Raw genomic sequence first — 576,716 nt, forward strand, 5'->3', positions numbered from 1 at the left:
TTAGACCTTGTGCCTCCTTAAAAAGGTAATTCTAATATATTTTTCACTTAAACATCAACATAGATATTTAGGGTTTGATGAAATTCATTGAATCCTTAAAACATTTCATTTCCTTGTTTCTCTTCTAGATACTTCTCGAAACTTTTCATTGAATCCATGCATAGAAATCCTCAAACATTGTTTACCTTAAATTAAATGCTCCATGTCATCCATCCTTAGCTTAAACACATATTCTATACTCCAAGAGTTCAATTCTATCGGCTAGAAATCAAAATTTCCTCATACTCAGTAAAATATTGTCCCTCAACCAATACTAGGTTCTAACACTTGGGCATCACTGAATTAGTCAGTTGATGCTAAAAATTGTATTTGGCATAACTTTTGATACTCACTTGATAATAATTCTTTGTTAACTCTATACTTTTTTCATCTTATAATTTATCTCTTGGTCAGCTCTAGCATCACTTGACATAAACTTCTAGTTCCTTAATGTTCTGCTCTTTTTCTCAGTTAAGCCTATCCATTTGGTCTTTCTTTGATCCCTTCTTCTAGAATTCAATAAAAATATTTTCTTCACTTGGCTTATGATTCAACAATGACATTATTTTTTCAAATTTCAACTAATCAAGGGCCCATAATTTATCTTCATAACTCAACCTTTCCTCTAGGTCCTTTTGTTATGTCTTCTTCTGAAATCCTCTTTACCTATAATGTCTGACATCAATGACAACATAATTTTTTCCCTAATTGTAGTTCCAATAGACTATGTCTAGGAGTAACATTCACCCCCTTTTTCATTAGTGGAAAATAAAATAAGCATGATAGGTCAAAAATTTATAGAACTCCCCCTATGTATACCTACTTCCTTATCTTCCTTGATATATAACATGTATTTTAAATAATAAATTTCAAACATCTTTTTATCTACAGTTTAAATTCATATATCTTATGACTTAGCATATACACTCATAATACATACATACACCCCTTAACAATATATATAATCCCCATTATTTGATAATTTTTCCAAAAAATTCAAACATGTAAATAAGTATTTGAGATATATGCTCAAGTGATCAAGGTATACTAGGTGATTTTTCAATAGAATGGTAGCAGTAAAGATAATATTCATATATTTGAAGGGTACATAAAATTATGGCTTATGGTATGATAGATTATATGATTTTACTTTATGTGTGTGAAAATATTGATGACATAAAAATTACATGTGTTCGAGCATTATTTTAGGGAGAAAGATTGGTTTTACAACTATGTAAGAAACAAAATTGCACATCACAATCTACAGTAGAACTAGAGTATGTTATAATAGAAACCAATTGCATTCAGATTATTTGGACAAAGAAAATATTAAAAGATAATGGTATTTAATTTTAGAACATATTATGATTGATTATTATAACAAAACTATAATTACTATGTCAAAGAGTCCAATGTTACATTAAAAGACTAAGCACATTAGAATAAAGCATCCTTTCTTGAGAGAGAATATAGTAGAGAAAGAAACCAAATTGGAGTGTGTTATCAAGAAGGAATAGATAGAAAAAATATATACTAAATCTTTGGAAAAAGGAAACCTTTGAGTACTTGAGAGGCAGTCTTAGGGTTACACCCCAACCTTCTTCAGAGTAACTGAGGTAGGATTACATCTGTCAAGTATATTCAAAGCATATTCTTACATCTAGATTGTATATTGGTGATGCTTCCTTTTGGTGAGTATTCACTTTTGGGGAGAGTTCTTAAGAACCCTTAACTATTGTTTAAATAGTGTCTTTTGACATGTGGTAATCTTTTTTAGAGATGATTGGTCTTAGAGAGTTGACATAATGGCACCTTTGTCATTGATGTCAATGGGGAGAGATATACAATAAAAACATGTTTTGTATCAGTTATTAATATTATTTGGGGAGAGATATACATGTATAAAATTATTCATCTATGGGTGAGAAGCATGAATGGGGAAGAGTGTCATTTTTTAATATTCTATATAATATTGTACAGTCAAGTAAAAATATGTTGAAGAAATATATCTTTTGTATTTCTTATAATTTGATATTTTCCATCATATGTTTTTATCAATGCCAAAGTGGTAGATTTGTTACATGAATTATTTAGCATAATTTCTCATATGACTTGAGAGATTATTGAGTTCTTATGTGTTGCATTCATTACTTGGTCTGTCATTGACGTCAACATATCATCTTTCTAGATAATATAGCCATAGTTATAGAGATAATTTTGTTCAACATGATTTATAGATCAATAATTACATTCAATTTGGTTAGCAGTGTACTTGTGGATATTCATCTATGATATATTTATGTTTGTGGACAGATTTATGAAGATTTTCATAAGTAAGAAAAGTACCCAGCTTTAATTAAACCAATTAGAGATGTTTAAGATTAATTTAGTTGCATAGTATTGTCCTTTTAAGGCTTTTGCTTGGTTAAATTAGGTCTTCAAGTTTAGGGTGACTTTAGAGGGCCTCATAAAAGTCCTAGGGTGTTCTTTTAGTAAAATTAAGTTATCTACATGCTAGTACTATATGTTATAGCTTTAATTTTGACCTTAATTAAGTTTTAATAAATTTTCTAACCCTTTTAAAGTCACATTTATCATGTCTTGAGAACATTGAAGAAGTCACACTCAACTTCGCACCTTATCTTTAGTTAGTAGAACTTTAAGTCAAGTAGGAAGTCTTAGGTTGAGTTTAAGCATTTTCTCTCATTCATGATGGGAGGAAAAGTACATGTTTAGATTCCTATTAAAGGGAAATTTGAAAATAGAGTTGTTATTTAACTATTTAGTTTTAGAGAATTTTGGTTTGGAGATTGACACAAGGAACGATAGAGGGCTCTTCTTAAATAATTCATTTTCCATATTTGAGGAATTACATGGATTGTATTATTTTTCCTAAATAAATGTTGTGTAAATTTTGTTACAAATGAACATGTGTATTGTTTATTGTCCATGTTTTTTATTAAGAAAAACAAGTTTTACAAGGATCATAAAACCCAAAAGTTTTTACATAAAAGTTGGGAGCATAATATTAAATAAATTCTAGACCCAATACTTCTACCTACATAAGGCCAAAACAAAAGATAGGCCGATGGCTAGAAAGGAAAAGCCAACAAATCCAACTAAAAAAAAAGGATAGGATAGGAAATAAAACCCTTACTATTCAATCTTCCTATCAAGTTCCTACATGGTTTCAATTGCTTCATTAGAACTTTGGATCTCCATGGTCATGCACTTCTGATTCAGATCAGTAGAACATTCCATCAAGCCCTTGGTCACATTAATCTCCCCCTCAGTCTTCTTGGAATCCTTATTGACCCTTTCATCCTTTTCCCCACCAATGCTTGCATTTTTCAATGATTCACCTAGACTGTTGATGTTCTCATTTAGAGTGTTTAGAGTGGTGATCACCTAATTAGCAATATTTTGGTTTAATATCTCCATCCTTTGCACCCCTTTCTCTACCTTAGAAAGATGATCCTCCTAGTCAGCTAGAAAACTTGGTTGTTGCTCTTCCTTTGGCCTTCCTCCTAGCACTTTTTCTCCTTAAGCTCTTCAATCTCATGGAACAACCACTTAATTGAGTGAAAGTTTTCTATCATACTATTTTTTGCATTATTGAGTAGGTTGAGCCCTATCTCCCTTGCATTGTTTGAAATTGCTACCAAAGCAAGGTCTATGAGTTTGTTGAAATGATCTTTTCCATCCTTATCTTTGAGAAGTTGGGGATTCATTGTCTCTTTGACAATCCCCAACTTTTCCATTTTGGTATTGAAGTTTCTCCATGACCTCCTCCTTTCTTTTATTACCTCCTCCCCACTATCTTCCACCAAGATCTCCTTTATCTTCCTCTAAGGTGAAGAGAGGGAAGAGGAGAAGCCAAGAATCTCAGGTGTCTCATCACTTCTCCTTTCTAGAGGCATATCCTCCTCAGCCTTCCTCTTCTTGGGATTCCCAGGAAGAATAGTAATGTCCTCCCCCTTCTTCTCATCATCTGACTCCATTTCCTCCTTGTTGTAATTATACTCATCCTCCCCCTATTCTATAGAATTAGGTGTTAATCCTCTAGGACTCTTCCTACATGGAACATTACTAGTGGAGGGAGAAATTTTTTGCCCCCCTTTGGCTTCTTAACTATCGAGGGTGTATTATCCTCTTCCTTCAAGCTAAGACTTATGATTTCCTCAGATTCAAAAAAATTTGAGCTCCTAGTATCCTCTGAAGCATCCCCAAAGTGGCCTAAGGATTTGCCCCTAGTCTGGGTCTTGAGATAATCGTAGACTAGAAGGAGAAAACCCTCATGAATAGCCAGGTTTGCACTGGGTTTCTTCTTCTAACCCTCAATGTTCTTGCTCAAAGAGGTAAATAGATACAAAGGAAAAGAAATTTTAATTCCATGTCTTAAATTGTTTAGCAAAACAAAGTGGTGTGTTCTGACTCTGTTGAATCTAGTATCCAAGGTAATGAATTCAATGACAACCCTTAATACATACCTCCATAGCTTTTTTATTGAATCCATTTTGTAATAAGTCTCAACCTTCACTAACTTCTTTCTCTCTTTCGCATCCTTTGCAAAATATTTCACTAAATTTTTTGACATTTTCTTGTCCCTGTAAAAATTTATCCCCTCCTAAGGGATCTTCATGACAAGAGCAATCATTTCCACGCTCACCTGGTGAGAGAACCCATCAATTTTGACTTGTCCATCCTTCTAGGTTTTCACCATGAGCTTAGTAATCTCCTTGTTAAAACCATGGAGATTTTCAATGTACCTCACTATTCTGCCCTTCTCCAGTCTATTCTAGACCTTTGTTCTCTTTCTCCATTTTTCCACCTCCCCAATCAGCTCCTTCCTGCTTCTCTCCCCAACCATCTTGCTCTCCTATGAAAAACCCTACACCAGTTCCCTGACCCTTCACAATCTTCTACTTTCTGAGTTTTTTGATTCCCAAATTCTTTTTCACCTTTAGCAATTTTAATGGAAGATAAAAATGAGACCCATAAAATGTGCCAAAAGTACACAAAATGATGACATCTCATTACCTTCCCATAATTCTCATTAAAACCTTTTCTTTCACATTGTCCTACATATCTTTCCATAATTAGCTCAGGATTACCTTCATACTCCCCTGGATTCATTCCAAAATTAGAATATCTTTCACGACCACTGGAAAGTTATCTCCACTATGCCACATCATCCCCATATTTTTGGTCACTACCTCATTCACAAACCAGTCCATGATAGAATTTTCCTCTCTATACATGTGGCTGACATGGACCCATTTGAATTTTTCCAAATTAGATCAGATGTCCTACACCACATTAGCAATGGTTCTGGAAGGATGGGAGCATCCTTTTAAACATTTTATTATATTTGAAGAATCTCCCTCCAACCAAAGTTTCTCAATCCCAATAGCAAGAGCCAGGTTGACAACATGAAAAGTTGCACTAGCCTCCACTTAGTGGTTTGTCAGAGTCCCTAAAGGATAGCAAAAGGCCACTACACCAATCCTATGAAAATTTCCATGCTCACCTGGTGAGAGACCCTATCAATTTTGACTTTTCCATCCTTCCAAGTGTTCACCATGAGCTTAGTAATTTTCTTGTCAAAACCATGGATTTTTTCAATGTACCTCGCTATTCTACCTTTCTCCAGTCTATTCCAGACCTTTTTTCTCTTTCTCCACTTTTCCACCTCCCTAGTCAGCTCCTTCTTGCTCCTCTCCCCAACCATCTTGGTCTCCTATGAAAAAACCCTACACTAGTTCTCTAACCCTTCACAATCTTCTACTTTTTGAGTTTTTCAATTCACAAAGTCTTTTTCACCTCTAGCAATTTTAATGGAAGATAAAAAAGAGACCCATAAAATGTGTTAGAAGTACAAGAAATGATGACATCTCATTATCTTCCCATGATTCTCATTAAAACCTTGTCTTTCACATCATCGTGCATATCTTTCCATAATTAACTCAAGATTACCTTCGTACTCCCCTAGATTCATTCTAGAATTAGAATATCTTTCATAGCCACCAAAAAGTTTTCTTTGCTATGCCACATCATTGTCATATTTTTGGTCACCGACTCATTCACAAACTAGTCCACAACAAAATTTTCCTCTCTATACAGGTGGCTAACATGGACCCTTTTAAATTTTCCCAAATCATATTGGATCTCCTCCACCATGTTAGCAATGGTCTAGGAAGGATGGGAGCACCATTTTAAACATTTTATTATATTTAAAGAATCTCCCTCCAACCAAAGGTTCTCAATCCCAATAGCAAGAGCTAGCTTGACAACATGAAAAGCCACACTAGCTTCTATGTAGAGGTTTTTTTGAGCCCCTAAAGGATAGGAAAAGGCTACTACACCAATCTAACTTTCTTACTACCATTAAAGCTTTCAAATAGCTTCTAAATATGTAGCTCTTGTTTGTGCATAATACATATTTATAGAGGTAATACAAAGCTCTAGAAATTGCTCTTCTAGAATATTTTACATTATTTCTATTGCCTTCTTTTTACTTTTATATTTGAAGTATGACATCCATCAGTGTGGAAGGACATCACTCACCCTTGGAGGTAGTGGCCTTCAAGTGAAGGGGTTACTAGAGCATTCCCTTGAGTGTAGAGTCTCTTCCTTGGAAGGAAGAGGTGGAAACGTGAAGTATGGGTTTCATGTACCAATACACTATTTTACACTTTGGGGGTGATAACTGGAGAATTTTTGTGAGAGATAGTATTTTTTAGTATGCCTTCTGAAAGAAAAAATGATTTTTGTACTTGGCTTGTCCTCTCGATTTAGGCACACCATCACCATTCTTATTGGTTTGTATGGTAACCTATTATGTAAGCTCAAAAATGGGATTTAAATGTTGTAACTTATATTTTTTGTATTGTGTGCTTGTTCTCGAGTGTTACCTATTTGGTCTAGATTCACCAAGCTCAATGGGTGGTCTCACAAAGACCTAGATTGGGAGGTGAGCTCTCCATAGCTCTTTTTTGTTTCCACAAGTTTTAGGATGGATTTGTGATGAAAAGGATTGGAAGATTACGTACTATGTTGATTTTTTAATATTCGAGACAAAATAGATAGAGTCCTTGTAAAGTTATTTTATTGTAAAAGATCGTGTGTTGATCCTCATTATTGTAATTGTAATTTGATGAGATATTTTCATAAGAAATTATAATATTAGAAGTAAAAGTCAATTTTGTACATGTATATTCTCTTTGAATGATTTATTGAAAAAGTCTAAAATGTATTAAAAGTTTATCTCTTTGTATTCAAATGATCATTGAAAATATGTTTTAATTAATTATTTAAATGGTTAAGGAGTTTGACAGTGTTACTAATCCCTTATCGATCATGAATCTTGTGATGAAGGTTGTTGGTTAGACAATGTTTCTTACATATAGGGATTTTTATTTTAGACCCTTAGCGATTTAGGACAAACATTTTGTGAATTTTGGGATACATAAGTACTATTGCTATAAAAAGAATCAATTAGAGAAGGAATGGGTTCTAAGAGGAATGAACCAAATAAAAGTTTATTATTCCAAATCTTTATAGAATAATAGTTGGATGATAAATTTTAATTTACACAATAATATAATCAAGGAAATACAAATATTAATGCATACATTATAGTTGGGACAAAAATATATTATGAATGAGACCTTAGGTATTGGTTTGAAACTATTCTTGAGAATTTGAATGAGAAAAAAAATGGATTCCATTTCATATATTGAGTGCATATTGATATTTTTAATAATCAATCTCACTTTTTAATACTCAATTTCCATTTTTGAGTATTGATCTCTATAATGGGGCTAAAAAGAATGGTGTATGTTTATCTCTTATTGTTTGCAATAGAGCTTGGAGTTTTATGTGTGAAAGTTGGTAGTGATGGTTATTTTGTGAAAACTCTCATTTTCCTAAACATAAGTAGTCCAAGAGATGTAGTAGATAGAAGTACTAAATATATTTCAGATTTTTCTAAGCAAATAAGAGGACATTTGACCTTTCGATTACACAAAATCATTTTGAAGGATGGGTGGAATAGGGTAATTTGATATTAACCTTGAACTATAGTAACATATTACATCTCCCAAGCTCATTAGCTTAAAAATGTTGGAAAAAATTATAATGTCAGTGGAAGTAGTTACCTTACACCTACATATAGTTTGATAATAAGTTCACAAACAAACATCTATGTTAAATTATGAGTCTAAAATACATTCTTAGATCTGTAGGAAAATAATACACTAAAGAGTATAAACTATTTTGTTAGAATGCAAAATAATTCAGTCAAAGAGTTTTGAAGAGATAGTCACTACTCGAAGGCATAAACAAGACTTTCATTTCTGATTGAATCCTAGAATTTAAAAAGACATCTCATATATAAAGCATTTGTCAAAATGAAAAAATAGAAAATTCAAGGTTAGTAATACTATCTAAAACACATGATATTATATAATTGAAGTTTTTTAACCAAGAACAAATTCCAAAATATGATAATTGCATCTCATATCCTTGATAACTATATCAAAAGCATTTGGCAGTATAGTGCTTGTGTAACATGGAAAGAAAGAAACATTGTTTAGAAGCCTCATTAGTATGTAAAGAAGGGAATGAAATTTAATACTATATGCAAAATGGAGTAGAATTCAAAATATAAGGGAATCCAAACAACCAAACTCATGTCCATCATGGAAAATACATGGAGAACCATGGAAAAGCCACAAGCCTTGCATTAGAATGTCGTCACCTAGGGATTGATCTGGTCTAACATCCAAGAAGCTTGTAATCACAAAGAGATAATATCTATTAAAATTTAATTTCATAAAAAATTCAAATAACATTGAGAGTTCCATGTAATTGGGTTGGTTGGCATATCTATTACAACTGAGAGATAACAAGAATTGAAACCTCCTAAAGAGGCAAAGTATAACTATATTTAAGGAAAGTGCATTTCATATTTGAGTCATGATGATAATAAATGTACTTAATAAAAGTCAAGAAATTTGGTAATATGAATAATATTGACATTGGTCTATAAAATATACATCTTTAGGTACAAATATATAAATTGAGAAGTGGTGAAGTATAATGAGACAAAGAGGTCTAAGAAAATTGAGTAATAAGAATAATGTGTAAGGAAGTACAATGAGCAGTAAATGAATGAGTGTGATAAATGAGATAAATATTTTCAAAATATTATATTTTTAGTTAATCTCTTCTTTATATTTCTATATGTATTATAAGAGCTATTTTCCTTGATCTATTCTTTTTTCCGCATTAATATTCTTGCAAAAAATGGAAGATTGATATTAGATTCAAAGGTAGTTTAGGGCAACATTAGACAAGGAGCTTAGCTTATTTATATTTAGAGTGAGTCTAAAAATTGATGAGTGTGACTACATGATTTTAATGAGCTTGCCTCCTTTGTACATCATAAGGAAGTGATAACTTCCAAGTGATTATCACTTATATTTGTAGAAGTTATTGAAAGGTGATGTTATTTCAATAACTTAATCTTTTATTGTGATAGACATTTTATGATATGTGAAATTGATCATAAAAGATTATATCTTACATGGCTGATTAAGTTTCTTAAATAGACAATGGCCTTCTATTATGATATACATTTTATGATTTTTAAAATAGATCATAATAGATTATATCTCTTAAGGTTAATTAAGGTCATTAAATAGAGCATGAATATTCCTATGGTAAATCTCATTTAGGATGCATGTGCACATACCTAAGGTTATGTATAGGATCATGGTCAACCAAACTATGCTCTTAATTGGCAATAAAAAATCAGCAAATCAAGGTTATGTCAAACTGACTTTAGTATTTTTGGAATAAAACCTCTTTCGTGTCTGACCACCTTAACTAATTGAAAACCCTACAAAATTTAATTTTTCATTTTTCTCCATATAGTAGAAGAAACATAGAATATGATGCATCTTTTGAATTTAAAAAAATGTTGTACCATTTGAAAGTTATTGCTATTTTTCAAATAGTGTGGTAGTCAACACTTTATACATAACTCCATTAGAAAATAAGTATTAATTACTTATTGAATTCATAATTTGGAAAACCATACATTTATGGAAAACTAAGAATATTATTAAGAAACCCTTTTCATTTTATCAAATTTTGGAGGAAAAAAGTCATCAACTACATGTTTAAAGTAAGAAATAGACAAGAATGGGCCAAAACCACATTTTTGGGACATTTTTAATGCTTACCATATAGGGTTGGTATCGAAATATATAGTAGGCCTTATAAAGGTATTAATTGTTTTTGTTTAGTATCAGGATGGGTGGGAAAAAAATTGGAATAGATTTTGAAATGCTTTGAGGCATTTCAAAACTACATATTTTTTCAAATCACCACTTTTTGGTACACCATGATCCTGCACATACCCCTAATGAACATTTATTTAGTACTTGGTGAATATTATGTAACTCGATATTTGGTAGGGTATTAATCAAAGTACTTGGTAAATATATTGAAAGTCAATATTTAAGAGGGCATTACTAATGATTCAGAGTACTTGGTGAGTGTCATCTGACTTGACATAGTGGACCATTACTCCTTATATCATGAGCTGGTGTCTAAAATAGTGGATATCTTCATATCAAGATATCCATAAAACTTTTCTCCTAATTTTTATATTTAGGTAATTATATATCTTGTCTTTATCCTCCCTAGTGAAGAGGGACTATTGATTATTGGTAGCTCCAATTGGATAAGCCTATGATTCAATACTATTGTACATGTGTGTGTGTGTGTGTGTGTGTGTGTGTGTGTGTGTGTGTGTGAGAGAGAGAGAGAGAGAGAGAGAGAGAGAGAGAGAGAGAGAGAGAGAGAGAGAGAGAGTACTTGGAGGCACCCTGGGTGTGACGGCAATTTTGCATCACCCAAAAATATTTTTATTTTCAGCCTTTTCTATTTTAATGAGGAGTAGTAGATAGGGGGTTACTATTTCTAGGAACTTAGATTTTTTAGTATTTTTTTCATATGAGCTCATAATGTCCTAATTTCAAAGGTGGATATTCATCTTGGATATATTGGACTACCAGTTGAAGCTTAGTGCCATATCATGCATACCATGGATTTATTGTGAATTTTTGGTTTGTAATTTTGGTATATAAACTTTAGGCTCACCATTAGAGGCCTTAAAGTATCTAAATGACATGTAAAAACTTGAAGTATGGGCACTTGCATGGATTTGAGCCTGTAGATTAGGAGCTAGGGTTTCCAAAAAGTGGTTTATAATACCCAATTAGAGCAACGGTTTGAGAGTTATGGCCTTCTGAAGTTGTGCTGATAAAAACATCCAAAGTAAATGTTAAAAATGTATTTGGCCAACTTTATATTTATTGTTAGGGTCTGTTAGCCATACATACTAGGTTTGAGTGTCTAGAACCTTCCCGAGTGGCATAAAATTACCTATTTAAGAAATGCTTGAACATGGTTTAGGACAGCTCTGGGTGATAGTTCACAACTTTTTCATACAAATTACTATAATGAAGGCATCCATGTGGGTTAGAATATTGTAATTGTGAATTCTGTGATTCTAGATTTGCAGTGATAATAAGAAGCCCATATTGTGTTCATGCAAATTGTTGTTGTTATGTATTTATGGTACAAAGTGGGGGCACCCTTCATCAAGTGGTATCAAAGTTAGAGTTACTGAGTGTGTGGAAAAATCACCGATTATAAGGTAGTTCACACAAGGACTGTGGTTTAGGCTAACCATGTAGACAAATCGTTAATTGTGAGGCAATTTGTACTAGGGTTTTAGTGAAAGCGTGATAATGCCTCCATGAAGAGGGTGTGATGGAAGAGTTAAAAGTGATACACCTAAGGGTTTTAGAACCCTCTAGAGGAAAATGCAAGAAATGAAAGAAAAATTCACAAAGGAATGAATCTTGTCATAGGAGATGATGAAAGAGAGGATGAGAGAGAAGAAGAAGGAAACTTGGACCCCAACATAGTAGAGGAAGTTCTTAACCTAGAGGAGGCAAAGCTTTTTAAGGCCATTTCTAGTATTTGAAAGAGACCTAGAAGTTTGATGTGCCAACATTTTTTTGAAACCTCAACCCAAAGGAATTGATCATTTGGATCAATGAACTAGAAGAGTACTTTGAATATGAAGATATTGAAGATCTAGATTGGGTTAAGTTTATGAAGGCCAAACTGAAGGCTCATGCAAAGATCTGGTGGTAGGAGATCTAGTTAGATCGAAATAAAAGAGGAAAGGAAAAAATACTAGATGGGATCAAATGGTAGCTAAAATGAAGTGACAATTCATTACTATGGATTATGAGCTTGATCTATTAAAGAAAATGTAAGGGTTGATGTATGTAAGAAAATCTATTCAAGAGTATACTGAAGAGCTCTACCAAGTTCTCATTAGAACTAGTCATGAAGGAGTTGATAAAGAGAAAGTTTCCCTTTATATTAATGGGTTAAGGCTAAGCATTCAAGATGAGAAGAATCTTTTCAAGTGACTAGTATTTAGGAGGCATACCAATTTTCCCTAAGAGTTGAGGAGAAACTAAGAACAAATTTTGACTACAAGAGTAGTGGAAGAGGTCACATTGGAAGATCTGGTGAACAATCTTATGTAGGAAAAAATGATTATCAGAAGAACAAGGATGTGGCTAGAAACTTAGAAGTCAAAGCTAGAGGAGAAAAAATTCCAATCATTTCCATGATCAGAAAAATAGATATCAGAGAGGAAGAGACAAAGGAAAAGGATCTGGAAGAGGAGGCTTACATGGGATATTTGTTCACTGTGGAGAAAAAGGGCATAGAGAATTTGAATTTTCCCATCATCAAGGAAGGATAGATTGAAGAACAAAAGGCTAGGCTAGAGTTACACATGTTGATGAAGATATCATATCATCACATTCTAAAGATGTTGAAAGAGAAGTCCTAGTTAATAGAAGAGTCCTATTGAGTGGTGAAATGAACCTAATCAAAGAAGGAGATTGTTTCACACAAGGTGAAAATGTGAAATGTTGTGATGTTATCATTGATTGTGGAAATATTGACAATCTAGTGTCAAAAATGATGGTCACAAAGTTGAAGCTAAAGAGACACAAACACCAACAACATACCATATTCCTTGGATGCAAGATGACCACAAGGTCATCATTAGTGAGCAATGCTAAGTGAAGTTAAAGATCAGAAGCTACCAAGATGAGGTATTGTGTGATATCATACCAATCAACATATATCATATGTTGTTTGGTGGGCTATGGCAATTTTATAGGCATTTTTTACACAACCGGCGACTAAATACCCACACTCTAACCAAGGATGAAGTGAAGCATAAGTTGAAGCCATTGAAGGACAACAAAGAAAAGGTATGTAGTATTTCTAGAATATGTTTTGTTGATGGAAAAGAGTTTTTGTAAGGTATAAAGCGTGAGCATATGTGTTTTTCTATAATTCCAAAAGATGGTAAGGAAGAGGATGATAAGGTGCTTGTTGAAGTTGTAGATATGTTGGGAGAGTTTTCTGATATTATGTCAGATAATATACCTAATGGATTTTCCTTAATGATGAAGATTAGTGACCAAATGGATTTGAATCCAAGAGCTAGTTTTCCAAACAAGGAAGCACATTGAATTACACCCAAAAAAAGTGAAGAGTTGAACAAAAAAGTTCATGAGTTGTTGTAGAAGGGATTAATGTGAGCGAGTCTAAGTCCATGTGTGGTAGCAATGATAGTAGTGCCAAAGAAGAATGGATAATAGAGGATGCACATAGTTTCTCATGCTATTAATAAGATCATGTGTAATCAAGTATAGATTTACATTGCCAAGGATGGATGATATTATGGAATATTTGATTAGGGTTAAGTATTTCACAAAGATAGATCTTAAGAGTGTATACCATCATTTTCATATCAGAGAAGATGGGGAGTGGAAGACTTCTTTCAAGATGAGGGAAGGACTATATGAGTGGTTAGTCATGCCTTTTGGGCTAACCAATGCACCAAGCACTTTCTTGTGGCTCATGAATGAGGTACTGAAGGAGTTTTTAGGTAAGTTTGTCATTGTTTACCTAGATGATATTTTAATCTTTACTAAGATATTAGAGGAGCACTTGATGCATATCTGAAAGGTGTTTGATAAGTTGAGGTGAAAAAAGTTACTGATAAACCTAAAGAAGTGTAGTTTTGTGAAGAAGGAATTAGTGCACCTAAGCTGTGTAGTCTCAATAGAAGATCTAAAAAATGGGCCTAGAGAAAGTGATAGCTATCCTTGAATGGCCTACTCCAAATAGTGCTATAGAGGTAAAATCTTTTCATGGACTGGCTACTCTTTACAGAAAGTTCATAACAGGTTTTAACAGTATTTGTGGACTCTTAATTGGAATAATGAGAAGGGATAGGAAATCAGTTAAGTGGATTGTAGTAGTAAATAAAAGTTTTAATCTATTGAAATAGAAAGTTACAGAGCAATTTATTTTAGCACTTCTAGATTTTAAAAAAGTTTTTCAAGTAGATTGTGATGCTAGTGGTACTATAGTAGGATCTACTCTGAGCTAAGAAGGTAGACCTTTTGCTTATTTTAGTGAGAAATTGAATGATGCAAAAAGAAAATATTATTTTTATGATTAAGAATCTTATGCTATAGTTCAGGAATTAAAGAAGTGGAGATACTACCTTCTTTTGAAGGATTTTGTTTTGTATACTGATTATCAAGCTTTGCAATATTTGAATAGTTAATGAAAATTTAATCAAATGAATTTGAAGTGGGTTGAGTTTTTGTAGAGTTATACTTTGGTTTTGAAACATAGGAGTGGGAAGTCCAATAGAGTTGTAGATTCTCTTATTAGAAGAAAACTTTTACTAATAGAAATGAAAATTGAAGTGAAGTGGTTTGGTTCAAGGAAATCATTAATTTGTATCTAGAGGATTCTAATTTTGGTGAAGCATGAAGGGCTTGTACAAAACCTATTACTCTTAATGGGACAAAGTGGTTGGATTTCATAATCCAAGATAGTATGTTGTTCAAAGGAAGCCAATCATGCATTCCAAGAAGTCCAAGAAGAGAGAATCTCATCAAGGAGAAGCATACTAGAGGATTGGTTGGACACTTTGGAAGAGATAAGAAAATTGCTTTAGTTGTTTTGAACTATTATTGGCCATAGTTGTATCAAGATGTGAAGAATTTTGTGTAGAGTTTCAATCTGTGTTAGATGGAGAAAGGAGTGAAGCATAATACAAGGTTGTACCAGCCATTACCTATAACAAATAAACTGTGGGAGGATGTTAGCATGGATTTTGTTCTTAGATTACCAAAGACTCAAAGAGGGTATGATTCTATTTTTGCAGTGGTTGAAAGGTTTTCAAAGATGACACATTTCATTCCTTACAGGAAGACTAGTGATATTGTTCATGTGGTAGAGTTATTTTCAAAGAAGTGGTGAGACTATATGGTCTGCCAAAGAGTATAGCTTCAAATAGAGATACAAAATTTGATGGGTATTTCTAGCATACATTATGGAAGAATTTGAAGAAAAATTTGAAGTTTAGTTCATCACATCATCCAAAAACTAATGGATAGACATAAGTTTTGAATCATAGTTTGGGAAATTTGCTGAGATGTTTGGTTGGAGACAAGCTAAAAGGATGGGATCTTATTTTACCATAAGTAGATTTTGCATATAATAATTATGTCAATAGGAGTACTAGTAAATCACCATTCTAGATTGTATATAGGAGCAGTCACATAAATGCTTTTGAATTGAGATAGTTGGATAAAGGAGAGATAAGTAGTGTTGAAGCAGAAGAATTTGTTGAACATTTGAAGAACATTCATGAGGAGGTGAGGAAGCACATTACAAATATAAATATAGAGTACAAGGCAAAGGGGTATGTATAGGATCATGTTGTTCCAAAAAGTGGCAATCTAAAAAATATATAATTTTGAAATAACTCAAAACATTTCAAAATCTATTCTAACTTTTTCCCACCCATCCTAACACCAAACCAACATATTGTTACCTTTATAAGGCCTAGTATTTCTTGGATACAAACCCTACATGGTCAACTTAAAAAATGTCTTGAAAAAATGTTTTTTCCTTGTTCTTGTGTGTTTTTACTTCAAGCATGTGTTTGATTTCCCCATTTCACCCAATTTTGATTAAATGAAAAGAGTTTCTTGAGAATCTTCTTATCTTTACATAAATGTAATGTCTATCAAATTATGAGTTTAGTAAGTAATTATTATTCATTTTCTAATGGAGTTACACATAAAGTGTTGATTGACACACTAATTGAAAAACATATATAAATTTCAAATGCAAAAATATTTTTGAATTCCAAAAGATGCGTCAAATTATATACCTATTGGGTTTGTGCAGGATCATGGCCAACCAAACTATGCTCTTAAGTGGCAATAAAAAAAAAAAAAAAATTAGGGTTATGTGAACTTGACATGCAATTTTCTACTTGTCATTAACTTTATATCAAGAAGTTGAGAGAAAAAAATCTCTAGCAAATTGAATCTAGTTTCTAAACTACTAGGACTTATCTCAAAAAAATAAAAATTGATTCGTCAAAATTTTGAATTTTAATGCAATATTACAAATTTTTTAAAACAAAAATAAGAAGTAGACGTATGTCTAACCACCTTAATCAAAATCAAATGATAATATGTTTTAATAATATTCTAGATATAAGTAGTAGACTCATGCCTGGATGTGACACATATTTTTGGTTATTTTTATTCAAAATAAATAATTAATAATTAATTTTTGAATTTAGTATTTTTGAAATCAAAAAACTCTCATGTATGACCACCTTTTACTAATTCAAAACTCTACAAAATTCAAAGTTTCATTTTTTTTTCCTTATACTAGAAGAAACATAGAATGTGATGCATCTTTTGGATTTAAAAAATGTTGTACCATTTGAAAATTATAGTTGTTTTTCAATTAGTGTGTCAGTTAGCACTTCATATGTAACTCCATTAGAATTGAAAAACCTTACATTTATGGAAAGATAAGAACATTCTTAAGAAATCCTTTTTATTTCATCAAATTTTGGTGAAAAAAAAATCGTCAGCTACTATTTGAAGTAAAAATCACATAAAACTAGGTCAAAATAACATTTTAAGGATGTTTTTAAAGTTGACCATATAGGTTTGGTATCAAAAGATATAGTAGATCTTATAAAGATATTAATTGATTTCATTTACTCTCAGGGTGAGTGGGAAAAGTTTGGAATATATTTTGAAATGGTTTGAGATATTTTAGAACTACAGATTTTTCAGATCGCAACTTTTTGCACACTATGATCTTGCACATATCCTATTATACTATAAGGAAAATAAAAGAAAATTTAAATTTTGTAAAATTTTGAATTAGTTAAGGTGATTAGACATGAGATTTTTTTATTTCAAAATTATTGTAGTAAAAATTTCATAATTAATTATTTATTTGGAATAAAAATACTCAAAAATATGTGTCACATCTTGGCATGAGTGTACATCTTATATCTAGAATCTTATTAAAAATATTATCATTTGATTTTGATTAAGGTGGTCAGACAGATGCCTACTTTTTTTGTACTAAAATATTTGTACTATTGCATTAAAATTCAAAATTTTGACCAATCAATTTTTTCTTTCTTTAGGTAATGCCTAGTAGTTCATAAACTAAATCCAATTCCCTACAGATTCTTTAATCACATCTTTTTGATTGAAAGTTCATAACAAGTTAAAATTGCAAGTCAAGTTGACATAAGCCTGCTTTGCTGATTTTCCATTGCCACTTAAAGGCATAGTTTGGTTGACCATGATCCTACACATACCCTAAGGAAAATGTGAAAAAAAGTTATAAGAAATTTTAGGTTGGGGATGAATTCATGGTTCATTTAAGAAAAGAGCATTTTCTTGGGGGTTCATATAATAAGTTGAAAATGAAGAAGTTTGGATCATGCAAGATAGTGGAAAGGCATGATTGCTGGAAATGCCATTGAAGTGGAGTTTCCTACTAAATTGAATATTTCACTAGTATTCAACATTTCAAATTTAATAGATTATTTTGAAGGAGGTGATGGAGATGTAGTTGTGGAAGCATAGTGGAGTATTCTAGTAGCTAGTTTAGCTACAAAGGAGATTGGGGAGGTACTGGAAAGTTGTGTTGGCAAAGGTACAAGGAACAAAACATACAAAGAATACTTTGTCAAATGGAAAGGGATGCTAGTAGAGGATTCATATTGACTAGAAAGGGAGGAGGTTAACCATCTTGGTTTTCTTTTGAACACCTAAGACATGATGGATTCACTTCACAAATTACCCCAGGTGTCTAATGTAAGATCATCCTAGATGTGAAGGAAATCTTGCATCACCCAAATATATTTTCATTTTTTATTTTAATAAGGCCTAGTAGACATGTGGGTTACTATTTGTAGGAACATCCTATTTTTAGTAAGTTTTTCATACAAGCTCAGAATATACTAATTTTAGAGGTGAATATTCATACTGGATATATTAGCCTACAAGTTGAAGCTTAGTGCCATATCATACATATTCATAGATTTATTGCATATTTTTTATTTTCAATTTTGGTATATAAACTTTAGACTCACCATCAGAGGCCTTAAAGTGCCTAGATGAGGTCTGAAAACTTGATAGATGGGTGCTTGCATGAATCCGAGCTTGTAAATCATGAGCTGGAGTTTTCAAAAAGTGGTTATAATAACTAATCAGAGCAATGGTTCAAGAGTTATGAGCTTCCAAAGTTAGGTTGGCCAAAACATCCAAAATAAATGTCAAAAATGTATGTGGCCTACTTAATATGTATTATTGTGGTCTGTTGGCCCTAGGTACTAAGTTTGAGCATTTAGAACCTTAATAGGTGGCATAAAATTACCTATTTAAGAAATGCCAAAACATGGTTTAGGATAGCTTTGGGTGATAGTTTGGAGCTTTTTCTTGCATATTACTATAATGAAGGCGCATATGTGGGTTAGCATGTTATAATTATGAATTCTATAATTCCATATTTGCATTGATAATAATAAACCCATATTTATTCTCATAAATTGTTATTGTTTTTTTGTTTCTATGATGTGTTTATCGTATTTAGGGGAGCACCCTTCATCAATATATATATATATATATATATATATATATATATATATATATATATATATATATATATATATATATATATATATATATATATGGGTAAAAGCATAAATTAGTGTCACCTTTTATAAAGGAAAATGTAATGTCCCCACTAATAAGGTTAGTTAGGGACAAGTAATACTTGCAAAATAAATGTTAGAATCACAATAATAATAAAATTAACTATACTATTCTACCCTCTAAGTTAACCCCAATCTTATGGACATCTCAAGATCAGGCTTCATAGCTCATAGCTACCTCGTTGTCATCTTGGGAATGCACCCCTTAAGATTTTCTTGGATGGGCATCCTCTATCCAAGGCCAATGACATATGCATGTGTTTGACAACATTAGAATATTTTGGCAATTCGATTATCAACCATGGTGGTCAATGTAGATCTTAATATCTCCATGCTTTGATATCGATTCTGAGCCATGGAAAACAATGTAGATATTAATATCTCACATGATCCATGCTTTGAGTTCACATTGATTCATGACCATGGCATATAATGGAGATCTTAATATCCCACATCATCTACCATGGTCGAGATTTGATATCGAAGCATGGAGCATGGAGATATTAAGATATCCATTGTCTACCATGGCTGATAATTGATGTGCCAAAATATTCTAATGTTGTCAAACATATGCATATGTCATTGGCCTTGGATAGAGGATGCTCATCCAAGAAGAATCTTAATGGGTGCATTCTTGGGATGATGACAAGGTAGCTATGAGCTAAGAAACCTGATCTAGAGATGTCCTTAAGATTGGGGTTAACTTAGAGGGTAGAATAATATAGTTAATTATTTTATTAGTGCGATTCTAACATTTATTTTGTAGGTATTACTTGTCCCTAACTAACCCTATGAGTGGGGACATTAGAGTATCATTACAGCACGATCTTTCCATCTTGTAGGGTAGTAAAATTATAAATATTTCAATCAAAAGATCAAACTATTGAATATAAGTGACTTATTTTCAAGATGGGGGAAGAGTAAATTTGTTCGAGATAGGTAGATTCCAAGATAGGTAAGGACATGATTTTCAATGCCCTGAGGAAAGATTCCAAGATGGGTGAGAAAATGGTTTTGAATGCCTTGAGGAAAGAGTCAAAGATAGCTAGGAACATGATTCCAAAATCCCTAAGGAAAGATTCCAAGATGGGTATCAACATACGGTCACAATGCCTTAAGGAAGCCTACTCATAGATGAGTTTCTAGCATCCAATGAAATTTAAATTTTTCATCCTATTAAGGAGGGTATGCAAGAGTCATAAAGAATTGAGATCAATATGTTCACTATTAAAATAAATTTAAATTTAAATGCATATCAATGATCATCAAAGAGGTCATTAAATCAATCATCAAACTACAATGAAAGATGTTGAAAACTTTGAAGATTAAGCCATAACTTTTGATTATCAAATTATGGTTAGAGTCATTTGAACATTGACATTATGAAATCTATAGTTTAACATCATATAACATCAATCATAAATCAATTGATTAGACTCAATTAGTCTCCCAGTTTCCAATTTGACTTAGCACATGGAATCACTCTTACCACTCAATATAAATACACTTAATTCTAATTTTCAAACTATCAATCATATTAAATTTGGAACTTGAACAAGAGCCAAAAATTAATTATGATCTTGAAAATCTAACACAAATTGTAATTGCTTGAGTACAAGCAATTTTGAGAGGGTAGGACTTTAATACCCCCTCCCTCCAATAAAAATCTAAATAATAAGCATTGATAAATTAAATGATTAAAATTATAAAAGTCATATTTTCTACTAGATAAATAATTATTAATTAATCAATTAAACATCAAATGAACAAATATTAGCAATAAATTAGTTCGAATATAATTATTAATAAATTAATAAGTAAACTCTAAATGAAAAAAGCCCAAAACAATATTTGTAATAATAATAATAAAGCTTCACCCATTATTTACCAATGTGCGATATACTTAATCAAATGTCAAATAGACAATATGTGTCAATACATTTAGATGTTGAGTGATCAACGAATGTTGAGTCATTTTGAGGCCGACTTATAGCATTGAAGATATAGTGGATATCGAGCATCAAAGAATTCAAGTGTCGAGTAATATAGTTTTGAACATGGTTGTTTGAAATGGTACAAACTACTATGTAAACCATTTTTGAGTCGACTTAAGGATTTTTTGTGATTCTAGATGATAAGATTGAATCTACATTGAGGAGCCCTATGCAATACATGCAAAAAAATAGTTAAAGGGATGAATTGAGTAGCTAGATGGATGAATCACAATAATTGATTGGTACCTAACCCTAAGTCAGCTAGGTATTCTTAAGGAAGGAAAACCCTAAAATATTATATGTGCAAAGAGAGAAGTTTGCATGTGCAAACAAAGCACTCATTGTGGCTAAGAAGTTGTAATCATAGGTTATGAATTACAGAATTAGTTAGAGGAGAATAGAGGAAAGGAATTAGAGGATAGAAGAGATACATCTAATCAAAGAGAATAAAAGATACATCCAAAGAGGTGATCTATTATCTAGTAGCAGAGTGCAAACTACAGGATCATTGTTGAGACATTCTAATTGGTAAATTAGTTAAATCTCTTAACAAAGTAGTACTAGCAGGTTATTGTAAATCCTTTAAAGTTTAAGTCCTTTAATTAAACACACTTCTAACAAGGTGTTGAAATCCTTCAATAAGTTAAGATATAACAATCTTGTAAGCCTTTAATAGGGCAAACCTTTCACAAGGTGTATCATAGCTTATGATAAAAAATTGTAACCTTTATTAGATACACTTTACAACTGTAGTAGTGAAGATTTGTGGGTGTCATCCCCACCCCACATTTATCTTGTCATTGGAGGGTTTCTAGGTAATCATATCTTGTGTCATATGTGTGAATGCTATTTTCTTTTCATGCTATGGATGTATATGCTTAATTTGGTATTTTAGTTTATATACAAATTGTGAGATGGATGTGTAGTGAATAATTTTATAGTTAAATTTTTGAAGTGTTGATTCACCCTCCCCCACCCCTCTCAGATTTTACTTTTCCTATTGTATTTCCAACAATTGGTATCAAAGCTTTGTTCTCTAGAAAGGAAAGCGTTGTAACTTTGAGGAAAGATCTTGAAGATGGTAGTCTACAAGTTTGGAAAGACTATTGAGAATTAGAAGATTGAAATACAACATGCTCTACATCAGTTGAATAAAGCAAGAGATGATATAAAGTGCTCGATAAAGAGAAAGAAAGAGATAGCTATAAAGAGATTGACACTACTAGACTATTTGTAGAAGGAAACTCTGGAGAATTGGATGCAGCAATTGTAGATCTGATGGAAAAGAATCATTTCATAATTGAAGAGGTCAGTAATCATAAAAGATAACAAGAAGCACAAGCTATATTTTTGTGTGAGACAAAAGAATTGAGAAAGAAAGCTGAAGAAGATTGAAGATGAGAAAAGGATATTGACCAACAAATTGGACGAGAAGACATTAGAAGTACAAAGGATTGCTAGCATGTAAATGGAGACAGTGAACCAAGTGATGATTGTAAATCATAAATTGAATGGTAAAGTCATTGAGATCACAGCCTTGAAGTTATAGAATGAGCAACTAAGTAATGACCTAAAAAGAGAATTTTTTTTTTTTGAAAGTTTCAACAAACCAAGTGAAGCCATCAAATACTTTGAGAAGATGATGAGATCTCCTAGATCTAATAATGATACTATTGGATTAGGATACTCTAGCACTAAGGATAATCATCTAAAAATGGTGAACAAAGAAGTAACAAAGGTAAGAACTCCAAACCTACTTGTCATAATTATGGAAAGCTAGTACATATAGAAAATGTTTTTAGGAGCAACAATGCAAATCAGAATACTAAGAAGAAGTACATGGGTTACTATCGCAAGTGCAACAAGCAAGGACATCAAACACATGAATGAAAAAATAAGACCTTAAACACATAATTATTTAAAGGATACTACTATAATTGACAAAAGTATGGGTTATTCAAACATACCCATGGATTAAGTATATTACACATTGGTAAATAATGGGTCAAGCTTTATTATTATTATTGAAAATATTGTTTTGAACTTTGCTCATTTAGAGTTTACTTATTAATTTACTAATAATTATATTGGAACTAATTTATTACTAATATTTGTTCATTTGATGTTCAGTTTATTAATTAATAATTATTTATCTAGTAGCCAATATGTCTTTTATAATTTTAATCATTTAATTTATCAATGTTTATCATTTAGATTTTTATCTAAGGGAGGGGATATTACAAAAAAAGGATACCAAAACTTAAACTACTCAACTTTAGTGAGATAAAAGGGACATTTATGTTTAGAATTTGAAGATGATGTAAACTAATGAAATGTGTAAAATTGGATATAGTTTATGCATTTAATTTTTAATATTTTACTTGAGTGAAAATTTTATCATTTAAAAAAAATTTAAAGTCTATTTTTAAATTTTTTTTCAATGTTGAAAATATAGAGTTTCATTCCCACCAAACAAATATATGCAAATGATTGTATTCTGGTCTAATTTTGAACTATGTTGTAGTTGACATGTATGCCCAATGGACAAAAAAAAAAAAAAAAAATCGAATTATATGTTTCAAGTTATAAGTGTTCAAAGTTGAACTTATCAGAAATTGACACTTTTTTTTCCCACCAAACTTTTTCTATCAAATCTACAAATTATTTAAAACAAATTACATATTCTTGAAGATGATTCTCTCCTCTAGATGTACACATTAAGTTTTTATTTTTCAAACATGATTTACTATTTTTGGTCTTTTTTTGAACAAACATTTTCTTGAACCTTAAAAAACCTACATGTAATATTTTATAAATATAACATATTATAAATAGTCAAAATACTACAAAATTTATATGACCATAATCTTGTCTCCAATATCTATACAAAGGAATTTTTAGTTTATGGAAAAACTTTATTTTGTATGGAGAAATTAGTATTGAAAGTGAAATGTTTTGAGAAATTGTATCTTTTTCTTGTGTGGCTACCACTTAGGATCACACATAGACAGTTATAGCCGAAACCCTTATGACTATAACACTTTTGGCCATAACATTTTGGTTGTAATCCCTGTTGACCCAAAAAAACTGTTATCAGTTACATTGGTGGTTTCATATAAAATAATTTAGTTTTAACTTCATTTTATAATAACTGCACAAGTAAATTGTGAAATTGAAAGGATCATTTTCAAACATAAATTTTTTTGAAGCTATGTTTATCAATTGTTTTGTGGAGTTCAACAAAAAATATAAAGGATCATCAATAAGGTATTTTTTCACCTAGTTACTTTTATGTGCTCTATATTGAAGTATTTAAATATATTTCTAATGGAATCTAAATTAAAATATTTCCCTATAGGTCAAATTATTGAATGGGTAATAAAAAGGCTAGATCAAGGAAATATGATAGAATAATAGATGACAAAATGAAAGGTCATACAAAATGGAATCAAAACCAACCTACTGAAGTTATTGAAGAGGACTAGATTCATGAAGAGGACGAGATTCATGAAGATCGACAAATTGGTAGTTCTAATGATAGAAACATATTATTAGGTGTAGGAAATTTGATGGATTTGGATGAGTACCTACTTTTTAGTCAAATTCCATCTACACAAATGGTAAAAGATAACACTATTAAAAATCATTGTCAAAACATGTGGGATGAATATTTCAAAAACAAAAGTATATTTGGGAAGGTACAATTAGTTGTCAAGCTATTTAGGAGAAAAGATATGAGGCCTATTTTGGAGTTTTTGGCTATTGATAACATGAAAAACCATACGCATAATGTTAATAAAACAATAGTCAAAAATTTGCAAACTTCTTATGACAAAATTGACAACATAACTTAAGGAGGTGATTTGAGTACTATATGTAGAGCATTGATGACTACTATATCTAGTAGAAAGTTGAAACATAGAAAATAAGTACCAAGAATTTTTGATTTACTACATATATGTAGAAGAACTATTCAAAGAAAAATTAGGATAAATATGCTAGATGAAAACATTGAGAATAATTGGGTGAATATTTGCAGAGTTCCTCGAAAAGATATAATTTTTGAAGATGTAAAAAGATAGGTTGTTGAATTTTGGACCACATCGTCTCATGTTTCTTCCAATAGATGTGATACTATACAAATTAAAGATCAAGAGATAGGATAAAAATTGAACATCCAAAACATTTTTTAGATATAACACAAAGTGAATTATTACAAACATTCAAGCAAGAATTTTCAAATGTAAAAATATGTTAGAGAATGTTTAAGAGCCTACATCCTTCCTTTGTATGCATATTTATAAGATACATGAAACTTGTTGTCAAAACCATGTTGATTTTGGTTTACACTTGCAATCATATAAAAAAGTTATGGCAGTACTTGATCCAAATTTGGTCATCCCTAGTAGTATGTCACAATTTTTGAAGTCTATATTATGTGATAAATTAGAATATTCAAATAAGTTCAAAGTACAATGCATCATAAATCAATGTCCAGATTGTGGAGATTTATATAAATTTCACTACAAATTAAGAATATTGATGAATCGACACTAGTTTCATTGATGAGATGTGAATATGAGAGATACCAAAATAAGAAAGGAGTTGAATCCAAAAAAATTTTATTGAAGGAGAGTGAATTGTGGTATCATGAGTTTATGATCAAGTTTCATACATTGATATATACACATATCCAACATTGTCATGGTGCACAATGGAAAGCTAGACAATTTCATGATTCAAACAATAGTTTTCCACCTAGTTGTATTCTTTTAGTTGTAGATTTCTTTGAGAACTATACATTTTCACCTCAAATAGAGCTTGAAGGGCAATATTTTCATTATGAACAAGTTCAAATATTTGTATGAGTGACTTATAAGCAAGCACAATTTGAGGTAGATGAGATAGAAATTTTGGAGGAAAATGAATGCATTATCATCAAGGAGGTTCATTTATATATTAGTGATGATAGAGTTCATGATAGGAGTTATGTCACTCATTATTTTTCATTTTTCTCTAAAGATCTTAGAAATTATGGAATAAATGTTTCAAATGTTGAGATATGATTGAAAAGATCATTAATTAGAGAGATTGTTAAGATGAAGATTGTTGAAGAAAACTATGTGTTGCAATCATTGTTTTGTCACTGATCTAAAACCTGCTATATGCTGGTAAGACAACTGCTTATAAGATTCAAGTACTATCACTTAGTTGATTGATGAAAAGGAATTGATCGATAAGAGGTAACAATATCACCTAGAGGAAAGGTTGAGTTATGATTATGTAATGAAGTACGAGGATCACTTAAGATAGTGATGACATGATGTATTGATGATCTATTTAAAGCTACAAAATCTTGGCTACAATTAGAAAGTTTAGAAGAAAAATTTAAACAAAGATTGTCTACCAAGCTTGATCGAGTGGATAGTAGGTGCCAAGCAAAGTCAATGCAAGCTAAATAGAAAGTCAGTTGGAGCCGAGTGAAAGAAAAATCTAGTGAATGACGAGAAAAATAGTTGATGCCAAGTAAAGTTTAGTTGATGTTGAGCATCAATAAACTTTAGTTGATGCCGAGCATCAATAAACTTTAGTTGATGTTGAGTGATTTTACAGTTGATGCCAAGCAACATAGTACATGTTGAGCATTAGAAGATTGATAATGTTGAGATATTGCATTATGGTAAAGACCAAAGATTCACCAAATCTAAGTTGACAAGGTTGTTTTCTTGAAACTTGTGAACCAGGAGGAAGATAAGGTTGATGAGCTGGTGGAATAGAATTTTATGTAAATTATTTTCAAGAAAATTCTAATGGATTCTAGGAGAAGTTTCTAGAAAACACAAGATATGGAATATATACATTGTATCCTACCTAATCTATCCAAAACCCTAATTTAGATGATGGCAAATGAGTGGGAAAATATCCTAATTTCCTATTTATAGGAATGTTTGTTCATGAAGCAAATTTGGTTGTTATCATGTGTGAGAACCTAAGAAGGAGAAGGAATTAAGGGTTTTTCTTCATCTAGTGACCGAAGAGAAGAGTCTACATTGGCATGTTAAGCAATAAGGCTTAAGGAGATGAATGCTTGAAGGGTGAACAAGCTGTCAGAGCTAAAATGTATGAAGGCTAAGAAGAATTGAGGACTAAGTAGAGATCTATAATCTGTAAGAGAAGTTGTAAGTTGTATTAGATTAAAGCTCTACCATTACTCTCTAACAATTGTATCAATCTAGGGTAAATCCTTTGGATTAAGGTTGACCTAATAGTCATATGAAAATCCTTTAACAGGATGGCATTCCAAGTAAATGCCCTAAAGTACTCTAACAAGGCTCACTTTTAATAGGGTGATTAAAATCTCTTAACTAGGTCACATTTAACAATGTGTATTGTGGGTGACTGCAAGAAGTTGGGTTGCAATTTCGTAGAATTAAGATTCGTAGAATTGTACTTCTCAAAAACGGGTACCCAATTTTTTAAAAATTGGGTACCCATTTCTAAAATTATGCTTCGAGCACCTAACCAAAATTTTAAAAATCAGGTACCCGATATTTAAAAAGGATTAGGTGCCCGAGCCACTTAACTATCGGGCACCCGCCTTTTTAAGAATCAGGTACCCGATTTCTTAAAAATTGGGTACCCGATTGCTTAAAAATCGGGTACCTGATTTGTAAAACTTTTATATAGCGCTTTTTTGGCATTTTAGAGGTCATTTTCATGACCTCAAAAATGGGATCCTGATTAGAGACGCATACAAGAGCCCGTTTCTCAACCCTACCAACTACCCCCTTGCTGCTAGTTTTTGATACACAGGTATTTTAATATGTTTTATACTATTTTACTTTATTTTTTTCAATTTTCAATTTAATATGTATGTTAATTTTTTTTTTTCACTTTTCATATGTATGTAAAATTATAAATTTACATTGTTTATGAACTTAAATGTTTAAATTTTTGTATTTGTTAATTAAAATATAGTTTCGTAAATGTTTATTTAAAAAATTATTATTTTAGATGTTTTGAAATGTATTTAATTTATGTATTTATTACAATGTTGAATGATTAGATTAGATGTAAATTTATTGTTTAAACATGTAATTTTACAAATAAATATAACCTCGACCTAAAACCATATAACCTCGACCTTGTTTTAACTATAACCTCGACCTAAATTTATTGTTTAAACTATAATCTCGACCTAACCATATAAATAAAACCCTAAACATATTATAAAATACTTAATCAGATAATAGCCGGCCAAGGGATCCAAACAAAAAACTTATAGTATTTAAAATGATTTTACTTAAATTGTATTGTACTTTGTTTCATGGATCGAAAATGGATGATGTAAATTATTTTATAAATGTATATTCTTTCAGCCTTTCATACCCTGTGACATGTATAGTGGATGATTGTGCATTTTGAATTAATTTGCCAAGTGGCATTCAGAACAAATGTATATAAATTATTTAAATGGATTGAACAAAAGTAGTTAATATGAACTTTCATGTGGACACGTTATTTATTTTACTTTTAGTAGTTTATAATTATTCAAAAATGAAATCTAAATGTGCTCATTAAGGAATGCAATCTCTTATGTTTTTTATAAATGTAAATTATTGTGTGTATGTTATTGCTTGCTTGGTAAAAATTTTGATTAGTTCTTTGGATGCCTTGGTTGGGCGTCATTTAGGATTAGTTCTATAATGTCTATTTGTATTAAATTTAACTCTAATCATAACCCTTACTATCATCTTAACCTAAGTCATCTTAATTTGCTAAAACGTACACCAGGTAATATATAAATAATTAAATAACTTTCCTATCTTACCTTGAGTAGTAATTTTATAAATGCCAAACCCTAAGATTGAAAGGTAACCCTGGCCCTTAACTAATTAATAGTATACTTATAAACCAAATTGAATTAAACCATGATCATAAACCTAATTATATATCCCAACTTAAGAGTAGAAACCTTGAATTTAACCTTAAAAATCCTTTCCCCAACCATTAACCAAATTGAACCATTACCCTAGAAGATTGAACCAAGTGAAACGTTGACCTTAAGACTAAACTAAATCACCGTAAACTAGAACTCAATAATATATTGAACACTTTAAAACAAAATTCAAACCTAACTTTTTTGAATTAATGTTGGTTTTTAATCTAAAAGCTCTAACTATAATTCTATATCTAAAACCAAATTTAGCACTTTAAAACTTAATTTAATTTATTAACTCTTGTCCTAATTGAAACCTAAGCATGTAAACCTAATCAAACAGTACAAACCAAATTGAACCCTAATCCTAAAAATAATTAAACATTGATATCAAGGTCTCAAAATGATACATCATAAAAAAAATTAGAAGAGACTTGAACGAATCAGGCATCTAATTAAGTAACCCTCCCTCACCATCAAGAGGTGGAGGTATCCACATCAGTGCGAGTATGAGCCCAGACTAGACCCTTAGATGGGTAGCCTAAGTGTTTATTACCTTTGTAGAATGGAAGGCCACATAACAAAATATTTCATTATTCTATAAAAAGAAATATCCACCCCCTAGTGATATATATAGTAAGATCTTTTTCCTAATTTTACTATCAATTTTTTTGGTTAGAAGGTGATGATAGTTCAAAATGATTTAGAAGATAGGGATAAAATGAGAACCATCATTCCTAGAATGAAGATGCATTATTCCAAGTGATAAACCCATTTCTATCATAAATCAACTCCTCCATCCAAAAAGTTAGTAATGAGAAATCCCTACATCAAGTAATCAATGGAGGGCTCATAAAATTGATCAAGTGATCAATAGAGGGCTCATAAAATCCCTAGGTCAAGTAATCAATTAATCCCCAAGGGGAGATAAGAATCTCATTAAAAATTAGAGACAGGACACTCCTAAATGCATATCATACAAAATAATTATTACCAAGGTCTTAGCTTCTAGACTAGAAGATATCCTACCCAAGATCATTAACCCTACACAAAAGTGTTTTGTTAAGGATATTTATTTATATTGGAGAACTTGATAACCTATTGGAAGACTTTGGATTGAGAAACATTTCTAGGATAGAGTGTAGGCATGCTCAAGTAATTGATTATGAAAATGTCTACAAAAGGGTGGAATGGAGTTTCACTATGATGATGTTACAAGCCCTCCATCAAATATTAAATGTCAAATGGTGTCCTCTCTTATGATTGGTGTCAAGGTTTTAGTAAAGAAATTAATGGGGTTAGGTCATAATTTTTAGGACTCTCTAGATCAATTATGAAAGGGTATCCTCTTGCATCCTCTTTATTTTTTATTGTTGAACATTGACTCATTACATTATCTCTTTAGAGATAACCAGTTGTCTCTAAAAGTTAGAGGATCTACTCTCCAAATAATTAATAAGTATCTAATGTACATAGTTTTTTGATAATATATTTTTATTCTTTTTAAGCTAGAAGAGTGCAACACGAGTCATTTAATGATCAAATTGGACCTCTTTTCTTTGTATCTGGTAGTAAGATTTATGTCTCTACATCTATCTTATTGGGGCTAAATATTGAGTCCCCTACCTTGTGTAGTAAATATGGTATTGGATGGAGATTTCATAATTAAGTGGTTAGGTACCTAGGGATTCCATCTTTAGTAAACCTTAACATATAAATGAAATGTGTCTTTATATCAACAAGAAAATCTTTGGAAAACTCAACAACTGGAACTCTAATTATCTCACTTTGGCTGGTAGAATTCAAGTATGTTAAAAGATTCTCTCCTTGAATATTGGGTGTAAGTTTGTCTTCTTCCTGCTCATTTTATTTAAATCAATTTGGTCTTCCATATAAATCTATTAGGACCATTTCGTGGATAGCCAAGGGATTACTTTGGCAATAAAATGGATAGCCAAAGCTTCATAAGGTAATGAATTATGGATTATGATTAGAATTAGGATTATTATACATGGATAGGGATAGGGTTCACATGTAAATTAGCTCATTACCTGACATGATCTACACTTATAGTTTTCAAGAAGGTTTTCAACTTGGTGCCATACTCTATTTTTGAGATCTTCTGAAATTGCTTTTGTAAGAGATGTTTATCTCAATACCTGTATATGTACATAATATGATGGTGCTTCCCCATACATATATACTCAATATACTTTACACATTATATGCAACTTCTTATATTTTCACCTTTACATCTTTTCCTCCTTTCTAATGTAAATGCCAAAGGTGAATTTTACATGGTTATTCCAAAATGTGACAAGAAGTTAGAACATACCTTTAGAATTAGTGCCATTGTCTTGTCCCAGTTTTCTTGTAACATCTTGTTTGTGTACAATGTAATCTAAACTTCTGCTGATAATTCTATCATCTGATCAACAATGGAGAAATTGTTAGCATGTGCTCTATGACATGAGTGTTTTTGACACCTTTCTAGAGAATATTTTTTATTAGCCAACTACTTTTTGTAGAACTTCATATGACCAGGTTTACAACAATAATGCATGAGTTAAGTTTTAGATTTTGATTCTTTCAAGAATCATGAAGTTTTTCATATCCTTTCTATATAGTAGAATTGTCCCCTCATTCCCAAAAGCCCTGAAATTCCCCTCATCCCTAGGTGACTTAGTTAATGGGGATGCCTATTTTAAGTGTTGAGATTTGTACTTGAGCATTTTTGACACCTTTCGAAGAACAATTTTTGATCAGCCAACTGCTTTTTGTAGAATTTCATATGACCTACTTTACAACAATAATGTCATGTGATAGATTTTAGATTCTTTTAAGAATTGTGAAGTTTGTTCTATCCTTTCTATATATATATATATATATATATATATATATATATATATATATATATATATATATATATATATATATATATATATATATATATATATAGCATAATTGTCTTTTCCTTTGTCCTTGGTATTTAATGTTTTTTCATGTTGGATGTGTCATTGTTGATAGAAAATTACTTATGTTAAAAAGTGGATAATAGTTAGGATTCAAACTACAATCATAAATATTTTTTAATCAATTCATAATTCTATCTCTAAGCTTTCATTAGATAATTGTAACCTTAACTCTCATCTTAGGACCATAATAAATATATGATACAGGTAAATATAATTGTAACTAAAACCATAATCATAGGTAAGTTCCCTAACATTAAAGGATCTCAATCATTATAATAATCTTAAGCTTAGCCATCATGAAAACTGTTAACATAACAAAATTGTAAACCATAACCTTGTCATAATCTTAACTTTGTTTCATCCTGAGACATGAACATGTATAATCCATAATGAGTTCATACTTAAAAATTTAGTATTTAATGTTTAATTTGACTTAAGTTTTTAACTTTATTTATAATTTAATTGATATCATTTTAATAAAGATATGCACATTTATATAGATCTAGTTGATAAATTTTAGATTTAAATTTTATTAAATAGTAATTTTGTCATACATGTATTATGTTGTGATGTATTTTTGATGTGTTTTATGTTTTATGTTGTTTAAATATATATGCAGATTATTTTTGATGGACCCACCGCCACCCCCTCCCCCTCCCATACCCCCACCTCTGCCACCTCCATCTCCACCTCCACCTCCACCTCCACCTCCACTCCCACCCACACCTCCACCACCCACCGTGGATGAGCTCCACGAGACCATGAGGCATAACCTCAACGACCTCATGAGTGATATAGAGGCTATCTGACATGAGAGGCACCCCTCCTCACCTACTACGTCTTGCAGATAGCATGCAAGGCATGGTTGACTCCATTCATCATTTTGATTTAAACATCAATTCATTTAGATCATGGAGGGAAAGCATGCGTGCCTTCTACTCTGATGGCTTATCATATAGAGAGGTTTATAACCTACATATAGGTAAAGGAAATTTTCAACATTATTTTGTAAACCCTAAGACAGGTGAACCAATTAGTGAGAAGAAGCCTCGCATTTCCATTAGGTGGTGTAGACATCCGCACATAGCAGCACATTTTTGGGAGCGGTGGTGGATGCTATTTGACCATCCACCATAGCCTAATCATGAGGTGCCCATGTACTTCCTTAGGAATTTATGGGCTGAGTTTGAGTTGGGTTTGAAACCCAACTATTTTGATATGAAAGCATTTCAAGGGGTTGGTAGAGGTATGCCTCAGGATAGGCCTGGGGCAAAGCTGAGTGACAGAACGAGAAACCGCAGGCAAGCTAAGCCCCTTGTACCTCTTCTTGTCCCTGTTGTGCCTGCTCCTCACCATCATCATGCAATTTCATCTACTTTTACCCAGTTGAGTGCCCTTTCGAGAAATTTAGTACAGTAGTGGATGCAGGTAGTACATGCTCCTCCACTTGGACATGTTTGTACTAGCTATGGAGGCATATGCACAGGCCCCCAAAGCGATCCTGGTGCAACACACAATGACCATTATGCTAAGGGTGTAGATTTTGATAATGATGTATACGCTGCCCGTGATGATGGTAGTGACGAGATAGACGTGTCATCATTTGTTGACCTCATGCAGCAGGGAGAGCCTAGAGAGAGTCAAGAGCAGTAGGTAAAATTTTAATTTCAATATAAATATAAAGTGCACATAATTATTTACTTTCTACATATATGTGTAATTTTATTAACTATATTAATTTGTACTTTTCAAATAATAGAGGATGGATGACACTGTTCCTCCTAGGAGGCAATATAGTCTTTTTTTGAGACCTACAGATGTTGGCATCCCTTATACTGTATGCACTTTGAATTACACTATGAAAATGTACATTCAAATTTGAATTTAATAACATGTGCTCATATGTTCTTTTTATTTTATTTTGTAGGGATTGTCTTCATCTACACATACTGATGTTAGTACAAGTCCTACTCTAGTTACCACTAAGGCACGGCCTCAAATACATGCGGAATGAACTTTTGACTGAAGACAAATAATTTGTATTATTTTTATGTATGTACATTATTATTAACTTGTAATTTGAAAATTTTTGACTCACATGTATATATATTTTATGTGTTTTGATTTTACGAATAGGAGCATGGATATCATACTCATCCATACAGGCCTCGGTATAGTCTATTTTCGACTCCATCTTATGATTATCATGCTAGCATACCTGTAGACACATCTGTGACATTGGCTACGACTCAGGTATGATATATACATTATATATATGTTTAATTTATAGTGTATAAAAAATGTAGTGTACAAATTATGTACTTTGTAATTATATTCACGTATATTTAATTTTGACTAAATGTTTATGTATCCATAATTTTAGGAGTACGTCACCATGAGTGTTGCTAAGAGCACATGACTTAGCCAAATGGAGGTACCTACATCGTCATTTGAGGTCAGTATTGTGATTTATGTACATAATGTATAGTTCATTATGCTCTAAAATCAAATTAAAAAAAGTATGTATTGTAAATTACAGGACCTCACCACTGCTGCATTTGGCAGTTTTGACAGTGTGCCTCCTCCCATTACTGAGGGACACCCATCTCATGTGGTATAATTTATTTTATTATGTAGTGAATATTTAATTTATTTGCAAGCTAGATTTTGAGACCCATTTCAATTAAGCAAGTACATGATGAGACGTGCCTCCTGTTACACAGGGTGATACATCTACCTCACAAGGTGTCTGACATGACGAGACGACTCATATTACACATGATGATCCATCTGAGTCCTCTTCGTGTGGAGCAAAGAGGACATTTGATCAGATAAATTAGGTCTTGTTGGCACCTATAGATTGTGTTTTTATGATGTATATATATATGTATTATTTATGATGTATGTACACTTTGTGTTAGGATAGTTAAAACTATATGTTAGACATGTATTTTTTCACTTCATAGATCATGTTATGATGTATGTTAGACCATGTACTATTTTTTTATGATTTCTTATCATTCTTGTGTATGTAGTACATATATTACTATGTTTCACCATGTTTTAAGTATATTCAAACCATTTTCTTTATTCTGACATATTTTATTCATGAACATATGACACATTTTGTAAGTATATATGCAAGATGAACAATAATTTTAACTATCTATAGAGCATTATTGGATAAATATCACATCAAATTTATGCATTGAGATAATTCATACAAATAAAATTGACCTACTTGATTAAAAAATGTATTGATAACGTACCTAACAATGTGTCATAAGTGATCTTAATGTGTTCTTTCGTAATGTAAGACTCATTATCACCTAGTAAGACCTATTATGTGGTAGTAAACATATGAATACCTATCATAATGCATAATAGACATAATGACTTATTAGGAATCCCATGTCCCCTTAAGACACACATGTATGGATAACATACCTAACAATGTACATCATGTAAGTGATCTTAATGTGTTGTTTGGTAATGAAAGATATAATCAATACAATGAATACAATGAGTAATGATCTTTAAATTATCATGTGCAAGTCACTTGTTTTTAATATTACAATCAATAGTAATTTGAAACTTCAAACAAACATTAATTTAAACATGCTTGAATGTAAAAGTAATAGAAAAAAATAGCAAGTCATTACTTAAATTGACAATTAATTTATAATAATTTATCAAGTGCACATACCTTTAACTTTCAAATAGAAGTAAACTCTCATTTTTGAATTAGTTTGTACAACATATTTCACAATATATGTAAGACAATGTCAATGATATATTTATAGTTCACTAAACTCATTTGAAACATAAAATTGGTTGAACGCATCTCTTCAAATGAGGTCCTATAAAATAAAAATGTAAAACAAAGACACACATGTTAATAAACACATAAATTAATATTCAAGGTATCTGAACTATGTAAATATATATGTGTAATTTGTATGTACTTACTATGTGAAATTGCACAAGATGTTGATGTTCAATCCACTTTAACACTTAAATTTGCATAAATTGTAATTGAGACCTGAATAAGAGGTACATAAGTTCTCTAAATTGGTATTGACAACACAAAAATACATGTAATTAAATTATATAAGTACATATATATAAAAATAATACAATAATGAAAAAACTTACATGTGTTTGATTTAAATGTAGTCATCCCATTGTACCATCTGCATCCTCTCTTTTTTGCAATGCATGTATGATTGTCTCATGCTCGTCCATTGAAATTGTCCATAATACCTTATTGGCGGGTCTCCCTTTGTACCTTTCTAATTTTATATTTGTTGCCACAACCAAATGAGAATAGTGTAAAATCTTCTTTTCAGTTTGGTAGTCTTTAAATGTTGGCAAACCATTTCTTCTTGTTAGGTATCTACGTAGCTAGGTGCCAGCTACAACAACAGACCGGATTGGATACTCAAAACCATCATCGTCTACTTGATGACATGTAATTTTTTTCTTAGGTTCCACACATCTAGCTAGCCAATACTCAGTTTGTTCATGATTATCACTAGGTGCAATAACAGCATAAACATGTCCTACAAGATAAGATAAAGTATAGAAACACTTTAATTACTCGTGTACATATGCAAATTATATAAATTGAAGCATGAGATCACAAAAAAATCTAATTAAATTGTGCATACCAGGTTCTATGAGGTCTGAAATACAATCATAGTCTTCTGATGCAAAAGTAACATTCTGGCCTTCATTTACTATATCATCTTCAAAATGTGTGTCAGTAGGTGATAATGATCTTTGTTGCCAATCTTCAACCCATTCTGTATTCTCATATTCTTCCCATTCATCGGCAAGACAAAATTGACAAAAACAAGCAAGCTCCCTAATTCATATAGTCCAAGTGTTAGAATCTGAACTCCTAAATGAATGTCATTTAGCTGAACCACTAATTGTATCACAATCATATCTTAAAGGGATATTATTTTCTTCAACTAGGTAGAAGAAACGTTTGATTGTAGAGTTTTGACTTGATCCTGTGTATAAATATTTTTTACACCATTCGACAATCTCATGTGCATTTTTGAATTTAGCTCTTTCCTCAAATTTTAATTGCTCTTTACTAAGGGCTCTCTTCACACATGCACCAGCACCATCATGTTCTCCTTTACCATGTTCAGCCTCAAAAAAACTCCACACATGTTGGATGCTAGTTTTCTTATGTGTCCTACTCAACCAATAGAACATTCTAGCATTCTTGAATTGTCCTGTACAATTATCTAACCATATCCAATGTTGTGTCATTTGAATTTGTCTCTCTTTTAAATTATCATAAAAGACCTTGAAACAATATTGGACAAACTTAGATGAATGGAGTTTATTATCACTTAAATAAAAATGGTACTCTCTCAATATTTTTCGATCCTCCTCTGTACTATTAGGTGCATGCCTATAAACTATATGAACATAAATTGTTACTTGCACTGAGTTGTAATATTGTGGTTGTACCTCTTCTTACGATGCAAGCATGTAGTTCTCTACAAAGTCAACAACTGAAAGTATAGTACCAATTGGAAATGTATTCTTACATATGCTAAATTGTCCATCATTCCATCTAGAATATTGAGAGTGTTTAACATATTTTGGTATGATCACACTCTTAAACTCATCCATAAATGCATGACAACTAACTTTATTTGTAACTAGATCACACCTTCTTCCAAATTTCCCATCCTTCAATGGATATTCAATAGTTTTGAATCTTTTTACCTCAACTAATTGTTGTCCAAAAGTAGTCAAAGCATTTTCATACAAACATTCATCTAACAAAGAAATATTGCCGCACATATCACATGTACTAGAAAGACATGCATTGAAAAGAAAGTATTGATAATCAGGTGGCTTACAAAACAAACCTGATATGAAATCTTTTATAGTTTGAGGTGGTATTTTTATACCACATTCTTGCAAAATTTCTTTACTATGCATGGTACCACGTATAAATTGAAATACATCATAATGGTAACGAAATTGAATATGAGTTTTACAACATGTGATTCTTTCCTTGTTAATCCTTACATACCATGGTTTACACTTTTCAAAAGATCTTTGACTAATGGTAATATTTAATACCTTACCATCTACAAATTTTTTAAACAATTCAGTTTGAGTCATGTCCAAAAAGTGTTTAGGATGTGGATCACGTATTTTTGACCCAATTCTCAATTTAAGAATATCTCTTGAATTAGGTGATACTCTTGTATTATCATGCCAAAAATTGTCAATCAAACTTTTAATTTCACTAGTAAGTTTCATATCACATCTCGGGAGTCTACCACTAGAAGTCCATAAAATATTTGCTAGATCACATTCAAAGTTAACCCTTCTCTTTATAGCTCTTTCTAAAGTCTTATGATTCACATTAAGATATCCACTTATGTTGGTAATCAATCTTTTGTTAGATGTTGATTTGTTAACTAAATCTATTGTTATTGCTCGTCATGCTGCATTCTTATCTTTAGACCGACTTCTCTTTCTGATAACATCAAAGGCACTAGCAGGAGTGGATACAACTTGTTTTAAAGACTCATTTTTATTCTTGGGTTTTGCATACATTCCCAATCTTCTCATTACTTTTCACATTTTAGACATTTTAATTAGTTGCAACATTAGCTGACATTGAAACCCAAATTTCTTATTATAAAAAAAAATGCCTATATAATCTATTAGCATGTGTCCTAATTTGTCTCCATGAAACCAATCCCTCAAGATTATCTAACACATCATTAGGAATATGAAAATTATGTTCAGACACTTTACTATCATCCTGACATATTTTTTCAATAGTTGGTGTTTCTATGTCTACATTCATGCAAATTTTATTTTCAGACACTTTACTATTTTCACTGTTATTTGGGATTTGAATATCATTTTCAAATTTTCTTGGCATTTCATTTGGGGCAGGCATTTCAATTGGAGTGTTTTGTGCATGATCGCTTGACAATTGCTTCTCATGAAGAAAAACTAAATCGTTTAAATCATAACCTGCTTCTAAAAAATCACCAATTTCATCACGAGAGAAAATTCGAGGGTTTGGAGACACACTTGTATTGAACGCATATTTAGAATGTGCACCTGAATTTTCTTGTATTGGGTTCTCTTCTTTGACTTCTTCATCCATCGTGGTATCTTCAATGTCTTTCTCCTTTGAAACATTGTTCAAGTCTTTAATTCTCAGTCTTCTCTCTCGTTGACGTTGTGCTTCATTCTCTTTATTTGCTGCAATCTCCTCATTTGTCAGAACTCTTGCTTTCTTCTTTCTTCATTGTTTTGATCCCATGTTTGCACCAGTTTTGAATTTGAATCAGTAGCCTGTAAATTGTATAAGAGGAAAAGAAAATAGAATAAGTGTGATGAAATTTGGTGTTGCAGGTCAAAACTGTTGTTCAATCATTTCAATCATTGAAATTTGGTCGGTGGGGCAGCTTTTGGGACCCAACGGGTACATCAGAAATGGGTACCCGATTTCTTAAAAATCGGGCACCCAATTTCTTAAAACTCGGGTACTCGTTTCCAAATTGGGTACCTAATTTTTAAAAAATTGGGTTTTCGATTTTAAAAAAGTCGGTATAACGGTTTAAAGAAATCGGGTTCCTAATTTTTGAATTACAAATCGGGTGCCCGATTCGTGAGACATGAGTGGGAATTTGGCATGGCTCCAGACTTTTGCATGGGGTTTTGCCTGGGGAAAGGCATGGCATAGGCTTGGTCCCACCAAGCCATGCCTTTGTACTCCTCTTTTTTTCTAAGGCATTTAATCGACAATTTCTGATATTGTCATATTTTTTTTATAGTCATTCCTATTGAATTTTTTGACGAGACAAAAACCCATTATAGGTCTTGCTGTTCTGATTTCAAAAATGTAAATTTTATAGTGTTATTAGGTTAATTTCTATTTTTCCATTATTTATTAATCAAAACTATCTCCTAAACATTAAAAAGTGACATTCACTAAAACTTTAATAACTTTTTTATTTTATAATTTTTCTTAAATTAATTTATATGTCATCAAATTATGTGGTCCGTACACGAGAGGTTTTAAAATTTACCTTTATAGCCAATTAATAATTAATAATAAAAAAATTATTCAATAAAAAATTAAGAAAAAATATTGTCTTCAATCTTAGGTGTATTAGGTAACTACCTTTAAAAGGATTTGCAAAAATTTATTTATTTGTGTCAAATTATGGTGTTCGTACACGAGCATGGTATGGTCTAGAAACAGGCATTTTGAAAAAGTAGTTTTTAAAGATCCATACCAAAAAACTAATCTATCATATGGGTGCACAAATAAATTACATATTCAAAAACTAGATTTCAAACACTAAAAATTTTATTTTTGGAGTTTTTTAATATTCAATCTCTAAATACCTCAAATTTTGACATCAATTGACAAAAAAATTCAAAAACAAGAAAAACACTTCCACTTTTTGGCCAAAAGTGAGACTCAACTTCTTGCACTGACCCTTGTAACCTTTATCAAGGTATCACTTCAGAAGAGTGAAAAGGAGTAGCATGTTACTAGTGTTTTTTCCCAAATTGGGTTTCCATGTAAATCATTGTGTCAAGTGTTGGTATTAAAGATAGAGTAACTGAGAGGGGGGAAGTGGGAGGGGAGGTGGTGAATCAGTTACTAAAAAAAATTAATCCACAGATCCCTTAGATGTCTTAGCGATCTAGTTACTACTGATACTAAGTAAACCAATGTTGTAACTCGGTAAATTAAACTATTACTTATCTTCAAGAATTCATGCATGTAACTGAAAACAAAAGAACAGAAGAGACACTAGATTTAATGTGGAAACACAATATGGGAAAAACCACCAAGTAACTAGTCACCAATTTTTCACTCTTCTGAAGTGAGCCCTGTTAGGAGCCAACACTGTTAAAGGTTACAATACACACTGTTAGGTGTGACCCTGTTAGAGGATTTAATCACCCTATTACGATTGGCCTTGCTAGCGGTCTTTAGAACAATTCAACTGAACTGTCACCTTGTTAGAGGATTTACAAAATGGCTATTAAACCAACTCTATTAAGATATTTGAAATCACTACTACAATGGTTAGAAAGCAACAATGAATTGACCTGAACAAGATGCAACTAAATTTACTAACTATAGGTCTCTGTTTAGCATCATTAGATCCTTCTTGATCAAATATAGATTTGCTTCTCCTCAATGATCTCTAATCATCCTTCAAATTCACTTCCACAATAATCAATCTTCATATCAAATTAATTCCACACCACATCCATAAAATTTGCAACTTGACCTCTTAATTGTACCATTCAGATTGTCAGGTCAGCCCATTTACATGTTACATTTATCAATAAACCATACATCAATCGGCTACAAATATTACTCTAAAAAAATAAATGTTATTTCATAAAACAATGAAATCTTTTACTGGCTGACCTTGCTCGGTAAATAATGCTTCCCAAAATTTCTTAAGTTAGCCTTCTTGACTTAGTTAACATTGCAATATCTATAAAATCCTTTGGCTGTCGAGTTTACTCTGTAAGAACTGAATTCCTTCATGAGAGCTCAGTAAGAACTGCTTCTGCCACATTTCCATTGATGACCGAGTTAGCTTGGTAAGAACTGCTTCTGCCATATTTCCTTCGATGACCGAGTCAGCTCAGTAAGAACTATCTCTGCCACATTTTCTTTGATGACCGAGTGAGCTCGGTAAGAACTCTTTACTCGGTAGATACTACAAGTTTTCTTTACTAACCTTCTGGGCTTGGTAGATTCTGTCCTTTTTCCTCGCTAACCATCTGAGCTCAGTGGACTTTGTTCTTTGCCTTGTTAACCTTCTAAGCTTGGTAGACACTATACTTTTCCTTGCTAACCTTCTGAGCTTGGTAGACACTATCCTTTTCCTTGTTGACCTTCTGAGCTCGGTACACTCTATCTGATGACTGATATGACATTTGTGTGACATCAAAGACAACACACAATTGAACAATTGTATCCAACAATCTCCCTCTTTGGCATTGATGGCAACACACCATGTCATAGCATAATGAAATTTGAAAACAAGCCTTTTACAAATAGAATACTTCACTTTCTTCTTCAAAAATAGAAAACTCCCTATTTCATAATAATCTCTCCCTCTTACACAAATTCTTATTATTTTGCAAATTTCAGAAAGATATGATAGTATACTCTCCCTCTTTGACAACACATGCCAAAGACAACTCAAAAATACTAAATAGCATTATACCTAATGTACTGATTCATATGCAATGTCTTCATTGGTTTGTTGCAGCAACTAATAGATCTTAAATTCTATTCCTATTGATGTATCACTAAAACTATATTTTAGTTAGCTTCATATAGGGGAATGACTCCTAACTTACCTCTTAGATACAAGAATGCATCATTAGGTAAAGGCTTTGTGAATATGTCAGCAATTTGTTCCTTTGTATGGACATATTCCAATCTTATTTCCTTTTCTTGCACTAATTCTCTAATAAAGTGATACTTTATGGCAATATGCTTGGTTTTTTAATGCATCACTAGATTCTTGGAGATGTTAATTGCACTTGTGTTATCACAAAACATAACAACAGGTTCTTTGATTTCTTTCTTCATACCTTCCAATAATTGTTTGAATCACACAATTTTTGAGCAGTTTACTGCTACTGCAACATATTCAGCCTTTGTTGTGGATTGAGATGTATAATTCTTCTTTTTACTTGTCCAAAAAACCAACCTTTTTCCAAGAAAGAAAGCTCCTCCACTTGTGCTCTTTCTGTCATCAATATTTCCTGCCCAATCTACATTAGTGAACACCTTTAAATCCATATTTCCTCCAATTTTATACCATAATCCATAATCTTCAGCTCCTTTTAAGTATCGCATGATCCTTTTGACTTCCATTATGTGATTTTCTTTTGGTTTTGCTAAGAATCTTGCTATAATTCCTATTGCAAGGAAAATGTTTGGTTTTGTGTGCACTACATATTGCAACTTTCCAATAGATCTATATAATGTTTGATCCACTTCCTTTCATTCATCATCTTTGGTTAGTTTTAATCTAGTACACATAGGAGTCTCAACTAGTTTCCAATCTTCCATACTAAAATTTTTCAGTATCTCCTTGATGTATTTAGATTGAGTGATGTAGATGCCATTCTTACTGTGTTGAATTTGGAGACCAACAAAGAATTTGATTTCACCAAACATTGACATTTCAAATTCCTTGTTCATTTGTTCTGAGAATTCTTTGCAAAGATCATCATTTCCTGTGAGCAAAGTATCATCTACAAATATTTATGCTAAAAAAATCTTATTATTTGGTCCTTCCTTTATGTACAAAATACTATTGTCATTAGTTCTTTGAAAACCAATATGAATAAGATAGTTATGCAATCTTTCATACCATGCTTTAGGGGCTTTTTTTAGATCATAGAATGCTTTATGCAATTTGTAGACGAAGTCCTTCTTGTCTAGATCAACAAAACCTTCAAGTTGTTCAACGTAAACCTCTTCATCCAATATGCCATTGAGAAATGTTGACTTGACATTCATTTGATAAACTTTGAATCCTTTGAATGCAACATATGCAAGTAAGGTTCTGACACCTTCCAATCTTACAACAGGAGAAAAAGTCTCTACATAATCTATACCATCTTCTTGAGAGTATCCTTTGCCTACTAGTCTAGCTTTGTTCCTTGATACCTTACCATCTTCATTTAGTTTGTTTTTGAATACCCACTTTGTTCCAATCACATTTTTGTCTTTGGGTCTAGGTACAAGAGTCCATTTTTTGTTTTTCTCTATCTTTTCTATCTCTTCATTCATTGCTTCAATCTAACTTTCATTGTCTAGTGCATCTTTGACATTTCTAGGTTCAAAATCAGCAAGTAAACATGTGCCTTTCAACTTACGGGTATGTGCAGGATCATGGTATGCCAAAAAGTGGCGATGTGAAAAAAAAAGAGTTTGAAGACGCCTAAAAGCGCTTCAAAATCCGCTCTGACTTTTTTTTACCTATCCAGGAACCAAACCTGGAAGGTTAAGCCGAGCCTTATCAGATATCCAATATCATATCGGATATCCGATTTGATATCGGATATCCAATTTTAAATCCAATATCCGACTAATAATTAAAATCATATAATAGTATGATATATTATTTAATGTTATTATTATTGATATAAAATAATAATAATAATAATAAATAATATATCATACTATTATATTATAATAATATTATTATTATTTAATATTATTATTATAATAATTATTATACTATAATATAATAATATTATTATTATTATATTATAATCATATAATATTATACTATAATAATAATATTATAATAACATATTATATTATAATAATATAATATAATATTTCATATATTATAATATATAGTAATGTAATATAATATATATATATATATAATATAATATAATAATAAAAAGTAATATCTTATAATATAATATATAATAAAAAAGTATAATATATTATAAATTATAATAATATAGTATAATAATAATATTTTATATTATAATATATAGTAAATTAATATAATAAATATAAAATATAATATAAAAATATATAAAATGTAATTAAACACAAAATCACAGACCCGCGGCCCTTATTTTCACACGAATTTGGGCCAGTCAGATCGGATATCAGATAGCAAATCGGATATCAGATATCAGGTATGTTCCCCCCCCCCCCCCCCCCCCCCCTGACTCATTTTTAACCTAAATTTAATAGATTTTAACAAGATTTTGTTTGTTTTTGTTGAATCTAGGGTTTTTTTGACAAAAATGGTTAAAATTTAGATTTTTGTTTAATATATATTACGTTTTGCAATTCAATAGGAATGGCTGATCAAAATGATGACACTGAGGCAGGGAATAATATTCCTCGCAACCCACCACGAAACGATCCAGTATCCCCACAAAACCGTCCACCAAATGATCCTCTACCTCCTCAAAGCCCTCCTCGAATCAAGGATTTGATAAATGAAAATCTCACTAAGTTGAGAGGTTTGCATAGAACATACAATAATGTACCTACACTGGCTCCTATGTTATCCATGTTAAACACCATAGTGGATAACATTGAAACTCTTACAAACCAACAAAATGCCGCTCTTCGTTGGCGTGATGAAATGCACTAGATGTTTGATGATGTTTTGGATTATGATGAGGTCGTGGCCCTCAACATAACTAAATACGATTTGGCAAGCCTTTTTGCTAACCCAAAAACAGGTATACCAGTTGACCCAAAAAAAACCATACTATCGATTAAATGGTGCACAAATGACGCCATACATGCAAATTTTTGGGACCGTTGGTGGATGGTCTTTGATATCCCTCCACATGGAAATTTAGACATACCATTTTATTTCCTTAAAAAATTATATGCAGAATTTGTGTTGAAACTTAAAGTGAACTATTGGAGCATGAAGCCCAACATGGGCTTAGGACTAGGAGCTCCTCAGGATAGACCCTCTTCCCAGTGGAAGAAACTTGGCACTTTTGTCCCTCCCCCCTGATATCTCCCCCCCTCCTCGACTGCAGCATCCAGATATTATGGCAGAGGCTAGCTCTCAGACCATCAGAGCCATTCATAGGCTGAGTAGCCTAATGATATCTCAGGCTAGGTCAGTCTTGCCTCCTTGTGTTGATGATGTTGGTGCCAATTCATCATCGGCTAGCTCATCACACGTTTGTGTACCTCAAACTTGCATTACATGCAAGAATATTTGCCTAGGTCCCATAGGTGATCTTCCTGAGTATCATTTTGTATTAGACGAGGATACACCAGATGCACGTGCAGAGGCTACAGACCCTGATGCGAGAGAGGAGGGGAATGTAAAGGCATGGACTCCTTCGGTGTCGGTACATGTATACATTTTTTTGTTATGACATATATGATTTAAAGTTAATTTTTATAATAGAGTAATTTTAATTTTTAAGCCATACTGACTTTTACATGTATGTGATCTTCATTCATGTTTAGTTGATGACCGAGGAGGAGCTCAGACAGATAGATGATGCTACACTCTCGACCATTTCATTTGGTCTTGAGACATCTACGGTACATTATGTTGTGTTCAAATTTCTTTTTTCTATTTGATATTGTAGCATATATGGTTGCTAATCTTTGTTTTATCTTGCAGATACCACCTGCCCCGGGGGGACAAAGTGCGGGGGGTGAGCCAACATGCATTGACAAAGGAAAGGTAATTAGATGTTTTCTAATTGATTAAATATTGATGCATTCTTGTAAAAAAATTTTGGTAATCTCATTTAATTACATTATTTATTGTATATAGGGTGTGGCTACTGGCGATGAGCCTATACAGATTCGGCATCCTAGATCATCAGGGATTTTCATTCGCACAGAAAGCCCCATTGTATGTATAAGTATCATTTATTTTTTATTTTTCTAATTGATGCAGAGGAAATTATAATTGTTTTTCTATACAATTTCTATGATTTTTTCCATACCAATAATGATTCATGTCTTGCATATGTTCATTACAACTTAAATAGGCTTATATGCACCTGTCCAACCGACCAAGTTGGTTACAAAGGTTTATTTAATCAAACAAGTACCAAATTACTACTTTCCCTCCAAAACTAATATGACCATTTGAATTTGAAATTCAAATTTCAAACTATAGTTTTTATGCATTCCCTAACTTTCTAAATTATTCCATTGACTCAAAATTGGTCATATGGATTTATTAAATGCAACTAAGTAAATTTCCAGAAAATTGAAGTTTTTATTATTTTTTCTCCAAACCACCATACACTCTGATCTCCCCCTTTCAACTAAGATCACATATGACATATATAAAGGTCTACATGACCATTGGAACAACCATATAGGCATTCCCAACCATAAAACAAACAAACAACCACTTTTTGCTAATACTGTTTAGACTCTAAATACCCTATTCTAAGGCCTTTTGGTCCCATGGAGTCACTTGGTTTATAACCACACCAAAATGCTTGTGGGCCTTACATGTGCCTTTATTACAAAACATAGACCAACTTGTAAAATATGGACCAAACCTTTATTCCAACTTCCTAATCTACTTGAATCCTCGGTTTCATGGAGTGGCAAGGTGTCCGGCAACCTTGTATTGCCTTAATGATTCTCATAAATCTCCTTTCTTCAGAATCATCTGTTGTCTCATGCTCTTGCCTTGCATTACCAACCTCTTCTTCTTCATGGTTCTCTCCATGATTTCTTCCTCTAACCGCTTCTCCTCTAGGTTCTTTCCTTTCCTTTTCTAAGGATTCTATCCTTGCAATAAGCTTCAGCCTCTCTCTTCTCATCTGTCTTTCTTCCCTCACTCTAGATGCTTCAAGTTCTCTCCTCTCTCTTTTCTCTTTTTCCAACTCTTCTCTCAATTCTTCAAGTTCTCTAGCCATTTGATTTTTAGGAGGCATTTTCACAACAAATTTTCTTCCTTCCCAAGGGCCAACTCACTGCTTCTCTTTCTTTCCTCACCAAGAAATCTCTGGACACCACTTATGTACCTTTCAACTCTAGGACACACAAGGAGGAATTAGACATACCAAGGCTTCAAAAAAGGGACCAACACACTAAGGATTTTCAAGATTATAGGTCTTGGTCACACTCCTAAATAGCCAAACTTCAAAACCCTCCTTAAAATGGCTTAAAAACCAGGGCCTGCTTGTTCAAACCCCAAAACTCAATTCTAGAACGTTTTGACTTGTCTAATGAAAAGATATGATCATGACAACCTACATGAACCTATCAAATGACACATCTACCATATGAAATCCTAAAATCCTATCTCATGCCCAATTACAACTTTCTTCCACAATTGAGTCCAACATTATAACTTTGTATCCTTCCATGAGCCATAATTGGTGAAAGGATTGCCCAATTGACTTCAAGAGATGTTCCATGACCTCTGTAATGCCTTGGATCTTCAATGTTCCCCTAATGAGCATGGGATGCTCTTGCATCACTTATCTTCATAAATAAATTCAAAACTAATTTCCATGATATTAACAACTACTATTTTGTATCTCATAGGAGACTCCTAGTGCACATGAGGTTCGACGGGATAGTTATGTAGATTTGATGACGCGGCCACTCACTCCTGAGGAGGAGCCTACAATAGTAAGTTGTAGTTTGAATTCATGATTAAATATGTTATAAATTTAGCATGCTATGAATTATAATGTTATAGTTTAAATTGTAGATTCATCTGACAAAGGTATTTGAACATATGTCGTCATTTAATGAGTCAAAGAGGGTCATAGGTCACCCTATGACCCCCTTTGACCCATATTACCCATTCGAATATGTCCCTTGGGGTCCAAGGACCCCTAGGGACATATGTAGTCCTTTAATGGGTCAAAGAGGGTCATAGGTCACCCTATGACCCCCTTTGACCCATAATACCCATTTGAATATGTCCCTAGGGGTCCTAGGACCCCTAGAGACATATGTCATCGTTTAATGGGTCAAAGGGGGTCATAGGTCACCCTATGACCCCCTTTGACCCATATTACCCATTCGAATATGTCCTTAGGGGTCCTAGGACCCCTAGCGACACATCTCATCGTTTAATGGGTCAGAGAGGGTCATAGGTCACCCTATGACCCCCTTTGACCCATATTACCCATTCGAATATGTCCCTAGGGGTCTTAGGACCCCTAGAGATATATATCATCATTTAATGAGTCAAAGAGTGTCATAGGTCACCCTATGACCCTCTTTGACCCATATTACCCATTCGAATATGTCCCTAGGAGTCCTAGGACCCCTAGAGACATATATCGTCGTTTAATGGGTCAAGAGGGTCATAGGTCACCCTATGACCCCCTTTGACCCATATGTACGATTCAAATATGTCCCTAGGGGTACTAGGACCCCTAGAGACATATGCCATCATTTAAAGGGTCAAAGAGGGTCATAGGTTATCCTATGACCCCATTTGACCCATATTACCAATTGAAATATGTCTCTAGGGGGAACATATGTCATCGTTTAATGCATCAAAGGGAATCATAGGTCACCCTATGACCCCCTTTGACTCATATGAACGATTCAAATATGTCCCTAGGGGTCTTAGGACCCCTAAGAACATATGTTTTCATTTAATGGGTCAAAGGGGGTCATAGGTCACCATATGACCCCCTTTAACCCATATGAACGATTGGAATATGTCCTTAGGGTCCTAGGACCCTTAGGGACATATGTCGTCGTTTAATGGGTCAAAGAGGGTCATAGGTAACCCTATGACCCCATTTGACACATATTACCCATTCGAATATGTCCCTTGGGGTCCGAGGACCCCTAGGGACATATGTCATCGTTTAATGGGTCAAATAGGGTCATAGGTCACCCTATGACCCCCTTTGACCCATAATACCCATTCGAATATGTCCCTAGGGGTCCTAGGACCCCTAGAGTCATGTTATGTCATTTAATGCATCAAAGGGGGTCATAGGTCACCCTATGACGCCCTTTGACTCATATGAACGATTCAAATCGTTTAATGGGTCAAAAGGGGTCATAGGTCACCCTATGACCCCCTTTGACCCATATGAACGATTGGAATATGTCCCTAGGGGTCCTAGGACCCCTAGGGACATATGTCATCATTTAATGGGTCAAAGGGGGCTATAGGTCACCCTAGGACCCCCTTTGACCCATATGAACCATTCGAATATGTCCCTAGTGTCTTAGGACCCCTAGGGACATATGTCATCGTTTAATGGGTCAAAATGGGTCATACTATGACCCCCTTTGACTCATATGAACGATTCAAATATGTCCCTAGGGGTCCTAGGACCCCTAGGGAGATATGTTGTTGTTTAATGGGTCAAAGGGGGTCATTGGTCACCCTATGACCCCCTTTGACCCATATGAACCATTCGAATATGTCCCTAGGGTCCTAGGAGCCCTAAGGACATATGTCTTCGTTTAATGGGTCAAAGAGGGTCATAGGTCACCCTATGACCCCCTTTGACCCATATTACCCATTCGAATATGTCCCTAGGGGTCCTAGGACCCCTAGAGACATATATCATCGTTTAATGGGTCAAGAGGGTCATAGGTCACCCTATGACCCCCTTTGACCCATATGAACGATTCAAATATGTCCCTAGGGGTCCTAGGACTCCTAGAGACATATGTCATCATTTAATGGGTCAAAGAGGGTCATAGGGTAACCTATGACCCCATTTGACCCATATTACCCATTTGAATATGTCCGTAGGGGTCCTAGGACCTCTAGGGACATATATCGTTGTTTAATGAGTCAAAGGGGGTCATAGGTCACCCTACGACCCCCTTTGACTCATATGAACGATTCAAATATGTCCCTAGGGGTCTTAGGACCCCTAGGGATTTATGTCGTCGTTTAATGAGTCAAAGGGGGTCATAGGTCACCCTATGACCTCCTTTGACCCATATGAATGATTCGAATATGTCCCTAGGGTCCTATGACCCCTAGGGACATATGTCGTCGTTTAATGGGTCAAAGGGGGTCATAGGTCACCCTATGACCCCCTTTGACTCATATGAAAGATTCAAATATGTCCCTAGGGGTCCTAGGACCCCTAGGGAGATATGTCGTTGTTTAATGTGTTAAAGGGGGTCATTGGTCACCCTATGACCCCCTTTGACCCATATGAACCATTCGAATATGTCCCTAGGGTCCTAGGAGCCCTAAGGACATATGTCTTTGTTTAATGGGTCAAAGAGGGTCATAGGTCACAGCATGACCCCCTTTGACCCATATTACCCATTCGAATATGTCCTTTGGGGTCCGAGGACCCCTAGGGACATATGTCGTTGTTTAATGGGTCAAAGAGGGTAATAGGTCACCCTATGACCCCCTTTGACCCATATTACCCATTCAAATATGTCCCTAGGGGTCTTAGGACCCCTAGAGACATATATCGTCGTTTAATGGATCAAGAGGGACATAGGTCACCCTATGACTCCCTTTGACCCATATGAACGATTCGAATATGTCTCTAGGGGTCCTAGGATGCCTAGAGACATATTCGAATCGTTCATATGGGTCAAAGAGGGTCATAGGTTACCCTATGACCCCATTTGACCCATATTATTCATTCGAATATGTCCCTAGGGGTCCTAGGACCCCTAGGGACATATGTCATCATTTAATGGGTCAAAGGGGGTCATAGGTCACCCTATGACCCCCTTTGACCCATATGAACAATTTGAATATGTCCCTAGGGTCCTAGGATGCCTAGGGACATATGTCATCGTTTAATGTGTCAAAGAGGGTCATAGGTCACCCTATGACCCCCTTTGACCCATATTACCCATTCGAATATGTCCCTAGGGTTCCTAGGACCCCTAGAGACATATGTCATCATTTAATGGGTCAAAGGGGGTCATAGGTCACCCTATGACCCCCTTTGACCCATATGTAGGATTCGAATATGTCCCTAGGGGTCCTAGGGCCCCTAGGGACATATGTCATCGTTTAATGGGTCAAAGAGGGTCATAAGTCACCCTATGACCCCCTTTGATCCATATCAACGATTCGAATATGTCCCTAGGGGTCCGAGGACCCCTAGGGACATATGTCATCGTTTAATGGGTCAAAGAGGGTCATAGGTCACCCTATGACCCTCTTTGACCCATATGAACGATTCGAATATGAACATATGTCGTCGTAAAATGGGTCAAATAGGGTCATAGGGTGACCTATGACCCCATTTGACCCATATTACCCATTTGAATATGTCCCTAGGGGTCCTAGGACCCCTAGGGACATATGTCGTTGTTTAATGGTTCAAAGGGTGTCATAGGTCACCCTATGACCCTCTTTGACCCATATGAACAATTCGAATATGTCCCTACGGGTCCAAGGACCCCTAGAAAAATATGTCATCGTTTAATGAGTCAGAGAGGGTCATAGGTCACCCTATCACGCCCTTTGACCCATATTACCCATTCGAATATGTCCCTAGGGGTCCTAGGACCCCTAGAGACATATATCGTCATTTAATGGGTCAAAGAGGGTCATAGGTCACCCTATGACCCCCTTTGACCCATATGAACGATTGGAATATGTCCCTAGGGGTCCTAGGACCCCTAGGGACATATGTCGTCGTTTAATGTGTCAAAGAAGGTCATAGGTCACCCTATGACCCCCTTTGACCCATATTACCCATTTGAATATGTCCCTAGAGGTCCTAGGACCCCTAGGGACATATGTCATCATTTAATGGGTCAAAGGGGGTCATAGGTCACCCTATGACCCCGTTTGACCCATATGAATGATTCGACTATGTCCTTGGGGGTCCTACGACCCCTAGGGACATATATCGTCATTTAATGGGTCAAAGGGGGTCATAGGTCACCCTATGACCCCCTTTGACCCATATGAACGATTCGACGATGTCCCTAGGGGTCCTAGGACCCCTAGTGACATATGTCATCGTTTAATGGGTCAAAGTGGGTCATAGGTCACCCTATGACCCCCTTTGACCCATAATACCCATTTGAATATGTCCCTAGGGGTCCTAGGACCCCTAGAGACATATGTCATCGTTTAATGGGTTAAAGAGGGTCATAGGTCACCCTATGACACCCTTTGACCGATATGAACGATTCGGCTATGTCCCTGGGGGTCCTAGGGACATATGTCATCATCTAATGGGTCAAAGAGGGTTATAGGTCACCCTATGACCCCCTTTGACTCTTATATATTAATAATATACATATATATTAATAATATACATATCAATATAATAATATATATATATATATATACATATACATATTACATTATTATATTTAATGAAAATATTACTTTATTATATAAATATATTAATAACATACATATTAATATAATAATATTTATAATATATATTATATTTAATAAAAATATTACGTTGTTATATAAATATTATATTATTATACATATTAATATAATAATATACAATACATATTACATTTAATGAAAATATTACGTTATTGTATATATTAATAACATACATATTAATATAATAATATATAATGCGTATTTTATATATATATATAAATTACGTTATTATATTTACTAAAAATAATAATAATATATATTATATTTATAGATTGTAATAAGATTAACATAAGATATTATTATATATTACTAGATTATATCTTGTATGTTTACATTACATTATTATATATATATATATATATAATATATTAAAATATGCCTTTACATATTAATATAAGTGAAATAATTTAAAAATAAAAAACTAGAACATTTAAATCGTATTTCCTTCCAAAATTTGAAAATTTTTGGAATTTGACTACCGAGCCATATCGGATATCCGATGTCAAATCGGATGTCCGATTTGAAATCGGATATCCAATTTTGAATCGAATATCCGATCAGGCTTGTTATTTACCAAGCCTACCCGGTCAACCCCAAAGACGTGTTTATAGAGAGTTTTAGTGATACTCAGACTTCGGGTAGCTGTCTGACAATGTTATTTTGATCGAAATTGAATGAAACAAAATGGGTTTTTTAATATCGCTCTCTAGATTCCATCAATATAATTTCTATCAAATTCTAAGTTCGATAAGTATTTATTAGTTAATTATCAATGAAGATTATTGTAAAGTGCTGATTGACATACTGAATGAAAAATAGCTATAACTTTCAAACGGTATAACATTTTTTAAATCTAAAAGTTGCGTAACATTCTATACTTCACCTAGTATAAGAAAAAAATAAAAAAAGAAAAATTTGATCAAATTTTCTATTAGTTAGGGTGGTCAGACAAGGGACTTTTTTTAATCCGAAAAAGTTTTAGTAAAAAATTCATATTTAATTATTTATTTGGAATAAAAATATCAAAAAATATGCGTCACATTCGGGCATGAGTCTAGTTTTCATATCTATAATTATATTAAAAAAATATTATGATTTGATTTTGATTAAGGTGGTCAAACATACACCTACTTTTTATTTTTGCCTTGAAATTTTCTTAGTACTGCATTAAAATTCAAACTTTTGACCAATCAATTATTTTTTTCTCCTGATAAGGCCTAGTCGTTTAGAAACTACATTCAATTTTCTACAAATTATTTTCTTTCAACTTTTTGATATAAAGTCCATAACCACTTCAAAATTATGTGTCAAGTTGACATAAACCTGATTTGCTGATTTTTCACATCCACTTAAGGCCATAGTTTGGTACACCATGATCTTGCACATACCCTTACTTCTTGTCATTGTTCCTTTTGATTTATCTCTAATGATCTAATCTAGTGCATGATGCTTTCTGACATACTTAGCTAACACGGGCTCCTTGCCTTTTGAATGACTTGCATTGATATTCTTTTGTGTCTCAACTTCTAGTTCTGATTCTAGTTGCTCAGGCTTTGTAGATGCTAACTCAGTAGCTTCTGTTTGCAACTCAAGTTCTTGCAGCTCGGTAGGTACTGACTCGGTTTGAACTTCTTGTGACTCAATTAATGAAGACTCTGGAGTTGAGGATTCCTGATTAATAGGTATACTTGGCATTGTATCAAGTAAAATGTAAACAAATCTTCTGCAGTCTTTAGGTTCCTTTTTGCTTTCTTCTTCTGTTCTTTCTGCAAACTCATCAACTTTCACATGTGCACTTTCTATGACTTTGTGAGTAGATATGTTGAAACATCTATATGCTTTGCTTTTGCAAGAGTATCCCAAAAATATTCTTTCATCACTTTTTACATCAAATTTACCTTTTCTAGATTCTTTCAAAATGTAACATTTTTCTTCCAAATACTTTTAGATAACTTACATTGGGTTTGTAGCCATACCACAACTCATAGGGTGTTTTGAATGAGTCCTTTTTCAGCTGTACTCAGTTCAAGGTATGAACTGCAATGCTGATAGCTTCCTTCTAGTAGTTGATAGCAATGCCTTTCTCAATCATTAAGGTTCTTGCACAATCCATGATAGATTTGTTCCTTCTTTCTATTATTCCATTTTGTTCAGGAGTTCTAGGTGCTAAAACCTGTCTTTTGATTCCCCTTTCAATGCAAAAGTTATTAAACTCATGTGAAATGAATTCACCACCTCTATCAGACCTTAAGCATTTCAGTCTTTTTCCTATTTCCTTTTCTACTCTGGCCAAATACCATTTGAACTTTTCAAATGCTTTTGATTTCTCTTTTAGGTACATGACACTCATCATTCTTGAATAATCATCAACAAACTAAATGAAGAATTTTTCACCAGTATAACTTTCAATGCCAATAGGTACACACAAATTAGTATGCACAATTTCTAGAACTTCTTCAGTCTGGTAGTTCTTGCTTTTAAAACTAGTCTTTCCCATTTCACCAATTTGACAATTCTTACATAGACCGACCTCAGGTTTCTTTATGTTAGAAATACCTCTTACTTTCCTAAATTTACTGATCTTTATTAAGTTTTCAAAGTTTACATGACATAACCTCCTATGCCATAACCAACTTTCTTCAATTTGAGCAATGAAACATCAAAATTCACCAAGTTCAAGATAAAATAAGCTCTTTTTGTTTGAGTGCCTGATCCAATCAGTCTTCATATCACATTAATTCCACACCACATACATAAAATTCACAACTTGACCTCTTAATTATACCATTTAGATTGTCAAGTTGGCCAATTTACATGATACGTTTATCAATAAACCATACATTAGTCAGCTACAAATATTACTCTAAAAAAATAAATGTTATTTCATTAAACAATGAAATCCTTTACTGGCCGACCCTGCTCAGTAAATACTGCTTCCAAAAATTTCTTAAGTTAACCTTCTTGACTCAGTTAACATTGCAATATCTGTAAAAGAATTTGGTTGTCGAGTTTACTCGGTAAGAACTAAATTCCTTCATGAGAGCTTGGTAAGAACTGCTTTTGCCACATTTCCTTTGATGATTGAGTGAGCTCGATAAGAACAGCTTCTACTAGATTTCCTTTGATGACTGAGTGAGCTTGGTAAGAATTGTTTTTGCCACATTTTCTTTGATGACCGAGTGAGCTCGGTAAGAACTGTTTACTCAGTAGATACTACAAATTTTCTTTACTAACCTTCTAGGCTCAGTAGATTCTATCCTTTTGCCTCGCTGATCATCTGAGCTCGGTGGACTCTATCCATTTCCTTGCTAACCTTCTGAGCTCGGTAGACACTGTTCTTTGCCTTGCTAACCTTCTAAGCTTGGTAGACATTGTCCTTTTCCTTGCTGACCTTCTGAGCTCAGTAGACTCTATTTGATGACTGATATGACATTTGTGTGACATCAAAGACAACACACAATTGAACAATTGTATCCAACATCAAGTGTGTTGATGAATGTGTTGTGTTTCATGCTTTATATTTTTGCAAGTTGATTCGATAGTAACATACCAATTTTAGGAATCACCTAATGGATGTATGCATGGGTATGAATGTTTTATGGGTTCACTAGGTTGTGAAAAGTTCTATTTATACATCTAGACCTTGGATAATTGATTCATACTCCCCCTAATTATTCTAATTTAGTCCAACAATTGGTATTAGATCGATCTACTTAAGAGGACTAGTTTCAAGGTACTAGGAGCACAAAGGTTGAGATGTCCAAAAGAGAACTTGGAGAATTTTGATGAAGTTACACCTTGGAGGACTTGGAGATCATGCATAATCTACCATTACAATGGAAAATGTTGATCCAATTGGAGCCTTAACTATTGATGATATGAAGAAGAAGAAAGAACACAATCAGGTAATATTGGAGATTTCCTTAGCCCTCAGCTATGCCAAATTTGATGGTATCAAAGGTCGTGACACTACAAAGAAAATGTGGGATACCCTACACACCATCTATGGAGGAGACAAAAATGTTCAAAGAGATAAATCTAAGAGCCTCAGAGGTAAGTTTGTTGATATGAGAATGGAATAAGATGAAAATATTGCTCAATATGTTGCTAGGATAAAAGAAGTTGTCAGTGCAATAAGAGGAGCTATTGGTCATATAGATGATGATACTATGTTAAGTAAAGTCTTGAGAACATTACAGCTTGTTTATGCTATTAGAATTTTTGCAATTCATGAGTTGAGATGTATTCTAAGAAATGATCTAACCCTTGAATATTTGGTAGGTAGACTCACTACTTTTGAGTTATCTAGCTCTGACAATTACAAACCTAAGAGCCTTGAATTTGCATTCATAAAAAAGTTGTTATTGAAGGACTCTAATGAGGTGAAGTGGAAGAAGAAGAAAAGAAAGATAAAATATGTATCTAGTGACAATGATATAGATGAGGAAGATGTTGAAAAATTGGAAGCACTACTAGCAAGAAGACTTCATAGAGGTAAAGGCAAGTTCAAAGGTAAGTTACCCATTATTTGTTTCAATTGCAATGAGGTCGGTCATATTGATGCAAGATGTACACAAAAGAGGACTTATGGAGATGGAAACAAGTATAAAAATAGAAGAGAAGATGATAAAAAAGATTATAAAGACAAAGGCAAGAAGTCATGCTACATTGCTAAAGAGGAAATCTGGGATGATTCCGATGAACATGATGATGAAGTAGTGTATGTTGCAATGAAGGAAAAATCTGATGAAGATGAGGCAACTACACTTGTGACTTGTGTACACAAAAATAATGGATCATTGACAGTCGATGCTCACATCACATGACTGGAGACAGAAGTAAGTCCATTATCTTAACATTTTATGATGGAAATAGATTAAGATTTGGTAATGATGCACCATATTTGATAAAAAGAAAAGGTTCTATCAAACTCACAAACAAGATTTCATGTGACAAAACTTACTATGTTGAAGGACTAAATTGTAATTTGTTGAGTGTGTCACACTTAAATAATTTGGGATGCAAGGTTGAATTTGGAAACAAAACTGCCAAGATATATGACACAAATGGGAAACTGATTGGAAAAGGTGATCAAACAAGAATTTAATCTATTATATCTTGATATAGAGGATGCTACTTGTTTTGTTGCAAAATTTTATGATGTATTGCTTTGGCACAAAAGATTATGTCATGTTAACTTTGATAACTTGGTTAGTATCAGTAACATGAAGAAAGTTAGAGATTTGTATAAGTTGAAGAAACCTAATAATTTAGTGTGCAAATAATGTCAGATGGGCAAAATGACAAAGTCAAGCTTTAAGAGTAAAGCTTAAAGTTTGTTCATACTGACTTGTGTGGACCAATTGAAGTGCAAAGCTACAAAAAACATAAGTACACAATGCTATTTGTTGATGATTACTCTTGGATGATGATAGTCATGTTTTTGAATAAAAAATTTGATGCTTTTCAAATGTTCAAATGGTACTTGGCAAGAGTTGAGAAAGAAACAGGAAATTTTTGAAATGCTTGAGATCAAATAGAGGAGGAAAATTCATATCAAATGAGTTTGAGATGTCCTATAATGATAGATGAATCAAAAGACAAACATCTACCCCTAAGGCCCCTCCACAAAATGAAATTGCTAAATGGAGAAATAGGTCTATAATGGACTGTGCCAAAACACTTATGATGGAGAAGAATGTTTCTTTGAAGTATTGGAGAGAAGCTATATGTACTACTATATATACCTTGAACCATGTGCAAATCAAGAAAGGTACTCATTCAACACCTTTTGAACTATGGTATGGATATCCACCGAATGTAAAATACTTATTGTATTTGGAAGTAAGTGTTACATTATTAAAGATGTTAGAAATGGAAAACTTGATGCAAAAAGTGAAGAAGGTATATTCCTTAGATACTCCACAAGAAATTGTCATGCTCTAATTTTTATGAGACAAAACAAAACCAATAATTTTATTTTTTTGTGTTATTTATTTTACTTTTCTTTATTTAATCTAACCATTCTGACACCTTTTGATTAGGCATTTCAATGAATTGATAATTACTTATGCCCAGAATTTCATAATGTGTTACTCTCAAATAACCCTAATATGTTAATATACATTTGTTTAATTAACATCAAATGATTTACATGTTAGATCATTCCTCTACATGTCCAATCTTAAAATATTATTTATTATTAGTATTATTTTTAAATTTTTATCATTTTTACATCATGCTATTAGTATACATATTATCTTATTAAACTCCAAGTACAAGATGCTTAGAACATTCCTTTAGTATTTTATTAGACTGTAATCTTGGGAAAGGAATTAATTTCCTCTCCCATATATTTTCCAAAGAACCAAATATACACCTAAAGGATTGTTCTTATGCATTTGGCTATGTATCCTTTCAAACAAGTTTTCTTTAATCCTAACATAGAGTTTGGTGTGATTTAACCTAGGAACTATTAGGGCCATTAATCTAAATGATCTAATGCTCATGCACATGTAATAATCTATCATATAGAATAAATATATTCCATTAAATTGAATGTAAAACATATATAATTACATTTTCAACCATTCATGCATTAAATTAAATCAATTATATCAAAAGAGTATAACCACTATGAAATATTCACACTAATTGGATTGTAAAAAGAAGTGTTTCTTTTGCATGATTCTCTATTTGGAATCAAATTACATAATGAGAAAACTCACAATAAATTTTCTCTAAAAAGCAACTATATGAATATTTTACTTGATCTTTCTTCACACATTTTCAGCCAGATACAATAATGAGGATATCCCTCTTTACTTTACAATGAAATGAACATGGAGACTTGACATCTCGACACATTTACAATGACATGGAGTGTTTGTATCTCCACACACACTTGGTTTCCAACAGTGCCAGGAATAAACCTTATATCTCCAAGGAATCCATCTTCACAGAACCTACAACACAACACAAAACTTGGAACCATGGAGGCTAACCTCCTATCCTTGGCTCTATGAAGCCACTTCCAAGCTTGGGGAAACAAGGCACAAACGATTGAACACCTTCACATTCACGTATCATGCATAACCATAACAACCCAACTCAGCAGGACACACTACAAACCATCCCAAGGCTTGCACATAGATTCAACAATAGAATCAAGATATAGGGTGAATGTGGGCTCTCTCCATGAGGAGAATGTCAAATCCATGAATCACATATATTCACATTTTCTCACATTTTCTCATAAGTAGCATTCCCTTTCAAGGCTTAACAATGCATTCCCTCTTCATACACCTCCTTATACCTCCCAAGAATGCAAGAACCATGAAGTCCATACTCATTGAAAGACATTAAGAATTATCTACACAAAAAGGAGAGTTTCTCAACTACATGGGTGAGACCAACTAACCCCTTCACCCAAGCATCTTTTCTATCCCAAGGATAAGTGATGCTTCACACCCATTTTACATAAGGAACAATATGACCAAAACAAGATTCGAGGAAGAAATCACATAAAACTTCTCACATTCAACCCACATACAACAAAACTCCTCACAAAACCACATCTACACCATATCAAATCTACAATGTGATGAAGAAACACCATATCAAATCTATAATTTAAAGAAGAACATCATGGATCATGGGTACCAACCTTACTCCAAGCAATGGAAAATGAAATTTGTTGTAGAGCTCCCTTATCCTCTTCCTCCAAACCCTAAATGTCTCTAAAGTTAGAGAGTGGGTAAGTGGGTTTCTAATTTGGCCATTCCTCTATATAAGACTCCCATTTTCGGATGCAATATAAAATGCATTCTTTTTGGGGTCTCCTAGGTCTTCTAGGTACCCTATTGGTCACTGTTAGCCCCCTAACTTAAAGTATTATCATGGGTAGGGTTTATTTTCATCACAAATTCACCTTAGAGCTATTTTTTGGCCCTCACAATGCTAGGTAAAGTCCAATTTCAAATTTCCTATGGTGGTAACCTTTGTTTCCCTTACTAAGTCAAGGTAATAAGTCTAATTCTTAATTAAAAAATTTAACTTGAGATAAGGTGGCCACATGATCCATCTTTAGAGAACATGTCATTTTCACACAATGAGTACAAGTGTCAAGTGACACACACAAAATTCACTATACATCACACATGACATGTTCTGAGTCTATTCATGAAATAGATACTACACATATACATCTCACATTTACAAAATAAACACATCACAATGAGTTTTACAAATCTTATAAAGATTCACCTCGGTAGTGTCATATGAACATGTGTTTATACCTTGTTTCTCAGTTATATTTTCATGGTTCCTTTCCTGCACACTAAACTTGAGCATCAATAGTCCAATTAAAAGTTGCATATAAAATACATATGAAGTAAAGATACATAATAATTTTTTTATTCTACAATTCACATATAACACATTTCATAATTAAATTCCTATTCCCCATCATTCTCTTATAAAACATTTAATCATTAAACCTCCAAAAATCTACATATTACATTAAATCACAAATCATTGTAATAATCATATCATAATCTAAGTTTATCATGTCATAAAGTTGCATCTATATGTGTTTGATCATTTCATTCACAATGTCAAGTGTATAGTACATATCATAGATATAGAATACTAATGTAAACATCAAAATCAGTAGATAAAATAAGCCATTGTCCTTCTAAGTCTTGAATAATGTCAAAATGTCCAAATCTCAAATATGAACAAGTAACATACCCCCACTTAACATTTCATTACAAAGATTTCTACAATTCAGCTTCTATCAAAGCAATTGAAAAGGGTTAGTACATGACCAAAATCATTACTCATATTATTTAGGTCTTGTTGTGGAGACATAAGTGCAGATCATCAAAATGTAGGTATTAATATAACATAGCCCTATAGTCTTGAAAATATATCAAAACATCAAATTAGAAGTATCATAATGCAATTTTCTCATCTATACTATAATGCATTGGGTGAGGCCTCACAAAAGTAAAGCTTATAAATGTTTAAATACTAACACTAACAAAATTGTGGAGAGTGTAAATGTGAATTTTGATAAATCCATAGAGGTACATGAGGCTGAACCTATGGAAGAATCAGAAGAATACAAATCATTTATAAACTTTTATGAAGGAATGCCTGCTAAAGAAGATGCTACAAGTCCAGTTACAAATTAATAACAAGTATCAATAATTTCCAAGTCACATCCTGTAAATGTTGAGTTACATTCAGGAACCAAGCTGCATTTAGACATCGAGTTATAGAATAAAGTAAGTGTACAATCTGATTCTAAAATTAGTACACAGGATGGAGATGCAGAGATACCTCACAGAGATGTACACAGTGATTCTAAAGCTAAAAGACATAATGTCGAAGCAAGAGCTGGGCCAAAATTGTCTAAATATGACGAAAGACATCATCCTACTAATCAAATCATTGGAGATAAAAATGCTAATCCAATGACAAGAAATAGATTGAAAAATAAATCATGTTTTCTAAGTATGAAGGAGCCCAAAATAGTAAAAGATGCATTAGAAGATGTGGACTAGTACAAAGCCATGGAAGAAGAGATTAAACATATATAGAAGAATAAAACATGGAGTCTGGTTCCTAGACCATAAGACAAAAATGTGATTGGCACCAAATGGGTATTTGGAAAAAGCTAGATGAAAATGGTGAAGTCACAAGAAACAAAGAAAGGTTAGTTTGCAAGGGATATGCATAAGAAGAAGGAATTGACTATGGGGAGACATTTTCTCCTATTGCAAGAATGGAAAGAGTAAGAACTCTACTTGATTATGCCACATACAAAGGTTTGAAAGTTTATCAGATGGATGTTAAATCTGCATTTCTGAATGGCATACTAGAAGAGGAAGTTTACATAGAATAGCTAGAAGGTTTCGTTGATGATAACAATAAGAACATGATATGTAGACTCGACAAAGCACTATATGGTTTGAAACAAGCACCAAGAGAATGGTATGAAAGACTTTACACTTATCTTGCGAAGATTGGATTTGAAAAGACTAATAATAACAACAATCTATACATAAAGATAGAGAAAGGAAAAGGTATTTTGTTATCTATAATAATTGACGATGCTATCATATTTGGAGGACAAGATGCTTTATGTAGAGATTTTGCAAATCAGATGAAGCGAGAAATTGAAATGTCAATGTTTGGAGAGATCAATTTTTTTGTTCGTTTGCAAGTTTATCAGATGAAGTATGGTATATAAATTACTTAGTCAAAGTATGTCAAAGAAATATTGAAGAATTTTGGATTAGAAGACTCCAAACTAGTAAGTACACCTATGGTGACAGGACACAAGTTGTCAAAGAATGATGATTCAGCTGAGGTAAATCAAACATCATAGAGGTCTATGATTGGAAAATTGCAATATGTAGTACATAGCAGACTTGATATTGGATTATCTATAGGGATAGTTGCAATATTCTCTACTAATCCTAGGGAGAATCACTTAATGGTTGTGAAGAGAATAATGAGATATTTGAAAGGAGCTGAAAAGTTTGGTCTATACTACAAGAAGAATGAAAAGTTTGAATTGAAAGCCTACATTGATGATGATTGGGCTAGAAGCATTGATGACATAAAGAGCACCAATGGAGGAGTGTTTTTCCTAGGCAAGAGACTAGTAACATGGATGTAAGCAAGAAACAAAGTTGTACTTCACAATCTACTATTGAAGCTGAATATGTTACTGCTGTTGTAAACTGGATCAAACATATACTCAAAGGGATGAAGGAAGAAATCATAGAACCAGTAATACTTTATTGTGATAATACAAGTGCTATCAATATATCAAATAATCTAGTAACATACACAAAGACAAAGTACATAGCAATCAAGTAGTATTACTTGAGAAGAGTTAGTTCAAGATAAAGAATTGAAGATGGAATATGTTAACTCAAAGGAACAAATTGCTGATATCTTCCCAAAACCATTACCTAAGGATACTTATGAGTATTTGAGAGGTAAACTAGGGGTGATACCCCTATCAAAGGCTATTTAAGTAACAAAAGGAGTGCCCTACATCAAACAAGTTGATGTTCATATAATACACATTGATGCAGAGGATCTTACTATAGGAATTGCCTAAAGTAATCATAGAGCTGAAATTTCAAATCAATCAAAAGCAAGGTGATAGAGGGAGAAACTGAAAAATTTTCAAAAGCTTATATTTGCATGTTTTAAGATGAAATTTTTTTTGGTATATGTCTTTGGAATTATTGTTAAAGAGGGAGAAAGTACATTAAACCGATCAAGAAGGAGAGATTTGTTGATAAAAAAAAGAGAAAGTACATCAAAGAAAGAAAGATTAATCATAAAGGGAGATGTTTGAAGCTAAAGAAGACTAATCTTAGAGGGAGATCAGATAATTGTTGATGTTGTTGATTAGCAAAGGACACATGAATAATGAAAGAAAGAGGGAGAAATCCTAATCTACCCAGTAAGAAGGGAGATACAAGAAAGAACTCAGAGGGAGTTATAAGAAAGAATTTTGTAACCTAATCAGAAGATAGAAGTTGCCAAAGAGGGAGAAAATTCAATACAAGTTTTCTTTTTGGTATTGCCTTACTATTTTAACTCAATCAGATTGTTTATTGATTGAACAAGATGTTCATCATTTGATTGACTTGGTTGATTAGTTTGGTTTTCCATCAATGCCAAAGAGGGAGATTGTTGAGATATGATTGAAAAGATCATTAATAAGATAGACTGTTAAGAGGGAGATTGTTGAAGAAGACTATGTGTTTCAATGATTTTTTTGTCACTGATGTCAAACCTACTATTTGTTGGTAAGACAACAGCTTATAAGATTCAAGTACTATCACTTAGTTGATTGATGAAGAGGAATTGATCAATAAGAGGTAACAATACCACCTAGAGGAAAGGTTGAGTTATGATTATGTAATGAAGTACAAGGATCAATTAAGAAAGTGATGACATGATGTATTGATGATCTACTTAAGGCTAAAAAATTTTGGCTACACTTAGAAATTTTAGAAGAAAATGTTAAACAAAGTTTGTCTACCACACTTGACTGAGTGGATAGTAGGTACCAAGCAAGGTCAGTGCAAGCTGAGTAGAAAGTTGGATGGAACCACTTGAAAGAAAAATCTAGTGGATGTTGAGCAAAACATTTGATCCAAAGTAAACTTTAGTTAATTTCAAGTGATTTCAAAGTTGATGTGGAGCATTAGAAGATTGATAATGCAAAACTATTGCATTATGTTAAAGATCAAAGATTTGTTGAATCTAAGTTGATAAACTTTATTTTCTTAAAACTTTTGAACCAAGAGGAAGATAAGGTTGATGAGATGGTGTTATATAATTTGATTTGAACCATTTTTAGTTAAGTTCTCATGGATTCTAGGAGAAGTTTCTAGAAAAGACAAGATATGGTAGATATATTTTATCCTACCTAATCCATCCAAAACCCTAATTTGGATGATGGAAAATGAGCGAGAAAATATCCTAAATTTTTATTTATAGGAATGTCTAGTCATGAAAAAAAGTTGGTTTTGGTCATGTGTTAGAACCTAAGAAGGAGAAGGAATTAATGGTTTTTCTTCATCAAGTGACCCAAGAGAAGAGTTTGCAATGACATGTTAAGAAATAAGGATTAAGGAGATGAATTCTTGAAGGGTGAACTAGTTGTCAGAGCTGCAAAGTATGGAGGCTAGGAAGAATTGAGGACTAAATAGAGATCTATAATCTGTAAGAGAAGTTGTAAGTTGTATTAGATTAAAGCTCTACTGCTACTCTCTAACAATTGTAACAATCTAGGTTAAATCCTTTGGATTAAGGTTGACCTAATAGTCATATGAAAATCCTTTTATAGGGTGGCATTCCAAGTGAATGACCTAAAGTCCTCTAACAAGGCTCACTTTTAATAGGGTGATTGAAATCCCTTAACTGGGTCATATTTAATAGTGTGTATTGTAACCTTTAACAAGGTTGGTCTTTCATAGGGTATCACTTCAAAAGAGTGAAAAGGAGTAGCATGTTACTCATGGTTTTTCCCAAATTGGGTTTCCATATAAATCATTCTATCAAGTGTGTTGATGAATGTGTTGTGTTTCATGCTTTATATTTCTACAAGTAGATTTGATGATAACATACAAGTTTTAGAAATCACCTAATGGATGCATGCATGGGTATGAATATTTTATGGGCTCTCTAAGTTGTGAAAATTTCTATTTTTACATTTGGACCTTGGATAATTGATTCCTCCCCCCCCTCTCAATTATTCCAAAGTATTCCAACACCAAAGCAATGGATCTAGTTTGATGGTTGTGTAGGTTAGTGTATGTATGTGTACATTTTTATTTAACTTTAAATTTAAAACTTATATTGATTTGTACATGTATTTCAATTTGATTTATATAATTAATTTTAATCTCATTTCATGAACTCATGGGAAAATTTTAATATGCAAAAGCATTTAATTGGTTAACCATGCAACATGCCAGAAGCAATGTTAGGTTTTTTTGGAACTTCTTTGAAAGTGGGTGTGGATAATCGATAGTGGTATTGTATTTATTTAATGCATTCCTAGAGAAAAGGTTTTACAATATAGTAACCATGTTATAGCAACAAAGTTGCAATTTGGTGCAATACCAAGAAGTGGACGTCATAGAAATCAAAAGTGGAAACTATCTATTGAAGAACATGAAAAGATTCTAGAGATAATTGAAATTAGAGAGGATCCTAACAATAAAATGTTTGTGGAGCTCTAGTTCAACTATTTGTACTTATTTTCTATATATAGCTCTCATTCTTTCATATTACTACATACACATCATTGTGGATATATGTTTTATAAATTTATATACATTTGATCATGGATCTTGGATATATGGTACAAATTATGAACATGTATTGTTATTTAGATTTTGTGTATGGTTTGATGTATATATATGTATACATCCCATTAGTACTTCCCCTTAGGACATCCCCTTAAGACTTCCCTTAAGACAACCCCTTAAGACATCTCATTAGGACTTCCCCTTAGGACCTCCCCTTAAGACATTTCATTAGGACTTCAACTTAGGACCTCTCCTTAAGACTTCCCCTTAAGACAACCCCTTAAGACATCCCATTAGGACTTCCCCTTATGACCTCCCCATAAGACTTCCCCTTAAGACATCCCTTTGAGACATCCCATTCGAGGAGTTCCCCTTATGGCCTCCCCTTAAGACTTCCCCTTAAGACATCCCATTAGGACTTCCCTTTATGAAGACTTCCCCTTAAAAAAACTCCTTAAGACATTCCATTCTAGGAGTTCCCCTTACGACCTCTCCTTAGACTTCCCCTTATGACCTCCTATTAAGACTTCCCCTTAAGACAACTCCTTAAGATATCCCATTCTAAGAGCTACTCTTACAACCTTCTCTTAAGACTTCCCCTTATGACCTCCTCTTAAGAATTCCCCTTATGACATCCCCTTAAGATATCCCTTAAGACAACCCCTTAAGACATCCCATTAGGACTTCCCCTTAGTACCTCCCCTTAAGACAACCCCTTAAGACATCTAATTAGGATAACCTCTTTGCTGATTAAATACATTCTTATAAGATTCTATAGCACATATTGTGTTCTTTATGTTCATATGTATTCTTTGTGTTCTTATATGTATAAAATTTAGTGATTAAATTTTGTAACACATGTATTCTTTACTAGTACTCTTTATGTTCTTAAATATGTATTAAATTTATTGATTAAATTTTGTAACACATGTATTCTTTACTAGTCAACTTTACATTCTTAAATATATATTAAAATTATTGATTAAATGTTGTAACACATGTATTCTTTACTAGTACTCTTTATGTTCTTAAATATGTATTAAATTTATTGATTAAATGTTGTAACATGTGTTCAAAATAACAAATGATCTATGAAATAAAAATATGAACATTGAAAACATACATACATTCAACATGAACATAAGAAATGAACATAACATGTACATCTACAAAATAACACATCTATGAAATAATGTACCCATGTAAAATGTATTCAAATACCATATAAAATGTCTCCAAAATATCACATCAAATGTCTCTAAAATACCACATCAAATGTTTCCAAATAACATATAAAATGTCTCCAAAATAACACATCGAATGTATCCAAATAACATATAAAAAACATCGAGGTCTCCATATCAAAGTATCTGAAATAACATGTATATATATATAAAACATATTGACATCAATGAAATAGACATCTAAAATAAGATCAACCACATCCCCCTCCTAATCCATGACCCCAAAAGGTTGTGCGATCTAGGTCTAAACCCTGTGTTAAATGAAAGAATTTTTTTATTATAAAATTATGTTCATGCATGTATTATACCACATGTACATATGCATATACATATATGCATACATACATACATACATACATACATATCAAATATATATATATATATATATATATATATATATATATATATAATGTAACATACCTATGACTCATGTTGTGCAGGATCTATTGGGGTTTGAAGATCTCCAAAATGTAACATACTATCACTAAGACCCTATAGAGCACCATGTATGTGTACAAGTTATATTGAATCACTTGAATATATGTATGTCTCTAAGTACATGTATAAAAGCTCAAGTACATTAAACTTACAAGTGTAAATTATAGAAACCAATAAATTTAAACATATAAATTTATATTTACCGTAGCATCATGCAATGCTCTACCAATCTGACTGATGTTTGAATCATGTAGTGATAAAGTAGCCTAGTCCAGGTCAACTATCTCATCTGAAAGCATAGTGGTAAATAGATGTTGTCGTACTGTGGGGGCCTAAATATGGATGGTGTTGTAGGAAGTGGTACAGGATCCTTAGTAGGTGGGGGGTAGGTGTTGTAGGGCCTTGCATAGGAGTAGGTGCTACAAGATCCTAAGTAGGTGTGGGGTTGGTGTTGCAACACCTTGTGTAGGAGAAGGTGTTGTAGAAGGTACAGGGATATACTCCTATCTCTATAAACCTTGTGATTTTGTTGTGCACGAGAGAATATGGCTGATGTGTCCACCAATGTCACTAAGAGGAATCCATGTGACTGTCAATAATGTCTGATATGAACCAGGAAGATCAAATGCTAAATAGGATGACATACGATGCAATTCATCCACATCTGATATAGTAGAAACCTCTAGTGGAGATGATATATCTGCTATCCCATACACATCATCAACTCTTGTGCTAGAGGATGTAGCTATCAAAATGGTACCATGAGATCGTAACATATATCTACCACATCAATCTAAAGACATCTCCTCTAACTACATAGCAATTATGGAAATGCTAGAATAGATTTGAGTCATGATTGTATCATCTGGAATAGTCATATCCGCAATAGCCATCTGTGGAGCTCTCAGCATGAGCAAAAGGTTTGGATCTAGCATTACCCATATTAATGGGCACAAGAGTGTCCACAAGTCTAAATCTCTCTAATAATCTACTAAGGCCCTGTACAACATGACTTGCAAAATCTATATAATCTACATCATGATGTAAATGAAATTCTACAAACAATTATTTGCAAAAATAAAGAGGAAACTCATACTTCTATGACCACCTATAATGTGCAGCTAACTAGTGAGGATATACAAATGGTACAACAAGCTAATCTGTAAACTTTATAGCCCAATAACCTCTAACCCTAGACCTATCTGTAGAAAAGGGAAACATACTCTTCACCATACTGGTAGAGACCTGTCTATCAATCTGTGTATACTTCTAAGTGCCAGTGACATTGTCAAAAGAAGAGTAAAAAGTCCCAATACTGATATCATCATATGGATTGTATGTCTCTATTGTCTAAATCATATCCAGCATAACTCATCTCTCATAGAAACAATCTTCTCCCTATTAGGGAGAGTGCTAGAAGCCAAAAGTGTAGAATTGAGAAACTCTATAGCAAGCATTAACCTAGCAATTATATCTCTAAATAAATGATGTCTCTCCTTAGAGGACGATGTCAGTCTACATGTTGTGCCTAACTTAGCACTATGGTCTCCTCCTTGAACACTGACCTCCCCTAAGGATGTATGTGCACCACCAGTACTAGATGCCATAATGATATGCAAAGAAGATCTATCTTTATAAATGCAAAGCTAAGATATCCATAAGTACATATAAAAATAAAAGTTAAATTTAATTTAAAACATGAATGTATATATATGTACAAAGTTGAATGTAACTAAAAAATATACATCATTTTATTTAACACACATGTTAAACATATATCAACTTGATGTATAGCTCATGTATGCACACAAAAAATATGCATGTGTATGTGTGATAAAAAACTAATTTGAAATTATGTCAACTTTCTTCTACCTAATTTTTTACTACATGTTAAAGTACATAGGTTTACTATGTTAATGCTTTCTAAAATGTAACTATTTTTTAGCTATCTTGATGTCTAAACAAGTTTTATAAGTTTCATGTACATGAATGTTATTATAGTTTCCAAGTTTTATAAGTTTGAAATTGGTTAAGTTTTAAGTTTTCAAGTTTGAACAACTAGAAGTTATTATAGTTTAGTTCTACCTAAAGTTTCACTACATGTTAGTTATCTATATAGGTTTGTACTATGTTAATATTTTCTCAAATGTAATTAATTTAGTTATCTTGGTCTCAAGTTTATTTTTCTATGTTTGATGTAAAATATATATTTATGATTAGATATTTAATTAAAAATACTATATAGTTCTCTATCTAACATATGATCTAACTATATAAAAAAATAACTAATCTAAATGACTAACTACTAAACCACTTAAAATACAATTAATTTAATTACCAAAACACCTAAAATATAATTAATTTAACTAATAATAACATGTAATAACTAAAACCAACTTGACAAAACAAACAATTAAAAAAAACCACCTACCACTTATGACTGAAACACCATAATCTACTCCTCAAAATCTAGAATCCACAACAGTGCAAATAACGTCCAAAATAGATTTTCAGCCTATTTGTAATGTCTTGTACACTTTTGGTCATAACAACCACATAAGTGAAAGAAAGTTTCACGCACATATGACTAATAGGGTTATAGCTGAAACACTTACAGCTGAAAATATTATGGCTGAAACCCTCTAGGATATCCCAAAGGGTGACACAGTTCTGTGCTTTTACCCATATAGACTTGTAATTTGACTTTTTCAATCATGTTGAAGAGACTTATATAAGGGAAACAAGTCTTTTGTCCATGTTTAAATGACTGACATGTCAAAATTTTCAATTACCTCTCATAGGAAGCTTAAATGATAACACATGTACTAATAGTGATATAGCTATTAGGATTTAATGGTGTAGTTTTTGAGTCAAACTCATTGACTCATGTTTCATGAGCAGTGATTCACTAAATACATCTCTCGTGATAACAAATGGAACACTTAGCACTAATTGGATCTAGGTGATGCTCACAGAGGTGAAGCATCGAGACTTCCAATGAGTGATAAGTGTTCCATTTATTGTCACAAGAGATGGATTTGGTGAGTCGCTGCTCATGAAACATGAGTCAATGAGTTTGACTCAAAAACTACACAATTAAATCCTAATAGCTATACCACTATTTGACTTGTTGTGGACAATATCTCCTACTTAACATCTACTAATAGTCGACCACACATGTACTAGTAGTTGATCATTTTTTTATCTTTCTTAGTTGTCCATTGATTCATTTGTGCAAAAAGTACATTTTTTTTGGTGAGTGACTATTAATGGTGAACATAAAATATTTCAAGAAAATATTTTTAAATGACACTTTTAGCCCACCTCATACTCTACAAGTTCTATGGAGAGCTCTATAAATGTTGAAAGCCAGTAGGTTAGGTTTAAGCTCTTCACTCAAGTCTATGGAAAATCACTAGAAAATTGTTAAATATCAATGCACAAAGTTAGCCTGGGTGACTATTGGGTTGTTCTCCTAATGGTTCATTTTTTAGATAATTGGAATTCTTAAAGTTATACTCAATTCTTGAGTGGACCAAATAATATATTTAGTTTTGAATGTTCAATTGTAGAGAATTAACATTAGTTTTAAGTTATCCATGGTTTTTTAGCATAAATAATTTTGTAGTTTTGATTGTTTGAATTTAAAGCATCTTGAATTTATTTTGGTAGTGAATGCTTAGTCACATAGTCATTTATTTGCCAAAATTCAACTAGTGATGCAATCTCCATTTGACTCTATTTCAAAGCTCATTTGGGGCCTCTAAGGCCTTTAACATCGAGCCTAAAGATTTTATACCAAATTTACATATAAGAACTCCACAATAACTCCATGAATACTCATGATATGGCATTGAGGCTCAACTAGTAGGCTAATATATTCAAGATGAACATCCACCTCTCAAATTAGGACATTCAGAGTTTGTATAACTGACTTACTACATAACAAGATTTCAAAGAAAATAACTATGCACTGAGACAACCCTTATTCAAAAATAAAAATGAAATATCTTTGGATGATGCAAGATTTCTCTTATGCCCAGGATGTTGATGCATGATAATAATAACAATACATTCATTTAAAAATGATCTTCAAACAAGGCAAGAGCCTATAACACAATGGTAACTTGTGAGCCTCTCATTTGGGAGGTTTTGGACTTGAGTCTACTTGAGCTTAACATATAATTAAAAAATTTCAACAAATAATAATACTAAACTTGGGCTTTGAACCATTACCTATTAAACAAATAATGAGTTGTGACTAATGACATTTTACTAGCAATACAAGAGTAAAATTTATTATCAAATAATGGACATCTTTAAATTAATGTCTACATTCATTTCAAGGTTATTTCTACATGATCTTTCGATAAATATGTCTCATTTTAAAAAATAAATTCCCATGTAAAACCTAATTCTCTAGTAATTGGGATACACTAGTTTCTTAAATGTAAAGACCAAAATGGTTTATGTTTTTTTATTGGCAAGAGGTTGGAGCAATGATTAATTATTATTATATGTTGTGATTAATTATTATTATTATTTATTAAGCTCGATTAAACTCGAGTCCAAGACCTCCCACATAAGAGACTCACAATTTACCGTTGTGTTGTAGGCTCTTACCTATAAAGACCAAAATATTATGGTAGAAGTTCACATAGTAATTTCTTCTCAATCAAGATCTTTAATTTATGTATTGTAACATTGGTTCAAATAATTTTAAAGAAATTAAGTATTGCAAAGAAAGAAACCACTATAAGTATTCAAACTCCAAATATTTTTGGAAATGTTCTTTTGTATACACGAACATACCACATAATTAAGATTTCCTTTCTAATTAAAAGATTAAGATTAGATACAATTAATATTCATTTATACTAAAATAGCTTCATTTTCAACCAGAAAATCACAATACTTGCCTTTACTATGGATAGTCTCATCTAGAACCATTAGACCACAACTGGCTATACATTAAGATGGCCACTCTATGACGAAATGTGTAAAGAGATCCATGAGAACCAATGGTTAGAGTCCTAAAATGTTAGAGATGATAGTCATAGATTGTAGTAGAAGCGTCAAAGGTATGGTCATTGTTATTAAAGGTATGTTTGCTACCATTCAAGTATCTATCTTATTTCCTACATAAAAACAAAGGTGTGGATAATTTGTTAGAGATACGATCAGGACAGTATTTAGGCAACGGTGTCTAATAGGTAGCCTATCACTTGATTCATATAAACAACGACCATTTGGAGTAAAAGCAATGTCGTCCCAACCGACTTACCGTGACAAGGATGTTAAAACGCATCAATATATAATTGCTACAATTTGACTTCGAAATACTACTCAAGATGGTTCATAATTAGTTAAATATTTAGCAAATATTGGGAAATACGAAGGCTGAGACAACCTAATTCAGACGGGAAATTTGGAAGTTATGGTTATGGAAAACACCGTTTACGAAAAGTTGGCTTCAAAAGAAGACCTGGAATTGGAGGTTAAACGACGTCGAAGGAATCCACTGAAAAATATCACAAATGCGTCAAGTCGTGTCTTAAAAACATTGAGGAGGAGGTCATTTGAGTCGTCTACTTGTGTGGGCGCACATGGTAAATCCAGAAGGAATTCGTTCCACTTTGGCGATAGTTCAAATATTTCTGACATATTCCAAAACCCTAGCAATGATAATATTCGATCACAGCAAGGTACTGATAAATCTACTAGTATTTCCTGTCAAGAAAAAGCAAAGGTGAAGTCAATCTCTCTGCCATAGTTTCATCTTTTTTAACATCTTTTCCCTGGGTATCAAAACTGATTGCGCGTGTTTTTCAGGTCGAGGATTATGAATTGAATAGCCAATGTAGTATTACAAACAGAAGCAGGCGAGTGATGACACTTTGCTGTGCTATAATACCGGAGGAGCCTCTACCATGAACTCTTTGCCTTTCAATGTCATTGCAGCTGATAAGAAGCTATGTTTTGTTTAGAATGTTGCACAGAAACATTCTGAACTGGTGGGTTTTTGTTATTGTTTGGGGTATTCAATAACTTGGATTGCGAATGTGAGATTATAACTCATATTCTGAAAACTGTTCTCGCTGTTAAGAAGGAAATATGATATGTTCGGTTTGATAATTTTTCTTATAAATTGTGTATGTTTTTGGTGGCAGCAATGTTCGCTCAAATTTTCTAGAATGAATGTTATGTGATAAAATGTTTATTTTGACTAAAGTTGGTGCTTGAGGAAATGGTTAGGATATGCAAGCATAGGAATAGAGAATGGCAATAACAACTATTTTTTGAAATAGGTATAATTCATTTTAGAGGTAAAATGAGAATATGTATTCTTATTCCTATTTCAATTGACAAATCAAATAGAAAATAGAAAATGTATTCCAAATTTTCTATTCCTATTCCAACAACCAAATGACCCCTAATGTAATAGTACATATGTTTAGTCTATAAGATTGGTTTTTATGGGAGCTTTAGTTCTGAAAAATAATTTTCATATTTCTATGTATTAAATAGTTAGCAAGTGATAATAATTCATTTTTTCATTTTTTCTTTACAAATAGAATGAGTTGTTGTATTATTCTATCAAATAGCTAGGAAATCAAATGGTATATTCTTTTTTCTACAATGATACATATTAATTCTTTACTTATTCTAATTATTTTACCAAATCTAAAATAAAAAATTGAATACAATGTCACTGTATAGCAAAGCATAGCTAATTATAGCATTGAACAATTTATATATTAAAAATTAAAAAGATTTAAAATTTATGTTCCTTATCTATAGAGGTGTCATCTTATAATTGTTAATGTTTTGGTAGTTTTTTTCATCTACTTATAAATTTATAGATAAAAATATAGAACAAAATTACACTATTGATGAGTAAAGATATCATGCTTAAAAATGTAAATGTCTTTGATCCTTGATGACTTCTCATTACTTGTTGAATCAAATAGCTTGGAAGTAAGAAAATAATTTCCATTAGTATTAGCATTTGAATTATTTAATAATGCTCATAAAATAAGAAGAGATGAGCAAATTGAAAGGTGAAAGGAAGAAGGTAAAAGGAAGAACACATTATTCATTTATTATTATTTATTAATGTTTGAAAAGTAAGGAATTGTAATGAATAATAATAAAGCTAACATAACATGCAAGAGAATTATAATCCTAAACAATATGTTTTTCCAATAACAATAAAAGAAATGAACTTGCAAAAAACATCATTAGCACACTCCTCACAAAATGTACCATTTAAGATTAAATGTGACATAGTATGTAAATATACATAAGTAGTAATCAAAATCATTAGGCAATAATTCCTCACAAACATAAAAATATCATATGAAATAATGAATAATAGCATGAAACAAATATAATAATTTATTAACTACAATCATAGTATGTTATCAATTTAGTTGCTAAGGTTATGGATAAACATAAACTACTTCATATTTGTGTATGGTCATAGCGACTATAAAATATAATCCATGTTATCAATTTAGTTTTTAAGGTTATAGATAAGTTAATTGTAATAAGAGGGTGTGTTCATGCTTGATAGACTTGAACCTTGCTTTGAAGGCAATTCTCGTAGAGGACTAGTTATTAATGAATACATTAGGGAGATGGTGGAACTAGTCTATAATGACATCAATTAAGGTTTGTACAAATATCTTGATAACTATATTTTTGTTTAGGACAACGAGAATCCCATAGTGTGATATTACAGGCATTCAGATGTTCATCTGTTGATTTCTTCCCATTACCACTCAACTTGGGAAGGATGTACCTTTCTCCCTTCGGAAGAGGATCTAGATTAGGTCCAAGATCAAGAGGTCAAATGTGAGAATCCTAAGGATTAGCAGCCATGTTAGGTAGTATGAAATTGAGAGGTTGGGCATTAAAGTGAGTTAGGATTAGTGTTCTTAGTAACACTAAATCTTGTAGGATAGTGGCAACTAGTGTTGGTCTTTAAGGAGAGGGTGGCCTAAGTCTACACTTTGCTATCTTTTTTCTCCTATGGGTGAGGTGAGGGGAATAATTTTGCAATTTCAAAAATTTGTATGTCTCTTCAATGAAACCCTTATGTTTGTCGCTCTGGGTGTACTTATTTCTAGCTAGCTTGTTCAAACTAAACCTTATGGGTTGGGTTCTTGAGTAGGATTAATTTTGGGTTGTTGGGCTAATCTCTCAACTACTACTACTACTTAGACAATAGGTACCCCTTGTTGGAAATAATTTTCCAATTGTATGTTGTCATTGATGTCACACAAATGCTAGTAGTAATTGAGAAATGTAGATTTTGCATTATTAACCATGTATATCTTAGTATTGACCGAGTAGTCGGGTAAAGAAGATAGTTCAATGTTAACTGAGTTATTTCTTAATGAACAGAATCTTTCTTGCAGTATTAACCAAGTGGTTAGGCATTGAAGGAATTTAGTATTAACTAAGCATTCAATCGTAATATTGGGGTATGTGCAAGATCATGGTGTACCAAACTATGGCTTTAAGTGGCAGTGAAAAATCAGCAAATTAGGTTTATGTCAACTTGACACATAATTTTGAAGTGGTTATGGACTTTATATCAAAAAGTTGTAAGAAAATAATTTGTAGAAAATTGAATGTAGTTTCTAAACTACTAGGCCTTATCAGGAGAAAAAAATAATTGATTGGTCAAAAGTTTGAATTTTAATGCAGTACTAAGAAAATTTCAGGGCGAAAATAAAAAGTAGGTGTATGTCTGACCACCTTAATCAAAATAAAATCATAATATTTTTTTAATATATTTATAGATATGAAAACTAGACTCATGCCCGGATGTGACGCATATTTTTTGATATTTTTATTCCAAATAAATAATTAAATATGAATTTTCTCTCCAAAAATTTTTCGGATTAAAAAAAGTCCCGTGTCTGACCACCCTAACTAATAGAAAATTTGATCAAATTTTTCTTTTTTTGTTATTTTCTTATACTAAGAGAAGTATAGAATGTGACGCAACTTTTAGATTTAAAAAATGTTATACCGTTTGAAAGTTATAGCTATTTTTCATTAAGTATGTCAATCAACACTTTACAATAATCTTCATTGATAATTAACTAATAAATACTTATCGAACTCATAATTTGACAGAAATTATATTGATGGAATCTAGAGAGCGATATTAAAAAACCCATTTCGTTTCATTCAATTTCGATCAAAATAACATTGTCAAACGGCTACCCGAAGTCTGAGTATCACTAAAACTCTCTATAAACACGTCTTTGGGGTTGACCGGGCAGGCTTGATAAATACCAAGCCTGATCAGATATCCGATTTGGCTCGGTAGTCAAATTCCAAAAATCTTCAAATTTTGGAGGGAAATTCGATTTAAACGTTCTAGTTTTTTATTTTTAAATTATTTCACTTATATTAATATGTAAAGGCATATATATATATATAATAACGTAATGTAAACATAAAAGATATAATCTAGTAATATATAATAATATCTTATGTTAATCTTATTACAATCTATAAATATAATATATATTATTATTATTTTTACTAAATATAATATCGTAATTTATATATATATAAAATACATATTATATATTATTATATTAATATGTATGTTATTAATATATACAATAACGTAATATTTTCATTAAATGTAATATGTATTGTATATTATTATATTAATATGTATAATAATATAATATTTATATAACAACGTAATATTTTTATTAAATATAATATATATTATAAATATTATTATATTAATATGTATGTTATTAATATATTTATATAATAACGTAATATTTTCATTAAATATAATAATGTAATATGTATATGTATATGTATATATATATTATTATATTGATATGTATATTATTAATATATATGTATATTATTAATATATAAGAGTCAAAGGGGGTCATAGGGTGACCTATAACCCTCTTTGACCCATTAAACGATGATATATGTCTCTAGGGGTCCTAGGACCCCTAGGGACATATGTCATCGTTTAATGGGTCAAAGGGGGTCCCTTTCACCCATTAAATGATGACATATGTCCCTAAGACCCGCAAGGACATAGCCGAATCGTTCATATCGGTCAAAGGGGGTCATAAGTCACCCTATGACCCCCTTTGACACATTAAACAACAACATATGTCTCTAGGGGTCCTAGGACCCCTAGGGACATATTCGAATGGGTATTATGGGTCAAAGGGGGTCATAGGGTGACCTATGACCCTCTTTGACCCATTAAACGATGACATATGTCCCTAGGGGTCCTAGGACCCCTAGGGACATAGTCGAATCGTTCATATGGGTCAAAGGGGGTCATAGGGTGACCTATGACCCCCTTTGACCCATTAAATGACAACATATGTCCCTAGGGGTCCTAGGACCCCCAGGGACATAGTCGAATCATTCATATGGGTCAAAGGGGGTCATAGGGTGACCTATGACCCTCTTTGACCCATTAAACGACGACATATGTCCCTAGGGGTCCTAGGACCTCTAGGGACATATTCGAATAGGTAATATGGGTCAAAGGGGGTCATAGGGTGACCTATGACCCTCTTTGACCAATTAAATGATGACATATGTCCCTAGGGGTCCTAGGACCCATAGGGACATATTCCAATCATTCATATGGGTCAAAGGGGGTCATAGGGTGACCTATGACCCTCTTTGACCCATTAAATGACGATATATGTCTCTAGGGGTCCTAGGACCCCTAGGGACATATTCGAATGGATAATATGGGTCAAAGGGCGTCATAGGGTGACCTATGACCCTCTCTGACTCATTAAACGATGACATATTTCTCTACGGGTCCTTGGACCCCTAGGGACATATTCGAATTCTTCATATGGATCAAAGGGGGTCATAGGGTGACCTATGACCCCCTTTCACTCATTAAACGACGACATATGTCCCTAGGGGTCCTAGGACCCCTAAGGACATATCCGAATGGGTAATATGGGTCAAATGGGGTCATAGCGTAACCTATGACCCTCTTTGCCCCATTAAACGACGACATATGTCCCTAGGGGTCCTCAGACCCCTAGGGACATATTCGAATCGTTCATATGGGTCAAAGAGGGTCATAAGGTGACCTATGACCCTCTTTGACCCATTAAACGACGACATATGTCCTTAGGGGTCCTCGGACCCCTAGGGACATATTCAAATCGTTCATATGGGTCAAAGGGGGTCATAGGGTGACCTATGACCCTCTTTGACCCATTAAACAACGACATATGTCCCTAGGGGTCCTAGGACCCCTAGGGACATATTCGAATCATACATATGGGTCAAAGGGGTTCATAGGGTGACCTATGACCACCTTTGACCTATTAAACGACGACATATGTCTCTAGGGGTCCTAGGAACCCTAGGGACATATTCGAATGGGTATTATGGGTCAAAGGGGGTCATAGGGTGACATATGACCCTCTTTGACCCATTAAACGATGACATATGTCCCTAGCGGTCCTTGGACTCCAACAGACATATTCGAATGGGTAATATGGGTCAAAGGGGGTCATAGGGTGACCTATGACCCTCTTTGACCCATTAAACGATGACATATGTCCCTAGGGGTCCTAGGACCCTGGGGACATATTCGAATTGTTCATATGGGTCAAAGGGGGTCATAGGGTGACCTATGACCCCCTTTGACCTATTAAACGATGACATATGTCCCTAAGGGTCCTAGGACCCCTAGGGACATATTCGAATGGGTAATATGGGTCAAATGGGGTCATAAGGTAACCTTTGATCCTCTTTGACCCATTAAATGATGACATATGTCTCTAGAGGTCCTAGGACCCCTAGGGACATATTCGAATCGTTCATATGGGTCAAAGGGGGTCATAGGGTGACCTATGACCCTCTTGACCCATTAAACAACGATATATATTTTTAGGGGTCCTAGGACCCCTAGGGACATATTCGAATGGGTAATATGGGTCAAAGGGGGTCATAGGGTGACCTATGACCCTCCTTGACCCATTAAACGATGACATATGTTCGTAAGGTTCCTCGAACCCCAAGGGACATATTCGAATGGGTAATATGGGTCAAAGGGGGTCATAAGGTGACGTATGACCCATTAAATGACAACATATGTCCCTAGGGGTCCTAGGACCCTAGGGACATTCGAATCATTCATATGGGTCAAAGGGGGTCATAGGGTGACCTATGACCCCCTTTGACTCATTAAACGACGACATATATCCCTAGGGGTCCTAAGACCCCTAGGGAAATATTTGAATCGTTCATATGAGTCAAAGGGGGTCGTAGGGTCACCTATGACCCCCTTTGACGGATTAAATGAAGATATATGTCCCTAGGGGTCCTGGAACCCCTAGGGACATATTCGAATGGGTAATATGGGTAAAATGGGGTTAAAGAGTAACCTATGACCCTCTTTGACCCATTAAACGACGACATATGTCTCTAGGGGTCCTAGGACCCCTAGGGACATATTCGAATCGTTCATATGGGTCAAAGGGGGTCATAGGGTGACCTATGACCCTCTTGACCCATTAAACATTGATATATGTCTCTAGGGGTCCTAGGACACCTAGAGACATATTCGAATGGGTAATATGGGTCAAAAGGGGTCATAGGGTGACCTATGACCCTCTTTGACCCATTAAACGAAGACATATGTCCCTAGGGGTCCTAAGACCCTAGGGACATATTCGAATGGTTCATATGGGTCAAAGGGGAGGACCCCTAGGGACATATTTCGTCATTTAATGGGTCAAAAGGGGACATAAGGTGACCTATGTCCCCTTTTGACCCATTAAATGACGAAATATGTCCCTAGGGGTCCTAGGACCCCTAGGGACATATTTGAATCGTTCATATGAGTCAAAGGGGGTCATAGGGTGACCTATGACCCCCTTTGACCCATTAAACGATGATATATGTCCCTAGGGGTCCTAGGACCCTAGGGACATATTCGAATGGTTCATGTAGGTCAAAGGGGGTCATAGGGTGACCTATGATCCCCTCTGACCCATTAACTGACGACATATGTCCCTAGGGGTCCTAGGAACCCTAGGGAGATATTCGAATGGGTAATATGGGTCAAATGGGGTCATAGGGTAACCTATGATCCTTTTTGACCCATTAAACGACGACATATGTCTCTAGGGGTCCTAGGACCCCTAAGGACATATTCGAATCGTTCATATGGGTCAAAGGGGGTCATAGGGTGACCTATGACCCTCTTGACCCATTAAATGATGATATATGTCTCTAAGGGTCCTCGAACCGCTAGGGACATATTCAAATGGGTAATATGGGTCAAAGGGGGTCATAGGGTGACCTATGACCCTCTTTGACCCATTAAATGATGACATATGTCCCTAAGGGTCCTAGGACCCCTAGGGACATATTCAAATGGGTAATATGGGTCAAATAAGGTCATAGGGTAACCTATGACCCTCTTTGACCCATTAAACGATGACATATGTCTCTAGGGGTCCTAGGACCCCTAGGGACATATTCGAATCGTTCATATGGGTCAAAGGGGGTCATAGGGTGACCTATGACCCTCTTGACGCATTAAACGACGATATATGTCTTTATGGGTCCTAGGACCCCTAGGGACATATTCGAATGGGTAATATGGGTCAAAGGGGGTCATAGGGTGACCTATGACCCTGTTTGACCCATTAAACGACGACATATATACCTAGGGGTCCTCGGACCCCAAGGGACATATTCGAATGGGTAATATGGGTCAAATGGGGTCATAAGGTGACCTATGACCCTCTTTGACCCATTAAACGATAACATATGTCCCTAGGGGTCCTAGGACCCTAGGGACATATTCCAATCATTCATATGGGTCAAAGGGGGTCATAGGGTGACCTATGACCCCCTTTGACCCATTAAACGACAACATATGTCCCTAGGGGTCCTAGGACCCCTAGGGACATATTTGAATCATTCATATAAGTCAAAGGGGGTCATAGGGTGACCTATGACCCCCTTTGATGCATTAAACGACGACATATGTCCCTAGGGGGCCTAGGACCCCTAGGGACATTTGAATGGGTAATATGGGTCAAATGGGGTCACAGGGTAACCTGTGACCCTCTTTGACCCTTTAAATGATGACATATGTCTCTAGGGGTCCTAGGACCCCTAGGGACATATTCAAATCGTACATATGGGTCAAAAGGGGTCATAGGTCACCCTATGACCCTCTTTGACCCATTAAACGATGATATATGTCTCTAGGAGTCCTACGACCGCTAGGGACATATTCGAATGGGTAATATGGGTCAAAGGGGGTCATAGGGTGACCTATGACCCTCTTTGACCTATTGAACGACGAGATATGTCGCTAGAGGTCCTAAGACCCCTAGGGACATATTCGAATGGGTAATATGGGTCAAAGGGGGTCATAGGGTGACCTATGACCCCCTTTGACCCATTAAATGACGACATATGTCTCTAGGGGTCCTAGGACCCCTAGGGACATGTTCGAATGGGTAATATGGGTCAAAGGGCGTCATAGGGTGACCTATGACCCTCTCTGACCCGTTGAACGACGAGATATGTTGCTAGGGGTTCTAGGACCCCTAGGGACATATTCGAATGTGTAATATGGGTCAAATGGGGTCATAGGGTGACCTATGACCCTCTTTGACCCATTAAACGATGACATATGTCCCTAGGGGTCCTAGGACCGTAGGGACATATTCTAATCGTTCATATGGGTCAAAGGGGGTCATAGGGTGACCTATGACCCCTTTTGACCCATTAAACGATAACATATGTCCCTAGGGGTCCTAGGACCCCTAGGGACATATTTGAATTGTTCATATGAGTCATAGGGGGTCATAGGGTGACCTATGACCCCCTTTGATGCATTAAATGATGACATATTTTCTTAGGGGTCCTAGGACCCCTAGGGACATATTCGAATGGGTAATATGGGTCAAATGGGGTCATAGGGTAACCTATGACCCTCTTTGACCCTTTAAATGATGACATATGTCTCTAGAGGTCCTAGGACCCCTAGGGACATATTCGAATTGTACATATGGGTCAAAGGGGGTCATAGGGTGACCTATGACCCTCTTGACCCATTAAACGAAGATATATGTCTCTAGGGGTCCTAGGAGCCCTAGGGACATATTCGAATGGGTAATATGAGTCAAAGGGGGTCATAGGTCTATTAAATGACAATATATGTCTCTAGGAGTCCTAGGACCCGTAGGGACATATTCGAATGGGTAATATGGCTCAAAGGGGGTCATAGGGTGACCTATGACCCTCTCTGACCCATTAAAGGATGAGATATGTCGCTAGGGGTCCTAGGACCCCTAGGGACATATTCGAATGGGTAATATGGGTCAAAGGGGGTCATAGGGTGACCTATGTCCTCGTTTGACCCATTAAATGACAACATATGTCTCTAGGGCTCCTAGGACCCCTAGGGACATATTCGAATGGGTATTATGGGTCAAAGGGGGTCATAGGGTGACCTATGACCCCCTTTGACCCATTAAATGATGGCCCTCTTTGTATTATATATTATTATATTAATATGTATAATAATATAATATATATATATATATAACAACATAATATTTTTATTAAATATAATATATATTATAAATATTATTATATTAATATATATGTTATTAATATATCTATATAATAACGTAATATATTAGTATATATAACGTAATATTTTAGGATATACTATTTATACTATTTTAGGATAATAATTATAATATAAATAAACACTAAATATTAATATTATTATATGTATAATAATAATAATAATACTATTATAGCTATAATAATAATATATATTAATACTATATATTGTAGCTTAATATAAATAAACACTATATATTTACACTGTTATATCTATATTAATAATATTAATACTATTATAGGTATAATAATAATATTGATACTATAGGTATATTAATACTATTTTATATTAATATTATTGATATTTTATACTAATACTAATATACTATTAACTTAGTTATAAATTAAAGTTGTTTGCCTCCAAATATTTTCATAATATTAATATTATTGTGGCAAAGGAGGGAAACTTTAGCAAGTTTTCCCCCCAAAAGTCCTTTTCCTATATCGGATATCCGATCCTGGATTGGATATCCGATCTATTTTTGGATATCCGATTATACTGGCATCAATTTCAAATATTTGACTGTCTCTACAGACCTAACAACATTACTTTTTTACCTCTTTTTTCACGGGATTTGTAAAAACTCATGTTTTGGGGCCCAACCAATCGAAAAGAATTCGAAAATATAACCTTAGGTGTTCGAATTTGTCATCTGAATGGGGAGCAGCAGTCGTCGAAAGAATAAACATAAAAGGAAGATATCCAATGAAGACATTGCAGCATATAGGGAAAAGGACAAAATGAAACATCGAAAAAAAAGACAAGGTATGCTAAATATCAATCAAGTTGACGATGAATTAATAGAAGGTGAAATCATAGAGTCAGATAATGAAAATGTACAGTTGGGGGATGAAAATGTACCTATTGAAAATGATAATGTGGAAATTGAAAATGTAGAGATTGTAAATTTTGAAGAAGAAATGCCACCAAGCCATAATCCAAATTGCATAATTGACCATGTCGAAGATGACAATGCACAGGAACTTAATGCACAAGAACCTTACATATCTCCTAATTATAATCGACATGAAGGTTCTAAAACACAAAAATGGATAATTGAAATTGATGAAACGATTATGACTAGTTTGGAAGGAAAAAAATCAGAAAGAACCATTCAATTATGGGCTTCAAGACTATATCAGATGTTTTTCGGCAACAAGACAATGGTAGAGCAATGTCAGCTTTTCATGCACTTATTAAAGATGCAAAAGATGAGACCTATGCTTTCCAAATTGAAAATTCGTGTCAATAAAAAGGTGGAAAGAAATGCCATTATTGTGAAGAATCTTTTCAGTGCTCTCAATAGCGTTGGGAAAAATAGCAGAGAGAAGGATAATATAGCTTCTCGAAGGGTTATTACAACCTCTTTGGTAAGTCATCATTTGAGAAAGGGTAGATATATGAGACAAACTTGTATTGATTTGAATCTAAATCGTACTACTTTGAGAAGAGCACTTAGTCGACGAGAGAAAATTGATGATCCTCTTCAAAATGAAACATGGGCATTTGGTGGGAGACTTCCACGTTTTGATAAGAAGCTATCTGATGATGTGAAGGAAGAAATTATACAATTTTGGCACTCTAACTCACGATTATTACCCAATGCTAAAGATGTCTTAAAGTTTAGAATTGGCATCAGAGACCACACGCCACATCCTAAACACTATTTGGAGGTAAGTCAAACTATGTTGTTCAAACAATTTAGAGAGAGTCATCCAAGTGTTCATATATCACAAAGGGCTTTTGAATCTTTGAAGCCATTTTATTGTGTGCCACTCAAAATTTGAAATACATGTTGTTGCAAATATCATGTTGAGTTTTCTATGCACCATGAACTATTATGCTCCATCCATTCTACTTTGCATAGTAAAGAAATGTTGGAAGATTGTGGGGCTAGTGGGCTTCCAAAATCATCAAGAGACTTGTTAGATCAACTCTTATGTCGTAGAGTCGATGGTTGTTCCTTTTATAAAAATGCTTGCTTAAATGAGAAGTGTTCAGAATGTGGTGGCTTATCCAAGTCTGGCACATGTTTCCATGAGGGGTGTGAACAAGATCTTGGAAAGACAATAGTGAAAAATAGGGTCTATGAAATGGTGAAATACACATTGAAGAGTGGGAGTGAGAGCTCTAGATGTGAATTGGTTGGAAAAGATATCAATGTGGCTAATTTTATTTCAGATTTCAAGGCAAATCTTTTTTACAAGTATGCAAGACATAGTCATAGGTCTCAGTGGTTGGATCAACAATTTAGAACGTGTAAGGAGACTTTTCCCATTGGCACTATTATATCAGTTGTTGATTTTGCTGAGAACTACACATTGCAACCTCAAAATGAGAAACAATCTCAGTATTACAACTCTATTCAGATTGCAATTTTTGTTCACATAACATATAGACATGCCCCTGATAGTGCGGAAGATAATAGAAAGATTGTTAGAGAGTATCATTTTTATATGAGTGATGATAGATCTCACTCTCACGAGTTTGTGCAACATTGTTTCGAGAATTTTTTTATTTCTTACACGAGCATGCAATTGCTATGGATAGACATATCATTTGGTCAGATAACTGTACATGTCAATTCAAGAATGCTTGCATGTTTTATTGGTTGTGTAGGATGCACGTAGAGAGAGGGGTGCCTCATATTTGGAGTTTTTTTGAGTCTAGCCATGGAAAAGGGGAACATGATGGAGCAGGGGCATGTGTGAAGAGAGCTCTAGTTAAGGAGCAACTAAAGATTTCAACAACAGAGCTTCTTGATGCTCGTAGCATTGTTGATTGGTGTAGTTTAGCATTATCATAAGGGGGACTCTTAATTCAGTGGTACACAGGTTCATTTGGTTGGTTGAGGAAGGGTCCATAGGTGATAGATCAGATTGTGCTACAGTGATAGACTCATCAAAAATGCATTCATTTTGGAGCTCTAATTCTAGTACATGGACCATTTGGACATGACAACTAGCTTGTTTTTGTTGTACTTGTTTTCAGTGTGATTGGGATCACTGTGAGTCAAGTGAGTGGGTGGACACATGGACTCCACATTATCTTGCTCCATTGTCTATCATACCCTCTATCAAAAATGATGACATGGAAAGTTCACTTGAGCATAATCATCTATCAGATCTACTTCAGCCAGGACATGTCTTTGCATTGGTTGCACCACAGGGGAATGATGAGAAATCCGATTATTGGTTAGCACGTTGTGTAAGAGGAAAATAAAAACTTGCACAATCGATCACAGATGATGATGGATTCATGTATCCTACTAGTTCAGTGGTTGTTGCTGGAACATGGCCGTGGACATACATGCTTAGAAGGAATGGAATTCCTGCATTCGAAGACTATCAGAAGCACAAACTAATTCTCATATATTCGCATCTTATTATAGCAACAAATTTAAATTTATTGAAGCATCAAGGAAGACCAAAAGTAAAAGAACTTTTTACTATTGCTAATGCTGATCATGAAGCCTTGTTGGAGACCCTAAAACAGAGAGAGGACCCTATTGGAATACTTGACTAGGTATATATACTTCTTATGTTATTTTCTTCATAATGATTTAATGAATTGATGATTATCTTGTTTAATACAATAAGTTACTAATTTTTGTATGATATTGGAATGTAGGTACATCATGAAGAGTTGGAGGGGGGTGGTATTGGGGAGAATTTCTAAAATTTATGATGTATTATGATTTAAAATGTGTAGTTTTTTGTATATGGTTTTTGTATTTTGGCAGGTTCTTTGTAAGGAATTATAAGAGGAAGATATTGAACAAGTTCTTCCAAATCATATTTGCATGTGATACAAGGCTATAACAACAATTTTAAGAGCATTTATAACTATATGAAAGATAATTGCATGCAGATATCTTATTACAAATTTGGTTTTTTCCTTATTTGACATAAAGCTGACATTATGATTATTAAAACTATTTTTATCAAACTAATCAAATAAGAAAAATCCATAAAGTACAGATGAACAATTAGAATACTTGATTTCTTCCATTTTACAACCAATCATAGCATTTGAAAGCATAAAGAGTCATAATATTGTGTAATGTTTTGAAAGACTTTCATATTGAAAAGTTATATGAAGCACATTTGGGATAAGCCATAAAATCCATGAAAGAAGATAGCATGTAGGATAAGCAATTAAAGCCAATAAGCAAGATAGCACATGCATACTGATATGATATGAAGTTGGATATGAAGGCTATGAGTGGATGAGTCATTAGAGGTATCAACAATCCCATCATAAATGAGATCTTGGATTTTATGTTTCAACACTATGGAATCTTTAGTTTTATGAAATTTTCTTCCATGGAGATTAATTTAAGAATGCCCCGTGTGTATGTAAAGGTCTTAAGGGAGATTAATTTAAGAATGCAATATTCTCCTCTAACCTTTTCTCAAGTTTAGAATTGATTTCTATCATGTGTTTAGAGAGATGAAGGTAAGAAAGATTATTTGTCTCTGCTAGCTCTTTGTATTGAACATATAGAAAGAGAGATGACAAGTGAACAAATTTAAGTGTAGTCAATAGATCAAGGAAACCATTTAGTGAAAGAAATTCTTAGTATGCATATCATAGACCATGAAGTTAGAAAATACCAATAGCTCTAAGACCAAAGAGCCATTTTAAGTATGTTCAAGCACTAGAGACATAGAAAATCAAAGTCAATTTATGAAACTCCCCTTAGCAAAAAATGCAAACAAATATTTGCATTTGACATTTTGACTTGGTTGAAAAAGTTTGGCAATAATTGATAATATTGCAAGCTTGATGTTCAAAAGAAATTTTTTTTCCAAGAAAGATAGTGACACATGGAGTAGTCTTCAAACAATCATCCATCATTTGCGGCCACCCCGTACCGAGGAGTCTCCAAGGTGCTCTAAGTGCATTTGGAGGTTGATCTTTCGAGGGTCATAACTCAGAGCTCGTGAGGGCTATTGATGAACTGTCAAATGCTATAGGATGATGATCCTGAGGCCTAAAATAACCTATCTCATTTTTGAGAGATCACATTCTGTTTGGATTCAGCATAGCGATCTCGCCTGATGCCAAAACTCACAGTGTGCCTCAATTCATAAGTGCACCACAGCGTAACTTTGAAATCGCTGATCTTGGCATCGAATCATCAGTGCCATTAGCTCTAGATGGGTGGGTGAACCCTAGTCACACCCTTGTTCTGGCCACGAAGACCATCCATCATTTGCGGCCACCCCGTACCGAGGAGTCTCCAAGGTGCTCTAAGTGCCTTTTGAGGTCGATCTTTCGAGGTTCATAACTCAGAGCTCATGAGGGCTGTCGATGAACTGTCAAATGCTATAGGATGGTGATCCTAAGGCCTAAAATAACCTATCTCATTTTTGAGAGATCACATTCTATTTGGATTCAGCACAGCGATCTCGCTCGATGCCAAAACTCGCAGTGTGCCTCAGTTCATAGGTGCACCACAGCGTAACTTTGAAACCGTTGATCTTGGCATCGAATCGTCAGTGCCATTAGCTCTGGATGGGCGGTTGAACCCTAGTTACACCCTTGTTCTAGCCATGAAGAACATCCATCATTTGCAGCCACCCCGTACCGAGGAGCCTTCAAGGTGCTCTAAGTGCATTTTGAGGTCGATCCTTCGAGGGTCATAACTCAGAGATCGTAAGGGCTATAGATGAACTGTCAAATGCTACAGGACGGTGATCCTAAGGCCTAAAATAACCTATCTCATTTTTGAGAGATCACATTCCGTTTGGATTCAGCACAACGATCTCGCTCGATGCCAAAACTTGCAGTGTGCCTCAATTCATAGGTGCACCACAGCATAACTTTGAAACCGCTGATCTTGGCATCGAATCGTCAGTCCCATTAGCTCCAGATGAGTGGGTGAACCCTAGTCACACCTTTGTTTTGACCACGAAGACCATCCATCATTTGCGGCCACCCTGTACCGAGGAGTCTTCAAGGTGCTCTAAGTGCATTTTGAGGTCGATCCTTCGAGGGTCATAACTTAGAGCTCATGAGGGCTATCAATGAACCGTTAGAGGAGACAAGTTCATAAGGATGGAGTGGCTTAGTGTTTTGGCTAAAATAATTTAGTGGGAAGGCTTTATTAGAGGGTCTTGGCCAAACTAGTGGGGTGTTTGCCAAAATTTCTTGTTTTATTTCTACTTGGTTTTGTTTTCTTGTTTTGTGCTTGAGTATTGTTATGGGATTGGGACTTACACTCACCCTTGTGGGAAGGGAATAGAAGTCCAGGGTGAAGGGATTAAGTTGGGTTCAAAAAATGTATTGATAACCTTGGAGTATGGGCTCCATTGTATGCCATAACATTTCATATCTTGCTGGGGGTGATAAGGAAAGTATGGTTTAGAAAGGAAGTTTGAGGAGTTATAGCTGATGGTAGTGGGTTTGGAGGAGGAAATGTGGAGGCCCCGAGAGGGCATTAAATGGTTCATTTATGATAGCCTCGAGAGGGCATGAAATTTGGTGAATTATGATAGCCCCGAGAGGGCATGAAAATTGTTTATTGCAAATATCGTTTGGTATGGCAAGTCTACATTTTAGAACACACCTTCACCCTATGTTTATGGTTCCATCTGTGAAGCCATTGTGAAATAGTCTTGGGGGGAAATTGTTCAAGTTTGAAATGTAATGTTTATGCATTGAAAGATTGTATGTGTATCCCAGTTTGAGCCTTGTTCCCTAGCGCGGGGGTGGTCTCTTTGAGGCCTATGGTTGGGTGGAAAGCACCCATGGTCCTTGTTATTTTGTTGTGTTGCATATGCAGATTTGTGTCCAAGGGAGCAATGGAAATGGCTTGAAATGATCATCTTGCAGATTGATGTTGGATGAGAAAACTTGACATTGTGCCCTCATTTGTGAAGGAGGATTCACCAGCTTGTTCATGTTCTCAACGATCATGTTGGACAATGTTCATGCTACTCATTGTCCATATCTTTCAATGTCCATGTTCCTTATGATTTTGAAAAGTCCCTTATGTTGCCCCATTGTGATGGAAGGAGATTGTATCATTGTTACCTAATGTACGTGTAGAAGAAAATATTGATAAGGTTGTATATGCATGTTTCATTTGGAGTTTATATTGTTATGAAAGCATTAGTACGAGTCACAAATTTGCTTTGACATCATTGTTATCATTTGAAAATGTGAAAGAAATTTTTCTCCTTGTGGTATTGTAAATGATTAGTTGATAATAACAATCCATAGATGTTATGTGATACAATTGATTGTATAAATTTAAAACTTAGTAGATTGCTTACAATCTTGTTGTGCACTCAATAATTTGGTGAGGAAGCAATGTTGATAGATAATGAGGATATAGTAATATACTAATTGTCACATTAATATATATTTGTAATGATTAATGAATGTGTGTACATTGGTAATGAGGATAATAAGTAATTCTGATCCCCTTCCCTTACATGCTAGAATCACGACCTAGTCCATATGATACAACTGACAGACCCTAATAGAATATTAGTATCAGAGGCTTCTTAGGATATGAATTACCTCACTAATTTATGAGTGTTGTATCTTGAACTTGCTCATTTGACTCGTGACGCTAACTTGAACTAGACTGTCATCCAATCTATTTGAAAACCACATGTGACTAAAATGTTAACACCTTCACACTATTCACATGAGTCTTGAACTCCTATTCAATGATAACCTTGTTTTAAAATATGTAATTTCTTATGCGACTTCATAAGCTAAAAAAAAAAAAAATTTGTTGTGTTTTTACTAGTAAAATTTAGGGCATGACACATGATCCACGATAAATTGAACAATACTAGATACTAAATTAATATGTATATCATTGTGCACGTAAATGATAAAAATATATATCAAAATACATGTATCCATAGACAAAATTTTACACAAATATATATCAAAGATCATGTATCCATAGACAAAGTACTCAAATATATATACAAAAAAGGAAAACCCAAAGTTAGACTACTAAATTTATATGATTCTACGTATCTAACATTGAATTACTCAAATGGATAATGATATTTTCCGTATTGGAGATTAATACTATCAAATTTTCATAATAAATACCTCTCTCGTCGACCTCCTACGCCAGTCAGGAGTCCTCTCGTATGCCCTCGGCAATGCTGGTACCTCTGTGATTGTGGGCTGTATATGTTCAAATACCTTTGTCAGATGAATCTACAATTTAAACTATAACATTATAATTCATAGCATGCTAAATTTATAACATATTTAATCATGAATTCAAACTACAACTTACTATTGTAGGCTCCTCCTCAGGAGTGAGTGGCCGTGTCATCAAATCTACATAACTGTCCCGTCGAACCTCATGTGCACTAGGAGTCTCCTATGAGATACAAAATAGTAGTTGTTAATATCACGGAAATTAGTTTTGAATTTATTTATGAAGATAAGTGATGCAAGAGCATCCCATGCTCATCAGAGGAACATTGAAGATCCAAGGCATTACAGAGGTCATGCAACATCTCTTGAAGTCAATTGGGCAATCCTTTCACCAATTATGGCTCATGGAAGCATACAAAGTTATAATGTTTGGACTCATATGTGGGAGAAAGTTGTAATTGGGCATGCAATAGGATTTTAGGATTTCATATGGTAGATGTGTCATTTGATAGGTTCATGTAGGTTGTCATGATCATATATTGTCATTAGACAAGTCAAAACGTTCTAGAATTGAGTTTTGGGGTTTGAACAAGCAGGCCCTGGTTTTTAAGCCATTTTAAGGAGGGTTTTGAAGTTTGGGTGTTTAGGAGACTGACCAAGACCTATAATCTTGAAAATCCTTAGTGTGTTGGTCCCTTTGTTGAAGCCTTGGTGTGTCTAATTCCTGCTTGTGTGTCCTAGAGTTGAAAGGTACATAAGTGGTGTCCAGAGATTTCTTGGTGAGGAAAGAAAGAGAATCAGTGAGTTGGCCCTTGGGAAGGAAGAAAAATTGTTGTGAAAATGCCTCCTAAAAATCAAATGGCTAGAGAACTTGAAGAATTGAGAGAAGAGTTGGCAAAACAGAAAAGAGAGAGGAGAGAACTTGAAGCATCTAGAGTGAGGGAAGAAAGACAGATGAGAAGAGAGAGGCTGAAGCTTATTGCAAGGATAGAATCCTTAGAAAAGGAAAGGCAAGAACCTAGAGGAGAAGAGGTTAGAGGAAGAAATCATGGAGAGAACCATGAAGAAGAAGAGGTTGGTAATGCAAGGCAAGAGCATGAGACAACAGATGATCCTGAAGAAAGGAGATTTATGAGAATCATTAAGGCAGTACAAGGTAATGGTGGGAAGAACCATATTGATTTTCCAATATACCAGGGTAAAATGGATAGTGAAGAAGTGCTAGGGTGGATAGAGGCCCTTGAGAACTACTTTGATCTTGAAGACATAGAGGCAGATAAGAAGGTAAAAGTAGCAACAACAAGACTGAGAGGAACATCACTCACTTGGTGGACTAGTGTTCAGAATGAGAGAGAGGAAAGGTGGTGCAGGGCACCTAACCTATGTGGCAGGGGGGAACAAGTATCTCTGTTGTCGGACACCTTGCCACTCCATGAAAGCGAGGATTCAAGTAGATTAGGAAGTTGGAATAAAGGTTTGGTCCATATTTTACAAGTTGGTTTATGTTTTGTAATAAAGGCACATGTAAGGCCCACAAGCATTTTGGTGTGGTTATAAACCAAGTGACTCCATGGGACCAAAAGGCCTTAGAATAGGGTATTTAGAGTCTAAACAGTATTAGCAAAAAGTGGTTGTTTGCATGTTTTATGGTTGGGAACGCCTATATGGTTGTTCCAACGGTCATGTAGACCTTTATATATGTCATATGTGATCTCAGTTGAAAGGGGGAGATCAGAGTGTACGGTGGTTTGGAGAAATAGTAATAAAAACTTCAATTTTCTGGAAATTTACTTAGTTGCATTTAATAAATCCATATGACCAATTTTGAGTCAATGGAATAGTTTAGAAAGTTAGGGAATGCATAAAAACTATAGTTTGAAATTTGAATTTCAAATTCAAACGGTCATATTAGTTTTGGAGGGAAAGTAGTAATTTGGTAATATGCCTCTACATTCCCCTCCTCCTCCTCACCGACACCGAAGGAGTCCATGCCTCTACATTCCCCTCCTCTCTCGCATCAGGGTCTGTAGCCTCTGCACGTGCGTCTAGTGTATCCTCGTCTAATACAAAATGATACTCAAGAAGATCACCTATGGGACCTAGGCAAATATTCTTGCATGTAATGCAAGTGTGAGGCACACAAACATGTGATGAGCTAGTCGATGATGAACTGGCACCAACATCATCAACACGAGGAGGCAAGACTGACCTACCCTGAGATATCATTAGGCTACTCAGCCTATGATTGGCTCTGATTGTCTGAGAGCTAGCCTCTGCCATAATATCTAGATGCTACACTCGAGGAGGGGGGGAGATATCAGGGGGGGGGGGACAAAAGTGCCAAGTTTCTTCCGCTGGGAAGAGGGTCTATCCTGAGGAGCTCCTAGTCCTAAGCCCATGTTGGGCTTCATGCTCCAATAGTTCACTTTAAGTTTCAACACAAATTCTGCATATAATTTTTTAAGGAAATAAAATGGTATGTCTAAATTGCCATGTGGAGGGATATCAAAGACCATCCACCAAAGGTCCCAAAAATTTGCGCGTATGCCATCATTTGTACACCATTTAATCGATAGTTTGGTTTTTTTTGGGTCAATTGGTATACCCATTTTTGGGTTAGCAAAAAGGCTTGCCAAATCGTCTTTGGTTATGTTGAGGGCCGCAACCTCATCATAATCCAAACCATCATCAAACATCTGGTGCATTTCATCACGCCAACGAAGAGCGGCATTTTTTTGGTTTGTAAGAGTTTCAATGTTATCCACTATGGTGTTTAACGTGGATAACATAGGAGCCAATGCAGGTACATTATTGTATGTTCTATGCAAACCTCTCAACTCAGTGAGATTTTCATTTATCAAATCCTCGATTCGAGGAGGGTTTTGAGGAGGTAGAGGATCATTTGGTGGTGGGTTGCGAGGAATATTATTCCCTACCTTAGTGTCATCATTTTGATCAGCCATTCCTATTGAATTGCAAAACGTAATATATATTAAAAAAAAATCTAAATTTTAACCATTTTTGACAAAAAAACCCTAGATTCGACTAAAACAAACAAAATCTTGTTAAAATCTATTAAATTTATGTTAAAAATGAGTCGGGGGGGGGGGGGGGCGGGGGGGCGAAACATACCTGATATCTGATATCCGATTTGCTATCTGATATGCGATTTATTATCTAATATCCGATCTGACTGGCCCAAATTCACGTGAAAATAAGGGCCGCGGGTCTGTGATTTTGTGTTTAATCCATGCACAAGTATCGGATATCCGATATTATAATATATATAATATAACATATATATTACATTTTATATATTTTTTATATTATATTTTATATTTATTATATTAATTTACTATATATTATAATATAAAATATTATTATTATACTATATTATTATAATTTATAATATATTATACTTTTTTATTATATATTATATTATAAGATATTACTTTTTATTATTATATTATATTATATATATATATATTATATTACATTACTATATATTATAATATATGAAATATTATATTATATTATTATAATATAATATGTTATTATAATATTATTATTATAGTATAATATTATACGATTATAATATAATAATATTATTATTATTATATTATAGTATAATAATTATTATAATAATAATATTAAATAATATTATTATTATTATAATATAATAGTATGATATATTATTTAATATTATTATTATTATTTTATATCAATAATAATCATATTAAATAAAATATCATACTATTATATGATTTTAATTATTAGTTGGATATTGGATTTAAAATCGGATATCCGATATGATATCAGATATCTGATAAGGCTCGGCTTAACCTTCCAGGTTTGGTTCCTAGATAGGTTAAAAAAAAGTCAGAGTGGATTTTGAAGCGCTTTTAGGCATCTTCAAACTCTTTTTTTTTCACATCGCCACTTTTCGGCACACCATGATCCTGCACATACCCATTGACTGAGTAATAGAAGAATGTAATTATCAAATATTTAATTGTTTGAGTCCATCTGTTTGGATATTTATTAATTATTTGGATGGGTATTCAAGTTGACTTGTCATAGCATGTGATATATAAGAAAGGTCAAGTTGTGAGGAGAGAATGAACAAGTGAAATATGAAATAAGATGGATATGTGAGTGAAGGAAAAGAAAGAGCAAGAAAGTGTGAAAGCTAAATTGAAAAATAATATCAAATTAGGAAGGATCCAAAGATCAAGCAAGAATAGAGATCTAAATTTGTAAAGGAAGTTTCTTCAAAAATTAGGTCAAGATTACAGTTGCATTCTAATGATTATAGTAGTAAAGAAATCTCTTAGCATAGTTGACTACACAATCACTTTGTAAATCCACTAACAAGGTGACATTTCAAGATTGAAGTGTTTAAAGACATCCAACCAAGCCACTCCTAATAGGGTGATCTAAATAAACTAATAGGGTCATACTTAACAATATGTTTTTTAACCTTTAACAAGGATCACTTCATAAGAGTGAAAATTATTGTGACTAGTTGCAAGATGGATTTTCTTAAATTGGGATTCAATGTTAAATCTTGGTGTCATCTATGTTCATGTTATTTTATTATGCTTTATGTTTATGCAACTAAGTACTAAAGGTTAAAACTGATTAATAATCATAAGATTACTTTGTTAACCAAGTATTGGTAATATTCTATCGCTAACTGAGCTAAAAAGTATAGCACAATCAATAAAAGTTTACAGTATTGACATCTAAGGGACAAGGAATTGTTTTTTTCATAACTGATTTACTTGTTCCCCTCTTTGTTACATTCTTACATTTCCAACAATTGGTACTAAATGTTTGGTGCTTGCAGGAAAGGTTTTAAGGACCTAAGCTAAAAAACAAGATGTCTTATAGAAGGGAGATTCCTAAGCTTAATAGAGATAACTTTTCAGGATCGCAAGAGTTGATGAAACTCCATCTATCAAGCATTAGTGATGTTGGTCTATTCTACTTGGAGAATAAATATGTACCACCACTAAAGATTATGAATATGGATTGGATGAAAGAAACCAAGGATCACAATAATATGATGATTGATATTGCATCCTCTATGAACTATTCTAAGTTTGACAAGGCCAAAGATTTTCCTAATGCATTTGATATGTGGGATAAACTGCAAAAAGTGTATGGAGGTGATAAAAATGTTCAAAGAGCCAAGGAAGAAATTTTAAGAGGTAAGTTTGATCAATTGAAAATTAAAGAAGGTGAGAACATTTCCTAATATAATGAAATAATCAAGGAAAGTGTAGTTGTAATCAAAGCCGCAAGAGGTATACTTGATGATGAAATAGTAATTAGCAAGGTACTAAGAACTCTTCTTCCTGTTTATGTAATTAGAATTTCATCTATTCAAGAAATGAGATGAAATAAATAAAATGACTTAACCTTAGATGCTCTTGTTGGAAGATTAATATCTTTTGAGTTGGATAACTTTAACAAATAAGCTCCTCATTCTAACAATCTTGAATTTGCATTCAAAGCCAAACTAACTCTTGGTAGAAAAGGAGGAAACTCAAAAGGAAAAAAGATTAATAGTGGAGAAAAATATAATTCATATCAAGACCTTGAAGTCATTGAAGCCCTACTTACAAAAAGAGTAGAAAAAGGGAAAGGAAAATTCAAAGGTAAAATTCTATTGATTTGTTTCTCATGTGATGAAGTGTCATATTGTTGCTAGATGTCCAAATAAAGAAGATAAATATGAGACCTCAAAGGCTACAAGGACTAAAAAGAAAAAGGTATGAAATTATGTTACATTGCAAAAGATTCTAATAGCAATAATGATGAAGATGAAGTAGTCTATATTTTTGCTAAAGATGAATTTGATAATGTGGAAAATAAAAAGATGGCACTTATCTCTCGTGTTAGAAAAAAATGATACCTAGATCATAGATAGTGGTTGTTCTCATCACATGACTGGTGATAAAACTAAATTTGAACATTTGGAACACAATGATGGTGGAAGTTTTGGATTTGGAAATAATGAACCATGCTATGTAAAAGGAAAATGAATCATAGCATTAAATGATAGAATCAAATATGAGAATTCCTATTGGGTTAAAGGATTAAGAAAAAATCTACTTAGTGTAGCACAACTAAAAAAGATAGGATATAAGGTATAATTCATGAATGAAAAAGCTCAACTATTGGATGGAAAAGGGAACCTAGTTGGAATGTGAAATTAGACAAAAGGTATTTTATTTTACCTAGATATGATGAAAGAGCATCAGGACATGCAAGGGTCCCTATAGAGGAAAAAAATTGCATCAGGGGAAAAATAGCATATGAACTAGTCAATTGGTGCGTTTTGAAGCCAATCATGGCCTTGGGAGGCTTTAAAAATGTTAGAGTTGTAATAAATCCTAAACAATCTTTTAAGGACCTTAGGATCTATAATAGTGAATTAAGGACAAAAAGGACATATGTGTTCTAATAGGTCTAAGGAGTCTTATGAAGATCTAGGATTGGTTTAATTGGTCTGAAGGGCCTAACAGACAATTTTAAAAATTTAAATAGTTATTTTATTGAATAATTTGTAAGATGGAGAATTCAAATCTTTGAATCCCAAAGGTTAGTGCATTTTTGGAGGGAGAGTAATTTTAAAGAGTTTTAAGCCTAGTTCTAAGCATAGAAACTAATTCCAATCAGTTTGGGTAGTTTCTAGGAAGGGTTTTAAGTTCATGTAGAGGCATTGTACAACAAGAAACATTGTAAATCAATCATTTTGTATGGACTATTCAAGGAAGATCAACAAAAACTCCATTTTGTTGATGAAATCTTGAAGTTTTTTATTTAGTTTAGAGATGAAGTGATGTTCTGACCATTTTTTAACATCATACTTTGTATGGATCCATTTTGAATTCTTTGAAGTTCATTGTTGATCTCTGATTTTGTAAATTAGTGTTGACAATATTAGGAATAGTGCTCCTTTTGCTAGTTTTTGACCAAAATTAAAGGTTGGATGATCATTACATGAATAAAATTATTGATTCTCATGGAATGACTCATCCCTAACTTGTATAATGATATTCTAACACTTACACATGAATATGAGAGTTTGTTTGATGATGATCACCCAACAAGGAAGTGTTAATGATGAATGGAGATGAAGGTATGTAGTAGTAGTGGAGAATCTGTCTAATGGAGAGGCAAGTTTTATGATTTGAGGTATCTAAATACACCCTATACAAGGTGAATCCACCCTTTCTTGATTCCATAAGTGTGGGGAAAACAATTTAATTAGAAAGCCCTATTTGAGAGGGTTTTGGAAAGTAATCTAGGTCTTTTGGTGTTGTAGAAAATTTGGATCTCATTCCTCTTAGATTTGTGACATTCATGATATAAGAGGAGATTGTATAGAGTGGGAAGGACAAATAACTTATAGTTCCTTTGTTAAATTACTCACTTTTTATACATCTTAGTGCCTCAGTATAGTAATAGTAAGGTTTGGTCCAAATGAACCCTAGGTATATGATGAAATGGGCATCTGAAAACCTATAGAGCTAGACTTGGGATTTGAGAAAGTTGAAAAGAAATCAAAATTCTTTATTGTCGGAGACCTAATAGGGGCAACTAGGCCTAGAATGTAGTTTGAAGAGCTTAGAAGGGTTGGAGAGTTGAGAATAATTTGAAACCCTAAGAATCTTAAATCAAAGATAATACCATAAAAATATATCAACCCTATCACTTGGAACCTTGGTGAGGAGTTCTTGTTAGGTTTTGAAGACATTGAAGTGCTTGAAACAATGGGAAACTTTAACTAACCTTCACAAATTTATAAGCTTATAATTGGGCCATTCATCCACCACCCTTATCCTCTCCATCAAGTGGCATCCAAGCTCAGTTAGAATCCTTTGGAAGGTTGGAAAAGTAGTCTTCAGAACTTTGACATTTTGGATACTTAGTTAGCCCTTAGAGTTGAGGTATCCTTTGAGGAGAAGCACTTGAGTTGATCCTACTAGTGAAGGAAATTTGGAACCATGTTTGAAGGGGAAGGAGAATTTTTCATAAGGATGACAAATGTGGAGTTGGGAAAGATAGTCAAAGAATAGTTGGCTAATAAAAAGAAGTTGAAGGAAACATTGGAGCAAAGAGAGAAGGAGAACCATGAGAAGGATAAGACATTAGAAATTATTATGGAAGGAATCTTGGCATTAGACAAAAGGGATAAAGGAAGAAGGGCACATGATAAGGAAGTATAAATTGAACAAGAAGAGGAAGAACAATTAGATCCTAAAGATGTAAGGATGGCTAAGTTTGTAAAAGTTATAAAGAGTGGAGATACTATGGCAAGAGAAGATTTGGCTGAGTGTGGAGGAAAGATGGATGATGAGGAATTGATAGATTGGTTTAGTACCATGGAGAAATTCTTTGAATGTGAGGATGTTGAAGAGGGACATGAGTTGAAGATAGAAAAGAAAAAGTTTAAGGGACATGCTCTATTGTGGTGGGATTATGTTCAAGAAGAAAGATGGAAGAATAGGAAGCCAAAAATCACATCTTGGTACACTATGATGGAGAAGATGAATCAAAAATTTCTACCAAATGATTATAGGGTATAATTATAAAGGAAGTTGTAGGATTATAAATAGAAAGTCATGGATGTACAGAAGTATACTGAAGAGTTTCATAAGTTGGACATCAAGGTGGGTCATGATGAAGATGTTGAAGAGAAGATTGCAAGGTACATGGGGAGACTTAGGATCAATATCAAAGATGAACTTATTCTTGCTACCCCTAAGTCAGTTGAAGAGTGTTACAAATTGGCCATTAAGGTTGAGGAAATGATTAAAAAAAGGCACAAAAGACAATGTAACACAAGAAGAGGTTCATCAATACGAGGAAGAGGTGGAAGAGGTTCTACTAATTTTTAGAATAGTAGTTAAAAGGACAAGGAAAAACCATACACATCACAAGGACATGCTTTACTTTTGATGGAGTGGGCCATCAGTCATATAAGTGTTCAAAATGGCTTTAAGAAATGGGTAGATATAAGAGAGTCACTTTAACCCAAGAGGAAGCAAAAAGAAGAGGAGTCTAGAAACATATTGTTTTTACCCGAAGAGGGAGAATGTTTGCTGATGGGAAGAGGAAAACCACACAATCCAAGCATCTTTAGATCCCATTGGCTGATCTAAGGTAAGGTATGTTAGTTTATTATAGACTCAAGAGTAGATCATAATATACTATCTCATGAAGTTGTTAGGAAGTTGAATTTACAAAATTTTCCACATCCTAAACTATATTACACAACTTGGATGAACATGAATCAAAATATACTTGTTAATGATCAATTCATGATTGAGTTTTCATTTGGAAAGTACAGAGATAAGGTATGGTTTGATATTTTAAATATGGGTTGTAGACATTTCATTTTATTAAGACCTTGGCAATGGTCTAAAAGAGTTGCCCATGATGGTTTCAAAAACAAGTATTTAGTCAAACATGAAGGTAGAAGGTATTAGTTACAACCCTTGTCAAAGGAGAAAGAAGATTCAATTTTCATGCATTTTGGGCAGGAAATAAAAGTGAAAGCTCAGTATAATACTGGATGGTACAACAGTGAGGGAGGTCAATCATTAAGTAATTAGAATATTCCTAAAGGAGGAGAGCTTTGGGTTTTGAACTATGTGAAAGTTGGAGTAGTTAGATGTCCTATAATGGATCCACCACCTAGAACTAAAGAGGAAGTGGGGAGGTAGATGTTTTATCCCAAGAATGAATCAATAATGAAGGCCTTAAAACCATCTTATTGTCCTTTATTCAGACAATCAGAAAAGGGATATTATTTTACTAATTATTTGTCTATAAGTACAAGGAATTTGATGAGGAGTTAGGTCACTATAGGAGATTACCTCAACCCTAAAAAATTGCAGCCACCAAGGATCATTTTTTGGCCTAAGAACATCAACTCTTGGGACAAGAGTTTCATCAGTGGAGGGGAGTATGATGTAGGAGCATTAAGACATGCAAGGGTCTCTATAGAGGACAAAAGATTGATTAGGGGAAAATAAATATATGAACTAGTCAATTGACATGGTTTGAAGCCAATCATGGCCTTAGGAGCCTTTAAATATGTTAGAGTTATAATAAATCCTAAAGGGCCTATTAAGGACCTTATGATCTCTAATGGTGAATTAAGGGCATAAAACAAATATGGGTTCAAGTAGGTCTAAGGAAGCTTAGGAAGGTCTAGGTTTGGTTAAATTGGTCTAGAGGACCTAATAGACAAGTTTGCAAAGTTCAATTTAGTTTTTTTTTTTCAATAATTTGTAAGTTGGAGAATTCAAATCTTTAAATCCCAAAGATTAGTGCATTTTTGGATGGAAAGTAGTTTTATTGAGATTTAAGCCTAACTAGGCATGGAAACTGATTCCAATCGGTTGGGGTAGTTTCTAGAAAGGTTTTTAAGTTCATTTGGAGGCATTGTATAACAAGAAGCATCATGAATCACTCATTTTGTATGGACTACGCAAGGAAGATCAATAGAAACTCCATTTTGTTGATGAAATCTTGAAGTTTTCTATTTAGTTTGGTGATAAAGTGATGTTATGACCATATTTTGATATCATACTTTGTTTCAATCCATTTTAAATGCTTTGAAGTCCATTATTGATCTCTAATTTTGCAAATTAGTGGTGACAACATTAGGAATAGTGCTCTTTTTGCAAGTTTTTGACAAGAATTAATGGTTGGATGATCATTTCATGAATGAAATTGTTTATTCTCATGGAATGACTCATCCCTAACTTGTACAATGTTATTCTAACACTAACATATGTAGCTCAGAGTTTTTTTGATGGTGATCGCCCAAGAAGGAAGTGTTAATGATGAATGGAGATGTAGGTATGGAGTAGCAATAGAGAATATATTTGAAGAAGGGGAGAGTTTTATGATATCATTTATCTAGATACACTCTATTCAAGGTGAATCTACCCTTTTTTATCCTAGAAGTGTGGTGACAATATTTCATTAGAAAGCCCTTATTGAGAGGGTTTTGGGAAGCAATTTGGGTCTTTTGATGTTCCAAAATTTTTGGGTCTAGTTCCTCTTGGATTTCCAACATTAATGACCTAAGAAGAGACTTTCTAAAGTGGGGAGTCTAGGGAGTGAAAATAAATTATATTTCCTTTGTTAAATTGCTCACTTTTTATGCATTTTGGAGCCAGAATCTAGTGACAATAGGGTTTGGTCCAAAGGAAACCTAGGTATCCTTTTGATATGTTGAAATATGGGAAAATGGGCTTATGAAACCCTACATAGTTAGAATTATTATTTGGGAAAGTTGATCGGAAATCAAGATTCTTTCTTGCTGGAGGTCTAATAGGGGCAACTAGGCCTAGAAGATAGTTTGGAGAGATTAGAAGTGTTGGAGAGTTGAGAATAGTTTGAAACATTAAAAATCCTTAAATCCAAGATAATACAATCAAAATATATCAACCCAATCACTCAAACCTTTGCGTAGAGTTCTTGTTAGGTTTTGAAGACATTGAAGTCCTTGAGACCTTGGGAAAAACTAGTTAACCTTAACAAATTTATAATCTTTTAATTGGGCCATTCATCAACCATGCTTATACTCTTCATGAAAATGTCATTGAAAATACATGTTTTCTAGCTTAGATATAACAAAGTTGTCTATGGCATAAAGGAATGTGTCATGTTAACTTTGATAACCTAGTAGCACAAACAAACGAGTAAGAGGAATTTCTTATCTGAAGAAACCTAAGATGGGCATGTGAAAAAATGTCAAATTGGGAAGATGAGAAAAAGAAGTTTCAGAAGTAAGTTATATAATTTTGAAGAAGTTTTGGCACTAGTTCATATAGATCTTTGTGGGCCAATAGGTGTGGAAAGCTATTGTGGAGACATATATTTAATTCTATTTGTTCATGATTACTCTAGGATGATGATTATAATGTTTTTTAAAGATAATTCTAATGATTTTCAAAAGATCAAATGGTATTTGGCTAGAGTTGAGAAAGAAAAAGGGAAGAATCTGAAATGTAGGATATTAGATAGAGGAAGAGAATCATCTAAAATGAATTCAATAACTTTTGCAATAAAAATAGGAATCAGAAGATGGGTATCACCACCTAGAACTCCAAAGAAAAATGGGATAGGAAAAAGAAGGAATATATCCATCATGGAATGTGAAGAATACTCATGAAAGATAAGATTAAATGTTGCACCAAAATACTAGAGAGAAGTAATCGATGCAAAAATTCATACATCAAACCAAGTTCAACTGAAGAAAAGTACAAACAAAATATCTTTTGAATTATGGTATGGATACAAGAATAATGTTTTTTAATCTCAGAGTGTTTGGAAGAAAATGTTATATCTTAAAAGATGTAAGGAAAGGAAAAATCAATTCAAAAAGTGATGAACGTATATTCCTAGGGTACTCCAGTAAAAGTAAGAGATACAAATGTTTGAATCTTACTATTCATAAAGTCATAGAATGTGCACATATGAAGATTGATGAGTTTGTAGAAAGAAGTAAAGAAAGAGAAGCATTGAACCTAAAGAGTATATAAGGTTTATTTATTATGAAGAGGAACCTAATACTTTAACTTAGAAAGTTGAAGTCAATTAGAAACTAAGTTTACCTAGCAATACACTAGCAATACAACCCAATTTGCAGGCATAGGCAGTGAAAACTGAGTCATGGGCAATGCAAGCTAAGATAAGGAAGATCTACTAGAAGAGCCCAAGAAAAAGGATTAGGATCTTGAGGAACCAAGTTTAGAATCAAATAAGAAAGATCCAAGACTTGCAAATTTTTTCAAAAGACATCATGCACTTGAATAAATAATTGGAGGAGAGACAAAAAGCATACTGATAGGGAACAAATTGAAAGGTACATGTTTGCTTAGTGAATTTGTACCTATATCTATAAAAGATGCTCTAGAAAAATAAAGTTGGATAGAAGAAATGAATGAAGAGATTGAGGAAATAGAAAAGAATAAAACTTGGTCTCTTATTCCTAGACCTAAGGATAAGAATGTGACTGGTACAAACTGGATATTGAGAAATAAGTAGAATGAGAAAGGAGAAGTAACAAGAAACAAGGAAAGACTTGTATGCAAAGGTTATGCTCAAAAAGAAGGAATTTTTATGGGGAAATATTTTCTCCTAATGCAAGATTTTAAGGAGTCAAAATACTTCTAGCATATGTAGCACAAAAGGGATTCAAAGTGTATCAAATGGATGTTAAATAAGCTTTCTTCAATGGAGTTTTGGAAGAAGAAGTCTACATTGAACTACCTAAAGTTTTTATTGACCCAAGAAAAAACAAAATGGTATGTAAACTTCATAAAGCTTTATATGGATTGGAACAAGCTCCTAGGGCATGATATGAAGGACAACATAGATATATAGTAAAATTTGGTTTTGAAAAGAAAAATGATAATAGTAATATGTATATAAAGGAAGGACCATGGGACAAGATATCCTTGCAGAAATATTTATAGATGATATAATATTTGGAGGACACGAGATGTTATGCAAGTAATTTGATGAAGAAATGAGGAAAGAATTTGAAATTTCTATGTTTGGAGAAATTAAATTCTTTGTGGGTCTACAAGTTCATCAGATGAAGGATGGCATTATCATCACTCAATCAAAGTATGTAAGAGAAACATTGAAACTATTTTGAATGAAAGATTCCAAACCAGTTGGAACACCTATGTCTACTGGATATAAACTCTAAAAGAATGATTATTTAGAGGAGGTAAATAAGACTAATTATAGATGAATTATTGGGAAACTTTAGTATGTGGTATACAATAGACCTAATATTTTATTGGAAGTTACTATAATTGCAAGATTCTCTGCTAATCCTAAAGAAAATCACATGATGATAGTTAAAAGAATTCCAAGGTATCTAAAAGGGACTAAAGAATATTGTCTATGGTATAAGAAAGGAGAAAATCTTGAGTTAAGAGACTTTACTTATGTGGATTGGGTGAGAAGCATTGATGAAAAAAAAAATTCTAGTGGAGGAACATTCTTTCTCAGAAAGAGGATAGTGTCTCGGACAAGCAAGAAGAAGAATTGTACTTTTCAATCAACAAGAAAGGCAGAGTATGTTTCTATTGTAGTCAATTATTCTAACATATATGGATCAAGAAACTACTATTAGGGATGAAGGAAGAAATCAAGGATCCAATGTCTATCTATTGTGATAACACCATTGAAATCAATATATCCAGAAATCCTATGATGCACACAAAGACAAAGAACATTGCAATCAAATATCATTTCCTAAAGAAATTAGTTCAAGACAAAGAGGTGAGATTGTAATATGTGAACACCATGGAGTAGATAGAAGATATATTTACTCAAGCTTTACCCAAGGATTCATTTAAGTATATAAGAGGTAAAATAGGGGTTATTTCCCTATCTCACACTCTCTAGAGCAAAAGATAGTAAGGTAACAACCAAGTTTCATTAAAGATCTCTCAAGTTGATGCAAGCTATCACCCTTAAAGTGTGAAATACAGAGCATATTGCATATGAATTAGTACAAAAGGTATATAGTATATTCAAAAGGTTATATCCTTCAAAATTTTATGTCAAAGATAGAGAGTTTCGTAATGTCAAACAAGGGAAATCTATAAGGGAGAGTTGAAAGGAAGAGTAAAGAATATTTTAGTGTTAAAATGAAAGAGGGAGAGTTTTGTATCTTAGAAAGAAGATATTTAGATGATGGGGGAGAAAATGACAAATTTTCATATCAGTGTTGATAGGAAAGAAGTAGAAACAACTCAAAGCAAAATCTTAGAGGGGGGTATGTGCAGGATCACGGTGTACCAAACTATGGCCTTAAGTGGCAGTGAAAAACTAGCAAATCAAGGTTATGTCAACTTGACACATAATTTTAAAGTGGCTCTGGACTTTATATCAAAAATTTGTAAGAAAATAATCTGTAGGAAATTGAATCTAGTTTCTAAACTATAAGGCCTTATCTGGAGAAAAAATTATTTGATTGGTGAAAAGTTTGGATTTTAATGCAGTACTACAAAAATTTCAGGGCAAAAATAAAAAGTAGGTGTATGTCTGACCACCTTAATCATAATCAAATGATAATATTTTTAAATATAAGTTTATATATAAAAGGTAGACTCATGCCTAGATGTGACGCATATTTTTGGAAATTTTTATTCCAAATAAATAATTAATTATGAATTTTCTACTATACTATTTTCAGAATTAAAAAACTCTCGTGTCTGACCACCTTAACTAGTTCAAAAAAAATAAAAATTAAGTTATTCTTTTTTTTTTCTTATACTAGTCAAAGCATAGAATGTGACGCATCTTTTGGATTTCACAAATCTTATATGGTTTGATAGTTATAGCTATTTTTCAACCAATATGTCAATCAACACTTTGTAGCTAACTCCATTAGAAAATAAGTAATAATTACTTACTGAACTCGTAATTTGACAAAACTTACATTTATGAAAAGCTAAGAACATTCTTAAGAAACCCTTTTCATTACATTAAATTTTGGTTAAAAAAAAGTCGTCAGCTACATGCTTGAAGTAAAAAACACATAAGAACATGCCAAAAACACATTTTCAGGATGTTTTAAAGATGACCATATAAGGTTGGTATTGAAACATATAGTAGGAATTATAAAGGTATTAATTGTTTTCATTTAGTATCAGGATGGGTGGGAAAAAAGTGGGAATATATTTTGAAATTCTTTGAGGCATTTCAGAACTACATATTTTTCAAATCGCCACTTTTTGGCACACCATGATCTTGCACATACCCAGGGAGTTGTTATGAATGAGAATCAGAATGAAACTAGGATAGTATCTAAATTGCTCATACTTTTATTAGTCTATGTTCACATGTTGTGTTTCCATCAATGCCAAAAAGGGAGTTCATTAGAAACAATTCTTCAATTGTATATTGTCATTGATGTCACACAAATGCATGTATTAACAAAGAAATGTAGAGTTTGTAGTATTAACCTTGTATATTTTAACATTGGCCAAATAGTTTAGTATAGAAGATAGTTCAATATTAACTAGTAGTTTCTTAATGAAGGGAATCTTTCTTGTAGTATTAACTGAGTGGTCAAGCATCAAAAGAATTTCAGTATTAACTAAGTGTTCAATCCTAGTATTTGACTGAGTGAAAAAAAATGTAAAATTATCTAATATTTAATTGTTTGAGGTTGACTATTTCAATGTTTTTTAATTATGTTTATGGGTATTCAAGCTTACTACTTATAGCATGATATATAAAAAAGGTCAAGTTGTGAGGATATAATGAACACATGGAATATGAAATAAGATGGATATGTGAGCAAAGGAAAAGCTAGAGTAGGAAAGTGTGAAAGATAAGCTATAAAGAAACATCTGATCAAGAAGGATCCAGAGGTCAAACCAGAATAGAGATCTAAATCTGCAAAGGAAGTTGCTTCACAAATTAGGTCAAAATTGTTGTTACCTTCTAACCATTGTAGCAATAAAGAAACCTATTAATAGTTGACTTAATAGTCAATTTGTAAATCCTCTAACATGGTCACATTTCAGATTAAAGTGTTTGAAGAGCTCTAACTTGGCTACTCCTAATAGAGTGATCTAAATACTCTAACAAGGTTATACTTAATTGTATGTTCTATTACCTTTATAGGTTTTTCTCCTAACAGGGATCAATTTAGACAAGTAAAAATTATTGTGACTAGTTGCAAGGTGGTTTTTCCTAGATTGGGTTTCCATGTTAAATATTGGTGTCATTTGTATTCATATTATTTTCTTATGCTTTATGTGTATGAGAGTAACTAAAGGTTAAAAGACATTAATAATCATAAGATTTCTTTGTTAATTGAGTATTAGTAATATTCTAGTGTTGAGCAAGCTAGACAATATTACGTAATTAGTGAAAGTTTGTATTGACATCTCATGGATAAGGAATTAATTTTGTAGTAACTGATTCATCCCCTCCCCTTTCAGTTACACTCTTACATTAACAACACCCCTCTAATTATTTCAACACATTTTTCTTCATCTTCATGAACTTGACTAACATGTAAATATTATTCTAAGCTAGTTTAGATATTCCAAGGTAGGATATTCAAGTCAAAAATAATGTCTTATTGGGTGTTATCAAACACTAAGCCTTGCTGGAGAAAAGAGAACATGTCCTAATGAGGCAATACCATTCTTTAATGCAACATTTTACCCAACAATTATAATTATCAAATTGGTAATCCCCACCAAAATTTGTTAGTAAACAATTTTCCCTCTCCGCTGATGTACTTTCTAACATAAAGAAAAAACAGTTTACAAAAAATGAGTTGCCCAATTTTATCTCTCTTTTCTTAGAGGCATAACTACCTCTAAAATAATTTTATCAATAAATTCTTTTATTTCAAAAGAATGAAATTAAATTTTCTCTTTTAACCAAAAAGAACGAAAGATAATCAAAACATTTTTCTATCAACATGTAAAACCATTGCTAAAAAGAAGATAATTTTCACAAATGAACCTTAAAACTCATAGAACACTAAATCACATAAACTAATATATCTTACTAAACATAACCAATTCAAATGCCATTCATAGAAAAAATAAGAAATTAGTTACCCCAATTGAGACTACATTCTTTATGAAATCATTTCAGATTACCAAATACTAGATAATATTTCAAGAAAATGATAAAACCACATGAGGAACCAACAAATTCAAAACTAGCTTCTATTAACTCATATGAAAAATAACACCTATCTAGATGTCTTCTTTAGAAAAGTATTATAACTTACTATCTTCCCAAAATTATGTCTAGAGAATCGACCTTTAGTCTATCAAACAAAGAAACATATATAGCCATGCAAGGCTTTCAAAAGTATTTTTAAAACTAACTCTACATGGAGTTATTAACTAGCAAAAGGTTTTATAACTTAAATCCTAAACATAAAAAAAAATCCATTACAAAAAAACTACTAGCCAAGGGCCCCTAATTTTAATCTAACTACTAGCTATGTTGCTTGCATAAGTTTGATGTCCTTTGTCCATTGGCATATTTCCACATACTTGCTTTCATTCCATGTAGAAAAAATCAAACTCGATGATTTTTTTCTATATGGAATGCCTAGTTGTCCTGTTCTTAATTGCCAAGTAGTGATCACTTGACAAGCATGCTCTAGCTTCTTGTCTTGAACTATTAGGTGATCATCAAAGATTATCATCATGGATTCCACCCGAATTATGATGATGAAATTTTTGACAAAGATCTCCTTGAAATATTACATGGCCTTTAGCTTATCTTAATAGGCAATGTACCTATATCTTTTAAATCTTTATCTATCTGATCCTTATTGCCCATGATCTCAAGAATAAATGCATTTGATGTCACTATTTAGAATCTATTTTAGACAATTCCAATTCCTTAAATAGCTTTGAAAAATCATGTAGGCACTATTCAATTACCATATTCCTCCATTTTAGATTAGTCCTAGATACATATATGAAATTAGTATATATACTGGTATTTTGTACCTTTGCCAAAACTTATCTATTCCACATTCATGAAGTTCGATTATGCGGATGATAACTTCATCTCATTTCTCCTTTTCTAATTCCTAAGCACTAAAATTTGATCCTAGATCTATCATCATCTAATCAACTTTTTTTTCATCTCAACAAGATGAGAGATGTAGTTTACTTTATGAGAAATAATTGATTAAATCCATTCATTGAATGCATGAGAGACTGATCTATCTCTCTATATATGGTTGATATATTTCTAATTTTCAATGGAAGTGACATCAACCATAGAAATGGCCTTGGGTTGTGCTTCAATTTTATCATTTTTCAGTGTATGGGTGTATTTTGTTAACAACCTAATAAACTATTTCATCTCTTTCTTTTCCTTCTAGTCCTTCCATATTTGGCTAGTTATTCTCACGTGGCCAACATCAAGGATTTTCATATCAATGGCTCTAGAAGCTCATCCAAGAAAATTCTTTTCCGTAAGATAATCCTAGGGTGTTATATCATCAAGGCATTTATCCATAGAGGGCTTATACACATCAAATTACCCAATTTCCTCATTTCTCATCCACTTCAAATAGGATTTCTATCTTGTGCCTTTTTCTCTTAAGCATTTTTCCTAGACATTTTTCAAGCATGTCCTCCAGTAAAAAAATGATAGGAAGTATACTTCTTCTCTTTATTACATATAGGTTGAACCAATTGGTGTAGAAGAAACACTCTTGGGTGGAGGAGTCTAAAGATTAGGGGAAGTTCCAATAGCTGAAGAGTTCAAGGTATTAGCTCCATCCATGACTTATTGGTTTCTTTGCTTCATGGTTTCAATTAGATTAACAACAAATTCAGCCAATACTTCAATATTAAATGGTTCTATACTAGCATTAGTCATTGTAGCTTGTTGAGTCCTTTTCCTCTATGTGCATTAATGGGTCCACTTGGCTAGACGTGAATGTTGAACTAAACTTTGAACACTAGATTCAATTTTAGGATTAGGATTCAAGGCACCTACAAATGAACATGTGACAAGTTTATTAGTACAATGAATAGGAAATGGTAACTTGGAACTAGTAGTGCCTTTTTGGAGATCTAACTCAACCTGTTGTGATGCCCTGCCAAGGGATCCAAAGAGTTAACCTAAAATTTCACTAAGTTTGGTAACATTCTTTTTTTCTTTAAAAATTACATGAAAGTAAATACCACATATAACTTATTCACAATAATGGAAGCAATAGCAATTTCAATCTAGAGAGTAAACATAACATGCACAACAAATTACATTCTTTAAGATCCCTTAACGTTGAATTACATACATGAATCTATCTAGTACAACAACCACATGAAACAATAATGATAAGTCCAAAGTCCATACATTACATTTCCAAATGCTCAATCATCCACTATACATGTCATAGGGTATGAAGGCTTAAAAGAATATACATATGTGAAACAAGGTACATCATCCTATTCTAATCCATGATAGATCAAAGTAAAGATAATCACATGATTCACATGATACATCTTCATAAAAGTCATATACATCCATCATAAAGATCAAACAAAATAAACTAAGTGCATGATTCCTCCCAACCGTTAATAGCATCATTAGACCATCATGGGCACTAGCCATCCCTTCATGCATAACATCCCAAATCACCGAAGAGATCATCGACATTAACATAGTAGGAATGTCACTCCTAATAAATACATCATATATAGAAAGTAATATAACATGCAAATATAAGCATAGGATAACATCATCTAACATATGCTAATAATCAATGAAAGGATACATATCCACCATCACAAAGGATGCTTCAACCACGATGTCTCAATGAATCTCAAATGATAAGAGTGGAAAATACACTACCACCCGACCGCGTGGTACTTAAGTGGTCCACTCCCACCGTGCTGAGGAGATAATCTCAAGTCCCAAACAGGCTATCAAAATCACATAGCACAAGACTCTAAAGTCCAGGAATCCTAAAACTGTACTAACTCAAAGGTTCCAATCACAAAGTAGACATCTACTTCCCAAAGCCACACAATGACATGTAGGAACCTACTATGCAAGCGGGAAAGTGTCATCGCATTTATCTCCTACAAGTCACCCTGGCAGTTAGCTAAACTCCACAGGTCCATACAAATCTCATGCAGCCACTAGTATCCTCTCATACTGACAAGGCAAACTATGGAATGCAAGGTCGCAACCATGCGTTCTCACTACTCCCATCCTAGCCTATACAAGCACTCAAGGCATGTGTGAGAACCAAAACTCTTATCTTTTTAGGTTCATTCAGATAGTATTAAGTGTGAATGTTATCACTTATTAATCCAACTTACAATGAGTTACCCTGGCAGCCTCTTAGGGCCCCGGCCCCCATTGCAAGCCACTTCCTGACACTACATGCAGATATCCTACCCTAATACTCATGGTATCATAATCATAAAGAAAGTCCCTAAAATCATCAAATATCCACAATAAGAATCATCAAATATCCATGATAAAATCATCAAATATGCATAAAAGCATCAAATCTCCATGAGCAACATCCATAGAAAATCATGACTACAACAACTCTCTATTGGCAACTGAAGTATCACTAATAATCAAAGTATCCATTGGTTCATAATAACCAAAATATATCTCAAAATAGATCACCATATCCATTGGTTCTCAACAAGCAACCAAGAATATCTCAAAATCATACCGATCGAAGACTCCAAAATGGTTGAGTCATACATGTCACAACATGACATCATTAAGAATAAATCCACATATTAGTCCCATCATAGCGACTAGAATATAACCAAGGATAACTGATCGATGACCAAAAATAATGGTTAAGTCAAGGGTCTCAAACATAAGAATCTCAACTTTAACAATCAGTAATCACAACCAATACATAGATAATTCCATCACATAATCATGGTTGGGTTTATAAAGATCGAGACTAAAACATCATCATGACATCACAATCACATAACCCCCAAGCCTCTAGTAGACATCCTATAACTGTCAACACTAGTCAACCCAAAACCCAAAACATTAGCATAAGGAATACACAATGTAAACACATGTTTTGGTTTTGCTAAGTTTCAAATTTAAATTCAAATGCCAAGTCTCAGTTTATGTTTCCATGTTTAGAGGAAGAATTAAAAGAACATTTTCCTACGTTTTTCCATGTATTGTTTTTTTTCTTTTTGATGAATAAAAGTTTTCCTCTAAACTCTAATTTCCAATTATAATATTTTATTAAAATGGTTCCCCACCAACTTCCAATTAAATTTCATATACTTAATATATTTTATAATTTAAAACAATTAATTCAATCTTAATAGTCAAATTATAATGTTAGTAAATAATTCATCCTTATAAAAGTGGGTTCCTTAATCTTTTATCAAATAATAATAAATCAAATTTATTAATTACATATTACATATATACATACATATATATATATATATATTTATATATATATATATATATTTATATATATATACACATATATAATATATAATCATTTGCATTTTATCGAATAACTTCTATAATTATTATTAACGCGTTTTATAACAAACGAAATATGAAAAATCTGAATATCATAACATTGAAAATGGAATAAGTTTTTTGAATTTTTTTATACCATACGGTGATATTAATCACCGCTGGCGACCTATGGTACGCAGGTACTCTGCGACCGCAGGCACCCTACCACCGCAAGTACCCTGCGACTGCAGGTACCCTTCTGTCGTGTTAACGCTGGCGAGGGTGGGGATGAATTCCTCCGCCCCTATATCTTATGTTATTTATTTCTTTTTATATTTTGTTTTGTTAAAAACACTTCCCTCCATTGCGTATGGCGATGCATCATTCGCACGCTGCGGAATGTCATTCGACTTTTAATTTAATTTAAATACATATATATATATATATATACATATGTATGTATATATATATATATAAAAGTATATATGTATAGATATATATGTATATATATATATATATAAAAGTATATATGTATAGATATATATGTATATATATATAAATATATATATATGTATATATGTATATAAATATATATATATATATGTATATATGTATATAAATATATATATGTATATGTATATATATACATATATATACATATATATTTATATATATATATACATATACATATATATACTTATATATATATATATACATATATATATATATTTATATATATATATATATACATATATATATATTTATATATATATATATACATATATATATAGATATATATACATATATATATAGATATATATGTATATGTATATATATATTTATATATATATATATATACATATATATATAGATATATATGTATATGTATATATATATATGTATATATATATATATATATAAGTATATATATGTATATGTATATATATATATAAATATATATATATATATATATACAAAGTTTAATCAATTAACACAGCATGTAAACATATATATATACAATTGTATTTACACACACACACACACACACACACACACACACACACACACACACATATATATATATATATGTATGTATTCAAATATAAACAAATATAAATTTCAGTTCTTGGTACTTGCTCATAAGCTTTGTTTCCAAATAATTTTCCAAAAATTAATCTAATGGGTCTGATTATAAATCTCAACCCTAGCCCCATTTTATTTTCGGCTCTATGCATATAGAATCCTCAAATAAATTAACTACTCAAATTGAGAATGCATATAATAGAAACATGAGATTCCTCGGAAGACATATGGAAGACACAAAGAAGACAGGGAAAACAAGATGTGGAAATATCACAAGAGTCTACACAGATTCTGATGCTAATTCACTCTTCCTCAGAAAACCTGCAGAACAAGTTCCCTTCTTTAGAATTCTCGAGTCCTCCAAGGCTCCAATAGTTCTCCATGCTATCCACGCTATCCACGCTATGTCTAAGCTTCTAAGGATGCCTGAATATAAAGAGCTCTCAGGAAACCTCTAGAATGCTTCTAGAAACAGCTGGAAGGTGTCACCAACTAAGCATGGGTCTTTTCCAACCTTTTTGATGAGCCATAGGGTTGTAGACACCATGTGCTTAATTGATGCACTAACCCCCTTGTTGTTGACATATGTGAAATAGAGAAATACGTTAATTTCCATGCAAGCTTATAACTCAAATTACTTTTTAAATAATTTCCATTTAAATATTTATAACTCCCATTTTTTATTTTATAACTTTTATTTTAATTTTTATAACTATTATTATTATTTTTTTTTTATTGATTTATTAGTATTTTATAATTATTATTTATTTTAATTTCTAATTTTTTTTTATTTTTTTAAATTTAATTATTTTCTCTCAATTAATTCTCCTTGAATTAATTATAATCAAAATATCAAAGATCAAGATATTTAATTTTCTCAAATAATTAATTTATTAATTAAATCTATTTGTTGAGACTTAATTAATAGAAAATTCACCATAGACCTTCAAGATAAAATATGAAAACCCATCATAGGACAATTCATACAAAATCAATCTAAAGGATTAAAAATCATGAAATATGTCATCCGACACATTCAGTGGGTACTCAACTCTGATACTTGTCCTAACTCACTAGGACAAATGGTTTTAGGGTTTGGGATTTCGACTTAAGAATTTATCTCCGTTCTCTTATCATTGAGATAGTATACTAGGGTACGCTCATCCTGGAAATTCAGGGAAGTCGATACCTGGTACCTGCAACCTGCAAAAAAACCATGCATGTACATACAATATATATATAATGCTAAACTAAATAGGCAATGGCAGGAAGTGGTGCATCGTGTAGATCCCAACTAAGAAGGTGACTACAACTCCCTTCCTTAACCACATCAGAATGCCATACAATAAGAAAATACGCACACGATACACATGCAAGTATGGGGTAAGTATCCATAATATAACACATGAGATAATAAACCATCTAACTAATCATCAACAATAACTAAAAATAGTATAATGATCATCATACATACATGAAATGTAAAGTATAAATGATCTCATCATATAACAACTGAATCCATAACATAATGTTTGATAATGTCAAAACAACACCATTAATCCATTAACATAAAGCTAGTCTATCATGGTCTGATAATAACAGCAATAATATGTCCAAAAAAGATGTGAACGAGGATAGGCACTACATCCACCCCCCTTGGATTAGGCTTACTCTTGGAAGCCTACAAACAAGTAGGGATATAACTCCCTCAATCTAGCTGCATCCTCCCAAGTAGCTAAAGAATCATCAGTAGGGTCCCATTGGACCCTTACCTGCTCGATGGTTCGACCCCTAAGGGTCAACTCCCGCTGCTCCAGAATACGAACCGGCTCCAAAGCCAGTTGCCCGTCCTCTACCTGCAACACATTCCAATCAAGAAAATGCACAATATCAAGAATATACTTCTTAAGCACTAAAACATGGAAAACATCATGAATGCGAGCTAGGCTGGGCGGTAGAACAAGGCAGTAAGCAACTGGGCCAATCCTCTCTAGAATCTTGAATGGTCCCACAAAATGTGGTGCTAGCTTAGAACCCTTTTCATAATGGATCAGACTCTTTCGCAGTCACACTCTCAAGAAAACATTATCTCCCACTGCAAACTGCTTATCAGTCCTATGAGCATCAGCATACTTCTTCAGCCTATCCTGTGACGTAGTCAAATGCTCGCGGATGCACACTACCTATTGCTCCATATCACGAAGCATCTCAGGACCCAACAGAATGTGATCCTCAAGGTTGTCCCAACTCAAGGGTGTATGACAAGGACGACCATATAATTCCTGAAAAGGTGCCATACCAATTGAACTATGATACCCATTGTTATAAGCAAACTCCACTAGATAGAGATAGTCCTCCCAATATGTCTGCCTATCCATCACATACATCTGTAACATATCTTCCAAAACCTGATTCACCCTCTCTGTCTGACCATCAGTCTTTGGATGATATGCCGAATTGAAGTTTAACTACACTCCAAGCTCATGCTGCAACGATGTCCAGAATGCAGATGTGAATATAGGATCCCTGTCAAAAATGATCTTTCTAGGAATACCATGTAATCTCACAATGTCACGCATGAAGATATTAGCTACAGAAGCTTCTGTGTAGGAAGACCTGATAGGTGAAAAATGTGCCACCTTAGTCAACCGATTAACGGTGACCATGATAGCATCATGATGACGAACAGTCATAGGTAATCCTACAATCAAATCCATGGAAATGATATCCCACTTCCAAGAAGGAATGAGATTTGGCTCCAAAAGTCCAGCTGGGTGCTAGTGTTCTGCCTTAACTCTCTAACACTCAAGGCACCTAGCCACAAAATCAGCAATATCTTGCTTCATTCTGAACCAAAAGAACAAATGTCTCAAATCAACATGCATCTTCTTGACACCTGGATGTGCTGAGTATGGTGTACGATGGGCTTCTACTAGAATCAAGGTCCGAAGCTCATCCAGTAATGGCACACAAATCCTCCCCAAATGTCTCAAAAGACCATCTGATTCTCAAACGTAACCTGCAAACTTTCCTTCCAAGGGTCTTCCTGAATATATCTCTCTACACACTTCCTGATACCATGAATCCGTAGGAAGTGCCTGAAGAATCCAACTCCTCAAATCGACACTAAGAGTCATAGATGATACCACATGTCTCCTGGAACTCAAAGCATCTGCCACCACATTCTCCTTACCTTGAATGTACTTAACCTCAAAATCATACTCACATAGAAACTCCATCCATCGTCTCTGGCGAGCATTCAAATTAGGCTGAGTAAAAATATACTGAAAACTATGATGATCGCTGTGTAGCTCAAATATGTGCCCCAACAAAAAATGTCTCCATCTTGTCAAAGCATGAACTACTGCTGCTAACTCAAGATCATGTGTAGGATAATTTAACTCATGATCCTTGAGCTTGCATGATTCATGCGCTATCACTCGTCCATTCTGCATCAACACTGCCCCAATCCCTTCAAAAGAAGCATCTGTACACACCATGAAATCTCTCTCTGGATAAGGTACTGCTAAAATCAGTGCACTAGTCAAAAGCTCCTTGAGCTTTTGAAACGCTTTCTCACATTTCTCTGTCCACACAAACTTCTTTCCTTTCCTCGAAAGAGAAGTAATAGGACATGCTATCTTATAGAAGTTCTAGACAAATCTGCGATAATATCTCGCTAGGCCCATGAAACTACGAATCTCTGACACATTAGTTGGTGTCGGCCAATCTATTATCGCCTGAATCTTTCCAGGATCCATTGAAATACCATCACCTGAGATGACATGCCCTAAATATGGAATCTCTAATTTGAAGAATTCACACTTAGCTACATTAGCATAAAGCTGGTTGTCTCTCAAACACTACAATACCAACCATAGGTGTTCCTCATGCTCCTTCTGTTTCTTAGAGTATATCAATATATCATCAAGAAACACAAGTACAAATCTATCAAGATAAGATTGAAATACACCATTCATCAAACTCATGAAAACTAATGGAGTGTTAGTCAACCCAAAAGGTACCACTGTGAACTCATAATGCCCATAGCGAGTTTGAAAAGCGATCTTGTGAATATCAGCTTCCTTAATGTGAAGCTGGTGGTATCCTGACTTAAGGTCAATCTTGGAGAAAACTGTAGCTCAATTGATCTGGTCAAATAAGTCATCAATCCTAGGCAAAGGATACCTATTCTTAATAGTCACCTTATTCAACTGTCTGTAGTTGATACAAAGGCGCAAGGAACCGTCTTTCTTCTTCACAAAGAGCACTGGAGCTCCCCATGGTGATACACTAGGTCGAATGCTCCCTTTGGCTAGAAGTTCCTCTAACTGAAGACGTAGCTCTCCCAGTTCTTGTGTAGTCATGGGATAAGGAGCTTTAGATTTAGGCTCTGCTCCAAGAATTAGATCAATGCTAAAGTCAATATCCCTCTTTGGAGGCATGCCTAGAATCTCACTTGGAAAAACATTGGCATACTCTTGCAAAATCAGATGATCTAACGTCTTTCTCACAAGATCTTCCTCATCAAGATCATTTACCATAACAGCAAATATTTGACATCCCTTACAGAAACTTCACTTCATTTGCATAGCAGAAATCATCAGCAGAGATATAGGCCTTGGTATCCCAACTATCTTCACATCATTCGCTTGGTCATCTTGGCACATAATAATCTTCTTCCTGCAATCTATACTGGCTTTATGAGTTCCAAGCCAATCCATGCCTAAAACCACATCATAGGAACCAAGGGGTATGACTCAAAGATCCACTACAGAAACAAAGCTTCCTAAGCTAAGTCCACACTTATGAACTACTGAGTTCGTGGAGACCTTGATACTTGAGGCTAGTTCCACTTGCCAACCATGATCTTGCTTCACCGCATCCAGCTTACACTTAGAAACTATAGATGGTGAAATAAATGAATCTGTAGCTCCTGAATCAAATAATACTGAAAGAGATATACCTCGAATAGCACCTTTGGTTTCAACCACTGCTCCCTCATGATCCGCCTGACGGTGTTCAACTGCTGCAAATACTCTATGAGCTCTACCTGCATCACCAACTGTAGGCTCTGAAGCTGTAGGCCTAGGTCCTAAAAATTGAGGTGCTCGCTGTGGACACTGAGCTGCATAATGACCAATTTGTCCACATGAAAAACATTCTGTATTCCTACAAGATCCTCTACCCATAGGTGGTACATTTGATTACTGACGACTGTTCCTACTGACAAACGATTGACTACTCTAAGCTAGCTGATTGGGCTGATTTTTTTTATTGCGTTGAGCATTGTGGTTGTTCTTAAAGTTAGAACCTTTGCCACCACCTTTAGCCTGAAAATTTGATCCCTTCTGTTGTTGCATCTGCTGAGACTATTGCTGAAACTGTTTTCCCTTAGTAAAGAAAGGCTTCTTGTTGCCACCTGAATTGAAGTTGCCTTTAGATCTTGATGCTACTGGCGCTCCTACAAAACCACCTTGACACAGGTTGACACTTTTCTCCACAAGGATTTCTCAATGTACCGCATCCTTGAGGGTTTTTGGCTCAAATACTTTGACACCCCCAATAATACGGTTGTTCAAACCTCTAATAAAGTGTTGTGTCAACTGAGCTGAATTTTCACTGAACCCTGAAAAAGACATGAGCTCATAAAACTTACGCTCATATTTGGTCACTGACATACTGTACTGCTTGAGATTATGAAATTCATCTGCCCTTTGTTGTTTCCATTCTTCTGGTAGGAATCGTTCACGAAAACTCTCTAAGAATAGTTCCCAAGTGACACTGCTCATATCGATCGCCAACTTCTTCTCCTCAATTGTCCACCAAGTGGCCCCAAAATTCTCTAAATTGGTGATCGCAAATCTTGCCTTTACATTGCTGTCAAAGTCTTGCATAGAAAAAATCCTGTCAAGAGAAATAAGCCACTACTCGGCCACATAACCAGAACCTTGCCCATTGAAAGGCTTAACCTTGGATCTTGAAAGATCCTTCATCTGAGTGGACACAATGGACCTTTGACGATCCTTCCAAGGACTTCTAGATTTGGGTCTATGCTCTTGTTCTGTCTGATGTACTTTAGGCTGTTCTTGAACAGGAGGTAGACATTCTAGAATAGTCTACATCAACTATCTCATACCAACCTCTTCAGACTTAGCTTGGGCCTCTCTACAGATCTCTTCCTACTACCTATTAGAGTGCTCTTCCCTACTCTCTATACGAGCCAATCCCTCATGGGCAGACTCATGGGCACTGATGGTTCTGCCATGACCATGACCTCTTCCATGATCTCTACCACGGCCTCTAACAAAAGACCTAGTCCCAGATACCATCCTACAATAGTACAAAGTACTATTACAATCGAAAGACACATGTTTGTAACAGACTAAGTTCAGTTCTATGTTTAGGTCTAAGTAAAATTTCAGTTTTGACAACTAAGTGTTGAAGGATGAAAAATATACAAGTAACAGTTCGAGTTCTATTTTTTTTTTCTTTTTCTTTTTTTTCAGTTCACCTAGTTTCAAGTTGAAGAGATATACTTAATAGTTCAAGTTCTAGTTGTTCTGAAATACCCAGAGCTCCCAATCTAGAAACTCGGGCTCTGATACCAAATGTGATGCCCCGCCAAGGGATCCAAAGAATTAACCTAGAATTTAACTATGTTTGGTAACATTTTTTTTTTTTTTTAAAATTACATGAAAGTAAATACCACATATAACTTATTCACAATAATAGAAGCAATCGCAATGTCCATCTAGAGAGTAAACATAACATGCAGAATAGATTACATTCTTTAAGATCTCTTAATGTTGAATTACATCCATGAATCTATCTAGTACAACAACCACATGAAATAATAATGATAAGTCCACTTTTCATACATTACATTTCCAAATGCTCAATCATCCACTGTACATGTCAGAGGGTATGAAGGCTTAAAAGAATATACATATGTGAAACAAGGTACATCATCCTATTCTAATCCATGATACATCAAAGTAAAGATAATCACGTGATTCACATGATACATCTTCATAAAAGTCATATACATCCATCATAAAGATCAAACAAAATAAACTAAGTGCATGGTTCCTCCCAACCATTAATAGCATCATTAGACCATCATGGGCCCTAGCAATCCCTCCATGCGTAACATCCCAAATCACCGAAGAGATCGTCGACATTAACATAGTAGGAATGTCACTCCTAATAAATACAACATCATATGTAGAAAGTAATCTAACATGCAAATATAAGAATAGGATAACATCATCTAACATATGCTAATCATCAATGAAAGGATACATATCCACCATCCCGAAGGACGCTTCAACCACGATGTCTCAATAAATCTCAAATGATAAGACTGGAAAATACACTACCACCTGACCGCGTGGTACCTAAGTGGTCCACTCCCACCGTGCTGAGGAGATAATCTCAAGTCCCAAACAGGCTATCAAAATCACATAGCACAAGACTCTAAAGTCCAGGAATCCTAAAAGTATACTAACTCAAAGGTTCCAATCACAAAATAGACATCTACTTCCCAGAGGCACACAATGACATGTAGGAACCTACTATGCAAGTGGGAAAGTGTCATTGCATTTATCTCATACAAGTTACCTTGGCAGTTAGCTAAACTCCACGGGTCCATACAAATCTCATGCGGCCACTAGTATCCTCTCATACTGACAAGGAAAACTATGGAATGCAAGGTCGCAACCATGCATTCTCACTACTCCCATCCTAGCCTATACAAGCACTCAAGGCATGGGCGAGAACCAAAACTCTTATCTTTTTAGGTTCATTCAGTTAGTATTAAGTGTGAATGTTATCACTTATTAATCCAACTTACAATGAGTTACCCTAGCAGCCTCTTAGGGCCTCGACCCCCATTGCAAGCCACTTCCCGACACTACATGCAGATATCCTACCCTAATGCTCATGGTATCATAATCATAAAGAAAGTCCCTAAAATCATCAAATATCCACAATAAGAATCATCAAATATCCATGATAAAATCATCAAATATGCATAAAAGCATCAAATCTCCATGAGCAACATTCATTGAAAATCATGACTACAACAGCTCTCTATTGGCAATTGAAGTATCACTGGTAATCAAAGTATCCATTGGTTCATAATAACCAAAATATATCTCAAAATAGATCACCATATCCATTGGTTCTCAACAAGCAACCAAGAATATCTCAAAATCATACTGATCGAAGACTCCAAAATGGTTGAGTCATACATGTCACAACATGTCATCATTAAGAATAAATCCACATATTAGTCCCATCATGGCGACTAGAATATAACCAAGGATAACTGATCGATGACAAAAAATAATGGTTAAGTCAAGGGTCTCAAACATAAGAATCTCAACTTTAACAATCAATAATCACAACCAATACATAGAGCATTCCATCACATAATCATGGTTGGGTTTATAAAGATCGAGAGTAAAACATCATCATGACATCACAATCACATAACCCCCAAGCCTCTGGTAGACATCCTATACTGGTCAACACTAGTCAACCCAAAACCCAAAACATTAGCATAACGAATACACAATGTAAACACATGTTTTGGTTTTGCTAAGTTTCAAATTTAAATTCAAATGCCAAGTCTCAGTTCATGTTTCCAAGTTTAAAGGAAGAATTAGAAGAACATTTTCCTACGTTTTTCCATGTATTTTTTTTTTTTTTTGATGAATAAAACTTTTCCTCTAAACTCCAATTTCCAATTATAATATTTTATTAAAATCGTTCCCCACCAAGTTCCAATTTAATTTCATATGCTTACTATATTTTATAATTTAAAACTATTAATTCAATCTTAATAGTCAAATTATAATGTTAGTAAATAATTCATCCTTATAAAAGTGGGTTCCTTAATCTTTTATCAAATAATAATAAATCAAATTTATTAATTACATATTACATATATACATATATATATATATATTTATATGTATATACACACATATATATATATATATATAATATAATCATTTTCATTTTATCGAATAACTTCGATAATTATTATTAACGCATTTTATAACAAATGAAATATGAAAAATCTGAATATCATAACATTGCAAATGAAATAAGTTTGTTGAATTTTTTATACCATATGGTGATATTAATCACCACTGGCGACCTGTGGTACACAGGTACTCTGCGACCGCAGGTACCCTGTCACCGCAGGTACCCTGCTGTCATGTTAACGCTGGCGGGGGTCGGGATGAATTCCTCTGCCCCTATATCTTATGTTATATTTTTTTTATATTACATTTTATTAAAAACGCTTCCCTCCATTGCGTATCGCGATGCGTCATTCGCACGCTACGGAATGCCATTCGACTTTTTAATTTAATTAAAATACATATATATATATATATATGTATATATATACATATGTATGTATATATATATAATTGTATTTACATACATACATACATACATATATATATATATATATATATATATATATATATATATATATATGGATATATGTATTCAAATATAAAGATATATAAATTTCAGTTCTCAGTACTTGCTCATAATTATTGTTTCCAAATAATTTTTCAAAAATTAATCTAATGGGTTTGATTATAAATCTCAACCCTAGCCCCGTTTCATTTTCGGATCTATGCATATAGAATCCTCAAATAAATTAACTACTCAAATTGAGAATGCATATTATAATAGAAACATGAGATTCCTCATAAGACATATGGAAGACACGAAGAAGACAGGGAAACCAAGATGCGAAAATATCACAAGAGTCTACCCAGATTCTGATGCTAATTCACTCTTCCTCAGAAAACCCGCAGAACAAGTTCCCTTCTTCAGAATTCTCGAGTCCTCCAAGGCTCCAATAGTTCTCCACACTATGCACGCTATGTCTAAGCTTCTAAGGATGCTTGAATATAAAGAGCTCTCAAGAAACCTCTAGAATGCTTCTAGAAACAGCTGGAAGGTGTCACCAACTAAGCATGGGTCTTTTCCAACCTTTTTGATGAGCCATAGGGTTGTAGACACCATGTGCTTAATTGATGCACTAACCCCTGTGTTGTTGACATATGAGAAATAGAGAAAAACGTTAATTTCCATGCAAGCTTATAACTCCAATTACTTTTTAAATAATTTCCATTTAAATATTTATAACTCCCATTTTTTATTTTATAACTTTTATTTTAATTTTTATAACTTTTATTATTATTATTTGTTTATTGATTTATTAGTATTTTATAATTATTATTTATTTTAATTTCTAATTTTTTTATTTTTATTTAATTCTTTTCTCTCAATTAATTCTCCTTGAATGAATTATAATCAAAATATCAAAGATCAAGATATTTAATTTTCTCAAATAATTAATTTATTAATTAAATCTATTTTTTGAGACTTAATTAATAGAAAATTCACCATAGACCTTCAAGATAAAATATGAAAACCCATCATAGGACAATTCATACAAAATCAATCTAAAGGATTAAAAATCACGAAATATGTCATCCGACACATTTAGTGGGTACTCAACTCTGATACTTGTCCTAACTCACTAGGACAAATGGTTTTAGGGTTTGGGATTTGGACTTAAGAATTTATCTCCCTTCTCTTATCATTGAGATAGTATACTAGGGTACGCTCATCCTGGCAATTCAGGGAAGTCGATACCCGGTACCTGCAACCTGCAGAAAAACCATGCATGTACATACAATATATATATAATGCTAAACTAAGTAGGCAATGGCAAGAAGTGGTGCATCATGTAGATCCTGACTAAGAAGGTGACTACGAATCCCTTCCTTAACCACATCATAACACCATACAATAAGAAAACACGCACACCATAAACATGCAAGTATGGGGTAAGTATCCATAATATAACACATGAGATAATAAACCATCTAACTAATCAGGAACAATAACTGAAAACAGTATAATGATCATCATACATACATGAAATGTAAAGTCTAAATGATCTCATCATATAACAATTGAATCCATAACATAATGTTTGATAATGTCAAAACAACACCATTAATCCATTAACATAAAGCTAGTCTATCATAGTCTGATAATAACAACAATAATATGTCTAGAAAAGATTTGAACGAGGGTAGGCACTACATCCACCCCCCCTTGGATTAGGCTTACTCCTGGAAGCCTACAAACAAGTAGGGATATAACTTCCTCAATCTAGCTACATCCTCCCAAGTAGCTGAAGAGTCATTAGTAGGGTCCCATTGGACCCTTACCTGCTCGATGGTTTGACCCCTGAGGGTTAACTCCCACTGCTCTAGAATACGAACCGGCTCAAAGCCAGCTGCCCGTCCTCTACTTGCAATGCATTCCAATTAAGAACATGCACAATTTCAAGAATATACTACCTAAGCACTGAAACATGGAAAACATCATGAATGCGAGCTAGGCTAGGCGGTAGAGCAAGGCGGTAAGCAACCGGGCCAATCCTCTCTAGAATCTTGAATGGTCCCACAAAATGCGGTGCTAGCTTAGAACCCTTTCCATAACGGATCAGACTCTTTCGCGGTCACACTCTCAAGAAAACCTTATCTCCCACTGCAAACTGCTTATCAGTCCTATGAGCATCAACATACTTCTTCTTCCTATCCTGTGCCGTAGTCAAATGCTCGCGAATACACACTACCTATTGCTCCATATCATGAAGCATCTTAGGACCCAATAGAATGAGATCCTCAAGGTTGTCCCAACTCAAAGGTGTACGACAAGGATGACCATATAATGCCTGAAAAGGTGCCATACCAATGGAACTATGATACTCATTGTTATAAGCAATCTCCACTAGATAGAGATAGTCCTCCAAATATGTCTGCGTATCCATCACATACATCTGTAACATATCCTCCAAAACCTGATTCACCCTCTCTGTCTAACCATCAGTCTCTGGATGATATGTCGAACATAAGTTTAACTGTGCTCCAAGCTCATGCTGCAACGATGTCCAAAATGCAGATGCGAATACAGGATCCTTGTCAGAAATGATCTTTCTAGGAATACCATGTAATCTCACAATGTCACACATGAAAATATTAGCTACAGAAGCTGCTATGTAGGAAGACCTGATAGGTGAAAAATGTGCCACCTTAGTCAACCGATCAACGGTGACCATGATAGCATCATGACAACAAACGGTCATAGATAATCCTACAATGAAATCCATGGAAATGATATCCCACTTCCAAGAAGGAATGAGATTTGGCTGCAAAAGTCCAGCTGGGTGCTGGTGTTCTGCCTTAACTCTCTGACACTCAAGGCACCTAGCCACAAAATCAGCAATATCTCACTTCATTTCGGACCAAAAGAACAAACGTCTCAAATCAACATGCATCTTCTTGACACCTAGATGTGCTAAGTATGGTGTACGATGGCCTTCTGCTAGAATCAAGGTGCGAAGCTCATCCAGTAATGGCACATAAATCCTCCCCAAATGTCTCAGAAGACCATCTGATTCTCAAACTTAACCTGCAAACTTTCCTTCCAAGGGTCTTCCTGAATCTATCTCTCTGCACACTTCCTGATACCATGAATCCGTAGGAAGTGCCTAAAGAATCTGACTCCTCAAATCGACACTAAGAGGCATAGATGATACCACATGTCTCCTGCGACTCAAAGCATCCGCCACCACATTCTCCTTACCTTGAATGTACTTAACCTCAAAATCATACTCGCATAGAAATTCCATCCATCGTCTCTGGTGAGCATTCAAATTAGGCTGAGTAAAAATATACTGAAGACTACGATGATCACTGTGTAGCTCAAATCTGTGCCCCAAAAAGAAATATCTCCATCTTGTCAAAGAATGAACTACTGCTGCTAAGTCAAGATCATGCGCAGGATAATTTAACTCATGATCCTTGAGCTTGCGTGATTCATACACTATCACCCATCCATTCTACATCAACACTGCCTCAATCCCTTCAAGAGAAGCATCTGTACACACCATGAAATCTCCCTCTAGATCAGGTACTGTTAAAATCAGTGCACTAGTCAAAAGCTCCTTGAGCTTCTAAAATGCTTTCTCACATATCTCAGTCCACACAAACTTCTTTCCTTTCCTCTGAAGAGAAGTAATAGGATGTGCTATCTTAGAGAGGTTCTGGACAAATCTGCGATAATATCCTGCTAGGCCCATGAAACTACGAATCTCTGACACATTAGTTGGTGTCAACCAATCTATTATCGCCTAAATCTTTGCAGGATCCACTAAAATACCATCACCTGAGATGACATGCCCTAAATATGGAATCTCTAATTTGAAGAATTCGCACTTAGCTACATTAGCATAAAGTTGGTTGTCTCGCAAACACTACAATACCAACCGTAGGTGTTCCTCATGCTCCTTCTTATAGCCACCTTATTCAATCCTAGGCAAAGGATACCTATTCTTATAGTCACCTTATTCAACTATCTGTAGTCGATACAAAGGCGTAAGGAACAGTCTTTCTTCTTCACAAAGAGCACTGGAGCTCCCCATGGTGATACACTAGGTCGAATGCTCCCTTTGGCCAGAAGTTCCTCTAACTGAAGACGTAGCTCTCCCAGTTCCTGTGTAGTCATGCGAGAAGGAGCTTTAGAGATAGGCTTCGCTCTAGGAATTAGATCAATGCTAAAGTCGATATCCCTCTTTGGAGGTATGCCTAGAATCTCACTTGGAAAAACATTGGCGTACTCTTGCAAAATCAAGTGATCTAACATCTTTCTCATAGGAACTTCCTCATCAAGATCATTTACCATAACAGAAAATATTTGACATCCCTTACGGAAACTTCACTTCATTTGCATAACAGAAATCATCTGCAGAGATATAGGCCTTGGTATCCCAACTATCTTCACATCATTCCCTTGGTCATCTTGGCACATAATAATCTTCTTCCTGCAATCTATACTAGCTTTATGAGGTCCAAGCCAATCCATGCCTAAAACCACATCATAGGAATCAAGGGGTATGACTCAAAGATCAACTACGAAAACAAATCTTCCTAAGCTAAGCCCACACTTATGAACTACTGAGTTCATGGAGACCTTGATACCTGAGGCTAGTTCCACTTTCCAACCATGATCTTGCTTTGTCGCATCCAGCTTACACTTACAAACTATAGATGGTGAAATAAATGAATCTGTAGCTCCTGAATCAAATAATACTGAAAGAGATATACCTCAAATAGCACCTATTTTCTCAACCACTCTTCCTTGATGATCCACCTGACGGTGTTCAACTGCTGCAAATACTCTATGAGCTCTACCTGCATGACCAACTGTAGGCTCTGAAGCTATAGGCCTAGGTCCTAAAAACTAAGGTGCTCACTATGGACACTAAGCTGCATAATGACCAATCTATCCACATGAAAAACATTCTATATTCCTGCCAGATCCTCTACCCATAGGTGGTACATTTGATTGCTGATGAGTGTTCCTATTGACAAACGATTGACTACTCTAAGCTGGCTAATTGGGCTGATTTTGTTTATTACGTTGAGCATTGCAGTTGTTCTTAAAGTTAGAACCTTTGCCACCACCTTGAGCTTGAGAATTAGATCCCTTCTGTTGTTGCATATGCTGAAACTGTTGCTGAAACTGTTTTCCCTTAGTAAAGAAAGGCTTCTTGTTACTACCTGAATTGAAGTTTCCTTTAGATCCTAACGCTGCTAGCGCTCCTACAAAACCACATTTACCAAGGTTGACACTTTGTTCCACAAGGATTGCTCGATGTACTGCATCCTTGAGGGTTTTTGGCTCAAATACTTTGACACCCCCAATAATACAGTTGTTCAAACCCCTAATAAAGTGTTTTGTCAACTGAGCTGAATTTTCACTGAACCTTGAAAAAGACATGAGCTCATAAAACTTACGCTCATATTCGGTCACTGACATAGTGTACTACTTGAGATTATGAAATTCATCTGCCCTTTGCTGTTTCCATTCTTCTGGTAGAAATCGTTCACGAAAACTCTCTAAGAATAGTTCCCAAGTGACACTGCTCATATCGATCCCCAACTTCTTCTCGTCAATTGTCCACCAAGTGGCCCCAAAATTCTCTAAATTGTTGATCGCAAATCTTGCCTTAACATTGATGTCAAAGTCCTGCATAGCAAAAATCCTGTCGAGAGAAATAAGCCACTGCTCGGCCACATAACCAGAACCTTGCCCATTGAAAGGCTTAACCTTGGATCTTGAAAGATCCTTCATCTGAGTGGACACAATGGACCTCTGACGATCCTTTCGAGGACTTCTAGATCTGGGTCTATGCTCTTGTTCTATCTGATGTACTTTAGGCTGTTCTTGAACAGGAGGTAGACATTCTAGAATAGTTTGCATCAACTATCTTAGACCAACCTCTTCAGACTCATCTCGGTCCTCTCTATGGCTCTCTTCCTACTTCCTATTAGAGTGCTCTTCCTTGCTCTCTATACAAGCCGATCCCTCATGGGCAGACTCATGGGCACTGATGGTTATGCCACAACCACGGCCTCTTCCATGACCTCTACCACAGACTCTAACAGAAGACCTAGTCCCAAATACCATCCTACAATAGTACAAAGTACTATTACAATCAAAAGACACATGTTTGTAATAGACTAGGTTCAGTTCTATGTTTAGGTCTAAGTAAAATTTCAGTTTTGACAACTAAGTGTTGAAGTATGAAAAATATACAAGTAACAGTTCAAGTTCTGTTTTTTTTTTTTTTTTTTTTTTTTTTTTTTTTTTTTTTTTCAATTCACCCAGTTTCAAGTTGAAGAGATATACTTAATAGTTCAAGTTCTAGTTGTTTCGAAATACCCAGAGCTCCCAATGTAGAAACTCGGACTCTGATACCAAATGTGATGCCCCACCAAGGGATCCAAAGAATTAACCTAGAATTTCACTAAGTTTGGTAACATTTTTTTTTTCTTTAAAAATTACATGAAAGTAAATACCACATATAACTTATTCACAATAACGGAAGTAATAGCAATGTCCATCTAGAGAGTAAACATAACATGCACAAATAGATTACATTCTTTAAGATCCCTTAACATTGAATTACATACATGAATCTATATAGTACAACAACCACATGAAATAATAATGATAAGTCCAATGTTCATACATTACATTTCCAAATGCTCAATCATCCACTGTACATGTCACAGGGTATGAAGGCTTAAAAGAATATACATATGTGAAACAAGGTACATCATCCTATCCTAATCCATGATACGTCAAAGGAAAGATAATCACATGATTCACATGATACATCTTCATAAAAGTCATATACATCCATCATAAAGATCAAACAAAATAAACTAAGTGCACGGTTCCTCCCAACCATTAATAGCATCATTAGACCATCATAGACCCTAGCCATCCATCCATGCGTAACATCCCAAATCACCGAAGAGATCATCGGTATTAACATATTAGGAATGTCGCTCCTAATAAATACAACATCATATGTAGAAAGTAATCTAACATGCAAATATAATCATAGGATAACATCATCTAACATATGCTAATCATCAATGAAAGGATACATATCCACCATCACGAAGGACACTTTAGCCACGATGTCTTAATGAATCTCAAATTATAAGAGTGGAAAATACGCTACCACCCGACTGCGTGGTACCTAAGTGGTCCACTCCCATCGTGTTGAGGAGATAATCTCAAGTCCCAAATAGGCTATCAAAATCACATAGCACAAGACTCTAAAGTCCAAGAATCCTAAAAGTATACTAACTCAAAGGTTCCAATCACAAAATAGACATCTACTTCCCAGAGGCACACAATGACATGTAGGAACCTACTATGCAAGCGGGAAAGTGTCATTGCATTTATCTCGTACAAGTTACCCTGGCAGTTAGCTAAACTCCACGGGTCCATACAGATCTCATGTGGCCACTAGTATCCTCTCATACTGACAAGGCAAACTATGGAATGCAAGGTCGCAACCATGCATTCTCACTACTCCCATCCTAGCCTATACAAGCACTCAAGGCATGGGTGAGAACCAAAACTCTTATCTTTTTAGGTTCATTCAGTTAGTATTAAGTGTGAATGTTATCACTTATTAATCCAACTTACAATTAGTTACCCTGGCAGCCTCTTAGGGCCCTAGCCCCCATTGCAAGCCACTTCCCAACACTACATGCAGATATCCTACCCTAATGCTCATGGTATCATAATCATAAAGAAAGTCCCTAAAATTATCAAATATCCACAATAAGAATCATCAAATATCCATGATAAAATCATCAAATATGCATAAAAGCATCAAATCTCCATGAGCAACATCCATAGAAAATCATGACTACAACAGCTCTCTATTGGCAACTAAAGTATCACTGATAATCAAAGTATCCATTGGTTCTTAATAACCAAAATATATCTCAAAATAGATCACCATATCCATTGGTTCTCAACAAGCAACCAAGAATATCTCAAAATCATATTGATTGAAGACTCCAAAATGGTTGAGTCATACATGTCACAACATGACATCATTAAGAATAAATCCACATATTAGTCCCATCATGGCGACTAGAATATAACCAAGGATAACTAATCGATGACCAAAAATAATGGTTAAGTCAAGGGTCTCAAACATAAGAATCTCAACTTTAACAATCAGTAATCACAACCAATACATAGAGCATTCCATCACATAATCATGGTTGGGTTTATAAAGATCGAGAGTAAAACATCATCATGACATCACAATCACATAACCCCCAAGCCTCTAGTAGACATCCTATACTGGTCAACACTAGTCAACCCAAAACCCAAAACATTAGCATAAGGAATACACAATGTAAACACATGTTTTGGTTTTGCTAAGTTTCAAATTTAAATTCAAATGCCAAGTCTCAGTTTATGTTTCCAAGTTTAGAGGAAGAATTAGAAGAACATTTTCCCACGTTTTTCCATGTATTGGCTTTTTTTTTTTTGATGAATAAAATTTTTCCTCTAAACTCCAATTTCCAATTATAATATTTTATTAAAATCGTTCCCCACCAACTTCCAATTAAATTTCATATACTTAATATATTTTATAATTTAAAACTATTAATTCAATCTTAATAGTCAAATTATAATGTTAGTAAATAATTCATCCTTATAAAAGTGGGTTCCTTCATCTTTTATCAAATAATAATAAATCAAATTTATTAATTACATATTACATATATACATATATATATACACATATATATATAATATATAATCATTTGCATTTTATCGAATAACTTCGATAATTATTATTAACGCATTTTATAACAAACCAAATATGAAAAATCTGAATATCATAACATTGCAAATCAAATAAGTTTGTTGAATTTTTTATACCATATGGTGATATTAATCACCGCTGGCAACCTGTGGTACGCAGGTACTCTGCGACCACAGGTACCCTGTTGTCGTGTTAATGCCGGCGGGGGTGGGCATGAATTCCTCCGCCCCTATATCTTATGTTATATTTTTTTTTTATATTGCATTTTATTAAAAATGCTTCCCTCCATTGCATATCACGATGCGTCATTCGCACGCTGCGGAATGTCATTCAACTTTTTAATTTAATTTAAATACATATATATATATGTATATATATATATAAAAGTATATATGTATAGATATATATGTATATATATATATATATATATATATATATATAAATATATATATATATATATATATATATATATACAGAGTTTAATCAATTAACACAGCATGTAAACATATATATATATATATATATATATATATATATATATATATATATATATATATATATATATATATATATATATATATATATGCATATATGTATTCAAATATAAACAAATATAAATTTCAGTTCTCAGTACTTGCTCATAAGCTTTGTTTCCAAATAATTTTCCAAAAATTAATCTAATGGGTCTGATTATAAATCTCAACCGTAGCCCCGTTTTATTTTTGGATCTATGCATATAGAATCCTCAAATCAATTAACTACTCAAATTGAGAATGCATATAATAGAAACATGAGATTCCTCAGAAGACATATGGAAGACACGAAGAAGACAGGGAAAACAAGATGCGAAAATATCACAAGAGTCTACCCGGATTCTGATGCTAATTCACTCTTCCTCAGAAAACCTGCAGAACAAGTTCCCTTCTTCAGAATTCTCGAGTCCTCCAAGGCTCCAATAGTTCTCCACACTATGCACGCTATGTCTAAGCTTCTAAGGATGCCTGAATATAAAGAGCTCTCAGGAAACCTCTAGAATGCTTCTAGAAACAGCTGGAAGGTGTCACCAACTAAGCATGGGTCTTTTCCAACCTTTTTGATGAGCCATAGGGTTGTAGACACCATGTTCTTAATTGATGCACTAACCCCCATGTTGTTGACATATGAGAAATAGAGAAATACGTTAATTTCCATGCAAGCTTATAACTCTAATTACTTTTCAAATAATTTCCATTTAAATATTTATAACTTCCATTTTTTATTTTATAACCTTTATTTTAATTTTTATAACTTTTATTATTATTATTTGTTTATTGATTTATTAGTATTTTATAATTATTATTTATTTTAATTTCTAATTTTTTAATTTTTTTTAAATTTAATTCTTTTCTCTCAATTAATTCTCCTTGAATTAATTATAATCAAAATAACAAAGATCAAGATATTTAATTTTCTCAAATAATTAATTTATTAATTAAATCTATTTGTTGAGACTTAATTAATAGAAAATTCACCATAGACCTTCAAAATAAAATATGAAAACCCATCATAGGACAATTCATACAAAATCAATCTAAAGGATTAAAAATCATGAAATATGTCATCTGACACATTCAGTGGGTACTCAACTTTGATACTTGTCCTAACTCACTAGGACAAATGGTTTTAGGGTTTGGGATTTGGACTTAAGAATTTATCTCCCTTCTCTTATCATTGAGATAGTATACTACGGTACGCTCATCCTGGCAATTCAGGGAAGTCGATACCCGGTACCTACAACCTGCAGAAAAACCATGCATGTACATACAATATATATATAATGCTAAACTAAACAGGCAATGGCAAGAAGTGGTGCATCGTGTAGATCCCGACTAAGCAGGTGACTATGACTCCCTTCCTTAACCACATCAGAATGCCATACAATAAGAAAACACGCACACCATACACATGCAAGTATGGGGTAAGTATCCATAATGTAACACATGAGATAATAAACCATCTAACTAATCATTGACAATAACTGAAAACAGTATAATGATCATCATACATACATGAAATGTAAAGTCTAAATGATCTCATCATATAACAACTGAATCCATAACATAATGTTTGATAATGTCAAAACAACACCATTAATCCATTAACATAAAGCTAGTCTATCATAGTCTGATAATAACAGCAATAATATGTCCAGAAAAGATGTGAACGAGGGTAGGCACTACACCTGTCCTAATTTGGATTTCCTTTTATCTTCTAGCCAATTATTTGTTCTTTTGATGATAAGGAGAATTTTATCTTGAAGGTCATCCTCTTTAGGAAAATCCCCATCTAAGTCAGGCAAGGGAAAATCCTAAACATTAGTAGCATGAAAGGGATCCACTACCTCTTTTTTTTCACCTTCTTCAATGCCCTTTATATTCATATACAACTTGAATTATGTAATTTTCTTAAAAGTGAACTTGGACCACCACATTTTCCTTAATTCATAATATTCTTCACAATAAACCCATAAATCTTCCATTTTAGGGATGCGAGAAAAATATGGGTGCAGTTCAAATTGTGTTTTTGTAAACCCTTTTCTATTAAATCCAAAGCAAGTAGGGTAGGTAGCTAAGCTCATGGTCTTCAGTTCAATTTCTAACTCAAAAGCATCTTGGATGTTTTTTCACCCATAATGACCATGTTCAATGTGGATGATGAAACCAAAACCTTTCCATGCTTTACAAGTTTTATCCACCTATGCGACTTGTCTACAAACTATAATTAGAAAATAGTAGTCCAAATAATATTTGGTTAGATTTAGGAATTTACATTCATACCCACAAACTCTTATATATGTTAATTTTAGAAAATGAGTGAAAAATATGTCATAGATGACAATAAATTAGGCCACTTCTTTAGTCACCCTTGTGTGCTCTTTACCTTGGAGTTAAAAAAAAAAAAATTGCAAAAAAATATCCCAACTCTCTTGAAATATAAAAGGTTCTTCTCCTTCTTTAACAAAGGGGAATAATCATAGATACCCATGTTATTTACCCAATCTTGGTGAGGCAAGCCCTCCCATTCTTTGAAATAAGCTAGAATATAGAATAGGTAAGAAGCCATATAAAAATAAGAAACCCCAAACACCTATGAAATCTCTTCATGTAATTTATCTACTATAATATCATCCCAGTCAATATATTTACCTTCATTTAGAATGTTCTAAACAAACAAATACATCCAATTTTCCCAATAAAAGTAATTCTTGTTTCCCTTAACTCTATTAGGAGAGTAATTATTTATTTAACCAAAAGAATTATATGTTCTTGTGTCAAGAGACGTGAAAGGAAAGAACCTCCTTTTTTAGGCTTGAGCAACTAATTTTTAGCAATAACATTATTAAACTTTCTAGTATCAATGACAAATTGGGAATCAGACAAGATGATTATTTAGGATTTATATTCCTCGTGTGGAGGGATCCTTAGTGTACCCATGACTATAACTCTATTTTTATACAATAGTTCTTCCCTTGTATGCATTCTAATGTACCTCTTGATAACATCATACTTGTTTCTGCATTTCAAAACCCCCATCATTCAACAATCCACTGAAGGCTACCCTCACTACAATAGACCTAGGATTAGGTTTTGAGAACCTTTCCATTATTTTTTCAATATCCTCATTAGAAAGAAACATATCTCCAAATTCTAGTAAGACATCGGTAAGGGCGGTTGTTCACTTTTCTTTAGTTAATTTAGAGTAGAAAGAATCCATGATAAAGTGAAAGATCTTAACTTTATCCACAAGGAAAAGACAAAATAAAAGAGGACCTACATATTGTATCTGTGACTTTAAGCATGAATAAAATAGTAGCTAATGAGGAAAGAGAATAAAACTCATTAGGAGGAATACATGACAAATATCTTGATGATGAGTTATGACGAAGCTCCTTGTGTCTCCAAGAAAAATTAGAACACTTACCTCGTATGGAAATGTCAGAATATGAAAAAAAGGGAAACTTTTAACAATTTAATTAGGAGAATATATCATGAATAAATGAGGAAAGTACCAATTTGAGAGAGGTTCTTAGACATTAATGATCATTACTTAGCTTCTCATATACCAAATTACTCCACCACCTATCACAACAATTAGTAATTAATGCATGTCTTTTGGCCTTCTCAGGAAAAATTTGATGATCTATGTGCTTCCACTTTTCATTGTTCATATGTCTTTTAGACTTTTGAGCCTTAAATTCTTGAACAATGAGAAATTTTTGAGTTTGATAGTCTTATATGTGGAAATATGATTCTCATACATTAACTCATCATGATGAGAGAAATATAACTATTATGAAACCTGAACTTGAACCACTTGATAGTTTGAAGTACAATTTTAAGGAGAGCACCAAAATCCAATGATACCATAGGAGTTGTCTAGATTTAAATATTATTTGAGTTGAACTAATTAACTTTGAAATTTGAATTATAAACAAATTGGTTCAGAAGTTCAAGTTCAAGGGTTAGTTTCAAATAAAAATAACAAGTAATGTGTGACCATATGTGTCCCAACAAGACCAAGGTGACTTGAACCTTTTAACCTTGAATCTTGAACCAATTGGTTCAATATTTCAAGTTCAAGGTTTCAATTAGGATGGAGAACATCATGAAAATAAAATGAACATGAAAACATAAGGGTGAAAGGCTAAGGCCAAAACATGGGTAACATTATGATAAATTCATACAATTGATAAGTTATCTCATTGATGCCACATCTAGGGTGATTATTATTAATGAATCTTCCTCTAGATCCTTCAAACCCACTAGAAAATTATAGATCAAGTTGACCACATCTCCCCTATTATTTCTTCCATTATGGTCGAAACCTAGGGAAGGTTCATCAAATTGAAAGTTTTAGATGGGTCATTGGTATGTGTAAGGCCTTCCTCTCTAAATATTTTGTACTTCCATAATAATATTTTTAGTAATATTATTATTGTGGGCCACCTAAGTATCCCTAAATTTATGTTCTTCATGGAGGGTCTTTAACTAGATGTGCTTCTACTAGTGGCTAACTCATCTATTGGGAGAAATATTTTATATTCTTTATGAATAATCCACAAGAAATATAATTGAAGATATTTATGGTCATGCTTGTACTATTGGTTGATTCCATGCATCCTATCTTGTTCTCCTTCTCAATATTAAACCCCTTGATTCATCCTTATCTTCTATGATGGACATATTTTTAAAAAATGTGTTGGATGGATATCGAATTCCCTTAGCCAAGCTGATAAGCTTAATCTTATCAATTTAACTTCTAAAAATATTCCATCTATGCCTTGAGACTCTTTCAAATACATTCTAGGTTTGTATAGGCTATTGAGATATTTCACAAAAATTCTCTCTGGTTTAGAGTTGAGGAAAAGAAGAGGCTAGATCTTGTGGTTTGACAGAAGGTATATAAATGTAATAAGTGAGGAGGTCTTGGTGTTAGAACTATAAGAGTTATGAACTCTACTCTCTTGTCCAAAAATTTATGGAGATTATTTGTTAATGAAAAATATTTGAATATTAATATCAAAACCAAGTATCTCTTCTCCTTTTTGAACCTAAGTAACTTTATCTTTTTTGATATTAATATCTATAGATCTTCTACTTAGAATAGATTTCAATAGGTTGAATATATAACTTCATTGAAAGCCATATAGAAAATAGAGAATGAGAGAAGAATCAACTTCTCAAAGGATAGATAGATTTTTTACTTTGTCATCAACTTTACCATATCTATCTTCTTGTTCAAGGAGATATGCATTGTGCCTTTTGGAACTAAGGTGTGAAACTACTAGTCAAATGCGACTTAGATTAATTTTTATAATTTTATTTATCCTTCTCCCCTTTGATGTTGTCCCTTATTTTCTTAATTGTGTGAATTGACTTTCAAGATTCCTTAATTTGGGGACCTAATACTTCTAGTAAGTTATTGATTTTCTTTGCTACTGTTTCTATGAAAATTTAGTATATCCAACATCCTTTTTGGGTCAGTGTCAAGAACAAAACCTTACTTCCTAAAATTAATTATTTTACATGCCTAGCTTCAGAAAATAAGACTCTTACTATTGATAACCTAAAAAAAGGGCATATGGCTATACTGAAAAATATTTTCACTACAAAGAATATTTTTAATCTATTTTTTCATATTGTAATCATTTATCCATTTTCCTAGGAAGTCTAGACCTTATTATTTCAAAGTTATAATTTTTTCTAGACTTTAAATTTTGTTTAGAAATGGAACTCCACAAAAGTTCATAATAATAGGAAGCTCAAATGTCTAGTTTCTCCTCATGTAATGTAGAATCTATGGAACAAAAGAAATAAAAATCTCTATAGAGATGCCTCTTTTCATCTTGTAAGCACTAATAAAATCAAGAACAAGATTATTAAAAATTCTCATGATAACATCCATCTAGATATTGATTTTGATGATAAACGAGACCTATTGGTTTCTAGAGTTCCAAAAATGATGGATAAAATTCTAAAAGGGATAGTTCCTAATGGATGTCTGATCCTCTTAGATGGATTAAATTAAACTTTAATGGGGAAACTAGTGGAATCTAGGAGCTATTGGTTGTAGAGGTATAATAAGGGATGACAAGGGTGAAATTATAAAGGATATTACTTTGTTCTTAGGCCTCAATCTAATCATATAGTGAAATATATGGGTCTTCTTAACAAACTTATATTGGTCAAGATATCATTGTAGAAATATTTAGATTGATGGTGATTCAAATAATATTCTTAACTACCTTAAAAATAAATGTACCCCTTCTTGGAATATTGATAACATCATAAATGTAGCTAAAGGTATTGTGGTTTTTTTTATAAAGTGATCTTTTTTTAATTTAAATTTTTTATAGAAAAAAGAGGGGTAAAAACTTGATTGATAATTAGAACAACTGAATACAAAGCATCAAAGGGCCAAAGCCCCAAGAAACACCAAAGACCATAGTACCACTACCACTATTATCATCACTCCTAAATACCACTATTATCCTCTACCAGAGTTCTCTCCAATTCCTAACATAGCACGTATGACATCTACTTTCACTCATCAATCTTTCAACCATCTATAGCTTCTGATGCCCATTTTTCCAGACAATCGGCCGCCCTATTCCATTCACTTGGAATATGGGCATAAGACATTGAATCCATTAAAGAAATAACTTGTAATATCTACTACACTATTGTAGATAGTTTTCAGCTAACATCAAAAGTCTTCCTCTAAAGAAGCATATAGACTATCACCTAAGAGTTTACCTCACAAATCACCTTCTGCCATCCTAGAGAATAGGCTCGCTTCAAAGCATATAGGATAGCCAAGCCTCCCATCCTATTAACAATTTGCACCCCTTTATTGGCTGAGAAAAAAAAAAACCACAAAACCAGAATAGTCCCTTCCAATCCCACCAATCCCAGTTGAACCTATATTACCCTTGGAAGAACCATCCATATTAATTTTCAAAAAAAAAGTGGGAGGGGGTAGCCATTTCCCCATCCTTTAAAATTTTTTCTTCACACGTCTCCCTCTCCTGATGCAAGCTAAGGACAGAGATATCCCTTATATGCCAAGCCTACCAACCATCTAAACATCTCTTTTCTCTAGTGGCAACACAATCTCTCTCTTAGCTCCAACAGTTTCTTGGATCATTCCCATAATTCTAGTCCAAACCTATTGAATCCCCAATTTTTTGCGTAGAAAGATTCTACAATTCCTTTCTAACCAAACTTGCCATAATAGGAAGATAGGACTAGCATACCAAACATCATGTAGGAAAGGAGCCAATGAAGGGGGCCTTCCCAATCTTATCTAAAACTCTGCCAAGGAGGAAGCATGAATGCATGGGCATTTCCAAACATCACACCAGAAATGCAATAATTGCAATGTGAAAGAACAATGGAAGAATAAGTGTTGCACATCTTCCTCCCCACCACTATAGAGAACACACCTCAAAGGGCCAAAAAAGCCCCTCTTCCAAATATTTTCCCAAGTCAAGCACCTATTCCAAACCAAAGTCCAAATAAATAAATTGCACTTTGGCCAAGAGAATTTATTCCAGACTTTCTTCCACCAATGAATCTCCCCCCCTACCAATTGTTGAGAGAGCAAATCTTGATAACTAGAAGACATAGTGTAGACACCCTTAGGATTAGGGGACCAAGCAAGCACATCACTATCCATAAGGGCATTGCAATTATGACAAGAAAGAATGTGATAAATCTCAACACACTCTACATCCAACCCAAAGATAGGCCACTCCCCTGGGTTCTTCCATCTTGCTTCCACCAACTATCCCTGAAGGGAGAAGGATTTAAAGTCACTCACCCTAGTCCATCTAGCTTCACAAAAACTTTGGGAAAATATGCACAAATGAGGATATTAGATGACTATGGGAGGATTTCCATGCCAAGAATCATGCTAGAAATGTGCCTCTAACCCCCTCTTACAAATCTAGAATAGGCCTCCCTTTATGAGGGTGGCCCCTTTCTTGAGAGTAGTCCAAATCACTGAGCCTTTCCTTGTCAAGCTATACTTAGGGATATCATTCTGTGGGATCCTAAAAAATACTCATAAGACAAAATTTTGGCCCACACCCAATCCTATTCTAGACACCATTTCCAATACATTTTAGCTGCCAGAGCAGTATTAGAAAGCAATGACTATCGTAATCCAAGACCACCAAACTTTTTTGGGCTACAAATGACCTTCCATTTATTAAGACTCCACTTAGTTGAAGATAAATTTCCAGCCCATAAAAATTATCTTGCTAAGGAATCAAGGTCCCTAACAAAGCTCATCGATGCCACCTAAATCATACACCTATAAAGAGGAAGAGCTTGCACCATAGATTGAAGTAGCTAGACCCAGTTAGCAAAGGATATCCAATGATAGGTCCAATGACTCACTTTGTCACAGAACTTATCCAAAATAACCTACCATGATTCCCTAGACTACCTACCAGCTGAGATAGGGATCCCAAAGTATAGCAATAGAAGGCTCCCAATTTGGAACTTTAGAATATGAGCAACTCTCCTCTGAATGGAAGGTGGAGTGTTGAAGAAAAAAATGGAAGACTTGACCTCATTGGTTAATTGTCTTGAAGTAGCTAGATAAACATCCAACACCTTAAAAATATTAGAAGCCTCCCTAATGGTAGTCATGCCCATCAAAGCCATATCATCCACAAACTAGAGCTAAGATTGTACAGGAAGACCCCCTACGCATTGTTAGCCCTAAATGAAGCCCTCTTCAACATTCCTCTTAAACAAATGTCCCAAACCTTCCACCAAAAGAAGAAATAGGTAAGGAGAAAGAGGGTTGCCTTACCACAAACCTCAAGAGGCCCCAAAGAGATTATAATGCTCCCCATTGATCAAAACTAAGAAAGAAGTTGAATTCATGCAACTCATAACCCAGCAAATCCATTCCTCCTCAAAACCAAAGGCACCCAAAACCTTCTAGAGAAAGGACCAATGAACTTTTTCATAAGCCTTGGCCATGTCTAGCTTGATAAACATAGCCTTTTCTTTGGAATTAGCCATGGAATGAATAGTCTTAGTAGCCATAACCACCCCATCCAAAATCTGTTGACCCTCCATAAAGCCACCTTGTTCTTTAGAGATTAGCACTATAAGCCACTTTTTTAGCATTTTAGCAATCAACTTGTATATAATTTTATAAGTTACATTGTAAATAGAAATAGGGAAAATTTGACTTAGCTGATTAACCTTCTCTCCCTTGGGAATGAGAGCAAGGAAGGTAGAGTTCAAGGCCCAAATTCTTCTAGGATTCTTGAACAACTGCTAATAAATCTAATTTGATAATATCCCAAAATTCTTGGAAGAATTCAATCGGGAAACCGTCATGACTAGGAGCCTTTCCTTTTTTCATTTGGAAAACAATCTTCTGTAACTCCCCCAAATATATGACACTCATAAGATGCTCTTTCATTTCCAAAGAGACTAAAGATGGAATACAAGAGAGGACCTAAGCAAGACAGAAGAGGGCTCCAATCTTGCATTACCTCCCCATTTTTCAATTAAATCAAGAATAGCATTAAAGTCCCCAGCAATAATCCATGGCAAGTAAGGAAATAAGCTCCAAACCAAATGAATATTATTCCATACAAGAAGCTTACCTTGGAATTCACTAGGAGCATAGACATTGGAGAAAAGGACAAATTCTCCGGACTCAATGGATAAAGACACCATGGATAAGAAGGATTTGAAGGAAATCCATGACATAGGTTGGATATTTTGTGGGTTCCAAAGACATGCCACACCCCCTGAAGATCCCTGAGCTCTAATGCACTGACATTGGCTATTTCTCCACAATTTAGGTGCCATGCCCATCATACACTCAACAAAAACCTTAGTCTCCTAGAGAAAAAGAACATAAGGAGAATGATTTCTAACTAATTCTCAAACAACTTTTTGTCTAGGGCCACTATTCAAGCCCCTAACATTCCAAGAAAAAATGATCATTTTAGAGGATTTGAAAAGTGGGAATCCAAGGTCTTCATAGAACCTAACTCCACCAAAGTATCCCCTATCATCTTAATCTTCTCCAATTCCTTCTTACTTCCCATTTTAACATTTTTCTCTAAAACCCCCTTCTTACCATCCTTTTCAAGAATGCCCAAATGAGAAGTAGATTTACCTCACATATCTGTATTTGAAGTCGCAGTCCTTACAGGAAGAGCTGTGTCCTCCACTCCCTGACCCAAATCAACATTTAGCTCTAAAATCATCTCAGTTCCTATCTGCCCATCCATGACCATAGGCATGGCGGATTCCACATGAGAAGCAGAGGGAGGAATGGGAGAAAAAATATCTAGTCTAGAATTTGCCACCAGTTGTTCTGAATTAATTAATCTAGGATTAACTTCTTGCTGACCCACTTCATCCAAAACCTCAAACCTGTTAAAAGTATCCTCATCTTGTCTCTCCATTAAAGTCCTCTTTTGACCTCTATTTCAGTTTTGAGCCTTAACTTGAACAAAGCCCTCAACATCCTTGCCCTTACTAGCAGCAAGCTTCTTCCCCTTATCAATACCAGGTGTGTTATGAGGAGGAGGTAGAGGCTATTGCTCCATTAACTTGGCCTTCGAATATCTTCACACCAAGTTGACATATTCATGAAAAAGGCGACATCAGAAAGGAAGGGTTTCATAGTCCAACTATTCCACCCAAGAATATGAGCCTACACACATTTCCACCACATCTGGAAATGGTCTACTCAAATCAAGTTCCACACAAATTCAGGAAAAATTCATTACTTTCTTAGCCAGTGTTTGTTTAGAAGGCCCCAGTGGCTTTCCTAGCATCGATGCAAACATATGAAGAACATCCTCTCTACAACATTCTATTGGAAATTTGGGTAATCAAACCCATACCAAAACCTGATTTAGAAGCTCCTTGGAAGGATTAAATCCTACATGCCATGGTTTGATGAATAGTCCAACTTGGTTATAAAAACAAGGCCCACCATCAAAAACCCTATTACAATGAGCCATGCAATTAAATTTAACCATGAAAAAATTGTTTGCAAGTAGCGTGACTTCCATTTCGCCCTCTGGTTCCCAAACTCTCCAAGCCCAATTCTCTAGAAATTGAAGACAAACTCTTAATCCCAAAAACTTGTAGTACAATGAATGTTTAGAGTAATATTTGAAATCTTTAGCGATCATTTCAAAAGGAATAACTAGTTTGGGTCTCTCTTTGTAGCACTCGAGGTAGCCATTAATCTTTTTGATCCATGATCCCCCAAGCGGGCTCTAATCCATAACATCTGTATTCTAAGAAAAAAGGGCATTTTCAAAAACCCTTGCCTCCTATCCCAACATATTCAAATCCACCATATCATGTGAATCTACAATAGGTAACACCCAAGAGGGATCACCCTTAGCTATACCCCCACTTTTCCTTGGTCAATCCACTACAATGGGATTTGACCAAGCTTCCTTGTTGACCTGCGTAACATCCAAACCCTGCATAGCATCTACTTTAAACTGGAAAACTAGTGCCTGTGAAAGAAAAAAATCCCCTCCCCATGCAAAACATAGTATCCCCCCCCCCTCGTGCACACCTAGACATGATGATGAGAATCTAGGGCATGGCTTCCCTAGCTTAGCAATTAACGATGAAAAATTATTGGGAAAAAAATTAGTAATAAGTATTCTACAAATGAGACCATAATTCTCAAGCTCTGAAAAGATTGACACACTTTGTTGGTGAATCTTTCTTCATTAATCCTTATTTCTCTTATTTTCCTTAGATTTCTTGTGTGTTTTTCTTCTAAGCCTCGCATCTTTTATTTTTCCTCTATTAATATGGATGGGGACTTGAAAAGAGGGGATCCTAATAACTATACAATGTGGATGCAAGAGCCTAAGGTTTGGGATAAGCTTTCAAAAGGGGGTCTCATTTTGTTTACAGAAAAACTAAAATTATTAAAAGTGGAGATTACTATGAATCTTTTAATGGCTAGAATGATGGATCTATGAAAATAGATGGGAGAGAGCTCTAAATTTATGTTGATGTCATTGTAGAGGTTAAAGGGCTTACCCTAGAAGTGTGCATTTTTTTGTAACAAGGAGATCTTTGAAATTGTTGTTAAGGTTTTTCCTAAGTGTAGGGAAGAGAAAAAATAAATTCTTCAATTACCTTAGGGGTGTATTTGTAGTGGACTCTTTGTAATAAATTTGGAAAAACATTCTAGTTACAATCATGGAGTTTATTACCCTGAATGGTTATTATGATAGAGTCCATTCCTAGAAGTTTGTGTTTATTAACCATTTCAAGCTTAAGAGGAGGTTGTGTTTTCAAATTTACCTTTTTTCCTCTCTTACTAAGAGCATTAATTCTCATAAAATAAAACTATGGCAGATAATTTTGCATGATGGGATTATCCTTCTTATATTTAATGATATTATGAAATATGTTTCTAAGTGAATTTGGCCTTATATTTTGGATAACAAGGATCCCTCTATGGGGCCTAGTAATGATAGGATTAAGGGGAAATTGATTCTTGTTGAACTACAGATTCATTCATGACTTTTTGTAAAGAATTTCAAAAAATTTATAGAGAAAAAGAACATCAAAACCTAGTGTGAGGGTGCCAATAAGGAGGATTTTATGTAGACTACTACTATATATTAAGGAGGTGTTAGCATGAAAATGAATGATGATAGATTTACCAAGGAGCCTTATGGCTTGGTGGAAAGGATATTTCACTCCCAAGTTTATCATTATCCTTCTCACTTTCCTTTATCAAATGGGAAAATACCTTCCCCAGGACATGGTGATACTAAGGGAAAAAACTAAATGTGGAGCATGAAGTAGATATTGAGAAGGAAACCCTTGTTCTAATGGACTATGATGATTTTGTGGAGCATAATAACCAAAAAATTTTACAAGATAGAGTTTTTGTTGCACCCAAAGATCAACATGTTAATGTCTGATACAACCACTAGACTTATAGAACACATGAGATGGTTAAGCCATGTCATGAATCTCAAAGGGTAAGGCTAGCAGTTAGTCCAACAATTCCCCTCTTAGCATTACCCAAGAGGATTCAAACCTATGACCATGCTTTCATACTACTTATTACAAGATAGAGTTATCAATGCACCAAAAGATTGACCTATTAATGCCCAACACAAATACTAGATTTATAGAAAATAAGAGGCAGTTAAGCCATATCACAAATCCTAAATGGGAAGGTTGCAATTAGTCCAATAGCTTCCACCTAGAATTCATTTGACATGGTTAGAAGGAATAAGAATCAATTGGAAGATCATCCTTAGCTTGATGATAAGGATTATGAAGAGGTTCATAAGTTTATCCATCTCCTAAAGATGGTAAATCCTAAGGAAATTAATGTGAAACTTCTAGATGAGGATTTGAGTGATATAAGGATGGACCAACCTTTTGGCATCCTTAGGATATGTCTATGTACCCTTTTTGGTTAGAGAAATGGACCTTTAATTCCATAAAGAGCCAAAATGTGAATTACAAATAAATCAATTCTATGTTTGAAGAGGTTCAAAGTTCTTTGAAGATGGACCATAAGAGGGTAGAGATGGATAAGAAAATTGAGTATTTAATGGGGAGACTTGACAAAATTGAAACTCCTACCAGGGGAATCCTTAATATTTGATAGGATGTAATGTTTTTGTCTATGGAATCCCTCAATAGGCATGTTGGTAAATTGGATTATGATTCTAGTGAGATGTTTTTTCTAGACCTAGATGTTGGTGATTCTTTCGAGCACACTATTGCGCCTGCAGAGCATATGCAGTCAAGAAAAAAAAAGAATCTATTTTTTATCCACCTCAGTATCTCCTTGACATTTGTATCATTTTAAATTAGAAGGACTCCAATTTAATGAATGTTTAGAACCTATTTAGTCTGAGATCATTAATTTTCTTCTCACTTTCATCTCTTTTTTCTTTTTATGTCCTTTCTCCTAGGTGGAATATGGGTAAAACCTAATAGATACTCTTTAAGATCCTATTTTCATTGTTTTAAGCTTGAGTTAGGATCTATTTTTCCTAGGTCCTTCCTTTTCATCCATCATTCCACTTTGAATTTTTTCTTGGCTTTGGAAAGAAATGTCCTTAAAATATGGACATGATTTTTGGATTCTTGGACTTGTTTTGGTGTTCCAAAATTATCCCAAGGGTTTGTGCAATTAAAAATCAATAGTAAAATATGCCCTTGGTGCTTTAGGTGTACACTACACCCCTAATGGGGTAATCAAGGGTGCAATTCACCATTGAAAAGGCCCTTTTTTGGCCTCTTGGTTCCATGTTCTAAGATGTTTGTGTGTTAACTTCTAAGATAGTTGGCTCATGGGAGTTAGTCAATTCTATGATCTATATAAACATCCTATTTTCTCCATTTTCATCAACAATAATTCTACAATCAAGCATTTGTTACATTCTCTCTCTCTCTCTCTCTCTCTCTCTCTCTCTCTCTCTCTCTCTCTCTCTCTCTCTCTCTCTCTCTCTCTCTCTCTCTCTCTCTCTCACAAGTTCCTAAGTTCTCAAGTATTATTCAAGGATATAAGGCATTCAAGCTCTCTCCATTGAAGATCAAGGATTCATGAATTCAAGACATTGAAGGATTTTATGCAAGATCTAGCATTTCAACATTCAAGATCCTTTATTTTAGATTCTACATTCATCCTCTGAAGATATAAATTCACCTACATGCATTCCTATGGAGGATTTTAGGAAAATTTATTCATGATAGCTCATTTCTAGGTTTTTATCTATCTTCTTCTCTTTCATTAATATACACCTAATTCTTTTGTCACATCTTTATACTTCATCTCGACATCAGATACCTTCTTTCTTAAATCCTCTTAAGCTAGAGGTGAGAGGAAAATAAATCTAAGTTATTCATTCCTTTTGTATTAGGGTTTCTATTGATACTTCCTTTTTTATCGATCTAACCTAATCCAAGGGGTGGATCTTTTCCTTTCCTTTTCTAAATGTGTCTGGGTGATTGATCCCATTTTACCCCTACACATTTTGGTGAGCCTAAAGTCCTTTGCAATTTTCTTACTAGAGTTTGACTATTTGCATTGGATGTTTACCTACATTTTGGTAAATATTCCTTGTCTTCTCTTCTTACTTTTAGAGTTAGATATCTCTTTGTTCACCCTTTTTTGTTGAACCCAAATTTTTATGCACTTTTCATATTAGATCTAGATTATTTGCATTGGGTGAATCTAGATCTAATTTTTATGCTATTGTGGCATTTAGATCTACTTCTTTATTGCTTTCATTTAATTTCATAAATTTTCATTATGAAAATACAAAAAACATAAAATCATTTAGGTTAATTTTAGATTGCATCTCATTCCAATGGGGTTGTTTTATTTCTTTTCTAGTTTCATTGATAATATTCAAGATGTTCTTACCCTTGATAGTGATACTATTTGGGATGAGTCATTGCATATGAATATTGATTACTCTATCCTTCTTGAAACTTTTTCAACTAATGTTTTTTTTCCCTCTAATGTGAGTTTTCTTCCTTCCTTGGATGATTATACTATTTGGGATGAGCCCATAGATATGGATATGCATTACTCTCTTTCTCATAAGATAACTTTGGATGAATTCAAGGTTCTTTCTCCTATTGATCAACCTCTTTCTTTGCATTTCACTATGATAAGTATTTTTTATACATCCTTCTCCTAAGAGTCCCTTAGTGGTAGAATAAAACACCCTTAGTTACCCTTCTTCTTTCTTTCAAGAAACATCTCAATTAACATTATATCTTTCTGAAAATTAATACCATTATGTCCCTCTTTTCAAAAATGTATCATTAGATCCTTAGGATCCTACTCATATTAACCCTATAAGTAGCTTGTCAATTCTTTATGATTCGGAAACGTTGGCTTTTATTCATTTTACATTATTAACTTTGTGAATCAAACACCTCTATTTGATGATTTTATTCATATTGACTTCTTATCTTTACATTTTTATCTAATTACATCTAAGAGATTTTTTCCTTCTATTCCTTATTAATTCTTTGTCTATATCATGTTTCATATGAATTTCAATTTTGAATGGTATATTTTTCATGATAAATCTACATTACTATTATGTTTCTCCTTGGCTTGTGATATTGTTAGCCTATACTTTTGGAGCTCATTGTCCTACTGTATAACATAATATTCATTTCCCTTCTCTCTTTACTTTGGGAGCAAGAGCCCTATTTCTCTTTCTATCATTGGATTAATTATGTACCTTTATTAACTTATTTGACACTTAGGGAGGAATAATGTATCCTTCTTTGCTTCTTCAATATATACAATATATGTATTTCCTTTGGAGATAACTAAGTAGGAATAAAACAATATATACTCATCTCTATATCTCACTTCTCTATAGATTTGTATTAGTTTATACAACATTCTTATATATTGTATGCAATGTTTTGTTACATGCATGGTTGTACATAGTTTTTTCCTGGCGAGTATATTTTCATACTTTAAATTTTAATGCTTCTCATTTAATGATCATCTATAGCCTAATTCATTTGTAGTTTTATTTTATATCAGCTCATGTTATTTAGAATTGATTATCCTATGAAATTTCTTACTTTTATTCCCTTGCTTGTATAGCATTACATCCTTCTTATTGGATATCGGGTGCTTGCATTTTGTGCACGGCTGCTAGTTTTTACTGACAACTCAACCTTATGTCTTGCAAGATTTTTTCCATCATAGATTTGGTTTTTTATTGAAGGCTTGGGGGGGAAGAATCTTTCTATATTATTTATCTCCTCTCCTAAGGATCTATTTTTTGTAAATATAAGAGGAGTAACTAAGAGGGGAGGGGTGAATTAGTTATTACAAAAATAAATCCTAAATTCCTTAGATGTCAATATAAATCAAAACTGAACTCTATTGAAACTTAGTAAACATACACAAGAAAAATGTTGTAACTCGGTAAACATTGAAATAGCTCAGTAAATGCTTAACATCAAAATATTAAGCTATTATTTGTGATTACTTATACTTAGTTTCAAACACATAATAGAAGTAACATGAACATAAGATTTTAACTTGGAAACCCAATTTGGGAAAATCCACCAATGCAACTAGTTACTAATTTCAACCCTTCTGAAGTGAGTCCTATTAGGAGCCAGCCCTATTCAAGGTTAGTAAACACACTATTAGGTTTTACCCTGTTAGAGGATTTGATTAGCCTATTAGGAGTGGCCTTGTTAGAGGTATTTAGACAATTCAATAGAAATGCCACCTTGTTAGAGGAATTACAAATAGTTGTTAAGCCAACTCTGTTAAGAGATTTAGATCATTGATAGAATCCTTAGAGAGTGACAATGAGATGACCTAATTCCTAATGCAACTAAATTTCTGATTACAAATCTTAATTCTAGCTTGTATGCTTTATCCTTCATTATCAAATGTATCTCTACATCTCAACAAGAATATTTTGCTTATCCTACTAATTTTCTTCCTCTAAGAATCATCACATCTTCAAAATATGTTCCACACTTCCAGTCCTTGACTTAACCTTCCACTTATATCTTATGGGTAAAAGTACAAAATTGTGTCACCTTTTAGTTTGACTTATTAGAACAACAAAATTTGAGTATTTCTATCCAAAAATCAATTTTATTCAAACATATGGTCTAGATAAATTCATTTTAGCTAAGTTATATATGGTCTAACACTTTTCCAATTCAAAATGTCTACTAAATGCATGTTTTATACTAGTTTGTATCCAATTACTAAAGAAATAAAATTATTTCAAAAAACTGAAGTTTCAATAACTCTTACTATTTTTTATGACATTTTCTTAGTAACATATAAACACCATTTTATAGAGCTCAAAGTCAAGAATATTCTCATATAGAGTTTGTAGCATTTAAATTGGATATAGTATATTGTAATTAAAAAATTCTACAAGCACGTATTTTAACACTCGAAAAGATATCAGTTTTGGGAAAGAAAAAATATTAAATCATATTTTAAAAACATAAAAAATGATATGACGTTCTAGAGGAGAGAGAAAAATGATATGACATTCTAGATGAGAGATTCCTCTTCAATAATGTGTACTTTTTCTTTTGGTTAGAATAGATTTGTTTTCAAAATTATGGTGGGAGATGAAAATTATCAATTTTAGGCAAGTTGAAATTTAAAATATTATAAAAGAGAAAATATAGGTCCAAAGTTAGTTTTTATATTTGATTGTTCTTGATATATATGTTATATATAACATAGCCTAAGCTCAAATAGAAATAAGTTTATTTCCATATAGTTTTGTGGTGGGAACTAAACCCCTAATTTTCAGCATATTTCAGCAACTAAAAACTCATACATAAAAATTAGGAAAATATATCAATTCTTATTGGAAATAATTATTAAAAATTATAATCCTAAACTTCATCCATTTTTACACATTTCAGTAGTCTACTTCATTTTCAAATTCTTAATAATAATACTAGTTGTATGTCATTGAAGGTGAAAAGTTATACTTTTGTTTGCCTTTTCCTTTACAAAAGGGTAACACAGGTTTATGCTTTTACACTTACACATTATCAATTTGGCTTGAATAAAACTTAGAATAATTAATATTCATCTCCTCAGTAGGCTAGAACCAATAGTCAATTCAATTGAACTAAATATGCCAAAACAAGAAAATCCTTCATTAGTTGACCCTACTCCACAGATACTAACTAAAAGCAATTCTCCTGTGTTAACCAAGTGAACTCAGTTAACACTAAATATTCACAACTTTCCTCTAGTAACTAAGTGAGCTCATTTAATACTAGTTCCATCCAACATTCCCTTCATTAACTAAGTGATCTTGGTTAACACTCAACTTTTATAAGCTTTAATTTGTCGCTTGACTGAACTCGGTTGACACTGTCTTCTGAACTAGGAAAAGTCTAGAATTCTCGGTAGACTTAGGAAACTGTCTTCAATGCCTAAGTGATATGACATTTTGTGTAACATCAAAGATAATACACAATTAATCAATTATTTCCAACAATCTCCTTCTTTGGCATTGATGGAAACAAAACATATCATAATGCAATAAAATTTTAGAGAAACAATAAATTAAAGAACATATCCTTAGTTTCATTCAAATTCTCATCCATGATAACTCCCTCTATCAGTGTGAGCTCCCTCTACCTTCAGTTTCTCCCTCTGTCAGCAAACCTTTTCCTTTTTTCATCTCTTGAAGTGATAAATTTTTTGAGATATCACAATAAACTTAGCAAACTTCTCCCTCTTTAACATCTCATGCCAAAGACAATGTTTAGTAAATATTAGTGTACCTCATTTACTGATTCATTTACAATGTGCCTTTTTCAATACTGCATCAACTAATTAATCTTCAACATGCTTTGGTTGATGCATCACTAAACTTCATTTAGTGAGCTTTAGATAGGGGAATGACCCCTAACTTACCTCTTAGATAAGAAATGCATTCATAGGTAACAACTTAGTGAATATGTCTTCAATTTATTCTTTAGTATTCACATATTCCAATCTTACATCTTTATCTTGTACCAATTATCTTAAAATATGATATTTTATAGAAATGTATTTTTTTTTGGTATGCATCACTAGATTCTTTGTTATATTAATTGCACTAGTGTTATCACAATATATAACCAATGGATCCTTGATCTCTATCTTCATTCCTACCAATAGTTGTTTGAACCAAAAAATATTAGAACAATTAATTGCTACTACTACATATTTTGCCTCTACTATGGATTGAGAAATACAATTTTTTTCTTGCTTGTCCATGACACTAGTATTTTATCAAGAAAGAATGTTCCACCACTAGTGCTCTTTCTATCATCAATACTTCTTGCCCTCACCATCTGGATGCATTTAAATCCAAATTGCCTCCTTTTTTGTACCATTAACCATAGTCTTCAATACCTTTTAGACATCCCATGATTCTTTTGATTTCTATCATGTGATTTTCTTAGAGATTTGTAGAGAATCTTGCCACCATACCGACTGCTAATGCAATATTAGGCCTTGTATGCACTACATATTCCAATTTTCCAATCATTGATCTATATGTGGTCTGATCCACCTCCTTGGAATCATCATTTTTGGAAAGCTTATGTCTAGTAGACATAGAAGTTCCAACTAGTCTTAAGTCTTCCATTCCAAATTTCTTTAGTGTCTTCTTGATATATTTAGATTGAGTAATGTAGATACCATCTGTCTTCCAAACGATATGCAATCTAACAAAGAATTTTATCTCTCCAAACATAGAAATCTCAAATTCTTTTACTAATTTCTCTTGAAAATGCCTTGCACAAGTCATCATTTCTTGTAAATAAAGTATCATCCATGAATATTTATGCCAGTACTATCATTTTGTCTGGTCCTTCTTTGATATACAAACTACTATTATCATTTGTTATTTGAAAATTGATCTTTATCAAGTAGTTATGAAGTCTTGCATACCAAGCTTTGGGAGCTTGCTTGAGACCATATAATGTTTTGTGTAATTTAAAACCATATCTCTTTTGCTAAGATCTACAAAACCTTCAATTTGTTCCATGTAGACTTCCTCATCAATAATTCTATTCAAGAGTGCAAATTTTACATCCATTTGATAAACTTTAAATCCTTTATGAGTTGGATATACTACTAAAGTTATAACACATTATAATCTTGCAATAAGAGAAAAAAATTCACCATAATCAATACCACCTTCTTTAGAATAACCTTTACATACTAACCTTGCTTTATTTCTTGAAACTTTTCCATCTTCATTTAGCTTATTTTTAAATACCCACTTTGTTCTAATTATGTTTTTATCCTTGGATCTAGGAACAAGATTCCAAGTTTTCTTCTTCTCTATCTATTCTATGTCTTCATTCATTGCTTCAATCCAATTTTCATTATCCAAAGCATCTTTAACATTTCTTGGTTCAAATTTAGAAAGAAAACATGTACCTTTTAATTTTTTCTTGTCATTGTTCCATCTAACTTGTCTCCAATGATCTCATCAGGTGTATGATGCCTTATGACATATCTTGCTAACATAGGTACTTTAGATTTGGAGTTTGTTTCATTGATTTCTTCATAATTTTTTGTATCAAGCTCGGGTCCCACTATTTACGACTCAGGTCCATTAAACTCAGTTTGTTTTAACAACAACTCGGTAGCTTCTAACTATAACTTAGATCCTTCAAACTATGACTTGGATTGCACTAATTGCAACTAAACAACTTTTGGAGATTTTGGGGACCCAAGAGGTGAGGCCTCCTATCTTTTAGATGGATTTGTCAAAGTAGTAGGTTCATAGTAAATAAATCTTCTATAATCCTTAGGTTTTTTCTATTTTCTTCTTCACTCTTTTTTGCAAACTCATCAATTCTCAAATGTACACTTTCTATGATTTTATAAGTAGAAAAATTCAAAGATTTGTATGCTTTACTTCTATAGTAGTATCCTAAGAATATTCCTTCATCACCTTTGACATCAAATTTACCTTTCCTACATTCTTTCAAGATATAAAATTTGTTACCAAGTACTTTCAAGTAACTTACATTACATTTGTAGCCATACCATAGTTCATAAGGAATTTGATTTGAGTCTTTCTTCAACTATATTCTATTCAAGGTATGCATCGTAGTATTTTATTGCAACATTATTTTCTATCATCAGGGTTCTTGCACAATCCATGATGGATCTGTTCCTTCTTTCAGCTATACCATTCCACTAAGGTGTACCAGGGGGTAATACCTATCTCTTAATTCCCTTTTCAATGCAATATTCATTGAACTCATTGGAAATTAATTCACCATCTTTTTCTAATCTCAAACATTTCAGCTTCTTTCTAGTTATTATTTCTACTCTCACCTAAAATGGTCATCTAGACTATTAGCCCCCTTCTTAGCATTTTGGCTATATTAATCAATCATTTACTTAGACCAAATTGCTAATAATTAATTAATTTGATTATAACTTATAGTTTGACTATGCTATCCTAAGTTCATTATATGATTAAAAGAACATGTCCCCTTTTACTTAAACAAAATACCTCATTCTTCTAACCAACTTAAAGTGCACACATAAAGTCCTTTTCTAATTTTTCAAATTAAAAGAAAGAGGCTTTGTGACTTTTGACTTATATGAAAAGTCAACTTATATTCTATTGGTTGACTTGTGTGTGCACATGGATCACTCCTCTTTTTGAATTCCATCGTTGATCATCCACCATCTTTATCTTGATCTCTACTGTCTGCACAACTTTAAAAGGGAGAGAGCTTTCCCCCTCAAAGGATCCACACTCTTGAGTATTGTTATGTTGTAGGTTTACCATTCGAATTCTTGACAGCTCTCGTTGGAGAACTTCTATTTCTTGTCTACATGCTCTCATCCATGGCATTTTTAGCATATATCATTTAGCATATTTTCATGTTAATGTAGTTTCTTTACAATAGCTTAACTCACATAGTAATTAGTTGGATCTGTGACACTTGCATATTACTTAGAATAGTTGCACTTTGCATTCTCATTTCTAGCTTAGCTTCCATATTGCATTGCATCATTGAGGAACTCCTTGTAGACATTTTCACTCTTGAATCTTATCTTTGGAACCTCCCATTGCATGGTTTACTAGTAAGAAGAGTATTCTTAAGGGTCAACTAAGAGCTATTATACTTGAAATACACTCTCTTGCACTTTGTAAATAGGGAGCTCCAAGCTGGCATCCAAAATTTTTAAATTCAATGGAATCCCTTGGATAGAAGGGTTTGGAGATGGATACTTTCTTAGTGGACATTTTTGGCACCCATCATGGGGTAGAATATCAAGTTTTTTCCTCTACTCTACTATTTGCATTTGAATTTTTTTCTTACTAGCTATACTTTTTTCTTTCTTCAGTCACAGTTTTTAGGCGACCTTTTTCTAGTTTTATACAACAATTTTCATAACTATTGGTAAATACTCTTTTTGGAAATAGTATTGCATGACTATACTATACTCTGTCACCCCAATATAAAAAAGTCTATCATCTATCTTAGGAAGAAATATTACACAAGAAGGTTCTATCGCACTTATACTGAGAAGTATCATATGATAATCTTTCAGTAGAAACTATCACTAGACTTGAATTTCTTTGTTGTTTAAGGTGATTTTGTAAATTTTTTCATGGCTTCTTTATATTTGTTGGTTCTTATAGGGTTTGAGCTATTTTATAGAGGTTCATATTTATAGATTATGTATCATTTTTGAAGCTAACATGTGGGGCTAATAGTTGTGATTACAGGGTGTTGTCTTGAAGCATTTACATTGCCTAAATTGCCTAAAAGAATGCATGTCAAAGCTTCAAATACATAAGGGCTACTAACACTTGTTTCTAGGGATACCCAATGCATAAAAACCCAAATTTTTTTCTTTTTTCTATTTCAGGTGTGACATCTACTAGTTGTTCACTTTTTTAGGCACATTAAACTTGCAATTGGGGTTGTCTAGTGATAGGAGAGTATGCTCTTCACTCTTGTGGTGAATCAAAAATCTTAAAACACCTTTGGATTTCAAAAGGAACTAGATAATTGAATCTTCTTGGTGTGTTTGTGGGAAGCAATCAAGGTAGGAGAGTATGCTCTTCACCCTTGAGGTGAATGAGAAATCTTGGCCCTTGAGAGTGGATCCATTTTGTGATAGTTAGGATCATTTAGAGGGCTTGATCTTGGACAACATGAGAGGAATGACCCAAGTGAGGAAAAGAAAATTTCCTAGCTCTTCCAACCCAATATAAACTCAACACTATCAAGGACACAAAACCTTGGTAGATGTAGTGTTTGTCTTCACTTAGTGTGAACTCTTATGAGATTTTGACCATAAGGAGATCACTAGGCAAGAACACTTAAGGTGCTCTTGTGATCATGAGTTCTATTACCCACTACAAGGTGGGGTGTCCTTTAATTAGGTGCAAGAGGAACATTATGAATGGAAGCCCTTTTTAAATAGCCTAGGTTAGTATCTACCCTATTTTTCTGCTCAACTTCTTAGTGCAAGGATTGATCCTAGTGGACTACCCAAATCACCCCAAGATTTACACTCACCATATGTGTTCCCTTGGTTGAACTTATGGCACTTCTATGGGAAAGTCAATATCTCTTTTGGGCAGCCACTTAGTTTGAGATGAAGGAGCATCAAGCATGGACCAAGATTTTGTGTAATGAACTGTGACTCTAAGGTAGATTACTTGGCTACTATTTTTTAATGTGTTCACCAGTGTTAATGTTCTTATAAATCAAACATCTAGATAATATTGGTAGAAAGATTGTTTTGATATCACAAATGCATGCTGGAAAGGTTGTTTTTACCCTTGTTCAACTGATTGAGACATGTTAAAACACCTACTATTTGCAAACCTTGCTAATAATCAACACAAACTAAAATCTCACACAGTTTGGTCCAAAAATATGCTTGATTCTCAAACTGAAACACAAATTGGTCCTTTTTGCACAAAAACTAGTACTTTATTGCTTGTTCTCTAGAGAAATATCATGCAATAGTCCTTTTGCAAAATTGTGTCACCCTTTTTTTGTAAATTCTATTGCTCTATTATATTGAGTTCTATCATCTTGTCTTGTGTGAAATATCACTCAAGAGAGAAGCATCACATGAATATTTTAAATTGTGTTGTACAGCATCTTATGCTGTCTCACTATTACCTAGTCTTTGAGAAACTATCACTTGAGATTATTTACTATCAAAATATGGTTTGTGTTCTAATTTTTTTGATTTAGGGTCTCTTCATCCCAATCCTTCCTATTCTTGGTTGCACATCTATCAATGAGGTGTTTTTTGAAGTTGAAAAGATGGGTTTAGTCCTTTAGATGTAGGTCTTGAAACATCATTGATGAATCACTTTTCAAAATCTGGTTACCATTCCATATTAGCTACTCGCTATTAAGCTTTTTTCTTGCTCGCTCGACTCAAGTCACCAGAACTATAAATTCTTGAGCACTATTTGAAAAGCCATCTATTATACTTTGACAATTGACTAATCTTAATTGTAAGAACTTCAAATTTGACATACTTTTATTTTCCTATTAATAAAAGATAAATCCTTACATGTTGGTTATAGTTAGATTTCAAGTTGGGAGTGGTAATCATACCCCTTTTGTCTTCAAGAAATTGGAAACACCACCTAGGCATCCTTGTGGACAATCTTGTGTGGAGGACCCCAAATCTACTCAAACACAAACAACCAACATTCAGCCTAATCTACTTTAAAGTTTTGAAAATCCATTTGATACACCCTATGAGACACCTAAGGGTGAGAACAGTTTGGTCACTATGGTGCACCTTAATGAAGTCCAATGTAGCTTAGAAGAACAAGTGTGTGAGAACCAAAGGATCATAGAAACCATGTACATTGGGGAGAAAGAACATCAACATGAAGGGAATAGGGGTACTTGCTCTTGAAATCCTTTTGATGGCAATGATGGTAACAACACATCCCCAAGAACTCCTAGAGTCACCGAGGGCACATGCCTTTCCCATCACAAAAGTGATGAAGAAGTAACTAGTGAAGATGTTATAAAATTCCAACAAGAGAGTCTTGCTCAAAAACTAATGCTTAGAGCTTTAGAGGAAAATGGAGACCAATGCTTCTGATACATGGCAGCAAGGGGATGGAAACTCCCTCAAGATTTTGATGTGCAATGCATAATTCAAAAATGAGAACCCACTAAAGCTGAAATCTTAAGGGAAGAAATACAATAACTGAGGAAACAATTTACATAATTGCAAATTTCAAAAGAACCACCCAAAACTTCATTTGTTGAATCAATATGCACTCTTCCATTTGATAGGAGTCTATACATGCTACCATTCCCTAAGGATATAAAGGTTCATAAATAGGACAAATATGATGAAAATGGTGACCCTCACAATCATGTGAGGCATTTTTATGCTCTTATCATGGAATTTATGCATGAAGACACCTTTCTTATGCATTTGTTTCCTAGGAGGCTAAGAGGACAAGCTATGGAATGGTTCACAAAATTGAGTCCTCCTCTTAAAATTTTTGACAAACTTGCACAATGCTTTATCCAAAAATAATCCTACAATAGTCAACATCTTGTAACTATGTTGGACTCATGCAACATCAAACAAAAACTAGGAGAACCTTTTGCAACATATCTTCAATGATGGAAATCCTTATACTCTCGATACCCTCAGCAAGTTATTGAGGCTGAAAAAATTGGCATTTTTGTCAATGCACTTGTACCAAAGCTATGCTTTGATCTAAGAAAATAGTTATTCACATCCATCAATGCCATGGTTGAGAGTGTGTATCACATTAAATATGTTATTATCAAAAAGGGTGACAATGTTATAAACAAAGACAAAAATAACAATAGAAATGGCAAAGACAAAGGTAAACCTTGGAATGAAAACAAGTATATTGTCAATGATGGAGTAGTGGACATTCTTAAGACCAAAGAACCTACGTTTAACCTTTCTACTACCATCTATTCTATAAAACAACAAGAAAATGCAAAACCACAAAAATTTGACAAGAGCTATAAGTTTACCAAGAAACACCGTGTTTATACACCAATGATCAAGCCTTATGAAGTGGTCTAAAAAACTTTAATTTCAAATAAGCTAGTTAATTTACCGGATAATTCTCAACCCTATGAGCCACTTATTCAACCCTCATGGTGGAGAGAGGATCATATCTATAGTTATCATTGAAGCAAGGATCACAACACTGAAAATTATTTCAAGCTCAAAGATGTAATTCAGGATCTTATTGAGGAAGGTAAAGTTGTCACAAATGGCCTCATCAAAAATGCTGACCATAAAAAATTTAAACAATCCTTTCCAAAATACAAGAAATTTGAAACCTCGAAAGCTGCTAAAAAGAATCATGACACCAAGATTAGTTATGCTTATGTTGACATGGACAATGTTATAGGCATGCTTGAGCTTGTTGATTATTTATGCATGGAAAGTTCTAATGATGACAACCAACATGAAGATGAGAACCCAAAAGTTGTCTTAAAAATGTGCAATTTTCCTCAACACCATAATGACTCTAGACTTAAAGTGGTGCTCCAAGTAACTAGATCTTCCTCTTCACAAAGTGAACCACTTAATGTCATCACTAGGGGGCAATCTAAGGTTGTCATAAAAGTTTCCCATGATCCTAAGAATGCTTCATCTTCTAAACAACCAACTACTTCTAGGATCTCCAACTATGACATTGTCAGCCAACTACAATGTACCCCAACTAAAATTTCCATTTTTTAGTTGTTAGAATTGTCCCCTTTGCAGAAGGATATCCTTGAAAAAGCTTTACATTCTACCAAGGTTCCCATAAATATTGACACGAAATGATTCCAAGCTAAGGTGAACCATATCTCTTCACCTCATTACCTCACCTTTTCTAGAGAAGATGACAAAGCTCTTAGTCATCCCAACAACCTTCTTATCCATGTCAAAGTCCAAATCTTCCACACTTGTGTTCATCGAGTCTTGATGGAAAATGGTACAAGGTTAAACATAATTTCATTTAACATGATTCAATAGTTGAACATGTCTAAATTTTCCATTGACCCTAGGCACAAGATCATTATAAAAGCCTATGATGAGGTCAAATGACCTTCCAAAGGTCTAATTGTGCTTCTAATTAGAGTTGGTCTAGTTGATAAGGATGTCATTTTCCAAGTCTTAGACAAAAAACTTGCATACAATTTGTTGTTGGGATGACCATGGATTCATGACATGAAAGTAGTGCCCTCTACATACCATCAGTGCATCAAGTTCTCTTTTAATGGCATTAAGACACTTGTCCCTAGTGATATCTCAATGTTTATCAACACATTATCTATTGCTGAAACATTGGTTCTAGATAATCGGTCCTCTCATGAGCCAACACTGTCCTTTACAGAGTGTGAACAAAAATTGAAAATGATGAGCTTTGGTATGGGCGAATACACTCTAGACTCCATTGCTTCCCTACAAGTTTCCCCTTAGCCTTATATGAAACCATCTACTAAAAAGAAGCCTTGTACTTCTTCCATGACCCTTTTTGGCATTTTTGTGCAATCATCAATTCCTCTAGACGTAGAGAAAGAAGAACAAGCAATTCAAGATTTTATCTATAAAGAAGAGGAAGATGAGGACAACATCATAGTAACTACACCCATTTCTCCTAAACATTATGGAAAAGGATATAAGATTCTTGCAAACATGGGCTATCAAGGCCATGGGTCCTTAACTAGTAGTAAAAAAGCTCTAGTTGAACCTTTAAGTCATACTCAAGATCATGATGCTCAAGATACTACTAGCCTAGAATTTGCGTTAGAGGATGATATACCAACATTTGCTCAAAGTGCACCCATATCTAGTGAATCAGAGGATGATGATCCTCCCTTTGTTGCTGCCACTTCACAAGATAAGTACTGTATGCCTATAACTTCTCTCCTTTGGGGAGAAGAAACACTCACTACCAATGATGATGCTAATGCTTCCACCTCTAGACAACTAAAACAAGATGAATCTAACCATGAAGACTTGAATAGAAAATAGATTAGACAAAATATTGCTCATCTAATTGCTAGAGATCAAAGTATAGATTCTCAAGATTATGAATGGGAAAAATTATCAGATGCCTCTTGTGAACTAGGAGTGGATGTTATTTATGCCTATGCAACCCAACCAAATGTGGTAGATGTGTCTAGTCTAGGGTCAGATGAGTTTGGCTTACAAAATGCTTTAGTGGAACATGGTGGTCCCTCTAGGTCTATTCTTGATCTAGACTCCTTTGCGACATTCATTATAGGCTCAACTTTCCATGTCACCAAAGATGACTCTTTTCACCTTAACAACGTTGAATCTCCCACCTCACTCTCATTGATCCATCCTAATCTCATAGATTGGTCCATTCAACATCAAAGACTTGAAATATAGTCTTTCCAAAATGACTATGAGATCACACATTACCTAAATGTCATTGAACCTGTCACTTCTTCCACCAATGAACCTATGGTTCATATGATGGAATCAGTTATCAGGTACCTTAGTCATAAAATAAAAAGAAGAAATAAATAGTCAGATGGCAAAAACCACATTATGGCAATATTTGAACCTTAAAATAGTAAAAAACAAAGATGTATCTAATGGTGAAAACCTCCTTGAGGCACCTTTGAATGAGGTACTTGGTAGTTTCCCAAGCTATTTTTAGGATAGGTCATCAGTTCTCATTGAACCCACATAGCCTATCAACTTGAGGACAAAGGAATCTCCTAAAATTATTCATGTAGCTTAATTATTGCTAGCTGAGGAAAAAGAACAGTTTACCAAATTCTTTCAAGACAAGAAGATCAATTTTGCATAGACATACTCAGATATGCCTGGACTCAACACAGATCTTATCATGCATCATTTGTTTATTTCTCCTGCTATCAAACCTATTAGACAAAAACTAAGAAAGATGTGCCCACATGTAGCCTTATTAGTGAAAGAAAAATTGGAAAAACTCTTGAGTGCAAATTTTATTAGAGTTATTAACTACATAGAATGGACTTCTGATGTTGGTAAAACTATCTGAGTTTGTACTAATTTTAGAGACCTTAAAAAAGCATGCCCCAAAGATCTTTCTACTACCAAACATTGATATGATAGTGGACATGAGTGTGAGTTATCAAATGCACTCCCTTATGGATGGGTTTTCTGGGTATAATTAAATTAAGATAGCTCTAGCTAATCAAGAAAAGATAGCCTTTACATGTGCATGGGGTAATTTCTACTAGAATATCATACCTTTTGGGCTCAAGAATTCCAGTACTACCTATCAAAGAGCAATGACCATTATATTCCACGATATGATGCATAAAAGTATTGAAGACTATGTTGATGACACACTAGCAAAATCTAGAAAACAAGACACACATCTTGAAGACCTTAGCCTAATATTAGACTATATGGAACAATTTCAACTTAGGCTAAACCCAAAAAAGTGTGCCTTTGGTGTCACTTATGGAAAATTGCTAAGCTACATTATCTCAACAAAAGATATTGAGGTTGATCCTGAAAAGGTCTAGGTTATCATGGAGATACCTCCTCCAAAAAATATCAACCAACTTAGAAGCCTACAAGGATGTCTACAATCCATAAGAAGATTTATTTCTCAATTGGCTGATAAAGCTCAAGCTTTTAACAATAATTTTCATAAAGGCTCTACTTATATTTGGAATGATGAGTGTCAACAAAGTCTTGACCAAATCAAAGGGTACTTGGCAAAACCTCTAATTTTGATGCCACCTATTCTAGACAAACCTTTGATCTTTTATATCTTAGCTACAACTTACCTAGGAGCGTTATCAACCCAAAGCAATAAGACTAGTAAAGAATGGGATATATATTACATCAGTCAAACTTTGGTTTCTTATGAAATGAACTACACTAATATCAAGAAAGCCTATCTTACAGTGATCTTTGCTTCTCAAAAACTCTGGCATTACATGTTAGCACATACAATTCACCTAATTACTAAAATTGATCCTTTGAAATATTTGTTGAGCAAAGCTATGCTTATTGGTCTTCTAGCTAAATGGATGATGATTCTATCATAATTTGACATTCAATATGTTGAATGCAAAGCCATGAAAGGACAAGCTATAGCTAACCAATTGGTTGATTTTCCACTAGAGAATACAACACCCATGTAAGTTGAATTTCCAAATGCCTCAATTATGTACATCACTAAGAGTGCTTGGAAAAAATTATTTGATAGTTCTCATACACATAATGGAGTTGGAGTAGGTATCTTGTTTGTTTCCCCTCATGGATATATGATTTGCAAGTCTTACAAACTCTTATTCCACTATACAAAAAACATTGCAAAATATGAGGCACTAACAAATGGGATCAAAATGGCCTTGAATGGAGAATAACTAAATTGCATATCTATGGAGATTCTCAACTTGTTATCAACCAAGTGAAAAATGAATATCAAACAAAGGATGACAAGTTGATCCCTTACAAAATGTTGATAGAAGCTCTAAGGAACTACTTCACTTTTGTGACATTCCAACAAATTCCTAGAGTAGAAAACAAGGTTGTTGATGCTATGACCACTCTAGCATCTATCCTCCAACTACAAGAACATGAATCACAATTTGAGTTCCTAGTGGAAGAACTACGTCATCCTTCCTATGATTCGTTAGATAACCAAGTGATTTTCACTAATGTAGTTCATGATTCCTCTTGCTATGCAGCTATCTTCTCTTACTTGCATGATCAAATTGTTCCTAAGAACATCACACACAACCAAAAATGCCAATTCCTCTGCAATGCCTCACATTTCACTTTGGTCTCTGGTGACTTGTATAGGAAGAGTCTAGATGAAATGTTGCTTAGGTTTTTAGAACTAGAAGAGTCTGAAAAGAAAATTTCCGAATTCCATAACAACATTTGTGGGGCACATTATAATAGCCTTGCACTTGCTCAAAAACTACTTAGGGTGGGTTATTACTGACCAACCATGCAAGATAATGTTGTTCGTTATGCCAAGTCTTATCAAAAATGTCAATTTCATGGTAATTTAATTCATTCTCCTAGACATGAGTTGATTCCCTCTATGACATATTGGCCATTTCAACAATGACCCTCTTAACTTTGTAGGAAAAATTCACCCAATTTCATCTAGTGGTCACAAGTTCATCATTATAGCAACTGAGTATTTCACCAAATGGCTTGAAGTTGGACCACTATTTACTACTACAAGAAAAAAATGTTTCCCTATTTATACTAAAACACATCATTTGTTGATATGGTATTCCTTTCTCCATTAATACTAATAATGGAGTATAGTTCAAGAATAAGAACAAGTTTGGGAAAGATTGGCACCTAGAGATAAATCTGGCACTTTCGGCCTACAAAATTACCATTCATGCTCCTACAGGGGTCACATCCTTTTCTCTAGTCTATGGCTCTAAGGTCATTCTCCCATTAGAAGTAGAGATTCCCTCCTTGTGAGTCTTCTTATGTGGGTTGATAACTAATGAAGATCATAGGGCTATACGAATACAGGAATTAGAGACTCTTGATGAACTTTTTAAGGTTAATTTTAATTACATCAAGGCTTATCAAAAGCACATGTCTACTTATTATAATGAGAAATTTTACCCACATGAGTTTCAATTAGATGAACTTGTGCTTAGAAAGAACCCAAAAAATCAGCAACATAGAGAGAAAAAGGGAAAGTTTGAATCTAACTAGTTAGGCCCATACATTGTCATAGCAATATTTTGGTCTAGTGCTTATCAATTATCTACTCCTAAAGGTGATGAACTTTTAGAACCTATTAATGTCCTAAATTTAAAGAATTTCTATGCTTAGAGGCTCACTTCTTAGCCATCTTGTACATATTTATGATCCTAAAAAAATCCTAAAAATAAAAAATGTCCTGAAAAAATGATCATCTTAGTGAAAACCTAGCAATAGGTCCTTTGATGAATCACCAAAAAAGAAATTTTAAAAATCAAATATTAAAAAATATTGGAAAAAGTCCTAAAAAAATATCCCAAGTGGTGAAAACCTAGAAACAGGTGATGCTTGAGACCCTTGTACTTATGTCTATCAGTCTCAATCACCCATTTCACTATGCATTTCCTAGCTTGGGATTGTTTCTTGTCCTTGTCTTAGGGACACTACTACTTAGCCTCCTTGAGGTTTCAATTTGCATTAGGGTTTCTTTGGCAACTTACAAAATAGTGTTTTTCAACACTACTCCCCAAACTTGACATCAAACTCAACACTTTTTAGATAGTTTACCTATGGTCTCCAATGTCGCGATATTTCTCACTATCAAAATCAATCTTGAAGAAATGGCCAAGTGACTTACACACACACACTTAAGCATTTAAAAAAGTGAGCTATGATGAACTTTATCTACATTGTGTGTTGTCTATGATGATTTCTTTGCTATATGTTCCCTCCTTAATAGTCTTTCAAGGATGTCATAGACTAGAAGACTGGGGGCATGGGGCATTTTTTTAATTTCTACTTGTAGGTATACTTTATTTGTCTATAGTGTTTAAAGCATTCATGCCTGTCTTACTTAACACTTTGACTTATAAATGTATCATCCTTGACTTTTTCACAAGATCACACTTGGGGTTCATCTTGGCACTTATGCCTTGATACAAGTGTAATCTTGCTATTCTAAACTTAGGGAATCTAATTGCGTAGTCATCTTGACTTATATGTCTCCAATTCTTAGATTGGATTTCCACATACCTTTTTTATATTGATCATATTCATATCCTTATAGTTATACTCGTGATGGTTGTATGATCATGATGTCCCTAATAAATGCTTAATGATGAAATAAGAGTCTAAATGTTATGCATTTCTTGCTGTTAAACCACTTTGCATATTAGCTTGCATTATAGGTTCATTCTCTAGTTTAGTTTTACATTCGTAAATATGGGGAGATCTCTCTCTTCATCCTTTTTGCAGACATATTAGCTAACTACTTTCACATCTTTCTTTCCTTTCTTCTTTATCATGTCTTTTCACCTTCTTGATCTTTTGCTTCATCTCTATTTTGCTATCCTATCATCATAAGGGGTTAATCTAAACATCACATTTAATTTATCCAAGTGTTACACATTTTTAAAAACATAAGTCTATATCATACACATGAGAGCTAAAACATCATACATGAGAGATACATGAGCATATACACATAAACATCAAAGCAACACATACATGAGCAGGAAACAAAAACTAAAACATCACATGAAAAATTAGAATGCTGAAACATCCATCAAAATGAAACAAGTACACAAATCTATTGATCAAAATCCAATATATTATATATACATATACATATATATACATATATATATACACATATATATGTATATATGTATACACACATATATATACATATATATATACATACATATATATATATATATATATACATACACACATATATATATATACATATATACATATATATATACATACATACATACATATATACATACATACATACATATATACATACATATATACATACATACATATATATATATATATATATATATATATATATATATATATATATATATATATATATATATATATATATATATATATATATATATATATATATATATATATATATATATATATATATATATATATATATATATATATATATATATATATATATATATATATATATATATATATATATATATATATATATATATATATATATATATATATATATATATATATATATATATATATATATATATATATATATATATATATATATATATATATATATATATATATATATGTGTGAGATCCAAAATTTGGATATCCATCTTAAAAATAGATGGTGTATAATCAAAAATGTCAAAACTATCACAATTGGCCTATGACTAGCTCACACCCTATCTAGCTAGTGGTGGCCCTGGTGGTGGAGCCTGTCTCCTATTTGGTAGTCGTATTGTACCCTCTAACCTACCTACTCACTCTGAGTAATCAAGAAGCCCCTACCCTAGTGGCATCACACCTCTGTAATCAACATAATAATATGTGGTGTGCACACCATGATGAGATGCCTCTCACCTCGCCACATTTCCCTCCCTACAAAGCTTATCCTCCCTGTGCCTACTCGTCTAGGAGTTGTTGATCCCATACTATGATGGTCACTCAAGCTTCTTATAACTCTACCTCTAATGCATGGATCCTCGCATCTTGATCATCATCCCCTTAAGCTGGTTGCTCTACCTCTACCTCCACCTATACCACTCGATGTTGCCTTAGTGGCACCTTCTCCTCCTCCTCCTCCCAAAGGGAGAACCCTTTCCAACATCCATTATTCTCCCTTCACCTCCTCTATGTCCGCCTACTATGGGTAACACATCCAACTCTAGAAAATGTGGAAATGGATGTCTCTACATCTCATATAAATATGTCAGATCTACTCCTACATTTGCCACATTTGGGTGATAATCTCAAGGAGTCCGCACTAGAGTTGCCATCTCTAGCACTACTATCTAATAATCTAGCATTAGCAACCATCATTGTGCCTCATTAGAATGAAGGTGAACATAGGTGGTGGTCTCCACCAACATCACCTGCTACTTTACAAATTGCTGCCATACCTAGTTGATCATGAACCATTCCACAATCTCTGAATGCCTACCCACCAGTGGCCTACTATATCACATATATTCTAACTCCTAGGCATCTGACTACTTGTGGCACTCTTGATAGGGTCGCCATGTGAATGTTGTCAACTCATCAAAATGCAGTGATAATAAATCACATCCCTGCTATGGGTCTACAGGACAAAGCTTGCATGCCCAAAAATATAGGTCTAGCTCTACTCTCAACACTACACCTGTGGTTGGATCATAGCAATATTCTTCTAGGCCCAAATCTATGCCAGTAATTCCTTGCATGCCAAGAATGACCACTATGGTATACTATCTCATGAAGCTCATGATACATAATTGCCAGTATTGCTAGCCCCCATGCCATCATGCATGGTCGTACAATCATATCTGCCACCAGTCGACCTCATCCTAATAAGAGGCCCTTCTAGCTCCTATCTATCACCAAATCCTAAGCTACCAAAGATCATAGCAAGCTAGGTATAGGGTAATTTTCCCCATACTCATCGATGAGTCACTCCCAACTCAAATGGTGGTCCAAAATGGTAATATCCTGAAACATCTGCTGCATTGCCGACCACCATTTTGTTGAGTTCTAATCATAGTACACTGATGACACATAATCAAACATGACATCAGTACACCTTACATCAAAATAAAAATTGCAAAAGCACAACAAATCAATCAAATGTACAACTTACTAGATCAACATAACAAGGAACTCGTAGAATACAATACACATCCTCTAATGTGATCGAGGTCTCACCAATTAGTAGATGGAAGGTGTTATGCTCACTACGCCACTACTCAGCAAGTGTGGTCAATAGCCCATGTTTTTTCATATATGGGGCATCTGTATAACCCATATCAATCCCATGGTCAATATCATTGCAAGCTCATCATCAGTCAAATGTTATACAACTTGAAACACCACCACTTTTGGGGCTATGATAAGAAGTGCTAGAAACACCTCCTACAAACACATGACATGAAAACATTAGTAACACATTATAAACATGATCACAATGCTAGAATCAACAAAAAAATGCTCAAATTTAGGTTGTGCAATACTTCTTCCCACATGCAGGTGACATAAAATGTTGGAATGATATCATATGATACTTTTTCTAAAGTAGTGTGATACAATTCTATCATGTGATATTTTGCACAGGTCTGGGTGACAATGGGTGTGTCCCACACAACACATCAAAATATTCTTGTGCGATACTTATTTTGATGTGAAATATTACACAATATTTTATAAAGTACCATGTGATATTTTTAAAATATCACCCAATATTTTGTATCATACTTCTAAAAATGTGCAAAAAAGACCAAAAAATGACAAAAAAAGTAGTCACTTACTGGCACCTTGTAGTGATCTGGTTGGTTGTGCAATTGGCTATGCTCAAAACAATGTTAGTGAGTCAGAATGTTTGCCAAAGTCATGATGCTTTCTTAACCACTCACAAGTTCTAAGAAAATCACAAAAGACAAATGAATTTGAAAATGACACTTGGGCCCCTTTTATAGCCTCCAACCTCATTTTGTCCTAATTTTCAAACTCCTTGGAATTCTAAAAAAATTACACCTTTGTCTAGTTTCAACATACTGTATCCATTTTTGGGATCAAAATCAAAATTTGAGTTTATCTTGGTAGTCAAATTTTCATTTTGAAATTCTACCTTCTTCTGAGTAATTAACTGACCTTTTGAGGTCTAATCTCCAAATCATAATTGGGGCATCTTCATTTCTTCATATCTTCATAATTTTCATGCTTCATATCTACTCAAATTCACCCTCTCATGTATAAAATCATTTTTCTACTTGATTTGACCTCATTTTTGTTTTGTATCCTTCATGATCAAATCTAGTCAAACTAGGGCATTTTGTCATTGCTTAATAGTCACTCTTTGGTTCTAATCATCTATCTATCATCTTGGACACTACTATATCTTAGTTTACTCATATCATGCTTGTTTCTACATCCCCTTACCTCATTTCAACTTTGATCCTAAGGGGGCAGAAATGCTCTATCATCACTTGCTATAGCTATCTATTTCTTAGGAGCATTTGTTTGATCTTTTACACTCGCTCTTGATATATCTTCTTTACTATTTATTAGCATTCTTCTTGAACTCTAACATCATATTTTTTCCTAGTGCTCAATACTACTGCTATCAGGCTACACATTTAGGATTTTCTATCTCTTTCTGCATTTCATTCTTTGGAATCAAATATCTATATCTATTACTGCCTATTTGGCTTTTGTTTTCTTTGATGTAATGTGTTCCCAATTCAATCACACATTAGTCAAAGAGGGGTAAATTTAATAACCTAAAAATGGTCATCTAGACTATTAGCCCCCTTCTCAGCATTTTGGATAAATTAATTAATCATTTACTAAGACCAAATTGTTAATAATCAATTAATTTCAGTATAACCAATAGTTTGACTATGTTATCCTAAATTCATTATATGATTAAAAGAACATGTCCCCTTTTAATTAAATAAAAGACCCATTCTTCTAACCCACTTAAAGTGCATACAAAAAGTCCCTTTCTAATTTTCAAATTAAAAGAAAAAAGCTTTGTGACTTTTGTCTTATATGACAAGTCAACTTATATTATATTGGTTGACTTGTATGTGCACATGGATGACTCATCTTTTTGAATTCCACCATTGATCATCCACCATCTTCATCTTGATCTCTATTGTCTGAACAACTTTAAAAGGGAGATATCTTTCCCCCTCAAAGGATCCACACTCTTGAGTATTGTTATGTTGCAAGTTTACCATTTGAATTCTTGAGATCTCTTATTGAAGAACTTCTATTTCTTGTCTACATATTCTCATCCATGGCATTTTTAGCATATAGCATTTAGCATAGTTGCATGTTAATGTAGTTTATTTACAATAGCTTAACTCACATAGTAATTAGTTGGATTTGTAACACTTGCATATTGCTTAGAATAGTTGCACTTTGCATTCTCATTTCTAGCTTAGCTTCCATATTGCATTGCATCATTGAGGAACTCCTTGTGGACATTTGCACTCTTGCATCTTGTCTTTGGAACCTCCCATTGCATGGTTTACTTGCAAGAAGAGAATTCCTAAGGCTCAACTAAGAGCTATTGTACTTGAAACACACTCTCTTGCACTCTGTGGATAGGGAACTCCAAGCTAGCATCCAAGCATTATAAATTCAATGGAATCCCTTGGATAGAAGGGTTTGGATAGGGACACTTACTTAGTGTACAGATACCACTTAAATTTTTGAAAAGCTTCATATTTTTCTTACATTGTAGTCATCATTCTAGAATAATCATCAACAAAAAGAATGAAGAACTTATCTCCACTACATCTTTCTATTCCAATAAGTTTGTATGTACAAGCTATAAGACTTCTTGAGAATGATAGGTTTTTCTTTTGAAAATAGTTTTTCCCATCTTACCAATTTGACAATTTTTGCATAGACCCATATCAAGTTTCCTCAAGCTAGGAATACCTCTTACTCTTCTATTTTTACTTATCTTGACCAGGTTATCAAAGTTTACATGACATAATATTTTGTTCCATAACTAGATTTGTTCTAATTGAGTAATAAAACATGAAATTTCACTGAGATCTAGATAGAATATATTACCTTTTGTTTATTTACTAGATCCAACCAAATTTCCTTTTCCATCTATTTAGCCTTCCCATTCATGAATTCTACTCAAAATCTAATGTTATTTTACTATGCTACACTCAATAGATTATGCTTTAGTCCTCCAAGCCAATAAGCATTGTCACATCTAAGTTCATTGGTTAATGAGATACATCCTCTTCCCTTTATGCAACAAGGTTCATTGTTTCAAAATCTCACACTACCACCATCATAATGTTTCATGTGCTCAATTTTTTTTTTGTCTCTAGTCATATGATGTGAGAAACTACTATCAATTATCCATGTATCATTTTTGCCAACATGAGAGATAAGTGTTATTTTATCTCCTTCATCATCAAATTCATATTTTATAGCAATATATATCATTTCATTTTAACTATTGTCAGAATCTTTAGCCATAAAAAATGATTTCTTACCTTTGTCTTTGTAGTCCTTGTAGTTTTTGAATTCCTTCTTGCCTTTGAATTTATTAACTTTCTTTCCATCCTTGTCTTCTTTCTTTGGGTACCTTACAACAATGTGACCAACTTCTTCATAAGAAAAATAAATTAGAGGAATCTTAAATTTGTACTTTCTATTGTGATGTGAAGCCTAATTAGACTTGAGTTTTATTCAGCATAGTTTTCTCCCCATATTATTTCTATAGGGGTTTGGTGGCAATTCTCCCAAGATGGGGTCAAGGGGCAATGCATCGGGTGCACTCCCTATCATAGTGTAGGGTGGGGTTGAGGGGAAATGCCCCCACGGGAGGTTTTTTAGGGTAGCTTCCCCAAAGACAAAAATGTCCTCATATTGTCAAAGGAATTGGCCACTATTTTTCTTATTGGACAACTTACTCTAGCCCTAATTTTGTAAGTGACAAAAGCTTGTATAGAAAAGGCTTGGGGTTAGGGATTTCATAATGTAGTGGTGATATTGTAGCTTCTTGAAATGGTATTGAGTTGTAAGGGATTGTGGATTGTAATCACCAGATAATAATAATATTGGAGTTGCTATTGGTGGACATAGGCCAGGGATTGGGTGAACCACATCAAATCTTGGTGTCTTGTGTTCTCTTTTATGTGATCTACTATTTTTTGATATTGGTTATATATTTACATGTTGTATATGCAAAATTGGGGGCCTCTGATCCTCATATACACTTCAACATGGTCATTACCTATGAGATAATCTTGAAATAAACATTGTATTGTTTATTCAAAAAGTCTAACAGAGAAACTTATTGTCTTCTAACTAGAAGGATTGTGCCTTTGCTCTTAGAATGATAAGTAGGCAACTAGATCTCTAGAATGAAGGATTTATGTAGCTAAATGAAAGTGCAATTAATCTAGATGACAGATGCAATTATTAATCTAAGAAATGAAGAAACATAGTATGCTAAATGGATGTATATTTAGAATCTAAATGACATTACAATGAAAGTAATAAAGCTATGCAAATGTGAGAAAAGTGAGTAAGAATTTCAGCATAAATTCGACGCAAATTCCAAAATTCATCCTCTATAATGAGGAATGGAGAGCTTCTTTTATAGAATCCAAGAGGTGATCGACGGTCAAGATTAACCAAAATGGATGGTCAAGATTGAAGAGGAGAGCCAGTCATAAAGGTAACTTTCTCATGAAAAGGGAGTTAACTAGTTGCCTTTGAGTGATAAAAGGAGTTAACTAAGTCCATTTTGAGTGATAAAAGGAGTTAACTGAGTCCTTTTTGAGTGATAAAAGGAGCTGACTACCTTTTGAGTGATAAAAGGAGCTAACTAACTGCCTTTTAAGTGATAAAAGGAGCTGACTAATTGCCTTTTGAGTGACAAAAGGAGCTAACTAGTTCCTTTTATTGAGTGAATATCTAGTTTAATAAAATAGAATATGAATTCATAAATGGATAACTTTAACTAATTGAATAATTAAATTCAATAATTAAAAAGAAGAGATATATTATTAAATTAAATGTATTTAATTCCTTTGTATATTAGCTAAAGAGGTAATTTTAATTTAATTAAAGTAGAACACTTATAATTAAATTAAATTAAATTAATAGGTTTGCGTAGCTAATTTGAGTCAATATTTAAGAATTAAATAAATAATATGATTAATGCAAATTACCTCTTTAGCTAATATACAAAAGAATTAAATAAATAATATGATTAGTGAAAATTATGGTTTTTTGCAATTATTAGAATTAGAATTGCCTAGTAAAAAAGGCAATGTGCCAATGTGCCTTAGAATAAATCAAAGTTGGAAAATATGGCAAATGTGCCAATTTTAGGGCATTACACATGTAACTATTATTTATGTCTTAGGTTCAATCCGAACACTTTCCACTTCCTTTGGAATGTTTCCTTGCAAGTAGAGCTTTAACAACTTCAAGATCACTATCTAAACTTTCTTCAACTTCTTCACTTTTTGATTGATTGGCATTCGATTGCTTACCCTTTTTCTTGAGTTAAAGCTTGGCTTCATATGTAGATTCAATACTTTTGGAACTAGGGACATAGTTATCATAGTTATCTAACTCAAAAGCTATCAATCTTCCAACAAAAGCATCCAAAGTTATATTGCTATTTGGATCACATCTCATCTCTTCAATAGAAGATACTCTAATTGCATAGATAGGAAGAAGGGTTCTGAGTACCTTGCTTACAACTATTTTATCATCAATGTCTCCTCTAGATGCTTTGATTGCACTCACATTTTCTTTATTTTGCTTAACATATTTTGCAATGTTTTCATCTTCTCTCATCATCATCTGATCAAACTATCCTCTGAGACTTTTATCTTTAGCTCTTCTTACATGCACTTGTTCTTCATATTGGCTCCATTTTTGTGTTTCTTAAAGTGGCTTGATAGACTCAAAACATTCCTTGAAATCTTTGAGCCTACAATCCAAAATGGATGGGTTGAGAGTATTTGATTCATTCTTTGTAACTACATAATTGCAGGGCCTCTGATTCCTTCCAATAGTTCAAGCATCATTATCCTGATCGAGATCTATACTCTTCATGGATGTGATGACAAAACAGGGATCTTTGCAAGAACCCGCGACCTAGTCCATCTTGGTATGAGTCAACAATTTTCATTCTTTTGCAAAAGATGACACCACAACTTTATTTCAATTCTATGTTCTATCTTTTCCCACCAGACTATTGATCTTCATATATTGATGGATGGATTTCTCTTGTATGGAATCTAAATTCAATTTATTTTCCCATTAATGACCTGATAACTTGCATTGAAAAATCTTGTCACTAATCTTATGAAAGGTCACCACTCCTTGAGATCATCAAAATCATAATTGCTCATGTGTTTCTAAGTTTCATTGGTGAACTATTGTTATAGCAGTATTACTAATTCATTGAATAGTTCATGTGCATCCAATGTGTCTTAGCACACAAAGCTAGTTGTAATGATGCTTTACTAATAAAACTTGATGCTAAAGATGGTTGATTGTTAAAGCATATTTCACCTTCAACATGCATGCATGTTACATATTTAGACAAAAGGAAGGTGCCCACATAATCCATGAAGTGCAATTATCATTGACATCTCTAAGAAAAATTACCAACCAAGCTATTATGGCATCCTACTGAATGGTTTGCATGTGCTTGTAATTTTCCACATTGCCATTTTAATGGGATCACATTCTATTTCTCAGGTCTAGAAAAAACTCGTTTATGGTGACCAAGCTTGGCTAACATTGTTAACCACTGTCAGGTTCAAGTATTTTATCACTTTTTCTTTTTGTCTTTCCAAGTACCCTTTGAGCTTGAGAATTTTGTAAAAAACACCTCACTCGGGTCTTCCATGCATGGGATCGAGCACCATCAACATGCCCTTGTAGGTGAATCTTTGACATGTCAATACCTAGGGTAGCCTTCATGGAGTTTTTATATTGGTTCTATAAATGCAATTTCCCAAAGATGTCTTGGGCTTTTATAAGGAACATGTGTCGATCCTTAAATTACATCATGCCATGATGAATATACAAGCAATATGGTTTATTACTATACTTGTTTATCAAACGAAATTCACACTTTCCTTCTAAAAATGAGTGTAAGTATTTGATGATGATGCCCTACTACACATATCATGGATCTCATTGTCTTGATGCTCATTTAGATATAATGATCTTTAGAGGAGCCTTTCTACAAAGAAGGCTAAGAGGGGATCAGAGGAACATTTCATCAATGATTGAGGTCTCAAAATATGAGATAAATTATTCATCTTTAGACCAACTAAATTGGGTCTATTCCTCATAGCTTGAGCCACTAATAGGGGTTTAGGGTCATTCACACCTTGAACCTTTGGACCTTAAACTTTTAACAAAAACATTGAAATGTGAACTGGAAAACCTAAACCATACATCTAAACCTCTGAAGTTGGCTTTATACTTCAAACCTTGAACTTTTAATGGTGGGCCTTTGATGAATCTAGATTCTAAACATGAACTTGTTTCATAATTCTAAACTATTGAAATTATGAGTCTACATCCTTGAATTTGTAGATGTTGAGCCTTTAGACTCTAAACCTCTAAATCTTTATTTTGAACTTGAACTTGAACTTGAAACCTTGGTTCAAGTTCTAGTTCAACACAACCCTAGAACACTAATTCTTCATAGATCAAGCTTTATAAAGGAATTTTTAGTAATTAAATCCACAAGAAACTAAAACAATTTCTCCATAGGACCAATTTGCAAAGTTTAAAAGCTTAGGTACTGAAAGTGTGCTTACAGTTGGCTTTGACTAGGGATGTGAGTCATGGGGGAGATGAAGAATCTAGTAAATCTCTAATAAAAGACCAATGCATAGCCATTGGGAAAATAGAGTCAGTATACAACTAAGGTTAGGGGGCTTCTTGCAAAGAGGAGAAGAGAAGGGGATAGGGAAAAAATATAAACATCTACCTAGCAAAACCTCAAAAGCAAGCTACTCCCAGGAACAACAAAATATTTATATATAAAGGATAGGGCAAGCAACCCATACTTTGAATAATGCACCTGGTTGTTCATGAAAAGTGGTTGAGGTGTTGAGAAAAATATGTGCCAGTGCAAAAAAGAGGTTGGAACATAAGATGTACCACCTTAAGTAACTATTCAACAATAGTCATGAGTATGGATTTGACCACCATGTTCTAGACAAACCTCTGATCAATATGTCATATCCAAACAACCATTCTACTCTATAGAACTTTAGCTACAACACTCTAACCTAATCCTCAATGAGATAGCTTACATCATAAAAAATTATACTATCTTCTATCTTAGAAAAAGAAATCAAGTCCTTGACAAGTGGAGGATTGAGAAGTAATGTAAAGACATTCTCATCAGAATTTGGAATCAGGCTTGTTGAGAATTTATCTCCACTATATGTATCATCAAGCTCATTTTCAAAATAAAATTTCTCCATTCTAGAAGAACTATGAGACTGCTCATCTTTGTAATTAACCTGGAATACCCCTAATTTAGTTTGTAAATATGATACCATTGGAATGAAAAATATTTCTTCACTTACTTTTTTAATATCTTAATAGGTATCCAATGCTTTAGGTTGCAATTGTTCCACACAATCAAACTAAAAATTCATTTAGTCACTCTACAAGAGATTTTATATTTCAGCATTTCCACCTCTATGCATTTCTTGGTCTTGTTGATCTATTACACTTTCTTGATCAAATTCACTAGTTGGGTTAGTCATCATTACTTCTAGTTGTGTGCCATGATTAACCATGCCTTTCAGAGGATCTTTTTGTCCCTCTTGTACTTTAGGACTCAACCTTTCTTCTTGAGATGCATAATCAAAATGGAAGAATACATATTCCTTATGTGTATTAAGCCAATGGATGTCTTGTTGTCCATCCTGATTCACCATACTTTTCTAATTATCACCAATGATTGAAATAACATTAGAAATTTCAAATTGAAAAGGTTCAAATTCTGGTAGTGAGACAACCATTTGGATGCCTTTATTTAATTGGCCACTGCCAAGTTCTCCTTTGATGGGAAACACAACAAGGAAAGTCACTAGATTAGATGACTGAGCAATGTGCTCATCAATATTTTCAACATACAAACAACAACCTTCTACCATATATCCAAGGAATAGAATCTATAGATGTGGGCTCTTAAAGATCCTCATCATTTTACTCAACATCCAAATGATAAGCTCCATCTATGTTATTGGGACTATTTTCAATCATAGGAGGCATTAGAAAATCTTCATCATTAAAAATTGTCAAATTTTTACAAAAAGAAATAGGGGGTGTTGATTTTTTCTTTTTGAGAATAAGCCTTTTTTTAGCACGCTTTACCTTCAGATAATATTTTTGTTCATAAGTGCATATCTCTTTCTATGAGGGTTTACCATATCTCAACCCATTGATGATCATAACATCATCCAACCTAATAGCCTCTATTTGTGCATCTTGCAACCTCTATAATTTTAGATGATGAAGTAAGAATCTAATGCTAGTGTGCATGGCAACAATGAAAACACACAATAATTGTTTTCAGTTGGTTGACTGGTTAGAGGAATCTTACCAATATTATATTTCAATGAAATCCCTCATGGACTCCCCATTTTCCATCTTGATTTGAAAGAAATTAAATAGAAATCTAGAAACATCAAGTGTGGGCATAAACCTTTGAAGAAATTTTACCTGAATATCATTCTAGCAAATGATACAACCATTTGACAAATTATGGAACCAATCTATTGGAAATCTAATGAGGATTCTAACAAAAAATTTGACAAAGATGTTCTCTTCCTACATATGAAGAATCCCACAAGAAATTATAACCACTTTATTGTGATCATTAGGGACTTGGTTTGTGTTGCTAGAAAAAATTAGGAGATATTCCATTGATCTTTTAAGTATAGATAAATATTGGGGTAAGACAAATGGCCCAATCTGAGCCCCCCATGGCTTTGCTACAACCAAACTCATAACACACCAGACTTCTTTTACCAAATCATATTAGAGTTGCCAACCTCCTTCCTTGGGGAGGTACCTTCAGATGTCCAAGGAAAGAAAACACTGGAACATCACTTTCTCTCCCTATAGAGTCACCAAAAAATTTGTTGGTAAATAGATTTGTCCTTTGACAAGAACTTAAAAATATGACTTAAATACCTAGATGAAGAACAAAATGGTACCAACAATAGGACAAGTTATCATTGGATTGATAACCCTCCTCTAAATTGTGAGGCACAACTCCCTAATAATATTTTTTATAATGAAATAAATAGATGAATATATCTTTAACCAAAAGAAATGAAGGTGTTTTAATGCTCATTTATAAACATGGAATGAATGTTATTATCAAATTTAAAAATATAGAAAGATAGATGAATAGTCACAAGATGACCTATCCAGTCTTCCATATTACAGAGGAGATTAGGGAAATTAAATATTCCATTCTGCAATGCATGAATGTGTGAACCATAAGATTATAACAACACATGCATGATACAATAATGGAAGCAATTTCCAAAAATATGAAGAATATAGCCCTATGATTAATCTTAATCAAAAAAGAAAATAGATAGATCATATGATCTATTATATAAACTTATCATTGCTCCTAAATATAACATAATAGTCTTAAAATCTTTCAATTCCCTTCCTTACAAAAGAAAAATGCAAAAAGAAGAAAAGAAAACATCCCCCTCCTCTTGGTTACCATCAATATTCCTTTATTCTACTTCCCCTTGTAGCCATAAGACAAGCCCCAAAAAAAGAAGAACCCAGTTTTGATATATCCTTTTGCATATTTATCTTCTTTCTTGCGAGGTCCTTTTCAATAATTATAAATTATTCTCATAAATCATGTCTCCTTTTAGAATACTTCATATACATGGGGCTTCTTCATATCTTAATACATTTAACATTACTATGACATGATTCTCCTTTGGATGATATGTGTGTACACCTAACAACTGGACATTTTCAAAATAACATCATGTATCATGTTATAGGGGAACAAATCTCATGGGATCACTACCACCTGGCTTTGCACCTATCATGGATAAATTACTATATGTTTCATCATTCTTCCAATTTCTTTTTGAACTCACTTAAGTTGACTATTTGTGGAAGATTTGACCTGATGAGAAAATTACATATTAAATGCCATTGTCTCCATTCTTTTAAAATCCAGGGCTTACCATGTTATTAGTGATACCCCATCATCTATACATTGAACTTCTCATCCTCCCTTAATAGATCTTGAATGCATTTATCTTCCATCATGGCACATACACTTTTTCTGCATATTTTTTCTATTTCAGCTCCTTTTTTGTCTCTATTAAAGTGGCTTGATAGACTTGAAACATTCCTTGAAATATTTGAGCCTACAATCCAAAATGGATGGGTCAAGAGTATTTGATTCATTCTTTATAATTGCATGGCCATGGGGCCTCTAATTCCTTCTAATAGTTCAAGAATCATTTTCCTAATCGAGATCTATACTCTTCATAGATGTGAAGATGAAAGAGAGATCTTTGCAAGAACCTATGACCTAGACCATCTTGGTATGAGTCAACAATTTTCAATCTTTAGCAAATGAGGACAGAATGGTTTAAACATCAAACACTAAGCTTAATTCCTAGATTAAAAGTATTAAATAGTCAAAGTTGACTTTTTTTTCCAAGCTTAATTCTTCTCTTAGTGTGTGATATTTAAGGGTGGACAAAGAGGAAAAAATGATTGTACTTCAATTCTATAATCTATCCTTTCCCACCACACTGTCAGTCTACATATATTGACAAAGGGGTTGCTCGTGTATAAAGTCTAAATTCAATTTATTTTTCCATTAATGACCCGATAACTTACATAGGAAAAACCCAACACTAATCTTATGAAAGTTCACCACTCCTTGAGATAATCAAAGTTGTAATTCCTCATGGTAATTACTCACGTGTGTTTAAGCACCACTTATGAGTTGTTGTTATAGTTGTGTTACCATTTCATTGAACAATTTGCATGCATCCAATGTGTCTTGGCACATGAAGCCAGTCACAATGATGTTTTACTACTAAAAAATGATGCTAAAGGTGGTTGATTGTTAAAACATATTTCACCTTCAACATGTATGCATGTTACATCTTTGGAAAAAAGGAAGGTGCCCACATAATCCATGAAGTGTGATTATCATTGACATCTCTAACCAAAATTACCAACCAAGTTATGCAAGCATCCTACTGAATGATTTGCATATTCTTATAAGTTACCACATTGCCATTTTCATGGGATCATTCCATGGCTCAAGTCTAGAAAAAACTAGTTTATGGTTGTCATAAATTTAAAATAGTTGGTCAGTTGCCCTTGGAGCCAAACACCCACCTACCCACCTGAAAACATTCAACTCGGTAGGTGAGTTTGAATCTAAAATCAGAGGAAAAACAAAGTCAGAGGTCAAAGAATAGAAGAAAGGTTTAGGAAGAAGATAGTGTTTGCAACAACATGGATCTTGACCACCTATTTTTTGTGGGTTTATATTGTTTTTTCTTGTGAAGCAATGATTACTCCAAGCTCATTGTATGTAGCCTTTAGGCTCTCTATTTCTTATTGTACGGTATTTTGTATTTGAGAAGTTCATACTTGGAAGCTTCATTATTATGCTCTCTATTTTTTAATGGTGGAAATGTTCAAACAAGAAGTATATTAAAAGCTCACTCAGTTTGTGTCTTTACTAAGTCCACCAAGTTTCTCTCTATAGTCCTTATTGAGTTCACTCAGTTCTCTTTTTTGGACTAAGCTCAATTGGCATCCTCTCCACTACTCTCCACTTTGCAATGGTGACCAAGCTCACTCGACATCCATTTTTGCCAAGCTAACTCAGCATACACTATGTCAAGTTTCCCCCTGCTGTCGAGCTCACTCAGCTCCTTCATATTCTGAGTGACTTGTCACCATCTCCCTATCACTTGGTAACCTCTTTGGTTAAGGAAAATTGTCACTTGAGACCTTTGGTTACTAAGTGAAATTTTTGAAGTTTGTGATTTATTTCTTCACATGGTATCAAAGCTTTAAGGCCCCACATCCACAATGAGTTAGAGAATTTCTTTTTTCTGGGAAATTGAAATGGCAGAAGATGTTAGAAAGATATGGCAATAGCCACCATCATCTAATGGATATAATTATGATACATGGGCAAAGAAGATGAAATCCATAATAGTAACTAATGATTTTTGGGAGTTTTTGATTAATGGATTCAATGATGTTACACTCCCAACACTATATGCTACCCTCACAAATCCACATAAGACTTAGTTGAAAGAGTCAAGGAGAAGGATGTGAAGGCATTAAGTGTAATTAAGGTAGCAATGATAGAGATAGTATTCCCCAAGATTACAGCAATAAAATATGCAAAGTAAGTATGGGATATCCTTTAGATGAACTTCAAGGGGAATGATAAGGTCAAAGTAGTGAAGCTACAAATGATCAGAAGAGAGTTTGAGAATGAACTTATTGCAAAGTTCATCTCATGTATCTCCTAAACTAGCTCAAATCAAATGGAGAAGATTATGAAGATCAGAGGATTGTTGAAAAGATATTGAGGAGTTTACCTTAGAAATATGAAAACTTTGTAATGACCATTGAGGAAGCAAAGGACCTCACTACATTGACCATGAATGAGTTGATGGGAACTCTATAAACCCATGAGCACTAGATTAACAAATCAACAACAACTTCCTAAGAGTAGTCTTTCAAGGCTCAAAAGAATTCAAGAGGTTGGGGGAGGAAGAAATGGCTCTGATAGAGACTCAAGAAGTAGAGGTTGTGAAAGGAATGATCAAAGGAATGCTAGTGTAGAAAGCCCAAGATGAGATAGAAACTAGGAAGGAGAAAACACCTCTCAAAATAGCTCTAGAGGAGGTAAGAAGAATTACAACTCCAATAAGAGCAATATTGAATGCTACAATTGTCACAAGTATGGGAATTATGCTAGTGAATGCTAAAAAAAGTAGGGCATTAGTCAAAGAAGAATTCTAATGTGACTAATGTGAACATGGGAAATGCAAGCAATCCCACAACATTCATCACATATAACATTGATGAAGAAGGTGACCCTAAGGTATGGTACTTGGATAGTTGTTGTAGCAACCACATGAGTGGTAATGAAAGTTTATTTTCTTTCATTGATAAGACTTTCAAGTATGAAATTAAGATGGGAAATAATGGAACCATTCCCATAGTGAGCAAATGATCTATCATGGTCCACATCAAGCAAGGGGAGAAGAAAGAGATACAAAAGGTGTATTTTGCCCCTGATATGAAGCATAACTTGATGAGTGTTGGACAACTCATTCAAAATGGATACAAGGTGTTGATCAAAAATAAAAAGTGTATCATTCATGAGAAGGATGAGAGTAATATATTACTTGTAGTAGTCCAAATGACAAAGAGCTAGATGTTCCCTTTGAGGGTAGAGACATGTTTCTCTTCTCAAGTCAATGATGCACCTCCCAAGCATGAATGTATAGTAGTACATCAACAATCATCTCTTAGGAGCATGATTGAAGACCCCTCCAAGATTTGGCATCTCAGGTATGGACATCTTGGCCTTATTGGTTTAAATTTTTTATCCAAGAAAATAATGGTAGATAGTTTTCTAATCATAGTAGATTCATATGACAAGTGTCAGGCTTATATTTTGGGTAAGCAGCATAGGCTTCTCTTTAATTCTAAAAATTCTAAAAGGGCTAGAGCACCATTAGAATTGGTGCATTCTAATTTAGTAGGCCCTATAAGAAATACTTCTATTGGGGGGAGTACTTATTTCATGGCATTCATAGATGATTTCAATCATAGGACATGGGTGTATTTTTTGAAGAAAAAATCTGAAGCATTTGGTAAATTTGTTAAATTTAAAGCCTTGGCTAAAAAATAATGTGGACACCATGTAAAACTCCTTAGATCAGATAGAGGAGGGGAGTATACCTCCAATATGTTGGTAAATTTTTGTAGGAAGAATGACATTAAGAAAGAGCTTATAGCCAATTATACTCCATAGAAAAATGGACTAGTTGAGAGGAAGAATAGGACCATTATTGAAATGGAAAGAAGCATGATGAAAGAAAAAGGACATCCAACTGAATATTGGGGAGAAGCTATAGCAACAATAGTTTATTTGATTAATAGGTGTCCTACAAAGTCAGTTCATGAAAAGATACCTCTTGAGGCTTGGTCAAGGAACAAATGGACAGTTGAAAACTTAAGAGTGTTTGGATGTGTAGCATATGTACATGTGCCTAAGAAACAAAGGAAATAGCTAGATGACAAATGTGTGAAGTGTATCTTCACAAGTTATAGATCAGAATCAAAGGCTTGCATATTTTATTATCCAATTGCCAAGAAGATCATCATTTCAAGAGATGTGGAGTTTCTTAAAAATCAGTTATGGGATGGCTTGGTTGATGAATCTTCAAGAACTTCAAGAAAAGTGGTGAATATTGAGGAGGAAGAGGAAGACATTCATGATCAACAACAAGATGGAGTAGCAAACATGCATTGCAGGAAAATGCAAAAAGGCAAGCAACCTTTAACATGTTTAGAATAAGCTCAAACTAGTTCAAGATAGCCTCAAGCTATTATGCAAACTAGTAGCAGCAGCAATATTGAGAATTCAGATCCCACTCTTACCTACTTATTGCCAATAAAGACTAAGAGTCCAAGTGAGACATACCAAAAAGAAAGATATGGGGAAGATTATGATGAGAATGTAAATTTTACATTATTTTCTCATATTGATCCAATTTATTTTGAGGAAGTTGTGAATGAAGAGAAATGGTGTAATGTCATAGATGAGGAAATAAATGCCATTGAAAGAAATGAGACATAGGAATTAACTACTTTTCCTCCCAAGAAACAAGTAATTGGAGTGAAATGGGTTTACAAGACCAAGTGTAATGCTAAAGGAAAAATAGATAAGCATAAGGCATGTTTAGTGGTCAAGGAGTACAAGCAATAGTATGGCAGAGATTATGATGAGACATATGCCCCAATTTCAAGAATGGAAATCATCTATGTTGTCATAGCAATTGTAGCCCAGTACAAATGGAAGGTATATCAAATGGATGTGAAGTCTACCTTCTTGAATGGTGTATTGAAAGAAGAGGTTTATGTGGAGCATCCACCTGGTTATGAAGTTGTAGGTGAAGAAAACAAGGTGTATAGATTGAAGAGAGCCCTATATATGGACTCAAGCAAGCTCCACGGGCATGGTACAATAGGATTGACTCATACTTGATGAGCAATGGCTTTAGAAAAAGAAATGGTGAGCCCACTCTCTACATCAAGGTAGCAAATGGGAAAGTGCTAATTATTCTCTTGTATGTTGATGACTTAATCTTCACTGGAAATGACAATTTTCTAATTTGTAAGTTCAAAGAGGCCATGAAGAATGAATTTTAAATGATAGACCTAGGTTTATTGAAGTATTTTCAATGCATAGAAGTAAAACAAATGCATGATGGCATCTTCATCTCTTAAGAAAGATATGCAAGGAAGATCTTGGAGAGATTCAAAATATAGAACAATAAGGTAGCCCCAACCCCAACAATAGTAGGTCTAAAATTAGGTAAGGAAGATTGCAGAAAAAGTGTGAATCCAACACTATATAAGAGTATGGTTGGAAGTTTAATATATTTGGTAGTAACTTGACCTGACATGATGCATGTAGTAAGTTTGATTTCTAGATTTATGGATACACCAAAAGATTCCAATTGACTAGCAGGAAAAAAGATCCTAAGGTATGTGAATGGTACCAAGAAAATTTGAATTTTGTATATTGCAAATAATGATTTTAAGTTTTTTGGTTATATAGATAGTGATTCTACGGGAAGTTTAGATGATAGGAAGAGCACTTTTGGATACATATTTCATATGGGATTAGGTGTAATTTTATGAGCACCCATGAAGCAACCTATTGTTTCTCAATCTATAGCAAAGGTTGAATACATAGTAGCGAATGCAGCAACATGTCAAGCTATTTGATTAAGGAGGATCTTGATAGATTTGAATGAAAAGCAAGATGATGGAAACACAATCTTTTGTGACAACATCTCCTTAATTGCATTATCTAAGAATCCAGCCTTTCATGGGAGAAGCAAGCACATAGAGATTAGATATCACTTCATTAAAGAGTTGATGGAGAATGGAGATGTCAAGATGGAATTTTGTAAGTTTGACCAGCATCTAGTAGACATCTTTACAAAGCCTTTGCACATTGGAAATTTTGTACTCCTAAGAAAGATTCTCGATGTAGTTGATTTGGATAAGGAGTGATCCTTTGTTTTGTTTGGCTTAGGACAAAGGAAGAGTGTCAAAAATTTAATGTAGTTGGTTGGTTGTCCCTAGAGCCAAATGCCCACCTACCTGCCTGACAGCATTCAACTCGATAGGTGACTTTGAATCTAAAATGAGAGGAAAAAATTTTGTAGTAGGTAAAAAGGAATGAATATGGTTCATTAAATTAGTTGGAGAGATTAGAGAGTAGAAGAAAAGTGTAAAGAAAAGCATAGAGTAGAGAAGGAAGACGATCAATAGATCAAGTTAGAGGTCAGAGAATAGAAAGAAGGTTCAGGAAGAAGATGGTTTTTGCAACATGGATATTGACCGCCTTATTCTCTATGAGTTTGTATTGCTTTTTCCTGTGAAGAAGTGATTGCTCTGGGCTCATTGTATGTAGCCTTTAGCGTTGTAAGTTTATGTTTATGTTTAGTTTTATTAGTTTAAAGTTTCTAGTATTTTTTGGTTGAAGCTGAATGCTCCCAGATTTTGTAATAGTTTAACCTAGTTGAATAGAAATCAAGAAAGAAAGAAGGTATACAAATATTTGTTATCTCCTCTCTATTTCTTATTGCATGGTATTTTTTATTTAAGAAGTTCATACTTGGAAGCTTCATTTTTATGCTCTTTGTGTTTTAATGGAGGAAATGTTCAAACAAAAAGTCTGTTAAAAGTTCACTCAATTTGTGTCTTTACTGAGTCCACCAAGTTTCTCTTTGTAGTCCTTATCAAGTTCACTCAGTTCTCTTTTATTGACTGAGCTCACTCAACATCCTCTTTACCGAGCTCCACCTTGCAACGGTGACCATGACATCCAGTTTTGCCAAACTAACTCGACACACACTATGCCAAGTTGCCCCATTGTTACCAACCTCACTTAGCTCCTTCACATGTCAAGTAACTTAGAACCATCTCCCTATCACTCAACACCCTCTTGTGCCAACAAAAATTTTTAGTCAACACCTTTGGTTGCCAAGAAAAATTGTCACTCGACACCTTTGGTTGCCAAGTGAAATTGTGAGGCCTCGCCCCGACCCATCGTGGCATAGTGATACATTACCCTTATTTTGTTATTCACGATTCGAGATGTCGAGACATTATCTGATGCTTGGAATATATTTTATTATTTCATGTTGTGTGATGTTATTTCCAGATATATTTGATGATTGTCATTTAATGTTCATGTATATGTATGTTGACGAAATCAGTAGATGTAGGATTGAGATGTGATTTAAGATATTTCAAATGGTTAAGAATTATAAAGGATGAAGAAACTTTATTGATGTATGTTTTAAATTATGAAAATTTCTAATACATATACGTTTATATACATGTGATTTTACGAGACTACTGATGGGTGCAATGAGTGTGCAGATATTTAGCCGAGGAACCCTACGGAGGAACAAAACTGATCTCCATGTGCTAAAATTTGGAAACCCTATTGTTCGTAATTGTGTTCTTTCAGTGTCGCTTAACACTCGTAAAATGTTTATGTGCTTAATTTTCTAGTTAGAGTTGTTAGATGGACCTATTTTATTTCTAGATTTTATTTTGACTCTAACCTCTTCCCTAAGGCTTTAAAACATGTTTTTTTTCTAACCTATGGGTGTGGGTATGGGTTAGGGGTCTTTTCCAACCCCTAAGCCCCTAGCTTTGACTTTTGAGGGCACTCAAAAAGTCCCTTTTTGCCTTTGTGCGAAAATTGCAAGTGGTTGTCATGAGTTGTCTTACCCCACCTCCTTTTAGGGTTTAACCATGGTGTAGGTTGTGTTAGGAGTTTCTAGAGTGGCTAAGTGGATGGAGATAGTTATTGCTCTTTTTGGGTGGTTGAGTTGGAGGCTTATTAGAGGCCTTCCTTGGTCTAGTGGTTTGGGGGGTTAACCAATCTCTACATTTAGAGAAGATTTCTTGAAGCTTGAAGGAAGGAGGGATACTCTGCTCAAATTTGTTCATTGCCATTACCTCTTTGAGAAGGTAGGAAACTCCCATCTCCCTTATTCAGTTTTTATGTTTTGTTTCATGTTCTTGTTACCTTGTTGTTGTTTTACTGTTGTATGGTTGTGGGTATGTTGGGAAGATTTGTAAACCTTGTTATTTTGGTTGTTTTCCTTTCTTGTTTATGTTTGCAATTTTGAGTTTCCTTGCATGGGTGTTTTGGTATTACTCACCCTAGGAGAGGGCAGAAGTGACCAATTTTGGGAGAGGTTTGTTTAGTTGGACTCCAACTTGTGTAGAGTCTCTTCTCAGGATGAGAAGAGGGATAAAGGGTAGGGTGTTATGGGCCTCTACCCATTAGCACAAACCTGGTATGAGTATGGCAAGTTAAAATGGAAGAACGGAAGTTCTTGGTTATTGGCCCCGATTGGGCATCTGAATTGGTGTTGTGCTTGACTTCTCCAGTTGGAAGAATCCACCTCTCCCTAGTCTTGATTCACTGTGAATCTTATTGTGTAAACCATGTATGGTTATGCATGCTTGATATTCTTTTGGTTATTCTTGATTGTCACCCGATCAGTTATTGGTTTCTTCCATGGCTCTTGAAATGAGATTCAGGAAACATTACAAAATTTTGATGATGACCATGAAGAAAATTGGATAAAATTGTTGTAATTGGGATTGAGATCCTATTGTAAATTGTAATTTTAATCCTTATTGTATATGGCAACGAAGCCGGGTTTTCTTCCTAATTCTTTCCCGGTTGAGCCCTTGAATCAGGTTAGCCAATAAAGTAATGGATGAGTGTATTTGGTTCTCTTAATATTTGTTCATAATGTTCAGTTGTATGAGTGCTCATCAAAAGAGAATAAATTAATTTGCATATATATATATATATATATATATATATATAAATGGGAAAATAGAATCATAGATAATGTCTTGATTTATGAATGTTCAAGTTTTAATTACGATAATGAAGAGTTGAATTGATATAGTGAGTTTCAATTTTGATGTATAAGTATTATGATGAGATCAATCAAGAGCAAAACCATATATTATGAAATCAAAGATAGTTCATTCCTTGATAAATTTCATGGTGGTTACAATCAAATTTGAATGAGAATAATCCACCACCTTCTCTTTTATTATGTGCATAGTATCATTCACCTTCTAAGATCTTCAAATATGATCAATTGGACTAAGAGGTTGTATTCTTGAGATCAATAATAATAATCAGAACATAGAACTCATACCATGTCCTTGAAGAATTAATATTAAACATACATGTTTAACTAGAGATTGAGAGACTTTACCTAATGTACTCCTTTGCATTGGAATACTTGTATTAAGGAAACCTGTTAATAATAGATTTATTCAAATCCTTAGCAACATGAATGAAATGCTTAAAATAGCATGATCATGCCTTGTCAAAATTTTTGCTTTCAAAAGAAATATGCACTCCCAGGAGTAAAAACTCTCTGGAAAATACATGGGGAAAAAGAATTCATTGCTTCCAAGCCACAGAGCATATTCTTGCTCAGATTCCTTCCTTACTGAATAAAGAAACTAAATAAATATTATGTAAATCTCTTTGGTACATAATTCTGAATATATATATATACTTTTCTTAAATAAAGCCAATATCTAAATATCTCCTCTTCACCTATAAAACTTTATGTTTTTTATTGCCTCCTTGGCCTTGCACGTCAGTTTAAGCTTGCCTTTAACAAGCTCTTTAATGTCTGCCTCATGTCATAGTGGATGGGATGGGTGGGTGACATCACCCTGCCACCTTGTCCCATCCCCATCCTTCTCCCATCCTAGCGGCCAGGTTGGATTAGTGGAATTTATGTTGAAAAGGGTATGGTGGTGGTCACTTTTATTTCAAAAAAAATTTCCCTTGCTCATCTATGATCACGTGCCCACCCTTGGGATTGCTTCCCCCTTCCTTAGGCTACGTGGAAATGTTGGGAGGAGAGATCAATGTCAACACATGACATTAATGCTTGGACGTTGGCCTAGCTTGGGAGTAGTATTAATGTCCTAGAGAATGTTTTTTTAAAAACTTCAGACCTCATCCCCTCTGCGTACCTTCTTCCTGATGTGCAGGCTTGGGGTTGCGTGGGGCCTTGGGTGAGGTGTAGGGAGGGGTCAAATTCACCTGTCACATAAGCTAGTGTTATGATTAGTGGTTAGGGTAGGATAGCTGGGATTAGGATAGACTAGAGTTAGTAGGGTAGAGTTAATTGTGTTTAGGTGTAGGTTAGTTTATTTAATTCCTTGGTTTTAGTCTCTTTATTAGTATCATTTTATACATATTATTTTATTTATGTATTTTATATTTGTAGTTAGTATTTTAGAATATGTTTTAGTATAGATTTAGATAATTTAGTATTTATTAGATGGTTGTGTCTTTAGGTTGTTTTAGTTTAAAGTTGTAAAGAGAAATTTGTTTAAATCAAGTCTTAAGTTAGCATTACATATGAAGTTAATTTATAACCACTTAGTTATATAGTTGGTTTAGAATGAAACTTTAATCTGTTAAAGTGTACTTAGTTTAATTTAATAGAGTTTTAAGTTAACGTTGAAATTATTTTAAATCTTTTAATTATTAAGTTAGTTGATAACTATTTTGTGTAATTTTGAGTTGGTTTTAGGTTATCCGTTTTAGTATATTTAGTATAAATTTTTAAACATTTAAGGTTTTAGCAAACCCATTATGAAACTATTATCAATCATTTCAAACCTAGGGCATGTTAAATTATTAATTCAAAAAAAAATTGTGTGTGTGTTTTTTCCTTCAAGTTTTGGGCATGACAAAATTTTTTGAAGTTTGTGATCTATTTCTTCACAATGGTGACCAAGCTTGGCTAACATTGTTAACCATTGTTAGGTTCAAGTGTTTCATCACTTTTTCTTTGTACCTTTCCTAGTGCCCATTGAGTTCAAGAATTTTGTAAAAATAACTCACCTCGGTCTTCCACATGTGGGTTCAAGCACCATCGACATGCCCTCATGGGTGAATCTTTGGCATGTCAACACCTACGTCAGCCTTCATGGAGTTTTTATCTTGGTCCTATTATATGCAATTTAACAAATATGTCTTGGGATTTTATAAGGAACATGTGTCAATCCTTAAATTGCATCATGCCATGATGAATATACAAGTAATATGGTTTATTACTGTACTCAATATGTTATCAAAGGAAAATCACACTTTCCTTCAAAAATTAAGTGTAAGTATTTGGTGATGATGTCAACTGCACATATCATGGAACTCATTGTCTTGATGCCCATTTATATACAGTGATCTTCAAAGGAGAAACTCTACAAAGAAGGCTAAGAGGAGATCAAATGGACATTTCATCAATGATCAAGGTCTCAAACTTTGAGCTAAGCTCTTCATCTTTAGACCAGCAAGAGTGGTCCTATGCCTCAAAGCTTGATCCACTAATAGGGATTTAGGGCCATTCACACCTTGAACCTTTAGACCTTAAACTTTCAATCACAACCTTGAAATGTGAACTAGTGAACTTGAACCATACATCTGAGCCTTTGAAATTTGATTTATACTTCAAACCTTGAAATTTTAATGGTGAGCCTCTAATGAATCTAGATTCTAAACCTGAACTTGTTTCATCTTTCTAAACTATTGAAATTCTAAATCTGCATCCTTGAATTTATATATGTTGTGTCTTCAAACTCTAAATGTCTGAATCTGCATTTCAAACTTGAACTTGAACTTGAAACCCTAGTTCATGTTCTAGTTCAACACGGCCCTAGAACATTGATTCTTCACAGATCAAACTTTACAAGAGAATTTTTAGCAATGAAATCCATAAGAAAGTGAAATAATTTCTCCATAGGACCAATTTTCAAAGCTTAAAAGCTTGGGTTAAAAGTATGCTTATAGTATGGATATTTCTGTTTGTATTGATCTAACATAATCTAAGGGGTGGATCTTTGTCTTCTCCCTTCTTCATGTTTTGGGGTGATTGATCCATTTTTATCTCTTCACAACATCAAGAGTGTTGTGTGCAAGATGATAGATCTCAAAGTGGAGATGGTGTATACTATGAATGAGCCTTTATGACTCTTGTTGTTCTTTGATTATTGGGTTATTTCTATGGTCCCTACTTATGTCTCTTGGTAGTTGTGTCAACATGATTTTCTATCTCTTTATTGTTTGTTTTTGTTGTGTTGTTGCTTATTCTCTAGCACTAAATCATTAAATGTAATATTTTATGTTATGATTGTATGGGGTTTTGGGTCCATTTAAAACCTTATTTTTCTCCTTGATAAAAAAACATATGCAGCCATACATAATGCATATATACACTATATATTTAACATATCAAGTGCTTACTAATCAAAATTATTTGTTGATATTTTGGTTTCCTCATTCATACCTAGGAAATTTTCATGAAAGAATTCACCCAAGATTGATCAAGTGATCAAGTAACCTTGTCAAAAAACTATATTTCCATCATTAACAAAATAAATGCATTCATTCAATGATCAATTGTGAACAATCCAAAATATAGAGCATTCCCAATATTGTTTTAAGAGATTTAAAAACCAATAAAGAACTTATCAAGTAAAGGGTACAACATAGGTTGATGGGTCTAAAGTTTGTGAGGATATTTGCATGCCCTCTCTTAGGAATTAGAGTCTTGCATTTTCTAAGTGCTCTACCCTTCATAATAATAAAAATCATAGTCATTACATCATCATTTGTAATGCTATCCATACCTCTACAAATACTATGGGTGAAAACAATTTGTTTCATAGGCTTTGTAGGCATTACTACTTTTGACATTATCTTTACATAAGTTTTTAGAAATATGAATTTAGTATCTTCCTCTGAAAGGACATCAAGTATTAAATCTTTTACCTCATATTCCTTATTAATAATTCCCATTAGGTCTATTTATATTTTTGTATAGTCAATAAAAAACACTAAGACTCTATAGTGATAGATAGTAACACTCACATATATAATTTCCCTTCATGTGTTACCCTTTTTCTAGTGTGGGCTAATAAAAGAAATATTACTCACATCTAGTTGGAGTAAACATTGCACTCTTTTCTTCTACTTCAAATGATTTCAACCTTTTTTTGAACATTATGACATTCTTCTATCTTATGTCTCTCTTTAGATAATATTCTGCCATTTATGACATGTAGGCATAGTTTCCTAGATCTCTTTAAGCCCTAAAAATATTTCATATTTTTTTCTCAAATGTATTACTAAAATCTTTATTATTCTAAAACTTTCACCATAAATTTAGCTTGAATGCAACTCTAAACATAGAAGTACCTAGAAGACGACTATTAAACCAAGCCTATAAGTTTTCTTAAGTCCATTAAATGGAATGCCCATGTATCATAAAAAATAAAATAAAATAAGGGGTCCCTTTTTATGAGAGATATCCTAATTCATTTTGATTTGGTTGTGATCTAACATAGTCCTACAAATGGCTTCTAGAGAAATACATCTAAGGATATTTGATCCATTTGAAATATAAAAAAATTTAAAAGCTAATATAGTTTTACTTATATAAGCTTAAAAATAAGGACTAATGCTAGAGCAAGTGATAAGGGTTCATGTAAGCTTGCAATCCATTAGCTTGATGTTATTTATAACATCTCCAAGATCTAAGATGCTACTAGAATAATTGATTAAACCTCTCAGTTTTCTTGGTTAAAATCAACAAGTGTTAATCTCTCCCCTCATCACCCAAGCTTAGCCAAAATTAGAGTATAATAATGATTCCATTTTATCCTATAAGAACTCCCTAGAAGCTTCAAAATTTAAATCTTATGAAATAGATAATTTCAACTAGTTTCAAGTATGTGCCAATTTGAAATAGAAAATTTGGTTTTTCTTGTAGTGGTCATTCATATTGAAACTAAGGGGTTTTATATTGTAACATTATCTTTGGATGTACCTTTAGTAGATCTCCAACTAGAGTTATCACTGGAGAAAATGTCATGCCCAAAATTTTAGAACATAAACACAACAAACTTTTTTTACAAAAATTTATTATTATTATTATTATATAGGTACATGCATATACCATGCTACCCAATTTCCAATACATACTAATTATATTTACCATCAGGTGTTGAAGGTCTTAATTATAAAGTATCATATGCTCTGCATATAATTTGATTATACCTTATCACTTACCTACATTAATAAACATTTTCTACTAATTATTAATATTAAGAAAAAGATGTCATGCTTCCACGAGCCACTATCTATTGAGAACTACATACTACAATTTATAAACCATTAATTTATCATGTACTATCCACTTGTTATGTAAGCCGAGTATAAGGTATATTTTCCATCAATTATTAAATTTACTAGTTGGCTTTATTTATCACAATCCAACCAATATTTACTAATCAATTTCTCATTAGTTGACATTTTACAATTTAAGGTTTACATGTTAACATTACCTTTCAAATCTAATAATTGTTAAATTATTAGTTAACATATTAGTTTATTTATTCTATGCACACACTATCACTACAATCTAATAATATGAGCAACTAACTTCACATTTCTTGACAAATAAGGGACATACTAAAAATTAGCTTCCTTATCAAAACCTACTATCCTATCAATTTTGCAAACCACCAGCTAATTACTAATAAGTGATTCCCACAATAATCACTATCCCCTTTAAAACATTTAAACCAACTCTAACAATGTACTATTCTATACATCTATCACAATTACTACTATCTAAATTGCTAAGATAACCTAAACCCCAACTATACTCTATATACACTTTACACTAACCCATGAGTGACTCTAAATAATTTCTCAATCCTAACCATGTACTAATTACACACTTCAATATTAACACCACTTTAGCAATATTCCCTAACTAACTAACTAATTACTACTTTCTCCTCAAAATAACCATGCTAAGCAGCTATTTAAATAATTCAATTATTATTATTTCTACACACTAATATATATACTACCCACTACTATTATAATGATAACTAGTAATTATTACTAACCATCTCGCTAACACAAGAAAGTATATATTATTAAAACCCTAAAACATTACTAGACTACCCCATATTAATGAGATAACACCCCCTTCTTAACTAAGTGTGTTCCTATCCCATTCCTAGAAGTCTGCAACATAGTGAAACGCTTATATCCTAGGACGAGCACCATGAGGTGACTAAAAAAATCTTACTGCCATGTGTCAGTGGAGGGGTTACATCCCAATTCCCCTAGGCACCTTAACTCCCATGCTTCACGTGATCTCCAAAGTGCTTCTAGCAAATGCATCCCAAGGTGGAAACACACGACCAAAATGGAGAGTGGATGTGCACTTCAGTGGGGAACCCTTGAGAAAGTGCATCATGCCTAGGACTACAAAAAAGATGAGGTGTGGAGGGGACCACCAACCAAAAAGGGGCTCCTGCCTTGTTTAATATGCTTTATAAAATTATTTTTATGACTTTTTCTTTTTATTTTCCACTAAAGAGGGTTGATTTTCCTTGGTAGAAGGAATGGTAAGGGATTTAGAATTTTATTTTATTTATTTGAATGAAGAGACTTACAGGTACGTGAATTATTAAGTACAATTCCCTAGGACTACTATTTTGAGTGCTAGCTATGCCTTACTCTCCTAGGCATGATGTAACACCCCGCCAAGGGATCCAAAAGAATTAACCTAAAGTCTTACTAAGTTTGCTAAACATTTTTTTTTTTTTTTTTAGAAAGAATGTATAACATACACATCAAACCCATATTAGCAGAAGCAATAACATGTAATCAATAACAAACATATATAACAGGTTACATTCCTTAAGGATCCCAAGACTTTGAGTCACATTTAAATTTAATTAATTCTAAGTCTAACAACTATCACATCCACATGAACGAATAATAAGAAAGTCCAATATCCATAAAATACATTTGTTCTGAATGCCTCTTGGAAAATTAATTTGGAATGCTCAATCATCCACTGTACATGTCACAAGGTATGAAAGGCTTAAAAGAATATACATAAGCAAAATAAATATACATCATCCTCTTCAGATCCATGAAACACGTGCAATAAAATAGATGAAACCATCCACCATACATAATACATCCATACATATAACATCCATCATAAAATGATGCAACATCCAACATATAATATAACCATCTATCAAAATGATCCATGAACAGAATGAAAGTATATGCCAACAAGAATACTCTAACCACAGTGTCTTAGATAGATCTCAATGGTAAGAGAAAAAAGCACTACCACCCAACTGCATGGAACCTAAATGGTCCACTCCCACTGTGCTAAGGAAATAGTCTCAAGCCCCAAAAAAGATATCAAATCACATAACACAAGTACTCTCTATGTCAGGAAAATCCTAAAAGTATACTAACTCAAAGGCTCTAGCATAGATCGACATCTAGACCCAGAGGCACCAAAAAGACATGTAGGAAACCTACTATGCAAGCGGGAAAGTGTCATCACAAAAGTCATGTTGGAAGTTACCCGAGCAATCCCCTAGGAATCTTGGGTTCCCTATAATCTTGCAGCCACTAGTATCCTCTCATACTGATGAGGCATACTGCGAAATGTAAGGTTGCAACCAAGCATTCTCTCTACCCCATCCTAGTTTGTACTAGCACTCAAGGCATGGGAGAGAACATACAATTATCTTATTAGGTTCATTTAAGTCAGTATTTAGGTGAGATGTTTTCACTTATCAAAAAAATTTACAATGGGTTTCTCCAAGTGGCCTCTTAAGGCCCTGACCCCCATTGCAAGCCACTTCTTGACACTACACATAGATAACCTACCCTAGGCTCATGACATCAAAAATCAAAAAATCATAATAAAATCACCTCAGTCCTATACAAGCAACTGAAAGCATCATAAATATAATTCACAATAATCATATCAATTCTCTACGAGCAACTAATAAGCATAAAATAATAATCATAATGATCACAACAGTTCTTTATCAGCAATTGAAGGCATCAATGATAAGTCACAATATCCAATGGTTCTCCAACAAGCAACCACAAAAACTATCCCAAAATAAATCACAATACTAATCGATGACTCATAATGGTTATTCAGGTATCTCATAGCATACATCCCGCTATTTCACAAAGATATTGAAAACACGGTAACTAACAAAACAAACATACTCCTCATAAGCATACCATCATATACATGGTTGAGCAATAATGATCAAGATCGAGTTAACATGATATCACACTTATAAAACCCCCAAGCCTATGGTAGACATCCTATAACTGTTCAACACTCTAGTCAACCAAAAAAATTCCAAACATACATAGCATAAGGAAAACAAGATACAAGCACATGTTTTCAGTTTTAAGTTAAATGTGGGGTTTCAATTTCCATTTTTGAGGTTGCTAACAAGTGATGGAATATTTTCATTGTTTTACCTTATAGTAAATTCTAGTATTAGCTTAAGTATAAAACAAATATTTACCCCATGATCAATTTCCTAAATTTACTAAGGTAAATATTATTGTATTGACTTTTAAGCTGCTGATGATAAGATTCTTGTTGATTCTCATTCATCTAGATTTAAATTAAATGTTCACCTATTTTAAAACAATTAATTAATACCATTGATTAATAATATAGTTCACAATATAAATCTTATAAACAAAATATTATTAAGTAATATTTTATTTAATATTTAAAGTATATTAATAATATTAATCTTGTTAATAATTATTATTAATAAAAATAATAATTAAAAATTAATACATATTATTAAAAAAACTATTAACAAATTTTAATAAATTAAAAATGATAAAAAAAAAAAATTAAAAACATTTAATTCCATGCATTTATAGCACGTGTGGCTAAAATTACTCCCGATCGCAGGCCAGCTGCTATCACAGTTTGTACTGCGGTAAACACAGAAGTATGTGTTGTGAAAGGCGAGTGGGCCCCCCCCTCCCAATTTATTTATTATTATTATTGTTGTCACTTAGGTTTGCACCCTTGTCCAAGGCCTATGTGCACGGACAACCTAGTGAAACATGGAAACAACCTCCAAGCTGTGGGACTTGAACTGCGAGGTTGAGTCTCCGGAGAAGGCCGACTTCGTCTTACTGTCAGGGCGCACCTATCTATTCTCAAAAGGGAAAGGGAGAAAGAGAGCATTAAAGCAAATCTACCTAGTCCAATCTAAGGTGGTGATGCACCAAAACAGAGTGTTCAGACTCATTTCTGCCCATATATGCACTACAGAACTAGGGTAACATCCAAAGTCATACATTCATTCAGACTTATATCAACCAGCAGCCACATGCAGATCAGGAGATTAACTGAATAACACTAGGAAACAGAAGATTTCACTTGTATATTATCCAATAAGCCAAAGATAGATACAGTATGCAGACCACTGATCTCAACAATGCATCAACGAGAGGAAAAATGATACACATACACGTTGATGGCTGAAAGAGATGATACAGGGTGTTTATCTAGCTCAAAGACAAAGGGATTTTACACTGCAAGTCTGCAAGCAGCAACAGAGAAAATCAAGAAGAGTCCCCCCTTACAAAATGTACAAAATTTGCCTTTATAGATTAGGCGTAACTAAAGATTTCTGCATTACATTCACCTCTCACCTACTGGCATTAACTTTCCATCCTGAGAATCTAATCAAAGATCTGATTGAACATGGCCTGCATACCAAGAAAACTGATATCCCTCTGAGAAAGAGCCTGGAGAAGACAGGAACGGTGCCATAACATTCCCTGACATGGTAGATGGATCGACCGGATGGATGGAGTGTTATTCTGTGTTTTACATTTACTATGGTAGGTCAAGATTGATCATGGAGATCAGATCGCATGACAAATCAATTATCCTCGCCTCCTGATTCATGAATCCATCAAGGTAAAAAGGTCAACCGGCTCCCTATGCATCAACTAGGCTGCGCGGGACAATTGCATTTCTTTATTTTACCACCTGGAGGTCCTCCCGCAGTTGATCACCCTTCATTGGACTAACTGCACCACCTTGAATACTATCATGACTATGACGGTTACACTAACCGCCAACCGCCATTCTCGACTGCGCCGACAGGACACATGTCAACAAGGCGTTGTGTCGCCAACATAACCCTTGCACATCTTCGCCATAGCGCGATGGCGCCTACTGTCGATCGGCCTCGATCCAACGATCATGGAGACTCATCATTCTGCAACTCCCTTCCCTTGTAAGTCACTGGGCCCACGGTACATGTGGCACTTCCCTATTGGTTTGACGATCACTTAATCCTTACTGCGCCAGCTACATGAAACATGGTTCCACCAAGACACGTGGCACCTGGGTGCTATGTCGCCAACGTTAACTCTCGGGCAGTTCTCGATGGTGAGATAGCGCCAACCATAGATCCCTGCGAATCCAACGATTGTGAAGACTCGCCATTTGGTTGTGTTGGTCGAACTGAGATCTGGTGCCACCTCATGTCTGCATTCTGATCCAGCACACATGGTTGTTCCTGATTCACCATAAAATTAACCATCGCCGGTACACCTTTTAGACGACACAGTCTGGCAGTCATGAGACTTCTGACCTACCACAAACTTTTCAATCTGTGACTGGGCCCATTCCACTTGGCACCACCTCAGTAGCACATCCTGGTGAGACTTGACCCTACCGACACATGGCGAAAGGGTGCCAAGTCGCTATGCAAAAACCCTTGCAGCTTTGCCATGGCGAGATGGCGCCTGTCGCCGATCCATTTCCAATCTGACAGTCACAAAAACTTGACCTCCTGCGACCCACCTTCTTTATTAAATTGCCAGGCCCGCTGGCACATGGTGTCTCCTTGTTGGTCTATTGGCTACTTGAATCTAACTGCGCCGGCAGCATGAAATGTGGCCCCGCCAGAACACGTGGCGCATGGGTGCTATGTCACTGATGTTAACTCCTAGGCAAGTCTCGATAGCGAGACAGCGCTAGTCGTAGATCCCTGCGGATCCAACGATCGTGAAGACTCGCCATTTGGGCTGAGACTACTGGGCCCGCCTGATGCCGTGCATTGACTCATACACATGGCACTTCCCTGTTTGGTTTGATGAAGACTAGCTGGCAACCCAAGACCTGATCCACAAAGCGACCACGTGTCAGCTAGGCATCATGTCGCTATGCAGAAATCGAGACCAAATTCCCATAGCGCCATAGCGCCCACTAACAGCATGCCTTAAGATTTACACATGTCCCCATTTGATTCGCTATCTTGATGTCGGGCTGACAATTTGCATTGCAGAGTACCGATGGGACCCATCTGCCTGATCCTTCCTCGCCACGGTGAACTTTTCGTTTGGGCGCTATGTCGCCATTGAAAAACGCATGGGTTTTTTGTTGGTGCCATAGCACCTCGTCGTGTTTTGAAACCTCCGGGACATGAACCTATCTACCCGCCGCCACGAAACCTCTGACCTACTGCCAATCCATTTCTGTTGGGCGCTATGTCGCTATGAAGATTTTTTGGCTGATATGCGATAGCGACATAGCGGACAAGGCACCGTGGACCTTTCCGACCTGTCGAACGCTGGACCCACCTCTGCAACGTGTCCTCAGGGCATCATCATGCTATCATAAATATCGTGCATTTTCTTTATAGTGCGATGGCGCCAACCATCGGTCTGCTTAGATCTGACGCCCGAAAGCTTGCAGGTTGTAACATTAAAACACTTACTCTAAGACTAACCGTTGCACGAGCCACACATTCAAATTTAAATCCTTGGCGGTAAAACCAGAGGTAACACTTCTGGAGGCTCGCAGGGGGCATGAGCCTGCTCAATGCATGACCAGTGCCTGAGAATGATCCATTGGGCCACGGAGTCAAAAAAGAGGGCCTGGAAGGTACGAAACCGAGAGCTGCAAGAAACCCTAACCCTTAATGAGGAAATCAAAATATTAAAGAACTGTTAAACTCTGGCTCTGTCTTGCGACTTGAAAAACAAAAAATAGGACCTCCTCAACAACCTGAGACTTGTCAAAACTTTGGGAACTAGCGACTCAAGAAGTGAGCCATGTGCACATGCACTTATTGCAATAGGAATGAATAGGAAGCATCTAGGCTACTATGTATATGGATTCACTATCCTTCAGAAATAGGGCTTCAAATGGATCCCATTGACTAGAATGGGCAGAATTTCACCATTTGGCCTACTTAGCTGGAACGCATTGGCCTCTTTGCAATCGAAGATCAGATAAGGGCCACTCCATAGTGGATCAAATTTGGAGTGCCTTCCTGGTTTTTCTCTCTGAGTTCCACTTGAGAACTAAATCTCCCTCTCTGAAGATTCTGGCCCTTGCCTTCTTATCAAAACTCTTCTTCATCTGCTACTGGTGTATCTCCAGGGTTTGCATAGCTTTTTTTCTCTTTTCTTCTAGTTCAATCAACTCTACCATTCTCACTGACATGGGACTATTTTCAACCAATTCCAGCTGATGAGCCAACTCCAAGGATGGGAATTCCAATGAGATTGGAAGTCTGGCCTCCCTACCATATACCAGCACAAAAGGTTAATTCCCAATAGATCTCTTGGGTGTTATCCTATCATCCTATAGAGCAGTCCTTAATTTTTTATGCCAGACCCTCTGATTGTCTTCTATCGTTCTCCTTATGATTCTGATCAGATTCTTATTGAAGGATTCAGCCAAACCATTACCCTGCGGGTAGTAATTTGATGATGTGCTCAGATAGATATTGTGACTCATTGCCCATGCACAAATCTGGGTTCCAACAAAAGATTTGGCATTATCTGAGATGATAGTGGAAGGAGCTCCAAACCTAGATACAATTCCATCAAGGAATTCAACAACTGATGGCTTTGTAGCATCCTTCAAGGCAACTGCCTCTGTCCACCTAGTGAAATAATCGGTAGCAGCCAAGATCCATTTGTGACCTGCACTAGATGGAGGATTAATGGGGCCTATAAAATCCAACCCCCACTCGATGAAGGGCTGATCCACCTGAATAGGATGAAGAGGAAGAGCTGCAAGTCTTTGTTTACCTGAGAAAAAGGCACATCTCTCACATTTTCTCACATACCTATAACAATCATGGAACAGAGATGGCCAGTAATATCCAGCCCTCATGATCTTCATGGTGGTTGTTCTTGCAGAGAAGTGGCCACCATCAGGGCCATCATGAAGTTCTTTAATCATCCTCTCAACCTAATCTTCTTCAATACATCTCAACAGGGTCCCATTAAAATCCCTCCTGAATAGGATATCATCAATCACAACATAGGGAATGGATTGCAGTCTATATTGTCTTCTTTTAGTTATGTCCAATTCCTGAGGGTATCCATTCCCTGATAAAAAGTTCCTCATGTCATCCATCTAGCTCCTTGGGGCATTAACATTTCTTTCCTCTTGCTGCTCTGCAATTACCATAGCAGTCCCTTCATCTGAATCCTGACCTGATAACATTTCCTTGCATAATCCTCTCCCTCTTACCAACTTGGTAATTTGAATATCAACATCATATTCCATTACCCTAGTGATCCATACAGCTCTCTTTTCACTGATATCCTTGCTTAACAGGAAGTCTTTTACACTCGCATGAGGTACCAACAAATGGGTCCTATTATGGGATAAGAGGTGTCTAAATTTCTTCAAGGCTTTAATGACTGCAAGGGCTTGCTTCTCAACAAAGCTATACTTATCTTCATACTCCTTGAGTCCTTCACTAAAGAAGGCTATGGGCTGCTCCTCATTCTTGTCATTTGTCTGAGTCAAGACAACAGAAACACTTGACTCGCCACCTAAAGTGTAGAGGATGAAATCTTTCTCAAAATTTGGGTTCATGAGAGTGGGGGCTGAGGCTATGGCTACCTTAATTTCTTCAAAACTCTCCTTCCCCTCCTTGGTCCATGAGAAGACCATATCTTTCTTAAGCATGGCTGTGAGGGGTTTCACCATGATAGCAAGATTAGGAATAAACCTTCTTACAAAATTTATCCTACCAAGGAAACTTTGCAGCCCTTTCTTGTGTTTAGGGAGGGGAAGGGAAAGTATTGCTTTTGTTCTTTCTGGATCAATGGTCAACCCATCCTTAGATACAATGTGTCCCAGTAATTTTCCTTGGCTCGTAGTAAAGACACACTTGGCTGGGTTGAGGGAAACCCCAAACTCTCTACATCTTAGAAATACCTGTCTCAAATGATCAAGGTGATCTTTTGCATTCTTGGAATATACAGTTATATCATCAAGGTATACTAAGACAAACTTGTCGATTAATCTTTTGAAACCTACCTCCATCGTCTTTTGGAATGTGGCACCTGCATTTGTTAGTCCAAATGGAATCTTGCAATAAGCATAGGTGCCCCATTTAGTAGTAAATGATGTCTTATATCTATCAGATTCTTTAACCAACACTTGGTTATAACCAGAAAATCCATCAAGAAAAGAAAACCTCCTTGACCCACTAACCTTGGACAGAATTTGCTCCATAGAAGGGAGAGGATGGTGATCCTTAAGGGAAGCCTGATTAAGATCCCTAAAGTCCACACATAATCTAATTTCTCCACTATTCTTCCTTACAGGGACAAGGTTAGCCACCCATGATGAGTGTTTGATAGGAAAAATTATGTTAGCTTCAATCAACTTGGATAGTTCCTTCCTCATTAAGGGTTCAATCTTGGGATTCACTGGCCTCTGTTTTTGCCTTACTGGTTTGACCCTATCAACTAAATCTATGGTATGCTAAAAAAAACTAGGGTCGAACCCCTCTAAGTCATCATATGTCCAAGCAAACACATCATTAAATTCTTGACATAGATGAATAAAATTTTCTTGCTCAGCCTCAGAACATACCTTACCCATGTTAAGAGATTTTCCATCAGCAATAGTAACTGGAGCATGATCATCCTTTTCCGTAGCTAGACTTATTCCTTTGCCTCTTGTCTGATCATTAGGATTAAAGACACTCTCCAAGGTAATGAGACCCTTGGGAAACTTGTTGGAACTAAGGTGAATGATCTGATCACCATACTGATCTTGTAGTCTTGACTGATTTCTTTTTGAAAATTCTGCTTCATTCTGCAAGAAACTCACAATCTGCTCATCAGACTCAAACACCTGCCAATGAGTGTTATTATCAGGAACAGCAGGCCTTACTACCACCTTTATTTTTTGCTTCTTCTCTTCCTCAAGATTCCCTGGCACATCATAAGATGCACCCACTTCTGCAAGTCTATCAGCATATTTGTTTTCTTTCCTAGGAATGCTCTAGATATTAAATGCTTGGAAACCCTCAAACAAATCCCAGACTCTATGTTTGTAAGACTTGAGTAGGTCATTTTTGGTGATATTCTAATTTCTCACTTGGTTCACTACCAACTCACTATCTCCATATACTTTCAAGGCTTGAATTCCCCTCTTTTGGGCAAGTAGGAGACCTTGGATCAATGATTCATACTCGGCCACATTATTGGTACAACTGAATTGGAGCCTAAAAGAGAAGTAGTATCTTATTTGTGCAGGAGAGATCAACATAACATCGGCCCCTAATCCATTTCTATTCCTTGAGACATCAAAGTACATATTCCATATTCCACTCATGTCATCATTAGCTCCAACAAGATTAGGAACTTGAGCCTCCTTCTCTATTATGCAATATGTACTAAGGCCTGTCTCAAGAGTTTCCAACATAGGCTCAAACTGACATGTATTTTCCCACTCATCTAAGAATAAATCAGGAATCTCTACTATGGAGGTGGCAGGCTCATTTACTATGTCATTTTCATCCATCTCCAAAATTGGGCAATTCATATTAATGAAGTTGGGAGTGTAGGGTTCAGTGTGATGAAGGGCTTGAGGTTCTGCTCTAATTGAAGCATTGGCCCCGTATCTAGTCTTAAACGACATATAAGACCAATCAGCATATATGAATCCACCTATTTGGGCAGTGAAGTCTCTTGAAAGATAGATGGCGAAATAAGGCTTGACTTCAGCAACAGATATGTCTTGAATCACAGTACAACTAGGGCATGCATGTAGGGCCATTTCCACATTCCTAAGGATGCCTACGGTTTTGACAGTACTCCCATCTAGTTGTAACACATCCCTAATAATGGGCTCATATTTCATTCCTAAAGCATTAGAAACACACCTAGGCATTACTAAGCTGCTAGCACCTGAATCTATCATACAATTATGGACTAACTTGCCCCCTATAATCAGAGAAACATAGAATGGAGGAGGTCTAACCTTTTTATTTGTCTCCATGTCACCTGATGGTTGTACTAAACTAGTGTAACCCTCCATGGTAGATGACTGATCTTTGGGCTCAATCTTTTCCAATTCTTGCTGCAGCATCCTTTTCTGCATTGGTATGGTGGCAACTGCATCCCACATGGAAATGCTTACATTGGTTTTCTTCATTTTCTCTACCACACTCAAGGGTGCATTAGGAATTTTGGCGGAAACTTTGGGAGCTGTACCCATGAGAGGCTGAGATGGAGCAACATAGGGATCACTTGCATCCTCTTTTCTTGGACCTTGCCTTTGCTATTGTGAAGTGTTTGTCTGCTCATTTGCTTTTTGTGTATGAGGTATAACACTCAAAGTTGAGGCCTGCTCAGGAGAAAGGGGGGCAGTATGTTCCATATCTCTCTTCTTGCTTCTTGTATTATGAGCCACGGAATCCTAGTTTACATTACAATGCTCCTCCATCTGGTGATTCATAAAAGAGCAATCACCTTGCCTCTGAACAAATGAGACCTCCTTGGGATGATCTTCATTGTGCGACTGCTTTACTGCGGACTCCTGGACAGTTAGGGCCAAATAAGATTCTGCTTTCTGACATAGGCAGTAGGTATAAGAATAGTTACATGAAGGACAAAAGTCTTGATCTTGGGCTAAGTTATTTTGAGGAACTAAAGCTCTACTCTAATTTGAGCTTGAAGTAGCAGCATGAATATTTTGCCTATTCTAATCAAAAGGGCTATTCCAATGATTAGGAGGCCTACCACCACTTAGAGCCTGATGTTGTAATTGAGGGGGCTTGCCACTTTGGGCTTGTTGTCTTTCTAAGGCCACCACCTTGTTACTCATTTTTTGTATTAGAGAAAAACTATCCTCTAACCTCTTTCCTTGGTCCTTCAACTCCTTCCCCTACTCTTGCAATTTTTTATCCAGAGTCCTCTCTCTTTTATCTATATTCAACACTAGACCTTGGAGCATTTCCTTGAGTTCCTCTATTCCGTTTGAGGATGTGGAAGCTTGGGGAACTGGAGTAAGGGCTTGTGACATATAAATTTTAGGAAGGGGGGCTATTGCTGGTTGGTGGTTGGGAACATCAGGAAAGAAAGGCATAGGAGGCCTTGGAGCCAACTTTCCACCTTGTATTAGGATATTCTCAGCTTTTATAGCTGTCTCATAAGCATTTGGTAATGTATCTCCTCCCATAGTTTGGATAGTAGTGGCAATGTCACTATTGAAAGCTCTAAGGTAATGCAAGAAGGCATTACCAGGGGTAGGTTTCACTATAGTAGGTATTTTTTCCCATGTCTTTTGGAATCTGTAATTAAAATCAGTCATACATTCATGGGGGGCCCTTTTTATTGTAGTCAGCTGCTCTAGCAGTGACAAATGGTCACTCTTATCCTCAAAATGTTTGCATAATCCTGCTCCTAGTCCATCCCAATCAGTTATGGAACCATGAGCTAAGCCTCTATACCACTGTAATTTTTTTCCTTTTAAAGATGAGGCTAGAAGTCTAACAGCAACATCGTCCTCTGCAGTACCATGAATATTGCAGACATTTGCTACCTCTTGGATATGCTCTAAAGGGGAAATAGAAGTTTCACCAGTAAAATTAGGTATACTTTTTAGTGCAGATACTGGTATATCATGTCTTTTGGATAACAACAGAGGACTTCGACCATTAAAGGTGGCAAATGTATGAACTCTTGGTTGTTCCATATAAACAAGTGTTCTATTGATGAGTGTTGATGGCAGTCTAGGCTGAGTTCGAATAGTATGGGGAGTAGAGACAGATCTTACAGGTATATCAACTGTTATTCTACCCCTGACTGGTGATAATGAAGTTATAGTCCTTCTTCTCCTAGGATTTGAAAGAGAAAGCTCTTGATATTGAAATTTACCTCTAGAAGATGCCCTTGTTTCAGTCCTGGGCATGAATTACTGCAAACTTGGTCTGGAACCAGACTTTTTGATGTTTAGAGTCGCCAAGTACTTGAAGAATCAGCCTCTTAAAGGCTTGAAAACTGAAGCCAGCACTACTTCTTCAGCATTTATCTCTGGAATTCTTTCTTCTTGACACCAGTAGACCTAAAATCTTCTGATATGAGTCCCACCGGGAGTGCCAAAAATTGTTGTCACTTAGGTTTGCACGCTTGTCCAAGGCCTATGCGTGAGGACAACCTAGTGAAACATGGAAACAACCTCCAAGCTGTGGGACTTGAACTGCGAGGTTGAGTCTCCGGAGAAGGCCGACTTCCTCTTACTGTCAGGGCACACCTATCTATTCTTAGAAGGGAAAGGGAGAAAGAGAGCATTAAAGCAAATCTACCTAGTCTAATCTAAGGTGGTGATGCACCAAAATAGAGTGTTCAGACTCATTTCTGCCCATATATGCACTACAGAACTAGGGTAACATCCAAAGTCATACATTCATTCAGACTTATATCAACCAATAGCCACATGTAGATTAGGAGATTAACTGAATAACACCAGGAAACAGAAGATTTCACTTGTATATTATCCAATAAGCCAAAGATAGATACAGTATGCAAACCACTGATCTCAACAATGCATCAACGAGAGGAAAAATGATACACATACACGTTGATGGCTGAAAGAGATGATACAGGGTGTTTATCTAGCTCAGAGACAAAGGGATTTTACACCGCAAGTCTGCAAGCAGCAGCAAAGAAAATTAGGAAGAGTCCCCCCTTACAAAATGTACAAAATCTGCCTTTATAGATTAGGCGTAACTGAAGATTTTTGCATTACATTCACCTCTCACCTACTGGCATTAACTTTCCATCCTGAGAATCCAATCAAAGATCTGATTGAACATGGCCTGCATACCAAGAAATCTGATATCCTTCTAAGAAAGAGCTTGGAGAAGACAGGAATGGCGCCATAACATTCCCTGACATGGTAGATGGATCGACCAGATGGATGGAGTGTTATTTTGTGTTTTACATTTACTCTGGTAGGTAGAGATTAATCATGGAGATCAGATCGCACGACAAATCAATTATCCTTGCCTCCTGGTTCATGAATCCGTCGAGGTCAAAAGGTCAACCGGCTCCCTATGCGTCAACTAGGCCGCGCGGGCCAATTGCATTTCTTTATTTTACCACCTGGAGGTCCTCCCACGGTTGACCACCCTTCATTGGACTAACCGTGCCACCTTGAATACTATCTTGACTGTGACGGTTACACTAACTGCCAATCGCCATTCTCGACTGCGCCAATAGGACATGTGTCGACAAGGCATTGTGTCGCCAACATAACCCTCACACATCTTCGCCATAGTGTGATGGCGCCTACCGTCGATCGGCCTCGATCCAACGATCATGGAGACTCGTCATTCTACAACTCCCTTCCCTTATAAGTCACTAGGCCCGTGGCACATGTGGCACTTCCCTATTGGTCCGACGATCACTTAATCCTTACTGTGCCAGCTGCATGAAACATGGTTCCACCAAGACACGTGGCACCTGGGCGCTATGTCGCCAACGTTAACTCTCGGGCAGTTCTCGATGGCGAGATAGCGCCAGCCATAGATCCCTGCGGATCTGACGATCGTGAAGACTCGCTATTTGGTTGTGTTGGTCGAACTGAGATCTGGTACCACCTCATGTCTGCATTCTGATCCAGCACACGTGGCTGTTCCTTGTTCATTGTAAAACTAACTGCCGTTCGTACACCTTTTTGACTGCGCCAGCTACATGAAACATGGTTCCACCAAGACACGTGGCACCTGGGTGCTATGTCGCCAACGTTAACTCTCGGGCAGTTCTCGATGGCGAGATAGCGCCAGCCGTAGATCCCTGCGGATTCGACGATCATGAAGACTCGCCATTTGGTTGTGTTGGTCGAACTGAGATCTGGTGCCACCTCATGTCTGCATTCTGATCCAGCACACATGGCTGTTCCTGATTCACCATAAAATTAACCGTCGTCGGTACACCTTTTAGACGACGCAGTCTGCCCGTCGTGAGACTTTCGACCTACCACAAACTTTTCAATCTGCGACTGGGCCCATTCCACTTGGCACCACCTCAGCGATGCATCCTGGTGAGACTTTACCCTACCGATACGTGGCGAAAGGGTGCCAAGTCGCTATGCAAAAAACCTTGCAGCTTTGCCATGGCGAGATGGCGCCTGCCGCCAATTCATTTCCAATCTGACGGTCACAAAAACTTGACCTCCCGCGACCCAACTTCTTTATTAAATTGTCAGGCCCACTGGCACGTGGCGTCTCCTTATTGTTCTATTGGCTACTTGAATCTAACTGCGCCGACAGCATGAAATGTGGCCCCGCCAGGACACGTGGCGCATGGGCGCTATGTCGCTAACGTTAACTCCTGGGCAAGTCTCGATAGCGAGACAGCGCCAGTCGTAGATCCCTGCGGATTCGACGATCGTGAAGACTCGCCATTTGGGCTGAGACTACTGGGCCCACCTGACACCGTGCATTGACTCATACACATGGCACTTCCCTGTTTGGTTCGATGAAGACTAGCTGGCAACCCAAGACTTGATCCGTAGAGCGACCACGTGTCAGCTAGGCGTCATGTCGCTATGCAAAAATTGAGACCAAATTCCCATAGCGCCATAGCACCCACTGACAGCGTGCCTTGAGATTTACACGTGTCCCCATTTGATTCTCTATCTTGATGCTGGGCTGACAAATTGCGTTGCAGAGTACCAACAGGACACATCTGCCTGATCCTTCCTCACCACGATGAACTTTCCATTTGGGTGCTATGTCGCCATCGAAAAATGCATGGGTTTTCCATTGGTGCCATAGCGCCTCGCCGTGTTTTGAAACCTCCGAGCCGTGAACCTATCTACCCGCCGCCACGAAACCTCTGACCTGTCGCCGATCCATTTTCGTCGGGCGCTATGTCGCTATGGAGATTTTGCGGCTGATATGCGATAGCGACATAGCGGACAAGGCACCGTGGAACTTTTTCGACCCGCCGAACACTGGACCCACCTCTGCAACGTGTCCTCAGGGCGTCATCGCGCTATCATAAATATTGTGCATTTTCTTTATAGTGCGATGGCGCCAACCGTCGGTCTTCTCAGATCTGACGGCCGAAAACTTGCAGGTTGTAACATTAAAACACTTACTCTGAGACTAACCGTTGCATGAGCCATGCATTCAAATTTAAATCCTTAGTGGTAAAACCAGAGGTAACAATTATTATTTATATAAATTTTTTTTATAAAACGAACTTCAAATCAATGTTTTCATAAAAACATTTCAACAACCAAAATCTTTCCTTTAACAATTTTGAAAATAATGAATTTAGTTTTAATTTAGTTTATTTTAAATGAATATATGTTTATTGTATATATATATGTATATATATATATATATATATATTCTTTTACCAAATTCAGAAATGAATCTGATAGACAAATACTAGGTACCCATTCTTTATTTCCTTATCATTATATATATATATAATTTTTCAATAAAATTTCTACCCTTTCTGATAAGTTTTCTCAATTTATAGTCTACTGGAGAGAAATTATATTGAACAATTAAAACATTCCATGTATAGAATAATTTTCCAATATCCAGAATTATCCAGACAATCATCTAGCAAACACGAAGAAGACAGGAATTAAAATAACATATTTAAATTATGCAAATCTTCACAAGCGTCTACCTGGACACTGATGCTAATTTTCTACGCTCCAGAAATCTATAGAGAACAATTCACCTTTCAGAACTTTCTCCTTCTCTAAAAATTTTCTTTTTTTTTTCCTTCTTTTTTCTCCTCCAAAATTCCCAACCTCTTGAAAAATGAACCCCCCAATTTGTGAAAAAGGAGTTCTCTCCCTAAAATCGAGGCACTAATTGAGCATTCACCTCGGAGAACTCTTTGCTCACACCTTTTTAACTCTTCATTAACTTTTATTTATCTTTCTTTTATCTTTTCCATGCACATACAATAATCCATTAAATTACTTTATTTAATGTTTTTACTTGACCTCTTTTAAATTGAATTATTTAATTTAGTCCCATGCAATCATGAAACTTTTAAATAAATTTATTTCTTTTCCCACTTCTAATTTTATTTTTGAACTATAATTTTGATAACTATCCATTAATTTAAATAATTATTATTATTTAGCATTTATTCAAAAATGCACTCCAAATATATATCTATTTATTATTAAATTAACTAAATATTATCATGTTCAAATTTAAACTTATAGATTTATTCTCAAATTTAATCTTTTTACTTGACTCTTATATATAATTAATTTCTCAATTAATTAAATAACATATTAACATAACGTATAATTTTCCATTAAATTAAATCATTAATTAAATATTTTTAATTAGACTTAGTTAACAGAAAATTCACCAAAACTCATAAAGTAAAAATACGAAAACCCATCATAGTAAAGCACATACAAAAACATACTAAGGGTTTAAAATCATGAATTAACGTCATTTGACGCATTCGAAAGGTACATGACTTAGATACTTGTCCTAATTGTCAATTAGGACGAATGGCTCAAAGGTTTAGGATTTGGACTTAAGAATTATCTCCCCTCTCTTACCATTGAGATAATGCAATAGAGTACGCTCATCCTGGAAATTCAGGGAAGTCAATACCTGGTACCTGCAACTTGAATAAAATCCATGCATGTGCATACACAATATATACTAAGCTAAATAGGAAATAGTAGGAAGTGGTGCATCGTGTAGATCTCAACTAGCAGGTGACTACAACTCCCTTCCTTAACCACATCATAAACATCATACATAAAGAAAAAAAGCACGCACACCATACACATGTAGTATGGGGTAAGTATCCATAAGAAACACATGTGATAATAAACCATCTAACTAATCATCATCGATAACTGAAAACACTGAACAATCATCATACATACATGAAATATAGAGTACCAAGTAATCTCACTATATAATAAACTAAATGTAAAACAATATCTGATAATCTCAAGATAATACTACTAATCATCAACATAAAACTAGCCTAAAAAAAGTTTGGCAATGATAACAAAAATGGAACTTAGGGGCAGGCACTACATCCACCCCCCCTAGACTTAGGCTTACTCCTGGAAGCCTAAAAGAAAAGAAAAAACTAACGACTCACTGTGCAGGTCCCATTGGACCCTTTCCCCTTGTAGGAGGATATGACTCCACTGAGTGCACTCTCTGGGCTCTACCCATGTCACCAACTGTAGGTTTAGAAGCTACGAGTCCCTGGCCTGAGAACAGTGGTTTCCTTTGAGTGCAATGAGATGATTTGTGTCCACATTGTCCACATGTGAAACACTCTCCATCAAAGTTCCTCTAAACTCTAGGTGTACTAGACTGCTGAAAAATGCCCCCACTAGGATAAGACTAAACACTCTGAGTTGATCAATCATACTGGTTGGGCTTGTTGTGATGAGCCTTGGGATAGTTCTTAGCATTGGAACCACCGCCACCACTCTATGTTGGAGGATAAGTTCCTTCTTGCTGCTGATTACCCCCAGAGGGAGGTTTCCTATTGCCACCTGTTCCCTGACCACCCTTTGATCCTGATGCTGAAGGTGCTCCAACAAAACCCCCATGTCCTAGGTTCATACTCTGCTCTACAAGGATGGCTCGATGTACCGCATCCTTGAGGGTTTTAGGTTCAAACACCTTAACACCCCCAATTAAAAAGTTCTTCAAACCTTTGATGAAATGTTGTTCCAACTATGTTGGGTTGTCACTGAATCCTGAAAAGGGCATGAGCTCAAAGAACTTGCACTCATACTCTATAACGGTCATGGTGTACTATCTCAGGTTATGGAACTCATCTGCTCTATGCTGCTTCCATTCCTCTGGTAGGAATCACTCATGGAAGCTCTCTAAGAATAAATCCCATGTGACATTATTCATGGTTAAGTCAACTTCTTTTCCTCGATTGTCCATCAAGTGGCCCCAAAGAACTCTAGGTTGGTGATAGCAAACCTCTCTTTGACATTACTTTCAAAGTCCTACATAGCAAAAATCTTGTCAAGACCAATAAGCCACTGCTCAGCTACATATCCAGAACCCTACTCGTTAAAGGGCTTGACCTTGGACCTCTGAAGATCCTTCATCTTTGAAGATACAATGGATCTATATCGATCCCTCAGAGGGCTCCTAGACCTAGGTCTATGTTCATGTCTTGCCCGATGTGCTCTATCCTGATCATGAACAGGAGGTAGGCGATCAATGATGGTTCGCATCATTTGCCTCATATCAACCTCCTCTGAGTCAGCATGCTCCTCTCTATGGTTCTCTTCTTGATGCTCACTGACATGCTCTTCCCTATTCTCTTCCTAATTAAGGTCTTCATGGATAGATTCATGGACACTGACAACTCTACCTCATCCACGACCCCTACCATGACCTCTAATGGAACACCTCATACTAGATACCATCCTACAATAATATCCAAGACACAAGATACTATAATAACCATAAAACATACCACTGGAAAGTTTAGATAAAAGAAACATGTTTTGCAAACAGAATAGTCTCAATTTTCAGTTTGCCTAAAACTTTGGTTTAAGTATAATTTCAGTTTTGAAATCTAAGTGTTGAAGTATGAAAAATATGCAACTAACAATTTACGTTATGTTTCAGTTCAACTAGTTTCAAGTTTCAGTTTGAAAGAGATACACATAATAGTTTAAATTTTTTCGTTCTTGTTCAACTAGTTAACACTAGTGGCGTTCCAATATACCCAGAGCTCCCAATGTAGAAACTCAGGCTCTGATACCAGATGTAATGCCCCGCCAAGGGATCCAAAAGAATTAACCTAAAGTTTTACTAAGTTTGCTAAACATTTTTTTTTTTTTTAGAATGAAAGTATAACATACACATCAAACACATATTAGCGGAAGAAATAACATGTAATCAATAACAAACATACATAACAAGTTACATTCCTTAAGGATCCCAAGACGTTGAGTTACATTTAAATTTAATTAATTCTAAGTCTAACAACTATCACATCCACATGAAAGAATAATAAGAAAGTCCAATATCCATAATATACATTTGTTTCAAATGCCTCTTGGCAAATTAATTCAAAATTCTCAATCATCCACTGTACATATCACAAGGTATGAAAGGCTTAAAATAATATACATAAGCAAAATAAATAGACATCATCCTCTTCAGATCCATGATACACGTGCAATAAAATAGATGAAACCATCCACCATACATAATACATCCATACGTCCAAAGACATAACATCCATCATAAAATGATACAACATCCAACATATAATATAACCATCTATCAAAATGATCCATGAACAGAATGAAAGTATATGCCAACAAGAATACTCTAGCCACGGTGTCTCAGACAGATCTCAATGGTAAGAGAAAAAAGCACTACCACCCCACCGCATGGAACCTAAATGGTTCACTCCCACCGCACTAAGGAGATAGTCTCAAGCCCCAAACAGGATATCAAATCACATAACACAAGTACTCTCTATGTCTGGGAAATCCTAAAAGTATACTAACTCAAAGGTTCCAACATAGATCGACATCTAGACCCAGAGGCACCACAAAGACATGTAGGAAACCTACTATACAAGCGAGAAAGTGTCATTGCAAAAGTCATGTTGGAAGTTACCCCAGCAATCCCTTAGGAATCTTGGGTCCCCTGTGATCTTGCGGCCACTAGTATCCTCTCATACTGACAAGGCATACTACGGAATGCAAGGTCCCAACCAAGCATTCTCTCTACCCCATCCTAGTCTGTACTAGCACTCAAGGCATGGGAGAGAACATACAATTATCTTATTGGGTTCATTTAAGTTAGTATTTAGGTGAGATGTTTTCACTTATCAAAATAACTTATAATGGGTTTCTCCAGGTGGCCTCTTAGGGCCCCGACCCCCATTGCAAGCCACTTCCCAGCACTACACATAGATAACCTACCCTAGGCTCATGACATCAGAAATCAAAAAATCATAATAAAATCACCTCAGTCATATACAAGTGACTGAAAGCATCATAAATATAATCCACAATAATCATATCAGTTCTCTACGAGCAACTGATAAGCATCAAATAATAATCATAATGATCACAATAGTTCTCTATCAGCAATTGAAGGCATCAATGATAAGTCACAATATCCAATGGTTCTCCAACAAACAACTAGAAAAATTATCCCAAAATAAATCACAATACTGATCGATGACTCATAATGGTTATTTAGGTATCTCATAGCATGCATCCCGCTATTTCACAAAGACATTGAAAACACAGTAACCAACAAAACAAACATACTCCTAATAAGCATACCATCATATACATGGTTGAGCAATAATGATCAAGATTGAGTCAACATGATATCACACTTACAAAACCCCCAAGCCTCTGGTAGACATCCTATAAATGGTCAACACTCTAGTCAACCCAAAAAATCCCAAACATACATAGCAATAGGAAAACAAGATACAAGCACATGTTTTCAATTTTAAGTTAAATGTAGGGTTTCAATTTCCATTTTTGAGTTTGCTAACAAGTGATGGAACATTTTCATCATTTTTCCTTATAGTAAATTCTAGTATTAGCTTAAGTATAAAACAAATATTTACCCAATGATCAATTTCCTAAATTTACTAAGGTGAATATTATTGTATTGACTTTTAAGTTGCTGGTGATAAGATTACCATTGATTCTCATTGATCTAGACTTAAATTAAATGTTCACCTATTTTAAAACAATTAATTAATATCATTGATTAATAATATAGTTCACAATATAAATCTTATAAACAAAATATTATTAAATAATATTTTATTTAATATTTAAAATATATTAATAATATTAATCATTTTAATAATAATTATTAATAAAAATAATAATTAAAAATTAATACATATTATTAAAAAAACTATTAACAAATTTTAATAACTTAAAAATGATAAATTTTAAAATAAAATAAAAACATGTAATTCCATGCGTTTATAGCCCGCATGGCTAAAATTACTGCCTGCTGCTACCGCAGTCTATACTACAGTCAGCGCAGCAATATGTGCTGCGAAAGGCAAGTGGGGATATTATTATTATTATTTTTATATAAATTTTTTTAATAAAATGGACTTCAAATCAACATTTTCATAAAAACGTTTCAACAACCAAAATCTTTCCTTTAACAATTTTGAAAATAATGAATTTGGTTTTAATTCACTCTGTTTTAAATGAATATATGTTTACTGTATATATATATATATATTCTTTTACCAAAATTCAGAAATGAATCTGATAGGCAAATACTAGGTACCCATTCTTTATTTCCTTTTATATATATATATATATATATATATATATACCCATTCTTTATTTCCTTATCATTATATATATATATATATATATTCCAATAAAATTTCTATCCTTTTTGATAAGTTTTCTCAATTTATAGTCTACTGGAGAGAAATTATATTGAACAATTAAAACATTCCATGTATAGAATAATTTTCCAATAACCAAAATTCACAAACATGATATATATTCTTTACCAGAATTATCCAGACAATCACCTAGCAAACAAGAAGAAGACAGGAATTAAAAGAACATATTTAAATTATGTAAATCTTCACAAGCGTCTAATTGGACACTAATGCTAATTTTCTACACTCCAGAAATCTATAGAGAACAATTCCCCTTTCATAACTTTCTCCTTCTCTGAAAATTTCCTTTTCTTTTTTTTCTTTTTTTTCTCCTCCAAAATTCTTAGCCTCTTGAAAAATGAACCCCCCAATTTGTGAAAAAGGAGTTCTCTCCCTAAAATCGGGCACTAATTGAGCATTCACCTCAGAGAACTCTTTGCTCACACCTTTTTAACTCTTTATTAACTTTTATTTATCATTCTTTTATCTTTTCCATGCACATACAATAATCCATTAAATTACATTGTTTAATGTTTTTACTTGACCTCTTTTAAATTGAATTATTTAATTTAGTCTCTTGCAATCATGAAACTTTTAAATAAATTTATTTCTTTTCCCACTTCTAATTTTATTTTTGAACAATAATTTTGATAACTATCCATTAATTTAAATAATTATTATTATTCAGCATTTATTCAAAAATACACTCCAAATATATATTTATTTATTATTAAATTAACTAAATATTATCATGTTCAAATTTAAACTTATAGATTTATTCTCAAATTTAATCCTTTTACTTGACTCTTATATATAATTAATTTCTCATTTAATTAAATAACATATTAACATAACATATAATTTTCCATTAAATTAAATCATTAATTAAATCTTTTTAATTAGACTTAATTAACAAAAAATTCACCAAAACTCCTAAAGTAAAAATACGAAAACCCATCATAGGAAAGCACATACAAAAACATACTAAGGGTTTAAAATCACGAATTAATGTCATCTGACACATTCAAAAGGTACACGACTCAGATACTTGTCCTAATTGTTAATTAGGATGAATGGCTCAAAGGTTTAGGATTTGGACTTAAGAATTATCTCCCCTCTCTTACCATTGAGATAATGCGATAGGGTACGCTCATCTTGGCAATTCAGGGAAGTCGATACCTAGTACTTGCAACCTGCATAAAATCTATGCATGTACATACACAATATATACTAAGCAAAAGAGGCAATGGCAGGAAGTGGTGCATCATGTAGATCCTGACTAGCAGGTGACTATGACTCCCTTCCTTAACCACATCATAAACATCATACATAAAGAAAACAAGCATGCACACCATACACATGCAGTATGGGGTAAGTATCCATAAGAAACACATGTGATAATAAATCATCTAACTAATCATCATCGATAACTAAAAACACTGAATAATCATCATATACACATGAAATATAGAGTACCAAGTAATCTCACTATATAATAAACTGAATGTAAAACAATATCTAATAATCTCAAGATAATACTACTAATCATCAACATAAAACTTCCCTAAAAAGGGTTTGGCAATGATAACAAAAATGCAACTTAGGGGCAGGCACTACACATTTGTTATTTTATTTTATTTTAGTCCTATTTCTTAGTTGACCATGTTATTTTATTATGGCATGTTCACTCTAAATATTTTATTAGTCTATAATAGACTATTAATATTTCACTACTCCTCATACAAAATCCAGAGAGCCAAATAGTCATACACAGGCTTATGTTCTCTTGGTCATTTATAAATGAGATTGGGGTTAATTTCTCGATTAGCTAATATAACTCTTAGTTAAATAGATCTATTAGAACTCCCCTAGACCATCTCTTAGTTACAAGGAAAGAATAAAAGATAATAACCAATATGGAACTAAATGAATTAGTCTTTCTATGAACAATGAAATTTAGAAACTCTTAAATGCTAATCTAATGCTTCATGGAGGTTTATTCTATGATGGATTTTATTTTCTTATAAACCAAATCTCTTTTATTACCTCATGATTTAATTGATCATGATACCAACATTGTAAAATTCCTTACATGAGTAGCAAAAGATCAATGAACTATCCTATGATGTAAGTTTTTTTTTACATGCATTAATCCATACATTCCACAAACATGAATGAAATCAAATTTGATCTTTCCTAATTTTTTTTTTTGCATGAATACTACATTTTCCAAATGATAACAATGATACCAATGTAAATCTGCAACTCATACCAATTCTTTCATAACACATAAAACTCCGAATGATCATTTCTTTAAAATGAAGCATATATGTATAACATTCACAATGCATCTTTCCACCTACTCGCATAGTAACAAAAGCACACCCTTTTACATCACATTGAAGTAACACAAGAGAGTCTCAAAATCTTGTACATTGAGATAACATAAACATTGAGCTTTCTTTCACTTTTGGATCTTCTCCATTTTGAAAAGGGTGAAACCCTAATACTTTATATCATGAATCTTCACAAAACTTGCACAAAACACACAAAATAGGAACCATGGAGGCTCACCTCCCAACCTAGGCTGCTATGAAGCCACCCACTGAGTAGGGGAAAACAAGATCCAAATTGAGTTTCATTCCAATCTTACAAATGCATGAACATCATACTTACAACACTTAACAAACCCTTCCCAAGGTATTCCAAAAAGGTTCACCATTGGAACCTTGAGCATAGGGTGAAGGTGTGCTCACAAGGAGGTTTACCATTTTATATCATATCTTCCATAAACAACTTTCATTCCCTTTCAGGGCTTCATAAACATCCTTCACAACACACCTACCAACAACTTTAGCTTTGTTCAAACCCATACTTCATTTTTTTCCTTCCTTCACCATTTTTCCCTTGTCACCCCCGAGGTAGAATATGAGTGCAAATGGCATACAATGGAGCCCATACTCTAAGGTCCTCAATCATGCAAGCCCAACTTATGCTCGTTCACCCTGGACTTCTCTTCCCTTCCCACAAGGGTGACTGAAGCCCTTACACCCATGATCACATTCACATTCCAATCCAAACAAGAAAAGAAAACCCAAGAAATCTTCAAGAACACAACACATTCTAACAATGCCATAACACAATATCAAAAAACCATAATGCAACAAGATCACAACACATCCTCACAATGCCACAACACAATATCCAAATCCATAATGCAAGACTCCCACTACAATGCATACTCCATTGACACATTCCTCATACTTGCAAATCTACTTTACAAAACTCAAGAATGAGAATGAAGCATAGTTTGAAACACTAATCTTGGTCTAAGCTAGGGTAATGATAGTTTTAGTAAAGCTCCCTTTCCCTTCCAAAATCTAACTATCTCTAAACTTAGAGAGTGGGTGGACACCCCACTAGTTTGTCCAAGACCCTATAATAAGGCCTTCTCGCTAACCATTTTTAGCAAAAACATTAAGCCATCCCCCCTTACAAACTTGTCTCCTCTAATTTTTCTATATTTGACTTAGTGGGAACATGGAGGAGAACACATGTGACAAGTCTATTTTCGAATTGGTGGAAGAATGCATGGATAAAGGGGCCCTCTAGGCTGTCTAGTCACTATCATGGTCAAAATTAGGTCCCCAACATGTTATACTATCACATGGGAAGCTTATTTTTACATAAAAGACACTTTGGGACCACCTAATGACCCCTCAAAACCCTAGCCAAGTTCAAATTCGAATTTCCTTTGATTGTGACCCATATCACCCTTTGTCAAGTGGCTTTACTTACTCATTAACAAGGTAATTAGTTCTAGGATAAAATGCCACCTTGGCCAAAACCCTACATGACATGTCATTGCACACAAAATTCACAAAAACACATCATGACATGTCTCAAATGCATCTTTATGATTAACATTTCCACATGCAAGAAACTCACAATTACAAAGGAAAATACTTTCACAATGAGGCTTTTGAATCTTCCAAAGATTTGCCTTGGTCAAGTTATGTTCACAAAGGTTTGGAACTTGTTTCCCCCAAGAATTCCCATGGTTCCACTTGCACATTCAACTCGAGCATCAGTGGTCCAAGGAGGTTATATAAATAAATATCATAATTTCAAACATTAGGTAATCTTAAATTTAAATAAATTTCCTTTCCGTGTCATTTCAATTAAATTATTCAAAATGTAAGAATATCAGGATTTGCATATCACAAACCATCAAAATCAAATCCACATCTATCTACATATCACATTAAATCATCATGATCAGATTAACATTTATAATCATATTACATTAAATCATAATTAACAAATTATCATTTATTTATATTTAAATCATAAATAATCATGTAAAAATATTACATCCTAGAACATCCCTTCCTATCATAGTAGTCCAATCTATTAGTCATCAATATGATTTATCAACAAAGTGAGTCTGATATAAAAGTCTGTCAAATGCTATTATGGGATCAAAGTGGGGCCTTGCACACATTTTATCCTTTTAGATCAACTATCCCTCACAAAATTACTTAAAATAGTCAATCATTATCAAAAGGTAAAGCATAATAGAGTTAGGAGTATAAATCATAGAAACACTTAACTAGCCAAGATGCAAACATAATGATGTCAACATATGTTTGAATTCAATCATCAAGTGAAAGAACTACATCCTATGTTTCCAATGTACTTTGAATAAGAAACACTAGCAATATCCCTTTATCACATTACGAGGGGTTTGTATGTGAGTTTCCTAGGGTTAATTACTCAGACTATTAGAATGTTTCTATAATTATGTCATACCAATTTCCAAATGTAACCATATGTCTTTTGTCATTATAACCTACATTCATTGTTGTTCTCATTAAAGTGAATGTTAATTTATCTTCCCTAATTGTCTAATGGGTCATACCTAGAATCTTGTGACCAAGTTCTCAGCTGGAACATATTGAGTCTCATTTTCATGTGGTCTTATCTATTCAACCTAATGCTAGTGGATGGGTATTACCCTTATAATGACCAAATCCACTTTAGTCTCTAATAGGACCTCATAAGTCATAATATTAGGGTACTAGTGTGGGACTTACAGAAAAGTTTCTCAACTATTTCTGCTTAACATTTCTAAGCAATAATACGCCAATCTTATCACAAAAAATTAGACATTTCAAAATGTATTTCATGTAAGCATTATTAAGAACTCAAATTTTGAGGAGGGTACCTTCTCTACCCTTGAGTAGTATTTAAGGATAACCTATTTTTCCATGGAAGTTTTCTTATTTGTGTGTATTTATCTATACTCTCTATGTGATTATCTCCTTTCTTTGTTTCTAATACTATATTATCTTTTCTATTCCCAAATCTTTTTTATTTTTCTACTATTAACAATTATCTATTTTTCTCTCTTAGTAGAAGGACAAAGAGATTTTACCAAACAGATTAGGAATAGAAACACTTCGACTAGATTATTATGTATGTTGGGGTTTGTTGAACATTAAGGCTACAACCCAAGAAAAAGTTGGCTTTAACAATGTTGTTGATCAAGTATACTAATTTGTGCTACCACATAAGAAATTGTACACCCCACAACTTTCATTTTTATGTGAATTTATTCATATAATGTGTAGCATGGTAGTTGAACATTGGCTCTAAAAAATTTCAATTAATGATGATTTTTGTATTGAATTTAGCATTAGATAAATCTGTATCTTGCAATATAAGAACTATTTTAAATGCTTGTTACAATAAGACTTAAGTGAGTTCTAATGAAATTAATTAATTGTTCTTACTCATTAAACAACTAATCACAAGATAAAGATAGTCAATTAGGAAATTATAAGATGGCACGGTTAAAATTTCTTATATAAATATTCTAAAGAAAAAAAATTTAAATTATATTATTTTTTATATCAATTATTTAAATTTGAAATAAAATACATATAAAAGAAATAAAATATCAAAAGATTAGGTTTAATTTTTTTTAAATATACAAAGACTATAAATAACATTGAAAATAAATAAATCAATCAAATGATTTTTGAAAACTTCAATTCTTGAGTAATTATAGACTATAATCCCAGAAATTGTTACATTGAAATATTTTAGAATTTTATCATTGTCTCAAACTGTTTGTGCCATGTTTTTTGTCGGACTTCGGCTGAACTCTTTCGTGCAGTGATCTTGTATCCCCGGCCCCTTAAAGTAACTATTCATCCAAAACAAAAAAACTGTTTGTGCTAATGACCCAAAAACATTTTTAAAAGGAACAATGGACAGGGCATCTAGCCGGCGGATGTAGATGTGGAAGGCTGAAATGAAAGATTAGATGTGTATTTCAACTTGCGTAAACTAGTCTTTCTTTTGAGGATCCCAATCGAACGAGCAAGGTTGTCTTTCCATGCAATCACCGATAGCGCTCCACCGAATCCAATACCTAACCCTAACCCAGCACCGATCACTGACACGTGGTCATCTACCCTACTCCATAATGACTTCTTCCTTTTACCTGAAGGCGATACCGATGTGACATTTTTTGTGCATTTCCTGAAGGTAAATCTGTTGTCACATAAACAAGGAGAGTTTCCCTCATATGATTTCTCATCAAAAGTCACAAACTGCGGTCCTCCTGGTATATGTCCACAGAGATTGTTGAAAGAAACGTTGAAATAGGCCAAATACGATAAGTTAGAGAGCTCCTCTGGTATGTCTCCGCTCAAATTATTCTGAGACAGGTCCAACTGTTCCAGGGCTGATATTTGGCCCAAAGAAACAGGTATCTGACCTTCCAGATTGTTTCCAGACAGATTTAACAGCCTCATGCTAGACAGATTCCCAATGCTTTCCGGTATTTGCCCAATAAGATTATTATATGACAGGTCCAGAATAATGTTAGTTTTTAACACATAAGTAATTGTATACTCTACTCCTTTTATTACTATGGGAATGTCTTCATAGAGAGTGTTACCAGTCGTCGCTTGAGAAGAATCTGAAACTTGAAATCCCTCAAGACCTTTCAAATCTGACGGTATTAACCCACTGAAATTATTATTGGAAAGATCCAATACCTGCAAGCTGGTGAGTTTTGTGATCCATGGAGGTATTCCACCATCAAATTCATTAGACCCGAGGCTTAGTACTCTCAATTGTTTGCAATTTTCAAGGAGCCCTGTAGGAATAGAACCTTTAAATCGATTCCTGCTGAGATCCAGAAGCTGAAGATGTGTACAACTGGCTAAGAAATCTGGCAGAGTCCCAGAGAAACTATTACTATGAGCTGATATGACTTCTGTGGAAGAAGAGATATTAAGGCTCAGGTCCCCATAGAACGAATTGCTGGATAACTTTAGCCTCTTCAAGCCAGTGCTGTTAAACAAGGTTGCAGGAAGTCTTCCGGTTAGAAAATTGTCAGCTAATACCAAATCAGTCATAGACTTGCAGTTGCCAATGGTTTGAGGAACTTGACCAATCAACTGATTATAAGAAACATCCAACTTCTCAAGCGAAACCAAACGGCCAATTGTTTCGGGAATAGCCCCAGAAATGTTATTGCTGTAGATGGCTAGCTGAGTAAGATTCTTGAGATCACCAATACTATCTGGGACAGATCCGTTTAAGGAGTTGTAAAACAGAAACAGAATTCTTAAAGATTGGAGATTTCCTATGTCTTGTGGAAGTGTACCCGTCAGATTGTTGGTGTCAAGGTAAAGATTTTCCAGCAGCTTCAAAGTGGTTATGCTTGCTGGTATACTTCCTACAAGCCAATTTGTACCTAAGTTCAAATAGGTCAACTCCGTCAAGTTTCCAATGCTATCTGGTATTGAACCTGTTAACCCATTGACACCAAGGTCCAAACGCCCCAATTTCCCAAGTTTTCCCACCCCCGGGGAAATAATTCCTCTCAATTGATTCACACCCATGTCTAACTCTGTCAACTGGGTCATATTGAAAAGGGCTTCTGGTAGTGTCCCTCCGAGAGGGTTTCCAGTTAGAGAGAGTGTAGAAATGGGAAGCATTGTAATGCTCACAGGCAATGGTCCTTTAATAAGGTTCCATCCAAGATCGAGCCACTCTAAGCTGCTCAAGTTTCCTATTTCTGGTGGAATAGATCCTGTAATATTGCCTGGTCCATACACTGATAATTCGACAAGCTGTTTAAGTTTTCCTAGCTCACCTGGTATACTGCCAATCAGTGAGTTATCCCCCACATATAATACCTCAAGTGAAGAAGAAGAGTTACCCAGAGCGGCAGGGATTTGAGATCCCAACCTGTTAGACTGCAGGCCAAGCACTTGTAATTTCTCCAACATCCCCAGTTCAGAGGGAATGCCACCGGTGAGACTATTAGACCCAAGAGCCAAGTAGACAAGAGACGTGCAATTCCCAAGAGAATTTGGAATGCTTCCACTTAGAGCATTGTGGTAAAAGCGGAGATATTGTAAGTTGCCCAAACTACCAAGTTCTTTTGGTATGCTCCCTGTGAGGTTGTTGTCTGAAAGCTTGATCCATTCAAGATGTGTACAGTTACTTAAAGACGTGGGGATGGAACCAACCAGCTGATTTGCATTGAGGTCCACTACTCTCAACGCCTTCAGTTGACCAAACTGGAAGGGAATCCTTCCTGAAAATGAATTATATGAAAGATTCAAAACTCCTAATAGAGATAGGTTCCCTACGAAGGGTGAAATAGTACCTTGCAGGCCCAATTGAGGCAGAGTGATGGCCACAACTCTGTGAGTATTCTTTCTGCACAAGACGCCGTTCCACGAACACATGTTGGATGACGTGTTGGGAGTCCAGTTAGAGAGCGATTGCTGCGGGTCGAGAGTAATGGCCTTCTTAATGGATAAAAGAGCTTCCACATCCCTCTTCTCCCCACTCATACGACCGGCCAAACCTCTATCATCTATGAAAGAAAAGGAATTAACCCCAATATGACGATCAGCATGAGCAACAGTTGCCAACGCCAGGTAGCTGTACACCATTTTAATTAAAGCGCCTCGGTCCATCTCCCTCTATTTTAAACCCTCTCCTGCAACCCGCGACACAGAGTTAGTAAGTATGTAAAGCGTTTATACATATCCATTTTAACGCAACACGGCCATGGAAAGTTTCAAATCAAAACAAACAGTGAAGTCAACGCATATCGTTTTTAACTAGCTGATATATATATTTATATATATATAAAAGTTGAGAGTTATTCTTCGCGACACATCTATTTTGACATCTATTTTGATAATCTAACTCAGTAAAATAGGTGCCTCGAGAAGGATAACTGTCGGCTTTTGTTTATATATAAAAATATATATAAGCTAGTAGCAGAAACGGTGCACAATTAATAATGTTATTTGTTTAAATATATTATATTTGTTTATTTTATTATTTTTTTAAACATTATTTTCATTTGTTAAGTTTAATTAATTATTAGAATAAATAATTTTAATCATTCATAAATATTAAAATAAAATTTGGCATAATGCATTTGAATAATTAATTTTGAACAACTTAATAAAAAAGTCAAATTTTTAAAGGGTCGATATCATTTTTATATTTATTGGTATTAAATTTGATGATTATGCATACAAATAGCTCAATTTTATACATTTTATTATTAGTTTTGATGATTGTGCATAGATAATATAGCTTCTAACATATCAATAAGAGCATTTTGTACATAATATACATATCAATGTCAGTATTAATTTTATAAATATTATTATGAGTGTTGATGATTATGCATAGAAAATGTAACATCAAATATCATAAGTATACCTTTAAAAATCATTTCAAAAGTGGAATTTATTTATTTATTTTGTTGTTCATAAAACTCACATAGATGAAATAAAAAAAAATGCGTCCATGGCTTGAATAGTGAAAATAACTTATTCATGTTGTTCTTCATAAAACTTACATAGATGAAATAGGAAATATAAGCCCAAGTAGAAGCATTTAGATGAAGTATAGGAAATATGAGAAGAAACAAGAAAAAAAAAACATTTCTCCATAATGATGTAGCTACATCACATATTCCTCAGTGATAAGGATGGTGTTGTGGCCTTTATTAGAGTAATGATCACAGTAGACTTCTTTCATCATTTCTAGAAATGCATCTATTTTTGTAGATGTATCATGCATAACTTTGGCAACATCCACCATTTCCATTGTTTCTAGTTCATCAATAGTATCAATTGACAATGCAACATTCTTCGAAGCTTTGATTATATGTGAGCACAATTCTCGGATTATTCGTTTACATTTATCTAAATCAGTCTCAAAGAAATTATTTGAGGTCACTAAAGCAAGACTCGTAACAATGATATTTAACTCCCCAACAAAAGAATCCATAGCTCAAATAATATGTTGCAAAATTTCAAACAAATATCAATATAAATATATATAAAACCATAATAAAATATAATAAAATATAGAACACACAAATTAAATTTAGTATTTATACTTAAATATAGACCAAATAATGTTAATAAAAATATAATTTATTTTTAATAATAATATTATTTTATCGTAGCATATCAAAAAAAGTTAAGTTCACTAATTTTAAAAGTATGAAACAAAAACAAATTAATATTTGAGGATAATTAGAATAAGTAAATTATATTCATTGATTTTTTCTTTGAAATTATATAATGAATCATTTATTTAATATTTTAAATAAAGAAAAGTTATCCATGATATTGTCATCAAAAAATTAAGAGACATTGAAGAAAAAGTAAATATAATTTGTAAACATAAACTAATATTACTAAATGAATCAATACAATTATTACTTAAAACATCACTATAATTACTTGAGATATAATTATTACTTAATACATCACTAAAATTAACTAAGATCTATAATAAAAAAATATGAAAAAAAAAAAAGATTTCTCAATTTATAGAATAAATTAAAATCAAGAAAGTTTTTTTATCAGTTATCATTGTATAATAGAGACATTTTTTTTTAAATGAAATATAGTAGGAAGTGTTACAAACAAAATACTAATGTGTTCAAAAAGACTTTTAGAGACATAAGATTTAAGAATAACATATCACATCAACTATGTTCAAGATGCTTAAGTCTATTTTCTTCATCCTTGTGCTTAGAAATTTGTCTACCCTTTTTCATTTTCTCATAACGATCATATGTGAAAGCAAGCATTATTCTCAAACAATGGAGAGATTTTACATGTGAAACTACCACAGATGTTAATCTTGCTCTTTCTCTTGGTCCTATATCAATTGTTTCTTTGGGAAGAGTCAATCCCTGAGATTTATGAATAGTTAATGCCCATGCCAACCTCAATGGCAATTGAAGTGTTCTACCCTTCTATATTGGTTGTATTAGAATTATCTTTGGATTATTATCTTCAAATGGTAGCCTTGAATAACCATCAAACTCAACCATCACATATGTTGAAGGCTTAGGTGGAGCACTACTTTGCTTCTAGACAATTTTTTGAATGTATCCAAGAGCCCCATTTGCAAGACCTACCTCTATCTATAGACTTGAATTCAGCATGACCCTTGAATCCTTACAAATTAACCACTCGAGATCAAGCTCATCATTTGAATAGTCATCTATTGTATTGATAGTACCTCCTTTTGATGCAACACAATGTGCAACAAGATGCTTCAATGAATGAGCATTTTTTTATTATGAGCATGAACATTTTCATTTGTTGAGAAAAAATGGATAGCATTATCAAATTCAAAATTTGTTGCAACATCTATGTTGATAGGAGCCCTTAAGATTAGCAACCTCCAATCATCAATTTGTGAGTTTGTCTCTTAGATTCATCAAAAGTTGTCAAAATCTTTGTTGCTCAATATCTTCCCCATCTTGTCTGAATATCTTATCTAATGTGACAACAGTCTTGAATTCTTTCCATAGCAACTTTGCCTATTTATTGTTTTCATATGCTACTCTATCATTGATAAGAGGTAGTTGGTCCAAATCTCCCACCAATAATATAGATGCACTTGAAATACAATTGAGGAAAATAATTATTTTTAAAACTATGTATTAATTCATGTATTTGATTCAAATGAAGTATATTTTTCACATGAGTTAGGTATTCATGATGTAAAAATGGAATCTTTACCTCTGAAACTTATATGTGTAGATTGTGGGAATGCTTGTTGCACTCGTGAATCTATATTTTCCAACATGTTTTGACTAATGAAACTCATTTCATCAACCAAAATATATTTTATATGTGACATTTATTCTTGAAAACTTGTGAGTCTTGCTTCTTCTACCTGAGAAAAATTTCTTATTGGTATCTTCAATTTTGAATGAATTGTAGAAGCTCCTATATTGAATGATGCAACTCTTGTTGGTGCAAGTAACAGAAGGGGAGAATGAGAGGCCATTGCTGCATTTTGAAGAGATTGACTAATGGCACCAATCAGATATGATTTTCCTATTCCTACTATTTCTTGAATTATCATAAACAATGGTTCTCCATTTTGAATTATGTGGTAGTGTGTCATGATTATGTTGACTTCCTTTTTTTGTTTCTCACCAAGGCTCATGTAGTTTATGCAATGAGGAATTTCATCATAAATAAGGCACCCATGATTCTTCATTTTACTTATGAAATTGATTGCTCTAGTAGTGTACTCTTCTCCTTGATAATCAATAGACCAATTTGTTTGTCTATCAATGTCTCTTATCCCCAACATGTCTATTTCTGAGCAATGTATATTTTGACCCTAGTGCAACCTTTATATAATCTCCCATTCATGTTCTTTAGTATTTCTTTAAACATCTCCATTGATTTCAGTTTCAGAATCATTTGGGTTTTCAACATTTTCTATAGACATTATATGTTGAACATGCCAAGGGTTGTAATTGAATGTCTCCCAATTTTGTATGATAGAGCCATCATCATGACCAATATCTCATTCATTATCATAGAATGGCTTGTAGAGAAGTAACTTTGATAAACAAAACTCAATCCAATTACTTGACTCACATGAAGGGATAGATACAAATCTAGGAAATACTCTAATAATTGCGGCTTTTTCCCTAGGCTCCCATTTGTTGTCTCTTTTTCTCTTAGGATTATATATCCATGATATAGTTGCAAAAATTAATGTGACACCTTCCATACATAATGGCCTTTTTTTATAACCATCAATAAAGATTTTGTTTGTTCTTCATTGTTCTCTTCATCATTGTCATTTTCATTATTTAGAGTTATGGGTTTGAACATCTCAAGTGAGACATTTAGATTGACAAATCTTCTACTACACTCCACCAATGGAAGCTCTAATAACATATGGTAAGTTTCTTAAGCACCAATGTCTCTTTCTACAATTGTCTCAGTTAGAAGCCTCCTATATGCTCGTGCTACTAAATCATCTGGATTTTCCATGTTGGATAGATGCATCAACATTTGGTGGTATGTTTTTGAGCTTTTCTCTACTTTTGCTATACACATGGCAATATATTTTATGACAGAATGTTTGGAAAGAACAGGTTGCCAATCTATATTTGCTCTCCATAATTGTAGTATATGGTGATTATGTGAATTGACTCTATCATCATTTCTCATTGGTTCAAATTTATTTTCCCCTATTTCCATATCTTCATATAATTTTGATCCCCTTAGGTTTAATGGCCAGGGAGCATTATACATACACTCCATAGAAGAAAGATTATACTTAGCCCCATCATTTTGTAGTAATTATATATATTTAATAAGCATTCATTGGGATGAAATAATTACCTGGAAACCATCTTTCCTTTTTTTTTTGTAGGCATATACCCTCCTTATAGATTGTGTGTATTCTATACATCAGAAGGTCCAGCATGTAATAGATGTCAACAAAAAAAGGGAAATAGTAGATTTTCTACTTTAAATAATATGGATCCAGGGCCACAACCTAAGGAGCTTTCAAACTTTACCCAAGTTGAGGAAATGCTAATTACACATGTCAGTCCCATACTTCAAGTTACACATGCAATAGGTGATCAATATAAATATAAAGGTTATACGATAAGTTTCCCACAAAATATAGAACATGTTTCCAATATATTGCCCCACACTATAAAAAATTTACCAATTATTATTGTTAGACAAAGAGATCAACATGGAACACACTATAACATTACTGTGAATAGGGATCATGTCTACAAAGCACTCAGATACAAAGTAGAGCATGATAAATTTTATTCAGATGTCCAAATTAATGAAAATGCTCTCAATGATCTATCTAGAAATGCAAATGAAAATATCTTTTCTAGATTAAAGACAGTCAATATAGAATTTGATTCAGATGCAAATGAGATTATTTTTGTTAGTCCAATCATGGAGCCAGATGAAGGAAATATAATAGATCATATAACATCAATGGCTTCAAGACCACCTAAAGCCCAAAAAGAAATGGAACTTATTCATGCATGGGTCAATATAATCTTGACATGAATCCAACATCATTGATAAATTGGCCAAGTATAGGTGTATCTCCCATTAATGAACATGTCATATTAGGATTACTTGATATGGCATTTCCAATATTGTTTCCTAATGGAAGCTTTGATTGGCTAGAGCCATAGTTGTGGTAGGTTTATCTTCATGAATTTGTGAAACATCTGATGCGTTATAGATATCATCATTTTGGGAAACATCCTAGATTTAGATATTTTGTGTTGAACATGATAATGAGACATGTTGCACAAAACTCATCATCAATGTTTATCAAAAGAAGCTTTAAAGACATGCCCATTACCATCCATGAGTTGCAACAACAAATAGAAAACACACCCCACTCTAGTCTAGCAAATAAATTGATGTAGTTTGGAACATGATTAAGGGGAACGTGGTCTTATTGGACTAAATCTTGTGCAGAATTGACAAATTTGCTTCATCAAATTGGTACAAACTACAATATTTTCACATTAAGTGTAGCAAATATGCATTGGCCTGATTTGCATGCACTTATGCTAGGAACAATGCCAACTGATGCACGAGAAGGTCATAATTGGAGAAGACAAAATATTATTGACTATCCTCACATAGTCGCACACTATATGCACTTAAGACACTCAATGTTTAGAAAAATATTCTAGAAAAGGGAATGATTGTCAAGTAATTTTCGTGTAGATATGAATGGAAACATAAGGGATCCCTAGATGTGCATGGATTCATATGGATTAAAGGAGCACCTGATGTGGATAAAACTAATTGGTCAAATCAGGAGGAAAGAAGAAGTGCTAAAAGATATTTTCATTCCATTATTCATGCATGGAACCCTAGAAATGATCCTCATCAACGAGATATATAGGCACATTAATAAATATTTATATATATTCATGTAATGTGATATTAATTAATGTACTTATTTTTCTTACCTTGAATTGTAGGCATTCATCAATTTTCAACAACATCCATGTCTCAAAAACACAAGACAACTCACAGAGGTGGATTTGGATCATGACTATGAAGATATATTAAACTGTGTGCATTAATGGATAGAATTCTTGAAAAATATAACACACATGTGGCATTCTCAAGCTATCCAATTTTTGTCAAAACTATATTTGGAATCTATAGAAATTATCTTGAAGAAATGCAGTTGGGTTTTGTATATTTTCTCTATTGTGTTGTCCACTTAAATTTATCCTATCTTGGCTTGTAGGATGAGGCATTTTAGGAACATGCTCTATTGTTCTTGAATTTTCATTCTGGTGAGTTATTTCCACAAATGCAGGCAATGCTTGACTGTACCTCTCACTTGATTCAAAATCAACTTCATGCCTCCCTTGTGTTTCAAAATGAGATACTTCATCAGATGTTCATTGACGACTATTTGTATCCCTATTTTGTAATTCCAATTCTTGTAATGGCAATTCTACCCTTCTTCTAGCATAATTTAGTCATCGGACTTCATTGTTCCTTCTTTTTTCTTCTTCTCTTTTAGCTTCTATCATTTTTTCTTGTCATCATCTGCGATATTCTCTCTGGTATTCTCTCTAGTATGCTCTTCGTTGCTCCATTTGGTATTGTCTTCTTTCTTGATCTGATTTGAAATTCATAGTTGATTGATTCATTTCTATGAAATAAATTTGTAACCATCTAGTAAACTATGTTTTATAAATTTTGTTTAACATATCCCATAAACTTAGTGGCATTGCATTGCAGATAAGATAGATATTTATTCATTTCTATTTAATAGTTCAACAATTCACAAATACATATAGAAGGAACATTTTCTGTGGATAAGAGAAGAAGATCAATGAAGATGTACAAATATACTAGAAATACCAAATAATCTTGTATGTATAATACTAAATTTATTTAGGAGAAAGAAAAAATAACATATGTTCATCAAAATTGATAAGTTGAACAGACAAATTTATAAAAAAAATGACAATGTCAAATAATATGGCACCTAGATTTCATTATAGGGATGCAAAAACATGTGGAATTCATCAATGATGAAAATGTTGTTTTCGCCATCCATGTGCTCTTCATCATAGCAGATGTCTTTCATAAATTCAAAGAACCCAAATGATTTCTTCCATGCCTCATGGATTTCCTTTGTATATTGTCCCATCTGTAAGATTTGAGAATCTTGGACACCTCAAACATGAAAGCTTGTAGTATGAATTTCATCTGTAATTTTTTTACAAGACTTGAAAATGATTGTTTCCAATCTATCAAAATAAGTTTGAACAATTTGATTTGATTGCACCAAATTATCTGGAAGAAGTGGGCTTGTGATGGTGTTTTCATAATTATTTTTTTGAGCATCCATAGTCAATTTTTTTCTGATATCTATAATGTAAGGAATAAAAATGGTTAGTATCAAAATGACAAGAATTAAGCTATGCATATATAGTAATAAATTGGTATTTGAAAGAGAAGAAGATTTATTTGATTCTTTCCTATTGACATAGATATATGCATTTAATTTCATTTAATAGAAATCTTATATTTTCTTAATATTATTTATATAATATTCTAATCTTTGATTTAAAACATTAATAGTAAAACCTAAATTCAAAATTTTCTTTGATGATTGAAGATAAAAGATGTTTTAATAAATGTACTCTTTTTTATTAATTAAAATGCACTTAATAAGGAAATATCTAGTAAAATTACAAAATTTCATTTTTGAAGTTTAATAGTGAGTAGAGTATCATAATAAGGTGCATCAAGCTACTATGAAAAACCAAAATTTAACACTACTATCAAATGTAGTGTATTTCAGACCAAAAAGTGAGACTACTATGACATGTACTACATGTCAAATCGAAAAGTAACACCGAAATCTAGAATGCCACATTGGTTGGACCCATTGTCACATGAACCATTCCTTTGCAGGATGTAGTTGTTCATGTGAATATGGTTGAAGTGTAGATGTATCAGGAAAATACAATTCAATTTTTTTTTTTGACTAAGAGGTGAATCAAATGTATCAAATATCACCTCTTACCACCAACAATCATTATCGAGCACTTCAACACAATATCATGTTGGTATAAAATTAGGCAAGTTGCTTGGTGGTGGAATTGGTCTCAGATACTCTATGAAAAATTCTTCTATGAGTGGTTCCATGTCCCATTCATTATTGATGAAGTAATCATAACAAACAAAATACTTGGGCCTTTCACTATTCTAAATTCTCCTTATTATGGTTCCTTCAGACCATGTGCCTTGAAAACCATCCTCATCACATGAATCTTCAACTCTCATTCCAATGTAAACCTCCATTAGAAAACCTTATGTATAATTAGGAATGAAAAAAAATCATTACATATAAAGTAATATTTCATAGAATCTATAAAAATCAAAACTTAAGAAAATTCACTTCAATATTCAAACTAAAAACATATATATGCATTTTATAAGCCTTGCCTATCACATTTTGTTGAGAAACAACATGAGATAAAAACAAAACAAAAATTATAGTTTGGGAATGCCAGCAGCAAAATCTTCTTGGAAGTTAATAAAATTGTATCTAATATTTTTATATTAGAATTACACATATGTTATTCCATCTCATCGGGCATTAAGAATTTAGTCTTAGATAAACTAAATTCACAAAGTTATCTTATAAAAATATCTTAACCATTCAAATATAAAACTAATGATAATCTATCAACTGCTATCCATGTTTTTTTATGAACTAAAATGAGGTCATGTGCCCAATTAGAGACCAAATCAAAGACACTACAAGAATAATCCTCCACCGAGAATTTTAACAAATGTTTTTTTATCATAAGCCTAAAAATGATACTGATAGATGACTAGACTCCATTCTCACATGGGCAAACCATGGTTGAATCTAACTATAAAAGGCATCATATTGGATAAAATGTATTGTTCATTCTTCTAATACAAGAAAAGAAAGTAGATTGATAAAGAAGCACATGAGCTGGATGCAAACCCAATTCAATGGGGAATAGAGTACATTTAAGTATAGTCAGATATCATCACATAAAGACATGCATTACAATTAAAAATAAAACTAATCAATTCATTAGAGAATAGAGCACTTTTTAGTATAGTCAGATATTAGCACATAAAGAGATGCATTACAATTAGAAATGAATTTTTGGTTTCTTAATCATGTGAGAACTTATAAGCTAATCAAAAAGTTGGACTGTAATTCAGGCAGAAAGTCATAAAAGTTGTACCAGTAATGAAATGGATAAAGTTTCATTACTATAGTTGAAGAATACAATAAAAATAAAAACTATATAAAACCAACCAACAATCACATCATAGATAATGTGCATCCATTTAGTTAATATAATAAGTAAGTCTCTATCAACTTGACCCCAATATAATAAAATTTTCTTCTTTCTAGAACTTTAGTTTGTTAATCTTTAAATTTCTTTTAATTTTTTATTTCTTTCTGTTCAGAGGAAGTCATTTTTGACCAGGAAAATCTTCATTCAATATTCCAGTGCCCAACAGTTATGTTAGATTTATCTTCCCTAAGAATAGACAAATTGTACAGCTATTTGATAAGATTAGGCAATTGTTTCTTCTTTGTTTAAGAAACCCAGGATCATTTTTCAACATGGTCATGTGACTAAAGAATGATAATAAATCTTTAGAGAGTTTTAAATAATCTCATCACTGCCAAAAGTAATTTGCACCCCTGAATCCTATTGAGTAGAACATATGCCCCTTAAATTTTTCAATTGTATTCCCACTATCACAAAGATAATTATAGTTGTATAAACAAAAATAATAGTGAAAAAATGGAGATGAAGTAGAGTATGTGAAGGAATAGTGAGAGAAATACATAAATAGAAACACATTTAAACATAACCAATGGAAGAAATCAAAATACATAGACATACATACTTTTTCAAAATATTGGTCGATCTTTTTTCTCAATCCAATGTTCAATAGAAAACAAAATCAGCTTTTTTCGTATATAATGTGGATGCTTGATGGTTTAGTTCCAAAAAATGGAAAATGAATGTCTTACTTATATGTTGTGCAGATATTTCCCTTTTGTACATTATATTTGCCTCTTGTTTCAAAGTCTAAAAAATGTAACGCCTAAAAATTCCCCTAAAAATTCTATTTGATTGAAAGCATTCATGGCACGTGCAAAGAAAAAAATTCATCAAAGGAACTGTCATGTCCCTTTTCAAATAATTAAAAATAATAATCTTTTCTAAGGTAGGCAGACCCAAAAAGGTGAAGTTTCAGAAAAAGGGGATAATATTTGGAAGCTAATGGACTAATAAATATTAAAATATTTTTTATTAACCCCTCTTGGACATGAGTTAGGTTTATGCCCTCTTTTAAGGGGTTTGGAGGCATTCTGGGCTCATTCCAAAACTTGATTTTTTGCGCATTGTTTTGTTGTTCTTCAGAGGCTGCCAAACTTGTGAAGAAGGAGACCCAAGAATGGGAGTTTGTAGGTTTTTAGGAAGTTTAAGGATGGTATTTTGAAGCCATTCCATGTGCATGCTCATGCAGAGTTTTCCTTTGTGCTGAACAGTGTAGATTTGTGAGTTTTTGAGTGTGTTTTTTGTAAGAGTTTTGGTGTTTCCGGTTAAGTATTTCATATCAGTTTGGGTTGCTGCTTTATATCATAATTTTAAATGTTAAAATAGATCTGAATATATGTATTTGGATATTATTATACTTTTGTGATAGATTATTAGTTTTTTTGTGGTGTTTCCGAGCTATTCTATGTTGTTTTCAGGAGCCCGATGAGCATTGTTTTTGTCCTCCGTTTGGGAGCTATTGTGTGCATGTTATACAGATCTAGAAATATCATTTTATAGGCTTTTATGCTGCTCAATCTGTGAAGCTTTTGGCACTATTTCTAGCATACCCGATTTGGGGTTTATTGAGAATTTGGTGGATCTTTGAAATATTGGTTGTTTGATTTTAAAGATCTAGTTTGAGGCTTGAAATATCATAAAAATTAGAGAAAGGGACATTTCAGTGGTATTAGAGCCATGATCTTGCTAGCCTGAGGGTTTGTAGAAGTTTGCATGTCAGTTTTGACAACTACCTAGATCTTGCATGTCATAATTTATGGTTGCATGTTGCTTCTAATCAGTTGCATGTCAAAATTTATGGTCACATGCAACTAAGTGAAAGAGAAAAGGGATATTTTCAGTGAGAAAAGAATAAATAAATTTTGATCAAACCTCCAGTTGAAAGTAAAAGTACAAAATCCAAGGAAGGAAAAATATGGCTTATCGAGATGAGATGGCAAAGAAATTCTTCCAAGACATCCAAGGTATTTGTCATAATTACTAGTTGTTGTAGCTGCATATTGCAAGTAGTTTAAGTCTCATATTTGTATTGAATATTTACAAATTAGTTGCACATTCATGTTAAGTTATTTTTTAGACAATCTAGAGTCTTTTTGTAAGCATTCTCTTTGATGCAAATCGAAACAAGAGTTCTTGCAGCAATCTGAAAAATTATATCAGTCATACGACCCCTTGCTTGCAAAGTGTTTGACAAAGTGTCAAACAACTGAAGTATAAAGATTCTTGGTGTTTGAAGAAGTTATAACATATTGGGGTTACACTCTACTTTATCCAGAATGGATAGGTATAGTACAGAGTCTCAGAGGACACGATCTTGGACAATTGATTTCCAAAGTCAGAATAATAGAAGGATGGTTATTTAGACATTCGAGATAAAGTTAGGAAAATAAGCCATGACATGTCTGAACAGTTGGTTGAGCACCACCGTATGATGAATGACATGTTGTCTAATCCAGCTAAGGTGGATAAGTTGACTGGATTTCTATTTGGCAGATTTTCTCACAGGGCAGATGACACAATTATCGAGAACTTGCATGAGGAGTTTGAGAAACTAGCTTATAGCTAGGCAGAGGTCTCAGATTCTACTCTACCACAAGAGGTAGTGGGTTTAGATGATGTATATGAGGATGTTGTTGTGCATGATGGTGAGATACCCGATAGAGATGAGCAGACATTGAGCATTCATGACTTTGCTGAGAAAGAGTACCAGGCACAATTAGATGCTTCATCACATGAGGTTGAGGCTAGTAGTACTTCACATGATTTGTCCAGCCAATCAAAAGTGAACAAAGACAGTATTGTGACTTCATTATCTCATCATGACAGGTATGTGGAGTTAGTTGGTATTGGTCATATTACTCAGGTGAGGATTTTGTTTGAGTTACAAGTTGATTAGATAGTTTACAGATATGGACTCGAGATTGTTATATTGGCGTTTGGGATTCAGTTGACTGGAGATCTTTAACACTTTTTGGTAGCAATGTTTGTTTGGGTTCTATCATGGATCTGATTAGTAGATTGCACGGTGTTGTCTTTTCTTGTGCTAGCAGCGTGTTTGATGTTGGTATTAGTTTTTATACACCGGTGTTGGGCTTTGTTCATATATCTAGTCGACCATACTTGCTATAATGTGTTGATGATCTTTCATATTTGGCAGTGTGTACAAATGAGTCCCAGGATCATATTGGCATTGATGACATCCAAGAGGATGCAGTGGGCAATTTTGAAGACTTAGTTTCCTTGGCAGTTTCTTTTGGTACAAAGGAGTTGGATAGCAGTGCTATAGTTTTTGATACTCCGTATGTTGATATGAGCTTTGTAGTTGATTCACAGGATATGGATGGTAATACTCTAGAGACTAGTAACTTTGAGAATACTCCTTTAGATAGTGCATCAGAGGAGGTTTGTAGGAGACAGTCTAGCCAGTGCCATCATGTGTCTAATTAGTTGAGAGTTAGTGAGCGAGACATTACTATCGCTTACCAGCATTTTGATGTTGGTCGTTAGTTGTTAGCCATTTATGGATGGGGTTCTCCTACTAGTGATCAGCAGGGAGGTAGTTATCTTTCCTTTACAGAGTTCCACTCTTTATGGGAGGCTACCCAGATTCTGAGACAGGATTATATGCAGTTGGTAGCCGATAGAGATTATCTTATGGAGTGGGGCAGTACAGCATACGATGCATTGTTGGCCAAGGAAGATGAGGTGAGTGAGCTTACTCAGTAGCTTGAGGTGACTTCTGAGATTCTTGAGAGTACACAGTTGGCTTTCAAGGAGTCACAGTTTCATTTGGCTAAGGTGACCATGGAGTTAGAGAAACTACAATCTTTGCTAGATTCTATACAGTCACAAGCTATGGTGTCTGGTCATCTGAGGATGTCCATGGTCGAGATTGTCAAAGACAGTGGAGATGGGGATGCATCCATCCTTGATACTAACATTGGCATATCGGGTTTGTCCCCACTAGAGTCAGGTTCAGTTGAGTTGGGTGCTGCAACAGATTGTTGTGGTATGCCTGATATTGTAGTGACCTCTAGTACTAATGGCACGAAGACTAGAGATGATGTATCAAAGACCATGTGTGATGTTGGTGAGCTGACAGTTGGCATGGTTCTTGCTAGTAATATTACTCCCTTGGTGATGTCTTCAGAGGTATTAGTCAGTTCCAACTTGGTTAGTGATCAATTGCAGTTAGAGAAACTACAATCTTTACTAGATTCTATACAGTCACAAGCTATGGTGTCTGGTTATCTGAGGATGTCCATGGTCAAGATTTTCAAAGACAGTGGAGATGGGGATGCATCCATCCTTGATACTAACATTGGCATATCGGGTTTGTCCCCACTAGAGTCAAGTTCAGTTGAGTTGGGTGCTGCAACAGATTGTTGTGGTATGCCTGACATTGTGGTGACCTCTAGTACTAATGGCATGAAGACTAGAGATGATGTATCAAAGACCATGTGTGATGTTGGTGAGCTGACAGTTGGCATGGTTCTTTCTAGTAATATTACTCCCTTGGTGATGTCTTCAGAGGTATTAGTCAGTTCCAACTTGGTTAGTGATCAATTGCAGTTAGTTACATTTAGATTTTAGTCTGAGCTCCACTGACTGAGATTGGCGCATTCTATCGACATTACATTGTGAGGCATGCTCATCAATTCACCTTTGATGACCATATTGATGAGATGATGATACAGAGATGTACTTTGGTTCCTAGTGCTTATCATCAGTTATGGGATAGTTTGATGCCTCGAGATGAGAGTTGTGATGGGCACGACATGGCAATAGGTCCTGCAGTTGATAGCTTGATAATACATGACTTAGAGCAGGAGTTTTGGAGTGAAGCTTCAGTAGGTGTTGTTATTGATTCTACTCCTTTGGCTATGACATCTCCTGACTTAGCTGGTGATCAGTCACACTGGGTTGTATCACTTGTTCGTGGCAAATTAGGTTTGGGTTCCATTTCTTACTATTTATCTTGTAATGTCTTTTCACCATCAGCAGTGCATGGGAGTTATGGTTATGAGATAGTGGCCAGTGATTTGCAGATTTGTGTTGATTGCAGGAGTTGTATAGTGTGTGGATTCTCCATACTTGGTACAGTTTCATTCGGGAGCATTCACCATTGTTGCAGAGTTGGATTGTACATTCTGTATAGGCCAGTGGGATGTGTTGATGGTATTTACTATGTTGACAGTTTGATTTGTCCACTTTACTTGGGTTTTGATGTTCTAAGAGCTTGTGTCTCGTGGGTTTCTAACTATGGTAGTGGTGATTTTGGAGTTTGGTTGAGCTATAATTGTCAGTTTGGTTATGGATTCCTCTTGGTTATATTGCAGAGGATATTGCAGGAGCCTATGTTAATTGATAGTAGTATATTTCATGACTACATTCGGGATCCAGGTGGATTGATTGGTTTATTTTTCAGCCATTTCTTGAGGACAAGCAATATTTGCGAGGGGAGGACTTGTCATGTCCCTTTTCAAATAATTAAAAATAATAATCTTTTCTAAGGTAGGCAAGCCCAAAAAGGTGAAGTTTCAAAAAAAGGGGATAATATTTGGAAGCTAATGGACTAATAAATATTAAAATAATTTTTATTAACCCCTCTTGGAAATGAGTTAGGGTTATGCCCTCTTTTAAGGGGTTTGGAGGCATTCTGGGCTCATTCCAGAACTTGATTTTTTGCGCATTGTTTTGTTGTTCTTAAGAGGCTGCCAAACTTGTGAAGAAGGAGACCCAAGAATGGGAGTTTTCAGGTTTCCAAGAAGGCTAAGGATGGGACTTTGAAGCCATTCCATGTGCATGCTCATGCAGAGTTTGCCTTTGTGCTAAACGGTGTAGATTTGTGAGTTTTCGGGTGTGTTTTTTGTAAGAGTTTGGTGTTTCTAGTTAAGTATTTCATATCAGTTTGGGTTGCTGTTGTATATCAGAATTTTAAATGTTAAAACAGAGCTGAATATATTTATTTGGATATGATTATACTTTTGTGATATATTATTAGTTTTTTTGTGGTGTTTCCGAGCTATTCTATGTTGTTTTCAGGAGCCTAATGAGCATTGTTTTTGTCCTCCGTTTGGGAGCTATTGTGTGCATGTTATAAAAATTTGGAAATATCATTTTATAGGCTATTATGCTGCTCAAATTTCTGTAAAAATTTCCACTTTCAGATTTATTAATAATAGGTGAAGCTGTGAAGCTTTTGGCACTATTTCTGACATACCCGATTTGGGGTTTATTGAGAAATTGGTGGATCTTTGAAATATTGGTTGTTTGATTTTAAAGATCTGATTTAAGGCTTGAAATATCATAAAAATCAGATAAAGGGACATTTTAGGAACAACCATGTTAAACTCACAACCTTGGTAATCATGATTAAAATCCTCTTCATAGATCATTGTATCTAGTTGTATGGTAAAATGCATCCACCTTATCACTTGATATGAAATGATAAAGCTGCTCATATCTAAAGTCATTATCATTGCAATTGGCCTTTTTTCAAACCTCGGAAGATGATGTGTAGAGATTTTTGTTCTTTTTCATTGACCCATAATTAGAATATGGCTATGCTTAAATTTTCATAAATTATACTCCTCTTCAAGTGCCCCATAACCATGTTAAGGAGCGTAAGGATCTATGCAAGATGTTTTACTTTCCGTGTTTCCATAATGGATGAATGCAATAATGATTGAAAGGAGGTATAACTATTCATTTTCATGATGGCAACTTCCTATCAATTTTTTGTTAAATGCTAGATTGTTTACAACGAAATCTGCTCCCATTGTAGAAGCCTCTTGGCCTAATAACAAAATAAACATCATGTACTTTTTACATTAACTAAATATTAGAAATTTCTATATGACATCATAGATAAAACTATCATCTACATATTATAATATCAATGCACATATAATAGCACTGTCTATCTATTGGTATGTGTTTTTCAAAGATGATAATCTCTTCCATTTATATGGAGTATAAGCCTAGAAGAAACATGTCCCTCCATAAGACATGTCTAAATTCATTTATATAATGATAACTTTATGTTTTTTTGTGTGTATGTGCATGCACGTGTATGTGTGTGTGTTTATGTATGTATATATGCATGTATACATATACATGCATGCAAATATACAAATACATATACATACATACATGCATTGATATAATATATATGTATATATACATACATACATATATACATATAAATATATATGTATATGTTCATGTATGTATATATCCACATACATACATATATAGGGGGAGAGAGAGAGAGAGAGAGAGAGAGAGAGAGAGAGCAAACTAATATTTATTAGAATAAAGAGAATATGTACCTACAACAGTTAATTAGAAAACTCATTTTTGATTAGCACTTATTTAGTTAACACAAGTACTTACATTATTAGCTTGACCACACTACAACTTGCTATGCTAAAACTAAATCCTATAACAAGACTAGTGACCAATGGCAGAGTGACCATCATGTTTTTTATAGTCATCAAGAGCCCTTAGAGTTGGAGTAGGTCAAAAAAAATGATGGTCATCATGGAGATAAAGAATGGAAAACACATAGCTAGTAAATTTTTTTATTAGATTGGAAACTTCCAGATGAAAAAAGCTACAATAACAAAATAAAGAGTCATGAAAAAGCCTACAATCTCTCATTTCAAATGCTAAGTTAATATGGTCAAGTATTGGCATGAGAGGATATTTTTCCAATAATAGATCCCTTTTAAATAAGCCACCCACATAGCCAACCTCATGCCAAAAGTTTTATCTTGACAATGCATTTTGAAGGATAACCTCAATAATAACACCTAAAAGAACACATTTTATACAAATAGTTCTTATAGGAACATGCACTTGTGTCATGTCATAAATATTAGTTACAAAAATTAATAAAATTTTCCATGGAAATAGACCTCTACAATAAATGGGGCTAAGCACCTCTTGCCCAATTATATTACAGATTTTTAGTTTGTAGGCTCTATAATTAATATTGAAATAACAAGAAAGATCTACATCTTTACATGTTGAATAAAAGATTCCTCATCCAAAAGAATTGGTAAATGGTAACCTGAAGATTATAGGAAGCTCTCTATATACTCTATCTGATGTCTGATGTATAACAAAAACACATCATAAGTATGTGTCTCGGTCTATATCTTGTTCATTAATCATAGTTACATTAATTTCTCTAATATTTAAACAATACTTATATATATATATATATATATATATATATATATATATATATATATATATATATATATATATATATATATATATATATCACTCAAATTCAAAATTAATCCGAAAAAAAAGTGCTCAAAAAGTAAACCTAAAGAACTTGAATCTCATAAAATGAGCATTTTAAAAATTTCTTTTCAATTTTCAATTCTCAAGAGAGTCAAAAGGTACATCTTCTATTCTTATAAAAGTTAAAACTAAAACCACTAATTTGAATTTTGTGTATGCTAGGAACTAAAGTAGACAAAACTAATTTGAAGTTTGTATATGGATAGTCCAAATTAAAGTATTTTAAACTTTACAATCCAACCATGACTCAAGAAATGGTTATTATTATTGTAGACTATTGGGATGCCATTGTGATATGTAGGAGATATTTTGGTTCAAATTATGTTTGGAGGCCTTTTGAGGGGGTCATCCATTGCACTTAAAAATATGTATTTTCAATCTTGTGCCAATATTTTTGTTGAATGGGAATCCTTAGTCAATGATTAAAAATTTGGCTTGATATTTTTTGAAACAATTAGCCTGATCCCTCAAGATGTGTGGTCTCGGCACAAGAAGGAAAGTGCCATAAAAATATAGAGTTTAGTTTTGCATCACTATGTTACATGGACTAATGCTTATGTGTTTCTCAAGCATAAGTTCATTTTACTCGATATGGTGGTGTGTTATAGTTTTGCATTAAACTAAAAGTCATGTATGCCCATGGAGGAGAAAAGAGGAAGATGAAGAAAATGATTTGGTGAAGGCAGTAAAATTCTTATTAAATAGGGTAGTAACCATAGAAATATGGGTCCTAAGATATTTTCTAGCATACTAGTGGTGAGATTATTGTTGCACAGAAATACAAAATATGGTGCTATATTAGGCACATGTGAATTATTTAACAAAATTCCTAAAATAAAAGGTACATAGGAATGTTGATTTCTTCACAACTGAAACCCAAAGTCACTACCAGATGAAATCACATACATATATCCACAATGTGGCATTGCAGATGAAGCACAACAATTATTTGTGAAAATGCCTCAAAATATAATGGTTTCATGATCCTATTCTTGTCTATATATAGAAGGGAAAAATAAAACTAGTTCACATTGTTGATCTTCCAGGTCATTCAAGGATGAGACCCAAGTTGGAGGAATTTTAAACTTCAACTACTAGAATTGGATTTATTTCCAAATAATTGAACCATTGTAGAGTAATGCTCTAATTTTTATTTATAGATTTAATTTCTTTTAGTGAATGGATGAGCAACCATGTTATACATGATTAAGATATTTATTGGTTTGTTGATAGTTAAATTTTGTTGTGCTTTAGAACTATAGAATTGATTGATGTATTAGATACTTTTTATAACCTAATATCTTCTCCGTGTTGTTTTGAGGAGTCTCTATGATGTCCTAACAAAGGCCCTTGTCGTGAAAAACAAAGTTTGAGCATTTATAGTCTACAATGAAGTGGAAAAATCCACATCCAACTCAATGTATTTTATATGAAAGAAATTGGAGAAGGAAATGTTTTTTTTTAACTCTTTTGAAATCGAGCTAAAAAAATTTACTTGATACAAGATCTCTTCATTTTCTGAGTATTAAATACATTTTTCCATTGGAATATTTCTTTCAATATTTTAACTAGTTATTTTTATTTTTCTATTAATTAATGATTTTAGATTTCAATAAGTTGATATATAGCCTATTTTGATCAATTTTCTATATGTAGACTATTTCAGTCATTGAGCTATGATTTTGATGTGATCTCAATCATTTTCTAAAGATAAATTATATGCTTCAATAACTGGTATATTAGATATAGATATTACCAATGAAGTTACCTTAAGTGTCCCAAAACAATCCTTTACATTCTCTCATCGTATCAACAAAGTCATAGTCACTAAAGCATCTGCTATATATGGAAAAATATTTGATGTTGAGCACATCATTTACCTTGATAAATGAAGCTAAGTTCTTACTAGTTTACAATTCACTAGAAGAGATTTATTACTCAATATAGTGCCCTAGTTTCTATGGGCATGGCTCTCTAGCCTCTATTTTTATGAAGATGAATGTTACAACACTAATTGTAGCACCACATCTTAATCCATAAATTTGTTAAGTGGATCCCTAGATGACACAATTTTTATTTGGGATTCAAACTTGTGGTCCACTTGAAAAAAATGAAGGTTCACAAGAAGGGTTTTAATGATCTAGTCATATACTCTTCAAGGAGACTTTCCCTCTCTATTGGCATGGATTACCATTTGAGCATGTTTAATCTAATTAAGGAGAGATGCACTTTTTTATTTCAAATTTGCAAAAGGAGGTCACTATTATCGAGTTCAATTCAAATATTGGAGATATTTATTTTGTAGCTATCAAAGATATAATATCTATTAACAATGTTGAAGAAGCAAGGTCACTTCATTCTCTCTTATGAAACTAAGGATAATTGGCAGCTAGAAGCATATTGTTGGATTACTTCATTGAGAAGTACAACTTTTCTAATCCTATTTGAAACTCATTTTGCTAATGTTACTACTCTTGTCCCCCACTAACCACTTCTTTATTATCTTATTATGGATGTGGTACCTAAAAAAATTTGTTGCCATCCTATGAACTCCAATAAATTCTTGTTAAAGCTATATTCTACTGCATTTTCTTTGTATCTAAGTTCACATCTATTCTACCAATACCTTTTCTTTCTCTTGGCTAAGGGGACTCTGACACTAACTAGGCTACAAACTCTCAAGCCTTTGTTGCTTCTTCTTCTTCTATCGTTGTTATTGTGCAAGCATATTTGTAGCACCAAACCACTCATCTACAAGCATCAAAATATCATTCTACAAACCCCTTTCTGCAATCCAATTCCAATATTGAATGAATTCTATGAAGTAGACTCCAGAAGAGATAAAAACAGTCGATATGGCATGTACATAATGAGAATTAGGATTACTTTGCATCCAAGCTATAATTCTCCCTTTCCTTGGATTTTTTCTAAATGAACCTCATCTTACTAACCATGCACACAAGCAGGCAAGTTATTGAAATATTTTTATGATATGATTTTTTTTAATTGCTTACATTTGACAACCTAGTATAATGTCAGTTCTTGACTGCTTCTTTCAGAATTTTTTGGAGGCAACCCAAATATGTGGAAATCTAAAAAGTTCCCTAAAGTATGAATACCTTCTCTCTATAGGTACATATCATTAGCTTTGAGTTTGAATAACCATGAAGGTAAAATTTTCTAGTATATAGATCCCAAAGTAGGTCCAAGATTCTCTTAGGTATGGTATATTTCATTTTGTACTGCAATCTTTAACAAATAATGTCATCGATGCTTTCCTTTCTATTTCACAAACCTATTGGGAGAAAAATAAGCTTCCTTAGTGATTTTTAGGAAAGAACTATTATTAGAATAGTTGCAAAGAATGTGGCAACACCAATACTAAAAAATTTATTTCCCAAGTTTGTTCCTTCATTTTTCATAAGATCTTTTCCATGATACATTTTTTTTCACATTCATGGGAAAGAAAGAAAACCACGTGGAACAACTATATCTATAGAACACACTATAACCACGTTGAACAACTAAATCTATAGAAAACACTATTTAATATTTACTTCATCTATATGATTGAAATTTTAGGATAGAAGCATTTTCATTCATCCAAAGCAATTATTATTTTTTACATCTATTATGTTTTAGTTGTTTCATACATCCTAAAGGATCATTTTTAGATTTTCTTATATGTATAAGTGTGTATGTCTGTAGTTAATACAATTGGGACATAAACAATAGAGAAGAATCTATGCTCCATTTTTAATATGGTAGGGAGTGATAAAGATGACGAAGAGTTTGAGATGCTTTTGTGTTGAATTCCTTATGCAATCTTTGCACCTCCATAGGGGCATAGATTAGAGTCTACAAAAGGCAAAGATGAAGGAAATTATACTTTGTCTCAAGATACATATGTTGTTGTAACCAATCATCTTTCATCATATGATGATGATTCTAGCTCATACTCGTCAAGTAATTGGAATTCTCCATAGCCCCTCATACACCAAAGTTCTCAGTTTAAAGGGGCTTTTGACCACATGAAGGAGAGTAGGGGAGCCAATGTAGATCAGAAAATATTTTTTAGTTGCCCTGGGGTTGAAAGTAGTTTTCTTGAAGATCAAGCTCTTTCAAATGCATTTTCTAATCTTTTTTTGAATGAAATTGTCATTGATGATGGTAAGCGAGTTAAGCTAGAAGAATTTAAAATTCTAGATGTGGGTTTCTTTGACACCAAGAAAGATTAAAGTTCCTTGGAAAAACATTCTTCTTATAATGGTGTGGCCTCTACCTTGTCAATGTATTTGAATGTAGACAATGGTTCTTTTAAATCTTCCACAAAAAATTACTTTGGTATTCAAGGTTCCATCCAATCAAAGAACTACAACAAGAAATTGTGATCCATAGGGAACATAATGGATTATCCAAGATAATTTTGAACAATGAAGGAACTTCTAGCATACAATGAGCTTATGGACCAAACCCACACATGGATAGTTTGGGCTTGCCTATTAATAATATTTTTCAAGAAGAACACTTTATTAATATCCAATATATTTTGTAGAAATATCTCTTTCTTTGGGGATCAAAGGAAAATAGCTTTTCCCAATTTATTGAATATTAGAAGAAAAAACATGACCTTCAATTGGAGGTCTTTAGTAGCAATCATATTTTGATCCTATACTGTGAACATCATACAACCTCACTAGTGTAAAGTGACCACTTTTGACTCTTACTAGAAGATGAATAAAATGAGCATGAGTTGGCACTATAGAATGGAAGAAAGAAGCCTTAGAATGCAACATGAGTTAATGTTGTTGTAATAGGTCCATATGTAGCCTCTAGTTGATGTTCCTCATTAGGCTAGATCTACTTTAATTAAAGATATATCAAATAGAAAATTTAAACAAAATGGTTTTCACTTTCCCATTCCAAATATTCAACTTGATTCACCTTTAAGAAGTCACCAGCTATAAGGACTAGTTTTTAATGAAAGAGATTGGAGTACAAATTTATTACTTAGTCATTTGGGCACAAATAGCTTCATAATTCACCAATACAAAGTGGAGATGTGAGTTCATATCATGCTCAAGGATTTTTAAGTAGGGGAGAATTTTTTGCCTATTTAAATGGTCAATACCTTGCAATTATGTCTTGTAAAATCTGTCATTTTCTTTTAGATTCATTTAAAAATTCCCAAATGAGTGGGAACTTGGGGAACTTAGGTGTAGATGATAGACTTATTTTTCCTAAAAAGATATTGACTCAAAGTCAGGGCATAAACTCTCTCACAATGATCAATAATTTTGGAGGTCACAAGGACACTTTAAATAATGGAAAATACAATAAAAGGACATTGCTAAGTTAGTATTCAGATTTAGGTTCCTTTTAGTTAGACATTAATAGTCCTTCAAGAAGCATTTCACTTGAGATTACATATTCTAAATTCAATTTGAGCTCTTTGATGACTTTTCAACAGCAACAAGCTAAATATGTTACATTAGATTAAGTAATGGGGACTTTGAAGTAGATATGTATTAGATCATACAATAGATCATACAAAAATATTTATTTATTTTAATGACCTAAAAAATAAAACTTAATTAATTTCCCACTTTGAAGTTTGATTTCATACTCGATTGTTGTAGGGTTTTGAATTGGGAGAGATTCTTATCATTCTAGTATTTTGGCTTTAAATGATTTATTGGTAAGTTTCAGGGTCAAGTTACCTCTCAAGTTTTTTTATTTTAAAGAAAATGATCATCACTTTCATTATAGTCAATGCCTAGAAATCAATTTGACATATTGTTACTCTTTGACATAGGCTTGCATTATCTCCTTCTCTGTTGGTATGAGGATCATCCCATGGATTACTATGTCTAAGGTAATATATCTTCTCTAATCTACACTTGATAAATATTTATGGAAAAGACTTAGACCTTTTGCATATATTTAAATTTAGGCAATTGAGGTTTAGCTAGTATTATATTTGACATGAAGGAAATAATTTACAAATTTTGAGAAGTGGATGGGATCTAATGGTTAAAATTGTCATGATTACCATTTCCAAAGGAATCATTCTATATGCCCACTCAGTAATATAAATAAATATTGGCCTTCTATAATGCTCTAAAATTTTGATCATAGGTGTTGACCTTCTTGGTCTAATTTCACTACTATCTACATTCTAGAAATCCCATCCATAAAAGATTCTATTAAAATTGTTCTAATTTTTGGTTTTGCATATGTTCAACTATACAGAGCCCACTCTATTTTTCTCTACCACTACAGATACTTCCTATCAATGTTAAGGGCATTTTTGGTAGTGTGGCAACATTGACCAATTGGTCTCTTTCCTTGGTAGTGACAATGACAACAAACTTACACTTAGAATGAGAAAAATGGGTAACTATGTAACTAGATCATAAACTCGTATTAAGGAACATAGGAAAGTATTTTATATTTCTAGGATTTTTATTAAAGTATCACAAAATAAAATTGAGATCTTCTTCTTGCATGACCATTCATGCTATATGCACTTTTCAATGGTCTTACCTAAACCTTTGAATACCTATTTATACCCAAAATTAAAGGAAGAAATTTGAAGGAAATTGAGGTATCATACAAATAAGTTTATGGTAGTAGGGAACTATGAATAGTAGGGTCAGTGCAAGAAGTTGGGTCTCACTTTTGGCCAAAAAGTGGAAGTGTTTTTCCTATTTTTGAAATATTTTTCAATTGATGCCAAAATTTGAGCCATTTAGAGATTAAATATTAAAAAAATTTAGAAATAAAAATTGTAGTGCCTAGAATCTTGTTTTTGAATATGTAATTTATTTCTATACCCATATAATAGATTTTTTTTTGGTATGAATCTTTAAAAACCACTTTTCCAAAATGCCTGTTTCAAGACCATATCATGCTCATGTATGGACACCATAATTTGACGCAAATGAATGAATTTTTTTAAATCCTTTTAAATGGAGTTACCTGACACACCAAAGATTGATGAGAATATTTTTCTTGAATTTTTTAATAAATTTTTTTTTAAAATTAATTTTTAATTGGCTATAAAAGAAAATTTTTAAACCTCTCATGTACGGACACCATAATTTGATCAAAATTTCACTTTTTTCAATTTTTTTTTTTAACTTCAAAAGAATTGAATATAGATTGATGAAATATAAATTAATTTAAGCAAAAATATAAAATAAAAAAGTTATTAAAGTTTTAGTGAACGTTGCTATTTTACATTTAGGTACCACCTTTGATTAAAAAATAATTAAAAAATAGTAAATAAAATCATAACTCTATAAAATTTATATTTATGAAATCAGGATAGTGAGAGCTCTAATGGGTTTTTGTTTCGTAAAAAAATTTGATCAGGAAGACCCTCTAAAAATTATGGCAAGGCATGAATTTGTTAGTTCAATGCCTTAGCCAAATCTTGAGAGGCCAAGGCATAGGCTTGGTCTCACCAAGCCTATCCCAAACCAAAATTCGAGGCAGGAAAAAAAAATCCCAACTCATGTTGTAAGAAACGGGCACCTGTTATTTGAATTTCAAAAAATGGGTACCCGTTTTGAAAAGCTAAAAGCGGCATGTAAAATCTGCCGAAAACTTAAACAATTGAATTTTTAAGAAACAGGTACTCATTTTTTACTTTTAAAAAATGGGTACCCAATTTTTAAAAAATGGGTACCCATTTTTTATTTTTAAAAAACGGGTTCTCGTTTCTTAAAAATTTAAAAATTTAATTTTATTAGAAACGGGTACCCATTTTTTGAAAATAAAAAATGGGTACCCAATTTTAAAAAATAACAGGTGCACATTTTTTAAATTTAGGGTTAGGCACCCGAGCCAAAAACGGGTGCCCGTTTTTTAAAATTGGGTACCCATTTCTAAGAAGTCTCATTTCGCGGATTTGACTTTCGCAAAATTGCGACCCAACTTTGTGCATTCACCTAGTATTATTGGTGATATATTTCTATGTAAGCATTAGATTGGTATATTCTGTGTAGGTAATAAAACTAGTTGGCATTGGAATTGAAAGATAAACAACCCAATTATTTTTAGTAATACTAAGTTGCAGCTAAAGATATATCTGAACCAATTTAGAAGCCAAAGACTATTTGTAATAATTTTAGTTGTAAGTTACAATTTGAAGAAAAATGTCATTGCTCATATAATAATTGCTGCCTATTTAGATACTTTCTATCAACAGAGACTTTGTACCTTTAGCCAATTTCAGGGACTATTTTCAATAATTTTGGTTGCAGGTTACAGTCTAAACAAAAATGTCATTTCTAGTATAGTAATTGTTGCCTATCTATTTACATTACCTTAGTAGATTCATTTGTAATTTCATCTATATTGAATTGTACAATTAATTTAGGGAGTTTTTTCATTCAAACCTATAAGGAAATGAAATATGTATGTAACTACTATGCACAACTTTATACTAAAATTATAGATTTAAAAATCAGATCAACAAGAGTTTTTGAAAATCTTTCAGCTACTATAATAATTTGAAGACTTTAATGTTTCACAAGTTTCAATGATATTTTGAATGAATACTAAATTTTTAAACCCTACCATGGCTAGGATTGATTAATTAAGAGTTTTCTATACAAACTTATATTTTTTGAGATAAGACTGATCAAATATTTCAACAAACCCTGACTAAAAGAATGTACATGAAGGCAAGTGTATTATGCATTAGAAACCTAGCCAATGTAAGGATTGGTTATTCATCATAAATGCAATATAAATGGTGAAGAGTTGTACAAAATAGCAATGTAGATGAAGCCTTTTAGCTACATGATATTTTGTATAGCCCTTCACCATTTAATAGAAATGTTGCATGGAACAACATACATCAATAGCAACAATATAGATGAAACCTTTCAGCTACATGATATTTTGTACAACCCTTCATCATTTATGTTGCATTTATGCTTGTGATTGGTTGTCTCGTGGTTTTATTAGGTGTCTATTTTTGTTTAAGATACCACTTGAATATACAACTAGTGGGTCAAATTCAAAATTAATCTAGGGAGCATGTGTAGAATTCAACCATTTCTTAAGGGCTCATAGTGGTTATTAGTTTTTGGGCCATAAAAATGGTTGGATCTAGTGGAAACCTTATTGTAAAGGTAAAATTATTAGAGATTTTATTCTTTTCACGACTCTATTTCTTTTCTTATAGCTTTCATTTGTGTATTTTCTTGTTCAAAATACATTAAAAATTTTGGAATTTGTATTTTAAGGAGCTGCCTTTTTCTTACTTGGCTTCAAAGGATGTTATTGTTTTAATGCACCCCCTTGCCAATTTATAGTTTAGTGTAGAAATTGTAAAGAGTTAGGACCTTTTTATTTTTTGGGTGTATTTATTTTCCCTTCTAGACTTAGGTGTTGTTTGGGTGGGAAAGATAGGTATTTAGCATGATTTTAGTTGCTTTTGAAAGATATTTTGTGGAAAATATAGGGATCCAATATTCATAATAGGCAATTCATTTTGTTAATATAAAGGTGTCATTCTTTTTATTTTAAGGGAGATCTTTGTCTAATTAGGGACTACCATCTTGCCTGCTCAAAATTTTATTTCATCTTAAAAGGAAAATTAAAATAGGCATTTATCTAGTAGGGGTTTTCATCAATACAATTTGTTGTAGTCAGGGCATGAAGTTGTTCATACCAATAGAATCTTGAGAGGGAGAAGTCCTAATTCAAGAGAAGGACTGGTCCTCAAGTATTGTTGAGATTCCATGATTTTGAAAGGAGAATACAAAATCCTTAAAGTGACTTTTCCTTTCCATCATCTGAAATAGTTTCATGTAGGAATTTGTCAAATAGAGCATTGTAGTCATAGAATTTTAGGTCTACCAAGGTGATCCCTAAGCCTATGAGAAACCTTTATAGCTACATGTTCATCGATCAACACCTTATGGTACATTGTTGTCCATTTTCTATTTAGAACAGTCAATAATTTAACTAGTATTATCATCAAGATAATATTTTGAGGATTCCAAGCATTTAGTATATAATAATGAAGCTAAGGGGAGGAGATTTAGCTAGCAAGGCAAGCATGGTGTTATGAAGAAAGTTACTATATTGAAACATGGAGGAACATTTAAGGCCAAGAGGATACATAAGAAGAGTAAGATTAGATAAAAGTTGCTGCTTGCTAAACATAATGTAGAAGCTAGGATATAAAATATAAAGAAAAATAAATATGTGTGGGTATCAAGGAATGTTTCAAATACCCCTAGAGATGTTACCCAAAAGATAAATTAGGTTGTCTGGCCTAGAAAGCCAAATGTTGTGGACAATAGCACACTTGTAACATCAACTAACTGTTTCAAGCTAGATCCTAGTATTCTTCGTAAGGAAAGATCCAAAGTTTTGTAGTCTATCCTAACAAAAATGAAGTACACAAGTACAACAATATCAAAAATGGGAACCCAGGGGCATTGAAAGATTCTTCTATGTTAAATGTTATGGACCCCCTTCTAGCTGAGAATCATTCTATTAGTGGCTATCCCAATGCCTCTTCTCTAATTTTTTAGATGGAGAAATGGGTTGGTACAAGATATTATAATAGGCCACCTATAATTAGCTTACTATTCCCTAAGTTCTCCATGAAATAGATGAGGTCTACTTCATTTGATTTGATGGATGCTAGTGAAGGTCCCAAAGATGCTCACCAAATGCCCAAAACAAAGTACAATGCAACAATGGATCTTACATTCATTTTAGATTTGATGTCTCTATGACACAAGGTCTGAGATATTTATTGAGTCTTGAATTCTTAATTAAAAGAGTAAAATTAATCTTGTGGTACTATAGATTCTACAAATTTCATATGGACCTATGTGCACCAAGTTATGGTGCCAAAAACATGACACATAAATTATTTTTTAAAATTTTCAAAAGTGTGTATGTGTTATAACGTGCACGCGCTTTGGGTTGGGCTCCACAAGCCTTAGGCTTGTGGAGCCCAAGCCAAAGTGCATGTTCACTATAGCACATATGCACTTTTTAAAAGTAAGAAATTTTATAAATGGGCTACAAACATGTGGCCCATTTTACTCCTTTTTTATTTCTCCTCATAGCATGCATGCAGATTTAAGAAATTGAAGAATTTTGTCATCCACCTCCTCAAAATGCCTCCTTATTGCCAAAGTTCAAGATCAATATCACGTCATATTTTTTCTACTCTTGCTTTTGCATTATTTTATATGTTTTTGCATTGTTTTGTAAGTTTGTTTTGTAGGTTTTTTTTCAATTTTGCTTAAAATTTGTTTATTTATTTAGATTGAAATTGAGTTTTTATCAAGAAATGTGAATAATGAACCATCAAATCCCCAACTAGATCAATAAAATCAAAATGAAAACCCTCCACAAGATCACAATCAAAACCCTCCAGAACAAGAGCAAGAAATTCCACAACCTACACTGATTGGAAGACCTCCTCCTGACACCCAAGATAGCATAATGAATGAAATAGAAAGAGGGAATAATGAATTAGAGGACTTTTTAGTAGGTTGAAAGCTTGTGGACAAACTAATCAAATGACAACACAATTGGCATCCTCCCTCAAGTCCATTATGACCAATGTAGCTTCTGTTAGTGGTCAGTTGGATATTTGGTGTGTTAAGAGGGATGAACAAAGAAGATATTATGCAAAAAAATTATCATATCAAGATGTCAAAAAAGAATATATAAAAGGGGAGCATTTGTGCATTGTTTAAAAATCCTAGAGAACAAGATATTGTTAAACATACAACTAAAAGGTTCCCCATTGATTGGTGCATACATGATAGTATTAGAAATAACTTTTGGGATAGATGGTGGATGGTCTTCGATGCCTCTCTCTAAAATAATCACAATATTCCAATGTATTTCTTAAAGAAATTATATTATGAATTTGTCCTTGGGGAGATCCCCAATTATTTTGATATATTAGAATCTCAAGGTAGAGGTGAGGGGTTATCATTTGAGAGGCTGAGGGCATGTCATGACCCTAATGTAGTTAGGGCACCCATTGTCAAGCCACAAGGTGAGCATGTGATTATTCTTTTAGTTGTGAAGGAACATGTAGAGACCAACACTCTAGGGACTATCAATGCTTTGACACAAACCCTCATTCATTGCATGAGTCCATTAGTTGAGGAGCCTTCTATTGTGTTGTAGTCACATGTGCACATCATGTGGATCCTTATGCATATTTCATAGTCATGCTGGTGATAGTATGGATGATGGGCTAGTCGTTGATGAGTTCCTGAGTGACACATTTGGCATTGACACATATTTAAATTACAATTATAATAAACTAAATTGATCACATTTCATATGTATAGTGAATGACTAATTAATTAGCATGTATTAACATTGTTCAAAATTCAAGGTAAGAGTGTTGTCGGCCCTAGTACAAATTCTCTAGCCCCATTTTTCATCTTATTGATCAGTTGAGAGGTATGTATCGATTTAATCATTTAAATTAATACATATATTTATCAACTAATCATATGAAGGATTGACAAAAAAAATTATACATGTGCATCAGTTCTCTACTTGACCATTGACATTCACAAGGGACTTCGAGCCTAGGTGTGATACGAGCTTCATAGAGGTACATTTGTTTCATGTTAATTTAATTTATTTGATAATATTCATTTCATGTTTCATGTTACATGTCAATTGTATTATCTAACAGGCAGTTGTTGATGTCTGAGACTCCTCCTCATCTTTGCCAGTCCATTAATCATGGAGTTGCTACAGCAATGGCTAGTGTAGAGCCATTGATCAAGGTATGAAACAATTTTCTTAGTTTTTGTTAGTTATAATAGTTAGTATCAAAATTTCTAATGTTATTCATAAGTGATTATATTGTTGTAGGGCCTTATTACACTCAATCTTTCGTGAGCCTTTAAGGTGGATGTATAGAGTGACTATTTGATGGTGGTAAGAAAATAATTAATTTTATGTGTACATATATTTGATTTCAATGTATAATAATTATTGATTCATATCTACTTTTTTTGTATCAACTCAAGTTAGAGAAGAGCCTATGAGGAAGACCTCATCATTCCCATTATCTTCCTCCGCATGACAACTGAAGACCTCTAGGGATTTATTTCCTTCTCCTCATGGGAAGGAGAAGATATAATTGATAAACACACATGTATAGGCACTAGTGGACATATATGTTGAATTTTGTGTCAGTGGACATATTCAATATACATTTGATGTATATATGACATTTTATATTTGATGTATGACATATATTTTATGCATGGCATTATTAGATTTATGCCATTATTGGTTAATATATGATATGTTTGTTCATGTATGACATTATTGTTTATCATAATATATTACATGTTTGTTAATATATGACATTATTGGTTATCATAATATATTATATGTTTGTTCATGTATGACATTATTGGTTATCATAATATATTATATGTTACTTCATGTATGATATTATTGGTTATCATAATATATTATATGTTACTTCATGTATGACATTATTGGTTATCATAATATATATCTTGTTTTTCTTGTTTAGGTTTTAAGTACATTTCATGTAATTTATTTTAATGTAAATTGCATCCAAAATGATGCAAAGTGCTCACACCAAAAGCTAGTGGATTCCCAGCAAGAACACTTTTAAGGAAAACTACCTTTCCCACCATTGTAAGTGTCTTCAAAGACTCTTTCCAACTTGGTTACAACATTGGAAAAACTTCTACCCAACTTCTCAAAACTACTTGATCACTTTCCCTATTCAAGACTTGGGAAGCAATGAGGGAAAAATGAGCAAATTTCATAAATGGATCATAATCAACTTCTTGCTTCAAACTAACATCTTAGACACTTCAAGGAAAACCTAATATCTATCTCACAAACTTAAGGCTATCATCTATTCTATCCTTCCAAGAGATTCTTCAAGATCCAATGAGTGAAAAAAATCTTCCAACATCCTATGAATTTATTTTCTTTGCAACAACATGGAATTTGTTGATTTTTGGACAACTCTTTACAAAGGGAAGTGATTATGTTTCAAACCCATGAAATGGATATTAACACAACCAAGAAGATCCTTAACATCTTCCACTAACTCCATTCAATGATAACATGCAGCTAAAGTGGTGTTTCATTCTAAAAATGTATGAGTTTTCTGTTCCAAATAGGAAGTAATGATATTTGACAATAACTCAATGATCCTATATACAAGTTTAACATCAACAGTGATTCCTTGCCATATAAAAAAAACTTAATTATAACCAACACCTTATGCCTCCTCTAAATTCATAGAGGGTATTTTCATCATTTGACATCCATTCCAACTGATTACCAATTAGTTTGATTGGTTACAAGGTTAATTTCAAGGTTTTTCAAAAAATTGCTAAAATTGCCAAAAAGTTGTCAGCAACTTTTATTGCAAAATGCAATTTTTGCACTAAATTTTATTCCAAGTGGATTTTGGTAACACATATGACCTATATAAGTTATAATGACTCTCAAAACACTTATTGAGTCAACTTATTGACAAAAACAACAAAAAAAGAAAAATTGTTAGGACTAAGGCAACTTGGGTTTATAGGTAACCTCAACTTCCTTTACCTTACAAACAAGGATTACATTATTACCATAAAAAAAATAACATGTTCAAAATGAGGTGTATGATCACCCCTCTATCTTCTATCACAAGTCTCCATCATTGGATGAGATGACATATCCAGTTGCTATTGTCAAAGATTGTTGCCCTATGGCATTTAGTCACTCTTAGGGATGATTTGGTTTGGTGTTCCTGATAATGTTTGAGAGCTCAATAGGATGGGAGGAGCTTGGGTCTAGCATTTACCTAGCTACCCAAAGATAATGGAATATATATTTTTATCATAGGACAAAAGGTGAGAGAGATGTGGTAGTTGGCAACTTTGTATTGGCCAACACTACAAGTTTCTACATCACCCAAGATGGCATTGCAAAATCAAAATAGAATAAGATCTGAAAAAATAGAGAGGGCTTAATTTAGGTCTCTACAACATGGTTCTATAGCATATAAAATCGCATCCATACCTCACACGAGCTCTAAGATATGCCCTATCAAAGATCATTGCCCTATGGCATATAGTGACCCTTAGGGACATTTCGGTTTGGCATGCTCGAGAATGTTTGAGTGCTCAATAAGATGGGAAAAGCTTGGGGCTAGGGTTTAACTAACCACCTAAAGATAATGGAATAGATAGTTCAATCCCGTGATGAATGGTGAGGGAAATTCAACAGTGGGCAACTTTGTATTGGCTAACACTACAAGTTTCAGCATTACTTGAGATGGCATCACAAAATCAAAATGGAATAAGATCTCCAAAAATTGAGAGAGGTTATTTTAGATCTCTACAACATGGTCCTATAGAACCTAGAATCACATACATACCTCACATAAGCTCTAATAGGTGCCCCATCAAAGATTGCTGCCCTATGACATTTAGTGACCCTTAGGGATGTTTTAGTTTAGTGTGCCCGAGAACGTTTGAGCACTCAAAAAGATGGGACAAGCTTGGGGCTAAAGTTTACCTAATCACCTAGAGCTAACAAAATTAACAGTTTGATCTCACAAAAAATGGTGAGGGAGATTTGGCAATTGGCAACTTTGTACTAGCCAACACTACAAGTTTCACCATCACCCGAGATGGCATCACAAAATAAAAATAGAACAAGATCTCTCAAAAGTGATATGGTCCTATAGAACCTATAATAACATCCATACCTTGCACAAGCTCCAAGATATTCCATGTCAAAGATCACTTTCCTATGGCATTTAGTGACTCTTAGGGACGTTTCGGTTTGGCATGCCAAAGAAAATTCAAGTACTCAATAGGATAGGATGAGCTTGGGGCTAGGGTTTACTTGGCCACTCAGAGCTAATGTAATAGACAATTCAATCCCACATTGAACAGTGAGGGAGATTTGGTAGTTGGAAACTTTGTACTAGCCAACACTACAAGTTTTATCATCACTCCTGATGGCATAGTAAAATCAAAATAGATTAATATCTCTAAAAATTGAGAAAGGTTATTATAGGTCTTCACAACATGGTTCTATAGCACCTAGAATTGCATCTATACCTCGCACAATCTCTTAGATATGCCCCATCAAAGATCCCTGCTCTATGGCATTTAGTGACTCTTAGGGATGTTTTGGTTTGGCATGCCTGAGAACATCCAATTGCTCAATGGAATAGGATGAATTTGGGGCTAGGATTTACCCAGCCACCTAGAGCTAATAGAATAGATAGTTTGATCCCACGAAAAATGGTGAGGGAGATTCGGCAGTTGGAAACTTTGTACTGGCCAACACTACAAGTTTCAGCATCACCCAAGATGGCATCGTAAAATTAAAGTGGAATAAGATCTCAAATAAGTGAGAGAGGTTATTTTAGGTCTCTACAACATGGTCCTATAGCACCTAGAATCACATCCATAACTCAGACGATCTCTGAGATATGCCCTATCAAAGATTGTTTCCCTATCACATTTAATGACTCTTAGGGATGATTTGGTTTGGCATGCTTGAGAACATTTGAGCTCTCAATGGGATGGGAGGAGCTTGCAGCTAGTGTTTACTCAGCCACTCAGAGCTAATGAAATAGATAATTTGATCCTATGATGAAAGGTGAGAGGGATTCGACAATTGGTAACTTTGTACTGGCCAATACTACAAGTTCCAGCATCACCTAAAATGGCGTAGCAAAATAAAAACAAAATAAGATCTCTAAAAAGAGAGAGAGAAAGGTTATTGTAGGTCTTTGCAACATGATCCTATAGTACCTAGAATCGTATCCATACCTCACACGATCTCTAAGATATGCCTTGTCAAAGATCATTGTCCTATGGCATTTAGTGACTCTTAAGGACATTTTTGTTCAATGTGCCCAAGAATGTTTGAGCACTCAAAGGGATGGCATGAGCTTGGGGCTAGGTTTTACCTAGCCACTCAAAGCTAACAAAATAGATAGTTTGATCCCATGATGAATGGTGAAGGAGAGTCAGCAAGTGGAAACTTTGTACTAGCCAATACTACAAGTTTTCACATCACTTGTGATGGCATCATAAAATCAAAATAGAATAAGATCTCTAAAAAGTGAGATATTGTAGGCCTCCACAACATGGTCCTATAGCACCTAAAATCACATCTATATCTTGCACAAGCTGTAAGATATGCCCCGTCAAAGATTTCTACCCTATGGCATTTAGTGACTCTTAGGGACAATTTGGTTTGACATGCCTAAGAATGTTCAAGCACTCAATGGGATGGGAGGACCTTGGGGCTAGTGTTCGCCCAACCATCTAGAGCTAATAGAATAGATAGTTTGATCCCATGATAAAAGGTGAGAGAAATTTGGTAGTTGACAACTTTGTACTAGCCAACACTACAAGTTTCAACATCAACCAAAATGATATCACAAAATCAAAATAGAACAAGATCTTGAAAAAGAGAGAGAGGTTATTTTAAGTCTCTATAACATGACCCTATAGCACCTAGAATCGTATCCATACCTTGCATGAGCTCTGAGGTATGCCCCATCAAAGATAGCTACCCTATGGCATTTAGTGACTCTTAGGGATGTTTTGGTTCAATGTACTCAAGAATGTTCAACCACTTAATGAGATGGGATGAGCTTGGGGCTAGGGTTTACCTGGCCACTTGAAGCTAATGGAATAGATATTTTGATCCCACAATGAACGGTGAGGGAGATTTGGCAATTGGCAACTTTGTATTGGCCAACACTACAAGTTTTAGCATCACCTAAGATGGCATCACAAAATCAAAATAGAATAATATCTCTAAATAGTTAGAGAGGTTATAGTCAATCTCTACAACATAGTCCTATAACAATTTGAATTGCACCCATACCTTGCACAAGCTCTGAGATATGCCCCGTCAAAGATTGTTGCCCTATGGAATTTAGTGATTCTTAGGGACATTTCTATTCAATGTGCTTGAGAATGTTTGATCACTCAATGGGATGGAATGATCTTAGGGCTAGGGTTTACCCAGCCACCCCTAGCTAATAGAATAGATAGTTTGATTCCACAACAAAAGTTCAATTCCACAACAAACGGTGAGGGAGATTTGGAAATTAGCAACTTTGTACTAGCCAACACTACAAGTTTCAGCATCACCCAAGATGGCATCACAAAATTAAAATAGAATAAGATCTCCAAAATGAGAGAGATTTTATTGTAGGTCTCTACAACATAGTCCTAGAGCACCTAGAATTGCATCTATAAATTGCACGAGCTCCAAGATATGCCCTGTCAAAGATCACTATGCTATGGCATTTAGTGACTCTTAGGGACATTTTGGTTCGATGTGCTTGAGAAAATTTGAGAACTCAATAGGATGGGACAACCTTGAAGCTAGGGTTTACCTGGTTACCCAGAGCTAACATAATAGACAATTTGATCCCATGACAAATGGTGAGGGAGATTTGGTAGTTGACAACTTTGTACTAGCCAACACTAGAAGTTTTAGCATCACTCAAGATGGCATCACAAAATCAAAATTAAATATGATCTCCAAAAAGTGAGATATTTTATTGTAGGTCTCTTCAAAATAGTCCTATAGAACTTGGAATTGCATCCATACCTTGCATGAGCTCCAAGATATGCGCCATCAAAGATCACTGCCCTATGGCATTTAGTGACTCTTAAGGAAATTTTAGTTTAGCTTTCCTGAGAATGTTTGAGTGCTCAATAGGATGGAATGAGCTTGGGACTAAGGTTTACCTAACCACCCAAAGCTAATGGAATAGATAGTTTGATCCCACAGTGATTGGTGAGGAAGATTTAGCAGTTGGCAACTTTGTGCTGGCCAACACTACAAGTTTTAGCATCATACAAGATGGCATCACAAATTCAAAATGGAATAAGATCACCAAAAAGAGAGATATATTATTTTAGGTCTCCACAACATGGTCCTATAGTACCTAGAATCCCATCCATATCTTGCATGAGCTTCAAGATATGCCCCATCAAAGATTGCTACCCTATGGCATTTAGTGACTCTTAGGGTTATTTTGCTTTGGTATGCTAGAGAATATTTGACCACTCAATAGAATGGGATGAGCTTGGGGATAGGGTTTACCTAGCCACTTGGAGCTAATAGAATAGATAGTTCAATCCCAGGATGAATGGTGAGGGAGATTTGGTAGTTGGCAACTTTGTACTAGCCAACACTACAAGTTTTAGCATCACCCAAGATGGCATTGCAAAATCAAAATAGAGTAAGATCTCCCAAAAGAAAGAGATTTAATTGTAGGTCTCCACAACATAGTCATATAGCACCTAGAATCACATCCATACCTCACACAAGCTCCAAGATATACGCCGTCAAAGATCATTGCCCTATGACATTTAGTGACTCTTAGGGATATTTCGATTTGGCATGCCCGAGAAAGGTTGAGCACTTAATGAAATGAAAATATCTTGGTGCTATGGTTTACCTAGCCATCTAGAGCTACTGGAATAGACAATTTAATCCCATGATGAATGGTGAGAGAGATATGAGCAGGATATGTATGCCTAGGCCACTTTGTGCAAGATATGAGAAAAAGTTGTTAATTAGGCAAAATTGGGTCATTTTGAGTTTTTGGTCAAGATAGCCTAGTATTAGGAATTTTTAATTATTTTTTAATAGTTTTGAACCTTTTCCAAGTCCTTGAAGTGAAATCTATTGAACTTTGCAAAAGTTACACTTTTTGTGCAAACTTGCAAAAGTTGTAAAAGTTGCTTAAAAATGAAAATTTGACTGGAAACCTTCTAACCTTCAAAAAAATGTTTCCCATGATCATATACCCAAGCATGTATAGTTACAACTTCCCAAAATTCTATTTTCAACTTTTTTGCAAAAAATTGCAAAAGTTAGTGAAGCAGCTTTTTGAGCAACACTGCAACTTTTGAGCAATTTTTGTTCTTTGCATATTTAGGTCAAATGGGTCCATGTAGGACTCTTTTGTACCCCAATTAAGATTCCTAGGACCTATTAGGTGAACAAATACCTTATTTTCCCATGAATATTGAAAGGCAATGAATAATCAATTGGCTACTAGCTATAGATATTTCAAAGACATTGAGAATAATATATATTATTATTTCAAGACAAATGATGTATCGATTCTAAAAATAAAATTGAAATGATTCCCATTAGTGGCATGGCCAAGAACTACCTTTTAATATAGTGACCAATAGTTGGCCTTACTCCCCATGCCTTCTCATTCCTATGGAGGAAAGCTTAATATATAGAGGAATTACAGCTACATCTATTAAGTATACAAAGGAAGATATAGAAAGCCTACTTAATAGAGAGATTAATCTAAGAGAAAAGGACATTTCAAAACAAAATGGTTATCTTAGTGCCATCCAGGGTATGCCAATTACTTGGGATGAAGAGACAAAACCTATAGCTACTGGGAAAGAGTGCACATGTACACAGATGCAAAAAATTTAGATAGAGAAGTAATAAGTGCTATAGAATTGTCCATAGAGAAATGTGAAGTGAAGCCTTAAATTGGCCCATTAGTAGGTCAAGAATCTAGTCACACACTTCATTCAAGCACCATAGATGTTTCAATTAGAAATGATTGTTCATCCATGGCCTTTCATTTACAAGACTTGGGAAGCCAGGATACTCAAGTTGGGCATGATCCCTCAAAGTTCTCATTGAAATGTATTAATGATCTTAATAGAACAACAAAAAGCTCATTACCACCTTTAAATGTAGACTTGAGTTTAAATGGAGATTCTCAATTCCCAAACATGTCCCAGTCAAGTAGATGACTAGTGCAGGAGCACCCATTCTAGACTCATCAAAGAAGGCACCTAAGGACCCTAGATAGTTCACTTAGGATAGGTTGTGATGTAGTAGTGCATGGTGGAAGCTTCTAAAAGGAAAGCCACTAGGCAATTAGACAAGGTTGGAATCTTTCAAATTTCCCAAAAAGAGGGCTTAATGCTGGGACACTTATCACAAGCATCAACAATGAACTTATCATAGGTTATCACAACCCAAACAAGGTAGGGAACCTAATCACCAGGTTTGCCTAAGTTCAAAAGGACAAAAACATAAGGATTCTCCAAAAGCCTAATAAGGGAAATATTGAGTTGTCATTTCACATAATGCTTAATGGCAAGAATCTTTTTGAACTCCTCTCTTGAAAAGTTAATCTTGGGAATCAACTCCAAGCTTCTAGGAGATCTTGTGACCTACTGGAACTGGCAGTTAACTGTTAGCACACCTATGGAAAAAGTGCACCAGCACACCTGCATACCTCTCCAAAAATATTCCAACACTTTGTGAAAAAAGTGCACCAGCTCAGCAATGCACTTGCTCACTTTGAAGGTCAAAAATGAGAAATTTTCACCAAGTGTCAAAATTGAAATTCAAACTTTTGGCTTTTGTTCCTCTTTATACCAGAGCTATGTATGGATGCTTGCTCTTGAATTTCTCAATAATTTTTATAACCTAGGCTACATCTAGTAGGTCTAAGGCATTATACTTTTCCTTGACCTTTTGTCTATAGTTATCTACCTCTATTCAAGTTTCAGCAAAATCCTCGAGTTTGGTATCTAGCTCTAAAAAGGCTTCTTCTATTATAAATACTTGTCGAATGTCATCATTAGTAGAAGCTTCTTCAAAAACCTTCCTTAATTTCTCTACTACTACATCTATTGGCATCAACTTCTCTCGTGCATTATCTTTGAATATGTCGAGACATGCATCCCTATAATGTTTCACTGCCTGCAAAATCTGCTCTCGGGCTTGGTCCTTGAGCTGGTGGATCTCTGCATGTAATGTTTCCATTACTTTATTACTATCTACTATATTTTCAATCTAATTATCAATTAAATATAACTCCTCTATTAGATATATATATATATATATATATATATATATATATAAGAAACATATACCTCTACCCCTTTATTGCCTATAGTACCTATAAATCCTTACCCATGCATGTACTTCATCCATGATACTAAAATTCTATTTCAAAATTGCTACCTTTTTATCTACATTTTCTGGCATAGCATGTGATAGCTTCAGGTTTCCTTGGATGATAAGCACACCCTTTTCCTCAAAATTTTCTCGCCATTGCTAACAGGTATTCAAAAATGAATCCAAATGCACTCCTTCCTTATCTCTCCCTTCAAGTGCCATAGGCAGAGTATCCTTAGGGTGTTTAGGATCTAAGGGATTGAAAACTTTGGCTAAATACCCTTTTAGGATTTCATTTTTCCTACAAAATGTCATTAGCTCTGCCCCCTCTTGCTCCAAACTTCTAAACACCTCCTTCATCCCCATCATGACCATCAGCTTGGCTATATCTAGTGTGGTCCTCCTGAGCATAGCCTCTCTGATCTGATAATCTTGGGGACCCAAATCTTCTATTTCTGAATTAGGAGGGGGGATAGCCACTTGTGCAAATGAATCTTGATTTTGGTCACTGTTGATGAATGTCAATGCTCTTGCTTCTCTTGAAGGAGACTTGGTTTTCCTTAGAATCTCAATCAACTCAATCATATCCTCTTCATCAATATTGAATTATGGCCTTTTACTTCTGATCATTTCCTTGTGTAACCATCTTGGGACTCATTCCACCAAAGGTCTGCCTCTTAAGGATGAAGGAATTTTTCCTACCACCCCTTTTCCCTTATCACTCCTCTCTGGAGCTTTCTCATTTTGTGATGGCTCTTCCTCTATAGTTTCTATCTTAGTGGAGCCCACAGATTGTACCTTGATGTCTTGGGGAGCTTGCTGAGGATATTGAACCATTTTCCTTTCCCCAGACACTTAATCAATTGATATTTGTTGTTGTTCTTCCTCCTACTCCTTTTGAATTGTTTCTTCTTTAGCACTTGGAGGTAGGGGAATAGTAGAGCATTTTTCAACAATTGCAACTTGTAATGGGGATGAAGGATTTATTTCTAGACCCTGTGGTTATGGTGGTGTCTGTGACCAATCTTCCTATTGGGGCTCAATTGTAGGGGTATCCTAAATCTTATCTCCCACCAATTCTATCTCTATGGGCATAAAATCAAAATCTAACATCTTGAATATGTAAGTGCCCTCTACATCCTGCTGATCAACCCATTGCTACATTTCATCCTCTGAGGTAGTTATTTTAAGATGTTCTTTTGGGATTGATGGTGGTGTTGTATTAGAAATTCTCCTTCTTACTTGATCTATGGTTAAATGGCACATCATCCTCCTCATCTTCCTCTTCTTCCTCTTCTCCTTCAAGAATGGGTTCCAAGACAGATGGGAAAGGCACTACTCTCCTAATCACCCTTTTCCTTTTCTTAACTGGAGTCTTGATCTTTCTTTTTTTTTAGGAATAGAAGGGGATGTATGTTCTATTTCCCAAGGTGGAGAGACCTCTTGGGCTTCAATTTCTATCTCCATTTGGCTAGGTGTAGTGATGGGTGGCAATAGTGGGTCATCTTAAACCTATGGTGCCCCAGTATCCTCAGCCCCTTGTACATTTTCTTCCTCTTGTTGTGAGGGTGCTAGGATTTCACTGTCCTTTGGCTTTGCTCTTTGTGGAGAACTCTTTCTCTTTCCCTTTCCCCTTTTCTCTTGAGGATGATAGTATCCAACTGGTTGGTCAAGTTGGTATACTATTTTGGGCCTTATCGGTGACTGAGTTGCAAAGGTAATTATGGTAACTTTCTTCCCTCTACCTTTGGTTGGGTGGGCCTGCACATGAAAAACTATTATCTTAGGTATTGGATCAAGTTTAAATGGTTTCCTGATCCAATCCTACATCATTTTGATGATGTGCCTCACCCCATGATTAATATCATCATTCTCTTCCCTATCACCATCTACATTCATAATGGGTTGTTCACCAATCTTTTCTTTGTTGAACAATGGGTGGAGCAGCTCCCCAGACTCTTGTTACAATATCTACAATGGAATCTTTACCTATAAAGCCTTTTCTAGCAAATACAAAGTCATCCAACAATAATCCCCAATGCAAACATCACAGTCATTTGTTGCATTCATCGAATGGTCTTCAATGGCTTCTTCATGCTGGAATTCCTTGCTTGCCACATATTGGACTCTCCCAATATTATCAAAGCACAGCCTTGGAGAATTGTACTCTTCCAAGGGATATTGATCCCATTCACACTCAAAATAAGGAATATCCTACTTCTACTTTACTTGAAAAGGTCCTATAATCAGAGGTCATGCCCAACATGGTCTATGTTGTTTCCTAACTTTCTCATATGAAAACTCAACTTGTCAAGAAATCTCCAAAAGAACAAGTCTATCACTAAGATATCTTGGGAGCTTCTTTGAATTGACGATGGCACCAACTGCTCTTAGATATGTGAATGTTATGAATTGAATGTAATAGTCACCAAGTATTATTACTTGTGCCACTACATCATCTGATAACCTCTTCACATAATCTCCTTCTATGAATCTAATTATGGTGAATATGAAGGCATCATTAACAATTCCATATTCCTTGCTCTACTCCAAGAGTCTCTTCTTCACCAATTATGGATAAAATATATATGGAAATCATTGGGATCCTACATGCTACCTCTCTTGTATAGCCCTAGGTAGTTTTTTGCCCTTGTGGCTAATAAATACACTAGGTAGGATGTCATATAGAACTTCCTTTTGCCCTTAACTACCTCCAAATATTCACACAAGTTTTCACTCAAGATGGTGGCCCATTCAAGTGGCATCTTCATCATCTTGATAGTCTTGATAAAATGTACCATAAAGATATTTAGGTGTCCAGTTGCTAGCAAACCCATTACTCTACTCAAAAGTATGATTGAGTACCCAATATCTTCCTTCATATATCCCCTTGTAATGTCCAATTTACCAATTATCTTCCCCAAAGGATTCTTCTCTATAAGATAAGAGGATTGGATGATCTCAAAAGTCTCCTTTAAGTTCTCTATGTACCACCTTTCTGCTGTCTCATAGGTTAACCTGATAAATTGATCTGCCCTTGGGAGATGGAATACTCTATCAAAGTTGTTGGGTCATAGATCGAGAACAATCTCTCCTATAAAAAAATTTTCCACCCTTTCCTCTAGAAAAAAATGTTGTGCAAGCGTCATTATGAGCTCTAAAGATTGTACTAACATTGGGTGTGAAGGTGTGTTTACCAACCTTGATTGGATTAATCCAGAAACCATAGCAGATCTCCTAATGGGTTTGTTACATATCTTAAGTAATTACCCCAGATCTATCTATCCTAACTCTATATCTCTAATTTTAGAGTAATCATCATGAAGCCTTAATTTCACTAGAGGAACACCTTGGAACTTGAAGACTACAGGTTTCAGAGCCATTTTCTCACCTGATGAATATGTCATTATATCTACACAAAAGGAGCACCTATTAGTTTGGAATTACAATAATACTTAATTCTATCTTGAACAAAATCCCAAAAGTTAAAAGCATAAAACACATGTCATTATCATTTTAAAAAAACCTATTACACCTGGAAAAATTTAAAAAAACATTTTCATACATAAAGTGCACACTAGTGCACTAGATTGAGTGCACTAGTACGCACCTATATTCTATTTTTGTGTTATGTTTTGATAAATGGGTGTGCTAGTGTGCACCCATCATTGGATTTTTATGTTTAGCATGCATAAGGTCAGGTCCACCCTAGCACACCAAGTTAGGTTGGCCAGTGTGCACCTAGCCTTTAGTCTTGTTGTTTTTAAGTATTATATTTTAGCAAAAGGTAAGGTGCATAATAGTGCACCTAATTAGGTGTGCTACTATGCACCTACCTCAAATTTGTTTGCATTTTCTTTGTGTAGGTGAGGGCAGGGTTTCCCACTTGGTTATGTATGATTGGAGGGAGTGCACTGTGGAGCTCGAAGGTGCAATTGAAGTTTGTGGAGTTGGGAGCATGGAGAACAAGGAGAACAATAAAAACAAGGCAAAGGGTAAAGGGACCCCCCTTAGATAGATTTAGGGTCTCTATTATAGTTGTGCAGGTGCACCAACTGTGCAGCTGTGTAGTTGGTGTAATGCTTTCCCAACACTTAAGTGCACTAGTGCAACTTGGGAGGTGTGCCTAGTGTGCCAAAAATTCCAAAACTCACCTTTTTTTTTGAATGTCTTGAGTTTCCAACCTTCATGGTTTTTCAACAGGACCCAGACATGAATTAGGAGTTAGTGGGGGACCTATAGATGACTATGATCCCAAATTGAGGAGTCCAAAAACCTTTGTAAAATAGGGGGTCCCCATTTCTTGTCAGGAAATGGGGTGTGCATTATGGAACCACAAAAAATAGCCCCAACAAAAGGAAGAAATGACAAAGGCATTTCTTTATCAGAAAACATTCCTTTGGACATGTATCAAACACCAACTAAATCCCAAACATTCCAAGTGTATTTTGAGTGACTTCATAGTCAAAATTTTAGGATCTAAAACCTTCAAGTTCAATGTGGGTTCAATGTATTCATTTTCCTTGATATCTCCTACTTATTAATTGATGATCGTAAGGGGCTTTCTAATGAATGGTTCATAAGGCACAAGAATTTTTGAAGGTTTTGAAAATGGGGTTGCAAGCTTTGGGTTTAACCATGGAGGAAACTCCATAGTTAAGTGTGCTCAGGCTGGAGTAGTAATAGGATGGGTGACCTCCTGGGAAGTCTCGGTGCTTCAACCCTGTCAGCATCACCTAGATCCAATGAGTGCTAAGTGTTCCATTTATTCTCATGAGAGATGGATTCATGTTGAATCACTACTCATGAAACATGGGTCAATGAGTTTGACTCAACTTCACATAGTTAAATCCTAATAGTAATATCACAATTTGACTTGCTGTGGAAATTATCTCCTACTTATCAATTGATGAGCTTAAGGGGCTTTCTAATGAATGGTTCATAAGGCACAACACTTGGTGAAGGTTTTTCAAATGGGGTTGCAATCTTTGGGTTTAACCATGGAGGAAACTCCATAGTTAAGTGCACTCAGGTTGGAGTATACTAGGATGGGTGACCTCCCAGGAAGTCCTGGTGCTTCACCCCTATGAGAATCACCTAGATCCAATGAGTGCTAAGTGTTCCATTTATTCTCATTAGAGATGGATTCATGTTGAATCACTACTCATGAAACATGGGTCAATGAGTTTGACTCAAAATCACACAGTTAAATCCTGATAGCAATATCACAATTTGACTTGCTATGGAAATTATCTCCTACTTATCAATCTCAAGATTTAGTCTATGAAAAACTTCTAACAACTTGGGAATAATCTTCCAACCCTCCTGGTTCATTCATTAGAAATCTCCCAGAAGGTCATTTATCGATGCTTTGTTTGATGAGATGAGAGAATTAGTTCGAGGGCTCTTAGTGGGTTGTCATTTTTCTTTTGATTTTTCTGGAAAATCTTTGAGTAATTTCTCCATGTAATTCATAATGCCACTATTTGATTCTTTGATGAAGCATTGTTTTTGTACTAGATAGCTCATTTTGAATGTTCGTCTATTTTCCTTTTTAGATCTCTTAGAGTCCTTCAGTCTTAACACTGTTCTTTTCCTTTTATTCTTTATTTTCTTCTGTATCCTAACTATGCTTAGATTGTAATAGCTAGGACATCAGTGTCATTTCTTGGATTTGATCCTTTTGTAAACATCCCTTGTATTCCTATTTTAGAACTTTTTGGAAACTCTCATACCAAATAATGATCTTAGCAATCCTTCGAGATGACCTTCTATTTGAACCAATTGGGGTTTGGACCATCCCTTGCTACCTTCAACCTTATTTTGACAACACCTGAGATGAGAAATCTTTTAAATTTTGAAAAGTGTTGAGAAATTTTTGTTTCACAATCCTGAGTTCAAGATCAAAAGTCCTCTATTACTACAAGTCGCATTCATTCCTCAGTTGGTATAAGACACACAATCATCCAAATGTTTTGACAAACAAATACCTCTTCCTAAAATTGGAACCAAAAGAGTAGTTAGTAAGATATGTCAAGATAAACTCTTGAGTGCACCTTACCCCCTAGACTGATGCAACTTTGAAAAAAAACACACAACTGAAAACAAACACATAATGAAAAGAAAACACACTTGCAGAAATAAAATCTTACTAAATTTTTATTTATTTATTTTTTATTTATTTATTTATTTATTTTTTTGCATTATTTTAGGCTTCAAAATAATGTTTCAAAAATTTCCATTCCCCATGCAAGGATCTGAACCTAAAAGTATTTTCTCTAAGAATTTCCACAATCTAATAAGGACCAATCCAAAAGCATTGAAACTTAGCATAGGTACCTAGTTTTTCTTTTGCCTTATCCCAAAGTAGAACAAGGTCAAAAATCCTAAAGGATTTTATCATGGCCCTCTTGTCAAACCATCTCTTGATGATAGCTTGATGTTTTGCCATGTGCTCTAATGTAGTTGTCTATTTCTCATCCATCTCTAAAAGATTCATCAATCTAATATGTACTTTGTTAGCATCTTCGGTGTACCCACTCATGAATTTCAAAATATTAATCTTGGGGTTCAATAGGAATACTGGTTCTTGTCTGTAGACAAGCAAATATGGAGATGTGCTCAGAGCATTTTTGACCCTCACTCGATCTGTCCATAGGGCATATTTGATTTACATATGCCAATCTTTAGGATCCTTCTTCAATAATTGGCTTAGTATTGTGATCAAGTTCTTATTCATAGATTCATCTACCCAATTTCCTTGTGGGTAATAATTTGAAGAGAACTTGATGATAAATTGATTTTTAAATTCCCATTGAGTCAAGAATACTGATGCAAAAGTTGATCTATTATGTCACACTAAAGCAAATGGCATCTTGAATCTGGTAACATTGTGTTCCTCCAAGAAGTCTATTACTACCTTAGCAGTGCAATTTCTAAAAGTTTCTACTTTTGTCCATCTCATACAATAATCTATGGCTATCAAAATAAAAGTGTTTCCAATTGAAGATGGTGGATTTATTGGACCAATAAAATCTAGCCCCCACTTTGTGAAGGGGTGCACCTCGTAGACTGGTTGTAATAGCATTGTTGGGTGCCTTTCTCAATTAGTGCTTGTTTGAAAAATATGATAGGAACATACATGTTCAAAGGTGTCTTTGAATATCATGGGCCAAAAGTAACCCAATCTTAAAATCATATGAGCAGTCACTTTTGCAAAACCATGCCCTATACCATACTTATCATGAAATTGTTCTAGAACTTCCTTTGCTTCTTCATGTCCTAGATATTTTAGATAGATTCTTTTGTAATTCCTTTTGTAAAACTTTATATTATGTAGCATGTAGGACTCACATTTCATTTTGATTCCTCTACGTTGTGACCTATTCATCCAACTGGGGCACTAGTTTTGCAAAAGATAGTAAACAATATCATGGTACTAGACATCCATCGCTACACCTTGACCAGTATCAACTTGAGATATGATCATCTTCTTTTGGTCATTCTCATTCATTTCACTGTTAAACCTGAATTCCTTTTCATCCTTAACCTGAATTTAGCTATCATTTTTATAATCCTTGACATTTGACCAACCTCAAGGGTTAAATTTCTAAATCAAATTCTTGAAGTATTGCCATCCATTTTCCTCATCTTTCACCAAGTTCATTTTGCATTAATAATGTCTTTACTATTGGATCAAGTATGATCGCATACACCTTACTTCTTAGTATGTAATGAAAATTTATTTACCACCTTGATTAAAGTGAAAGATTGTTTGTCAAGTTGGAATAATTCAACTCAGCATTTCTCAGAGGACAACACATAAAAGCAATAGGTCTTTCATCTTCCTTCTCTTTCTTTTGCATTAGGATTCTAACACACAAATGCTCTAAAGAAAAAGAATATATCTTGAAAGGGAGCTCATAGTTAGGACTTACTAGTACCAGGGCCATGGAAATGGCCACTTTGATATCCTCAAATGATTTTTTAATTTCTAGAAACCATTTTGTCTTAGCTCCCTTTTTGAGTAAATCATTGAGGGGACAAACTATTTCTGCAAATCCGCTTATGAATTTCCATACAAAATTTATCTTCTCAAAGAAATACTTGAGTTCCTTTTGGCTACGGGGAGATGATAACTTTAGAATGGCCTCAACTCTATCAGGATTGATGGAGATCCAAACTTTAGAAATGATATGACCCAAGAGCTTTCCTTTAGTGATTCCAAATGAACATTTCTTGGGATTGAGGGATATGTCATATTTACGACATCTATTGAATACCCTCCTTAAATCAGCAATATGAGTGTTGTGATACTTTGAAAAGATAGTTAAGTCATACATGTAGATGACTATACACTTCTTGACCAAACCCTTAAAAGCTTCATCTATGGCTCGCTGAAATGTAGCACTTGTGTTAATCAGTCCAAAAGGCATTCTTCTATAGGTGAAAGTTCCCCATTTAGTTGTAAAAGACATCTTTAGTCGATCTTCTTCATCAACCATCACTTGATTATATTCTAATTATCCATCTAAGAAAGACATCATCTTTGAACCATTTACAATTTGTAGAACCTCATCTAGTGAGGGTAAAGGATAATTATCCTTTTGAGATGCCATGTTCAAGTTACGAAAATCAACACAAAGATGAATCTCTCCAATCTTCTTCTGTATAGGAACTAAATTGGCCACCCATGTAGAATGACAAATGGGGAAGATGATCTTGGCATCTAGTAACTTCTTAACTTCTTTCATTATTAGAGGTTCAATGATAGGATTAATAGGTCTTTGTCTTTGATGGAAAGGCTTGGTATCTAGTTTCAAGGGGATATCATGGGTTATAATCTCAGGGTCACATGTCTTTAGCTCTCCATACTTCCAAGCAATAACATCTTTATGCTCAGTAAGTAGTTTGAGAATATCTTCCCTTTCTTGTGCATTGTATGCTTTCCCTATCTAGATCATTTTTAGATCTTTGTCAATCCCTAAGTTGTATGCATCACACTCCTCAATGCCCTTTTCTTGGGTTGTTCTTTTATTAAGTGTTGATTCATCATGATCAAATATGCTCTCTAACTCAACCATGACCTTAGGAATGGTGTTGGTTTTCAAGTTTAGGATCCCATCTTCATCTTCAAGTTCATCATCCTCATGTTTTTCATCTGGAGTGTCATCAATTTCTTCCCCTTTAAAGTGGTTGTTGCACATGATAAACTCAAGTATGTGTTGATCATCCTGAAAGACTTGAAAGTTTGTAATATTGTCCAAAATAGATGGAGAAGCAACCAAATTTATTGAAAATCTTTTCAATTTCATTCTTTCAACTAGTTGTAATGCACTTGCTGAAATAGTAAGAGCATCTACTACCATGTTCTTCCTTCTGGGAATGGATCTTATGTTTAAAGCTTTAAAATCATCGAGCAAATCCCACACTCTTTTCTTGTAAGCAAGTAACCTTCTATCATTGCAAGAATATAGTGATTTCACTTCTTGTATAACCAATTGAGAATCTCCCTTGATTATGAGAGTTGTAATTCCTTTCTCCAGTGAAAAGAGAAGTCCTTAGATCAATGCTTCATATTTTGCAACATTGTTAATACATCTAAACTATAATCAATATGTTGCATAAAAAGACTTATCTTTCGGGTTGACCAATTCTATACCTATGCCAGCCCCTAATTTGCATCTAGGACTGTTGAAGTGAAGTGTCCAAATAGGATCCTCCTTGGGTTTTCTAACCTTGTGTTTGTTTGTCCTTAGTTTCTCTTTTGCTTGAGCTTGGAATGACTATTTCTTGGGGATCCATTGTAACTTCTCATGAGGTGGACTTGATGATTCCCCTTTGTAATTTTTTGATAGAGGAAGTGTATATTTTTCCTATTTGTCTTTAATTTACCCTATTAGTTCTTTGGTTTTACCAACTTTGGGTTCAGGATGAATGACTACCGAAGTCCACCCTTGACCCTTCACATGTCATCTTCTTCTCTAAAATTTGATCACCCCTGGGGGAGGAGAAGATAAACCTCCACCATCTAAAGAGGTATCACTATATGAAAAATTGAGATCTTCAATTTCTTCTTCAATCTTTCCCACAAATTTAGATGAGTTTATATGACTTTGATTTTCCATGGACTCATCTTCCAGAATTTTATTATCCTTGTCTTGCATCATATGTGTTAACACCTTTGCAACTACCTCTTGGCATGATGAGCATTCAAACTCTGAATGGCTGACTTTATGTAATCAACAAAATCTTGGGAGGAGTAAGATACTAGGGTCAACTTCTTCTCCCAAGCATTGTAAATTAGCCACCATACTATCTATGAATTGCATCACAATCTCATCCTTTGGGATCGATATCTTGAGTTCTTTATCTGGATTGCTTGATATTTTGGTGGGAACTATATCAAAAGCCATCACTTTGTATGAGGCCAAATTCAACTATAGGAATGCCACCTCATTCAAAGTGTTGTATTCTATAATCATTATTTTTTAATTTGGGTTCTACATCTATCTTGATTTGATTGTTCAATCCCCTCCATAGTAACCACAACCAAGTGAAGTCTATAGAGAACCATCCTCTTAGAAAAATTTTCCATTCTCTACTTAAAATTATTCCATATGTCTCTAAAATATCAACTACATGTATATTAATGACATCTTAAATTTGGAGTTCAACTATCAACTGTATCTAAATGTCCTTTAATACACCAATGACTTTTACTTTTGTTTTGTCCACTTGTATTAGTATTTGATTGAAAGGTTGAGGACTAACCCCTAACCTTTGCACTATTGATAGTGGCATGACATTATATGAGGCTTTTGAATCAATCAAGGAATTGTGAAGATTCTTCACATATATTCTAGTGCTGAGAAAAAATAAGGGCACCTCCACCTTGTCTTTAAACATAGTGGGCATTGCTTCCACAACATTAACCTATTGAGATACTATCCTTTGAGGGATAGTGTTCATATTATGGGGGATCTTTTTATGATCTAGAGTCTTCATCAGCACTTCTCATTGTTGTGGAAAATTTTGCAACATGTCAAACATGGATATATTGGCCTTAGTTTGTTTCAAATCCTCTATCGCACTGTACTTTTTAGTAGACCAAGCAAGATTTTTTAATATTGTGGGTATATTTTCTTGGTTTTGATTTTGTTGTCCTCCATATGGTGTCCTAATTGGTGTTAGATTGTTACTCACTCTCAAATTAGGAGGAATTGGTTGTAAACCTAGGGGAATTCCATCTGTCAAAGGTTCCTTTATACTTCTCAAGTTGTACATATTTTGGTTGTCATTGTGAAAAGAAAACATCCCTTCATGCTGAAGGTCTAATTCTTGACTAAATGAAAAAGAGAACTCTTCACTGGTTGGTTGTTCTATCTGCACATTCTGTGTAGAATTATAGGATTCTAATAGCATAGCATTAAATTTTATAGGAGGAGCATTATCATTTACTTTTGAACTTTGATTCATCTCTTGATTTCCATTATAGCATGATCCATTATTGTTAGATGCACTTTGACCATTGTCATACTAATTAATATCTCCATACTAAATATTGTTATTGCTATTGTCAATAGGAATGCTTCCATTATTCAAATGGGAGTTCCACTATTAGTTTTGTCTTTGGAAGCCATTATTATGATCAAGAGGATTGAAATTTTCCCCCCATTGTTATTTCTTGCATTATTGTTGTTGTTTCCACTGAAGTTCCTATTATAATTTTAGCCATAATTGTTGTTGTAAGGACCAATGTGGTTCCTTTGGAAGTTGTTATTATGTCCTTGTGACAATCTTAGATGAGTTAGTTCATTGTTCATTTGTGACATAGTCTTTTTCATCTGACCAAATTCTAAAACAAATCTATTATCTACTTCAGTGGGCACTACTGCCTTTCACTCAAAGAAGGCAGCTTTTGGAGGTTCATACCCTAGATATGTTAGAGTAGGGTTTTGTAGAACAAGTGCCTATTGTAATGGAACTAGATTCATAGTTATGAATTGACTAGGCATCATGGGTACTCTGACAATGTATGTTGGCATGGTTGTGATCACTTGAGTTGGAAGCATTAATCCCCCTATGTGAGGATTAGCTTGCTTATTAAAGGTAATTGCTTCTGCAAAGACTTTATCCAATGTTTCAATATTTTTTGTAGGAAGTCCTCTCAGAAAAATAGTAGTAAGCTGGTCCATAGCATTCAAATAAATCTAGATTGTAGAAACTAGTATAGTGTATGGCACTTCTAGCTTGTGATATGCCATATGGAAGTGATGGTTGAAGTGTGAAACCATCTCAGCTAGGTCTCTTTTGATTGATATGAATTGTTGATGTCTCACAGTTTGGTTGATAAAAGTTTTGAATTGTTCCAGGAACAATTTTTTGAAAGTATCCCAATCTAAAATACATCCAAGTGGAAAATTAACATACCAATTAAAGGCAATTTCTCCCAAAGAGAAGGGAAATAAATGAAGAACCACATCCTCACTAGCAATCTATTTTTGGTTGCAAATTTCTTTGAATACCTTGATGTGATTTTTGGCAATTCATTTTTCTCCATAAATGAATCTTGGGAAAAACTTCTTGGGATTCTTGGGAAGGTCATGGAGTGCACCTCTCAATTTTATTTGTGAATCTATAGCATTTGCAAAAAAGGCCATTGGAGGATTTGGCGGACCTAAAGGTGGTTGTGGAGATGGAACTATTGGAATATATTAGTGAATCTATAGCATTTGTAAAAAAAGCCATTGGAGGATTTGGTGGATCTAAAGGTGGTTGTGGAGATGGAACTATTGGAATATTTGGTGGTCCACCAGGTGGTTGGAGTGGAGGTGGAGTTGAAGAAGATGATGAAATGTTGAATTGAAGTGGTTGAATTTGAGATATTCCTTTGTCACTACGCAGTTTCTGAAAATGGGTAAGCTTAAGAAACTCATGTGTACTTGGTGAAGATCTCAATGCTCACTGAAATGTGAATTTTGGATCAAAACCCTCCTATTTGCATCAATTCTAGAAAAAACACACCTCTCAAAAGTACACTTTCTCACAAAATGAGGCACACAAAAAAATTTGGCACACTAGCTCACCAGCATACTAGTGCACCTAAATTTCTCTTCAAAAAACTCAAAAAAAAATTAAACTTTGTAAGAAAGTGTAGAATTTTGAAACTTTGTCAAATTTTTCTTCTATTCTGAAAATCTAAATGGCCCTCCTTCTAGCACCATTTCTTTTGAGATGTCATTTTGCATGATGCTTAATGGCAGGAATCCTTTTGAACTTCTCTCTTGAAAAGTCAATCTTGGGGATCAACTCCAAGGTTTTGGGCAATCTTGCAACCTACTAGAATCCACTTAGTTGAAGATGAATATTTTTGTTCATGAGGAGGCCTTTTTTGGTTCATTTGATTTCAAATGAGATGTAGAATCTATTCACTACTTCAAAATCAAACATGAAAAAAAGAACTATGTTTTTTTGTTTTTTTTTATTTTCCAATGAATGCAATCTAATGATGCAACTAATATGAATTCCTAATTTAAAAAGGGAGTAGTAAATCAAATAATAAGTAATTTAAAGCAAATAACATCAAAGAAAAATCCTAATGGACATAAGCTACAAAAAACAACACCTCTGCAAGTTAAGCTTTCAAAGAAATCAGTGGGTAACTAATGAAAATAGGAGCAGGGCTTCCTTGATTCCACTGATGCAATCGTCGATGGAAAAATTTAATAACCATATGATTTTTTGATATTCATCAAATTGCAAGGCCATAGAAAGTGCGCTCATGTGAGACAAACAGTTATGCAGGTACAATTTGATGATTTCTTCTCAAGCTAGATATGTCAATGAAATTTGTCAAATTGTAGCAAACACCTAAACTAAAAGATAGCACAATCAAAAAAAAATCAATAAACTTTTGGCTCAATCACAATTCTATGAACATAAATTCACAAACAATGATACATTTAGGTAAGAATCACTACACTCCAAATATGAGCACCAAAAGCATAATTTTATTACAAAATAATGGCGGCCTCCATTACATATTACAATGTCATATTTATAAGAAATCATCTCTTTAATTTGTTTTGAGAGTGAGAGATATCTTCATGGAATAATATATTTTTAAATTAATAAAACAAACTAATTATATACAAACTAACAATCTAACTAGTGCTTAGTAGGACCCCATCAATTCAATATTCATTAATTGGATGCATGAGCCTTTACATGTCATAAAACAAAGAAATTGAGAGAAGATAAGAAAGAGAAAGATTTTAGTTGAAGAAGTGTCTAGAAGTTTCAAAAATAGAAGCTAATCCTTTACTGGGTTTCAGTTGGAGTTAGAATGTTGTCAAAAATGTATTTCTAATGCATGAAAAGCTCTAATCTTGGAAATGGCAGTTAACTGTTGGCACACCTCTAGAAAAAGTTCCCCAGTGCACCTACACACCTCTCCAAAAATTTTCCAACACTTTGTGACAAAAGTGCACCAGCGCACCAACTAAGCAGCACACCTACTCACCTCAAAGGTCAAAAATGCAAAATTTTCACTAAGTGTCAATACTAAAATTCTAGTTTCTGGGTTTAGTTCCTCTTTATACCAAAGCTACATATGGATGCTTGCTCTTGAATTTCTCAATAATTTTTTTGTCCTTGGCTACATCTAGTAGTTCTAAGGCATTATGCTCATTCTTGACCTTTTTTCTATAGCTATCTACCTCTATTCAAGTTTCAGAAAAATCCCCAAGTTTGGTATCTAGCTCTAACAAGGCTTCTTCTATTCTAAATACTTGTTGAATGTCATCATTAGTAGAAGCTTATTCAAAAACCTTTCCAAATTTCTCTACTACTATCTCTACTGACATCAACTTCCCTTGTACATCATCTTTGAATATGTTGAGACATGCATCCCTATAATGTTTCTCTGCCTAAAAAATCTACTCTCGGGCTTGGTCCTTGAGTTGATGGATCTTGACATGTAATTTTTCCATTACTTTATTACTATCTGCTATCTTTTCAATCCAATCATCAATTAAATCTAACTCCTCTATTGTATATACATCTATAAGTAACTTGTACCTCTACCCCTTTATGGCTTGTAGTACCTATAAATCCTTACCCCATGCATGTACTTCATCCATGATACTAAAATCTTATTTCAAAATTGCTACCATTTTATCTACATTTTCTTACATAGCATGTAGTAGCTTTAGGTTTTCTTTGATGATAAGCATGCCCTTTTCCTCAAAAATTTCTTTCCATTGTTGATAGGCATTCAAAAATGGATCCAAATGCACTCCTCCCTTATCTCTTCCTTCAAGTGTCACCATTTGAGTATCCTTAGGCTGTTCAGGATCCAAGGGACTGAAAAATTTGTCTAAGTACCCTTTCAAGATTTCATTTTGCCTACAAAGTGTCATTAGCTCTACCACCTCTTGCTCCAAACTTTTAAACACCTCCTTCATCTCCATCATGACCATCAACTTGGTTGTATCTAGTGTGGGCCTCCCGAGCATAACCTCTTTGATCTAATAATCTTGGGGACCCAAATCTTCTATTTTCTAATCAAGAGGGGGGATAGCCACTTGTGCAAATAAATCTTGATTTTGGTCACTATTGATGAATTCCAATGGTCTTGCTTGTATTGAAGGAGGCTTAGGTTTCCTCATAACCTTAATCAACTCAATCATATCCTCTTCATCAGCATTGAATTGTGGACCTTTGCTTTTGATTATTTCCTTGCATAACCATCTTGGGACTCATTCCACTGAACGCCTACCTCTTGAGGATAAAGGATTTTTTTCTGCTACCCTTTTCCCCTTATCACTCCTTTCTGAAGTTTTCTCCTTCATTGATGGCTCTTCCTCAATAGTTTTTGTCTCGGTGGAGACCATTTTTTGTACCTTAGTGACTTGGGGAGATTGCTAAGGATATTGAACCATTTTCCTTTCCCTAGACACTTCATTGGTTAATATTTTTTTTGGTTCTTCCTCCTAATCCTTTTGAAATTGTTCTTCTTTAGCACTTGGAGGTAGGGGAGTACAAGAGCCTTTTTCAACAATTGCAACCTATAATGGGGATGAAGGAGTTATTTCTAGACCCTGTGGTTGTGGCGGCATTTGTGACCAATCTTCTTGTTGGGGCTCCGTTGTAGGGGTATCCTAGATCTCATCTCCCACTAATTCTATCCCTATAGGCATAAAATCAAAATCTAACATCTTGAATATGTCAATACCCTCTACATTGTACTCATCAATCCATTGTTGAATTTCATCCTCTGAGGTAGTTATTTGTAGAGGTTCTTCTGGGATTGATGGTGGTGTTGTAGTAGAACTTCTCCTTCTTTCTTTCTCTGTAACTCTTGCTACTTGGGTTCTTCTTTTCAATGGCATATTCACCTCATCATCTTTCTCTTATTCCTCTTCTACTTTAGGAATGGGTTTTAGGACAAATAGGAAAGGCATTACTCCCCTAATCACCCTTTTCCTTTTCTTAAATGTAGTTTTGATCTTTCTTTATTTTTTAGGCAAAGAAGGGGATGCATGTTGTATTTATTGAGGTGGAGAGACCTCTTGTGCTTCAATTTCTATCTCCATTTGGCTAGGTGTAGTGACTGGTAACAATAGTGGGTCATCCTAAACCTATGGTGCCCTAGTATCCTCATCCCCTTGTACTTTTTCTTCCTCTTGTTGTTCGGGTGCCAGGATTTCACCTTCCTCTAGCTTTGCTCTTTGTGAAGAACTCATCTTTCTCTTTTTCTTTCCCCTTTTCTCCTAAGGATGATATTATCCAACCGATCGATCAAGTTGGTATACTAGTTTGGGCCGTATTGGTGACTGAGCTACAAAGGTAGAGATGGTAACTTTCTTCCCTCGAGCTTTGGTTGGGTGGGCCTGCGCATGAAAAATTATTGTCTTAGTTATTGGGTCAAGTTTAAATGGTTTCCTAATCCAATCCTACATCATTTTGATGACATGCCTTGCCTAATGATTAGTATCATCATACTCTTCCTTGTCAACCTCTACATTCATAATGGGGTGTTCCTCAATCTTATCTTCAATGATTAATATCATTATTCTCTTCCCTTGAGTCTTGTTACAATATCTATAATGGAATATTTACCTTTAGAGTCTTTTCTACCAAATACAAAGTCATCCTAGAATAATCCCTAATGCAGACATCATAGTCATTTTGCACATTCATCCAATGGTCTTAAATGGCTTCTTCATGGTAGAATTCCTTGTCTGCTAGATATTGAACTCTCCTGATATTATCAAATCATGGACTCAGAGAATTGTACTCTTCTAGGAGATATTGATCCCATTCACACTCAAAAGAAGGAATATCCTACTTTCACTTTACTTGAAAATGTGCAATGATCAGCTACCATGCCCAACATGGTCCACATTGTTTCCTAACTCTATCATATGTAGACTCAACTTGTCGAGCAATCCCCAAAAGAACAAGTCTGTCACTAAGATATCTTGGGAGTCTCTTCAGATTGATAGTGGCACTAGCTACCATAAGATATGTGAATGTTCTAAATTGAACGTAATAGGCACCAAGTGCTATTACTTGTGTGACTACATCATTTGATAACCTCTTCACATAATCTCCTTCTATGAATTTGATTATGGCAAATATAAAGGCATCATTGATAATTTTGTATTCCTTTCTCTTCCTTGAGCATTTCTTCTTCACCAATTGTGCATAAACAATATATGGCCAAGCATTGGGATCCTCCATGTGGCCTCTCTTGTATAGCCCTTGGTAGTTGCCCTTGCAGCTAATAACTACACCAAGTAGGATGTCATATACAACTTCCTTTTGTCCTTAACTTCCTCCAATTGTTCACACAAGTTTTCACTCAAGGTGGTGGCCTAGTCAAGTGGCATCTTTGTCATCTTGATAGTCTCAATAAAATGTACCATAAAGTTATTTAGGTGTCCAGTTACCAGCAAACCCATTACTCTACTCAAAAGTGTGATTGAGTACCCAATATCTTCCTTCATATATCCCCTCGTCATGTCCACTTTACTGGTTATCTTCCCAAGATGAGTCTTCTCTATAAGATAAGAGGGTTGGATGATCTCAAAAGCCTTCTTTAAGTTCTCTCTATACCACCTTTTTGTTGCCTCATAGGTTAACCTAATAAATTGATTTTCCCTTGGGAGATGGAACACTCTCTCAATGTTGCTAGGTCATAGATCAAGAACAATCTCTCTTGTAACACTCTTCACCACCTTTTCCTCTAGAACAAAATTTTGTGCAAGTTTCATTATGAGCTCTAAAGATTGTACTAACATTGGTTTTGAAGCTATGTTTACCAACCCTAATCGGATTAATGCAGAAACCATAGCAGATCTCTCAGTGGGTTTGTTACATATCTTCAAGAATTCTCCCAGGTCTATGTGTCCTAACTCTGTATCTCTAATTTTAGATTAATCATCATGAAACCTTGATTTTACTAGAGGAATTCCTTGGAAATTGAAGACTACAGGTTTCAGAGCCATTTTCTTGCCTGATGAAGATGCCATTATATCTACAGCAAAGAAGAAGCTATTAGTTTAGAATTACAATAATGCTTAATTCTATCTTGAAAAAAATCCTAAAAGTTAAAAGCATAAAAAAACTCATCATTATCCTTTAAAAAAAAACCTATTTATACACCTAGCACAATTAAAAAAACATTCTCATACATAAAGTCTACACTAGCGCACTAGATTGAGTGTGCTAGTATGCACCTATATTTTGTTTTTGTGTTTTATGTTCTAATATATGGGTGCGTAGTAGTGCACCAAATTAGGTGCTCTAGTGCACATCCATAATTTTATTTTTATGTTTAGCATGCATAAGGTTAGGTGTGCCCTAGCACACCAATTTAGATGTGCTAGTGTGCACCTAGCCTTTAGTCTTGTTGTTTTTAAGTTTAATGTTTTAGCAAAAGGAAAGGTGCATAGTAGCACACCTAATTAGGTGTGCTACTGCATACCTACCTGACATTTGTTTGTTTTTTCTTTTTGTAGGTGAGAGAAAGTTTGTGCACCTTGTCAGGTGTGGTTGGAGGGAGTGTGTCACAAAGCTCGAAGGTGTGGTTGAAGTCTACAGAGTTGGGAGCCCAAAGAACAAGGAGAACAAAACAAACAAGGTGAAGGGTAAAGGGACCCCCTATATAGATTTAGGGTCTTTGGTGTAGCTGTGTAGCTACTTAGGTGTGCCAACTATGCAACTGCATAGTTGGTGTAATGCTTTCCAAACACTTCGGTGCACTAGCGCACCTTGGGAGGTGCAAATTGTGCCAAAAATTCCAAAACTCACCTTGTTTTTTGAATGTCTTAAGTTTTTGACCTTTGTGGTTTTTTGACAAGACCTAGACATGAATTACGAGTTAGTGGGGGACTTATAGATGACTAGATCTCAAATTTAGGAGTCCATAACTCTTTACAAAATAGGGGGGTCCCCATTTCTTGTTAGGAAATGGGGCATGCATTTTGGAACCACAATAGGAACATACCCCCAAACATGAATGAAAATAGAGCAATGACCATGGAATGGAATACAAACACACCTTAGAACTTTTAAGGTCTATATATAGAAAATAAAGTGATTCTATTGTGTCCAAACAACACTAATATATAGTTACAATAGTTTACCATTGAAGAGGCTAATAGCGCTTCAAACTATAAATTGAACATAATATAGAAAAACCCCACAGGAAGACATAGTTTAAAGTGAGATTCAAACACCCTTTTAAGACATATAAAACATATGTAAACCTTACAAACTGGAAGAGGCTAGAAGCCACTACTATAACAACATTTGGGAATTGTTGATAGGCCTAATTAGGTTGAAAGTACACTACAGGTACCCTTTCAGATGTGCCAATCTTCAAAAAAAATATTGGAACATCTAGGGTCATGTGAAACAAGTCCAAATCCAAAGTTATAAACCTTGGATCACTATAGAGGAAAAGTTATAGTGACTGTGGTGAAATGTTGAATGGTGGATGTATAGAGCCATACACCTAGGGTATGGTGGAAAAATTCATTCCTTTCTTGGCCATCTATAAAACCTACAAAATCATGAATTACACTAATAGGGCTTGCATTCCACTAAGGGGCATCAAATTCCCATGGTGGAAAGTGCCAAAACAACAAGGCCCTAGGTGAAACCCTTGGTTTAATGTTGATTTCTAGGCACCTTCAGAAAAACTTGAATAACCTGTAAACTACAAAGGATCAAAACATGAAACCAAGTGAAAATGAAAGGTAACTCACCCCTCTAACTCTTGGAGTCACTATTACATGTCCCAAAGTCAGTACCAATTTTTACAATGCTTTGAAACACATAATTTTGTAGGAAAAAAAGGTTATTTTATTAATTCTTACCAAAATAAGTACATCATACCTATAACCCACCTATAATGGATAATATAGGTTGTCCCCAATAGTTATAAGGTTTTTTTAAACCAACTAGCTCTTTGGTGAAGAGTTTTTGAAAGTTTAACAAATTTTTAAGAAGTTACTCAAAAGTTGTCAAGCAACTTTTTGAGTAGCTATGAAAAGAAAGACAATCAAACCAAACTTCCTAAAACAAAATTGTTCTAAACAACCCAATCTACCATGAAAACTAGTATATTCTACAAAAAAAAATGTCAAAAATTCCTTAAAACTCAAAACCTCAATAATTTTGCCTTCAAATATCGTGCTATAACATGCTAACCGTACACAATGATATTAAATTCTCTCATTTTAGGGTTTGGAAAGTCTTTATATCTCCTCCTAGGTCTTTCCCCTTCATCCTTATGGTTTGCATCAACATCCTTCAAGGTTTAAAAGGAAAATCTGCAATTTCTTGCAAAATTTTCATTTTGCAAAAATTACAAAATTGCAATATAGAAACTTTTAGATTTTTCTTGCTTGCTCTTCTTAACTCTTCTAACTTGTTATTTAGGCTATCCCTTAGTAATTCCATGATAGGGACCCTTCCCTAAGCTAATTAATCATCCCTTAGGTTACTCATTTCCCTAGCAATGTATGCCTTGATTTTTAGGCAAAAATAGTAACTCTTCTAAGGACATTAAATGACATTCAATACCCTAACTACCTCACCTAGGTCCAATGACCCTTATTCTACTTACAAGGCTCACTTGGAGCATAACACAACAAAAATGAAAAGGTGAGTGCCCTATGATTCAAGGTACCTTTGCACCACTATCTCTCTCTCCCTCTCTCCCTATTCAATCTAATGAACCAACTGGATCTACTCTACATTTTAATGTCTCAAGTATTGCCTCATGGTTTGACTCGCAAACTTTTTGAAGAGTCTTATTATGTGGTTTTCTGCCATATTTTATCAAGTGGATAATTGATGCAATAACAAGGTTCAAATAATGAAGAATCTTCCTCTCTATTTTCCAATCCTTGAATAACCAAAAGTTATGTTTCTTCATAGAATATTGTCTAAGCCATGTGTCGGTTACAACCGCCACACCAATATGGTACTCTAAACCTTCACCATCTATAATTGAGTGATCCAATTTTTGTTTGGCTTGGACACAATGACACAAATAATTATATATCCCTTCTTCATTGTCTTTAGGTGCAATAATAGTAAAAACATGGCCCACAGTGATAAACATACAAAATGTGATTGTTAATTCAAAAAATACTTAGGTAAAAGTTATAAAGTTACATATTGAAATTACAAAGATATATATATTACCAGGTTGCACTAGATCAGAAAAGTAGTCAAAGTCAATGGAAAAATCCATCTTCTACCATTTCAGTGCTTGTGGAGAACGATTGGTTTCAATTAGGTCCAAAACCCGTATATCCCATTTTCCCACCCATTCAGTCGACTCACAGTCATCCCAATTTTCCTCTGCACATGATGGACAATGGCATGCCATTTTTTTTTTGTGGATACTCCATGAACCTACATTAGAGCTTCTAAAAGAGTGCAACTCACTTGATCCTATTAGTGTGGAACAATCCTCTTATGGTGCAATGTTAGTATTATCTATCAACCAAAAAAATCTATGACCCATAGACTCACCTTCCTTTCCTAGACCCATTGTAGCATTGCACCACTAGACAATGGATTTTGCATCTATCAATATTGCTCCATCTTTGTAGTTTAGTTGTTCACAAGATAAGGCTCTTTTGATGCATGCACCTGCACCATCATGTTCTCCCTTTCCATGACCAACCTTTGTGAAATTCCACATATATTGAATTCTAGACAACTTATGCATCCTGCTCAACAAATAGAACATCTGTGCATTCTTAAAAGAAGACGCACAATTGTCTGACCAAATAATGTGCTAATGATATGGCATGCCCCTATTAGCCAAATCTCCATAAAATAGTTGAAAACAACCATGTACAAACTCTGTAGAATGTGATCTATCATCATTGATGTAAAAATGGTACTCCCTCAAAATCTTGTTGTCATCCTTTGTACTTTTAGGTGAATTCATGAATGTTATGTGAACAAATATTGAAACTTGTTCAAAAGTATAATACTTTTCTTACACCTCATTTTTTGGTTGTAGTGTGTAGTTCTTTACGATGTCTACAACCAAAACAATGATATCCAATGGAGCCATATCCTTGCACAACTTGAATTGTAGATCTAGCTATCAAGATCTATGTGTATTCCTTGCATACTTGTAAAAAATATTCATGAACTCATACATTGGAATCTTTTCAATGACTAAATCACGTCTTTGACCCTATTTGATGTAGAGTGCAATAGTGGAAGGTTTAGTCTAAGTGCCAATACTCTCAAATCACCAAGTATGCAATAATGACTTCAAAGTGCTTCAAACACCCTTTAGTGACTATGACACACCATTATCAACCTCAAAGGACAAAAATCTAGTCCTCAAACACACTTTTCCAACTTCAATGCAAGTTCCACCAACCTATTCACAAATAGGGCTACAAGGGCTAAATTGAGAAGTTGTTGCATCTAACATAAACACACATCCAATAATTGACCTAAGGATGGAAATGAGAAGTGTTTGAAAACCCTAACAAGATCCCACAAAACCAAATTCCAACCTACTCTAGCGCTCCACTGATCTGCTTAAGTACACACACCTAAATGGGCCCCTTTAGGCTTGGTTTTAAAAGGAAGACCAATGAAATGGGTACATGGGAAAGAACTAAGTCTTTAGGACTCTGAGGGTTAATAAACACAATGTTAATCCACCTTTTACTTGACTACTTTCCTTCCCATATAACTCCAGCAATCAAATTTATTCAAATTTAGACCAAATACATACAAATATTTGGCCTAGGGCTTGCAAGAAAAATTAACTCCCTTTTTTTTTTCAACTCCTACTTTTTGGATATGAAAGTACACTCCTAGGTCTTCCATTTTCACTAGGTTTTTTTCCATTTGGACTATATATTCATGGTCTATACTTCCATTTGCACAAAGCCCTACTGAACCTAGGGTTTCTAGATAGTTTTGAAAGAGAAAGCAATAGCTTTTGATAGAGTCACCAAATAAGTTCAAAGCAAGTGCATTGGATAGGGAACTACAAAAAGTTACTCCTCACACCATTAAATAACCCTTCCCAATTTTCACAACACATGGGAAAATGAAAATGTAGTAGATTAGAGCCAAAAAAACCAATAAATTTTATTGATTTCAGCAAAATTCTGTACATTAGCCAACTTGTTCTGCTAGGAAGGTTGGATCACAAATTTATAAACATGTTTGATTGATCAAATACCTAGGGAATAGTTACAATTGGTTCAAACTCCCTCATTAGCAATTTGCAACTTTTAAGCAAAAGTTGCTTAGCAACTTTTGAAAGTTGCATATCAACTTTTTGTTGCATTTGCAATTTTTATTGAAAATGACTTCCTATAACTTCTAAACTATCCTAGGACCCCTAATAACTTAATGTAAGGTGTTTCCACCTATTTCCTAACTACTAAATTCCCTATAGGCCTTGAGGACTCATGGTTTATAGAATTACCAAATGAGCCTCAAGCCTTTACAAATGGGCTTATAACACCATGAAACTATTCATATCTTCCTAAAACCTTATTGTCTTGCTCATGAAACCTTTAGGAAGGCGGTGTAGTGAAAAATCCTTGAGGTGCCTTTTGGAATTCCTTGTGATGACCTTGAGTGCCCTGCACAATGCATACTATAACCAAAGGAGGCATAAATTATACCATAAACCCCTTACCATATGATGGGAAATTAGACCATGGAGTTAGTAATGTTTCCTTAGTAGGGGAGAAGGAGTTCATGCAAACCTTAAGGGAGAAGGATACCCCACGTTTTTCCATAGTAACTAGGCCTAAAAAGGAGATTGTAGTGAAACCTAAAGACAAACCCATGAAGGGACAATGGTGGGAAGATGTTGGTCCTAAGGAAGTTAGAGCTCTTCTAGAAAAGTATCATGGGATAGTTGCAAATAGTATTCCAACCTCCTTGCCACCTAAAAGAGAGGTTAGCCATTGCATTTACCTTATTCCTAGTGTAGCATTGTCTAATAATGCTATACAAACTGATCCTAGAACAAAATGCAAAGATAGCAAGGCAGATTGAAGACTTGTTGTCTAAAGGGCTGATTAGAAAGAGTGTAAGTCCTTGTGTTGTTCCTATAGTCCTATCACCCAAAAAGGAAGGCACTTGGAGACTTTGTACAGACTCTAGGGCAATCAAAAAGATTACTATTAGATATAGATTCCCAATGCCAAGAATGGAAGACCTTTTGGATTGCCTAGGTGGAGCAAACTATTACTCTAAGGTGGACATAAAAAATGGATATCATCAAATTAGGATAAGAGAGGGGGACAAATGGAAGGGGCTTTATGAATGGCTTGTAATGACATTTGAGCTATTAAATGCACCTAGTACCTTTATGAGGCTCATGAATGAGGTCCTCAAGCCCTTTCTAAAAAAAATTTTGGTTGTCTATCTTGATGACATCTTAATCTTTAGTAAAGACAAAGAAGAACACTTAAGGCACATAGACCAAATCTTAAAGAGGTTACATGAGGAAGGACTCAAGATAAATCTTGAAAAGTGCACTTTCATGAAGGAAGAACTCATATTTTTGGGCTTCGTCATTTCTAAGAGCTACCTTAAAATGGATCCATCCAAAATAGAAGCCATTCTTAATTGGCCACCTCCAAATAACCCATCAGAGGTCAAGAGTTTCCATGGGCTTTGTAACTTTTATAGGAAATTTATTAAAAAAATTAGTGGAGTCTGTGCACCTATAATAGACACTATAAAAGGAGGGAGAAAATGTCAGTTTGTTTGGACTAAGGAAGCAGTAGAAGCATTTGAAACACTCAAACAAAAGATAGCAGAAGCACCCATCCTAAGGTTCCATGATTTCAACAAGATATTTAGAGTAGAATGTGATGCTAGTACTAAAGCCATAGGGGGAGTCTTGACTCAGGAAGGTATGCTTGTGGCCTTTTTCAGTGAGAAACTAAATGATGCAAAAAAAAATATTCAGTCTATGACCTTGAACTATATGCAATGCTACAATCACTTAAAAGGTGGAGACATTATTTACTATCAAAGGAATTCATTGTGTTACTGACAATCAGGCTTTAAGTTTCTTGAACAGGCAGGATAAACTTAGTCAAAGGCATATTAAATGGATGGAATTCATGTAGGCATATACCTTTTCAATTAAGCACAAAAAGAGGACAGTAAATAATGTGGAAGATGTTCTTAGCAAGAGGCATCTTATGGTTCAAAATATTAAACTTGAAAGTGTGGGTATTTCAGTTATGAAGGATATGTATGTTGAAGATGAATATTTCAAAGAGATATATCAAAAATGCCAAGAAATGGAGGACAAATACCATATTGAATTTTCAAAGTACCTAATTCAAGAGGGAATTTTTTTTGAAGGAGGGTAGCTTTGTGTGCCAAGGGGGTCTTGTAGAGAGAACATCATCAAAGAAAAGCATTGTGGAAGCATGTAAGGCCACTTTGGAATAGATAAGACCCTTGAACAGGTAAGAAGAGTTTATCATTGGCCTAAAATGCAATCAGATGTTAGGAAGTTTGTAGATAGTTGCCTAGTTTGTCAAAAAGAAAAAGGGCATACTTCTAATGCAAGACTATACAATCCTTTGTCAACACCTTGTAAACCTGTTAGATTGTGGTGACTGATCAGGAAAGTACTGTACATACTTCATAAATAGTGGGGTTCGGGGTTCAGGAAAGTACTGTACATACTTAATAAATGGGTTTATAGGTTGAAAGAAGAGGAAGGAGGTAAGAAAAGATTTAAGGCCAGGTTAGTTGTAAAAGGATTTGCACAAAAAAAAGGAATTGATTTTGATGAAATATTTTCTCCTGTTGTTAAAATGACTTCTATTCGTACTGTTTTAAGTCTTGTGGCTACTAAAGATTTGCATTTAGAGCAGATGGATGTTAAAATAGCCTTTCTTCATGGTGATTTGGATGAAGAAATATATATGGCTCAGCCACAGGGTTTTGAGGTCAAAGGTAAGGAGAACTTAGTGTGCAAATTGAAGAAAAGTTTATATGGCCTGAAGCAAGCACCTCGGCAATAGTATTTGAAATTTGACAGTTTTATGCATAAGCATGGATATAATAGGTGTCATTCAGATTACTGTGTTTATTTTAAGAGGTTGGATGATGATAGCTACATTATTTTATGTTTATATGTTGATGATATGCTTATAGCTGGGTCTAACATGGATCATATTAAGGGGCTGAAACGCCAATTAGCACATGCATTTGCTATGAAGGATTTGGGGGCAGCAAAACAAATCCTTGGTATGAAGATTTGCAGAGATAGGAAGAACAGAACATTGACGCTATCTCAAGCTGATTATGTTGAGAAGGTGTTGCAACGTTTCTCTATGGAGAATGCTAAAGCTGTCAGTACACCTTTACCTGGTCATTTGAAATTGACTAAGGAGATGTGTCCCAAGACACAGGAAGAGGAGGATAAGATGTCCAAGGTACCCTATGCTTTAGCTGTAGGAAGTTTGATGTATGCTATGGTATGCACTAGGCCAGATATTGCACATGCAGTGGGAGTCGTTAGCAGGTATATGAGTCATCCAGGTTTTGAGCATTGGAATGCTGTCAAGTGGATTCTCAAATATTTGAGAGGAACATCCAATAAGTGTTTACACTTTGGGGGCTCTACTACTGATTTACAGGGCTATGTTGACTCAGATTTGGCTGGGGATATTGATACCAGGCGGAGTACTACAGGTTATGTCTTTACTGTTGGTGGGGCAGCCGTGAGCTGGGTTTCTAGGCTACAGAAGATTAATGCTCTCTCCACTACAGAGGCAGAGTATGTTGCTGCTACAGAGGCTGCCAAAGAGATGATATGGCTTCAGTTCTTCTTGGAAGAATTGGGACATCCTCAGAAGGATAATTTTTTGTTCACAGATAGTCAGAGTGCCATTCATCTTGCTAAGAATTCAGCTCTGCATTCTAAGACCAAACACATACAGTTGCGGTACCATTTCATTCGGTCAGTTTTGGAGGATGGACAGTTAAAGCTGGAGAAGATACATACCAATGAAAATCTAGCAGATATGTTGACAAAGGTTGTCACAAGGGAGAAGCTGAACTCCTCTTCAGCTTCAGTTGGTCTTTTAGACTAAATGTGAATAAAAGAACAGCAGAGTCCAGGGTGGTTTGATCTAGTGGGAGCCCCATGCGGTAGTTGTATTGCTACAGGATCAGTCTCCAAGTGGGAGATTGTTGTTTAGTGTGGAGCCTGATCAGTCCCCAAGTGGGAGATTGTTAGATTGTGGTGACTGATCAGGAAAGTACTGTACATACTTCATAAATAGTGGGGTTCGGGGCATCGCCCCGAAAAAAATTTTTTTGGAAGTAGCCGACATCGACATGGTAGCCGACATATGGCCGACATGTTATAACCCTAAAGCGGTTTAATACTTGTATAAAAAGGGCTTAGGGTTGGGTATTTTTGATGTGTGGTGATACAAAATTGGTTCTTGCGGTGGTATTGAGCTGTAAGGGATTACGGATTGTAATCAGGTTGTAATCACTGGATTGTAATAAGATCGGACTTGCTGTTTGGTGGACGTAGCCCAGGGATTGGGTGAACCACGTTAAATCTTGGTGCCTTGTGTTCATTTCTGTGTGTTCTATTATTTTCTATTATTGGTTATATTTGCATGTAGTTTTTATTTCTGTCCGTGGTTTATCCTAACAAAACCTTGGGATTCCATCAACATGGATTTTGTACTAGGCCTTCCAAAAACCAAGGGAGAACATTATAGCATTTTTTTAGTAGTTGACCAGTTCTTAAAGATGGCCCACTTTATTCCTTGTAGGACAACACATGATGCATCTCATATAGCAGGGTTTTTCTTTAAAGAAGTGGTTAGATTGCATGGCCTACCTATGTCTATTGTGTCTAATAGGGATCCTAAGTTCCTAGGATATTTTTGGAGAACACAATGGAAAAAGCTAGGAACCAATCTGAACTTTTCATCTACTTATCATCCCTAATATGATGGGAAAATGGAGGTTATCAATAGGTCCCTAGGAAACTTGTTAAGGTGTTTGACTCAGCAACATGGAGGATCATGGGATACAGTCCTTCCAGAGGTAGAATACTCCTATAAAGATTCCTTAAATAGAAGTATTGGTATGACTTCCTTCCAAATAGTTTATGGAAGCCACCCAAGAGGTGTTTTGGAATTTAAGAAGATCAGTGACATGGAAAGAAGGAATGCATAGGCAAAAGACTTTACCCAAGTCATGAAAGACATTCAAGACCAAGTAAGGGACAAATTGCAACATGCAGCAGCAAAATATAAAGAACATGCAAGTAGGAAAAGAAGATATTTGAAATTTAAGGTCAATATACCAAACTCATGATGAAGAAAGTAGGCCCTTTCAAGATTCTAAAGAAATGTGGCAATAATGCCTATAAAATAGACCTTCTACCTAATATAGGACTTTCTCCCATCTTTAATCTTTCTGATATTTATTCTTATAATCCTCCTACTAATGATCTTGATGTAGGAACAAGTCAATCTAATAATGTAGATGTATCTCAGCTACCAAAGACCAGCAAGACACAAATAGAATGCATATTGGACAAGAGGATTTTAAAACAAACAAGGAGGGGTACCTATTACTAATATTTGGTCAAATGGAAGAATGCACCAATTGAAGATGCAACTTGGAGGAATCAAATAGACATTGAAAGAGCAGGTTATCAGCTTGATGCAATCCCAACTCAACGGAATTGAGTTCTTTTGAGGAGGGTAGCATGGTGCAGGGCACTCAAGGTCATCACAAGGCATTCCACAAGGCACCTCAAGTATCCTACACTACATCACCTTCCTAAAGGATTCATGAGCAAGATAATAAGGTTTTAGGAAGATACAAATAGTTTCATGGTGTTATAGGCCCATTTGTAAAGGCTTGAGGCTCATTTGGTAATTCTATAAACCATGAATCCTCAAGGCCTATAGGGCATTTAGTAGTTATGAAATAGGTTGAAATACCATAGATTAATTTATTAGGGATACTAGGACATTTTAGAGGTTCTAGGAAATTGTTTTCAATAAAAATTGCAAATGCCACAAAAAGTTGCTAAGCAACTTTTGCTTAAAAGTTGTGAATTGCTAATGAAGGACTTTAAACCAATTGTAACCATTCCCTAAGTAGTCTATTGGTCAAACATGTTTATAAATGTGTGATCCAACCTTCTTAGTAGAATAGGTTAGCTAATGTATAGAATTTTGCTGAGATCAATAAAATTTACTATTTTTTTTACTCTAATCTACTGCATTTTCATTTTCCCATGTGTTGTACAGATTGGGAAGGGTGGTTTAATGGTGTGAGGAGTAACTTGTTGGAGTTTCCTATCCAATTCACTTTATTTGAACTTATTTGGTGACCCCTATCAAAAGTTATTGCTTTTTCTTTCAAAAATGTCCAGAAACCCTGGGTTCAGTAGGGTTTTATGCAAATGGATGTATAGATCATGACTATATGGTTCAAATGATACAAAACCTAGTGAAAATGGAAGCCTTGGGAGTTTACTTTCATATCCAAAATTAGGAGTTCAAAAACAGAAGGGAGTTAATTTTTCTTGCAAGCCCTAGGCCAAATATTTGTATGTATTTGGTCTAAATTTGAAGAAATTTTATAGTTGGAGTTATAAGGGAAGGAAAGTAGTCAAGTAAAAGGTGGATTAGCATTGTGATAATTAACCCTTAGAGTCCTAAAGACTTATTTCTTTCCCATGTACCCATTTCATTGGTCTTCATTTGAAAACCAAGCCTGAAGGGGCCCATTTAGGTCTATGTACTTAGGCAGATTAGTGGAGTGCTGGAGTAGGTTGGAATTTGGTTTTGTGGGATGTTGTTAGGGTTTTCAAACACTTCTCATTTCGATCCTTAGGTGAGGTATTGGATTTTTGGTTGTGTTATATGTAGTAACTTCTCAATTTAGCCCTTGTTGCCCTATTTGTGAATAGGTTTGTGGAACTTGCATTGAAGTTGGAAAAGTGTGTTTGAGGACTAGATTGTTGTCCTTTGATGTTGATAAAGGTGTGTTATAGTTAGTAAAGGGTTTTTGAAGATCTTTGGAGTCATTATTTCATACTTGGTAATTTGAGAGTATTGGCACTTAGACTAAACCTTCCACTATTGTACTTTGCATCACTGTTTCTCATCTTTTAGAGCATATTTCACTATCTTATATTTTCTATCATCTACTATTTCATTTCCAATTGCATGTGTACTATCCATATGTTCACAAGTTGATAAAAGTTGCAAAGAACCACAAAATAAGCATGTACCATCCAAGCATGATGTCTTGTAAAATTGTTGGTCATCCCCTATTTCACATAAAATGTTGGATATGAATTCCCGTGAAGATCTAGGTGGCTCATTCATGTCACAATCCTGCAAAACAAACTTAGAATGAAAAAACACACATATATTCCTAAAAACATCAAAATGATTAGAAAATTCAATATGTATCCTAAAAAGAACAAGTTGTGCATGTGTCATTTATCTTCAAATAATAAAGTTTACCCATCTCAAAAAATATTTGACTTATTCAAATTTGACGATACATACCAATAAATTTTGCAAAAAATTGTGTCTGAGTTGAGTCCAAAATTTTTTCCTCATGTGGATTGCAATTTTGGCTACCAATCCTCCTTCTTACATTATCTCTTTGATTAGGGGAAACATGTGTGTTATTCAAAAATCTTTGATCAATAATTTCAAAGCTTCATAATTTCTTTATCATTTTGTGGTAGTCTAGGGCTAAATGTCCATAACTCATTTTTTGTTGGATCTTCCAATCTCTCACACCTTAGCATGGCTCTCCTTAGAGTACCTCTACTAATTTTCAATGCTTTTCTTGTCTTTCTAATGAGTAGAGCTTTCTTCATTCGGGTACTTACTATTGTAAATGTAAGTACTCATCTTGTGATATTACTATCTTTGGTGCATGATTTAGAACCCACTTTGTCATAAGCACTAATTATATTCTTTATAATACTTTTTTCATTTGTATCATCCATCATTCTTAGCCCAATAATCTTCATGATAGGCCTAAATTTTGAATTCCTCATCATTTCAACAAATAATTGGCATTGACCTGAAATATTTAATTCTTCAAAGAATAATCTCGACATACAATTAACTTTTCTTTGACAAGTATGCTTACTAATCTTGTCAGACATTAATTTCAAAATTTTAGAATCAATATCAATCAAATATTTTGATCTTCTAAAACAAATTCTAGAAGGTGTTATAATCTCTTTCATTCACTCAACATTTTGAACATCAACATAAGGTTGAGTGCTTTGCATACCTTGAACTGAAGATGATGTGCCTTGGCAATAAGATGCAAAAGATGGAATATCACCTACTTGATATGTTTATGATGTTCCTTCAACATGACGTGATGGAATGTATACATCATCAAATCTATAAATTAATGCCTCTTCAACATGAGATGATGATATGACTCCAACATTGGAAGATGGTGTAGCTTCACAATTCAGTTGTCTTCTTGAGTGTAATAGTCTCATTCATTCTCTTTGTCTTTCCAATTCTTCCTATTTTTTTCTTTGTATCGATGGTTCTCGTTCCTCTTCAAAAGTCAATTCTTCATTATTTCTTTGAAATTTTCTTTATTCATGTAGTAGTTTCATTTTATCTCTTTTAATTTCCAAACCTCTCTCCATATCTTATGTTGTTTGAGTTTTTGGTTTCTTCCTTGGCATGATGATGATTTCTATATGTCAAATTATTCAAACATATAAATTACTTACAATTTATAAATTAAAAATCATTCAAATACATATAAAATTACAATTATTTCAATGAATACACAATATATTAAACAACTTGTCAAATTTCTAACCATTTCCAAATAATAATTCATTCAAACATACAAATTTCAATGAATTCACTATATATTAAACATGTCAAATTATAATCAAATTTGTCTCTATATAATAACAAAGAATATTTAAAAATGACTACACTAACCTTTTCTATAGAAAGAATATTAAAATAGCCTTGAAATAGTGTATCTAATGATTGAATTTGGTGTTTGCTAGCTTCAAATAGAATGAAAGAATGTTCAAAAAGCCTTCAAATAGTGTTTTCTAACTTCCAACAGCTTGAAACCTATGTTTTCTATTGAAATAATAGAATACACAATAGACAAAAAGCAAAATATGGATTAGCAGGGACCCAAACTTTCATTATGACTATTTTTTGGTGTTTTCATATGGTGTGTATGCACTATAAAGTGCATATGCACTATGTGAAAAATAATATCTCCCTATCCCACCATCCCCCATCCCCTACTCTCTCTCCCTACTCTCTCTCACTCTCTCCCCTCTCCCATCCCTTACTCTCTCTCACTCACTCTCTCCTCTCCCATCCCCTACTCTATCTATCTCCCTCTCCCACTCCCTCTCCCATCACCTAATCTCTCTCACTCTCTCTCCCATCCCCTACTCTCTCTCCTCTCCCATCCCCTACTCTCTCTCACTCTCTCTCCTCTCCCATCCCCTACTCTCTCTCTCTCTTGGGCTACTCTCTCTATCTATCTCTCTCTTCCACTCCATCTCCCACTGCCTACTCTCTCTCACTTTCTCTTCATCTCCCTCTCCCACCACCTACTCTCTCTCACTCTCTCTCTCCCATCCCCTACTCCCTCTCTCCCTCTCCCACCACCTACTCTCTCTCACTCTCTCTCGCATCCCCTACTCTCTCTCTTTCTCTCTCTCACATTCTCCCACCCCCTATTCTCTCTCTTACAAACACACACTCTCATCCCCCTCTCTCTCTTGCTCTCCCTCTCCCACTACATACTCTCTCTCTCTCACTCTCTCTTGGTTTAGTTTCTTGGTATTGAGTACACTAATCATAAGCTGGATACTTCATGATATTGCTATGTTGCATTTGGAGTTGGCATGGATTGATTGGTTACAGGTGCTCATGGATACTTAGAGACGGTGGTGACGCTGATTTCTCTTGGATTAGAGAAGTATTTGTTGGGACAGTTGATGGTTTTAGCAGGAAGTCCGAGGGGCAGTCACCTGATATGGACTTGAGAGGAGATTTTTCTTAGATGAGTCTTGGTTGGAGACTTGGGTATCTTGATGAGCATTCTCATTCCCCACTCTTGGTCTACTCAGCGATTTGCTACTTGAGAGGTATAGCCCATTGTTTTTTCTCAAGTGCATTATATTTACGCTTGTCTTTCATGAATATGGATCTTGAGCTATGGTACATGAGTTAGTTCTATAGGGTTCATTTGAGAGATGGTTTAGCATTGGTTATCTCCATGTGCATATGTTGTTATGCTGGTTGAGTTTGGGAGATGGTTTTATATTGGGCATTTTCCTTGGATTAGGAATGATTATTCCTTGGTTTAGGAATGGTTTATTGAGTTTGATATTCTTGTGAGAGGCTTACATCCATGATGAGTTATATGGTATGGTTTGGGTGTTGTTGAGGCTTCTTGTTGGGGTTTTATGGAGGAGATCATACTTGCACAGTTTACATCTAGAGGTGTGTGTAGAAGGACATGATACAGGTTTGATTTGCATGGTTTCTCTGGTCTTGGTTATCTTCCTGGATGTTCAGTTTTTCTTACATTGGATTTGAGATTGGTTGGAGATTGTGATCACTGCTTTGTGCTCATGTATGTCATGTGAGAGATGACATGGTTATTCCTTTATCTCTTTTCTCTGTTGGTTGTGGAGAACTTGGGAGAGCATTGGAGATTTGTTATGAGAGTTGTTCTTGCAGGATATTAGTTTATGTATTGTGGATGTCCTTGATTCTACATGGATTCACTTCTTTGAGATGTTGTGAGTGGATTGGTTATAGTTTTGACATTATCTTTTGCAGTGAGAGCTTCTTGGTATATATGTGGCAGGTATTGCTCTTGAGGCTTGTGATTGCAGGTTGCAGATTGGATATGTCAGTGATATGAGATTCACTTGTTATACCTTTGAGGTATGGATAGTTGGATGGGTTTGGCACTTGCTGTGGGTGTTATTTCAGCTATGGATATTTTGACAACTACGGATACATGTGATTACCTTTGGATCAATTTTTTTTTTGTGCTTGGAATTTCAGTTGGTACAAGATTTTATGATCTTCTAATGCGACAAGTTGGGTGGTTTTCTCTTTTGGATGGCTTCTATGTATGTCCAGTGGTAGTGGCATAATAGGAGGTGAGATCATTCATGATTGAGATGCTGGATACTTTGATTTTGTTGCAGGTACCAGGATGGAGCACTTGGTGTATTTTGATCCATGATGGTGGATGTGCTGGGAGGGATTGTTCCCTTGTTCATTTATGTGGCTACAGATTGACCCTATGCAATGTATACAACAAGTGGGAGATTGTTGATAATGGGTGTTGCACACATTGCATAATATTGTTATTTGATTTTTTTATTTTTTTATTACGTAATGTTTTACTTAGATGGATGTGCAACATGTAAAGATTCCCATGGAATATTCTTGATGAGTTGTATTGTAACATTGTGAAAATATTTCATGTAATTATTTAATATTGGGGAAAAGAATTAAATGCCCAATATTAAATGTGGGGACAGTGGGTTAGGTAGCACATGGTTTTAGCACATGGTTTATGTAATACCACTTAGTGGTTTTGTGGGACTTGCTACTATATAAGTAGCCACAAGGGTAGTTGTTGTAGAGAGTGAAAGAGAGTGACAAGGAGAAGACAAAAGGCAAGAGTCGAACGGGACAAGGCTTGACAGGTTAGCCAAGGGAGCATTTGTGAAGGTTGAAAGCATGGCATGGGATGTGTGGATTCATGCTTGTTCACATAGTTTGCTCGGTTGTGGCTATGGCCATGAAGGCTTCCATGGTTGTATGGCAATGGTATTTTTTGCTGAATAATACATGGTGATGGATGCTTTTGGAGGCTGGGTTTTTCCCTCAATGAGGGTTTCCCAGGGTATATCTTGTGTCACATTTTGTGGGTATGTTGTCTATTCTCTTGCATGTGGATTTTAATTCTGTTTTTATTTAAGATCTATTATGGGTTATGTGGAAACGGTTATATTCTTTTTTGCCAAGTTTCCTTACAACTCACTCTCTCCCATCCCCTACTCTCTCAGCCTACTCTCTCTCTCACCTCTCCCATCCCCTACTCCCTCTCTATCTCTTACACACACTCCCATCCCCCCTCTCTCTCTTACTCTCCCTCTCCCACTCCCTCTCCCATGCCTACTCTCATCCTCTACTCTCTCTCACTCTCCCTCTTCCACTCACTCACCACCTAGTCTCTCTCTCACTCTCACTCTCTCTCTCTCCCACTCCCTCTCCCACTACCTCTCTCTCTCTCTCTCTCTCTCTCTCCCACACTCCCTCTCCCACTACCTCTCTCTCTCTCTCTCTCTCTCTCTCTCTCTCTCTCTCTCTCTCTCTCTCTCTCTCTCTCTCTCCCCCTCCCATCCCCTACTCTCTCTCACTCTCTCTCACTCTCACTCTCCCCCTCTCTACTCTCTCTCTCTCCCATCCCCTACTCTCACTCTCTCTCTCTACCATCTTGTAATCTCTCTCTGCCACCCCTACTCTCTCACACACTCTCACACTTTCTCTCATCCCCTACTCTCTCTCTCTCTTACACACACTCTCATCCCCCCTCTCTCTCCCCCTCTCCTACTCCTTCTCCCACTACCTACCTCTCCCATCCCCTACTCTCTCTCTTAGGCTACTCTCTCTCTTCCCCTTTCCCATCCCCTACTCACACACACACACACACACACTCTCATCCTCCTCTCTCTCACTCTCCCTCTCTCACTACCTACTCTCTCTCTCTCCCATCCCCTACTCTCAAACTCTCTCTCCCATCTTATAGTCTCTCTCTCTACCACCCCCTACTCTCTCACACTCACACTCTCTCCCATCCCCTACTCTCTCTTACACATACTCCCATCCCCTCTCTCTCCCTCTCCCACTCCCTCTCCCACTACCTACTCTCTCTCAGACTCTCTTTCCCATCCCCTCCTCTCTCTCTTGAACTACTCTCTCTCCCCTCTCCCATCCCCTACTCTCTCTCTTTCACACACACACACACACACACACACACACACACTCCCATCCCCCCTCCCTCTCCTCTCCCATCCCCCACTCTCTCTCTCTCACACACACTCTCATCCCCCCTCTCTCTTGCTCTCCCTCTCCCACTCCCTCTCCTACTACCTACTCTCTCTTGATCTCTCTCCCTCTCTACTCTTCCTCCCATCTTGTACTCTCTTGATACCACCCCCTACTCTCTCTCTCACTCTCATACTCTCTCCCATCCCCTACTTTCTCTCCCCCTCCCACCTACTCTCTCTCAAGCTATTCTCTCTATCCCCTCTCTCATCCCTTACTCTCTCTCTTTCACACACACACTCCTATCCTCCCTCTCTCTCTCTACTCTCTTTCTCCCATCCCCTACTCTCACTCTCTCTCTCATCCCCTACCCTCATTCTCTCTCCCATTCCCTACTCTCTCTACTACCCCTACTCTCTCTCTCTCTCTCCCATCCCCTACTCTCTCTCTCTCACATACACACACTCCCATCCCCCCCCCTCTCTCTCTGCCTCTCTCCTTCCCTCTCTATTCAAATTTAGGTCTTAATAGTGTGTGCACACTAAAGCATGTATGCACTAAATTTTGCATCTTTTATTAAGACCCAAATTTTAAAAAGTTTTAAATAGCACACATGTGCTATTTAAAGCTTTGCATTCTACCAAGCCTAAGGCTTGGTTTTTGCTCGGGGATCCAACCCAAAATTTTGGAGTCTCTAAACTGGTCTAAGACATGTTTTTCTACAAACATATAAAAAATGATTCATTTTTCTTATGTTCTCTCCTTCAAGTTTCCTTGTTGTTGAGCATCAGTAAAATCAGGTTACATGACATTGTAGGTCTCTGTATTAGCTATATAACCATATAATTTAATTTCTTATTTGAACTATTTCAAGCCTTTCAACTATAATTTCTTTTGAAGTTATTTCCATTTTTTGTCAAAAACCAACATGAACTAATTGGGTTGTAGATTTTAGCTCGTTCATCAAATTTTGCAACAACTTAGTTTTTTAGAAACTAGACTCCATTCTACACACTTAGAAAAAAAGAAGTTTTGATTTTAGATTAGTTTTCAATCATTTCTAGGGGGAGAACATAGATATTTCACATTTTTGGGATGTGTCCAATTAAAAAATTCATTTAAAAAAATACACATTATAAAATTACCTAAAAAATCTAGGATAAACTATATAGTGTTAGATAAATTTTGACGAGAGCAATAGAAGAATTTAAAAAACAAGTTAAAATTTTAGGGGAGGTGATACTTTGTATTGTGTTATGTTTTTCTAAATAAACAGTACCACTTTCTATGGCCCCCTTTTTTGAGGACCTAAAACTAAACCATTTTGAAAAAAAATTAGTAGTTTAGAAACTAGATTCAAAGGATAACTACTTTTGTTCTTTTCATATCTTAAAATTTTGAACGTAACTATCTTCAAATTCTTGTTGAAGTTCAAAAATTTCTGATTTCAAAAAAAAGGTGTCCACTTATACCCCCCCTTTTGGCACCACAAATTGGTGCACTTACCCATATGAGAAGTAATTAGAGGTGTTATTTCATTTTGTATTTTCTCGAAGGTATAGATGTTGGAGATAGTTGTTGTAGTATTATCTCACAACTTGAATCTCCCTCTTTTTTTTATCATGGAAGAGTGGAAAATAGCTTGATATGTTTGAAAGCATATAAGTATTTGTGCTTCTTTTATTTATGATAAGATATGTAATAGTGTAGTGACTATATATACATTTAGAATAGTTGTGTAATAAATGGAGTGGTTGAAGCATACAGAATAGAAGGGGTCATTTCAAGTGAGGAGGCATCTATCATGAATGTAGTATTTGATGAATCATAGTGTTAGATTTTTTATTCCATAGAGTTCATCTATAGGAAGCTAGTGATGAAATGTCTAGTAAGGGATATATAATTAATAGGGTAGATGTAGATTGTGAATAATGAGAACATTTTGAGAAGGAAGTGAATCATTTTATGATGCTTGGAGGAGAAAAGAGACATATAAAAATTTCATGATGCTTTGTATTTTTAATGGCTTGGGAGAGAATCGTAATGCTTTCATGGAAAACATTTGATTTTTTTTTTTAACCTAATTGGTGGAATATTATATTTTTTTAGGTTTCAATTCTATTTTTGGTTCAACAAGAGTTGCACAATTGAAAATGGAAAAGGATAATTGAGAAACTAGGTTGAATTAGTTTACCTACAATAGTGGTGACACTTTTGAAATTAGGTGACTTTGTTACCAGTCATGTCTCTGATCTTATTCCTTGCATTCAATTTTCTTATTGGCATGTTAATGATGTGAAAACTCATGACAAGTTGGAGCCTCTCAAATTAAATTGAATATGATTGTGACCCAAAGGATGAATGGTGATACAAAAACCAAACATTTTTTTTTGGTTTTAAAATTTAATGTTCTTTAAGGATTTCCCAAATATATTGGAATGAGGTTGTAATTGCATATAAAATTAATTCTATTGTGGGCACTGAGTTGTATAGTGTAAATTTTATAGAATTGAGAGATGAAGGTATACTATTATTTACTTTTGTATATAATCTTTACATTCTTTATTTGTTTAAAAATAAATAAATAAAATTTGATGCTGAAACTATAGCCCTACATGATTAAAATTGATTATGTAAAATTTGAAGCTATATAATTGTCTATTATTTGAAAATTTACCAAATTGGAAAATTTAATGTGAATAATGTGAGTTAAATCTATATGTATGATGGAATAAATGAGGTCTTAGTTTAAAGTTTCATTTTGTGTCATGCAATTCCTTAATTGTCTACAACCTTGTGCTAATCATGAACATTATAATCATTTGAGGTACAGTTAAAGCCTAGTTCTAGAATCATGAACAAACAATTCCAAAAATATAATATACTAATACAAACTATTCATATAGGACTAGCCCAAATAGTTTAAAGGATATTAAATTCATCAATTAAACAATATGGGAGAAATTCTAATAATGATCAATGACAATCTAACTAAACTAGTGAATAACTTAATCATGAAATGAAGTATGATCACTTGTAAACATAATGTAATATTTGATCATAGTTTAAATCTCTTGTAACATTAAATCTATTCATGTCTCATGAATGTATTACAATGAAGCATTACAATCATTAACAATTAAATTAATTTACATCCAAAGAAAGACTTAGAATCATGAATATTTATAGGTAAAAAGTTTCAAACTTTAATAATATTTAAAGGTAAATAAGATTGGCTAACTATAAATGTTCATTAAAATAATTCCCTAACTCACCTCATTTGTCTAAGGGATAGTACTAGTTATCATATTATTCATAATGTGAGGCATGAATTCTTTAATATCTTGTAACGTTAAATATGTTTAGGATAATCTAAAAATTTACCTTTTCAATATTAGTATATTTTCATTTTGAAGGATCTCTCAAATATAAGGCTAATTATCAAGGTACTAGAAATTATACTATTCATTTGGAATATTTAGTTTAGGGGAATCTCTATGTATGATGGAATAAATGAGGCCTTACTCAAAATTGTCACAACATTGGTCAAGATTCCAATGTTATCTTCTCTTTACATTATCTTATACATCATATAAATTTTCCATATGTGTATTTACATTCTCTTATAAATATCTCTTTGATCTGTGTATGTACATTGAGTTATAAATTGCATCATTTTATGTTATACATATAGTGTGGATAAATACTACCATTAAATAGTCTAAAAGAAAAGCAGGAGAAGTTTTAGTACACTCAATATGTAGGAGATACTTTCCACAAGAAGTCATATTGTGATATTGCTACACTCTATGAATCAAATTATTTAAGACTTAAGAGGATGAATTGATCATTTGACCTACCCTTAGATGGCATAGAAACTCAAATGTGATTATGGAAGTAAAATTATTTAGTATAGAAAAAACTTCTCAACTGATGGACTTGTAGGTTTAGATCTCATAAAATTGATATTTTTAATAGCTATCAGGTTTAGATCTCATAAAAATGATAATTGTAATAGCTATCAAGTTGAAATCTCATAAAAATGATATTTGTTAAAAGTTGAGCAATAAGCTTTACTTATCTCTAGAGCTAATATATGACTAATAGAGTTTTGGGCTCATGCATTTAGCTTTTTGAGCTATTTAAATTTTCCCATAAGAAACATACTCAAGAGTTTGGTTCAAGGAATGTCTCTTGTTTATACATGTATAGTACTTATTAACAAAAGGATAGTTATTGCAACTTTGACAAGCTTTTGCATTATTCTTTAAAGGGTACTAGCTCAATGGAAGAGTACAAGTAGGAGGATGGTGGTTTGATTCCATTGTGTCCTAGTATGATTAAACTTATGATTAAATAAACTACTAAATATACTACCAAATAAAATACCCAATAAACTACCAAATCAAATACAGAATAAACTACCAAATATACCACCAACTATACCACAAAATAAACTACCAAATATACTACCCAATATACTACCCAATAAACTGCCAAATAAATTATTGAATATACTACTAAATCAACTACTAAATCAAATACCAAATCAGCTACCAAATATACTATCAAATATACCACCAAATATACTACCAAAATTACCAAATAAACTACCAAGAAACAATAATAATCAATGAAATCAATGATCAAATCAATGACCAAAATAATGATTAAAATATTTTAGCCATAAATTTGGTTGCTAGATCAATGACCAACAAGAAACTAACAATAGTCACAAGATCAAAATTGGTCATATATATATAGTTTTTTGTAGTTTATTTAATGATATATTATTATTTTTGTACTAGTGTATTAGTCAGGCCCTATAGACCAAAAGCCACAAATTCTAAAAAGGGGCTATAATAACCAATCAGATTAACAATTCAAAAGTTATGGCCTTCCAAAGTTGGGTTGACCAAAATTTTAAAAATAAGTGTGAAAGGAGTATCGGGCCAACTCTATATGTAATTTTAGAGTTAGTCAGTCTCAAGGGTTAGGGTTTGATGTCTAGAAACTTCCTAGGTGGTGTAAAAATTCCTATATAAGGAATAGTTGTACATCATTTTAGACAACTCTAGGTGATAGGTTGTAGCTCTGTGTTGCAAATTATTTTAAGGAAGGTGCCCATGTGGGTCCGCATATTGTATTTCAAAATTTTGTAATTATGTATTTGTGACAATAATAAGAAGCCCATTTTTTTTTCACAAATTGCTATTATTATTATTATTTTTGTGTGTTTGTTTTATTAAGGCGAGCACCCTTCATCATAATATTATTATTATTATTTTGATAGGTAATAATAATGTTTCATTAACAAAACTAGGAGGACCTTGCCCCAAATCAAGAGTGAAGAGAAGGGTTCCACCATCACATTAGCAATACATTAGAACAACATAAAACCTAAATAGTAGTAAAACCTCCCATGATAAAAAGTTATTTTTTACATCTTGTTCCCCTTTTGATTGATATTTAAGAACCATTTCTAGTTTCCTTGGAACCCTTTCCTTATTTCTCTTGACTACTTTGCATCCATCTTCAAATCTAGCATCCTTTGAGTGCCACATGACTAATTTATCCTTAGATTCAAACCCACTAGTGCAGAGCACCAAGGCAATATTGTGGAATTTTGTTTAATATTTTTTCTCTCATCTAATCATGCTAGGATAAATAAATCTTGGATAAACATCCATGTTTGCAATGAAAAGACACCAACATGTAAGCCTGAATCACTATTGGCAAGTTATAAGCCAAAATTGATATTTTAGTAAATTTTGGGTCTTTTTTGGAATTTTTTTTTTTTTTTTTGTAATATAGCCTATAATTAGGTTTTTTTAGTTTTTTTTTCATCTTTTAAAGTAATTTGGGACCTTTACCAAGTCTTAGAAGTTCAAAATTCATAAAATTGCAAAAGTTGCACTTTTTGTGCAAAATTGCAAATATTGAAAAGTTGCTTAAAACTGCAACTTAGTTGTAAAGGGGTTGTAACTATTCAAATAGTGGTTATAATTATTAGGATGGATGGAGGTAGTATATTTATACCTCATTTTTTATGTCACAAAGGGAAGATAGTATGGATTGGGCAAAATTGCAATAAGAATTTTTAATTTTAAAGCCAAATTTGTTGCTTTTCTACATTATTTCTATACTGTACAAATTAGAAAACATGATTAGATGATCTAATGAATAGGAGTTTTCTTATCTTTCCATCTCTTTTGGTTTTAGCTCTTTGCATTGATTATTGTTCAAGTTATCTCACTTTTTGTATAGGAGGGTTTGTTAGTGCGGCAATTTTAAGTTTCAAAGATGGACCTCTAACTATGACTCCCATGGTTGGTTTTTAATGGCCTCTTGGGGAATGATATTTATATGGGTCCTCTTAGTGATTCAAAGGTTTCAAGTATAGAAAAAAAAAAATTTTATTCTTCCTAACCAGCCCTAGGTCAAGTACCTTTGTGGATTTGACCTTGTGAGCGAGGAATTTGTGTTGTAATAGGAGAAGGAGATCTTTTGTAGAGTTGAGCATTTGGATTTGAGTTAGAATAAGGTAAAGAGACATTCCTAAGTATTGGGTGTGATACCATGACCCCATTTCCTTGTAGTTGATTTGTAAACCAACCTGATTGGGCCTATTAGGACTAAGTTGCATTGTCAAGGAAATGGAGTGTTGGACTGGAGTTGAGACCTATAGCTTTGGCATTGGACATAACTTTGAAAAGACTATCTAGAACCTTGATTTTTTTTAAGGCTTTTTTGGGAATTTAGAAAGTTAGACCCCAAAAACCTCTTAAAGAGACCTAATATGGGCCACAAGGTGAAGTCGGGTTTGATGCAATGTAGGATTGTGAGAATCAAACTAGTGACCTATTTTGTGTGTGTGAGAACCCTAAGTCCATTTTATGCTTTGGAAACATTGGAGTAACCCTTTGGTGAGATTTTCTCATGTTGGCCTACTTGAGGGAATTAGGTTCTCAACCCATATTTTGGATGAATTTTGTCCCAAGACCATGGATGCATGAAGAAGTTGATATATTTGTTTTCTTACAAGTATTTGGAGGATCTAGACTTGTTATAACCTTGTGTGAAGGTTGGAGATTTGAAAACTTGATGAGTTGTTGATAAAGTGGCTAATCCCATTTTCACATTCCTAATTGTGTACTTTACATCAAGTGGTATCAAAGAACAACAGATCTTGAGTTTGATAGTATGTCAAGAGAAGAATAGGAGGAGGAGGTCCCCTCAATTTTCACCAATGTTGAACTAGCTAGACTCTTAAGGGGCCACATGGAAAAGACAAAGAATATGGAAGGAGAGATTTCCAAGTTGAAAGAAGAAGGAAAGAGGGTGGTTATTGAAGACCCTAAAGATGAAGAGGGTGAAGAGAACCCAAGGCAAAAAGGGAAGAGATACCTAAAAATCAAAGGCCACTCCTAGAATCCATTGAGGGTGTAGAGAAAAGTGATAATAAGGAAGATTTATCTATTTTGATAAGTAAAATGGATACTAATGGCATCATTGACTAGATACAAGCCTTAGACAACTATTTTGATTATGAAGAAACCCCTAAAGATCAAAGATTGAAGATTGAAAATTTGAAGATGAAGGTTTGTACCCTTAGTTAGTGGAATTACTTGCAAAAAGAGAGGCTAGAGAACAATAAGAGGCATATAAGTAGTTTGAAGAGAATGGTTGCAAAGGTGAAGAGGCAATTTGTGCCAAAGAATTATGAGGTTATGGTACACAAGAAGTTGCACAACTTGAGGCAAAAAGACATTGATGTGACTACCTAAATAGAGGAATTTTACAAGTTGACATTGAAATCCAAGGTGAATGAAAGCAAGGCTCAAAAATTGGCAAGGTATCTCAATGGGTTGAGGTACAACATCCAAGATGAAGTGATCTTGTTTGAACCTGATAGCATGCATAAGTGTTACCAATTAATACTCAAAGTGGTGGAAAGGTAGAAGAGAAAGGGTGATCAAGAAGGTAAGAATAGGGGAGGAGGTTTTAGGGGTAGAGGAAGATTCACATTTTGGGGTACTCCATTCAAACCATAGGGAGAGACAGGGGGACTTGACCAAGAAGTTGATGTAGGAAATAAAGGATGCTTTAGAGGAAGAAGGCCTAATGTAAGAGGAAGATTTAGTGGTAGAAGTTGTGGTATCTTTATAGGAAGGTGTTACTATTCCAACCAAGTGGGTCACCAATCCTCTAGGTTTCCAAAGAATTTGGGATCTATCATCCATACAAGTGAAAGAAGGATCAATTTTCTTCAAGGTGAAGAATTCCAAAGCACTAGCTCTCATGCCAAAACTATAGATCCATAACAAGGAGAGTGTCTCATGCTCAAGAGAACTCTCTTGAAGGTACCAACTGAGAAAGAGCCACCACAAAGGAGGTCACTAGTTAGAACCACATGCAAGGTAAGTGGTAAATTCTATAGGCTTATTATTGATTCTAGATCTACTAATAATTTGGTCTCCAAGGAAATGGTAGACAAATTAGGATTGCAAGAAATTCCTCACCCTTGCCCCTATAGAGTGTCTTGGTTAAATTATATGGATCAGCATGCTTTGATTTGTGAGTAAGTGTGGAGAGTTTAATATAGGGGATTATAAAGAAAAAATTTTGTGTGATGATACTGAGATAGATGCATGTAATTTTCTCTTAGGAAGGCCTTGGGAGTATGATTTAGATTCTAGGCATGATGTGAAACAATGTATAACTAAGGATGGAGAAAATTTTACTATGAGACCCCTCCCTAATGATGGAAACCATAGACTAACAAGTGTCTTGATGGTAGGAGGAAAAAAATTCTTGAAAACTATTAAGGAAAAGAAAACACCATGTTTTTCCATCATAGTTAGACAAAAGTACAAGGTCAAGAGCATTCCTCAAGCTAAGAATGTAATGCTCTACTTGGAGATCCTTGGAACAAGCATAAATATAAGACAAGATTAAAATAAAAATAAAAGTTAAACATGTATGGATGCACACAACATTAAACATACAAGGATCACAAATATTACAATGGAAGACTAAACAAACATCCAAACACCAATGGATCTCCAAATTGCACTATTGACCAAAATGACAAACCATGGAAGAATGTAAATGATTTTGAATTTGAAACATTCTAAATTAAAAATCCAAAGACAAGGGATTCAAGAACATCATAGAGGGTGGTCAAATCATCTCTCAAAAAAATTTGGTCAAACTAAACAGTGTCCATTATCTGCCCAAATAGGTTTTCCCAAGAACTTAGGAGACACTTTCATGCAGCACTATGCAATACTTTCTAGTATCGTACAACCTTTCCCAAGAGGTCATGTGTTACTTTTAGGATTTGGATGATAGTTCTCCAAAGGCCTTGTGATACTTTACCAATATCCTATGATGCTTCCTCAAAGGGGATGTGATACTTTAAGTATCACACAATAGTTTTAGTATAGGATTCTTCTTCTTTGGGCATGTGATACTTATAAGTATCACCCAATGTTGACACATTGTCACTCAAGAAAAGCAAGAAATGCTCTAATGACAAATAGATTGATAAAACAAGAAGTTAGAACCTCCACACAAGGGAGTATCAAATCAACAATCTGGGCATAAACACTTGGACAATAAAATAACAAGATGGAAACTACATCTAACCATATAAACATAGAAATGAAGGAAAAGAACTAAAAGAAACATCACAATGAGTAGAAAAAACAAAACTAAGTGAGCAGTTCTTCCCAACCATAATAGCATCATAAGACCTCAAAGGTCCTAGTCATCCCCGCACAAAACATCCCAAACTTCCAACTAGATAGTCAAAGCTTTCTTATGAGGACATCACTACTAAAGTAGAATAACATCATAAGAACAAGGAAATCTAACATGCTAAACCAATAAGCAATGGATAATCCAACTAAGAAAATAATATCATATAATCATATGTTAAACATCACAATAAGAGAATGCACCAAATAAACTAACATCATCTAAACATGATATCCAGGCATTCCAATGGAAGCATAAATCACAAGAAAGAACACTCCAAAACCCAAAGTACCAAGTGAAAATATCCCAAAATAGTCACACTAGGACAATAGACCATCTTTTTACACTGGTCCCCAGTAGTGGTAAAGGTAGCTATGCCTCCCAACCATGTGAAACCCATAGGTCCACTCCTACCATGCTAATGGAGATAATGATCCAACCATAAAAATATATAAAATAGACATCCATGGCTATCACTCATGCTAGAAAGTAATGATGACTAAAACCAAGAACATGACACAATCCAAGTACTATAGGGATCAACTAGACACTCTATGGATAACTATGTAGGGGCTATAGTGGAGCGTAATGTGCTTGGTACTCCCAAGCTAAATCAAATGTGGAAACACTATCAAGGGACTCCCTTGGATGCCATCACACTAATGCAGATGCTCACTCAAGGGATTCCCTTGTAGGACCACACACAATATCCTTGGAATCAAACTAAAGGACAACACCTTTTATTATCTTAGTTTTATTACCCAGTAATTTAATTATTTATCACTTGTTTAAAAACTCCTTCATGTCAACCCTCTGGGAAATGGTCACCAAGACTATAAGAGAAGCCCTTCCACTACCTACCCTACATACCCATGCTAATCACACAATGAGTGTCCATAGGCATGCATATTTCTAGCCCACCCCTAATGAAAATAACTCCAACAAAACACAACTAGGAAATCCAACCTCGCAAGTCACCAGAAAAATGCAGGTGTATGCATGCTCATGTGTAGCACACCATCATTACGAAGATCATAAAACAAGGACTAGATGAGAACATAAGAAAAAATAACACTCAACTAAATACAAGCTCAAAAGTATGGATTCTACACAAATCCCAAAGAACAATAAAACCATACATCATGAACTCACTCAACTAGCCTCAATTAGGAAGTATGGATTCCATAGGTTTCCCAATGATACAACAAAACCAAACATCATGAACTCACTCAACCGGCCTCAATCCAAGAGTATGGATTCTATAGGAATCCTAGTGTCTATGACATAACAAAAAAGATTCAGAAGACACAACCACACTAGGTATACAATCCCTCAATCGAACACAACATTGGGAGTATTAATGTGGCACACATTCCAATGCAATATAGAAGTACAAAAATGGTTTTACTAATATCCTATGGATAATCCAAGTTCATGACCAACATCATGCTAAAAAAACTCAAGAAAACTAGGCACGACACAAATTGAGGAAGAAAACCTCAAAACTCAAAAACTTTGAAATTAAAACCCATTTGGTCTTAGGGAAAAAAGTCACGAATATCAAATAAAATCTAGGTTTGGACTCTATATGCAAAAATGAACAGCATAATTGTGTAAAACCCCAAACCCTCATCTCAAAAATAGGGAAATGCTCATACCCACCCAACCGGGTAGAGCTAGCACACAAATGGAGGGGAACACTAGTTCTCAACCTCTTAACAAATGGCTACCAAAAATAGAAGTAGAAATAGAGCTAAAATAGTAAAATGGGAGAGCCCCACCTAACAAACAAAAAAGAAAAATAAGAATCTAAACCATTAAATAAAATTTTTGTAGAAGCAACCAAAAATCACGGCAATCCAACATCTCTTGAGCTGGATCCAATGAGACCAATCCCATGCTTGTAGTTCCCACAATTAACAAAATAATCATTCCTCATGAAGAGTATTTTGGGTTTTACTCTCAAAATTTCTAATTCAAGAGTGATAAGTGAGGAATTAAATTACTTCTTGGATACTTATTCACTTTTTGAGTGAATAATCAATTAGGGTAAGTAACCAGGTAACCTAGTTAAACCCTAAATCAACCCAAATGAAAACAAGCTATTCTAAGTAATTGGAATTCATCTATGGAAATTCTACTAGAAATTAAAATTAAATAAAATAAAGCCCAAAATTCCCTTAAACCAAAATCATAGAATTCCTTAATAACTTTCATGACAATGAAAACCTCTAAATGCATAGACATGTTCATAGGTCTAATCACATAATGCAAATGAATCTAGATTTATCAAATCACAAGAAGGTTTAATTTAAAAAATTAAATAGGATATGTCAACCATACAAGGATGACACTAGTTAAATATAATGTCTAAATCACTAACTCCATGTGCCACTACCAAGGATATAAATTCTGAACACTAAAATACATGATCAAGTACAATTACATATAATAACATAGTTGAAGCAATAAATGCATTAAATCACATATTTAACCATTTCTTCAATTATACTAAAATAATCCATTTGTGTCACTCACATTCACATAAAAAATAATGAAGCAAGAATGAATTAAATAACCATAGCATTAAATCCAACATGTATAACATAATTAGAGATATGTCCAAATACCAGATAACCAGATGTCATCATAAACATATTTTCATCTCAAAGAAAGCATCATCATGTAGATGTGATCAACTGAATACCATAGTAATCTAACAAGGATAATTCATTTATAATTATTTAAGAATTTAATAATGGTTGATTAGACAACATTAAAACACACTTAAAACACATAAGTGAGAATACATGACTAATCATTGTTACAAGAACCTAGTCCAGTGTAGTAGGGTAATTCTACATAGTGAAAAATTTGCACCCATCTTAGGGTAATCATTTAACAACATCACAATAACACATAAATCTTGGTTACCACTAGCACAAACCTCAATAAAACCATATAACACATCATAATCTCATAAATTAGCCATAAGCATAATCAACATAACTAATATAGTAACATAAATCCAATCTCCCCAAGGGTATAGACCACTCATGGTCCCTATCATTATTACTCACCATGCAAGATCATCAAGGTTGCATCCATCATGATGACTTACAAAAATCAAATGGGAAAGGTACTACATCATCCCCCCCAAAAGACTAGGCTTACTCCTAGAAGCCTACAATACAAGAATAGAAACCAAACACACCAAGTGTAAAATCAAAATTGAGCAATAGGAATGACTCAACAACCTCTTCACAAGTCAAACCCAAATCACTCCAACATTCTCAAACCATTGTGTCAACCCCCAGATAGGTTAATGAAAAGAGAATAGGTGTCAGACTGACACAAGGTCCTCCAACAAGGAACTTCCTATGCACTAGGAAAATCCATCTAACCACAAAGTCAACAATACAAGGTAAGGAAAAAGCCACTCTACACCATCAAGAAGTGTCCAACTAATCATGCACCTACCACAGGATCACAAAAAAATGTCAAAACACTATGCACTTCGAAAAAGAGTTGGAATCTTGGGGAACAAACATCCCAAATTTCCCAAGAATACTATATGCCTCACATGAGCATCCTTGAATCCATGTAAACTCACCCTTTGAACATAGAGGATGATGGTTTACTAAACAAAGAGTACACTCCAAAGGATACCACCCACAACTAACCCCCAAGTGTAGGAGCACATAGTCTTTATGATGTAAACACTCAACTATCACTAGTAACTTGGGTTACATAGCATGACCAAACAAGATATCACCTTTCCACAAGGTTGCATTGAGTTTCATCAGTGGACAAAATCATGTAATACCTTCATAACAACTCATAATATAGTACATTTTTTCAATTATACCATTTTCCTTCAATAACATGCTGGGAATGCTACACCCAACCTACCACTAAGCTCAATCTCCAACCTCAAGTCAACAATTAATGAGAAACTTGACTAAGATAATCCTCTTGAAGATATAAGATTCAAGAGAAAGAAAATAAATATTAGTAGGACTAAAAGGGAGTCTCTCTCAACCTCTACACTGATTCAGCGCAAGACACATTAGGGAAACTCACAATTCCACCAACCATAAACATAATCAACCAACACTAATTGAAATAATGGCATAAATAGGTCAACCTACTTGCTCCTAAGAGGTAAGCACAAGGAAACACACCAGAAATTGAAGCTCACAACTAGGTTCAACCCAAAAGGTAAACTAAGACACACCCAGATATAGGAGGAATAACACCCACTAAAAGAGGATGACCCCAAAGATGCACAAAAATTTCCTTTCCCTTGGAGGCTATAACTATCATGTTTGGACCCTGATGGACTCCATTCCAAAATGTGTTAGAATGACATAGTTCAGAGTGTCCTAAGACCTAAAATTTTGAGGCACCACTTAAGATAAAACATCAAAGGCAAGATCAAATGGTCTTAATTACCAAGACAAGCAATAGATGCAACGTCCAAAACAACCAAAGAGAAGACATGTCCAAAATGACATAAGGAATGAAATTAAAGATACTTCACACATTGAGACCAATATTACTCATCTTTCTTAATTTCATTAGTTAATCATAACACAAGAAGTAATCCACTATGAAATTGAAAGGTTTTCAAAGAAAGGGTCCAAGAGTCACTTATCATACAACAACTACATCTCTTTTGAAATTTCTTTCAGCAATAACATTATGTTTACTTATTGTTTAACCATCCAATCACATTAACAAATTTACATCTATCCCAAGCATTCTAGTATGCTCTCTATGAAATTATCCCTTATACGTACTACCAAAGATTTGAGGTGAACATGATAGAGTCACAACACACAAGCAGGTAGTAGTAAAACATGTAGAATAGTTACCATGAAACATAATAAAAATAGGGGAATTTTCAACTCCAACAGTAAATCTCAAAAAGTGCACATTTCAACAATAAGTCAAATGTGACAACTATCACAAAGAGAATGATAGAGAAATTTGATGATTATTCCAAGAAAGAAAAATACTAAAAACTAATGCTAGCCCAAAAACATGAGGAAAATACCACCAGCCAAATAAAATAAGGCATCAATCAAATCAAGTTACATGTGATGACTGAGAATAGTCACATAAGAGGGATAAATAACTAGACTATGCCAAGGAATACATCATCCTAGCAGCATTAGAGAACACACTAACACACATCAAGCAATATACCATCAGTAACCACATGCAAATGTAGACTACAATAATTTCTTTAATTATTTTCAATGCAATGCAACTTTTAGATATCCATCAATTTTAATACAATTTCTTAAGCTTAAGAAGCAAGCAATCTAGGGACTTAAGTCATGAACCCAAAGGATTTGATGCAAACCTATTCCTTTGCAATGATTCATAACAACCACTCATTTCTCAATGAAAGGGAACATTTTAGAACCACATTGACATAATATTAATCATAGATAAGATTCATTTATTTACTTACAATATAGGAGAAACATAGAAAACAAAGCCCTTACTTCACAAGGAGAAATAAAAAGAGGCACTCAAAACCAACACACGGACACCAAATAGTGGCTCCATCCAAAAGGGTCACACAAGAAACCAACCATACTAAGCCAGATCAATTCTATCTAAAAACAAGGAAATACTCACTTCCTTCTCCTCGCATTACTCTAGTCACATCTACTACACAAGCAAGTCCATCACAAGTAGATACCAAAGAAACAAAACTCACAAGCTCTCACCAAGACACTTGCACTCACACAATGAAGCATCAAGCAAATGGGAAACATATACATAGAGATCCCAATATTTGAACATGGGCTATGATACTAGATGTAATGCCCCACTTGGAGATACATGGAACAAGGATAAATATAAGCCAAGATAAATTTTTATTTCTTTAAAACAAGGATGGATGCACACAACATACAACATACAAGGATTACAAAGATCACAAGGGAAGACTACAAAAACACCCAAACACCAATGGATCTCCAAATGCCACTACTAACCCAAATGACAAACTATGGAAGAACACAAATGATTTTGAATTTGAAACATTTTGAATTCAAAATCCAAAACTAAGAGATTCAAGAACACCATAAAGGGTGATCAAATCACCTCTCAAAAACTTCTGATCAAACCAAAAAGTGTCTATTGTCTACTTGAATAGGTTTTCCCAAGAACCCAAGTGACACTTTCATGTAGCACTGTGCCATACTTTCTAGTATCATACAAACTTTTCCAAGAGGCTATGTGATACTTTTAGGGTCTAGGTGATAGTTCTCCAAAGGTTGTGTGATACTTTACCAATATCGTATGATAGTTCCTCAAAGGGGATGTGATACTTTCAAGTATCACATGAAAGTTTTCCTATGGGTGTGTGATACTTTCCATTATCACACAATTCTTCTTCTCTAAGCATGAGATACTTCTAAGTATCACCCAATGCTAGCACATTACCACCCAAGAAAAGTAAGAAACACTCTAGGACAAATAGATAGATAAAACAAAAAGTCAAAACCTCCACACCAGGGAGCATAGGATCCAAAATTGAGGGATAGACAGTCAAACAATAAAATAGAAATATGGAAACTACATTTGAGCATCTAAACATAGTAGTGAAGTAAAAGAACTAAAAGAAACATCACAATGAGCAAAAACAATAAAACTAAGTGCTCAGTTCCTCCCAACCATGATAGCATCATGACATCTCGAAGGTCCTAGCTATCCTTGTGCATAACATCCCAAACTGCCAACAAGAAGTTAGAGTTATCTTATGAGGATGTCACTACTAAAGCATAATAACATCATAAGAACAAGGAAATCTAACAATGTAAGCCAATAAGAAATAGATAATCTAGCTAAGAAAATAACATCATCTAATCATATACTAAACATTATAATAAGGGAATGTGCCAAATAAGCTAACATCATCTAAACATGATATCCAAGAATTCCAATGAAAGCATAAATCACAAGAAATCATACTCTAGAACCCGAAGTACCAAGTGAAAACACCTAGCAATAGTTGCACTAGGACAATAGATCATCTATGTACACTAGTCCCCAATAGTGGTAAAGGTAGCTACACCTCTCAACCAAGTGAAACTCATAGGTCCACTCCCATTTTCCTAATGGAGATAATGATCCAACCAAAAACACACATAAAATAGACATCCATGGCTATCACTCATGCTAGACAGTAATGATGACTAAAACCAAGAACATAAGATAATGCAAGTACTACAAGTCTTGATAAGACACTCTATGGGTAACTATGTAGGGACTATGGTAGAGAGTAATGTAGGTGGTACTCCCAAGCTAAATCAAATGTGGAAACACTCTTAAGGGACTCCCTTGGTGACCATCATTCTAATGCAGACACTCACTCAAGGGACTCCCTTGAAGACCAACATGCAATATCCTAAAAATCAAGTCGAAGGACAACTCCTTTTATTATCTTAGATTTATTACCCAGTAATTTAATAGTTATCACTTGTTTAAAAACTCCTTCATGCTAACCCTTTGGGAAATGGTCACCAAGGCTATAAGAGAAGCCCCTCCACTACCTACCCTATATACCCATGCTCATCACATGATGAGTTCCCATAGACATGCATATTCCCACCCTAACCCCAATGAATAGAGCTCTAATGGAACACAATTAGGATACCAGACCTCACAAGTCATTCAAAAAATGCATGCACTCGCATGCTCGTGTGTGGTGCACCACCATCATGAAGATCATAAAATAAGGGTTGGATGAGAACATAAGTAAAAATAACACTTAATTGAATACAAGCTTAGGAGTATGAATTCTACATGAATTCCAAAGAATAATAAAACCTTACATCATGAACTCACTCAACCAGCCTAAATGTAGGAGTATGGATTCCATAGGAATCCCAATGATGCAACAAAACCAAACATCATGAACTCACTCAACCAGCCTCAATTGAGGAATATGGATTCTTTAGGAATCCTAGTGTCCATTACATAACAACAAAGATTTAAAAGACACAATCACACCAGGTATACAATCCCTCAACTAAAAACAATGCTAGGAGTACATATTTGGCATACATCCCAATGTAACATAGAAGTACAACAATAGTCTAAATGACATCTTATAGATTATCCAAATCCATGACCAACATCATGCCACGAAAACCTAAGAAGACTAGGTGACATGCAAATCAAGGTAAAAACCCTCAAAACTCAAAAACTTTGAAATTAAACACATTTGTTCTTAGTGCACAAAAGCCACAAACATTAAATAAAATATGGTTTTGGAGTGTGTATGCAAAAAATGACTAGCATAATGGTGCAAAACCCCAAACCCCCATCCTAGAAAATAGAGAAATGCTCATACCCACCCAACTAGGTAGAGCTAGCATACAAAAATTGAGGGGAATACTAGTTCTTAGCCTCCTAACAAATGGCTACCAAAAAAAGAAGCAAAAATGAAGTAGAAAAAATAAAATGGGAGAGCCCTACCTTGCAACTAAAAGGAAAAAAAGGGAATCTAAACCATAAAATAAAAGTCTCACAGAAGTAGCCAAAAATCATGGTAAGCCAAGGTCTCCTCGAGATAGATCCAACGAGACTGATCCCACACCCATAGCTCCCACAATGAACAAAATAGTCATTCCTCGTGAAGAGGATTTTGTGTTTTACTCTCAAACTTTCTAATTTGAAAGTGAGAAGTGAGAAATTAAATTCCTTTTTGGATACTTATTCACTTTTTGAGTGAATAATCAATTAGGGTAAGTAACCAAGTAACCTAACTAAACCTTCAACCAAACCAAATGAAAACAAGACATTCCAAGTAATTTGAATTCATCTATGGAAAAGATGCCAACAAAAATTTAATAAAAAAAAAACCCAAAATTCCCTTAAACCAAAATCAAAAAATTACTTAATAACTTTCATGACAATGAAAACCTCTAAATGCAAAAAAATGTTCATAGGTCTAATGAAATAATGTGAATGAGTCTAGATTTATTAAATCTCTAGAAGGTTTAATTTAAACAATTAAATAGGATATGTCAACCATACAAGGATGACACTAGTTAAATATGGATAGTTGAATCACTAAATCCATGTGTCACTACTAGGGATATAAATCTTGCACACTAAAACACATGATCAAGTGCAATTGCATATAATAACATAGCCAAAGCAATAAACATATTAAATCACCTAATTTAACCATTTATTCAATTATACTAAAATAATCCATTCACATGACTCACGTTCACATAAAGCATAATAAAACAAGAATGAAGTAAATAATCATAGCATTAAATCTAACATATAACATAATCAAATATATGTCCAAATATCAGATAACTAGATGTCATCATAAACATACTATCATATAAAAGAAAGCATCATAATATGATCAATTGAACAACATAGTAATCTAACATGGACAATTCATTTCTAATTATTTAAGTATTTAATAATGGTTGATTAAACAACATGAAAAGGCACTTAAAACACATAGTGAACACAGTCAAATACATGACTAACCACTACTATAGGAACCTTATCTAGTATAGAATGCTAACTTTGCACCCATCTCAAGGTACTCATGGAAAAATGTCATGATACCACATCAATCTTGCTAACTACTAGCACAAACCTTAGTGAAATAATATAACACATTATAATATCATAAATCATCCATAAGCATAATCAAAGTAACTGATATAGTAACATAAATCCAATCACCCTAAGGGTGTAGACCACTCATGGTCCCAATCATGATCACTCACCAAGAAAGATCATCAAGGTCGCATCCATTAGGATGACTTAAAAAAATAAAATGGGAGAGGCACTACAAGGAAAATAGAACACCAAGTAGGGCCTAGAGAGGTCAAAGAGTTGTTAGGGAAGTACAAAGGTGTTGTTGTAGTTAGTGAACAAGAAAGAATATCACCATAAAGGGAGATAAGCCATTGCATAGACTTAATACGAGGTGATACATTACCCAATAAAGTAGCCTTCAAGCTCACCCCTAAACATAATAAAGAGCGAGCTAGGAATATTGAGGAATTTATGTCCAAAGGCTTTATAAGGAAAAGTGTTAGTCCTTGTGATGTACTAGTAGTACTAGCCCCTAAAAAGGAAGGTGCATGGAGGCTATGCATTGATTCTATAACTATTAGATATAAGTTTCCCATGCCAAGGATAGAAGACTATTGGATTACTTAGGAGGGGTAAGTTATTATTCCAAGATGGACTTAAGGAGTGGTTACCATTAGATCAGGATAAGGGAAGGTGATGAATGGAAGACAACCTTCAAGACAAATGCAGGATTGTGTGAATGGCTTGTGATTTCATTGGTCTATCTAATGCACCTAGAAAATTCATGAGACTCGTGAAGGAAGGTTTGAAACCATTTATTAACAAGTTGTTTGTTTTTCATTTAGATGAAATTCTTTTTTTTAGTAGGAGCAAGAAGGAGCACCCAAAGCACTTGGATTTATTCCTTGAAAGGTTATATGAAGAAAAATTGAAGAAAAATTTGGAGAGGTGCTTGTTTTTGCAAGAAGAGTTGGTGTTCCCTTGTTTCACAATTTTAAAAAAATAGTTGAAGATGGATCCAACCAAGGTGGAAACAATCTTGAATTGGCCTACACCTAAGACTACCATAGATGTAAAAGGATTTCATGGCCTTGCAAGTTTCTATAGAAATTTTGTGAGCAATTTTAGTGGTTTTTGTGCCCCTATGATTAATACATTAAAAGGAGGGAGAAAATGTAAGTCCGTGTGGAATAGTGAGGCAAATAAGTCATTTAAGTACCTCAAGAAAAGATTTGCAGAGAAACCTATCTTAGCATTACTAGATTTCCACAAGGTGTTCACAATTGAATATGATGTTAGAAACAAGGCCATAGGAGGTGTGTTGAGTTATCAAGGGAGGCTTATAGCCTTCTTTAGTGAAAAACTAAATGAATCTAACCAAAAGTACTCTAGATATGATATTGAGATTTATTCTTTGGTACAATCTTTGAGAAAATGGAGGATTTTTTGCACAAAGAGTTCATTATTTTTATTGATAATTAGGCTCTTAGCTTTTTGAATAGGCAAGAAAAGACAAACCACAAGAATATGAAGTAGATTGAGTGTTGGAAATTTGATTGAAAGGCTCACTATTATTGAAGATAAAAGAGGAATATTGTTGTAAAAGAATGTTTTCAATCATTTTTTTTCCATTGATGTCAAACCTACTATTTGTAGGAATGGAATTTTCTTATAAGATCCAAGTGCTATCACTTAGTTAATTGATGAAAAGGATTAGATCAACAAGATGTAACAAGAGCACCTAAGGGAAAGGTTGAGTTATGATGTTGTAATGAAGTGCAAGGATCAGTTAAGACAATGGCTAAGTAATGATATACTCATAGATACAGAGGTTGGTCACACTTAGAAACATTGGAGGAAGAAGCTATAACAAGGATGACTACAAAGCTTAGACTAAAATCTTTAGTGGGTGTCAAGCAAGTTAGTTGAAGCCAAGAAAATTCTTAGTAGAAGCTGAGTAACATACATTTCTAGTGTGTTCTGAGTGATCTTCAAGTGTCAAGTAAAGATCAGGTGTTGAACATCAAGAAAAACAGTGTTGATGTTGAGTAACATAGTATGTGTCGAGCACCAGTATTTCAATGTGCCGAGCTATTGCATTATTTTAAATAATGAAGATTTGCCAAATCCAAGCCGACTCAGTGGTTGCATTGAATTTTTTGAATGAATTGGAGGATAAGGATGATGAGGTGTTGGCATAGAAACCTATGTAAACCATTTTTTGGGTGAATTCTAAAGGATTAGTTAAGAAGTTTCTAGAGGAAATAGAATATGGGTTAGATACAATGTATCCTACCTAATCCATGCAAATTGAAATTGAAAAAAATGGAAGAATTGAGCAGAAAAAAGAATTCTGAGACTTCTATTTAAGAAGTCATAGACCAAGAAGCAAGGAGTTGTTGATACTATTGTTGTAGAAGTGCCAAATCTGCGAAGTGGTTGAAAGGGTGTCAAGAGGGAGACATCTAGGAGAAGGAAGAATAGAGAGGCTCTACTTCCAAAAGTGGTCATGAAGAGATCATTGCACTAGTACATTGAGTATGGAGACTCAAGGAGACAAAGCTTGAAAGATAAGGCAAGCAGTAAAGAGTTGCAGAGATAGAAAACCAAGCAAGGGTATGAGCTGAGAAGTGATTTGAGATCTACAAGATAAGTTGTATGTTGTAATCAATTCATTTTTTTCTAATACTCTCTAACAATTTTATTAGATCTGAAAATCTTATGGGCTTAGGTTGTCCTAATAGCCATTTGTAAATCCTTTAACAGGGTTGCATTCCAAGTGAATATTCTAAAGTCCTCTAATTAGGCCCACTTATAACAGGGTAGTTAAATATTCTAACAAGGTCACATTTAATAGTATGTTGTAAGCCTTTGATAGGGCAGGCCTTTCATAGGGCATCAATTCAGAAGGGTGAGAATTGAGTAGGATGTTACTGATGGTTTTTTGCAAATTAGGTTTCTAGGTAAATCATTGTGTCATGTGTTGATTTCTTGAGTGTTATACTTGCATGTTGATTTAAAGTAACTTGTCAATTAGATAAGTTATAGCTTGGATGAATAAATAATTGAATTGGTTCACAACACTTGAGGAAAAGTTTGAATAGGACATTTGGACCTTGAATTACTGATTCACCACCCCCCCCCCCTCTCCTCTCAGTTATTCTAAAGCAATTCTAGCAATTGGTATCAGAGCCATCTGTTGATTTAGTTTTAAAGTACTAGAAGCAGGAAGATTAAGATGTCCAAGAGAGAAGTTCCCAAGCTCAACAAAGACAACTTTTCTACATGGTAGAGTTTGATGAAATTGTACCTTGGATCAATAGGTGACTATGCACAAACTTCAATTGGAACAGAACATGTAACTCTAGTAGGACCTCTTACTATAGATTATTTGAACAAAAAGAAGGAGCATAATCAAGCAATGTTGGATATTGCCTCTACACTTAGCTATGCCATATATGATGATGTCAAAGACTGTGACACTGCATTCAAGATGTGGAAAACCCTATTAGAAATCTATGGAGGAGATCAGAATGTCTAGAGAGCAAAGAGAGAAAGCCTAAGAGGGAATTTTGATGACATGAAGATGGAGGAAGGTGAAAATGCTACTCAGTATGCTCCAAGAATAAAAGAAGTGGTGAGTGCAATAATAAGTCTAGGTGGACAACTAGAATAAGAAACATCCATCAGCAAATACTTGAGAACTCTACTCCCTATCTATGCTATAAGAGTTTCAGCCATCCAAGAGCTAAGGGAACACACTAAGTTTTGAAGGAATAGTTGGAAGACTAACTACATTTGAGCTATCCAATTTTGACAACTATAGACCTGAGAACCTTGAATCTACTTTCAAAGCCAAGATGAGAATGAAATATACTAAGGAGGACACACCAATCAAAAGGAGAAGAAAAGGAAAACATGCATCCAATGATAGCAGCATAGATGAAGAAGATGTGGAATAGTTAGAAGCACTTCTAGTTAGGAGATTTCATAGAGGAAAAAGAAAATTAAAAGGTAAGCCCCCTATCATATGTTTCAATTGTAATGAAGTAGGTCATATTGCTACAAGATGTACATAGAAAAAGAATTACAAAGAAGGAAATAAGTACAGGAACAAGAAAGAAGATGATAGTAAGCACTATAAGGAAAAAGGTAAGAGATGCTACATTGTTGAAGAAGATTTTGATGAAAATGATGATGAAGTAGTCTATGTAGCCATGAAGGATGAATTAGAAAAATATGAAGATGAAGCAACAACATTGGTTACCTGTGTGAACAAGAATGACAAGTGGATCATAGACAGTGGATGCTCACATCACACGATAGGAGATAAAAGTAAGTTCATTACCTTTACTCAATATGATGGAAATAGTGTTAGATTTGGTAATGATGCCCCATGTCAAATCAAAGGAAAAGGCTCTATCAAACTTATAGAGAAAATTTCATGTGATAATGCATACTATGTTGAAGGATTGAACTACAACTTGTTGAGTGTGTCTTAGTTAGGCAATGTAGGTTGCAAAGTGGAATTTGGAACAAAATTGCCAAGATCTATGATATTGATGGAAATCTGGTAGGAAAAGGTGAACAAACTAGGAGTAGTCTATTTTACCTAAATATGGAAGAAGCAATGTGTCTTATTGTTAAACTTGATGATGTGTGGTTGTGGCATAAAAGTTTGTGTCGTGTTAATTTTGATAATCCGATCAGCATTAGCAAGAAGAACAAAGTTAGAGGGTTGCCCAAGTTGAAGAAACCTGAAAACATAATGTCTAAACAATGTCAACTAAGAAGATGACTAAATCAAGTTTCAAAAGCAAAGCATACACTTCCAATGAAGTTCTAGAGTTAGTTCATAAAAACTTATGTGGTCCAATAGAAGTACAAAGCTACCTAGGAGACATATATGTAATGCTATTTGTAGATGATTATTCCAAGATGATGACTGCTATGTTCTTAAAGAAAAAATCTAATGCATTTCAAATGTTTAAGTTGTATTTGGCTAGAGTTGAGAAGGAAATAGGAAAGAATCTAAAATGCCTAAGGATAGACAGAGGAGGTGAGTTCACATCAAGAGATTTTGAAACATTTTGCAATGATAGAGGTATCAAAAGGCAAATGTTAGCACCAAGAACTCCACCATAGAATGGTATTGCTGAAAGGAGAAATAGCTCAATGATTGACTATGCTAGAACCTTAATGATGGAGAGAAATGTTGCACTTAAGTACTGGAGAGAAGCTATAAGTACTATAGTCTACACACTGAATAGAGTTAAAGTCAAGAAATTTACAATACAAAACCCTTTGAATTGTGGTATGGTCATCAATCTAATATTAAACATTTCAAAGTGTTTGGTTGTAAATGCTATATTCTAAAAGACACTAGAAATGGCAAGTTTGATGCAAAAAGTGATGAAGGCATATTTCTTGGATACTCCACTAAAAGGAAGGCATACAAGTGTTTGATTACTAACACTAACAAAGTTGTGGAGAGTACAAATGTAAATTTTGATGAGCATGTAGAAGTTCAAGTTGGTAAATCAAAGCAAGCAAAGGATTATAGATCCTTTGTATACTTCTACGAAGGAATGATAGTTGAAGACAATGTTACAAATCAAATTAGGAATCAACAACAAACCTCAATATGTACCAAGTCTCAACTAATGAATGTCGAGTTGCATTCAGAAGCTGAGCTACATAATGTGGAAAATGCACATTCTAATTCTAAAAACAATATGCAAGGAAGAAATTATGAAATATCATATGTAGAAGAATGAAATGACTCTGAAGCTAAAGGATCAAATATGGAAAAAAGGATTGAACCAAGATTAGCTAGGTATGTAAGAAGACATCACCCTACAGATCAAATCATTGGTGATAAGGATGCTAGACCAATGACAAGGAATAGACTCAGGAATTAATCATGTATACTGAGAAAGGTTGAACCAAAAATAGTAAAAGATGCACTACAAGATGATGACTGGTATAAAGCCATGAAAGAAGAGATAGATCAGATTGAGAAGAACAAAACTTGGTCTTTAGTTCCTAGACTAGTTGATAAGAATGTGATTGGTACCAAGTGGGTGTTCAGAAACAAACTTGATGAGAATGGTGAAATAACAAGAAACAAAGCCAGATTAGTTTGCAAAGGCTATGCACAAGAAGAAGGATTGGATAATGGAGAGACATTTTCTCCTATTGCAAGAATGGAAGGAGTAAGAACGTTACTTGCATATCTTGCATATAAAGGTTTCAAAGTCTACTAGATGGACATGAAGTTAGCTTTTCTGAATGGTATACTAGAAGAGGAAGTGTATATAGAACAACCAGATGGATTTTTTGATGAAAAGAACAAGGACATGGTTTGCAAGCTACATAAAGCACAGTATGGATTGAAGCAAGCACCTAGAGCATGGTATGAAAGGTTGCACAAATATCTTGTGAAGATAGTATTTGAAAGAATAGATGACAATAGAAACCAGTACATCAAAGCTGAGGAAGGTAAAGACATTTTGATATCAGAAATCTTTGTTGATGACATAATATTTGGAGGAAAAGATGTTTTATGCAAAAAAAAAAATTGATCAAATGAAGCATGAATTTGAAATGTCAATATTTGGATAAATTAAATTCTTTTTTGGATTACAATTACATCAGTTGAAGCATGGCATATTTGTGACTCAATCCAAATACATCAAGGAAGTACTCAAAACATTTGGGTTAAAAGACTCAAAACTAGTCAGCACACAAATGGCAATTGGGCATAAGCTATCCAAGAATGATGAATCTACTGAAGTAAATCAAACATTGTATAGGTCAATGATTGGAAAGTTACAATATATTGTACACAGTAGACCTGACATTTCATTAGTTGTTGGAATAGTAGCAATATTTTTTGTCAATCCAAGAGAAAATCATTTAATCGTAGTAAAGAGAATATTGAGATACTTGAAAGGAATCATTGACTTTGGTCTATACCAAAAGAGGAATGAGAAGTTTGAACTAAATGCTTAAACTAATGCAGATTGGGGAGGTAACATTGATGATTAAAAAAGCACCAGTGGAGGAGCACTTTTCTTAGGAAAGAGGTTGATCACATGGACAAGTAAAAAGTAAAGTTGCACCTCATAGTCTACTGTTGAAGCTGAATATGTCGCAACTACTATAAACTGCACCAATATTGTATGGATCAAACATTTGTTGCAAGGTATGAAGGAAGAGGTAATTGAACCTATGACACCTTATTGTGATAATACAAGTGCTATCAATATATCAAAGAATCTAGTAATGCATGCTAAAACTAAACACATTGCAATCAAGTATCATTATGTAAGAGAATTGGTGGAAGACAAACAAGTGAAGATGGAATATGTCAGCTCAAAGGAATAGATTGTTGATATCTTGACAAAAGCACTACCTAAAGATTTTTTTGAGTATCTTAGAGGTAAGTTAGGGGTGATACCCCTAGCTAAGGCTACTTGAACCAAAAATCAAGTATGATCTACATCAAATAAGTAGAGTGTTGAAAATTATGCACATTGATGTAGAGGATGTTTACTTTGGGATCCATGCCTAAAGTAGTAGAAGTGCTGAAAACTTCAAATTAGTCACAAGCAAGGTGATAGAGGGAGACATTAAATGAACCTGTAAGAGCTATATCAGCATATTAAGATGCTAATATGTCTTTGGCATTGTTGTCAAAGAGACAAAAGTGAACAACTAATCAACAAGTGTTAAAAATAAAGGATCAAAGAAGTAGAGGGAGATTTTAGAGGTTGATTAGAATAGAAAAAGATGAATAATATAGAGGAAGAAAGATAAAGATAAAGGATACAGCAACAAAGAGGGAGAAGTTAAATGAAGCAATTAGAATAGTAGAAGGAGATTGTTGTAAAAGTGTTACAATTTACTTTTTGGTATTTTGACTTACTATTCTAACCTGATAAGTTTTTGGTGGAATAGTTTAGTCTAATGGTTGATCAGTTTGGTTTGCCATCAATGCCAAAGAGAGAGATTGTTGGAAATATGATTGAAAAGCTAACTATTGTTGAAGACCAAAGAGGAATATTATTGTAAAATAATGTTTTCAATCATTTTTTTCCATTGATGTAAAACTTGCTATTTGTAAGAATGACATTTGCTTATAAGATCCAAGTGCTATCACTTAGTTGATTAATGAAGGGGATTAGATCAACAAGATGTAATAAGAGAACCTAAGGGAAAGGTTGAGTTATGATGTTGTAATGAAGTGCAAGGATCAATTAAGAAAATGGCCAAGTAATGTACTAATGACATACTCATAGATACAGAGGTTGGTCACACTTAGAAACATTGGAGGAAGAAGTTGTAATAAGGATGACTGCAAAGCTTAGACTAAAATCTTTAGTGGGTGTCGAGCAAGTTAGATGAAGCCGAGAAAATTCTTAGTAAAAGTTGAGTAATAGACATTTCTAGTGTGTGCTGAGTAAAGATCAAGTGCCGAGCATCAGGAAAAACATAGTTGATGTCGAGTAACATAGTATGTGTTGAGCACTAGTATTTCAATAGTGCCAAGCTACTGCATTATTTCATATAATGAAGATTTGTGAAATCCAAGCTGACTCAATGGTTACATTGAATTTTATGAATGAATTGGAGGATAAGGATGATGATTTGTTGGCACAAAAACCTATGTAAACCATTTTTTGGGAAAATTCTAAAGGATTAGTTAAGAAGTTTTTAGAGGAAACAGAATATTGGTTAGAGAAAATGTATCCTACCTAATCCATGTGAATTGAAATTGAAAAAAATGGAAGAATAAAGCAGGAAAAAGAATTCCAAGACTTCTATTTAAAAATTCATAGACAAAGAAGCAAGGAGCTACTGATACTGTTGCTGCAGAACTGCCAAATCTGTGAAGGGGTTGAAAGGGTGTCAAGAGGGAGACATCTAGGAGAAGGAAGAACACAAAGGCTTTGCTTCTACAAGTGGTCATGAAGAGATGATTACACTAGTACATTGAGTATGGAGACTCAATGATATAAAGCTTAAAAGATAAGGCAAGTAGTTAAGAGTTGCAGAGATAGAAAACCAAGAAAGGGTATGAGCTGAGAAGTGATCATAGATCTACAAGATAAGTTGTATGTTTTAATCAAGTCAAGTTTTTCTAATACTCTCCAACAATTGTATTAGATCTAAAAATCCTATAGACTTAGGTTGGCCTAATAGCCATTTGTAAATCTTTTAATAGGGTGACATTCCAAGTGAATGTTCTAAAGTTCTCTAATCAGGCCCACTTTTAATAGGGTGGTTAAATCCTCTAACAAGGTCACATTTAGCAGTGTGTTGTAAGCCTTTGATAGGGCATGCCTTTCACATGACATCACTTTACAAGGGTGAGAATTGAGTAGCATGTTACTAGTGGTTTTTCCCAAATTGGGTTTCCACATAAATCACTGTGTCATGTGTTGATTTCTTGAGTGTTATACTTGCATGTTGATTTACAGTCACTTGCTAACTAGATAAGTTAAAGCTTGAATGAATAAATGATTGAATTGGTTCACTACACTTGAAGAAAAGTTTGAATAGGACATTTGGACATTGAATAATTGATTCACCACCTCCCCCCCCCCACCCCCTGCCCCCCCTCTCAATTATTCTAAATCAATTCTAACATTGAGTTCATCCAAGCATATACTTTCTCAATAAAGCACAAGAAAGCGGGAGCCAATAAAGTTGCAGATGCCCTTAGTAGGAGGAACTTGACTATCAAAGAAATCTAGTTGAGTAGCATAGGTGTGGATTCCATGAAACACATTTATGCAGTAGATGAAGAATTCCAAGATGCATATGAGGTTTATAAAACCATGAATGAAAGGTATCACACTGATTTTTCAAAATTTGTTTTATAAGTTAGGCTATTGTTTAAAGGTAACCAAATTTTTTTTCCTAAGGGGTTAGTAAGAGAGGATATTTTCAAGTAAAAACATTTTGGGAGTGTTTTAGGTCATTTTGGCATTGACAAGACTTTGGAGCAATTTAGAAGGTTCTATTATTGGCCAAAAATGCAAGCAAATGTAAGGAGGTTTGTGGAATGTTACTTGGTCTATCATAAAGCCAAGGGGAAGACCTCTAATGTAGGACTATGTACACCATTACCTACACCCACTAAGCCATGGGATTCCATCAACATGGATTTTGTAATGGAAATACCTAGAACTGAGAATGGTTTTGATAGTATATTTGTTATTGTTGACAAGTTCTCTAAGATGGCTCAGTTTTTGTCCTACAAGAAAACTCATGATGCCTCCTATATAATTGGTATATTTTTCAAAGAAGTACTTAGACTTCATGGATTTCCATTAAACATTGTATCTAATAGGGGCTCCAAATTCCTTGGGTATTTTAGAGAACTCTATGGAAAAGACTAGTTACATAGTTGTCCTTTTCATCATCATATCATCCCTAATCAGATGGTCAGACTGAGGTAATTAATAGATCATTGGGAAACCTATTAAGATGTCTAACTAAGGAGCATGGAGTTACATGGGATGTTATACTTCCATAGGCATAATTCTCTTATAATGATTCAGTTAATAGGAGTATAGGTTTCATACCTTTTCAAATTATGTATGGAAATCATCCAAGGGTAGCCTTGGAGTTGAGAGATGAGAGAGACAATGACAAGAAGAATGCCAAAGCTGAGGATTTTGTAGAAATGATGAAGGAAATACACCAACAGGTCAAGGATAGATTAGTGTAATACCCCTAAAGTGGCATATTGTTATGCTGAAGTACCAATTTTGGTCTACTGATCTTACCTAAAGTCCTAAGTACTAGGAAATTCTAATTTTGATAATCTCTACTAGATCTAAGTGTCAAATGCAGAAAATCATTAATCTACATTAATCACATACTCTATTTAATTCCTAAATATTGACTTGAATTATCTAAATTAAAACTTTTAATTTAATTTAATTATAAGCCTTAGTAGTTTCATTAAATTAAAATCACACCTTTAGCTAATATACATGAGGAATTAAATATATTTGATTTAATTAATACACCCTCATTCTAATTATTGAATTTAATGATTTAATTAATTAGATTTTTTGATTATGAGGTCATATTTAACTTTTTTAATCAAATATCTTATATTTTATTCTCTCTTTAGTTTAGAATTGGAAACAGTGAGTGGACTAAAATTAGAAAAGGAATTAGATCAGTTAACTCCTTATTACACTTAGAAGTGATCAGTTAACTTCCTTTTCACAAGGGAATTTTCTATTCTAAATCAATCTCAACCATTCACTTGGTTTGATTTCAACCATTGATCAAATTTTGGGATTCTATATAAGAAACCTTCAACCTCTCATTTCATGGGGATGCACATGAAAAGTATAGAATGTTGTCAATATACTTACTCAAGCATTTGCTTTAATAACTCCATTTCTTTCACATGTTTTCTCATATAGATTACAATTCATCCATTTAGATTAATTTTCTTTTATTATTCTTAGATTAACTTTGAGAAACATTAGCTTAAGTTTTCATTCATCTAGATTAAATCCTTTGTACTAGTTGGTCTAATTGTCGACTTCTCAATTCTAAGAGTGAATAGCAAAATCCATCTAGTTAGAAGGCAATACATTGATTTGTTGGATCATTCCAAATGGATAATCCCATATTCATTTTTGGATTTTTCTAACATGTAAGGATCATGTTGAACTGTGGGTGGATTTAGAGGCCCATAGTTAGTGTGTACATTTCTGGCACCCATCATAGGACAAAAAAATTAATTTGTTGGCCTCAACTTTTGATCATTTTTCAATTTTTTGATATTTTGACATTTCTATCCATATGATTCAATACATTTTCACATGATAAGATTAATTCTTGAGTGAAGAAACTAAATTCATGCCTATCATCTTGTACTTTCTTGCATGAAAAAGTGTAATGTTGCATGCAAGAAAGCTATTTCTCATGTGGTACATAGCATAATCTCGCACAAGACTATATAGAAGCTTGCATGAAACCAATATCAATAAAAGTAAATTAAAAATTTTAAATTTTTTATTTCATAATGTTTTTTCATCTAACACTTGTTTCTGAACCATTGATTTTTTATTTTTTTATTTTTGACAGCCTAACAATGGTGTGCAGATTGTTTGTTCAAGATACCTTATCATGAACATACAAATAGTACTGATAATTTGATTTCAAGATGCTCCATCAAATTTTTTTGGTAAAAGAACATATTCAAACCCACTCAAATATTGTTCTTGTTTTAATTCTTTCTTACACACATAGTTTAATAGGGCTTGTGAACTTTGTAGGGCTTTAGACAAAGGAATAGGGGAGTATGCTCTTTACTACTTGGAAGTGATGCCCAAGAGTAAATTAGTAACCTAGACACCTTTGGAAGACAACACTAGAGGGAGGCAAGAAATTTAGCAGTTCTCTCATCAAAGATTTTTATGAAGAAATGATGACTTCCTTTCAGGAAATTCAAAATCTTGTAAAAAGACACATTGGGATGATAAACTAACTCGATGGTGAACATGTTTTATATTTTTGAGTAAGGTGGTGAGGTAGAGGAGTGTGCACTTTTCACTTTGGGAAAATCAAAAAATTTGACCCTTGAATCTAAGCTACAGTCTAAGTCAACCTTTAGAGGGTTTTCTAGAGCAATCCAAACTCTAGGAATGACCCAAGTGAGAACACACATTTTCTTAGTGATTTCAACTCAATATAATAAAGAATATTTGTAGAGAAAAAGACTCCAAATCCATGTTAATTTCCTTATTTTCATTCTGATATTGTATATTAAGAAGAGGCTCTATCTGTTGCACTGGGCAGTGTCACCCCCAAGATTGCCAGTAAAGTGTGTACACTTATAAATGTTAGTGTGGGCTATTGGCCTCAATTTCATTCATGAAGCCAGTAGGGATTAATGTGAGTGAAATAAAAGTAAAAAAATTTAGATAGTTGCTACCTAATTCACCTCTAAAAGGGGGCATAATCTTTGTGCAAGGAGGGGGAAGAATCTCTCCTATAGATACTCACCATAGGCATGTACTTGGATTCTAGAAGGTGGTATATGCCCTTGACCCCTAACAAAAGGGTTCTCATTGAGCGTATGCACTATTGAATCCTTGGAATATACCAAAAACATGGGCACCCTCTAGTGGGGTGACACAACTATTTGAGGTGAACATATGCATATAAGTTGTGAGACAAAGATTTTTCTTCCTCTACCATTTTTGGTTATAGGAATAAAAAGTGTCTTTTTCTGGTATATAAACTATCCAATTCATCCACACAAACAAAAAAGGTCAAGAATCCCCCATCCTTCCGAGTTGCTCTATCCTTAGTCAAATTGTTTGACTACTGCTTGCGTCCCTTGTCTATAAAACAATAGTTTACATGCAAACTAACATAATGTCCAAAATCTGAAATAATGTCCATATCTTCCTGAAAATTGAAAATATTGTCAGTTCTCTATTGAAAAACTACCAAAATCATTGGAAATCTCTTCAAGTATAGTCCAAACCTATCAATTTTGTCCTTTTCTCACCTATAGTTCTATAAAACTTCACATGAGGAAATACCTTTACCATAGTCAATTTGCATTTTCTCGCATGGTTCTCTATATTTTGTCACCTAAGACACTGTGAATCCTTGTGTGAAAGTTTACCAAAATATTGAAATTTTGAGTCAAAATTTGACTTTGTTTTGAGTTTGTCCTTTCCTCATGTGGCTTTGTCCAAATTCTTGTGCAAGAAAACAATTTCAAAATTGTTGTTCCAAATTCTTGCCTAGTTCATTTTACTTCCTTGCATGGCTCTTTGTGAATCTTCATTTGAGCTTTTGTCTTAAAACTATCAAAATTTCTCTACTAGAGGTGTTTTCTCACCTAGTTGTCTATATTTCCTCACCTAGATGTCATTTCCTTGTGTGATTCTATCCAAATTTATCCAAAAATAGTAAGCTATTTTGAGCTTCCTCATCAAAACTCGATCCAAATCTGATCTATGTTTGAAATCATTTAGTTATTTCTCTTTCTATAATAGCGTCAAACTTCAATTTATTGGTTAGTTGATCACTTGTGATTTGCACATGAACTAGTCTCCTTATTTGGTTGTCATATTTTTCTCTCTTGTTTTTTTTATACCTTGCATCACAATCATCAAAACTATTGGTTGTTCTAGCCATTTCTCAAACTATTCATACCTAGATATACAACACACTTACTCACTTTGAGACAACGTTCTACTGTGATCCTTGTTTAAACTTTTTTTTAAATCATTTTCTATGATTGTTGCCACATGGAGTTGAAACTTGTTTAATCCCTATAGACCAAAATGTGATAGAACTAGAGGTAGAAATTGTGGCAAAGACCATTCCCAAGTTTACACACAATCTAAATCTAGTGAAGGATTTTCATGATCTCTTTCACTTGTTGATCCACCTAGTCCTCAAACAACATTTTCCATGAACTTTCAAAAAACTAGGAATCTGGTATATCAAGAGAATCCTAAAATTAAGAGAATACCTACATCTTTTAATGAAATGGTTTAATTCTTGTTCAAAACACCTTTTCAACCTACATATACTGAAACCTTCTACACTCCCAAAATAGCTGATCAAGATCAAGAAACAAGAGACCATTGTAGGAGACAATATAATCAAGACTACCAAAGAAACAAAAGATTGAAAGAACCTTACAACTACATGAATGATTATGGGGATACTGAAGAGATACCCCACCCCCCCCCCCCCCCCCCCAAAGACATAGAGAAATGTCGTAAGGATAAAAGCTTTTAGAAAGTGATGGAGATCTTGCTTAATGAGGAGAAAGAAATATTTTCTCAAGCTCGCTCAAGAAGGCGAAAAACTACCTCAACATTTTAATGTTGACACAATTGTTACACATGAAGAAGAAATTGAAACATCAAAGTTAAAAAAAAAAATTCAAGCCATGCAAGAACAATTAGACCAAATGATGTGTGATAGGGATAAAATAACAAAAATAGACACTTTAGACACTATCTATCCATTTCCTTTCAACAAAGGTTTGGATATGCCTCCTTTTCTAGGAGGAGTTGAGATACCCAAATATGAAAAATACTTCAGAACATCTAATCCCCAAGATCAGTTTGGAAAAATTTGGTGCTTTGTCTATGGAATTCATACATAATCAAACATATCTTATACATTTATCCCCACAGAGTCTAGGTTGGTTAGGCCATGGAATGGTTTTCAAGGTTACCTATTGGTATTAAAACATTTTGATGAGATTTCCAATATGTTTATTTGGCAATGCTCACACAACATACAACATCTAGTCAATATACGCAATCTGTGTAACCTCAAACAAAAGGTTGGAGAACATTTCCTCATGTTTCTTCAAATTTAGTGACAATTGTATAGCAAATATTCATGAAATTTTCCTAAAATAAAAAAACTCAATATCTTCATGGATAATATATTGCCTGACTTGGGGTATAAAGTACAACTTCAAGGTCCATGGACCTTTTAAGATATGATTACACAAGCTATTTGAATAGAGGATTTTATGGTCAAAAAGGGAAAAATAACCCTTCAAAAGGACATTAAACAAGGATATACCTCTAGTTAGGACAAATCCAAGTATGTAAACAAGAATGAAGAGGTAGTAAATGATGGAGTGGTTTATTAAATTACTCCCAAACCCACTAAAATGACTTTCAATCTCATAGATAACATGAATGTGTCTAAAACTACTAAGAAATCTCCTCTTGATAACAAGACATTTGGGAACAAAAAAAAGAACTAATCTTGGGTTACATGACCAAAATGAGAGTAAAAACCTCATGGTGAACCTCTAGATGTGGTCTATAAAACATTACTCCATTGGATAATTTTCATCCTTATGATCTATAGCCAAGAACCACATGGTGGAATGAGAATGCATTTTGCAAATACTATTAGAAAAAGGGTCACAAAATAAGAAATTGTATCAACCTATGTCATAAATTTGAAGACTTAATTAATAATGGTGAAATCATTGTGGATGGACATAACAAGAATTAAAACCACAATAATTTTAAGGAGTCATTTCTACACTATGAGAAAGGATAAAACTCTAAATACAAAACCAATAACAAGGTCAATTATACAAACACCTATGAGGATGATGTGATTAACATGATTGAACCCATGGATTTTGAACATTGTGATATCATCACAATTAAAGGAAAACATGACAATATGAAATTGAAAACACTATTTATCTTAATAGGTGCTACATATCTTATAATTGATAAAGAATAGTCACAATCTTGTGCCAATGTTGTTACATGTTCTCATGCCAAGATAGTACTTAAAGGCCCCACACCTTCTACTCCCAAGGTAGATCAACACAAAGATAAACATATTGCTGGTCCATCTACAAAAGGTAAGAAAATTACAACATCATCCAAGGTTACCAACTATAGTATCCTTGACCAATTGCAATGGATGATTGCTCAAACAACAATCTTTAAATTACTTAAAATCGTGCCTACTTATAGGCAGATTCTTGATAAAGCCCTCAATGAGGAAAATGTACCTCAAGGTCTTGATCTTGACAAGTTCCAATATATGGTGGTTCACTTACCCTCACCTCACTATTTTTCCTCTCTTGAAGAGGATGATAATTAATTGGGTCATCCTCATAACCAATTATTGTACATTGAAGTTATGATACATCAAAAATTTGTCTCTTGTGTGCTCATTGATAATAGAGCTAGTTTAAACATTTTTCCTACAACATTACTCAAGTAATTGGGTTATTCTAAAGATTCTATCAACCTTCATCACAAAATAACCATCAAGGAATATGATGAAGTCAAGCATAAATCTCTAGGTCTTGTTCTATTGCCTCTTCGAGTTGGTCTAGTAGAAAGAAATGTTACTTGTCAAGTCCTTGATATTTCATTATCATACAAAATCTTGTTAGGGAGACCATGGATACATGAAATTAAGTTGTGCCTTCAACATACCATAAATGTGTCAAGTTTACATTCCAAGTCTCTAAAGTTACTATACCTACTAATATCAGCTACACCTATAACATGCTAAAATCTATTGAAAGCTTTGTACCTGCTAATAGAGAATCTATGGATCATCATGTTAATAAGATGAAAGAAATGGAAAAGTCACTCAAGTTTATAGAAACTAGGATGGGAGAGTATCATATTGAACCTATTCTATCTTTGACATCTCTTCTTGAGTCTCCCCGTCATTATGGGAGAGCATCCAAAGTGAAGAGACCTTTTGTGTTATCACCTAAGACTAATTTTAATGATACCTTTGTCAAAGTTTCTATACCTCTGGAAGAGGAAGATGATGATAGATTCATTGCTACATGGATATATAGACAAAAAATTCATGCAAATCTCAAAAAATAGTATGGTGAGATTACAAGTCTCGTAAGATTTCTCCTAAAAGTATGGTATAGGTCTTAATCTCATGAAATTATTTGGTTGCATAGGAAATGGTCCAATTATACATAACAAAAATTTCTTGATTGATCCTATCAAAGAAATGTCTAAACAATCTCAGGATACAACAGGTCTAGGTTTCAAGAAGATTCCCTCCCATCTAGGGATTAATAAATTCATACTAAAATCTAAAAGTTTGTCTGAACATGATTCAAAAACTAAGTTAGATAATCATGAGGATATCTCTAATGATGAGGATACTTATTCTTATCCAATTCCTTTTGGTCATGCTAAATTATTTTCAAAACTAGATGACTTGGTACCATGTGTTAGCATTGTGGATGTTGACAGTGATTCTTCTTTCAACTCTACTGATCCTCCTTGTATTCAATAGGAACAAGGAGAGTATAGTTATATTGTAGTTATTGAATGAATTTGTGAAAGTCAAGATGATAATTAAAGTAGAGAATGGGTTCCCATCATTGCTGGGGAATTCTATAGTCTGACTCCATGTAGTGCATACTCTCAGAAGTATGAATTTGATTCTCTCTTAGAGGAAACTATAGACAAGGATGTAGATCAAGTTCAAATATATGAAAATTATCTTGAAATAGGTGAACAATCTAGGGTTTGGTTGGATGAGTCTCATCCTACTAGTGTTAACTGATCTTTGATTAATATTATTAGAACTCAAAGGTATTCGAATACACCTTCAGAATAAATCACTTTAGGTCTCAAATTACTTGTCCAAGCATTTGATGACTATACTATGAATGCCATTGGACCTATCACATCTCTCTTACTCACCTATCCTGAGCTCATAGATTGGATCTCCAATACATCTAGTGAATTCCCTACATTCTAGAATGATTGTGCTCTTGTCTACTATTTAAACATTATCAAACCAATAACGTCCTCCACTAGTGAACAAAGCATCAATGTGATCGAAGCTAACATCAAATATCACAGTCACACAACTAAAAGAAAAATAAAAATAAGGTTTGATGGTGAAAACCACATTGTGGCAGTGTCTAAACCCAAAATAGTAAAAATAAAAGATGTATCCAAAGGTGAAAACTTCTCTAAGGTGCCTAAGGATTAGATATTTGATGCACTTCCTAGTCATTTTCAGGAGAGATCATCAATATTGATAGAGCCAACATAGCCAATCAACTTGGGAACAAAAGAACAACCTCATATGATACACATTACACAATCTTTATCTACAAAAGCAAAAGATGAATTTATTTCCTTCTTTCAAGAAAAAAAAAAGATAAATTTTGTGCGGACCTGCTTAGACATGCCAGGCTTAGATCCTGACCTCATAATGCATCATTTATCTATTGCACTAGGAATAAAACCAATCAAATAGAAGCTCAAAAAAATGTATTGTCATGTGGCATTACTTGTTAAAGCTGAACTAGAAAATATTTTAAAAGTTGGTTTCATCCATGCTATCGACTATGTTGAGTAAATCTCAAATATTGTTCTAGTCTCCAAACATGATAAGTCTATCTGAGTTTGTACAATTTTTTTAGATCTAAACTTAGCATATCCAAACAATGATTTTCCACTTCTCAATATTGATATAATAGTGGATATGATAGCAAGATATGAAATTTACTCACTCATGGATAGTTTTTTTGGTTATAATCACATTAAAATTGCACCAAAAGACTAGGAGAAGACTTCTTTCACTTGTGCATGGGGTACCTTCTATTTGAATGTGATGTCATTTGGGCTAAAGAATGTTGTTGACACATATCAAAGGGTAGTTAAAATAATCTTCCATGATATGATCCATAAGAAAATGGAGGACTATGTCAATGACACCTTGGTCAAGAGCACACAACACAACACTCATCTTCAAGATTTGGTACCAATCCTAGATCATATGGAGAAGTTTAATATAAGATTAAACCCTAAGAAATGTGCATTTGGTGTAACTTCTAGGAAGTTACTTGGATATATTGTCTTTGCAAAAGGAATTGAGGTGGAGCCAAGAAAAAATTCAAGCAATCATGAAAATGCCTCCACCCCACAATATTAGTCAAAGGAGGGGGTTGCAAGGAATACTTCAATCCATTCGTAGATTCATTTCACAATTGTTGTATAGGTCATAGCTTTTTACTAAGACTCTACATAAAGGTGTGAAATATGACTGGAACAAAGATTGTGATTAGAGTTTAATGTAGATAAAACAATATCTTGCTAATCCACCAATCCTAATGCCTCTTATTAATAGGAAGCCTCTCATTTTAATATCCCAAAAATAGAGTCATCTCCTGGTATCTTACTAGATTAAGAGGAAAATGATAACAAGGAAGGAGATATCTATTACTCAATTGCATGATGATTTCTTATCAAATGAACTATAGCATCATTGGAAAAGCTTTCTTAGTGGTCATATTTTCTTCTAAAAAGTTGAGACACTATATGCTTGCTTACACCATGTGACTGGTTGCCAAAATTGATCCACTGAAGTACCTACTTAGCAAGGCATCTCTAATAGGGAGGTTAGCCAAATGGGTCATGATACTAAGTGAATTTGATATTACATTTGTTGAAAGAAAGGCTATCAAAGGACACGCAATTGTTGATCAATTAGCAGAAGCACCAATGCAAAGTCTACTACCACTAGATATTGAATTCCATAATGAATCTATTTTAATGCTAACACATCAAACCTGGGTGATGTTTCTTGATAGTTCCTTCACACAAAAAGGATCCAATGTTTGGATCTTATTCATAACACCATAGAAGTATTCATTTCCTAAGGCGTAGAAGATTCTATTTCATTGTAAAAATGATATTGTAGAATCTAAAGCCCTAATCAATGACATTAAGATCATAGTTAAATGGAGAGTAGATGAATTTAATATCTTTGGCAATTCATAGCTTGTAATCAACCATGTCAATGATGTTTATTAGATAAAGGATGAGAAGTTGATACCTTATAAATGAATGGTGGATGATTTAAAATAATATTTTCCTTGTGTCACTTTTCAACAAATTCCTTAGGCAAACAACAAACTGGCCGATGCAATGGCTACTCTCGCTTCCATGCTACAGATGCTTAAGAATGAATTTTGACATGAAATCCTAGTGGAGACATTACTCCACCCTGCTTATAATTCACCTAAATCCTAGATGATTTGTTCTATTGTAGGACACTACTTGTCCCACTACCATCATATCTATTCTTACCTACATGACCAAATCATTCCAAACAATCCAATCCAGAATGAAAAATGTCACCTAATCTGTAGTGCATCGTGGTATGTTATTATTACTAATGACTTGTTTAGAAGAGGTCTTGATGGAACACTACTTAGGTGTCTAGAATTTGATAATTCCAAATGCACATTAATCTATGTACATGGAGGAATTTGTAGATCTCACTCCAATGGCTTGAAACTAGTTCATAAACTTATCAAAGTTGGTTACTATTGGCCAAATATGGAGCAAGGGGCAATTAAATATGCCAAGTTTTGCAAACAATGCCAACTCCATGGAAATTTGATTCATGCTCCAGCTAGATAACTAATTCCATCTATCACACTTTGGCCATTTCAACAACAAGCGTTTGATCTAGTGGGTCAAATTCATTTTTCTTCTTCAAATGGACATGAGTTCATTATCACAATTACAAACTACTTCATTAAATGGGTAGAAGCAGTCCCTTTTTTTGTGGTAAATGGAATGTTTTTAGCTCTATTCATTCTTAACTACATCATATGTAGGTATGTTGTACCATCCTTAATCATTACTAACAATGGGAGATAGTTTAGAAACAAAGATCTTAAAGAGTTGTGATCAAAAATCAAAATCAAGTAGCATTGGTCTTGTATTTATTACCCCCAAAGTAATGGCCAAGAAGAATCATCCAGCAATGATATCCTTGAGATATTACATCACACAGTCAACAAATCTAGAAGGGACTAGAACCTTTAGAATAATCTTGCTTTATGGGATTCCAAAATTAGTATTAGAACTCCAATGGGAACAACACCCTTTTCTTTGGTATATGGAGTTGATGTTGTGCTTCTAATTGAGATTAAGATTCATACTTTGAGAAAGGCCTTATTAATGATGATGATTACATAATATCTCAGCTTCAAGAGCTAGAATTGCTAGATGAGTGTTGACAAGTAGTGTGTGATCATCTCTAAGCTTACCAAAAGCATATGTCTAAGAGCTACAATAAGAAAGTCAAGCCACATAACTTCCAAGTTGGTGACCTTGTCTTGAGGGAAAACCCTAAGAATCAACAACAATGGGTACAAAAAGGGAAGTTTGAACCCAACTGGCTTGGTCCATACATAGTTAGTACAGTGTTTGGATATGGTGCTTATCAACTTTCAACAATTGAGAGAGAATCGCTCAAGGAAATGATCAAAACTCTCCATCTCAAGAGGTTCTACGACTAACATGCTTTCAAAATCTCTTTGTACATACTTAAAAGTCCTAAAAAAATCATTATCTTGGTGAAAATCTAGCAATAGACACCTTGGTAATACCAAAAAAGGTGAAAAATCAAAAAATAAAAATCAAAAGTGAAAAATCAAAAAATACCAAAAAAAAGTGAAAAATCAAAAAATAAAAATCAAAAGTGAAAAATCAAAAAATACCAAAAAAAATGAAAAAATCCAAAAATCCAAAAAAGTGAAAATCAAAAAATCCAAAAAATCTTAAAAAAGAAAAAGAACAAAAAAATTGAAAAATAAAAAATGTGTTATTGATGAAAACCTAGAAAATAGGCATCATGATAGAAAGAATATAATCTCTTCCAAGAAGGTGAAAACCTAGTAAACAGGTGCCTCTTGTTTCAAATGATACATCTTGCAGTTCATTTTCTGGCCCTTGTTGAGTTTCTTTCCTACTTTTGTTTGTTTCTTTCACTCATACATCCATGGATGAATCTTGTCATAAGTCTCAAGGGCAACACCCTATACTGTCATAGAGGATCTCTTTTGCATCGATCACTATTTGTTCTAACTGTGTCTATCTAATGTTACTTGTTTCACTACAGAGGTTCCTCTTGAAGAAGATCTCTTTTGTGTCAATCACCAATTTTTCTAATTATGTCTATCTAATGTCTCTTTCTTCACTATAGAGATTCCTCTCGAAGAATATCTCTTTTGTGTTAGTCACCAATTGTTCTAACTATGTCTCTCTACTATCACTTACTTCACTAAAGAGATTCCTCTTGAAGAAGATCTTTTTTTTTCAATCACTAGTTGTTCTAACTACATCTGTCTACTACCTCTTGCTTCACTATAGAGATTCTTCTTGAAGGTTTCTTTTGTGTCAGTCACTAGTTGTTCTAACTATGTCTATGTAATGTCACTTACTTCACTATAGATATTCCTCTCAAAGAAGATCTATTTCATGTTACTCACCAGTTGTTCTAATTGCATCTATCTACTATCACTTAGTTTCCTACTGAGGTTCTTCTTAATGAAGATTTCTCTCTAACATTAGTCAATAGTTGTCCTAACTGAGTCCATCTACTATTTTCCTTCTACTTAAGAAATTTCTTTCACATAATTTCTAAACATTGACACTTGACATCACTCATATAACATTGACACTAAAATGGAGACATTCATATGATTTGTGTCATGCTAAGATTTTCTTTGCTTGTTCTACTTTTTTCTTTATCATTTCCCTTTGAGCAACTCGAGGATGTCTCTTTTACCCAGAGAAGTGAGGACTGGGGGCATGATCTTTTCTTTGCTTTTTTTTTGATAGTTTAGTTCCAATGATCTGAAACATCCATATAAAAGGGGCATCCACTATAAGAGCCTCTATCTCATGTTCGATGGTTGTGTGTACCTCAACTTATTTTATATGGATACTATAGTATGGTTGGTTCTTTTCCTCACTTTATTGAGTGAATTCTCTATGCTACAACAAATATTAATACTCATCCTGGCAAGTAATGTATGGGTCAGTGCAAGTATACTTAACATAGTTTTGTCTCAAGTTACAAATGAAAGGGTCATTGTAGACAAAATATTTACCAAATACTTAGCATAAGAAGGATCTCTCATGTTTTTTTATCTATTTTCATGCAAGAAACATTCTATTCATCCTAATGTTTATGCTCTAAAGCTTATGTTAGCTTGCTACATTAAAAGGGACAAATGTTCTGGTCATTCTAGCTTCTTGCACCTTAATTCTTACATTTAATCCCCACAAAAATAAGACACGTGTGATATTATTATTCTCATGATTGAAATGTTAGTGTGAATTGTATGGAATTTGTGGCTCTAACTAAATATTTGGTGATGATAATTTTATGAGTTCAGTAACCAAGCCTAGGGATGCACCAACCACATGGTTTCCTCGAATACTCCACTTGCATAAGGGTATAGTTCAATCACTACTTTACTTGCACCTTTTAGGACAAGAATTTGGTGGTTTCTTCAAAAGTATCATGTTTCTTCATGACTATACAAGAATTTAGATCCTTGGTTTGTCCACTCAATTTTAACGAGATACCTATTATTAACAACAAAATTGAAACCTACATGAGATGTTAGTTCATTCACATTTTACGTTTCATGTATGAAAAACTATAAGAGAAAAGGTGAATGAACTAACATCTCATGTAGGTTTCAATTTTAACATCTCAATCATTTCTTTTAACATCTCATGTATGAAAAACTATAAGAGAAAAGGTGACACATGCAATGGTGCTCAAATCAAAAGATATCATATGTATAAATCTCTCCAATGGAGTCAAGTGTACATCGATATAAAAATGTGTATTACTCAAGCACTGTCAATCTCAAAGTAATAGAAAATGGTGGTTGTACACCAACTAATACATAGCCAAAACAAAATCAAAAGAGAGAATAGTTAACTTTGTGCCTCTCCTCCATCCTCAGGTAGAGGAGGGAGGGGAGGAACATCTACTCTAGTTGGAGGATGTGCACCTTCTGACTCTTTCACATACTCTAAGAATCACAACACCTTCTCTAATGGATCCAAAACAACCCCAACATAAGTTGCATAATAGTATGTTTCTCTTGCTAACTATAACTAAGCCTCATCCTGATGTTGTAATACCCCAAAATTGGCTCATTGCCATGTTAACCAATTCTAGTCTATTCTGATCAAATCTAAAGTCCTATTCTACTAGGCAATTCTTATTCTGATTTTTGCTACTTGACTTAATTGTCAAATGCAGAAAACCCTAATCTGCATTGATCAGGGTACCTATTTAATTCCTAAATTATTGACTCGAATTAGTCACATTAAACCTATTGATTAAGATTTAATTTAATTTGAAGTGTTTTATACTTTAATCAAATTAAATTATATCCTAAGGCTAATGTACTATGGGATTACAAATATTTAATTTAATAATTATGCTCACTTTAATTAATTGAATGAGATTATTCAATTAAATGAAAAAGGCATTTATGAGGTCATATCTCACTTTATTAAATTAAATAATATCTTCAAAATCTTCTCTTCAGTTTTAAAATTGAAACTCTGAGTGAACTACCTCTTGAATTGGAAATAATTTAGTTAACTTGTTCTCACACTCATAAAAAGCTTAGTTAACTACTCATCACACTCATATTTGAAATAGTTAGCTTCACTTGCACAAGGAAGTTTCCATTTTAACTGAATCTTCTCTCTAATCTTAACCATCCATCCAAATTGATCTTGACCATTGATCAATTCTTCGATTCTATTTAAGGGACTCTCAATCCCTCATTATAGAGGTTGGAATTTTATTGTATTGAATTGCTGTCAAAATAAAAATGCATTTTAGCTTGCATATTTTCTTAAATATGTTAATACCATTTTAGAATAAAAATGCATACATTTAGATTAATGTCTTTTATTTCTTAGATTAACACTTGCATTTTCATATAGATTAATTGTAAAATCATATTTTGCATCAAATCCTTCATTCTAGAAAGGTTTGGTTGCATGCATCTCGATCTGAGAGCACAATAGGAAAAATCCTTCTAGTTAAAAGGCAACAGGTTGCATTATTGGACCTCTTGGATAAACAACTCCATGTTTATTCCAGGATGAATCTACATATAATGACCATGTTGAAGTGTAGGTGAAAGATCTGAGGTCACATTTTCATGTATACATTTCTAGCACCCATCGTGGGGCTAAGAAAAACAATTTTTCTAACCTCATCTATCTTATTTTTTGTCATTTTCATCATTCTACCATACTTGTCTATATAGTCTTCCAAATTTTTGCACAAAAAATCACATTTTTGCATAAAGATTTGAGGGTTTTGCCCACCATTCTCCACTTTGTCATGTGAAAAAGTGCCCTATTGTGTGAATCTATGTGACACCTCATTTTCTTGGGTGCCATAGTGAAAGACCTCGTGTGGACCTGTGTAAGATTTTACACAAAATCTTGAAATAGCACAATTAAAATGCAGTCTTTCAATATGTTGTTTATCATTTTTTACTGACGTATTTTCTCTAAAGCATTACTATTTCAATTTTTCTAGTTTTTTGTAGCCTAATAGTTGTCTACAAGACATTTGATGAAGACTCCTTTATACAAACTTTCCCAAACATGAACTAACTATGTGTTGCAGGACATTGTCAAAGATATGATTGTTAAAGACCAAATCTTAAAACCCACTAAAAAATGTGTCTTTTTCTTGCTTTCTAAATATAGTCTAATTAGGGCTTGTGAACTTTGTAGGGTGCAAGATAGAAGAATAGGGGACTATTCTCTTCACCACTTGGAGGTCATGACTAAGGGAAAATTAGAAACCTAGAAGCTTTTGAAAGATGGCATCTGAGGGAGGCAAGGAAGTTAGTGGCTCTCCCAAATGAAGCCTTTAATGAAGAGATAATCTCCTTTTTGGGGATCAAATTCTTGGAATAGGCCAAGGTGGGATTGATTAAGTTGACTCAGTGATTAACATGTTTTTTGTGTTTTGGTGAGAAAATAAGGTAGAGGAGTATGTTCTTCCCCTTGAGGGAAATTAGAAACTTTGACCCTTATGTTTGAACCATTAGTCCAAGTCAATCCTTTAGAGGGCCTATCAAAGTGATCCAACCTCCAGGAATGACCCAAGTGAGCACACTCCTTTCATCAAAGATTCCAACTCACTATAATAAAGAATCTTTATAGAGTGAAAGACTCCAAAGCTATATTAATTTCTTCCTCTTGATTCTTGATATTGGATATCAAGAGGAGGCTCTATCTGTTGAACTAGTTGGTATCGGCCCTAGTCTTGCTAAGCAAGTGTGTGCACTCTTAGATGCCAGTGCAGGCTGCTAGTCTCAACTCTACTTGCAGAGCCACTGGGGATTAATACAAATGAAAGCCAAGCAAAAACCTTTAGTTAGAGGCTACTCAGTTCACCTTTGAAAGGAAGCATAATCTTTGTGCAAGGAGGGGGGAGAATCTCTCCTATAGAACTCACCATAGGCATGCTATTGGGCATTTGAAGGTGGTATAGGCATTTGACCCCTACCAAGGGTGTTCATTGAGCCTATATGTTTTTAAGCCCTTTGAATACACCAAAAACATGGGTACCCTCTAGGGGGTGACATGGCTGTGTGAGGTGCACGCATGCACATAAGTTGTGGGACAAAGGTTTTGTCTTCTCTAACATTTTCTATTTTTATGGATAAAGTGTGTTTGTTATTGAGTCTTAAACATGTCAGAACCTATATAAACAAACTAAAGGTCAAGACTCCTCTATCCCTTTGAGTTGCTTTTCCCTCAGTTGGATTGTATTTGACTACTGCTTGCTTCTCATGTCTTGTTGAAAATACCTTGTCTTACGTGAAATCCAATGTTATTTCACGATCTAAAAATCAACCCTGCAATCTATCTATTATCTATCAAACAAACCAACAATTTTTCTAGAACAGTTTGAAATTGTCAAAAAATCTCTTCAAAATCCAATTCAATTGTTAGTCTGGTCTTAATTTTTGTGCATAGTTTGCAACATTTCACATGAGTACCTTTTGTTCTATCACTTCTTTATGTAGGCCTATTCAGATCTTTACACGAGAGCTTACATATCTTTGTATGAGATCTTGCTAATAGCCTTCTATTTTTTACTATCAAAACCTAGCACCTCTTCATGTGACCTATAGCACATTCTTGTGTCAGTTTAAATTGTTTTTTTGAGATTTTACACTCGCCTATGTACTTTCTCATGTGTCTCCTAAAGGATCTTCATGTGAGACCTTGAGTCAAAACTATCAAATTAACTTGTTTGAGAAATTTGTGCTCTACATCTAGTCTATTTCCTACATTGAGTTACCTATTCTCTATCTATAAATAGTCCCAAATAGTGGCGTTTCACTTGGTTGATGACTTGCGGTCTATACTTTAACTAGTCTTGTCTCTCAGTATCTTGTTCTTATCCTCTAGTGTTCATTATACTCTATGTCATGATAGTCATAATCCTTGGTTTTTCTAGCCTTCACTTAGACTACTTGTACCTTAGTAAACAAAACTCGTCCATTACTTTTTAAAACTACATTTTAGTGTGATCCTTGTATTCATCTTTGCTTAATCTCCTTGTCTATGACTATTGTAACAAAAAGTTGGAACATGTTTTATCCCCTTAGACTGAGGTGAGGTTGAGCTAGGGCTTATAATCATGACAGAGGTTTCCTTCCATTTTATACATGATCTGTGTCCAATTTGTATAGTGAGGAATCTTCACAATCTCCTTCACCCATCCGATCACCTCAAGTCCAATGAACATTTTCCATAAACTTACAACAAACCAGGAACCCCTTGTATCAAGAGGATCCTAAGACTAGCAAAGGTCCCCCATCTCCAAAAAAAAATTCTAAATTCTTTTTCAAAGGGCCTTTCCAATCACAACATACTAAAACTGAACATGTTCCTACAATGGTTGATTATGAACCTGAACATGGTAATCATAGTAGACACCAAGATCAACCTAGGAATGAAAAAGAAATAGACCATGACACTAATGAGGAATAAGAAGAGGTGGAAATACTTCTTGACCACATAGAAAAGTGTTGTAAACACAAAATCTTTCAAAAATTCATGGAAATCCTACTCAATGAAGAGAAAGAGAAATACTTTCTCAAACTTGCTCAAGAGGGAGCTAAGCCACCCCATTATTTCAATGTGGAAACCATCATCATTCTTGAAGAGGAAACTTTAACCTCCAAACTCCAAAAACAACTAAAAATCATGCAAGACAAACTGGTTTAGATGATGCATGAAAAAGACAAACCCACAAAAGCATACACCTTAGATGCTCTTTGTCCATTTCTATTTGACAAGAGCATAGACACGCCTCCTTTTCCAAGAGAAGTAGAGCTACCTAAGTATGATAAATGCTTTAGAACCACCAATCCCCAAGATCACTTGCGAGAATGTGGTGCCTTCTCTATGGAATTTATGCATAACTAGACATATCTCATGCATTTATTCCCCAAAAGTCTAGGTGGTCAGGCTATGGAGTGGTTTTCACACTTACCTTCTGGTATCAAGATGTTTGATGAAATTACCAACTTGTTCATCCAACAATATTCTCATAACATTCAACACCCTATCAATATTTGAGATTTATGTAACCTTAAGAAGAAAGTTGGGGAACCCTTCCTCGCATTCCTTTAGAGGTGGAGACAACTTTACACTAAGTATTCATGCAAGATTCTTGAAGTGAAAAAGCTTGACATCTTCACTGATAATCTACTACCTGATTTTGGGTATAGAGTCCAACTTCAAGGTCCACACACCTTAGAAGACATGGTTACACAAGATATTTCAATAGAGGAATTCATGTTCAAGAAGGGCAAACTTACCCTACAGAAGGACACAAAACAAGGATCCACCTCTAACAAGGACAAACACAAGTATGTCAACAAGAACCAATAAATTATTCATGATGGAGTCATTGACAACATCACTCCTAAACTTGCTAAGGTAGCCTTTAATCTCACAAATGGTCTTAATGTGGCCAAGAATTTTGAGAAACCTCCTCCTAACAACAAGAAATTTGGGAACAGACCAAGAAACTCATGGGCTGCACACCCTAAATGAGAGTATACACCTTTAGGTAAGCCTTTGGATGTGGTTTACAAGATCTTGATACAAAACAAGCTCATTTCACCATTGGACAATTCTTGCCCCTATGATCCACAACCATGCCCACCATGGTTGAACAAAACTACATTCTATGAGCACCACCAAAATAAAGGACACAAAACTACCAATTGTATAAACTTGCATCATAAAGTCTAGGACATGATTGATGATGGTGAAATTGTGGTAGATGGACATAACAAGAACTTGGATCACAAGGCTTTCAAAGAGCCCTTCCCATCTTATGAGAAAGGAGAGAGCTCAAAACCAAAGCCTAACAACAAAGTCAACTATACATATTCTAACAATGATGATGAAATAGTCCATATAGTTGAACCTATGGATTTTGAGTACTGTGACATTATAGCAATCAAGAGTAAGCAAGATAACAATAAACTCAAGACACCATTTTTCTTGAGGGGGCCTACTTCCAACACAACTAACAATACATCTTTGCAACACTATGCCAACATTATTACATGCTCTCGTTCCAAGTTGGTGCTCAAAGGCCCTATGCCTTCTACTCCTAATCTTGAACAACATAAAGATAAAACCCTTGTTGGTCCATTTGGAAAAGGTGAAAAACTCACAACAAATTTAGTAGCAACTAGCTACAGTGTTCTCGATCAATTAAAATGAACTAATGCTCAAATCACCATCTTTGAGCTTCTTAAAATCTCGCCTACTCATAGGTAGATTCTAGACTGAGGTAAATATTCATCAAGATCTTGATCTTGAGTAAATTCAATCTCTGGTAGGTCACCTGACCTCACCTTACTTTATGTCATTCTCTGAGGAGGATGATAACTCATTGAGTCACCCACATAATCAACCTCTACACATTGAGGTTATAATACATCAGACACATGTTCATTGGGTACTCATCGATAATGGTGCTAGGCTAAACATTGTCTTTATTCTTCTACATAGACAATTAAATTATTCTGAGGACTCTATTGATCCCTACTGTAAGATCACTATCAAAGCATATGACGAATTCAAACAAACATCTCTAGGTCTTGTGGTCTTGCCCCTTTGTGTCAGTCCTATAGAAAGGGATGTCACTTTTTAGGTCCTCAACATTCCCTTGGCTTATAATATTCTACTAGGATGGCTATGGATACATGAGATACGTGTTGTTCCATCCACATACCACCAATGCATCAAATTCCCATTTCATGGCTCCAAAGTCATTATTCCTACCACTACTAGCTATACCTATAATATGCTCAAAGTTGTTGAGAATTACATCCCCACTAATAGGGAATCTATTGATTATCATGAAAACAAGCTAAAATAAATTGAGCAATCATTCAAGTTGAAAGAAACTAGCATGGGTGAGTACCATGTCAAACTAGTGCTGTCATTAACATCTCTTCCTAATTCTCCTCATCATTATGAGAGACCATTTGAGGCAAAGAAGCCATTTGTGTTGATACCTCAAACCAAGTATAATGGCACTTTTTTCAAGGCTATAGTCCCCTTAGAGGATGAAAGTGAAAATAGAGCCATTGTGCATGGCTTTACAAAGAAGAGACTCTAGTAGACCTAACAGAACAAGCTTGAGATATCACTATTGAGAAGTATGGCCCTAGTCTTAGACTCATGAAGCTCTTTTTCTATAAGGGAACCAGTCCTATTTGGTGCAATAACAATGGTCTAGTTGATCCTATCAAAGAAATAGCTCAAAGAAATAGAGATACATCTGGTCTAGGCTTTAAGAAGGTGCCTTTCTATTTAGGGGCTAACAAATTCATACCAAAGTCTAAGGGTTCATCCAAAAATGAGTCACAAGCTGAGTTAGATACTCAAGAAGATAATTCAGATGATGAGGATCCTTATCCTTATCCTATTTCTCATGACCTTGCTAAATTATTTTCTAAGTTGGATGACTTTGTGCCATGTGTCAGCACTATGGATGGTACTAGTGATTCTTCTGAGGACAACACTAATCCACACTACACTCATTCAAAATAGGGGGAGTCTAGTCAGGCATTACTTATTGAGTACTTGTGTAAAAATCTAGATGATGAAGGTGAGTAAGTCCCTATCACTATTGGGGAACTGTACAGCCTATCACCATGCAGCACTGATTCCAAGAAATATGAATTTGAATCCCTTTCAAAAGCAACTACAGATAAAGACATTGACCAAGTTCATGTCTATGAAAACCAACTCGAAGTGGGTGAAATGTCTAGGGTTAGGTCAAATAGGTCTAATCCAACTAGTGTGCTCAAGTTGTCAATTGTTGACGTTAGTACTCAAAGGCATTCGAACACACTTGTGGATGAAGCCGCTCCAGGTCTTGAATTGCTGGTCCAAGCATTTAATGACTATACTATGAATGCAATCTAACCCATGACTACTCTTTCACTCACATATCTCGACCTTATAGACTGAAATCCTAATGCATCTAGTGAAGTCCCCACATTCCAGAATGATTATGCTCTTGCTTGCTACCCGAATCCTATCAAACCTATAACATCTTCCATCAGTAAATAGAGTGTCACAATGACTAAAGATGAGATCAAATATCTCAATCATACAATTAAAAAGAAAAAATAGAGAAGGTCTAATTGTGAAAACCACATTATGGTAGTGTCAGAACCCAAAAAAGTAAAAACAAAAGACATATCCAAGAGTGAAAACCTCTTTGAGGTGCCTATGGATGAGATATTTGATGCACTTCCAAGTCACTTTCAAGAGAGATCATCAGTGTTTATAGAGCCAACATAGTCGATCAACCTGGGCATAGAAGAACATCCTTATATGATACATCTATAAAAGTCACTGTCTCCAAAAGAAAGGGAGGAATTTGTTGCCTTCTTCTGAGAGAAGAAAATAAATTTTTCTTGGACATATTCTAATATGTCAGGACTAGATCATGATCTCATTATACATCATTTGTCCATTGCACTAGGCATTAAACCAATTAGACAAAAACTTCAAAAAATGCACCCTCATGTTGCATTACTCATCAAAGTTGAACTGGAGAAGATTCTAAAAGCTGGTTTCATCTGTGCAATCAATTATGCTAAATGGATATCCAACATTGATCTAATCTCCAAGCACAATAAATCTATAAAAGTTTATATTAATTTTTGTGATCTCAACTTAACATGTCCTAAGGATGATTTTCCACTTCCCAACATTGATATGATAGTGGACATGATAGAAAGATATGAGATGTACTCACTCATGGATGGATTTTTTGGTTATAATCAGATCAAAATTACACCAGAAGATTAGGAAAAGATTGCTTTTACATGTGCATGGGGAACCTTTTATTGGAACATAATGTCATTTGGATTGAAGAATGCTAGTGCTACCTATCAGAGGGCAATCACTACAATTTTCCATGACATGATGCATAAGACCATGGAGGACTACATGGATGATACCTTGGTCAAGAGTGTTAAATTCCATACCCATTTGCAAGATTTGGGACCCATCCTAGATTGCATGAAAAAGTTCAGTCTCAAGCTCAATCCTAAGAAATGCACATTTGGTGTTACATCAGGGAAACTACTAGGATACATTGTTTCTATAAAAGGAATCGAGGTGGAGTTAGAGAAAGTTCAAGCAATTATGGATATACCTCCACAACATAACATTAGCTAGATGAGAGGTCTACAAGGAAGACTCCAATCTATTTGTAGGTTCATCTCACAATTGGTAGATAGATCACAACCTTTTACAAAGACTTTAATAAGGTGTGAAATTCAATTGGAGTCAATATTGTGAGCAAAGCTTGACATAGATAAAATAATATCTTGCTAATCTACCAATCTTGATGCCTCCTATCTAGAGGAAGCCTTTGATTTTATACATCTCAAAAAACTGAAACATCTCTCAAAATCTTATTAGCTCAAGAGGACAACAATAACAAGGAGAGAGCTTTTTATTATTTGAGTCACACATTGATCTCTTATGTGATGAATTATAGCATCATTAAGAAATCTTGCTTGGTAGTTGTCTTTACTTCCCAAAAGCTAAGACACTACATGCTTGAACACACTATGCAGCTGGTGGCTAAAATAGATCCACTTAAGTACTTTCTTAGTAAGGTAGATTCATAGGAAGATTGGCTAAATGGGTCATGATACTCAGCAAGTTTGACATTCAATATGTCAATGAAAGGCTATCAAGGGACAAGTGATCATGGATCAGCTAGCAGATGCACCTATGTAGAGTCTTCTCCTGATGAACATTGATTTCCCTAATGAGTTGATTTTGACACTCACACACCAGACATGTGTGATGTTCTTCGATGGGTCCTTCACACAACAAGGATCTAGTGTTGGGTTACTCTTCATAACACCACAAAGATATTCATTACCCAGAGCATACAAGATTCTATTTCCTTGTGCAAAAAACATTGTTGAAAATGAGGCTTTGATTAATGGCATGAAGATTGTAGCTAAATGGAGAGTGGATTAGTTAGATATCTTTCGAGACTCTTAGCTCATAATCAACCAGGTTAATGATGTGTATCAGACAAAGGATGAGATATTGACCCCTTACAAACACATGGTTGATGACCTGAAGAAGTATTTTGCACACATCACCTTCCAGCAAATTCCTTGAGCATATAACAATGTAGCCAATGCTATGGCTACTCTGGCCTCCTTGCTACAGATGCCCGAACATGGTCTCTAATATGAGTTCCTAGTGGAAGCATTACTCTACCCTACCTATGATACTCCTAATTCTAGGATGATATGTTCTATTGTAGGACAAGACTCATCTCACTACCATCACATCTACTCCTATCTCCATAACCAAACCATTCCAGATGATCTAACCCGAAATGAGAAATGTTACCATATCCATAATGCTTCATAGTATGTCATTATTGTTGATGACTTGTTTAGGAGAAGTCTTGATGGAACACTCCTTAGGTTTCTAGAACTCAACGAGTCCAAATGTACATTAATTGACGTTCATGAGGGCATTTGTAGATCCCACTGTAATGGCTTGACACTAGCTCACAAACTCATTAGAGCTGGTTACTATTGGCCAAAAATGAAGCAAGAGGCAATCAATTATGCCAAGTCCTACAAGTAATGCTAGCTCCATGGGAATTTGATTCACAATCCAGACAAGAAGTTGATTCCATCTACCACAATGTGGCCATTTCAACAATGGGCCTTCAACTTGGTGGGTCAGATTTTCCCATCTTCTTTTAATGGACATAAGTTCATCATTACAGCTATAGACTACTTCATGAAGTGGGTAGAAGCAATACCTCTCACCATAGAAAATGGCAAAACTGTAGCTCTGTTTATCAAAAACTACATCATATGTAGGTATGGTGTACCATCCTCCATCATTACTAAAAATGGAGGATAGTTCAAAAACAAATACCTCAAGGAACTATGCAAAAGATTCAAAATCATGCAACATTGGTATTTTATCTATTACCCCTAGGGTAATGGCCAAGAAGAGGCATCTAACAAGGTGATCCTCAAGATCCTCCATTGCACAGTTAGCAAATCTATGAGGAACTAGCACCTCAAGATTAATCCAACTTTGTGGGCATACAGGACTAGCATCAGGACTCCAACAGGTACAATGCCCTTTGCTTTCGTTTATGGAGTGGATGTTGTGCTTCCCATAGAGGTCAAGATTCCTACCTTGAGAATCTCTATGAAAGGCCTCATTACTAATGAAGCTTACAGAATAGCTTGGCTTCAAGAGCTAGTACTACTAGATGAACATCGACAAGTGGTGCGTGACCATCTATGAGCTTATTAGCAGCGAATGTCCAAAGCTACAATAGGAAAGTTAATCCATGTAACTTCCAATTGGGTGATCTCATCCTAAAAGAAAATCCTAAGAATCAACAACAACTAATCCAAAAACCAAACTAGCTTAGTCATTACATAATCATTGTAGTATATGGATCTAGTGCTTACCAGCTTTCTACAGCCAAGTGAGAAGTGCTCAAGGAGCCTATCAACACTCTCCACCTGAAGCAGTTTTATAGCTGATCTAACTTTAGAAGCTCTTTGTGCATATCTAAATGTCTTGAAAAAATCTAAAAACTACAAAATGTCCTAAAAAAAATCATTACCCTAGTGAAAACCTAGCAATAGGCACCTTGGTAATACAAAAAAATCAAAAAAAGAAAAATACTTAAAAATTTGAAAAATAAGAAAAGTGCCATTGATGAAAACCTAGAAACAGGCATTATGGTAGCAAAAAAAATAGAAGCTCTGCCAAGAAGGTGAAAACTTGGTAAATAGGTGCCTCTTGTTCCCAATGCTCCATCTTGCAGTGCATCTTTTGGCTTCTTGTACAATTTCTTTCCTACTTTTTCTACTTTTTCTCATGTATCCATGGATTGAGTTTTGTCACAACTGAGGGGCACTACCCTCCTGTGTCATAGAATCTCTTTTGCATCAATCACTAGTCATTCTGGCTATGTCTATCTATTGTTGCTAGTGTCACTCTTTTTGAGATTCTCTTCATAGAATCTCTTTTGCAATAGTCACCAATTGTCCTAACTATGTCTGCCTACTATCACTCGTGTCACTTTTCAAGATTCCTTAATGGAAGATCTCTCTTGCATCAGTCACCAGTCATTTTGGCTATGTCTTTCTATTGTCACTTGGTCATCTTTAGGTTCTTCACCTTGAAGATTCCTCTTTGACCTCAGTCACAAGTCATTCTAGCTACATATATCTATTTTTGTCACCCTACTAAAGAGATTTCTTTCATCCATGTTCTAGACATTGACACTTGACATCAATCCTATAACACAAAAATTGAACTCAAAATGATATACTTGTTTGGATATGCTGAGCATTTTCTTTGTTTGTTTTATTTTTGTTCCATCATGTCTCCTTGAGAAACTCAATGATTTCATTCTGACCAGAAAAGTAATTAATGGGAGCATGATCTTTTATTTGCTTTCTATTTTTGGTTTAGTTCCAACAATTTGAAGCATCCATATAAGAGGGGTGTACACTATAAGAGTCTCCATCTCATATTGGATGGACAGGTGTACCTCAACTCCTTTTATATGGATCCATCACATAACATTGGTTCTTCTCCTTTCTTATTGGAATGAACTCTTCATGCTATAGTAAATACTGATACTTGTCCTGCTAAGTGAATGTATGGATCACTGCGAGTATATCTAACACACTTCTATCTCAAGTTATGAACACAAGGCTTATTGTAGATAGAATACTTACTGAATACTTAGCATAAGATGAATCTCTTGTGTGTTTGGTGTGTTTTCCATGCAAGCAACATTTTGGTCATCCTAACATTTATGTTTTGATGCTTATGTTAACTTGCTACATTAAAAGGGACAAATGTTCTGGTCATTCTAGCTTCTTGTGCCTCGAATGCTTACATTTCATCCTGACAAAACTAGAACCAATGTCCTATTCATATTCCTATAATTGCAATGTCAATGGGGATTGTATGACATCTTGGGTTTCACTATATTCTTAGTGATGAAAGTTTTTGAAGCTTGGTAACCAGACCTAAGGTTGCATCTAATTTAAGGTTGCATATAGCATAGCATTGCATTACTTGGTTTAGCATATAATTTGATTGCAAATCTACTTTCACCTCTTGTGATGAGGGGTTACTGGTCCCTTCACAGTATCATGATTCTTCATGACTACACAATTATTTAGTTCTTTGGTCCATCCTCTTGTGCTCCTTGATGACATACCTGTCATTGTCAAGCAAAAACATGAAACACTACATGAGATGTTAGTCCATTTACCTATGCATTTCATTCATAAATCCATAAATTAATTTCATCTACATGTACAAATCAAATCCAACATGTATTTATAACATAAACATTGTGTTTTTGATCTCATTATCATAGCATAAAACATCTCATGTAAATCAAATTAAAAGATGGACATTGACAATGAAATGTACACAAGATGCTTGGCTCAAAATATCATAGATATATATATATATATATCAAAGAATGTGTCAATACAAAAAATGTGCGCTACTCAAGCGCAATAAAAAATTATACAAAATGGTGCTAGCACACCAATCAATAGATAGACAGAATCAAAACTCAGAGGCAAGATATCAAATCTAACTCTATCCAACACCTTCACCTCCTAGAGGAGGAGGAGGAGGCAGTGGTAGCATGTCTAGCTTGGCTTGTGGGCATGCACCCCTTGAGTCTCGAGCATACTAGGAAAATTGTGGCACCTACTAAGCCTCATCAGGCATCACTATGGAGTATGCTGCAAAATAGTATGCCACTCGAGCTGCCTATAGTTTGACCTCATCTTGCAACATCTTTGCCCTCCACTTAGCTTCCTACACTTGCTCTTGTAGCTATTGGATCTCTTGATCATGCTCTACTATCTAGGTGTCCCACATAGCCACCTATATCTATAACTCTCCTAGGTGTTTGGAAGCCTATTAGATCTATTCTCTCACCCTCCTTATTGCATCCTAGGGCTTGGTAGTAGACTAATCCTACATCTCCTCATCCAACATCTCTACCTGCTACTCGACCAGCACTTGCTCCTCTATATGTGGTCTCTATTTCTGACCCTACTCTATCCCACTGCCACCAATGCCTAGATCTGACCCCATCCATTGAGGGGAGATCTATACCTATCAAACTTGATGTCTAACCTTCTCATTTGGTCCCTATGGTATTTTTTGCACTAGATACTATACTGGCTACTAGACTGGACCTTGTACGGGTGCCTACTGTGGTCCCTATGATGCCATCCCCAATGGGTCTCTGAATCATGGGAAGGGGTGGCTAATTAAATATGCCTGGTAAGCAGGCATCATCTTGGCATCTGATACCTCTGGGGGATAGTCCCACTATGACACAACTAGGCTGTGCACATCTATCATCGATCTCCCTAGGTCTAATCTCGTAGACCACCCCAGATCCAAATCTCTAACTACTCGAGCATATGAACAGTACTCTTGTGAGATGTCCTAGGGATGCCTATACTATCGCCATACCCATGTGATAGGAAACCTCTCTATGATGTGGGTGTCTTAGCCTAACAGTGGTCATGAGGAGAACATCCAACTCAACTCTCGAGGACCATCATCCTAGCCCTTAGTCTGTCTCCTAGGCTGTCATACAATGGAGGCTAGGTCATCGAGACGTGTCCTCTAGTGCTCAGTCTTACCCAGACCTACTTGGCTAAGCTTCCCTCTATACCTACATATATATGGCTCTTTAGGCTTCTGGGCATCCTCAAAAATAGAATGTGCCATAGGTAGGTTTTCCCATGCCCAAATTTGAAGAACATAGATGTTGGTGACCATACTCTTTTGCCCATGATAGACGATCTCATGCATCTCATAAAACATATGGGCGAGCATGCACTAACCCCACCCAAACTTCTCAAGAGCATCGAGCATCCTCTGCACATAACACCCCACCCACACTCTAATCCGTGATGTTCTATGTTAGGAACCAGGAAGCAACTAATGAATATGGCTAAAATTGATGCCAACCTATGAGTAGTCCCATATGTGTGGATGAGCTCATCCCATGTGATGGCTCACCCTATCATCAAGTCTCTCTGGAAGATGGCCCTCAATGCCTCTATGCCTACTTGGGGCACTATGTCATACACTACTCGCAGTCCATGGAAGCGTATTCATAGTATCCAATAGATGCCCTCTAGTGTAATAGTCATCTCCCCCTATGGAAGATGAAAGGTGTTCATTTTTCAATGGAAATGCTCCACCAAGGCTATCAAAAGGCCATGATTCACCAACACTACTGGGATCTGGCATAGATATGCTAGTCTTAATCAATCAATATCAACCATGTCTACATCATTAAGACTCCACAATAGAGCTTCGTAAGGTGGATAGTGGTACCTGAATGCAATGTCATCAAAAATGTCCTGCACACATGAGCAACAACAACATGCAAATAGTTAGTACTTTCTCGACAAGTAATTTAGCCTAGCCTACCAGATTTTCACATGAGAATGCATTTTCTTGCATGAGATCTTGCATCTTCGTGTGAGAAAACAAGTCCTTGCATGAGGAATGACCAAACTCTAAGCAAAATGCACCCACAAATCCTGTGCTTCTCGTGCGAGATGTGGGTATCTCCTGCACGAGATTCCCCACCAGTGTGCACAAAAAAACATCAGGCTGGTGGATCTTCACGCAAGAAAAGAAACCCCTGCATGAGAACCGACTGACCTACCTAAAACATGCTAAAAATGCATTAAAAATGTCTTGAAATACATGCAAATTTAAATACAAAGAAATTTTATCGACTACTCACCAAAGGTCCATATTCTACCGATCGACTATGTCATTGGGAGCACTTGAAACAGTGTGTACACATGGGAATTGCCATCTTCCTCTCAGAGCTCTCTTCTCCACTAAAGAAAAAATGCACAAGTGATTTGAAAATGACCCTTTGGGTGCTTATATAGGTTTTGACCTAATTTTTCAAAGTGCTCCAATTTGCGCAAAAATTGTCCCTGGCTAATTTGACCATTCTAAATCCATTTTTGGGATTGAATTCAAAATCTGACACACTTAAGTGGTTCAAAAATGCATTTTAAAATTTTGGGACCAACGTGATTGAACGCTTGTGTGGTCCAATTTTTTGCTGATACTTGGTGAATCTTTGAATCTTGTCAACTCAAATTTCTTCAAATTTCATCTCAAATCAAAGAAAAAAGTCAACTCTAGTCAACTCTAGTCAAATATGGTCAAACTTGGTCTTCTAGACCTTGAAATCATGTTGAATTGACTCTAAATTTTCTTCTAATCATTTTTACCTCTTCTATATTCTTCTAAATAACATATTACTTCCGTATCTCTTACTATACTACTCTATATCATATTTTTGGTGTATCATCTTTTGATTTCAATCCTGAGGGGGTAGGATGATTACATCATTAATCTAAATTTTGACTTAATTTGAATCTTCATTCCTCGAAGCATCTTGTTCCCATCTTGTGTCATCATTTCTCGAGGCATCTTGTTCCCATCTCGTGTCCTCATTGCTAGGGGCATCTCATCACTAGAGGCATCTTGTTGCCTTCTATCTAGCATCTTTTTTTCATTTATCTCATCTTTTCATTAGCTGATTGCATCTTATAGCAATCTTTATTAGAGTTTGATGGATAGGTTTTGGGATAGTTTAAATCGTAACTCCTAAAGATCAAGCCTCATTATAGGGATGATTGTACAGCTCATGATTGGATCTTGTTATATTTTATGCTTAGGTATCTAGGTGTTCTATCTGGATCCCTTAACGTTAAGCTCTATTCTGGAGATAATCTTTAAAATCTTATTCAACTTAGGTATCTAGGTGTTTTATCTAGATTCCTTAATGTTAATCTTTGTTCTGGATATAATCTTTAAAAACTTATTTAACTTAGGTATCTAGGTGTTTTATCTGGATTCCTTAAGGTTAAGTTCCATTCTGGAGATAATCTTTAAAAGCTTATTCAATTTAGGTATCTAGGTGTTTTATTTGGATTCCTTAAGGTTAAGCTCCATTCTAGAGATAATCTTTAAAATCTTATCAATTTAGGTATCTAGGTGTTCTACTTGGATTCCTTAAGATTAAGCTCTATTCTAGAGATAATTTTTAAAAGCTTATCAATTGGTCTCTGTATCATCAATTTTAGAACCAATCTCATTTCTTGATCTTCATGTCATGCTTTCTAATTTTCTTTGAATTGAACTATTTCTTGTACATTCATTCAAAGAGGGACAAAATGTAATAGCCCAAAATTGACTCATTGCCATGTTAACCAATTCTGGTCTATTCTGATCAAATCTAAAGTCCTATTCTACTAGGTAATTCTTATTCTAATTTTTGCTACTTGACTTAATTGTCAAATATAGAAAACCCTAATGTGCATTGATCAAGCTACCTATTCAATTCCTAAAGTATTAACTTGAATTAGTCACATTAAACCTATTGATTAAGATTTAATTTAATTTGAAGTGTTTTATACTTTAATCAAATTAAATTATATCCTAAGGCTAATGTACTAAGGAGTTAAAAACATTTAATTTAATAATTACGCTCATTTAATTAATTGAATGAGGCTATTCAATTAAATGAAAAAGGCATTTATGAGGTCATATCTCACTTTATTAAGTTAAATAATATCTTTAAACTCTTCTCTTAAATTTTAAAATGGAAACTCTGAGTGAACTACCTCTTGAATTGGAAACAATTTAGTTAACTTGTTCTCACACTCATGAAAAGCTCAATTAACTACTCATCACACTCATGAAATAGTCAACTTCACTTGCACAAGGAAGTTTCCATTTTAACTGAATCTTCTCTCTAATCTTAACCCTCCATCCAAATTGATCTTGACCATTGATCAATTCTTCGATTCTATTTAAGCAACTCTCAATCCCTCATTACAGAGGTTGGAATTTGATTGTATTGAATTGTCATCAAAATAAACACGCATTTTAGCTTTCATATTTGCCTAAATACTTTAATTACATTTTAGAATAAGAATGCATACATTCAGCTTTGGGTCTTTTATTTCTTAGATTAACACTTGCATTTCCATATAGATTAATTGCACAATCATATTCTGCATCAAATCCTTCCTTCTAGAAAGGTCTAGTTGCCTACATCTCAATCTGAGAGAACAATAGGAAAAATCCTTCTAGTTAGAAGGCAACAAGTCACATTATCAAACCTCTTGGATAAACAACTCCATGTTTATTCCAAGATGAATCTACATATAATGACCATGTTGAAGTATAGGTGAAAGATCTAAGGTCACATTTTCACATATATAGATGTCACTCCATCTATTTTTTGTAGCTCATGATTCTCCCACTCCTTCTCTACTAAATGGGTATCTCTCATTTTAATCTAGATTTGAAGGTCTCTCAAGTATTTTTGTACTACCTAGACTTGATCTCTCACTCTCCTAAGGGTATCTTGGCTCTATGATAGGATATCTATACCCTATGGCTTGGGAGTAGGTTGATCCCACATCTCCTCATCACCCACTCCAAGCTCTACCTACTAATTTGGTTAGTCCACTACATGTGGCCTCTGTGCATCACCACCAATGGCCCTCAAAGTACCCATCTCACCTGAAGCATGTCTATGCCTAGCACCACTCCCACCAATATTTGGATCCAATCTCATCTGACAAGGATGGATCTACACTTATGTCATTTGTGGTCTCAGACCCTACTATTGTAGTTGCATAGGTTGTATGGGCACTGCCATCCCCACTAGATCTATGAACCTAGGGAAGAGATGACTCACAAAATGCTCCCTATATGTCAAATTCATCCCCCTATCTACAACTATTGGTATATAATCCTAGCACATCAGGGTGAGGGAGCACACATCAATCATATACATCCCACAGTCTAATCAAATAGACCATCCCTTCTCCACCTTCATGGTGAAGCAAGCATAGATGCAATATTCTTGAGATATGTCATGTGATCTACCATACTATCATCATACATGTTTCAGTGGGAATCTCTCAATCACTTGGATCAAGTGACCAATTAGTAGCCAAGAGGCAAACATGTGTCCAAGCTCCACTTGCGCATCATCTCACATCTCTATCTCTCCATGGCTGCCATACTACTACTATTAGATCATCTAGCTGACCTCACCACTACTTGGTCTTACCCAAAGTTGTTTGGGTCATCTACCCTTGGTATTTGTAAATATAAGGCTCATGATCCTACCTCCTATTAGCACAAATCAGCCTCATAATGGGCAAGTGCTCCCATGCCCATACCTGAAGAACAAAAAATTTTGTTGCCATGCTCTTCTTCTCCTGATATACCACCTCATGCATCTCATGATACATATGGGCCAGCATAAACTCACCCCATCCAAAATGTGTCAGCTCCTCTAGCATCCTCTATAACATCTACCCCCATCCACACTCAACCCTATGCTGACCTCTATTAGACATTAGAAAGTAGCTAAGGAATATACTGAGTACCATTTCCAATCTATGCATAGGACCATATGTCTACACCAACTCCTCCCATTTGATGGGTCTACCCATAATGAGGTCCTCCTGAAAAATGGCCCTCAGTGCTAATGTGTCCAGTCGTGGTTTTATCTCATACTCAACCTATGGCTCATGGAAGGGTATCCATAGAATTTGGTAGATGTCCTCCATTATGATGGTCATCTCTCCTAATGGCAAGTGGAAAGTGTTCATATTTGAATGGAAATGCTCAACAAGTGTTGTTAGTAACCCATGATTCACCCATAGATTGGGGACATCACAAAGATGTGAGAAACCAAGGGAATCAATATGTTCCATCTCTATAGCATCTTACTGATGAATCAGCACCCTAATGGGGTATAGTGAGATCTGAACACAACATCTAGAAAGCTAACCTACAAACATGGAAACAACAACAACACGATTGGTATTTACTATATGAGACATTGTACTATCTCTGCATGTGCTACAACATATAGTATACATGCAACAATTGACAAAAATGTGAAATGATGGTAAAAACATCACATTTTTGACAAAATATTCTTGCAAATAACACCAAAATTTCATGTGAGATTTCACATTCTTGCATGAATTTTCACTTCTTCATGTGAATCTATAACTTCCTTGTATGAGAAACCTCACTAAACCATGCTATAAAATAGGGTCGTGTGAAGAAACTTCAACATACAAGCAAAAAAAAAACTAGACATAGGGTCTCTCACATGAGAGATAGTACCTCCTGGAGGAGGAAACCTTGCACTCTATATGAGAAAGTTCACTAGTAGTACTCCCTTGTCTGATTTTTCTTATAGGTTTGTGTGAAATATTGGGTTCCCGCGCAAGACCCGATAACAACAAATTTAAAATACTTTTAAAATGCAAAAAAATTGACCAAATGTGTAAAATTTTCAATGCAAAGGTGGATAATCAACTACTCATTGGAGGTTAGTAGTCCACTAGCCAACTATGTCAACTCAAATTCTTGAATCAATGAGAATGCACTGGGACCACCATGACTCCTCCTCGGAGCTCTTTTCTCCACAAGTGACAAAATGCATAAATGATTTGAAAATGACCCTTTGGGCTCTTATATAGGTTTTGACCTATTTTTCAAATTGCTCTGATTGATGTGAAAATTGCCCCATAAGCTAATTTGGCTGCTCTGAACTCATTTTTGGGATGAAAATTGAAATCTAACACACTTGAATAGCTAAAAAACACACTTTAAATTTTTGGGACCAACACAATTGAACTCTTGTGTAGTCCATTTTTCTGATACTTTACAAAACCTTGGAAAATTTTCAAATCACATATTTCTTCAAATTTTCCAAAATTTTTGGAAAATTCAACTCTGGTCAACTTCGGTCAACCAATGTCAAACTTGGTTAAATGGACCTAAAAATCACTCTGAATCAACTTAAAAATTTTTGCATTCTCTTTTGATCTATCCTACATTCTTTTGAATCTTTAACCACTTCAGTGTCTTCCAATCTATGACACTCATCTCTATTCTGGTGTGTTATCTTTTGATTTTGCTCCCGAGGGGGTAGGATGATTACATCATTGAATCTTTTAAAACTGGCTTCAACTTAATCTAAATCTAATGTCCTATTCACTAGTGGCATCTCATCACTTGAGGCATCTTTGTTCTCCCTCAATCTTGCATCATGTGTCATCTATTTCATCTTTTGACTAGTTGTTCAATCTTATAACAGTCCTTGTCATAGTTTGATGGACAAGTATCGGGATAATCTAACCCCGACTCGTAAGAATTAAGCCTCATTCCAAAGATGATTCTATGACTCATGATTAGGTATTTTTAGTTTTTTATGGACCAATATTTAGATATTCTATCTGGACTCTAGAGGATTAATCTTTGTTATGGAGATAATTCTATTTATTGTTGAGGATTAATCTCCATTTTAGAGATAATTATAACTCTTGCTTTCAATCACTATTTGATGGATAGGTATTAGGGAAATCTAACCCTAACTCTTGAGAATTGAACCTTTTTTGGGGGATAGTTCTATGAACTATGATTAATCTTGCCAGATTCTAATGGACAAGTATTAGGGAAATCTAACCTTCACTCTTGAGAATTGAGTCTCATTCTAGGAACAATTCTATGAAGTTTGATAATTTGTGCTCTTTCATATCATATCTAGGTGTTCTATTTGGATTCCCTAAGGCTAAGATTGTTTTGGAGATAACCTTAAAAATCTCATCAATTGGTCTATGTGTTATCAATCTTGGAACCGATCTCACTTATTGGTCTATATTCTTAGACTTCTAATTTCATTGAATCAATGTGTTGCTTGCACATTCATTCAAAAAGGGGCAAATTTAATAGCCCTAAATTGGCACATTGGTATGCTAAACCAATTTTAGTCTATTGATCTTACCTTAGTCCTATTGTTCTAGGGGATTCTAATTTTGATAATCTTTACTCGACCTAAGTGTCAAATTCAAAAAATCATTAATATGCATTAATCACATAGTCTATTGAATTCCTAAATATTGACTTGAATTAGCTAAATTAAACCTATTAATTAAATTTAATTTAATTATAAGTCTTAGTACTTTCATTAAATTAAAATCATCCCTTTAGCTAATATACATGAGGAATTAAATATATTTGATTTAATTAATACACTCTTATTCTAATTATTGAATGTAATTATTCAATTATGGGGTCATATTTAACTTTTTAAATCAAATATCTTCTATTTAATTATCTCTTCAATTCAGAATTGGAACACTGAGTGGATTGAAATAAGGAATTAGATCAATTAATACCTTATTACACTCAGAAGTGATTAGTTAACTTCCTTGTCACAAGGGAATTTTCTATTCTAACTAAATCTCATCTTTAATCTCAACCATTCACTCATCTTGATCTCAATTGTTGATCAAATTCTGGGATTCTATACAAGAAACCTTCAACCTCTCATTTTAGGGGGATGTACATGAAAAGTATCAAAAATTAATGTCCATTTGTTTACTTGAGAATTTTCATTCATAACTCCATTTATTTAACATATTTTCTCATATAGATTTATTTTCTTATCTTATTCTTAGACTAACTTGCATACATCTTAGCTTAATTTTGAATTCATTTAGATTAAATCCTTCATACTAGTTGGTTTGGTTGCTGACTTCTCAATTCTAAGAGTGAATATCAAAATTCATCTAGTAAGAAGTCAATAGATCAATTTATTGGATCATTTTGAATGGACAATCCCATGTTCATTTTGGGATGTTTCTAGCATGCAAGGATTGTGTTGAAGTGTGTGCGGATTTAGAGGCCCATAATCAGCACATACAATTAGACCTCACAATAGGTAAATATAAGGCATATGCTGATAAAAAGAAGAGAGATTTTAAAATTCAAATAGGAGATCTATTCATGATTCACCTCAAGAAAGAAAGGATGCCTAGGGAGAAATATACTAAACTGGTGATGAAAAAGAGAGGCCCATTCAGAATATTGAAGAAATGTGGCAGAGATACTTACCACATTAATTTTCCTAGGGATTTATGAATTTCTCCTATCTTTAATTTTGTATACATCTATGCCTTTAAAGGTCAAATGGAAACTAAAGAAGTTGAAGTACAGTATAGTAGCAAGGATAGGCTAACTTATTGTAGGAGTTACCACAAATGCCCAAACCCATCATTGAAGCCATTTTGGGAAAGATGCAGACACACAAGAGATAGAGAAAGTAATATCTTTATTACCTAATCAAATGGAAGAACAAAGTAATAGAGGATGCAAGTTGGATGTCAAAGAAAGAAATCATCAAACTTGGGAGTAGACTTGAAGATATCCCAACTTAAGGGACTTGATTTCCTTCTCACCTCAGGAGTATGGTGCATAGCATGAAGGCACTATTGTAGTAATTTTTTAAATATTTTTTTCTTTCCTAATCATTTTAGGATAAATAAATCTTAGATAAACATCCATGTTTGTAATGAAAAGACACCAACATGTAAGCCTGGATCACTATTGGCAAGTTATAAGCCAAAGTTGATATTTTGGCAAAATTTGGGTCTTTTTTTAGTTTTTTGCTTGATATAATCTATGATTAGATTTTTTTAGTTGTTTTTCATGGTTTGGAATAATTTGGGACTTTTACCAAGTCCTAGAATTTCAAAATTGATAAAATTGCAAAAGTTGCACCTTTTGTGCAAATTTTCCAAATTGTAAATATTGAAAAGTTGTTTAAAAATGCATATTAGTTGTAAGGGGATTTTAACTATTCAAATAATGGTTATAACCATTGGTTTGAATTTAGGAAGTATATATACCTCATTTATAAGGTCACAAAGGGTAGATTGTATGGATTGGGAGAAACTGCAATAAGAATTTTCAGTTTTGAAGCCAATTTTGTTGGTTTTCTTCATTTTGTCCAAATTGTATATATTGGAAAGCATGATTAGATGATTGGAAGAGTAGGAGTTTTTTTTAATTCCCATTTATTTTGGTTTCATCTCTTTGTGTTGAGTATTAGACAAGTTATCTCACTTGTTGTAGAGGAGGGTTTGTTAGTGCAACAATTTTGAGTAAGTTTCAAAGATGGACCTCTAATTGTGACTCCCATGATTGGTTTTGAATTCTCTCTTGGTAAATGATAGTTAAATGGGTCCTCTTAGTGATTCCATCATTTCAAGGCTGGAATTTTTTTTTTTTTTTTAATTTTCTAACTAGTCCTAGGTCAAGTACCTATGTGGATTTGACCTTGTAAGCGAGCAATTTGTGTTGTAATAGGAGAAGGAGATCTTTGGGAGGATTGACCATTTTGATTTGAGTTAAAAAAAAAAGAGGAAGATACATTCCTAAGTATTGGATGTGATTCCTTAACCCCATTTCCATGTAGTTTCTTTGTAAACCAAGCCTACTTAGGCCTATTAGGACTAAGTTGTATTGTAAAGGAAGGGAAGTCCTAGAGTGGAGTTGATACCTATAGCTTTAATATCTTTGAAAAGGGTATCTAGAACCCTAAATTTTTTGGAGCCCTATTTGGGACTTTAGAAAGTTAGACCCCAAAAACCTCTCGAGGAGACCTAATAAGGACCACAAGGTGAAGTTCAGTTTGATGCATTGTAGGGTTGTAGAAATCAAGCCAATGACATATTTTGTGTTGTGTAAGCACCCCAAGTCCATTTCGTGATTTGGAATCATTGGGGTAACCCTTTGGTGATATTTTCTCATGTTGGCCTAGTTGATGGAATTAGGTCCTAAACCCATATTTGGGATGACCCTTGTCCCAAGACCATGGATGCATGAATGAGTTGGTATCTTTTTTTTCTTTAGAATTTGGATGATCTAGACTTGCTATAACCTTATGTGAAGGTTGGAGGTTTGACAACTTGTTGAGTTATTTATAGAGTGGGTAAGCCCATTTTCACATTCCTAGTTGTATACACTGCATCACCCACCAAGCTTCTTTTCTCAATAATCATTAGTGGCACTGTCATCCATTGCCACCAAATCCAATTATTCTTATTGTTCATTCAATCATCCTTTCTCTCTTCCATCAAGTATCAATAACTTGACTTAATGAGCCATACCTAGATCTTTGAATTTGTTAGATAATTAAGAGGGGGTAAATAAATTATAACTAATTATCCTATAGGACATAAAAACACTTACATTTCCATACTTTCTTCAAATCATGTTCATTAACCAAATGATATAGAAGTCTAGTGAATTAGCATAATGTCTAGCCAACTAAGGCTTGACGTCAATGACAACATAACAACTGATATGAATTTTATACATACATTAACAACATTATCAGTTGGGGCTAAAAATCTCTAAATTTGGCATTGATGATAATACATAAACATAATATTTTGTATTACATCATAAGATATCAAATGTATGTATTAACAAAAACACAACCCTTCAGTTCTCTAGCTTTATTCAAGTTCTCTGCAATAGGTTCGACATTTTCATCTTTGTGTCCAATTTGAAAAATTATCCCACTTTGGATGTAATTATATTTTAGTTGAGTTGCATCACTTTATATTAGCTTCTCCCCCTTTAGATATCATCTCTCTCTTATTAAGATTCTCTCCCTTCAATCTAACACTCCTCTGATAGCACCGTCAAAGGTAACTATAAGTTCTAATGTGAAACTTGATAAACCTTATAGCTATACCTCACACCTTGCATGTATTATTTAAATCATTTTCATTATAGTCACTTTCACAACTTCTAGAAATAATCCCTAAGGATTGACTCTTGCATCAAATCCAGAAAGATATCTTTGATCATCCATGAATTAATGCAACACGCATCTTTTCTTAATGGATCTTGGATAGCGGAAGAACCTATAACTTACCTCTTAGGTACTTAAAAGCATCCTTAGGTAGTGGATTTGTGAAAAGTGTGCAATTTTTCTTCAGAATTCACATACTCTAGCCTCACTTTCTTCTATTTTACTTTCTCCCTAAAAAAATTATTATTGATAGATATATGGTTTGTTTTTGCATGCATCATATGATTCTTGAATATTTTTATTGCACTTTTATTGTTACAATAGATAGTGACAAGATTAGTAACTTCCTCTTGCATTCCTTCCAACAATTTCTTGATCCAAACAATATTTGAGTAGTTAATTGTAGAAGCAACATACTCAAATTCAATGGTAGATTGTGATAGAGCTTTTTTTCTTACTCAACCATGTAATTCATCTTTCTCCTAAAATGAAATATCCACCACTTATTTTATCATCAACATTTCTAGTCCAATCTGCATCAATTTAAACTCTAAGTTCAAAATTTCCTTTGTGTTTGTACCGCAATGTATATTCTTCTACTCTTTTCAAGTATCTAGATATCCTTTTAAAAGAAGTCATGTGTGTTTTCTTAGGATTAGGGGAAAATCTTGCATTAATACCAACTACATGTGCAATATTAGGTCTACTATCAACAACATACTATAACTTCTAAATCATTTATCTCCATTGTGTCTCATTCAATTTAGAAGTAGTATTTGTCTTAGATAATTTGCATCTAGACACCATAGATATTCATGTGTGCATAAAAAGTGGCACACTTCTATAGACCATTATACTTGAGAATACTCATGATGAAGAGCATATCAAGAGGTGGCCTATAGCTTCTTATCTATGATGCATAAGAGCTACAAGATTGTGGCTCTCAAATGAGCCTAGATTAAATAGGTTAACCATAGAATGAAAGATTCCAAGATAGAGGCAAGAATTACAATATCCAAGAATCAAGATAAGTGCAATGCAAATGCAAGCTAAACTAGAATGAGATATAAGCTAAGTTAAACTAGGTAACATATGTATATTTAATAAAGCTAATATAAATGGAAGAGAATACAAATGAAAGGTGAATGCAATTTGAGTGCTTCCAAAGCTATAAGAAAACCTATAGCATAACAATAACATGTGATTTTAAGAGATGAGAGAGTGAGGAGAGAACCTTCTTTAAAGAGAAATGGACAGTAGAGATTAGGAGGTAAAGTCAAGGGTGGAGAATGAGCCTTGAGTGATACATGTGAAGAAGAATCCTACCTAATCAAGATCAATGGATATGTTTGAGAGGAAAAAGATGTGTGGAGAATAATATTCTTCCCACCTTGGATAGTGTGCACCTCATGTGAGACAAAATTATTTTTTCTTTTATTTTTAAAATAGGAACAAAAAAATCATGTGCACACTTAAAATATGTAGGTCTTTGCATATTTTATTTTATTTAAAGTGGACAAGTTCTTTTAATTAAATAAAAGTCTTAGGATAAGGTGGTCAAACCATAGGTTAAAATAAAATAAATACAAAAGTGATAATTTGATCAAAGATGAGTGATAGGTAAATTATACAAAATTGATAGAAAGGGGGATCATGTTATAGATGACCATTTCTTGGTAATTACATTTTCCCATATTTGACTAATATTTGATTGATCTAGGAACAACTAAAGTCAAAGAATGAAGAAGCCAAATTGATTGAGAAATTTGACTTCAAAGAATGAAACATAGAGAGAGATATCTAATCCTCAATTTAGATTCAATAAGTAGTGAGACTAAACATTAGGAGAAAGATGATGCAAGAGCATCATGGGTTGCCTTGTAATCCTTCTTATTTTTGTTCATATGCCAAGTGCCAACTATTGTCAAGTGTCAATTTCTATCGAGTTCCAATTACTATTGAGTTCCTATTATAGTCGAGTTCTAGTTACTACCGAGTGCCAATTACTTTCAAGTGTCAGTTTATGTCAATTTCTAGTTCCTATTGAGATCCAATTACTATTGAGCTATCAAGTGTTGGTTGAGTGAACTTGATGTTTCCTAATGCTCAGTTCCTTCTTTGATCGAGGTATCTATGATTGGTTTCTAGTTTGAGCTAACCTTAGAATTTAATTTGGTTCTATGTATTTAATAGTTGTTGCAAGCTAACTTGTCACTTGAGTATGTATTTAATGTAAGGATTAATTTAATTTGTAACTTGGTAGGCTAACTTGTGGCTTAGTTTGGTATAAGTAGGGGGTCTTGTGGAGTCTTTAGTTATTATTGAGTGTAGGGTCCAACATGGAGAAGATGGAGTAGTTAATTGAGAAAAAAATTCCTAAGTGTGGACAGAGCACTAAATGTGAGGCAGTTACACCTAGATCTTGGGTAAAGTTTGAGAAGAGCTAGTAGTTGAGGCTTGGGCAATAAGGATATTGCTTGGTGGCTTTCAAGTACAAGTTTAGATCTTCCTTGAGGGTTTCTACCAGAATGTGAATCTATAATAGCTAGGGTTTGGGTTGGATCTTTAGGATCTTGTAGAACTATTACTTCTTTATAATTGGCCATAACTAGGAAGGCCTTACATCCTAGCACATTGCATGTAATCAATTATTTTATGAATAAAGAGTTGTGTTTTGTATCAAATCATATATCTTTTGTTGTGTTTCTACTATGTTATTATTTGTTGGGGGCTAGGACATCTACTTTTGGGATTCTCTAACCTTGCACTATCTCAAATGGTATCAAAGCAAAGTTGTTCCAAAGTGTGTAGACATATTGCCAAAGTTAATATAGTTTGCAATAGGATCTTAGGTTGGGAGAAGATCTTGATCAAGTGGTGATTGTGTTGAGGATTTTTTTCTTTGAGAGTCTTGGTTTGTAATTCTTGGTGTGGGGTGGTAGATTTTAATCTAACCTACACTTGTAGAGGATTTACATTAACCAAACGTTTGGTTATGAAGCTAAAAGGCTAATCTTCCTAGAACATGATCGCAGAGGGTTTGTGTGATTTGTATAGAAGATTCATGTTCCTATACTTTTTATTTGTTCTTGGATGTTTGTGTGATGTGGAAGGTTGCAATCTAACTTGGAAAAAATTTGGGTTTTTCATAAGGTGTGTAGTTAGGATTCATTGCAGAGGGTTTGTCAAGATCTTGGAGGACACTTCTAAGAAGATTAGACCTTGGAATGATTATGACTATCTATAATATAGTGGAGATGGGGATTAATGAGATGATTTCTTAGGCAGATATTTTTGTGGATGGTACTTGATATAAATGATTTCAAGAACTAAAGAAGAAACTTGTATGCTACTAGAGTTGAAGTCTACCAATCTAGAAGAAAGTAGTTTGGCCAATTAAGAAGATCATACAAAGAAGAGGGAATGACAAGGTCGAGGAAGAGGTTATTTTAATTGATCAATTTGTGGAGTCTGATGTAAAACCTACAGAGAAACTTTCGATTATTTTTGAAAAGTTTACTGATCTTGTTGATGTTGGGATGGAGATTTGTTTTTATAACCTATTAGTTAAGTCTAACATGGAAATTATAGAGCACTTGGTTATGGATAATCAAGTTTTAATGGGTGATGATTGACATATTGTAGAGAATTTTATTGTGAGAAATGAGATTGTTGGTGTTGGGAGTTTGGCATTTGTTGGTGATGTTGATGTTGATTTGGTTTGGGATCTATATGTTGGTGTTATAGATGTAGAGTTTGATGGTCTTGTCACTGAGATGGCCTGTGGTGATAAGTTGTAGACCCTATTTGTGGGTTACATTATTGTTTAGTTTATTCTTTTGGGTGAATATGTTGATTGGTTTTTGGAAAATTTACAAAGGAGGAAGTGGTTGATGGATGTGTTCATTTTGTTGGCTTTACGGATTGGAAATCCTTGGGTGAAGATGAAGTGGAAGCTTTTTTTTAATGAAGAAGAAAAGTGTGGGACATACTTTTCTTTGTACCCCAGGAGTCTGGTGAAAGAACATCTTGGGTTGCCTTGTAATCCTTCTTTTTTTTTTCATTCTACCAGCTACTATTGAGTGCCAATTATTACAAAGTTCTAGTTATTTTTGAGTACCAGCTATTACTTAGTGCAAATTTCTACTGAGTTCTAGTTATTATCGCATTCTAGTTTCTGTCAAGTGTTAGTTATTATCAAGTGCCAATTTTTGTCTAGTTCTAATTACTACTTACTTCTCTAATGATGGTCGAGTAATCCTGATATTTCTTGATGCTCGATTACTTCATTGACTGAGTTGTCTATGATTGGTTTCTAGTTTGAGTTGACATTTGCATTTAATTTGGTTATATGTATTTTATGGTTATTGCAAGTTAAATTGTGGCCTAAATATGTATTTAATGTAAGGGTTTATTTAATTTTTAACTTTTTAGGATGAATTGTAGCTTAGTTGAGTATAAGTAGGAGGATCTTGTGGAGTCTTGAGTTATTATTGAGTATGGGATCCAACATAGAAAAGATGGAGTAGCTTACTAAGCAAATGTTTCCTAAGTTTGTGGACAAAGCATCAAATGTGAGGCAATTACACCTGGATCTTGGATAAATTTTGAGAATAGCTAGTATTTGAGGCTTTGGAAACAAGGAGATTTCTTTGTGTCTTGCAAGTGTAAGTTTAGATCTTCCTTGGAGGTTTCTACCAAAATGTGAATCTGGAATAGCTAGGGTTTGGGTTAGATTTTGAGGATCTTTCATAATTATTACTTACTTTGTAATTGGTCGCAACCAAGAAGGCCTTACAACTTGGCACATACATGTAATCAGTTATTTTATGAATAAAAAGTTATGTTTGGTATCAGATCATATATCTTGTGTTGTGTTTCCATTGTGTGCTTATTTGTTTGGGGCTAGGACATCTCTTTTAGAGATTCTCCTTCCTTGCACTACATCAAGATATAGGTCCAAAGAAAATAGAAATGTCAAGCATATACCCTAGAGAGATAGATAGATCAAGAGAAAATGGGAAGGTCAATCATATGCTCTTGAGAAATAGATATAGAAAAATCAATTTGTAGTGATGAAAAATTAATGATATATTATTTTTTCCATCTCAGGATCGAAATCAAAATGAAGTAGAGGAGATGAAAAATGAGATATATTTGATGAGATCAAGATAATGTATAGTCTAAAATAACAAATAAGATATTAGAACCAAAGAATGACCACCCAGAAATGAAGAGATGCATAGTATGACTACGTTTGACCAAAAAGATAAAGCATAAGGATTAGGTCAAAAATAAAGAAAGGTGAAATGAGATGAAATAGAATAAATGAGAAGAGGTGAAGAGAGATAGAGGGAGTATAAATGATGACGTAATGAAGATTGCCTCAGAAAGATTCAAAGATTAAGCCTTAAAAGGTGAGCCAACTATATAGAAGAAGGAACAATTTTAAAATATTAGTTTGACTAGCAAGATGAGCCCTAATTTTGATTTCAATCTCAAAAATAGATCCAAGTTGTAAAAATTAGGTAAGGATACAATTCTTACGCAAATCTAAGGAGTTGAAAATAAGGTCAAAAGGGCATTTAAGGGGTCTAAGGGATATTTTCAAACCATTTGACTTAAATTTAAGTTCTAGAGTCTAGAGAGAGAGAGAGAAATCACAATGGCATAGAGGAGGGTTCCAATGAAGAGACATTGATTCAAGCTTAGGTGGTTGCAGAACTGGCCTTGCCCTTATACTACCCTACTAACAAACCTTTGAGCCATTTTTTGAGTCTCTAAATGAACCTTTTTAGCACATTTTTCTAATTTTTTTGGTAGACTAGGTCAAATATCATATGATACTTATAAAATATTGTATCTCTATTTTGTAAAATCTAGTATGATATTTATGGCTTTATAAAGTGTCACATCATAGTTAGATATCGTATCCTATGAGAAATGTTCATTAGTCATACAATCATGAATGAAGTAACATACTAGTAGAAAGTATCATATTGGTATATAAGAAAGTATTGTATGATAATTGTTTATCTAATCATTAAATCACACTTATGAATTATGTCACTTTTTTATTCTATAACTTAGTTGATTTCTCTTGTTGCTAAGTAGTGACATCCATAGTTTTACTCTGATTCTAATGTGACAAATATTGATACATTTTCATGTGTTTGTGATGCAAGAGACATTTCCACACCTATCCATTAGGGCACTTGAGTTTTTGGGGTTGAGACTTGTTCCCCAACTAGACTCCACAGATAGACTTATGTATAGATATGTGGAATTTTGTGAGCTATTGAGGTTGCCCCATATTTTGGAAAACCATGGACTCTTGATGTCCCTAGTTGAGTGGTGGCATAGTGAGCATAACACCTTCCATCTTCCAACTAAAAATGTAACTATCACATTAGAGTATACATTTAGGATCCTTCGAATCCCAAGTATTTGGAAGTGAGTAAGTGTTGTTAATAATTTGAGCTGTCATATATAATTAGTCTCATTGATATCATCTCTACTATCAAAACTTTTTATTGTGGGTGTACTTCAATTAGTCCCTTGAGGATGGGAAAGCTTCCTATAGGAGGTGTTCTAGGATGATATAGTCATGGATAGATACATCATATGGGATCAGATGATAGAGTATTATGGCGGGAACTATCCAATGGATTTCATAATGTGCTCTTTGATTAGAAAAACATTGATTATATAAAGGAGCCAAAAGGGATTTTCATGTGGATGTGGTAGATAGGTCATGGATTCGGTAGGCAGAACAAGATGTATGGCTTTAGGAACTATCGCCCTCAAAGACATGTATAATGAGTTGCATGATATTTTCTATAGGAGGGAAAGGAGTTGGCCATGTGGTGTTATTCTAGCATAGATATGAACCTAGGATCACATCATTTTTGGTTTGATCAAGAGTACAATCAAGAGAGAGGAAGATACCCTACATGTATAGGTACTTGGGGTTTATAGTGCAGTCATGTAGTAGAGACAATGTATACTACAAGTACATGTTGGATGAGTTGGCCTCGCTTGAGTAGAAACCATATGACAGATGCAAACTATGGGAAGAGGCATACGTGTTCTACTGTAGGCCACTAGTAGGGAGGCACCCTGAGATTGTGGAGGGATTTACAATTAGAAGAGTATGGAAATAGTTTTGGAGGACACAAAGGGTGAGAATAGAGATGATGACCTATGTTGTGTATAAGGAGGAGGATGATATGGGGTGGTTATCCATGCTGATCTATGTCACATTTATGCAAGAGACACAATATTTACAATGAGTGGCATGAGATCTCCTCCTAGACATGACATATGTAGGGGCCTCACCAAACTATATTAGTGAGATGAGGAGGTTTTTAGCATGAATGGTGATGTTATTCCTCTAGGGGAGTATCCAAAGAATTTCTAGAACACTTGGAGCGATTGACACCATGATTGACATGTTGAATTCATGGTTATGTTAGTTATTGATGTCAACATAGTACTGTTTCTATGAAGACTGGCAGAGTAAAAGATGTTGGGACGAAAAATTGCATGCTTCATTTTTAGTCCCATTTCAAATTTTGAGAAATCAAGCCCCATAAATGCTTGTGTACCTGACTGTACCTGTAAAGCCTAAGAGGTGTTCAATGCTTCTAACACCCTCCATTCAACATATCCTCTTGTTCCATGATGATTAATTATCATTTCGAGCTATTTTGTGAAGTCCTATTTCAAGTACATGTCAAATCTGCATTTTTACCAAAGTGTCAAACAGCGACAGGAGCCTATGTTTGCCATTGAATATCTCGCACCTAGAAATGTTTCATGACTCACCACTTTGGGAGTACCTAATATCCATACCTGAGAACCTATGTTTTAGATGTTGAGTCATTTCAAGTCTGTTTATCTAGGTTTTGAATCCCTCAAAGTTGATTAGAACTATTTTCATGCTTATGCACTTTGCACACTTTTTTGGGAAGTCTTGTTTGACACGCTATAACTTTTGACCAATTGATCTAAATACTAAAATTCCTTTTGCATTAAATTATAAACGTCAGAGACTTGTTATGTTTCAATTTTTAAGTCTTGAAAACTCTGTTTGATCAATTTTCAAATGCGATTCCAAAAGGAATTTCTATCTTTTACTTGTGTCAGTATTTGCAGATTCATTGGAACCCGTGTTCGTGATGTTATAACTTGAGATCCATGATTGGTGAGTTTGAATGAATTGTACCCCTGAGTTGTCCTCTAAAATACTTCAAGTGTGCCAATTTTTAGGTTTTGATGAATCTGTCTACACATTTTTCCAAGTCCATTCCATTTCCAAAAAATCACCTTTTAGTCAATGTTCCTAGTTGCAAAATTCTAAGTAGCCTACTTTGAACGTCTGTCATTTGCGCCCAGTTATTCATCATGAGCCTAAATCGTAGATCCATAATTTCCTCATGATAGAGAATGAGTGTCCCAATTTTCTTTTCCCCATGTGCTCATTTTCCTAGTTTTCCAAGCCAAATCTAATCCCAATTTGTTGTTTTCTAACTCATTTACTTGCAGGTAATTCTGAGAAGGAAACTTTGACGGTGAATATCTTCTGATTGGAAATTCGTCATGAGATGAGATTCAACATGATGAAAGTGTGGGGTACAGAGATTAAATATGCCAGTTTTGAGAGCTTGGTCAGGTGTTTAAATTAATTTTTAAGGCCAGTCAACAGGTCTCCTAACACCAAAGTCTACAAGTTGCAAGAAAGTGAATAAATGGGTTTTTAATGATAAATGATTGATCGAATTGGTTTCAAATCAGCATCAGGTAGTGAATAGATCAATTTGTCAATTCAGTCATTTGAAAGTGAAAAAGAAAATTTAGTCAGACCCACTTTTGGGGCCCGACTAATTATGTCAGATTGATCTAACTCCACAAACTTAAGGATATTTTGAAGGAAGCCTAAAATATAATAGGGGTATCAAAACTTTATTATAGTGGACAAGTTAGCTCAAATAAGGGGACTGATGATTATTGATGATTGTGGATATAGCCAAAGATCTTATATTGAAAAGGCAATGTGGATGATCCCTTTCCTACGACTAGTATATTTAGCACTGAGATACAAAGTATATAGAATGCTATTCGCAATTCCATGTTGACTACTTTGGCTGGCATCATAAACCTTAGAGCTTGTTGATTATGATTTCATAATTTTAGATAAGTTTTTAATAAGGGTCCAATAGCCAATCTATGTGTTCTTGAAAGGGAATGTTTCAAATATTGAAAGGAGGAAAGCATGTCTTGTGTAAAAAGGAACAAGCCCCATGCAAAGCTAAGGGAAGCATATGGAGCAATGAATTTTTCACTTCAAATATATTTTCTATGCTTCCAATTGTAGTTTCCTGTTGCTTCCATTTAATAGAACTAGTCGTCTAAGGAGTCTGCAAGCAAGAAGGGATGACTCCATGTTAAATGCATAACTCACAGCATTGAAGAAGAAGTTGCTCACAATGAATATGCAGGGGTGCTTAAAGTAAAGGCTCTGTTTTAGCATGTAGATGGAGAATAGAGCTCGATTCATCAGAAATGAAGAGGTATCCCACCTTGAGCGGCAGCTGCATGCAAAGCAAGAACATAAAATGTTTTGGAGGAGTGGCTTATAAGAAAATAGCAGAGCCCTTCACCACTAAGCCATTGAAAGAAAAGAAGAAACCCATAGTTTCAAAGAGGTGGGAAGCTCCACACCATGTTAGAGAGAGTCATGTACCCAGACTCACGCAAGCAAATAAGAAGAGTATCCTCCTCTGCCAATGCATTAAGAAAGAGCCACAAGTAAAAAGTAGAGCATCCATGCATTTAAAAATGCAATCCTCTGGTCAAAGAAGGAAGAGGGCAGAGTTTAGCAGGAGAAGCCCACGTTTGGAGTTAATTAGTAGCTCACTCATAAAAAAGTGGGGCGCAACAAGATACAAAAGGACTCACGCAAGGCAAACCAGGAACCCATGCGCAAAGAAGACTCCACACGCAGTCAACCAAAGAGAAGCCATAGGGCATAAAGGAAACCCGTGCAGCACTGAAGACACCAGCATCCAAAAGAAGGAGCCACGTAAGTAGCAAGGGTGTCACCATTCAAAGAGCTTCCCACACATTTAGACAAAGGACACCCACAGCAGACTTCAAAGCAGGAAGTCGCTACTTGACAGAGGAAGCATGCAATCCAGTTTCAAATAATTTGTCCCACATTGAGCGGACAGGGAAATATTTTACTGTTTAAATTCAAAAGTCCTAACTAGTTTAGTGTCCCAAAGACAAACACCTTTTGAAAGGTTGCGAGCTTGTGGAAGGACCCACCATTCTGGCAAGTTGGAGGCAAAGAGGTAAAGAATTTTAAAGGAACACGCTTAATGAACTACGATGATGTCAGCAATTTCAAGTGCATTGAAAAGTTGAAAAGGTGCTATGTTGCCATCGAAAAATTACAAGGTTTTTCGATGGCGACATAGCGCCCTGTCGAAAAACCTTAAAAATCTAGTAAAGGAAGTAACGTGAGTCCCAAGGGTGAGGTGGCAGTGTCAGCGAATGAAAATAGGACATGTGGCAGCCAAAAAATGAGTCAATGATGATCACAGAAGTGCAGTATCTCAAACCAATCACAAGATGCCATGTGGTATAGAATCCGAGGTAGGTTGGGCAAGTCTTGAGGATGCACCAGATCATGCCATGTGGCGGATCTAACGATCATCACTATCTCACTATAGGAAAGGTGTGTAGAAGTTACCATAGTGACATAGCAACCTCGTTGACGTGGCGGATGATGCAGAAGGCTCGACCAATCAGAGGCTACCATGTGGTAGAAAGGTTCAGTCAAATTTGGGGTTGACCGTGAATTTGAAGGCAAAGGAGGAAAATAAAATATTTCTTTTTATTTCCAAATCTTAATGTTTTCCAAAGAAGGTGCGCATCATTTTTTTTGTGGCAACAGGTCTTTATTCTAAAGTTTGGACTTTAGAATTATTTTAAATTTTTGAGATTTTAACCTTTTTGGAGTTGCAGACCTGAGTAGCTTCACAGAAGGGCATTTTTTAAATAGACTTTCAGTAGGTTTCTGGTATGCAAACATAGCCTTATCATATGCTGCCAGAATTAGAAAAGGATGAACTTTCCAATTTCGGAGTTAGTTTTTAACAAGGAAACTATCTGTTGGAACAATGTGATGTTTTCTGTTAGGTAACCAAATGGAAACTATTTTTAGTTATGAAACTTCAGAATTGACTTTTAACGAATGTAATGACTTGAATGGGTTAAAGAGACAGTGAAAATACAGTTGGGGTCACATTCACTCAATAAAAAATGAAGTTTTCACCAACATTCTCATTAGGCAATTAGCTATTTAGTGACTCAACAAAGGATTTCATCAGTAAGTAGAGATATTTTGCAAATCAGTTGCAGATAATGATGAAACAAAATTAGATCAGATGGGAGAAGGAAGGAAGAAGTTTTCAGTTGCTAGAAGATTGAATTTCAAGTGGACACTTGTCAAGTAAAGATCAGATCCGGGAATTCTTTCTCTTCTATATTTTTCTATCTTTCATTCCTTGTAGGGGGTTCCATTTTTTTGTGATTGAGAAACTAGTAGGTTCCAGTTTTGAGAAAAAAGGACTAACTACTGAGACACCATTCTTTAGTATTTCTCTGTTGTATTGAGCAGCATGTATGTTTTATGCTGATAGTTCTGTTCTATTAGATGATCTATGAGTTATTTCCTATACGTCTTTCATGTATTTGATTTCAAGGAAAACAAATAAAGTGCAACAAAATGGTTTCAAATTCAATTTGAATCTTGTCTCCTATTCATGGATGTGTAATTTCTTCTAATTTGTGAATCAAGAGCATGAATTAGGTTGCATTTCATTTTGGAATGTATGTGGTTAAAATGTCTTGTAGATGGAACAAAGAGCCATGTAATTGCTTGGTGTTTATCATAGGGTTTGTAGATTTCATGATGGGATAATTTGAGTATGGGAGTCAAATCTAAAGCAAATGTCTGTTCATAAGGTGAAGGATAGATCAGGGATCTGGATGTAGTAATATGTCTGAGATTTCCAGAAGATGTATACTTATAATTCATTTAATTGCCCAATAGACAAGGCATTGATCAGAGATAGGATCACTAGATTTTGTTGCTTATATTTGGGTCTTGTTGATATCAATATTATTAATCAAACATTTTTCCCCTTTCATGTTGAAGAGCTATAATAGAATGCCCTCACTCATCTTATGAGATTCCTAGATCTACATTTGGCTACTGTAGATTGATGTTATTTCATGAGTTATCAGGAGAAATAAGGGTTTTATCTACTTCATATTAGATTCAGTGTATGCTTTGATAACTGGTACCATATAAAGAATCTATAGGTCCAGTCACCTAGGTTTTGCAGAGGCTGAAGAAGAAGAAGGGTCCAGCCTTATAGTTGGCCTGGTGTCTGAATGGGCATGTTGAAAATGGGAGTTAGTTGCCCCTAGATGTGTTTTGTTCTCATCAAGGTAATTGAAAACCGGTAACATTTTCAAACACCAACAGAAGATAGAAAATGAGGTCATACAAATGAAGTATTGATGATGAGGTCAAGTGAAATTAAGGATATATTTTAAATTTTGTCTTGATGAAGTGGTTAAGTCTGCATTAAGAAATGTGAAGACATATAGAATATATGTCTAATTTATAAAGGACGGTATATAGACAGAGTACCTAAGAAGTAGTTTCTGATGTTTGGATTGTATCTCCTAATAGAAATAAAATCTCGATATGTGAAGTTAGATAGTGAAAGTAGATAGCCTAATGATGATGTTAGTGAGTGTGAATGGTTAGATGTCACACGTCTGAGAAGTTGTAAAAACTATGAGGTGTCAGTAATTTGTAATTATGAAGAGATGTAAAGTTTTTGTAATATCTTAATGTGTTCCTATTATAATTAATTGGGAAAGCCTGAATAATAACTCAAGGAATCATTTTGAGGATATGGTACAAAGGAAGGGTATTTTCCTTGTTATGAAGTGTGTGATTAAGTTGTAATTGAAGTGTTATATGTGAAGTATTTGGTAAATGCAAGTATACAATCCAAGAGATTATTAGATATGAAGTTGGTGATCTAGTATTAAAATTTGAAGAGGAGAAGTTTGGTCAAAGGATAGAGAAGTAACTATACATTTCTATTATTATACAAGGAATTATACATAGATTAGTTGGATAGTGAGTTCAGAGATCTTGCCCTTGAAGTTGCTTTGACAGTGGGTCCATCTTCCTTCTACAACTCCTACCAAGGTTGGAATCTCCTAATAGGGATTCAAAGTCCCCTCACAGGGACTAATGTTTATTGAATTTATTTTATTGTCTTCTAATATGTTCCATCCTCTAATAAGGAGAATTTATATTAGAACATCATTTTTTTGGTACCATCCCCACCAGGGTTTTCCCTCTAATTAAGAGTTTCCCTAGTTAACATATTTGGTGTAATTGTGCTTGAGTGTCTTCTTATGGTTGTTAATTATATTGTTCACATGCTTAAGGAATAATAAGGTTGATAAATATTTTAATAGTTTTATAATTGATTCACACCCTTGCCCTCCCCCCCCCCCACCCCCCTCTCATTTATTTTGATGGGCTTTACTTTCTAACAATTCGTATCGGAGCATCAAGTCCTTCAAGAAAAAGATTTGCAACTTTGGGAGATCAATGGCGAGTCACTTCAAAAAAGAAACTTTGAAGCTTGATGGATTTAAATATGATGGCTAGAAGGAAAGTTTGAAGACTCATTTTCTATGTATGGGTCTAGGATATTGGATGATGACAAATACTAAAAAGATGATTGTGGAAGAAAGAAAACTTAAGGAATGCAATGAAGCTAAAAGAGATGTGTTTATGTATAATATGCTTGCTAGAGAAACATTATTGTTAGAACTTCCTGAGAATGAATATAGTTAGGTAAAATCCTTAGAAGTATCTAGTGAAATTTGAAAATCTTTAAAATCTACCTATGAAGGTAATAAGCATGCTAAAAGAGTAAAACTATGGAATTGGACATGTTTTTTTTCAAGATGCTAAAATGATGGAAGATGAATATGTGAGAAGATATGTTGGTATAATATCTAAGATTGTGCAGGAATTAAGTCTTGTCAGGTATCTAAAGAAGAAGATGAGATTGTTTGGAAGATTTTGAAAACATTGACACGCTTTTCAAACAAATAGAGAAGATGACTAAGAAATTGATAACTTGAACTAAGAATTTTACCAGAGAAAATTTGCTTGGAAGATTAGAAGTGATAGAAGTAAGCCTAAAGAAATTTGGAGAATTTCCTATAGTGGAAAAAAAATTTAGTGAATTAAGTGTTCATCCTTCTTTATCAAGAAGTGAAAGCACTAGTAAAAACTATGCCAGCAATAGTAATTTGAAGAAGACAAAAAAATTGAAGAAGGAATAGCCCTACTTGTGAGAAGACAATTAGATGGTAAGAAAAAAATTTAATGTTTGAATTGCAATGAATTTGGTTAGTATGCTTCTAAGTTTCCTAAAAGAGAGAAAATGTATAAGAATAATTTCAAGCCTAGAAGACCTAGAGATTGTTTTTATGCAAATGAAGATGATGAATTTGATGAAAGAGTTTAGAGTCAAAGTGATGATGTTCATTTGGATTTGTGCCTATAAAAGAATAAAATCATAAAAAAAAAGTAGAGAAGAAAAAGCCTTAGTGTCTTAAGGTGAAAATAAATCTAATTGGATTATAAATAGTGGATGTTCACAAAACATGACTAGAGATATGAATAAGTCTATCAAGTTTAGAAATCATGATGGAGGAATTGTTAGAGTTGGTAACAATCTTGCTTGTCGCATCATGTCAATAGGATCTATTACTCTTGATGGAAACACTAATACTAATTATATTTATTTTGTTAATGGATTAAAGCATAACTTTCTGAGTGTTGGATAATTGGTTAATAAAGGTTATCAGTTACAATTCATAGAGAAGGCATACATTATCAAAGACAAAGATGGTAAGTGGAGTGGAACTAGTACAATATCAAGAGGTAATTTATTTCAAATGAACCCTACTAAGATGACATGTTTGGTTACGAAAGTGGATAACAGTTTGTTATGGTACAAAAGTTTTTGTCACATAAACTTTGATAATATTGTGAAGGCTAATAGTACATTTGTAGTCATAGATTTACCTAGAATCATGAAGCCTACTAATGTTGTTTGTAAAGAATGTATTATGGTTGAGTAGAATAAGGTTTCTTTTCTTAGCAAGTAGTTCACTACCACAAAGAAATTGGACATTTTTCATAAAGACTTAACTGGTCCTACCAAAACAAGAGGATTCTGTGGAGAAAGGTACTTTATGATCTTTTTTGATGATTTCACTAAAATGATGTGGGTAGCATTTCTTAAGGAAAAGTATCAAGCATTTGAAAATTTTAAGGTGTTTAAAAATATATTTGAGAATTAATCTATTGTAGAGATTTAGTGTTTGAGATCAAATGGAGGTGGAGAGTTTACTTCTAGAGAGTTTCACATCTTCTGTGAAGAAAATAGAATTAAGAAACAAATATCATCACCCAAGACTCCAGAGGAAAATAATATTGTAAAAAGAAGGAACATATCTTTATTAGAAGAAGAAAGAGAAAATATGTTTGAGAATGATGTATCCAAGACATTTAGGAGATAAGAAGTCAACGCAACAGCACACATCATGAACAGAGTACAAATTAGAAAAGGTACAAAAAAATCCTTATGAATTATGGTTTGGACATGAAACATCAGTAAAGTATTTTATAATATTTGGAAGTAAGTGTTATATAAAGAGAGATGATGATATTGGTAAGTTTGATCCAAAAATTGATGAAGGTATGTTCCTTGATTATTCGTTGAAAAGAAAATCTTATAGATGCTTTAATCATAGAATTAAGACAATTGTTGAGAGTGGAAATGTGAAAATGAAGGAAAAGTTCAAACTTAAAGAGAGAATGTTGGATTATATTTCTAATGAAGAAGAAGATAATCCTATATCTATTAAAGAAAATATTGAAGTTTTCTTTGACACTAACAATGATTTGCAAAATGATGTTCAAATTATTGAACAAAGAAATGAACAGAGATCCGAACCAAGAAAATAGATAATATTTGAGGTATCAATTCCTACACCAAAAAATAATTTAGCGAAGAATCGCCCTACTAAATAGATTATTGGAAGTAAAGATAAAGGAGTGATGACAAGAAACAAAATACATGAGTAATCATGTTTCATTTCTCAAGTTGAACCAAAGAGCACAGATGAGGCATACAAGGATGATCATTGGATTCAAGCAATGAAGGAAGAACTAGATTAGATTGTGAAGAATGAGACATAGGAATTGTTTTGTAGGCCTAAATACAAGAATAATATATGAACTAAATAGGTATTAAAAATAAGTTGAATGAACAAGGTGAAGTTGTGAGGAATAAAGCTAGACTAGTATGCAAAGATGTTGAAAACAATTATGCAATTGTATGTTGTCTTTGATGGTACACAAAATTTCAAACCTTACTAAGAAATCAGTGATAGTCAAGCTTACTTAGACATCAAAGGTAGTGTCCTATGTATGACAAGCATTCAATTGTAGAGACATTTTTAACTGAGCTTAGTTGGTTAATGAAGTAGATCCAATATTGACCAAGTTCACTTGGTTACCAAAGGAAAGTTAGCATGAAGTTAGTATTGACTAAGTTTGGTTGGTTAATGAAGGAATTATTAGTATTGACCTATTACTCAATCTTGTATTAGTCCACTCTCAATATATTATGTTTGATAAACTTATTGGTTAATTCAAGCCAAATGAAGGGTTAATATTTGATTGGTTAAAAGAATATTCAAGCTCACTTGAAAGATCAAGTTAAGGATTGAAATATGAGATTGAAAAACATGAGTTAAGAAGCAATTTTGAAGGATAACTATAAAGGGAAGAGCATCTGAGTTAACCGAGCTACAAAGAATAATACGATCAAGGAAGATCAAGTAGTCAAGCTAGAAGTGAGATATGAATCAAAAAAGTCAGTTGCATCAACAATTAGGTCAAGTCATTGTTACTCTCTAATATTTGTAGTAGTGAATCAAATCTCTTAGTAGAGTCAGCTTAATAGCTATTTTGTAAATCCTTTAATAAGAGGGCATTTCTAGATTGAAGTGTTTAAAGACCTCTAACAAGTCCACTCCTAATAGGGTGAATTAAATCCTTTAACTAGGTCACACCTTATACCGGACACGGCACATCCCTACAATTCTAATGGGCAATCCCTACAATTCTAATGGGCGACAATGCCCTACAATTTTATGGGTAGCCCTACTCAACTATAGTGTCGGGGGGCCCCCCTTTTAGATTATTCAACGAGTTTTTTTTTCCTTACAATATGTTTTATAAACTTTAATAGGGTGGGCTCCTAATAGGGCTCACTTTAGTAGAGTGAAAAATAATAACTAGTTATAATTGGTGGTTTTCCCAAATTGGGTTTCTATGTTAAATCCTGGTGTCTCTTGTGTTCATGTTATTTCCTTTATGTTTCTACAACTAAGTTAATAAAGGTTAATCATATTAATATCTTAAGATATCTATGCTAGCTAGGTGACAATAATATATTTAGTGCTAACCAAGTTATAGAAGAATATTCTATGTTAACCAAGATACAAAAAGTCATTGATTTTATATTGTGTTGACATCTTAAAGAGACTTTTGGATTTATTTTTGATGTAACTAATTCACCTCTTCCCTCTCAATTACTCCTTTCCATTTCCAAAAATTGGTATCGGAGCCTTTCGTGCTTGTAGATAAGGTTTCAAGGACCTAAGTTAAAGATCAAGATGTCTTACAAAAGAGAGAATTCGAAGCTAAACAAAGATAACTTCCAAGCATGGTAGGAACTCATGAAGTTACATTTGGCAACTATTAGAGACATAGGACTAAAATATTTGGAGAACAAATATTTGATACCTATTGGACCTTTGTCTATGGATCAAATTGTGGAAAAGAAGATTCACAACATAATGATGATATACATTGCATCTACTCTCAACTATGTTGAATTTGATGAAGTCAAAGATTGTCCTACTACTCATGAAATATGGGTCAAGCTAAAAGATATCTATGGAGGAGATGATAATGTAATGAGAGCTAAGGAAGAGAGTCTAAGAGGTCAATTAGATCAAATTAAGATGAAAGATGAATATATTGCACAATATAGTTAAAGAATCAACGCAAGTGTGAGTGCAATCAGAGCTTCAAGAGAGAAAATAGATAATGTTATAGTTGTTAGCAAGGTAAGATTTCAGAACTCTTCTTCCTATTTATGCAATTAGAGTGTTAGATATTTAAGAGATGAGATGTGATCCTAAAAAGATATAACTTTGGATGCACTAGTGGAAAGGTTGAAAACCTTTCATTTAGATATCTTTGATAACTATGTTCCTAATTCTGGTAGTAGTAACTCTTCATTTCAAGATAAACTATCACTCAAGAAGAAAGGTCAAAAATCTAAAAGCAAAAAGTATGATAGTGAAGATGAAGATAATATTGATGATGAGCTTGAAGTCATTGACATTAGAAATTATTTTAGAATAACTAAGAGGAGGGGTGAATTACTTATTCAAGGTCCAAATGTCCAATTCAAACTTTTCATCAAGTAAAGTGAGCCCATTATACTGTTCATTCATCCAAGCTTTAAACTTTCCTACTTAGCAAGTTACTATAAATCAATATGTAGGCATAACACATGAAGAATCAACACATAAGATAGTGATTTGCATGGAAACCTAATTTGAAAAAAACCACCAATAACATGCTACTCAATTCTCACTCTTCTAAAGTGATGCCATGTGAAAGGCCTGCCTTATTAAAGGCCACAACACACTGTTAAATGTGACCTGGTTAAAGGATTTATCCACCCTATTAGAAGTGGGCCTAGTTAGAGGACTTTAGAACATTCACTTGGAATGCCACCCCATTAAAGTATTTACAAATGGCTATTAAACCAACCTAAGTCCATAGGATTTTACCCTAACTGATACAATTGCTAAAGAGTATCAATAAGGAGTTTTGACTTTATTACAACATACAACTTATCTTGCGGATTTTAGATCACTCTTTAGCTCATAACACTTTGCTTGGCTTTAAATATCTTTAGTTCTAATAGCTTGTCCTCCTCTCAAGCTTTGTCTCCTTGAGTCTTCATGCTTGATGTATTAGTACAATCATCTCTCTCTGACCACTTATCAAAGCAAAGTCTCTATGCTCTATTCTTCCTTCTCCTAGATGTCTTCTCCTTGACACTCTTCAACCACTTCACAATTTGGTGCACCAGCAACTCTTGCTTCCTGGTTTGTGACTCCTTAAATAAAAGTCTGGAATCCTCTTTCCCACTCAATTATTCCATTTTTTAATTTCAATTCAAATGGATTAGGTAGGATTCATTTAATCTAACCCACATCGTGTTTCTTGTAGAAACATCTTGAATAATCCTCTTGAATTTTCTCAAAAATGGTTTACAAAAAATTATGTGCCTCTAGCTAATCATCCTTATCCTCCAACTATTTTACAAAATTCAATATAACAACTTTTTTATCTCAAATCTGGAAAATCTTTGACTTTTCCAATAATGCAATAGCTTGACACTATTGATATTCTAGTGCTTGGCACATACTATGTTACTTGGCATCAACTACATTTTACTAATTATTAGCACCTACTATGGACTCACTCAACATCCACTAAGTTTTTTTTTTTGCTTAGCTCTTTCTATATCACTCGGTACTTGACTTCACTCGACACTTGAAGTTTAATTGGCGCCCACTAGATTTTGCATTTGCTTGGCTCCAACTACAAATTTGCTCGGCTTCAACTAGCTTGATTGGAACTTACTAATGAACTTAGTTTAAGCTTTGCATTCACCTTATTATGTAACTTATACTTTTAAAGTTTCTAAGTGTGACCAACCTCTGTATCTTCAAGTATATTATCAATACATCATTTTATCAATGTCTTAACTAATCCTTGAACTTCATTACAAAACCATAACTTCAACCTTTCCTTTAGGTGCTCTTGTTACATCTTGTTGATAAAATCCTCTTCATCAATCAACTAAGTGATAGTACTTGGATCTTATAAGAAATTGTTATTCCTACAAATAGAAGGTTTTTCATCAATGACAAAAAAATGATTGAAAACATTCCTTTACAATAATCTCCCTCTTTGATCTTCAACAATGATCTTTTCAATTAGATCACCAACAATCTACTTCTTTGCAATTGATGGAAAACCAAAGTAATCAGCCATTAGACCAAATTATTCAACCAAGATCAAAATGCTAACTAGGTTAGAATAGTAACTCAAATGCCAAAAAGCAATTGTGTTACCATCAGTTTTCACATCTCCTTCTCTGATATGTTATCCTCTGCTTCTCCCTCTTAGCTATTGTATCTTGTTTCTTTCCTTTGCTATATCATTCTTGAACATCTTCTCCTCAAATTTTGTTGATAAATTTCTACATATCTCTCCCTCTTTTTTTGTTGATTATTTTTCTACTATTTCTTCCTCTTTGACAACAATGCCAAAGACATATTATTTCAACATCTTACCCTACAAGTATAGCATCTTCTGGAACTTTCACTTTCTCCCTCTATCACCTTGCTTGTGAGTGATTTGGAATTTTAGCACTTTGATTACTTCAAGAAAAAATCCTAAAGTAAATATCCTCTACATCAATTTATAATATCTCAAACAATCAACTCATTTGATCCAGGGCAATCTTTGATGCTACCTAAGTAGCCTTAGCTAGGAGTATTACCCCTAACTTACCTCTAAGATACTCAAAAGCATCTTTAGGTAGTGCTTTTGTGTAGATGTCAGCAATCTATTCCTTTGAGCTAACATATTCCATTCTCACTTTCTTGTCTTCCACTAATTCTCTTACATAGTCATACTTAATTACAATATGCTTTGTTTTGGCATGCATCATAAGGTTCTTTGATATGTTGATTGCACTTGTGTTATCAAAATAGAATATCACAGGTTCAATTACATCTTCCTTCATACCTTGCAACAAATATTTTATCCATACAATATTAGTGCAGTTTATAGCAGCTGCAACATATTTAGCTTCTATTGTGGACTGTGAGGTGCAACTTTTCTTTTTGCTGGTCTAGGTAATTAATCTTTTCCCTAAGAAAAGTAATCCTCCACTGGTGCTTTTTCTATCATCAATATTTCCTCCCTAGTCTACATCAGTGTAGGCTCTTAACTCAAACTTTTCATTTTTCTTGTAATACAAACCAAAGTCATCTATTCCGTCAAATCGTATCTTCACAAGATATTTGTGCAATCTCTCATACCATGCTCTAGGTCCTTGCTTCAAACCATAGAGTGCCTTGTGCAATTTGTAGACCATATCCTTATTGTTTCATAAAAAAATCCCTCTGGTTGTTCTATGTAGACTTCCTCTTCCAATATACCATTCAGAAAAGTAGACTTCACATCCATTTGGTAGACTTTGAATCCTTTATAGGTAGCATATGCAAGTAGTGTTCTAACTCCTTCCATTCTTGCAATAGAGGAAAATGTTTCCCCATAATCCAATCCTTCTTCTTGTGTATAACCTTTGCAAACTAGTCTGGCTTTATTTCTTGTTATCTCACCATTCTCATCAAGTTTGATCCTAAATACCTATTTTGTACCAACTACATTCTTATCAGCTAGTCTAGGAACTAGGGTCCAAGTTTTATTCTTCTCAATCAGATCTATCTCTTCTTCCATAGCTTTATACCAATCATCATCTTGCAGTGCATCTTTCACTATTTTGGGTTCAATCTTGCTCATCAAACATGATTCATTTCTTAGTCTATTCCTTCTCATTAGTCTAGCATCCTTGTCACCAATAATTTCTTCTCCAGGGTGATGTCTTTTCACATACTTGGCTAGTCTTGGTTATATCCTTCTTTCCCTATTTGGATCTTCAGCTTAAGGATCACTTTGCACATCACTGTCTAGTATTTCATTATCTCTTCCATGTGTAATGTTTTCAGAGTCAAAGTGTGTATTTTCTTCATTATGCAACTTGGCTTCTGAATGCAGCTTAGCATTCACTAGTTATGACTTAATTGATACTGTAACTTGTTGTTGATTCCCAACTTGATTGGAAGCTTCATCTTCAATTGGCATTCCTTCATAGAAGTATACAAAGGATCTTTATTCTTCTAGTTTCTTAGATTCATCAACTTGGACTTCTGCATGCTCATCAAATTTTACATTTGCACTCTCCACAATCTTATTAGTGTTAGTGTTCAAACACTTGTATGCCTTACTTCTAGTGGAGTATCCAAGGAATATGTATTCATCACTCTTTGCATCAAACTTTCCATTTCTAGTATCCTTAAGAATATAACATTTGCAACCAAATACTTTGAAATGTTTTACATTAGGTGAGTGACCATACCATAGTTCAAAAGGTCTTGCATTTGTACCTTTCTTGACTTGGACTCTATTCAGGGTGTAAACAACACTACTTATAGCTTCTTTCTAGTACTTTAGAGCAACATTTTTCTCCATCATCAAGGTTCTAGCACAGTCTATCACTAATCTATTCCTTGTTTTAGCAATGCCATTCTGAGGTGGAGTTCTTGGTGTTGATGTTTTCCTTTTGATTCCTTTTTCATTATAGAATATCTCAAATTCTTTTAATGTAAACTCTCCTCCTCTATCTGATCTTAGGCACTTCAGACTCTTTCCTAATTCCTTCTCAACTCTAGCCAAATACCACTTAAACATTTGAAATGCATTAGATTTTTACTTTAAGAACATTGCAGTCATCATTTTGGAGTAGTCATCTACAAACAACATTATGTATCTATCTCCTTGGTAGCTTTGGACTTCTATTGGGCCACATAAGTCTGTATGGACTAGCTCTAGTACTTCCTTGGAAGTGTATATTTTGTTTTTGAAACTAGATTTGGTCATCTTTCCTAGTTAACATTGTTTGCACATTATATTTTCAAGTTTCTTCAGCTTAGGCAAACCTCTTACTTTCTTCTTTTTGTTGATGCTAATCAAATTGTCAAAGTTAACATGACACAGCCTTTTATGCCATAACCACACATTATCAAGTCTAACAACAAGACAAGTTGCATCTTCCATATATAGGTAATATAGATTACTCCTAGTTTGTTCACCTTTTTCTATTAGATTTCTATCAATGCCATAGATTTTGGTAGTTTTGATTCCAAATTCTACTTTGCAAGCTATATTGCCTAGTTGTGATACACTCAGCAAATTGTAGTTCAATCCTTCAACATAGTATGCGTTATCACATGAGATTTTCTTTATAAGTTTAATGGAACCTTTTCCTTTGATTTGACATGGTGCATCATTACCAAATCTAACACTATTTCTATCATATTGAGTAAAGGTAATAAACTTACTTTTGTCTCTTGTCATGTGATGTGAGCATCCACTGTCTATGATCCACTTGTCATTTTTGTTCACATAGGTTACCAGTGCTATTGCCTCTTCTTCATCTAATTCATCCTTCATAGCTACATATACTACTTCATCACCATTCTCATCAAAGTTTTCTTCAACAATGTAGCATCTTTTTCCTTTATCTTTATAATCTATGTTATCTTCTTCTCTCTTGTTCTTGTACTTGCTTCCTTCTTTGTAGTTTTTCTTCTGTTTACACCTTGCAGAAATATGACCTACTTCATTACAATTAAAGCAAATGATAAGAAACTTACCTTTGAATTTACCTTTTCCTCTGTGAAATCTTTTGGCCAATAGTGCTTCCAATTGTTCTACATCTTCCTCATCTGTGTTGTTATCACTAGATGCATGTTTTCCTTTTCTACTCTTCTTCTTTGATTTCACCTCTTCAATGTCTTTTAATGTCAACTTGGCTTTGAAAGAAGATTCAAGGTTCTCAAGTCTATAGTTATCAAAATTGGACAACTCAAATGTAGTAAGTCTTCTCACTATTCCTTCAAAGGTTAGTGTGTTTCCTTGTACACATCGTAGCTCTTGGATGGCTGAAACTCTAATAGCATAGATAGGGAGCAGGGTTCTCAAGTGTTTTCTATTGATAGTCTCTTCTTCCAATTGACCACCCAAACTTCTTATTGCAGTTACCACTTCTTTTATTCTGGAGCCATATAGAGTAGCATTTTCTCCTTCCTTCATTTTCATGTCATCAAACTTTCCTCTGAGGCTTTCTCTTTTTTCGTTTTGAACATTCTAATCTCCTCCATAGATATCTTATAGGGCTTTCCACATCTTGAATGTAGTGTCACATCTTTTGATGTCATCAAATTCAACATAGCTAAGTGCAGAGGCAATCTCCAGCATTGTCTGATTGTGCTCCTTCCTTTTGTTCAAATCATTTACGGAGAGGGGTCCAACTAGATCTACATGTTCCACTCGAATAGAGGTTTTTGCATAATCACCTATTGATCCAAGGTGCAATTTCATCAGACTCTACCATGCAACAAAGTTGTCTTTGTTGAGCTTGGGAACTTCTCTTTTGGACATCTTGATCTTCTTGCTTCTAGTACCTTTAAACTAAAACAATAGATGGCTCTGATACCAATTGTTAGAAATTTCTTTAGAATAACTAAGAGGTGGGGGGGGGGGGGGGGGGGTATTCAAGGTCCAAATGTCCAATTCAAACTTTTCATCAAGTAAAGTAAGCCCATTAAATTGTTCATCCATCCAAGCTTTAAACTTTCCTACTTAACAAGTTACTATAAATCAATATGCAGGCATAACACATGAAGAATCAACACATAACATAGTGATTTATGTGGAAACCCAATTTGGGAAAAAAAACCAGTAACATGCTACTCAATTCTCACTCTTCTAAAGCGATGCCCTATTAAAGGCTACAACGCACTATTAAATGTGACTTAGTTAAAGGATTTATCCACCTTGTTAGAAGTGGGCCTAGTTAGAGGACTTTAGAACATTCACTTGGAATGTCACCCTATTAAAGGATTTACAAATGGCTATTAAACCAACCTAAGTCCATAGGATTTTACCCTAACTGATACAATTGCTAGAGAGTAACAATAAGGGGTTTTGACCTAATTATAGCATACAACTTATCTTGCATTTTTTAGATCACTCTTCAGCTCATAATAGTTTGCCTAGCTTTTAATCTCTCCAGTTCTTATAGCTTGTCCTCCTCTCAAGCTTTGTCTCCTTGAGTCTTCATGCTCGATGTATTAGTGCAATCATCTCTCTCTGACCACTTATCAAAGCAGAGTCTTTGTGATTTGTTCTTCCTTCTCCTAGATGTCTTATCCTTGACACTCTTCAACCACTTCACAATTTGGCACACTAGAAACTCTTGCTCCCTAGTCTGTGACTCCTTAAATAGAAGTTTGGAATCCTCTTTCCCACTTGATTCTTCCATTCTTTAATTTTAATTTGAATGAATTGGGTAGGATTCATTTAATCTAACCCACATCTTGTTTCTTGTAGAAACATCTTGAATAATCCTCTTGAATTCGCTCAAAAATAGTTTACATAAAATTATGTGCCTCTAGCTTATTATCCTTATCCTCCAACTATTTCACAAAATTCAATGTAACAACTTTGTCGGCTTAGATCTAGAAAATCTTTGACTTTTCCAATAATGTAGCAGCTCGACACTATTGAAATTTTGGTGCTCTGCACATACTATATTACTCAGCATCAACTATGTTTTACTAATGCTTAGCACCTACTGTGGACTCATTCAACATCCACTAAGTTTTCTATTTTCTCGGCTCCTTCTATATCACTCAGCACTTGAACTTCACTCGGCACTTGAAGTTTACTTAGCACCCACTAGATTTTGCATTTTCTTAGCTCCAACTAAAAATTTACTTAGCTTCAACTAGCTTGCTTAGCACTCACTGATGAACTTATTTTAAGCTTTGCATTCGACCTTATTATAACTTATACTTTTAAAGTTTCTAAGTGTGACCAGCCTCTGTATCTTCAAGTATATTATCAATATCTTAACTAATCCTTGCACTTCATTACAAAACCATAACTTCAACCTTTCCTTTAGGTGCTCTGGTTACATCTTGTTGATCAAATCCTTTTCATCAATCAACTAAGTGATAGTACTTGGATCTTATAATCAATTGTCATTCCTACAAATAGCAAGTTTCACATCAATGATAAAACAATGATTAAAAACATTCTTTTATAATAATCTCCCTCTTTGATCTTCAACAATGATCTTTTCAATCAAATCTTCGACAATTAAAACCCTACTTGCAAGAAGATTCCCAAAAGGAAAAAGAAAGTACAAGGTAAAATACCTCTAATCTATTTTTTTTGTGAAGAAGTTGGTCACATAGCTACAAGGTGTCCGAACAAAGAAGACAAAGAAGAAAAGAAGCATGGCAAGTTCAAAGGAAAGAAAGATTTAAAAAGCTACAAAGACTACAAGGATAAAGGTAAGAAATCTTGTTACATGGCTAAAGACTTTGATAGTAGTGATACTGATGAAATGCTTTATATTGTTGTAAACGATGAATTAGATGATGAAAATGATAAGATGGCCCTTATTTCTCATATTAGCAAGGATGGAAGATGGATTATTAATAGTGGTTGTTCTCAACATATGACTAGTCATAAACCTAAATTTAAGTAATTGGAACACTATGATGGTGGTGTGTCAAATTTGTAAATGATGAACCTTTTTATGTAAAAGGAAAAGGTTGCATTACATTGACTGATGAACTCAGAAGTGACAATGATTACTGGGTTGAAGGACTGAAACACAATTTACTTAGTGCGGCATAGTTGAATAACATTGGATTCAAGGTAGAATTCATGAATAAGGCCAAGCTGCTAGATGAGAAAGTAAATCTAGTTAGGATTGGCAATCAAAACAAAGGTAATCCATTCTATCTTGATCTAATTGAAATTTCATGTTTCCTAGATCAAGTAGAGGAAACTTGGTTATAGCATAAAAGGTTGTGTCATGTGAATTTTGACAAGTTGGTCAACATAAGAAAAAAAAAAAGAGTGAGAGGCATTCCTAGTCTAAAGAAACCTAATATGGGCATATGCAAAAATTGTCAAATTAAAAAAATAGGAAAGAAAAGTTTCAAAAGAAAGAACTATCACTCTGAAGAAGTTTTGGAGTTGGTTCATACAAAATCTTTGTGGACCTATTGGCATAGAAAGCTAGTGTGGAGATAAGTACTTTATTTTATTTGTTTATTATTATTATAGGATGATGATAGTTATGTACCTAAAAGATAAATATGAAGCCTTTCAAAAATTCAAGTGGTATCTAGCTAGTGTGGAAAAAGAAATAGGAAAGAAACTAAAATGTCTAAGATCAGATAGAGGAGGAGAATTCATCTCAAATTGATTCAATGAATTATGTAACGAATAGGAATCAAAAGATAGGTATCTCCACATGGTACACCTTAGTAAAATGGCATAGCAAAAAGAAGAAATAAATCAATTATGGATTTTGCAAGAACACTAATAATAGAGAAAAATATTGTGATCAAATACTAGAAGGAAGCAATCAATATAATAGTTCATACCTTAAACTAAGTTTAGTTGAAGAAGGACTCAGATCAAACACTTTGTGGATTATGGTATGGCTATAAACCTAATGTCTATTATTTCAAAGTATTTGGAAGCAAATGTTATATCTTGAAAGAATCCAAGAAAGGAAAATTTTATATGAAAAGTGATGAAGGAATACTATTAGGATACTCCAACAAAAGAAAAGCATATAAATGTTTGAATCTTTCTACTCACAAAGTCATAAAAAGATCACATGTGAAAATTGATGAGTTTGCAGAAAAGAGTGAAGAACAAAGTAGAAAAGAACTTAGAGACTATAGAAACTTTTTCTACTCTAAATTTGATGCTATCTTTGAGATTCAAGAAAATACAATTAGAAATCAATAGTCTTCACCACCTAAGTCCCCTAAATCTCCAACTCAGCATGAGTTGCATCCGATGCAACCTAAGTCATAGTCAGAAGGACCCAAATTTTAGCAAGTACAAACTAAGTCGTAGTCTAATAGACCTGAATTATAGATAGTGGGACTCAAACATGAATCTAAGCATCATAAATAGAATGAAACAAGTTCTAAATCCAAGAAGAATGTACCTATACTTTCTACATATGTCATAAGGCATCATGCACCTAAGAAAATCATTAGAGATCGATCAAAATGAAAAATGACAAGGAAAAAATTAAAAGGTATATGTTTGCTTACTGAGTTTGAACCTAGAAGTATTAAGGATGCATTATAAAATGAAAGTTATATTAAGGCAATGAGTGTAGAAATTTATAAAATTGAAAGGAACAAAACTTTGACTCTTGTTCCTAGACCCAAGGAAAAAAATGTAATTGGCACAAAATGGGTATTCAAAAATAATTTGAATGAAAATGGAGAACTTTCAAGAAACAAGGAAAGATTAGTATGCAAAGGTTATGCTCAAGAAGAAGGTATTGATTATGGAGATACTTTTGCTCCTGTTGCAAGAATAGAAGGTGTTAGAAAACTACTTGATTATGTTGCTCATAAAACATTCAAAGTATGTTAGATGGATGTAAAGTCAGATTTTTTGAATGGAATCCCAAAAGAAGAAGTCTACATTGAAAAACCTGAAGGTTTCATAGATCTTAACAAAATGGTTATGGTTTTTAAACTACACAAAGCTTTATATGGTCTAAAACAAGCCCAGCCTAGTGTGAAAGATTGCATAGTTATCTAGTAAAGATTGGTTTTCAAAGGACAAATGACAATAGTAGCCTTGTTAGAAACAATAGTCCACCAAGATATCTGAGAGGGGGGTGGGGGTGAATCAGTTATCCAATAATTAAACCATTTATCTTCATTAAACAAACTTAACTATTTAATCAAAGAAAATAATAACCATAAAAAGATACACATAGACAATTACACTAGATATGCTAACTAGGGAAATCCTTGATCAAAGGAAAAACCCTGGTGGGAATGATGCCCACAAGATGATGTACCAATATAAATTTCCTTGTTAGAGGATAGACCTTGTTAGGAGTCTGTTATAACATTTAGTACAATGACTCCCTATTAGAAGACTTTGAATCCCTGTTAGGAGATTTCAACCCTATTAGAAGTTGTGGTATAATGTATGCAAGAAGAGCCCACTACCCACACATGCAATTTCAACTACAAGAAGAGCTCACTACTCAAACAAGTAATTTACTAGTATCTTCTTCTTTCCTCTATACTTTCCTCTCTCTTGTTAACTAGACCAATCACTATGAGACCTTTTAGACTAGGTCAAAAATCTTGGATCCATTTACCAAACCTCAAATCACTTAGAAAAACCTCGGCAATGAAGTTTCCCTCACTTCCACACTGCTTTGCTCAACTCTACATTTTGTACTACTTTATTAATTTTTAAACATTCACAAGTCACATATCACCATATCCACATGTATCATGATAAAGGAAAATATCCTTCCTTTATATCAAGTCCATTAAACAATTCTTGAGTCGACTATTAGTCCTTCTCAATTAATTATTATAGGACCTCATTAAGAACACGTTACACTTAGTGCTAACACAAATCTTCCTCCTTGCAACTTGAATAACTTTTTTTACACTCAATATTATGATTAGTTCACTTAGCCATGTCATTACCAACATGTCTTCTTCATGTCCTCAACCTTGATCACCAAGATATCAACTCTACTAAGAGATATAACAAGTTTACTAGAACATGCCTTTATAAACTCTATCTCAGAATAGACATCACCCAAACTTACATAACTTCTTCTAGACTTGTTCTTTCTACTTTTTACATTAACTGCATATACCAAATACTCAGAAGTATCTCTCATAACCTCAGGTGGTTATCATCCTCAACTAGCCATCCATACTAACTTAATCTTTTCGTTGTTCTTCTGTTAGATACCATAGAAGACATCAAACATGTTATGTTGAAAAACTCAATCATGAATTTAACTTATCATCATCAAAACAATCTTCTAACAATCTTGTCAATCTTCCAACAATCTCCCCCTTTGGAATTGATGGAAACATAGATGAAAAACATCTAGTTCCAAGAATACCAACAAAATATAGACATTCTTCAAATCCTCTTCATCAATCATACTCCCCCATTGATATACCTCAATATGCTCTATACCAAACTTTTATTTCAAATTCATCCCACATTCTCCCATACTCATGCAAAACATCTTCTTAGCATATTTTTTTCCTACAATATTTCTCCCTCATAGTATAATGCCAAACTCTCCCCAATAGAATAATGTTTCTCATGCCAAACTCTCCCTCATTGACATCAATGTCAAAGGTTTCTAGAACCAACATCTCTACATAAAACTCTACAACAACTGGTACTTGCTCAACTTGAGTGTCAAAAAGACACTATTCAAAAAAACATCAACAATATCAATAAGAGTCTTAAATGAATCTATCCAGCATAGATACTCCCCCATATAGGAAGCATCAGCATCTACTCCATACAATCAATTGTGCTTTGTTACCCTGGACTGATGCACTCTTGCATCTTCCTACTCTGATGTGGGAACGAGCATAACCTCAAGCATACCTCACAAATACTCAAAAGTCTCTTTGGGAAGATGCTTAGTGAATATATATACAACTTTCTCTTTAGCGTTCACATACTCCAATCTAATTTCCTTTTCTACAAATTTTCTCTCAACATGCAATACTCAATAGAAATGTGCTTAGTCTTTGAATGCAATAGTAGATTCTTAGACATATTTACTATGCTTGTATTGTCACAATGTATAACAACAGATTCACTAATTTCTATCCATATATCCTTCAACATCTACTTCATCCAGATTACTTGATTGCAATTATTTGCTTCTGCAACATACTCTACTTCTTATGTACTTTGAGATGTACAGTTCTACTTCTTGCTTAACCAAGAAATCAATCTTCCTCCAAGAAAGAAAGTTCTTCCACTAGTGCTCTTTTTGTCATCCATACTACCTACCCAATCTACATCAATATAAGCAATTAGAGTAAAATCATTAGATCTGACATACCATAATCCAAATTCTAAAGTTCCTTTTAGATAGCCGAATATACTTTTCATTGTTGCACAATGTGCTTCTCTAGGATCAACCTAGAATCTTGCAACAATTCCAACTGAATTTTCTATATCTAGCCTTGTGTGAGTTAGATATTGCAAACCTTTAATCATAGATCTTTACTTCTTCTAGTCAATATTAGGTGTCTCATCCTTTCTAGATAACTTGTGTCTAGTTACCATAGGTGTTCTAATAGGTTTACATGTTTCCAAACCAAACCTTTTCAGTAAATCCTTCAAGTACTTAGTCTGAGAAATAAAGATTCTTTCTTTATTCTATACTGTTTGCAATCCTAGGAAATATTTCATCTCTCCTATCATACTCATTTCAAATTCTTTCTTCATTTCTTTAGATAACTTCTTACTTTCTTCATCATTTCCTCCGAATATGATATCATCAACAAATATTACCAAAATCATCAAACCATTATCAATTTATTTCCAATACAGATTGTTATCTGCCATACCTTTGTTATATTTGAGCTTTGTCAAATGCTTATCCAACTTTGCATACCAGGTTTTGGGTTCTTTCTTCAATCCATACAATGCTTTCCTTAGTCTACATATTATGTCCTTGTCATCTATTAAAGGACATCCTTTAGGTTGCTCAATGTTTACCTCTTCTTCAAATTCTCCATTTAGAAATGTTGACTTGACATCCATCTAATATACTTTGAATTTCTTTTGTGCTACATAGGCTAATAATAATCTTACAACTTCTATTCTAGCCAATGGAGCATTAGTCTCTTCATAGTCTATTCCTTCTTGATGTGAATAACCTTTACATAACAATCTTTCTTTGTTTCTTACAACTTCTCCTTGCTCATTCATCTTGTTCCTGAATACCCATTTGGTTCCTATCACATTCTTATTTACTAGTCTAGGGACCAATTCCCATATCTCATTATTTATTATCTAATCCAATTCCTCTTTCATGGCTTATTTCCAGTAATCATCTTTACATGTTTCATCTACATTCTTCGGTTCAACTTGAGATATCAAGCATAGTTCTTCATTAACTCTGATTCTTGTCATCGCACCTTTATTTTTGCTTCTAATGATCTATTCACATGGATGATTCTTTATCATGTTCTTTCTTGAAGTAGGAGTTGTTATCTCAACTCTTGGCTCTACTAAAGATTCTAAGATTTTTTCCTACCTTTGCTCTCCTTCATTCTACAAATCATTGTTAGTCTCAAGAAATACCTCATCATTCCTTGGCTTAGTAACAACATCATCATTTGAATTGTAATCAACTATTCTCTCTTGTACTCTCATAAATTCTTACATTAGCACTTCCCATAATAGTTACCAAAGTTGTTTCTTCTAATACATGATTTTCATTCACTAATCTAGACTCATTAACACATTCTTTCAAGGATCTTTCCAAACTTTCTCTAAGTTTCTCAACTTTATCAGAGAGCAAATTATTTCTACCTTTTCTCAATCTCTAAGGATATTTACCTAAAAAATGACCAAACTCTTTACATGTCCAACAAAAAAAAAAATTCATACCTTTAGGTTCTCTTTTTGTAAGAAAATCAATACCTTCCTTTATTTTTATGGCATCTTCTATTCTAGATCTATCTTCACTTGTGCTATTGTTCCCTTGAATACAATAGAAGGATTCTATATCTGTAAACTCAATACTTTTCTCTTTACATAAATCTAATAATTCACCAAGAATTTCTATAACTCGAGTGTCAAAATTTCTTCTGTTAGATTTAGGACTATCTTCTTTGAATATGTTTTCCATGGATTTTTCGAAGTTGTTAAACTTTTTCTTCAAGGACCGAATTCTCTAATACCAATTGTTAGAAACAATAGTCCACCAAGATAACTCGAGGGAGGTGAATCAGTTATCCAATAATTAAACCACTTATCTTTATTAAACAAACTTAACCATTCAATCAAAGTAAATAGCAACCATAAAAAAATGCACATAGAAAATTACACTAGATATGTTGACTACGAAAACCCTTAATCAGAGGGAAAACCTCAGTGGGAATGATGCCCACAAGATGATGTGCTAATATAAATATTCCTTGTTAGAGGATAGACCCTATTAGGAGTCTGTTACAACATTTAGTACAATGAGTCCCTATTAGGAGACTTTGAATCCCTATTAGGAGATTTTAACCCTATAAGGAGTTGTGATATAATGTATGCAAGAAGAGCCCATTGCCTAAAGATGCAATTTCAACTACAAGAAGAGCTCATTGCTCAAACAAGTAATTTACTGGTATTTTCTTCTTTCTCTGTACTTTCCTCTTTCCTATTAACTAGACTAATCACTATTAGACCTTTTAGACTAGGTCACAAACATAGGATCCAAATACCAAACCTCATATCACTCAAAAAAACCTCGGCAATCGCATTGCTCTACTCAACTTTTCAATCTATATTGCTCTGTTTCTTTACAAGCATTCACAAGTCACATATCACCATATCCACATATTATCATGATAAATTAAAATATTCTTCCTTTATAGTGAGTCCATAAAACAATTCTCGAGTCAGCTATTAGTCCTTCTCAATTAATTATTATCAGACCTCACTAAGAACACATTACACTTAGCGCTAACATGAATCTTTTATCTTGCAACTTGAATAAATTTCTATACACTCAATTATGATGAGTGAGCTTAGTTGCATCATTACCGACATGTTTTTTTCATGTCCTCAACCTTGATCATCAAGATATCAAATCTGCTAAGAGATATAAGAAGCTTACCAAAACATGCCTCTGTAAACTCTATCTTAGAATAGACATCACCAAAACTTAAATAACTTCTTCTAGACTTGTCCTTTCTGCTTCTAACATTAACTACATATACCAGATATTCATAATTATCTCTCATAACCTTGGGTGGTTATCATGCTTAACTAGCCATTTGTACTGACTTAATCTTTATGTTGTTCTTCTGTCAGATACCACAAAAGGCATCAAACATGCTATGTTGACATCAATCACAAACTCAGTCATGAATGTAACATATCATCATCAAACAAATCTTCCAAAAAACTTTCCAATCTTCCAACAAGCCTATACATCAAGGAAGGATGAATAAGAAGATAGTGTTCGAAAAAATCTTTGTAGATGATACATTATTGACTGGACATGATGATTTATGCAAATCTTTTTCTAAGAAAATTAGTAAAGAATTTGAAGAGATTGAATTCTTTGTTGGCCTACAAATTCAATGAAAGAAAGGTGGTAACTACATTACTCAATCAAAGCATATCAAGGAGATATTGAAGAATTGTGGAATAGAAGATTCTAAACTAATTGGAACACCTATGTCTACTAGACATAAGCTTTCCAAAAATGATGATTCCAAAGAGGTAGATCAAACTACATACAGATCAATGATTGGAAAACTTTAGTATGTGGTACACATAAGACCTGATATTGCATTAGTAGTTGGTATGTGTTAGAAATTCTTTAGAATAACTAAGAGGGGGGTGAATCAGTTATTCAAGGTCCAAATGTCCTAATAAAACTTTGTCACAAAGTATAGTGAGCCCATTATACTAATCATGCATCCAAGTTGAATAATCTTTTTAGCAAGTTAGTGTAAAATCAAAATGCAAGAATAAAACATGAAAGACCAATGCATAACACGATGATTTATGTGGAAAATCAATTTGGGAAAAACCATTAGTAACATGCTACTCAATTCTCACTCTTTTGAAGTGATGCCCTGTGAAAGGCCTACCCTGTTAAAGGTTACAACATACTATTAAATGTGACCTGGTTAAAGGATTTCAACCACTCTATTAGAAGTGGGTTTTGTTAGAGGACTTTAGAACATTCACTTGGAATGTCACCCTGTTAAAGGATTTACAAATGGTTGTTAAACCAACCTAAGTCCATAGGACTTTACCCTAACTGGTATAATTTCTAGAGAGTAACAATAAGGGCTTTTGACCTAATACAAATCACAACTTAACTTGCAAATTTTAGATCTCAATTAAGCTTAGACAATTGTTTGGCTTTCAGTCTCTACAGCTCTGACAACTGTCCTCTTTTCAACCTTTGTCTCCCTGAGTCTCCATGCTCATTGTGCCAATGTAATCACCTCTATGGTCACCTATCGAAGTAGAGTCTCTATGCTCTATTCTTCCTTCTCAACCACTTGGCAACTCTTGCTTCTTGACTTGTAACTCCTTAAATAGAAGTCTAGAATCCTTTCCCCGCTCTTAGTCTTCCCTCTTTTGATTTTAGTTCGAATGGATTAGATAGGATTCAATGAATCTATCTCTTATCTTCTTTCTCCTGAATTCACTCAGAAATGGTTTATCTAAAATTATGTACCACCAACTCATCATCCTTATCCTCCATTTTTTTTACAAAATTCAAGGTAGCAAATTTGTCTGCTCAAATATGGCAAATCTTTGACTTTTCAAATAATGTAGTAGCTTGGCACAATTGACATTTTGATGCTTGGTACATACTATGTTACTTGACACCAACTACATTTTACTGATACTCGGCTCCTACTATGGACTCACTCGGCATCAACTACAATTTATTGATGCTCAGCACCTACTGTGGACTCACTCGGCATCAACTATGATTTACTGATGCTCGATACCTATTACTTTCTCGACACCTAAACTTGCTCAACTACTTCTATTTCACTCATTACACACTATATTTTTCATTTTCTTGGCACTAACTAAAAATCTACTTGGCATGAACAAGCTTGCTCAACACTCACTGATGAATTTAGTCAAGCTTTACAAATGGCCTTGTTATAACTTATAGTTCTAAAGTTTTTAAGTGTGGCCAACCTCTATATCTTCAAGTGTATTGACAATACATCATTTTACCATTGTCTTAGCTGATCCTTTTACTTCATTACAAAACCATAACTCAAAATTTCTTTTAGGTGCTTTTGTTACATCTTATTGATTAAATCCTCTTCATCAATCAACTAAGTGATAGTACTTGGATCTTATAAGAAATGGTCATTCTAGCAAATAGCAGGTTTGACATCAATGACAAAATAATGATTTAAAATATTCTTTTATCATCAATCTTCCTTCTTCTTAACAATCTCCCTCTTTGAGAGTAATCTTTTCAATCAAATTCCAACAATCTCCCTCTTTGGCATTGATGGCAAACCAAACTAATCAACCAAGTTATCAAAATGCTAACTAGGTTAAAATAATAAGTCAAATGCCAAAAAAAAAAAAAAATTTCCATTACTATTTTCATCAACTGTCTTATTTCCCTCTTTGCTGATACATTGTCTTCTCTTCTCCTTCCTTTCTACTATTTCTCCATCTATATATCTGATTCTCTTGATTTTCTATTTCTCCCTCTTTTATGTGTCTTACCTCTTTGATTAGTCTTGCTCTTCTATATCTCCCTTTACACATTTGATTGTTAGGTTTGATAGTTTTTGCTTTTCTCTCTCTACATTATTTCTCCCTCTATATGTATTGATCAGTTTCTTCTATTTCTATGTTCATATCTTGATCATTTTTTCTATCTCTCCCTCTTTGACAATAATGCCAAAGTCATACTATTTCAGCATCTTATTATGCAAATGTAGTATTTGCAGGAACTCCAATTTCTCCCTCTATCACCTTGCTTGTGACTTGTTTGGAATTTCAATATTTTGACTACTTCAGGCAAAATCCTAAGTTAAGTATCCTCTGCATCAATTTGTAATCATTCCAACAATCAACTCATTTGATGTAGGGTAGTTTTACTGTTGCTCAAATAGCCTTGGCTAGGGGTATCACCCCTAACTTACCTCTAATATATTCAAATGCATCTTTAGGTAATGGTTTTGTGAAGATTTCAACAATTTTTTCCTTTGAGTTCACATATTCCATCCTCACCTGCTTGTCTTCTACCAATTCTCTTACATAGTGATACTTAATTGCAATATGCTTTGATTTGGCATGCATCACAAGATTCTTTGATATGTTGATGGCACTTGTGTTATCATAATAGAGTATCATAGGTTCAATTACCTCTTCCTTCATACCTTGCAAAAGATGCTTGATCTATACAATAGTGGTGCAGTTGATAGCAGTAGAAACATACTCAACTTCTACTATGGATTGTGAGGTACAACTTTTCTTTTTGCTAGTCCAAGTGACTAATCTTTTACCTAAGAAGAGTGCTCCTCCACTAGTGCTTTTTTGCCATCAATATTACCTTCCCAATCTACATCAGTGTAGGCTCTTAATTCAAACTTTTCACTCCTCTTATAGAATAAGCCAAAGTCATATGTTCCTTTTAGGCACCTCATTATTCTTTTTACTACCATAAGGTGATTTTGTCTTGGGTTTGCACAAAATCTTGCCACTATTCCAACAGATAATGCAATGTCTAGTCTATTATGCACAACATACTATAACTTCACAATCATTGATCTATACATTATCTGATCTACTTTAGCTGACTCATCATCTTTGGATAACTTATGTCCTATTACCATTGGTGTACTGACTAGTTTTGAATCTTCTAAGCCAAATGTTTTGAGTATCTCCTTGATATATTTTGATTGTGTCACAAGTATGCCATGCTTTAGTTGATGTACTTGCAATCCAACAAATAATTTGATTTCTCCAAACATTGACATTTCAAACTCATGTTTCATATTATTAGCAAAATTTTTGCATAGGGCATCTTTTCCTCCAAATATGATATCATCAACAAAGATTTTAGATATCAGAATATCTTTACCTTTTTCTACCTTGATATACAGGTTGTTGTTGTCATCTATTCTCTCAAATCCTATCTTCACAAGATATTTGTTCTATCTCTCATACCATGCTCTAGGTGCTTGCTTCAAATGATAGAGTGTTTTATGTCGTTTGCAAACCATATCCTTATTTTTGTCATCAACAAATCCCTCCGGTTGTTCTATGTAGACTTCCTCTTCCAGTATACCATTTAGAAAAGTAGACTTTAAATCCACTTGGTATACTTTAAAACCTTTGTAGGCAGCATATGCAAGCAAAGTTCTAACTCCTTCTATTCTAGCAACAAGGGCAAATGTTTCCCCATAGTCTAGTCCTTCTTCTTGTACATAACCTTTGCAAACTAGTTTAGCCTTATTTCTTGTGATCTCACCATTCTCATCTGGCTTGTTCCTAAACACCCACTTGGTACCAATCACATTCTTATCAGATGGTCTTGGAACTAAATTGTAGGTTTTCTTCTTCTCAATCTGTGCAATTTCTTCTTCCATAGCTTTACACCAATTATCATCTTGTAGTGCATCTTTCACTATTTTGGGTTCAATCTTGCTCAACAGACATGATTCACTCCTTAGTATGTTCCTTGTCATTGGTTTGGCATTCTTGTCACCAATAATTTGTTCTGTAGGGTGATGTCTTCTCACATACTTGGATAGTCTTGGTTCTATCCTTGTTTCTATGTTTGATCTTTTAGCTTTAGATTCATTGTTCACATCTCCTTCTGCTATTTCATCATCTCTCTCATGTGTACTAATTTTAGAATTAGAATGTGCATTTTCTTCATTCTACGACTCAGCTTTTGAATGCAGCTCAACATTCACTAGTTGTGACTCAGCTGATACTGAAACTTGTTGTTGATTCCCAACTTGATTGACATTTTCTTCTTCAGCATTCATTCCTTCATAGAAGTATACAAACGATCTGTACTCTTCTGGTTTCTTGAATTAATCAGCCTGAGCTTTTGCATGCTCATCAAAATTTACATTTTCACTCTCTACAATCTTGTTAGTGTTAGTATTCAAACACTTATATGCTTTACTTCTAGTGGAGTATCCAAAGAATATTCTTTCATGACTCTTTGAATCAAACTTACCATTTCTAGTATCTTTAAGAATATTGCATTTACAAAAAAACACTTTGAAATGTTTTACATTGGGTGAGTGACCATACCATAATTCAAAAGGTGTTGCATTTGTACCTTTCTTGACTTGAACTTGATTCAGGGTGTAGACAATAATACTTATAGCTTCTCTCAAGTACTTTATTGCAACATTCTTCTCCATCATTAATGTTCTAGCATAGTCTATCACTAATATATTCCTTCTCTTTGCAATTCCATTCTACAGGGGAGTTCTTGGTGCTAATGTTTGTCTTTTGATTCCTTTATCATTGCAAAATGTTTCTAACTCTTTTGATGTAAACTCTCCTCCTCTGTCTGATCTTAGGCACTTCAGACTCTTTCCTATTTCTTTCTCAACCCTGGCCAAATACCATTTAAACATTTTAAATGCATCATATTTCTTCTTTAAGAACATGATAGTCATCATCCTAGAGTAGTCATCTACAAACAACATTGTGTGTGTGTGTGTGTGTGTGTGTGTGTGTGTGTGTGTGTGTGTTTGTGTGTGTCTCCTTTGTAGCTTTGCACTTTTATTGTGCCACATAAATCTGATGGGCTAGCTCTAATACTTCTTTGGAGGTGTAGGTTTTGCTTTTGAAACTTGGCTTAGTCATATTTCCTAGCTAACACTATTTGCACATTGTATTTTTAGGCTTCTTCAACTTAGGAAAACCTCTGACTTTCTTTATTTTGTTGATGCTAATAAAATTATCAAAGTTGACATGACATATCCTTTTATGCCATAGCCAGACATCATCAAGTTTTACAATAAGATAAATTTCATCTTCCATATCTAGGTAAAATAGATTACTCCTAGTTTGGTCTCCTTTTCCTATCAGATTTCCATCAATGTCATAAATTTTGGCAATTTTGTTTTCAAAATATACTTTGCAACCTACATTACTTAACTATGACACACTCAATAGGTTGTAGCTTAAACCTTCAAGATAGTATGCATTATCGCATGAAATTTTCTCTGTAAGTTTAATAGAACCCTTTCCTTTGATTAGACGTGGAGCATCATTTCCAAATCTAACACTATTTCCATCATATTGAGTAAAGGTAATAAACTTACTTTTGTCTCCTGTCATGTGATGTGAGCATCCACTATCTATGATCCACCTATCATTTGTGTTCACATAGGTTACTAGTGTTGTTGCCTCATCTCCATCTGATTCATTCTCCATTGCTACATAGACTACCTCATCATCATTTTCATCAAAATTCTCTTCAACAATGTAGCACATTTTTCCTTTGTCCTTGTAATCTCTGCTATCATCTTCTCTTTTGTTCTTGTACTTTTTTCCTTCTTTGTATTTCTTCTTCTATGTACACCTTGTAGCAATATGACCTACTTTGTTGCAATTAAAACAAATGATAGGAAACTTACCTTTGAATTTACCTTTGCCTCTATGAAATCTTCTAGCCAGCAATGCTTCGAATTGTTCCACATCTTCCTCATCTATGTTGCTATCACTGGATGCATTTTTTTCTTTTTTCTTCTTCTTTTTTTTCACCTCTTTAGTGTCTTTCAATGTCAGCTTTTCCTTGAAAGTAGATTCCAAGATCTTAGGTCTATAGTTATCAAAATTGGATAACTCAAATGTAATAAGTCTTCCCACTACACCTTCAAGAGTAAGTATGTTTCTTGGTACACATCTTAATTCTTGTATGGCTGAAACTCTAATAGTATAAATGGGGAGCAAGTTTCTTAAGAATTTTCTATTTAAAATGTAATCTTCTAAATGACCACCTAGACTTCTTATTGCACTTACTACTTCTTTCATTCTAGAGGCATATTGAGCATCATTCTCACCTTCCTCCATTTTCATGTCATCAAAATTTCCTCTAAGGCTTTCTCTTTTTGCTCTTTGAACATTCTGATCTCCTTCATAAATATCTATTAGGGCTTCCCACATCTTGAATGTAGAGTCACATCCCTTGATGTCATCAAATTCAGCATAGTTGAGGGCAGAGGCAATCTCCAACATTGCTTGATTATGATCCTTCCTTTTATTTAAATCTTCTGTAGTAGGGGCTCTAGCTGGATCAACATTTTCCACTTCAATTGAGGTTTTTTCATGATCACCTATTGATCCAATGTGCAACTTCATTAAAATTTTCCATGTAGCAAAGTTATCTCTATTGAGCTTGGGAACTTTTCTCTTGGACATCTTGATCTTCCTACTTCTAGTAGTTTAAATCAACAAATGGCTCTAATACCAAATGTTAGAAATGCTTTAGAATAACTGAGAGTGGGGGTGAATCAATTATTCAAGGTCCAAATATCCTAATAAAACTTTGTCACTAAGTATAGTGAGCCCATTCAACTAATCATGCATCCAAGCTGAACAATCTTCTTAGCAAGTTACTGTAAAATTAAAATGCAAGAATAAAACATGAGAGATCAACACATAACACAATGATTTATGTGGAAACTCAATTTGGGAAAAACCACCAGTAACATGCTACTCAATTCTCACTCTTCTCAAGTGATGCCCTATGAAAGGCCTACCCTGTTAAAGGCTACAACACATTGTTAAATTTGACCTGGTTAAAGGATTTCAGCCACCCTATTAGAAGTGGGCTTGGTTAGAGGACTTTAGAACATTCACTTGGAATTTCACCCTATTAAAGGATTTACAAATAGTTGTTAAACCAACCTAAGTCCATAAGATTTTACCCTAACTAGTACAATTGCTAGAGAGTAACAATAAGGGCTTTTGACCTGATACAACTCACAAGTTAACTTGTAGATTTTAGATCTCAATTCAGCTCACACAATTGCTTGACTTCCAACCTCTGTGGCTCTGATAGCTTGTCCTCTTTTCAAGCTGAGTCTCCCTGAGTCTCCATGCTCATTGTGCCAATGCAATCACCTTTATGGTCACCTATCAAAGCGGAGTTTATGTGCTATGTCCTTCCTTCTCATTATTTTCTCCTTAACACCACATATCTCCAATAAACCACTTCAAAACTCTTGCTTCTTGACCTATAACTCCTTAAATAGAAATTTGGAATCCTTTTCCTGCTCTTAGTCTTCCCTCTTCTGATTTCAATTCAAATGGATTAGGTAGGGTTCAATGAATCTACCCCTTATTTTGTTTCTTCTAGAAACATCATGAAGAATCCTCCTAAATTTGCTCAAAAATAGTTTATCTAAAATTCTATGCCACCAACTCATCATCCTTATCCTCCATCTAGTTCAGAAAATTCAAGGTAACAAATTTGTTGGCTTAGATTTGGTGAATCTTTGATTTTTCAAATAATGCAGCAGCTTGACACTATTGACATTCTAATTTTCAGCACATACTATGTTACTCAGCACCAAATATGTTTTACTAATGCTTAGCTCCTACTATGGACTCACTTGGCATCAATTATGATTTAGTGATGCTCGACACCTACTATGGACTCACTCGACATCAACTACGATTTACTAATGCTTGGCACCTATTACTTGCTCGACACCTAAACTTGCTCAGCTCCTTCTATTTCACTCAAGACCACTAGATTTTGAATTTTCTCTACACTAACTAAAAATCTACTCAGCATGAACTAGCTTTCTCAGCACTCACTGATGAATTTAGTCAAGTTTTACAGACAGCTTTGTTACAACTTATACTTCTAAAGTTTCTAAGTGTGGCCAACCTCTGTATCTTCAAGTGTATTGACAATACATCATTTTACCATTGTCTTAACTAATCCTTGTACTTCATTACAAAATCATAACTTAACCTTTCCCTTAGGTGCTTTTGTTACATCTTATTGATTAAATCCTCTTCATTAATAAACTAAGTGATAGTACTTGGATCTTATAAGCAATTGTCATTCTAGTAAATAGTAGGTTTGACATTAATGACAAAATAATGATTGAAAACATTCTTTATCATCAATCTTCCTTCTTCTCAACAATCTCCCTCTTTGATAGTGATCTTTTCAATCAAATTCCAACAGTATGGTGGCAAGATTCTCTGCTAATCTAAAGGAAAATCATATGATGGAAATAAAAAGAATTATGAGGTATCTAAAAGGTACTGAATATTATGGTTTGTGGTATAAGAAAGGAGGCAAATTTAAATTGAAAGCCTTCACTGATGTTGATTGGGTAGGAAGTATTAATGATAGGAAAAGGGTGGAGCACTCTTTCATGGAAAGAGGATAGTATCTTGGACAAGAAAGAAATAGAATTACAGATCTTTCAGCCTACAACAAAAGAAAAATATGTTGCAACAACAGTTAATTGTTCCAACATCATTTGGTTCAAACAACTATTGTCAGTTATGAAGGAAGAAATCAAGGATCCAATAATTATCTTTTTTGATAACACTAGTGCAATTAACATATCCAAGAATCCTATGATGCATACCAAGGCAAAGCACATTTCTATAAAGTATCATTTTTTTAGAAAATTAGTGCAAGACAAAGAAATGAGATTGGAATATGTGAGTAAAAGGAACAAATTGTAGATATATTCACCAAGCCATTACCTAAGGATGCATTCTTTTATCTAAGAGGTAAGCTAGGGTCATTCCCCTATCTAAAGCTCACTAATCAAATTTTAGTGGAGCATCAACCAAGCATTTTTTGAAGATCAGACAAGTTGATGTAGTATTGTCAGAGTAGATTGCATATGAATTGGTAAATCAGGTACATGGAAAAGGCATTGATTATTGTCTTTGGCATGAGATGTTAAAGAGGGAGAGTTTTCTTTCATATCACAGAAATTTTGTAGAAAAGGATAGTTTTTTGGGAGACTTTATTGTCTTCAACAAGTTCATGTCAAAAAAAATCATTCCAGAGGGAGAGATTGATGTCAGAAGGAATTCTCACTGATAAGGGGAGTTCTCATGGATGAGAATAAGAAAAGAAATTAAGGATATCATCCTTACTTCTATTTTGCATAACTTGTTGAGTGTTGGGCAGTTGGTTGATAAAGGTCATTAGTTACAATTCATAGAGAAGACATGCATTATCAAAGAAAAAGATGGTAAGTTTATTGGAATCGGTACAAGATACAAAGGTAATGTATTTTAATTGAACCCTACTAAGATGACTTGTTTGGTTGCAAAAGTGGACAACAATTGGTTGTTGTACAAAAGGTTTTTCCACATAAACTTTGATAATATTGTGAAGGCTAGTAGTACATTTGTAGTCGTAGATTTACCTAGAGTCATGAAGCCTACTAATGTTGTTTGTAAAGAATGTATTATGGCTAAGTAGAATAAGGTTTCTTTTCCCAATAAGAAGCTCACTACCACATAGAAATTGGAGATTTTTCATAAAGACTTAAGTGATCCTACTAGAACAAGAGGATTCTATGAAGAAAGTTACTTTATGATTTCATTAAAATGATGTGGGTAGCATTTCTTAAAGAAAAGTATAAAGCATTTGAAAATTTTAAGGTATTTAAGAATATATTTGTGAATTAATCTAGTGCAAAGATTAAATGTCTTAGATCAGATAGAGGTGGAGAGTTTAACATCTTTGTGAAGAAAATGGAATTAAGAGACATATATCATCACCCAAGAATCCTAAGAAAAATAATATTGCAAAAAGAAGGAACATATCTATATCAGAAGAAGAAAGAGAAATGATGTTTGAGAATGATGTATCCAAGATAATTTGGAGAGAAGTAGTCAACACAGTAGTATACACCATGAACAGAGTACAAATTAGAAAAGATACAACAAAAACTCCTTACAAATTATAGTTTGGACATGCAACATTAGTAAATTATTTCATAATATTTGTAAGTAAGTGTTACATAAAGAGAGATGATGATATTGATAATTTTGATCCAAAAATTGATGAAAGTATGTTCCTTGGTTATCCATTGAAAATAAAATATTATAGATGTTTTTGTTGGACTAACCACCAACGTTTTCCTTCAAGATTCATGACATGGCTTAATCGCCTCCTATGTTCTATAAGTCTAGTGGTTGTATTGAGCATTAATAGGTTGATCTTTTGGTGCAACGACAACCCTAGTTTGTAACAAGGGGTATCAGAGCTTGGTCATAGGTTTGAATCTCCTTGAGTAACACTAAAGGGGAGATTGTTAGACTAACCACCAACATTCCCCTTTAGGATTTGCGACATGGCTTAACCACCTCCTATGTTATATAATTCTAATAGTTGTATCAAGCATTAATAGGTTGATCTCTTGGTGCAATGACATCCCTAGTTTATAACAACTTAAATTATTAAATTAAGACAATTGTTGAGTGTGGAAATGTGAAAGTGAAGGAAAAGTTCAAACGTAAAGAGATAATGTTGGATTATATTTTTGATGAAGAAGAGGATAATCCTAAACCTATTAAAGAAAATATTGAATTTTTCTTTGACACTAACAATGATATGCATAATGATGTTCAAATTATTGAATGAAGAAATAAACAGAGATCCAAACTAAGACAAGAGATAAGAGTTGAGGTATCAACTCCTACACCAAACAAGAATTTGATGAAGAATTCCCTATTGAATAGATTATTGGAAGTAAAGACAAATTAGTGATGACAAGAAACAAAATACATGAGGAATTATGTTTGATTTCTCAAGTTGAACCAAAGAGCGTAGATGAGGCATGCAAGGATGATCATTAGATTCAAGAAATGAAGGAAGAACTAGATCAAATTGTAAAGAATGAGACATAGGAATGGGTTTTTAGGCCTAAAGACAAGAATTTTATATGAACTAAATGGGTATTCAAAAATAAGATGAATGAACAGGGTGAAGTTGTGATGAATAAAGCTAGACTAGAATGCAAAGGTGTTGAAAATAACTATACAATTGTATTTTGTCTTTGATGTTATAGGTATGTGCAGGATCATGGTGTGCCAAAAAGTGGCGATCTAAAAAATATGTAGTTCTGAAATGCCTCAAAGAATTTCAAATTTTATTCCAACTTTTTTCCCACCCATCCTGATACTAAATGAAAACAATTAATACCTTTATAATTCCTACTATATCTTTTGATACCAACCTTATATGGTCATCTTTAAAACATCCCGAAAATGTGCTTTTGGCATGTTTTTATGTGTTTTTTACTTCAAGCATGTAGCTGACGACTTTTTTTAAACCAAAATTTGATGTAATGAAAAGGGTTTCTTAAGAATGTTCTTAGCTTTTCATAAATGTAAGGTTTTTCAAATTACGAGTTTAGTAAGTAATTATTACTTATTTTCTAATGGAGTTAGCTACAAAGTGTTGATTGACATACTCGTTGAAAAATAGCTATAACTTTCAAACCATATAAGGTTTGTGAAATCCAAAAGATGTGTCACATTCTATGCTTTGACTAGTATAAGAAAAAAAAAACAAACTTAATTTTAATTTGTTTTGAACTAGTTAAGGTGGTCAGACACGGGAGTTTTTTAATTCTGAAAATAGTATAGTAAAAAATTCATAATTAATTAATTATTTGGAATAAAAATTCCCAAAATTATGTGTCACATCCAGGCATGAGTCTAATTTTTATATCTAAAATTATATTTAAAAATATTATCATTTGATTATGATTAAGGTGGTCGGACATACACCTACTTTTTATTTTTGCCCTGAAATTTTTGTAGTACTGCATTAAAATCCAAACTTTTGACCAATCAAAAAAAAATTTCTCTAGATAAGACCTTGTAGTTTAGAAACTAGATTCAATTTCCTACAGATTATTTTCTTACAAATTTTTGGTATAAAGTCTAGAACCACTTTAAAATTATGTGTCAAGTTGACATAACCCTGATTTACTGGTTTTTCACTGCCACTTAAGGCCATAGTTTGGTACACCATGATCCTGCACATACCCTTACACAAAATGTCAAGCCTTACTGAGCAATTGGTGATAGTTGATCTTACTCAAGCATCAAATGCAGTCTCCTATGTATACCAAGCATTCAATTAGTTAATGAAGCAGATCCAATATTGACCAAGTTCACTTGGCTACTAAAGGAAAGTTAGCATGAAGTCAGTATTGACTGAATTTGGCCAGTTAATGAAGGAATTCTCAGTATTGACTGAGTACTCAATCCTATACTAGTTGACTATCAATATATTATGTTTGATAAATTAATTGGTTAATTCAAGCCAACTTAAGGGTCAATATTTGATTGATTAGAAGAATATTCAAGCCAACTTGAAAAGGTAAATCATATACATGAAAGGTCAAGTTAAGGATTGAAATATGGAATTGAAGAAGATTTATTAAGGAAGCAAGTTTGAAGGACATCTGTAAAGTGTAGAGCATCCAAGTTCACCGAGCTATAAAGAACATTCTAATAAAGGAGGATCAAGTAATCAAGCAAGCACTAAGATCTGAATCAGTAAAGTCAGTTGCATCAGCAATCAGGTCAAGTCATTGTTACTCTCTAATAATTGTAGTGGTGAATTAAATCTCTTAACAGAGTTAGCCTAACAACTATTATGTAAATCCTCTAACAAGGTGGCATTTCTAGATTGAAGTGTCTAAAGACCTCTAACAAGGCCACTCCTAACAGGGTGAATTAAATCTTTTAATAGGGTCACACCTAATATTGTATTTTGTAACCTTTAATAGAGCTGGCTCCTAATAGGGCTCACTTCATAAAAGTGAAAATTGGTAACTAGATGCAATTGGTGGTTTTCCCAAATTGGGTTTTCACATTAAATCTTGGTACTTCTTGTGGTCATGTTATTTCCTTTATGTTTCTGCAACTAAGTTAATATAGGTTAATCACATTAATATCTTAAGATCTGTGTGCCAACCGAGTGATAGTAATATATTTAGTGTTAACTGATTTACAACAAAATATTCAGTTCTAAATGAGTTATATCAAGTTATTAGTTTCACATTGTGTTGACATTTTAAAGGGACTTTTGGATTTTTTTTTGTAGTAACTGATTCACCCCTCCCCTCTCAGTTACTCCTTTCCATTTCCAACAAAAGATTATTCACAAAAAGAAGGTATAGATTATGAAGAGAAAATTTCCCTTATTTCTAGAATGGAAGTAGTGAGATTGTTCCGACCTTATGGAGCAAATAATAAGCTTAAAGTGTATCATACACTAGTAGAAATTTGGCAAATAAAAAACTACATGACTAAAAGTATTAGTTAGAAGGCTAAAGAATCTAGTCAAGTGACTAAAAGTGATCAAATTTTAGTAATATTTTTAATTTATAAGGACAAGTGACTAAATAAATGACTAATTTGGTCATCGGATAAAATCATAGGGTTAGGCAAAGATAACAAACAAAATAAATGATTAATTAAGTGACTAAACTATTGTCACTCTAATGAATGACTAAATGAATGATCAATGAATATTTAATGAAATAATACATTATTTAAATTTTTTGTAGATTTATAAATGTAGGGTTTCCTATTGTTTTTATTTTAATGTTTAGTGTGTAGCATATTTATTTCTTGGTTATTTGAAGATTTTGAAATCATGTATAATGAATAATTAGATCTATGTATGTTGATTGTTATAGTTAGTTAGTATTGCTTATTATAATTGATATGATCTCAAGGATAATGTAAGTTTAATGTTAGAGAATAATATTTTGATATTATATGTTTAAGATAAGAAATATTAGAATATTGTTTCAAATACAAAATAATATATTATTTACTTATATATAATTGATTTCAATAGTTTAGAATTTTTTTTGATATGTAAATTATTAATAGAGATATTTATATAATTATATAGTTTTATGAAATGTGATTATATTTTTTTTTTTCAGAGTAAACATATATTATGATTAATAATTTGTGTACCTCCCCAAAAAAGAGTTCCTATAGCACAAAATCAAGAGATAACCATGTTTCAAATATTTAATTTGTATAATAATATCAAAGAACAATGAAGATTTTTATTATAATAAATATTGGTAAATGATTCTTAAACACATTAGGAAAGTGAAATCTATTATGAAGTTACCTTCAAGAATTATCTTTGTTAATATTAATAAATCATGTTTTTTCTATATACATTATCATAGCATACAATTTGAAAATTTGAAAAATTGAATTAGCATATAAATATTATTAGAGCATGAAAAAATAAGAATCTTTTCAAAAATTGAATCTAAATGCTTAGATATCAATTTTAAGTCCACAATAAAACACTTGTACTATGTATAAATAAAATGATAAATTAGATCATATTATTTATTTGGTGGTGCAAAGATGAATTTGATGTATATTATAAGTATAGTGCAAGATATAGTATGAGATATAGTAACACAAAATTAATTAAGTCAACCATGTTTGTGATATTTAGTTTTTATAATTATTTTTTTATAAAAATAATAAAACTTTAAAAGTATTGAATTTACCAAAAAATAATTTTATTTGTGATTGGTGGATAGTAATTGAGTAATCAATCAAAGTGAATGTAATGATATATTGTGTTGAAAAAGTAAGATTTAAACAATCTATTTGCATTTTAAGAACTATCAATACTATTTTCCCTTCCATATGACCATCTTAATCTACATGACTTAGACTAAATGATAACTTTTGTATGTATGTAAAGTATAATTCAATATTATTTTATAAATGAATCAATAAAGACAATACTATTTAACACATCTCAACTATGAACCTCTAAGTACCTCATACATATTAACTTGTTTTTTTAATTAGTATTTGATATAACTTTGAGTTCAAAATAATGAATTATATTTATATTTATATTTATATTTATATTATTAATCACTATTTTATCTACTATATAGCATAATTATATTCTATGCGTGCTTGCACAATGCACACAAAACTATAAGTGGTACTAGGTTTCTACACTTCTATATTTTTTTGAACTTGATCATGTTTTTAAAAAAAATTGTTAGGTCAAAATGAGGGAACCATCAAGAGGACAAGAAAAAGTTGTCCATTTTCTACCAATGTTTTCACAAGAGAATCACATTTTTAGGCATGATTAATGAGAGCACTTGATAGACTCTAGAGAGGGAGCAAAGGGTTTTCTGATTTACACTCGAAAAATTAGGATGCAATCATATGAGACTGATCCACAAAAAAAATCGAGTGACAAAAGGTAGTGGAATTCTCAATAATGGAAAAAAGTGCCCTTAAGATTAAATCACTTAGGGGAGAGAAACCAGTACTTGAACACCCTAACTTTGTGCTTATCAAAACCCTGTGTAAAAATTTCAAATCGCTCCCAATTTTTTATAGGAGGTTACTTGGCGAGTCATCTACTTATAACTAAGGTTTCAACTCTACGTCACTCGTTATGATGCCACATCAGCATGCTTTTTGCCAAGTTGTCTAAAGCAGCCCAAAAAATAAGTGAGACCAATGGTCGTGCATAAAGGATACCCATAGTTGAACAACTAATGTGGCATCAAATCATTGGTTAATTTTTATAACTCAGGGTACATTTTATTCAATTTTGGGTAGTTAGCATCACGTATTGGTACAATGTTGTCAAAAAAATTAGACATTAAGTCAATAAGTATAGGTATTAAGTGAACAACTTTTATCTTAACTATTGAAATGCGTTCAAATATTGAGTCCTCTCCCCTAATATAGTGGATGTTAAAATAAAGACTAATATCGCAATAAATGGTCATCCTATTTGACCTAAAAATATTGAGTTGAAATTCTTGTTCAAAATGTACAAGATATCTTCATTGCATTAAGTCCTTCGAAATAATTTCTTGCCATTACTACAGAAGATGACCCATTTGAATGCACGGGCCCCCGCTGCACCTGCATATTATTGTAGGGGTCTGTAACTGCATTGATCTAGAATTATTGCAATGTCAATTGGAAAAGGAGGGTGGATAATGCAGCGGAGCGGAAACGAGGGCCCCTAAGATTTTTGTTGACCATTCATGTGAGTCGACACTTCCTGGCGCCCAACCCCATTCTTAAGGAATGAAGGTAAGGAGATAGCTCCAGGAAATGAGGAGTCAAGATAGAAAGAAATAAAAAAGCAAGGGTTGCCACCCGAGAACGGTAAGAGAAATGTTGCTGGTGCAAAAGACTCCTTGGTGTATCCCCATAGAATACTAGGGATTCTCGATCCTTGGACATCAACGTATTTTCTCCTCTTATTGTGCCCTTGTATAGCTTTATTTTCTTTGATAGAGAGGTATTTATTCATGGAATTATACTCCAATGGACTTAAAATATGCTTCATTTTCCTGTAAATCAAATAGTTTGGCCACATAATGGAGTTCTCTAAGTGTTTGACGACCAAAGCCTTAATGGGTTCATGACAGGGTATTCTTCAGTAATCGTGCTACACACGATTGCTCAGGAATCAAACCCCGTGTGTTATTGCTCTCCCTTGAAGCACAACAAAAGACAAGTCAATCTCACAGATCCATAATAAGGCCATTTATTTTCCAAGGGTTTTAACCCTAAATCCCCTGAACCACATATGATGGTTTGTTTAATTATTGAATATGGCCAAAAACTGTAACAAACAGTTACAACTACTAGAAGTTGGGCCTTGTGGTATTTTTGAGGAGTTGCTTGGTCTTTAAATAGTAAAAGGACTATAAAATCTGTGAAATCCTGATACATAACAGGAGAGAATCGATGAATGAAGTTTAAGAATGCTAAATTAAAGTTTTTAAACATAATTTCTCTTATTTTTACTCTATGTATAGTTTAGTTGCAGACGTTTCTCATGAAGGGAACCACACTATATTGATCAAATATCCACTGAATATCCACTAAACATGATAGAGGAATGATCTCCCATTATTTTTACCTTTGTTCCAATTAATTTCATTTAGACTTGGTACAGATATTTGAGTTTTAATCATAACTGTCAAACCCTTGGTGAGGTAAATAGTGAATGAATACAAATGTAGAAAGTTCTAATTATATCACATTAATCTATCCGTCTAACTTAGTGAGACAATGGGAGAGGGATTTTTAATTTTATCTCTTCATTTTTGCAGAAGATCATGCAACAGTTTACGTGACTTGAGAAGTAGAAACTACTTGTAGAACTGCCTTAGTGTTGGTAGATAGAGACAAGGGCAGATGATGAGGACTTTGTGTTGGAAATATTCAAGATAAGATAGGTTACTGAGAGGGGAGGGGTGAATCAGTAACTTGTAAAACTTTTAAGCAATTTAGCATCTTAACCATTCATCATTCATTCATCTAATCCACTGCATAAATGAAAGATTAAATATTGCACATGTACACAGAGATTTGGTGACCCAGAAACCTTCCAAATAGAAAGTAAAACTGGAGTGGGGATGATGCCCACAAAACTTCGTTACTGCAGTATGAAGTTGGCCGGTTAAGGCTTACATTGATCACTTCTGATGATCTACCCTGGTAGGAGCACAGAGGACTGCTAGGTCCACCTTGTTAGAGAATTTACAAACATACACTGGAGTATGCACTCTGTTAAGAGATTTATACAAAGACTGTTAAGTCCACCCTGTTAAAGGATTTACAAAACTGATTCACCTGTTAGGATGAAACAGTGGATCTACTTACAAACTTGATTTGCTGATTAGATCCTTGAAGTATAGATCACCTCTTGTGACTTATGAATCTTTTCTGCTCCTTGTAGACCTTGCTGAATATTATGCTCTTCTGCTAATTCGCACAACATTACATGTCTCTCTTGATACATTTATCCATATCTTGCTCACTTTTTGCAAATGATATCATACATTACATATATACCATTCCAATATTTACAATTGCAAGGTCGGCCAAAACACAAGTGAACAAAACATTACAGAGTTGGCCAGATAGTAGAAAACTCGGATTCCTCAAGCTGACTTGGTGACCTTCTGATACTCGGCATCCACTACATTACTCGGCATCGTCATGCACTCGGTAGAAGTAGAGGCTCGGTTCATACTAGCCACACAACATTGCTTGGAACTTAGTAACCATTGGTGACTCGGTAGAGATAGTCACTCAGTAGAAACTAACTTCTTCGTTTACCTTGCTTCGCTCGGAAAACACTGAGTCCTTCATTTACCTTTTTCACTCGGTAAACACTGAGTCCTTCGTTTACCTTTTTCACTTGGTAAACACTGAGTCTTTCGTTTACCTTTTTCACTCGGTAAACACTAAGTCCTTTGTTTACCTTCTTCACTCGGTAAACATTGAGTCCTTCGTTTACCTTTTTCACTTGGTAAACACTGAGTTCTTTGTTTACCTTCTTCATTCGGTAAACACTGAGTCCTTCATTTACCTTTTTCACTCGGTAAACACTGCTGAACTGCCCATTCACTCGGTATCTTTTGGAATGCTCGGTGAGAACTGTTTACCTGCTAAACTTATAAGGTAACCACTGAATGCTCGGTATACACTGTAGACTAAGTGATGAGCTAAATAAGCATTCAGAATTGAATAAGTGTTTGCACTAATGACAAATATATCATAATTCCAACACTTTGTCCATGTGAGATATTTTGGGGTGTTGTGGATGTCTGAAAGTGAGGCTAGGAAGAATAAGAGACAACCAAGTGGCTGAGGGTGATTGTGAGTCTAAAATAGGGATAGCTTAGTGGTAATTTACTGAAAGAGGAACTGTGATATTACTATCAAGATTTAACTATGTAGTTTTTTAGTCAAATTCATTGACTCATGTTTCATGAGTATCAATTCACACAAATCCATCTCTAATGATAATAAATGGAACACTTAGCACTCATCAGATCTAGGTGATGTTCATAGAGGTAAAGCACCGAGACTTCCCTGGAGGTCACCCATCCCAGTAAGTCTCGATGCTTCACCTCTGTGAGCATCACCTAGATCCAATGAGTACTAAGTGTTCCATTCATTATCATGAGAGATATATTCATGTTAATTACTACTCATAAAATATAAGTCAATGAGTTTGAATCAAAAACTACACAGTTAAAACTTGATATCAATATCACAATTTGACTTGTTGTGGAAAAATATCTCCTACTTATCGAAAGAGGGACTGTCATGAAATGAATGTAAAAGACATGAACAGATATTAAGGTTTTAGAATCAATTGTGTTGAAGGATAGTATGAGAAAGGTCCAATATGGGTAAGGAATATGACCCCTAGGGATTAAATGGTTGAACATAAGAGGCACTTTTTTCATGCTTAGTTTGTGATTATCTCTACAGATAACATTTGATTGCCACAGTCAGACAACAAGTTGTTATCAGGCATTATAATAGGGTTTATCTTGGGTTTTCTAGGTCAAGATTAAGCTTATATGGGGAGTGATAGTAGTGTCTTATATGTGGACAGAGGATTTTCTTCCATGGTGTGAAGATATATCCAAGGTAAAGCCTCGTGGAAGGGCTTATCTAAAGGCTTATGGGAATGAGGAATGTTGTGAAACTCAAATTCTCATCTACTCATATCAGTATATTTATTTTCTCAATTTGTGGAGTGGTCGAATGGTATCTGATGTGCATATTCGATAGGTGTCATCTGTGTGATTGCCCTCTCACTGAACATTTTTTTCAGCGATAAATATGATTCTCCCTTCACTGTATTCATATAGATTATATGCTAATTCCCTGGCATGTTTATGCAAAGTTTGAAAGTATCCTCTCTTGTGTTTTGGTTGTCGATTGTAACCCCATCTTTTTTCTATCCAACATATCTTTCCTCCAACACTCTATCCCATCTGTTTATTGTTATTGATTGTATTTGTTCATATATTGTTGATTTGATGCAGAGTAATTCATATAGGCCGATGTCCAGGCTCAATAAACTATATCAATCCCAGATCAATATACTGTAAGGAAACCCAATAAATTTAATAAATGATGTAGAGGCTAGTCAACATGAAATATCAATTCCTTTAATATGAGTGGATAATATAGGGAACACATCCTCAAAAATAATAGATGATCTTAATAAAATTCATCTCCAGACTTGCGGTCCTTGCTGATTGTAATCATTTGGCTTTTTTCCTTCTATAAGTTCAGACTATATATATTGTTATTGCTGAAGTTTTCTTCTTATAACCTATTCCGATATGTAATTGATTATCTTCCCAAAGTCTTCATTGCTTGCCCACTTTATATGGTGCTCACATGGCAGTGACTTTGTTTTGTCTTCTTATAATCTCCCTTGCTGCATTTGGTATACAAAATCTATAAGTCCTCCCCCTCTCTTTTTTTCATTCCATACTTCTTCTAATTTATGAGTGTGGCTAAAAGGTTGTGACTCTTCATTTAAATTAAATGTATATGTGTACTCATGGAATGTAATTATTAGTCGCAGGGAACTAATGTTCACAGTTGCTTCCATACTATTAATTTTTCTAAATAAAAACGAATGAATTCTAAAGTTCATAAATTGATTTTTTCAAATAGAAAATAGAAGGAAAAAAATTATGGAATGTTCTTCTCAAATTTTATAAAATTAAAATTAAAAAAAACTAAACATTTCCCCACATCTTCTATACCTTCCAGTGGTTATCTGGAAACATCCAGTAAATTGTCTCTGCAACCTTGTTTTGCTATTAAGGTTTGTAATAACAGAAGAAATCTTGATCTTGCTTTGTTGTTTGCACAATAATATTGCTTCCTCTCCTGCAATCACCCCATGCTTGTGTAGGCATGAAAGAAAATATGTGATATGCGTATCCCTTTGTAACTAAAACACCATCAATTACGTCCTGAGAACACTCATATGTGCAAAAACACCATCAATTACGTCCTGAGAACACTCATATGTGCAAAAACACCATCAATTATGTCCTGAGAACACTCTAACCCTTGTTTAATTTAAGAAGCATAATTTTTGGCACCAATCTTTTCTGGATGACTACTGACAACACTAAGTTGTAGCACGGACATAACCCCCTGGCGCATCTATACAACACGCCCATTCCATCGCATTCATATCTTCATTTATTATATCTTCTAACCTAGAGCCACACACCATTTACATTATCAAGCTCTACCAGTATCCCGCGACCTGGGAGAGGATTTGTAGCCACTAAAACTAGTTTGTACCAAATTCGAGAGTTTTAGCTGCCTTAGTCCATTGCCTTAGTTCGCTGACTCGATTGGGCTGAAATCCAAATATGTGATTGCTGGACAAATCAAGAACTTGCAAACTCCCATATTCAAATAGTCTATCAGGAAAGGCCAGTTGAAAAGTGATCCCGCTGAGAATCAACTTCTCCAGACTTGGAAGATGTTATTTAAAGCATTAAAGCATTTAAGAATTGCATTATTTGGCAATAGAAAAATTCAAATAGAAATTTGAAAAAGTAAAGAAAGCTCTGAAAAGTTTCTTGTGAAGAATATATCGGCAGTGTTATTCAAGCTCTTGAGCTTTACCACAATCGCACCTTCATCCAAATGATACAAAGATATTGAGAACTAGGGTTTGGAATCTCGTAGGAAAATTGTAAGTAATCTTTTCGCTACAAAAATTATTTCGGATGAAGCCCAATCTTGTGGTTGTTCATTCTTCAAATACTTTTTAGAAGTGTTGGTGAGTGCTAAAATTCACCTTTATGTTTTCTGTGGAGTTTCAAGAAAAATGAAGGCGCACGGGCAGAAAAAGAAGCAAGAGCAGAGAAGCGCTCAAATGCGGCCCAATCGATTTGGGAAAAATCTGATGCCTTTTCTTAAGCTTCTATTGTAGTGTTTTTTTGTTTGAGCACGAGTGGGGGGCGATGGGTGCGGTGTGGTGTCAGAACAAATACTTGTATGTTTTTGGTTTGTTATTAGTTTTCTTGTGAACAACTATTTATTGCAATTTTTTATTGTATAAGGATAATTAATTTAATAGAAGAATTGGCCTTTGCTTCAATTCTTTCACACGTTGCCATGATTTTTATTCTTTCACTTTCTAAAAAGTTTTTTTTCCTAACAAGTGGATTTACATAAATGTCTATACATTCAATTTTTACATACTAAATTATAGTATTAAAGTTTATTGGAGAATATATGATTAAATGTCTAGACATTGGATATTAATATACTAAATTAAACTTTCGTAAAACAAGTAATTTAATTTCTTATTCAATTTTTATATACTAAATTTAAACTTTAGTTACAAAAAAAAAAATTCTAATTTCTATATAGTAAATTATTGTATTAAAGTCTGATGTAAATCATACATTTTAATTAAAATAATTTAATTACTTATGTTACCTACTTATATATATGCACATAGTAGTACACTACACTACATCACATTAAATTCTAATTAAATAGTATATTATAGCTATAGAAATTCTATAAATTTAATTAAATGTTTATTATTAAATTTGACACTTTAAGTTGTGTTATTCTACATTATACTTTTCTCTGTTGAATAATTGTGATTTGACCATCTACCAAATTTTTTTCACTTTTGACAAAAAGGTAGGGACTCGCGCTCTTTTAGAGCTCTTGTTACATGTTGCACACAAAATGGGTATGTTGAGGAAGTACTAGAATCTTTTTATCAAATGTTATTGGTAGGCATGAAACACAACTTGATAACCATTTCAAGTGTTGTATCTTCTTGTGCCGACTTAGGAACTCAATAGATGGGTATTCAAATTTGCGGGTATGTGATTAAGAGTAGATTTTTATCCAATCTTTTTGTTGGAAGTACCCTAGAAGATATTTCTATGAGAGATTAATAAGGGATTATAGTAAATTAGGAGGGAAGCTACTCTTCTTATATTTCTTGTAGTTACATCTTCTGTGTTCTATTAGTTTCATCTGTGTTATGTTTTGATTAATCTTTCCTAGCCAATACTTTGACTTGGCTTTTCTGCAGTGCGCCAATGATTTATTTTATGATTTATGCATTTAAAAATTCAAGGTGTAATTCTTTATATCTATTATAACATAAAACCTTTAAATATTATTACGATTCAAATAATGCAATTTATGATAATTCTTGGTTTAACAAATACTCCAACAATAAATTGTTTGTAAGGGTAAATCAAACTAGTATATCATTTTATTATGCTAATTTTCCAAGCCATGATTGAATTTGCAAGTAATATCACTAGCATGGAATTTATCAATTATGATAAAAATATATTGTTTTTTGAAAATGATACTTTTGCATTAAGATTGAACAAATTGTTAACAAGCAACTAGTGTTGGTATGTTGTAGGGGAAAACTAGTTTCATTAATGACTCATTTCGGCGAAATAGAGCTAACAACAACCATGGTGTTTGATTTGGTTTTCAATGCACTTGAAAAATTTGCAGTATTTTAATATAGAACTAATTGCAATAAATTAGTTTTAGCACTACTTTATCAGATGAAAATGAAAAAGAATCAATATGAATATTCCCTTATAATTTTCAAAGAAGTTTGTTTATAAACAATGTAGTGTATCAAAAGTTATATTCTAGGTATATTCTTATGAATTCAGACTTTTAGAACATGATATTTGTAATAGCTATCAAGTTTAGATCTCATAAAAATGATTTTTTTAATAGTTGAGTAATAAGCTTAGCTTGTTGCTAGAACTAATATATGACTAATACAGATTCAAACACATGCATTTGGCTTTTTGAGCTATTTAAATTTTCCCATAAGAACCATATTCAAGATTTCAGTTCTAGGAATTTCTCTTGTTTATACATGTAAAGTATTTATTAACAAAAGGATAGTTATTGCAACTTTGACAATCTTTTGCATTATTCTTTAAAGGGTACTAGCTCAATGGAAGAGCACCTGCTTTACAAGTAGGATGATGGTGGTTTGATTCCATCGTGCCCTAATGTGATTAAACAAACTACCAAATATATTACCAAATATGCTATCAAATAAACTATCAAATATACTACCAAATAAATTATCAAATATACTACCAAATCAACTACCAATTATACCAAATAAACTATCATTTAACAACAATGAATGATCAAATCAATGATTAAAATAGTTTAATCATAATTTTGATTGATCGATAAATTTTTAGCAGTATAGTACCACTGGTCACATGATCAAAATTAGTCATATATGTACAATATTTAGTAGTTTATTTAATCATATATTATTTTTGTACTAGTGATATGGATGTAAAGTCAATATTTTTGAATGGGGAACTTGAAGAAGAAGTTTACATTGAGCAACCTGAAGGATTTCCTTTGACAAAAGAAAAGGACATCACATGTAGATTGAAGAAAGCATGGAATGGTCTAAAGTAAGCACCTAGAATGTGGTATGCAAGATTGGACAAATATTTGGCAAAAATAGGATTTGCAAAAGGTACGCCTGACAATAACTTATATTTGAAAGAAACTAAGAATGGATTATTGATCATTGTAATATTTGTTGATGACATAATCTTTGGAGTTAATGATGAAGCAAGTGATTATAAGTTTGATAATGAGATGAAGAATGAGTTTGAGATGAGTATGATTGGTGAGATGAATTGTTTCTTGAGTTTATAAATTGTACAAAATAGTGATGGTATTTTCATATCACAAGCTAAGTATTTAAAATACTTATTGAAAAGATTTAGTTTGGAAAATTATAAGCCTATTGGTACACCTATGATAATTGGTTACAAGTTATCTAGAAAAGATGAGATACGTACAGTTGAGTAGAAGTAGTATAGATCTATGATTGGAGGTTTGCAATATCTGACTCACACTAAAATAGATATAGAAAATGTAGTTGAAATAATAGAAAGATTTCAAGATGATTCTAAGGAAACACATTATGTAGCAATAAAGATGATATTTAAATATATAAAGGGTACACCCAATTTTGGACTATAGTGTTGGATACAATCATTCAATTGTATGTTGTCTTTGATGTTACACAAATGTCAATTATATACTGAGAAAACAGTGTATGTCGAGCTCACTCAGGACTCAAAGGAAGTTGCAATGTATGATGAGAATTTTAATGAGTTCAGTCCCAGTTTTAATCGAGCTCACTTGGCTATTACGAGAAGTTTGTAGAAAGGCAATGTCTACCAAGATATAACAGCCCACCAGGGAACCCAAAAGAAGTCAACCTAAAGTTTTACTAAGTTTGCCAAACATTTCTTTTTGAAAGATAATAACATAACAGTTATATAATAGTGAAAGTAATAACATTAAACACACATTAGCAACACATAAATAGGTTACAACTCTTAAGGGTCCCATGACAATGAATCACATTAATTTTAATTAACACTAAATCCAATATATAATAAATCCACATCAAATAATAATCTACAAGTATGTATCCATTTTAATAATATATAGTCATCTCAAATGTCACTTGGTAATAATCATAATGCTTAATCATCCACTATATAGGTCACAGGGTATGAAGGGCTAAAAGAATATACATCATAAAAATAGATTATAATCATCTCATAAAATCCATGAAATAAAGTATAATACAATATAATACAACCATCCATCATAGTACATGAGAACAATATGAAAGAAAATACAGAGCAAGGAACTCCAACCATGGAAATTGTACTATTGGATCTCAATGATAAAAGTAAAAAGAACTACCACTCAACCTTGTGGTAGCCCAAAAAGGTCCACTCCCACTGTGCTGAGGAGATAGTTTGAAGTCCTAAATAGGATAACAAACTCAAACATCAAATCCAACATCTAAGTCAAAGAAAACCTAAAATCAATCTAACTCAAGGTACCAAGATACAAATAACATCTAGACCCAGAGGCAATAATGACACATAGGAAATCTACTATGCAAGTGGGCAAGTGTCATCACATGAGCCAACTCTAAGGTTACCCGGTCTAGTCTTTTAATACTTCAACCCCCTAGTGACTCTATGAAGCACTAGTATCATTTCATACTGACAAGGCATACTAACAAAGCAAGGTCGCAACCAAGTGTCCTCTCTATTCCCATCCTAGCCTGTACTAGCACTCAAGGCATGTGCAAGGAAAGAAAAAGACTCTTATTAATTCAGTTTACACTCATTTAATGTAGTGTTATCACTTATTAAACAACCTACAAATGGGTTACCCATCAGCCTCTTTAGGGCCTTAGCCTCCATTGCAAGCCACTTCCCAACATCACATATAGATTACCTACCCTAGGATCACAAAAGTACAAATTAAAGAATCATAGTTTTCACCTCAACCCTATACAAGTGATTGGAAACAATCAAAAGATAATTCACAACAACACCTCAATCCTTTACGAGCAACTAAAAAGCATAAAAAAATAACTAATCGAAAACTCAAAGGTTATATCAGAAAAGAAATGTCATTCACCTCTGTTCCACATAAGAACACTAGAAAACAATAACCACCAATAGATCAAACTCATCATAAAAAGACACGACACATTACCAAGGTTGGGTGTAAAAGATCGGATTCAAAACATCATCATGACATGATAGAACAAACCCCCAAGCCTTTGGTAACATCCTGATTTGGTCAAAGCTAAGTCTAGAAAGCCCAACATAGAAGTAAATATACAACTGACAGTGTAGTTTCATAGTTCTATTCGGTTTTGAAAACATAGTTTGAATTTATAGTAAGGTTTGAGTTTTTGTTTCAATATAAGTTCTCGATGTAATTTTTTGATTTGATAAAGTTCATAAAAATCCCCATATAATTGAACCCATATTCACTTCTAAATTTGATCACCCAATAACCATTAACTCACCAAATTGACGTCTCTATAAGGATCTTAGATTTAAATAATTAACTAGTAATTATTTAACAATATTAAATATAAAAAATGACTTTCATTAATCAATTTCCTTCTAACATCCTATTAACAAATTATTTAATTAATAAATTAAATTGATTGCTAATAACATAAATTTGAAAAAGCTACTTTAAAAAATTGACATACTTTAATAATTAAAAGAAAATTATTTTAAAAAATTAAATTAAAATTTTAATAACTTAACATTTAAATACATTAAAATCTAAATTAATAAAAATTTAATAAAAATTAAAATACATCAAAATTTTAATTAATTAAATTTTAATAAAAAACAATAAAATTAAGTTCTACAAGTTTAAAGGCCTGTCAACCTGGCTTGAAAAAGCTGCAACATGTAGCTCTGCTATCGCGACAGCAAAGTACTATATGGATAGTACATATTGTCACGATAGTAGAGTATGTTGTGGGGAGACCCTAATGGTCATCGATAGCAGTCTCTCTATCATGTAGGGGGAAGGAAAAAGGTAAGGGGTGGGTTGGGGGTTGGTGGGCCCCGCCCATAGAAAAAATGCCCCCTCATAATAATTTTTTTAATAAAAAATGTTATCAATTACTCTGATAGGGAAATCCATAAAAAAACATTTGAATTTACATTCTACAATTTGATTAATCCAAAATCCATCTATTCAAAAATTAAATGAATGAGGGTTTCAAAAAGCTTCATTCCTCAAACACAAATAACTTTGATACGAAGATAAATTAAGATTCACAACAGGGTTTTACCAATGGTATCAAACAAATCTACAAATATCTGGGATCTATCCAAACACAAAGTAGACAAAAGATTGGAAAGATAGAAATCTTATTATGTTAATTAATCACAAGATTCTACCTAAATCTGATGCCAACACACAAACACGCAATCCCACAAAGAATGCTAGAAAACCCCTTTCTTCTAAAAACTTCCTTCCCTGAAAATTGCTTCTCCAAATCTTGGTTATTGAAAAATGAGCTCTAGATCTCTGATAAAGAGTTCTCCCCTAATTTGGGGCTCTGATTGTGCAATCATGTGAGGGAATTCGCTGATCAATTTCTTTTAATGTTTTATTATCTTTTAAATTTTCATGCACGCTTTTTGCAATTAAAAAAATATCTTTATTAAATTAATTTTCTTTCTCTTTAATTTAATTTTCGAAGCATTTTTTATAGAAATATTTATTAATTTAAGTAATAATAATATTTAGAATTTATTTTAAAATGAACTTCTAAATATATTATTATTAAATTAAATTAATATTATTACACCTAAAATTAGACTTTAACTCAATCTTTAAATTTAATTCTTTTATTTAATTAATTTTTCAATTAATTAAATATTATTAAATGTTGAATTTTTTTAATAAAATTCTCATTAAATTTAATCATTAAATATTCTTTTTATTTGATTTAATTATAACACAAGATACACCAAAGACTCACAACACTAGAAATAAAAGACCACAATAAACTATAGAAAACTAGATCAAACTCAAGGGTTATAATCACGAATTTACATAACTTGACAAATTTGGAAGGTAGACAACTCAAATTCGTACCCTAATTTTTAGGACAAATGGTTTAAGAATAGGATTCAGACTCAAGAGTTATCTCCCCTCTCTTGCCATTGAGATATTGTGATAGAGTATGCTCATTCTAGCAATTCAGGGAAGTCAATACCCGGTGCCTGCAGTCTACAGAAAATCCACGTATGTACAAACACATACATTCTAAACTAAATAGGCAATGGCAGGAAGTGCTACATCGCATAGATTCTGACCAGAAGGTAACTACAAATCCCTTCCTCAACCACATCAAAAATGTCAAACATAAAGAAAACATACACGTATACCACACGCATGCAACTATGGGGTAAGTATCCATAAAAAATGCATATAAATCATTTATCTAACTAACATCATTAAAAAAGTGAAAGTCACTATATGAACATATATATCATCATCAAACAATCATGAGATAACTGAAATAACTAAGTAACTCTATATACATCAAGCATAAACATAAAGCTGGCCTAAAAGAATTTGGCAATAAAATCAAAAAAGTTAACTAGGGGTAGGCACTACATGAGCTCACTTGATTACGAAACACAAGTTGGCATGGAACGAGTTTTAACCAAGCTCACTTGGTTACCAAAGGAAGTCTGAAGGAAAGTCATTTCTTAAGTGAAAGTCACTATATGAACATATATATCATCATCGAACAATCATGAGATAACTGAAATAACTAAGTAACTCTATATACATCAAGCATAAACATAAAGCTGGCCTAAAAGAATTTGGCAATAAAATCAAAAAAGTTAGCTAGGGGTAGGCACTACATGAGCTCACTTGATTATGTAACACAAGTTGGCATGGAACAAGTTTTAACCAAGCTCACTTGGTTACCAAAGAAAGTCTGAAGGAAAGTCATTTCTTAGTTAGTGTTGACCAAGTTGGGTCAGTTAACAAAGGATTTTCCTGTATCAGTTTTGTTGGTTAGTTCTAGCCAACTCATGGGAAGAATTTCATTTGCTTGAAATTGTATTTAAGTCATCTTGACAAGGTAAAAATATAAGTATAAGGTCAAGTTGAGGATTGAATTGTGAAGAAGAGAAGAAGAAGCATGGGATTGAAAAGATAGATCAAGGAAGCGAATTAGGAGTTGACCAAGATGCAAAGAACATTCTAATCAAGTAGGATCAAGTATTCAAGCCAAAAAAGAGATCTGAAATCAACAAATATAGTTGCATCAACAATCAGGTCACATCATTGTTACTATCTAATAATCATAGTAGTGAATCAAATCTCCAAATAGAGTTAGCTTAACAACTATTTTCCAAATCCTCTAACAAGGTGGCATTTCTAGATTGAAGTGTCTAAAGACCTCTAACAAGGCCACTCCTAATAGAGGTCACTTCAAAAGAGTAAAAAATAGTAACTAGTTGTACTTGGTGGTTTTCCCCATATTGGGTTTCCATATTAAATCTTGGTGTCTCTTGTGTTCATATTATTTACTTTATGATTCTGCAACTAAGTTAATTAAAGTTAATCACACTTAATATCATAAGATCTACATATTCAGTGTTAACAAAGTAATAATACATATATTCAGTATTAACCGAGTGTTTATCGACTGATATTCATTCTTAGTGTAAATTGAGTTACTGTGTTAACCAAGTGTTTCAATGCTAACTGAGTTATAGTAGTATTTCATTTTTAGGAGAGTTTGGTTTTGATTTGTATTGACATCTAAAGGGTTCTTGAATTTATTTTTGTGGTAACTAATTTACCCCTCCCCTCTCAGTTACTCCTCTTACATTTCCAACAATTGGTATCAAAGCTCTTGGTGCTTGTAGAGAAGGTTTCAAGGACCTAAGTTAAAGATCAAGATGTCTTACAGAAGGGAGATAGCTAAGTTGAACAAAGATAACTTCCAAGCATGGTAGGAACTTATGAAGTTACATTTGGAAACAATTGGAGACTCATTCCTGAAGTATCTGAACACCAAGTATGTGGAAACTATTGGAACTATGACTATGGAAGAGATTACAAAAAACAAGGATCATAACATTATAATGATTGACATTGCTTCCACTCTCAACTATGTTGAGTTTGATGAAGTCAAAGATTGTTCTACTACCTATGAGATGTGGATCAAATTGAAAGCTATCTATGGAGGTGATGACAATGAAAGGAGAGCTAAGGAAGAAAGTCTCAAAGGTCAATTTGATCAGATGAAGATGAGAGAAGATGAGAACATTGCATAGTACAATGAAAGAATCAAAGCTAATATGTGTGCAATCAGAGCCTCAAGTGGGAAAATTGATGATGTAACAATGGTAAAAAAGGTAGTCCACAACCCTTCTTCCTATTTATGCAATCAAAGTGTGAGCTATTCTAGAAATAAGATGTGATCTTAAGAATGATATAACCTTGGGTGCACTTGTAGGAAGGTTGATAGCATTTGAGTTAAATAATTTTGATAATTATATTCCTAACTCTAGTAACCTTGAGTCTGTATTTCAAGCCAAGCTATCACTCAAGAAGAAAGATGCAAATTATAAAAGAAAGAAGTTTGACAGTGAAGATGAAGATGGTTATGATGATGATCTTGAAGTCATTGAAGCATTGCTTCCAAGAAGATTTTCCAAAGGCAAAGGAAAGTACAAAGGAAAACTTTTTTGATCTATTTTTCTTGTGAAGAAGTTGGTCACATTTCTATAAGGTGTCTAAAAAAAAAAGGAAAAGAAGAAAAGAAGCATGACAAGTACAAAGGAAAGAAGGATTTCAAAATCTACAAAGACTACAAGGAAAAAGGCAAGAAATCTTATTACATGGGTAAATATTATGATAGTAGTGAAGAAGATGAAATGGTTTACATTGATGTTAAAGATGAATTAGATGATGAGAATGATAAGATGGCCCTTATCTCACATGTTAGTAAGAATGATACATGGATTATTGATAGTGGTGGTTCTCACCACATGTTTGGTGATAAATCTAAATTTGAGCACTTGGAATATTATGATGGTGGGAGTGTTAGATTTGAAAATGATGAACCATGTTATGTGAAGGGAAAAGGTTGTATTGCACTAACCAATGATCTCAAATGTGACAATGCTTATTGGGTTGAAGGACTGAAGCATAATCTTCTTAGTGGGGCATAATTAAATAACATTAGATTCAAGGTAGAATTCATGAATAGGAAAGCCAAGTTTCTGGATGGAAATGGAAATGTAGTTAGGACTGGTAATCAAACAAGAGGTAATCTATTCTACCTAGATCTAACTATAAATTCATGTTTTGTAGCTCAAGTAGAAGAAAGTTGATTATGACATAAAAGGTTGTGTCATGTGAATTTTGATAACCTAGTCAACATAAGAAAGAACAAAAGGGTTAGAGGCATTCCAAGCTTGAAGAAACCTAATATGGGCAAGTGGGAGAATTTTCAAATTGGAAAGATGGGAAAGCAAGCTTTAAAAGCAAGAATACCATTCTGAAGAAGTCTTGGAGCTAGTTCATACAAAACTTTGTGGACCTATTGGAATACAAAGCTACATCGGAGATAAGTACTTGATTTTGTTTGTTGATGATTATTCTAAGATGATGATAGTTATGTATTTAAAGGATAGATCGAAAGCTTTTCAAAAGTTCAAATGGTATCTAGCTAGAGTTGAGAAGAAAACAAGAAACTAAAATGTTTAAGATCAGATAGAGGAGGAGAATTCATCTCTAATGAATTCGATGAATTCTACAATAAAAGAAGAATAAAAAGACAAGTATTTACACCTAGTAGACCTTAGTACAATGACATTACTAAAAGAAAGAATAGATCAATTATGGATTGTGCAAGGACATTGATGATAGAGAAGAGTGTTGCTATCAAATACTGGAAGGAAGTAATCAACACTATAGTTCATACCTTCAACTAAGTTCAATTGAAGAATGACTCAAATTAAACACCTTTTGAATTATGGTATTTGGAAGCAAATGTCTATTTTGAAAGAGTCGAGAAAATGAGAATTTGATGTGAAAAATGATGAAGGCATATTCTTGGGATACTCTAATAAGAGTAAAGCATACAAATGTTTGAATCTATCTACTCACAAAGTTATAGAAAGTGCACAGGTAAAGATTGATGAGTTTGTTGAAAATTCTAAAGAAAAAAGTAGGAAAGAACCTAAAGACTAGAGAAACTTTGTTTATTATGATCCTGATACTTTAGCTGAAGTTCAAGAAAATGGTAGTCAGTAGTCTTCACCACCCAAGTCTCCAAAACCCCCAACTCAACCTAAGTTGCAGCCAATGCAACTCGAGTCATAGTTTGAAGGACTCAAGTCATATTCAAAAGGACATAAGTTTCAGCAAGTGCAAACAGAGTCATCTAATGGACCTAAGTCACACATAGTGGGACCTAAGCATGATTCAAAAAATCATGGTGAACTTAGTGAATTTAGAAAGAAGGAGCCTAGGCTTGTAGGATATGTCGGAAGGCTTTATTCACCTGAGAAACTAATTAGAGATCAATCACTTGGTACAATGAAAAGGAACAAATTGAAAGGTACATGTTTTCTCACTAAGTTTGAACCTAGAACTGTCAAAGATGCATTATAAAATGAAAGTTGGATAGAAGCAATGAATGAAGAGATTGATCAAATTGAAAGGAACAAGACTTGGAATCATGTTCATAGATGCAAGGACAAGAATGTAATTGGCACAAAATGGGTATTCAAAAATAAGATAAATGAGAATGGAGAAGTTTCAAGAAATGAGGCAAGATTAGTTTGCAAAATTTATGCTCAAGAGAAAGGTATTGACCATGGAGAAACTTTTGCTCCTGTTACTAGATGGTCCAAGAGAACCTAGGTAGGCTAAAGGTAGACCTTGGGCTTCTTTTATATTTTGGATTGTAGTGATTCTAGCCATATCACTAGTTCAACAAGAGGACTAACTTGGTCCTAAGGTTTTGATAGATAGGTTAGAAGAGTTCAAAATGGTAATGTTTCCCTAGTTGCTCAAAAATTGCTCATTTGGCCTAATAGAGAATTTTTAAGTTTTGAGGGATGAATAGGTTAATTAGGTGTTTGGGGGACCTTATTAGGTGTGTAGTAACCATTTAAAGCCTTTTTCATAGTTTGGTGTTAATTGGAGCAATTTTGGGAAGAAAATGTTAAAATTTGCAAAAATTGCTCAAAGTTGAAAAAAGTTGTCATTGACAACTTTTCTTGCATTTTAGCAACTTTCTTTTATTTTTTTCTTAGAAAAATTCTAACTTTATAAAACAATTATGGACATTAGGGGAAGCCTATATAAGGGAAAATCCAACCTTTTCTAGGGGTTGTTGAAAGTTAGATTGCATTTTACGGACTGTGTAACAAAGAAAAATGTTAATAGTTTAATGAAATCACTTTGAATTTGTAGAAGAATGGATTAGTTTTTTCTCTTTTTGTGTTCGAGAAGCTTAGTTTCTTTCTTTAGAAGTAATTTAAATTTTTTTTTTTGTTTTAGCATTTAGTTTTTAGGTTTGTAAATATATCTTTTGGTTTTCACCAGTGTGTTGGTCTAAGCAAAGGTGTGAGTGCAAAATAGGGTCTTAGGGCCACTTCTCAACATATGCATTGTACATCCTTTGGGAATTGGAACTAGACTCCACATAATCTATGTATAGTAATAGAGAGCCAATGGGAAGCACATTTGTGGTTTTTGGAGTGATGCCCTAGGCAAGTAAAACAAACTTGGTTAGGGATCACAAAGTAGAAAAGGAGCTATGGAGTGGATTTAAAGGTCTAATTCTTCAATCCAAGAATGTGGTGAGTAAGAAGAAGGTGTGGGCTATCCCCAATCTTGAGGAGAAGTTCTAGTGAGGTTGAAAAACAAGTTTTTTAGCAAACAACACTCAAATCCTTGAAACCCTTAATATAAGGCTAAAATTGTGCTCACACTATATGAACAAGTTGGGGACTTAAGAATTCTAAAATCTTCAAAAACTCTGAAAAGGGTATCTGTTGGAAATAATTAAGACTAGCTAGGTTACTGAGAGGGGAGGGGTGAATTAGTAATCTCAAAAATTTTAAATTAATTCAATTTTTAACCATATAAATCATTCACCATTTATTTATCTAATCTACTGCATGCATGAGAAAAGATAAACATTCATAACACATGAACACAGTATTTTGGTGACCCAAAAACCTTCCAAATAGAAAGTAAAACTGGGGTGGGGATGATACCCACAAAACTTTACTACTATAGTATAAAGTTGGGTTATTAGGGCTTACATTGACCACTTTTGATGATCTGCCCTATTAAGAGCAATTTGGACTGCTAGGTCCACCTTGTCAGAGGTTTTACAAACATACAATGAAGTATGCACTATATTAGGAGATTTGTACAAAGATTGTTAAGTCTACCCTGTTAAAGGATTTGGAAAACTGATTCACTTGTCAGGATGAAACAGTATATCTAACTTACAACTTGATTGCTGAAAAGATCTTGAAGTACATATCACCTTTTGTGATTGATATGTCTTTGCTTCTCCTTAATGACCTTGCTAAAAGCTCTGCTCTGCTGCTAATTCACATTCACTCTTCTCAAAACATTACATGTCCATTCCTTTACATACTTATGACAATAATAACTAATTATATTGCAAATGATACAATACATTACATAAACAACATTCCAATTATTACAATTACAAGGTCGGCTAAAACACAAGTAAACAAAATATTACTAAGTCGGCCAAACAGTAGAAAACTTAGGCTCTTCGACCTGACTCGGTGACCTTCAGAGACTCAGCATCCACTGCAATACTCAGCATTGTCATGCACTTGGTAGAAGTAGAAGCATGGTCCATACTAATCACAAAACATGGCTTGGAACTCGATAACCATTGGAGACTCGGTAGATATAGTGTTACTCAAAAAATACTAAAACCTTCATTTACGTAGCTATCACTCGGTAAACACTACACATTCATTACTCGGTAGAAACTGGCTAAAAATCACGCAAATTGATGACTTGGTAGACACTGTGAAGCTTGGTTACCATTATCTATTTGATGAACACTATAAGCTTGCTAAACACTGTTGAACTGCACATTCACTCAATAGCTTCAGGAGTATTCGGTGTGAACTGCTTAACTGCTAAATGCTCGGTATAAACTGTGGACTAAGTGATGAGGTCGGTATGCATTCAGAATTGAATAAGTGTTGTCACTAATGAAAAATACAACATAATGCCAACAATATCTAGAATGATTGTTTTTTTTGTCCAATGTTAAGGATTTTTTCAAGTTATCTTGGTTTTTGTACTTTTGGAGGGCTAATCCTTGTAGCCTTTTTCCAAGCACTTGAGTGAAATTTGACTTGTGGATTGTAACTCAATTAGGGTTGTGACCTTATTTTGGGTTTTCCATCTTGAAAGGTGACCTAAAGCACACCTAGGTGTCCATCTCATCATATGGGAGATCCAATCAGCATTGGGGATATCTGTGTGTTGATGAAAGTTGTGAGTAATCTTGTATCATCCAATTGATGTGCACTAGTTGAAGGAGTGGGATCTATTGGCTAGGATCATTAGAGGAAATAGGGTATGTAGAAGCCCTATTTGGTCAAGTGAATGACCTAGTGAAGACCCTAAAGAGCTTAGGGTTTGAGAGTAAGATTGATTGTCACATCAAAGTGGTATCAAAACAGGTTAAACATTTGGGAAGAAGTGGTTGATGTCTACACCTACTAGAGAGTTAGTAGGTGAAACCAGCATGTTGACTAATGCATAACTAGCCAAGAAAGTTGATGAACAAATGGAGAAGAACAAAGTTCTTGAAGAATCCTAGTAGAGGTAAAGGTGAGATTGGATGCAATTGCTAATGCAGCTAGGAGGAAGGAAGAAAAGGAAAGTGAGAAGGGTAAAGAGTTAGTAGAGGAGGATGTAACTCCCTAAACCTAACCATGTCTTGAATGAAGAGCCCTTCTTGAAGGCTATAAAATTCTTAGGAGGAAAAGCTTTGGAAGTTATGCTACTTTTCAGTGGAAAGATAGACATAGACACAGTCATGGACTGGATAGATGGAATAGAGAACCATTTTGAGTGTAAGGGGGTATTAGAGGCACAAAAGGTTAAAGTGCCTAAGTCAAGGCTCGAAGGCTTAGCTCTAACATGGTAGAAATATGTACAAGATGAGAGAATCAACATGGGTAAGACTCCTATAGCTAATTGAAATGCTATGGTTGCTAAAGTGAAGAAGAACTTTCTACCTAAATACTTTGAGATCCAACTCCACAAAAGAAGACAAGGACTAAAGAAAAAGTAATTAAATGTAGCCTCCTATATTGAGGAATTTTAGATGTTATGTATGAGATCCAAAAAGAAAGAAGATGAGCCAATCAAAGTGACTAGATACTTAGGTGGTTTGAAGTGGAATATACAAGAGAATTAGCTTAGTTTGTAGGCACCTACCATTATCCAAAGGTGTCATCAGCTAGCTCTAAAAGTAGAAGAAAAGAACAAAAGGAAAGGGATTCCAACTTCAAGGATAGAGGAAAGGGTAGAAATCAGAGAGGATAAAGAGGAGGCTACCAAGGTAGAGGTAAGGAGCAAAAGGATCAAGGTGAGAGAAAGCTCATAGAGAAAACTAGTGACAACTCTTCACGAGGTGGTTATAATAGAGGAAGAGGTAATCAAGGAGTAAAAGTAGGGGAAGAGGGTCAGGTAGATCCAACTCATACTTTGCAAGTATGAAATATTATAACTATGGTCAATTGGGTCATCCAACCTATAGATGCCTAGAGAAGCCTTATTCCTCAAACCAAAAAAAAAGGATGGCATATGTGCAAGAGGACAATTACAACAAAGAATCTGTTATGGACATCATTGAATGTAAAAAAAGTGAGAATCTCATTTTTAGGAGAGTATTGATCAAAAAACTAGCTCCTGATGAACCTAGACATAGAAGGGCCTTATTTAGGATAAAATGCAAAATCCTAGGAAAAGTGTGCAAAGTGGTGGTGGATTCAAGGTGTACTAATAATGTGATATTAGAGGAGGTTGTTACTAAATTGAAATTGAAGAAGATTCCTCATGAAAAACCTTACAAGATTACTTGGCTTAACAAGGGTTAGAGCATCTTGGTTAATGAGCAAGCTTGAGTGGATTTTTCCATAGTAGGGTACAAGGACAGATTGTTGTGTGATGTTTTTCCTATGAATGCTTACCATCTTTTGCTAGGTAGGCCTTGGCAATTTGATATGGAGGTTGTGTATGATGATAGAGCTAATGTCATAATCTTTAAAAAGGAGAAAAGACCTATAAAATTTAGTCTTTATTGGAAGGGAAGGTATCAAAAATCTAAAGTACCTAGTGTATTTTTTTGTAGTGGGAAAGAATTTGTTAAGATCTCAAAGATGAGGAATGTTAGAGTTATTCAGTAGTGCTAAAGTCTAAAGAAAAAGAGAGTACAGTTAAGGAACCCTTACCAATTAAAGTCCAAACTTTTGTTGAAAAGTACAAGGACATACTGAGTGATGGTATTCCAGCTACCCTACCTCCTGGGAAGGTTGTAAGTCATTAAATTGACTTTGCACTAGGGGGGATCCTTACCAAATAAAGCTTCTTAAAAGTTCACTCTAGATCATAACTTAGAAATGACAAGACAAGTCCAAGAATTAATGGATCAAGATCTGATACAAAAGAGCATAAGTCAATGTGCAATCCCTGTAGTGTTGGCATCCAAGAAAGGGGGAAAATGGAGGTTATGTATGGAATCAAGAGCCATCAATAGGCTCACAATTAGATATAAGTTTCCCATACCTAGGATTGAGGAACTCATGGATTACCTTGGAGGAGCTAAGTATTTTGCTAAATTGGATTTGAAGAGTGGTTATCACCAAATAAGGATAAAGGAGGGAGATGAATGGAAAACATCATTTAAGACTAGTGATGGTCTTTATGAATGGTTTGTCATGTCATTTGGTCTTTCCAATGCTCCTAGCACATTCATGAGGCCCATGAATGAAGTGCTCAAGGAATTCAAAGGTAGATTTGTAGTTGTATATCTAGATGATATACTTATCTTCAACAATACTAGACAAGAGCATATCAAGCATATTGAGGCAGTTTTGAAAAGACTTCATGAGGAGAAGCTAGCCATCAACCTTGGGAAGTGTAATTTCTTCAAGCAAGAACTTGTGTACCTGGGCTTTGTGGTATCTTAAGAAACATTAAAGATGTACAAGGAGAAGGTTGTTGCTATAATAGATTGGCCAACACCTACCACATCTATGGAGGTAAGAAGTTTCCATGGATTGTCTCAATTCTATAGGAAATTCATTAGGAATTTTAGTGGTATTTGTGCACCTTTTATTGATTCAATAAAGGGTGGAGTCAAGTCTAAGTTTAAGTGGTGTTTAGAAGATAAGAAGTCATTTGATATGTTGTAGAAATAAGTAGCTCCTCAGTCCATCCTACAATTTCCTAGTTTTGAGAAATTATTCACCTTAGAGTGTGATGCAAGTGGCTCAGTAGTAGGTGGGATTTTGAGTCAAGAAGGTAGGCCAGTAGCCTTTTATAGTGAGAAATTTAATGAGGCTAAGAAGAATTATTCATCCTATGACTTAGAGCTCTATGCCTTAATTCAGTGTCTTAGGAAGTGGAGACACTATTTGTTTCCCAAAGAGTTTGTTGTGTTTATAGATAATCAAGCTCTTAGCTAAATTAACACTCAAGAAAAGTTGACCAACAAACATTTGAAGTGGATGGAGTACTTGTAGGCCTTCACCTTCACAATCAAGCACAAGAAGGGGTAATTGAACAAAGTGGCAGATGCACTAAGTAAAAGGGTCATGATAGTTCAAGAGATTCAACTCCAAAGAATTGGAATAGAGAGTTTTAAGAACCTCTAAAAGGAAGATGAGGAATTTTTTGAAGCCTACAAGGTATGCAATGATTTTGAGAATCATTTTCATAGCAAATTTTTAGAATATACTTTACAAAATAGGTTTCTATTCAAGGGTAACCAGTTGTCTGTACCAAGGGGTTCCATGGGAGAGAACCTGATATAGGGGAAGAATAATGGTAGCCTAAGTGGATATTTTGGTGGTAGAAAAACCATAGAGTTGGTGTAAAGGTTCTACTAGGATGTGACTAAGTATGTGGAGCAGTACATGGTATGCATGAATGCCAAAGGAGGAATGAGAAATGCAAGGCTTTATCAGCCTTTATCGATTCCAAAAAGACCATGGGATTGTGTAAGTATGAATTTTATTGTAGGTTTTCCCAAAACCAAGAATGGGTATGATAGCATTTATGTTGTTGTTGATAGGTTCAAAAAAAATGGGGCATTTCATCCCATGTAGGAAAACTAATGATGCAAGTCACATTGCCCATTTTTTTTTCAAGGAGTTGTAAGGATCCATGGACTTCCATTAAGCATTGTGTTAGATAGGGATGTCAAATTTATAAGCCATTTTTGGAAGACTCTATGGAGAAAGCTTGGCACAAACATGTCTTTTGGTTCAACTTACGATCCCCAAATTGATGGTAAAACTCAAGTGGTCAATATGATCTTAGGTTACCTTCTAAGGTGCCTAACTAAGGAATATGGGTAGACTTAGGATGTTAGGAAAAATATACTTATAATGATAGTAGGAATAGGACTATTGGCAAGAGTCCTTTTGAGATAGTTTATGGAATGCATCCAAGGGGTGTATGTGAACTAAGATATCTTGGAGATATGGATCAGAGAAGTGGTCAAGCTGAAGACTTTGTTCAAACCATGAGGGAGATTCAAGAGCAAGTCAAGAAGACCATCCAAGATAACACTCAAAAGCTAAAGGCCAAAATGGATGAAAAGAGAAAACATGTTCAATTTTTTGCTGGTCACTATGTTATGGTCCACCTAAACAAAGAAAGGCTTCAAAAAGGTGTGCCTACCAAGATACATATGAAGAGGGTAGGGCCTTGCAAAATCTTGACAAAGTATGAAGCAAATGCCTATAAGGTAGATTTACCATTAGATTTAGGCATATCCCCTATTTTCAATGTCCATGACTTGGTGGCATTCAAAGGTACATCACCTCAAGTTAGTCTAGATGTTCAAGATGACATTGAACCTACTGTAGCACCTAGTATCAACAAGTTGGAGGAAAAGAAGGTCATAGACTCTAAAGTGAAGAAGTCTACAAGGCACATGGTGTATATGGAGCACCTTACCCAATGGAAGGGAAAGGAAACTTCAGAGGTTCCTTGGGTTTTTGAGACAGAGTTCAAGAAGGTTGGCATTCCCCTAGACATGTTGCCAATAGGTATAACTTAGTTTTTTGATGGGGGGACTATGGTGTAGGAGCACCTACGTAGGCTAAGGGTAGACCTTGGGTTTCTTTGTTGTTTTGGCTTGTAGTGGTGCTAGAAACATCACTATTTCAATAAGAGGACTAACTTGTTCCTAAGGTGTGGATAGATAGGTTAGAAGAGTTCAATATGGCAATGTTGCCCTAGTTGCTCAAAAATTGTTCATTTGGCTTAGTAGAGAATTCTGGGGTTTTGAGGGCTAAATAGGTCAAGTAGGTGTTTAGGGACCTTTTTAGGTGTGTAGTAACCATTTAAGGCCTTTTGCATAGTTTGGTGTTAATTAGAGTAAGCTTGGGAAGAAAATGTTAAAATTTGTAAAAATTGCTCGAAGTTGAAAAAAGTTGCCAATGACAACTTTTCTTGCATTTATGTCTTAGTGAACTTCTAAGTTTTTGAAACAATTATGGACATGAGGAGAAGCCTATATAAGGAAAAATCCAACCTTATCTAGGGGTTGTTGAAAGTTAGATTGCATTTTACAGATTGTGTAACAAAGAATAGTGTTACTAGTTTAATGAAATTTATTTGCATTTATGGAAGAATGGATTAGTTGTTTCTCTTTTTGTGTTGGAGAATCTTAGTTTATTTGTTTAGAATTTTTGTACAGTGTTTGTTTACTTTTGCATTTAGTTTGTGGGTCTTTCATTTTTGGGGTTGAGGGCTAAATATGTCAAGTAGGTGCTTGTGGGACCTTACTAGGTGTGTAGTAACCATTTAAGGTCTTTTTCATAGTTTGGTGTTAATTGGAGCAAGTTTGGGAAGAAAATGTTAAAATTTACAAAAATTGCTCAAAGTTGGAAAAAGTTGTCATTGACAACTTTTTTTGCATTTTGGCAAATTTCTTGCCTTTTTGTCTTAGTGAACTTCTAACTTCCTAAAATAGTTATGCACATGAGGGGAAGCCTATATAAGGAAAAATTCAACCTTTTCTAGGGGTTGTTGAAAGTTAGATTGCGTTGTACGGACTGTGAAAGAAAGAACAATGTTAACAATTTAATGAAATTGATTTGCATTTTTGGTAGAATGGATTAGTTGTTGCTCTTTTTGTGTTGGAAAAGCTTAGTTTCTTTGTTTAGAAGTTATGTATAGTATTTTTTTGTTTTTGCATTTATTTTGTAGGTCTATAAATAAATCTTTTGGTTTTCACCAGTGTGTTGGTCTAACCAAATGTATGAGTGTAAAATGGGGTCTTAGGGTCACTTCCCATTGTATGCATTGTATGGCCTCTTGGGACTTGGAACTAGACTCCATGTACTCTATGTACAACAATGGAGAGCCCATGGAAGGCACACTTGTGGTTTTGGAGTGATGCCCTAGGCAAGTAAAACCAACTTGGTTAGGGATCACAGAGCAGAAAAGGAGTTATGGAATGAATTAAAAAGTTTGATTCTTTAATCCAAGCATCTGGTGAGTAAGAAGAAGGTGTGGGCTAGCCCCAATCCTAAGGAGAAGTTTTGGTGAAATTGCAAAACAAGTTTTTATAGCAAACAACACTCAAACCCTTAATATAAGGCTAACATTGTGCCCATATTGTACAAACAAATTGGGGACTTAAGAATTCTAAAATCTTCAAGAACTCTGAAAATGGTATTTGGAATGAATTTTTTTTTTGCTATTGTTAAGGATTTTTTCAAGTTATCTTGGTTTTTGTGCTTTTGGAGGGCTAATCTTTGTAGCCTTTTTCCAAGCACTTGAGTGAAATTTGACTTGTTGATTGCAACTCAATTAGGATTGTGACCTTCTTTTGGGTTTGGCATCTTGAAGGGTGACCTAAAGCACATTTAGTTATCCATCTCATTATATGGGAGATCCAATTAGCATTGGGGCTATTTGTGTGTTAATGAAAGTTGTCAGTAAAGTTGTATCATCCAATTGATGTGCACCAGTTGAAGGAGTGGGATCTACTAGATAGGATCCTTAGAGACAATAGGGTGTGTAGAAGCCCTATTTGGTCAACTGAATGACCCAGTGAAGACCCTGAAGGGCTTGGGGTTTGGGAGAAAGATTGGTTGTCATGTCACTAGTCTAGAAGGTGTTGGAACACTCCTTGCTTATGCAACACACAAAGGATTCAAAGTATATCAGATGCATGAGAAATCAGCATTCTTCAATGGAATTTTAGAAGAGGAAGTCTACATTGAGCAACCAAAAGGTTTCATTGATCCTAGAAAAGGAACATGGTTTGCAGACTACACAAAGCTTTGTATGGTCCCAAACAATCCCCTAGAGCATGGTATGAAATGTTACATAATTATCTCATAAAGATTGGTTTTCAAAGAACTAATGATAAAAGATTCCTATACATCAAAGAAGGACCAAGTAAGAAGATTGTGTTGGTAGAAATCTTTGTGGATGATACATTATTTACTAGAAATGATGATTTATGAAAATATTTTTCTATGGAAATGTGTAAGGAATTTGAAATGTCAATTTTTGGAGATCAAATTCTTTTTTGGCTTACAAATTCAATAGAGGAAGGATGATATCAATATTACTCAATGAAAATACATCAAGGAGATACTCAAGAAATTTGGAATGGATGATTCTAGACTAGCTGGAACACCTATGTCTATTAGACATAAGCTTTCCAAAAATAATGATTCTAAGGAGGGAGATTAGACTACATATAGATCAATGATTGGAAAACTTCAATATGTAGTACATACGAGACCTCATATAACATTAGTAGTTGGTATAGTGGCTAGATTCTATACTAATCCAAAGAAAATCATATGATGGCAATCAAAAGAATCATGAGGTATTTTAAATGTACTAAAGAATATGGTTTTTGGTATAAGAAAGGAGGAAACTTTGAATTGAAGGCATTCACTGATGCAAATTGGGCAGGAAGTGTTGATGATAGAAAGAGAACTAGTGATGGAGAACTTTTTCTTGGAAAAAGTCTAGTATCTTGGACAAGCAAGAAGTAGAACTATATCTCTCAATCTACAGAAGAAGCAGATTTTGTTGCACCAGTCAATTGTTCCAACATTATATGGTTCACGAAACTATTGCTAGGTATGAAGGAGGAGATCAAGGACTTAGTTGTTATCTTTTGTGATAACACTAGTGCAATCAACATATCCAAGAATCTAATGATGCATACCAAGACCAAGAACATTGTAATAAAATATCATTTCTTGAGAGAATTGGTGAAAAAAAGAGAGGTGAGATTGGAATATGTAAATATAAAAGAGTAGATTGCAAACATATTCACCAATCAATTGCCTAAGGATAAATTTTTGTATCTAAGAGGTAAGCTAGGGTTCATCCTGTCTGAAGTTTAATAATCAAATTTTAGTGATGCATCAACCGAGCATGTTGAAGATCAAACAAGTTGATGTAGTATTTTCATAAAAGATTGTATATGAATCTATATATAAGGTACATGGAAACTACATTGATTATTGTATTTTGCATAAGATGTCAAAGAGGGAGAAGTTTGTTGTCATATATCAGAGAATTTTTTTCATACATCAGAGATGTCAAGGAGGGAGAATGAACTTGAGTTGATATCAAAGAGGGAGAGCTTGATATTTCAATCACTGCAATTAGGGATTGATGATAGAGGAAGTTCACACTAATAGAGGGAGTTCTCGTGGATGAGAATTAGAATTAAACTAAAGATATTATCCTTACTTCTATTTTTCTCTAAAATTTCTATGTATCATGACATGTTTTTTTTCCATCAATGCCAAGGAGGGAGATTGTTGGATACAATCATTCAATTGTATGTTGTCTTTGAATTTACACACATGTAAAGTATATATGAAGCAATTAGTGTATGTCAAGCTCACTTGAGAGTCAAAGGAAGTTGCATTGTATGACAAGCATTTCAATGTTAACCAAGTTTAGTTCTAGTGTTAACTGAGCTCACTCGGCTACCAAGGGGAGTTTTAAAAAAGAAAGTGTCCACCATGCTCACTCAGTTATCAAAGAAAAGTTGACATGGAATGAGTCTTAATCAAGCTCACTCAGTTACCAAAGGAAGTCTTAAGGAAAGTCATTTCTGAGTTAGTGTTGACCAAGTTGGGTTAGCTAATGAAGGATTTTACTATATTAGTTTTGTGGTTAGTTCTAGCCCACTCATGGGAAAAATTTCATTTGTTTCAAATTATATTCAAGCTGAATTGATAGGGTAAAACATACAAGTTCAAGTTGAGGATTGAATTGTGAAGAAGAGAAGAAGAAGCATGGGATTCAAAAGATAAATCATGGAAGTGAATTAGGAGTTGACCAAGCTATAAAGAACATTATGATCAAGTAGGATCAAGTATTCAAGCCAAAAAAAAGTTTGAATTAACAAATGCAATTGCATCAGCAATCAGGTCATATCATTGTTACTCTCTAATAATTGTAGTAGTAAATCAAATCTTCTAACATAGTTAGCTTAATAGATATTTTCCAAATCCTCTAATAAGGTGGTATTTATAGATTGAAGTGTCTAAAGACCTCTAACAAGGTCACTCCTAATAGGGTGAACTAAATCCTTTAACAAGGCCACACGTAAGAGTTTGTTTTGTAACCTTTAACAGGGTTGTCTCCTAACAAGGCTCACTTCAGAGAAGTGAAAAATAATAACTAGTTACAATTGGTGATTTTCCCAAATTGGGTTTCCAAGTTAAATCTCGATGTCTCTTGTGTTCATTTTATTTACTTTATGATTCTATAACTAAATTAATGAAGGTTAATCACACTTAATATCATAACATCTACATATTCAGTGTTAACAAAGTAATAGTGCATATATTCAGTATTAACCAAGTGTTTACCGAGTGACAATCATTCTTAGTATAAATTGAGATATTGTGCTAACCGGTGTTTCAATGCTAACTAAGTTAGAGCGGTATTTTAGTTTTAGCAGAGTTTGGTTTTGATTTGTATTGACATCTAAAGGGATTTTGGATTTATTTTTTATGGTAACTAATTCACCCCTTCCCTCTTAGTTACTCCTCTTACATTTCCAACACTCCACTACACAACTCAGTTGGAAGGCTTCATGCTTTGTGGTGTGTTCCTTCAATAACATATTTTCCCTTCAGTACTTGGATTTTCACATGAAACAAACACATTAGTATAAAACCAATTTTTTATTTTTTAACTTATTTTCTTTCTTTACATCTTTTAATTTTTTATTTGCATAAGAATGTTATAGTACATAAAATACTATAAAGGTATTTAGGAATGGTTTTCATTGCTTTGTTTTGTTGAATTGACCCCCCATACTTTATATTTTGCAGCTCTGATCAAAGATGGAGATGTAGGCTCAGATCTTCATCAAAGTTTAACCTAATGCCCTTTCATTTAAGAAATGAAATATCTCCCCCTATCTCTTTAGTACTTTTCTATTTTACAATTTATTTATTTAGATAGGGTGTTAGGAGCTGCCATGGTTTGTGTGGGTTTGAATGCATTCTATTAAGTACTATATAATGAAACTTGAACATTTGTGTACCTTTGTAAAATAATTTTGAATGATATGAAATAATATTATTCTCTTTTTACTTGTCTATTAGTTTTAAATAGTAATGACCAAAATTTTAGTAATTCTGCATTTTGTACTTTGTTTTTTGCACTTAAATATTGTGCAATGTATAGTAAAAACTCAAAATATATAGTTTAATGCATAGGAAGATTCAATATTTAGCAATTTAGGCTATACACTACATTGGTAATGACTCCAATTCATGTGATGTTTGGACCTCTCAACTAAAATCTCTTTTTGGGAAGAGCTTGGTTGCATAATATGTGTACTATCCCTTCAACACTTCATTGTAAAGTCAAATGTATTTATAGCAATCTGATGTACACTCTTCATGTAGATGGTAAGTCTAATAGTATTTAAACACTAAGTCTAGTAAAACATCAAAACCTAGGGAAGAAAAAAATAGAACATAAGAATAAAGATAAAACCCAATTGGATGAAGAATATTTATCTTCTACTTTATCTAAGGATGATTGGGGTACCTTGGATTCCACCCCTACTTTCATTAGGGAATATTAAGTTTATAACCTTGATTTTATGAAGCCTCAAGAAGAATCTAAAGTTTAAATTGTTATCAACACTCCTCTTTTAGTAGACTTGAGCAATAATTTTATCATTGCTTCATCTAATGAAACTATTGAAACTATTAAATCTAATTGTTATGACATAGTGGCTTGTGAAGCACTTTTAACTCTCTATGGCATGGCTTATTATTATGGTCTATGTTATCATTTTCTCACTAAACATGGTTTTAATAGTTGATGTTGTGGGTAATTTAAATAGGTAATACATGTTCCCTTGTTGAATTATAGTTCTGAACATACTTATGGTTTGGGATTCAATCCTTATGAGAAACATGTTTCTCTTTGAATGTTAACCACATTTTTAGTGGCCCTTTGATGCTAGTAAATCTACATTTTATTACTTTAGACCAAAAGCCATATTTTGATGTATTTTACTCTAATGATGCTATATCTAAGTTCTTGGATGTGTATTATGGTATGTCTTCTTTTCATCATAATAAAAGAAAGTTGTAGTGTTTGAACACTAATGGATATTTTAGGGAAGAGCTTGATCTATAATAATATTTTGATACCCCTCCCATAGAAAACCCTTATAAAATAAATCTCTTAATCACTAACAATATAGGTGTATAAATTGATCCTAGTCACCCTAAGAAGGTTATCAAGATTGGGAAATGTTTAGATAAGGATTAACGTACAACACACATTGATCTTCTTCTTGAATTCTCAAATATTTTTTCTTTGGTATACTCATACATTTCTGGCATTGATCCTAAAATAATTTCTCATAATATAGTTCATATACCTAACACTAAACTAGTCAAGAAAAAGGATTTTTAAATGGATACTAGCATCACTCTTCTTGTCAAGGTTAAACTAGTGAAACTTTTGGGGTTAGCTATATATGTCCTATAGATTATCCCCCTTGTATCTATAATATAGTAGGTGTTTCTAAGGGTAAAAATAAGATAAGGATATGCACAATTTTTTTTGATTTAAACAAAGCCTCCTTGAAGGATGATTCTCCCTCCCTAACATTGGCATCATCATGGATTCTATGGCATGACATGTGTTGTTATTTTTTCATGGATAAATTTTTAGGATATAATCAAGGTTTCTTTTATCCTTATGATAAATATAAGACCATAAATATAAGACCACCTTCATCACTTGTTGAAAAACATTTTGTTGGGTTGTTATGCCTTTTGCGTAAAGGAACATGAGTGCTACTTATCAATGAATAATGGAATTGATCATTCATGATTACACTCATAATTAATAATCTTGAGGATTGAGTTGATGAAATCCTTGCTAAATCTATGCAATGAAATTATCATGTTCCTACACTTAGATAGGTCTTTGAGAGGAGATATAAATATAAGATGTGTTTGATCCCACATAAATGTTCGTTTAGGGTTTATGGCGGGAAACTTCTTGGCTTCATCATTTTTAATAGAGGCATCAAGGTCAATACTTAAAAAATTGGTGCTATTCTTAACATGTATCCCCCACAAAATATATCAAAAATTGATGGATTGCAAGGGAAGATACATGTTATTTTAAGATATGTATCATATCTAGAAGATCGTACTATTCCTATCATTTTCTTTCTTAAGAAATATATTACTTTCTCTTGGAGCAAAGATTGCAAGATTTCTTTAGAATAATTAAATATTTGTCTTTCCAAACCTCCTATCTTGTAGCTAGCTCAATCAAATAAGTCATTCTTCCATTAGACAATTGCTTCTCCAAAATAATTGAGTGTCATCTTGTTTTAACATTATAAAGATGGTAAGGAATGTCTTGTGTGTTACATAATCCATGCATTGATTGACTATGAGACAAGATACATTGTAACTAAGAAACAATGTCTTGTTATAGGTTGTGCTTATCAAAAACTCAAACATCATCTCCTTAATGTAGAAGTTAATTTTTATGTGAAGTTTGATCCAATGAAGCACCTCTTTTTACTAATAGGTTTATTTGGATGTCTTTCTAAGTGGGTCATGCTCCTAAGAGACTTATATTTAAGATTTATTTCGTAGACAACCATTAAAGAGAAAGACTTAACTAGTCATCTAGATGAGGATTCTTTATTTTCTTCTACATTAGAACCTATTGATCTCCTTGATGAATTTTTCTTACTCGTCAAGTTAGATGATACCTAGGAAGTATATTTTAACAAATCTAGATATTCAACTAGATCTAGTGTGGGTGTCCTATTAATGCCCCATCTAAGAAACATATTCCTCTAACCTACAAACTTAATTTTTCTCACACTAATAACATAGAAGTGTATGAGTTGCTAGTTGAAGGATTGAAAGTGGCCTTATCTCTACAAATTAAGAATGTTAAGATCTTTGGTGATTTGTACATAATTGTGCAGCAAATAAATGGGACTTATGAAGTAAAGAATGAAAAAATAATTAAGTATTGTAATCTCACTATAGGTTTTTTAGGGTTTTTTTCCTCTTCAGCTATTCAAATGTTACCTCTAATGGATAATAGTTATGTTGCTGCTATGACTAGTGTGACATCCCTCTTTTTTTAGGATGATGACATGATGAAGATTTAGTTTATTATTTAAACCTTATATAGTCCTACTATCTCTAAGGATACCTCATTAGATACCATTTGCCTTAATATGCATCTTGACTAATGGTATTTTCACATCTACCATTATTTGAATGATGGCTCATTTCATGAGTTAGCAACTCATAACTATAGAAATGGAATTTAGAAGCTCACAACTCATTACATCATTCTTGTTGATATTCTTTATAGATATTTCTTTGATGTCCTTTTTCTAAGATGCCTTACTGAAAATGATATCCGTGTAGCTTTACAAGAATCTCATGTTGGATCCTATGGGGGGGATTTTGGTGGGAATTCATTAGTCAATAAGATTCTTCACATTGGATACTATTGGAAAACTATGAAACAATATTCATCTGATTTTGGCAAAAATTTATCACATTTTTGGCATCATAATTATTTAATTCATGCTCTTGCCTATGCATTACATTTGGGCATATGCACCAAGTTGTGGTGCCAAAAAGATGACAAGGTTTTTTTTTTCTAATTTTCAATAGCGCGTACGAGCTATAGTGCGTATGCACTATTCTGATATCAAAAATGTTATATGATGGGCTGCAAACCTGCGGCCCATCATTTTCATTTTTCTTTTTGGCTCTCCAACAGCACGTACACGGGTTTGATAGCAAAAATTCGCCACCATTTGCCAAAATGCCTCCTCACCAACGAAATCCAAGACAACAAGCACACCGTCGATGACGAGGTAAGTGATATAAACTTAAATTTGCATTGTTTAATATGTTTTCCATATTGTTTTTTTGGTTTTTGATATTCTTTTGTAGGGTTTTTACAAATTTCATTTAGATTTTTTTATTTAGTTGGATTTCAATTGATTTTTTATCAGGAAATGTCCATAATCAATCGAAAAATCCACAAAACCCTCGAGAACCTCAAAATCAAAACCCTCCTCAAGAAGAACAACAAATTCCACAACCCAAACCAATTGCAAGACCTCCACTAGGAACACAAGAAAATATAACAAATGAAATACAGAGAGGCAAAACTGAATTAGAAAGACTCATTGCTCGGTTGAAAGAATCCTTACAAACCAATCCAATGAGGGCTCAATTGGTATCATCCCTTGAATCCATTAACACTCAGATAGCCTCAGTTAGTGGTTAGTTAGATATTTGGCGGGCTAAGAGGGATGAACAAAAAGCATTTTATGCAAATAAATTGTCATATGAAGATGTTAAAAAAATATATATATATCAAAAGGTAGTATATGTGCATTATTTAGAAAACTCGGTGAGCCAAATACTGTTAGAGAGGGTACTAAATGGTTCCCCATCCATTGGTGTATACACGATGCTATTAGAAATAATTTTTGGGATAGATGGTGGATGGTTTTTGATGCCCCTCCTTGCAACAATCACAAGGTCCCCATGTATTTTTTGAAGAAATTATATTGTGAGTTTGTCCTTGGGGAGATCCCCAATTATTTTGATATGTTAGACTCCCAAGGTAGAGGTGGGGGGTCATCATTTGAGAGGCCAGGAGCATGTCGTGACCCTAATGTAGTTAGGGCACCTATGATCCATCCACAGCACGAGCATGTGATTATTCCTTCAGTTGTGAAGGAACATGTAGAGGCCAGCACTCTAGGAACCATTAATGCTTTAACACAAACCCTCATCCATTCCACGAGCCCATTAGTTGAGGAGGAGCCTTCTATGCATCGTGGTCACATGTGCACTTCATGCAGATCCCTATGCACATTTGGCACTCATGCCAAAGATGCCGCGGATGATGGGCTTGTCACCGATGAGTTCCTGAATGAGACATTTGGCATTGACACACAGGCAAATAACTAATTTGATCACATTTCATATGTATAGTGAATGATTAATTAATTAACATTTATTGACATTGTTCAAAATTTAGGGTCAAAGTGTTGCTGGGCCTAGCAGCGATCCTCTAGGCCCATTTTTTGTCCCTTCAACGAGTCCTGAGGTATGTATCAATTTAATCATTTTAATTAATACATATATTTATTACGTAATCATATTAAGTATTGACAAAAAAAATTATGCATGTGCATCAGTTCTCCACAGGACCCTCAACCTTTACCATAGACACAAAGCAGAGACATCATACGAGCTTCACATAGGTACAGTTGTTTCATATTAATTTAATTCATTTGATTATATTTATTCCATGTTTCATGTTAGATATAACGTTTATTGTATGACATGCAGCTCATGATGTCAGACACACCTCCTCATCTATGACAATTTGTTGATAGTGGAGTGGCCGCAGCTGTGGCTAGCTCATAGCCACTGACGGAGGTATGAAAGAATTTTCTTCATTTTAGTTGTTGTTTATAATAGTTAATCTCAAAATTTCTAATGTTATTTATAAGTGATTATATTTATTGAATTGTTGTAGGGTCTTGTCACGCCTAATCGTCCACGAGCATTTGAGGTGGACTTACAGAGTTACTATTTGTTGGCAGTAAGAAAATAATTGATTTTGTGTGTACATATATTTGATTTCAATGTATAATAAATATTGATTCATATCTACTTTCTTTGAATCAGTTTGACCTAGAGAAGAGCCTCAACAAGAGGTCAAGTGAGCATGTCAGGAGGGCCCCATCATCTCCATTGTCTCCCTCCACACAACGGCAGAGGATGTCGAGAGACTTGTTTCCTTCTCCTCGTGGGAAGGAAAAGATGTAGTTGAGATATTCGATACATATATATATATATATATATATATATATATATATATATAGAGAGAGAGAGAGAGAGAGAGAGAGAGAGAGAGAGAGAGAGAGAGAGAGAGTTGTTTCCTTCCCCATGTATATATATAGGCATCAGAGAGACATATTTGACATACATTTGATGTACATATGACATTCTATATTTGATGTATGACATTATTGGTTAATATATGATATGTTTGTTCATATATGACATTATTGGTTATCATAATATATTATGTGTTTGTTAATGTATATTACATTATTGGTTATCATTTTATATTATATGTTTGTTCATGTATGACGTTAAATTAGATATGTTCATGTATGAAATTAAATTAGATATGTGCATGTATGAAATTAAATTAAATTGCTAGAGAGTTGCCATTATGTCTACGTACTAGTAGATGTTATTTTTTGCTTTATTAGTATTTCTCAAAAACTGCAAATAAGTTGTTTCTGGTGAATAGTTGTAAACAATTGTGATCATCGACTTCATGTACTCATGGCTTTAGCTGCGAAAACTTGTAACTTTGGCTATAAGCATCCATGGCTTTGGCTATGTGCACTAGTGGCTTTGGCTGTGAGCATTTATGGCTTTGGTTGTAGGCACAATATAGCCTTGGTTGTAGGTTATCTTTCTTACTGCATGTCAAAGTTACCTTCAAGAATATCATTAGTCTAAGATCATTACAATTAAAATACTATGACATAATACCTTGGAAATAATAGTCTTTAACCCATTACTTTATTTGTTAAAACATCATGTAGTATCTACTATAGTGCTTCTACTCAAGTATGTTTTCAAAAATACTTAGTATGGCAAAGAAATGTCTATGGAAAGCTTGTCAAATAGGATATTGAAGAACTAAATGTGGACAGTCATTAGTACCCATCAATAAGAACACTGACATCTTTCTCAAGCAAGCCATATGACATTAGCTTAATTTATAAATTTCCTTTGCAAATAACTAGAAGATGCTATGAATCTTAATACAGAGTTAATCACAAACTCATTATTCCATCCAAGGAGCATATATCACCCTAAGCCAATTAATCGATAGGATAAAAATTAATTCAATTTCAACAAAATTTTGAGTATAACAAGCATCTTAGGGATTCTTACAAGAATTAACACGATGTTCACAAGAGCATTACAAGTTCTCGTAATGCTATTTCACATATTGTAATCATATTCAATTTTGAATGGCCATTTGTGTTACAAGCATAAATTTTCTTTAAGGTCTTTTAATTCTAGACATGAATTTTATTCTGAAGCTTTTCTATGACAACCCACTCAATGCATATATTGTTGTTCCACATTATGCTGATTTGACTTTCATTGGTTGATTTGGGTCTAGACATGATGTTATTCACTACCTTTTTTATATATTACTTTTTTGTAGTGAGGTTCTAGCCTGAATGAATGTATTAATCATTGAAGTTGTGAACCTTGGTCGAGATCCTTACAAATATATTTTCAAATTGGACCTCAAATAGTTTTCTCAGTCACCCCCTATACACAGATACTAAAATTGTAGTTAATTACAAAATTAATACTGAATTAACACAAGTTTAATTGAGAAGTATTATGTACCTCAATAGGCTAGATTATTATTGACCAAGAAGCTTTATCTTAGAGCAGTTGGTTTCCTAAATCTTTAGCTCAATGACACTCTTATGGAATGTGGAATTAGGTATGCTAGCTAAGGAACATTCTTTAAAAGGCAGAGGAAACTCAAGACTCACATGTTTCCAATCAATATAAATGTTTAAATTGCTTCTCTAATTTTTTCTATTTATGATCTTCTTAAAACTTAACTTTTTAAATGCACTGATGGGGAAATAAAAATCTTCTAAGAACTAAAGGCTAATCATGTTTAATACTTACAATTCTTTGTTTTTATCTAATAATTTAAAAAAGATTGTACAAGTGTTTTCAAAGAGCAACACTTGTCACTAACATCATAAGAAGGAATATCCAAGGAGAATTACCACTGATCCCCCACCACCAAATTCAAGAGAAAACAAAAATCCACTACTAAAGAGATAGTAACAACGATCATCCCTAGTCTCTCCCTTATCACAAAATGATTACCATCAAAATTTGCATTTCCAATTGTGTCATGTGTGTTGAAGCAATAGTAACATTTTCACTCTCTTACCTAATGTCTCCCATTTCTGAAACTCCTAGGGAAGGGCAAGGCCATCTTCTCAGTACTTCAAAATACAACGAGTTCCATTTTTTCCCATATTGATAATCGTTGACTTAAAGTATAGTCAAAGTATTGACGACCCATAGGAACTCAACCTTTGAACATCCCATCTATAAATGACCTCATAAAGAAAGTTCAATAAACCCGCATGAAATAGTGAAACAAAATTTGCATACTTGTGAAGATGATCAGACTGCAGGTGATCAATATGTCTCAAATCTATATTTAGTTCTTTTACTATGCATATAAATGGTTTGTTATATAAAAGACTTATATCCACCAGATAAATAATCATTTTCTTACTATGCTATCCTTATCCTTGGCTGATCTCTAGTCTCTGCAACACGGTCCTATAGGAACTGGAATCTCATCCATATCTTGCACGAGCTCCGAGATATGCCCCGTCAAAGATTGCAGCCCTGTGGCATTTAGTGACCCTTAGGGACATTCTAGTTGAGTGTGTTTGAGAACATTTGAGTAGTAAAGGGGAAAAGATGAGGTTGGTGATAGGGTTTACCCGGCCACCCAGAGCTAATGGAGCAGACAGTTTGATCCCACAATGAAAGATCAGAGAGATTTGGCAGTTGGCAACTTTGTACTGGCCAACACTACAAGTTTCAACATCACCTGAGATGGCATTGTAGAATGAAAATGAAATGCGATCTCTAAAAAGAGAGAGAGGTTATTGTAGGTCTCTGCAACATGGTCCTATAGGAATTGGAATCTCATCCATATCTTGCACGAGCTCTGAGATATGCCTCGTCAAAGATTGCAGCCCTGTGGCATTTAGTGACCCTTAGGGACATTCCAGTTCAGCGTGCCTAAGAATTTTCGAGCGTTGAAGGGGACAAGACAAGGTTGGGAATAGGGTTTACCCGGCCACCCAGAGCTAATGGAGCAGACAGTTTGATCCCACGACGAAAGATGAGAGAGATTTGGCAGTTGGCAACTTTGTATTGGCCAACACTGCAAGTTTCAACATCACCCGAGATGGCATTGTAGAAGGAAAATGGAATGCGATCTCCAAAAAGTGAGAGAGATTATTGTAGGTCTCTGCAACATGGTCCTATAGGAACTAGAATCTCATCCATATCTCGCACGAGGTCTGAGATATGCCCCGTCAAAGATTGCAGCCTTGTTGGATTTAGTGACCCTTATGGACATTCCAGTTCAGTGTGCCTGAGAACGTTCAAGCACTGAAGGGGACAAGATGAGGTTGGGGATAGGGTTTAACCAGCCACCTAGAGCTAATGGAGTAGACAGTTTGATCCCACAACGAAAGATGAGAGAGATTAGGTAGTTGGCAACTTTGTACTGGCCAACAATACAAGTTTCAACATCACCTGAGATGGCATTGTAGAATGAAAATGGAATGCGATCTCCAAAAAGTGAGAGAGGTTATTGTAGGTCTCTGTAACATGGTCCTGTAGGAACTAGAATCTCATCCATATCTCGCACGAGCTCTGAGATATGTCCCATCAAAGATTGCAGCCTTGTGACATTTAGTGACCCTTAGGGACATTTTGATTCAGCGTGCCTGAGAACGTTCGAGCAATGAAGGGGACAAGATGAGGTTGGGGATAGGGTTTACCCAGCCACCCAAAGCTAATGGAGCAGACAGTTTGATCCCATGACAAAAGATGAGAGAGATTTGGCAGTTGGCAACTTTGTACTGGCCAACACTACAAGTTTCAACATCACTCGAGATGGCATTGTAGAATGAAAATGGAATGCGATCTCCAAAAAGTGAGAGAGGTTATTGTAGGTCTCTAAAACACGGTCTTGTAGGAACTAGAATCTCATCCATATCTCGCACGAGCTCCGAGATATGCCCTGTCTGCAGCCTTGTGGGATTTAGTGACCCTTAGGGACATTCTGGTTCAGCATGCTTGAGAATGTTTGAGCACTAAAGGGGACAAGATGAGGTTGGGAATAGGGTTTACCCGGCCACCCAGAGCTAATGGAGCAAATAGTTTGATCCCACGATGAAAGATGAGAGAGATTTGGCAGTTGGCAACTTTGTACTGGCCAACACTGCAAGTTTCAACATCACCCGAGATGGCGTCGTAGAATGAAAATGGAATGCGATCTCTAAAAAGTGATAGAGGTTATTGTAGGTCTCTACAACAGGATCTTGTAGGAACTAGAATCTCATCCATATCTTGCACGAGCTTCGAGATATGCCCTGTCAAAGATTGCAGCCTTGTGGGATTTAGTGACCCTTAGGGACATTTTGGTTTAGCGTGCCTGAGAAAGTTTGAGAACTGAAGGGGAAAAGATGAGGTTGGGGATAGGGTTTACTCGGCCACCCAGAGCTAATGGAGTAGACAGTTTGATCCCACGTTGAAAGATGAGAGAGATTTGGCAGTTGGCAACTTTGTACTGGCCAACACTGCAAGTTTCAACATCACCCGAGATGGCGTTGTAGAATGAAAATGGAATGCGATCTCCAAAAAGAAAGAGAGGTTATTGTCAGTCTCTACAACACGATCTTGTAGGAACTAGAATCTCATCCATATCTTGCATGAGCTCCGAGATATGCCCCGTCAAAGATTGCAGCCCTGTGGGATTTAATGACCCTTAAGGACATTCTGGTTCAACGTGCCTGAGAACGTTCGAGCACTGAAGGGGACAAGATGAGGTTGGATATAGGGTTTACCCGGCCACCTAGAGCTAATGGAGTAGACAGTTTGATCCCACGACGAAAGATGAGAGAGATTTGGTAGTTGGCAACTTTGTACTAGCCAACACTGCAAGTTTCAGCATCACCCGAGATGGCATTATAGAATGAAAATAGAATGCGATCTCCAAAAAGTGAGAGAGATTATTGTAGGTCTCTATAACACAGTCTTGTAGGAACTAGAATCTCATCCATATCTCGCACGAGCTCCAAGATATGCCCCGTCAAAGATTGCAGCCCTGTGGCATTTAGTAACCCTTAGGGACATTCTGGTTCAGCGTGCCTGAGAACATTCGAGCACTGAAGGGGATAAGATGAGGTTGGGGATAGGGTTTACCTAGCCACCCGAAGCTAATGGAGCAGACATTTTGATCCCATGATGAAAGATGAGAGAGATTTGGCAGGTGGCAACTTTGTACTGGCCAACACTGCAAGTTTCAACATCACTCGAGATGGCATTGTAGAATGAAAACAGAATTTGATCTCCAAAAAGTGAGAGAGGTTATTGTAGGTCTCTATAACATGGTCTTGTAGGAACTAAAATCTCATCCATATCTTGCACGAGCTTCGAGATATGCCCCATCAAATATTGCAGCCCTGTGGCATTTAGTGACCCTTAAGGACATTCTGGTTCAGCGTACCTGAGAACATTTGAGCACTGAAGGGGACAAGATGAGGTTGGGGATAGGGTTTACCTGGCCACCCAGAGCTAATGGAGCAGACATTTTGATCCCACGACGAAAGATGAGAGAGATTTGGCAGTTGGCAACTTTGTACTAGCCAACATTGCAAGTTTCAACATCACCCGAGATGGCGTTGTAGAATGAAAACGGAATGCGATCTCCAAAAAGAGAGAGAGGTTATTGTAGGTCTCTGCAACATGGTCCTATAGGAATTGGAACCTCATCCATATCTTGCACGAGCTCTGAGATATGCTCCACCAAATATATTTGAATTCATAGTGTTTAATGAGAATATAGTTGAGGCTTGCTTTACTTTTCTATGTTAAGTTTGGCTTTCAGTTTTGGTTTCCCTACTTATCTATGTGAAAGTTCCACTTTCATAAGTAACATGGATGCAATAATACTAAATTAAGTATAGGTCCATGGTTCTAGAAGCTTCACATAGCTTCTCTTCAACTATGGATCTTGTAAGCATTGTACCATGACTATTGGTGCTGTGAGAATATACAAAGCATATATATTGTTTGACCAAATGTCTTCAATGAACATGAACTCTATGGAAGAAGAGAAGACATGTTGCAAAGTCTTTGAAAATTTTCTTCAAGAAATGTAAGGAGCCATTGGTGATTCATCCAAATTATTTGGTAAAATAAGAGGAATGAATCAACCTTGATGATAGAGGTAAATGTTGAATAATATTTATTTAATCACATTGTTTGAAAAAACTTTAATGACCTTTAAATACAATTGAAAGAAATGGAATTGATCTCCCTTACTCATGTAGATGAATAAAATTGGAATTTAAAAAAGAGAGGGACATCCACCATAAAACCATGCAATCATGCACTTCTTGATGGGAGTATCATAAGTTCATTGTTAGATGGAGATGCCAAATGTGGAAGAATTAAAAGGAAAATATGTTGATTGATTGAATACAAACATCAAACCAATGTGATAACAAAAAATCAAAGTTGATTCCATAAGGTCTAACAATATCATATAATTCATTTATCAATAATTTGAAACATCATAAGCATATGTCTAATAATGTCATACATGAAATATATGTAAAAAATGACATACATAGAAAAAATTATACAAAACATATGCCCAATAATGTCATATAGGTGTAAAATTTACATCATTAGATATATACTCTTTCCAACTAGGGGAACAAAATAAATCCTTAATTGTCTTTAATTGCCAACAAGTGGGAGGTGACCAGTGTATATAACGAGGTCTTCCTAACATGCTCACTAGTCCATTAGTCTAGAATCTTCTATAACTTGACATGTTACAATCAAAATTATATATGAATAAATAACTATTTTATATAAAAAAAAAAATATATTTACACATAAAACTTAATATTTTCTTACAGCTAGCTGATAATTCCTCTGTATATACACCTCAGGGATACACTGATGGTCAGGAATAATAAGACCCTACAAAAACTATCAAAGTTACCACTCGATTGTGCCTATGAATTTTATATTGAATTTTAGTACTAATGAAATTTTAATGTAAACTCTTTCATGCCTTAGTCATTGGCTTAGAACTAGTGAGTGCAATAAGGACTCGTTGATCAATACAATGATGAAGATGTAAAGGTATCTCTGAGGTCAATAGCTGAAAATGATAATACATGAGACTCAAATGAAGTTATGAAGAATACACATTTTCTTTTGTCTCCATATCAAATAAAATATTTTGGTACCTCTGTGAATGTAGTATGACATCCTTCATTTTATAATGTTGATCTGAAAGCTACAACACTTATTATTTATTACACATGTATGTAAATCTGTTAAGCATCAAATTCAACACCTTTTTCTGCAAAATAATGTACTATATGTTAGAGTAATAAATTCATTTCCTTAGTAATTAAATTATATTGATATAATTACTAAGTTACTTATTATATTGATATAGTTTACTTATAATTCCTTTCGATTTACAACTAATTGAAATGATTTCCCCAATTTTCCATCTAGTCACTAGAAAATTGGATTTGTTGTCTCTTTCTCTTAAAGAACCAGATCTACTAGTTCCTTTGGTCTAGAAGCCTTCCATTGAGATTGGGGTTTTGAAAGGTTCAAGGGTTGAGGAACTTTTTATAGAATATCTTGAAGAAGGAGAGGTCATGTATAATGGTTTTGAGGAAGGCTAGAGTTCCATCCAGATGGTGTTGCAAAATGGCCAAGCGGAGGAGGAGGTAGAAGAATAAATAGAATAAATGCATGAGAAGGAGGGTCATGGGGGCAATGAATTCAAACTCACAACCAAGCTTTTATACCATTATACAAATTACAAATTATAAGACTATGCCTTTCATGATAGTCACATTTTCATATTGGCAAATGAAGAATGACTTTTGGAACAAACATAATAAATACTTCCAAATAAAAATGAAGCCAATGTATTGTATTATAAGCTCGAATGGTAAAGACCAAGCCCAAACATTTATTAAGGTGTAGCATTTATAATTTTCAGGTTCATGTGAAGAAGTCATCATTCATATTCTCATTGTTGTGTAATTTGATGATAAGAAGAATACAATGATATAGAGGTTGATAGTGACTTAAAACTTTACAAAATGCAATCAATGAGAATTTTACATTGAGGGGGGAGTAATAATAAATGTTTCATTCTCATTGTTTGACAAACTCTTATATAAAGAGGGAGTAGACAGATGATATGGTTTAGTCTTCTTCTAAGAATCTTAGTCATATTGGTTTAGAAGGATTCATGATACAACTACTATACTTAGCATGACCAATTGATGCTAAAAACCTTAGTATTGATGCTATAAACCTTAGTATTGACATAATTTAACCTCTGCAATTCTAGGCATAAGATGATTATCATACAATGGTACTTGAACAAAGAACACTAATAAATATTGAGGATGTGAATTGATAATACCATTTCGCAGATGATTTTGGCATCTCACCCTTTATCACTTGTGCATCAACTTTATTAGCCCTCTTCTTTGGTGACCTAAAAATGAAGAATTAGCACAATAACAAATCTCAGATAAAATTAAAAAAATGGGTCCTATTAAAGAATCTAATATAAATTCAAATAATGTATCTATATTCTAAACAAATCAAAACTAAATCTCATCACTTACACATCATAACAATACGGTCCACCTTGGTCATGTGATAGTCTTGGGGAAGAGGTTGTAACATTGTATTTGGATCCAATTGATCACTTTTTCTCTCTCTCCCAATTCAATCTAATGAGCCAACTAGATCTGCTTGACATTTTAATGTCTCAAGTATTGCCTCATGGCCTGACTCGCGAACTTTACAAAGAATCTTATTATGTGGTTTTCCACCATATTTTATCAAGTAGACATTTGATGCAAAAACAAGGTTTGAATAATTAAGAATCTTCCTCTCTATTTGCCAATCCTTGAATAACCACAAGTTAGGATTCTTCATAGGATATCATCTAAGCCATGTGCCTGTTACAACCACCGCACTGACATGGTACTCTAAACCTTCAGCATTTATAACCGAGTGATCCATTTTTTGTTTGGCTTCAACACAATGACACAAATAATAATCTGTCCCTTCTTCATTGTCTTCAGGTGCAATAACAAAAAAAACATGGCCTGCAATGACAAATGTACAAAATGCAGTTATTAATTCAGAAAATACTTGGGTAAAAGTTATAAAGTTACATATTGAAATTACAAAGATATATAAATATAAATATAAATATATATATAAAAATATATATATATATATATATATATATATATATTACCAAGTTGCACTAAATCTAACAAGTGGTCAAAGTCAATGGATGAATCCATCTCTACCATTTCTAGTGCTTGTGGGGGACAATAGGTGTTAATTGGGTCCAAAACTCGTATATCCCATTTGTCCACCCATTCAGTTGACTCACAGTCATCCCAATTTTCCTCTGCACACGATGGACAATAGCATGCCATTTTTTGTGTGTGGATACTTCATGAACTTGCATCAAAGCTTCTAAGAGAGTATAACTCACTAGATCCTGTTAGTGTGCAACAATCTTGATATGGTGCAATGTTAGTATTATCTATCAACCAAAAAAATCTACGAACTATAGACTCACCTTCCTTACCTAGACCCATTGTAGCGTTACACCATTGGACGATGGATTTTGCATCTATCAATATTGCTCCATCTTTGTACTTTAGTTCTTCATGAGCCAAGGCTCTTTTAATGCATGTGCCTACACCATCGTGCTCTCCCTTACCATGACCAGCCTTTGTGAAATTCCACATATATTGAATTCTACACAACCTATGCATCCTGCTCAACCAATAGAACATCTGTGCATTCTTGAATTGAGATGTACAATTGTCTGACCAAATAATGTGTTGATGATATGATATGCCCCTGTTAGCCAAATCTCCATAAAATAGTTGAAAACAACCATGTACAAACTCCGTAGAATGTGATCGATCATCGCTGATGTAAAAATGGTACTCCCTCAAAATCTTCCTGTCATCCTCTGTACTTGTAGGTGAATGCATGAATGTTATGTGAACAAATATAGAAACCTATTGAGATGTATAATACTTTTCTTGCACCTCATTTTGTGGTTGTAGTGTGTAGTTCTCTGCAAAATTTACAACCAAAATAGTGGTATCCAATGGAAACGTATCCTTGCACAACTTGAATTGCAAATCCAACCATCGAGCTCTATGGGTATGCCTTGCATACTCGTACATAATATTTTCATGAAAAATCTTCATGAACTCATACACTAGAATCTTTTCAATAACTAGATCACATCTTTTACCATGTTTCCCATCTTTTAGAGCATATGTCACTGTCTTGAATTTTTTGTAATCTACTATTTCATTTCCAATTGCATGTGTACTATCCATATGTTGACAAGTTGATAAAAGTTGCAAAGAACCACAAAATAAGCACGTACCATCCAAGCATGATGTCTTATAAAATTGTTGGCCATCCCCTATTTCACATAAAATGTTGGATATGAATTCCCTTGAAGATCTTGGTGGCTCTTTTATGTTACAATCCTGCAAAACAAACTGAGAATGCAAAATTACGCATATGTGCCTAAAAACATCAAAATGGTTAGAAAATTCAATATGTATCCTACAACAACAAGTTGTGCGTGTGTGATTTATTTTCACATAAAAAGGTTTACCCATCTCAAAAAAAATTTCACTTATTCGAATTTGAGGATACATACCAATAAATTTTGCAAAAAATTATGTCTGAGTTGAGTCCAAAAAATGTTTCGCATGTAGCTCGCGATTTTGGCTACCAATCCTCCTTCTTACAACATCTCTTTGATTAGGAGAAACACATGTGTTATTTTTCCAAAAATCTTTGATCAATGATTTCAAGGCTTCACTAATTTCTTTATCCTTTCACGGTAGTCTACCGCTAAATGTCCATAACTCATTTTTTGTTGGATTTTCTAATCTCTCATGCCTTAGCATGGCTCTCCTTAAGGTACCTCTACCAATTTTTAATGTTTTGCTTATCTTTCTCATGAGTCAAGCTTTCTTCATTTAGAACCCACTTTGTCATAAGCACTCATTAGATTCTTTACAATATTTCTTTCATTTGAATCATCCATCGTTCTTAGCCCAAGAATCTTCATGATAGGCCTAAATTTCAAATTTCTCATCATTTCAACAAATAATTAGCATTGACCTATAATATTTAATTCTTCAAAAAATAATCTCCACATATGATTAAATTTTCTTTGACAAGTATGCTTGCTAATCTTGTCAGGCATTGATTTCAAAATGTTAGTATCAATATCAATCAAATATTTTGGTTTTCTAAAACGAATTTTAGAAGGTGTTCTAATCTCTTCAATTCTCTCAACATTTTGAACATCAATATAAGGTTGAGTGTATTGCATACCTTGAACTGAAGATGATGTGCCTTGGCAATAAGATGTAAAAGATGGAATATCACCTACTTGATGTGTTGATCTTGTGCTTTCAACATGACATGATGGAGTGTGTATATCATCGGATCTATAAATTAGTGTCTCTTCAACATGAGAGGATGATATGACTTCAACATTGGAAGATGGTGTAGTGGATGATATGACTCCAATATTCGAAGATGGTGTAGCGGATGATATGACTCCAACATTGGAGGATGGTGTAGCTTCACAATTCAATTGTCTTCTTGAGCGTAACAATCTCATTCATTCTCTTTGTCTTTCTATTTCTTCCTCCTTGTTTCTTTGTACTGGTGGTTCTTGATCCTCTTCGAAAGTTAATTCTTCATCATTGCTTTGAAATTTTCTTTGTTCACATAGTAATTTCATTTTATCTCTTTTAATTGTCAAATCTCTCTCCCTATCTACATTTGTTTGAATCTTTGGTTTCTTCCTTGGCATGATGATGATTTCTACATGTCAAATTATTCAAACATCCGAATTACTTAAAATGTGTAAATTACAAATTATTCAATTACATATAAAAATTATAATTATTTGAATGAATACACAATATATATCAAACGACTTGTCAAATTTCTAACCATTTTGAAATAACATTTCATTCAAACATACAATTTTTAATGAATTCACTATATATTACATAACATATCAAATTATAATCAAATTTGTATCTATATATTGAAAAAAAATATTTAAAATGGATTGCACTAACCTTTTCTATTAAAAGAATATTCAAAAAAATTTCAAATCACATATCCAATGATTGAATTTGGTGTTTGCTAGCTTCCAAAAGTGTTGAAATAGTGTTTGCTAGATATTGAAACCCATGTTTTCTGTCAGAATAACAGAGAGCATAACAAACCAAAAGTTAAAAATGGATGAGATGGGCCCCAAGGTTGGTTTTTGACTCTTTTTTGGTGATTTGAGATAATGCGTATGCACTATAGTGCGTATATACTACAACGTGCGTACGCACTATAAAGCGCGTACACACTATCTCAAAACACATCACTCCCCATCCTCCCTACTCTCTCTCCCATCCCCTCTATCTCTCTCTTCCTACTCTCTCCCATCCTTTACTCTCTCACACCCTCCCTCTCCCACCACCTACTCTCTCTACCTCTCTCACCCCCTCTCCTCTCCTATTGTCGACTCTTTAGATCTCTCACACACACTGTTATCCCCCTATCTCTCTCCCTCTCCCTCTCCTACCACCTAATTTCTCTCCCCCATCCCCTACTCTCTCTCTTCTCTCCCATCCCCTAATTTGTCTCTCTTACACACATTCCCATTCCCCCTCTCTCTCCCTCTCCCATCGCCTACTTTCTCTCCCCCATCGTCGTACTCTCTCTACCACCCCCTACTCTCTCTCACCCTCACACTACTACTACCTACTATCTCTCTCTTTCAAGTTCTGTCTCCCTCTCTACTCACTCTACCTCTCCCACTCTCTCTCCCATCACCTACTTTCTCTCCCCCATCCCCTGCTCTCTCTCTCTCATCTCCCATCCCCTACTCTCTCACACTCTCACACTCTCCCCCATCCCCTACTCTCTCACACTCTCACTCTCTCCCATCCCCTACTCTATCTCTCTTACACATACACCCCCATCCCCCCCTCTCTCTTTCCCTCTCCCATCACCTACTTTCTCTCCCCCATCGTCGTACTCTCTCTCTGCCACCCCCTACTCTGACACTCTCACACTTTGTCCCATCCCCTACTCTGTCTCTCTTACACACACACTCCCATCCCCCCTCTCTCTTTTCCTCTCCCACCGCCTACTTTCTCTCCCCCGTCGTCGTACTCTCTCTCTGCCACCCCCTACTTTCTCAAAACACATCACTCCCCATCCTCCCTACTCTCTATCCTCCCTACTCTCTCTCCTATCCCCTCCCTCTCTCTTCCTACTCTCTCCCATCCTTTACTCTCTCTCACTCTCCCTCTCCCACCACCTACTCTCTCTACCTCTCTCACCCCCTCTCCTCTCCCGTCCCCGGCTCTTTAGATCTCTCACACACACTCTTATCCCCCCTATCTCTCTCCCTCTCCTACCACCTAATTTCTTTCCCCCATCCCCTACTCTCTCTCTTCTCTTCCATCCCCTAATTTTTCACTCTTACACACATTCCCATTCCCCCTCTCTCTCCCTCTCCCACTGCCTACTTTCTCTCCCCCATCATCGTACTCTCTCTACCATCCCCTACTCTCTCTCACACTCACACTACTACTACCTACTATCTCTCTCTCAAGTTCTCTCTCTCCCTCTCTACTCTCTCTCTCTCCCATCTTGTACAAGCTCTCTCTGCCTCTCCCACTCTCTCTCCCACCGCCTACTTTCTCTCCCCCATCCCTTGCTCTCTCTCTCATTTCCCATCCCCTACTCTCTCACACTCTCACACTCTCCCCCATACCCTACTCTCTCTCTCCTCTCCCATCCCCTACTCTCTCACACTCTCACTCTCTCCCATCCCCTACTCTATCTCTCTTATGCATACACCCCCATCCTCCCTCTCTCTTTTCCTCTCCCACCGCCTACTTTTCGTCCCCCATCCTCATACTCTCTCTCTCATCCACCCCCTACTCTCACACTCTCACACTCTCTCCCATCCCCTGCTCTATCTCTCTTACACACACACACACTCACATCCCCCCTCTCTCTTTTCCTCTCCCATCGCCTACTTTCTCTCCCCCATCATCATACTCTCTCTCTGCCACCCCCTACTTTCACACTTTCACACTCTCTCCCATCCCCCACTCTCTCACTTTCATAGATACACACACTCTTATCCCCCCACTCTTCTTCTTCTCTCCCATCCCCTACTCTCTACATCTGTCACACACACTCCCATCCCCCCTATTTCTCTCCATCTCCCTCTCCCTCTCCTACTACCTACTGTCTATCTCTCTCAAGTTCTCTTTCTTCCTCTCTCTCTCTCTCTCTCTCTCTCTCTCTCTCTCTCTCCCCCCCCCATCCCTTACTCTCACTCTCTCTCCCGTCCCCTACTACTTTCTCTCAAACTCTCACACTCTCTCCCATCCTTTACTCTATCTCCCTTATAAATAAATACACATTCCCATTCCCCCCCCCTCTCTCTCTCGCAGTCCTTGTCCCACTGCCTACTCTCTCCCATCCCCTACTCTATCTCTCTTAAATGCTTCCATTCCACCTCTCTCTCCCTCCCACTCCCTCTCCCACTGCCTACTATCTCTCTCTCTCTCACTCTCTCCCTCTCTCTCCCATCCCTCTACCACTGCCTACTCTCTCTATCTCTCTCCCCTCTCTCATTCTTGACTCTCTCTCTTTGATACACACACACCCATCCCCCCTCTCTCCTCTTCCATCCCCTACTTTTTCTCTCACTTGCTCTCCCTCTCCCACTCCCTCTCCCACTGCCTACTCTCTCTCTCACTCTCACTCTTACTCTCTCCCTCTCCACTCTCTCTCTCTCTTCTACCCTCTAGTCTCTCTTAAATTTTTAGACTCTCTCCTATGCCCTCCTCTCTCTCTCTCTCTCTCTCACACACACACACACACACACTCACACACACACACACACACACACACACACATTTCTATTCCCCCCTGTCTCCCCCTCTCCCACTCCCTCTCCCATCGCCTACTCTCTCTTCCATCCCCTACTCTCTCTTGAGCTACTTTGTCTTCCCCCTCTCCCATTCCATACTCTCTCTCAAGTTCTTCCTCTCCCACTCTGTCTCTCATCACCTACTTTCTCTGTCCTCCATGCCCTACTCTTAATCTCTCTCCCAACCTATACTCTCTCTCACACTTCCTCTCTCTCCCATCCCCTACTTTAAATCTCTTTCCCCCATCTTGCACTCTCTCTTTTCCACCCGTACTCTCTCTCACACTTCCTCTCTTTTCCACCCCTACTCTCTCTCTCTCATCCTATACTCTCTTTGCCACCCCTACTCTTTCTCACTTTCTCTCTCCCATCCTGTACTCTCTCCCCTCTCCTATCCCCTACTTTCTCTCTATCTCTTTCATGCACACACATAGCCATTCCCCTATCCCCCCCCCACCTAGTTCTCTTTTGCAACTTAAATCTTAATAGTGCGTGCACACTATAGTACTTGCACCCTATAGCGCGCACGTGCTATTTAGAGCTGAGGTTTAAATAGCGCGTGCACGCTATAGTGCGTGCATGCTATAGGGTGCACCCACTATTTAAACCTTGATCAAACCCAAGCCTAAGGCTTGGCTTTTCCTTGGAGATCCAACCCAAAGGTTTGGATTTGATGAACAGGCCTGAGACATGTTTTCCAACAAACATACAAAAAATGATTGTTTTTTCTTCTGTGCTCCCCTTCAAGATTTCTTGTGGTTGGGTATCGATAAGATCAAGTTAGATAGCATTATAGGTCTCTGTGTTAGCTATCTAACCATATAATTTATTTTTAATTTGAACTATTTCAAGCCTTTCATCTATAATTTCTTTTGAATGTATGTTCATTTTTTGTCAAAAACCACAACGTACTAATTGGGCTATAGATTTTAGCTCGTTCATCAAATTTTGTAACAACTTAGTTTTTTAGAAACTAGACTCCATTATACACACTTTGAAAAAAAAAAGTTTTGATTTTAGATTAGTTTTCAATTATTTTTAGGGGGAGCACACAGATATTTCACGTTTTTGGGATGTGTCTAGTTAAAAACTTCGTTAAAAAAAAAATAGAAATTATAAAATTACTCAAAAAATCTGGGATAAACTAAATAGTGTTAAGTAACTTTTGACCAAAGCGATTAAAAAATTTCAAAAAAAAAGTTAAAATTTTAGGGGGGCCACACTTTGTACTGTGCTATGTTTTTTTGGAATAAACAGTACCACTTTTTGTGGCCCCCTTTTTTGAGGACCTAAAACTAAACCATTTTAAAAAAACATTAGTAGTTTAGAAACTAGATTCAAAGGACTATGACTTTTTTTTTTGTCATATCTAAAAATTTTGAGCGGAACTATCTTCAAATTCTTGTTGAAGTTCAAAATTTGCAGATTTCAGGAAAAAGGTGTCCACTTATACCCCCCTTTTGGCACCACAACTTTGTGCACTTACCCATTTATGAGTTCCTTCTTGGCCCTTTAGTATATGGGGTTTGGATTTCATCAGCTAGATATGTCCCCTTCTTTTAAAAGACATATGCATGTCCTTATAGGCACTGACTACTTTACTAAGTGGGTTAAAGCTATTAATCTTTGTTTTAATACAACTATAGTTATTTGTGATTTCATTCTTCAAAGCATGGTTGCTCAATTTTATATTCCTATAACCATAATTTTTATAATGGAACCCCATTTAAGAAGAAATAAGTGAAAAGTTTTGTTGAGAAATACCTAATTCATGAATTATTTTCTATGCCTTATTTTCCTCAATTTAATGGTCAAGTTGAAGCTTCTAATAAGGTTATCAATAAAATCCCTAGCAAGACCATTGATAAAAATGCTAGGGAATGGAAAATGAATTTAACCTACAATTTGTGGGCTTCCAGAACAAGTGTCTACACAATGATAGGGGTATTACCTTATTTTATTTTTTATGGAGAGGATGTGGTTATGCCTCTAGAGATAGGGATTCCTTCTTTACGAGTTTTGTTCAAGAGTATAATTCATAAGGATAACTTTAGAGAGAAATGATTAAAAGATCTTGAAATAGTAGAAAATAAATGTATTAATTATTTAGATCATATCATAGCCTATCACAAAAAAATTAATAAGATATACAATGGAAAAGTGATTGAGTGTTCATTTTTGTTTCATGATTTAGCTTTCTATGAAAATTAGTAAAATATGAATGCCTTGCCTGGTGAAAAATGGAAGTTTAGTCCTGATTGGATAGGTCCTTACATTGCAATAGAATTGTATGGCTCTAATACATATAGAATTACTAATATAAATAGTGTATCTCGTAAGGAAGATATTAATATTATACATTTGTATTTTTATTATGATTAGTTTCTAATCCTTTCATTTTTTATTTTATTTTTCACTAAAGGTGATAGTTGACATACACGCACGCACACGCACACACACATGCACGCACACACAAGCACACACGTGCGCGCGCACACACACACACAGATTAACAAGATAGAGTTTATGAAAGTCGTATAATATGTAGATAAGAGACAATAACATTTTGATAAGATCTAAACACTATACTATCAAAAGGAGTTATAAAAGCTCAATATATCAAAAGACTAAATAGACAGCTTTACATAAAACTACCATAGCTTAGCATAATAACACAGCCCACAGATTATGAGAACTAAACAAACAAGAAACCATTGGAATCTAAGTAACCATGATCAGGCATCCATTGACAAGTACACATGAGGCTCCAAACATTCTCCATGAGAAAATGAACAACATCCATGAACTTGAGAAGATCCCAAAGCAAGTAAGGTGATGGAACATGAGATTGCTAAAAAAGTGGGAGATGTGGCAACAAAATAGATGAATATATATCATGCAAATCTTATCAGATCAAACAGGAGGATCAAGTGGCCTTCATACAAATGGGAGCCAAAGTGGCAAGCTAAAGTATATTTCATATTGCATTCATCTTGCAGTATTTGAAAAAAGGTTGGATATTTATGTAGACTTGTTGATAGACCATCAAGGATCATGGAGAGACCATCACATCCATAATTGTCTAGAAAGTTAGCTAAACCATTCTCATCCATGTATATGTGTGGTATACAAAAGGAGTTAAACTTTGAAAGAAGTCTTGATGCTTGATTTCATAGGTACTACAGCTTCCAATTGTGGCAAGTGCAAGCTTTGAGAGCCTCGATTATGAACTGTGAGTCACACTCTATTTGGAGGTGAGGAATACCCATAGATATTGCTTGAGCAATGTCAAGGAGTAGTAAAAGAGCCTCTACATTATTTTTGGTGCCAGTGGGAGTTAGTTTTGAAAAAGAAAAAAAGAGGTTTCCATAAGTGTCTCTGATCACATATCCAATCCTAGACTTACCTAGGTTGCCTCTAGAGGCCCATCAAAATTTATTTTGGAAAATGGGGATGATGGTGGGAACCATCTAATGTCTTTCCTATTGACCTTAGAGATTCCATTTGAAAATAGAGATCCTAGGAATGGTAATCTAAACCCTAGCTAATGCTTAAGAGCCTCATTATCCCATGAAGTAAACATTGAGGAGGGAGATTTATGCATTCAAGTATAAGTGAATGTTTCCTCATGTATAGAAGTATCAAATTTTACCAAGAATTGATCTATATTAATTGAATTTTGTAGAAACAATATGAGGTTTATTTCCTACCTTAGAGAATGCAAAATAGTTGCCAAAGAAATCACCCATAAACAACCAAAAAAAGAATCTAAATGTAGAGTGGGCAATTGATGGAATAGAGAAGAAATTTATTGGGTAGGAACATATGACATTAGAATCTAGATAGAGTATGCATCTACATTCCTTGCATGAATTCAGTAGAAAGAAATAGGTGGCCATCATCTTCTATATGCTTATTACATAAGATGCACTAAAATTGGATAGCTATATTAAGTTTCACCAATTTGTCACTAGTAAGAGCTTTGTACTTGATTGCTAGACAAGAAAATCAACTCAATTTGGGGGCACCATATTAGACCAGCACAACAAGAAGTATCTCTATGACACAATCCTATTTTAAATATATCTGAGAGCTCTATTTCCATCTTTAATTGAACACATGCCATTTCTTGCAGGTGCCCATAAGATGATATCTCTAGTCCCATTAAGAAAAATAAGTATGTAAGAAAAGGTTGAGGCCAGCAACTATTGATGAAGATGAGGAATGGGTAGTAAAGAGGTGTATTTTCATACAATCCATGCTTTATGAATCTCAATTGAATCTACATATTCAACTAGCATTTCTCCCCATGTTAGTATGGAAATAAGAGCAATGAAGCTAAATTTTATAATGGTGATTAGGGATGGTTAACACCCCTACCCACCCCCCCACCTCCCTCTTAGAATCAGTCTATAACTTGACCTACAAACTACTTTTGACTTCTCATATTACGAATCTAGTAATTACATCCCTAGATTGAGTTATGAAATTTCACATGGTAGAACCTTTAGGGGGTGTTAATGGTTAATATTCTAGAATTAGAGGATGAGTCTAGGTACTTTCCTTTCATTAATTGAGCCCATAATGATTGGATCTCATTCTACAATCTCCAAAATGATTTTTCTCTAAATACAATATTTTTAAGATGGATGACATGTAGACCACCCTACCTTCAAACTTACCTCAAGACATGTTCTTGGTTGGGACTAAGGGAACCTTCTTCTTATTGGGAAAATTATCACCCCAAATGAAGTCAGATATTATGTGTTCAATTATTTTATGATTGTAACTGGGGATTTCAAACTAGAGAGAAAGTAGTTTGGGATGTGTTGGTGCACATAATTTTTGGTTGACTTCCTATGAGCTTGCATGCTTTATTATGGGAAACTCAACACAATTTTGATCACCGAAGAAGGTTGAATCTTTATTTTTTCAACCTTCACACTTTAGGCTCTACAAAACCTAGGTCATTGTACTTTTGATTTAATAAGAAAAATGTGAATAAAATGTAGACTTAATCATTCTCTTTAGTTGGAAAATTTTCTCAAGGAGAAATCAATAATAATAGTGAATGATTTTAAAGTATAAAGTGGTAATTTTAAACAAAATCTATAAATTCATAGTATAACTCATGAAAGTAGGCTAATACCAATTGTTTACCTTCCAAAAAGTCATTCTCAATTTTCCAATTACAAATATGATCAACTCCTTTGAAATTGGAGAAGAGAGTCAAATTTGATAATTACTGAATGTTTCTTATGTTGTGGAGATAAATGTGCCACCATAAACTAATAACATACAAACTAAGAATAATCCAAAAACCCTAGATAATTGAGTTTAACTTTGAAATGAAGACCAATTATGAAAAACACACATAAGCATATGAGTTTTATTTTCAAAAGTCTACCCCAATTCTTCCATGTAAACAGTGTCAATCCAATGAAGACTTGAGTTTAGTAAAATCAATGACCAATTCCCTATCTTTTGAAGAAGGACATGGTAGATTTAATTAATTTGGAAAAAGAGTTCAACTGGGCTATAACAAGTTGTAGTATCTACAAGCCTATACATGTCTATATCTGCAAAATTTATTTTGAGTATCTTTCTTGTATGTATTTGTATATATTTCTCTATATGTATAAGGCCTCGATACCCTTTCTTATAGAACATGAAAGGGAGAAAAAAAGCTTCAGGCTTTTTCATCCTAACTAAAAACTAACTACAACTTGTTATGAATTGGTTACAATAAAAAGAAAACAAAAAAAACCACAATTCTTGCATCATGTCGAGAATTTCCTCCAGGCACAAGGAAACTTCTTCATTTGGAACTCCAACCAACATGTTCAAGGCTTCCCCTTTTTCTTGCTCCATCATAATTTTATGGAAGTCACTTTAATATCAGGCATATGTTGTTCGCAAATCACATGTAGAAATATGCATGTTGTTGATGATGTCAAACTAATCCTCTTGGTTTGATGTTAATCCAAGTTGCATGACTAGATGTGGCACTTCATTTTCATCATGTGATTGCACTAGAAACCCCATAGCTTTTGTCCTACAAAATAAACATAGAAAAATACAAAAGAATGCTTTTTGAAAAAGAAGAAACCCACCAAATGTCCTTATAATCATAAGCAAGGTAGAGAATACTAAATGATTATATTTTCTTCAAATATTTAGTACATACCCACTTAAATCTAATTTCATATTGAAATAAGTTGGGTGAGTAGAATAAATCCTTGACATAACCTTTTTTTTTTCTCAATTAATGTCTTTTTCAATTTTCAAAATTACAAACTATCAGAGAACTAACAACATCAAAATCATGAAATCAAACATCAAGAATGTCTCCTTTCCTAAAGTCACAAAACCAAAATAAAACTCTGAACCTAGTCCTAAAATCACATAATTGTAGGCCAATTCTTTCCCATATTTTGTAATCACAAAATTGGAACCCTACTCAATCCCATGTTTTGAAATTATGAAATTCAGTAAGAACACTCAAACTTTGAGATTCCATCAGTGGCTCTTTTTGGAGACACATATTCCTCTGGGATATGGAAAGAATCCAACTATCTCTAGGACAAAAGCACAAAAAGAAAAAACATAATACAATTAAACATTACCCCTATTCTAACAATAATAAATATAATTGCATAATTATTTAAGAGAAAAAGGGTTTAAGGTATTGTCCATGAACAAGAAATTATAATATGTGTCCATCTATCTATTGAAGAAGAAAGGAATGCTCTATAGCTTTGTCAGATATAATATAAGGCCCTAAACATAAAGGATCAAATTTACCATGATTCCCTTTGTCTTGGTCCTTAATATTCCATTTTAGCACCTAATCTCCCACATTAAAAATTATTTCTATGGCCTTTTTGTCATACAAATATTTCACAACTTTTTTCCTTTCAATGTTGTTCTCCAATGTTGATCTTCTCTTCTCATCCAATTCTATAGGAGAGGTAATTCTTTCATCTATAAAATCAATATCCTCAAGTTTCTCATCTATGATGAATCTATATGCTAGTACTAAATTATTTTTAGGAACTCTTCTTCTTGACCATATACAAGTTCAAAAGGTGAGAATCCAAATGACTTTTTCCTTGTTATTCTATTTGACCAAATAGCCAAGTGCAATTTTGAATCCCAAACTCTCTTGTTGTTATCCAACATCCTTTTATCTACATATAAGAATGATACTCAAATGAATTTTTTCATATATAAGCATGTATAGTGGTGTAGATACTGCAAATTGTTAAAACCCAATTGTGCTCTTTTTCTAAATTAATAAAATCTACCATGTTCTTCAAAAGATAGATTTTCTTCTTCAAAAGATTGGGAATTGGTAGTTGACTGAACTCAAGTCTTTACTAGATTGACACTATTTACAAGGTAGAATTGGGGCAAACCTTTGAAAAAAAAACTCATATGTATGTATGTTTTTCATAATTGGTTTTCATTTCAAAGTTAAATTCAATTAGCTAGGGTTTTTGAATTATTCTCAATTTATCTATTTGTTAGTTGATGGTGGCATGCCTGTCTTCAAAACATAAGATACATTCAATAATTATCAAAGTTGACTATCTTCTCCAATTAGGAAGGCACTGGTCATATTTATAATTTTAAAATTGAGAACGGCTTTGTGGGGAAAAAAATCATTATCAGCCCAATTTCATGTTCTATACTAAAAATTTACACATTATATTAAAATTACCCCTTTATACTTAACAAAAATTCAAGTTGTTATAATCAATTTATCCTTGAGAAATTTTTCCAACTCAAGAGCATTGTTAAGTCTGCATTCTATTCACCATTCTCTTTATTAAATCAAAGGTACAACCACATAGGTTTTGTAGAACCTAAAGTGTGGAGGTTGAACAAACAAAGATTCAACCTTCTTTGATGACCAAAATTGTGTTGATTTTTCCCAACATTGAGTAGGAAAGCTCGTTGGAAGTCAACCAACAATTTTGTGCACCAATAGATTGGCAACTCTACTAGGGAGATTTTTAATAATTCAACTTGTGAAGATTGTCCTAATATTTTATAGATTAGTAACATAGCAAAATACTTCAAGACTCTTCTAGAATGTGAAACCTAGAATTTTTCTTGAAGAAAAGTTGGTGACTGTACTATTTGCATGTGTTTATGAACGATCAATTATTTTTGTTTGAGAAGTGGAGAAATGGTAGACAGTTATCCCTGAAGTTAAAGTGGGGAAGGAGATATGTGCATTATGGAGAATTCTTACAATACACTCCAGAAAAGAGAAGTAGAAATAATAAGCAATCAACAGATATGTCATTAATAGAATATTAAAAAATTCATAGATAGAAAATGACTCATGTAGCAATGACTAAATGGATTTGAATCATGAGGAAAATCCATTATGTGATATGAATATAGAAAGATAGTTTGAAGCTCATCAAGTTGTTGATGAATCCAGTTAAGAAGAAGAAAATGAGGAAATAAATGAAGATTCACAAAATCTTATAGTATTATTGCAAATTTTGCAATCCTCGAAAAGAGAAACAAAAGCATTGAGAAATGTCCCGAATGAACTTCTTGAAAAGTCTGGCCTGAACAAGGATGATATTACTACACTAAAATACATCAAGGAAAAGAAAAATAAAGATAAAGGTAAGTCATCCAAGTACACTCCTCCTCATAGAAATAATATTCCTCCTTTCAATACTATACATAGAAACTCATTATATAAAAATGAAGAAAGGAATAATTTTGTTAACCAAAATAAGGATCAGACAAATAGAACTGGGAATAATTGGAGAGACAATACTATTAATAATCAGAATAATAACAAAATAAATCCAAGGAGACTCAACTTTAATCAACATAAACAATTGGTGAGAACCCCTATGACTATAGAAAGTTATAAGCAATTAGATTGCATGAGGATAATAGGATTCCCTAATCCCATATCTTATGATTTGAGGACTGCTATACTAAAATTTTCTAGGGAAGAAGATAAATTTACATAAATAAATGTTATAAATCTAAAAGATATCATTGAGGAATTAGATGATCATAATGAAGATGTCCTCATAAAACTAGTTTTTTAGTCTCTGACCAATGATGTTGCATAATAGTATAGAGGTTTTCCTAAAAATATATAACAAGTTGGTAGGATTTTATATCTACATGTTTCTTTATCAATTTGGAAATCACACCAATACATCCTTTGCTTCTCATGAACTAACCAATTTAAAAATGAACTATAATGAGACTATTTTTGAATTCAACAAAAGGTTCAACAAAGTTCTAAACATGATTCTCCAAGATATTAGGCTTGTTGATTATTTTCTCATAAAAGTTTACCTAAGTGCCTTTGAAAGAAAGACATGTTATGAGATAATATCACACAAACTTAAAACACTACAAGAAGCTTTTAAAGTAGCCATGACAACTGAAAATGATAGAAGAGTTGCATATAGGATTAGAAAAGGAGGAGATCATAGGCTATTTGATCCCAAGACCCCTAAGCAAAATAAGGAAGAGGATAAAATTGACAAGATTTTGGGATTGATTAAGGATTTGAAAGTGAGAAGTAAGAATGAAATAATGAAGCACAAAAAACCTTATAAAATCTAGAAAGATATAGAATGCAGGATATGACTCATACTACATAATGGAAATATGGTAAATCTATCAAGAAAACTGATACTTTTGATCTTCTCAAGAGATTTAATCATTATCTTGAGAATTTTATGTGGTGTAAAGCATGTAGAATGTCACATTCTTCAAAATAATTCTTGGTGGCTAAGAATTATGTTTTTATGGTGACTTTCATTCTAGATGTGAAAAAAAAGTAAATATATTATCTATAGAACCCTTTTGTGGTGAAGATTCTGTAGTAGATGAATATGTGTTTGATGTTGATGCAAGAAGAATAAGACACCAATGTTCTCAACAATTTCTCTCAACTGAGGAAGAACCAATCAGAAGAACTATGACAATTGAAGAAAGAAAGGCTCTCACAATTACAATAGTTGAGAAAGCTAAGAGAAATTACTGATTGAGGAATAAAACAATTATTCCAGAACCTAAAAGAAATGAAAAACCTTATTTATGCAAAGGAATTGCATCAAACAAGCCACCTCAAAATATCTCACAAGAGAGTTCAAATATGGATCAGTAGGGACTAGGTAAGTAATAGTTGAGTAATTCTTGTATTTCAAGTGCTTTATCTCAACTAAAATTTTATGTCCCATTTTTAGAAATTGTGAAAATTCTTGAATATGGAAGGAAAGTTTTGAATATTATATCAAAGAATAATAAAATTCATGAAAAGGACCAAAGTGAGGGGATCACACCTATTATTTATTGAGGGACCAATGTTAATGAAACTATCCCCCAATTTGACCCCTATTATTTGACACTCCATATATATAATTAGTTAGTTGGGATTTGTATGACAAATTTAGGAGAAGCTATGAATATTATTCTTGCTGAAGTCATGACTAAATTAGGATGAAAAGTGGACACACCTTATGTGAAGCTCTACACAATGGATAATAGGTATGTCTTGGTTATTGGGGTTGTTAAAAATGTTGACTTCAAGTTTCCCTCTTGTCCTAATGTTTCATATAAGACAGATATAACTGTGGTTGATCTCCTATCCTCCTATGGTATGCTACTCTCAAGACAATGGTCAAATTTGATTGGGGGGCATATACAATTGGATTTTTCCTATGCAACAATCCCCACAAATGATAAAAATATAAGAATTGATATAGAACCAAGGTTTGGATACACTGTCAAAAAATTTCACCCTAACATAAAAATTAACTTTTGTCAAATGGATATAGACAACTTTAAAATAAGTGTTAACAAACCTATCCAAAGTGCAAGGAATTCTAGTGTTCTTATGAAAGAAGAAAATGAAGGAACAAGGCATTTTTATTTCGATTGAGCATGTACTAAGGAAGGAAGCAACACTAGACCAATAGTTTTGACATCCCCTTTAGATAAATCTTTCAAGTTTTCTTTCTTGCTAAATTTTGAATGCACCAATAGTATTGTGGAATATGAAGCTTTAATCCTAGGGATCAACATCACTAAACATCATATTGCTATTAGTGTTTGGTGATTTTGAATTAATCGTATACCAAATAAGAAATAAGTTTGTGACTAAATGTTCTAGACTTAAAAATATAGGAATAATGTATGGGAAATAATTGAATATTTTGATGCCTTTTCAATCACTTGGATGGATGGGATTGATAATTCTCTTGCTGATTTGATGACTAACATAGTTATGAGACAGATTGACACATCATTACAAGATAAAGTTGAGGTGCAAATAAAGAATAGGTCATATATACCAAACAATATTTTTTATTGGCAAGTTTTTGATGATAGGGACTTGTTTAAATTTTTAACATGCCAAGAAAATTATCTAGATATTGAGACTGATTGGAATGGGTTGGTGGAAAGTCAAGATGGAAAAGACATCTTTTTGGGTGAGGAGATAGTGCATCTCAAGTCCAAAAAAATACCTAAAGGATTGGTCACATTAGAAAGAGTCTTCAATGACCATGAAATTCTCAATATACATACCCCTTCCATAATGAAAGAGAAAGTTGAGAAGATTAACTTGAGAAATTAATGTTTATTGAGAGAAGTGTTTATTGGTAAGAATTTATCTAAGAAAATTAGATCAGATTTGATTTCATTTCTAAGAAAATGCAGACATGTTTTTGCCTGGTCATATGATGATAATAAAGTATATAGAGAGGATCTCTTTTAGCATGATATTTTTCTAAAGCCAGATGCAAAACCATTCAGGACAAATGGGCATCCAATAAATCCAATGTTAGCACCTAAAATGAAAGAAGAACAATTAAAATGAGGGATGTTGGTATAATAACACCAATTAGATACTCTACATGGGGTCTCAAACTTGGTTCCAACTAGATAAAACAACGATGATATAGAATTATGTGTTGATTTTAGAAACTTAAATATATCTTCATTACAGGGTAATTATGCATTTTTGAATATAGAATCTCTACAAAAATGTGAGGCCTCGCCCCAACCCATCGTAGTATAATTGATACATTATTATTTTGATACTCACGACTTGATATGTCAAGACACTACCAGATACACTGAACATTATTATGATATTATATGTTGTGTGATGTTTTACTTTTAGACATTATTATGATATTATATGTTGTGTGATGTTTTACTTTTAGATATTTGATTATGTCATTTAATTCTTTATGAACATCTATATTGATGAAGTATGTAAATGCAAAATTAACACTTTGCTTATGCAATTTTAATGATTGAGAATATGAGTAGAACGAGATAAACAACTGATTATTTGAAAGATAGATGTTTTAATTTATGTGATTTCCCTAATATGTTATATACATATATGCATGTGATTTTCTTGAGCTACTGATGTGTGCAATGAGTGTGCAAGATATTTTAGCCGAAAAATATAACAGAGGCACGAAACTAAACCCTATGTACCATTTAGGAAACCAGGGTTAAATCTGATGAAAGATGCAAACCCTATTGTTTGTATTTTATTTGTATCATGAGATGTATAAATGTGTCATTCTGTAATCTTTAAATGTTAATATTTTGTAACAATGTTTTAATAGTGTCACTTGACACTCATGAATTATATGTGCATTCTAGTATGATAGTTAGGGTTAATCGAGTAATCTAAAGATCTGAGTTGGACTAGTTTAGTGAACTTTTTACTAATTAGTTATTAATCAAGATTAATTGCCCCTGATTTGAATTAGTGTTTAATCTACATTTTTGAAATTTGTTAGGAAGTCCTAAAATGTTCTAACTTTTGATAGGTTCCTAATTAATCCTTAAGGCCTAAAATAATGAAATCTAAGTACCTAAGGAGTATGGGTCTGGGTTGGGGCATTGTCCACCCCCCTAGCCCCTTTTGTTGACTTTTATGGTCAGTCAAAAACTCAATTTTTACTTTATTGTGAAAATTGATTGTTTCCATTATGAGTTGGATAACTTTAACTCTACCATGAGGTTATCCTTAGGTCTAGTTGGGTTAGAAGCCTCTAAAACTTTTAGGCAAGTGGGGGAAGTTATTTTTTTTAGAGTGGTTGAGTTTAGGATCTTATTTAGAGGCAATTTTGAGAGGGTTTTGAGGGTCACCTAACCTCTAGTTTTAGAGTGGAATTCAAAATTGAAGGAGAAAGAGAGGGAAGCAAGCTCATCTCAAATTTTTTCATTTTTCATAACCTGATTTTTAAGGTAGGAATCCCTCAGCTCATGTTATTCATGTTTTGTTCATGCTTAAGTTATTGTGTTTGCATTAGTATGTTCGTATGTGCGTTGAGTATGTTCGGGAGGGATTGAAATAGGTTTTCTTAAATGTCTTTCCTTTGTGTTTTGCTTTGAATTTCAAATGGATTGTATGGGTGTATTAGTATTACTCACCCTCAGATAGGGTAGAAGTGGCCATGTACGAGGGAATGTCTTTAGTTGGACTCTGACAGTGTAGAGTCTCTTCTCAGGATGAGAAGAGGGAGAGAGGGTAAGGTGTTATGGGCCCCTACCCATCAACACAAACCACATTTTGAGTTTTGGTATGTAAGAATGGAAGAATAGAAGTTCTTGAGTTTTAGCCCTGAAAGGGCACCTATTATGGTGTTGTGTCTGATGTCTCTTATTGAAAAAATCCACCTTCTCTCTAGTCTGGTTCAATGTCGAATTTTTTGTGCAAACCAGGATGGGAGTGAATGTTTGATTTTGTCTTCATGTTATGATTGGTTGTCTCCTGGTTAGTTTTCATTCTCTCCACGATCACCGTGATGTATTACAAAATTTGGAATGGATCCCTTGTTAAAGGCCTGGAAGGAAATTAAGAATTGTATTGGATTTCAAATATGTTGGGAGTTTTTCCCTCGGGATAATATCTTGTGTAAAAATGTTACATTTAAACTTATTGTTGAAGTGGCAACAATGTCAGATTTTCTTACTGGTTCTTTTCTAGTGGGGCCTTTGAATCAAGTGGTTTAATAGAAAAAGAGATTGAGTAATATTCTTGCATTTGAGTCTTACAGTATTTCAGTTTATGCATGTGTGTATTGAAAAATAGATAAAATGGTGACATGAAATTTATGCAATTTGAGTTCAATTATGTTAAGGAAAAATTGATATGGTTGGAACTGTTAGAAATGGAAAAAGAAATCAATACCAGGAAAGAATCTAAGTGAGTAAATGCATGAAAAGATATTACCATAAAATAGGAGAGAAAAAGCTTCAAGCTCCAACACCATGAGACAAGATATTTGGAAAGGGGAAAGCAAAGAAAACCCCTTGTGATATTATGAATGAGGCATCAAAAGCCTAAGAAGGAGGAGAGAGAGAGATAGAGAGCAATGCTCATACAATAATAGAGAAGAGGAAGAAACCTCATTGTTGTTGAATGAGAGAGGAGGGTCATCTCTTAAATAGAGATGAGAGAGAGGAGTTGGATGTAACTCCCATGTCTATGAATGCCACCATTCATATGTGTGTGAGGCCAAGTGTGAGATTCCTCTTAAGGAGGAATAATCTAAAATTAGAAATTACAATATATATTTGTCCTCACATATTCCACTAGATGACAAAATAAGATGTAGTGGAAAAAGGACAAAAAAGAAATATATTAGGATACCTTGGCTTATATCCTAATATATTACAACAATAAAGAAAGAAGGTCTAACCTTGGTTTATAAATATACCAAGGAAAGATTACAACTTCTAACAAGAACTTCAGTTTAATTTCGTGATTATCAGGAGACAAAAAATCTTACATTGTTATTAAAACAAATTATTCAATTCCTTGGTTTAACTAGGTATTTAGTAAATTCAATTAGAAAAGAGAAGTATAAACCTCCTTGTTATAAAAATGAATAGCATAAAAAAATTTAAAAAACACTTAGACAAAAATTTTACTTCCTTGTCTTAAAATTTCAACACTAGAAGAAAAAAAAATGTTACCTCCTAAGAGTAAAAACTCTCTAGAGTTTGTATGGGGAAAAGTAATTATTCTCCCTTGTCATAACTAAAAATATTCCCTCTTGAATCTTTATTTTAAATTTAAATTTTGAAAAAATAAGAAAGTAAATATATAAAAATATTATAAATATCCTAAAAAATTTACCTACTTAACTTTATTCATTAATTATTATGCTCTATAATATTCTTACCAACAAAACTTTAAAACATAATTTTCTTCCTACATTTTCCTTGCTATACGTTGGCAAAGGCCTTGGCTTAAAAAAACATAAAAAACCTCTCATGTAATCCCATGATAGTATGTCATGTCAGTTTGGTTAGCAAATGGCATTATGGGGGCAGATTTTTTTTTTAAAGTGCAGAAATATTTATAAAGTTTGCTCACTTTCCTTAATTCTTTTCTCCTCAAACATGGCGTATTTTTTTTAAAAACATTTCTTGGGCTGCATTTTCATATGGGGCCATGTGGAGTAGATGAGTAGGGGGTGTGGAGTGGTTATTAGTTCCTGCCATAGGCAGGAATACTAATGCATTCATGTAAGTGCTTTTAGTTTCATTAATTTGACCAATGAGATCAGAATATTTTAGCATATGTCTAATCTATTTTAATGTTTTTTTTTTTTAAAATATTTTTCAAATATATAAAATACTATTTATTTCACATTCTATTGGCTACGGCCGATTTAGGAAAGGAGTAAAATATTTTTTCCAAAAGAAAATGTATAATTATTGATAGTTATGAACAAATAAATGCTCCTGACACTCCTGACATAGTATGTCTGTGCCAGTTAAATCTTTGCATTTGTCTTTAGTCGTGGGGAATTAATTAACAGTCATTAATGCTTGGAGTTGGTTGGCATTTACCTACCTATGGCATATTAAATTTAAAACATCATGGTTCACCGAAATCATATTTATCATCAATAAATATATTCTTGCATTCCAAATATCTAATCAAAGTGCTACAAAAACAATCGGCAACTTCCGGTAAACCCTAATCAAAAGGACATTCGACAAAACCCTCAAATTATCTTCGAGCAATTTTCCTCAGGAAGAGAGCAAGATACAAACAGGGGGAAGTGGAAGCTTTGTTCTTTATACTGAAATTTTGTAGCATTTCCTGAGTTGTTTGAGTTCAGGTATCCTCTCTTCCATGCTTGAATGCATTTTATGATTTTTTTTCCTCTAGGTTTAAGCAAGTTGGGCTATGTATTTATTTAGCTTTTTTTTCAATATGTGTTTTTCGCTATGATTAATATGCATAGATATTGAGACCAAATGATGGGTTTTAATGGCCAACCATGATGCGGACTTAATGTTTTCAACTTGCAGATTACAGATTCAATGCTGTTTGATGGTCTCAGTATACATTGAAAAATTTTGGTTTCTTTTTTCTCCTTTTTCTTGCTATTTTTAGGGTTTTCTAATTACAATATAGAATAGATTTTTAGATTATGTCTCTTTTGTTAGAAATTCCCATCCTGTTTTGGAAGTATATCTAAAGTCTCTGTGCCATGCAATAATTGGTTAAGGGCTTGGCCTCTAAATTATTATACTATAAATCTTGTAATTGGCTTTACTTATTGTCTTATTATTATTTCAACGGTGAATGTATGAATTGGTATGCTCTGTTTAATTTTTAGTTTTCTCTTTGTGGGCAATCATATCTGAATTTGTTGGTCTCCAGATTTTCCATAAACATTATATTTGACAAAAAGAATATCTTTAAAATAAAAATATATATGCCTCAAATTTATATAGATCTTTTCTAATTCCTCTTTGATATGCATGCTATTGGTCTGCTAATTTCAGGGGCCTAACTTCCAGTTTTGTTATAATTGGAGCAAAGGCTGAAATTTTTTTTTAGGAATGAGTTGATCGAATCAGATTTGAGAGAGTGTTGAATACAAATCAGGGAGTTAAGAATTTCGTATACTCCTAAAAAAGTAGATATATTGATTTATAACTAGAAACAACAAATCCATGTCTACACTTGAGTGATTACCTCAAATATAAATCCATTTAGTAACGTAGAGAAATCCAGCACTCCAACAAAACAACTAAACAGTTTGGACAATATCCAACATTGGTTCCATAAGGTTGAATAACATGTCGATACATTGTTTTTCAGGATGTTTGATGTCATTTAGCTTAAAATTTGGAAATGTGGAGAAATTTGAATGTTGTATAGTGTTTTCTGTTCAAAATTTTGGTTTTTTTTCAGTGATCAAGTGGCATTTTTCTTGTATTCGGAGGAACATTTAAGTGCTTCAAAGTTTAAGAGCACTGTATTTGTTTACCTGTTTAGTCCTCTTTAAAATCTTCTTTTTTGAGTGATGAAGTGGCTTCTTTCTCTTACATTTGGAGGAACATTTATGTGCTTTAAATCTTAGACTAGTGCATTCGTTCTTCTGTACACCTGATTGATCCGACTAATTCATTGTTTCCACTATGGTGAGTATTCGGTAAAATTGTAAGTCAAAAGGAAGAAATTTGATTATGGTCGCCTCCTCCCACCCATTATTCACTTTATTACAAAATTTTCAAAACATATTAAAGAGTAATTATAATGCTAGCTTTTCTCCAACATGAATTTATAATACTCATATTTTGCCTTTTCTGAAAATATAAAGTTATATACCAACTGTAATAGTAATAAGAGTTAAATGAAGTCACAGTAAAAGCCTCTTCTCACAGCTAAGCTAGCTTGCTTCCTTTTAACTGGAAATTGTATTTTTATTTTCCAGTCTGATTAACACACCACAAGCTATAGTGTAATCAATAGTATAGTTTACATTTGATTGTTTGCTAATATTAGTTTTAGTTCAAAATTTGGTTCACACTTATTGTCAGTAGTTCTATATTTTTTTGTTTTAAGGATGCAGAGGATAAGTTTTATGGGGACATTCTGCACATAGGAGGGAAACATGATAGATTGAAACATGTTTCAACCAAAATTTAAAAAATCGTTAACAGAAAGACGAATGTCTGGCAGTCTATTGAAATGACACTTACCATAGTTTTTTTATTCATATAGGAATTTGTTGAAAATATAAAAAATGCACAAGTGTGAAATATTTTAATTAAAATTGATAACATTTCAAAGGTACTACAAAAATGTGTGCTATAAAAAGAAAGAAAAAGCTTTAATCTACATGCAGAGGTTGATAAAAATGTGGAGAACTGCATATCGTGACCTTGGTCATGATAGAGAAAAGCATACACAATATAAGGCTCCTGACTTATTTTTTGGTGTTATATTGAGCTTTGGAACAATGATCCAAGACACTACTTAATCCTCAACCCTTGAGGTGGCTAACTAAAGTCGACAATCTTGAACTGAATAAGTCAAAATCATCTAAACCTACAGTGAATGTGACTAACTAATTCATATTTTTCATTCAATTGCAATGGGCAATGAGTAGGTAGGAATTAAAAAATTGATAATTCAAAAGACAATAAACAACAAGCCAAGTGATAGAAATTCTACAAGATATGGGAACCCTCGATGGTTGTAATTAAAAATTTGGGCCAAATCAACAACAAGAACGCATAAACTCTTGACAACAACAATGCTTGAACAGATGCATTCCATTTAACACTAAGTTACCGTTTACACTCTTTTAATGCTAACTCTAAGAAAATGCCAACAAGTTGTTTCATCAGTGTGGTAACCATATACCACAACACTAATGGTAGTTGATCCATCTCCACCTTCATAACCACCACCACTTACTATTCTCATCCTAAAGACTTGGACGTCAAATTGAATCATTAAGAATTTTTATATACATGACTGTTTCTATGCTATGCCACTGTAGAACACACCTTATAGAATAATAATGTAGAAAACACATCACAATACAAGCCAAAATGTATCTAGTGTATCAATCCAAGAATAAAACCAAGTTCACCCCAAAAAAGCATGTAGACAACTCGTCACAAACCAAACCAAACTGCAATATAACTATTATAGTTCAATTAAAAAATAAAATCAAGTTTTACACAAAAACAAAAACAAAAACAAAAAACTAGACCTATAATATTGTACGATATTAACTTATATAAATTCTAAATTGAATTCCCTTGTCAATCAAAATGGAAACAACCCCAACAAGAAATTCATCTTTCAAACCAACTAAACATACAATTTGTTAGATCATTTTTTTAAACTACAAAGAAGCTAAACATAATCAATGTTAAGCAATTACTTCCAACCATTCTCTAGAAGTCCTTAGGCCCGACCCAACATAGCTATAGCCGCCCCCCATGGATATAGAGAGTAAAGGGCTCCTCCTCTATATTCCGCAAAGCTTATTCCAGTAACTTGTATGATTTGAAGTTTGATAGCATTCTTGTAACAGCAATTAACTTATACTATTTTGCATGATATATTTTTCCTCATGAAACTATTTTCATTAATGTTCCTTATTAGCCAGTTCATTAGCTTTAACTCCTACTTAAATGTTGACTTGTCATCTTCGATTCCTTTATATTTTTTTTGTTAGTTACAGTTATGCTTTTCAGTTATCTATATTTGTTTTGAATATGAGTTTTGTTCATATCATAACATAACTGCTAGGTTGGATGTTTGTAAATTTAAACATAAAACGTAAATCATCGCTTGTAATGTAATGGCTAAGAAAAATTATTGCTTGATGTAATGAGAAAATGCAATTTCTGTAGTAGTTGGTATGAAGCTGCATTTAATTTAAAAACATTTGGTTATTTAGAGAGGAAAATCTGCTATTAAGAAATTTAGAAACTAGCTATAGGCATACAAGCTTAGGAAGCTTAATGGTCTCTCTTTGTCTCTTTCTTTCTTTCTCATTCTAGCGTAAACAGCTGTTGTTAAAGCTGATCAAAAGTGTTAGATGAAATCACTTAAAAGATTGATACTTAAATTGCTAGAGCATCAAAATTAATGTTGATAGTAACTATAGCATGCTATTATTCTAATTGAACTTATTATTTTCTTTTTCATAATGGTAACATGGTAAAGGGTATGTGCAGGATCATGGTGTACCAAACTATGGCCTTAAGTGGCAGTGAAAAATCAACAAATCAGGTTTATGTCAACTTGACACATAATTTTGAAGTGGTTATGGACTTTATATCAAAAATTTGTAAGAAAATAATCTGTAAGAAATTGAATGTAGTTTCTAAACTACCAGGCCTTATCAGGAGAAAAAAAAAGTAATTGGTCAAAAGTTTGAATTTTAATGCACTACTAAGAAAATTTCAGGGCGAAAATAAAAAATAGGTGTATGTCTGACCACCTTAATCAAAATCAAATCATAATTTTTTTTAATATAATTATAGCTATGAAAAGTAGACTCATGCCCAGATGTGATGCATATTTTTCGATATTTTTATTCCAAATAAATAATTAACTATGAATTTTCTACCAAAATTTTTTCGAAAAAAAAAAGGCCCGTGTCTAACCACCCTAACTAATAGAAAATTTTACCAAATTTAAATTTATTTATTTTTCTTATACTAGCTGAAGTATAGAATGTGACGCAACTTTTAGATTTAAAAAATGTTATACTGTTTGAAAGTTATAGCTATTTTTCAATCAATATGTCAATCAGCATTTTACAATTATCTTCATTGATAATTAACTAATAAATACTTATCGAACTCAGAATTTGATAGAAATTATATTTATAGAATTTAGAGATCGATATTAAAAAAGCCTTTTCGTTTTATTCAATTTCGATCAAAATAACATTGTCAGACAGCTACCCGAAGTCTGAGTATCACTAAAACCCTCTTTAAACACGTCTTTTGGGTTGACCAGGTAGGCTTGGTATTTACCAAGCCTAATCAGATATCTGATTTTAAATCGGATATCTGATTTGAAATCAGATATCTGATATGTTGAGGTGGGCAAATTTAAAATTTCAACCCATTTTAGAGGGAAAATTGGGTTTAAACGTCACAACTTATTATTTCTAAATTATTTCACTTATATTACTATGTAAATATGTATTTTAATATATTATATATATAATAACCTAATGTAAAGATATAAAATATAATCTAACAATATATACTAATATATTATGTTAATCTTATTACAATCTATAAATATAATTTATATTATTATTATTTTTACTAAATATAATAACGTAATTTATATATATATATAAAATACGTATTATATATTATTATATTAATATGTATGTTATTAATATATATACATATATATAATAACATAATATTTTCATTAAATATAATAAAGTAATACATATATATATGTTATTAATCTATATATAATAACGTAATATTTTTATTAAATATAATAATGTAATATATATATATATATATATATATATAATTATATTAATATGTATGTTATTAATAAATATGTATATTATTAACATATATGAGTCAAATGGGGTCATAGGTCAACCATTGACCCCCTTTGATGCATTAAACGACGACATATGTCCTTAGGGGTTCTAAGAGCCCTAAAGACATATTACAATGGTTAATATGGGTCAAAGGAGGTCATAAGGTGACCTATGACCCCTTTTGATCGATTAAATGACGATATATGTCCCTACGGGTCCTAAGACCCCAAGGGACATATTTGAATCGTTCATATTCGAATGTCCCTTGGGGTCTAGGACATATTCGAATGGGTAATATGGGTCAAAGGGGGTCATAGGTCCCTTTGACCCATTAAATGATGACATGTCCCTAGGGGTTCTAGGACCCCTAAAGACATATTTGAATGGGTAATATGGGTCAAAGGGGGTCATAGGGTGACCTATGACTCGCTTTGACCAACTAAACAACAACACATGTCTCTAGAGGTCCTAGAACCCCTAGGGACATATTCGAATGGGTAATATGGGTCAAAGGGGGTTATAGGGTGACTTATGACCCTCTTTGCCCCATTAAATTATAACATATATCGGTAGGGGTCCTCGGACCCCTAAGAACATATTCGAATGGGTCATATGGGTCAAAGCGGGTTTTGACCCATATGAACGATTCAAATATGTCGCTAAGGGTCCTGAGACCCCTAGGGACATATTTGAATCATTCATATGGGTTAGGGGGGTCATAGGTGACCTATGACCCCCTTTGACCCTTTAAATGATGACATATGTCTCTAGCGGCCCTAGCACCCCTAGGGACATATTCGAATTGTTCATATGGGTCAAAGGGGGTCATAGGGTGACCTATGACCCCCTTTAACCCATTAAATGACTACATATGTCTCTAGGGGTCCTATAACCCCTAAAGACATATTCGAATCGTTCATATGGGTCAAAGGGGGTCATAGGGTGACCTATGACACCCTTTGACCTATTAAACGATGATATATGTCCCTAGGGGTCCTAGGACCCCTAAGGACATATTCGAATCATTCATATGGGTCAAAGGGGTTATAGGGTGACCTATGACCCCCTTTGACTCATTAAATGATGACATACCCCTTTGACCCATATGAACGATTTGATTATGTCCCTAGAGGTCTTAAGACCCCTAGGAAAATATTCGAATCGTTCATATGGGTCAAAGGGGGTCATAGGGTGACCTATGACACTCTTTGACCCATTAAGCGACAACATATGTCCTTAGGGGTCCTAGGACCCCTAAGGACATATTCGAATCGTTCATATGGGTCAAAGGGGTCATAGGGTGCCCTATGACCCCCTTTGACCCATATGGCCCACTCGAATATGTTCTTAGGACCCTCAAGGACATATGTCATTGTTTAATGGGTCAAAGGGGCTCATAGGTCACCCTATGACCCCCTTTGACTCATTAAATGATGACATATGTCCCTAAGGGTCTTAGGACTCCTAGGGACATATTTGAATCATTCATATGAGTCAAAGGGGGTCATAGGGTGCCTTATGACACCCTTTGACCCATTAAACGATGACATATGTCCCTAGAGGTCCTAAGAACTATAAGGACATATTTGAATCATTCATATAGGTCAAAGGTGGTCATAGGTCACCCATTAAACGATGACATGTGTCCCTAGGGGTTCTAAGACCCCTAGGGACATATTCGAATGGGTAATATGGGTCAAAGGGGGTCATAGCGTGACTTATAACTCTCTTTGACCCATTAAATGACAACATATGTCTCTAGGGGTCCTAGAACCCCTAGGAACATATTCGAATGGGTAATATGGGTCAAAGGGGGTCATAGGGTGATCTATGACTCTCTTTGACCCATTAAATGACAACATATGTCGCTAGAGGTCCTCGGACCCTTAGGAACATATTTGAATGGGTCATATGGGTCAAAGGGAGTCATAGGGTGACCTATGACCCCCCTTTGACCCATTAAATGACGACATATGTCTCTAAGGGTCCTAGAACCCCTAGGGACATATTTGAATTGTTCATATGGGTCAAAGGGGGTCATAGGTCACCTATGACCCCCTTTGACCCATTAAATGATGACATATGTCCCTAGGGGTCTTGGGACCCCTAGGGACATATTCGAATCGTTTAGATGGGTCAAAAGGGGTCATAGGGTGACCTATGACTCCCTTTGACCCATTAAACGATGACATATGTCCCTAGGGGTTCTAGGACCCCTAGGGACATATTAGAATGGGTAATATGGGTCAAAGGGGGTCATAGGGTGACCTATGACTCTCTTTGACCCATTAAACGACAACATGTCTCTAGGGGTCCTAGAAACCCTAGGGACATATTCAATGGGTAATATGAGTCAAAGGGGGTCATAGGGTGACCTATGACCCTCTTTGACCCATTAAATGATGGCATATGTCGCTAAGGGTCCTCGGACCCCTAGGAACATATTTGAATGGGTCATAAGGGTCAAAGGGGGTCATAGGGTGACCTATGACCCCCTTTGACCCATTAAAGGATGACATATGTCTATAGGGGTCTTACAACCTCTAGAGACATATTCGAATTGTTCATATGGTTCAAAGGGAGTCATAGGGTGACTTATGACCCCCTTTGACCCATTAAATGATGACATATGTCTCTAGGGGTTCTATAACCCCTAAGGACATATTCGAATCGTTCATATGGGTCAAAGGGGGTCATAAGGTGACCTATGACACCTTTTGACCCATTAAACGATGACATATGTCCCAAGGGGTCCTAGGACCCCTAGGGATATATTTGAATCATTCATACCAATCAAAGGAGGTCATAGAGTGACCTATGACCCCCTTTGACCCATTAAACAATGACATATGTCGCTAGAGGTCCTCAGACCCCTACGAACATATTCGAATGGGTCATATGGGTCAAAGGGGGTCATAGGTCACCCTATGACCCCCTTTGACCCATTAAACAACGACATATGTCTCTAGGGGTCCTATAACCCCTAGGGACATATTCGAATTGTTCATATGGGTTAAAGGGGGTCATAGGGTGACCTATGACCCCCTTTGACCCATTAAATGATGACATATGTCCCTAGGGGTCCTAGGACCTCTAGAGATATATTCAAATCGTTCATATGGGTCAAAGGGGGTCATAGGGTATGACCCCCTTTGACCCATTAAATGATGACATATGTCACTAGAGGTCCTCGAACCCCTAGAAACATATTTGAATGAGTCATATGGGTCACCCTATGACCCCCTTTGACCCATTAAATGACGACATATGTCTCTACAAGTCCTAGAACCCCTAGGGACATATTTGAATTGTTCATATGGGTCAAAGGAGGTCAAAGATCACCCTATGACCCCCTTTGACCCATTAAACGATGACATATGTCTCTAGGGGTCCTATAACCCCTAGGGACATATTCAAATTGTTCATATGGGTCAAAGGGTGTCATAGGGTGACCTATGACACCATTTGACTCATTAAACGATGACATATGTCCTTACGGGTCCTAGGACCCCTAGGGACATATTCGAATCGTTCATATGGGTCAAAGGGGGTCATAGGGTGACCTATGACCCCTTTTGACCCATTAAACGATGACATATGTCTCTAGGGGTCCTATAACCCCTAAGGACATATTCGAATCGTTCAGATGGGTCAAAGGAGGTCATAGGCTGACCTATGACACCCTTTGACCCATTAAACAATGACATATGTCTTTAGGGGTCCTGGGACCCCTAAAGACATATTTGAATTGTTCATATGGGTCAAAAGGGGTTATAGGGTGCCCTATCACCCCCTTTGACCCATTAAACAACGACATATGTCCCTAGGGGTCCTGCGGACATATTCGAATGGGCCATATGAGTCAAAGGGGGTCATAGGGGGTCATAGGGTGACCTATGACCCCCTTTGACCTATTAAATGATGACATATGTCCCTAGGGGTCCTAAGACCCTTAGGGACATATTTTAATCGTTCATATGGGTCAAAGGCGGTCATAGGGTGCCTTATGACACCATTTGACCCATTAAATAATGACATATGTTCGTAGGAGTCCTAGGACTCATAGAGACATATTTGAATCGTTCATATGGGTCAAAGGGGGTCATAGGGTGACCTATGACCCCATTTGACCCATTAAATAATGACATATGTCTTTAGGAGTTCTAAGACCCTTAAAGACATATTCGAATGGATAATATGGGTCAAAGGAGGTCATAGGGTGACCTATGACTCTTTTTGATCCATTAAACGACAACATATGTCTCTAGGGGTCCTCTAACCCCTAAGGACATATTCGAATGGGTAATATGGGTCAAAGGGGGTCATAAGGTGACCTATGACTCTCTTTGACCTATTAAACGACAACATATGTTGCTAGGGGTCTTCGGACACCTAGGAACATATTCGAATGGGTCATATGGGTCAAAAGGGGTCATAGGGTGACCTATGACCCCCTTTGACCCATTAAATGATGACATATGTCTCTAGGGGTCCTAGAACCCCTAGGTACATATTCAAATTATTCATATGGGTCAAAGGAGGTCATAGGGTGACCTGTGACCCTCTTTCACCCATTAAACGATGACATATGTTGCTAGGGGTTCTCAGACCCTTAGGAACATACTCGAATGGGTCATATGGGTCAAAGGGGGTCATAAGGTGACCTATGAACCAATTTGACCCATTAAATGATAACATATGTCTCTAGGGGTCCTAGAACCTCTAAGGACATATTCGAATTGTTCATATGGGTCAAATAGGGTCATAGGGTGACTTATGACCCCCTTTGACCCATTAAACGACGTCATATGTCTCTAGGGGTCCTATAATCCATAGGGATATATTATAATCGTTCATATGGGTCAGAATGGGTCATAAGGTGCCTTATGACACCCTTTGACCCATTAAATGATGACATATGTCCCTAGGGGTCCTAAGACCCTTACGGATTATTCGAATCGTTCATATGGGTCAAAGGGGGTCATAGGGTGACCTATGACCCCCTTTGACCTATTAAACGATGACATATGTCGCTAGAGGTCCTCGGACCCCTAAGAACATATTCGAATGGGTCATATGGGTCAAAGGGGGTCATAGGGTGACCTATTACCCCCTTTGACCCATTAAATGATGACATATGTCTCTAGGTGTCCTATAACCCCTAGGGACATATTCGAATTGTTCATATGGGTCAAAGGGGGTCATAGGGTGACCTATGACCCCCTTTGACCCATTAAACGATGATATATGTCCCTAAGGGTCCTAGGACCCCTAGGGATATATTTGAATCATTCATATGGGTCAAAGGAGGTCATACCCCCTTTGACCCATTAAACAACGACATATGTCGCTAGAGGTCCTCGGACCCCTAAGAACATATTCGAATGAGTCATATGGGTGAAAGGGGGTCATAGGGTGACCTATGACCTCCTTTGACCCATTAAACGATGGCATATGTCTCTAGGGGTCCTAAAACCCCTAGGGACATATTTGAATTGTTCATATGGGTCAAAAGGGGTCATAGGGTGACCTATGACCCCCTTTGACCCATTAAACAACGCCATATGTCTCTAAGGGTCCTATAAAACCTAGGGACATATTCAAATCGTTCTTATGGGTCAAAGGGGGTCATAGGGTGACCTATGAGACCCTTTGACCCATTAAATGATGACATATGTCCCTAGGGTTCCTAGGACCCCTAGGGACATATTCGAATCGTTCATATGGGTCAAACCCTATGACTCCTTTTGACCCATTAAATGACGACATATGTCTCTATGGGTCTTATAACCCCTAGGGACATATTCGAATTGTTCATATGGGTCAAAGGGGGTCATAGGGTGACCTATGACACCCTTTGACCCATTAAACGATGACATATGTCCTTAGGGTTCCTCGAACCCCTAAAGACATATTCGAATTGTTCATATGGGTCAAAGGAGGTCACAGGGTGCCCTATGACCCCCTTTGACCCATTAAACGACGACATATGTCCCTAAGGGTCTTAGGGACATTCGAATGGGCCATATGGGTGAAAGGGGGTCATAGGGTGACCTATGACCCCTTTTAACCCATTAAACGACGACATATGTCCCTAGGGGTCTTAAGACCCCTAGAGACATATTTGAATCGTTCATATGGGTCAAAGGGGGTCATAGGGTACCTTATGACACCCTTTGACCCATTAAACGATGACATATGTCCCTAGGGGTCTTAGAACTCATAGGGACAGATTTGAATCGTTCATATGGGTCAAAGGAGGTCCTAAGGTGAGCTATGACCCCCTTTGACCCATTAAACAACAACATATGTCCCTAGGGGTTTTAGGACCCCTAGGGACATATTCGAATGGGTAATATGGGTCAAAGGGGGTCATAGGGTGACCTATGACTCTCTTTGACCCATTAAACGATAACATATGTCTCTAGGGGTCCTAGAACCCCTAAGGACATATTCAAATGGATAATATGGGTCAAAGGGGGTCATAAGGTGACCTATGACCCTCTTTGACCTATTCAACAACAACATATGTCCCTAGGGGTCCTCGGACCCCTAGGAACATATTCGAATGGGTCATACAGGTTAAAGGGGGTCATAGGATGACCTCTGACCCCCTTTGACCTATTAGACGATGACATATGTCGCTAGAGGTCCTCAGACCCCTAGGAACATATTTGAATGGGTCATATGGGTCAAAGGGGGTCATAGGGTGACCTATGACCCCCTTTGACCCATTAAATGACGACATATGTCTCTAGGGGTCCTAGAACCCCTAGGGACATATTCGAATTGTTCATATGGGTCAAAGGGGGTCATAGGTTTGACCCATTAAATGACGACATATGTCTCTAGGGCTCCTATAACCCCTAGGGACATATTCGAATTGTTCATATGGGTCAAAGGGTGTCATAGGGTGACCTATGACACCCTTTGACCCATTAAATGATGACATTTGTCCTTAGGGGTCCTAAGACCCCTAGGGACATATTCGAATTGTTCATATGGGTCAAAGGGGGTCATAGGTCACCCTATGACCCCCTTTGACCCATTAAATGACAACATATGTCTCTAGGGGTCCTATAACCCCTAAGGACATATTTGAATCATTCATATGGGTCAAAGGGGGTCATAGGGTGACCTATGACACCCTTTGACCCATTAAATGATGACATATGTCCTTAGGTGTCCTAGGACCCCTAAGGACATATTTGAATCATTCATATGGGTCAAAGGGGGTCATAGGGTGACCTATGACACCCTTTGACCCATTAAATGATGACATATGTCCTTAGGTGTCCTAGGACCCCTAAGGACATATTTGAATCATTCATATGGGTCAAAGGGGGTCATAGGGCACCTTATGACCCCCTTTGACCCATTAAATGACGACATATGTCCCTAAGGGTCCTAGGGACATATTCGAATGGGCCATATGGATCAAAGGGGGTCATAGGGTGACCTACGACTCTCTTTGACCCATTAAATGATGACATATGTCCCTAGGGGTCCTAGGACCCCTACGGACATATTCAAATCGTTCGTATGTATATGGGTTAAAAAATGAAAGGATATATATATATAGTATTTATACTATTTTATGATAATAATAATAATAATATAAATAAACATTAAATATTGATATTATCATATCTATAGTAATAATAATAATAATACTATTATAGCTATAATAATAATATATATATCAATAAGTTATATTGTAGCATAATAATAATAATAATATAAATAAATACTAAATATTTACACTATTATATCTATAGTAATAATATTAATACTATTATGTTTATAATAATATTGATATTATAGCTATATTAATACTATATATTAATATTACTATATATTAATACTATTATATATTAATACTATTGATACTTTATATTAATACTATTATACTATTAATACTATTATATATTAATACTACTATACTATTACCTTAGTAATAAACCAAAGACGAAAGATTATAGAAAGTTTTGATTTTGATAATATTAATATAATTATGGAAAAAGAGGAAAATTATAGCAAGTTTTCCCTCGAAAAATTCACTTTGCAATATCAGATATCCGATTTAGGATTGGATATCCGATTTTACTGGCACCAATTCCCAATAATTTTCTGTCCCTGCAGACCCGACAACATCACTTTTCCACTTTTTTTTATGGATTTTGAAAAAAGTCGCATTTTGGGGCCCAACTAATCAAAAAAAAATTGGAAATATAACCTTAGGTGTTCGAATTTGTCATCTGAATGGGGATCAGCAGTTGTCGAAAGGATAAACACAAAAGGAAGATATCCAATGAAGACATTGCAACATATAGAGAAAGGGACAAAATGGAACACCGAAGAAAAAGACAAGGTATGCTAAATATCAGTCAAGTTGACGATGAATTAATCAAAGGTGAAATCATAGAATCAGATAATGAATATGTACGGTTGGGGAATGAAAATGTACCTATTGAAAACAATAATGCCGAAATTGAAAATTTGGAGAATGAAAATTTTGAAGAAGAAATGCCACCAAGTCATAATCCAAATTGCATAATTGACCATGTCGAAGATGACAATGCACAGGAACCTAATGCACAAGAACCTTACATATCTCCTAATTATAATCGTCATGAAGGTTCTAAAACACCAAAATGGATAATTGAAATTGATGAAACGATTATTGCTAGTTTGGAAGAAAAAAAATTAGAAAGAACCATTCAGTTATGGGCTTCAAGACTATATCAGATGTTTTTTGGCAACAAGACAGTGGTAGAACAATGTTAGCTTTTCATGCACTTATTAAAGATGCAAAAGATGAGACCTATGCTTTCCAAATTGAAGATTCGTGTCAATAAAAAGTTGGAAAGAAATGTCATTATCGTGAAGAATCTTTTCAGTGCTCTCAATAGCATTGAGAAAAATAGCAGAGAGAAGGATAATAGAGGTGCTCGAAGGGTTATTACAACCTCTTTCGTAAGTCATCATTTGAGAAAGGGTAGATATATGAGACAAAGTTGTATTGATTTGAATCTAAATCATACTACTTTGAGAAGAGCACTTAGTCGACGAGAAAAAATTGATGATCCTCTTCAAAATGAAACATGGGCATTTGGTGGGAGACTTCCACATTTTGATAAGAAGCTATTCGACAATGTGAAGGAAGAAATTACACAATTTTGGCACTCTAACTCACGAGTATCACCCAATGCTAAAGATGTCTTAAAGTTGAGAATTAGCATTAGAGATCGCACACCACATCCTAAACACCATTTAGAAGTAAGTCAAACTATGTTGTTCAAACAATTTAGAGAGATTCATCCAAGTCTTCATATATCACAAAGGTCTTTTGAATCTTTGAAGCCATTTATTGTGTGCCATTCAAAATTTGAAATACATGGTGTTGCAAATATCATGTTGAGTTTTCTATGCACCATGAACTATTACGTTCCATTCATTCTACTTTGCATAGTAAAGAAATGTTGGACGATTGTGGGGCTAGTGGGCTTCCAAAATCATCAAGAGACTTGCTAGATCAACTCTTATGTCGTAGAGTTGATGGTTGTTCCTTTTATAGAAATGCTTGCTTAAATGAGAAGTGTTCAGAATGTGGTGGCTTATCCAAGTTTGACACATGTTTCCATGAGGGGTGCGAACAAGATCTTGGAAAGACAATACTAAAAAAAAAGGTATATGAAACGGTGAAATACACATTGAAGAGTGAGAGTGAGAGCTCTAGATGTGAATTGGTTGGAAAAGATATTAGTGTGGCTAATTTTATTTTAGATTTCAAGGCAAATCTTTTTTACAAGTATGCAAGACATAGCCACAAGTCTCAGTGGTTGGATCAACAATTTAGAACATGTAAGGAGACTTTCCCCATTGGCACTATTATATCAGTTGTTGATTTTGCTGAGAACTACACATTGCAACCTCTAAATGAGACACAATCTCAGTATTACAACTCCATTCAGATTGTAATTTTTGTTCACATAACATATAGACATGCCCTTGATAGTGCGGAAGATAATCGAAAGATTATTAGAGAGTATCATTTTTATATGAGTGATGATAGATCTCACTCTCACGAGTTTGTGCAACATTATTTTGAGAATTTTTTTGATTTCTTACATGAGCATGCAATTGCTATGGATAGACATATCATTTGGTCAGATAACTATACAAGTCAATTCAAGAATGCTCGCATGTTTTATTGGTTGTGTAGGATGCACATAGAGAGAGGGGTGCCTCATATTTGGAGTTTTTTTGAGTCTGGCCATGGAAAAGGGGAACATGATGGATCAAACACATGTGTGAAGAGAGCTCTACTTAAGGAGCAACTGAAGATTTCAACAACAGAGCTTCTTGATGCTCGTAGCATTGTTGATTGGTGTAGTTTAGCATTATCACAGGGGGGGACTCTTGATTCAGTGGTATACAGGTTCTTTTGGTTGGTTGAGGAGGGTCGATAGGTGATAAATTAGATTGTGCTATAGTGAGAGACTCATCAAAAATGCATTCATTTCGGAGCTCTAATTCTAGTACATGGACCATTTGGACACGACAACTAGCTTTTTTTTGTCATACTTGTTTTCAATGTGATTGGGATCACTGTGAGTCAAGTGAGTGGGTGGACATATGGGCTCCACATTATCTTACTCCATTGTCTATCATACCCTCTATCAAAAATGATGACATGGAAAGTTCACTTGAGCATAACCATCTATCAGATCTACTTCGGCCAGGACATGTCTTTGCATTGGTTGCACCATAGGGGAATGATGATAAATCTGATTATTGGTTAGCACATTGTGTAAGAGGCAAACAAAAACTTGCACAACTGATCACAGATGATGATGGATTCACGTATCCTATTGGTTTAGTGGTTGTTGCTGGAATATGGCTGCGGACATACATGCTTAGAAGGAATGAAATTCTTGCATTCGAAGACTATCAGAAGCACAAAGTAATTCTCATATATTCGCATCTTATTATAGCAACAAATGTAAAGTTATTGAAGCATCAAGGAAGACCAAAAGTAAAAGAACTTTTTACTATTGCTAATGTTGATCATGAAGCCCTATTAGAGACCCTAAAACAGAGAGAGGACCCTATTGGAATACTCAACTAGGTATATATACTTCTTATGTTATTTTCTTCATAATGATTATCTTGTTTAATACAATAAGTTAATAATTTTTTTATGATATTGGAATGTAGGTATATCATGAAGAGTTGGAGGGGGGTGGTATTGGGAAGAATTTCTAAAATTTATGATGTATTATGATGTAAAATGTGTAGTTTTTTGTATATGGTTTTTGTATTTTGGTAGGTTCTTTGTAAGGAATTATAAGAGGAAGATATTGAACAAGTTCTTCCAAATCGTATTTGCATGTGATACAAGGCTATAACGACAATTTTAAGAGCATTTATAACTATATGAAAGATAATTGCATGCAGATATCTTATTACAAATTTGGTTTTTTCCTTATTTGACATAAAGCTGACATTATGATTATTAAAACTATTTTTATCAAACTAATCAAATAAGAAAAATCTAGAAAGTATGGATGAACAATTAGAATACTTGATTTCTTCCATTTTGGAACCAATCATAGCATTTGAAAGCATAAAGAGTCATAATATTGTATAATGTTTTGAAAGACTTTCATATTGAAAAGTTGTATGAAGCACATTTGGGATAAGCCATGAAATCCATGAAAGAAGATAGCATGTAGGATAAGCAATTAAAGCCAATAAGCAAGATAGCACATGCATAATGACATGATATGAAGTTGGATATGAAGGCTATGAGTGGATGAGAAAGTAAAATAGGTTACACATGGTTAGCTTGATTTTCTTTTAGTTGTAGCCCTTGAGGGTACGCATGGTCTATATGGAAAGAATTAGGTTCTTTGTTTGGTGGAGGCATTTTCGAAAGCTTTGACTCTTTAGGAGGTTAATTAGTGTTATAATAAGTGAAGGTGTCAAGGAAATCATCACTTGACATAGGTTCATCAGCATGATCTTGTGACACATGAGTCATTAGAGGTATCAACAATCCCTTCATAAATGAGATCTTGGATTTTATGTTTCAACACTATGGAATCTTTAGTTTTATGAAATTTTCTTCCATGGAGATTAATTTAAGAATGCCCCATGTGTATGTAGAGGTCTTAAGGGAGATTAATTTAAGAATGCAATATTCTCCTCTAACCTTTTCTCTAGTTTATAATTGATTTCTATCATGTGCTTAGAGAGATGAAGGTTTGAAAGATTATTTGTCTCTTCTAGCTCTTTGTATTGAACATAAAGAAAGAGATATGGCAAGTGAACAAATTTAAGTGTAGTCAATAGATCAAGAAAACCATTTAGTGAAAAAAATTCTTAGTATGCATATCATAGACCATGAAGTTAGAAAATACCAATAGCTCTAAGACCAAAGAGCCATTTTAAGCATGTTCAAGCACTAGAGACATAGAAAATCAAAGTCAATTTATGAAACTCCCCTTAGCGAAAAATGCAAACAAATATTTGCATTTGACATTTTGACTTGGTTGAAAAAGATTGACAATAATTGATAATATTGCAAGCTTGATGTTCAAAAGCAATTTTTTTTCCAAGAAAGATAGTGACACATGGAGTAGTCTTCAAACAATCAAGCAAGGCACAAAGAAACCTTTCATGATACAAGTCAAAGGGGTCAACCTTTCTTGACAACTTTTCAAAATCTAACTCCTAACGGCTACAAGTCAGTGCCATTAGCTCCGAGTGGGTGGGTGAACCATAGTGACACCGTTGTTCCAACCACGTAGACCCTCTATCGTATGTGGCCACCCAGTACCAAGGAGTCTCCAAGGTGCTCTAAGTGCATTTTGAGGTCGATCTTTCGAGGGTCATAACTCAAAGCTCGTGAGGACTATTGATGAACTATTGAATGCTACAGGACGGTGATACTGAGGCCTAAAATAACCTATCTCATTTTCAAGAGATCACATTCCATTTGGATTCATCACAGTGATCTCGCTCGATGCCAAAACTTGCAGTGTGCCTCAGTTCATAGGTGCACCACAGCGTAACTTTGAAACTGTTGATTTTGGCATCAAATCATTAGTGCCATTAGCTCCGGATGGGTGGGTGAACCCTAGTCACACCCTTGTTCTGGCCACGAAGACCATCCATCATTTGCGGCCACCCCATACCGAGGAGTCTCCAAGGTGCTCTAAGTGCATTTTGAGGTCGATCTTTCGAGGGTCATAACTCAGAGCTCGTGAGGGCTATCGATGAACTGTTAAATGTTACAAGATAGTGATACTGAGGCCTAAAATAACCTATCTCATTTTTGAGAGATCACATTTCATTTGGATTCAGCACAATGATCTTGCTCGATACCAAAACTCGCAGTGTGCCTCAATTCATAGGTGCACCAAAGCGTGACTTTGAAATCGCTGATCTTGGCATCGAATCATCAATGCCATTAGCTCCAGATGGGTGGGTGAACCCTAGTCACACCCTTGTTCTAGCCACAAAGACCATCCATAATTTGTGGCCACCCTGTACCGAGGAGTCTCCAAGGTGCTCTAAGTGCATTTTGAGGTCGATCTTTCGAGGGTCATAACTCAGAGCTTGTGAGGGCTATCGATGAACTATCAAATGCTACAGGACGGTGATACTGAGGCCTAAAATAACCTATCTCATTTTTGAGAGATCACATTTCATTTGGATTCAGCACAGCGATCTCGCTCGATGCCAAAACTCACAGTGTGCCTCAGTTCATAGGTGCACCACGGCGTAACTTTTAAATCGCTGATTTTGGCATCGAATCGTCAGTGCCATTAGCTCTGGATGGGCAGGTGAACCCTAGTCAGACCCTTGTTCTAGCCACGAAGACCATCCATCATTTGTGGCCACCCCATACCGAGGAGTCTTCAAGGTGCTCTAAGTGCATTTTTAGGTCAATCCTTCGAGGGTCATAACTCAAAGCTCATGAGGGCTATCAATGAACCATTAGAGGAGACAAGTTTGTAAGGATGGAGTGGCTTAGTGTTTTTTGCTAAAATAAGTTAGTGGGAAGGCTTTATTAGAGGGTCTTGGCCAAACTAGTGGGGTGTTTGCCCACTCTCTAATGTTAGAGACAGGTAGGTTTTGGAGGGATATTAGGGGAGCTCTACTACAACTATCCTTACCCTAGCTTGGACCAAGGTTGGTATCTCAAACTTGCTTCTTTTCCATTTCTTTCTTTTAGCATGGTTAAGCAAATATGCAAGTGTGGAGTTTATCAATGGAGTATGCATTGCATTGCATTGTGGAGTAGCATTCATGTGAGTGCTTGAATGGTGTTCATTCCATGTAGATTAGTGTGACACCATTGTGCATCTTGTTGTATTGTGTGGAGTATTGTGAGTATGAGGTTTGGATTTCATCAATTTCCTTGTTGTATTATGGGTGTTGATATTGTGTTGTGAAAATGTGATGTGCTCTTGAAAAATTATTGTTTTATTTCTACTTGGTTTTGATTTCTTGTTTTGTGCTTGAGTATTGTTATGGGTGTGGGACTTACACTCACCCTTGTGGGAAGGGAAGAGAAGTCCAGGGTGAAGGGCTTAAGTTGGGTTCAAAAAATGTATTGAGAACCTTGGAGTATGGGCTCCATTGTATGCCATAACATTTCATATCTTGCTCGGGGTGATAAGGAAAGTATGGTGTAGAAAGGAAGTTTGAGGAGTTACAGCTGATGGTAGTGGGTTTGGAGGAGGAAATGTGGAGGCCCCGAGAGGGCATGAAATTTTTTGAATTATGATAGCCCCAAGAGGGCATGAAAATTTTTTATTGCAAATATGGTTTGGTATGGCAAGTCTCCATTTTAGAACACACCTTCACCCTATGTTTATGGTTCCATCTGTAAAGCCATTGTGAAATAGTCTTGGGGGGAAATTGTTCAAGTTTGAAATGTAATGTTTATGCATTGAAAGATTGTATGTATATCCTAGTTTAAGCCTTGTTCCCTAGCGTGGGGGTGGTATCATTGTTACCTAATGTACGTGTAGAAGAAATAATTGATAAGGTTGTATATGCATGTTTCATTTGGAGTTTATATTGTTATGAAAGCATTGGTACGAGTCACAGATTTGCTTTGACATCATTGTTATCATTTGAAAATGTGAAAGAAAGTTTTCTCCTTGTGGTATTGTAAATGACTAGTTGATAATAACAATCCATAGATGTTATGTGATACCATTGATTGTATAAATTTAAAACTTAGTAGATTGCTTACAATCTTGTTGTGCACTCAATAATTTGGAAGGAAAATTTTATGTTCATATCACATGCATGGATAACATTGATTTTAATTACCAAGCTTAATGCAATTCTAAGCAAGGAAATCATCAAATTAATTTTATGATATAACAAAATGAAGTTTGTTGTAAGAGAAGACATAATCAAATCTATGAGATACATTGTTGTAGGCATGCATTTTCCTCTCTAGAAAATGTATGGTAAAGGAAAATAAATCCCTTCCTCAATACAGAGCAATAAAATATTAAAGAATATTCCCAGATTCTAGACTGCTATCCAATAAAAATAAAAATAATAATAGCATATAGAGACTAATGAGTGTCCTAGACTAATATATTTTCTAAGTGACAGAATGGTACACATTACAATCTTGTGACCTCTAAGTCACATCCAACACTCAAATAATAAATTAGTAATTAAATAAATAAAGGCATATTAGTGTGCATATTAGAGAATATGAAAAATTTATATATTTAACTCAAAAATAAAATAAAAGCCAAGATTGATTGGATGTACATATAATAGGGTTAATATGAAGTAAGTTGTCGGGATATGGGATTGGAGAATCAAGGATAAGGATGGATGGTGGATTAAAATAATAACTCAAATCTAGTTTTATCTAGTCATTAAAGCACATTGATACATTGATACATATCTGTCAGAATGACAAGGTATGTTATATACAAACCTTATTTATATGCTTGCACCTAATCCTTGCATAAACAATTCATCTAACAAATTTAAATTGACACACTCAATACGATGGTGTAGTAGGATGTGTTTAAATACATATCATGAATTATTACTGAGTTAAGTACTTTGAATTGGCCCTTAGACTTACTAAGAGTTCCTCATTTTATGTGCTTACTAATTCGTACTATGAAACTACTTTGAATCTTAACATGCTTTGATAATAATAATATTGATAGTGAGAAAGTGAGCTTATGGTGAATAGTTAGATGTAATAATGTAAAAAGTAAATGTAATAGTATAGTAATTATAGTAATTAAAATAGTAAATGTAAAAGCATGGCAATGTAGCTAGATTAGTTATAGTTGATGAGCTAGATAGTTAGTAATTGTCTTTTGTTAGAGTGAGTTTAATTTATGTATTGAAATAGTAATTTTTGTGTTTAGAAAACTGTAGTGAGTGCTAGTTTGGTGAGGAAGCAATGTTGATAGAATGCATAAGGATGACTAAATAGAGTAAAGAGGGAGAAAATGACTCAGTATTGGTCCAATCTTCGAGAGGACCTATAACCAGTAAGATATGGATGCAAGCACATGATACACGTTTGGCACATAAAACAAATTGTTTATTCCATAAGTTGTGTAACTAATGTGTTGAATGATGGATACTATTAATGAAATTTGCCCCTTCTCCATCATGTAGACTTCGAAGCTACCTTTGGGGCATATCTTTTCTAATTTCCAATGGTTAGATCCGATATAGTGTGGTAGATAAGTGCACATTTTCTTATTTGACTAAGGGTGCTCATGTGATGAGTACTAAATCTAAATTCTCTAGATACATGTGTTTAATCGATTAAGATATACTACACTTCCACACCATATAGTAATTGTCACATTAATATATATTGTAATGATTAATGAATGTGTGTACATTGGTAATGAGGATAACAAGTAATTATGATCCCCTTCCCTTACATGCTAGAATCACGACTTAGTCCATATGATACAACTGACAGACCCTAATAGAATATTAGTATCAGAGGCTTGTTAGGATATGAATTACCTCACTAATTTATGAGTGTTGTATCTTGAACTTGCTAGTTTGACTCATGACGCTAACTTGAACTAGATTGTCATCCAATCTATTTGAAAACCACCTGTGACTAAAATGTTAACACCTTCACACTATCCACATGAGTCTTGAACTCCTATTCAATGATAACCTTGTTTTACAATATGTAATTTCTTATGCGACTTCATAAGCTACAAAAAAAATAAAAAATTGTTGTGTTTTTACTAGTAAAATTTAGGGCATGACACATGATCCACGATAAATTGAACAATACTAGATACTAAATTAATATGTATATCATTGTGCACGTAAATGACAAAAATATATATCAAAATGCATGTATCCATAGACAAAATTTTACACAAATATATATCAAAGATCATGTATCCATAGACAAAGTACTCAAATATATATATATATATATATATATATATATATATCAAAATACATAGATCCATATACAAAATGTGGCTGATCCTGCCATCAGAATGTGTATAATATCAATGTTTCTGTATACAATATGGCATATGCCATCTCAAAATGTCTCATGATGCATCCTACAAAAACTATACTATCCTAGGGTGCTGGTGGATGATCAAAATGCAGCCTCTTCACTGCACTAGGTGGATCAGATGCCTCCTACATAAACAAAAAAGGAAAACCCAAAGTTAGACTACAAAATTTATATGATTCTACGTATCTAACATTGAATTACTCAAATGCATAATGATCTTTTCCATAATGGAGATTAATACTATCAAAATTTCATAATAAATACCTCTCTCGTCGACCTCTTGCGCCAGTCAGGAGTCCTCTCGTATGCCCTCGGCAATGCTGGTACCTCTCTGATTGTAGGTTGTATATGTTCAAATACCTTTGTCAGATGAATCTACAATTTAAACTATAACATTATAATTCATAGCATGCTGAATTTATAACATATTTAATCATGAATTCAAACTACAACTTACTATTGTAGGCTCCTCCTCAGGAGTGAGTGGTCGCATCATCAAATCTACATAACTGTCCCGTCGAACCTCATGTGCACTAGGAGTCTCCTATGAGATACAAAATAATAGTTGTTAATATCACGGAAATTAGTTTTGAATTTATTTATGAAGATAAGTGATTCAGGAGCATCCCATGCTCATCAGGGGAACATTGAAGATCCAAGGCATTACAGAGGTCATGGAACATCTCTTGAAGTCAATTGGGCAATTCTTGCACCAATTATGGCTCATGGAAGCATACAAAGTTATAATGTTGGACTCATATGTGGAAAAAAGTTATAATTGGGTATGAGATAGGATTTTAGGATTTCATATGGTAGATGAGTCATTTGATAGGTTCATGTGGGTTGTCATGATCATATCTTGTCATTAGACAAGTCAAAACATTCTAGAATTGAGTTTTGGGCTTTGAACAAGCAGGCCCTAGTTTTTAAGCCATTTTAAGGAGGGTTTTGAAGTTTGGGTGTTTAGGAGTGTGACCAAGACCTATAATCTTGAAAATCCTTAGTGTGTTGGTCCCTTTGTTGAAGCCTTGGCATGTCTAATTCCTCCTTGTGTGTCCCAGAGTTGAAAGGTACATAAGTGGTGTCCAGAGATTTCTTGGTGAGGAAAGAAAGAGAATCAGTGAGTTGGCCCTTGGGAAGGAAGAAAACTTATTGTGAAAATGCCTCCTAAAAATCAAATGGCTAGAGAACTTGAAGAAGTGAGAGAAGAGTTGGCAAAAGAGAAAAGAGAGAGGAGAGAACTTGAAGCATCTAGAGTGAGGGAAGAAAGATAGATGAGAAGAGAGAGGCTGAAGCTTATTGCAAGGATAGAATCCTTAGAAAAGGAAAGGCAAGAACCTAGAGGAGAAGAGGTTGGAGGAAGAAATCATGGAGAGAACCATGAAGAAGAAGAGGTTGGTAATGCAAGGCAAGAGCATGAGACAACAAATGATCCTAAAGAAAGGATATTTATGAGAATCATTAAGGCAGTACAAGGTAATGGTGGGAAGAACCATATTGATTTTCCAATATACCAGGGTAAAATGGATAGTGAAGAAGTGCTAGGGTGGATAGAGGCCCTTGAGAACTACTTTGATCTTGAAGACATAGATGCAGATAAGAAGGTAAAAGTAGCAACAACAAGACTGAGAGGAACATCACTCACTTGGTGGACTAGTGTTCAAAATGAGAGAGAGGAAAGGTGGTGCAGGGCACCTAACCTATGTGGCAGGGGGGAACAAGTATCTATGTTGCCGGACACCTTGCCACTCCATGAAAGCAAGGATTCAAGTAGATTAGGAAGTTGGAATAAAGGTTTGGTCCATATTTTACAAGTTGGTCTATGTTTTGTAATAAAGGCACATGTAAGGCCCACAAGCATTTTGGTGTGGTTATAAACCAAGTGACTCCATGGGACCAAAAGGCCTTAGAATAGGGTATTTAGAGTCTAAACAGTATTAGCAAAAAGTGGTTGTTTGTTTGGTTTATGGTTGGGAATGCCTATATGGTTGTTCCAATAGTCATGTAGACCTTTATAGATGTCATATGTGATCTCAGTTGAAACGGGGAGATCAGAGTGTACGGTGGTTTGGAGAAAAAAAATAAAAACTTCAATTTTTTGGAAATTTATTGGTAATCGCTCGGTTGTTATGCTGGTACAGATATGTACGGAAATTTTATGATTTCTAAGTGTATGAAATAGTTGCAAGGGTGAGTTAGGAAACTTTTGGTTTTGGTTTGACTCAAAAAGGAGTTGGGGTTTAAAAGTTATCTGCATTTTAGTAGAAGGTGGTCTAAAAAGCCTTGTTTCCTAGACCCTTCCACAAATGCATCCCTAACTTGCATTCCCACCAGTGGCACCCTCTAAAAATGAGGGATATGCAAGTTAGGAGACTAAGAAACATAATGCCAGAGGTTGGAGGCTTGGAGAGAAGGGCAACTATTTTTCCAAGTCGGCCCTAGGTCAAGCAAGCCCATGCGCTTGACCAGTTTTTGCAAGGTAATTGGTGACAGTCATGGTTGCAAGCACTTTTGATCAGTTTGAGTGTTGGAGTTGGATGCATTGACTATGTTGGAGATTTCCTTAAGTTTTTTGGGTCTTGGGAACCCACCTTGTCCATTCTTCCTTGAAGCCCTAGCCTAACTTGATCAACTAGGCCTAGGTACCAAGAAGCAGTTTGGAGGGTGCTAGAGCAAGATCAGCCCAAAAGCTTTTGGATTCTTAGTAGGTGCCAAGAAGGGTGTTTGGACCTATGGAGAAGTCCCTATGCTATTAAGGGATACTAGGAGAAAAGTGCAAAGAAGCTAATTGGAAGGCTACAAGGTTTGTAGGCCTAGAAGTGCAAAGGTGTTGGGAGTTTGGTGGAACCAAAAAAATTGATGAGTTTGGGTTGGAATAGTATGTCCATGATTGTCTCCATTTCTGGTGATAGTTGGTGAGGCTTTTGAAGTGGGATTGTCTTGTTTGGCTTGGAGGTTGAGTATACCCGGAGTGGGTAAGTGGACTTGTGAGAAGTCCTAGAATCCTAAGTTGGATTGTGACAGCCATTTATTGGCTTGTGGAAGGTAGTTGCTGCAGACTCTGCATCAAAAGGGGATTGAATAAGATTTCAAATTAGGAGAGAATGAAGACCATGGTGAGAAATCAATTCTTGCCATCTGATTTAGCAATCCAAATTTAAAGATAAGAAGGAACAATTTGAAACAGAGGGATATGGATGTCATGTCCTATACTAAGAAATTCCATACCCTGAGTATTATGGGAGGACTGGAAGATGAAGATGAGAAGGTGGCTAGGTACATTAATGGCCTCAAGTACAATATTCAAGATGAAATAGGATTGAATGTACCAAGGACACTTGGAGAATGTTTTCAGTTGGCAATCTGGGCAGAGGAGAAGTTGAAAAGAAAGAATGAGAGGCAATAAAATTAGAGAGGAGGTGGAACAATGAAAGGAAGAGGTGTAAGAAGTCAGTTTGACACTTCAAACAATCAAGACAAAGATAAAGGAAAAGAAATTACATCTGAGACAAGAGGAAGTTTCAGGGGAGGAAGATTTGGAAGTGGAAGAGGTAATAGTGTTTTCATAGGTAAATGCTTCACATGTGGAGGAGTAGGCAATCAATCCTACAAGTGCCCTGAGAAAGGTGTGGATTTTAGGAAGGAGGAGAGGAGAGTCACCTTGACCCAAGGAGAAGAGGAAGAAAAGAAGTACGATAATGTAGACCCTGAACTTGAAGGAGAATCTTTGATGGTGAGAAGAGGACCACAAATGCAGCAGCAAAAGGAGACCAGACCATCCATTTTGAGGACAAATTGCATGAGCCATGGTAGGATTTGTAAGATGATAATAGACTCTAGTTCCTTTGATGATTTAGTGTCTTATGAAATGGTAAATAAACTAGGATTGAAGAAGTATCCTATTGATAGACCATATAAGGAATTTTGGGTCAGTGATGCACAAAATATTGTTGTAAGGGAGCAAGCAATATTGGATTTCTCTATAGGAGAATATAAAAGATCAAGCTATATGTGATCACATTCTAATGACATGCTGCCATGTAATCTTTGGAAGGCCTTGGCAAGCCTCAAGGAACACTATTCATTTTGGCTCATCAAATGTTTATATAGTACACAAAGATGGTGTGAAGTTTAAGCTAAATCCTTTGACTGGTCATGATGAGGAAAGAGTTATTTGTTTTGGCAAGAAAGAGTTTGTGGACTTGCAGGAGTAGAGGGAGAGTAAACATGATATGACAGATCTACCACTAAATCCATCTCTTTTGGTTATGAAGGATGAGATTGTTCAAGACAAAACTCAGAATTCTACTTACAAGCAGACAATGACAGCAAAAGGAGTGATGATAGGAATAGTATGGTGTCCTTTGGTGAAAAGAGTGAACAAAGAAGTGAACATATCCATGGAGGATAAGAGACAGGGTCAGCATGACCTCAGACAACAAGTTATTCAGCCTTTGTCAAGGATAAAACATGACTATTCACAATCAGCAGGCAGTAAGGTTACCATGACTAGTAACAAGGATCCAATGCTTTTTGTTTCTAATGATTTGTATGCAGGTGTGCAGGGTAATACATTGTAGGTGCAAAGTTGCAAACATCCCTCTAGAAGGATGGGAGGAAAGAAGATAGTACCCCTTAACTCTTGGGACAAGAGTTTCTTTGAAGGTGGGGTGTTTGATGCAAGGGCACCTATTAAATCATCTAAGAGAGCCTTGGTACCAGATGAAGATAGAGGATCAAAGACATCATTGATTGTTTATTGGGATATATTAAAACCAATAATTGAATTATGTAATAAACAATGTACTTTGAAAGACAAAAGTCATAAAAGTCCTAGTAAGGACCTAAGGGAAACATGATGTAAAATGGCCAAAAGAGCCATATGGGGTAGTCTTAGGATAGTTTCATACTTAGTTGCATTTAATAAATCCATATGACCAATTTTGAGTCAATGGAATAGTTTAGAAAGTTAGGGAATGCATAAAAACTATAGTTTGAAATTTGAATTTCAAATTCAAACGGTCATATTAGTTTTGAAGGGAAAGTAGTAATTTGGTATTTGTTTGATTAAATAAATCTTTGTAACCAACTTGGTCGGTTGGACAGGTGCATATAAGCCTATTTAAGTTGTAATGAACATATGCAAGACATGAATCATTATTGGTACGGAAAAAATCACAGAAATTGTATAGAACAACAATCATACTTTCCTCTGCATCAATAAAAAAATAAAAAATAAATGATACTTATACATACAATGGGGCTCTCTGTGCAAATCAAAATCCCTGATGATCTAGGACGTCGAATCTGTACAGGCTCATCACCAGTAGCCACACCCTATATACAATAAAGAATGTAATTAAATGAGATTACCACAAACATTTTACAAGAATGCATTAATATTTAATCAATTAGAAAACATCTAATTACCTTTCCTTTGTCAATGCATGCTGGCTCACCCCCCGCACTTTGTCCCCCTAGGGTAGGTGGTATTTGCAAGATAAAAGAAAGATTAGCGACCATATATGCTACAATATCAAATTTTAAAAAAAAATGCAAACACAACATAATGAACTGTAGATGTCTCAAGGCCAAATGAAATGGCCGAGAGTGTAGCATCATCTATCTGTCTGAGCTCCTCCTCGGTCATCAACTAAACATGAATGAAGATCACATACATGTAAAAGTCAGTATGGCTTAAAAATTAAAATTACTCTATTATAAAAATTAACTTTAAATTACATATGTCATAACAAAAAATGTATACACATACCGACACCGAAGGAGTCCATGCCTCTACATTCCCCTCCTCTCTCGCATCAGGGTCTATAGCCTCTACACGTGCATCTGGTGTATCCTCGTCTAATACAAAATGATACTTAGGAAGATCACCTATGGGACCCAGGCAAATATTCTTGCATGTAATGCAAGTGTGAGGCACACAAACGTGTGATGAGCTAGCCCATGATGAACTGGCACCAACATCATCAACATGAGGAGGCAGGACTGACCTAGCCTGAGATATCATTAGGCTACTCAGCCTATGAATGGCTCTGATGGTTTGAGAGCTAGCCTCTGCCATAATATCTAGATTCTGCACTCGAGGAGGGTGGGAGATATCAGAGGGGGGGGGGGGAGACAAAAGTGCCAAGTTTCTTCTGCTGGAAAGAGGGTCTATCCTGAGGAGCTCCTAGTCCTAAGCCCATGTTGGGCTTCATGCTCCAATAGTTCACTTTAAGTTTCAACACAAATTCTGCATATAATTTTCTAAGGAAATAAAATGGTATGTCTAAATTGCCATGTGGAGGGATATCAAAGACCATCCACAAATGGTCCCAAAAATTTGCACGTATGGCATCATTTGTGCACCATCTAATTGATAGTTTGGTTTTTTTTGAGTCAACTGGTATACCCCTTTTTGGGTTAGCAAAAAGGCTAGCCAAATCGTCTTTGGTTATGTTAAGGGCCGCAACCTCATCATAATCCAAACCATCATCAAACATCTGGTGCATTTCATCACGCCAACGAAGAGCGGCATTTTGTTGGTTTGTAAGGGTTTTAATGTTATCCACTATGGTGTTTAACATGGATAACATAGGAGCCAGTGCAGGTACATTATTGTATGTTCTATGCAAACCTCTCAACTCAGTGAGATTTTCATTTATCAAATCCTTGATTCGAGGAGGGTTTTGAGGAGGTAGAGGATCATTTGGTGGAGGGTTTTGTGGGGATACTGGATCATTTGGTGGTGGGTTATGAGGAATATTATTCCCTGTCTCAATGTCATCATTTTGATCAGCCATTCCTATTGAATTGCAAAACATAATATATATTTAAAAAAAATCTAAATTTGAACCATTTTTGTCAAAAAAACCCTAGATTCAACTAAAAAAACAAAATCAGGTTAAAATCTATTAAATTTAGGTTTAAAATGAGTCGAGAGGGGGGGGGGGGGGGGGGTGCGTAACATACCTGATATCTGATATCCAATCCGCTATGGCAATACTGGCCCCAAATTTGCGTAAAATGAGGGCCCGCGGGTCTGTGATTTTATTTAATCCAATGTATAGGTATCGGATATCTGATATGACACAATAACATAAAATGAGTACAATATATATAATATATATTACATTTTATATATTTTTATATTATATTTTATATTTATTATATTAATTTACTATATATTATAATATAAAATATTATATTATATAATAATATTATTATTATAATTTATAATATATTATACTTTTTTATTATATATTATATTATAAGATATTACTTTTTATTATTATATTATATCTTATATATATATTATATTACATTACTATATATTATAATATATGAAATATTATATTATATTATTATAATATAATATGTTATTATAATATAATACATTATAATATTATTATTATAGTATAATATTATACGATTATAATATAATAATAATATTATTATTATATTATAGTATAATATTATTATTATTATATTGTAGTATAATAATTATTATAATAATATTATTATTATATTATAGTATAATAATAATTATAATAGTATTATTATATTATAGTATTATTATTATTATTATTATTATTATTATATTATTATTATTTAATATGATATATAATTTAATATACTAATAATAATATTATATTAAATAATAATAATATCATTAAGTAAATATTAATATTAAATAATAATAATATTATTAAATAATATATCATACTATTATATGATTATAATTATTAGTCGGATATTTGATTTAAAATCGGATATCCGATAAGGCTTGGCTTACCCTTCCAGGTTTGGTTCCTGGATAGGTAAAAAAAAGTCAGAGTGAATTTTGAAGCGCTTTTAGGCATCTTCAAACTCTTTTTTTTTTTTTCACATCGCCACTTTTTGGCACACCATGATCCTGCACATACCCTAAATGATAATAGTATTGTCGTTGTCACCTTATTTTGTTTCAAAGCATATGCATCATTTTTAGCACAACCTGCATATAATGACTGGTAAATGTCACTATTCAATATCTACACATATTTGCCTAAAGGTATGAACAAGAAGAATTATTTAATTTTAGTTTTCCATGTTGTTTTGTAATTTTATTGCTCTTATTATTGTCATTGCCTTTCTTGCTATTCACATGCATTTCTGCTTATTCTTTAAAGCGCAAATTTTACAGTTTCTCTATTCTAATCTGTGCTTGCTTCTGTGAATGCAATTCCCGCTTCAACAAATGGAAAAGCAATGCAGATTTTGCATTATGAAAATGTACAGAAAAATGAACATCATTTTGGTTTTTCCACGATAAACTCAATCAAGTCATGAGTTGTCATAGAATTACTTCAATGCTAATGTATTTATCTACTTTCAAATTCTATTGCACATAAATTTGACAGCCTTCTATATACATACTTCTTCCCACTTCAAAATTTAATAGCCTTCAATGTTTTCTATAGTTAGTTAATATATGTTGCATGCACTTTTACTATTATGTCCACTGAATATTGTTCTACAGCCTTCTTTAAGTTTATTTGCTAATTTTTTTGTCAATTACTTTCATAATTTTATGGCATATTCCAAGGTTTACTATTTAATGTTTTGTATTTTCAAAATTTTCATAAAATTAAGTAATTTTTAATTATGAAATAATATCTATATAATTTAATATGTACATTTGTAAATAATAAATAGATGTAATACATATAAATTTGATGTTGATGAATAAATATGATGTAATAAATAAGAAATAAAATATAACTATTTAATTTTAATACATAGTTTATAAAAATCTAATAATAATTTATATATCTTTTAGAATTGAATTATTTCTATTTTGTGGTTATTTCTTTAATATGTTTTTTTGATATAAAATATAATTATTAATTTAATATTAAAATATATATTTAAATTTTAAATGTATTTAAACTAAATAATAAATTATTTTAATAAAAAATATTAATAATAAATAATAATATAATTTAAAAATGGTAACACTTATCAATTATACATATTACAAACACTATTATAAAATATAATTAAGAATTAATATTGTTTAATTTATTTTTATTAAAGTAAAATAATAGTAATAATTTAACTACTTTTATTAAAAAAATAAAGTTTAAAAAAAATTAAAAATTCAAATGCAAAGATATAACATATTAAAATTATATAAAAAAGACATATATATATATATATATATATAATTTGAACTTATGCATTGCATGAAGTTTTAGGAACAAGTTATATCAAATAGTCAAAAATAAACATCAATATAAAACTAATAATAAATATATTTAAAATTAAAAATTAAAAAATATTTAATAGATTGTGATAATTAATGTTGATTAGACATGTGGTGTGAGGTGGAAGATAAAATGATTGAAAAAATAAAATCTTATCAACTTGTCACAAATGTGTAGTTTAAGTTAGTTAGTTATTAATATGTGTTTTTTTTTAAAAGTTTTTAAAGTTATGTTAATTTTTTTTAATAGTATTAGTAAGTGTTATTAGTATTTAATAATTTTAGATTTTAGTATTAAGTAAAGTTTTAAATTTTAGTTAGTTTATTAGTTTAGGATTAGTATTATTAAGTGTTAGTTAAAGTTTTAAAATATTAGTTAGTTATGTTTTAGGCAATTTAATTGTGTTTTAAATTTTAGTTATTAATTATTATTTTTTAATGTTGGCATTTATAATTTAGTTTTAATTAAATTGAGTTGTAGTTTAGTGTTAGTTTTTTTTAGTAAAGTGGTAATTAGTATATGTTAATATTAGAAATTATTTTAGAGTTAGAATGATTTAAATAAATATAGATTGTAATTAGATAAGTTAGTTTTATTATTGGTTTAATATGTTGTTAAGTTGAGTTAGTTGATTTATTTAATTCAGTTAAAGAAATAATTTTTGAATCATTATGATAGTAATAAGTGTAAAGTTTGATATTGCATTGTTGTGAAGGGTTATAAAGATATGTTAGTCAATTGATTTTAATATTTCAAAATAATTAGATTTGTATTTATTTATATTGTTAACCGAATAATTTAAATGTATTATTCATTAATATTTTAAAAAGTAAATAAAGGTGACAATGTGTGAAACCTTTTAATAAATTGAAATTGGATTGTTTAAATTAAATAATTGATTTAACAATGAATGTTTAAGTTTAAAAATCTATTCCTACATGATGTTTTTAAACTGAGTTGTAGTCTTAAAGAATTGATAGGGGATCTTGTATCTGTCTTACAATGTACCTATGTCTTAACTAAATTAAACTTATCAACTTAGTGATATTTAATTATTAATTTTTTTATAAAAAAATTACATGTGTTTTACCTTTGTATTTTAGGCATGACATAAAAAAGGTTACAGGAAATGAATTGTTATCTATGATGAATGGTTTTTCGGGTTATAATTTGGTAAAAGTTAAAGAGACTTAGCAATACAAAACAACATTTACTACTCCATGGAGTACATATGTGTATGTTGGGATGCCTTTAGGCCTAACTAATGCAAGAGAAATCTTCTAGGAGGCCATGGATGTTGTATTTTATGATCTAATCGGATGATTTGACAGCTTATTCAAAGAAGGCAAAAGATCATTGTAATCACTTGGAAAAAATATTTAAAAGAGCTCTTGAATACAAAATATCTCTCAACCCAAAGAAGTGTCAATTTGGAGTAACATAAGGAAAATTATTGGGTCGCATAGTCTCTAAGGAAGGGGCTAAGATAGACCTTGATAGATTGAAGGCTATTGACAATATAAAAATTCTAAAGATACTCAAGCAATTCAATAATTTTTTGGTCAGGTTAATTTTGTTAGAAGATTTGTATCTAATTTTGTTGAAATCATTAAGCCTATGACAAGAATGCTAAAAAAGGGACTTGGCCTAGTTTTGGAAGATTAGGCTTTGCAAGCCTTTGCAGACATAAAAAGAGCTATAAAAGAATCACTCATGCTTAAAAGCCCTAGCTTTCAGTAAAATTTTTCAAGTTTTTTTCCTTTGCATCGTATCATATGATTGATGTTGTTATTTTCAAGAAGAATGAAGAAGGACATGGAAAACCTATTGCTTTCTTTAGTAGGAGATTGCAAAATTATGATTTGAATTATGATATAAATGAGAAACAAGCTTATGCTCTAGTTAAAGTTGTGAAGGCCTTCCATCCATATTTGGTAGGTGCTAGTGTTGTAGCTTGTGTTCCCAATGAAGAAATCAAGGATATATTCATATAGACTAGGACTACTAGAAGAAGATGCAAATGGATTAATTGTATCCAAGAATTTAACACTAACATTTAGATAACTAAATTGGTTCAAGGTGAAGGATTGGCAAAGCTCATGGAAGATGCTAATCTAGAGGCATCACAAATTAATCGAGTGGAAGAAGATTACATCAAAGTGAGTATAGAGAATTTCCCTTGCTAAATATATATTGTCTACTATTTAAGAACCACAAAATGATGTGATAGTTGGGTTGAAAACCAAAAAATGATTGTTAAATTGCATGTAGAAAAATATGTTGTTATTGAAGTAGATTTATATTGGAAAAATAGAGATGGCATATTACATTTTTGTCTTGACACTTACTGGGTAACCATCATTCTAAAAAAAATTCATGAAGGAGTTTGTCAAGGTTATTTATGTGCCCAGACTACTACAAAAAAATTTCTAAGGGTTGGGTATTATTGGCCTCATATCTTCAGATAGTGTTGTGATTATGTGAGAAAATGTGAAGCATGTGAGAGGTTTTCAGGTAAATTTAAGTATGATGGAGCTTTTCCACATATAACATTACAAGAACATTGACCATTTTAGATGTGAGGAGTAGAATTCATAGGGGCAATCACCAATAAGTCAAGTAGTAGATTTAGTAGGATTCTTGTTACTACGGATCATTTCACCAAATGGATTGAAGTCATCCCAACTAGGCAATTGAGTAGTGTCATTGTTGCAATTTTTTTGATGAATAACATATTGACAATATTTGGTGTTCTTAAAAACCTTATTGTTGGAAATGGGATGTGTTTCAGATCAGAGGAATTCACAAAATTTTGCACAAAGTATGGTATAATAGTTTTATATTTATCGCCTTAACATCCACATGGAAATGGTCAAGCTAATTCAAGTAATAAAAGTATTCTTAAAATTATATATTTATACATTTCTCTATATGTATAAGTCCTTGGTACCCTTTCTTATTGAACATTAAAGGGTACAAAAAATCTTCAGGCCCGATTTTCAACCCAATTTAAAATGTTTATATAGTCGTTGAGGTTCACATGAAGTTAGTTGAAAGTTAAATTTGTTATAATCCTACAAAATGGTAAGATGGTTAGTTTTTATAATTTCATACGAAGATAACTTGATAGTTGATTATTTATCATGAATTCATGAAATTAAAAAGGCAGTTAGCCACTATGATCATTTATGATTAATAACTTGTTCTGGTAATATGATTTAACTGTAGAGAATTTCCTTGTAGGGAAAGCCTTTCTAATTAGAGAAAGTGTGGGGATATGTATAAGGTATGTGGTTGGGTGGTTAAGCCCCTGACAATGTTTCCCCTCTCCACATGATGTCAGGACATGCATCAGATAAAGATAAGTTGAGCATTCAAAAATTTATTGGTAATAGGTATTTTTAGTTTTTTGATATATATACAAGTGGAAGATATGATGAATTAATTTATATCATTGAATTTGGTCATTTCTTTTAATGAAAGCAACCTTTCTCATCAATATAATTGGTAAACATTTAGATCGGTTGACCTTCTAACTGATTATGGAATATATCTATAGGATTGTTGTTTCAATCTTTCATTTATAAGATTAATGATTATGAGCAGATCTTCTAATCTTATGTTATTGCCACAATTAACAATAGGAAGAAAAGGAATGAAATAGAGGTAATTGACACCCCAAATGATACAGTGGTATCTAATGTCCTAAATGATACAGTGGTATCTGATGCCTTAAATGATACAATGGTATCTAATGCACCAAATGATACAGTGGTATCCAATGCCCTAAATAATCTAATGATAATAGATGCCCCAATTGATATAGTGGTATGTGATGCCCTAAATGATCTAATGGTAATCAATGCCCTAATTGATATAGTGGTATTTGATGATAATCATCATTTAGTTTTGAGTGGTATTTGTGCACTAACTTGGGTGTTTGCAAAAGCATCCCTAGATTGATTTTAGTTTGAATTCCATGGTATGCAGATTTTTAATTTCCATAGTAAATTCATTGATGGTGTTTTTCAATTATTAGTTATGAAATTTCCATTTAACTAATTATAACTGTTAATCTCATTCACATGAACGTAACTGATATAACTGTATTCCTATGAAAATGAAGTAATAATTGCATTTCTCTTATATGTTAGTTGTTAGTTAAGATTGGGGAAAATTGGTTGATAGATATGGTATCAAAGTGTTGGGTTCCACACTAAACCTTGGACCCAACATTATTTTAGAAAAACTAAGAATGTAATGTTGCAAAAATATTTATTTATGTAACTGGATATTTTTACAATCAAATTGGAAAAAAAATCACACTGGGGAATTATCCAAAATAGTCGAGGAAGGGTTGAGATGATGGTGTGGTCCATAAAAAATAGATAGATGGATAAGCTAGAATATCATAAAGATGAATTAGAACTAAGAAAATAACATGATTAGCAAGTCAAGTGGTGGTAATTAGGGCTATTCATTTGCTCATCTAAATCCTTGGACAAGGTAGATTAAAGGGATGCTTGCCTAAAATGGATCACAGAGAGGTCGATAGTGCCAACTGACAAAGAGAAGGGTTGGCAGAAGTGTATCCTCAACCTTGTCTATTGCTAAGTGGACACTCTAACACTAGGATGCTTAGGTGGCAAGACCAAAATGGTATGTGTCTTATCCCAAGAGGGAGGGTCATTCTCAGTAGATAATGAGAAGATTAAACTAGGTCCAAATGCCAAGGCTTGCACAATACAAACTAGTTGCCATAACCTTGATGAGATTTTATCTAAACTTTGATGATGGCTAAATATTTCTTTTCATTTTAATGTTCCTACCATTTACTATATGCAATTATATTCCTATTCATATGAAATGGTAGTAATATTTTGTTATCTATTTTGGACTTGAACTGGAAAAAAAAATTGTGAACCATGATTTTGAGTGATAATCCTTTCTATTGTTGATTAAATGACAAGAAGGTCATTTTTTGCTCAAATACGGAGCAAAAACACTTGCATAATTGAAACTATCAATGCTTATTTATAAATGTAAATTTTGTTTGATTTAAGTTTCTTTCCTTGAAACAATTATATTGACAAGATGAGCATGAAATCCTAGGTCACATAAATGGAAAGATAAACTTCCAAATATTTACAGGTGAATAATGAGTATGCTCAAATGAGCCACTTGATAAGAATCTTATGAGAATTTGTTTCAAATGATTATGATCAATCCATGATGCAATGATGGATTGAGCTAAGAAAATTCAGCATGATAGCTAGAGTTCCATGGAAATGTAAAGAGTTCTGTGGACTCAAAGTCTAAGCCACAATTAGAATATGGTAGACAAAACATACAAGCAACAAGTTGCACCCCATCTCAGGAATTGCGTGTGGGCATGTAGTCCAAGTGCTAAGAGATTGGGACACATATAGTGTGGTACCTTGTTAAACATTACTTCTATTATTTTGATTGATGATCTTTCATAATATATCATGTTTCTACTTTTTGAAATGCTACTATACATGTATAATACACATGCAATGTTGACTTTACATACTGAGCTATTGTATATTGTTTTGGAGTTGAAGTGTATATTCTATCATTAGATGATTATTCTAATGAAATGTTATTGTGATAAGATGGTCATGAAGGCCGATGTTATATAAATAGAAAAACATGGATTCACTAACCTTTTTCAAGTGATATGTGAAGGATGATTTACTCATTAATGAGTACCATATGCCAAATAGATATATATGAGTGATTTAAATTATATGATCAAGTTATAATCTAAAACATGTTAGTTGAAGAATTATAAAGTTTGAATACTTATCTTGCTCTTGGTTATTGAACACTAAAAATTCCCTTATGAAGATATCAATATGAGAATTGAACTAACAATATGGTGAGTGTCTACATTAATAAGACAAGAATATGAAAGAGAATACCCTAAAACATGATCACCTCAAGTGATGTTTGATATGACCACAAGTACAACACAATAAACTCAGATGAGTGTATGTTTCATTTTTTATTTTATAATATCTTGTAGGTGTTTTTCTGGAAGCATTAAGGTAAAGGAATAATACACCTTGAATTTTGATAATGACTTAGATTTTGATTCAATTTTGAAAAGAAATTTTATATATATATATAAAATTTGGAATATTCTTTAGTGTCTAAAAATTGCAGAGATCACTAAGGATGATGAAACATAAAGGGGAATGGTACATTACATTCCAAATTTTGGCCCAATTTTAAATGCTCCTTTATAATGTTTTTTACAATTTCAAGTTCATCAAGGACAATGAAACACAAGGGGAATGGTATGTTACATTCCAATTTTCAACCCAATTTAAAATGTTCATATAGCCATTTAGGTTTACATAAAGTCAGTTGATAGCTAATTTTGTTATAGTCCTATGAAATAGTAAGATGATTAGTTGTTATAATTTCATATGAAGATAACATGCTAGTTGATTATTTATCATGAATTCATGGAATTGAAAAGGTGGTTAGCTGTTATGATCATTAATGATTAATAACTTGTTATGGTAATATGATTTAACTGTAGATATTTTCCTTGTAGGGAAGGCTTCTCTAATTAGAGAAAGTGTGGGGATAAGTATAAGGTTCGTGGTTGGGTGGTTAAGCCCCTAACAGTGTTTCCCCTCTCCACAAGATGTCAAGACATGCATTAGATAAAGATAAGTTGAGCATTAAAACATTTATTGGTAACAAGTATTTTTACTTTAATAATATTTATACAAGTGGAAGATATGATGGATTAATTTATATCATTGAATTTAGTTATTTCCTTTAAGGAAAACAACCTTTCTCGTCAATGTAATTGGTAACCATTTAGAATAGTTGACCTTCCAACTGAATATGGAATATATCTATAGGATTGTTGTTTTAGTCTTTCATTTATAAGATTAATGATTATGAGCATATGTTCTAATCTTATGTTATTGCCATAGTTAGCAATAGGAAGAAAAGGAATAAAATAGAGGTAATCAACACCCCAAATGATATAGTGGTATCTGATATCCTAAATGATACAATGGTATCTAATGCCCTAAATGATATAGTGGCATCTGACACCCCAAATGATACAATGTTATCTGATGCCCTAAATGATCCAATGATAATAGATGCCCTAATTGATACAATGGTATGTGATGTCCCAAATGATCCAATGGTAATCAATTCCCTAATTGATATAGTAGTATTTGATGGTAATCATCATTTGGTTTTGAGTGGTATTTGTGGACTAACCTAGGTGTTTACAAAAGCATCCCTAGATTGATTTTGGTTTGAATTCCATGGTATGTAGAGTTTTAATTTCCATAGTAAATTCATTGATGATGTTTTTCAATTGTTAGTTATAAAATTTTCATTTAACTAATTGTAACTATTAATTTCATTCACATGAACATAACTGATATAATTCTCTTCCTATGAAAATGAAGTAATAACTATATTTCTTTGATATGTTAGTTGTTAGTTAAGGCTTGGGAAAATTGGTAGTTACTCTTTTCATCCTAACTAACTGAAAAATAACTACAACTTGTTACAAATTGATTATAATAAAAATACAACAAAAGAGAATCACAGTTCTCGCATCATGTCAAGAATTTCCTTCAGGCACAAGCCAACTTCTTTGTCTAGAACTCCAACTAGCATGTTCATGGCTTCCCCTTTTTCTTTATCCATCATAATTTCATTGAAGTCACTTTCATACTAGGAATATGCTATATGCAAATCACATGTAATTGTGTACATGTTATTGATGATGTCAAACTAATCCTCTTGCAGTGTTGTTAATCCAAGTTGCATGATTGGTTGTGGCACTTCATTTTCATCATGTGATTGCATTGGAAGCCTCATAGCTTTTGTCCTACAAAAAAAAATAGAAAAATGCACAAGAATTTTTTTTGAAAAAGAAAAAACCCACCAAATGTCCTTATAACCATAAGTGAGGCAAAGCACACTAAATGATCATATCTTCATCAAATCTTTAGCATGCACCACCTTAAATCAAATGTCATATTGAAATAAGTTGGGTGAGTAGAAAAAATCCTCTGCATAACCTTTTATGTTACTCAATTATTGCCTCTTTTCAATTTTTGAAATTATGGACTATCAGAGAACCAGCAACATCAAAATACAAATCTAAACCTAGTCCCATAATCATGAATCAGAGTCAATGCTTTCCCATATTCTATAATCACAATATTAGAACCCTACTCAATACCATGTTTTGAAATTGCAAAATTCACTAAAAACTCTCAAATTTTGAGGTTCCATCAGCATGATTTCCAAGCAAGTTTTTACAAGTATAATTTTACCTGATAGTGAGAGCCACCTTTCCTTCCAAGAATGTGTGTGGGCCTTTAACCTATCTAATGTAGTGTAGAACTAGATGAAACCACAATGGAGGTGATCTAGTTCACAACAATAAAAACACACTAGAAATATAACACAAGATACAAGATCTGGTACCAACTTAACTCATTCACAAAACAACTAATTATATGCAATATGTTTGGTTGTAAGGCTTTCTTGGTTATAGCCAAACAAAAAGCAAGTAATTGTTAGAATTTGTGAAAACAAATATAAATCCAAAATCTATTGAAAGAGTTAGATGAAACAACAAGAAATAAAATTGACATAATAATAATGTGGGATAATTTCTGATGTAAATGTTTAGAGGTGTAATAGCATCAATATTTCCTATGTGTTTTATGATATATCTTATATATATCTAAGATTTTAAATACAAAGAGCTATCCTGATTATATAGGCATGAGTTGGGAGGAAACATGGACAAGATTGAGACAAGTGTCTCAACTTGGAGGAAGTAGAGTCCTGATGGGTCAACCACCTACCATCCACCTACAATCTAGAAGGGCAGTGTCCAAATTGGAATTAACCACATGTGACATTCTAAGAGTAGTTGGAGTCAAATTGGGTGACTCAACAATATCCTTCTAATAATAATATCCAAAATATATAATTCCTCTTAATTTATGCATTCGCCTAAGTAAACTTAATAGAAGAGTAAAATGGAAAAAAATTATTTTCTCTAACATCCCCCTTAAGTGCAACTTAGTTAGTACTTTAATGCAATATATTGATAATGGGTCCTAGCAAAAAAGTCATGTTATGTACCCATGCACAATTAAAAACATGTAATCTCACAAAAAAAGGAGAAGTGGGGGAAAACCACAAGGGAAAAACCCTCACCCAAAAAGAGAGCACTTTAAAAAACAAGATGTGCAAATGGAAGGTATAATCAAGACCTACCCCTTCCCCCCCCCACCTGCCCCACCCTAGCCTCCAAAATATGACATACATCATGCATATGCTATCAATAAGTATGAGAAGAAGAGAGACATAATAGCCCCTCTTCAATGTAGAATGTCAACCAGTGGTCAATGCTTTAGGTTCAATGTAGAAACTCCTCCATAAATTAATAACAACATTCCTCTCTTTAGGAAGGAAGAAAACTAAAGGTGTGTCAATGAAGCCTCCCAATCTGAAGGAATAAATCTCAGAAAGTATGGAATCATTGGAATGTGCTCAAGTGTTCCCATGTCAATGCTAAAAGAAAATGTTATGAGCCAATCAAGATCAAGCCCAATAGAAGAGGTGAAAAAAAATTAGCCAATGGTAAATAATCCATGTGAGAATGTCTACTTGGGAACTTTTCTATTAAAAAAATCATGATCAGCTGATGATGAATTTAGAACATGTTGTAATGAATTCAAAGTCTTCTCTATCAATAAAGTGATCTCCTACAATTGTTGTACTGATTCACATGAAGATAAAGTGGTCTCCTCGAATTGTTGTACTAATTCATGTGAACCCATGGTTGTATGAATGCAAACATCATCAAGAATACTAGTAGATACAATATCAATAGAAGGAGAAGGAATGGATGATAGGGGAACTTGATCACATGTGAGAATGCCCAAGTTCAAGTAGCCAAATTTCTCCTCAATATGTGAATCAACACTAGAAGTGTGATCAGAATATGTTGAAGAACCACTATCATCATTAGAAGTAAAGTCTCCAAAGTAGTATATTTGAGATGCATGATCAACAACTCACGGGGAAATTATCTCTCTACTCTCCAAGTCTTTAATAAGAACTTATTCATGAGTGAATTCCACAATCCTCCTTGTTGGTTCATTAGTGAGTTGATAAATGGAAAGGAGATTATGAGGTGGGAAGCACAAAACACATCATTGAAGGTTCCCTCCCCCTTATCAATTGTTCATTTCCCAATCACATTCATCTAAGTATTATTTCCCATCAAACTATATGGTGCATTACAAGGCTCAAATGAAGAAGACAAAGACTATGAAGATGCCATATGATGAGAAGCTCCTTAATCTAGAATGAAGTGGTCATTCTTGAAGGTAGATTTATTTGATTTTTCTTAAGAATATTCTCGTGTTCATCAATTTCCTTCTTGTAGCTGTAGATTCTCAAAACTAGTTCATGTCTAATCTTTCATCACCTTTGCATCATAACTTTTCCCATTTTCTCATTTCACTAACTTTGATCTTTTGGCCAACTTGATCATCATTCAATCAAAATACAAATAATCTCAAAAGCAATTCAAAACCATTTCAATGTCATCTTATCGTCGATCCTTTAGGCATTGTTATGTCCTTTAGTTCCTTATCAACATTTATTAATACATGTCATGTGTCCTTAGCATATCATAAATTTGATCCTTGGCATTCTTGATTCCTTCAATGTCTAATCATGTCCTTATTCAATTAATTTAATAGCATTGACTGTATCTATTGATGTTATTATGTTCAACACTATCAATCAATTTCTATCACTCTTGTGGCATTTACAATGTTCAATAAATGTCATATGTCATCAACACTTTCCATGTGTCCTTGACAAGTCATCATTTCATGTCATTCATCTAGCATTGTTTATTTCATTCGAGCATTTCTTTTGTCCAATCCAATATCATCACACTTTATTTGCATTTTCATCATGATCCTATAATAGGGTTGTCTTGCATTTATGTCATCATCTTGGTGAATCAATTTGTTAATTTCTCCTATAGGATTAGATAACCCATAGTATATTCATGTCTTAATCATTTAACTTCATCCCCCCTTATTAATTATTCCTCTTTATTAACCTTTTTCAATTAATTAATTGATTCCATTTTCACAAACTATGGGGATTCCTAATTTACTAAATTCTAATTCTAATTTCCCATTTCTCATTTCCTACTTTCCTAATTCTATAATTTCTAATTTCCATTTTGGAGAAAATATGAGTTTTTAAAATTCAAAATTTCTCACTCTTATACATTCCTAATTTTTAGCTTACAACTCTTACATCTTTCTATGCATTTTTCTTACACTTTCTTCTTCCATTTCTCTTACACATTTCTATGTATTATTCTTACTTATTGTCATAATTTTCCATTTTGTGTCATAACTTTCTAATTTTACCTCTTTGTTATAGCAATTTCCAAATTTCACACATGACTATAACATCTTTCTCTTGTGCATTCTTTCTTTCCATTTCTTGCATTTGGCTTCAAAATTCTATAAATTGATCCATTATGCACTTATTTTGGCTAACCACAATTCAAGTGTTCTCACTATCATCATGTTGCTTTTAGTTCTAGGTGTATATTGTCAATTGGAGCTACATCAACATCAACTCTATGGAGAAGAAAGGGTAACATTGGAGCATCATGTGGAGGGGGAATTTTCCTATGTTTTTCATGTTTATTTATGCTCCTTCATTTCATTAGCTTCAATGGTAGTGCTTGGCCAAATAATGGTACTAGAAATTTACAGTGATGGATTGCCTATTTAGGATTGGATACCATAATTGGTTTCTAAATGAACTATCCAGTCTCATTTAATTATCAACTAAGGACATAAACTTGGAATGGCATTTGCAAAGTACATTCTTTAAACTTTCTCAATCTTAAGACTAACCTATAGAATTCAAATTTTTAAGTTTCAAAAAAACTAAACTAGAACCAGTAAATGAAATCACTCTAACAAAGCATGTAATCATGAATAAGAGTTACTCTAACTGCCTATGTTGCAGGAATAATTCACCAATTCTATTATCGGTGGCTATAGAAGAAAAAAAATTCTACAAACAATGAAATGAAATCTACTCCAATAGAATAGTTCACTCACTAAGTGGGCCCCCTTGGATGAGTGAACATGAAATACAATCAAGATAAGAGATATAAACTTGAACTGTGGATTCTATTCATTCATGGAGAAAGATTACACTTGATTGAAAAATAGTATCACAATATTTTTGCTATGAAAATCAACTAATTCTATTTCTTTGACTACTCTCAAAGTTACAACAGTCATTATTTGTGGGAAAACTACAACTACTTCCTAAATCTAAAATCACTCCATTAATGAGGATCAATTACAGACTCATAAAGTTCAAAACAAAAACAACATTAACCATGAATAAATTTTTTAGGAATATAACAAGTTGTGGAAGCTACATCCATGTGTTGCATATGATAGAAAGCAATAAATGATTTTCCCCACTTGTGAAGGTCTAGCAATCCACGATTGGCTTTGACTACTCCAATGCTGAAAAGTTGATCCTTGAATACCTAAGGCAAACACTTTCAAAATAATCAATGCGCACTCAACCTTCCATATACATATATATTCTCATCGTCAATATTAGAGAAAAGGTGTAAAGTTCTAATTAACACTCTTACAAGTCCTATGGCTATACGAGGAAAACTACCCAAAACATAGCATAGATAAAGAAACATTTATCTACATGTATAACTAGTTCATTATACCTTTTTTTTCCATGAATTCAAGAAAATATAGTGTCTTTAAACTATCCTTATTTCCACTTCATGTCTTCACATATACATATAATATATACATAAAAATCATAAGTTTTTATGCTTGAAACCATAAAGTCAAGACTATTTGCAAAATAACTATTTGAAAGTAAGATTAAAAAAACTTAGAAAGATGGCCTTTTGGAGGCCCATCATTTCCCCCAACTGAACTATTGTTGGTCCTAGCAACCATGAAATTTTAGATTCTGGTACAAACTCTCCAATCACTAGTTGTTCTTTCCCTAGGCTCATGCTTAACATAATCGAAGTATCCATAATTTTCTCTAAGCCTTCTCCATTGCCAAAATTTTGTAGGCATATGATGATTCTCTGCATTTTCATTCATTGCTAGTAATGGTTGTAGGAGTATGGGAGGCTAAAACCTTAATGGTAGCCAGTATTGGTGCAAACCTTTACCCAAATTGATATACCATGGGACCCTTATAGTGGCAAGTGTTAAATTTTGCAGAGAGTGGGGTTCCCTTATCTTTAGATCATGTGACATTTGTGTCCATATTTGTCTTGAAGCAACTATTTTTGTTTCAATATCATGAGATGAAAGTTGTTCCCAATCTATAAAGGCTTTCTCTCTTACTGGGTACACCTTATTATCTCTACTTGGGTTTTCTAGAATAGAAATCCAATCCAAAAATGTTTGCCATGAATGTGGAACTTCAAGCCTCATAAGCAAAGGAGTTGTCATCTCATTGTTCCTATATGGTGCAGTTTGGTGGTCCCTTCTTATTTCATTTTGCATCCAAGACATAACTGCCCTCAATTTTGCATCTCCTACATAAAGGAGTGAGTTCCATTATGTATCATTTGGTACTATCAAGTTATACAGATATAATTCACACAACCAATTCTTTAGAGTCATTGGAACGGACTAGAATGCATCATAAAATTCACGAGGAGTTGAAATTGAGGGATTAATCCCTTCTACAATTCTTGTCAATTTGAAATTAACAAGTTGTTCATTGAGGAATAATGCATTCACCGAAGATGGTGATCTACATGCCATAATCTCGGGAATCAACCTTGTGATTTGTCCAATTTGTCTCTTCAAAATTTCATTTTGGTCTGTGTTTTCCTTTAATTGATGGCCTTAATCTTCAATGGCATGTTTCAATTTTTCTTTTTCGAAATTCCACAATGCTCTTTCCCACAATAATTGTTGATATAAATTTATCCCTGTAGCCATAGGTGTAGAAAAATTAGGCAATGGCAAAGGTTCTTGACTAAAAATCTATACCCAGTCAGGTGCCAAGTGAGGAATTTTTATGGTACTTTTTGGCATGGAGGATTCTCCCTTCCATAGAACAAGGGTTGTCAGTGCATTTTTCTTCTTATTAGACTTGGCTACTTCTTTAGCACTTCCTCAATAATATTTTATAGCACTTCCTCAATAATTTCTTATCTAAATTCTAGGTATTCCTTAGAAAGAAGGTCTTTTGAATTCTCACAAGTGTCCTACATGACAATATTTTCTTCAAACTCTTTAAACTCTTCATAATCCTAATCACTATTAACAAATACATTGTTAACACTGAGGTTAACTTCTATTTGTGGATTCTAGTTATTGAACTCAGTGTCACAGGCTATATTTTGTTGAAATTTTCCCTCCAAAGAGGATTTCTCCACAAACTCAAAGGATTCTAGGTTAAAAATTGGAAAAAAAAGCCTCAAAAACCCTATTACTTTCAGAAAACCTTGCACTTCTTCTTATAGGGGGTATAGACATAGGATTATTTTGTTTCCTCTTGCTAGTGGTTAGTTCCTCTATAGCTACTTCAAGAGGTTTTTTTGAAGTTTCTTCCCCATAGGACTGTAAGGTTTCATTTTCATTTTTATCACTATCAAGTTATTATTCTAATTTCCCCTCTTCTAAATGCACATCTTTACCCTTTTTTCCCCTAATGGTGGATTTAGTCTTTACAGACAATGGGGTTTCAGGGGTACTAGCAGTTTCTTTATTTTTACTTCTCTTTTTGATAGAAATGGAGGCATCAACTCTGTAAATTCTTTTCCTAGATTGTCTAGAACTAGAGGGAGAAGCTTCAAGAACATTTTATATCCTTGGGATAACTTTGTGAGATTCACTAGATGTATGTTCCCTATGCCCAACACCATGACTTCTAGGGTTGACCAATATAGGTTCTACCTCGTTCATTTGCAAAAATTCTTCCCATGTCTCAATTGATTATTTGTTTGATTATCTTTCTACAATTAATTTTATCAAACAAGGATGGGAGATAGACTGGTCTTTTCCTAACTGAACTAAGGAAGGTTTTTTTCACAATATTAAATAGGAAATTGAAAAGATTTACCAGTCTATTATCGTGCCGAAGATGAGCCAAAATTTTGAAATGTAGGGCATCTAAATACTTGTAATGCACTTCACAAGTGAAATATTGGATGATGAATGTAGGTGACTAAATAAATTCTAAGGGAGAAATAATCTAGAAGTGTGTTGCTTCTTATATATGTCCAATGGAGGGTCATTGTGCAAAGAAAATTGTTTCCTAGCCAAACATAAATCGAAATCCTTCACCCACCTTTCACCTTATTGCAAAAATCCAATTACTTCAATCACAATATCCTTTATAAATTAAATTTTTAGACCTTTGACCATTGTGATGAGGCTAATTATTGCCTCTATTTCATGATAGTTTTTAAACACTTTTATAATACTCTATTTCATTTTTATCAAGACATTTGTGAACTTATGTTTACCTAAACCAATGATTAACCTATGGGTAGATAGTATGTCATCTTTTGCCAATATCATATATATGATGTAGTATTTCATATAATTATCAAAATGTGTGTTCTTATATTTGAATTTAATTTGAAAATGCTTATTCGCAATTATCTATGCATTATAACTAACATGTTAGCAATGAAGCTGAAGATGATTGGAAGAATTCAAAGATGAACATTGAAAACAACCAATAGCATTCAAGGAGAAAAGAACATTGAGGTGTAGCCACGGTGGAGAAAAGTCATAATAGTACTAAAGGACATGACTACAAGTATGGAGGAGCTATGATGACTTACTACATTCTCTACATTTATTATTATGGCAAGTGGTTGTTTAGATTTTATTATTCCCACCTTGAGCCATTATCTCTTATTCCCACCTTGAGTTGTTATTTTCCTTCTTTTTCTCCTATGAATTTATAGCTAGGTTGTTTACTTTTCTATTTTAGAATAAGTGTCAATCTTCTATATATAGGGATCGGACCAGGTGTGTTAGTTTAGTTAGAAGGATAAATTTTATGAGAACATACTATTAACTTTTACAGTGAGTTGTGTTTTTATAGTTCTATGTATTGTTTCTATGTAATGAATTTCTAAAATGTAATGAAATAGTTTTTGGCTTCTATTCTATGTTAGTAGTTTAGTTGAAGCCAACTAAGGGGGCCCACTTGGGAGGTGGATTAGATTAGGATAGTACAGATTTATTTCCAAGCATTTTTAGTATTGCAAGTAGAAGTTGTAAGTTCCTTCTTGTAGCATCATACTTTGTGAATCTTCCTGCAGCATCTGTGAGAATAGTTATAGTAGATGAACTGAGTTGGAATATATGTTAGCCTTTCATTGTATATCCAATATCTGTTTCATAAAGATTTAAGTGTGTTAGTTTCTTGCACCAATAGTGTAAGTTCTTTTCCTTGCATTTTACTTTCCTATAGCATAAGCATAGTGACTTATTAAGAGACCTAGTGCACATACTATGCCAACCATTTCAAGTATACGTCCCTAGGTTGACAAGATTAAATGCACCTCATAGTGGAAAAAATAATCCTTAGATTGAATACATTATTCCTAAGCATGGCCTAGAGCATGATTATTATATACCTATTGTGAGGAAGACCACACTGCAAATCCACCTTTTAAAGTTCTTAGAAATTGAATAGCAACTTCTTCATTGAACCCCTTAAAACTCAGGTAGTAATCTAACCATCCTTTCCTTTTGAACATTTTACAGTTGGACGCATACCCAGCAAAACCCTATGATCCACTGGCTCATATCTCTAAAGACCTCCTACCATTGTTATGAAATATAGATTTTTTTGTAGAATCTCGATCTTCATAGAACACAACATTGGTGAATCAATCAAAATTCACAATGTTATGACATAGGATGTTATAGATAGAAAAAAATGGCATACAATTACTACATACTTATTGGAATTAAAAGTTTTTAATGCATGAAATCTCATGATATATCCACTTGCATCAAATCTCATAATATTTCACTCATGTCAAGGCCTGTCACCCTGAAAACATTGCTAACATGTCATTAAAGTTAATATTCAACTTTTAATTTCTTTAATTTCCTTTATGATGCAATTACCAAAGGATAGGTCATCAAACATGTGACAACAACCATCTTATAAGACAAAAAACTCAAAGTTTACATACAATTTGAAAGTTTTGAAAAATGAATATTCCCAAACCCGCCCCCAACTAAGTAAGAGTATGGTTCTCACCAGGCTAGGATATGAAAGAGTGGAAAAATGAATTGACACAAATTCCTAATAAAGAATGAATAAAATAAAAATATGAACAAGGTTATGTGGTACTAACTTGGTGAGTGCTGCAAGAAAAAGTGCTCTAAAAAAGATCACCTGAATTGATGTAGTGATGGGATATTATGGAGAGAGAGAGAGAGAGAGAGAGAGAGAGAGAGAGAGAGAGAGAGAGAGAGAGAGAGAGAGAGAGAGAGAGAGAGAGAGAGAGAGAGAGAGAGAGAGAGAGAGAGAGATGGAGTTTATGGCAAATAAATTATTTCACAAAATTTAAAATGTTTATTCTGGAGATCTTGAATGGAATAAAGAATCAGTAGAAGTTGGGGTAGAAGACCCAAACTCTTTAGTTGTAGGAATGAATATGTCTTCACTGTGTTGGAACTACTATAGGAACTCCTTGTGACTAACTAGGTTCTTGTAGAGTTTGATTCTATGCCTGTTGACAAGTATCTTGAACTATGTAGGATCAATGGCTGAGAGTTGAACTATGCCATTATCAAATACTAAGACTATTTCATAGGGTTTGATCCATCTAGTTTGAAATTTTTTAGGTGTGTGCTAATAGGGAATCATACGATAGTGCCAAATCTCCTACAAAAAAATTATTTTCTCAGATGATTTTATCATGTCATTTCTTTCTTTGTTGGTGAATCAATTTAGTATCGTGGAGTACAGATTTCCTATATTCATCTAATCCATTCAATTGCAATAACTGGTCTTCTTATGCTCTAGTAAGATCAATGTCCAAGTCTTAGGTTGTTTTGAGCATCTTATGTTGAAACTCAATAGGCATGGATGTTGATTTTTCATATACCAGCTCAAAAGGGATAAACCCAATTATTTTTTTCCATGTTATTCTGTAATCCCAAATGGCTTTAGGAAGACGGGCAGTCCAATCTTTTTTTTTTAATAGCAACTGTCTTAGTGAGAATGGATTCTATCTCCCAATTGGTTATTTCAGCCTTGCCATTGGCTTGGGGATGATATGGTGAATTACCATGATGTAGCATGTATTCCTTTATCAACTCTAAGAGGATATTGGAGGTAAATTATGCTCCTTGATCTATAACTATCTCCTGTGGTACTCCAAATCTAGTGAATATAGATTTGTAGAGAAATTCAACAACCTTATGCTCCCTAGCATGCTTCATTGTTTTAACTTTTTCCCACTTGGTGGCATAATTAGTACATACTAAGATATATGACTTCCCATGAGAAAAGGGTTCAATGGGTCCAAAAAAGTCGATACCCCACTTGTCAAATGGTGTGACTAGTATTTGAGGTTGCAAGGGCATTTCATCAAATTTTGTTGGATGCCCCATGCACTAGCATCTATCACAGTGCCTGGTATATTTAGTTGCATCCTTATGCAAAGTAGGCTAGTAGTATCTAGTTTTCAGAATTTTATAGGTTGTCCTCTTTGCTACAAAATGGCATCCACACAATGCATCATGACATCCCCGTAAAATGTCATAAGTCTTTTCCTCTTGCACACATCTTTGAGTAACCTAGTCTGGCCCTGTATAGAACATAAATCTTGAGATCCATGAAAAATTAAAACTCTTTTCAGCCAAAAATTAGCATTGTAGGATTTGAGCAAATATTGAAATCAAATCCACAAAGCCCAAGAATAACTGCATGCAAAAAACCTATCACAGAGAAGAAAACAACAGGAAGAGGTAAGGTTTTGATCTAAAAAACATGCAAACTGTATATTCAGAATAAGAAGAGATTATTATTACAAAGAGATCAATCCTTATAAAAGGAGATCGAAACCCAAAAAGTGTAACCTAATAAGTTACAAAGGGTAACCTAAAGGTGAAAGCTATTTAATAATTATAAAATAATTATTAAATAGAGAAAGCTAAAAAATGCATAAAGCAAAATCTTAAGAAGAGAGAAAAGGTAATTTAATAAATGAAATTAAATTATCCTTTTTCTCTAACACTCCCCTTAAGATGAGCAACAATGTAGCTAAAAACAATACAAAAAGCAAACTTGGGTCCTAGTAACAAGGCCTGATGAAGTACCTAATCACAACAAAATCTCTGTGAAATGGAAAAATAGAGAAAACCCAGAGGGAAAAAACTCTACTCCAAAAGGAGATAGTAGAAAATCTAGTGAAGGACTGCAGAAGCCTCCAACTAGAGGAATATCCCAGAAGATAGGAACAAAAAGAAGATCATGAAGAACATCACTAAAGCATGAAGAAGTTGCAAACTTTTTCAAAAAGAAATTGTTGATCTGTAGAACCTCATTTCAAATAGAATGCAAAGAAGAGTGTCTATATGGTAGATGATCTATCTCACTGAAATGCATAGGTATCTAGCCACTATAATCGCCTAGTACATAGGATCAAATACTGAATACAGGGCTCACTCCAATGAACCAAGGAAGCATTAGGAACAATAGAAGAACCCCCCTTAATGAAAATAGGGTGAGGTAATAGGTGGCCGAGAAAGTGAGCCAAAAATCTCCTACAAAACATAAAGAACCAAGCACATCGAGAGTGAGGAAGGGGTACAAGCACATATAAAGGCATGTGTCACCAACACATCATGGGGCTAATGTCATGGAAGGGACACTCACTTGACAAAGGAAGAGGGTATTAAATGGCAATCAACTATCCCCCCATGGCACTTTATAATATAGTACAAGTACAATAAATCACAACGATGAAAAAGATCCCAAAAAGAAAAGAGCGGCACTTTATCTTAGTGTGTTTGTATAAAAATGCTTACAAATGATATCAATAATGATCAAAAAGGAAAAAAAGTTGATACAAAAGATAGTACAACCCAAAAGAAGAGATCCCATGCCACAAAAATGATCCCTAGACCTAAAACAGCCAAGATATCCACCATAGAGAAAAATAACCAAAAACATAATAGAAAAAGCATGGAGTAGAATCTTGTAGAAATTACATCATTTCTAAAAAGTAGACAGAACCAACTTTCCAAAAATATAATGTTTTCAAAAAATGGAGATGGAACGCTTAAGATAGGCCCTCCGGGGTGAAAAATTGAACATCCAAATTTGACTACCAAAAGAAGCAACCAAACTACATCAAAACCCAAAAAAACCTAACCAATGTCTCTATCTCGAAACCATCTTTTCGACACATTTTTTAGATTGAAAAAATACATCTGAATGCTCCAGTTATGAACAAAAATAGACAGGGCCTCTGGAAATACATTAAAAATATATATAAGTATATATTTTTTTAAAAATAATTTAAAAAATCACAAAAAAATGCACCACCCATGGGATGGAGGTGGAGTAGAGGTGGGCACTAAAGTTTCTATTGGCAATATTAGGCGGGTGACAATGCTAATAGTAGTCGCTTGCAAGAGGCAATGGTGAAGCCGCAGCGGCCATCAAGCCACGACAGTGTGCAAGACCATTGGTGGTAACTGCCGATGGTTTACTGCAACTGCGAGTAGTCTTGGTGATTGTTGTGGTGTCCACAACACACACCCCATTCCTCACTAGGAATGGGGACCCCCTACTTTTTCTTGACTTTCAAACTCACATTTCAAAAGTCTAGAGAAGAAATTTTTGTTAGAGTTAGAATTTTAGAGTAAAAAATATAAAAGTCACAAAAAAAATATAAAAATTGAAAGAACACAAAAAAAGGGTAGCACACACGCACCAAATAATTAAAAAAAAAAAATCAAACACGTGTGCCACAAAGGGTCGTGCACGCGCGCCTCCAAAGGCAACATGCACGCTTGAGCACTGTGTGTGCACCACCAAGGGCAGCGCATGCACCTGAATGTCGAATGTGCCAAAGGTTGCATGTGCACCTGAGCGTCATGCATGCCAAAGCAACATGCACCACCAAGGGTAGCGCATGCACCTGAGTGTTGCATGCACCAAAGGTCGCGCACACATAACCAAGGGTAGCACACACCAAAGGCCTCACACGCACTGCCAAGGGAAGCGCGCACTCAAGCACCACATGTGCCACCAAGGGTAGCACACGCACCCAAGCACCAAAGGCTGTGCATGTGCTCCAAAGGTCTATATGTGCCAAAAGGCCTGCATGTGCCATAACATATTGGACGCTCACCTACGCACACCACACACTCTGTATGTGCAAAATGGCACAACTAGTTTTTAGTGTTTTTTTAATCTCGGTGTCATTAGGGTGTGTCTTAATTAAGTATTTTCATCTCTTCGAACTAATGTCTACTTCTTTTTGTAGGTAAAAAATGTATCCTTAACTTGTTGAGGTCATAACTTTTGACTCGGAGCTTAGAATTCAAAACTGCTTACACCGTTGGAAAGAAGGACTAAAGATCTAATTTCAGCCTCTAAAATAGTGAGCCTTTGGGTGCCCAGTTTTAGGGACCAATGAAAGTTTCAACTTGAAATTTTGAGTAGAAGACCTCTGAAAAATCCATCCAAAATGCCTAGAAAAATTTGAGAAAAAATATGAAAAAGTTTCAAACATTTGATCATTTGGATCGCTCGATTTCTTGCCAGGAAGGATAGGGTAGTTGGAGAGAAGACAAAGGTCAAAGATATAGAGGTTGGACACATGAAGTGGAATAGGTTCCTCATCTTATGCAGCTATTAATGGCAAGATTTAACACAGGTGCCTTAGGATTTTAGATTGAAGAAGTAGGAGTTCAAGTTTATGAAAGTGATTGGATATAAAGAGGGTATAAATCATCAAAAACGGGAAAAGAATATATACAAAAAGTGATCTAAAACCCCATTTGAGAAAAACCCAAAAATCATTATCAAAATTAGCAACTTTGATTTTTTGGTGATTTGAGTTATCAAAGTGCACAACTCCGCAGGTATGCAGGTCCGCAACTCCACATTTTTGAGCTCTGCAAGTCTGCAACTCTGCATTTTCACATAGCTCCATAGGTCTGTAGCTCTGCATTTTCATGCAACTCTGCAATTCAGAGGTGCGCCAACAATTGACTGCCAATTCCAAAAATAGCACTTTCCATGCATTAGGAGTGCATTCTGATGAAACTTTAACTATGCCACATGCCTAGTGAAGGACCAACTTCTATTTTTGATACCTCCATGCACTTCCACTTTGACTAATGGCTTCCTCCTACTTTCTCTCTCATGCTTTCTTTTTTTTGACATGTAAAGGGCTTGTGCATCCAAATAATGAGTAAAATATGGATGGAGTCCCTCTAAGCATCAGATTAGTTGATAGTCTGTAAATATTTTATTTATTTTTATTGTTAAAAGCATTTTATTGCATGAAACATATCTCTCACTCGCAACACAAATTGAAGAGACGATTTCTTATAAATACCCCATTGTAAAATGTAACAAGGCTCGTCGTTATTATGCAATAAAATTATGCTTTTGGTGCTCACATTTGGAGTGTAGTTATTCTTGTCTAAATGTGTCATTGTTTTGTGAATTTTATTCATAAGATTGTGATTGAGCCAAAGGTTTATTGTGTTGTTTCTGGTTGTGCAATCTTTTAGTTCTGGTGTTTGCTACAGATATATGAATTTCGTTGAAGTAACGAGCTTGAGAAGAGATCACCCGATTCTATCTACAAAGCTTTTTGTCTCACATGAGTGCACTTTCCATGGCCTTGTGATTTGATGAAGAGTGAAACATCATTCAATTTTTTAAAGATTCTCACTAACAATTGCATCAGTGGATTCTAGGAAGCATTGCTCCTATTTTCATTGATTTTCTACCAATTTCTTCGAAGGTTTAACTCGTAGCTGTTGTGTTATGTAGCTTATGTCCATTTAGGAACTTCAATTTCAAGTCATTTGATTTCATGTTATTTGTTTTCAGTTTCATTATTTGTTTTACTAACCCCCTATTAGGATAGGACCTCATAGTAGCTGCATTGTTAGAGTTGTATTCATTGAAAATTTGAAAATATAAAAATATTGTTCTCTTTTGGGGTGATATTTTGAGACAACGAACAGATTTACTTCAATTTTGAGATAAAAGAGTTTTTAGAACCAATAAATTCCTCCTTGTGAACACTCGCATTTATCTTCTACTGAGCAGATTTTGGTACCTCGCAAGACAAATATTGAACCTTGGAGCAGATCCTTAAATAGATTTTCTTTTCAAAAAGAGGAATTACACAATGGATTCTTACCTTTGACCTCATGCAAAAAGAATGCCCAACAATTACCACTAGTAGTTTTCTTAAACTGCAGTGGTAAAAAAAATTGTTTTTTTTATTTTTTTGTGAATTTTTTATTTTCCCCACCTCGAAGTGTGTGTAGAGGTCGTACAGCCCTGCCAAGAAAAAAAAATATGCCTCCCAAATCAATGTTGTCCAAATCAGACAAACTTTAAATGGAAATAGAGGTTTTGACAACTTTTTGATCCATCTGTGAAGTCTGTTTGGCCTCAAACTACTCTAAAAATTGGTGACCCCCTATTTTCTTAGGAAATACCCAAAAAACATGAGATCTAATCTACCAAACCCTTGTTCTCCCTTTTTCTCCAAATACCAAACAAGCGACAGTAGATCTGGCTCTAATACCATGTAGGATTTGAGTAAATATGCAAATCAAATCCATGAAGTCCAAGAGTAACTACATGCAAAAAACCTGTCATGGAGAAGAAAAAGACAAGAAGAGACAAGGGTTGATCTGAAAAACATGCAAACTGTATATTCAAAATAAGAAGAGATTATTATTACAAAGAGATCAATCCTTATAAAAGGAGATCGAAACCCAAAAAGGGTGACCTAATAAGTTACAAAGGGTAACCTAAAGGTGAAAGCTATTTAAATATTATTAAATAAGTATTAAATAGAGAAAGCTAAAAAATACATTAAAAAAAATCTTAAGAAGGGAGAAAAAGTAATTTAATAAATGAAATTAAATTATCCTTTTTCTCTAACAAGCATTGCTTGGGTGAGAAGTAAGGCAGTGTCCTTCCTGTAGCAAGGTAATTGGCTATGTGTGCATACCATAGATTAAAAGTATCAATAGAAAATAGATGCCTATCAGGGAAGCTATCATCAACTATTGTAGGATCATCTAGCACTTGCAATTTTGATAAAAAATAAGCCACCACATTAGCTTTTCCTAGTTTGTCAATTATCTTCACATCAAATTCATGCATGAGGAGTAACCAACATGCTAATCTACCACTAATGGCAGGTTTTTCATTAAGTATTTGATGGAAAAATTATCAATGTAAATGAATGCTTCATAACTTGTAATGTAGTGCCTGAATTTGTTTAGTGCATAGATGATTGCTAACAGCTCCTTTTCAGAATAGTATAATTTAGTTCAACACCTTGCAATTTTTTACTAATATAATAAATAGCATGTTCAATAATACCTTCCTTCTATTCTAGGACTATTCAAATGACATAATTAGATGCATTAGTATGGATGTGGAATAGTACTTCCAATCAGGACCTCTTAGAATAGGTTTTTTTATCAAGACATCTTTCAGTTGCTAGAATGTTGCTTCAAAATCTTCTGTCTATGCAAACTAGGCCTCCTTTTTTAGTAAGTTATACAAAGGTGTAACAAGGTGGCTGAAATCCTTTGTCAATATTTTGTAATATCCAACATGACCAAGGAAACTCCTAACATCTTTTTGCTTGACCATGTGGGAAGTGTGTTGATGACTACAATTTTTGTAGGGCCTACCTAGATTCCAAAAGATGAAAGGTAATGTCCCAAGACAACTCCTTCCATCATCATATAGCATTTCTCACTATTAATGGAGAGGTTATATTCCTAACATCTCTTAAGAACCTTCTCCAAGTTATCTTGTGCCTCCTAAAATGTGGTTTGATAAGTAGTGAAGTTATCCATATATATTTCAACACAATCGGTAGCAATATCAGAGAGATACCAAGCACTACACTCTAGAAGGTGGCAGGTGCATTGCATAATCCAAATGGTAAGACTAAGTAAGAAAATGTTCCCCATGGATAGGTGAACATTTTCTTAACTTGATCTTGTAGTGAAATTTGAATTTGGTTATATCCACTAAAGCCATCTAGGAATGAAAAGTACTTTTTACTAGTAAGATTATCAAGCACTTGGTCAATGAAGGGTATTGGAAAGTGATCTTTTTAGTGGCCTTGTTAAGCTTCCTATAGTCTACACAAAATTTATATTTTCTCCTTTCTTTGGAATAATTACCAAAGGTGAGACCCATTGGTTGTCAAAAATAGGGTAAATGAAACCTACACTAAGGAGCTTCTACAATGTTTTCTTCACTATATCTTTAAATGTAGGATTAATTCTCCTTTGGGCTTGTCTTAGTGGATCAAATTTAGGGCTTATGTAGATTCTATGGGTGCAGATTTTAGGGTCTAATCCCTGCATATCAATGTAGTCCCATGCAAAGACTTGTTGATTTTCTTGCAAAAGTTTGAGAAGACTAGACATCTAAGGTGTATTGAGATTCATATTAACATTCAACTCCTTCCCTAAGGAAATTTCAACCCTTTTGACTTTATCTAACATCAAAATTTCTACAAATGATGATGACTTTATTTCATAAGGTGACAAGATAATCAAATGTTGCAAGAGATTAAGGTGAGGTTCACTTGGGAAACATTGTTTGGAGTGAAAAATTAGGGACATCACAAGAAGATTACTTAGAACCATATTGGTTGGTGAGGATGGTTTCTAGTATATCATCTTCTTCTTGTCAAACCAAAAATGGGTTTCTTTCAATGACCATGAGTTGTTGCATTGAGTTTGCTTCAAGGGTAGCATCACCTAAATCTAGCCAAACAAATTGGTCAAGTTATACTTGGGTTTTTGGTGGAGAATACAAGATTAGCTTCTTGTTGTTTATCCCATCTGATATGATAATTTTTCTTAAGAAACATGCAATTCAAGCATCATCTATTGCTAGCCAAGGTCATCCTAGGATTAATGGATATCCTCCTAGAGTGGCTTTGGGTGATAGGATTATGAAATCTAAAGGATAATCTAATGAATCCTGTGTTATAACAACATCTTCAACCATTTCATCTAGCTTAATAGTGGAATTATCAGCTAATTATAGTATTGTAGGTACATCTCTTAAACCAATAATGATAAGCCTCAACAAAACTTCCATAGTCATGACATTGATTGATGCACCTAGGTCAATTAGGAAATTTTATAGTTGGATGTCATTAATATGAATAATAACTACTGCATTCCCTAGATCAGAGTACTTAGGCATTAGGACTTTTCTTAGCTTGAGATTAGAAAGTTGTCCCAAAACATGAATAGTGTCAGGATCTTTTTTCTTCCTTCCAGACTGCTTAATATAGGCTTCTTCTATAGCTTTGTTATAAATTGAAACTTCTTTAAGGGCATCCAACAAGGGAATTTGCACTGTCATTTTTTTAATTTGATCTATTAGATCTACTACTATAGGATTTCCCTAGGTGGAGTAGATTGAGCCAATCTTTGCAAATAAGGGGGGTTTGTAAGTATTGGTGTAGATTGGGGAATAGGTGGAATAGTAGTAGGTTGGTTCATAGGTATGTCCTTGGTTTTAGTAACTTCAATTATTATGGGTCATTTTGGTGTAGACAAGGTAGTTCTTGATCTAAGATGAATATCACTTACTTGTAGGGAGTAAGCTTGTTTCTTATTATTAGGATTTGGAGTTGGTTGTGCAAGAAGTTGTACTAGCTTTTGAGGGTTATTAATGGCTACAAGAGGTGGAGGCATGAGAGCTTGATGTTGAGGTGGAGGTATGAGAACTTGTTGTTGAGGTGGAGGCATGAGAGCTTGTTGACTAGGTTGGTTATTCTAATTCTGAGGTTGTTGTCACCCTTGTTGAGGTTGTTGCCAACCCTACTAGGGTTGTTGCTAACCCTACTGCGGTTGTTGCCAATTATTATTTCCACTAAAAATAGTATTCTGATTATTTTTCCATTGACTATTACAATTATAATTTTAAAAAGGGTCTTGTGGCATACCTTGTCTTTGAGCCCATGGCTTTCATTGAGCAATGTAGAGCACCTCTCTATTTTCATCAATGGCTTTAAACTCGGTAGGCATTGGTTGTGTCTCCAAGCTTGCAAAAAACTTGCATCTTGTTCATTTTCTTCTCTTTGCAATGAGAGAAAAATTCAGCCAGCATAGCATATGCATCCAACTTCTTTCTTCTTGCTTGCATACTATCCAGCTAAGTGGCAACATCATTGATGATGTCTTGCTTGAAGTCAGGCAAAAGATTGGATAGCTTTATCTTTGATACTTCTGAACCACCATTAGACTTATGCGGTAGGTCTCTAAGTCCCCTACCTTTCTTCATAACAGCCCTTGAATAATTCAGACATATATTATTTATGTCAACCCAAATTTTTTGAGTAATGTATCCTCTTTTCATGAGGTCTAAGGCCCCAATACTTCCATCAGTTACGCCTTTTAGAAAAAAGATGTTTATGTGATTCCTCTCTCATCTAGTGTTTTGTATCACACTACAAGTTGAACATGAACCTTGAGACATTATACTCCAAGGTTTCATCCTCCTTTTGGGACATTTGAAAATGTCATCCACTTTTAAATCTTGTCTATTACAACATTCCTTATAGTTTGAAAGGAACATATTTTTCATTGCAGGCCAATCTGCTATAGTGTTGGCACCCACCTCATGAACCATCTTAGAGCAACTTCATTTAGAGTGGATGGAAACAACTTCAACTTGTGAGTATTAGTTGTATAGATGTAACTCCTAAAAAGGATGTCAAATTCAAAGAGGAATTTCTTAGGGTCTTCTGTAATGAGGCCATGGAATTTAGGTAATATAGTAGGAAGTAGGTTTTTCAAATTTTGGTTACCTTATTCAATAGGAATAGGGAAATAAAATGTGGGCTAAGGCTAAATCATTCTTGGAGGAGGACTTGGTTGTGGTGGTTGATAGAGAATAAGGGTAAGTGTGTTGTCTTGGTATTCAAATTCAACAAAAAATTCATTCAAATGCAATGATTCTTTGGAGGGTGAAGGTATTTGTTCTTGAGCATCAGTGAATAAATTTTCAAAGGGTTCTTCTTCTTCATTCTTTTTGTGAGGTTCTTCAGGCTCAAGATTAAAAATATCGAATGGTTCTTCCTGATTATTATGAGGAAGAAATATCACAAGGTGGTCTCTCCTATGCATAAAATGCTTACTTACGACTAAGCTCTTGAAATGCAACTATTAAGATAAATTTAAATTAACACCATTCCTAGAAATGGTGCCAAAAATGCTTGGCCAAGTAATGATACTAGAAACCTATAGCAACAGACTATCTATTCAGGATTGGACACCCTAATTGGTTTCTAAATGAATTATTCGATTTCATCTAATTATCGACTAGGGACATGAACTTGGAATGGCATTCACAAAGTATATATTTTAAACTTTCTCAATCTTAAGACTAACCTATAGAATTTAAATGCTTAAGCTTCAGGAAAACTAAACTAGAATAGGTAAATGAAATTACTCTAACAAAGCATGTAATCATGGATAGGAGTTACTCTAACCACCTATGTTGCAGGAAAAGTTCACCATTTTTTTTATCAGTGATTGCAGGAGCAACATTGTTCTACCTTACTTTGGAATAAACAAGGAAATGAAATCTACTATAATAGAACAATTCACTCACCAAGTGGGACCCTTTGGATGAGTGAACAAGAAATACAATCAAGATAAGAGATATAAAATTGAACTACATTTTATTCATTTATGGAGAAAGATTACACTTGATTGAAAAATAGTATCACAATGTTCTGCTATAAAAATCAACTCATTCTACTTCTTCGACTTCACTCAAAGTTATAATAGTCATTATTTGAAAACTAATTCCTAAATCTAAGATCACTCCATTATTGAGGATCAATTACAAACTCATAAAGTTCAAAACAAAAACAACATTTAACCATGAATAAATTTTCCAAGAATATAGCGAGTTGTGGAAGCTACATCTGTGTGGTACATACAACAAAAAGCAATAAATGATTTTTCCCACTTGCAAAGGTCTAGCAATCCATGGTTGGCTTTGACTACTCCAGCACTTAAATGTTGATCCTTCAATACCCATGGAAAACACCTACAAAATAATTAATGCCCACACAACCTTCCATAAACATATATATTCCAATCATCAATATTAGAGAAAAGGTGTAAAGTTCCAATTAACACTCTTGCAAGTCCTATGGCTACAAGAGAAAAACTACCCAAAACATAGCGTAGATTGGGAAACATTTATCAGCATGTATAACTACTTCATTATACCATTTTTGTCCATGAATTCAACAAAATATGGTTTCTTTAAACTATCTATATTTCTATCTCATGGCTTCACACACACACACATGAAACCATAAAGTCATGATTGTTAGTAAAATAATTGTTTGAAAGTAAGATAAAAAGAACTTAGAAAGATGGCCTTTTGGAGGCCTATCATGTAGATTAGATTGGTTTTCATTTATTTGAAAGTTTTTGGTTGTTTTCATTATGCAAATTTACCTATTTTCTAGTCCTACAGTAGTGGATGATGTTCTTCATGTCCATTCTTCTTGCAATATGGACTACTAGGCTTTTCCTTTCTAGATGATTCCTTATTTGAGGAAAATTATTCAAATTTTCTCTATGACTTGTTCTATTTATCCTTTTTTTTTCTATTTAGGATTCACTACTTCTTTTTGTACCGTGGGACCACTAGCAAGTAATGCTTGTGCTTTAGATGTCTTGATGATACCCATTTTAATTAGCTTTACTTCCTCTTGGATTAGAATATTTTAAAATGTATCAAAAGTAGTATCAGCATATGCAGCTCCCATAGAAACTTGATTGGTATGAATAGTAGAAACAAATATAGAATACTCAGGACCAAGCTTGGATAATACATTGAGAATCAACTATATATCTTCCTTGATTATCTTGCAGTCTTTTAGTTGTGTTCTTAATTGTTTAATATTGGAGATGTAGTCTTAGATGTTGTTGAAACTTTTTGGATCAAGATTCACTAGATCATTATCAATTTGATAAGCCTTAATCTTGTTAGTTTTACCAAACAAAGTTTCAAGAGTGTCCCAAGCCTCTTAAGGTGTCTAGAATGATTCCAAATGAAATTGTAAATCAAAAGAGACTAATAAACAAATGTATCCAAGAGATTTCTTATTATTTATCTCCCATGCTTGATGAACATTAGCATCAATAGGTGTGGTAATAGTTTCATTTACATATCTTATGCAACCTTTTTCCCTTAGATAATTCTATACTAATTTTTTACATGATTCATAATTATATGGAGTTCGAAGTTCAATTTATGATTTTCCCATATATACTACAAGAAAGAAACAATGAAACCAAAACAACACAAGGTTACCCTCCCAAATCTACTAGATCATAAACCACCCCCCCCAAGATGCAATGATTTGGCACTTTATAATTCAATGCATGTACTATTGTCACTTGCCAAAATGGACCAAATTGGACTTCTAATTTTGATAATTACAACTTCAAATATGAAGCAATAAGAGACTCATACAATTACGGCACTAGATCACTCAAGGGTCTAATAGAGTACAATTGCCAAATTAGGCCAATTTTGATCAAATTCTTAAAGTACTATGTCTACCCATAATATCTCAGAATTGATACCAAAGCTAAGAAGTAGACAATATCATGCACTTTAAAAAAATAACACCTAAAAAGTGTATGTATGAGCTTGAATAATGCTTCAAAAGTTATAAAGTTTGAGATTGGACAAGAACTTTCATCAAGAATTGTAAGAGGGCCCCACCTATCAAGAAGGTGGGCATTGTTAGAGGTGGGCCCCACTTAATATGGGCTAGTTGGAGGTGGGCCCTGCTTGGTGTGGGCCTTGCTTGATGAAGGACACTGCAAGTAGGTGGGCTCACTGGAAGGTGGGCCCTACTAATAGAGAAAAGCTCTATTTGTACATTGTCCTCAAGATATAAATCCTTCAAAGTGTGTCAATCACTACAACAAGAAAAACAATATATATGCAAACGAGAATAGGCTTTCATAAATCCTTTCTGATTCTCCAATTCTTATAAAAATGCAAGAGAAGAGCATAGAATATTTTTCAAGACCACTAAAAATAATCTAATCTTTCAATAACTATTCTAATACTATGTTAGACTTTGTAAAAAAAATTATAAGTTCAAAATCTATTGACAGATTTAGATTAAACAACAGGAAATAAAATTGACATAATAATAATAGTAATAATAATATGGACCAATTTCTTATGTAAATGCTCAGAGGCATAATAGCATCAATATGTCCTAATGTATTGTATGATATATTTTATGTGTATATAAGATATGAAATAGAAAGAGATAGCATATTTATATAGGCATAAGCTAGGAGGAAACTTGAACAAGATTGACACAAATGTCTCAACTTGGAGGAAGTAGAGTTGTGATAGAATCAATCACCTACCATCCACCTACAATCTAGAAGGGTGGTGTCCAAATTGGAATTAATCACATGTGACATTTTAGGAGTATTTGGAGTCAAAGGACTAACTCAACAATATCCTCCTAATAATAATATCTAAAATATATAATTCCTCCTAATTTATGAGCTCACCTATGTAAACTTAATAGACATGTGAAATGAAAAAGAACCATTTACTCTAATAGTAATAGTTTTGTAAGATCTTTCAAGATCCAACCCAAACCCTAGCTATTCTTGATCTATGTCACAACAGCAATCTGGTAGAAACACCAAGCAAGATATAAACTTGTGATCGCAAGCCACCAAGCAATCTCCTTATTTCACAAGCTGCAACTACTAGCTTTGCTCTCAAATATACATCTCCATATTTAAAACTTGAATCTCTTCTCTCCATCTCTCTAATTGAATTTTCCTTCTACAACTCTACCCAAGCCCTCCTTAAATACTTCCATTGCAACAAGTCTTCCTATTTCAAATAGAATCATCTAGAACCCTAGTAAACACAATATGCCACAAGTCAACTTACAACAATCATTAACTACACATAGGATAAATCACCAAGACCCTAATAGGTACACACATCTATATGATCATTCCACGTCATGATCATATTCTATGCACATTTAATGCACCAAGTCATCTGATCAAATCTGCAAGAACACTATTGAATGAGCCCAACTACTGAGTGTCATCAAAAACTACCAAGCAAGCCAAGAATTTCTAAGAAATCACAATGACCAAGCTCCTAAAAGCATTGTTGAGCTCCTTCATTTACCTAGTGCCTTGGTCAACACCTAATGCAACAACATCCTCAGTTGCCATTCTATCATGCTCATCTTTGTTCATTTTTCCTACTAGTTTCAAGTTCTAATGTCTTCCAAGTTGCAATTACTACTAATTTTTTAGTGTTGGCTAAGTTGTTCAGTGTTGGCTGAGTTGTTCAATATTGGTTGAGTTGTTCAGTATTGACCGAGTGCTTTAGTGGTCAAGTGTTTTTTCATGTGCCAAGTGAACCTGGCATTTTTTGATGCTCAATTCCTTCTTTAGCCAAGTTTTTCTTTGATTGGTTCTTAGTGTGAGTTGACATATGTATTTAAATTGGATCATCAATTTAATGTAAGGATCTTGTCTTGGGATGCATGCAAAACACTTTTACGTCAGCCTTCTATTATGAAATAATCTAGAACCTTCTATAAGTCATTTTGGAAATTATAAATAGGGGCATTTAGGTTAGGTTAGGGGGGCTTGGATGAAGAGTGAAAAGTTGAGGGAGTTGGAAGTCAGAATTAAGGACTTGTGAAAATTCTAAGTCTAGGATTTCATAAGTTTTCTTGGTTGTAACTCAGAAGGCCTCATAGCTAGGCATGTATGTAGACAATTTGATGAATTAATAAAGTATTTGTTGTTTTTACTCTAACTTGTGTTTTTCTCTATGTTTCTTTCTTCCATTGAGTTTACTCAGCAAGATAATTGGATAGTTAGATGTGCCTCTGGCCCTAGCTTTTCGTGATCCTTTTGTGATCAAGTGCTTCAATTAACACTACAACTAGGAACTATCCCAATAATGATCAAACAAAAAAATTTCTTCGATCGAATTCCCCAACTCCAAGGTCAAAATTATTGCAACATGTAGGATTGCAACCTACCCCAAGATGCTCCTACATCAGACACCCTAGGTGAGAAAATGTGTTCTTAGTAACTAGAAGAACTTCTTTTGGGATTCAACACATCAACCCCAAATTATTTCTTTACAAAAATTTCCTCCAAGTCCTCAACTTATATACTCCTTCTGTTCTACTTCTGCCCACCACTTCCAGCAAAAACCAACTATTTTCTTTGCTTCTCCACATCCTTACACAATATACCATAGGTTTTTTTCCATCTTATTCTCTAACCCTTTTATAATCCTTCAATTCAACTCAACTACCAGAACTTAGTTTCCTTCTTCTGAGTTCTTCATTCTGCAAAGGAATCGGTGAAAACTTCTTGCCACCTTTCTCAACTGTAAACACATTCTTGACACAATCATGCACAACCCTGCAATCATAATGTCAAGTTCTACCAACTAATATATGATTAATACTCATGTTCATAATATCACACAACACTTGATCCTTAAACTACCCAATCTAAAAATCAATAAGACACTATTCCCTAGCTTCCAAAGCATGTTCATCTTACAACTAGCCAATCCTATAATGAGAAGGATGTCTCACTCTCTTCAAACCAATTTTCTAAACCATCTCCTCAGCAACAAGGTTATCAATAGTACCACCATCCACAATCACATTATAAATTTACCAAAAGTCCTACAATGAGTACTAAAAAATTACTCCTTTGACAAGGTTCCAGTACCCTTGTACTCATTGAGCCAACAAATTCTCCCCTTCCTGCTTAGGTTCATTGACTGATTCCACATTCTCATTTACAATAGCATCTCTCTTATCACTAACCTTTTGGGAACATTTTTAAGACCTATGATCTTCCTCTCCACACCAAAAGAAAGTACCCTTAAATTCACCTCTACCAATCCTTCTCTTTTTATCATAAGGTTTTGGTCAACCTCTTGCACTTTATCCTTTTCCAAGTGATCCTACTCCTCCTTCCCTTGAGAACTACCTCTATATCTTCTTTGTAACTTATCTTCTTCCTTCAAAGCATATTGATAAGAATCCTCAACCAAATCAATCCTTAGCATACCAACCTCATCCTAAATATTGAATCTCAAACCATTTGTACATCAAATCACCTTCTCCTTAGAAATTTTTCTATGTCCAGACCAAATTGTCAACTTATAAAACTCCTTGGAGTAATCTTTCACAAACATATCCTTCTATTTTAAATTCTGCAATCTCTTTAACAACTCAAGTTCATAATCAATAAGAATGAACTTAGCTTTCAACTTAGTCACCATCAATCTCCAGCGAGTGATCTTTAGTTCACCTTCCTCTTCTCTATTTCTTTGTAATTCTCTCCACCATAAAGAAGCATGTCCTTTTATCTTAGTGTTTTCCAACCTCACTCTTAGAGGATTACCAATATCCTCTAACTTAAATTAGTCTTCTGGCTCATCAATCCAACCAATCAGGTCTTCAACATTCAAAATACCTAAGAAATTAGAAACATCCATCTTATGCTTCAATTTTGAGTGAACTCCAGATCTATCAAACTAATCGTCCCTATATTTTATAGGTCTCTCCATGCGATCAGCTTGTTTTCACCACTAGATCCAGTAGCCTCAAAGTCTTTAGTAGCTACCTCACATCCATCTTTAGTAACCATATTCCTTGGTACACCAGCAATAGCTCTCATGATCTCACTTTTCAGAAACTCCATCTCAGATCTAAAATTTGATCTAACCTTCTCTAATATCCTAGTCTCTATAGCATTATAGAGATCATCACTCACCCTAGGGTCCAATCTTCTTGGAGACATTCTCCAATATCTTCACAAACCCAAAGCAACAAATCCAGAAGATCTACCAGATCTAACCTTCACTCTGATGCCACCTAATGTAGTGCAGAACTAGATGAACCCCCAATGGAGGTGATATAGTTCCCAACAATAAGAATATAGTTAAAAAACAACACAATATACAAGATATAATAACTCAACTATTTATCCATAAAGAAATTGGTTACATGCAATGTTTTGGGTTGTAAGGCCTTCCTTGTTATGGCCAAATACAAAGCAAGTAATAGTTCTGCAAGATCCTTCAAGATAAAACCCAAACCCTAGCTAGTCTAGATCTCTACACAACATCAATCTGGTAGAAACACCAAGAGAGATCCAAACTTGTGATCATAAGAAACCAAGCAATCTCCTTTTTTCAAAGTTGCAGCTACTAGCTCTTCTCACAAATTTGTAACTCCAGATTCCAAACTCAAAACTTTTCTCTCAATCTCTCTAACTAAATCATGCTTCTACAACTTTACCCAAGCCCTCCTTAAATACTTGCATGGCCACAAGTTAGCCTATTGCAAATGTAATCATCTAGAACCTGAATAAACCCAATATGCCCCAAGTTAGCTTACAACAATCATTAGATAGACATGATAAATCACCAAGACCCAAATAGGTCCACACACATCACTACAAACATTCCACATCATGATCATACACTACATGCATTAAATGCACCAAGCTAGTTGATCAAATGTGCAAGAACATCATTCGACACGCTCAACTACCAAGCATCAACAAAAACCACCAAGTGAGCCAAGCATTGTTGAACAAGTACAACAGTCAAGATCCCAAAATAATTTTAGAGCTCCTTCAGTTGTCGAGTGTCTCGATCAACACTACACCCCAAGGAGGATTGAGCTCCACAAGCTACACTGAGATCCTTTAGTGACAAAGTGCTTCAGTCAATATTACAACTAGGAATTATCCCAATAATGACCGAGCAAAAAACTTTCTTTGATTGAGTTCCCCAGCTCCAAATTCAAAACCATTATAGCATGCAGGATTGAAAACTACCCTAGGATGCTCCTAGATCATTGTCAATAATGCTTTTTCCAGTATGTTGTTTAGTTAGCAACCATGAAAAGGGGAACACCTAAATAGGAGCTTGGAAAATCTACATGTTTGAAACCCAAACAACATATAATTTTTCATTAGGTGGCAAGAGAAGAATTAAACACAAAGAATATGGACTTGGATAGAGTAATCATCTGATTGGATGCTGACATAGTGTAAGGCAAGAGAATCCCCAAAGGAGATGTCCTAGCCCCTAGTAAATAATGAAACAGCTGAAACACAACAATACAAGATTTGATACCAAATCACAACTCTTTATTCATAAATAAATGATTACATGTAATATGCCCAGTTGTAAGGCCTTCCAAGTTAGGATCAAATACAACAACAATTACAAAATAGTTTTGCAAGATCCCTCAAGATCAAATCCAAACCCTAGCTAGTCAAATCCACACTCTGGTAGAAACTTCCAAGGAATATCTAAACTTGTTCCTACAAGCCCACCAAGCAATCTCCTAGTTATCCAAGCCTCAGCCACTAGCCCTTCAAAGTTCACTCACACTTCATCCTCTTCTCTAAGCTAGATGAATAATGACTAAAGACTCCACAAGAGCCCTTACTTATACCCAACTAAGCCACAAGTTGGCCTAGCAATTAAAAATTAAATAAAACCCTTTGCATTAAATGCATATTTAAGCCACAAGTTATCTCACAACAAATATTAAATACAAAATGTTAACCCTCACGTTAACCCGTAGTTAACACGTGATAACTACACAAAATACTTAGGACAAGCCCCAAGTTTAAAACACTGATTAAATGCACATAGAAGAGATAATAAAGACCACACATAGGTCCACGCAAACTCTTAGATCGATCCATGTCATGATCACATGCTACATGCATTAAATGTACCAAGTTATTAGATCCAGTCCACAAAACTCCATCCTACAAGCCACACTACCAAACATCAATAAAACCCCACGCATTACCAAGCTCCCACAAGAATTTTTGAGTAACCAACACATGTCAAGCACAACAGTGAGTACCAAGAAACCAACACATGTCTAGCACAATAGAGAGTGTCAAGCAACCAACACATGTTGAGTGCCTTTAGTGACTGAGCCCCCTTCAATGACCAAGGTACTTAGCCAATACTAAACCCAATAGCAGTCAAGCACCACTCCTTCTTCAACTAATTACTAGTCCAAATACCCTCCACAAAAGCTACTAAGCCTTTTCCCATGAACTCCAAAGTAGTCACTAAGAAAATCCCCTCATTTAGACTCCCTAGGTAAATAGAAAAGTAGAAAAGTGTGTCCTACACTTTGATGCCCAAAGAAAGATCAATAGCCATCTTCATATTCACCAAAGGCTTCCACTCCAACAAGGACAAGAAGACCAATATGCACATCATTTACGTCTGCATCATTATGTCAAAAAATAGAATCTCAACCATCCAATCAGCATGCTCACTCCCAAGAACAAACTAAACATAATGCTTCAACAACAATACCTCATTCACATCAGCAACTAGTGAATCCACACCAACAGCAAAAAACTCCACATCAACAACAATATGTAGATCTCCATCAACACATGTCAAACTCACAACACCAGTAATCTTATTTCTCACAACAAGATGCTCTACAATATGTAACTCATCACCAATAGCAATTGGATCATCCATGACCAAGTGCTCTGCAATTTCCATGTCAGAATCAACTAACCAATCATGAAAACAAATCTCCATCCTAGCACCAACAAGGTTAGGAATATCCTCAGTAGCAACCTCAAGTTGCTCTGCATGTTTCACATCAGACTCCACAAACTAATCAACAAAACCAACCTCTAATATCTTGAACTTGCTATGTCATCTTCTCTCTCAAACAAGTCTCTTAACTGGCCAAATGACTCTCTTCTAGATCAGTAGATTCTAGCTCCACAAACATCCATGGAATACCCTCCTCATCCCATCCTTAACTTGATCAGCCAAACTAGCTTCAAACCAAATAGACATCTCAACAAACCTCCTCTCCACCACATCATGGAGATTCGCAATCATCCTAGGGTCTAATCCTCTCAAAGCCATTCTCCAAGATCTTTGCAAACCCTCTACAAAAATCCTTCAAATGCTCCTTGTGATAAACCCAATTTTTTTGCAAGTCAGATCCCAACATGCCACCTCACATGAACAATCAGGAACCAAATCACAAGTCTAGGAACACAGATCTGCAATACACAAACTCTTTGCGATAATGCCTGAACAAGATCAATTTTTGATCTTTGCATCCATCAATCCATCTACAATTCCTCTGTAATTACAAGTTAGAACCATGATTTGTCACCTCAAAACCAAGAGATCTAGGAATCCAAAAAGAACAATAGACCACCAGATCAATATCAACTCAAATTGAACTTGCTCAACCCAAGTCTTGGTGCAAACTACCTCAACTTTGGCAATCTATCTACACACACAAGAATACCTTCACTTTGATACCACCTTATGCAATGCAAGGTAGGAGAATCCCCAGAGGAGATGTCCTAGCCCCCATTAAATAACTACATAGTGAAAACACAACAACAATACAAAATTTGATATCAAATCACAACTCTTTATTCATAAAATAACTAATTACATGCAATATGTCTGGCTATAAGGCCTTCTAAGTTAGGGCCAAATACAACAGCAATTACAAAATAGTTCTGCAAGATCCCTCAAAATCCAATCCAAACCCTAGCTAGTCCAGATCCACACTCTAGTAGAAACCTCCAAGGAAGATCTAAACTTGTTCTTGCAAGCCCACCAAGCAATCTCCTAGTTATCCAAGCCTTAGCCACTAGCCCTTCAAAGTTTGCTCCCACTTCATCCTCTTGTCCAAGTTGGATGAATAATGACTAAAGACTCCATAATAATCCTTACTTATACCAAACTAAGTCACAATTTGGCCTAGTAATTACAAATTAAATAAAACCCCTTGCATTAAATGCATACTTAAGCCACAAGTTAGATCACAACAAATATTAAATACAAAATTTTAACCCATAATTAACACATGATAACTATACAAAATACTTAGGACAAGCCCCAAGTTTACAACACTGATTAAATGCACATAGAAGGGATAACCAAGACCACACATAGGTCCACACAAACTCTTAGATCGATCCACGTCACAATCACATTCTGCATGCATTAAATGCACCAAGTCAACAAATCCAATCTACAAGAACTCCATCCTACAAGCCGCACTATTAAGCACTAGTAAAATCCCCAGCATCGTCAATCCCCCACAAACATTTCTAAGTAGCCAACACATGCTAAGCATAATAGTGAGTGTCGAGCAACCAACACATGCCAAGAACAATAGAGAGTTTCAAGCGACCAACACATGTCGAGCACAATAGTTAGTGCCAACCAACTAACACATGTCGAGGACATCAAAGAGTGTTGAGGAACCAACACATGTTGAGCAGTTTCAGCAATTGAGCCCCCTTTAATGACCAAGCTACTCATCCAACACTAAACCCAATAGCAACCGAGCACCACTCCTTCAACCAAGTACTAGTCCAAGCACCCTCCAAAGCAATTGTTGAGCCTCCTACAATGAACTCCAAAGTAGTCACCAAGAAAACCCAAGATGCTCCTGCATCTGATGCCTTCCCTTAAGAATCAATTATGTTTTTCATGTTGGTGATCTCTTGGATAGAAACCTAACCATATAGTAATGTGTCATCTACAAACAATGTATGAGTAAATACCAATGTAGAGTTTGGAATCTAAATGCCTTTCCACAAGCTAATGGTTTGAGAGTGTATTATGGTCATACTTAGTGTTTCACCCATGGAAATGAAGAGGAAAGGAGATAAAGGTCCCCTTGGCACATAGCCTATGTACTATTAGAGAGGCCCACTAGAGAATCATTGATGATTATTGAGAAAAGTACACCTTTTATAAAAGACATGATCCATTTGCACCATTTATGATGAAAACCAAATTTGAGAAGTACCTTGTGATGAAATGCCTAGCTCACCCTATTGTATGCTTTTATCATGTCTGTCTTTACAATTCAGGTTGAGATTTAATGAGTTTTAATTGTGTGTAGAAATTTTTGAGTCACTATTGCCACTTTAAGTGTTTCTCTACCTGGAACAAAACCCCCTTGCTATGGGGAAATCATTTTTGGAATGAGATTATGGATTCTCAAGTAGATTTTTCTTGTTAATATCTTATATATTATGTTACATAATGCAATAGGCTTATACTCTACAAATTTCATTGGCTAAGAGTTTTTAGGTATGAGGAGTATGTGCATTGAGTTGAAGTGACTAAGAATGGAGGCACTATTTCTTGACTCTTCAAGGGCTAATAGAAGCTCAAAGCCAATGATATCCTAAGCTTTCTAAAAGAAAATTGGTGTGAACCCATCTAGTCCAAGGACCTTGTTAGGAGGCAGAGAGAATACCATTATCTTAAGTTCCTCCATTGTGAAGGGTTTAAGGAGATTGTTGTTATCTTTCTTAGAAATGATGGTTGGAATATGTTGAAGGAGAAGATCAATTGTAGCTATGGAAGAAGAGTTGTGGTGTTTTAGAGAGGCCAACAAATTTGAAAAGAACTAAGCACTCTCATATTGTATCTCAGAAAAGTTGTACATTTGAACATTGGATTTAGCATGATGGATGGAGAAGATAGTGTTGTGTGCCTTCTTAACCTCTATCACAGTGTGGAAGAATTTTATATTATGATCTCGTTCACACAACCACATTTTCCTTAAATTTTTTTGTTAATATATTTCTTCTCCTTTAAATAGCTATTCTCATTCCTCTTGAATATTTTTTTGCATGTGGTGCATTAGTGACATCAAACCATGTGGAATGATAATCTCATGGATCTTCTTAAGTTCCAACTCTTCTTTTTCCTTCTAATGGAAGATATTCTTAAAAATGGATTTGTTCCAATGCTTAAGCTTTGATTGTATGTACTATAACTTCATATGGAATTGATACATTCATGTGCCTCTAACAAAAGGTGTGGAGTTCCACCATTGATTGACTAGTAGGAGCAAGTGTGCGTGGTGGAGCCACATTTTTTTAAACTTGAACTTGAGTTCCCTCTGTTGTGTTTCTTTCCCAAACTTGATGTCAAGGGAAATGGGAAAATGATCATAAGCAAGATAGGGTAAGATGAGGGAGGAAAGTGAAGTGGTAGTAGGCCATGTTGGAGAAACCAAGAATCTATCCAACCTCTTTGCTATCTGTGCAAAGCCCTTGAGTTTGTTTGTCTAGGTAAATTTACCATTGGAGGGCAACATAACAATGGCTCCAATATCTTGAATGAAGGTTACGAAGTCAGAGGTGACTTTAGGTGGGGGTAATATGCCACCCTTTTTTTCATCTGAGAGGAGATATCATTAAAATCCCCATCAAGGATGAAATGGTGTATTAGAGTGGTCTTTATGAGTTGTGACAAGTCACTCCAGAGTTGAGACTTGACCACCATTGAGTTTGAAGACCATAAAGTGTGTGTTAAAGTGTGTTGCTTTGGACATCAACCAATGTGGATTTGAATTAATTAACTCCATCTAGATGGAAGCAGGGTTCCAAAGTGTAACCAAGCCTCTAGCGAGACCTTGGGAAGAAAAGTTAAAGGATTTCCACCTTTTCCATTTGGATATAGATTGAAGAAAATTTTGGTGTGATAATTTGGTCTCTTGAAGGAGAATAATAGATGTAGTACTTGAATCAAGTTGTTTCTTGACCCAAGCTCTCTTTTTAGAGGCATTGATACCTCTGAGATTCCATGAGAGGACCCTCATGGAACTCAAGGAGTACGTGGTGCACTCCAGATACTCTTCCTTATTGATACATTTGAGTCCAAAACCTACTAGACTGTTTACCTCATTGTATGTGTAGAATTTAATTTATTTGTCTTTCTTTCTTTTGTCATCTTTTCTCAATAATGACTAAAAGATATTTCTTCTTATGACCTATCTTTTTGGGTAATGAGGAAGATTTGAAGGGTGTTTGTTGCAATGATAGGATAATTTCATAGTCAAAACATTGTGGGGATGAAGGTAGTGAGAAATCGGGTAAGTCTTCTACAACTACGATTGGAAGAAAAAGGAGAAGGGACTAACAAGGAGATTTGATAAAAGAGGTGAAGAAGGTGAAGGTGAGTCCACTAAGGATGAGAAGGGAGGTGGATATTCCTTGATGTGGAAATCCTATAGGGGGCACTTGGAGATAGATTTGAGATGAGAGGAGAGAGATGAAAGGAAGAGGTTGACTAAGTCTGGAGAGTGAAAGAATCAAAAGATGGGAGGGAAAAGAATGGAGTGATGGAAGAAAATTTTGGAGGGAGGGACACTGATGGGAGGCGGATAGAAAGGGGAAAGAAAATTGGTGAAAGCAATGGGTGGAAACATAGGGCCAAGAGAGATATCTCCATGGAAGGTGAAGAAATACCATTTATGTCTAGAATGGGGGTAGAAGGAGCATGGAAGTGATGGGGGGTGGATTAGGGAGATTACATGAGTGGAAAATGTTATACAAAAGTTAAATGAAGATATATTGCTGCCATATCCCAAATTTTGAGGTAAGCTTGATGTACAATGGGATTGGTTTAGATGTATCTAGAAGAACATAGATGGGATGTAGCTATCCTCCCTACAAATTGCACCTTTCACTAAAATTCAAAAAAATGAAAAACACAATAATTTTTTTTAAAAATTTCAGCATTTGATCTTCATGATCAATATATTTTGTGATTGAAAAAAATCATTTTTTTGAGAAAATTTCACTGTGTTTTCGTGAATCTGAAAAAGAATCATATTTGACTTTTTTTTCTTTTTGGTGCATTTTGTATAGAGATTAGCCAATGCCAACATAGATGTAGCATGGGGAAGCCGGGCCAAAATAGGATTGATGATCCAATCTAAGGAAGATCCCCAACCAATTGCCCATAATTTCAAGGATTTTATGTTCATGATACTCTAAGGACAAATTAGACAACTGGATCCAGAATGGGGTAAAACATGAGTCAAATTTATCCACTAAAAAATTGGGAGACCATGCTTGCATGAGGAGACCATGACTCATCATGGATCCATGATTTGTCCTTATGATATGATATGATATGATAGATTTTAATGATTTCCATGAGACTAAAGTAGTCTATGGGACCCATGCAATCACCCTCCCGAGTTAGGAGTGGAACTAGTCAATTGTAAAGTTTTGGTTAATTTGTCTCTCCTTCTTTGAAGTTTGGTAATCAAATCCACTACTCTCTTCACTTGATCTTCCTCGAATAAATAGTTGAAGTCCTTGTTCTGTAGTATTTTTGTATAACTAGATCTGATGTCATTGTAAGCCAAGCACTCCTTGACAAAGTGTTGCTCTGTCTCAACTGTTCCCATATTACAAAATAAACATGTTCTATCTGCCCACTCTTCCTTTGGAACTTTTCACTGACCAGTTTCACATCGCAACTGATGTGAACTAGTTCTAAGGTTTTCCATCAACATTTTTTCTTTTCAGTTAATAGGTGCTCTTATATAGGCCTTTTCATCATGACTAGAAATGGGATTAAATTCTTTAATGTAATAAGATTTTTTCCACCCTATGTGTCTTGTCCATAGAATATTGCAAAAATTTTCATTGACAAACTTCTTTATTTCTGTAATGTTATCCGGGCAAGTTTGGATGTTGATATCCCATTTTCACATCCATTTGTCATTTTGCTTCATCCATGTGCTTTTTTGCCTCACAAGTTTTTCCTCTATGATCAACTTGGGCCAACGATGTGTTTCCAGACCTTGGGTTTTCTTTAAATAGCTTATCATCCAAACCAAAGCAATGGCTTCTAATGGAAAGGAACCCACCTCTGCCAAAAGGATCTCATACAGAACTGTGGTCTTGACTTTAAGATTGCATGTGAAGAAGTGTTTTTGAATTCTTTCTACTTGCTACCATTTCTGTTTGAACATACTACCTCCCCACACTTCACATCTGTATAGAATAACCGGAGTGACCAGGAAACCAAAAATATTTTTCATGGTCATCCAGTCCCATAATTTTGCATTCCTACACTTTTTTTGTAAAGATTATAATGCCTTCCAGCCCCCTTAGATCCTTTTTGATCTGCAAGTATCCCAATTGAGTTTGTTATGAAAATCAATGCCCAAGTATTTGTACTCTTCCACAATCTCAAGTGGGCTATTTTCAAATAGAAACTCATCTTGTATGCCCCTATTCTTCTTTAGCAAGAAGATCATAATTTTGGTTTTGCTAGTGTTAACTTGCATTCCTACTTCATGAAAAAAAATTTCTAGTGATGTCAAGTGTTCTTTCAAACCTTTAGTTGTTCTAGCAAGAATTATGAGATCATCTGCATATAAGAGCAATCTTATCACAAAGTGGGCCAGCTGCACCTCCTCACCATTGGTCTTGTTTATCCACTCTTCTAACTTGTCAATATAGAGCCTAAATAATGTTGGAGATAGCAGACACCCTTTCTTAACCCCAATGTTGCTGCCAAAATCTTCTAATAGCCCTTCTGTCGTTCTGATTTTAGCTTTGACCTGCTCATATAATCTGTAAACTACTAACCTAAGTTCTTTAGGAACTTCCAACTATTCCATTCTATCCCATAATTTATTATGTGGCACTGTGTTGAATGCTTTTTTAAAGTCCACAAAACAACAAAAAGCCTCATTCCCCGAAGTGTCCCAAACTTTCTCAATCAAGTGTCTAAGAGTGATGTCATGATCTATAGTAGAGTGTTTCAGTCTAAAGCCTGCTTGCCCTTTTGCACATTTATCTTTTGTTTCAGCCCAGTTGCTAATTTTTTGTTCTACCAAGCTACCAAATAACTTGCCAATTAGTGGATTGATCATGATGGTTTAGTAATTAGAAGGATTATTTATATCTCCACTTTTTTGGAGTGGGATCACCACACTTGTTGTCCATTTTACAGGGAAACCTTCTCTATTGACACTGTTGAAAATTTTAGTGATGTGTGGTGTGAGGCTTTCAGCACCCAATTTTAAGTATTCATCTTGAAGCCCATCTATATCTTGCACTTTACCAGCAGCTAACCTCCTTATGCCTTGAATAATATCCTTTTCACTAAATAACTCCCCTGTAGTCTCTATTTCCATGGTTCTACGTTCTCCTAGATCACACTCATAGAGAGTCTTGGCATATTCTAGCCATTTGGTTCCTGTTATTTTGTTCTCTATCTGATTTTTTCTCTGTTGAAGCTCTTTCCAAAACTTTCTAGGGTTGTTTTTACCAAGATTAATCAACTCGATTCTTCTCTTGTTTACATACTCTTCTTTCTTCTTTTTAATCAGCTGATCATACTCCTTTCTACTTTCTCTATTTATGCTCTTTTTCTAATTTCTTTTTCTTGTTTTTCATTCCTCATCAAACCATGGATTGGCCGAAAAAGTGTTCTTGGCTTCTCTTGTGGCCCTAGATCTTTTACACTCCTCCAGTGCTTTAATGATAGTAAGAACAAGATTATCCTTGTCCATGAAATATTGTTTATTAGACTCGGGATGGTTTCCTGGAACCCTAGACAGCCACAAAAGAGAGTCTTGGAAAGTAGCATGGTTTTCTTGTGTCATTAAAACTTTGCCAATCAGAATCATCTTCCTCTTTTGTAAAGGTTTTGGGGCAATATGTTGATCTTTAAAGTGAGTGGCCACCCTTATCAAGATGGGGTTATGATCAGATTTTAGCTCCGTGGGACAATCCTCTATCTCAAAGTTAATTATCTTTGCGACATATTCTTACGAGAATATTACATAATCAACAACACTTTGTCCATTGTATCTTTTGCATGTGATTCCACCTGATTTAGGCCATTTTTCCAAACCATTACATATGACCATGTTATATAGGCAACATAAGCCTAGTAATTCAGCACCAAAATGATTAATCTTTCCCATGCTATCCTATGAAGATCTTTCCCATTTTTGTGTCCCTTCTTCTTCAAGCCAAACTGGGTCTCTGCTTTCATTGTAACTCTCCTTAAGATTGAGAGTTTGGTTGTTTTCTATTCTAGCATTGAAATCCCCTATTATCATTATTTCCCCTAAAGAGCTAAAGGCTACTATGTCTTTTTTGAGTGCAGCGAATGGGTCTTCTCAATCCAATATATGTTTTTTATAAATTTTTGAGCCTTTTGGGGCAAAGTAACAGACAACCACCCTTGTAGAAATCTAATTCTCTATTATTTTTATCCAAATATACTGCTTGTTAACATCTTCTTTCTCTAAGTTTACAAATCTGCTCCAAGTTTCTTTAATTAGAATGGTGATGCCTCCATGCCCCTTACCATTATCTATCTTCTCATTCCACAGTGATACCTTCTTATACCCTTCAAAATCTAGAATCCTACATCCATCATGCTCATGAGTCTCGATAAGCATAATGATGTCATTATCTTTAGCTATCAGCCCTAACCCAGGTCCTCTTCTCCAAGGATAACCTCTATAATTCCAGCTAACTATAGTTAAATGTTCCTAGGTGGGCCCGAGTTCCTATTTATTACATGTGATTTTGTCACTGATTTGGGCTTTGCCATTTTGTAGCCACACCCACTTGCCATTTTCTCTTGCTATTTTCACTTTTTCCCATTCCTTCCTCCTTTCTTCTTGCTAAGCTATGGTGAGGTCATCATCAAGATATATGTGTGTGCCTCTAAGAAACTTCCTCTTGCTGAAAATGTTGTTTTTATCTCCTGTATTCCTCATTGTCACTCTAACATGTCTGTCTTTGCCTCCTCTAATCAATTTTCTGATTCTTTGTGCTTGTATGGTTGTTCCATGCCAATCTAATTGGTCTTTAAAGAAGTCTTTAACTAAATCCATTGTTTTCTCCTATTCTCCATAGTCTCCTAGCCCTTTGATGACGATATTTGCTACTTTCTCATTTCTTTCTTTTTCCTCTCTAATTTGTCTCCAAACTTGTTTTTCTATGTTGTCAATGGGAGTATTTTCTAGTCCCTTTACTATGTTAGCCCATGATCTAACTTCTTCAATTTTTTCTCTGAGTTGATTCTCTTTTATTTCCATATTGGCCATGGCATCTTGTATATTTTTCATTTACGAGTTTTTGTCTCCTTTCGTAGCCTCTCCTTCTCTCGTAGTACTTGTTGTTGTCCTCTTTTCTCCTACTTCTTTATTTAACAATATTAATTCATACTCTCCTTTTTCCATATTAAATTGTAATTTTTGAATTTGTTCTCTAAGTGACTTGACCTCCGCTGCCAATTTCCAGTTATCCTTAGTAACTCTTTTCATTTTGATACTTTATATTTGGCTCCTGTCTTCAAGTGCCCACACCCTTTCCTTCATAGCTACCAAATTGTTCACATAGATGTTTGGATACCATGCCATATGTGTCCTTATGGGGCTGTAATTATTTGGCATCTCATCTTCCACTGTGTCTATCACTTGAGAATTATCTGTCTTCCCTTTACCATTAATATCTCTGATATTATCAAACCGCTTAATTGTTTCAGAGATTTCAGTCGGCCTCAGATTTATTTCTCCCTCCCTTGCATTGTCTGAGGTATGTGGAATCGATTTCAGAAGTAAAGCTGCTAACTTCCCTCTTTTTGCATTTTTTAACTTTCGTATCTTTCTCCATCTAATTATTCTTTTATATTGCTTGGCATTCACATAGGTGTAGTTTCCTCCTGTGGGTGGTCCACTGGCTTGTGAGAAGCTCAAAGTGTTTGTGGGTAAATTACCATTTGTCCCTCCAAGATTGAATAAATTCACATGTCTGGCTGAGGGTCTTAGAAGAATGAGGAAGATCCCTTGATTCCACTTAATGATGCTATTGTGCATGGAAACATCTGAGTCTTGCAGAGATTCAAAAGAACTAGAAAGAGACCTTTAGATTTGTCTAGATAAGAAATCTTATAAACACGCTTCCATTTAGAAAAGAAAAGTTCATGTAGGTAAGATTCATTAAAAGATGTATCCTTGAACTTACATATGATATATCTTCTTAGATCTTGCGACAGTGGGGCTAACTCGTATCGAAGAGAGTTGTTGCCACTTCTCCGCCTCTAAATAATTCATTATCTATTGGCTTCCATGTCCTCTATTGTATATTTTCTGACATATGTAGATGGCTCATTTTACTTTGTCTATTTTGAGAATATGATGGATTAAAGAGAGTTCCTGATTTTGGGAAAATTTATTTAGGACCAATGTTTCTTCTATTTCAAATGACCTAATGCACAATTATGCGGGAGGTGCATGTTCCTAAAAATAGGTTCAACCTAACTGATGGTCCTTTCCTAAGAATGCCTAGGGCATCTAATAATGATGGAATGGGTACCATACAAGATGTGCCAAATATCAAAATAATATATTGCATCTCATCTATAGGACAGTAAGATCTGAATCTCTCAAATTTGTGGTTTAATGTTGTTATGGACCTATGTCTAATCAAGGTATAGGTAGGGCTCTAGTTAGGATGAGCTCCTCCCTGACTAGCTCCATAGTTTACTTCATAGCACCTATAGCTTATAGTCTTGTCACTTCTCCCTCTATGGTCTCAAATGTAGCTCCAGTGCTATGGGTGCGAAGATATCTATGTCTCCTAAGATCTTGCATCACCTTATATCATGAACGTGATGTTGACAGAATCCTCTCTCTATATCTGTAAACTCAATGTCTAGCAACTTAAACTTGACACTTTGACGATCTAGTTGGAGAACACATTGAAAAATATAATCCAACTATTGTAGAATTTGTGTGATATGCCCCATTTCACACAAGAGATTACAAATAAGCTGAGGAAACTAGAGGAGAAGTTTAATATTGTAAGTGATGAAAAGTTAACAAAAGAACTTTGGTCATTCTAGATTTATTATCAAAAGGTTAAGCACTTCATGGGATTGCAATTAGAGTTGAGGAGAGAGGAGGACAAGATAACAGCTGAAATCTTAGAGTTGCAAGTGTTCTCTATAACCATACTTGAAGTCATGCAAAAGAATGTCAAGAAGGGCAGAGATTTGATCCCTGCACAAGCAATATCTGTGATCGATCATCTGCTAGAGCAATCATCACAACTATATGCACTAACACCTAGCATTGGAGGTGATGGAGCCTAAGTTTTTACAAAATTTAAAGTATCCATTTGTGAAGTAATATTGGGGATTGACTAATGGAAATATTATCTTTTACCCTACTGGATATGTGATGAAAAAGTTGCAAGAAAATAAGTAAAAGCCAATATAATGCTAGCAAAATTTAAAATGATTGGGTAAATTTTATTCAAATGGTGAACATTAAAATATTTGGATAGAAGCACACAATGTATGAGAAAAGTTGTCATATCAATTAACAACATTCAATTACAGTTGCAACCCATCAAGACATATATGACATGGGTTTAAAGGCTATATATATAGCATTAACTATATAGTGATATTGTGAACATAACATGATGTTTTCATAGAAAAATGTTGTCATTAAAGAAGTTTGGATATTGTTAAAAGAAAATTACGGTGTCATCTGTCATTGCTAAAAAAATTAGAAGTCATCCATATCTTGAATCTTACTAGATAAATAAACATATCAAGTTTTGTATGTATGGCCGAAGATAAATATGTTGAGAAGTGATATCAAATTTTGTATATTTCTATAGAATATGTGTTGGAATATTAATTGCAATTGGTCGTTTCTCCCTAGAGCCAAATGCCCACCTACCTCCATGACAGCTTGCAGAATGATCAAAAGAATTTATTGCTTGGTAGGTGAGTTTTCAAGTTTGGAAAAGAGGGGAAAAATTTTTTTGGTAGAAGACAAAAGGAATGTCACACATTCATTCGACCAGTTAGAGGAAGAAGTAGAAGAAGTTCAGAAGATCAGAGAGAAGTTGCAGAGAGAAGAGAAGTGATCAGTGGATCCAGTCCTCAGTTGTGCCGAAGATAGAAGGAAGTCCATTTCATGCCTGCAGATGCACGTATTTCTTCTCTAATCATTCTGTAAGTTTATTTTTTGTTGAGTTTGTCCTGTTGAAGCAGTCATTGCTTGAGGCATTATTGTATGTAGCCATTAGAGCTGCAAGTTTGAAGTTTTTGAAGTTTGAAGTTTTAAAGTTTTAGGGTTTTCTAGTTGAAGCCGAATGCTTCCAGATTTTGTAATGGTTTAATCAAAGTTGAATAGAAAATGAGGCATACTAAAATACATTGTTCTTCTTCTATTCATTGCATTTGAAAAGTTTATTTAGAAGCTTCATACTTTGGCTCTCTGGTTTTAATGGTGAAAAGGAGTTCACGTTATAGTTTTGTCACTTGGTATTTTCTTTGGTAGAACTCATTTGCAATTCAAGCCAAGTTCACTTGGTAACATCTTCTACCGAGCTCCTCCCTGCAGTGGCTACCAACCTCACTCAGTGCTTTCTTCTACCAAGCTCCACCCTCCTGTGGCTACTGAGTTCACTCAGTAATCACACTACCTAGATCACTCGGCATCCTTTGGCTACCGAGTTGTTTGTTCTTCATTTATTGAGCTCACTCGATAAACTCTCCTGCCACTCAATTTCTTAGTGTTTACCGAGCAAAACTGTCACTCGGCAATTGTGAGTGCTAAGAAAATTTTTAGGTTTAGGGTTGTGAATGATTTTGATTTATATTTCTCACAATATGTGCCATGATACCTTCATACAAAAACTATTATTCATGTATATGTAATGATAAAGAAGTAATTTGAATATTCTAATAAAATCTGAATCAAAATATGGTATTGAAGTCATCAGAGTTTGGAATACATAAATCTCATACAACAATAGAAACACAAATTATAAAAATAAAGTTGAAGCTAGAAACTAAGCAACCATAGTATATTCTGTAAGGGCAATATACCATTAATTCAATTGATCATGATTGAGTAGTTCTGAAAAAATTGGAATAAACTTAAAATATTTTTGAAATGGTACCCTATCTCATAATGGTGAAATCAATTATGTCATCTACAAGTAGATCATGAGGATTCAAACATGGATATTAACCTTCATAAGCGTGTTGAGTATGAATTTTGAGCGATGGTCTTTTGATGAACAATGTCGAATTAAGTAGTTGTTAAATTCAATCTCAATACACAAATCAAAATATTGGGTATAGCTAATCAATTTTTTATAACAAGGCAAAACATTACATAGGAAAAGAGTTTTAAAAATTAGAAAAGCATTTGACAGCACTTTTAAAAGAATCCAGAATGAAGGAAAGCCATAGTGGATATTTGCATAGATAAAGTGATCCTAATAATACTTGTCAGAAATTTGAAATCAATTGATTGTCCTAGAGCCACATGCCCACCTACCCACTTGAAAACATTCAACTAGGTAGGTGAGTTTGAATCCCAAAAAAAGAGGGTAACATTTTTTATGCAAGACAAAGGGATGAAGCTTATTCATTCGATAGAATGCAGAGAGTAGAATAGGTAATCAACAGATAAGAGAAAGCGCAGAAAAAGTATAGAAAGTTTAGAGAGCAGAAGGAACTGGAAGAAGACAAAAGTTGCAATAGTACAGTCTTTTTTCTCCTTGATCTTTGTGATTATATTTTTGTATGTTATGTGAAGCAGTGATTGCTCCAGGTGTTATTGTATGCGGCCTTCTAGAGCTGCAAGTTTACATTTCAAGTAGAAGTTATAGGTTAAAGTATTTTGTTTTTGGTTAAAGCCCTATGCTCCTAGATTTGTATTTAGTTTAATCACTTTATGAATAGAAAGCAAGCAAGCTGGCATACTACTCTTTATTGTCTCCTTTCTATTCGTTATTGCATGGTGCTTAGTATTTGAGAAGATTAGAATTGCAAGTTCTCTATTATCACTCTCTATGTTTTAATGGTGGACAAGTTTAGTCAGTTTTTCTATTGCTAACTCACTTGGTTCCTCAATTAATTGATCTCTCCTTTTGGAAACTTAGTCAATATAATTTTTGTTGTGCCTACCAAGTTCATTCAATTTTCTAACCAAGTTTCTTTTCCAAGTAAATCAAGCTCACTCGGTCCCTTCATCAAGTGATCTCACTCAATCATTTTGTTCCTTGGGTGTTGAGTCTTCCACATTCCACCCTCCTTTGGTGACCATGTTCACTCAAGTCCCATTGTTGCCAAGTCACTTTGCATCCATTACTATTGATCTTACTCCAACTTGGTTCCTTAGTGTGCCGAGTTCACTTGGCACCCACTGCCTATCACTAGGCATCCACTACATGCCATGAATTTTTTTTTAAGTTGTGAAGTTGTATTTCTCTCATGGTATCAAAGCTTTGAGGCCCCACATCCACAGTGATTTTGGGCATTTATTTTTTTTGGACATTTGACATGGCAAGAGATACAAGAAAGATATGGAAACAACCACCGTCCTTTAATGGAAAAAATTACATGATACATGGGAAAAGAAGATGAGAACCATCATGGTTGCTAATGATTTGTAAGAGTTTGTGATCAGTGGATTTAATGATGTTACTAACCCAGGACAGTATGTTGCCCTCACAAACCCACAGAAGACTCAGTTGAAAAAGTCAAGGAGAAAGGATGCAAAAGCATTAAGTTTGATTGAGGCAACAATGATGGAGACTATTTTTCATAAGATTTCCACAGAAAATTACTCACATGGGATATCCTTGGGACAAACTTTAAGGGAACTGATAAGGTCAAAGTAGTAAAGCTACAGATGATCATAAGGGAGTTTGAGAACCTTCAAATGAAGGACATTGAACCTATTGTAGAATTTAGCTCAAGGATCTCCACTTTGATAAACTAGCTCAAGTCAAATGGAGAAGAGCATGATAAGGAAAGGATTGTGGAGAAGATATTGAGGAGTTTCCCTTAGAGATATGGCAACCTTGTAATGACCATTGAGGATGAAAAATAACTCACCATATTAACCATGGATGATTTGATGGGAGCTATTCAAACTCATGACCATTAGATCAATAGATTAGCAAAAAATTTCCAAGAGTAGCATTTCAAGGCTCAAGAGAATTCAAGAGGTAGAGGAGAGGAAGAAATGGCTCTAGTAGAGGCTCAAGAAGTAGAGGTTGTGGAAGGAATGGTCAAAGGAATGCTAGTGCAAAAATATCAAGACAAGCAAGCAACCAAGAGGGAGCAAGAACCTCTCAAAATAGCTCTAGAGGAGGTAAGAAGAATTAAAACTCCAATAATAACAATGTATAATGCTACTACTACCAAAGTTTGGGCATTATACAAGTGAATGTTGGAAGCGGTAGGGTGATTAGTCAAAATCTAAAGCAAATGTGATTGATATAAGCATGAGAAATGCAACCAATCCCACAGCCTTCATCATGTGT

General features: G+C 34.4%; 1 protein-coding gene across 1 annotated transcript; it reads right to left on the reverse strand.

Moving 5' to 3' along the window:
- Positions 1-224,188: 224,188 nt before the first annotated feature.
- Positions 224,189-227,213, reverse strand: LOC149542492 (uncharacterized). The gene has a single exon (XM_089797430.1). The coding sequence runs from the start codon at positions 227,157-227,159 to the stop codon at positions 224,436-224,438; it is 2,724 nt and encodes a 907-aa protein (XP_089653556.1). The 5' UTR covers positions 227,160-227,213; the 3' UTR covers positions 224,189-224,435.
- Between the last annotated feature and the right edge of the window lie 349,503 nt (positions 227,214-576,716).

Source organism: Cupressus sempervirens, chromosome 8 (assembly GCF_028749045.1).
Source record: "Cupressus sempervirens isolate cs-2001-9-10 chromosome 8, ASM2874904v1, whole genome shotgun sequence".
Lineage (NCBI taxonomy): Eukaryota > Viridiplantae > Streptophyta > Pinopsida > Cupressales > Cupressaceae > Cupressus > Cupressus sempervirens.

Coding starts and splice junctions, on each gene's coding strand:
- LOC149542492 (XM_089797430.1), bottom strand. CDS start 227,159: ATGGACCGAGGCGCTTTAATTAAAATGGTGTACAGCTACCTGGCGTTG.